Below are 569,856 nucleotides of genomic sequence, written 5' to 3' on the forward strand. Positions count from 1 at the left end.
GCTTGTCCTCGTGCTTGCATGTGTGTTGGTTGTTTGCTGCCCTTTCCTCTGTACCGCTCCAGCCCCACCCCAAGGCATCCAGCACCAGGACACCTGGTGTCTTAAATGTCAGGCTTTCCCACCTGTCCTGTGCTCTGCACTGAACTTCAATTTCCCTGAAGGCCTTTGATTCAGATCCTTTATCTCCTCTCTTCCTCTTTCATTCAGTCCATCTTCCTTCCTCCCTTCTCTCCTTTTTGTCTGTCTTTTCTTCTCCCTTCTCCCCTTTCTGCCTGCCTTGCTTCACTCTCTTTCCTAAGTCGGTGCCTCTCTCTTCTCCTTCCTTGTTTCCCTGTGTCTCACCCTCTGCATCTCTATTCTCTCTCCCTCTCTTGCTCCCTCCTGGGTAGTCCCAGAAACATACCCATATATGGCCTCCATGTCAGGGATCACAAATGACGACATCACGTGAGGGCCAGAGCCCTGAGATGCTCCCCGAAGTGGGAGTTTGTCTCTGATGCACCCAGAGGAATGAAAGGCAGGACTGTGGCTTCCTTGGTGCAATCTTCAAACAGGAAATCTGATTCACAACATCTTATAGCTTGGCTTGTCACCAGTGGTCATGCGGTGGGCCCAAAATAAACTCCCCGCTTCAAGGGACAGCGTTTCAGAACTGCCTGGCACAGTAGCCAGCAGCTCGGGGCCAGGGCAGAAAGAAAACTCAGGCAGCATGTTCTGAATTCAGACACTCAAGAAGATCTTTTCTGTTGCCCTGAACTGTGCCCTTGCTTCTGAGCCTAACAGGTAATGCATGCTTTCCACTTTCTTAGAGGGACCTTGAAAAAGATTGCTGGGCTGGCTGGGATGTGTGGCTGCAGGGTTCACCCCAAACGCTTCCAGTCGAACTGCGTTTGGGTCTCGGTCTCCTTCTCTCAAGTTCAGCAGCACATGGGCAGCTTTCACTTGGGGTTGGGAGACAGAGAATCAGGATTTGCACGTACTTACCCATTCCTCTGGGGGGCTCTTGCGTAGACTATTACTGCTGTGTGCTTCTTAAACCAGAAATGCACACGGAGCTGTCCATGATGCTGTTGTTGGGTGGACAGGTCTTGGGCAATGTCAGTGTCAGACAGATGATTTTCAGGAAAGCTTTTGGATCAGGCAAACAGAAAGATATTGTCATGCATGGGAGCCAACCCAATGTGACCTTTCAGAGGGCCTGTGCATGCACAGTGTTGTGGAGTTGACAGCAATCAAGGTGCCATGGGCTGTACCTGCAACTTTAGAGAGGAACTGAATGAGAAATGTTATCTACATGAGACTGAACAGAGCTGAGGAACACAGAGAATGCCTCATGTGTGTGTGCATGTGTGTGCACAAGGACACTTTCAGGGAGGCAACGGCCTTAGAAAGGACAAGTGGAATGGCGTCAGCGTGGGAGGAGGGGCCTCCAGGCAGAGGAGCAGCTGGGACAAAGGCAGGGACATTGGGGACCAGGGCGATGGTGGGATGGAGGAAGGCTGCATAGGGCGCTGCCTGGAGGCGAGCTGAAGGCAGATGCTCTGCCGAAGATGGAGCACATTCTAAGGCTTCTGAGCAGAGCAGGTGCAGGTGGAATTTGACTTCAGGCGGCTCCTCAGGAAGCCTCCTGGACAAGAATGGGTAGACAAGAATTAGGAGGTGGAGAGGTCAGCAAGAGAGGGCAGGTGGACAACAAAGACCTGCAGCAGGGCAGAATCTCAGCCCCTGCACAGGGCCCAGGACCCTCTGCCCCTAGGTCAATTCCCTCTCATGAGGCGGTTGCTGATGGGAGCTCTGAGAAGCTCAGGAAGAGCCAGAAGAGATCTGCACCCCAGCCCCAGCCTGACCTCTGCTGCCAGAGGCCCCAGGCAGGAGCACAGAGAGAAGCAGCCAGCGCGGATGCTCCAGTCACTTCCAAAACAGCAGGATTGGTCCCCTGCGCGGCCAGGCCTGTTTGCCACTCAGCCTCTTCTGGTGCCAATCCCGCTTGCATCATCTTTTCTTGTGCAAGCAGGCAAGGCCATGAGGGGCTCGTATGGGCCAGGGGAGGCACCTTCGGGCTGGGAGGGGGACTATAATCCACCTTAGGATGAAGAATTGCAGTTACTACCAGTGAGCGTTCACTAAACACTTATTATGAGCCACTAATTATGGGCTGTTTCTCTCACTGACTCTTCTCACAGTTGCCAAGACTTAGAGGTGACTGTTCCTTCCACTTTTCAGATCTGGAAACTGAGCCTCTGCATGGTTAGGCTAGGCTAAGCAGCTGTGAGGTGCTGGAGTCAGGAATCAAACCCTGGTCTCTGGGCCTCTGGGGCCAATGTTCATAGCCACTGCCTCTGTGCCTTGCTGGAGGCCAGGACACTGGCAGTCAGCAACTTCATGCACCCAGCAGAAATATCCCTGGCACCATCCATGCATCATAAGATGCCAGTAAATTTTGTGTAGGCTCCATCCAAGAGAGCTTTCCCGAAGGAGGCACAAAAATATCTCTGGGCCACAAAGCCTTGGCCTGCCTGGAGGAGGCGGCCGTCATTCGAGCAGTTTGTCCTCAGCACCATCTTTGTTGTAATCAGTGCGTAGGAATAGAAATGAGTCTGTGACAAGCTTTGGGGTTGAGAGAGATATTTTTGGCGGGGAGGGTGTGCAATGATGAAGTAAGAGTCAATAGATTACTAACTTGCTGGTTTTGCCTTTTTAAAGAAACAGACTTAGAAGAGGAAAGTGTAAAAAGAGACAGGGAAAGCAAAGAGAGGAGCAGGAAAAGATTGAAAGAAAGAGGAGAAAGGAAAGCAAGAGGCCCTGGCTGCTCTACTCTGGCTTAAGGTTCCCAGCCAAACGTGGAAGAGCACACCCTCCCTAGCACCCGCTCCCGCTGCCTGGAGTCAGGGCTTCCAGACCCCGGCCTCTCCTGTCACCCAGGGCCCAGATGAGTGTCCATGGGACAAACATGGCGGGCAGTGGGCAGGGGGTGGGGGCAGACAGCTGCTGGAGGCTCAGGGATGGACCGGGCAGCCCCGCCCACCCATCCTCACCATCCCCGCCGCTGGCACAGATGGAGGAACTAGCATTCCTAGGCCCCCAGCAGAAACTGGGTCAGGGCCTGGAGTCCTGTGTCCAGCACTGTGTGAAGCTGAGGCTCGCTGTTGACTCTGTCTGAGGCGGAGGACGGGGACCTGGGACAAGGCCTTCCTTCTCTCTCTCCCTTTGAGTTGGTGTCTTCAGTGTACACCAATGAATAAATAAACTACCAAGAAGTGTTGTTAGGGTCTCAGACCCCTCAGGACATACTCACCCAGATTCGGGTCAGCAGGGAGGAGCCAGGGTGTTCCATTCCAGACCGAGCCTCAGTCTCCCCTTCCGTGCAATGGCCACAGTGTCCAGGATGCTGTAGAGCAGCAGCAGCACTCTCCAGAGGATGTGTTTTGAAAGAGGAAGAGGGCACTGCAGAGAAGGAGGCTGTGCACTGAGACCAGGCAAGATCCCCCTCCCTCCCATGTTCCAAGCTAGCTCAGCAGCCAGTGTTCAGCCTCAGGTTAAGGATCATGTGGATCTGGGAGACCCTGAGACCTTTGGAACTGATTGGCAGAGGCATGCATGTGTATTATATGGACTGCGGTCCTACGGTATCTATGGGATGCTGGCTCCAGGACCCCTGTGGACACCAAAATTTGCCCACATTCAAGTCCCTCCTGTAAAAACCAGCAGAATGTCAGGGTATAACCCATGCACCTTCTCCTGGACACTTTAAACCATCCCTAGGTTACTTATATAATGCTTAACACCACGTAGTGCCATATGAATAATTGTCATCCTTACTATTTCGAGAATAATGGCAGAAAAAAGTACGTATGTGCTCAGGGTTCCTTGAGTGATTTTTTTCTGAATACTTCTATTCTGTGGTTAAATCTGTAGATATATAGGTCTGACCATGTATATATATTAGATAAGGAATATATTCTATATGATATTATATTGTATAGAATGTGATTCAAAACACAAACCTATGTGAGCCTGTAAATTAATTACTGTTACAGATATAGTAGCATATATATGAAGTCTTTGAAAAATATATGCACTCTTCATTTTGCATCTCATCTTTACTCAAATCTTGTGAAACTACAGGAAGTTCCTTTCTTACCTGAAGTGAGGACTTGGTGCGGAGTTAGATGCAGCCTCTAGTCTCTCCCTTTTCATTTTCTCCCTTGGTTTCTTGCCTCAGTTTCCCCATCCATAGAATGGAACAACAACAGCACCTTTATCATAGGTTTACCACGTGGTTCGGGTGGTAGTGCTCCGAGGGTGACCAATGAGTGACAGACGGCTGTGACTGCAGGCTCTGCCCAAGACACACAACCACCCACCCTCCACTCTCCCCTGCAGATGGACAAGTGAGCCCAACTGAAATGCCTTGCAGCACAGACCGGCTGTGTGTGCTCATGAAACAGCCCCTCTTGTCACTTGTAGGCTGTCACCTTGCAGAGAAATCCACACCCAGGTCTGAGGAGAGTCAGCTCAAGCAACCCTGTGACAGCCATTGTCCCCATTCTACAGATGCCACCTGGGAGAGGTGGGGGTGGCCTAGTCATGTTGGGGTGAGGGAGAGATGTTGGAGGCCCAGGAAAGCCCTGCCTCCCACCCCCTGCTGGCTATGGACTGATGGCCCCAGAATGCCTCCTCCACTGGCCCCTGGCCTGGCTGGGCGAGGCCGCTGGACTCCCGCTGGCCCTGGGAAAGGGCTATTTTTTGTCCCAATCAGCCTCCTGCTGGGTCCCCCGGGGCTGCTGGCCGGCCTCCAGGACTCAGGCTGGGAAGGCAGCCCAATCCCCAGACAGAGGTCCCAGAAATCGAGCTGGGGAGCCTAAAGATGAGGGGAGACCGAGCCAAAAGAGGGGTGAACATTATCCCCACCTCCTCCTCCCAAGATGGGTACGTGTGATGTCCTTTCCACCAGTGAGAAACTGAGGCTCCGAGAGGCCACAGCTAATAATTAGCAAAGCTGGAACTTGAACCCAGCCAAGCTGACTCCCTGGGGTGCTTTACTCCCTCCCCTGTGCCAAGGCTGAGTGACTCCACCTGTCTCCAGGAAGATGTCCTCATGGTGTCCCTGGCAGGTGACATCAGTCTAGGAATGAGGTATGTCCCTTCCTGAAGGAGTCCAGGTATCACACCTGCCAGTGGCCAGGCCACAGCTAAGCCCAGTGCACTGAGCCCTTCGGATGCCACTTTCCACCCCTTGATCACAGTTACTAATGTCTCTCATTTGGACCTCAGGACCCTGAAGGTAGGTGAGGGTCTCAGCAGGAAGGGCAAGGGGTCTTCAGGCCCACAGTGGGGCAGGGAAATCGCCCTTGTTTTGTTCAAGGTCCTGGGAAAGCCAGGCCTATCTCCTCCTTGCCTGTCTGTACCTTCTACTTGGAGGCCAAGAACCCAGTGTGCAACACCGGCCAAGGGGCTGTTGTGAGGACAATGCAGTGGCAATGTGGAATCAGTGACAATGTCCCACCCAGGGAGCAGCTCCCGTAAGGGCCTGGAGTCTGGAGTTTGCTGCAGCATTGCTGATTCTGGCAAGGTACCTGGGCCAGGAGGGCCCCTGCTGGGATAGGAGGGACAAAGGACAGGCTTTACCCTGCCCCACCGCATAACAGGTGGGAAACCCTAGGACCCAAAGAAGAGGGAAGACGCACATGGAGGATGTTGTGTCCAGTCCAGGTCCTCTGCAAAACAAGCAAAGCTGCTGCTGCTGCTGCTCTACGAAAAATAATGCCCAAGCATCAGTGCACAGCAGCTTGAAGGTCACGATGCCCTGGCCCCTCCTCTCCCTCCCTCCCACCTCCGCAGAGGAGACCCCTGCCATAGTGCTGATCTACAGCATCAGCTCTTAGCCCAGCCTGTACCCTCAAGTCCTCAGAGCACCCACAAACACTTCAGGGCTTGGGCCCCAGACCCAGAGATTTGAACTCATTGGTCTGGGGTGGGATCAAGGCCTTGGAATATTCCCAGCACTCTTAGCCATCCCTGAAAACCATCTGTGAAGATGATTTTGATAGTACACAGCAGAAAACCCAATTAGCATTGGCTTAAACCTCAAGGATCGTAAGTTTTTAACTAACAAGAAGTCTAGGGTAGGTGGACCGCGTTGGTTGAGCTGCTTAATGATATGATGAAGGACGCAGTGTATCATTCACTTGTTTAAATTCATTGTATCAGTCCATCATTTGTTCTGTCAAACTCATGTTCACAAGATAGTTGCCACTGCTCCACACATCAAGCTTCTCCAAGCACAAAAGAGAGTCTGGGACTAGGAGTCATTTTATTCATTGTTCTCTCTTTTATTAAGGAAGAAAGTCCTTCCTGGGAATACTCAGCAGAAGTCTGTTTTATCTCTTCGAACAAAACTGGCTACTCCACCCCTAGACTAGTCCCTGGCCAAGAGAATGGGATTGGGGCAATCATGATCATGCGTGGGACAGAGCACACTGTTTCTTGTACAAAGCTAGGTTCTGCTGCCAGGAAGATGGGGGAAAGGCTCTTGAGTGGGCCATCGGTATGACCTGCCACACCCAGGTGACATCTGTACAGTGTAAATGCTTGTTTTCGTCTGGCTCAGTGTTGTTTGTGAGGGTCATCCTCGTCATTTCCGGTAGAGGGAGTTGTTTATTTCCAGGAGTCCCTACTCTCCTGCACATGAAGACATCACAGAGTATTAACCCATTCGAATGCTGATGGTCATTCAGGCATTTCCCAATAGTGCTGCTAGGAATATTCTTGACCTTGTTTTTGGGTGAATAAATGCCCGTAATTCTTTGCGGAATACAGCTAGAAGGGAATTTTTAGGTCATAGGATATGCGTATGCTCAGCTTTACTCACATTTTCCCGAGTAGCTTTGCCATTTTATGCCCCTTCACGTGCTGGGAAGAAGTCTAGTCCTCCCCCACGCTCCCTAACATTTGCATTTTCTGTCTTTATCATTCGAGCGACTCCACTGGGTGTAGAGTGGTCTTGCATTGGGATTTTAATTTTATTTTCCCCAGACACTGATGAAACTCGGCACCTTGGCTTTGGTTACTGGCTGGATGTTCTCTCTGTGATGTGCTGACCTAGTCTTTGGGGGGTATCAGTTAACTGGAGCCCCAGGAGCCCCCAAATAAGACTAACACGCTCTAGACTGCAGGCTCCTATAGACTGGCTAAGCAGGGTAGACTCCCTGGGCAGTGGGACGCAAGCTGCCCGGCAGGTTCTCTTGGACAAGCTCTTCCTTCTCCTGCTGATGGCAGAAGACCAGGACCAAGCCCTGCAGCACAAGTGCTTGTCACAAGCTGCTTGTGTCACATCTGCTGGCATTCAACTGGCCAGTGCAAGCCACATGGACTTGGGCCATATCAGTGTGCAAGGGAGGAGGGGAGCATCTGGCTCCAGGGAAGGGGAGTGGATGTTTGCTGAGCAAGCCCAAGTGTAGCCCTGGGCTTATGGGTCCTTTTTAAAAGCCCTCGTGTGATTCTAGTGTTCAGTCAAGGCCAAGAACCATTGACCCCCAGTCACACTGCAAGTCACCCAGCCAAAAGGGAAACCAGGCCGAGCTGATTTTATTTCATTTTCTGAAAGCAGCTGACTCAACCAACTCTTCTCTCTTGGGGGCATTTTTTAAAGAAGAGAGTCCCTATAATTAATATGGCAAATTTGATTTTAACTAGTTTGTAGGCCTGGGCTTGTTCATCTGCAGTGTTCCTGACCCTCCCACAGTGAAGAGCACTGGGAAAAATACTAGGGTAGGATGCCCTTGGTAATTGGAAGGAAGGAAAGCGTGCATTGCATTAAGCTCCATAGGGTGGGATTTGGGGCTGCAGGATCATTGTTGTATCTCCAGGAGAGTGCTTGATGCACAGTAGTTGCACAATACATGATCTTTCAGTCAATGTGCACATGTATGGATAGGCTGTCTCCCTATGACAGTGAATGAATAGTGGATGGGTGGGTGTTTGCAGAGATGTATAAATGGATGGATGGGAGGATGGATGGATGAGCATGATGAGTAAGTGGACAAATAAATAGGAGAATGGATAATGGAGAGATGGGTAGATGGTTAGGTAGATGAATAAATGAATGGGTAAATGATTAGGAGTTGGATAGATGGGTGCATGGTGATTGATGGGAAGAAGATGGACAAATGGTTGGGTGGTAGATACAAGGGCAGGAGTATGGGCAGATGCACAACTAGGTAGGGGGTTGCATGATTGAATAGGTAAGTGGACGGGAGAATGGATAAATATGTGACTGGGTGGGTAGGTAAGTGTACAGGGGGATGAATAAATGGGTGGATTGATGAAGAGATGAGTGGATGGATGGATGTAGACAGATGGGTGGTTGGGCAGATCATAGGATCAAAGCAATGAATGAAAAATGAATGTGTGATTGTCAGAAAAAAGCCCAGGCTTCCCTGTGGGTGAAGATAACTGTCTTGTGAAACCATTTAGTGACCAGGATGGTCTTGGTATCCTCACAGGGTCTTCTAATTTGCTATTCCCTCCTCCCTGCTGAGTGTCTCTTCTGGAGGCAAGGGTGAAGGGTGGAAGAGATGGCGATGCAGATCAGTTCTCGGGGCAGAGAGCGTGCCATCGGGAATGAAGAATACAGCCTGTACAGCAGCCTGAGCGAGGAGGAGCTGATCCAGATGGCCATCGAGCAGAGCCTGGTGGACAAGACAAGGGGCTCAACCCTTCCTGAGGGCACTGGGTCAGCACGGGCCAACCACCAGCCTGCCCATTTCTACCCATGGACCAGGTGAGCAAGGCCAGGCTGACGAGTGAGCAGGGCTGTACGGGTATTCATAAGCTGCTGATGCAAATGTTGTCCATCTCACCATTACCCTGCTCCCTAATGCCTTTTTACACCATCATGATTTACATTTTATCTAAACTAAACGTATTGAGCTCTATCTGTCAAGGGTTGTGGTGAGTGCTATACAGGTGTCCTTGGTGTCTGAGGGAGATGGGTTCCAGGAGCACCCATGACCACTAAAACCCACAGACGCTCAAGTCCCTTATAGGAAATGATATATTATTTACTTACAACTTGTGCACATCCTCGCATATACTTTAAACCACCTCTAGATTTCTTATAACGTCTAATGCAATGTAAATGCTGTGTAAAGCGTTGTTGTACTGTATTGTTCAGGGAATAATGCCAAGGAAGAGGTCTGCACTTGTACGGACGCATTTCTTCAAATATTTTTGATCTGAAGTTTGTTGACTCCATGAACGCAGAGTGTATGGGTCCTGAGGGCCAACTACACTCTTGGTCTCATTTAACCTCCTAGTGACCCCTCTGGCTGTTTCTGCTACTGCCGTCCCATTTTCCAGTCAAGGGAACCGAAACTTAGGGCGAGTGACTGGTCCCAGGTCACAAATTAGTCAGTTGCAGACACTGGAACTAATCAGCTCCAAAGCCCGGGCCGTGGCCTGGCAGCCCTGAGTCTACACCTGAACACCTTGGATCTGAGGTGCAGTCGGGTCAGCACCCACCCTATTTGTGCAGTCTGTGGAAGGCAAAGGACATCATTCCAGCAAAGTGGTTCTGCTTCCTTCTGGCTGCCATCTCAGCACTGCTCACTGGGACCGGACCTTTGACGAGCAGCGACACCCAGTGGAATGTGATGTGCACCACAACCACCATGCACAGATGTCATTTCAAAACTCTTAAGAGCCACATCAGCAAAGGGCAGAGAAGCAAGTGAAATCAATTTGCATATGTATTTTGTCCCAAATATTATCAGGTCCACATGTCATCAATATAAAATTATGAATGAGAGTTTTACCTTCTTTTTTCCCTAACAAGGAAATCCAGTGGGTGCTGACTTGGGCTAAGTGGTTTCACTGCCGGGCAAGACCTCTTTCCCAGGAGGCTGGATAACTGTGGACGCCCTGTGCAGGCCTCCACTCCCTTACCCGTCTGTGGAGGAGGGGTCAGGGCTGGAGCTCACGGGTCGTCTCATTCTGATGTCTCTAAGCGCCCTCAGGACTCCCAGCAGGAACTCCCACACTGGTGAGAGGGCTGCGGGTGCGAGGGGGCCATGTGGCTTTGGAGCATGTCTCAAGTCCGACCAGCCACATTTCAGCTACTCCCTAGCCACATGTGGCCTGTGAACGCCATATTGGATCTATGGGACACCTGTGTAGAAGGTGGGAGTCAGAGAGGTGACCAAGCAGTAGATCTTCAGATGCTTTTAGAAAAGATATATAAACCCTAAAAATGCTTTTGCTTCCTCCTGAGCCAAGGCCAGGTGTATATTTGGAGGTGGGTAGTGGGGGAGGGAACTGTGGTAACAGTCGTCTGTGTCACCATGAAGATCGCAAGTCTCGCTTTCTCCAGCAGCCAGGTGGCTCCTTGTGCGACCTTGGTGAGTCACTTAACCTTTCAGAAGCCCTGCTTCCTTCTCTGCTTTCCCCAGTGCAGTCACAGTTGTCAGAGGGTGAAGCCTATAGCTCAGGCCTATCCCTCCGTGTACCTATCAGGGTTCTCCCGCAAGTGATTTTGGATCATGCTGAGGTCAGACCTCACTGTCAGTTGCAGGGGGGGGGGGCAAGGCCCAGCTGCCCACTGCTGAGGATCCCCTTCTAGAGGGGAAACTGGGTGGCTCCTTGGGCTGCTGGAGGAGTATGAAATTGCCAGGTTCCAGAGCTGTCCCTGAGGTCACTGCTTCCGGGAGGAAGGAGCAGAAATCCGTGGGCAAGTCTTGGTTCACTGTGGCCAGGTCCTAGGAGGCCGTGGTTCCTGTTCTGGCTCCGGTTCAGCTGAAGTCAGACCACAGGTTCTTCTTTCTCAGGAGGGGATCTGATAGAGATCTGGCACCCTCCCTTCAGAGACACGGCCTCCTGCACAAAGCCACATGTCTCCCTCGCACCTGCAGCCCTCTCCCCAGTGCGGGAGCTCCTCCTAGGACTCCTGAGGGCACTTAGAGACATTAGAACGAGGGGATCCGTGAGCTCCAGCCCTGACCCCTCCTCCACAGACGGGTAAGGGAGTGGAGACCTGCACAGGGCCATCCACAGTTATCCAGCCTCCTGGGAAAGTGGGCTTACCCGGAAGTAAAGCCACTTAGCTCAGGTCAGGCAGGCCCCGCAGATGATCAGGCCATGCAACAGAGGACCAATTGCATCTTCTCTCTCTGGCTGGGCCTGGGAATGCCTGGGCTCAGCTCTGTCCCTTTGTGTCTGGAGGGAGGTTGGGCTTGGGCCCTGCTGGAGGAGCAAATGTTCTTAATCGTAGGCTTAATGCAATCACTTTTAGCTTCACACTGAGCTCCTCCCAGGTGCCAGGCTGAGGTCAATGCACTTAACACTTGCAAGAGCCACAAAGGAGTCATGTTGCTGTGCCCACGTAACAGGATGACAAAAAAAGCACACAGCAGAGCCAGGAACTGAACCATGTCTGCCAGGCTCAGAAGTTCACATGCTAAATCAGGCCTGGTCAACTCTGCATAGGCCTCTTTCTGTCCTTCCCCTCCCTCACTTGGAGAAGGGTTTGGCCTCGTGACATCCACTTTCCACCCACAGGGGTTCAAGGTCCTGAAGACACACACACACGCGCGCGCGCGCGCACACACACACACACACACACACACACACATTCAGACTGCGAGACATGGACTGCAGAGGGTACAGGACTCAGGGAGCCCTGCTCGCTGTCATCCCTGAATAGCAGTTTCCACCCAATAGACCCAGAGCAAGGACACAACTTATGTGTCTGTTTCTGCCATTAACCTGTCAACTCCTTGAGGGCAGGGACCTCGGGGCCTTCTTCTCTGTAAAGCTCCAGGCCTGACCCATGGCAAGTACCAGACAGCTCCCATGCACAACTGAGTGGATGGGTGAAGAACAGAGTGAATAAAGAAGCAGTGGAAGGAGAAGCGGGTTTGGGGCTTCAGAGCCTTCCTGTCACCTACTGGCTATGCAACCTCAGGCAATTTCCTTTCCCCGAATCTCGAATCTCGAAGATCTTATCTCTAAAATGGTAATAACCAAAGCTCACTCTACTCACCTTGCAGTATTTTCTTTAAGTGCTGGGGATGGAACCCGGGGTCTCAGGCATGCTAGGCAAGTGCTGTCCAGCTGAGCCACACTCCCCAGCTACTCTACAGCATTTTTATGAGAAGCAAACCCATTCAAGCCAGTACTGGAGCCTTCCCCATCCACACCTTAACCCTAACTTAACCTTCCCCAGCCCCTTCCTAAGTATCTGGGGCACCGATCTCAGGACTGCTTTTGCTTCATAAGCCAGCTTCTGTGTCACCCTACAAAGTCCTCCTTAAAATCTCCCCAACTACTCTGTGATCTTGGGGACAAGGAACAGGTATTGTTCACTTTTATGTCCTCAGTGCCCACCAAAGAGCCTGCATCATCGAATGTGCCTAATCAACACTTTTAGACAAATCCCTGCACTTTGAAACCCACAAAATGCTCTATAATTTATCATTATTGTCTTATGACCAAAATGGCAGGCAACCGAGACTTTGGAATCATAGAACAGAAAGCCGGATCCGTATCCCAAAGAAAATGTAATGTTCTTTTTTAAATCCACTTTTCTATTTGCTTCTCTTTCATCACAAAGTGAGACACATGCACGAGGGAGGTTTGCCTGGCCTCGGCTTGACAAGCGCTCCCACAGGAAGTAGAGTCCATGCGTCCACAAAGCAGGAGCACAGTTTACCATGATGGGCCAGCAGGCTGGGTCTTCCTGGTCTTTAAACTTCTGATTTTTTATTTAGGTTACATTTCTAAGAAGAAGGATAATATGAAGCAAGAACTTGCTTGGGCTGGTGTGTAGACACTGCCAACAACTCAGATTAAGCAGCCCACACCTACGTGGCTCTGTGAGCGGCCAGGTGCCTTTGGGCACTTGGTTGTGCCCTCCTAAGCTGAAGTCTAAAGAGGGAGAAGAGCCTGAGGTATACAGTGGCCCAGCAGGGAGGGCTGGCTGGGTTTCAGAGAGAAAGACAGGGCCCTACCTGCCTCTCGAAGGGCATGACCTGTAGCCACATCCTGCCAGGCTAGGTTCCTCTCACCCTAATGATGCAGTCAAGTGCTGTGCTCTACAGGGAATTTCCCTGCAGTGGCGGAGGGGAAATGGGGCCTCCAGCCTTGGGCCAAAAGAGCACGAAACCTATTAGAAGCTCCAGTCCTCATCCAGCCTGAGTCCCACAGCCTGGGACCTCTGAGCAGCCTCCCCGCCTGGACCCCAAGCCAAGTTAATGCACCCTGATTTCTGTGTCCAGACCAGCCTTCCAGACTTGATCCCAGTCCCTCCCTGTGGCTCTGTGGTTGTGTGCAACTTGTCTCCCACCCCACCGTCCTCTGGCCATCCCAAGGAGCCACAGAAAGACCCAACTTCCTGATGTGCATCCCCAGCTCCTGGCACAGGGCAGGAGCTGCAGCCTCATTGCCAGAGGAACTCAGTTTGTCTGTTTCCTCATCTGCAAAATGAGAACAAGGCGGTCCTGACTCCATGAAAGATGGAAAGAAGATGGATTGGAGACAGAGCTTAGAATTCTTCATGGCCGTTCGTCTTGCAAGATGGGAAGGGTTGTCACCACCACCGTGTTACTTTGCCTCCAGCAGCTTCAGCTCCCTCCACTGCAGGCCAGGAGCCAGAGCAGGAACCCTGAGCCCCAGCAGCTCTCTGGCAGGCGGACAGGGGCCCAGCGGCCCATGCTTTCCAGCCCCCTTCCGGGCCTGAACTGTGGCTCTTGGATCTGCTTCCCAACTGGGTTTCTCCACAGCCACAGGAGCAGTAAGGAGCCCTCAAGTCTGGTCCTGCCTTCCTACTTTGAAGATAAGGAGACTGAGCCACGAAGAGGGGAAGGCCTTGTTCAAAGTTGCAGAGCCTTTGGGTGTGGAAGCCAGAGGGTGAAGAGGCAGGAAAAGACCAGTGTTTGGTGGAGGAAGCTCTTTCAGGAGCTGCTCTGAACCTTGGCTCTGCTCACTTACCCGTTGTGTGTGACTTTGGGCAGTTACTGCCCTCTTGGGGCCTCAGTTTATTCATTTGTAGACAGGATGATGGCACCCATGAGGCTTAGTGGGTGACACTGGACAAAGGCGTCCCGCTCAGCCTGGGGGGTCAAGCAGAGGGCAGAGAAGGAAGGATGCAGAGGCTGAAGGTGACCAGGCCACTGCCCCCAGGATGTCCTCCTGGATCCTCTGCTCTGTCACCTGCCTGGCCTTGCAAGAGCCATGGAACCTGTAACTTCTGGCCCATTCCAGCAGAATGTGGGTCCTGGCCAGGGTCTCCAGTGCAGCACTTCGTCCCTCACAGTGTTCCACGCATGGAAATACGTCTTCCCTGACCCCACAGACAGGCCTTTGGGCAGCAAAGGTGGCCCTGATGGGGCATCCAGAGTACCAGAGCTGATTTCCGGGAGGAGAGAGCTGGGGCCAACCAGCCCGATCTCACTGCAGCCTCAGGCGATGCCAGGCACACAGTGGCTGCCACCTTTCCTTTCAGTCTGCCCACCCTCTCAGTACCCTATGGAGTGGGGAAGCGGAGCCTCAGAGACCTAAAATCCTACAGTGAACAGGTGACCATCTCGAGCTCCCTTTGTGCCTGGCACTTCAATAAGCACCTCCTACCACTCACAGATCCAGGTCTCAGTGGCCCTCGAGACAGGGGCTGCCCTCAGACCACCTGCAGGAGGGGAAGCTAAGGCACAGGGTAGGCCACCCTGTCCCAGGTCACACAACTAAGCAGTGTCAGACTGCAGCCCCAATCTGCCTGACTCTTGGCCCCATGACCTTCCTGGTGTACCCTTCTGCTACAATCTCTAGGCTTAGTGCCTGACCCTCTCACCAGGAACCCGAGAGGTAAGGGTGGGCCACGTACCTACAGCCTGGCCTCCCCTGTCCCCCGCTTGCCCACAGATCTCTTCTCCAGTCCCCCCGGGAAGTGCCTGGCCAGCCATGGGACAGAGCCCCTTTTATCCAGGGACCTGCCACTGACCACTTCTCACATCCTCCTGGGTGAAGAGTGTCACCTTGCTCTGTATCTGCAGCCCTTGTGGTTGGCTGGGGAGGGGGCGGGCGGGGGTAGGAGTGAGGTTAACCTCATTGTTGTCTTATATGGTCATTTAAATCTCCCAGGGCTTCCTCCAAGGGCCAAAAATAATCCAGAGACACAGCAGCTGTGTCCAGCACACAGAGAGGACCCAGCCATCTGCTCTGGTTCAGAGCCCTGTGTCTGTCTGTCACTCAGCCTCTCTCCCCAGCTCTCCTCCATCCTTGCTCCTGCCTCGGCCATGACCCGCTTCTCCTATGCAGAATACTTTTCCCTCTTTCACGCCTGCTCTGCCTCCCACAGGTCCACAGCGCCTTCCGAGAGCCTGCCGGCCCGGTCCTCCATGGGTTTGTTCCAGGGGGTCATGCAGAAATACAACAGCAGCCTCTTCAAGACCTCCCAGCTGGCGTAAGTGACCCCTGCCCCGCTCCCACACCAAGCTCATGCCCCAACTGGTGTGGCAGGGAGGGTGGGGGTAGGGAGCAAGTCTGAAGCCCCAGGATAGCAGGGGGCACTGCCGAGGCACCTCCCAGGCAAGCCCTCCTAGGTGTGTCACCTGGGACCAGTTGCTCCTGTGGCCCTCCACTGGCCCCTTAGATGCTCCAGACTGGGATGTGTGTACTGGGGGAGCCGTATGGAGCTTAGAACCCAGGGCCCCAACAGGAGGAGACTGGGGAGGTGGCCTTGAAAGCCCGGAGTCCCAGAGGAGCTGGGAGGTAGAATGGAGGAGTTGCCGCACCTTCTATGTGTCCCATTTCACAGTCCCCCATGCCACCTTCCAGGGCCCATCTGAGCACATCCCAGATCCCCAGACCCACAGCTTTCGCTTCGCTTGTGCCTTTGTTTAAATGTCGAGTGCCGAAATCCAGAAGTAATCTGCGCCGCAGGAGAGGTTCTGTTTGCCTGGACTAGTGGGATCCTTGGGAGGCTGCTCTGTCTCCCTCCCCTCTCTGCACCCCAGAGCGACCCTAGAATGGCTGAAAACAAGAGAGGCCCTGTGCTGCCCCCTGTTTCCGTGCTGCCAGAGATGGAGCAGTTGCAGCAGTCAGGGTCCTCACAGAGAGGAGGCAGCCACCAGCCACTGCCCTGCTTCTCTTCCCAGCCTTCCAGACCCTGTGGCCACCTCGTCCTTGGTGTCTGGGTGGCTGTGATGGCTGGAGAAGAGACGGGGTTCTGCCCTCAGCAAAGTGCCACTTCCTTCTTGCTTGCCCAAGAGGGATTGGTCCCCCTGGGTCTCCCTTCTCTGTAGGACAAAGTTGGAGAGGACAATGTGGCCCCCGGGGTCCCCATCTGGCTTGCAGTGTCTGGTAGCCTGACTTCTGCAGCAGCCTGCCCACCCTTGGGGCGGAGACTTTGAGCTCACGCAGGAGCCGCCAGTGTGTGGTCTGGTCCTAGGTCCGGTCCCCCATGCACCACAGCTAGAGAGACTCACTCTGTCAGTGGGCCCCCACATCCTTCTCATGACACGAAAGGCCACCAGACCAGACAGCCCCTTCCCATCCACATCAGTGAGGCTTCACTGAGACCTCCCAGGAAAGAGGACCCAAACCCAGCGGGAATTTCCGAGGCCAACAGGGGCTGCTATGAGCGCTCCTAAGTGGAACTTAGTGCCAGTGATGGTGTTGATGGGCCTTTCAGGACTTAACTGGTCAGTTTCCCATCATCCTTGCTGGTCTGTAGCTTCGCTGGCTTCTGTACCCTGTTGCTATTAATAACCTGGGAGGCTGAGAGTTGAGAGGAATTGCTGCGCCCTGGAGGAAGCAGCTGGGAGGGTAGAGGGGCTGGTCCTGGGGACCCTCAGAACCCATCCTAGCCTTGCCATGGAGGGACCCTGTGCGTGAGGAATGGGGGCTACTTATGCAGAACCCTCCCCAGAAGTGGATTGGGAAGTCACAGCAGCCACAGACCTCCGAGTCTGTCCAGTGATGGGGGAGGAAGCTCAGTGAATGAATGAGTACTTAGTGAATGAATGAACGAGTGAGCAAAGTGACTGAGTTACCCAAGAAAGATATCCTTCGCCTTATAAGATTTCAACTGTAATGGCTTCAGATTTATTAAGCCACTGAGTCTTTCCATTTTCCAGCAGCTAGATGTGCTCAGGGTGGGGCTAGGGATTGGAGCAAGGAGGTGGGATAAACGCGAGGGAACACTCCGAGGGGTGTATGCCCTGCCCACCCAGGCGGCCCTGCAGGTAGTTGGGCTTGGTGCTGTGCTCAGGGAAGGCATTTAATTAGTGCAGGGCTCTCCCTGAGGGTGTTATCCATCCCTCCACAGGCTACTGCCTGTGCCCACATCCTTTTGGTAGATGCGGTCATGGCATGGCATTAGCTGCAGCCATGGAAACCCCAGGGATGGAGGGGTTGCCCATTCCTCCTGCAGCTACTGGGGTGCAGGGGCTGAGCACTGGTCTTGGAACCAGCTTACGGAACAACGAGGACTGGGGGACCCCACAGTGGCCCTCCGTCCTGGCCACCAGCAGACCCTGCTTGCCCTCTGGAGACAGGCCATCTGGCTTTGCCTCTGCCTGCACCCGAGACCTTGCTGTGTCTTGCTTTCACAGGCCCATGGACCCTGTGCTAAAGGCCATCAAGGAAGGCAATGAAGAGGCCTTGAAGGCCATGATCAAGGACGGGAAGAATCTGGGAGAGCCCAACAAGGAGGGCTGGCTGCCGCTCCATGAGGCTGCCTACTACGGCCAGCTGGGCTGCCTGAAGGTCCTGCAGCAAGGTGAGGCCAGCAGTGGGAAAGGGCCTGGAGAGGAACAAGGAAGGTTACCACCTCCACTGGACAGTTGCAGTCACTAAGTTGGGAGAAGGAAAGTGACTTGTCCCCACCTCACCCTGAACCACACCCCCTGCTGCCATCTTTCCAGGCCTCTCAGGATGAGAGAGAGCCTGATTCCTAGAAAAGGAATGAAGCAGGGATTACTCCTGGGATAACCACTGCCAGCATGTTCCAGAATGTTCCAGGGGCTGATTCAGTGTGGCAAATACTGCAGCTGCACCCGAGCCCTGCCAAGGCTGTCTGTCTCCCACCAGCTGTGGGACCCTGGGCCAGTCACACTGCCTCACTGAGCCCCCTCTTTGCTGTGAGCTGGATTCATGTGAGTAACACCTGCAGTCAGGTGTCACGAGGCCTTGATGAAGCCCAGGCCCCACAAAGCCCCACACACTCCAAGAAATAGCTGCAGGAGCAGTGGAGTTTCCACAGTAGCCGGTGGAGTACAAGAGGACAGGCAACCGGGACAGAGAAGGGGTGGGAGTGGGCTGTCGGGGAAGGCTTCCAGAGGAGTGGCGGTGTCTGAACTGTACTTCTATGACCCGGAAGCTGAACCAGTGCTAGGAAAGGGCAAGGTGAAGGCAGTCCGTGGTTGGTAACCTTCAGAGGAGGTCATACGTGCCCAGCTTTGGAATTGGAAAGAAACTGGGACTCCCCTGTGAGGTGATGTGGGTCCCTTTCTTCTTCATGCATTTCCCGGTGTGTCCCCCAGCGTACCCAGGGGCCATCGACCAGCGCACCCTGCAGGAGGAGACAGCCCTGTACCTGGCGACATGCAGGGAGCACCTGGATTGCCTCCTCTCGCTGCTCCAGGCCGGGGCCGAGCCTGACATCTCCAACAAGTCCCGGGAGACACCACTCTACAAAGGTGAGTCCCTGCCCACGTGGCTTCTCCTAGGAGGAGTCCAGAAGCTAGGCCGGTGGGCAATGTGCATGGCCTCCGAGTGGTCTTCTTTGAAGGCGGAGCCCTGACACTTTGTTTCCAAGTGCTCCCCAGCCCACCCTGGCCAGGCACCCTGAGGAGCACCAAGGGCTCAAAGGTGAAAGGATGCAGTCTTTGGCTGCACTTTCCTAGGACCCTGGTACAGATAACAGCAAGGAAGAGCTTGGCAGGAGGCACTGTGGGGGTGTGGGAGAGGAGGGCCTGAGAAGGGGAGCAGTCTCCACAGAAGAAATGCCTGAGTGAACACCAGCAGGAGAAATATGCCAGCTGGCCAGGCCAGGGAACAGCACGGGCAAAGGTGAAGAGGTAGAAGTGAGGGTGTGTACCTCTGGGATGTTCATTTAACAGAATAAAACCTCTGGACTTACTCAGGGCATCATCCACAGACATTCGCTGGCTGCCTTCCAATGGCCCAGGGTCCAAGTCTGAATGAGCACCATAGCTGCCATTTATGGAGAGCTTACTATGAGCCAGGCACTGGTGTTTTCTGGGGCCCTTACACACATCTCCCTGCGAGGTGGGCAGAGGAGACAGGCACTGCTCTTACCCCCATTTTATAAATGTGGCTCTCAGGCTCAGAGACACAAAGTGAGCTGCCAGCAAAGTGTGGACCTGGGCTCACTTGGAATGTCTATGAGCAGTGGGAACTGGGAGCAGGTGACTGGAGCTATGACCTGGAGCCTCAGCTATCCCAGGAAGCCGGCATGTCACAGGCAGGAGTTCAGTCCTGCTTCTCAGCTCCAGGCTTGCTTACCCACCTGCTCTTCCTCAGTCCTTTTCCCAACATCCTCTCTTGCTCATCCACTGATCACCTATTTTATGGTAAGAAAACCAAGGCATGGAGAGGAGAGAGCTGAGGCCTTGGTCCTACTTGACACACTGCATTGGCAGCCCCTCTCCCCGTTCCCTCCCCCAACACTGGCACGGAGAGCCTCCCGGGGCAGGTGCCCAGGTGACTTCAACACCACCTGCAGCTCCCTGGGGAGACTTGGCCAGAGCCCAGGGAGGGTTTGGGGTCCAGAGACAAGAGGAGGTGTAAGAAGAACGAGTGAACAGATTGAGAAAGATGAGCTGAACTCGGAAGGTAAAATTCTACCCCAAGCTAAACAAGCAGCCTTTGAGGATGAGGTTGGGGCTTTAAACAGGAATATGAATAGGAATATCTAGCAAGATTCTCCCAGCCATGATGATGTGGAGAACTGAAGTAGGCAACATTCGAAAAGGAAATGTGTTAGGGACATCGTGGAACATTCAAGGGGGCGGGGACTCTGGCTCTTGACTCCAGGGGTTTGAATTCCAGTTCTTCACTTTGGGCAAGTCACCTACTTCTCTGTACTTCACCTTCCTCATGCGTGGAGGGGGATGATAACGCTACAGTCCTTAAGGATCAAAGATAAACTGGTGAATTGTGCAAAGTGCCTCGACTCGTGACTCGGAAGCAATGCTAAATATGTGCCGATGTTAGCATTCCTTCTAATCAGTTAGCTTAGGCTCCTGGCAAGAGCAAGAACCTAGCACAGACTGTGCTGATACTTGTTTAATGAATGGCTGATGAATGAATGAGTGAATGGTCTTGGCTGGCAAGGTCTCCCCACGGCCCCACTGACCGACTTGTCCCTGGCACAGCCTGTGAGCGCAAGAACACGGAGGCGGTGAGGCTGCTAGTGCAGCACCACGCGGACACCAACCACCGCTGCAACAGGGGCTGGACAGCACTGCACGAGTCCGTGTCTCGAAATGATGTGGAGGGCATGGAGATCCTGGTGAGCGGCGGAGCTAAGGTGGAGGCCAAGAACGCCTACGGCATCACGCCCTTGTTTGTGGCCGCCCAGAGTGGGCAGCTGGAAGCCCTCAGGTTCCTGGCCAAGCACGGTGAGTGGCTGAGGGTTCCTGGGTTATGGGGTCCCCCAGGGGCAGTGCTGGAAGGGAGGGCAAGTGTAGGCGTGGTGTGGTCGTGCTCTGCACCAGGGACCGTGTCTGCGGCAGTGCCATGTTGGGAGGGATGCTGAGCCTGTCTCAGCTCCGTGGTGCCCTCGGTGGGATTCCCTAGTGGTCACTGCAGCCAGGCACAAACAGGGGATGTGGGCCCGGTGCCACACATTTGCCACCTCCACTCCAGCCCAATATCTCACTTTGCAAAGGACGAATCTGAGACCCACCAAAGGGGAGCAACTTAGCTATAGTCATGTAGCAAAATTATTTGTGGAACTAGCTAGACTGTTGGACTCCTGACACCCCAACCACTTCTCTTTCCACTGTGTCACACTCAAAGGTTAGAAAGGAACCTCGGACCACATTTAGAGCACTTTTGTTTTGCAGGTGATGTGACGGGGACCAGGATGGGAAAGTGATTTGTCTGAGTTTACATAGCCAAGAAGAAGCAGAGCTGGGATCTGAACCCAAGTCTGTGCCTTCTTTGCTTGTGAAAAGTCTTAATGGGAGAAACTAAAACAATCTTTCCTGCATGACAATGTCCCAGTAGCATAAGACCCTGAGGCCATGGCAGACCATCCTGTCCTTCTGGTTAAGGAACATTGCATTCTGATCTCCCCCAGAACACTTTGATTTCTTGTCCCTCTGCACAGGAAGGAACCCTCCCTCTCCAGCAAGAGAGTTCAGAGGTCGTGCAGACCTTGGGCCTGATCTGGAGTAATTTGTGGAGGACTCGCTGTTAGCAATACTGCTAAGCATGAACACACTTTCTTTAAGTCCCTGGAGTTTCCCCCAAAGCCACATGACCTGGACAGTGTGCCTATCCCGTTTCATACCTGAGGACCTAGGTTTGCAGTGCTTGAATGACAGGTCACAGTCAGAGCCTGGGTTCTGACCCATGTCCAGCTGCCCCCCAAACCTCATGCTGCTTGCACTGGGCTGGCATCCAGATCAGGTCCACACATTCAGCACGTGCCTGAGCAGTTGGAAAACAGACTCGAGCCACTTCCCTGCAGCCTGGGACAATGTTAGAGCAACCACAGGAGAACAAAGGGACGAGGCAGGGCCCTGGGAGCCCAGGCCAGCAGGCTGAGCAAAGGGCAGGGCGCTCAGCAGGTGAAGCCGAGCTCTACCCAGGGCTCCTGCCGACACCAAGTCAGGGGCCGTTCCCCTTGTGGGCTAGGCCATCTTTCAATACAAATATTTTCTTTGTGTGAGCAGGCAGCTTTGCTGGCAGGGCCCAGGCCTTCCAGGGAGACTGATTTTGAGGTCCGACAGCGAGATGGAGCAGCCCATTGGCTCTCCCTGTGTGGGAAGGGCAGACTTGACCTCCACCCTGGACCTTTTGTTTTGCACAGCTGTCTTTTGCTGAGTACTGTTGTCGCTGTGCCAGGACTGTCAAGAGGCTGGCTCGCATTATCTTATTTACTCCTGAGCGGTGGGGACTACTTACTATTCCTGGTCAACGGACGGTAAACTGAGGCTCCTAAAGGCTGCCTGAAGGCTGCCTGAGGCCACTGGGCTTGGAAGCCATGAAAAAGAAATTTCAGCTGGTTCTTGGCTTTCACCAGAGCCTGTGCTCTTCCCACTATAGCAGAAACTGGTCCACTGGCATTGAAAATAAAGTTACCAGGATGGTAGCTTTAAGCCCGAGGTAGGGGAATGTTCAGAGAAATGAGCTGTGGCCAGCAGAAGCCTCACTGATAGCAGCTCTAGCCCCTTCTGGAACCCAGAAGGAATGTGATCCTTCCTCTTCTTCTTCTTCTTCCTCTCCTCCTCCTCCTCTTCCTTCTTCTGCTTCTGCTTCTACTTTTATTTCAGTACTTGAGCTTGAACTCAGGGCCTTCACATTGAGCTACATGCCTGCCCTTTTTAAAAATGTTTAACCTTGAGGCAAGGTTTCATCAATTGATTAAGTCACCCAGGCTGGCCTTGAACTTCAGCCCTCCTGCTTCAGCCTCCCAGAGTGCTAGGATGATGGGCATGTGATCAGCCACTCCCAGCTGACTCCTCTTTATTCAGGAAATCAAGTGAAAGGCAGTTCTGTCCTCACCATTCAAGATGCAGGCCAGGGAGAAAGTTGAGCTGATGGTAGATTGTCACCAGGCTGGATGCTTCCTCCTCCTAGCGTGGACCAGCGATTTCTTGGTTTCTGTGGAGGAGACAGGAAGTAATTTTCCTCTTATTTCTTGCAGAAAATAACAGATTTCAATTAGTAAAATTATGTAGGTTTTCCTTTATGGGATACCCTGGGCTCTGCTCTGCCGGGGCTGTGAAGTCTGTTTCAGGCAGAGACCTCTGAGGTCCACTTGTAAAGAGTGAGGGCTGCATGCAAATGACAACAACGCTGAGATTCCACCTCACTCCAGAAAGAATGGCTGCTATCATGAAATCAACCAGTAACAAATGCTGGCGGGGCTGTGGGGAAAGAGGAACCCTGCTCCACTGCTGGTGGGAGTGTAGACTGGTGCAAGCACTGTGGAAATCAGTATGGAGATACCTCAAAGAACTAGGACTGGAAGTCCCATTTGACCCCGCTATTCCCCTGCTGGGGATCTTCCCCAAAGAATTAAAAGAATCATACCACAGTGGTATATGTGCACCCATGTTCATAGCAGCACAGTTTGTAATAGCTAAAACTTGGAAACAGCCCAAATGCCCATCAACTGGAGACTGGATAAAGAAAGTGTGGTCTTTTTTTATAAAATGGAGTACTACTCAGCCATAACAAATGAGAAATTAGAGACATTTATAGCTAAGTGGATGCACATTGAGGCCATACTCTTAAGTGAAATAAATAGGACACACTTGTGTAAATACCGAATAGTTTCTCTGGTGTGAGAAACTGAAAGTGTAAATAAGGACTAAATGTATAATAGGTCACGTGAAATAGGAAGAAAAGGGGCAAAGGGGAAGGAAGTGGGAGGGCTAGGGGAAAGGATAGAAGGGAATGGGATTAATATGAGAAAATGGAAAAATAGGAACAAAATCTTTATAAATAGGGAGGAATGGAGGGGTTGAAGGGAGGGCTGGGCAAGGGTGAAAAATAAGAACCAAGAGAGACTATGTAAAGGTGCAAATTTCCAATGATGAATGTCATTATATTGTATACCTAAAATGTACCAACGATTAGAATGAATAATCGATAATGTAAACTAGGAAGAAAAGGTCCAAAGGGGTAGGGGTAGTGGGAGGGGCAGGGGAAAGGAAAGAAGGGAAAGGAAAAATGATGAGAAATGGAAAAAATGGAAATAAAGTCTTTGTAAATAGGGAAGGGTGGAGGGCGTGAAGGGAGGGCTAGGAATGGGGAAAAAATAAGAACCAAGATGCATTATGTAAAGGTACAATTCCCAATGAAAAAAAAAAAAAAGAGTTGAGGGCTGCAAGGATGACCCCTGCTTTCAGGCTGCCCACCATGCCCTCCGCCATCAGACTGCCTACCATGACCATGTTCAGTAAATGCCGGCATCATTGCAGCTACTCCCTGCCCCTGAGAGGCCTTGCTGCAGGCCACTAGGCCCTGCTCTGGCAGCTGCCCAAGGAGCTGAGGATGGCCCTAGGCAGACTCGTTCTTGCTAGGGGTCCTCGTGAAAGAGCTCTTGCATCATACGTTAGCACAGTAGTGCCTAGCACATAGTAGGTGCTACAGTAAGGCAGGGACCTCCCAATCACCTGTGGGGCTGCTTCTCCATCACCAGGTGCTGACATCAACACGCAGGCCAGTGACAGCGCGTCTGCCCTCTATGAAGCCTGCAAGAACGACCACGAGGAGGTGGTGGCATTCCTGCTGTCACAGGGTGCAGATGCCAATAAGGCCAACAAGGACGGCTTGCTGCCCCTGCACATCGCCTCCAAGAAGGGCAACTACAGGTCAACAGGCACCCCACCCCACAGTGTGCTGCTCCCTGGGGTCACATGGGGAGCGGGGCGGGACAGGGGGTGGGCAGAGCACCTGCTTCTACGACTGTCCCCAGGAGGGCCAGCATGGAAGGTGCCCTTCATAGGAAGGAGAAAGCTCTTCCAGCTATTAGCAAGTGGCAGCAAATGCCTGTCACAGCTGCCACAATGAGAAGAGCTCACAGGGCTGTACCTCTTACCAGCACTTTACATTATAAGCTTGGTTAATATTTTCAACAGCTCAGTGAGGTGCATACTACTATTATCTCTACCTTAAGACACAGAGAAGTCAAGTGATTTCCCCAAGGTCACACTGCATATGGGTGCCAGGAACTCACTTGCTCCAAATGTCACATTTACAGGATTTCACTCAGGGGGACAGATATGAATCTGAATTAGTGGATATTTCTAGGAGAATGCAAAGATAACCTCCCAGGCAATCAGGAAGCATACAGGCAATGCCTACTACAATAGGAACAGTACTGATGCTGAAGTTAGTGGTCACTGAGCACTTTCTATGTGCTGGGAACTAAGGGCCAGATGGGAGGAGCTTAAGTCCTCAAACAGCCAACCTGGTAGGAGGGAAGATGCACATGCGCACACTCACATGCACACACACTCACATACACATACACACACTCACATGGTGCCATAATGGAAGCACATGCACAACTAAACTCCAAGGTGGTCCCAGCAGAGAGAGGCTATTATGGGCTGGCAGCCGGCTTACTGTGGAGCAGCTCTCATGGGAGCCCACTGTGGGCTTCTCTTCCTAGCTCTTTGTTCACTGACCTCGTCTTGATACCTTAACCTCAGCCATGTGGGAGTTTTTACACCCCAGAAATTGGCAAATGCTACAGATCAGTTCCTGTGACCACTTCCCTTCACCCCCACTCCACCTGAGAGCCTGCTATTAGATATTTATCAGCAACACTGTGGGTGGGGAAAGACTCCAGGAGGGGGAACTCCAGCTGCCCTTAGAGACAAATGGGGCTGGGTAATTTCCAAGATGTTTCTCAGGTGGGCCTCACCACTGCGCTGTGGGGGCAGCTCGACCTTCCTTCCCATTTTACAGATCAGGAGACTGAGACCAGGTAGTCAGGAGACTTGCCCCATAGTGAGCCACCCAGGGCCAGGGCTTAAAGCCTAGCAATCGGACACTTCCCACTGGATCATCGCTTCCTAAACTGTGGTCCTTTCACAGCCTTTCTTCCTGAGCACAGGAAAATACTCCTTGCTTAGTAGTTTCCTTTAAATGAAATTTTTAAATTTAAAATTAATACATTTTACAAAGGAAGCACTCATCACATTAGTGTGGTGTTAAAATGATCATTTTACAATTAATAAATAACTTTTCCACCTAAAATCCCATCTCATGTGCCCTGAATGACACACTGGGGAACATCCTCATCTTCCAGGCGGGGAGAAGGAAGAGAAAGACAGATTGAGGAGTGTTTGCCATTTTCACTAAGGCAGAGCAGGGAATAGAGGAAAGTGACATCACAGAGAAGGAAGTGAAGGCCCCAGGAGGCAGCACAGGCCCCTGGAGCCCCAGGCCACCCCACACCACCAGCTTTCCAAGGACTGCCCGAGAAGGGGTTAAGGGCACCTTCCCGGCAGCTTTTGCCTCTGACAGGGCCCGTGGCCAGCTGGCCCTGGCTTCTCACTCAGGCTAGCCTGGGCTTATATGCCTCAGAGCCTGCTCACACTGCCACCATAGTCTGCTCAGGGACTTGATGACGCCTCGTGGCATCCCACATTCAGCCACCTGCCCAACACCTTGCTGCCCCTCATCCTGGCCTGCAGTGCCGCACCAGGCCGGGGCTGTTTGCCAGAGGCACCTGCTTTTCAGCACACTTAGAGGAGGGTGTGACATTCAGGCACAGCTGAGAGGATCCCTAAGATCCCAACATCTTAATCATCTCCAAAATGCACTTTTTCCTGTTTTTCATTTTTTGTTTGGCAAATGCACTTTGTGAAATTAAAGATCAACATCAAAGACAGGTTTATTAAGAAATTATGTGAATTAGACAAAACTAGATGCCCAGGGACAGCCCCCAAAGTGGTGGTCCCCAACCTTGGTGCACACAGAAACCCTGGATTGCAAGAACCCTGGTGCCTGTGCCCCCCTCAGGGATGCTGGTGTAATTGGCCTGTGCCCTGGCTTCAGGGTTTCTAAATGCTGCCCAGGTGATTTTATGGGGGAGAACCAGGATCTTAGCATTTCTTTTGGGGCCAACAGAAAATACATACTTGCAGTTTAGGCCTCACTTCTGACTTCATTCTTTTTCCCCCACACATACCCACACATGCACACATACAAATGTGTTACAGGCAGAGCCTTCTGTGGCTGGCTACTTCCCATGTGAAAGTCAAGTTCACCCACATCAAACTGGCACTGAACACTGACTCAGGTCAGAGCACTGTGACCTGGTGACCCAGAGCTCCCCTGCATTTGGTGCAGCAGGGACAGGGCTGTCTTTACTGTGGGGCTCAGTGTGCCGACAGCCATGGTGTCTTGATGGCCTACTGTGTACTAATTGCACCAAGGTGTAAGACCCCATTTCATGCGCAAAAGCAGCTCTGAATTACCAAACTATGTAATCAGCACAGCAACTGCACCTTGCTGGACTGTTATGAACAATAAACAAGTTTAAATACTTAGCGAAAGGAGGTAAATTAGAAAAACCTAAAGCAGTGCCTGACACATAGTAAGTGCTCAAAAATATAATCATCAGTTATTTGGGAAGAAGTGTTCACAGCCATAAGGGCTCCATAAAATTATCTATAGCTGTATTTGTCATCATCATCACTATTGTTATTATTAAAGTACCCATCCGTTAAAGGGTTCAGAGAGATTAAGTGACATGCCTCAGATGGCGCAGCACTGACAGGCAGAGCTTGTTGTGTACTCTGGGTCCAGATGATTCTGACTTCTCAGTTTCTTCACCACACCTGCCAGATGGTCACATTGCCAAGGCAGCCTGGTTTGGCCAGGAGCCCTCACCTACTCCCTGCTCCTGGGCTGGCTTCAGGCAAACATCAGGGCCTGGGACAGGCTGCATGCAAGGAAGGCCACAGCCTTGAGAAGCTGGACTCCTAGGCAGGGAGCTAGGCCTGGCAAGGACAAGAGCTCTTACTGGGAGGTCCCACGACAGGGCAGCAGCCTCGTCGTCCGGACTGAGGTCCCAGTCAGAGGCACCCAGCAGCCGTGGTGCCCACTGAGCATCAGTGCCAGGCCTCGTGGGTACAGCCTCAAGCTGGCCAGAGCTGAGCAGAGGTGCAGCCCCACCCTGGGAGGGAGGAAGCCAAGCCTCCCGACCTCTCACACTAGGACCACAGTCGCCTCTGTTCCTCTCCACAAAGTGCCATTTCATCAATAGCAATCTAACCCCAGGACCTACCTCTGAGAAAAGGGGGTGGCCCCAGCCTGTTTCGTGGGTTGCTTTCTTGACTTTCTGTTTTCTGTCCCACAAACAGGGCTGAGGGAGAGGGGTGATAATGTACCACAGGCCACGTGGCCACTCCCAGAGTTTAGAAGTGGGGCACCACAGAAAGGCATAGTCCTAGGCACCCAGACACCTCCTGTCCACCCATTTTCTGCCCAACTTCACTATCTTTTCCACTCCAAGCCTGAGCCTCAGTTTTATCCTCCATAAAACAGGAGGGTTGGACATACTGCTCCCTGGGCCCTGTCCAGCTTTGTACATTTACTTTCTGCCAAGTTCTGCAGAAGCCTAAGGCCATCAGAAAATTTATTGTACTACTGAGACATGGTTCTGGGACCTGAGGCTGCATCCCGTCAAGTTCCCACATGTCTGCCACTTTCCTTTGGTTCGGCAGGGGATTGCTGGAGTCCAGCTGTGGCCTGCCAGAGATACCAGCCCCAGCGGGCCAGCAGCCCAGGGAAGCCCCCTCCCTGTCCTTTCCTGGGCTTGGGCATGTCATGTCACGGCTGTTACAGAGCATTTGTTGGCCATGGCCACCGTCCAGGGTGAGGCCCCTGCCCTGCCTTTGACCAGCACCTCTTCGGAGCAAGGTCAGACCTCCAGAGTCTGCACAAATAGAAATTAGGAGGCAATTAGCCCCCTGGGTGTGTGAATTTCCTTTTGAGGTTTTAGAGGCAGATTTTAGCCAAACACAGCATCACTAACAATAATAATACTTTCCACTGATATCCCAGCAGGAGGTTGCTGGCATCAGATTTCCAAGAACGCCAGAGGGAGGCAGGCATGCCAGGAGGCTACAGGCGTGGGAACGAGCCTGGTGGCACCTGCTTCTCGGCCACGGCCACCTCATTGGAGCCCCACACGAGGCAGTGAGGTCACCTGTCAGCAGGGATTGAACAGATTAGGGTGAGGAATCTGGTTGGTGGCAGGGGCCTAGGAGGCAGAGGTTCAGGAGAAGAGAGCCAAGATGAGACATAAGACCTTCAAGTCATCACTGCAACTCTTTGCACCTCATCTGTTAAAAGAAGGCCATGGACTAGTGTGGCTCTTCCACAGGGTGGCAGTGAAGGTAAAATGAGGCAGGCAAGTCAACACACTGGGGAGACTGCAACTCCCCATGACAGCCCTTGTCACCATGACTGCTACACAAGAAGTAGAGAGTGGCTAAGAACGTAGCCTCACAGTTCAACCAGCCTGGCTCCATCACTTCTTGGCTGTGTGTCCTTGGGAAAATCACATACCCTCTCTGGACTTGTGTTTCCTCATCTGGAAAATGATAATATAAGGTAACCACCTCAGAGGGTTAGGGGGGGCTTCGAAGATTAGTATAGGCAGAGTGCTGAGACCAGCGCCTGAGTCAACAGGAGAGAGGCCCAGGGGTCACAGGGAGCTCCAACCCCAGCAATCAAAGGCATGCAGAAGGGCTGGAAGAAGCTGAGTCCACCTACAGGAAAAGAGGCTTTGAGTTTCACAGGAGAGGGAAGGCTGAGTACAGCAGAGTGACTGGGGCCTGGGGCAGAAGAGACTGGGGACAGGCATGTTTGTCTCTTCCTGTCCTCCAGGATCCAGCAGCGTCATCAGGGTCCCAGGGCATAAGACAGGATGCAGGACAGCTCGGCCCCCACACATCCCGGTTTACCTCTCCCAACTGTACGGCGTAGCCATAGCAAGTGCTTTAACCTCGCCAAGCTTTGATTTTTCTCATCTGCAGAATGGAACAGAAGACATGATGCATGCTTTGTGGGTTCTTGTAAAGATAAAATTCCCTTTCCATCACTGGTCTCTGCTGCCTCCTGCAGCGAGTAGCTTGCTTTGGGGGCCCCCCAGCCAATTCTCCAGAGTACTGTGCTGAGAATGGGCAAGCAACCTTCTATAGCCTGAAATAAATCAGCAGGAGCTGAGGTTTTTAGGAGTTCAGACTCCGGAGATCAAGGTTCTGAGTTTGCAGCCCAGCGCCACCCTTTACGGACTATGTGACTGTCAGAATCTAGCTGGAGCTTTCAGAGGCTCTGTTTCCTTATTTGTAAAGTGGGGCCAGTGGCTGACACCCCCTCACCCACGTGCTAATTGTGAGCACAGCGGTCCCTTGGCGCCCCCTCCTGGCGGAGTCACACCCCAACCCACCCCACCCCACCCCCACGGCCACCCAGTGTTGGCCTTCTGGTGACCCCGTGCGTCCCGCCCGCTTCCCCCAATCCAGGATAGTGCAGATGCTGCTGCCAGTGACGAGCCGCACGCGCGTGCGCAGGAGTGGCATCAGTCCGCTGCACCTGGCTGCTGAGCGCAACAACGACGGGGTGCTGGAGGCGCTGCTGGGCGCGCGCTTCGACGTGAACGCGCCGCTGGCTCCGGAGCGCTCGCGCCTCTATGAAGACCGCCGCAGCTCGGCGCTCTACTTCGCTGTGGTCAACAACAATGTGTACGCCACCGAGCTGCTCCTGCAGGCCGGCGCCGACCCCAACCGCGACCTCATCAACCCGCTGCTCGTGGCCATCCGCCACGGCTGCCTGCGCACCATGCAGCTGCTGCTGGACCACGGCGCCAACATCGACGCCTACATCGCCACGCACCCCACGACCTTCCCGGCCACCATCATGTTCTCCATGAAGTGCCTGTCGCTGCTCAAGTTCCTCCTGGACCTCGGCTGCGATGGCGAGCCCTGCTTCTCCTGCCTATACGGCAACGGCCCACACCCGCCTGCCCCGCAGCGCTCCAGCAGGTTCAGCGAAGCCTACACCACGGACAAGGCGCCCGGCATGGTCCAGGTGCCCCATGGAGAGGCGCGCTGGAGGGTGGCAGAGCCGGCGTCCACAGGCTTGCCTTAGAGGCGATGTGGACTGGTGGCTGACACACCTTGGCGCGAGTGTGGACTGCAGTATGGCAGGGTGGTGGACTAGCTTCAGAAGCAGTGTGGGGTGACAGGCAGTGCGCTTCGGAGGGAGTGTGGATTAGTGGTTAGTGTGCTTTGTGGGGATGTTAACTAGTAGCCAGCAGAGTCTGGAGCCCGGAATTGCTGGTTAGCACCTTCAGGGACAGCAGAGCAGCCTGGTTCACGTGCAAGATGAAATCCGTATGTGGGTTCAGCACGTTGGGAGACATATGGAACTAACTGTAGAGCAGGGGATTGGCAGGAACTCAGCAAAACTAAGGACTCCTTACTCTAAGCAAATTTACACCTAGGATCCGGGTTAAGTGGACAGGATCCAGCAGGGGGCAACCAGAGCAGGCTGGCGGGAGGTCAGGAAGGTCCAGGAGGCCAGTGGCCTAGAGGCAGGACCTGCCCCAGGTGTCCCCTGGAAGTCGGCACTTAGAGCGAAAAGGAAGCTGGAAACACTCTTCTGTTGGAGATCACTGTCATGGCAAATGGGCAGCGCTGTGGGCTCCCTACTGTGGGCAGAGAAGTCCACGTTCCTAGTACCTGAATCCTCATTTGAAAAATCCCCTTGAAAGGGGTGCCATAGACTTCTTAATTTCTATTTTTAAATTTTACTTAACTGTACTGGGGATTGAACACAGGGCCTTCTCACTGAACTGCATCCTCAGCCCTTTTTTCTTTATTTCGAGACAGGGTTGTGCTAAATTGCCCAGGCTGAGCTTGAACTTGCAATCCTCCTGACTCAGCCTCCCAGAGTGCTGGGATTACAGGCCTGTACCACTCCACCCAGCTCATATACCCATTTTATATACAAGGGAGCTGAGGCTCAGAGATGGTGTAACATGCCCAGGTTGTCCATCTTTTCTGCTGTAGGCACAGAGGCCTGTGTTGAGAAGGGACTGTGTGGGGCATGGTTTGTAGGAGCCAAGGGAGGCCGGGAGTCTGTCTTCCACACACTCAGGGCCCACCTGAAGGATGACCACTCCCTTTCAGTTCTGCGAGATCCTGTCGGCCCCGGAGGTGAGCCGCTGGGCAGGGCCCATTATCGATGTGCTTCTGGACTACGTGGGCAACGTACAGCTCTGCTCTCGGCTGAAGGAACACATCGACAGCTTTGAGGAGTGGGCGGTGATCAAGGAGAAGGCAGGTAGGCCCACCGCCATGGCCCCAGGCCTCCGAAATGCCACTGCAACTAACCTCCCAGTGCCGGGCCTATGCTGTGCTGCTGCAGACAGTGTCAGTGCCCCCTTGGGTGACCAGGCCCCATTTGGTCAGAGTCCCGAAGCCAGGCAGTGATGGAGCTGGGATCCCAACCTGGGCCTGACCAAGGCAGGTTACCCCCTCCGTGAAATCTTCCCACACTATTCAGAATATCCCTGGCTCCCCGAGGGGCCTGTGGAGTCTGTCGCCCACGTTTGGGGCCACAGAGAGGCAGCGTGGCAGGTGGGGAGGATGGTGCGAGGGGGCATGGACAGGGCACTCACCTGGGCCTCTTACCCAAAGACGGCTTCTGGCCCCGAGGCCTGCCACAGGCCCGAGAGTCTGCATCCTGCCTGCCGCCTAGAGGGGCCGACGCTGCTGGCCTGCAGGCTGCCTCTGGAGCAGCCCTGGTCCAGGAGATAGACAGGCTTTGAGCTCTGCAGACCCCACCCACTGAGCAGAGGGGTTTGGGCAGGCTCAGGAGTGTGAATGGGGGTGCCTGGCCCCTGTCTTCAGATGAGACCATGCTGTGTCACCCACCAGGGCCCAGCTCTCGCTCACCAAGCTCCTCCTGGATCCTCACTCCTGCTCCTTTCCCCTGGCCTCTCATTGGTGCAGGGCCTGAAAAGCAGCGGAGTTGATGTCTTTGTAAAGTTAGTGAGACAATGTCAGGGGAAGGGTGGCGTGAATTTGCCCACTCCCTTGGGCCCAGCTCCCAATGAGAAAGTTCATTGACTGTTGAGTAACTGACTGCGGGCACCACCATCCTTGGCCACTAGAGGGTGGAGTGGTGCACACCTAGATGTGCGGACCTCGGGTCCTGTCCTCTCCTCTCCCTTTCCCCGGAGGTCCAGCATAGCGCGTGCGGAGACCTTAGTGAAGCAGATGATTCTGAACCAGTGCCTATCTCAGTGACTTTACAGCCTCTTCTGCCTGCAAAACTCTCCACCTGCCTTTGCATTTGATGCTTGGGTGCTGCCATGGTTTTTCTGGGGAGAAAGCAGACAGAGACCCCGGGAGGTGGCAGGCAGTGGCCCTCAGTTCACCCGCCCAGCCTTCAGGGCTGCATGTCCTGTGCCCTCAGTGGCTTTTTGCATCCCTCCCACAGGGCAGGTGCTGCCTTCCCAGCAGGGGCCTCTGTCCTAAGTGGCATCAGAAGGCAGTGGGAGCATCAGAAACACCACAAAGGGGCATGGACCCCTGGCTAGGCCGTGCTCAGCCACAGGCCTCTCCACACCCCTTGTCCCCCATGCTCCCTGAGGCTGCAGTGGCCTCTGGGCCTGGCATGTGCTGTTTTCTCTACTTACGATGCCCTTGCCTCCCTTCCTTACCTGGCAAATTCCTGCCTGCCCTTCGGAACCCAGCACAGAAGGCACCATCCGGTATGGTCCTTCCCCTCTGCCCTGGGCAGGAACTCCTGCACCAATGGGCCCCACACTGGCCTCAGCAGGCCAAGAAGCCCAGCGTGTGCTTGTTGAATAAATGAATGAATGAATGAACAAATGGCATTCTTTGATCCAACAAACATCCTCCCTGTGCCCAAATAAATTACCCACTCACTGTTCAATATGTGAGTCCCTAGCCCTGCCTCTCCCACCCCAACCTTTCAGCTGATAAAAATGCACTGGACAAGGCATTCCAGGGGACTGTGGAGTTGCAGCTAGGTGGGGTCTGGGGGTCCTGCTCCTTTCCCCTGGCCTCTCAGCATCAGCAGGAGCCTGCAGTGGAATTCCACATCTGAAACTTCAGACTCCTTTGCTGAATGAGGCTGTTTGGTGATCCAGGCTGTAGGTGAAGAGGAAGTTGCACAAATGAGTGGGATGTGAGCCCTTATCCCAGGAACATCTGGACAAGACCAGGAAGCTCATGAACCTGTTTTCCTGCCTGGGAAGTGGGTGTGGCATCTCCCCTGTCTACTTCCTGGGGTAGTGTAAATGGGTGCTGTGACAGTGGGAAGTTCCCTTCCAGGCTCTTCAGCCGCAGGAACTGGGGTTACCCCTGACAGGCACCTCTCTCATAGCCAGCCACACCTGCTGGGCATCCTCCATGGGCTGAGATCACAGATGCGCACCTTTGTGGGGTGCAAACGACAGTCAGCATCTCTCTTTCTCGCATTTTTCCAGAACCTCCAAGACCTCTGGCTCACCTTTGCCGGTTGCAGGTTCGAAAAGCCGTTGGGAAATGTCGTCTAAAACTCTTGGACACGTTGCCACTCCCGGGCAGGCTGATTAGATACCTGAAATATGAGAACACCCAGTAGTGGGCCTTGGGAAAAAGGAGTGGCCCCTTGACTGTTTCCATGGCAAGATGGCAGCATCCCCGGTTCAAGGGCACTGGAGACAGAACAGGGCTGCAGGTTGTCTCCCTCTCAGCCGGGTCTGCACCAGCACTCTGTTCAGAGTGGAGAGCACAGTGTGTCCAGTAGGAGAAGAATCGTGCGTTTGCAAATTGTTGAGTTGATCCCAGACCAAATGGCAAAGACCTCTGTCCAGGGCAGAACTCAAGGTGGTCTGGGAAAAGGAGGGGCCACGGAGGGTCCCCAGCCTCCACCTGAACTGTGGCTGGAGACCTTCTAGGAACGAGTTTGCCTTTCCAGAAGGACCTCTCTTCAGAGCATTCCCTGCACCCCTACCTGTCTCTGTGAAACCCTCCACCGGATCTCAGCCAGGGAGGGACCCTCGGTCCCGGGGGCTCCTCTGAGTACAATAAATGTTGCACATGTGAGGCCCTGCAGAGCGAAGTTCTTCTCGCCAGACTTCCCTGAGGCCTGAGGTCCTCACCCCTGTTCCCGGCTGAGCAGGTGGGGAAAGGGTATGTGGACCCCTAATCTGTCATCTGTGTTGGGTGTGTTAGGTAGCTTTCTGTTGCTGGGATGAAATATGTGAGATTCCCAGCTTTTAGGAAGGAAGATTGATTTTCGCTCACAGTTTCAAAGGTTTTTGTCTGTGGCCCCATCACTTTGGGCCTGTGGTGGGCAGTTGGTCACAGAGCAAAGCTACCTGCCTCATAGTGCCCAGGAAGCAAAGAGGGGAGGGGGAGAGAGAGAGGCCAGTGACCTACTGTCAACCAGGTCTCACCTACTGAAGTCTCCATCACCCCTCGACAGCATCACCAGCTGGGTACCAAGCCTTCAGCACATGAAGTTCTGGGGGACATTAAGATCCAAACCGTGACGTTGCTCTTTTGAAAGAACTTCCAAGAGGATGTTTCCTGCCTTGACCAGAAGATACCTGACTACCCAACTGGTTTTCTTTCCTGGTTAAATCACCATGGAAACAGGAGCTTCACGACAAGCAGGGTATCTGTGCCCATGAGTCTCCCAACACCTAGGATTGTCTTACACACTGATTTCCTGACACTCCTGCTTGCCCCTGTTTTGCTGCAAAAGTAGCTATTGGTGGGGGAAAAGGTTAACCCTGGCTATTGTAAGAAATGGTGCTGGAGCAATAGCCACAATCAACTCTTCCAAAGGCTTGAAGCCCTGGCCCTCGGGCATCCTGTGGGGTGAGCCAGGCAGAAGCAGCATCTCATTCCAGGCAGGAGGGTCACTGCTGTCGTAGGGTTTTCTTGGGTCCCTGGCTGAGACCTAGCACACCATTTCCATGGGAGTTGCAGTAACTTATCATGTTTGCTTTGCGTGTGTGTGGCTAAAGCCACTGTGGTCTGGGCCACTCCACAGCCACACCAGAGCAGGCCACCTTGCTGAGAGCCTGCATCTGCCCCCCCCCCCAGGATCTGGTAGGGTCTTCATCAAGGTTAAGGATAGTTTCTGGCCTTCAGAAAATAAGCAGCTGGGCCAGTGGGGGAGCACTGGCTCCAGGCCAGTGTGCATTTGGGTTCTCATGATGTTGATGACATACATCTACCACTGGGTCATGGCATGGGGCAGCCACTTGCCTAGCCGTGACCTTCTTAGGCCTTTGTCCTGCCTTCCCATGATGCAACAGCTAAGCCTGGCCTGAAGTTTGTGCCAGTGGGTCAGTCCTGGTGGGTAAGTGCTCATTGCCGCCCTGTGGTCCATATTTTGACCATCACTACCATCAAGGGGACTGACAGCTGTCACCTTCCACAGAGACTGCCACCTCCCAATGCCCTGTGACCGAGCCCAGGGAGGGTCTCCAGCCTCAGAAGGTCGCACAGCATCACAGAACCCTTGCCACTCAGGAAGTCTGGCAGCAATTCCATTTCATGCAAGATGCATGGCCTGGGGTGGGAATTGGAGACTGAGCAAGTGGGAGGCCCCAGCTGCCTCGGTTTTACTTTTAACCATCCCAGCTCACATTTTGGTGAGCTGTGTGCCTACCACTGGTACTGGGCTGTTTTCTGTCTGTTTGTTTGTTTATCTCTTTGCTTTTAATACCAAAGCTTCCCTAGGTGCCTGGGGGTGTTTTCCAATGGGTGAACCAGTGCCATGGGCTTCTTTACCCAGGTAAAGTCTCAGTAAGGTTCCTGCTTTAAAGAGAAGCCTCCCAACTTTGGAACAAATGGAACTGGGGCCGTCCCATGGGGAAGCTGAGCCCCAGCAGGGACAAGCTGGTGTCAGACAGAAGTTCAGCAGTCTGGGCTCAGGCAGTACTGGGGGAAGACACGGCTACTGAGGTTGAGTTCTTCAGGGAGTGTGGTTGGTTGGAAGGTCCAGGAGCCCCTTTGCCATGGGCAGCGTATTGTACAAACATTCTTCAGCCATCAGCATGGCAGGGCCTACAGGCACTGCCACATATCATGAGGGGAGACTTCTGGCTGATGCCATTTGGGAGCACATATGTGCTACAGGATACCAGGCATGCAGATTCACATCAGCAACTCATGCGTGAGGTCTGTGACTGGCCACATTTTGTGGATAAGGAAATTATGGCACAGAGAGGTTAAGTAATTTGCTCAAGATCACACAGCTGGTTGGATGGCCAGGGCCAGCATGCAGGCTTTGCTATACAGGTTGGAGGTTAAAACACTGGTTTTGAGGGCCTGCATGATGACACAGCGGGCAAAGTGGGGCACATGCTTCATCCAGCCTCTTATCACTCTAAGGCCAAGATGTCCAAAGCTAGGGGTCCAGGCTGAGTATCTCCCCCTCCTGTGTGCCAGACAGTTGCTCAGAACAAGTCTGCTTGTGTCACACCAGGATCTGTGGCCCTGAAGTCTTCTGATGCCATGAGACTTAAACCACCAGAAGCCTGCCTACTTCCCCATGAGTGAGCTGCTGCTCCCTCGGACTCCCTGCTCTGGTGACAACTTGGAAGAAAACTAGGCAGGGCAGAGGGGCCCTGGGCAGCTGCTCATCTTTGACCTCGAGTTGCCAGGGAGGATCCAAAGGAGAGATCCTGGGGTGCAGAAGAGGTCAGTACACCTGCTCTCAGCCCCATGCTACAGATTAGGAGACTAAGCCCAGAGTGAGACCTAGCTTATCCAGCGTCCTGCAGCTGATCAAGGCAGGGTCTCCAGCCAGGCTGGCCCCTGCACCAGGCTGAGTCATAAGCACTGTTCATCAACTGAGCAGCTCTGCACCCCAAGGGCCCAGCCTCTGTCTGCAGAACAACACAGGACAGTGAGCAGTGGAGGCCCCTCCAGTGGCTTTGCCAGTCTGGCACTCTCAGGGCAAAGTTCAGGGCAGCTTTGGCGCCCCTTTCTGTGCACTGTCCCAGGCAGAAGCCTCATAGCCCATTCACAGGTGCTGCAAGGTGCCCAGGCCTGGGAGCCATCAGCACGGAACCGAGGATCTGATTTAGCTAGGGATGGTTGCTTGGGTGTTTTTGTATTTTGTTTTCTGTGAGGTTTTTTGGTTGTTCTTTTGCCTGTGGATGTAGAACCAAAGACTGTGCTTAAAAGAGGGAGGATTTGACCAGCTTTGAAGACACACCTGTGATCCCAGACTCTGGGAGACTAAGACAAGAAGATCAAAAGTTCAAGCTCAGCCAGAGGCAACTTAGTGACTTTGTGAGAACTTTCTTCAAAACAAAAAATTTTTAGAAAGGGCCAGGGATGTAGCTGAGTGCAAAGGCCCTAGATTCAATCTCCAGAACCACACACACAAAAAACAACCACAAAACAATTTGGACAAACCACCAAGCGACCTGTTTCACTCACAAGGGACTGAACTCCTGGTTGGGCCTATCTTCCTCTGACCTGGGCTGGGCTCACACAGCAGGGCTGCACCGGTAGCTCCACTTCCCTTGGATCCAGAGTAGCTCAGGCCCTCCAGCAACCCAGGCCTGCCCAGCCTCTGCCTTCTGACACGTGGGCCAGAGTCCTTCACCGCCCACCCTCCTTCCTTTGAACAGAGGCCAGCTCTAGGTATCACCCAGGCTTCAGGTTACTATTGGCCTCCCCACTAAGCAGCATTCACCCTGGGCACAGCCAGGACTTCATGGGTCTGGGGACCATTCCACTGCATGACACCCAAGATGTGGAAACTGCAAAAGAAATGTCTTTATTCTATTAACATTCTCAATATTTACAAAGAACAAAAAGAACAACAACTGAAATTGGCTTAAACAGTGGGTGTGTAAGTGGCATTTGGGTGGCTGGTGGGCTGAGCCAGGTCCCACTGCCGGTGGTCTGCACAGGGTCAGGGAAGGATCTGGTGGGGTCTGGCTGGGCTGGGGAGAGGCCAGCCCTGTCCAGCCCCACAGTTGCAGGGTCTGAGCCAGTGACTGCCTGAGAAACCCCTGCCCCAAGACTGTCCTCAGAATGCACAAAGGGAAGGGGCCTTTGGAATGCCCAGGCCACTCCTCTGCCCAGCCCCTTCCTTCCAGAGACAGCTCCTTGGGTCCCTGATGTCCCGCAGGCCGCAGGAGGTGGCCCAGACCCTGGCAGCCTAGCTAGAGGTAGCCGAAGATGTTGAAAATGGGTGGGGGCATGGCTGGCTTGGTGGGGATAGGCTTCAGAACCACGGGTCTGTACACCTTCTGCCCTGGGCCATCCACGCGCTTGCAGAAGTGGGCCTGCTCTGGGGGCAAAGCTGGGCTTTTCCTCCACAGGCCAAGGCTGGGCATGGGGCTCGGAGGCAGGGCCCCTGGAGGGCCAGGGTAGATAGGCTGTCGATGGTACTGGAAGGGGCAGCAGCTCCAAGCATCAACACAGCCGACCAGGGAGACCCCGGGCATCTTGAGTGGCTCCTTGTCAGCCAGTGCCCTTGGGGACATGGGCCCTGGGGCAGCCTCAGGCACCATGGACTCCAAGCCCTTGCAATTTTTCTTACTCTCATAGGGAGATCGCTCCCTAGGGCCCAGTCCCCCCTCCAGCCCCATGGCGTAGCTGTGGGTGGGCCTCGGCTCTTCCCAGAAGGAAGCAGGCAGCTGTCTTTTCCGCATGGGCACCTGGCCAGGCTTGGCAGCTCCTGGGCCCTGGAGGTTCTGCTCCTTGGAAAGACATTCCTCCCCAAAGGGACTCCCCAAAGCCTTCTCCTTGCAGCCCCCACCCCCACCAGGGCTGGAATCGGGGCCGGGATGGAGGGCCAGCCGCCCGGGCCGGTCCTGGGGTCCCCTTCTCAGGTGAGGCTCAGCTGCCCTGCCAGGAAGGCCCCTTGGGAGCCGGGAGTACTTCTGCGAGAAGCGTTTGAGCTGCTTCTGCAGGTACTTGCGGTGGTCCACAGAGCGGCGGCAGGGTGCGGACTTGTCCAGGGCGGCCTTGATGTCGCTGGACGCCAGGTTGACGAAATTCAGCAGCATCTTCACATCAGTGTCGGATGCCATCACCAGGGGGCCACTGCATGGGGCTTTCCATGAAGAGGGTGCCTTCTGCAAGGGGCTGGCAGCTCTGAGGAGGGTGCAGGGCTGACCTGGGGGACAAGGCAGGCCATTGGAGTCTCTCTGAGCAGCCACACCCAGCCCCCCACCCCGAAGGCCACCAACCTGGATGCAGTGTCCCCACCCCACAGCCCTCAGCCCGGAAGGGAGCCCTGGGCGACGGGACACCTGGGCACAGCAGAAGTGTCCCTGAGCACCTGGGATGCCGTCGGAGCTAACAGCCTCATCAAGCCTTCTGGGGTGCTGCCCTTTTCTTGTCGCTGAGGCTTAGGGAGGGCAAGCAAGTTGACCCAAGGCGACCCAGCTACAAGTGGCATGGCTGGGCCGCGCTCCCAGCCTGCGGTGTCTCCCACAGGCCAGCTGTGCTCGCTACTGCCAAGCCGCACAACTCGCCAGCAGGCTTTTTTCTTTGCTGAGAAGAGGCGACTGCTCCACTTTACGGAAGGCCAAGCCCCTTCTTCCCTGGCGGTGGCCTCCCCCTCCCACCACCCCGCCCCCCTTCTCAGTCCCACGCTCCACCTCCAGCTCTCACGCAGGACCGGGCAGGACCCCTGTCTAGCACTTAATCGAGACCTGCCTCGCGGCTGCTCTCAGGCTGTGGGCAACCGGGACTCCCTGGTAGAAGCATCTGCAGCAATTTCATGCCTGCCGAGCCACCACCCACGGCACTGCGCTCCTCCCCCAGACCCCAGCCTGCCCTTGCCCCCACCCAGGCGGCCAGCAGCCGGGCCTCCACACTGACCGAAGGTGCGGGCCGGGCCCGCCGACAGACGTGGCCGGCAGGTTCCCCACCGCAAACCTGGGCAGGCCCGCCCGACCGAGCTCCGCGCCGCCGCTGAGGGAGCGGCGGTGCAGCCCTCGAGTGGGCTGAATGGAGGACAACTCCCGGGGCTGGGGGGCCCTCAGGCCAATCAGGAGCGCCTCTCCAGATACAAAGCATCCCAATCAGGCTGCGGCGCCCCGTTCCCACATTCTTTGCCCTCACAAATTGTCACCATGGGGACCATCACAAAAAAGACAGCTCCCAAATGCAATCATTTCCCGGTAAATTTCTACCCTTCAGCCCCACTCTCCTGGGCCTCCATGCCCCTCCTCCCCTTGACCTCGGTTCTCTGGTTTCTCGAGGGGATGGTGTGTGTGTGTGTGTGTGTGTGTGTGTGTGTGTGTGTGTGTGCACTGTGCGTGAGTGTAAAATGTCCGGGACTGGGACAGAGGAGGAGCTGGGCCCAGTGGAGATGGGGTTGCACACCTCCCCTGAAAGACTCCGGGCCTGCAGCTGCCATGCTCCAGTGCAGACAGACAATTGGACGGGGTAAGCCAGGGCGGGCTGCTTTCCCTGCTGTCCTTGAGCGTTGAGTGGCTCTCTCTGTCTCTGGCTTTTCTCTCTCTCCCTCTGTCCACCACTCTTGCTCCAGGATCCCCCAGGGACGGGGCTCTGGAGGGCCTGAGAGATCGGGAGGTACACTGATGTGGCGAAAGGTAGCCGAGAAGGACTCGCTAACAGGGTGCTGGCATATCCATGGGAAGGGAGCTGGAGCTCTCAGGAATCTTGTCTTTATGTTTGCTTCCTCAATTGAGCTGCACAAAGCCTGAATTGCCCATTCAGCGTGGCCGGACAAAAGGTTGGCGTTGCACGGCCCCTTGCATTTGTAATCAAACAGTTAGGGACTTAAATCGAGTCGTCATGATGGAGAAAGAGGTGGACAAAGCCCATAGAATTGCCATCAGCAAACATTTTCCTGTGTCATATTAGCCAGTCTCCATGGCTCCCCCTGGCCTGGGGACAATGGCACAAGTTTGCACACTTGGCTACTGTCACCGTGCCAACGCCGGCGTGGCTGCAGGCAGGGCCACTGGCTCAGAGCAAGCAAGGGAGCCCAGAGCCAGCGCTGACCCTGCCCACCACTGGCTGGAGAGAAGGTGAGGCCTGCAACGGTGAGGGAAATGCTAAGGGGTGAGGCCTTGGTTCCAGCTGGCAAGGCAGGCCCTCTCATGTCCCTTGGCGTTTGCCTTGACTCTCCCTCCTCCTGTCCCTCCTTTCCCCCTTTATTCTGCTGCCTTCTCCTGTGCCCTTCGGTCAGCCATGGGGCTGGTGTTCTAGATCCCACCCTCACTTCTGCAACACGACCTAAGCACCAAGGGCTCCTCTCAGCGGTCCCCTCCCCAGACTGGGGCCATTGGCCGTGACACGGCTGCTGTGGGCATGAGGCACTCACCCCCAGTGGCCCTGACCGCAGCATCCTTGGCAAGGGTGAGAGCCGAGCCCCAGAAATCGGGGGGCCAAGTGTTTCTGCTACGCAGCTCAGCCCAACCTGACTGGGACAGGCAGGCAACACTGCTCTGAGCCACTGAGCACACTGTGCTGGAGAGATCGCTGTCCTGATGTCCTGGTCACCAGGTTAGGCTCCCCTCACAGCTCCTGCTGACCAAGGCATGAGGTCAGTGTGCACAGCTTGGGGTTCACACACCCCATAACCTGGCACCCGCTTCTCAGCTGCCTGCTCCATCTAGCTCTGCTGGGAACTGGCTTCGCTGGGCTTGGCCATGCCCCCCCCCCCGCCCCCAGCCTTCTGCTCTCTGCCTGGGCCGTGCGACTTCCTCTCTCCGGACACCTTTCTTCTGAGAGCATTGAGACATTCTCCAGCCACACTGCCAGACCTGCTTCCTGCCGGATCCTGTACCTGCAGTTCACTCAGCCCTTCTAGCCTTGCCTTCTCGGGGTGCCATCTCCTCGCCTCTCAGCCAATGGCAGTCCTCACCCTGTTCGGGTCTCCCTGGGGGTCAAGTTTGGTCTTAGGAAGTCTTTCCATAGCTCTGTTCTTCCACCAAGCACTTTTTGAGGAAAGAAGAGAAGTGAGAAAGGGAAGAGAAAATGGAATGAAGAAAACAGAGCTGCTGGGGACCTACAATGTACCACGAGCCACATTCAGTGCCCTCCCATCAAAGGGCTCACCTGACCTAGGACAGGTGCCTTTGTGGCCATTTACTTTCCCAGGGCCTGACAACTCATAGCAGGCAGAACTGAACTTAAGGCAGCTCTGTATGCAAAGTCCACATAGGGCTCACCACACATAAGGCTTCCTCAAGGTCCTCCAGGGTGCTAGGCACTGACCAAGGGCATTGGCCCTGAGGGCCTCATGGGCCAGGTTTTCTGTCCAAGTCCTGGGTGACTCTCAGCTTCTGGCCCGGCAGCCCGGCCTTGGAGTCTTCACAGATGAGCTCCCCTGAAATTTCTGATAGGCCACACAGACAGGGGGACAGGCAGGGGAGGAATCATTGTGCCCCCTGCAGAATCCCTTCACACCCTCCTCTCATGCTGGTCCTGGGTCTGGGCAGACAGGAAGTCATTTCCCCTACTTCCAGTGGGTGACACACCCAGTGACAAATGTCAAACCTCTTGACTTCTGGGCCCAACTCAGCCAACACTGTGCCCTTGGGCTTTGTCAAGACCCAGCACAAACATCTCCAGGAAGCCTCTTGCCAACTCCCAGTAATGCTCATGACACCCTCTCCCAACCCTGTGTCCACAGAGTCAGAGATGAAGTCTAATCTCCTCCTTAGCTAAGCACAGAAGGCCCTTTGTAATCTGACCCCCCACCAGAGCCTGGCACAGAGCAACTTCTTACTAAATGTTTCATGCATTAAGTACTTTACTCATTCCACTGAATAGCATTTATCCAGTGAACTGAAAACAGCTGCTCCCTGTACTGTTCTTTTATTGTTTTCCCAGGTCCACGAAGGTGAACCCCAGGGAAGCACAGAGCTGGGCTGTAGGTCGCTCTGTGACTCCAGGGACTCGAATGCCCTTAGCCAGTGAACAGTGCTCATGGTTGCTGAAGCTCTGCTCAATGATGGATTCTCCACACTTCTTCAGGGCTGTGGCTCTCATAAAAGCCAGGAGCACATTCCCCGATGGCATCCCTACTTCAGTTCTGGAGAGCTCTGCAAAAGTCAGCAAGCTGAGCTGACTCAAGCCAAAGAACTCAGTGAGCTGGGGCGGGCACCTCTCCCTGCCTGACCAGGGTCACTGCAGAGGTCTCTGACTTCTGGCTCCAGGCTCCTCTGACACCAGACTGTGGTAGTGGGAGGTTCCGTTTGGTCCAAGGACCAAGGACAGAGACCCTGCAGACCTTCCTGGGTGTCACAATTATCCTCTTTTTTTTTTTTTTTTTTGGTACCAGAAATAGAACTCGGGACCTTGTGCTTGTGAGACAGATGCCAGAACCACTGAGCTAAATCCCCGGCGCATATTGTGCTCTTAATAAAGATTTGAACAGAGGTGCAACTCTGCTAGGAAATTTGCCTGTGGTCCCACAGTTACAAGATGACAGAGCCAGGACCGGATGCTGACAGCGAGATCCAAGCCCTCAGTCCTGACCATCACGAGGTGCTGCTCTCTAACAACTGTCAGCCAGTGCCTTGCCCGCCTTCCTCCCTGGCTGTGCTATGCCAGTGCCACAGGCACACCCTCCCATCTCAGCCAGCCCATCTCAGGGAGCACATGCAGGCTGCATGGGGACTCAGTGAGCTGGCAGTGCCTCTAAGGGACATGGGACACAGACATGACAAGATGACTTAAGTAAACCCACTTACACGGCAGCAGTTCGGGTCCAAGCCCAGCCTTTGGCATGCTGTCAGCCAGAATAAGAACCCATGCTGGGATGGGAGGTATCCGGGGAAAGTGAGCCCCTGTGGCCACTGGAACCAAACCTCCCGACCAAGGCTGATGACCCTCATGGCTATGCCCACAAGCAGCCAGAGACCTCGTGAGGCCCTACACAGGTCACAGCCTGGTAGAGCCTACACCCATGGTTGCAGCCCAATGGTAGGGAGAGAAGCAACTGCTTATATGAAAGAGATTGCAGCCATATTGTTGTGTCACTGAGCAGAAATCTGGCTTTGGTGAAAAAATCATTCACCTGGGCCCCTGCCAGGGTGTGTGATCTTAGGTCAGTCACTCACACACTCTGGGCCTCAGTTTCCTGCTGGATGTCACTAATAGCATGCATGAAGATTTATGTAGGGCAGGTGTATCACAAGTCACTTTAACTTACAAAGGTCCCAGACTCGGAAATGATTTGATTTCCCCTAATATAACTTAGGGCAGATTCAACATCATAAAATCAGGTAACCCTATTTGTAGTCCCTGTATATGAGAAGAGGTGCCAGGGCTGGGGTGTCTGAGGGTACAAGCCTCTGGGACAGAGGACAGACTGACAACTTCATCCATCTGTGAGGCTCAGGAGAGATGAGCTACTGGGACTCTCCTGTGGAGAAAATGCTGAGAGCATAGCTCCTAGTCTTGTTCCAGATCTTGGGAGAGGCACTGGGCCCTTCACTGGTGAGATTCGAGCCGTTGGGTTTTACACACACTCTTTATCATGTTGGGGATGCTCCTCTCTGTCTCTGTCGCTAATTTGCTACAAGTTTCTGACTTTGATGGAGATTGAATGCTGTCAGTTGACTGTTCTGCACCAATTGATGTGATCACGTGGTTTTTCTTATTTAGACTCTTTAAACTTTGTGTGCCCACAAAATTGCACGATGTGTAGCATCATACAATTTACTGCTTTAGCCATTGCCAAGTGTGTAGCTTGGCAGCATTAAGAGCATTCATACTGCTGTGCAGTCACTGTCCTTCTCCAAGACTTGGTCACGAGCACACAGTGAAACTCTGTCCATGGTAGACAATGACTCCATTTTCCCCTTTCCCACTGGCCCATTTTGGTCATCATTCTACTATTTGTCTACTCCAGGTAGCTCATGTAGGTGGAACACACAAGATTTGGCCTTTTATGTCTGATTTCTTTTACGTAGTATCATTATCTTCAAGGTTCCTCCATGTTGTGGCATATGAGAGAAATTCCTGCCTTTGCAAGGCTGAATAACATCCCTTGGTTTGTGTATACCACATTGTGTCCATCCATCTGCCGATGGTCACTGGTGCTGCTTCTTTCTGTAATCCTGTTGATATGATGGATTCCACTGATTGCTTTTCAAAAATTGAACCAACCTTGGATTCCCATTATAAATTCCCCTTGGTGTATGAATTCTTATTATAGATCTCTGACTTCTATTTGCTAATATTTTGTTGATTCTTATTGTGTTTCCTTATGTTTGTGAGTGGTATTGGTTTGATGCTTTCTTTTTGTGTTATTCTTGTTTAGCTCTGGAATCAGGGTCACATTGGCTTCACATTGGAAGTTCTCCCTTCTCTTGTTTTTTTGAAGAGATCAGGCAGAATTGTTTTTTCAATCTTCCTTAAATGTTTAGTAGAATTCTCCAATAAAATCAGTTGGGGCTAGAGATTTTTCAGAAGGTTGTAAACTACAAATTCAACTTTTAAAAATAGTTATTAGATTGATAAGATTGTTTATTTCATTTTAAACTCCTTCAAGGAATTGATCCATTTCCCCTAAATTGTTGAATTTATGTTTACAAAGTTGTTCATGGCTTTCCCTTCTTTTTCTAGTCTGCCAGATCTGTAGTGATTGATGTCACATTTCATTTCTGACTTGCTAATTTGTATTTTCTCTTTTTTATCAGTCTTTCTAGGAAGCTATTATTTCAAAGAATCTTTTTCATTGATTTTTTTCTATCATTTTTCTATTTTTTATTTCATTGATTTCTACTTTTATCTTTGTTATTTCCTTGGGTTTATTTTGCCTTTTTTGTTTTACTTCTTGATGTAGGGGCTTCAGTTATTGAGAACTTTGTTTTTTTTTAACATAGGCATTTTAGGGCTGTAAAATTTCCTCTTGGCACTGGGTTAACTGCATCTCAAAAATTTTGCATGTTGTGCTTCCATTTTCTTTCCTGGAGATATCCTCTTTGGCACATGAGTTATTTAGAAGCATGTTGCCCTAATTTCTAAGAGTTAGACTTTTCAAGCTTTCTGCTATTGTTTGTCTAGCTTGATTGCACGATGATCAGAGAATTTATAGTCTTTTACATTTGTTGAGGTTTATTTTTTCACCCAGAATATGGTCTATTTGGGCCCATGTTTCTTGGGCACTTGAAAGGAATGGGTATTCGGTTGCTGGCTTAGTAGTGTTCCTTAGATGTCACTTACAGCCTGTTGGTTCATGGCATCGTTCAGCAATTCTGTGTCCTTTTGATTTTCTGTCTTTTAGCTCTCTCATTGCTAGAAAAGTGAGTTGAAGTCCCCAGTTTCAATTGTGGATTTGTCTCTTTCTCCTATCAGTTCCATCTACTTTTGCTTCTGCTCCATGTCCTCTGTTCATGGACCTAGGAGTGGGGAGGCTGGAGCATGTTATGAAAACGGGGCAAGTGAAGCCTCCCAGAATGACAAGGGAATGGGAAGAGCCCTGGCTCTGGGCACTGCTTGGGTGGGAAATGACTGTCCCTTTCTACCCCTGAGACTGTGTTGGTCACCTTATCTCACTGAGCCTCAGTGAGATGGGGATGAGAAGAGCCATGTAGGACTTTTGTGAGGAGTTAGTTATGTTCCATGATTTGGTTCTGTTCCAAATCATGTAGTGTGTGCAGGGCATACTTTGGGGGGCTGGGAATAGTGACGTGAAGAAGACACCTGTGCTAGCAGCCCACTAAATAGTCTTCCAGCCTCTTAAGAAGAACTGGATCGCGTTCCCAAACTCCGTCTGCATCAAGCCCTTCACAATGAGGTGGGCGTTTCTCTGATCCCTGCTCTACAGGCGAGGATACTGAGGCACGGACTAAATGACTTCCCCAAGGAGTGAAGCTGGCATCCAACCCATATCGATCATGATTGTTTTGTGATTTATCCTCAGAGCCAAGGAGCTCTTGGTCTGATTCCTCACCTTGACCGTGCAGCGAGCTGTGGTTCACTGGCAGGGTTGATATGAGGATTAAGAGATCAGTGGTTAAAAGAAACAAACACAGCTCCTGGTGCAATTCAGAGCCTTCCCTCACCCTCACTTCTCTGCTAGGATGGATCTAAAGGCTGCCCATTGAAACCATGCTGGGTATGTCTCCTCCCCATGAAGAGGGGCTGGTGTGACAGAAAAGACATGGCAGTTATGTCTTTGTGCCCCCCAACTGACATTCCTGCCACTGCCCTGCACCTCTCCTCCAACCCACCACAAGCCCATCACCTCAACTGTACCCTCCCGTGCTGCTCTGACGCGGCTCTTCACTCCACCAGGGTGCTGGCCAGGAATGAAAGTCCGTTTAATCTCAACTGCCAACTCCAGTTTGATTGGCAGTGGCCGGCAGGTGCCTTATGGAAAGAGTCCAAGCCCCTCCCCCAGCTCAGTGTTCCAAATGCTCTGATCAGCTAGTGATGTCTACCCCGAGTGGATGCAGATGTACTCAGTGTCCTGAATCCAGTGTAAGATCACGGGATACCAAGCCTGGTGTTCTCCTACTTTCACCCCTGAGATTTTAATCAGAGAAACAGAACCTCAGAGAAGGGAAGTGGCTTATCCAGGCTCATATTCCTTAATGTGGCTTGGTGCAAAGCCCTGGGTTCGATACCCAGTACAGGAAAAGTGGTGAAAGGGACTCCTTCTGTAAAATGGTTCTAATTCTGGTCATTCTGCTGGGTTTGCTGGGATCATTGTGACAAAGATGGGTCCCAAGGATGATCTAGGTCTGGCCAGGCTGTAAGACTGTCTAAGGGGTAGGGGACAGAACAAGGAGCCCCAAATAGTCTGCTGAAGGCCCTGACCACAACCAGTCCCAAGGACAAAGTCATTGTGTCCTTCAAGGGGCTGGCGGTGACCACGCTAACCAAATGACAAGTACCGGTCCAGGATGATGGAGACCCACCCAGCGCCACCAGGTCCTTCTCCAAAGGCGGAAAGAGGGAAGGTGGGGACTGCTTTGGCTGGGTTGGGATAGAGTAGAGGGGTCCTAGGAGGCAGGGTGTGTAGGGAAAGGAGGAGGGGAGGAAGCCCCTGATCATCCCCCTCTGGCCACATCTTTCTGCTTTCTGCTGCTAAAACACTAGGTACACTCTGCCCCAGGGCCTTTGTACTTACTATTCCCTCTTCCTGGCATTCTTTCCCCCAAGGTCAGTGGTCAGCAAACCACAGACTGCCACTTGTTTGTGTAAATAAAGTTTTATTAACTACAGAAATACCTGTCCATTGACTCAAATTCTTGCTCAATGCTCTACCCTGGGGCCTAGAACAAGGCCTCCCCACACATAGTAGGTGCTCAGTAAAGAAATTCCCAATGAATGAATGAATATTTCCTACATTCCTGGGGGTTGGCCCTGCCTACCCCTCTGGCCTCTGCCTCAGTTTCTTTTGTCATGGAACTGAGTCCCTGGCAGATTTCTTGCCAAGTCTCTTCTGCACCACCTCTATTTTTTTTTTTTTACCGTCTCCATTTTATGAGGTTCTCATTTGAAATATATTTTTTAAAAAGCACATTCTACATCAGGGGTGCAGAAACAGTGGTGTTCTGAATGCCTGGGTTTAACAGAACAACACTTTCATCCCACCAAGCTCACTGCTGTGTGAGGGGGCCATTCATGAGGGAAATACAGGGTTTCTTTTCGGTAGTAATTAATAAAATTCAATTAATGTTAATTCCTTAACATGCCATAGAATATTAAGTTAATGAATTTAAAAATAAGTCAAATTAATGTTACCTTAAATATGAACTGACAGAGACCAGGAAGACAGCAGTGAAGGTTGGCGAATCACTCTGTTCCTTTCTTTCTGTCGTTTCTGTCAAATGGTGTCACTTAAAGGGACTGTCCAAAGTGAGGTCCAGAACAAAGAGCTGAAACCCTTTTTGTTCTATTCAGGCCCTGGACAGACTGGACAATGCTCAGCACGCTGGGGTGGCCATCTGCTCACTGGGCCACCGAAGCCAGTGTAGTGCTGCTCTGCCCTGGGGACCCCCTGCCCCAGACACCCCGGACAGAATGTTTCCCCTGCTCCTGGGCATCCCTCGGTCCAGCTGAGTTGACTTATAATATTAACCCCTCCACCTGGCTGCACTCAGCCCTGCTTCAAGGATGGAAAAGCTAAGGTACAGATTGGTGAAGTGACTCATTCAAGGTCTCAAAGCTTGCACATGGTGGAGCCAGGAGAGCGCCCCCTCCTGGACATCTTTTTTCAGTACTCAGGCTTGACCCCAAGGCCTCCTCACTGAGCTACATACGTCTTCAGCCCTTTTTATTATTTTTTTTGAATTTTAAAACAGGTTCTCACCAAGTTGACCAGGTTGACCTCAAGTTTGCAGTCTTTCTGCCTTAGCTGCCAAGAGTGCAGGTGTACAGCACCTTGCCCTGCTCCTGTACATGACTTTAATTCCATGCAGAATTCTTCTGTGCTTTTGGGCTATTCAGTGTACTCAGTCACCAAGACCCATCCCTCTGTCCCTTTTGGAAGAGCCACGGGCTCTGTGCTCACAGGCACTGGAGGCCTCGCAGCTGGCCCATGTCGGTGCCAGGATTTGAACCAAGGTCCCTTGCCATCCAAGCTCCAGGCCTGTCTGAGGGGGTGCAGGGGCCTGGGAGCAGTGGGGGAGGATCCCCGTGACATCTGGAAGGCAACTCATGGGGTCTCATGTGGGCACAGAGGAGAGTCCTTGCAGGTGTCAGGGATCCTGGAAGAGTGGCCCTGCCCTGTCCCCTCCAAGGTGATGGTGACCATGGAGGAGACCAGAGCCCCAGCAGGACTGCCCATGGTGACAATGGCATCCCACTCCCAGGAGGCTTTCACCTACAGCTATGATGATGGCGGCTATTTCTTAATCCTGGTCCCTGCTGGAGCTGACCCATCCTGCATCTACCCTGTTTCCTCCAAGCCCCTGCTAGTCTGGTCAGTGGCTCCCTGCTGGCTGCCCGTGGACAGAGCTTGGGCTCCACTCTGGACCTGCCCTCCAGAGTTATCCAAGCATTTCCAGGGGCCTTCCAGGGGCAATGTCTCACCTCTGTTGCTTGTGGGAAAATGGAAGAAAGGGCTCAGCCTGGGGAAGGAGATGATGGGGGCAGCCCGTGGGGTCTGAGCACCCTACACAAGTTCCAATCATCTTGGCAGACTCTTCCAGGCCCCAGCGGGTGGGTGGCATGCCTGCCTCCACTGGGCGAGCTTGCTGTCTTCAGAAGCTATCAAGCAGGATCTAGGTTGACACTTGGAGGGAAGACAGTGATGTCGACTCAAGCACTGACATATGCACTGGGGAAGTCAGCTGAGGTGATCTCTTACCTCAGATCTTGGGATGCTGTGGGTGGCCCAGAACTAGGAGACTTCCCCACAGGGACACTCTTGGAGGACGCTGAGGACCTGGCGGTACAAACAGTGCAAATAGAAAGCAGACTCAGTCTCTGCAGCTGTCAGCCCAGAAAATCAGACTGCCACTGCTGCTGAAGGGGCCCCAAGCAGGCAGGACTTGGTCAGTCACCGCCAGCCTCCTGATGGTCTGCTCCCACATCCACCTCAGCACCAGCCAGAAACCACCACCTTCCCAACCTGTACAGAAGATCCCCTACTCCTACTCTATCTCCATCAGCTTTCCCATGCCAGCAGTGCCCAGCCTCGGGGCATGCCAGCTTCAACCTTCTTCCTTCCGTACTTACTTCCCTCCTCCTGCCCACTCTGCCAAGTGCAAGTGATGGCGCCAACCCACTTGCTAGATCACACTCCGATGGGTGAGCTTTGTCCATCTCATTTGAGGGGACTTGATTTATGTTCACAATGCAGAGGCCCAGAAATAAACAGGGAATTGTCCTAGGTCACATCATAGATCAGGGATAAAACTTGTTAATTCCCTTTTCTCCCCAGTACTAGAGTTTAAACCCAGGCCCCTATGTGAGCTACATTTGCGCCCCCCCCCCTCTTTTTTGGTACCAGGGATTGAACTCGGGTCCTTGTACTTGCAAGGCAGGCGGCTTAACCACTGAGCTAAATCCTCTGCCCACTACAGCCCTTTTTTTAAAAATTATTTTTTCTTTTGAGATAGGTCTCCAAGTTCGATCCCTGGTACCAAAAAAAAAAGAGAGAGAGAGAGAGATAGGTCTCACTAAATCACTGTGTTGCCCAGCCTGGGCTTGAACTTGCAATTCTTCTGCCTTTGTTTCAAAGAGTGCTGAGGATACAGGGGTCCACCACTACATCTGTCTTAGTTACTTTCTCATTGCTGGGACAAAATACCCAATGCCTACACATTAAAGGAAGAAAGGTTTATTTTAGCTTACAGTTTGTAGACATTCAGTCCATAGCCTGCTGGCTCTAAGGCAGGGCAGCATGGCAGAGGAGAAACAGTCCATGGCATGACAGGCAGGGAGCAGTAGCCTTCCTTCTGCTTCCCCTTTTTATTCTATCCAAGCTACAAGTCTATTGGTCAGCGTCAGGCACACCCAGGGTGGGTCTTCCCTCTTCGGCAAGTCCATCATCCACAACCAGAAATATGCTAATCCAGTATTACATCCCCATGATCCAGAAATCACACACCCATGATTGAGTCACTCCCAAAAGCCCCACCTAGAAGTGCATGAGGTGTAGGGAGACATCTAGATATAAGCCACAGCAGCACCTAACTCATTCTTTGCTGCCTCTATACCACTTCCTTCCCTGGCTCCTTCTACCATTCTAGGTAGAAGTGACCACTTCTGCCTCCCACCTCCCCATATCCCACATGCTACTCTCTCAGCCCAGGAGGATTCCACACACATGCTGATGAGAAAGTAGATGCAAAATTCTTTGAAACTCCTCACTTCAAGGTGTGACCCTCATTCCCACCGCCTTTTTCTGGATTTAGTGACTCATTTCTAAGGAATTTCTAGTGATTAGAAGGAAAAGTGACTGTGTGACTTCAGAGACAGTTCAAGAGAGGCAGGCAGCTTCCTTACTTCCTTAGATCACCGGCTCTGGGGGAAGCCAGCTGTCATGTGGAGGGGACACTGGAGCATCCCTGAGGAGAGACCCCTATGGAGATGAACTGGGAAGACTGAGGCAAACAGCCAGTGAAGATGTGAGTGGGGCACGAGAGGGAGCCATTCTGGAGCCAGATCCTCCAATCCCAGGTGACACCTTAACTACAACTTCCCGAGAGAGTCGGAGCTGGAATCACCTTGCTTGGCTTCTTCCAGACTCCCAAGCCCCAGGGAGTGGGGTACATGTGAAGGGATACAGGCTTGTTGTTTCAAGCTACCAAGCAACATATAGCAACAGACAGTGATTTTGCACTTATTGGTCCACTTATCTAGGTCCCATGGTAACTGGTTAGAAGTTCAGGGTTCAGCAGTGTTTGGGGGGGGGGTGGATAGGTGGGTGGGTGAATGTATATGTGGATGGATGGATGGATATGTGGATGGATGGATGAATATTCAAGAACTTCTAAACTGCTCAGAAACAGCTAGCTTGGTGTGGACAGGTGCAAGCTGATAAACAACACCCAGTGATGAATCTGTTGAACATGTTCTCAGGCATTCCTTCCTCTTGCTGCTTTGTGGACAGTTGGCCCAGAGAACATTATTTTGGTGGCTAATTGAGGGGTAGCCATAATTTCTTCTCCTGCAGAGACCGTGGGGTTGTTCTGCATCTTAATGACTTGCCAACTGGCTCTTTAATTCCTATCTTACCCACGCACCAGGACCCCAGTGTCTGCTCTGCATCTCTTCTCCAACAGACACCTTGAACCACAGACAGGTGGGAGGGACCCTGGAGACCATGAGAAACACCAAAGGTTGGGCTTCGGATCACAGACCTGGCTTCAAGTTCTAGTTTCCCCCTCACCAGGTGAGCAGCCAAGGTCACCTGACCTCTCTTAGCCTAACCCTCCTCCTCTGTCACGTGGCACTGCCTGTCGAGTCCTTGGACGAGGCAAAGGTGACACATGTGGACTGCTTAGCCCAGGGCTGACCTCTTTCATTTGTGAGAGCCATTCTGCTCCTCTGAACCCTTATTCATCAGGTGAGGAAACCGGGGCTGAGATCGGCAATGGCTTGCTCAGAGCAACATGGCGAGCTAGTGGCATGGTCAGGACTAGAGTCTTGCCTCAAGACCAGTGCTCCCCCTCTCTTCTGACCCACTTTCTTTGCCTTGGCTAACAGAAGACAGGTAGGATTCTCCTCTGAGTTCGCGGCCTTGGCCTCGAACGGCCACTAGGGGGCGCGCGTGGACTCGCCCATGGACTCCAGCCCTCTGCCCAGGTTCAGGGCCCTCAGGCCAGCAACGCGTTCCTGTGGCTTCCTAGGATCCTCCTACTAGTCCCCTCCGACCCAGCCCTTTCAGCGTATTCCAGAGTCCTCATCTTCTTCCCTCCACCCCCTCTCCAGGATGCTCCGCTCTCTTTTTGCTGAGCAGAGCTGGATCCTCAAAAGCCTAAGGGTCAAATAATACACCCTGACATACCCTTAGGCTCAGCAGTTTCACTTACAGGAGTCAATTCTGCAGAAGTACGTGCTCATGGCACGAAGACTTGCGCATAAGGATGTTTGCTGAAATGTTGCTTGAACAGCAATAAATTAAGTAAATACATAAAAAGTAAAAGCCACCAAACCAAACACCTGGCTTTTTTCCAGCTGTATTGATGTATAACTCACAAACTTGGAAGTTAGTGTGGTACTGTTGGGGTAGGGGACACTTCACAGTCACTGAGAGGAATGACGTAAACCCACAGCTGTCAACTTAGGCCTCAAGATGGACTGTTAAATGAAAAAAAAGAAGGCATGGAATTAGGTGTCTAATATGACCCTATTTGTGCTAAAACAAAAAAAGAAAGAAAAGGTAAAATGAAGTCAAAGTGGGAGAGTCGGGGAGCGATGCTCCCCACACTGCACAGCAGAGCGACGGGCCAGGGTGTGGGGCTGACAGTGGTCGAAAGAGGGCTCCGTGATCTCCTCTAGAAACTTCTCCATTTGAGCTTTGTCTCGAGAGCAGACATCCGCGCCCATGCTTTGGAGTCTTGCTCCCGGGCCCTCACCCCAGACAGCCCTGCTCAGGCCTCTGCAGTAGTTCACACTCGAGTCCTTCCTGCACAGTCATCTCCCGCGAGCCCTGTCTACCTGAACCCCTGCCCCGAGCAGTTCTAAGGACACAGGGGACATCGTTCCATCCCCAAGGAGGTCACGCCTCCTGCGGGTAGAGACCGGCGGGCAGATAAGGACTGTGCGGTGTGGCGGAGCGCGACAGGGTTCCCACAGAAGCAGCGAGGGCCGGAAGCAGATGAGGCCAGCTCCCCCTGGAGGGTCAGGAAGGCTTCCGGGAGGAAGGGGTGCTTGAGTCCAAAATGATGGCATGCAGATGGACAGTGGGAGCAGAGGAGGGTTTGAGAGAGGTTTGAGGGACCCCAGGGAAGGTTGGGGCAGTGGGGCAGATGTAGGGGCAGGGACCCGGGAGAGGCTGGGCTCATCTCTGAGCCGGGTTCCTCCATTCCGACTCCTAAGGGTGTCTCTGAGGGGCCGCGATCCAGCCAGCGGCCAGCAGAGGGCGCTGCGACCTCCGCAAACTGTAGGCTCTGGAGTCCGCGGCGCCGGCGCGGGGAGGGGCGGGTGGGTGCGAAATGGGCTCCGTGGAAGGAGCCGCCAGGCCCCGGGGCCTTTTCAGACCCCCACTCCCGCCCCGCGGCAAGGACCCCGGCGGCCCGCGCGTGCAGCGAGTTTCTGGAGGACGCTGTCGTGGGTCCGCTCGCGAGCGTACGTGGAGAGAGGCCCTGCAGCGACGAGGTGCGCGGGTGGCACCCAGAGTGTGGCCGCTGGGAGTGAGGGACAGGCGTCGTGGACGCTGCAAGGCCCGACCAGCTCCGGCTCAGGGCGTCTGCCCTGTGGGCACCCGTGTCCCCCAAAGCCCGGAGCCTCTTCCCGCATCCTCGCAGCCAAGGTCAGCAGGATGGAGAGCACCTGACCCTCAGGGACACGCAGATGCCCACGGGAGCACACGGTGCAGACCAGACCAGGAGGGCACCACAGCGAGGCCAAAGGGTGCGGCTGGGCTGCGAGCCCCGCAGAGACTCCGCCCGCCCCCTGAGCGTAGAGCTACGGAGACAGGTGCAGAGACAGAGACAGAGACCCGGCCTGGTCCCCGGCCACCCACGGGGGTGGGACGGGGCTTCCTCCTGGGCCTCTGCAGGACCCACACCGGGGGCCGGGCCAGGAGCCTCGCCCTCAGTAAGTGCCCCTTGGGTGCTGGCAGGGAATTTAACAGCAGCTCAAGCTTGCTGTGCACTTACTGTGTGCAGGGCTGTGTCCCCTGCTGGGGTGAGGGGAGCCCAGGCCTGGAACTGACCCAGGTTCAGAACTTGGCCGGGAAGCATTGATGGCACAGGCTTTCCCTGGTGTCTACCTTCTAGCACAGCCTGTGCAGGAGTCCAAGTTCAAGGCTAGGCGAGGGGCCGGGACCACCCCCAGAAGGCACCTCAGACCTCTGGGACATACTGGGAAGAGAAGCGAGGCTGGGCTCTGGGAGGGATTAGAACAGTGGGCTAGCAGCTCCCATGGAGAAGACTCATTCACGACTGAAGGAGGCGCCCATGGTGGACAGGAGCCCGGGCCAGAGGTGGGGCTGCTCCACCCTCCTTCCTGCAAGCCCCATTTCCTGGAAACAGCCTGGCCTAGACATCCAACTTGTCTGGGGCCCCATGATGATCTACAGGGCTGCCAGAAGTTGGTTGCTTGCCCGTTTGACTCCTAGTCCCGCATGCAGGGCCCAGGCCTGCTGTTCTTAGTCTGGATCTGTCCCGGGCACGCAGGGCTCTGCCTCCATCCCTGGGAGCCAGGTGAACTGAGACCCTGGGGCACTCTGCTCCCCCAAGGTGGAGCTGCGGACACCACAGCTTCTAAAAGGATGGTGCCCGGAGAGGCCTGGAGGGCAGTGACCACACAGGCAGCCCATCTGCTCCCCGCCAATGCCAGTCGGCCTCCAGAGCAGGGGCCACTCGTGAGCCAAGGACACAGCAAGCTGGGGCCGCTGGGGCCGAAGGGCAGGTCCGTAATGAGTTATGAGTTGAAGCGGCTATTTCCAGCTCCACCAAGGACATTTTGGTCCTTCTGGGTCGTCCCCGATTGGTGCAAAGCCCTGGTCCCTCTGACCCCAGCAGGGAGGACATGGCTGAGTGGAGACACATAGAGAGCCAGGCAGCAGGGCCACTTCTGCATGGATTCCCTGATCCCAAGCCTGGACTCCATCAGCCTGAGGGGCCAGAGTGAGTTTGGCCACATGTGCATTTTCTCAGCTCCGTTCCTCCAAAAGATGTGCTGCACAGAACAGACCAGAATAGAGAGTCTCACTCCCTCTGCTGCCCCAGCCTCCCTGTCACCCCTGATTTCCAGTTTCTGCTGCCTCTTTCCAAAGAGCCTGGGCACCTCCAGGCTGGACACCCTCTGCCCACTTCCCAGAATGGCAGCACAACCCTCTGACATTGATTTTGAATCAGCCCACCTCAGTGTGTGAACAAGAGCCTCATGTTTATCAACTACACAGCCAAGCTCTTAACTGGTGTCCGACTCAGGTCAATGCTTCTGATGTCCAAGTCGTGTTTCCAAAGCAGCTGCTCCAAGCCCTCTCCCTAAGATGCCCTCATGAAGTCCCGTTTGTTAGGACATGTATTACCAGTAAATTTAACTACTACTCACTACTTAAAACACCAACATTTGGGAATGATTCATTCATTTTCTGAGTGAATGGCAGCAGATTGAAAGTTATTGCTCTCATTATAGCAGACTTTTTAGCAATCTTCTTGGTTGCCTTTCTTTAGAAACATTTCCAGGCTATCTGGAGCAAAAAGGAGGATTTGTTGGCTCATGTAAGCTAAGTCTAACATAGAGTCAGTTGCAGGTATGGCTGGCTCCAGGGCTCTGTGACATCAATCTCGCCTTCCTGACTATTCCACATGCCTTTCTTCTGAGGCTAAGTCCCTGAAATCGCTAGTAGCAGAATGGGGCCTCATTCTATCCTGCCTCATCTCAAGTTTTAGGTCTAGGGGGGTAAAATCAAGAATCTTTTCTTCACACGTCTAAGTGTAAATCTCACTGGGTCTCCATAGCAGTTAAGCAGGTCTCAGCTGCAAGACCTCAAAATTATGTCATGGCATCTCGAACCCTAAACATAGCTCACTGCCAAGTGGTGCATGGCCCTTTGTCTACATGGTCATTCAAGAAAGGTTGTTTTAATTCCTGCCCTCTGTGTCTCCACTATCCTCAGCCCCAGGCTACAGACATTTTCTACAAAGTCAGTAAGTATCTTAGGCTTTGTGGGTTTGGTCTCTTCTCCTCCTCCTGCTTCTCCTCCTCCTCTTTCCCCTCCTCTTTCACAATGCTTTAAAAATCTAAAACCTTTCTTAGCTTGTGAATCATGCAAAACAAACAAAACAAAACAGAAAACCAGACTCACCAGCCTTAGTTTGCACCCTTGTCCTGAGACTTCATTGTCACGTGGAGGGGAAAAGGAAACAGGCAGGTGGCTGCTCCCTCCATGCCTCAGCCCAGCTATGGCACGGGCCACTTGTGCTCCGGCTTCATAGAACAGTGAGCTGTGCCAAGCCACACCAAGCCACGCTGAGCTGCTGAGCCACACAGCATGGCCATCTGCCCAGGAAGAAGAGGAAATGGATTTTTGGTGAGCATGTAGCTCACATTGGCCCTGCCAGGTCATGTGATTACCATTTCAGAAATCCATGGATGCATCAGTTAGTTTTTGCTGTGTAATAAGTTGTGTTTGGTTCCTACACTGGCCATAATGAAGTACCACAAACTGGTGGCTTAAAACAACGTATGGTTACTCCTGGCAGTTCCAGAGACCTGTGGCAAGGCATCAGCAGGCTCTGGGGAGGACCATTCCTTGGCTCCTTTGTGGCTTCCGGTGGTGGCCAGCAACCCTGGGCATGCCCGGAGCCCTGAGCCCCCACAGCCTCCTCCCTGAGTGTCTCCTCTGTATCCAAATCCCTCTATCCTTTCACTCTTAGAGGAGTCAGTGCCACCTCAGTCTGGTATGACCTCTTCCCGGACAAGATCACATTCCTGGCACTGGGGTCAGGACTCCAACACATCCTTGCAGGGACACAATCCATCCCTCCACAAGCCTCCCAGGGCTCTCACTCAGGGCACCTGCTCTCTCCACCACCCCGTATTATGTGTGTGTGGGGTGGGGGAAGTGGTCGTGGCCAGGTCAGCTTTACTTTCCTGGCTCTTTGGCTCCTTCAAAGTAGCATGTGTCATTTTTATTCATTCTTGGGATGGAGCCCAGGGCCTCTTGAATGCTAACCACGCTGTGCACCCAGCCCCTAGGTACCATTTTTTGGTTGTTGTTGTACTGGGGGTTGAACCCAGGGCCTTCACTCTGAGCTACATCCTAGCCCTTTTTTGTTTATTTTTTCTTTTGAGAAAGATTTCAGTGAGTTACCAAGTTGCTCAGCCTAGGCTCATACTTGCAATCGTCCTGCCTCAGCCTCCCAGAGCGCTGGAATTACAGACACGCCCCACCACACCTGGATACATGCCATTTTTAATAATAAAACAGAGAGCAACTTTTCTTTAAAAACAAAGTCTGAAAGGAGAAATGGTGCCTATTATACATAGTAATGTCCCATATAAACAGAGGTTATTTCAGAGTAGTGGGGACCTGAGACGTTGTCATTGCCCTTTTTGGCTTCTTTGTATTTGTCAACTTTCCCGAAATAGGAAAGCGATCAGGACCGGGCTCAGAGGCCAAGAACACTGGGGGAGGCGCGCCTCCGCTTCCCCAGGGGATGGCCCCCCTGTGTCCTGTGCTCCTAGGGCCGGGAGGGGCTGGCTGGGCCTCACGGACACAGCCCTTGAGGACAAACCATCCCCTCTTCCGGGATGCAGTCCTGGGCCGCTCTTTCCTGCAGAAAGAAGTCTCTAAAGTCACTGATGTTTCTGTCACCAGCGCAATAAAGGGAGGCACCTCTCCCCCTGCGCAGTTGAGGGAGCGCAGGTCAGGGCAGCCATGGCAGCGGGGCTCCTGCTTGCAGTTCCCTGAGTCACCACCAGGTGGTGCAGGGTGCGTGCCTTGGTTTCACTTAAGGGCCTGCAAGGAAAGGAGGTACGGAAGATCGCCTCCCACCCTTCCCTATTGCAAATTTAATCAGAACAAGGACGAGAATTCAGGCCTTTAAATTTCAGGGAAGCAGAGAGAGAGGCCTGGATGGGTCTTTTAAGGTCGACATATCTGCCTGCGGTGTGGAGCAGGTCACGGGGTGGGGGTGGGGGATGTGGGTGTGGAGCCAAGGTGGGAATGCAGGGCCCCGGGCCGGGAGCTCACGCCGGGGCACAGCTGGGCCCGGGCTTGGAGTCGGATGTGCAAGTCCAGAGCCGGGACGCCATCGTGCTCTGCGCGGGCCCCCTGGACAATGTCACCAGGGAGCAGAGTATGTTGGCCAGGGACAGAGCCCACAGAAGCCCGGTGGGAGCTCCGGATGTGTGAACTCCAGGTGTTCCGGGCGCGGCTGGTGAGAAGAGGTTGCTGCCATGGGGTGGAAACCGGAAGTGGTTTGGGTTTCCCAGAGAGACCACCAGGGCCTTGAGGCTGCTTAGCTCCGCCGGGCAGGAACCAGGACGAGGAGGCCAGATGGTGATTCAGGGTCGGGGAGCTGAGGGGAAGCTCAGAAAGATGAGGCAGGATGCGGAAGACAGTGGGGAGGTTTAGAGCATCGGCGCTGGGGAAACCCATCTGCAGAGTCAGGCAGTGTGGACGGGGCGGGGGCACAGGGCCGCAGAGCGTGGTGTGAATAGAACACAGGTTCACAGACACTTCCAGGGCCACTGCAGGTCCTCAGAGGAACGTGTGACAAGCGGTTGTTGGGAGCAGTGCAATGTGTGATTTCTCTTCTCTCAGCCTTAGTTCCCTTATTTATGTCACCAAAAGAGGCCAGATGAAGTGGCTCCAACAGCGTGGACCTAACTTGTTTTAGAAAAATACCAACTAACAAGGATATGGAGACATCTATATGGCACATGAGCCACTGCTGGGTACACCTGCTTCCTGCTGACTTCAGCCAGGGCTGCTGTGTACAGTTGCAGAGGCTACGCACTGCGTGGCCAGCTGCTGCCATCCCCATAGACCACAGTGTGACCGAGTTGTGCAGAGCTGGCCCTTGGCTGAAACTTCCGGTCCCCTCCACAGAGCACCTGGAGAGCCCGCTTCCAGAGCCCAGGTCTCTGCCCTCAGGGTGGTTGGAAGGAGCCTTAGAGCTTGAATGAGGAGGCCACACACCTGAGCCCAGGGCTGAACTGCTGGGCTTCAGGCTGGGCGCCCCCCTGCCCTGGGCCTCTGACTTGCTCCATGCTGAGGCCCTGTCCTCTTCTGAGTCCCCACTGTCTCGATCCTTCATGCCTGTTCACTGAGACTCCTGTGGGCCCCCACTCGGCTAGGTGTGTGGGTCCTGTAGTGGCTGCTTCCTCTGGCCTGCAGCCATGGCTCGGGGCTCTAGGACAGCCGCCAGCGACCAGGGTGTGCGGACCCTGAGCTGTGCACCTGAAGGCTGGGTGGTCCTCCTTCAAACTTCACTGTCTCTTTAAATCCCCTGAGAGAAGAGCTTGGGTTCACTGCTGAGGACAGTAGACAGGGAGTTCTTCACCTTGTAGACCCTAGGACGCATGGACGGGGCTGGTGAGGTTCATTGCTTTGTATCCACCAAGCCTGATTAACATAACAAGTAATGCATCCCCCATACTTTCCAGCCTCTGAAACCTTTTCCAAGCTCATTAAGTCATTCAACAAACACTAAGGGCACACTCTGGGCCAGCTCACTGGGATGATGCATTTAAGCTGTACCCTCCAGGTATGTCTCAAACATCCCTCATAGCCCCTCTGGCTCACAGCTCACCTGATTCTCATAACCACCCTGTGATGGAGGTATTATTAGCACCGCCATTTTGCAGAGTAGTAAACAGCACAGGAGCATTAGGCAACTTGCCCAAGGTCCTACAGCTACAGGCCAAGCTAAGCCCTGAGTACAGACAACAGACTGTGGCACCTGGGGTTTGCATCCTACTCCCACCCCACCCCAAGGCCTGTGGCCCACACCTTCCTTCTCTGGACCTCCATTTCCCTGTCTATACAACTGGGCAGTCTGAGGGGGTGACATGCACAGATCTGCGTGCCCACATCTATTGCAGACTTGGCAACCAGAGCTAGCCTCGGGATTCAGGCTGGCAGATCCAGACCTCTAAATCAGAACAGACAGCCTGGCAGGCTGACCGAGCTGGAGGCGTCAAGGCCAAGTCTGCAGTATGCTCAGCTCACCCCTGTAAGCCGGTAAATAACTCACCGAGACCCCAGGTCTGTGTCCTCCATCCGGGCTGTGGGTTGACAGCTGCCACCCTGGGCTGAGTTTGGGCAGGAGCCAGCATCCCTGGCTCCCCACAGAGCTCCAGGGTGTAAATCAGGTGTGGGGCCTACAAAGCTGAGCATGGTCACAGCCGCCCTGGCCTCCTCAGACGGCGATGCACTCAGAGTCCCCATCCACCTGCTCGTGGCCGGCCCTGGAGCCTCAGTGCCCAGCTCTGGGGTCAGGCATGCAGAAGCAGCGAACAGGGGTCCTGGCTCGACCCTCAGTGGGGTTTCTGTTTTTCCCCAGACCTGCCAGACTCTCCATGCATCTCTGTGGCTCAGGAGGGGTCTCTATGGACTGCACTCGGGGACACCTCAAGGAGGGGACAATGACACCATGCTTCCTGTTGCTCTACATTCTTATCTTTATCAAAGCAGAGGCTTTAGACATGTTTAGGTTTTAAGGGGTTTAAAAGTCATACCATATCACTCCTATGGATGCATAAAAAGGGAAATTTAAGCAAAATAAATCAGCTAAGATTTTTCCCCAAATGTCCTCAAATTCAGAGTTTAAAGCTCTTCCCAACACAGAGGAACCCGATCCGTGATTGTCCACAGGAGTCCAATCAGGCCCCAGGGCACCGTATAGTGTTTCTGAAGGAGCTTCCACTGTTTTCTGTGATTTTTCCAAGCCACTACCCACATTCTGTGACTCTTTGTGTCTGTATGTATGCAATGACAGCTTTATGATAGCAGCCGTCTGGCAGCCCCAGCTGTAAGACAGATGCACCTGCATTTCAGAGATGACAAAATGTGTGTATAAGAATCAAAGATCCATGAGAATTAGACATGGTGACCTTAGGCAAATCAATTTTGGCCCCAGTGCGTTCATTTGTAAAACGAGCCCAGTGTGGCCCACAGATGCAGTGCAGTCCCATTCACAAGACCTGGGCATCTCGTGGGTGTCCACAGACTGGTCAGCTTCCCCTTTAGTAAGGGGACTCAAATGCCTGAGAAAATTAACTTATAAAAGGAAAATGGTAGTTTCAGCTCACAGTACTGAAGATGAATCAAGTCAGAGATCTGACAGTCCCTGACTTCCAGGCTTAGCCTAAAGCTACCAGAATCAAAGCAGTGTGGTACTGGTGAGAGAGTGGACTGTGCTCAGTAGCACAGGCAGGGAGCCCAGAAACAGACCCCATAAATACTGTCAGCTGGCTTTGGACAAAGGAACAACTGGTGCTAGAAACACTGGACATCCTGATAGAAATCATAACCCTAAAATACAGACACTGATTTCATCCCTTTCATAAAAATTAATTCAAATCAATACTGCACATCATGTTTTGCCCAGGGTCTTCCTCCCTTTCGCTCTCTGTCCCCAGGACACTCAAGGCCAGGGCAGGCCTCTTTTCCAGAGTTATAGATCATGACTTGACAGGACGTAAGCTGCTCGCATTTAGCTCCTTCCTTCCAAGGAGCACAAGAGGGTTTGGAGCCATCAAAGGGAGGCGGAGTAAGGAAGTGGGTAAATAACAAGAAGGACTGTGGAGAGGAGCCGGAAGGAGGATGGCTGAGCCTTAACTGCCCCAGGAGGTCCATATCCTTTTCAGACTGGATCAGGCACACTGCTCTGGAAGGGGCCTACCTAAGCACCTAGGCCAGAGGATGCTAATCTTGAAGCTGCATCGCCTGAGGGGCTTCCAAGATGACTTGATTTGCACCGGAGCAAAAGAAGCAGTCACTTTCCCCTCTGCAGGAGCATTGTGGTGTTGCGGATTGTCAGGGCCCTGGCCCTGCGCTACCTGGCCTTCAGAAAGCCTCAAGGGTGTGGATGGGCCCATGACCTGCTTTGACCCACAGACTGTGACGGAAGTGCCAGTGTGCTAGCTCCGACCTGAGCCCTTGAGAGCTCTTGGCCGCCTGTGCTCTTTCCAAACGTTGTCACCACAGCCAAGTGAGAGTGCCCAGCCAGCATGCTGGGGTATGTGACCACGGGCAGTGGGGACAGCTGTCCTGCCAAGGCCTGTCAGCCCAGTCAGACCTATTCAACTCTCCTGCAGTCAGACAACGTGGCCAGATCAGCAAAAAGCCAGCTGACCCAACATGGGGAGAAATATTCCTGGTGGTTGGATTTCCATGCAGCCCTAAGTCAGATATGCTTTGTTTTCTCATATTGTCCATGTGGAGCACTTCCACTGCATGGTTGTGACTATGTGCAACTGGGTAGCCTGCTAGTTTTCACTTAATTTTACATCCTAAATTACCATATAAGTACATGTTTTTATAGCTGTCATTTTAATAATAATGTAACAATAAATACTTAATCCAAAGGTCTCCAAACCATGGCCTGCAGAGCAAATCTAACTCAGCACCAATGTTTATAAATAAAGTTTTATTGGCACACAGCCATGTCCATTCATTCACACACCATGAAGGGCTAGGTTTCTTGCCACATCAGTATGTTGAGTGGCTGTAACACAGACAATATGGTTTAATAAGCTGAAAGTTGGCCCTTTCAGAAAACATGTGCCAACTCCTGTTTTAAACATGTTTTTGCCAAGTAGCTTTTCAAAAGGCTGCACTAATTCACATTACCATCAGTATCATGGAAATGAATTGATTTTGCTGCCTCCAAGCCAGCATTCTGTGTTTGTTTTCATCTTTGCACATTTTAAAGATGATAAAATGGTCTTCCCTTGTTTCAATTTTAATTTCTTGGATTACCAGTGTGCTCGAGTCTTTTTCTACTTTTTTATTTACTTCCTGAATCACTTCTTTTTTGTGAATCCTATTTTCATATTTCTTGCTTATTTAACTGACTGAAGGTTTTAAAAATTTGTTTTGTCTAGCAGTTTATGCAAGCTCTTCACATGATCAAAATATGAATTCTGGGGCTGCGGGTGTAGCTCCGTGGTAGAGCAGGACCTTAGTGGCAGAGGCTCTGAGTTCAATCCCCAGCACCAAAGATGATATGAGAGTCAGTTTTTGTCATACTAAAAAAGGCTTACAGAAGGACTTACGTTGTTTATTCATTAGGCGACTTTGGGGAAAATCTATCAGCTTCATTTAGCTTTAGTTTCCTCCTTTACAGGGCAGAAAGAAAGTCACTTTTTCATGATATTCTTCTGAAAACTTTATCAAAATTACCAAAGACATGAAATTTGTTATTGACATCAGAAAACAAAAACACAAAAACAAACTAGCTGAAAATACAGCACCCAACGCATTCTGTCTGAGTTTTAGGTGACACAGAGCCTTAGTTGTGAAACCACATTGCCCACATTCTAATGTAGCTTGTGGTTGGTTGTAAGGGAAACCCCAGCTCCAAAAGGCTTAAGCAGAGTGAGGGCATTTGTTGGCTCAGGTCATGGTGAAGTTGAAGGTTTCAGGTACGGTCAGATCCAGGAGTCCTAAATATGTCACCAGAACTGCTTTCGTCCTTTCCATCTCTTGAGTCTGCCACCCTTTGTCTTGGCTTTGGCATCAGCAGCCCCCTCTCTTATGGGTCCACACAGATCCTGCCTTCCATCCAGCCCGTACAAACATCAGACTTCTGATTCAGCACTTGACCCTGAACAATCACCGCAGCCCAGGTGTGGCCTTGGCTGATTGGCCAGGCCTGGTGGACAGATTTCCTCATCGCAGAATGGCAAAGCCAAACCCTTTGAGGAAAGCTAGGCTCTGGCAACAAAGAGGGCATGAGTGTGTGCAGGCAAAACCCCGACTTCTCCTGTGTGCCTCCTCCCCACTTCAGCCCACTTAGCAGTTTTCTGCTTAGCAGTGTCCTATGTCGGGCTCTGGGTAAGGTTTTGTTCTGGAAACAGTTTCTGCTGCTGAGCTTGAACATGCTCGATGAGGACCCAGTGGAGCATGAGAGAGAAGGCCATGAATGTGGGGGGACAGGAACCTGCATTTTACAAGGAACCAGAGTTCAGAGTCTTGGAGGGAATGGGCACCTCATCCTTCAAAGGGGCATTTTTGGGTGTCTACTCTGTTTGGCCTACAAGTGCCAAAAGGAACAAAGCAAAGACCCATCCTCAAGGGGTCTGCATTCTTTTCTTCTTTGCTATTTTTGTACTGGGGATTAAACCCCTCACGCTAAGCTACATCCTCAGTCTTTTATTATTATTTTATTTTATTTTGAGATAAGGTACTCATCAGTTGGGGCTTATGTGCTCATTATGGCACAGGGATTTATAAATAAGTCATTATCATATTGTCTTGTGCTATAGTCAAACAGTGTTACCTGCTGGGAAGGAAATGGCCTAGGGCTTTGTGTATTGGAGGGCTCAGATGTAGTAAGAGGCATGTGGGCAGGTGTGTATGGAGGAGAGGTCAGGGCCAGGTGTTGGAGGATTTAGGAGCCTTGGAAGGTGAAAGCCCTACATGAACGGTGGCCTAGGGTACACAGAGCAAGGAGGTTCTTCAAGGCCAGAGCAAGGTGTGGCTTAAGGTGTAAATTCTAGAATAGAGTTCCAGAAGTTTCTTAATTTGATAAAGTCCCGTTTGCTGATTCTTGGTGTTGTTTCTTGTGCATTTGGATTCTGTTCAGAAAGTCCTTTCCAATGCATAAGTCTTGAGGAGTTTTACCTATTTTATCTTCCAGCAGAGTCCATGTTTCTGTTTTAATATTCAGGTCTTTGATCCATTTTGATTTTAGTTTAGAGCACGGTGAGAGATCCTGGTCTAGATTCAATCTTCTGCGCATGAACAGCCAGTTTTCCCGGCACCATTTCCTAAGGAGGCTCTCTTTCCTCCAGCGCATGTTTTTCGTCCCCTTGTCACAAATCGGATGAATGTGTGGATGAATGTGCCTGGGGTCGTTTCTGCATCTTGTATTCTGTTCCACTGATCCATTCATCTTGCTTTGTGCCAGTACCATGCTGTTTTTATCGCTGTAGTTTTGTAATGATCTCTATGTACTACAAACATGTACTCTTGAAAGTTTTTTTTAAAAAGAAGAGAATTTCAATCCCAGCTCATTTAGAAGCCCCTTCTGCCCAACCGGGACCTCCAACCACAAAGCAGCCAGCCTGTAGGTGGTGAGCTCTCCAGCCCCAGGGGCATGCAAGCAGGATTTGACAGCAGAACAAGCCGGAGCCCCAGGAATTGGTGATCCTGTGAAATCAGCACAGAAAAACAACCAAACTTGGTAATAATGCTTAACAAACTTTAGTGGCAAAGGACCCACTTAAAACATCTTAGCAGAAGCCTGCTGAGATCAGAGCAATCCCTGGAAATGATTTATTTACATATAAAAATGAGACATTTCCCAACAGCCTCCAGACAGCCCCTAGGGCGAGGCTCTCGTTGGCCGGCGCCCCTCCTCGCGCTGCCTCGGCGGCGGGGGGCTGATTGCTCTCCCGGGGGAGGCGGAGGCCCAGACTGCCAGCGCTCCGGAGCTGCTCCGGCTCCAAAATCAACCGGCAGAAGCACTTAGTGCGGCTGAGCACGAAGTACAGTCAACATTTTTATTCCAAGAATGCAAATGAACCCCTGAGGGGTCTTGAGGGGCAAAAGTGCCCAGACTCAGAAGCGCTCTTCCGAAAGGCCTGAGTTGGGCTCAGCCAGTTTCACTTTCTAAACAGTCCAGACTTAGAGAAACGCAGGAAGCTTAGGGAATCAGCCCAAGGTTACAGTGCGCAGAAAGGGCAGAGCTGGTTTCCGTCTTGCCAGAGTTTCCTCGTCTGGGCTGCGCTGGGCGGCCCTGCGCGAGCTCCTCGAAGCAGGAGCATGGCGGTGGCGGAAGGAGAGGTGAGGGGATCCTTCACGCAGCCCTGGACAGGTGGGGTGGGCGGGGCTCAGGACTCAGGACAGTGACCCTGAAGGTTGGGGCGAGGCCAGCGCGGTACGTACTGAGGGCCGTCCTTCCTCCTGTCCGCTCCCCAGGTCTGGCCCTAGCAGGCCCTCAGAGCACACCCGGAGAGGACCTCCTCCCCTCCCTGGCACCGTCTCCCCGCGGGCTCCTGCAGAAATGGGCCTGGCCTTGCGCCCGCTGTGCGTGCTCAGAAGCCCTGGGTGCTGTCCTGGGAGCTCTGACACCCGGGCAGGCTGGTTCCTGTGACAGCCTGAAGCCGCATAGAGCTGACCACTCAAGCTGGCCTGGCAGGCTTGGTAGCCAGGAGTTCTCCGCCCTAAGCAGAGGCTGCAGGGGTCTCCCGTGGGCAACCTGGGCTCCCCCACCAAGGGGCCTGCTGTCCCCATCCCTGGGCAGAAGGGTCCTGGAGCATCCAGAAGGCTTCCCTGGGAAGGGGAGCCCAGGTCAGGCACGGACACCCCAAGTCCCCTTGGTGAGGCTGGTCTCCTCCTCGGGGGTAAAGACGAAGTTCTCTTGCTGGGATTCTGCCCCTCCCAAGGCAGAACTCAAGTGTAGTTCAATTCTTTGGAGGAGAGAGTTTTCCTTCTTGGGAAGGATGGTGCCTGGCTTCCCCACCACTTCAGATGGTGCCAAAAAGCATTTAACCCTTTTCCCAGCCTCTTTCCAATGGCCCACTGGAAGTGGTCCGAGCTATTAGGACATGCATTGTCCAGGAGAGGCGCCCAGGCTGAAGCTGCGTTCCCCAGTCGGTCAGCTTCTCATAGAGCCGGGGCCAGAAGGGACTCGTCAAGAGCAGAGCTTCCTCTTGCCCCTGAGGGCTCTACACTGTGCTAGGGGCTCAGCAGCAAGTGCCAGGCCCCAGGGGGCTGCCTCTCCAATTAGCTGGGGAGCACAGTCCAGTGCAGCACTCCTGAGTGCTCCGCTGGCTCTGCCCTGCCCCCCAGCCCACTTCCCCTTCCTCTGCTGGAGCCAAGCACCTGCTTCCCCGTCTTCCGGAGGATCCCAGTTCTCCTCAGACAGGGAGGGTGACTTGCAGGCTGCCTCCCCCAGGCCTGCCAGTTTAGTGCCGCCTGAATTCCAAACATCATCAATCAAGTTTCCCAGGGAAGGAAGAAGTTTCCCCTGACACCCACTCCTTCCACTTATGAAGTTTGCTCAAGGCCAAAGCACCTTTGCATGTTCATGAGCCCATTCATCAGGTATTCATTTATCACCACCTACTCTGAGCCCGGGTTCCTGAGGATCTACCCCTGACTGCCGGGCTCTTTCCATGCTGGGTGCTGGCACCTTCCATGACACCCACGAGGAAGGCACAGCCAGGCTCCAAGAGGCTCGAGGCCAGGGCGAGGCCACCTGCCCAGGAGATGGGGTTTTACCCAGCCTTTGTTATCCAGGGCCATCAAGTTTGTCTGGCTCCCTCCTCCCTCTCCTTCCTTCCTTCCTCCCCTCCCCTCTCCTTCCCTCCCTCCCCTTTCAAGAAGAATCCCCTTCAGTCACCCCAGGAGCCTGGATTTTGTCCTTTGTGGGACCAAAGGTGGGGAGATGAATAGGAAAGGGACTGGGCAGAGATAGCACCCAAGTGTCAGGTGTCTCAGATTTGGCTTGTCTGGGATTAAACCTTCCCTCCGTCCTTGGCTTCTCTCCCCAGTCAGGTGCCCTTAGTAAGTGGGACCCTCACACTCACATGGACCCCAGGGGTCACCTCTGCTGCCCTCCACGTCCTCCCTCCTGTTAGACTATCAGGAATTGCCTGTTTTGTGTTCTAATACTGACCTTTCCAGACATCCCAGGAGTCAGACAGCTCTGCAGCCCTGCGTACCCAAAGCCCACACCCCTGTGTGCCTCACAGTCTGTTTCCCTGTGCCCCCCTTCCCCTGTACCTCTGTGCACCCCGCACCCTGCTCCCTTGTGCCTCCCCGCCATTTCTGCACCGCACAGCCCTGCACTCTGTCCTCAGATGTGGGACTCCAGTCTAGACACATCACCCTTATCTGCAGGGAGGGAAACAGCTCCTGCTGCCCTACTTGGTCAGGACAGTGAGATAAGATAACGTCATAAACTTCTTTTGTTTGAAGTGTACAAATCCAAGGGCTCAAAGCCCCATGAAAGGCTGGCTGGGCACAAATGATCCTTTGAACTCTGACAGTGCGGCAAGGTGACAGAGACGGCCATGCCACTGCTTCTTAGCTTCCACATGACTGAGACGCCATGGAGCACAAATTGCTCCTCTGAGCAGTTTGCACTGGCCAGCCCCTTCCTAGGTCTGTTCCCACGGGAGCCTGGGTTTCTCATGTTGGAAGTGATGGCTGGAGCCTGTCCCAGATGTATGGTGTCCCCCTCCCCGCTCAGGTGTGGCATTCTCTGTCTGGAACCTTCTGCTCCCTCCCAAAGGCGCCAGCCTGCAGGAAGCAGCTCTGGCTGGACTGTTGGAATGTCCCTCTTCACTGCTCCCTGGGCTCATTTCCTCCTTTGCAAAGACCCTTTTCTGGGAAGCCATTGCTGCTGGTCTCCAAGCAAGCTGTCCCTCCTCTGTGCACCCGTGAATTCTCTGCCATAAATGACAATTCATTGATTTACTTATCAGCTCACCCCCAGGTTGCTTGTAGAGAGAGATTTAACTCACCTTGTGTCTCCAAACCAACACATAGTAGGTGCTCAGTGATGAATGAATGGATGCATGCATGAATGAATGAATGGGAAGACATCACTACCAGCTGTATGCAGGACTGTCTGTTGTCATCTTGTCATCACCACACCCACACAAGCCCGGGGACTATTTAAATTGCATCCCCCTAAAATTCCCAAGTCTTAGCCCAAGGTACCTCAGAATGTCACCTTGTTTGAGAACAGGATTCCTGTAGCTGTAATTAGTTAAATTAAGATGGTGCTGTGAGCAACAAGCCCCACTCACCTTTGATTGTGTGCGATGAACAGATCAGACTGAGGACCAGGAGTTCAGCAAAAGTCGTGCTTTATTTCTTGATCTTGCAAGAGTGGGTTCCAGTTTAAGAGACAGGCAGGCACACCGGGGTGGTTACATGAGTTTATCCATGGCACGAAGGTCACTTCCCCCAGTTCCTCATTGACTGAGTACTATGGTGGGGTGGGTAGAATCTCCTCGGACATCCCCCAGATTTTATTAGGAGACACCTTTGGCCTGTTCCCTCTGTAAACATTTTTTGGGTTTAAGGGTAAACTATTATGCCACAGTAAGTAACTTCTTAGCTGCAACTACTTTCCCAATCAGTGTACCATAGTGAAACATGCTTTATTGACTATCTACCCCTTCCCCCCCTTTTAGGGACCCTTTCAGGTGCATAACTTTAGTCACATGTGCAGGCCAGTGGCTTTCCACTCAGAGTTAAAGACTTTATCTTGAAAATAGTTTCTATATCTTACAGGTATCATATTAGAATAGGGTAGGGACCTAACCCAATGTAACTGATGGTCTTTTAAAAAGGGAAATTTCTATACAGACACACAGAGAAAGTGCCAGTGAGGATGAAAGTAGAAAGCAAGGAGTGTCTGCCTGGCCGGCAACACTGGAGGCTGGGAGTGCTGGAGGCCACAGGGCTCCAGAACTTGATGTGAAGTTCTGGCCTGTTTTGTGGTACTGTGACAAAATACCAGAGTCCAGGGAATTTACCAAAGAATGGAATGGCTCACAGTTCCGGAGACTGAAGTTCAAGATGAAGGCATTGGAAGCCTCCTGTCAGCTCCCAGGATGACCCTTTTAACCTGCACCCTATGGAGAGGGGGAATGTTGTGTCCTCAAATGATGGAAAGCAAAAAGGATGAGCAAGACAACCCTCTCCTTCAAGGCCTTTTATAAGGACATTCAGTCCCATTCTGCCCTTGCAACCCAACAACCTCTGGAGACCCCAACTTCCAATATCATCCTCCTGGTGATTAGGTTTCAACATGAATTTTGGTGGGGACACAACACTGAAACCACAGCAGATGATACATTTGTTACTCACCAGAGCCTATCAGTCTGGGTGCTTTGTGATGGCAGCCCTGGAAAACACCCTGTGAGATGTTGCCAACCCCCAGGTGGAGCAAAGTGCAATCTGGGGAGGGGCTGGAAGAGAAGTCAACAGCAACAATGGACATCTCCGAGTGAAGATCTGCTGTGGGCTTTGCCCTGGAGGGATTGAGGTTCCCGCCCTTCGCACTATGTGCTAATAGCGCCTCCCACTGTTTTCCCCTTTGCGGCCCCTGGGGTCCTGAGCTCCCCTGCTCTGCAGCTGGGCTTCAGGCACAGGTCTGGTACAACCAGCTTTCTCCAGACTTCTACGCTCCCTGCTCTGTCAGCCCACCTTCTCCATCCCAGCCCTCTTCCCTCTGTTACCCCAAACCAACACGAGTGAACCCACTTCACCATGCCATGCTGGGGACCCCCTGCTTGGCCAGACACCTGCCAAATGCTGCCCTCACCCAGTCTTAGTCAAACAATCTGTACCAGGCCACCAGAAGTGGCTGGCAGATCTGTGAGCAGTTCATGCACAGTGACAATCACGGTGACATGTGCACAGATGGATAAAATTTCCTCTGTCAGCCGTTACGGTGACCCCTGGTCATGCCCATCCAGAAGAGCACTCAGTCTTGCTGGGGCGACCCTGTCACTCACCCAGCAGAAGCAGGGGCTGACACACCACGTTTGCTGTTTACCAAGCCAGGAAGGAGGACAAGGGCTGTTCTGGGGATTTGTGGAGCAAGCTGGCACCTCCGGGGACCAGTCGCAAATGCCAAGTGGGCTGGAGCGGGCCAACCGAATCAAGCTCCAGTCAGATCCCAAGCACACCCTGCTGTCACTATCCCAACTATTTGCTCTGGAAGAAAGATCCTGAGAACCAAGCCACTGGGCAAGGCTCCCAAGTGAAGAAGGGTGAGCACTGTAGCTTCAATGCACTTCGACGTGCTGGAGCCAGATGTATCCAGTGCAAAGCCACAGTGGCACCACAGACACCAGAAGTGTTCATTCCTGCTCTGGACCACTCCCCCCCCCCCCCCCCCGTGGAGGCAGGGCACCTCCTGCATCTGTCCAGGACCCAAGCATTGTATCCTCTGCCACTGGGACCCAACTGTGGGCCCCTCTCTGTGTACATACCAGATCTCATCCCTGTAAGTGCCAAGAAGCAACTATTAGTGACCCCACTTTCTAGAGGGGAAACTGAGCTAGTAATGTGCCTGGCATCACAAGGCAGTGTGCAGTAAAGTTGGGGGCATCCTAATGCTTTCAACATCAGAGTTCTTCCAAACTTACCAGGAGGGAGCTCAGGATTAGAAGGCAGATTCCTGGGCCCCTGGGGTTTGCTGCAGGGCACTTGGCTGGGATGTGGGGACAGATGAATCTGTGGCAGTGTGCCATGGTCCACATCTGGGAATGGAATGAATTAAACACTCCCCTCCTTGATGAAGTTACATCTCTGTTGTTCACCGTTTCCTGAGTTTGCCCTTTGGGTTCTCCCTCATGCTCTGTAACACATTCAGATTGAGCTCATGAGGTCCAAATCCCAGTGCCTCCATCTACCAGCTCTGTGACCTGGGAAGACACTTGCCTGCCCTTGGCCTGATGTCCTCATCTGTAGAATGGGAAAACAAGAAGTCGTTTCAGAGTTTTTAAGAGAGTGAAAAGAATTCATATATATATCATGCACAAAACCCGGCACATAATCAGCTCTGAATAGATATCCACTCTAATTATTACAACTATTTTTGTGGTTATTATTACTTTTGAAATATTTTGAGAGTCTATGTCTCCTTTGCACAATAAGATTTTAAACTCCTGAAAGCCATAGAACTTAACACAGGCCAGGATATGCAGTAGAGACTCAATAAATATTCATGGATGTGTGAAGTATTAAATTCATAAGTGATTACATCCTATAATTAATATATGAGGGAATGAATGATAATGATCACAGGATCAATACTATATATAACAATGTTATTGATCACTTGTGGAGAAATATTTACACCAGGGTTCATGCTAAGCACTTTGCATGAATTTTCTCATTTAATTTTCACACCAATTGCTCAAGGTGATTAGTATTTGCAATGAGGGACCTGAGGCACACAGAAGGTAAGCAATTTGTCCTCATTCTTTTTTTTTTTTTTTTTTTTTGGTACCAGGGATCAAACTCAGGACCTTGCATTTGCGAGGCAGGAGCTAAATCCCTTGCCCTGTCCTCATTCTTGACCACAATGCTGTATATCAATTTTCTCTTGCTAGAGAGAAGCTTCTCCAGAGAAGGAATTGAATTCTTGTTCACTATGGTTTCCCTAGTGCTGGACAAAGGACTTCACGTAAAGTAGGTCCTCGAGGAAATTTTTAGGGTGTGCATTTGTATGGACAAATGGATGGATAGTGGATGGGTAGACGGATGGATGGGTGGTGAGTGGATGGGTGGATGGATGAATGGTGAGCAGATGGGTGGATGGATGGTGAACGGATGGGGAGATGATGGGTGGATAGGTGGGTAGACAGGCAAATGGACCGTGGGGTAGTGGCTGAATGGGATGATGGGGAAGTGGGTGTTTGAGTGGATATATCAGGCGAGTAAATGAATGAATGTCAGACAGAAGGGCTGGAGATTGGGTGGATTTGTGGGTGGGAAGGAAAAAGAGTAAGTAGAAGAACGGGAAGGGGAGTGAGTGGATGAAAAGTGCAGGAGCACCCTCCCACTGGAAGAAGTCCGAGGCTGGGAAAGCTTGGAAGCAGATGTTCATTTGGAGACAAAAGATGCTGAAACGCGTGGCAGTACTGTTTCTGGAAGGGTGATGGAGGTGGGGAAGACACCTCTGGATGACTGGAACAGGCATGTCCTTGTTCAGCATCTTCTAGTCTGTGCTTCACAGTGGAGGCACTAATTGGATTTCATTAAAGTGTGGTAGATTTCCTAGCACTGGGAGAACCGGTTCATTAATTTGATGTGTGTTTTACTGGTGGAAGGCATGGGAAGGGGCAGCCAGTCTCAGCCTACCTGGGCTAAGATCAGAAGTAGGAAGTAGGCACGTTCTGAGCACCTGCCTATGCCAGCACCCAGGCTGGGTCCTGAGCATGCAGTGACAAATTAGGTGCAGCCTTGGTCCCCAGGAACCCAGACTCAGCAGAGTCCTGCAGCCCCCTGCTGCCACTTGCCACTGAACACCACCGCTGTCAGCTTGAGCCTGGCAGAGGCTCTTCCCTTCAACTGATCCTGATAATGTCAAAGGCCCTGGGGAGCTCTGAATGGTGCCCCTGTTTGCATGCCAGGCTTTGAGGGGCAGTGACCATGGCCATGTCAGCACAAGGACCCTAGGTGTCCCCAGGGAAGACCAGCACTCGCCTCTGCAGGATGGAAAAGCTACAGAATCTTCCAAGAGCTGGCTTCTTTGGCAAGGTGGGGGGAAAAGCAGAAAACAGCCAAGTCTGAGAGCAAAAAGAGTCCTATGTACTGACTCCAAGGCTGGGCCAGCCCAGCCCCAAACTGGCTGAAGAGGCCAATGGTCCTTGTGACCCGGGGCTGTGAGGAAGTCATCTCCTCCCTTTCCTGCACCTTCCCCTCCTCTCCCGGCAGCCTTTACCTCTCTGGAAAGGACAGGCCAGGGGGATTTAGCCTGCCCTTGGCTGACAAAGGCCTGGGGACGGGGGAGGGAAATTCAGAGCATCTTTGAAATGTAATTTTCCTGTTTGGGCAGCTGACCGAGCTTCTAGAAGCAAGACTGGATTCTAAATAATACTTTGTGCTTCTTGGTTTATGAAGCATTATTCCAAGTGTTATTCCACTTGATCTTCATCATGATCCTGGAGATTTGGCAGGATAGAAGTCACCTCCTTCCCTCTTCTCGCAACAGGAAACAGGATCATGGGGACATGTGGCATGGGGATGAGTCAGACTAGAATCTGGTGTCTTCACACAGGTCTGCAGGTGTGTTAGTTCTAGGAGGAAGGAGAGCTGGCTGGAAAGCTGGTTATGGCCCTCCTTAGACAGACTCCTATTCATCCTTCAGAGCCCCACTCAAATGTGATCTTAATCTAGACAAGTTCTGGCAATGACTGCTCTGTGATTATCATTTTGGTTTGCAATTTATCTTCCTCCTTGGATCCTAAGCTTCTTGGGAACAGAATCTCCCTATTTCATCTCTACAACCACTAGCACAGGTCTTGTCCCAGAGGACACATACATCTTAATGTTTACTGGCTCAATCAGTCAAATCATCGGCACCCTCAGCCTTAATTATCCACAAAGCACATCTGCACTTCTCTTATTTACTTACGCAATTATTCTTAATTGCTCAAGAAACACAAAGTTACATTTTTGCTGTCAGCAATTCAAACTGGAGATTAATCAAAACTCCCTCTCCTCCCCGCCATGACCCTTCATACTGTGCCCTCCCATCATCTCAGCCCTTCCCTGGAGGAAACCCCACCACTAGTTTGGGGTGTCTCTTTCCAGATCTCTTGGGGTGCATTGATCTTCTTTCACATCTACATACTGAAATGGGAGGCTTTGCGTTTTGTATCTTTCCGCAGAAATGATCCCCTCGTGCCCACCTTCTTCTGCAGCTCACTTTTGTCACAAAATGAGATTTCTTGGCCTGTCAGTCTCAGAATGATCTCAAGGTCTTTTTCCTATTGTTTCTTTAGACTCCTCTTGACAGGCATGAGCTCTTCCAGATTCTTTCTGTGACAGATGACGCTGCACTGTCAGATTCCAGTCATTCCTTTTCCTTTCCTGTTTGCTCCTTCTGCTCTTTGCAGGGGACCCAGGCTATTTCTTCTCTCCCTATGGCCAACACGCCTGGCTCTGACCACACTGCTGGTCTGAGTTGAGGGTGCTCAGAGTCTGAAGCTCCTGAGACCAAAGTCATTTAGTCCAACCCTGTCTGCAGCTTTCTGACCACTTAGCCAACACCCCAATGAGTGTGCATGAGCTCATGGCTCAAAAGGCCCCAGGATCGAAGCACCGTCACCTCCTGAGCGAGAGCTGCTCAGCAGAAGAGGGCGGGCTTGGTGTTCAAACTCCTGACAAGGGGTTTGGGGGACTTGTTATCCCAACCTCTCTTCTGTCTTCTCCGGACCAGAGTTAGGATCCCTGCTTCCCAGGGGCTGCCGTGTGGGGAACCGGGATGACATTTCTGCTGCTTGGCATGGTGTCCTCTGCCCAGAGCCTTGCTACCACGAGAGGCTGGAGTCCGTGCCAACCTGTGAGGCTGGCAGCCCGGCCCTCCCTCCGCTCCTTCCTCCTGTCCTGTCCGGCTGTCTGCACTTGTCCTCATTCTGCCCTGACTGATGGCCAGTGACAGCTGAGAAACAGCCTCCCGTTATGTCTGGAAATATGAACTTTGTGTTTCCTTATGTAAGACGGGATTGGAAATTCACCTGCCTCCAAAGTCGCTGACAGTCGTGTTCCAGGATCCAAAAGATTTGTGCCCAGGCCAGCTTCTTCCTTCTAGCTCCTCCTGGCATCATCTGGTCAAAGATGGAGGAAAAGAAGACAGGTCAGCAAAGGACCTGCAGGGCCAAGTCACATCCCCACCCTAGAGTCCCAGCTCCAGGGCAGCTTGGGTTCGGGTGAGACCCTACCCAGTGGCCTGGGAAACCCGGTGGCTCTGTGTCCACCAACCTCTTCTTTCCAGAAGTCATAGCAGAAAGGACCTGAGCCAGGATAGTGGCTTGGGAAACGGCACATAAAGCCACACCCAGGAGTTCAGGCACCCAGGAGGTGGTTGAAACGTGTGAACCAGGCATCAGCTGATGTGAGCTTCACGATGTTGGACAAGTCACTTACCACCCCCAGGGGGCCCTGATTTTCTCCTGTGTGAAATGGGAACAGGATTGCTCTCTCACAGCTCATCCCAGCGGCACCTGAGAAGGTGCAAGGTGATGTCTAAGGCATGGGACAAATGCCAGGCCTTACCAGGAAGGGTTCACAGACAGCAAAGGAAGTTCCCATCCTGCTCTGAAGACCAAGGTAGAGGAAGAAGGGCCTTGGACAGAAGATAAAGAGGGAGGCGGAGGACAAAGAAATGAGAAAGAGAAGTAAACTATAGACAGGAAGAAAATTAACCAAGTACTTTCAAAGCCCAATTCCAGCCCTCTTTCCTCATGTCCATGTTAATCCTTGGCCTGCGTGGCCTGGGCTGATCCCTGCAATGTCAGCGTCATCCTGTGGGGCTCAGGCAGGTCCCACAGCCTTGGCACCTCCCCCCCACCTTCCCACCTTCCCATTTGGAAGGACACCAGGGGCTGTAGCAGTGCCATCCTCTGGCACATCCCGCTTCCCACGGACAACTTCCCTCCAAGAGCTCCAGGTGTCCCACTCTGACTTAGAATGTGGCCTCCAGACCCTTGGAGGGCACTGGTCAGGGCCAGTGTGGTCCTAAGGAGTAGGGCAGATGAGACAGATGGAGACAGTCAGAGGAGAGAGAGGATGAATCAGAGAGAGACAGAGAAACAAAAAGAGGGAGGAAAAAGAGAGGGTGAAAACTTCCGAGAAGGAGAGGGAGACACAGCGATTCAGAAGGAAGAGAGAGAGCTGGAAGGCAACAGCACAGGGAACAGAGTCACGGCAGGCAGCAGAATTCCCCCAGCAAGCCCTACAGAAGGTCGCTCCACAGGGTGTTGGGAAAATGTTTTCTAGGAGGAGAAAAATAGTTCTGTGCTCAAAGAAGTGAAGTGGAAACCACAGGGTTAAATTAAACACAAACGTCCCAGTGCCCCTACAGGGGTTGTGAATCTTCAGTGTGAGCACTGACAATGACAGTGGCCAAAAGTTGGCACTGTGAGGCAGAGACACAGAGACAGAGGCTCAGAGATGAAGAGAGCAGCAGCCAGGCAGAGGGATGTGGACAAACAGACCTAGAGAGAGCTGGGGACCGGGGACAGGGCAAGGACAAAGGCGGAGGCAGACAGAGGATGACGGAGCCATGGAGACTGAGCAATAACACATAATTCAGGGCTGAAAGCCCTGCGAGACAGCTTATTGCGGTGCCACCCTGCGTTAGAAGGCTCCAAAGTCTGGCTTGCTGTGGACTGCAGAGCCCTGTAGATGCAAGCTCCTCCTGAACTTGGCCCCAACACCTCCTCCCTCAGCAGGCAGAGGCGGCTGCCAAAGACAGAGGACGTGGTCCCTAGGGAAAGACACTTCATCTGCAACACAAACAAATGAAGTAACCCTCCGAGGAAGCTGGAGAAATCCAAAGCAGCAGCAGACCCAAGGCTGCAGATGACTGAGTGCACCAGCTTGGCCGCTGCAGCCCCCACTCGGCCTCCTGAGGGCAAGGCAGAACGAAGCTGCCAGAGTCACTGAGCTGTTTTTAAGTGATTTGTCATGACTTTCATGGCATGGTAGGAGCTCTCAAGACGACAGGTCAGCCGGGTGACTTCGGAGGTGGCACTCCATGGGTCTTCATGGTGACTCAACCCAATGGGCCACCACCCCCTTTGAGTCCCTGGACTGTTGCCTGTCCCAATGGAGCCAAGTCCCAGGGACCCTCTCTGGAAATGCTCGAGTCCTCTGCGTGGCAGATCTATGTGTAACTTTGTTCCAAGTGGCTCAACTTGTCTCTGTCTCTGCTCCAGCCAAGACGCAGCAGAAGATTCATAGTGGCCAAGCATCTGTTCCATCTCCTCAGGAGGAGACTGGCTGCTTTGCCTTCCATATGTCACTCTCCATGCAGAGCTACCCAGAGCCTGGATGTGGTGACTGCACTCAGCCTCGGCTGAAATGCCTTCCACAGCTCCCACTGGCCACAGCACACTGCCTACTTGGTCATCCTGCAGCCCTGGGGAGATGTTTAAGCAGAACTCTTTACTGCTCCATCTGTGCTCTCTGATATATTCATGAGACCAGTATCTCCCAGGTTCCCAGTAAACTCTGGATCTTTCCTCTGAACTGGTGTCACATTCTCTATGGCCAGTTCAGATCTAGAATGCATGGCTGGGTTGTCCCTGGGTTGTCTTACCCCACGACACACTCACACTCAACATCTTTACTAGCAGACTTGTACTCTAACCATCTGCAGCCCCATGCACACGTGCCTCCATATTGAGAGGCTGGAGAGGGGCTCGAATCCCACTGCCCCCCTTCTCCTTGGGGACATGGCACTCACACAGCAGGATGATTCCCAAATCCACAGCCCCATGGAGGCAGCTCCCTGGCTGTCACACCCCCAGAGGATCCCCTAGGGATTTGCTTAAACTTTGAAAGTTCAGGGTTCAACTCTTTATTGCCTTCCCTCCCATCATCTCCTGGTCCTCAACCTGCATTAAGGTATGAGCTGCTCCCCACTTCAGTACCTAGAGCTGGAGTCTTCTGGTTCCCTTCTCGCTCACTCCTCGCACCCGGAGGTTGTCCATTCCAGTCCACTCTACTCCAGGAATTTCTCTAGTGTCTGTCCCCTGCTTTCCGCCAACCCTGGCAGTAGCTCAGCGTGCATCTCACCACCCCTTTTCGTGGCCTGGTCCTAAAGCTCCTTTCCTGCCTGCAGCCTCTCCCTTCCCCAGTCTATATCCCTACCTCTGAAAAGTGACGGTGCCGTGGCCTTGCTTGAAAACCTCAGTGACTGGTGAAATCTAGACCCTGAGCTTGGCCCATGGCGCCCTTCACAGGCATTCTTCTTTGTCAGGCCAGGGCTTTTCTCATCTTGGGGCCTTTGGAGAAGCAGTTCCCTCTGTCCCTAACTTTGCTCCTGCCTCACTTGGTTTCTGCCTCTGTGTTAGCACTCACAATATTATTCTGTAATTTTTTGTGTGTTCCTCTTCCAGCCACATGGAATCTGCTTGAGTTATTAGCCAGAGCCCAGCACAGTCTTGTGCTCATAAACATTTGCTGAGTAATTTCAAGAATGGATGAGTGTGGATAGATAGATGATGAATGGATGGATGGATGGATGGATGGACGGATGAATAATGCATGGATGGATGAATATGTGGATGGACTGATTGGATGGATGGGTAGATGGGTGGATGAATAGGTGGATGGATAGATGCACAATTGTCGTCCCAAGGCCGCATGCTGAGGCATGCCAAGTGATCGCACCAGTCTTTAGTTATGCAGCTCTGAGAAGGTGAAGGAGCTGCAAATGGATTGCAAATTCCAGTTTCTGGTTCCAAGGCTGCCTCCATTTCTTCCAGCTAATAATTAATTAAACAGGGCTTCTGAGCCTGAGGTCCATAGAAGGATTCAGGGGTGTCTATAAACTTGGATGAGAAAAGTTGTGTAATAGGTAACAAATCACAGTAACGTTAATAGTACTCTGAAACCAGGAAAAGCCACAAATATTTTCATATCACATTATAATCACCATAGATCTCTCTGAAAATCATTTCTGTTCATCACTGCTTTGATATTGCAAAGTAGTAATATCTGTTACCAACAGTAGTTATTAACCACTGCTTGGTACTGATTACTGTTGTCCATCATGTTACGAATGCATGGATAAAGAGGCTGCCCTAGTCACTCTCTTGTTCATGAGACAATTTCTGACACCTGCAGCTTAAAGGAGGGGAGCTGTACTTGGCTCACAGTTTCAATCCATGGTCAGCAGATTCCAAGGCAGGAATGACATTGGTTGGGGACAGTTGTTCACATCATGGCGGAAGGAAAAGGAGGACCTGGGATGAAGACAAATCCTTCCAGGCTTCTCCCGAAGTGATTTGCCTCTTCCATCCAGACCCTAACCCCTAACAGCACATTCAGTTCTGAACTCTTCGGTGGATTAATCCTATAGTGCCCCCATGACTCAACTACCATCCAAAGCCTTGTCTCTGAATGTATGTGGTTTTGGGGAGATATTCTAGATCTAAATCACAACAGAGGCACATACATTAGTACATCACACATTTACTTGCTACAGTATTTTAATATGTTTATTCCAATATAGTTTCTTTCTGTCATAATTCTCTGTATTTTATTTCATGCAAGCATTACTGACAAGGAGGTCACAGCCTCACCATCTTCAGCGCAGGGTCTATGGTACTGTGATGTCAGAGTGGAAGTCAAAGGCAGAGCCTAGTGTTTGGGACACCCGGGAAGAGAGCCAGGGCTTCTGCCTCGGACAGCCCCTCCTGAGCTCAGGGCACAGAAGTCCTGGCCACTCCCTCGAGGGAGTGGCCAGGAAACAGAGCCAAGCCCAAGCCTCAGAGCCAGCCAGCAGGGCCAATCTTCCTGGAGATTGTCCACCCCCTCCTCAGCACCCACAGCCTCTAACAGAAGACAAAGGTCCTTTTGGAAACTTGGAGGAAACTGGCTTTCAAAAGATTCCTCCTGGCAAGAACAGGGGGATAATTCCCAGGCATTCTCACATCTCTCGGAGCTGTTGCTGAAAGCTGGCCAGCGATGTGCAGGAAGAACACAGTCAAAGGAACAGGTAGGCTAGGGCAATCTCAGCTAGAATCGGCACGGCTAAGATGGCAAGGCAGCTGCTTGATTTGCCACCCGGATTCCCCTGTGGGACCCAGGGACCCATTCTCCCAGCTGCTGTTACTTGTGATTGCTGAGGGCTCACCACAGCTCATTGCTGACTCTGTCCTCGGGAGGCAAGGGAAGGGACAATGACTTGCCTTTAGGCCACTCCTCATTTCTGTGTCCAGTGATTTGTCAAACCCTTGCCTCGATGTGAAACACTCAAGGGCCCAGCCAGCTGCAGGGCCTATGGGATTGGCTGAGTTCGCTTCTGCATTTGTATCAGCATTCAGCCTGTCTCTCCATCTAATTCGGCTGCAAGACAAGGAGCTGAGTCTCTAAGTTGAATCCTGGCACCTGTTAAAGATGGTATGAGTCAAACACAAGCACAAGCCTGTCTGTGACCCAGAAAAGACAACCAATCACGGACCCTTGGCCATAATTTAGAAACCTATAGGTCTCTTAGAGTCATATTTGTAAGCACTTGCAATAAAATACGGAAAATTACAACTTTAGCTATGCATAAACTACTAAGAGATACCAGTTAGAACTCCTACATCACAAGGGACTGGGGCATACAGCCCTGGAAGGTGGGCATGATATGCCAGATAAGGCCCATGGGTGAGACTTTGTGGGTGACATTAACTGTCTCCAGACTCCCTTTTTTTTTTTTACTAACACAATCTCCACTCCTCCCCAAGTTAGTTGGGAAACACATTCACTTGATATGGCCTACATTAGACTGCCCGGGTTGCCATTACAGTGTATCCCAGACTCCACGGCTTGAGCAACAGAGATTTATTTCCTCAGTTCTGGAGGCTGGAAGACAAAGGTCAAGGTCTTGGCAAGGTTAGGTTCTTCTGAGGCCTCTTTCCTGGCTTGTGGCTGGCTGCCTTCTCCCTATGTCTTCATGTCCTTGTCTGTATCCTTATCTCCTTTTCTTATAAGGCCATCAGTCAATGGAATAAGACCTACCTTAATGGTCTCTTTCAAACTTAATTGCCTCTTTAAAGACCATGTCTCCAAGGAGTCATATTCTGAGGTACTAGGGATTAGGACCTCAACTTATGAATTTTGGAGGACCCAACTCAGCCCATAACAAATCTGTATTTCTAGGCCTTCTTTGCAGCAAGGCATGGCCATGGGACTCAGTTCATTCCCACAGAATTTGTGCAGAAGTGCCATGTACACCTTTGTACAATTCCCTAAGGTCAAACCCTGAGCTACCTTGGGTTTCTCCTTCTCAGTGTGGACCAGGTGCCTTCTGCAGATGGGAGCTGCCTATTAGGATGGCAGAATTGACCACTAACATCCTAATGTCTCAGGATAAATAACTTCATGGGTTAGAACTGCCCGCATCCTGGATCATCATTTCCATAACAACAAAATATTCATGGCAGATAGCAATGGATTGTTTTGTTCCTATGTCTGCAGACTGGATGGGCATCCGTTGATCTAGCTGGGCTCGGCGTGGTAGCTGGTAGTACAGCTCCACTCTCTTTGACCCACCTCCCTTGTCTTCCTTGAGTCAGCAGGTTAGCTAGAGATGGTTCTGAGGATGAAAAGCTGGAGTAAGTGGAACCAGGAAAGGCCTCTTACAGACTAGCCTCGCTGGAACATTGTCACTTCTACTCACATGACATTGGCTACAGCAAGCCATACAGATGGGCCAGGCATTTACCAGGACTGCTTGAATTTCAGTACTTACTTGAGAAGGGAAGTCATTGTATTTGGGGTGATTTGTTATAGGAGTTCAAACTGTGCCCTAATGTAAGACCCAGTCCCTACCTCACCAGAGCTTCAGCATCTGGGGTAGTCATCCTGGTCATGGGCACCAGTGGAAAGAAGAGAGGTGGGAGAGAAGTTGGCAGTAAGTTGGCATGCAACAAAGATATAGAAAAACTTACTGTGTGTTGGGAATTGTGCATGGTGGTAGGAATACAAAGGGACAGACTCCTCATCACTAGGAAACTGATAACCATGTGGGTAAGATTTCGTGCTATGCCCAGGAGCACAGCCACCTATGAGCACCTGCCATCTTGCAGAGAAGCAGGGGTGGGGCTGTCCTCTGGCATAGTGAAGACCAAGACACACTGCTATGGCCACACACAGAGGGACTAAGAATGCAGGCTTTGAAGCCAGACTGTCCGACTTCCAACCCTTGTGTTTCCTCTTACTATTGGACTCACCTGATGCAAGCTAGCTTTGGTCTTCTGTGTCCTATTTCCTCCCCAGAATTCAGTGAAAAAATACATTTTATGTATTTAGAGCAATTTTTAGCATCTAGTGACCCTACCCCTAAGCATCTGCCCAGGCTGTAGGCAGAGAAGGAAACCCAACAGCAAATGTTTGGACTGTGATAAGCTATGGAGAAGCAAAGATGAACTCAGTCAGCAGATCCAAAAGACAGGAATCTTTAGTCAGCAGTACAGAAAGCCAAGAAATAGCCCAAGTTACTCTAATGACTCCCAAGACCAAACCATTGGCAGCCTCAGACACGCCGGAGATGAGTGAAGATGGGCTCATGAAAGAGGAAGAAGAATTTGCCCTGCGTCATCTCTGCAGAAGCCAGAAGGTTTGTTCTCCAAAGAGGGTAAGACAGAAGGTCTCTGAACTGGAGGACATGAGAGAGGGCACAAAGGTGGATTCAGTAAAATCTGCTTAACGAAGGTGGAGAGCCCCAGATTTTCTGGCCACCTGGTTTCCAGTTCCCCAGCCACTAGTATTTAATTTCCAGACAAGGGATAAGAAGTCCCTGGTAGGCTGAAGAGAAAACACCTAGAAGTACAGTTCTCAGGCTTCCTGGATGAAATAAGTTGGCCAATCAAAGTGGAGGCTGCCATGACAGGCTCCTGCCACCATACTAGGCTTCGGTCAACCAGTCAGGGGCCACTTGTGCAACCTCCAGACATTTGACAGAGGCCAACACAAACAGAAAAGACAAAGTTGGAGAAAACAGCACCACCCAGGGAGATGATTCGTAATAGTGCGATAGGATGATAATAATATCCAACACATAGTACTTAAAATAATCTTTACAGATACCTCTTGGGATACAGTGGTTAGAGATGTGTTCCTGACAAGGTATTCTGAAGCCCTACCCAGTACCTTTGAATGTGATCTTATTTGGAACTAGAGTCTTGCAAATATCATAAAGCTCATACTGGACTAGGGTGGGCCTTAATTCAGTGACTGGGGTCCACATAAGAAAAGAGAAATAGGAACAGAGGCAGAGGACCCAGTGAAAGCTCCTGTGAAGACCAAGGGCTGCTGTGTATGCAAGTGGAGGAGCTCCAGGGACAGTCAGTGCCATGCCGGCCAGGAGAGAGGCTGGGAACCGATGTTTCTCAGAGCCTCCAACAGGAATCAGCCCTGCTGGTGCCTTGATTTTGGGTTTCTGGCTTCCAGAACCATGAGAGAATAAATTCTTATTGCTTACACCTCCTGGTTTGCTGTGCTTTGTTATGAAAGCTTTAGAAAGCAAACACAGTAGGCACTATTATTGCTACTCTCTTCATTTTATGGCTGAGACTGAAGGCTGGGCGAGATGAGGGAATGCTCAAGATTATACAGCATTAAGCAGGCAGCCATGGCCTGCACCCAGCAGTCTGGCTGGGCCCTTGCTTTCAACCACCGAGATGCGCTTACAACTTTGAAACAAAAACAGGATGCTTTTTTTTTTTAAAGGAGCATCAAGGAAAATAGTGAAAGTACTTTGAAATAAAAAACATGCATCACTGGTGAAAATTTAAAAGTAGGCTAGGAAGATGCAGTTGAGAAGGGCTCCCAGTAAGTAGAGAAAAGGTAAAAAAAAAAAAAAGAAAAAAAGTCACTAAAAATAAGAACATTAAGCTGGTCATGGTGGCACATGCCTGTGAGCCCAACACTCCAGGAGGCTGAGGCAGAAGGATTGCAAATTCAAGCCCAACCTGTGTAACTTAGCAACTTAGTTAGACCCTGTCTCAAAATAAAAAATTCAAAAAGGGCTGGGGATATAGCTCAGTGTGAAGGCCCTGAGTTCAATCCACAGTACTGAAAAAAACATTAGAATTTCAATATTCAAATCATAGAAGAGAAAAAAGGAGCAGGAAAAAAAAACCCCAGAAAAATAGAAGAGTGGAAGAAATAGAGAAGGGCTGAAAGACTTGAGTTTCCAGACTGATGGGCCCAGCAGAGCATCCAGCTCACAGGTGAGAATGAACCTACCGCAAGACCCATCACCTCCTCGTGGAACGCTGAGATGCAGGGACAAAAAGATATGAAAAACTTCCACAGAGAAAAGGATGAAATAGCCCAGTGTTGTGGGATTTCTCAGCAGCAACAATGGAACCCAGGAGATGATAGAAGAATGCTTGGAGAATGCAAAAGAAAATGGCTTCCAAGGTACAAATACATACCTAGTAGTCTATGGGTTGAGTTTGTTGTGAGGTTGAAACTCTGAAATGTGGTCTCTATGTGTTCATCCCGAGTGCCCAGTCTCTAAGACTGAAGACATCTGTATCTTGCTATTCACTGCCTTATGTAGCTAGCCCCCTCCCACATATACCAGGGCTGGTCTGTGAAAAGCAGCATCACGCTTAATGATACATCTCTTCTAAGACAAAGTTGTAAAAGATACGGCTTCCACCTTTCTCTGTCTCTCTCAGTTTACTTGCTCTGTGAGAAGTAAGCCACCATGTCGCAAGGCTACTCAAGTAGGAAAAGCCTATGTGAGGAGGAGCTCAGAGGACTTCTGCCAACAGCTAGCAAAGAACTCAGGCCTCCTGTCCACAGCCACATGAGTGGCCATCTTGGAAACACATCTTCCACCCAGGTCAGTCCCTCAGCTGCCTACAGCTCTGCCCAACCATTTTACTGCATCCTTGGGAATGAGTCTACCTCAGAACCACTATCTAAGTCACCCCTGGACTCCTGAAAATGCAGACAACTGGGTGAAATGTTGTACATGTGTTGCTTCAAGCTGCTTCATTTGGCGGCAATTTGTTACACAGCAGAGACACCTCCTATGTATCCTCAGGAAGCCACATTCCACCAAAGCAACACAGCAAGCAAGAAGGAGGCAGACCGGAGGCTCAGGAAGTGAGCAGCCCTATATAGTAAAGAGGTTAAGGAACTACCCTGGATGCTGGAGAAAAGAGCTCCCAGAGGATGGCTGGGAAGCAGGTCTGGAGAGCAACAAGTGCAGCCTGGGCAGCCTGAAAGCTCCAGAAGTTCTCACAAGGCTGTGCAGATGTAACAGCCTATGTGTCTGAACACACCCCAAGGACTTTAGGGACACATTACTGATGAGTACAGAGGAGAGCACTGAAATGGAAAATAATTAAGATAACTATTAATTTTAGGGCAAATAAAATGTTCTGTAGTAAAAGAAAATGTTTATAACATCCTATTTGGCTCAGCAGTACAGAGCTCAGCATGGTCCTTATAATGTAGACTCTGCTTAACAATCTAACCAAAATTATCACCATTCTATAGAGACATGAGAGACAAGTAGCATGAATGGGTGGGGTGGGGTGTGTCTGTGTGTGTGTGTGTGTGTGTGTGTGTGTGTGTGTGTGTGAGAGAGAGAGAGAGAGAGAGAGAGAGAGAGAGAGAGGGAGGGAGGGAGAGGGTTCTCCTCATGTGGAGAAGTCAGTAGATAATGCCTAAAACTGAGAAATCAGAAAGTAGCAATACTCTACACACATGTAAATAAAGACTTGGACAACAGGTGCCAGTAAGGGCAAAATAAAATCACTCAGAAGAGTTGAAATCTCTAGCCTCTGGGGATTTAGGTGTGGTGAAAAAGGAGCCAGGGACTGTCCTTCCCATTACAAGCTTTTCAGAACTACTTCACCTCACAGATTCTAAGACACAACCCTTCCACAACTCTGAGACTGATTTTGTTAGCCACCCATGGCAGTTTACAGCTGGTAGCATTGTTTTCTTTGCTACTGGTAGATATATTTATAATGCATCTTCCAATACGCCTTAGTGGTCTCCTCACAGTACACCTTGCCCTGCCAGGACTGTCTAGCTAATGTCTGTCTTTGCACTGCCAGGGCTGTGAGAAGGCAGAATTAATGTCTTTCATCTTTGTGCCACAGTGTCTGGCATGTCCAGTACACAGCGGGTGGTCCACAGATACTCCTGAGTATTCATGTGTCCATGAGCTCTGGGTGAGGCATTGAATGGGGACATCAGAATAGCACCTTAGCTATGACTTCACATTAGTCATTACTTGGTTATTTGCTGCATGACATTCATGTCCAAGTGAACTCTCTCAAACACTTAATGTTTTCAGTTCTGTGGCAGCTCAGTTTTTCTCAATGAATTGTTCATGGTTCACTGTTGCTGCTGCTATTTTTAAGTCTCCAAGTGAAAGAATTGCCCCAGGCTCTGAAACAGCCAGATACGAACAGCAGCACCACAGAGGACACTGACAGTTTTAGCCACTGGCATCCGATTTACGAGCAGGAGAATGCCATTGCCCTGATTTATCCACAGAACCTCACTTTGTAAGGATAAGTACTGTGTTAAGATTCCTTAGAGAAGCAGAACCAACAGAGTGGGTAGAGAGAAACTGAGGAACCATGGGTCCACCATTCTGCCCTAACCCAAGAAGGAACAAATGAAGCAGAACAAACTTCCCAGAGATTTGGGAAATCACACTCATGATGGTTTAATGCCAGATGTTTCTGAGAGTGGGGGGCTGTCCAAATAAGTGCCTGGTAGAATTCTGATTCTGGCCTGAATATCCAAGCACATTAAGGAATTCCAATTCATTTTGCTATATGTGATGATGACACTGAAGTTAGGTAAGAAAATATCTGCACATTTGCTTCCTGTTCAAGACGGAAATGGAAGTATTTCTGAATGGAATGACACAAAGTTTGTAATTTACTTTCAAGTTTTCCAGGGGCAGGGGTGGTGCTAATGCTAATGTGTTCAGATGTGGCAGCTGCTGAGGCTGGATGCTGGGCCCTTGGCAAGGCACCATCCTCTCTGCTTTCAACTGTTGGAAAATTTCATCATAAAGTTTAAAAATAAATGTAAAATACATTTATGAACAAACAACAAAATGTCCTCTCCAGGAAGCTGCCTAAGGCTCTGCCGTGTTAGTCAAAGGAGGCAGAGAGTGCTAAAAACAGCTGAGAGATTTATTTGGTTTCTCCACATGTCATCTCTGATCATTTATCACGGCTACTCACAGTTACTCAATCTGTTCTCTAGATGTATGGAATGGAGCACACCTCCAGGAGAGGGAGAAATGTCCCTTTGTCCCCACATGAACATGTCCCCTTCACGGGAAGGAAGTGCCTTTCCCTAACCCCTCTCTGTGGGCCTCAGTTTCTCCACAGAACATTAAGTGTGATGACAATGCAGGCTCCCTCCTAAAGTCCTTGCTAGGATCAGAGTAGGACAAAAAGCACCTTTCAAAAACAGCTTTGTTGATGTTGTTGTTGTTGTTGTTCAAAAACAAGACATGTTCAGTGTAGAAAATTTAGGAGCAAATATCATTAAAACAAAGAAAACAAAAATTATTTACAATACTGCTTCCCCTTCCATGCAACTACTGTAATGTTATTATTTTAGTATATGGCCTCACAAGTGTGTTGCTGTTGCTTACCATGCATATATTTTTATAAAACTTACAAACACAGGCTCAAATTATGTAAATTTTTATTTTTAAATCATGAACACCTTTTCATAGCATTACACAGTCCTCTACAATATTGCTCTATATTTTAATCATTCCTCTGATTTCCATTATGTGACTTACCGTCACCTATTTAACCAATCTCTTTGTATTCATTTTCTAGGGTTGCCATAACAAACTACCGCTACATACGCTAGGTGCTCAAAAGCAGAAAAAATGCGTTCTGTTACAAATCTTGAGGCCAGACATCCAACACCAAGGGTTGATTCCATCTTGGGAGTCTCGGAGGGAAAATCTCTTGCATGCACTCCTCCCTCCCAGCTCCAGGGCTGTTGGCGATCCTTGAGGCACCTTGGCTCATGGCTGCAGTGCTCCAGTCTCTGCCTCCATCATCATCACATGGCTGTCTTCCCTGTGTGACTCTGTGTCTCATTTGGGTTAAGGGCCTGAACTACTCAAGTGTGACTAATTTTAACTAATTACACCTGCAGTAACCCTAACTCCAAATAAGTTCATGTTCTGCTATTTGGGAAGTTAGAACTTCAACGTATCTTTTTAGGGGAAACAAATCAACTCAAATTTACAATGATGGGTTTTTAGCTTTTCTAGATTGTTTGGACCCCACTTCTTTTGCTACTAATAAATCATGTCACACATTTAAAAAACATATATACGTGTGATTGCTTTGTAAAATAAATCCCTAGAAATGGGATTTTTAAGAGGAAGAGCCTATCAGTCAGAGCTAGGCGAGAAAAGGGAAATCAGAAATATTTTCAACTGAGAGGATTAGGGGACTGACACAGGTGTTGAGAAAACGAAAAGCGAAAGATCTGAGCTGGCTAAGCTTGAGTACTGCAGGAAGCAGCTATGCCCCGGGTTTTGGAGAGTGAAAGGGAAGAGATGGGGCAGCTAGAACCGAGTGTGGAGGGAGAGGGGCAATCCCTGCTTTTGTGGGGGGTTTTCTGTTGGTATTACAAAATACATGAGATTGGGTAATTACAAAGAGTAGAGGTTTATTTGGGTCACAGTTCTGAAGCTGGGGAGTCCAAAACCATGGCACTCACCTGCTCAGTACCCGGTGAGGGTCTTTCTTGTAGCATTGTACTTTATGTAAAATGCACTGTAACATGGCAGTCAGCATCACATGGTAAGACAGAGCAAATATACTAGCTCAACTCTTTCTTCCCCTTCTTATAAAGCTACAGATGCCATCAAGGGGACCCCACCATCCTGACCTCATCTAGTCCTAATTGCTTCCCAAAGGCCCCAACGATCATTATCACGCAACTCTGAGGATTACGTTTCCAGCACATGAACTCTGGGGAATAAACATTCAAAGCATAGTCTTTGCTTGGGCTCATGCCGGGACCAGCAGAGGAAGACACTGCAAGGTCAGAGCTTGACCTCTCAGAGGGCACCACAAAAGGTGCAGATCTCTGAGCCAGGAGTCCACAGGGATCTCTGGGTACGCTCAGTGCTGTGAGCACTGGCTGGTGCTCACACCAGGACAGGATTATCCTAAAGGCGTGCGATGCGCATTATTCCATTGTCCTCCAGAAAGATTCTCTCAAAACACCCTATTGCCAGGAGGCATGGAACCACCTAGCTCCCAGCATTGGTGATCATCACTTAAAACTTTGGTCTCCATTTGACAGAAAAGACATTATGCCTTGTCTTCCTTTGTCTTTGGTTGATTTTTAGTCATGTCGAATGTATTTCTGACATTTTTTGGCCACTATGTTTATTACCTGTTTTGTGGATTGTTAAGTACAAAGCTGAAATAATTAAAATGTCAGATTTTATGTCCTTTTCCCATTTTAATTACAATATTTGCCTTTTTCTTATCAATTCATAACACTAGCTCATGCATTAAGGAATTAATCCTTGATGTACAATACATGCTGCAAATAATATTTTCTCATTGTTGTTTGACATTTAGTTTTATTTATAATGTTTTTGATGTCAGGCTGCTCAATTTATAAGTGGACAAATCTATTAATCTTTTCTTTTTATGGGTTTGCTTTTGGTTCCATACTTAGAAAGCTCTTCTCCAGGCCAAGATTATATAAATGTTTACATTTTATTTCTTCCTTATGGTTTTTACATTTTAACAATATTTTTACATAGCAATCTTTCTATGGAATTTACTTAAGGATATGATATGAATAATCAACTTTTTCTCTATAACTTAGAATGCCCTCTTTATCTTCTATTACATTCAGATGATAGGTAACAGACAGACAGTTAGATAGATTGACAGCTGGCTATATCTGTCTGTTTCTGGACTATCTCTTTTTTCTCATTAATCCATCTGATCATTGCATTTTATTACATCTTCACAAAAATGGACACTCCATGAAAGTTGTCTCCATCCCATCAGCGCCTAGAATGGTGTCTGGCACATACTAAGTGCTCAAGAAATATTTAGAAATATTTAAATTAATTGAACATGGTTTATTCTTGTGTCTCTGAATCAGGTTTACTGAAATATAATTTATATACAGCTAATGTCACAGGGTGCAGCTGTGGCAGCATAGAGGATGAAAAGATTACTCGGAGATGAGACTAGGTCCAAATACCAAGAGGCCCAGAGGGACTGTTCCAACAAGATTACCCAGCATAAAGGAGTCTCAAGGGAGTAGCCCCGAACCGGGAATTTGGGCTTTTATTGCAAAGAAATACAGGAAGAAAAACTGCTTGGGTGAGCAGTTGTGTCAAGGAACAAACACAGCTCTGCTACGTGACATTCTTCAGGTTAATCTAAGCAATTTATCAGGCAACAGTAAGGACAATGGCTGAACCTGTCATTCTTCCCTAATCCAAGCACTTTGGTGTTTTCCACTCATGTCTTTGCTCCTTCAATCCTTCCTTAATCTTTAATCATACATTCCAGGGCCTATGTGCTTTTGCCCCACAGGCCCCTTTCATAGCTCTAATCACTTATTCCTCTGGCCAAGTTCCCCACAAGCCAAACTCTCTTCTTAGTGTCCAGTTTCATGAGTCTGACAAACCCACAGTTGGAGAATCACCACCATAATCTAATTACAGAATAATTCCATCACCTCAAAAATGCTTCATCAAGCCTTTCTTCTTAATTATTTTTAATTGTGATTTTTTAAAAAGTGACAAAAATTACCATCTTAACCATTTTTAAGTCAACAATGGTGTTAAATACATTCACATAGTTGCACAAAGACATCACGTTTTCATCTTGCAAATGTATCTACACTGTTAACCAATGCCCCATTGCCCCACCAAACCCCTCCAAAACAATGTTTTACTTTTTGTTTCTATGAATTTGTCTTCTTTAGACACTGCACATAAATGGCATCTAATCCAGTCAGCCCTCTATATCTGTGGGGCCCACATTCACAGATTCAACCAACCATGAATTGGAAATATGAGAGGAAACCTGCATCTGTACTGAACTTGTTGTTTTCTTGACATTCTCTAAACAATGCAGTGTAACAGCCATTTTACTTAGCACTTACATTGTATCCCATATTATAAGTAATTTGGAGGTGATTTGAAGAGCACAAGAGAATATACATAGGTTATAAGCAAACCTCTACCATTTATATAAAGTACTTGAGCATGCAGAGATTTTAGGATCTTTAGGAATCCCAGAATCAATTCCTTCTGGATATGGAAGCATATCTGTTTATCTTTCTCTGACTGTTTTATTTCACAAACCATAACATCCTTCAGGCTCATCCATGTTGTAACTGATGGAATTTCCTCTCCTTCTAAGACTGCAACATATTCCATTGTATCTATCAAACCCTTTTGTAGTCTGCCCTACCCCACCTCTGGGTCTTGATCTATTTTCTGTCTCAATAATTTTGCTTTACTCCAGATTGTCATATAAATGGCACCAAACCATGTGTAGTCTTTTGAGTCTGGCTTCTTTTACTCAGTTTAATGCATTTAAGGGCTCATCTCTGTTGCTGTGAGTTCCATAGTTCATTGCTTTTTATTGTTGAATATTTTTCATTGTATGGAAGTATCATAGTTTGTTTGTCCATTTCCCAGCTGAAGATCAATTTGGATTGTTCCCAGTTTTTATTGTTACAGCTTCATAATGCATTCTAATTGTGAAATGATCTAATAAGCTACTGTAGTGGCCTGTTTTCTGATACTATAATGAAATACCTGAGGCTAGGCACTTAGTTAAGAAAAGAGGTTTAAATCCAAACAGCATGATGACAGCTCTAGCAAGGACCTCTCTGGCTATGGCACATCTTGGCAGACAGCATCACGATAGGAATATATACCAGAAGGAGAGGCCACACAGCAAGACAGGAAGCCAGGGAGATACCAGGAGGGGCCAGGCTTCCTTTTTATGCCAACTGTCCCTCCAGAGCTAGCTGTGCTTCTGTGAGGGTGACATCAATTCCTCCAAGGGCAGAACCTCAGTGACCTAATTACTTCCTGACACAGCCACACTGGGACCAAGCTCCAACGCCAGAGACCTTGGAGGGTATACTCAGGCCATATCTCAAGCTACTAATCAGAGGCCAGCTTAACCAGCACGATAGGAAAGTGGGTGTCTGTTTAACACAGAAATAAGACTTCCCTCTGGGAGCAAGAGGGAAAGAAACCAACTTCTATTCGGGGGTTTGAGTGAGGCCAGAGAACTGCAGGGAACAGCCAGGGCCTGCCAGTGAGCCTGGGAAACAGGGGCAAAGTGGTCAAAGTGGGTTTGCAGGCAGCAAAGTGAAGCGGACAACAGGGGTCAAGGCCGTGTGCTCTGGAGCGTGGATTGTGCCTCTGACCCATCCTCAGGGGGTAATTGGAACACCCCATTGTTCTGCTGGAAGCTGTAAATGGGGGAGCAGGATAGCCTGCAGTGGCTCCAATGCTATGTGGCCCCAAGCTCATGTTGAAATCCTCACTCCCCAGGAGATGGCATTCAGAGGTGAAGGCTTTGGGAGATGCTTGGGTCATGAGGGTGGAGTCCTTTTAATGGCATTAATTAATAATCTCAGAAAGGGGGCCCAGAGAGCTGTCTCACCCCTTCCACCCTGTGAGGACACCGCAAGAAGATGCCATCTGTGCACCAGGAAGCAGCTCGAACAGGATGCCAAATCTGCTGCGACCTTATCTCGGGCTTCCCAGCCTCCAAAACGGAGAGAGATGTAGGCATGTTTTTTATAAGGCACCAGGATTATGGTGTGTTGTGTAGGTGCCTGAACCGACTGAGAAACTGCATGTTCCTCACGGGAAATAGGAAGTGCTGTCGCCAGCCCAAAGTAAGGGTTTCATAACTGTCATCTTGGGAAAGTGGGGCTGAACCTTAAATAAGAAAATGACACAGGAGTTAATTCAGCTGTGCTTGTCCAACTCCTTGTGCAAGTCCTTGCCATTCTTCCCCTCGAGCACTGAGCCCGTATCTTCTTATCTAGAACCTAGGTGGCCTTGCAACTGTTCAGCCAATACAGCAGGGCCACCATGATGCTGTGTAAGTTCAGAGACAGCTCCCAGAAGCCCTCGCGGCCTCTGCCTTGTTTGCTGGAACCCCTGCTCTCAGAGCCCCCAGGCACCATTGCTTAGGAGTCAAACTCCTGAGGCTGAAGCAGGTGCTGGCAAGACCACACACCGCAGACAGATTCAAACAAGCATCAGAGTCCAGGTCCCAGGTGTACAAGTCCGATCCCAACCCCCAGCCACTAGAGTCACCTGCTTTGAGTCTTCCCAGTTGAGACTCCAGACATTGTGAGGACAATGCATGTCCTCAGTGCCCTGTCCACGTTCCTGGCCCACTGAATTTGTGCATGCAACAAAATGGTGGTTGGGTTCAGTCATCAGGTTTGGGGTTGTTTCACTACATAGCAATTGATGGCCAGGACCTTATTCTAGAAAGTATCCTGAGGGATAAAGGGAAACCAAACCAATTTCCCTCCAGCAGCTGGTGACAGCTCCCCATCCACTCACCCCCTAGAGGAGTGCAATGAATGGGATTGGGAAAATTTACCTGGCTTTTCTGGGAAAATATTCCCCAAGGATGCATAATTTTGCTTCTGCTCTTGTGCCTACTGAAATCCAGTGGATGACAGGTTTAACCCTGATAACCAGGAAAATTATTCCAGGCCTTGTAGAAATTAGATCAATTGCTTTAAACCAATAACCCTACTTTCTGGCTTATACATTGGTCTCTTGTGACTTTGAAAGATGTTAGTCAGACCCTAAGCTTCTGGACCACCTTAGCAGTAGAGTGGAATGATCATGGGCAGAATCTCAACTCAGGGTTTAAATCTCAGCCTTGCTACCTAATAGATGTGTGGCCTTGGACAAGGTACTTGGCCCCTGTGAGTCTCACTGTCCTTGTGTTCAAAATTGAGCCAGACGTGTCTCTGTCACATGATTCCACCATTGTGGAGGTGGAATGAGGAGCCATCTGTAAAGGGTCTAGCAGAGTGTGACTCATAACAAACTCACTGCTGATGTTTTTCCTAACTGCTCGCCCCACCTCCACAAGGCTGAGCAGAAGGCTCTGGGCCCCAGGAACTCTTGCTCCCGGCACCCAGCCTCAGAAAGCCCAGCCATGGGAGCCGGCTGGTGCCTGGGCTCAACAGCCAAGCCACAGGGAGCCCTGCACAAATAGAAGCTGCTGGCGTGGGCATAGGCACCAGGCTGGCATCCTCTGTGGCCCCACACATGCGGCTCTTGCCTGCCGGGCTTGGCTTATGAGTCCAGAGAGGAAATCAATGGGGAGCCAAGGGGAGCTGCAACTCCAATGACAAGTACAGTCCCTGCAGGTGACAGTGCTGTGCCATCAATTTGCAGGAGGGAAGAGAAGACGGGGGCTTGGGAAATTACAGCCCCATAAGGCTGCCATCATCTCCTGCAGCTCACGGAAGTGATCAACAGCCCTGGCTCTAGTGGTGGAGATTAAAGGGAGGAAGGGTGACTCCGGAGATCTTAGCCCGGTGGCTGGCAGCCTGTGCGCCAGAGCACATGATGGATGGAGGGCCAAGACACAGAGAGGAGACATGAATCTCTGCAAGTCCCTGGCACAAGCTAGAGCTGGGTCCGAGGATGCCTGTGGCGCTTTTGTCTCACAGCCTCAGGACAGACCCTTGCTCTGCTGGGGCCCAGGACAGCCTCTGGAACCTTAGTGTCAGGAAAGTGAGGGCCACCTCTGTGCCAGGCAGCACCCGTTAGGCCCTCAGCAAATAGGAGATGATATGAATAAGTGAATCCTTGTTCTGTCCGTCTTTCTACCTCTGAGCCTTTGGGCTAGTCACTTTGGCCAAGTCAAATGGCCCATCTGAGCCTCAGTTTTCTCATCTGTGCAATAGGACTAGGGACGTCCACCTCCCGAGATGGGAGGAAGATGGAATAGCATCATATAAAGAAAGCAAGCAGTTGGTAAATGTCACAAGGTGCATGGCCAAGGGAGAGGCTTTGGGGGAGCCACACCCGGAGGCCCTGTATGGAAGGGCAGGATGAGAGACACAGTCCTGGTGGGCAAGGGTTGCTCCTTGGGGCAGGGTCCTGAAACACCAGGGCAAGATGGCTCTGCTCTGGCTCATTGTTTTCTCATTGGGCCTGCCTGGCTCTTTGTGACCAGAACTGTGACCTGTGCTCAGCAAGTCCCTCATTCCCGTATGAGCGGGGTCCAAGAAGGGAAAACTTGGTCAGGAGTGGTTCTGAAGGTGCCATGGAGGAAGCACTCTCGACTGTCTGCAATGGCTGGTGGAGCAGGAGTCCAGGCATGCCGTGAGCATGGGGCACCTTTTCCCCAAAAGACCAGGCTGGGACTTCAGCCTCTATCATCATGCAGAAGTTTCTCAAAGGTGATCTGTAGCTTTGTCAGACAATGGCTGTTTCAACCTCTCCAAGAAAAGGGGTCAGCATTGAGCATTAGTGTCCAGAGCAGAAAGGGAAAGGAATTCTCTAAGATGTACCCTGGCCCCAGAGTCATGAGCTGGGTGGGGCAAGGCCTGCTCTCTGAGCTCTCCTACTCTGAGCCTGGCCCTTCCCTGTGCCCTGGGACGGCTGTGAAAAGATGGTACTGTGGCGATGCCAGAAAGGCTCTTCACTGGGTGGCAGCAGCAAGTCTGGCTGGGGGCAGAAAGCGTCAGGAAGCCTCCTGAGGGTGTGAGGAGAGTTGCTTTGAAAGGAGGATAAGAGGGCTGGCAGGACCTCGACCTTCACTACCTTCATGCTGCCGGAAGTGGGCGCCACCAGTGTGCCTTGGGGAGCGCTCTGTGAGTGTCGTTTCCTAAAAATAACTGACCCGGGGTGGTGGTGGTGAGGGGTGTGATTAGGTCATCCTTGGCCTCCAGCATCTTCTCCTGGCCCTCCACTTTCCCCAGCATCCCCAGGGCCTGGAACTTGAGGGCTGCCTGGAGCAGTCACAGATCTGGGAAGGGAAGGGAGGAGGGAGAGAAGAGCCAGTTCCTTCCCGGAAGACACTGAGGCCCTCCCAGAGGGCATGTGCACGCTGGAAACAGGGGAATTTGTGTGAGGGTGTTGGGGGGTGTTATTTGCCAGATCCCAGAGGGCCAGGAGGCCAAGTGCTGGGGAGGTGGAGCCTGGGGGTTGCCTATGGGAACAGCCCAAGGGCTGGCCATGCACAGGTGGGTAAAGAGGAAGAGGGAAGGCAAGGTGGAGAGTAAAAATGATCGGGATGTGGTGTGTATGCCTACCAGCTCCCCAAGGTGAATGTGATTATTACAATAACAGCTCATAATGGGGATTCACTATGTCTTGACGAATTAAATTGAATCCTGTATAGGACTGTCAGTTAAAATACAAGATACTCAGTTAAATTTCACATTGTGCATAAAAAGCAAATTGAGCTAAGGATGTAGCTTAGGGGCAGAGCACTTGCCTAGCATGTGAAGAGTCCTGGGCTTGATCCCCAGCACAGTGAACATACATTTCAAGCAAATTTTAGATATTAGAAGTAAAAGAGATCTCAGACCATCCAGTCAAATCTTTTTCAGGTAAGGAACCTGAGGCTCAGTAATTGTGCCAGGATGGATTTCTGGTGAGAGGTCATGGAAATTGGCACTTAATTTAGTCATTTGGCCATTTGTTTTTTCAGTTATTGTACAACCTTCCTGAGGCTGTGTTGGATTCAAGGAGAGGCAGTAATGGTACCAGGCTGCAGGTCAGCCCAGCATGAATGGGAGGAGAGGGGGAAGGACCTGACGGGGTGCCAAGGTGAGTGACAAGAGGTGATCCTGGAAGGCTGTCCAAAGGAGGCGATAGCTGCTCTGGGTAAGAGGAATGTGTAGGCGCTCACTGCAGTTAGCAGGGGAAGCCCTGTGTGCAGGCCCTTAGGATTCACCAGGCCATTTCGAGTGAGGGTCTCAAGCTCTTGCAGGGAGAGCCCTGCAGCCAAGGCTACCCCACAGTCAATGGCAGATTTCTCAGTGCCAAGCCCAGGGTGCCAAAAGGGCCACACAGAAACAATCTGTGGTCAAAGGAAATAGCAGACCTCATTCTCTATAGAAAACCAGGGTACCAAAGTCTCCATAAAACACTCAGAAATAAATGAAAAGTCACAACAGCCTGATAAGAAATGTATTCAAGAATAGACATCAATGTCACCTGCTGAGCCACGACCATCTAGGAAGACTCAATCCATTCCCTTCCTCCAAGAAGCCCGTCTGACTGCTGTCCAAGGGGCCTGGGCCCCCACAATGAGCCATCCCCTCCTTTGTGCTCACTCTTATTGGACTGCACTGTGACAATGAGCCTCTTCTCCACGGGCCGTCGGCTCCTTGAAGCAGGAATGGTGTCTCATTTACTGCCAGGCTCCTGCCCCATCCACCCATCCACCCACCCACCACCTGTCATCCCTCCATCCTTGTTTCCATCCATCTACCCATCCATCCCTCAATCCACCTTCCCTCCTTCCTTCCATCCATCTATTCATCCACACCTATCAATCACCCTTCCAGCCCTCCTTCATCCAGCCTTCCTCCTTCCTTCCATCCACTCATCCATCCATCATTCCTCCTTCATCCACCTATCTTTCCATCCATCATCTTCATCCCTCCATCCCCCACCCTCTCGCTTTTCTCATCTCCCATCCATCCAGCCATCCAGCAACATTTCTCCAACAGCACCACGCTCAGACCTCGGAGTTTAAACAGGGAAATGGAGCCCATTCTCTGAAGTGAAAAGTTCTGTTTCCAGGAGATTTCCCAGAAAACTATCATCAGTGTTTTGGAGAAGACAGCAGAGTGGTTTAGAGACTCGATCTAATCAGTATTTCCTGCTGCCTGAAATCTATCTTTGTTAAGTGATGAAAAAAGAGACTGTGGCCAGGGTGGCCCATGACAGGCCAAAGTGAAGAGACTCCCCGGGGCAACTGTGGACAATAATCCCACCTGCGGGGGGTGGGACTGTGAGACCGCCCTGAGGATGTCTGCAAGCAGTGAGAACAAGCTCAGACAATGGCCTGATAAATCCTCCTCCCTGTGGGACGCATTGGTCTGAGCTTCACTGGCCCACCTGCCATGCAGCCACCCCCCCTTGAAGACCCCTTTACCTTGGAGAGCATCACACAGAACCAAAGTGGGAGTAATGTAAACAGCTGTGCATTCTTGCAGCCCCAGGTCCCTTCGCTGTCCTTCCTCCTTGAGCCCTTTGCAGACCAGAGAAGGAAGTATTCATATTAGTATTATTCTCCCCCTTTCCTGGGGAAGGAAACAGGTCAGGAGAGTGCATGACTTGACGGAGGTGTCAGCAGGAAATGAGCCTCAGATGCTGACAGATGGACCCCTGACCAGTTGTTTGGGGGGTGTGACTCAGAATAAGGACATAATTACAATCCACAGTGGCGGTTTTGCCCAAGGGTGCACCCACCCCAGGTTGGCTGAGAAGTTAGGAGCCACGCGGGGACTTAGAAGGAGCCCTACATGGTGTTTGGGGGCCCAGGCAGAGGATGGGGGCGATGCCTCTGAGCCAGAACCACCTCTCCTGGGCACACACCCCACTGATAGAGTCCTTAGTCAGAGCCTGGATCATCCATTTCAAAGCAAAAGGCCTTGGTTCGCGAGGGCTGCCAGCTGTCATTTCAGGATGACATTCGCTTTCCAAGCCCAAGGCCAAGCTAATGACAAAGTAAAGCAGACTCTGGGGGGTGGTAGGAGGAGCTCAGGCAGGTGGGCAGGGAAATGCCAGGCTGAGCACTGGCAGTCGTGACTGAGATGCCTGCACGTGTGTGTACACACCATGCCCATGTGTGCGCATACACTCACACACACACACTCACATTCCTCATAGACAGCCTCACGGCAGGGAAAGATTCAGTACTCCTTTCACACAGAATGTGAGTCCAGCTCAGACATGCTGAGAGCCTGACAGCTCCCCATCTGCCTCACTTTCCCTTCCTGTGCAGTGGGTGTAGTTCTCACCTCTGGAGATGGCAGAACAGTGTCTGGCCATGGGTGCCGTAAACTAAAATAATGAATCCAGTTTTGCCAGCAACCCGCTGCATGTGCCTTTCATTGGTGACCACTACTGGGCAGTCTTCCTTCCCACCCCCTTTTCTGGAATTCTCTGCTACTTCCCACGTGGCTGCAACAGACTGGCCATGTGGGCCGTCCAGGCAGCAGCTTAGGACATGAGCTCTGAAGCCACTGCCAGCTTCAAGTCCCAGTCACACTTGTGTTTGTGCTTTGCATCCTTGCATTAGTGACGTCACCTCTCCAAATCTCAGTTTGCTCATCTGTAAAATGCGGATGCAACGCACACACACTTCGTGTGGTGGCTGGGAGAAAGCTGACAAAATGCTTGCATTGTGCCCAGCACATCCTAAGGGCCCCATCAATGGCCTGCTAAACATGATATTTTTGTTCCAAGTGACTCCTTCTCCAGCAATGGCTGATTGGGCCTGGGCTGTCTCCTGACTGAAGCTGAGCTACAGCTTGTCACTTGATACTGAGATGGCATCACTTCTGCCTCTCCGCGGTGGCTGCATGACCTGGAGCTCAGGGAGCAGCCTGTAAACCAGGCACAGGGGAAGGACTGTGGTTCTCAGTCCTAGGACTCCTGCGGTCAAGCTGCCCTGGTACTGCATGAGGGCCATGTGTCTCCAAGTGACTACCCCTTTATACTTCAGTGATGTAAGCGAGCTTCATGCCTGACCCTGAGTTGGCCTCGGTTTCCTTAGCCATAGAGTAAGTGGCTTGGGGCTGAGGGGCCAGGGAGTCTCCCAGGTCTGGTCTCCTTCAGTGTACGTGGGAGAGCTGCAGAGGCCAAGGATGTGATCACAGAACCCATCCAACACCCAACACCCATTACCCTCTACCCAACACTCACCACCCAATGCCCACAACCCAACACCGCAAATCCACCACCAAACACCCTCCACCCAATACCCACCACCCTTCACTCATCACACAACACTCAACATCCAACACCCAACACCTAACACCCAATGCCAACCACCTAGAGCTGCCTCTAGAGCCAGCTCCATTTCAGCCCCCTTCCCTTGGCTTCTCTATAGCTCTTCTCTATTGGCCTGGGAATTGTTGCCACAGTGCTACACTTTGAGGCTTTGTGCTGGTCACCATGGGGAACATTACAGACAGCCTCCTCCTCATAGATGCCTGAGCCCCTGGCTGTGCTTCTGAGGCCCCTCATCGTGCTCCCAGACTTGGCTTCTGGACTCTGTGGTTTTAGCTCACTCAGTCTTCGCTTTGGGGATGTGAATGTCCTGTATGTCCCCTTACAGTTAGTGAGCTCACTTGAAGCTGAGTCTGTGCCATTTTCTTCTGGGTGGCACTCATATGTGACAGGCACTCATGCACATTTGTGGGATGGATGGATGGACGGAGTAAATCTCTCCAGAGGAAGAACTCGGGAAGGTGAGAGCTCTAGAAACGAAGCATGTTGAGCCCAGATATGTAGCTGGGGAAACACATTTGGAAGGCACTTGAGATCTGCACACACTTTGAAGGATTGCTATGTGGGAAAGATACTACAGTCAACTTGAATATAGTTGGCCAGGCTGGTGCACACACTTGTAATCCCAGCAAGCTGGGAGGCTGAAGCAGGAGGATCACAAGTTCGAGCCCCACCTGGGCAACTTAGTGAGACTCTGTCTCAAAATAAGAAGTTCTGAGGATACATCTGAGTGTGAAGAAAGACCCCTGGCCCAATCTGCAGTGCTGAAAAAAACCCCACACAATTACTGTTTATCGAGCTCCCGCCAAGCCTCACTATGGCAGGTCTTCATCACCTCACTCACTCCTTACAGAAAACCCGAGGGGCACCCTCACCCCATTTCAGAGATAACAAAGGGCAGACCTGGAGACAGGAGGTCCCAGGTCAGGGTGCTGGCAAGAAAAGGAGCCAAGCTTTGAAGACAGGAAGTACTCCACCATGGTACTCCACCTCCTCCCTATTGTTAAAAAATAAAATAAAATGAAAGGTCAGTGGTTCCCTAGGGCAGACTTGAATCAGTTGGAGAGAAATCACAGAGAGGAAGCCTCTGTCTCACCCGAAAAGAGCTCCCAAAGGAGGGCTGACCCCAGATGGAACAAGTAGTGAGACCCTTGTTCCCAGAAGTATGCAGGAGACAGTGGCAAGCATTCCCTGCCAAGGACCTGAGGGTCAGTTGTTTCCAGTCTCTGACAGTAAAAGGGCTGCTTCGGAGACTCCACAGAGCCCAGCACCCCTCCTACGAACACAGACTCAACGGCACTGCTCTCCCCACCACCCTGTGATGGCGGAGCTGTGGGCCCTGAGGTGGAGCCTCACCCACGCCCCAGCTCTGTGACACTCCGGAGTGGCTGTGGCAGCCTCGCCCCCTCGGGGTCCCTAGCAGTGGGTCATGAGGCCCCCAGGGAATTCCCACGCTGCAGGCTGAGTCAGGCGCTGCCTGGCTGTCACCATCCCCACAGCAGCAGTTGAGTAGCAGCTCCGGGGGAATGATCGCCACCCTGCCCACCGCCTCCTGGGTATCGCGGTGGCTGGCACCTTCATGCACCCACACAGCTGGGAGGCACCATCTTCTGGAGGCTCCCGAGAAGGGAGTCACTGCCTCTGGAGCCCCTGCTGCATGCCGGCTGTGTACCAGGGCAGTGCTCAAGAAGCCAGCTGGCAGCACCGGGGCCTGACTTACTAGGTCTACGGGTGGCTTCCATCACTTCTTATGCCTCAGTTTCTCCACTAGCAAGGCTGAGAAACCACAACCACAACCCCAGCTGGTTGGAGGAGAATTTGACAAGCAGGTGGACATACAAAACATAGCAGTGTGGCCGGAGGCTGCTGTCACTCTCCCTCACTAATCCTCTCAGAGGTCCAGTAGGAAGGTGAAAGCAATCTTGCTTCAACAAACAAGGAAACTGAGCTTGAGAGAGGCAAAACCACTCACCCAGGATCCCACAGCTGGTGGGTGGTAGAGACTGGATTGGTATCCATATGGCCTGGCACCCAGTCTAGACCCCTTCTCCACTCCTGGGCTTTTGGGACCCAGTCTCTGCTCATCCTGAAGTCTGCTGATTCCCAAACCATACATACTGTGGGCCACACCTCTCCACAGTTGGAGGGGGGCCACTGTCCCTGGGACCCTTACCGCCTCAGCCTGGCCTTCACCATCTGGCTGCAGGGAGGCCTCTTGGAGGAAATCAGTATGCCAGGCATGCTGGCAGCCAGAGAGCATGGCTGGGCACAGGAGGCAGAGTCCCCAGGGACAGGTGGCCTAGGGGAGCAGAGGCCTTCCCAGGAGGGGAGGGGCAGGGAGAGCTCTGTGCAGGGACCCTTAGGAGCCGGAGAGGACCTGGACCTCCTGAGAAAGTCTCCCTCCCCGTTCCCAGGCTCCCCACATGCCCAATGGGAAGCAGGAACTGGGCATGCAGGACAGTCAGGGGGACAGTCAGACCATGGCCAGGGAGCAATGGGCACAGTGGGTGCCCCCTAAAGTTTCCTCTGGTTAAGTAGCCACAGACCCCAGACTCTTCCAACTGTAGACGGATGGGGCTCACTGAGGAGACACTATGCAAGCTGCCTGCTGGGCAGAGGGAGTTCCCAGACAGGCAGATCAGTTCTCTGCAGGTTCACTGAGCCCCTGGGGCTTGCTCCCCTGCGGTGCTACCACTCCACTGCTCTTCCTTCTCAAACTACTCCAGAGAGGACTCAAGTGAGGGACAAGACAGCTCAGGCCCAAAGTGCCTGTGTGCTGGGGTCTGCTCTCCATGTTCCAGCCTGGCAGTCCAGACATGCTGGGAACGTCATCGATGGAAGGCTGTGTGGACTCACATGGGCACACGGGGCACTCTAGATGGCAGGGGACTGGGACCCAGCTGGCTTCCCAAGGGCCTGGCTGCTAGGGCTTCCTCGGGGACGGAGACAGTGATGGGTGGTCTGGGTTGGACTCTGCCCTTGCTCAGCTGTCTGACCTTGAGCAGGCTCCTCCTGTGCAAGGCAAGGTCACCTTTCCAGGTTATGGAGGCACTAAATGAGCACGTGTAAAACATCGTTCAGAATGTCTGGGCAGCTGTTGGAGGAGGCTCACAGGTTTGACTCCCATTGCTGTGTGTGCGAGGTGGGCAGGGAATGGAGAATAACCCTTATGTGCTCTTCAGAAGCACAGAAGTGTGCAGTGGGGTCATCACAGGCCCGGCTGGAGTTGGGGGCGGGCATCAGAAGGACTAAGATCCCCGCCAACCTGCCTGTGGGACATCGAGCTGGCGGATCCACACCTGCGCCTAGGGCTCTGACCTAGCAGTATGGAAGTGGCCTTTTGTGTGTCATTGACACACTGCTAGTGTTTAGGGTCTAGTGTTTAGGGTGGGGGAGGGAGTTAGACGAGGGGGCCAGGGTCACAGGTGAGCCAATGCCAAGGCCAAGACGCTGTGCTGAGGCCACGGAGGAGGTGGGCGGCAGCAGACTAGACCAAGAACAGCTCCACCAGAGTGAGCGTTTAGCAGGTTCTGCCCCTGCAGAGCACCAGAGAAGTGGGGTGCTCCCTGCAGGAGAGCGCGCCCGCGAGGAGGTTTTGAAGCTCAGAGGCACTAGAATAGGTTTGTGTGCTGCTGGGAAGGATGGGGAGGGAGGGAGTGCAAAGGCTGAGGAGAGCAGAGAAGCGTGAAACATGCAGAGTCCTTCGTAAGCAGGAGGGAGGCAGATGGTGTGGACCCCAGCTCCTCCCAGGCAAGTCGAGGAGGGCAGCTCAGTCCCTCCCTCGGCGTTTGGCTGGGGGAAGATTACCAGCCGAGAAGGGACCTGGGCACAGAGACAGGCTGCTCCTCCTGTAAATAACACTGTGGTGAACATCTTTACCTATGGAGTCTTTTCTACACTGAGCACTCTTCTGCACTGGAGTCCCTGCACTGGAAGTAGAGTTCCAGGTGTGGCTTTTAAGGACTTGAGGCAGGAATTGAAAGCAAACTGTCAAGTGGCTTCCGAGAATTGTTGTTCTGACTTCTGCTCCTTAGCCATCTCAGCCTGGGCTGTCATCCCGAGGCACTGTCACCAAAATGCCATCGGGTTATTACTCTGAAAACGCCTTCTGAATCTGATAGCAAACGGTAGTATCTCATTTCTGCTCTCACCGCTTTTCCATTTCTTAGATTCATGTTGGAGAGGGCCAGTCTGCTCACACACGATAGCTGCTTGCCTTTTTTCTTGCAGGAGATTGTCCTCTGTGGCAAATCTACAGAGCGCCAGAGGCAAATCTCAGTGACCACAAATCCCATCAGAGTGAATCCTGGAGCCAAACTGAGGAGACAGACCTATGGCCTTTTATTTGCCTGACAGTTGCAATGGCATAAAGCAGAAAAGCTGGTAAGCTGAGTCAGGGCCATATGCAGCATAATTTTTTTTTGCTTTTGTTTGATGTTACTGTTTTGTTCTGCTTTCTGTTTTTTCTGAGCTGCATATTTAAAAGCTAAATTAAAGCAGGAGGATTCATCCAAGTTCTTACCTCTTTCTTGTGTGAACACACCTCACAAGCTGATAGTGGTGAGGGATTATATACAGTTATGTCTCCACAGAGCTTTGTGGGATGGCTTTTATTAATTATTGAAAAATTTTATAAATAATTCACGACTTTCCTGCTGGTGATGGTATCATCAAAAACTCATTGAGTAGAAGTCCAGCCAACCGATAGGCTTCCTGGCACTGAAATAAATCCCCACTGTATTTCAGTGTGTGTGTGTGTGTGTGTGTGTGTGTGTGTGTGTGTGTGTGGTATGCAGGCACATTCCTGGGTGTGTGCTAAGTGTGGAAGCCTGTGTGTGAACAGTGCATGGTGCCCAGGTTTATGAGCGTATACAGAGGATTGGGTAAGAGTGGGCTGCAAGGGACTTTCTATAGGGACTTCGTATTTTGCATTCTATTATAATTTCTTTTGTTTCTGGGGTTGGAAGCAGTAGTTCTTTCTTTGTTATCTGTATAAATCCTTCTTAATAAAAATGCCTAGATTTGGAATAAAGGAAATTAGATAAAAATCTGAGACCATTGAGGAGCAGTGAACAGTAGGGCAGGAGGTGGGAAAAGAACAGAACATCATTTCCACCAGGAAAATTTCCCCAGCCCCTAGATGACCTCCTTAGCACCTAAAATATAGCACAGTAGCCCCTGGGCCACGTCACTGCAGAATACGGACAACAAAGACAGGAGTGCGTTCTTTACAAAGGAAGACACTTAGGCCATCAGCAGGGCTCCCAGTCTGGCCACGTTGGTTATTGAGTAATTAATGTTATTGGGCTTCTGCCCATAAAATCTCATTACAAATCCCTGACTGCGACCACCAAGGGCTACTGTGAGATCTTTGAAAAGAAGCAGGTGCCACACACCCAGAGCATCATGGGAGTCTGAAAGCACACCAAACAAAGGGCAGGCACTGGTTCTGGCCTGGCCTCAATCACTGGCTGGCTGTGTGACATGTCACTGTATTTCTATGGGGCTCAGCTTTCTCCTGTGGAAAATGGGACACTATAAACTTGGAGGCAAGAGCAAACGAGACCACACAGACCACAGTAGGAATTGAAAGGCCCATCCCAGCATGGTGCCTGGCACAGAGCAGGGTCATGATAATAGCTTGCCCATTCCATGTTCATCCTCAGGGCCATAGACTGGTATCTACCTGGAATGTCAATTACTGAGAAACAGCATTGTCAATCGTAGATGTGTCTATTTATCTTTTTTTTTTTTTAGTTCTGTCCATCTTTGCTGCATGTACTTTGAAGTTTATTATTATATATCAACACATTTATGAGTGTCGTGTCTTTCTGCTGAGCAGATTCTTTGTTATGGTTTAGAACTAAAATGTTCCCCAAAAGTCTCATGTGTTTGGAGGTGAGACTTTGGGAAAGTGATTGGATCCTGGTGGCTCATCAGATTATACTCATCAGTGGATTAACCCATTGGTGAGTTCATAGCTGACTGTGCTGTTAGAAGGTGGTGCTGATTAGAGGGGGGTCACTGGGGGCATGACCTGGAAGGGTATATTCTTGTTCCCTGCTCCTCCCTTCTTCCTCTACTTCCTGGCTTCCATGGAGTGAGCAGCTTTCCTCCTCCATACCCTTCTACCATGCCATCTGTGATCGTTAATTGTGATATGTTAACTTGACTTGAGTAAGAACCACCTAGAAGATTAGTAAAGTTCTGTGTGTGCGTGCATGCGTGCGTGAGTGCGTGAGTGCGTGCGTGCGTGTGTGTGTGTGTGTGTGTGTGTGATTGACATGTAGCCCAGCAAACTGAAGGCAGAAGACCCACCCGCAGAGGTGGGCAGCACCAACCAAAAGGCCGGTAGCCTGCATGGAATAATATCCAGGAGGAGCTCCAGTCTTTGCCATTGCCTTTAGACATTGGTCTCCAGTTTCTTCACCCTTCCAATGCAGCTTCTTCAGCCTTCCAACACAGTCTTGCCCTGGTGACTACAGTGAGCTTCCAGGCCTTCAACCTTCAATTGCTAGTGGATCCTCAGCTCTCCAGGCCACAGACAGTCATTTCAGATTCTTGTACATTTGATCCCACAGAGGGCCATTGTGACTCTTCCACTTATGATTCTGTCAGCCCACCTAGTATCCCTTTGTATAATCATACATATATTTATATTGACTCTGTTCCTCTAGACACCCCTAACTAATATATCATTTCTACCGTGGAGCCAGTCAACTATGGACTGAACCCTCTGAAACTATGAGCCCAAATGAAACTCTCCTAGTTTACGTTTTGTCAGCTATTCTGTCCCAGCTAATGGAAAGCAACCAATACACCTCTTTATCTTAATTAAATGTCCCCTCCTCACTAATAATAGGCTGTGTTCTGCAGTCTACATTGTTTAATCTTCTTATAGCCACGTCTCAGCCTTCTATTGTTTACCATTTGTGTGATATATCTTTTTCCTTCTTTTCATTTTCAACCTATTTATGTATTGACAGTTAAAATGTAGCAGTTTTATAGACAGCATATAATTGAGTCTTGCTGTTTTACTATCAAAATCTCTACTTTTTAATAGGAACATTCAACTCATTTATATTTAGTATAATTATTGTTATGGTTGGGTTTAGGCCTATATTCTTGAAATTGTTTTTCTATTTACTTTTGCCTTTCTTTTTCTCTTATTCTGATCTTTTGCATTAATTAACTCTTTTTTTAGTATTCTATTTTATTTTTCTCTACTGTATTTTAAGATACACTTCTTTTCACTTTTTACTGATCTAGGGTGTCTAATATTTATCTTTAACTTATCACAGAACCAATTTTGTACCACTTTATGTGTCTTTTTTAACTTTTCTCAAGCTTAAGAGCATTGCAAGAGTATAATTACATTTACCTTCTTATCCTCTGTGAATTATTGTCATATTTTCCTACTGTATAAACCTGATGTTACAATGATATTATTTTTTGGTTTAAAATGTCATTTGTCTTTCAAAGAAAACAAGAGAAGAAAGTAAATTTAACCTTTTCTATTTACCCCACTTCTATCATTTCTAGTGTTTAACACTCTTACCTGCAGATCTGCAATTCCTTCTACTATTATTTCCATTCAGCCTGAAGAACTTCCATTAATATTTCTTGCAGCATAGGTCTGGAAGTGACAACTTTTTCTCAGCTTTCATTTATCTGAAATGTCTTTATTTCCTCCTTATTTTTTAAACATTTTCACTGAAATATAAACTTTGCATTATCCAATTCACCCAAACGTGTACAACTTGATGGTTTTTGGTATAGTATTGCACTATTAGATTTTAAAATTGTGGGAAAATATGTATGACACAGAATTAACAATTTCAACCAGTTTTTCAGGGTGCAATTCAGTTGCATTACATGCAGAATATTTTACAACCATCACTAGTCTTTCCAAAACTTTTCTTATTCCCTCAAGTAAAAAAATATGCAACTTTCGAACAATAACTCTCCACTTTGCTTTTCCACAGCATCTGGTGACCTCAAATCCACTTTCTGTCTCTATGAATTTGCCTTTTCTGTATACCTCATATAAAGGGAATCATACAATACTTTTCCTTTTATGTGTGGCTTATTTCATCTCATATGTGTTTTCAAGATTCATTCCTGTAGCATGTGTCAGAATTTACTTCCGTTTCATGGCTGAACAATAGTCTATTATAGTTATACAGGTATAGTACCAATACATCATCCGTTAATGGACTCTTGGATTGTGAATAATGCCACAGTGAGTATTTGTATACATATATCTCTGAGTCTTAGCTTTCAATTCCTTTGAATTCATCCATATTCTTCAAAGAGATAGAAATTAAGTTGACAGTTTAGTGCTGTAAATATCATGTCCTATATTTCTTTCTAAAGACTGTGCTCCATTTCTTGCCATTGTTTCAGCTAATGAGTCAGCCTTCATTTTTGTTGTTTCCCTGTACATAATGTCTTTTTTGCCTGCCTATTTAAAAAAATTTTATCTTCATCTTGAGCTCCGAGGAGGAATTTGACTATGATGTTTCTTGGTGTCACTTTCTAGAGTTTGCTGAGCTCCTTGGATTCATCGGCTGACATTTTTCATCAAATTTGGGCATATTTAGCCCTAGTCCTTCAAATATTTTTCTGCTCTATTTTCTTTTGCCATTCCAGGGAGGCTAAGTCCAGGTATTACGGTTAGGCTGTATCTCCCAAAGTTCATGTTAGGGTTTAAACGTAACTGTCAAAGAATAGTGTAGAGAAGAGGGACCTTTAAGATATCATGAAAGCCCTGCTCTTGTGAATGGATTAATGTCATTATCATGAGTTTGGGTTTGCTGTAAGACTGCTCAAGCCTCCTCCTGTCTATTGCCTCCCTCCCACACTCCTGTCGCCCACCAAGGAATGACACAGCAAAGAGCCCCTGATCAGATGCAGTCCCTTGATCTTGGGCTTCTGTGTCTTCCAAACAATGAAAAATAAATTTGTGCTCCTTATAAATCATCCAGTCTCAAGTATTCTGCTATAGAGTACAAAATAGACCAGGACAATAGGTATATTTTATTCCTTGATAGTGGCTCAAAGGTCAATCAGATACTGTTTTTCTTCTTTCTAATCCCTTTTCCTCTCTTCTCCAACTAGGAAGACTATATGGATCTATCTCAAATACATCAACGCTTTAATCTGCTATTGAGTCCATCCTGAGAGTTTTTCATTTCATGTTTTCCTTTAAATTCTTGAAAATATAAATAGCTTAATGTTCTCATCTGTCAATCAAACATCCAGTCCTCTCTAGGTCTGTTTCTGCTACTGACTTCCTCTTTTACTTAACTGTGGTACACACAGGGGCTCAAAGCCCAGGTCCTCTTCTACCTGTGAGACCTTCGGCAAATTAACATCTTGGGGACATTTCTCCTTTGACATAACAGAGACAATAGCAAATATTTCGCAGGATTGTTATAGATAGCCCAGCTCACAGTAAGTGCTTAATGAGAGGTGGGTGGTACTGGCTTTTGAGATTAGCCTCCTGGGTCATACCTTCCACAAGAGCCTGCTGCTCCTTCTCCACGACCCTTGGCCTCCTTTGCTTGCCTCTCACCTGCCTCCCCTCCTAGACTGAGTCCTCCGAACAGGGGCAGGTATATTCCATTCTGTCCCTGGCTCACACTGGGTCCCTGACACATATTTATTGCACATAACAGAAGTAGCCTTTCTACAAGACCCCTGAGCCATTGCCTTAGGCAGATGATTGATTTCTGTCTGCTACAAGGCAGAGAGTTGGAACAGTTCAGGAACTTCCCCCCCTGGGCCAGCAAACCCAGGATCCCCTGTGCTTCCAGTCCTGTAAAACTGTAATTGAAGATCATGCTGCATTGAGCATAGCTTGTACTTGGCCCAGTGGAAATGCAGCAGTGCTTTGCAGCTAATGAGCTACTGGCATTTCATGTGCATAGCAGCAATGTCTCATTATCACTCATGGCTCCTGCCACAAGGACCCGGGCACCAGGTGTGTCCTCAGGCTTAACTCTCGCACAGGAAACTGTTCTCAGTCCTCCCCTCTGACCCAAGTCCCTGAGTCCTGGTCCAGTGCTCTTTCCAGGGAATGTGTGAAGCGGATCAGCTGATAGCAAGATGGTGAGAAATACTGCTGATGAGAACAAACGAGATTACTACATCTCAGGCATTATACACACTCCCCCCATTTAATCCTTAGCAACCTGGAAGGCAAAGTAAAGCACCTTAGGAGAGGAGGCTCCAGATCTGTCCTCTTCAGGGGTAAGGAAGGAGTAGAGAATCCTCAGAAATTTTTCTTAAAATTCTCCAACTAAAACATTCTTACCTTCTTATGAAAAGAGCCAGGACAGAAGACTAGAGTCATTCATTACCCATCACTGGTCATGTGAGCCAAATCTCTCCTCGTGCTCTTCTCCCTGGGAAATCTTCATTTCCTTCCAGGCCTTCTTCTCTGTCCAAACTCATCCCTCTCATCCTCTTTCATACCTATGCAGCCCATCCTGGGAGGCAAACGTCACTTCTTTGTTCCTTTTGCTCTACACACTCATGTTCTGCTTTCCAGAAACGCAGCCCAAGGGAGCGCCAGTTCCCACATCCCATTCCCAAATGCTCACCTTTCCAGGAAAGCTGGGGCCCCATGGGCCTTCTTTGGCAACTGTGTTGCCTCATCCAGCTCTCTTCTTCCTCTTCTTGTTCCTTCTCCTCTTCCTCCTCCTCATCACCATCATCACTCACCTTCTTAAGGGTCAGCAATGTGCCAGGTTCTGGAGCGATCTACATGATCATCATTTCATGTGCCTAGATCCCTACAGCAGCCTAGGGCCTGGTCCCAGTAATCTACTCACCCCCCACCCCCCACCCCCGCCTCAGATAAGGAGATACTGTGTGTCCACAGACAGAGTGCGGGACCACATCTAACCTAACTTCCAGAACTGAGGCTGCCCATTGCCAGATCTACCCACTGATCCAGACCCTCTGGGGCATTGACACAGGCCCACACCAGCTCCAGGTTCATTCCAAGGTGTGGAGTGTAGGCTCTGTCCCAGGACCAGCCCAGTGGGGCATTGCTACCTTGGCTTCCTCCCCTTCCCCAAGCCCATGCCTGATTCCCTGCCTGCTACATGGCCAAGTTCACACAGATTAGGCCATGAATTTTCCATTTGACCCCTCACAGTGATCAACTCCACCCAATAGCTTGGAGAGTGACTGCTACCATGCTGGGGTATCTTCCCAGTTCCCTTCCGTACACTGTCCTCTCAGCCTTCATAAAGGATGGGATTGAGTGAAATGTCCTAGATGTGTCTTGGCTGATGTCGGAAAAGTCCATGTTGAGCCATGATTATGTTGTTAAAACCACACAAGGAAAACCATGTCCCTTTAGGCAGAAGTTGAGGTCTCCCATGAAGGATCTGGTGTTCCGGTGGCATAAAATGGGGATTTGCTTTACTCTCAGAGTCTGTAGGCAGGGATTTCGGAGGGGCTTGGCTGGGCAGTTCTTGCTTGGAGTCTCCGCTAAAGGTGCATTAGATGTCAGCTGGGGGCTATCATCTAAACTGGACCTCTCACAGGGTTGGCAAACTGGCACTAACTGTCAGCTGGGGACCTTGCTGTCCCTCCACCTGGGCTTCTACATGAAACTGCTGGAAAGATCACACAGAATAGCAGCTGGCTTCCACCAGGGCAAGACATCCAAGAGGCCAGGACAGAAGCTGTGGTATTTTCCATGACCTAGTGGGAGGCACATATTCTCACTTGCACTCATTCTATTGGTGACACGGGCCACCCAGGGCCGGAGGAGACTACACAAGTGCATGAGGACCAGCAGGCAAACATCTCTCAGGCCATCTTGGACTGGCTCCCAGAAACAAAATCCCCAGGGAGAAAGCAGGCCCGAAAATGGAAATGAATCGGAGGCCAAAGAGAAGAAGCTGTGTCCATCTCTAGACTCCAGACTTGGAGGCATTAAGATGTCCAGCCACGCTTTCCTACACCGAGGTGCCAAAGGAGCGGCCACCACATGAAGCAACGAGACCGAGGGCAAGACAAAAGAACCCAGGAGTGGAACCCACCTGGAAATGAGTAAATGTCACTCCACTCTCGGTGCCTGCCCCACGCCCCTCAGCCACTTCTGAGATCGACTGTAGCTGTGGGAGCAAAACCCAGACTCGCAGCAGAACCCACCCACAGAGCCAGTCACACCTTTGCATCCCTGTTTGCTGCTGGCTCAGCCCACACTCGGGGCAGCCCAAAAGTACAGAGAGTAACACGAAGCACAGAGGGCAACACGAAGCACAGAGGGCATGGATGTGGGCGGACACTGCCCAGCTTCCCTGCCCGGTGTGGACTTGCCGAGAGTCACTCTACACGGTTCCTTGGGAGCCCCCAGAGGAAAGGAACCCCATGTGCCCCACAGCAGAAACCAGCCCTATAAAGCACTCACGATTGCCTTTCTGCTCCTTGCCTGTCGCTGTCACCTTCAAAATCAACTCCCTTCACCCAACACTATGCCTTGGGCTCTGCTTTCAGGGGGACCCAAACTAACACAGAAAGCTTCCCTTCATACCCTGTGTATGCCCCACTTTCAAGGTTCATAATGTTCTCAGCCATTTCATTTATTCAGCAGACACTTTTAGAGCACTTGCTATGCAGCAGACACTGGGGAGCAAAGGTAACCAGACATGATCTCAGGCCTTGCACGTGACCATCCCAGGCGGGGACACAGGCCGCTTGGGTGCACTGAGGAGAGCAGGGACTTGGAGTCCCAGAACGTGACAGGCCTGGAGCCCTGAAGAAGGCTCTGGAAGCCAGACAGGGGTCTAGGACATCTTCTCAGCTAACGGGCGCTTGATCTTCGAGGTATGAAGGATGGAAAGTCACCCAGGAGACAAAGCAGGGGTGAGGCTAGTTTGGGCCAATGGAAGAGTTTGAGAGAAATAAAATAGGACAATATTGTCAAGGAGCAAAATACTAAGGCTTTGTGTTATGTTCATATCTGGATGCCCCCAAGATACTCAAGCAGGGCTTTGGAAAGTGAATGGATTACAGGGAATATGGCTGACCTGCTGTTAAGAAGTGGGGCCTGGTTGGAGGAGGAGGGAGTCTGGGGCACATCTCCCTCCCCAGCTCCTCCCTTCTCCCTGTGCTTCCTGACTGCTGAGATGTGAGCAGCTGGCCTGTACCAGGCCCCTCTGTCATGACATCCTGCCTTGAAGCCTGTGGACTATGGAGTGAAAATGTAAAATAAAGCTTCCCTAATGGTTTACATTTCCACCAATACTGCCGGTGGGTTCCTTTTTCACCACAGCCACGCCAGCATTTGTTGTTTTTTGATTTCTTGGTGATTGCCATTCTTTCTCCACCCACGTTCAGCAACTCTCTCTGCTAAGAGATTGCCTTCCAGCTCAAACCTTCCAGGGTCTGAGATTTTATTAAAGAAGGTGACATTTTCTTTCAAGTTTATCCCCTTGGAAAGCCTAATAAACATCATCTAATGAGCAAGGAGGGCCTCCAGGGTGCAGTGATACACACTGTGACTATTTTTGACTCACCCCACTCTTCCAGAACAATCTTAATTAAGTGCAAGGTGCCAGTAGTTCGAAAAGAATGTACCAACTGCCTCTCAAAGTAACTCTGATTAATAGCAGAGGCACAAAAGTGTCTCCATAACCAGGCCACATGACATAATACAAATGACTGTCTGTTGCTATTTTTAAGTAATGTTTATTAGAATCCCTTGGCGCGTAATAAATTTAATTTACAGCTGCTTGCAGCCCGACTTACACATGGCCTCCTGTGGCTCAGCTCATTAACACACTTGGAGAAGAAATGAGTTTTCTCTTGGATTCTCCCATTCCATTTCTCCTTCCTAATGAGGCTAGATTGTGAGAGTTGTCGGGGGAGAATGTCTCCATCGTCTCAGGTACAAATAGTCTTAAATGCTCACATTTTTTAATTATCACAAAGGCACACAGCACAAATTCATGTTAGATAGCTTGGGGCAGACCTGGAGAAAGATGCAGTGAATCATCCATGCTCCTGTGAGCAGGCGACCTCAGAAGAAAGGCCAAGAGGAGAAGCTTGGACAGGACCTGGGGCACCGAGAACTTTCCAGGTGGTGATCTGGAGGTCTTTGGACAAATCCAACTACTACTGGACTCCTGAGAGAGCTGTCAAGAGCTCTAGGCTAGGAAACTAGAGGCCTGGCATCTCATTCTTCTTCTGAGTTTGACTATGAAGACCTCAAAGGGTCTAGTACCTTCCATTTCTTAGCCTGAGGACCAAATTCAAAGACCAAGTTCAGTCAGCAGTCAGCAAACCTGCCAGATATTTTAAACTTTGTAGGATAAAAACCAAAATCAAAGACATTATGTAGATATTTAAATCAGAAGAAAGAACAAATTTCTAAGAATTATTACTGATGAAATTCAAAATAAACTACAATAGTTAAGTACAGTGTTCTGTAGTATAGATATACTAATGAATAGAATGTGATTCTTTATGGAATAATATTTTACTTACTTTGGGTTGAAAGATAGCATTCTCTATCATCAAACTGATGAAAAATATTTACCCATCCCAACCATTCTCAACTCATGGGCTGTGCAAGAGCAGAATGCAGACTGCACTTGGCCTGCGGGCCATAACTACCCACTCTGAGCATGGAATGGGATCTAAGAGTGTGGGCTATGCAGCCAGAGTACTTGGGCTCCATCTTACCTGGGAGTCACATGATCTCCTGCATGGCTATCCACAGCGGTGAGGATGCCACACAGCTTCAGCAGTGTGCTGGAGGGACCTTCACTTAGCTGTGTGCCTGGAGGATCACTCTGGTCCAAGCCAGTTCTGCTGGCCTGGGTGGCCTTGCTCATGCACCTGCAGGTGGCTTCAGGCTGGCTGGGGCTCACTCACAAGCTGAGGTTTTGCTGCCAGTTGGCTGCACTAAGGTGGCCTCAGCTGGGATAACTGGAATGACTGGACTCTGTCCCATGTGTCTTTTACCTTCTGGCATGCTAGTGGGGCATGTTCTTCCCTCCCCATGGGTAGAGAAGCAAAAACAAGCAAATCCAGCTGTACAGCACCTTTCAAGCTTATGCTTGCCACAGACTTACCAGCATGCCATTGGTCCAAGCAGGGCACAAGGGCACAAAGTCAGAGTGCAGAGATGTACGAGTCACATGGCAAATGGGGTGTGCAACAAGGGGACTGTCTCAGTCCATTTTGTGTTGCTATAACAAAACACCTGACACTGGATGATGTACAAGAAAAAGAAGGTTTACCTTACGCACAGTTCTGGTGGCTGGAAAGTCCAAACAGAGTGTTACTGGCCTTTGGCAAGGGTCCCCTTGGCTCAGTCACAATGTGGCAGAGAAACAGGGAGGGAAATTGTCCCTTACAAATGAAGCCCAAAACAAGCAGTAGCTTCACTTTATAAAGACCTGCTTTGGTGAGAACTAGCTCACCCCTGCAAGGCCCAGCTCACCTTGTGAGAGCAGCATGAATCCACTCACTAGGCCCCAGGACCCAGTCGCCTTCTTCTCTGCCCACCTCTTACAGGTTCTACCATCTCAACACCACCACCACACGGGGACCAAGCTTCCAGCATGTGGACGAACCTTTGGGGGACAAACCACACCCACAATATAACAGAGGCGAACACCAGGCCACGGCACCACTTCGCCTCTGCCTGATTCCTTTAAAATAGTGACAATACCAGTACCTGCCTTTCTGATTGCCATGCTCAGAACCTCATAAAACAGCCAGTAAATGCTGGTCCTCATTTCCTGCTTCGCTTACTCTGAGTAAACCAGAATCAGGCCTTGTAACTGCCTGGTAAGATTTAGGCTTTCAAAGGATCTAGAAGTAAAAGTACCTGGAAAGAGTCATTTACTCTGTGGCCTTTCTAAATCTTTCCATGCTCAGATGTGGGCCGCAACTGCCAGAGGAGTCCAGATGTGTGCACTCCAGTGTCCTGCTCTAAAGGGCCTGCAGAGAGACATCCCTGTGTGTTCTGGGCTGTCTGGTCCCATGTCATCTAAATAGGGTAGCAGCATGTGATTTAGAGCCCTCTCTCCTGCACTCTCAAAGCTCAGCGTCCTCCTCTGGTAGTGAGCAGGACAGCTTTGCTTCTCTCCTAATGCTTCACCCAACAGCTCCTGCCATGGGTGCTCAGCTCTTGCCTCTCCAACTCGAGATCTGTGAGGCTTTCTCTGTCCTTGCTCAGCAAGACTGTGTCAACAGAAGGAGGCTTTATATGCCTCCCATAAAGGAAAGCGTCTCTGTTTAGAGCAGGGATCCTTTTGAACTTCTCATGGAGCATAATGAAGTATCCTTCCTGCAACATTGCCTCTGGAGTTGTGGCTCCTTGTCCAATGTCTGTGTCAGTCAGCTTTCCAATACTGTAATAACCAGCTGAGGCAGACAACTTATAAAATGAAAAGGTTTATTTTGACTCCCAGTTTTAGAGATTTCAGTCCATGGTTGTTTTGCCCTGCTGCTTTGGGGTCTGTGGTAAGGCAGCACATCATGGCAACCACACTTGGTAAAGTTATTCACCTCCTGGCTGGGATGCAAAAGAGAGGAAGAGGAAGGGACTGGGTCCCAATATTACCTTCAAGATCACATCTCCCATGACCGGCAGACCTCCTCCTAGGCCAAGCCTCTTCAAAGTTCCTCAGCCGCCCAGGGGCTCCATGAGCTGGGGACCAACCAATCCTTCAGCACAGGAACCTTGGGGAACATTTATGCAAACGACAGCGATGTCCTATGACTTAGATACACTCTGCTTTTAAGAAATCTAATACATGAAACTCCACAATGCAAAACACTAGAAGAGATGACCAGAATTGCATTGAATGTTTCATAGTATCCATCTCTTATTCAACAGCAAAGGACTCCCTGACATTAGGCTAGACCCGTGGCTGCCCTCATTAGGAAATGTGTTTTGCAGCCTCCATCACAGCTAGATGTAGTCGTGTAATTATGCCCGAGCAATGGGATGCAAGCAGAAGTGCCACTGAGACTTCCAGAAAGTGCTCTTAAAACACACTCTTCATTCTTTCTTTCTTTTTCCTGCTGGCTGGAATATGGATATGATGGCTGGAGTCTGAGTAGCCATCGTGGACCATGAGGTGAAAAATCCCTATATGCTGAAGATGCCAGACCTTCAAGTTAGGAAAAGCCTGAACCCTGTTCTGTGGAGCACTATACTGGTGCAAAATCCTTTTACCAGAGAGGGAAATAAAGTGTTACCAAGCTTAAGTCCCTTCTCTAGGCATTGCTGGTATTCATATGGTATTTTAAAGTTCACAAACCCATTACCATTTATGTTTTCTTGTGATATCCCAAGCAAAACAAGTTGTATTATGGATTAATCCCATGTAACAGATGAAGAAACTGAGGCAGAACCTCTTACTCAGACCTGGACAGTGTGACTCTGGGTCCAGCCTCTTCACTAGCACTCAGCTCACCAGCCTTCCCTGGCCATTTCTCTCCCTGCTCCTGGAGGCCACCAGGGTGGTTGTTATAAATCATAAGTGCTTAATGCCACTCTGCTTGAAACCATCCAGCACTTCCCCATTAGCCTCAGAATGAATCTCAGAAGTCTCAGCTTGGATCACAAGGCCCAGCAGGGTGCAGTCACTCCCTGGTGCAGCCTAAGCTCTTACTCTGCTGCATGCATGCCCAAGGACACAGAGCCAGGGGATGGTGGCACTGGCACTGGCACTGGGACCCAGGCCTGCCAGACTCAGAGTCATACAGAGTACACTTTCCTCCTGCATCCACTGCCTCCAGTCCGCATGCTTTCATACCCAGTAAAAGGAAGACACACCAGTCTCCAGGCGTAGACTTCAGACAGTGCCAGTGGAGGTCAAGCTGGGAATCGGCCTGGCAGAGTTGAGCTGGGGGAGAAGATGCTGCCTGGGCCAAGTGCTAAGATCTGGGGTGACAAAGACTCTGCCCGGCAGGCAGAAGGTAAGGTCTTCCGTGTAGGAAGCTGCAGGAGAGGCAGAAACTGCAGAGTGTGTGCACGTAGTCAGTTTGGTCCGTTGGGCACAAAGTAGCATGGTCCCCAGGTTAAGGAGCTGCAGAGGCTTCCTGAGTTTGCCACACTGAGCTCATGTTCTTCTCTGTCTTCCTCATGGATCCGAGGCCCTGAAGAGAGGGCAGGGACCCTGTGTCGGGCAATTCTGTTCCCCAGTGCCCAGAGCCTACATTCTGTACATGTCTGTGGAGGCCACAAACAAGGAAAGGCGATCTCAGCTGTATTCTGGGGTAGGAGGGCGCATCAGTCCCCTAACGTTGCGCTCAGAGAGAGGTGAAGTTATAAAGAACAGCTGTGTGTGGGGCCAGTCAGCTCCCGTGTAAGCGAGCAGTGGATCTCTGGGCTTCCGGATGCTTCTGACATTTCTGCTAAAGTAAATGGCAAAGCCCTCTTTCCCTGAAAAATCTTCAAAGCTCAGAGCCAGACAGGTTTCCAGGCAAAAGCCATTCTGTGAAAATCTCATTGTAAACAAGAAGATATAGAATTCAGCAAGTTCTCCTTTCAATAAAAAGCCACCCAAACATTTAATCATAAGGCAAGACACAAAACATAGAACTTTGTAAACTGTCTCTCTTTCCATTCGTTCACACAACAAATATGGACCAGGCCACTGCAGGAGAAGTCTTGCTCTAGGCTCCTGGAATAAAGAGGTCTCTGTGGTTGGTCTCTTAGTCTGAGTTGTCCCCGAAGTAGAGCCCGAGAGGACCTGAAGGAGGTGACTTATGTGGGACATAAGCATGGAAGCAGGGGAAGGAGGAAGGAGCATAGAGAACGGGGCAGGGATGGAGGAGAAGCCAGGTAAGCTGGGGTTAAGAAACCAGTTACTGCTGTGCGTGGTCAGGTCAGTCCTCGGCACCCCTGAAGGAACTGTATAGAACGGGTCTCAGAACCAGCCCTGCAAAGGAGGCTGGGACAGGTGCCCACTGTTCAGTCCACCTTGGAGTTCACTTCATTTCCCCCTGTGAAGCGGGCTTCCTGGGCTCTAAGGCAGAAAAGCAGAGATGCTGCAGCAGGTCCCTGGAAGTGGGGGCACCCCAGCATACAAATGAATGTTGTGACTGCTGCTAAAACCACAGGTGGACTGAGGGGGATGAACAAAGGAACCCCAAATCCTTCCCTCAGTGGAGCTCCCTCTCTAGTGAAGGAGACACATAATAAACAAGGGAAAGGAGTAAGACAATGTGTGTATCTACAAGCAATGAGCCTTGGGGTGGGGGGAAATAAAAAAGGAGAATAATGAGGGCCAGAGGGTGTGGGCTGCAATTTTAAATAGGGTGGTTAGGGTGAGTGTCTTAGTCTGTGTTGTGTTCCTGTCACAGAATGCCTGAGACTGGGTAATCTGTGAAGAATACAGATTTACTTTTAACTGTTCTAGAGGATGAAAAGTCCAAGGCCAGGGAGCTGGCGGGTTTGGGGTCTGGTGAGGGCTCTATCTCCATTTCCAAGATGGCACCCTCAGTGCTTATTCTCCACCAAGGAGGAACAACTGTTCCTCACATGGCAGAAGAGGGAAAGGAGCAGAACCACAGTGGAAAGCCCATTTTATTACAGCATTAATTCACTCCAGAGGGCAGATATTCAAACCATAGCATTGGGTCTTATTGACAATATGGCACTTGAGCAAAGATTTGAAGAGGTGGGGAACTGGGCCCTGCTGATATTGGAGAGATTTCTAGGCAGAAGGAATGGCCAGGCTGAGGTCCTCATGTAGAGTTGGGCTTGAGGGTTTGAGAAGTAGCACGGAAGACTCAGAGAAGGAAGAGTGGAGGGGAAAGAGGAGCCTTGCCATAGGACCACTGCATTTGGCTGGTCCATTAATAATGCCTATTAACTCTCAAATATTTACAGAGCTACATACTGGGTGCTGCCAAATGTTTGAATTCAGAGATGAATAAAGTAGAGTCTTTTCCCAAGGCTGTCACAGTTAGGGGATAGTTAGACTTAGAGCTAGAGAAGTTAGATGTGATCTCTTGATCTATTCTGTGAAGACCCTGAGCTGGAAGCTTGAAGGGCATTGTTCCTAATATTCCTCACGACAGCCCCACAGGGCCCCTTTTGCATCCTCAATATACAGTCAGGGAAACTGAGGCTCAGAGAGATTAAGGGAACTTTCCAGACTTGACCCAGATTCAGGTAACACCAAAATCAGAGTTCTTTCTGCAAGTACTATAGCTTGCCACCTCCCAGACCACACATATTCTGTATTAGTCCATTTTCTGTTGCTACGATAAAATACCCAGAGTTGGGTACTTTATAAAGAAAAGAGGTTTGTTTCGCTCACAGTTTTGAAAATAAAAGATCAGGTAACTCCACTGGTGAGGTCCTAATGGGAGGAGCCTCAGTGAGAATAACAGGAAGCCAGAGAGTGGCGGGGGCCAGTCTTGCTTCTTTCTAGTAATTCATATTCATAAAAAGTAACTCAAGCCCCCGATAACTACCTTAGTCCTTTCCAAGGGCATGCCCCGAATGACCTATGTTCTCTCACTAGCCCCCACCTCTTAAAGGTCTTGCCACTTCTTAACCACAATGGGATCATGCTTCCAACACATGAATGCTTGGGGAACACACCACGCTCAAGCCATGCAAACTTGCATAGTTAGAGTCCATTAGGAAAGGTGCCATAATGGTCTAAACTGGAGAGAAAAGAGACAGGAGGACTGCTCAGGAATAAGCCACGCTCATGATAAGAGAGGGGATTCTAGGCAGGGGAAGCAGCTCGAACAAGAGCAAGGAGCTTTGAAACAACAAGGTGCATGCCAGGAACTCAGAAGCTCAAAGATAAAGGCACAGTGCAGTGAGAGGGGAGAAGAGAGGATCAGGGGAGGGAGATACTGGGGCTGTGTTGGGGAGCTTTAAGTAAGAAAGAGAAATAGCCTTATTTAAAATTTAGGGTTATGAGTATTTCTCCTCCTCCATTTGAATGTGACAATTTGGAAAGTGGAACGCATTACTTTCTTTCTGGCTTCAGACTGGCCCAGCATATGTTGGTGTCCGGTTGAAGGGAGGTGAGGGAGCTGGCTCCATCCATTGGGCTGGCATTTGGACTCTCCTGACCAAGGAAGTGACCAGCCAAATGGTTCTAACCAAATATTCTCTTGGATTCTGTCTGTTTGGACTCTCTCTTGATATAGGAAAATGACCCTGAGCCAGGCTGTGACTACCAAGAAAGCTTGACCTGACAACTTTTTCCAAAACCTTGGTCCATTCTTAGGGTTAAGAAATGAGTGATAAGACACAGAAAATGTGAATAGCTTAAAGTTTAAAATCTGGGCTTCCTGGCTCCCTCTACCTCCTACCTCTCTATATAAACATCTACATAGTTGCAGACTTGGACCAATGCATTGTCCTGGAGAGAGCTAACTCAGTGTGAGCCAGGGCAAATCTTCCCACTACACAGATAAATCCTGCTCAGCTTAGATTACTGCAGGGTAACCTCAGAAGGACCATGATGTCCTACCCAAACCCCAAGAGAGACTTAGGGTATCCCCTCCCTCATATCCTCTCTGGACAGATTCACAGCTGCCCTATAAAACATGACGAAAGTACAAAGTTAATTCAAGCTGAGAAAGTGAACAACTGGGTAATACCAATCCCTTTTTAAATAACCATATGTTTATTTGTAGCATTTCAAAACATAGTCTGCATAATTTCAAGTTTTAATAATGAGTGCTCCTTTCTAGTCAAAAGCAGTTTTTAATTTTCTTTATGTTTTTCTCACAAAGCTCTCTGATGCCCATTAGCACTCTCGCAAGCTTAGCATTTTTGCCCCTTTATCCTTCCAAATAATTAGAGGTAGATTTTTTTTGAGCAATTACTGTGTGTTAGTCATGTGAATTATTTCAGTTAATCCTTCCAAAAAATTCTGTTATCTAATTATATGTAAATACTATCATAATCCATTAGAGACAGTGGAAAGAAGTCAGACTAAGGCTTTGGAAATTTTCCAAAAATTATACATCTGATGAGAATCAAGTGGTCTCACTCCAGAGCCCAGGCTGTTGACCAGCATGAAACTCTCACTGCTAGAATTTGCCCATAGCCATAGACTCCTAAGGACAATTGTCAGGGTATGGAAGGAGCCACCTCTTCCAGTTCTCTGAAGTAGACAGATGTTCAGGGGCGTAAAATATCCTGGTTGCCATCCTATTCCATTTTGTTTTATGTCTGTGTCCACAATCTCTGCACCCACAAAACCTCTCAAAACTTGCCTAATTTGGGGTTTTCAGAACAAGGAAACCCACAAAAAAGCTCATGTGGTAATACAACCCAAGGTTAGAAAGACTGAATACAAGAAAGAGGCAAGGAAGGAAAGAAAGCAAATCAGAGGTGGTGCTGAGCTGGCCAAAGCTTTGCCAGGAAACACAGCCAGCTGCTCACTCCAGAAGACACATTGAAAGAAGCCATATGGACCATGGATAGAGAAAGGGAGATAAATCATCTACCAGACCTTCCCAGACCCTATCATTGATCAGTGTTCATCCTCTAGGGAGTCAACACTCCCACACTTTCCAGTCATGTATCTCAGCCCCTTACAGCTAGTAGGAAGCCAGGGCCCACTCCCCATGGTCTGAGTTTGATCGGAGTATGGGATTGGCCAGAGAAACAGAAACCTCCATGTCTTCAGTCGGCAGGGCCTCGCTCCCACTGCTGCTGTGGCTCCTTCCATAAAGCAGCATGAAAAGGGAGGTGGAGCCAAGTGAAGCCTGGAAGTGCACCAATGGGCCCAATACAGCCCACCCCTTGCACTATTCAGTTTGTAATGTGGGACTGTGGTTCATCTCCACTAAAACTCATGTTAGGTTTAATTTCTCAAAGTGATAGTGTTAAGGAGTTGTAGGACCTTTGAGAGTTAATGAGGTCATGGAGGCTCCAACCTCATGAGGGATTAATGTAGTTTCCCTAGAGTTGTTATAAAAGCAAGTTTGGCTTTCTGTCTCTTGCTTCCTCTCCTACCTTGTGACCTCCTGTTGCATGGGCCTACTTGCCCTTCTGCCAGGAGGCCATCATCAGAACCTGAGAAGGTGCCAGTGAGTGCTCTTGGACTTCCAGAACCATGAGACAAAATAAAGCTCTTCTGTTATAAATTATCCACTCTAGGCTGTAGAAAATGGATTAAGACCAAGTTGCTCCCTTCTCCTGTGACATTTGGATCCTGCTTGAGAACAAAATGCCATCAATTTTAAAATGCAGATACAAGTCCATTTCTTTGTTTGTTTGGTTTTTTTGGTACTGGGGATTGAACTCAGGACCTTGTGCTTTTGAGGCAGGTGGCGGAACCACTGAGCTGAATCCCCAGCCCACAAGTCCATTTCTTTATGTAGTCATTATAACTTCCTAAAAAAAAAAAAAAGACATGAAGGATTCCTAAACCAAGCTAGAGTCCCTCCGCTAGAGCCAGTCATGGGGTCATAATTGGCATTCATTATTTTCCTCCAAACCCAGCTCCCATTCTAGATATCTATGGTCAGCTCTTCTCCTGGCCTGGGTTTCTTAACCTGGAGAACCTTTGGATGTTACTGGTACCTGTTTATGGTTATCTCTGAGCAGAGAAGCTGGAGGCTATTGTCACGGGACAAGAGCCATCTTGCAACGTACCTACTTCAATGAGGCTCTTGTGGCACCCAGGACAAGAGGAGCTGTTCTGTTTTAACAAGAGGAAAAGAATTGCTTCTATCTGCCAGAAGATTTAGGAAGTTTTTGGATCCAAAATGTTCAGGTGTGTTCATTCAAATCAGTCTATTTCAGATCACAATGTTCAACAATTTCTCCATCAGAGCCCTGACTCAGACATAAGTCACCTATGCGGCTGTACATTTAGTCTCCTTTACAGCTCTGAAATCCTTAAACCAGATCCTGAGTTTAATTTTCAATATAGTCTGTCTTGTGGATTTCAAGAGTGTCCTTAAAGCTGCTGCAAAGCATGGCTTAAGTTAGAAAATAGCTTCCCTGAGCCTATCACTTCAGTTTTACAAATCTTCCAATACTACCTGAAAAAATCTACTTAATTACCCTCCCAATTTTTATGATTACCGTTTCTCCACACTAAACAGCACAGTAGCCACTTGATCTCATAAAACTTTGCTTTCTACCTGTACTTCATTCCAATTAGCTGGAGATAAATCTTTAGTAATGTCAATATATGTCATTTATGGTCCTACTTACCATCAACAGTGGGGCCCTGACTACTTATAGGTTGATGGGAAATCCAACTCCAACATCCCATCTTGAAGCTTTACTTTTTACTGTCAGTTTTGGTACCAACAGTCCCTGTTCCTTAGGAGACAGACCATGAAGCAGTGTTTTCTTGCTGTGATAGTTAATCTTGGTTGTCTACCTTACTAAATTAAGAGATGCCTAGAAAATTAATAAAGCACACTTCTGGGTATGTCTGTGAGGGTCTTTCCAGAGATGATAGGTCTGTGGTCACTCAGGTGAATGAAGAAGACCCACCTCCGAATGTGGGTGGCACCATCCCATAGGCTTGGGGCCCGGATGGAATCAAAAGCAGAAGAGGAGAGCTCACCGGAGTATACAAACTCTACCCTTCTTGAGTGAGTGAATCTTTTGCTGCTGCCATTGTTCCTAGACATCAGATTCTCTAGACTTTGAACACAGACTTGCACCTGCAACTCTCTGTGGGGTTTCCAGCCCTCCAGCCTAGGACTGGAGCTGCATTGTTGGCCCTTCTTGTTCTGAGGTTTCTAGCTTCTTGGACTGAATAGCTGCTGGTTTTTCCTAGTTCTCCAGCCTTCAGACAGCCATTGTAGAACTACCCAGTCTCTGATTGTATAAGGCAATCTAATAAATCCCCACTAGTAATTACATATACAGTCTAGTGATTTTGTTCCTCTGGAAAAACCTGGCTTACACACTTGTTGATACTTTATTGAGGGATAAAATCCTAGGGTAAGAAAAACAAGGGAAAAGTGGTAGTAAGGCGGGGAGCAAATACAAAGTTGTGAATTATCAAGCTGGCCACATATCTGGAGAAAACATTGCCAGTTGCTTAATCACCTACTGGACACCTCCTGACAGGTCAACTGGAACCACTGGAATCCGTATGCTGGGTTCCTTTCATCTCCTGCCTTTCATTGGCCAAAGTTTTCCCCCAAAGTTTAACTCCTTTCCATTTCTGAGTAGAGCTGCCAAGTGGCCTCTGTAAGCAGATCCTGTGTGACAGTGTGTGGGTCACCATCTATACCCAGAAAGGGCGAGAGGAGCCAGCACATCCCTGGGTCCTACTGTGGCATGAGAGATCTGCAATGGAGCTTGTCTTCACCCTAAGGGAGGCTGTGACATTCTGCAGTGTTGGATGGGCCAGGAAGATGAGGGCCAGGTGACTCTCAAGAGGTGCATTGGTACATAGAGGTCCAGTATAGGAATGCTGAAGACCAGATTAGATAATGCAGGGCCAGGCATTTAGCTCAGTGGCAACGCGCCTGCCTCCCAAGCAGAAGGTACTGAGTTCCATCCCCAGTGCTGCAAAAAAAAAAAAAAAAAAAAAAAGAATAGGTCATGCAGACTTTCCAATGTACAATGCCACCCCAAGCTTTCCAGTCTTGAACCTCTAATTAGGGGTTAGGGCTTCTGAATCCCAGAGGGGCTGCTGTGTGATTCTGGCTACATCACAAACATCCATGGACTTCCCAAATGGGGCAATTGCCTTTATCTCACTGAGTCATGAGACCTGAATTAAAATGTGATGCAAATAACATTTACAAGTGGCAGGGCTTAGGGACTGCTGTCATATATAAAGACTTACATCCTAGTCTGAGCAAAATACTGGCTTAAACTGAGAAAGCATGGAAATATCGGTGTCATTTGAACTCAGGTAACCAATAATGGCTCCATTTCGTGCTTCATTCTGTCTCCAAACTGTGGTTGAGTCACGAAAGAATCCCCTCCTGAATCATTTCTTCCCACCCCTCCTCTCTGGCAGTGAGGGGATCTGTTTTGCTCACTGATCAGTACCCAGCATCCAGTGCTGTCTGGCCTCTGATAGGTGCTTATGAACACTAAGAAATGAATAGGGCCAGGGATTTAGCTCAGTGGTTCTGCTGCCTGCCTTGCAAGCTCAAGGTCCCGAGTTTGATCCCGGGTACCAAAAAAAAAAAAAGAACGAATGAACCAAGGAAAGAATCACTGGGTATTTTTGCCCAAGGCCTTACCCAAATGCTTGAAATGCTCCCCTGCCCCGTTACCTTGTCCTGGATGCTTTTATTCCCTCCCTCTGGTCTCCATTCCTCGTTCCTCTTCTTCCAGGCCAGGCCTCTTTCCCACAGCCATGGAAAGCCAGAGAACCCCACCACACTGCCCCCACCCCCAGGTAATGGGAGGAGGGGACCATGCCTCCTTCACTTTGTTCCCCAGGATCTCACCAGTGGAGGGGCGGATCCGGATCCCTAGAGTCCTACGGAGAAGAGTATCTATCGCGTCCTGGGGCTCTGACATGAAGAAGGTCGCCAAGACGTTGGTCTGAAAGCTGGTTTGGAGAACAAACAGTGCATAGAGTGTGAGTTTACATAGGGTGGCCGAAGGGCGCCCTGGAGACCGAGCAAAGGTACTAAATAAATGTTACTTCGATGAATGAGCTGAGACCTGACTCTCTGCCCTGCGTCCTGAGCTCCTGGTACTCTCGACTTGCTAAACACAGGATTGTCCAGGCCTGGGGTGGCCTCACTGGAAGCTCCCTCCCCCACCCACAGCCGCCCCATCAATCAAAGCGCTTGCAAAGCGCTTCCCCTACACCAGAGCGCGCCTGCCAAGCTTCTTCGGAAGCGAGGAGTAGCTTGTCTGCTGGAGACGTAGCAGGCTCCTTCCCGCAACCGACTTGTTGATAGTCTTGGCTTGAAGAGGAATTTGCAGATGTTGAGGAAAGCAGTGGTGGAAGACCCTCCCCAAGGCCATCGCAACTCCCTCCGGCATGCGAAGGGGGATGGAGGCACGCCCCCACTGCCCGGCTGCAAAGGGCAGGGGGGACAAAGTACTTGGCCTCCGGAGCGGTGGCCTGCACCTTACAGTCCTGGGACCCGCGGAGCCTGTGAGGAATGGGGGTCCGCAAAGACAGAGAGCAGAGGGGGTCTCTACAAGACAGATCCTCCCACGTTCTCCCAGTCTCAGGATAAACTTGGGGAAAGGGCAAGCAAGGGGCAAGATCCCCAGCAGCTGGGAGTCCTCAGCCTCCAGGGTGAATAAATAAATTATTAAGCGCCCAATACACAATAGCCTCGCTAGATGGAGACGAGGAATCACTGCAGCGGCGCTGGCGGCGGCGGCGGGGAGCGCGGGCGGGAGGCGGGCGAGGCTCTGGCTCCGCTCACGTCTGTTTTCCTTTTTCGTGCATTATTTATTTCGCCTCCGTCCGAGGCCTTGCTGCCGAGCGGGCGCTCCGGAAAAGCGCCTCTTGCCGCTGCCTCCCGCCGGCCGGCCTAAAGAGCGCATAGAGCTCGGGCACCTCGCGCCCGGGCAGCCGCGCGGCGCCACCGGCAAGGGCGGGGACCCCGGCGTTTCGGGGAGAGGCAGCGGGCTCCAGGCGGCTGGAAGAGACTTTCCCCGCCCTCCGTCTCCACCTCAGCCCCAAGCTCGGGGTGCCTCCCCTCCCGCCCCACACGCCACCAGGCGCAGCCAGGAGCCACCGCGCCCTGCGCCCCATGCGAGTGCAGCGCGCCCGGGGCCCGGGCACAGCAGCCCTGGAGGCCCAGGAGGAGCGCAAACTTTTGCTTCAGTGCCCGGCGCTCCTTCGGGGCATGTGAAGCCCCCAGGCGCCCGCGCAGCGGCCAGGGTGAGGACCGAGGCCCCGCCTAGGGGGCGGGGGACTGGGGAGGCGGCTGGCTTTAAATGGGGGCCGTCTGGGCGGCTGGGAAACCGAGCTGCTGCGGGGGGAGCGCTGACTGCTCTCCTCCGCGGCGAGGATCGGTTGGGGCCGTCGCCAGGCAAGGTGGCGTGGGGCATCAGAGGGGCGCGGGCGGAGATCAAGGCTTGCAGGGAAACCCACGCTCGGAAGCGGGCGGTCGGGGTTCCGGGGGCAAACGCGGGTGCGCACGGAGGTGCAATTGTTGCAGTGTGCGCAGTGAGGCCAGGGGGACAGAGAGGGTGCACGCCGCGAGTCTTTCCGTGGTGCTGTGCATGCAGGCAGGAGTTGGTGAGTGTGCATGGGGCTCAGTGGGTGTGTGCACAGGGCAAGTGGTTCCCGCCGGATTTGAGGTGTCCTCCCAGTGACAGTGAGTTGTGCGTGGCCTTTTCTGTGGGACCTTGGGGTTCAGTGGGTGTGCCTGGGGCCAAGTGTGCACGCAGTATCCTGGGGTTGTGCGCCAGGATAGGGCGTGAGTTCTGGGGTGCACGGAGAGTCGGCGAGTGTACAAGCTGGAGAGTAGATGCAGGCTTGGTTTATGAAGGTGCCCCGGAGTGGGGGGGGGGGTGCCCTCCCGGCCGGGACCGGTGCGTGTACTGATTCTCGGCGGCGGCTATGGTGCCCGTGTCTGTCCCGCTGACCCAAGCCTTGTTCCCCTGACAGTTCACCCTACCGGTGGGCGCCTTGGGCCGAGATGCTCCTCCGGGACCTGGTGCTGCGCCGTGGCTGCCGCTGGCCCTCACTGCTGCTGCACTGCGCGCTCCACCCGCTCTGGGGCTTCGTGCAGGTGAGCAGAGAAGCGGACTGTAGGGGCTCGAAGGCCTCCGGGGGAGGAGGGAAGTGTCACTTTACAGCTGAGACCCTGGCTCCTACACGGATGGACACTGGGGAGAGTTTGGGAAGAGAAAATCTGATAGAGTCCTCTACACTCTGGCCCTGAAAAGATGAAAAAGTCCAGAAAGAGGCTTCATTTGTGGTCCGAGGCCTGCAGGACAAGGCCATAGCATAGAGAAGAGCTTGGGAATCATCGTCTGTTGGTAACATGTTATTGGAGAAATTTGGACACCAAGAAAAGAAACTTAAGGAAAATGATCCCAAGAATGTGCATTCCTTAATTCTCACCAGATCCCATTGCTAAACTTCAAATGAGCTAAACAGCTCTTCAACACAGGAGGGGGCCACGTTTCCTGCAGGTGGTGGAGCTGGGGGTGTGGACAGATAATGCACAAGGCCACTTATGCAGAATATAAGAAGGACCTGTCTATCGATCAGGACTGCCTAGGGAAGAATTCCTTACTTTAGGTCCCCAGAGGCAGAGGCCAGGAAGCTACCAGCTGATGTTACCTCCTAGGGCCAGAGTGAGGATTAGATGGGATGCTCCCTAGTACTTCCCTGTGTATACATAGTCTATGGTACAGTAGAGAGGCAATGGGTAGATGTTGGTGTCGGCTCTGAATTTTGAGCTCTGGCTCTGCCCTTCACTAGCTGGAGGACTTGGGCAACCTACTTAACCTCTCTGAGCCTTGGGTTCTTCTTCCAACTGTGCCAGTATAAGTACTAGATGAGACCAAGGAAGTAAGGATGAGCTAAGTGCTGCTCCTGGCCCATGATAAACACTATCGGTAGCTACTGCTGCTATTAGATGACTAATAGCAATAGTGCTCTTCCATCTGGCTTGTGGGGTCTCCCGCCAATCACCACGGTTGAATTATGAGAAGTGTTTGGGGCATCGAAGGACTCTCTTACAGGTAGCTGCAGATTCTCTTCTCCTGTTGGCACTCTGGGGTTCAGGGACTATTCAGATGGTAACAGGGCAAAGAAAGAATGAGGTGAGACTGGTCTGAGAGCTGCCCTACATGACAGCACCCTGCTGGGAACCAGCTTGATCAGTCTTGCTTGGATGGTGGCCTGGGTGACCCCCATGGAGAAAGGGGGCTCTGAGCTGGCCGGCACCTCCAGCACCAGGCCCTGTTTTCTCCTTTCCTCTGCCGAACAGTTGTTTTCCTTTCGGAACTGACAGCTTTGTTTAATGTGTGAAACAGCACTTATTAGACTCAGCTATGTGTCCTCAGGATTTCGTCCCTTCTAAATACTTTGGTGGTTTGGGACTAGTTCCCCCCATTCACTTTCTAGCGGAAGCTCAGATGTAAAACTCATTTAATTTTTATATCTATTTGTTTGCAGTTTTTTCTCTTCCTTAAGACTTTTTCAGCTAGCATGAAAGGAGGGTAAGGTGATGATAGGTCTGTCTTGAGACTAGAATTCCACTATTTGGATTACGAGAAACTAATAGAAGATTCTACTGCCACCTGCCTCATGCCTCCCAAATAATTTTGTAAAAGCAGCAGTTTTTAAGTATCCTTAAGCAAGGCAGTACTTACACAAGCGTGCATTGTGTGTGTGTGTGTGTGTGTGTGTGTACTCTTACTCAATACATATCATTTTACATGAAAATCAATTAGAAAAGGAATCAGCCAGATAAATAGAATGGCTAAAATCTTGGCTTGAGGCTCTAGAAAAATTAATTTACAAATGATAGGGACCTGCAAACTAGGGTTAAGGTGTTTGGGAATGAATGGATCTGGTTTTTAAGCAGAAGAGCTGAATCCAGGGGAATGTGGGAGGGAAGAGGAAAAAAGGATGTGCACAAGGCCATGTGCTTCTCTTTACATGGACAGAATAAAATCTGTCATGTCACAGGAGTTTCTTGAACATACAAAGAAGCCCAGAGCTATCTGTGCTTCCACAAGCATTTTGCCAGAAGACTCCTCCAGCGGTAAACATTTAGGCAGATTGGGCCACTGTGACAATCTTAAGACTCACGGGGTCATTGATGAGACAAGAGACCCGGGGTCCCCAGAGCACCAGGTTCCTCCCCTGAAATCAGCCCAAAGCCTCTAGCTGCTGCTGGACAATAAGGGACTTGGTCATTAAAGTCAGATGATATTTAAATTGCCAGATTTTCTTAGCCTTTCCCCTTTTTACTTTAATGTATTTGGAATTGAGATTTTGCACTTTTGTGATTTAGGGTCCTTTTAAGTTCACTTCAGATGATCTTTTTTTTCAAGGAAAGAGGATGACAGGCTGGCAAATTTATTAGGTGTGACAGGAGTCTCGTCAATTTACTGTGGTGCTGGCCTGTCTCCATAGAAGATGCCAGGAGCCACCGTCTTTGTGGTCTCCCATCTGAAGCAATTGCCAGGGAGACAGGCTGGGGTCTGGCCTGATTGGTCTCTGTGTACTGATGAGCAGCTACCCAGCCCCAAGGGAAGACTTCTATGTTAGTCACTACCACCTTGATTATTTATTCTGCATGTATTGGGCATCCACTGTTTGTCAGGCCCTGTGTTAAGTGAAAGTGTCTTAGTGGTCCTGCACTCATGGCATTGAGCATCTGGCCCCAAGGGAGGTTGTTAAACAGGAGATCGCAGCTGAGAGAGCTCAGTAGGAGCAAATGCCTTGGGCCTGGTGCAGGAGTCAGATGCTTCAGCTGAGACATGAAGTATAAGAAGTCAGGATGCAAATGGGAGTGAAGCCTCCAGCAAGCAGCTTGAGGCCAGAGGAGAGAACGGGGTGTTGGAGGGCCCAAGGGAGAGAAGCAGGCAGGGCCTCTGTTTTAGCCCCTAACATTGTGTCTGGAGGGTTGGACTTGATCCCGAGGCCCATGGTGACTGTGGAGGGTGTGAAAGAAGAGGGGAAGCCATCCTAGGCAGGCACTTTGGAAATCTCAGCCCTGCTGAGATTCAAAAGACAGATTCAAGGAGGGGGCAAGGAAAGGCACAAAGAAATTGGTGATGGTAGGTTGCCCAGAGTTGGCAAATAAAAATGTAGGACATCCAGTTAACTCTGAATTTCAAATAAATCATTGGTTATTTTTTAGCATAAGTCTATTCCATAGAATGTTGGGGACATACTTATACTACAAAGTCATCTGTTGATCTGAAATTCAAATTTCACAGGATATCCTGTTTGACCTGAGGGCCCCAGGTGAGAGGCAAGTGCTACCCACTGCAGATCTGATGGGACCCTGGTTTAGGAGAGTAGCACAGGGAACAGAGAGAAGTGGATGGATCCAAACCCATTTGGGAGGTGGAATCCACTGGCTCTGAAAGCTCTACCGATTGGCTGGGAGCCGGGTGGTGGTTGGGGGAGGGGGTGCTGGCTCTGGGAGCATAAAGCACTGTGACTCCCAGACTGCAGGGACAAGTACCAAATCCAGGTGGCTCCAGGACCTACCTGTGCCTGAGCGCCCTCTGTGCAGGCACAGCAATGGCAGCACTTCGGCCCCAAGAAAAGGCCAAGTGCACGGCGGGCAGGCAGGTGATGGCAAGGCTGGACGGGGAAGCGATAATGCCAGCTTTTGTTCTGTGGGGTTCCAGCGAGTCACTGACCTCATAGGCTCAGTCTTTCTTAATCAAGTCCAGCTAAGAGCAGGCGACTTCGGAGGCAAGTTTCTTCTCCTTGCCAGACTTCCCAAGATGGAAAACAATGAAGCCAGGGGCTGAGACCAGCTCCCAAGCCCTGAGGGCTCCTCTGTGCTGGTCTGAATTCACCACCACCAATCAGCAGAATCCCGAAGTAGATCCAGGGTTGGAGACGGGGCAGACCCCATGTTCCTCTGCTGCTGGGCAGACCACTCCCCTATGTACCTTTTCAATGCCCACCAACTACCAGGTTCTGGGCAACTTGGTTGCCTGGCTGATCCCTCATCCCAGTCATGTGTGGGAAATAAGCCTACCTTCTCGGTTGTCCTCATGGAGAGAGGGGGGTATGTTCCCACGGCTAACACCCAGGGGCGTGTCGCACCCAGGGCTCGATAGGTTACTTGTTCACCAAAGTTTCACCTACCCACCTGCCCCAACACACCCACAACTTAGCATGAGGAACAGAGAGAATGAAACAGCAGGGAAATCACCAAGGGACCAAGCTGCACCAGGTGAGCAGGCCTAACTCGGGGCCCATGGGGTTCAAGACAGCCTGCCCTGGATGATTGGGCAAGAGCTTGGTTTTGAAAGAGAGAAATTGACCAGTGGATAAATGGAAACTCAGAACTCATAGGCTTGAGCTGGACCAAACAATCAGGAAACTCCGGTGAGACACTAGTGAGCAAAGAAAGGACAAGCAGCCCAGATTGGGTCCTTCTGAGAGGATGGTTAGGTCCGTAGGTGCGCCGCCCCCGTCACAGGGGCTTCCTAGGAGAGTCAGGGACCCAGAGATTTTTAAAACACAGGCTTGGCCCCGATTTTCCTCACTGTCTTGTCACCACATCGAACTCTTCTCCATCTGTGCCTCTGTGTCCTCTCACAGAAACAGGACATTGCGTTGGGCCAGGTTAAACAAAGTACTCCTCTTGGTCGCGCTCATGTCAGTTGCACCTTGGAGGCTGGGAAAAGTAATTGCTTTGGCCCCGGCCTGGCCTCAAGTTCACGCACTTGGTGGGGTGCAGTGGGAAGCAGCCTCCGCAGACAGCTGTTGGGCGCACAGAGATTTCCAGGAACTCCGAGTCAGAGAAGGTGGCAGTCCAGAGCACACAGGCCGGTGTGGAGAGCGCTGGTGATTGCACAGGGGCAGAACTGGTGGATTTAGCCCTGATGTGTAAGGAGTCCATCAGCTCCTTAAAGTAATGAAGGGAAGACTCACCATCTGGGGCCACACTCCTCCCTGCAGGAGATAAGATGGCCTTCCAGGGTTTGAAACGCAGTCAATGGTCCTTTAAAAACACTAGAGTCATGAGTGGGAGCCTGTTGGCCGCTTAGGTACTCAGTTGGGGCTGTAAATCAGTCTACCTGCCGCTGCCATCCCGGCGGACATCACCCACCCTCTTCATCTTGGCCACATGTGGTGCCCCAACCCCAGCCCTGCCACCACGGAACAAAGGGATTCACAGTACCACTCTGCAGAGGCAGGCTGCACATGGTTGCGATGACAGTAGGGTTCTGAGTTTCCCCTCTCTCAGAGATGACAGGCAGGCAATTAACCTTCACCATCGCTGAGTTGGGAGCGACCACCAGTTCTTTCATTCATGCCTTTAAATCAACTTATTTCTTGGGACAAGTACAAAACTTGGACTTGTGGCCTTACAGCCATCTGCACGGGCAGGGATGCTGGCAGTTAGTCTAAACCAGTGGTTCTCACACTGGCTCTACCCACCTCTCACCTGGATGCTGAAGGAAAATACTTAGGCCCAGCTCCGCCTGAAAAATTCTGATTGACTCCCTTGTGGCTAAGGCTCAGGTGACAGTATTCATTAAAGCACAGCCAGGACTGAGAAGCACTGGTTGAGCCCAGCCCACACCTGCTACCCTTCCTGGCTGACAGATGAGGAGACCCAGACTGGTGCTGAGAAACACCAGGCCAGGGTGCCTGAGGCGTGGGTTCTATTCCTGTTTTTGAGAATGCTAGGTGTTCTGTACGAGCTGCTTTATAATAGTGAGAAGGAAATCACTTGGGCCTCTCCTTATAGAGCTTGCAGCTGTGTGGCAAAAGCAGGTAGGATGCAGGTAGTCACCAACACCGATTTCTGCCCCCACAGAATGAGCCTAAAAGGGAGATGTGGTCTGGTAAGGGATGTAGGATGCTCCCACAGAGGGAGCAGCCCCCCAGGTGAGCTGAGTAGTAAAACAAAAAGGCAGTAAGGGTGAGAGAACTTTTTAGGCACCGGAACAGCATGTGGAAAGGCCAGGCACTGAAAGCAGAACACGAGGGCAGAGCAGAGGGTGTGAGAGCACAGGATGAACAGGACAGAGAGGTCGCCAAGGTCACCCTGTGCAGGACTGTGGGCCATGAGGTCCCCAGGCCATGGAGAGGTTTGGTGGGGTGCGTTTCCCACAAGGCCACTCAGACACTGCACAGACAGCACCAGCAGGTGGCTCTACCCTTGGTCGTGTGAGACAGGGGGATAGAGGTCCGGCTGGGTAAGGCTGCCACCCGAGGTGGGAGGACCTTGCCACCGAGTGGTCACAGAAAGGCTGCAGGAGCTAGGACTGGAGAGAAGCCCAGGGCTCGGCCCTGTGCTGTTGCAAGAAAGATGGGAGATGGTTGTGCTTAGATTACTGCACAGTTAAAATGAACATGCAGTGAGTATCCAGGTGTGACACCCCTGTGATCCAAAAGCATCACTTTTTCGTGAGCCTCAGTTTCCTCATTTGCACCATGGGGAAAGCCTGCAGATTAACTTGCAATAGCCTTTATTAATATCCAGATCACCCACCCAGAGTCCCAAAGCCAGTCCCCAGTAGAGCTCGGAATAAAGCCTTGGTTGGTCTCACCCAAGCTGCCGGCTTCCCGTAGCATCGTTCCCTTCGACTTGTCTATTCTGCCTGCCTTGGTCTTGGGGAAGAATTCCAAGTTCCTAGCTGGCTGGAGGTCTGTTGTGGGCCCATTTCAGCTTCCAGCTGCCTCGCTTTCTTCTGCATTTCTTGGGTGTGCTCATGTCTGCAGGTGACGCACGGCGAGCCCCAGAAGTCCTGCTCCACGGTGACCGACAGCTGCCAACACCTCTGCCAGTGCCGGCCCCCACCCCCGCTGCCCCCGCCACCCCCACCCCCGCCTCCTCCCAGACTCCTCTCTGCTCCAGGTAGGTAAAACCTCACTCTTTTTGGCGGCGGGGGGGGGGGGGACTCTATGTTTTCCTGGGCCTAGGAAGATCCAGCAGTGAGCGAGGCCGAGGACAGCCCTGCCTCCTTTGTAATTTTCCACTGGCCGAGCGGGAGGGAAGCCAAGGCCCAACTTTTCCCTGCAGTCTGCAAAACGCCTTTCCCACAGCACGCTCCTGCAAGATGGAGGAGGATGTTTCTCCATCGGTTAATCGGATAAAAGTCAATCTTCATTTGATGAGTGACCCAGCCTGGATTGTTCCGAAGGCCAGACCTTTAAAGGGGGCAGCCACTGGGTACTGTCTTAAACACCCCACCCCCACGCATGGTTTTATTTTTCAATTTTAATTCATGTCTAAGGAAGCAGTTTGTACAGAACCAAAGGCCAAGCTCTAAGGGCCAAGTTACATGAGTGTCTTTCGCCCACTTGCACCCAATTCTGCTCAGACCTCTTTTGACTTCTGTCTTCTCTGGATGATTGCATCTCTGAACAATTTGATTGCCTGGTCATTCAAACAAAGGGGCATTTCTTTAGCCACAAATGGCCCCAGCCCTGACCTCTGCCCGGTGAAGTCTTCTGCTTACAATTGCTGGTTGATAAGGTCTCTGAAAGGAGATTCTATATTTTAGATGGATTGCTTAGGTCTTGGCTGGTAGAATGCCCATGATCATGTCCCGATCTATTTCATTAGCCATGTCTTTATTGAATTATTTGGCGTGTATTTTAAATAACCTTGGCGAGGCTTATTCTCAGCAAGGCTATGTTTCCAGCCTCTTTTTTTTTTTTTTTTCTTTTTTCAGTACAAGGGATTGGTCCCAGGGCCTTCACACTGAGCTACACTCCCAGTGCTTTTTAAATTTATTTATTTTTTTATTTCTGAGAGAAGGTCTTACCAAGTTGCTAAATTGCCCAGGCTAGGCTCAAACTTGCTGCCATCCTTCTGCCTCAGCCTCTGTGAGTGCTGGGATTACAGGCCTGTGTTTTCAGCCTCTTGGTATCCAGTCAGCAACACAGTGTTTCAAGATACCTTTGCAGTTTGTGTAAATTTCCACATTTTACCTGCCAGGCCCCTACCGATCTTCATCCTTATCCGGCACCCTGCGACTCCGTACTTCTTAAAGTGTGGTCCTCAAATGCCCTGCTTCAGCCTCGCTTGAAGCACTGCTTTTAAACAACAGCCTCCCTGGCCCACTTCAAGTCCCTGAGTCAGATTCTATGGGGTGGGAGTTAAGAATTATGACACCAAGCTCTGAGATGATTCAAATGCAGGTTCAAGCTGAGAACTTAGGTGTACCAGGCCCTTGCTCCTCCAGGCATCCACCAGATCCTTCTATCCCAGGATGCTCTCTGCTGAAAGAATCCCTGGGCCTATGTTGTGGGACCCAGCACAGGCACTGCTCCTGGATATCACTCCCTGCCTTCCTTAGAACTGCTTCTCTTCCCACTCTCTGGACTCCAGGGGCTTGTACCTGGCAGATCCATATCCCCTAGCAACTTCCCTATAGTTCCTCTTGCACTGACTGAGCATCTGGACCACACATGGGGGTGAAGGACCATTCCCATCTTTTAGGAGCGATCTCTCAGCTCCACAGAGAAGGCTGTCTTGTCAGCAACCTACAAAAGGTGGACTGAGGGAACACAGAAATTGTTTGTAGGTACACTGGAAATAGCCAAGGAGTTAGGCACAGGGACAGCCCCAGTAAGTCTTGAATCTTTAAGTAGAAATGAGATTATTGCAGATTGATAAGGAGATATGGGGAAAAGCCATCTAGGCAGAAGGGACAGTGTAGAGAAAGGCTGGATTCTGTAAGATCTATCTTGGGGGTCACAAGTCTTTCAGTTCACCCATTTTCTGTTGCTATAAAAGAATACCTGAGACTGAGTTCTTTACCAAGTAAAAAGGTTTACTTTGGCTTACAGTTCAGGAGGCCAGAAAGTACATGATTGAACAACAGTACCAGGTAAGGGCCTCTTGCTGTGTTGGGTGACATGGCAGCAAAAAGGGGAAGGTTGGGCAGGCATGTTCAGAAGAGAGGAACAAGGGGGACCAGAATGGCCTGCCTTTGTGGTAACTAATCCCTTCCCTAGAGAACTAATACAGCCTCATGAGAAAGACATCAGTCCCCCGGTAAGGTCCCAGCTCCCAACACCACTGCCGATGGTAGCCAAGCTTCACATGAGTTTTGGTGCAGGCAAACCTAACAGGGTTTAGAGGGGTGACCATGGGGCAGATCTTCAGGGGTCTAGGGAAGTGGCTCAGTCAATTACGTTTCATCCTGTGGATCACTGTTTACTAAGACCACCATATTCAAGTCCCACCTCTTATTTCCCTTATTTGTTTTCCTTACATGGACTCACATTTCATGTATATAAATTAATTTCCAAAGAAAGCTTTCATAAAGCGACTGTAAAGGAACAACTGGTATCACTTGTTCAAATAGAAGGTAATCACAAAAATAAATGCAAGGAGAACAAGCCAGTACTCTAAACTTCTAGCCTTCTATGGAAGATTCTGAGCTCAAGGCCTTCTCTGTTTATTAAAGAGGAAGAGAAGCAAGAAGTAGGGAAGTGTCAAAGCCATAGTAACATGGAACTGAAACTTTAAAGCAATCCAAAGGTTTGGGAGAGAAACAAAAAGAGCATGTTTCTTTTTTTTTTTTGGTACCGGGGATCAAACTCAGGTCCTTGCACTTGCGTGGCAGGCGGCGAAACCACTGAGCTAAATCCCCGGCCAAGAGCATGTTTCTTGTTATAGATTTTTGTTAGCTTTCTGACACTGTAATAAAATACCTGAGATAATCACCTAATAAGAGAAAAGGTTTATTTTAACTCACGGTTCCATGGTTATTTGGCCCTGTTGCTTTGGACCTGTGGTGGCCCAGAACATCATGGTGGGAGTGCATGACAGAAGAGGCCTGTTCACTTTATGACAGCCAGGAATCAAAGAGAGAGACCGGAAGTGGCTGGGGTCCTGATATTCCCCTCACAGGCACACTCCCAATGTCCTAATTAGATTCCACCTCCTAAGTGTTCCACAGACTGTGGACCAAGTCTTCAACGCAAGGAAGGGCCTTTGGGGGATGTTAAGATCCAAAGCACAGGAAAGTTCATGTGTGTGAGTGCTGGGTCCCTTCCACATTTAGCATCAGCTCATTTGTCTTCAGGAGCTCTTCCTTTTGGGAGCTGCTGTGTGCACTGATGAGCCCACAGAGATGTTAAGCAAGGAAGTAACATGACCCTGCATCATTTGTCTTGGGGAGATCAACACTGACCATGTAGAGGCTGGATTGGAGTTGATCTACCAGAAAGATGGCAGTGGGGTCTCAAGAAACTTCTGGACCCAGAGCACCCATGAGGGCTGGGGTAGGCTGGGGGCCCAGAGAAGAAGAGGGCCGAGTGCTCCTTGTGGGAAGAGGGGATAAAGGTTGAGCTTCGGGCCTGAGGGTGCCTCTGGATGAGAGGAAAGTTGATGTGGTTTGACACTGTGGCAGGACTTTTTAAAGTTACAAATGGCAAAATTGTGTCTTGGAGCAGCTTAAGCAATACAAAAGTTAGGGACAGAAATGTTGGTTTTTTGGCTCGTGTGTCAGGATATTTCAGCCCCAGATCTGCTGGATCCATGGTCTCCAGCGATGGTGGTTTTGGATCCCTCTCCCCCGCATCCTCTCTCCCTGTCTCCTTCTCCCCCTCTTCTCATTTCTCCTGGGTTACCTTTCCTCTCGCACTGACCTGTCGTTCCAGAGTCCAAGATTCCAGCCAGCTTACAGCCAGAGAGCTTTTCTCTCCCCAGAAAAGTCCCGAGGCTGACTTTCAGTGGCTAGCTTGTGTCACATGTTCATTCTTGGACCGACCCTAGCAGCCTGATGGGTAGAAGATGCTTGGTCAGGCCTGGGCCATGTGACCACTCCTGGTTACAGGTTGGTGGTCTCTCAAAGGAAACTCACAGAGCGGGGCTTGACCCAAGGAGGATGAAGTCATGACACTGGGCAGGAAGGACAGGGGATGCACAGGATATGCCTTAGGACACGTGAGTGGTTGAGAGCAGGGACAGAAATGTATTTTACACATTCTCTTGGTTCTCCATGAGCCCAGCCCAAAGCCCTGCACACGAGTAGCACCTGATACATTGTTAGAGCTGTGGCCAGAGCCCCATCTGCCAGTGGTAGAAGATAAATTTCTATTGTACAATCCTGAAGGAATTAGCCCCATTCATCCATCTGATATGCCTTACATCCTGCCACCCGTGGCCTCCTTTTACCTGGAGAATGTTTTCAGGCATCTGCTCTGTGTCCAGCCCTGCAAGGGGGCACTGAGGGATACAGAAGCATGCAGGGACTTGTCCTCATTGAGAAGAGACTGAGGGGCTGGCGAAAGAGGCCGATTTCATGATCCTGGGTTGGGTGCCATCCTTGCCACTTCCTCTGTAGGATTTTAAGAAGGCTGGTTTACTGAAGGCTCAGTTTCTTCCTCCAGAAAATAGGTTCATGGATTACTCTTACCCCACAGGGTTGACTTGAAGGTTCCTGAAATAAGAAGTCCCTTTGAGAACTGGGCCGGTGTCTGTTGCTATTAGACATCCTGCTAGACTTGAGGAGTAAGGAGGTACTACTGGGGAAGGGATATTCAACCCCAAAGAGATTAAATAAATCCATGGTCATTCAAACAGAGGAGCATTTCTTGGTCACAGATGGCCTAAGTCTTGCCCTCTGAGTGGTGAAGTCTCCCACTTAGAATTGCAGGTTGCTAAGGTCTCTAAAAGGAGATTCTGAATTTCAGGTGGACCATTCAAGTCTGCCTGTAGAATACCCATGGTCAGAACAGGCTGCAAGGGAGGGAAGACCAGGGAAGATGTGAGAGAATTCCCAGGGAGGCCTAGGCTAAGTGATTGGCACTTAGGAAGGGAGTGGCTCTTGCAGAGGACTGGGATCCAGAGTCTGAGGGTCAGGCAGGAGACCCCTGCTAAAGGGAAAAGGGTCTGCAGGTTTTGGTGCGTGTGTGTTAGAGTGGGCCGAAAAGGGAAGGAGGAATGCATCTATTCATGCAGTCGCCATGGAAGTGGTGACCAGAGCTGTCACAGGAGTCACTGGGTGTCCTCTGTGGCCAGTCACGCCTTGCTCATCATCCACCAGCACTTGCGGCTGCTCTGCCGCTCTGGTGACCAACGTGTCCCTGTGTGCCCAGGGGACTCCTGCTTTAGCCCTGAAAGTTCTGCATCCTGGGAAACAGCTGAGTTCCTGGGCCAGCTGGGACCATTGGTCATCCTACTGCCAGGCACCCTTCTGCTGGTAGAAAGGTAGTTTTTCAAGTTGTCTTTGTTAGGTTTATTTTGAGGGATTTGGTTTCTTTTGTTTTACTCAGAAGCTTGCAAGGGCACAGGCTCCCCATACTGCACCTGAGATTCATTGCATGAGGGACCAGGGTGGGGTGGGGGCATGTGTTGTGCCACCCTGGCCCCACCTGTAACTGGCAGGGAGCCTTGCCAGGGCTTGGGGACGGGGAAGATTCCTGCACAGCCTGTCCACTTGCTGCCCTTCTAGGGTCAGGCCCTGCCCTCATGCTTGGCCAGTGGCCCTTGCCCTTCATACCCTCTTCCAAACTGTGCTCCATAGGGAGGCACTGGACAGGAGGGCTCAAACTTGACTTGGAATCAGAACCTCCTGGGAGGCTTGTTTAAATGGGTCACTGGGCCTCCTCCTGCAGTAGATCAGGAGTAGGACCCAAGAATCTGCATTTCTCATACAGAATCAGGCAGTCATGGGAGCACATTTTGAGAGTCAGTGCCCCAGAGAACTACGCTCACAGCAAGGGGCTTTGGAGGCAGACCTAGCCCTTACTCCTAGCTCTGTGACCCTGGCCATGTCACATCCCTCTCAGAGCCTCAGTTTCCTCATATGATTCCTAACTGGGGAAGGATTGCTGTGAAGGTTAGAAATTCCCCAGGCTTCCCTGAGCAGAGCTGTGCTCAAAGGTGGGGTCACAGCACAGTGACAGAGCCCGATAGACCTGGATACCAACTTTTGTTCATTAGCTACGAGATTTGGGCAAAGGGCTCTTTACTGCTTGAAGCCTCAATTTCTGAATCTGTAAAATGGGGCTGCTTACCATACTTGCTGCATGTAGGTGCTCATGAGGATTCCCTGTAAAGCTAATGCCATGCAGAGCCTGGGACTCCATGAACACTCAGTAAGTGGCAGCTGGTAAGTAATGCAGGTGACAACAGCAATAGCCATCATAGGCCATGACCTCTATCAGACGCGAATATGGGAAGTTGTTTGAATAGGGTTCTGGCACTCTGCTGAGAACGGAGCTTTGGATCTGAAATTCAGAGAGCACAATGGACTCCTACAGGATGCATACACACCTCTAGGTCTTCAGATGAAAAGAAAAGGTTTTTCTGGGAGTTCCACTTGTGTCCCTTCCTGTGCAGCCCTAGCCAGGCTTGTGATCTTCAGAGTCCAGTGGAATCTGGGGTTGAAGATATTTCTAGAAAGGGGGGTGGAAGAGAACCCAGGCAAAGCCAAAAGCCCACAGTAGCACCAAGGCTCAGGACCTGGGCTTGCTTTGCAAATGTCAGTGATGGCCCCTTGTCCCCGCCTGTGACTCAGACAGTGGTGGCTAGGGGAAGAGACTATCAGCCTTCAAGGAACAGCATGCACACCCCCTGCTTCCAGGAGGACGCGGCCAGAAATAGATGCGCCAGCAGGGCGTGGGCCTGCATGGCCACGGTGCTTGTCTTCAAGGAGTTCAAAGCACTGGGACAGGTTTTATTTTTGCATTTATTTTGTTCTTAGAAGGATAAGAAGACAGGTTAAATGGCTCTCCAAAGGCCACATGGCAGTGGTGGAGCTAGGAGGGGTCGGTCATCTAGTCCCCTCCTGTGCGCCAAGGATGGAGCTGTAACAGAGAAAGAGACTGGTAAGGGTGTGGAAGTCTAGAATGTGGTTTTTGATTCACCTGGAACACTAGAAAAAAACAATTCAATGTTTAGGACCCCGTACTGTGGCTTGTACTCTGCTTGCCTCATCTCATTTAATCTTCCAACACTCCTTGGTAATAGATGGTATTTCCTCTATTTCTGTGAGGAGCCCAGCAGTTCAGAGAGGGCAAGTTACTTGCCTCAGCCTGCCCAGCTGGTAAAGAAGACAGGTAATTCATGTCCATCGAATGACTTCCCCACTGTTTCCCCTGGCTAGCACCCCTCCATCACTGATGTCACCTTTGGGGACCACCTTTCTGTGAATGGGTCTTGCTCCTTCTTCCAGTCTCAGGACCTTTGCATATTCCAGTCTTTCTGCTTGCCAGGAATTAATTCAGGCAGATGTCAGCTCAAATGTCTTCCTTCTGCAGAATTTTCCCTGACTTCCTTAGAGGTTGCCCTGCTCCCTGTTCTGATTATCTGCAGCTTCAGGAAAAATCACGCTAAAAGTTATAGCCCCCAAATGCCTTTCCCCTCACCCTTCTGGGGTTGTCTGGCCTCCAGCAGGCAGGTCTTTCATGCAACTGTAGTTCACTGCCTGGGGCTCGAAGGCTTCCTCTCTCACGCCTGGCGGTCAGTGCTCGTGTTGGTTGGGCCCTCAGGTGCGGTGTCCACTGGGTCACCTATATGCTGTGCCACTGTGCTGGCTGGGCTTCCTCACAGCGTGGCACTGGGCTCCGGGCTCGAGAGGCCTGTGGAAGCTGTATCCCTTTGGATGTGTCCTTCCCACTGCATTCTGTTCCTTAGCATCAAGGAGCCCGAGCTGTCTCCTAACCAAGGAGTGGGACCTGGAGCTACCTCTTCATGGAGGGACATCGGGGAATTCGCTTGCCTGACACCATACTGCTCCCCATCAACAGGAGCACAAGGCCAGGAACTTTTCATTTTCCTTTACAGCAGTTATCCCAGCTTTTAAATATGTGCTTAATGACTTGACCAGTGTGGGAACCCTTGGCTAAATATGCAAAATTGCCAAGTGTCTGCTGGGTCCCTAGTGATAGTCCCAGCTTCTTAGCACCTGCAGTAGCTAGAAATCTATTTCTTTCTCCGGTAGTTTAAAGTATCCACTGGACACCAAGCTCCATGGTAGGCTCTCTGGCTGTGGCTCTTGCCAGCGGAGTGCTGTCCTCCAGCCCCTCTGAGATTCTGCTTACTATCTCCAAAGATGGTTGTATGTGGGACGATGAATAAGCCATGCCAGGCCGGCCATTCCCCGTCAATGAGATCTCTTGCCAGCACAGCCCTTGCTCGAGCAAATGTCATATCCCAGATGGCTTCAGTGCCCCATGCACACATGGGCTGACCCCCCTTGCCTTCCACTCTGTACCGAGCACCCCAGACCCGAGGGCCTGAGCTCCCTAAAGCCTTATAGTTGCTGGGTTTTGTTTTTAAATGATTTTATCTTTTTTAAGTACTGACTTCCTTCTCCTAGTCAGTACATGGAATTGTTTGTCTTCCATTTATTTATTTATATCCCACAAATTTGAAAAGGTCACAAATTTACATGCAATTTAATTTACACAACCAACCCTTGTTTCTCGATTTATTGAACACATATTTACCAAGAGGTTGTGTCATGGCAGGTTCAGTAGAGCCGGCTTGTGAGTTGGGCTTGGGTCCTGAGCGCACAAGGACTCGGTAGCAGCGTTACAAATGTCCCACACCAGCCTCATCCTAGAGGGAGATTTAAAGCTGCGCAGGTGACCATCACGTGAATCAAGATTGAGACCCTCAGCTAGACCCAGAGGAGGGGGTAGGAAGGGAGCAGTGTCCCCCTACAAGCGACTGGGTCGTGTAAGGTGACACTGGGACATGAGGTGGGCTGCAGACAGGGGCTTGCACATAAGAGAAGGGGAGGAGTGCGCCTCCCAGCGGCCCCTGGTGCCGCCATGGGCACCAAGATGCTGGCAGAGTTTGGGCCAAACTGGATCCCGCCTTCCAGGAGCTCCAGTTCTGTGTGGAAAGACAGAAATACATCTCCCAGCAAGACTGTGCAACCAGGCCACCCGTGCACCTCCTGCATGCTAGCTTGAACTTTTAATTGGGATAAAATTCATCACTCTGTAGCAGCATTTTATAAAATAAGGTTCACCATTTGGGCCATTCTATGTAAACATATAATTCAGGGACTTCTGGTGTAGTTACAGCTAGTGATGTTTGTGCAGCTGCCACTGCGAATTCCAGCGTCACCCCCAAAGGAAACCTTATGCTTCCTAACACCCCAGTCCTTGGTAACTGCTGATCTACTCCCGTCTTTCTGGATTCGCCTGTTCTGGATTCTACACTCACCTGTGTATTCTTGGACCATGAGCCTGTCTCCCTACTTTCCTGTGGGTGCGGTGCTTCTTCCCTTGGTGTTTTGGGGGAGAACCGAGAGGGTTCTGTACAGGGTCAGCTCGCTGCAGGGATGGGAGGAGCCCAGAGGACGCCTCCTTACTAGAAGGGCTCCTGCAAGGGTGGGCAGGGATCATCCCTGCCCAAAGACCCCACCTGCTGCCCTGGGCTGAGGGCCAGTCCTGGCACTCTGTATCCCTGGCCTTGGGAACATCATTGCTCTGCTGTACTCCGTTGCTGGCTAAGGTTCAGTGATGCCCATTTTGGTACAAGTCTGCTGAAGGCTCAGCTGAGCCTCTGCTCCTGACTGTCTCCCACCTTGGTTCCCAGGCCCTGGGTCTGGACTTCCAGGGCATCATTTTGCTCCCTGTACCTTCCTGGGTCCACTCGTCTCCAGCAGCGAGGGCCTGCAGTGAGACTGCCCCAGCAGAATCCTGTGATCCCAGGCAAGTCACCTACCTTGGCTGACCTCAACTTCCTCCCCTGTGAAATGGGAATAAACCCAGCTTTCTGGAGTTGGCTGAGCTTGAGGTGAGCCAGCAGCCCAAGCTGCATGTGCCTGAGTTCTCATATGCCAAGTGGTTGTGATCTGAATTGCTGATCACTGTAACCTTTAGGTGGCTACTCCCTTCAGGATCCTTCTCTTTCTTTGGCACCTGGAGGGTCTTGTCTTGTCAATTACTACAGAGGTAGCCACAGCAACACGAACATGGTCCAGGCTTGTTCCTACGCTGCCTATCACTGGGCCCCAGGATGTGACACCTGTCATTTGTTCATTGACCATACCTGCTGCAGTGCAGGCACTGGGAAGAGATGAAAACAGAAGACATTAATCAGGCTGTGCCTTATCTTTCCTTCTCCATTTCTTCTTGGGCCCCAGCACATGACTGGATGCCTGCACTGAGGGCAGGAGTGTCGATCTCCGGTTTCCATTTCCTTGTGAATGGGAAAAAGTAAATTAGGACCTCCAAATGGGTTCCCCACTGCCTGGAGGGTTGCAGGTCGACCCATTTACCTCTGGGCTCGAGGGCAGCCTGCAACTTGTTTACCGAATGTCACCCAGGCTGCAGTGATGACGACCTTGGACCCCTGCCTTGGAGGCGGCTACGTCCCAAGTTGAAATCGCTGGTGGGTCTGCAGCGGGTGGCTACACATCCACCTGGCCGTGCAGCCTTGGGATGAGTTGGAGAGATGGCAGCCTGGATGTGGATCAAGAATTCTCTGGATGTCACTCGATGCGGGCACGTGGAAGGCAAGGTGCCAGCTTGTCTGGTGGCACTGCTTTGGGGACATGGCTCACTTCATTTAACCACCTAGAAGCATTGCCTTCTTCACATCAAGAGTTGATGAGCATCTGTAAAAACTGTTTGTTGAGGATCTGTAGCTACTGCAGCTGTGGAAGTGGCCTGGTCCCTTCTTGGCATGTTGTCAGGAAGTGTAAAGGAAAATGCATGACCCTGGGTGCGAAGAATTTTTGGCTTCTCGTTTTCTTACCAGCTCTTTATGGCTTATGTTTTGTCATTACCTTCATGTGTTTTTGTTTTGTTTTGTTTTGGTACTGGGTATCGAACTCGGGACCTTTCACTTGCGAGGCGTGTGGCGGCACCACTGAGCTAAATCCCCGGCCCACCTTCATGTGTTAATCAGCTTTCTGTTGCTGTAACAAAATACCTGAGATAATCAGCTTTTAAGGAGGAAAGGTTTCAGCGGCTTCAGCCCATGGTAAGTTGTCCCTGTCAGTTTTGAGCCTGTGGAGAGGCCACACATCATGGGTGGAGCACATGCAAGAGAAAGCTGCTCACCTCATGACAGCGAGGAAATAAAAAGAGAAAGAAGCGAAGGCCAGCTCCCAATATACCCCTTTCACATCCCCAGGGGCTAACTTCTTCCCACTAGGCTCCATCTTCTAAAAATTTCCACATCCCATGAGCGCCACAGACTGGTGACCAAACCTTTAAGTAGAGCTGGGTCTTTCAGGGACATTCAGGATCCACCTGCTATAGCACCTCATTGTGTGTTACAAATGAGAGGAAATTAGCAAGCCATCCATTCAGATCGACTACTCTGGAGAGTCCTTTGTAGGGAGGGAAATTTCAGCTGGTTGCAGGCTGTGGGGATGCAGTCCTGAGGAGCAGAGGTGCTATAGTTGGAAGTCCTGGGTGATGACTTGGTTGCCACAAAGTAATCTCTGAGGAAGAGAGAAAACATGTGAAGGAATGTAATTTGGAGGAGGACACCCATGTTTATAGCTTCGCATCATTCTCAAAGCACTGATTCAGCAAGCTGCAGTCTGGACTCTGTTCCCAAGTTTGAGTGGTTTGGAACCAGGCGACTCGTTGTAACCGCGTGGTGTTGGACAAGCATTGTTCCCTGGGTGTGGACCTTACTTTCCTCATGCGGTTGTTGGAAGTGTCAAATATGTTACTATGTGACTGTGCCTACAACAGTGCCTGGCGCCCGGTGACCCCATCAACGTTAGCACCTTCGTTTTTTTATTACTGTATGTTTGTAGTACATCATAGTTACATTCATTTTGGGGAATTGGTGTATGCATATAGCATATTTTGATTATTTTTTATCCTTTTCCTCCCCCCACCCTCCCTTCCCGCTCCTATGATCCCCTTCCTAATCTCTAATAAGTCTGCCTTGTAAATAATGTTATAGAATTCACCTATGTTGTCCCACTTGTGTCTGGGACAAAGAAACCAGTCTGACCTACTAAGTTTAGGAATCAGTCTCTGAGGACGGGGACTGTTTATGCATCTTTGTCCTCAGAGACGGCACAGGGCTGGACATGTGGGAAGTGCATGCCGAGTGTGTACAGAAATGAGCGCACGCACATGGGTGAGGGAGAACAGAGATCAGCTCTCAGGGAAAGGAGGCTGGGCGGAGCGGGCCTCTTGGAAGCATTTGGGACCACGCCTTGGTTAGGGTTCCCCAGAGACAGACACTGAGACAATGATCCAAGTGCAACTTGGGAGGAGGTCCCAGAAAACGTCAGCGTGGGTGACAGGAAGATGGGCACAGGACAGCAGCCAGTCAAAGATGTGACATAAAGCCATCTGCCACAGTGGGCACCAGGAGGAGCCCAGGGCCTGGGGGAGCCCTGGAAAGTGGTGCGGAGCCTTCACCCTGGAGTCCCCCACCTGGAGAGTCATGCTGAAAAGTGGGGAGTGTCACTTCTCAGGGCAGAAAGTAGCACGTCCTAGAAGGACACCAGCAGCCTCTGCTCCAGGCTGTCCCCGTCTTCTGCTGGGACCGCAAGGGTGCTCTTTCTCCTGCTCTTACTCAAATGGGCTTGTACCTTGTGGGGCTCCAGCCAGGAGCCCGCCCCTCCCCGTCCTGCTAGGAACCTGCATCAGCATTTAAGAGACACCAAGAGATGTCTGAATGAGTGAAAGTCTGCCTGCCCCGCTTTGCTCAGAGGCTGCCTGCCCAGAGGCTGGGGATACCTAATTTGTAGATTTAGAGAGCGGTACATCATTCACCAACATGTAGTCATTTAACAAATATTTATAGAGCCCCAAGCGTGCCAAGGACTACACTGTGGTCCCTGGCTGAGGATGACGCACACAGTGGAGACAACTCCACGAGCCACAGGAAAGTCCTGTTTCTTCTCCCTCGGAGCTGGAGGTGCTTGTGACAGTGGAGGAGGGTGCAGACCCTACAGGCCCTGGGGGTGGATGGGAGTGTCCGGGCCGGCAGAGCAGGCAGAGCAGAGACCGAAGCTTCCTCAGGTGCTGGCTGCTCCTGGCCGAGGAACTTTGGGACTCCAAGCAGCAAAGGACACAGCAGGAGGGAGAGCCTGGTGTGTCCTGGGTTGAAAGTGCACCAGAGGTGTGATGAGTGACAGTCAGGGAGTGGGGGCAAGGCAAACCAGGCAGGGAACTGTGGATTTAGTCCCCAGGCTGTGCAGGGCCCTTGTTGGTGAGCATGGCTGGGCCTGGGAAAGGGGACACTGAAAGCACAGCTCAGAAAGTGGCAGGAAGCAGAGCCAAGAGAGCCCTTGAGACTCACTGTGGGGAAGGAAAAGGAGGACTCCTGGTGACAGGTGACAAGTCTGACCCGGTGACCCCTGAGGAGGAACAGTGTGACTTCTGGATTTGTCACCGGGCCTTGGTGGTGCCATGGAATGTCATCACCTGCGGATCTGGGGCTGAGGGCTGAGCCCTGAGGTGTCCCTAAGGATGGGACTGGGGCACCAGTCAGGATGGCACTGAAGCCACTGGGGAGAGTGTGGGCAGGGACAGAGTCCGAGATTCATGAGGCCAGGCGCAGTCCAGAGGAGGGAGGCCAGAAGCAGGGGAGGAGCAGAGGACAGAGGGCTGTTACCTCATCCTGTGCCAGTTCGGCTTGCCTGCCCTCCACTGCCTCAGGCCAGGAGGCCTGCCAGCTGCGGAGTGGAGAAGAACAGCAGAGGAGGAACAACTCAGAGGCAGACAAATGGGTGCGAACACTCAGGCCCAGGAAGGCAATCTCTGATGTGAGCTGGCATTATGTGGGGAGGATTCAGGGAGGAGAGCGAGCTCACATGGGCCCAGAAGGTGGGGAGGGATGCCGTTGTCCTCCCATGGGGAGCACATGAGTGAAAGGGAAGGGAGCCGCTGGGTGCAGGGTGACCCTGAGCCCCCATGGACAATCTGTTGGTCAGTGCTGTCACAAGTGTGTGTGCTGAGGGGACCTCAGAAGAAGAGCCCTGGGGACCCTCTGGGAGCAATGTGGACCAGGAAGACACACTCATTCAGACATTTCTTGAGCATTTCTGGATTCTCAGTGGTTGGGGTCCACCTTGAAACAAAATAGATGCACAGCAGACTTGCTGGTGAGGGAGAGAGAGCAGAAACCATGGGTGTGAAAAGTGTGAAAATGCTAGGGGCTGCGCACACGGAGCAGGAGAGTGTGAGGTGAGCCAGTCGGGTGGGGCCGGGTTGCCATCTAGAGAAGATGGCAGAGCGAAGGTTGGAGGGGAGGTGGATACCATGCCAGCTGGGGCTAGGCAGAGGGACAGCCAGGGCTGATGTGGCCGGAGCAGAGGAGGAAGTGAGGGCAGCAGAGGCAGATGGGGTGGGGCCATCGCCCACTGTGTCATCTCTTCACCTGGTGACATGGGACTCGGATTTGAGGAGGGACACCTATGTGCTTCCAAGAGGACCATTCTGGCTGCTGTTGGGACCAGGCTGAGGGGCTCAGGGCAGAAGCAGGGAAGCCAGTCCAGAGCCAGTTGTGGTGACCCAGGGCAGAGGTGATGGCTCCTGGGATCGGGTGGCGCTATAGGCAGGTGACAGGAGCCCGCTGCACCTGTGAATAAGGCAAGTCCTGAGGGATGGTGTCCTGGTGGGAAGAACACAGGGAGCATAGAGGACAGCTGAGTCCTCCACCACTCCGAAGCCAGCAAACAGCCACAGTGGGCATGCCCTGCCTGGCCCCAGGACAGTGGGCCAAGGGCTGTGCTGGTGCCAGGACAGAGCCTTCTGGTGTCCTCTACCAGCCAGCACTTAGGACGATGGCTTTGATGCCAGCAGGACTTTGACTAAGCAGCTGGTAAATGACCTGGAGTTGTGATTAAAACGAGGACATATCATATGCCTCTCCTGAAAGGGAGATGGCTTCTCTCACATCCGGGCCTCCAGGAGTGAAGCCTAGCATCTGTCACTGTCCTTATGGGCTGTGATGGAGTCGTGAAGCCTGGGCTCGAACCACCTGTGTCCCCTGGGGCTGCCAGACCAGTGTCCCCAAAGCTGCCTCTCGGGCCTCCATACTGATGCCCAGGCCTGGGCCCAGGGCAGAGGCCCTCTGACCATCAAGGGAGGTCGTTTCTATGGATACAGGAAGAGATTCGGTGTTTGTAGGAATCACGGTGGGAGTTTTCCCTGAAGTAAATGAGTACTGAGAAACAAAATAGAAAATAACAACAAGGAGGCTCCATAAGCCCAGAAGCAAGACCCTTCTCTTGGTTTCTGCTGAAAAACTCACCACCCTAAATTCTTCCAACTTTCTTAGTCAAGAATCAAAGGCAACTAGAATCCAGATGCTGTGTAGGAGATCACCGCAGGTGTTCGAGAGACTCACTCAGCAAACATCTATTGAATACCTACCCTGGGCCAGATGCTGTGGTATGAACTGGGGACCTGTGGGTGTGCAGGGGTGACTGCAGGGGTGAAATTCAGACTACAGAAAGGGCCCCACTTTCAACAGAGAGGCCAGGAAGGGCCTCTGTGAGTGGGCTGATATTTGAAGGAAGAAGGAGATAGCTCTGTGAAGGCGGAGCTGACAGAGGCCCTGCTGTGGGACCAACCATCAGGGTTCAACAAACCCAAAGATGCTGTTGCTGGGCATTGTGGTCAAGGGAGAGGCTGGTGTAGAATAAGGTCAGAGAGGCTCATGCCAAATCCCACAGGTCTTGTGAACAATGACTCACTAGCACAGAGCTGGATCCCTTCAAGTGCTATGGGAAGCCATCAAGAGATTTTGACAGGAGAGCCAACACTAATGATTTATTTCTTAAGACAATTCTGAGCAGTGAGTGGTTGGAGGGGTCTCAAGGGAGATCTCTGGGGAAGCTATGGTGTTGTCCAGAGGGGGCTGGACTGGGACACTGATTCAGGGAAAAAGAGGTAACAGTTCCCAGGTGCAGTTGAGACAGAGCCACCTTGCTGAGTGGCGCATGGAGACCACTGTCTCCCAGGAAGGGGAGGAGGCCCAGTTCCCTGCATGCACATTTGTTGTCCTCTTTATGACAGACGTCTCTTTCAAAGATTGTGCCAGGATGTTGGTCTTGTTTTGTTCCCCTTCATAGCCCAGTGTATAGGGACTTGATTTCTGCTGGCTTTCCATCCTGTTCTTCTCTCTAAATACCATCAGGCTGCACTTGCAGATGGTGTCTGTCTGCCCCGAAGCATGGGCTTTCCTGATGCTGTGCTGTGACCTAGTGATGGCTTCTCTGTCCCCCACTGATCCCTGCAGAAAGAACTCAGTGAAGGTTCAGGGGCCTTGGGCCAGGCTGTCCTGAGGCTTCCGGACCATGGTGCCCAGACTGTGGCCTCTGCCAAGGCCAGGGCAGGGTGGCGAACACTGGGTCCTTCCTGGATGCTCCTTTGCCAAGGATGTCCCCTTCCTGAGGTCTGGAGTTGGCACTGTAACTGGCAGGAGGTGAGCTGGGCTTAAGAGCTGCCATGCCATCCCCTAGCGCACTGAGGCACTCGTGTCCTCTCACACGTGCCCTGTCTTCTCCTCTTCTCTTTCAGCCCCCTCGTCAGCCTCTTATCCCAAGTTCACCTAAATCCCCTACCATGGATGGTACCCACCCTCCTTCACTCTCTCCCTTTCTCACCTTGAGCTGACTTTATTCTACCAGTGGTTTTCAATTAGAGGTAAGAACCCTACCTTGGGTGTATTTGGAAATACAAGGTTTTATGGTATTTTGTTCTGAGGATAAGCATTCCCATCATGTAGTGGGCAGGAGCCAGAGATGATAAATGTCACACAAGCAAAGAGCTGTCCCTCCCCATCATCCCAACAGAGACCCTACTAAGAAGCCACCTAGCTGTTGAGCCTTCTTTCCAAGCAGCCAGATCTCAAGTTCCTAACCTGGTGTCCCATGGAGAGTTGATTCTTTCCATTTTGGAATACTCAGTGACCTCTATTACTGCCATGGAAGGCAATGACTGTCTCTTTTGATGATCTGTTTCACTGTTGGGTGATAGTTGGGGACTAATCCAGATTCATTTATGAACCATTTACTAAAAATGTGAAAGACTTGTCTTAGCTCCTCAGAAAGCTGGCACCTGTCTTTATGGGTCTTCGATGATCCCGTGACTTGCTGGGAGTGTGGACAATGAGTCCCCCTTGTCCCTGAATACACTCCATAGGGTGTGTTGCATGGTCCTTGCTTATGAAAAACTTGGTACATCTGTGTTACACTGAATTGACCCAAGGGCACCATAGTCATGGCTGCTGACTTTCTGCTTGGCTGGGGGACAAGACTATGTCCTTCACTCAGATGTTTGTCCTACTCCCTGCTTGTGAATGTTTGTTTAGTCTTATGTGGTCAAGAATTTGTATTAGGACTTGTCCCAAACACTTTATGTTATTGTGATTTCTATTTTTGTCTTCATTGGTTCCCTAGAGGCAGAGCCTGAGACAGGAGTTCTGATGATCAATCTTGATTATCAACTTGATTGGCCTGAGAGACACCTAGGAGATTAGTAAAAGTAAGCACATTATGGATGTGTTTGGATAGCTCATGGAGCCATGATCTTGGGGACTGTATCTGGCCCTTGGCCGCCTCTTCTCTGGAACTCTTTTCCTCTTCTCTGTTCTCTAGATAGCATGAGTTGAGCAGCTTTCTTTTGCACACCCTTCTGCTGTGATGTTCCTGCCTTGGAGTCTTCCAACCATGGACTGAACCCTCTGAAACTATGAGCCAAATTTAAGCTCTGCTCCTTTAAGTTGTAGTTGTCAGGTATTTAGGCCGGCAACAGGAGTGTTGACCCATGCAGGGGTTCAGGTGTGTGGTGACTGGGGGAGTGCTCTCAGAAAGTGAGGGAAACAGGACAGGAAAGGAGAAGGAGCCCAGCAAGACACTCTGCAGAGTCTTCCTCAAGGAGTTTTGGAGTGAGCGTGGCACCTGCAGGAGGTCTGCCTTGAAGCAAGGTCTGCCCTCTAGCCATCCACATCAGAGAAAGGGGATGAGGGGCCCAACAACACCTGCTTCTCATTCCTCTGAGAAGGGAGAAGAATCTCCATCAAGCACAATGTACTTGTCAAGTTCTTGGCCTAAATATGGCAAAATTCAGTGCAATAGGCCTACCAAATTTATCTTATTACTTTTGAGATTGTTAAATGTTTCCCTCCACCACCATCCCCATTGCTTTCTTTCTGCATTTCCACTGAGCTTTTCTGTACCCACCAAGATGGAACCCACTGCCCTGAAATGCCCAGCTCACGTCAGGGACTTGGTGAGCTTGGATGACTCCATGCAGAGGAACATCAGTCACAACAGGGCCTTAGACAGACAAATCTCTGGGTGAAGCCCCACTAACTCCCTGCAGCCCCTCACCCAGGCCAGGCCAGAGCCTGGATTCCTTTGCAGTCAGAAATACACAAAGGATTTTCTTGTCATTCTAAGAGCGTTCTGGCCCTGATAGCCAGCAGAGCAGTTGATCTCCTTATTCGCTTAAGATGCTCTCTTTGGGCCCCTTAAACCCTGTGGGATTAACCAGCTCTGAGTTTCCACCCAAGCGCTCTTCCTTCCACTGCAAGATAGCGGGGGTGGGGTCCTGAGACGGTGGTGGCAGCTGACAGGTATTAACTGCTGCTTCTCCAAGGTGCAGCCATTAAGCAACAACACCAATTCCTTCTTTCCTTCCTTCCTTCCTTCCTTTTTTTTTGTTTTCTCCACAACCCATCCATTCTCCCTTGGGAGTTCTCCCAGTGTGTGCTGGCTCTGGTAGTTCTGTCACTGCTCAGAAAGTTTCTAGATTTTCCCCTCCAAGGGGTGTGAACCTGAGCGACTTGTCAGTGAGAAGCAGCACACCATCAAGGCAGGAGACATACTCACCCTTCCAGGCCCACAGTGACCCACCTCTTCCCACCAGGTTTCACCTCCCAACATCACACCAGCTATAAACCCACCTTTGGCCTAATCCAGTATCCCACACCCATGGTCCAGTCACCTCCCCAAAGCCCCAGCTATGAGCACTTAGGCTTTGCAGGACATCTCCATACAAGCTGTAACACTGACCATATTTTAGGGTTTGGGAGATTCTGGGATTGTGGGTGTCAGCTCAGCCTCACTTTATTTCCTAGCAAGGGGGTCAAGACCGGAGCAGGAAGTGCCTTGCCCAAGGATTTAGCTGCTATGCTGTTTATCTCTGCTAACTTTGATTTTCTAAAGCAGGAAGACCCAGCTGGTTTCTGAAAGTGTCGCCGTGTCTGAAGCATTCCTCACCTCTGAAGCCCCATTAATGTCCCGTCAAAAAAAAAAAAATGATGGAGCAGTAGATTGTGTGACCTATGTGGCCAGGAAAAATGTCAGAGAAAATGCAGAGCAGATGGCAGTAGCTGAGTTGTTGAGGGGCTCAAAGTCCATTGGATTTTGGAATAAAGTACTTGAGGAGCTCACGACTATAATGAATTAAAGGGGGAGAATTCATCCGGAGAATAATACAAAAATTACTCCTCCATTTCCCCCTTGCTGAGAATTTCATTTCCTTTTTCCCTCGTTTCTGCAGTCAATGATATGAGTGAATGAAGCACTCTGCCCTCCCAGGCCAAGCTCAGTTCTCACAAACTCTTCAGTGAGTTGGGCCGACTGCCCTTGGGAGGAGTAAGAGGAGGCTGGGGTACAGTTAGGGACACTCCTCATGGAAGTCAGAGGTCTGGAGTCAAGGGCCATCCCCACTCCTCCTCCCAGCAATGTTAAAAATCTGTTCTTCAAGCTAGGTCAAGACCCTGCTGTTAAAGTTCCATAACTATGGTCTTCGCCTCCCTTGCACAAGGATGTGGTGGAGAGAAGAGAAACTTTGGGGTCAAGTTGCCTGGAATCCCAGCTGTGCCACTGACCTCTCCTTGTTGAGCTTATTCTCGTTTCTATAAATGGGAATGATGACATGCATATTGTCTGATGAGTCAGGAGACTTGGGTCAGATGACGCTTGTGCCATGGTGCTTGACAAACCAATGGGGCAACTATTATCATTATATTTTTATTAAGCAAATTTTTAATACAAATGTTTTTCTCTCTAAAATTTTCTGAGATGTTTGGTCTCTGGCCAGCAGATCACAAGTGAAAAAAAAAAGAAATACTAGTAAAGGCTCAGAGACAGCCTGGCACATCCATACAGTGGCACCCCATTGCCATTTTGCACGAGCACAAGCAGTAGTGGCCCTGGCTGCGTATAAATCATGATCCTAGTATGTTTTACGATGGGGAAGTTATTCCTAGTTCACATTATGGGAGTTAGCATATCCTGAGGGGTGGTCCATGTACCGCAGCTTGAAGCTGTCCTGCCTGGACTAGGTCTAAGCAGCCCTATTCTATTCTGCCTTCCAGGTATCAGGGGAGTCCCATTTGGGGAGGGGTCATCACCTCTCCAGTTAGGCCAGGCTTGGTCTTCAGTAGCCTTTAAGAAGGCTCTGTTGTTGCGCCTCCCACCTGGGAGAGATGGCGAGGGCTCGTTTGGTTGGAGAGGAACACCCCTTGGTTTATCCCCCACTCTTTGCCAGAGGAAAACCAGGCAATGTGAGTAGTGCCTGTCCCCTGTTCCCAAGTTTCTGTGTCACTCTTACCAGCAACCAGAAAGGCCAGAGGCCACCATTTCCTGCCCCTGCCCAGCCACCCCCTGCCCCAGAGTGAATGGCTTCCTTGTTCTCAGATTTAGGATGAACTGGACTGTGGGTGGCAAAGGCTCATTGTCTCCTGCTTTGACAGAGAGAATTATGGGTGCCTTGGAAATAATGGCTCGGCTTCTTCTTGGACCCTGTTACCGACAGTTCCGCTGTGTGGACTTTCAGTAGCCGAGGGTCATTCTGAAGGCAGTTGGCTTGGAATCTTAGTCTGTCCTAGCTGGAAGGCCGTCAAGTTCAACTGCTTCCACTGGCTGGGGTTGGCAAGATGCACTCCAGGAGGCTGAGTCGGGTTTGTGCGTCTGGCTGTGCCTGTTGTTTACACCCATCTCTACACCAAGTGTAGGAACCAAGAAAGAGCCCTGGACTTTTCCAGCCCTGCAGTTCCCAGCAGGGGACATTTGGTCCCCACAACAGCAGATGGTACCCAAGATAGCTCTCTACAACAAAGAATGATCCAGCCCAAAATGTCAGTAGTGCCAAGGTTGAAGACCCTGCTCTAGCCCTATGTCACCGCTCCACTGGGCAGATACATAGGCCCTTGAGATCCAGAGAGGTGAGGTGACTCGGAAACTTCAAAGAGTTTCAGCCCCAGTGGTTGTGTGATCTTGATCTTTAGAATAAACTGCATATCCAGATAGAGAACAAAATTCCGAGGAAGGAACTGAGACCAAGGGAGACCTTCTGCCCAGTCTCAGTGTCCCCATCCTTTGGATGGGCCAGTGACATAGAGGTTGTCCCTAAGTGTTGCAGTATTGGGATTCTGGTGGGCCTTGGCCTGGCTAGGTTCACTGCAGAGACACTTCTGCCCCTCACAGAGAGGGAAGCCACAGGCCACCCTTGGCTTTGTTATTGTCTCAAAGACGCAGTGACCCTATTTTAGGTCCAGATGTTGCAGCCACCAAGCCTTGTGGCCTCTAAAAGAGGGAGTGTGCATGTGCCAAGCATGGTGTGGGGAGGTGCCCTGGCTCCCTTCTGGCTCATTAGAGCTGAACCCCACCCCCAACTGGGGTTCTCATTGTCCTAGTGGTGGTGGCAGCAGCCTTCCTTGCTCAGAGGCTCTGACTCTGCCACTGTCCTATGAGCTCTAGGACTTTACTTCTCTGACTTTTCAGAGCCCTCAGTTTCCCTGTTTATAAAATACAACTAATAATTCCTACCTTCCCTGTTTCAGGGGGAGTGGATGTGGGAATCAAAGAAAGGAGTGTGAGACACAGTCTTTGACAATAGATAGCACTGGTGGCATGCACGTAGCTGTCACATTTTGCTTTCAAAGTGGTGAGAAAAGCGCCCATGGCTACCTTTCTGGAAAGGGAAGCCGAGTGTCCCAGCTCCCAGCTCTCAGGCCCTGTGCCACCAACAAACCTTCCCCCATGATGAAAATGAGCCTGTGGTGTCCGATATAGTAGCTGTGTGCTCCGCATGGCTACCGAGCACTGGAAATACAGCTGGCATAACTGAGAAACTGAACTTTTAGCTTTATTTAATTTTAATTAATTCGAATTTAAGTAGTGGCTAGTGGCTACCATATTGAACAGCACAGCTCTGGGCCATCAGTGTGTATATTTTTTCTCTTTAAGGCTATGGTTTTGTCCCAACACCACAGACATGTCAATCTCCCCCTCCTCTTCCTCCTCCTCTTCCTCCTCCTCTTCTTCCTTCATCTTCATCTTCAATAAGGACCAACTGAGCAGCAGTGATTTTTCTCAGTGGTGCTATTATGCCTTTGTGATCACAACCTGAACAAAGCTGTCTTAGCTTCACCCAGGAGAGAACTTTTACACAGGACTTAGCTCTGTGCAGAGACCTAGCAAATGTGGTTCTGGGAAGGAATCACCCAGAGCAGAGAGTGTTCACACACATCTCCGTGGGACAGAATTTTAGCGTAGTGTCGTGCTTTATAATGCAGACCAGGGGCCATCAGCACCTTGGTGACCACATGTCTCGGTTTCCAGACATGGAACTTGTCCTCAGACCCTGACATGAGGATGCTCCCATGGAAGCCTGAGACAGCCTGGGAGATGGGACAGGGCTGGGAGGAAGCCAAGTCCCACAAAGGCAGTATTGGCCTTGCAGCTGTCCCCATCTGGTGGCAGGGGTGGACTTCCACACTAAGCACTGTAAGTCTCTGTAGAAGGAGTGAGTTCCCGGGCAGGTCTGCTCTGTGCTGGGCATGCCAGCAGCCCCAGCATGCTGTTCCAGTGGCAGGTGCCAGGGAAATTCATATGTGTTGTTTCAGGTGACACTTTTCTGCATCCAGAGCAGTGTCGCCTGCATCATGGCCTGCAGCTGGGAAGCAGCTCCTACCAGCCTTCAAGAGGATGTTGTCATCCTTTTGATGGATAGGAAACTGAGGTGTGTATAGTTTAAGTGCTTTTTGGGGGGGTCACCCAGCAGGTATGGCGTGGCCAAGTCAGGATCCAATCCTAGACCATCTGTCTGTCTTCAGGGCTTTGTTGTCACACCACATTGTCACTGTTAAAACTCCCAGACAGGGCAGAGTCCTATGCCACAAACCTAAAGTCTCCCACCAGAGCATTGATGTGACATTTGCAGTAAAGGGCCCTTCTAAAAATAAACAGGAGTGGAATGTTTACTTGCAAAATATAAGTTTGAGATGTAGTCCCCCCAAAATATATAAATTTGAGATGTATTCAATGTATTCTCAGATCTCCCTGCTAAGCTCACCTAAAAATCTTAGGTAAAAAACCCTTTTGGGAGGAACATGCTTTTATAAAAGGCCAGATGGTAAATACTGAAGTCTTTGCAAGTCACATAGTTTGTGTTGCAACTACTCAACTCTCCCAGTGTAGCACAAAAGCAGCCAGAGACAGTATGCAAACAAATGGCTGTGACTGTGTTCCAATAAAACTTTATTTACAAAACAAGCAGTGGGCCGTATTTTCCCTTTGGGCCAGTCAACCACTAGTTCAGGTTAAACCTGAACTTCTCTTCAAAATGAGTATAGCTGTTTAGACAGCAGATTCTCGTGGACTGGGCATTCACGAGTCCCCTAAGTCCTCAGGAAGTTTTCGTTGTTATTGTTCTTTTTGGTAGCGGGGATTGAACTCGGGACCTTGTGCTTGCAAGGCAGGCAGCGGAATCATGAGCTATGTTGTTTTGTTTTTAGACAAATTCTTATTTTATGTCCTGGCTGGCTCTGAATTTGCTATTAGGCCAGGCTAGTCTCAAACTCATCATCCTCCTGCCTTGGCCTCAAGAGTGCTGAGATTACAGGCATGTGCCACAACACCCAGATGGTTAAGAGCCCTGTTGAAGGAGAGAAAGCCACCCAGTATCCATTGAGCATCCATAGGTGCTTGGGCTCTGCTGGGCACTTAACACAAACATCAGGAACATTTTCCCACCCCAAGATCAGGAGCCTCTCACAAGCAAAGATGAACTCATTATTTTCAGTCAGTTCCCATGGGTCCCCCCATGTCAGGGCATTCTCATTTTTTGTTTTAGGGTTCCCTATTGTTCATCCCTATGGCACATGCGCAGTTAAGTGTCTGGATGAGGTAGAAATCAGAGATTGCACTTCCTTGGTGATTGATTAATGCTCATTCTTCAGTAGATCATTGGCATCATGAGGGCAGGGTCCATCTGCTTTCTTGACCATTTCCCCAGTGTCTAGCACAGAACATGGCACATAGTAGGAGTGGACTAGACCTGGGATGAGAAAGGCTCCGGCCAAGGACGGGGGGCTCTAGTGGTCACCCAGAGATTTCCAGACGTGGTGCCATCTTGTCACTTCTTGACAGTGCTGCCCTGTCCTAAAGCTGGTGAGTGTGGCCTTTCTGTGTATCTTTGTGGTGGGAGTGGCAGGCTTAGCAGATCTGGGGAGGGGGCCAAGGTTTGTGACCACTAAGAGCAAGTGGAGGCTGTTGGGTAACAAGTCTTTGCCTTCAGGAGCTGAACAAAGAGGGCTGTTGGGCGAGGAACAAGGGGGAACATGTTCCTCAGTCACCACCAGAGGCATAATTAGTTTTACCAGCCAGAGACCTGCTGTTCTGGGCTCCTGCCCCGGCCTCCACCCAATCCCTTGCATCAGGAAAAGCTGCGGCTGCCCCTGCCAGAGAGACATAGGCCCAATTCATAATTTTCCTTCCCTAATTAGGCACAGGAATGATGGAGACAATTAATAATGCATTGGGTTTTTTAAATGCCCCCACAGGAGCTGAGCCTGCAAACAGTGCCCTTGATGATGAGCAGCCACGGTGCCACAACGCTGGGCTCCATGCCCAGAACACCAGGCAGAAATAAATAAACCAGAGCACAGGCTCAGGTTAGAGCCCCAGATAGAGGGTGCAGAGACCCTCACTCAGGCAGCAGGCCAGGTCCCGGCCACCAGCGAGGCAGCAGAGAGAGGCCTGGATGCCAGCTGCCTGTGCCCCCGTTCTACCGCTTGCTAGCCCAGGCCAACATGGATAGGCCCTTTCCATAGAGCCACCTCCTCTCCCCCTCCCTGGGATGCCCATCTCCCCATGCTGTGCCCAGCGCTACTCCCCTGGGTCACCTGTCTCGTTTTCTCCAAAGGGTTTCCTTTGGCCGATTGTGTCACTGTGGATTTGCTTACTTGCCTATTTTTCTATCTGTTTAGTGGTCAGAGGTTGGCCCTGGAGCCAGACTGTCTGGGTTCAAATCCCAATTTCAGTGAAGTTGGGTATCAGTCGGTTTGTGCCTCAGTTTCCTCATCTTGTCAGAGATTGTCCTTGTACCCTTTGGATACCCTGCAATGCCACCTCTCCTTCCAGCCTTCTCAAGTCCTCCAGGCCCAGGGTACTGTCAGCTCCTTCCAGACCTTGCCCCATCACCCTCCTCCCTGGTGCTCAGACCTGCCAGGCCCACACTCACCTCAGGGCCTTGGCTTTGTTATTCCTCCCCGGACACCTGCAGGAAGAGCTCCGTGCCGAACTGTCACCCCTTGAGGCTGACCTTGACCAGCCCTGCTCACACTGAGGCCACCAACCCTTCCCTCCAGCACCCTCAGGCCCCTAAGTTGCTCTGCTTTGGAACAAGAACACAGCCGTGTCCAGGAGGAGGGGCCACCTCTTCCTGTGTATCTCCCATAAGAGCAAGGAGGTAATTTCCAGAAACCCTACAGACTTTTCCTCTCCTGTCATTGACCAGAAGTGTGTGATCCCTGAGCCACTTTGAGGCAAAAAGACTGGAACAGCCAGGCTAAGCCCAAACCCGAGGGTGGGAGGTACAGGAGGAGAATCAGGGTTCTGCTGGGGAGAAGGGGAAGGGTGTGATGGGCAGCCAAGGGGTGTCTGTCCCAGCTCTGCTTGGGTACCTCATTCAGTGCCCGCACCAGCCTGGGGGTGAGGGGTTCTGTTGCTTCTCGAAACTTGCAGTGGACGGAATGGATACAAAATCTGACAGACTGAATGACCTGCCCAAGTCAGAGCAGGAGTCCTGGTTCAAAGCCAGCGTGACAACCACTGCACTGAATGGGGTAGCTGGTCTCCCTGGGAGCAGGGCAGCCAGGTGAGGAGCCATGGATGACCCAGCATGGGCCAGAAGTGAGGGAAAAGCAGTAGGCAGAAGAGGAGCAAGGAGGGGGCCCGCTGCTGGCCCAGTCCAGGTTAGGGCCTGAGCCCAGGCAGAGAGAGCTCTTAGCGAGGCTGAGGAGGCCAGGGCACAGAGGCCAGGCCAGCTGTTGATGCTTCCAGCCCAGGGGCCATGTTTTGAGCAACCCAGTAGGGGTCAGATGGCTTCAAAAAGAGAGACGAAAGCACTTGAATCGCTTTATGAAGCAATCCGTTAGTTAGAATCACAACAATGAAAAAGAGGTCGCATCCTCTGGTACTTTAGCATTCCAGGCAGGGTGGCATCTGTGGGTGAGAGGCGCACATGAGCCACATCCAGGGCACAGGTGATCACACTGGATCACCAGGGCCATCCGATGAGTCCAGGTGTCTCAGCATGGTCAGTAGTCGGTTCTGCAGAGCTTTGGTCTGAGGAATCCCAAGAGCACTATGCATCTCAAGCGGTGGTCTGAGACAGATCACGAAGGTATTGCTGCCTGGGTTTATATACAGTTTCTGAAGGTATGTACTGCCGGGTATCAGAGTCTTGCCCTCAGGTGTGTTAGCTGGAGTTGGCTTGGGACATTCACTGTGTTTTGACAGAGGCGCTTGGTGATGACGTTTCAAGATGGAGTTACTTATGCTGAAGTCCATTACTTATACTCATAACAGGCAGCCAGGCTGGGGTGTAGCACGGTCCTGGTGGGCATCTGGGAGATGGTGCCCATGGGCAGTGGCTGAGAAGAGACTGAGGGCAGAGAGGAGATTTGGGGGCCACTCATACAGCAGTGAGGGTAGAACCCAGCCCTGCCCTTGTAGTCTGGGCCACTCTGGAGACCAGAGGCAGTCCTGGTGGCACACTGGGTCCATCTTCCGGCTGAGCCCTGACCAAGGCTTTGTGTTTGTGAACTGAGCCATGTGGTGAGTGAAGGCTCAGGGTGCTGAGCTGTGGTGCCCAACTCTACCCAGCTGCCTGGAGCAGGAGGGGTTCCTGGATGGGTGGGAGCAGGGGGCTTCCCAGAGGGCTGGAAGAGGGGTGGTGGGCAGGAGGCAGATGGCCCCAAGGTGGGCCAGGCTCGGCGTCACCTGCGTGATACCTGGAGGCCGGGCCCCCACGTAGGCTGCAGCATTCACAGACTGCCTTCCCCTACAGAGCAGAGAAGGGGTGCCCCTTGTTTCTGGGGAAGGCAGCCCCCAGGTAGCCCAGGGACAGCCCCTCCATGAAGCTGGGCCATGTCCTGTCCCTTTGGTAAGTGTGGGCAAGGGAGCTGTGTCTGCCATCTTCAGTATGGGTAGCTTGTGGCTTCTGACTGCAGGAGCCCAGGATTTGAGGAAATATTTATGGAAAAGGGAGGACCCAGAAGGCTGAGTCAGAATCTCAACAGCAGAGAAGAGGTGAGAGGGCCACCTGAGGCCCAAGGGGTGTCTGCCCCAGCTCTCTGCTTGGGCACTTCATTTAGTAGGCTTCCTGCAGTAGGAAGGCACCAGCTACCCATCCCAGGCAACCCCAAGGCCATCTCTTACTTCTCTCTAGAAATGGGGGCTGATCGCAGAGGCTGGCACAAGCACCAAGGTACCAGGTTTGTGGTTCTCAAGTCCGGCTCATGCACTGTGGTACCTCTGGGGTAAGCAGCAAGTGCCCACGCAGCCCCACACCCACACTGGCCCGGAGCCCTGTGGGAGGTGGACGCCCTGGTACAGGCCTCCCCGTGGATGCCCTGTGTCTGTGAATGGAGAGCGGCAGCCCAAGAGTCAGTCCCTTGTGTCCAGAGACAACGCGGCTCTGTGTAGAGAGGGATGTGAGAGGACAGAGGTGATCGCCCCACACCCCTTCTTTAGTGGACACTGGGTCTGTGTCACACAGCCCAGAAGGGCCAGGGCTTGGACACCAAGTCAGGGACAAGGTTATCAGCCATGAAGGAACCCCTGAGAAGTGCGTCCTGTGCAGTGCTCCGGGACAGGACATGATGCAGGGCTGGGGCCTTGAGGGCCTGCATCTGGTCCCTGGCCAGCCCTGGGAAGGCTCCTGCCACCTTGCTCCAGGCCTGAGTTTCCTCCTTTGCGCAAAGGTTTATGAAATGGACCTAGCACCCCAGCCTTAGCTCTCAGTTCCCCGCATGAAACCAGGAAGGGTCTCAGTGAGCTGCTGGAGCAGGGACAAGCATGCTCTTCAACACTGAGGCGTTTAGTCCTCTTTCACAAACGCCAAGTCCCTGTCCTTAGACACTCTCCCTAAATAAGCAGGACAGTTTCCTAAAACTTTTCTCCAGGGTGGATGGGAGAGAGAAGTACAGAGGGTACAGAAGTACAGAGAGGGACGCCATACATCCTAAAGACATTAAGCAGGGCTGCATGGCTCCTGTCACCTCTGCTTAGTGATGCACAAAGCCCATACTTATGCCACAATATGGAAACAACTCCAGGCCCAGTGCAGCCTCTGCCTTCAGTTTCCCATAGGAAAGGCCAGGCTTGCCTTGTGTCTGGGAAGCAGGCTGGTAGACATCAGCGCCTGGAAGGAGACAGGGATGGATCTCTCCACGTCTGTCACCTGAATCATCCCTGGTTGTGAGCTGGTCTGGGCTGTTGAACTAGCCGGATCCTGCAGGCCAGGCAGCCCCTCCTCACCTGAGCATCTTTAAGGCCAATTAAGCCCCGGGGAACTCTTGGGAAGCCACTCAGGCAGCCTGGGAATGAGTCACCAAAGACTTTGAAAGGAAGGAGAGATGTCTAATGATGTCCCAGAGGCCCAGGGTGTCCCAGCAGTGCTTGGAACTCAGGCTGTGCTCAAGAAGCTGGGCACCACGTGAGCCTGGTGACATCTTGTGGTGGCCATTCAGAGGTTGAGAGGCCGGCCATGGATAAAGCCTCTGACTCAAGGCAGGAAAGTGATTTCACAACAAACGACATGGCCATCTCTCCCTTCTTCTAGAACCAGACTGTGTTTCACTTTCTGTTGCAAAAGGAGCTGTTTTCAGAGCCTTTGCTATTCTTTCCTTCCTTTACCCCTCACTCAGTGCCCTCCCGTCAGTCACACATCTGAGTACGGCTTCTCTACAACAGCTGGCTCCAAATATATTAATACATGTCACACTGACTCAGTACTGTCACAGACCCCAGCTCTGTGACCTGTTTCCCCACTGCAAAGAGGGGACTGCAATTGGGCCTTGCACCGTGGTGCCTTGAAGCCATTGCTGGGGAAGGGATGGTTGCTCCGGTGGACTCAGCCTCATGGTCTCATTTGATAACTGCCAGACCCCATGAGGAGCTCAGGGAAAACATTCATCACCAAGGGCTCCCCTGACCGCAGTTCTTCTGTGGCCTTGGCCCTGCCCAAATCTCCTAGACCTCTTTGGTCTCAGACTCCTGGAGTGCAAACCTCCTCCCCATGTACACACACCTGCTTCTTCTCTAGGCACCTGTGGGACATCTGGATCTCTCCTCCATGGCACTTTCAGTGTATGGTCACATGCCATTGGTGGTTAGATATGGTGTGCTGGGGCTCCCCCGTCTCAGAGGTCCTAGAAGGGAGGGGACACATCTGTCCTGTTCACTCTATTCCCACAGCACTACTGTAGTACAGCACTACTCTCTCAAGGAACCAAGCCGGCCACTGGTAGGACACACCTCACTTGTGTCTTGCCTTGTGGGGGTCACTATCTTTGTTGCCTGATGTCTGCTGTTTAGAGAACCAGTGTCTCATATATTCAGTAGGTTTGTTACCAATGCGTTTCCCAACTGAACAGACACAGCTTCTCGGGTTAAGAGGAACCGAGCCTGGGTCCTTCTAGGCCACTCTTCCTGCCCGCCGGTCCCATGGTCTGTGCAGGCATCAGGAGTGTTTATGGAGCACAGCCGACAGCCTCACGGAGTCTGGAGGAGAGAGCGCTGTGACCCCAGCAGCGTCAAGACGCTCCTGCCTTCCTGTCATGTTCAGAGGGAGTGACAGAGAGCTCAGACAGCCTCCTTGCTGGCACGTGACACTCTCCGACTGTCTCCACCTCCCCTGTCTGGCCATCTGCCCTCACCAGGCCTCACCCTCATTCCTAATCCATCTTAGCACCCAGGAAACCTCTCTCAGCCACAAGTGGCTTCGCCTTGCATATTAGTGATTCGAGCATGGCTTTTCTTTTGGAGACTCCTGGCTCCTTGAGCAAGGTGATCAGATCTTAGTCCACTTTCTAATGACCCATAGGGCAGCTGGTGCGGGCTTGGTAAAGGCACGGTTTACGTCTGATTTATCTTTGTACTCCCAGCTCCTAGCACAGTGCTGGGTACTGAGTGTGCGCTGCATGTATCTGGTGGATGAATGAACGAATGAATGAATGAGCACCTTCAGGATTTGTCTTCTCAAATATGAACCAGCAGAATGGCCACATGATAAGCTATCTTGTCCTCTCTGGGGTGAGATACTAGCAAGGGGCAGGCCTAGCAGGCAGCCCAAAGGTTGGGGTCCTCACCCTGTCCTCTGGGAAAGTTGCTTCTTCATCTTGAGCCTCAGTATTTATTCTCTTCTGAAATGACACCTCCCCAGGCTTCCTGCAGCTCCGGCATTCTCTAATTGACTCAAGCAAGGATAAATAAGGACATAGCCTTTGAACACAACAGCTGGCTTCCTGAGCAAAATCCAAGACCTATGCCTCGACTGGGTTTCACAAATGCCTCCCCCTTTCCCTATCCATTAGCATCTCTGCCTGGGGTTGTTTCCTTCTGTGCACACAGTGATCAGTGTCCTGCTGAATATCAGAGGGGGACCCTAGGCAGAGGACACTCTCAACCAGGGCTCCCTGCTTTCAGGATCAACTGTGTTTGGAAAAGTGATCACGAAAAGAAAATTCCCGTGCCGTTAATAGAAATTGTAAGGCAAAGAGGCACTGAAATCTAGCACCAAATTCCAGGTAGATGCAATTTCCAAACAAGGATCCTATTGGCACGTTTGTTCAAAGGACAGTTCTACCTTATGTGGAAATAACTAGTTCACTGGCATTAGCATCCATAGCTTCGGGGATTGCTCATTGTGCTGACCAAAGGTAGCCCCCCACCCCCTAGGTCCAAGAGCTCCTGACCCGAGGTGCAGCCCCTGGCTATGATCACAAATGGGTAGATTTATTCCCCAGCCTTGGGATGTTGGGGAACCTTCCTGGGAAAGGCAAGGCCCTGGGGACTTGCCCAGATGTATTACAGCCCAAGGGAGAGTCACAGAGGCTGAAACTGCTTCCTTGGCAGTGAAAATAAGGGGCAAAGCTTTGGGTGTGGGGCCGATGTAGAGGGAACAGCCTCCAATGATCCACTTGCATTTCTGAGTCCCAGAGCGGCTGCTGCTGTAGGAAGGTACAGCCTGGATCTGTGCTGAGTCACCCCAGGAAGACACAGGCAAAGCAGGGACACCCCCGACCTGAGGGATTAAGGGAGCTCTGGCTTTGATATTTCACCAAAAAATCATTGAACAAGTTCATCATGGGGGAAATGCGAATCCTTTTGGCCCTCTTTCCTGTTATTTTATAGTTTATCCCTATTTTCAAGTCTGTGCTCTGCATCTTTTAGGTGTTGGTTGGGCTTGCAGAGCAGCCCTTGGTGTCCCTGTCCCAGCCAATTCACAGGAAGCCTTGCTGATTCTGCTCAGGCTCTGTGAGGATCGGAGGTCCAACCCTGGGGACCTCACATTTGTTAATGAGGTTTTAGCACCTGTCCCCTGGGGAGCGCATAATGCTTTCTGGATCACTTAATCCAGCTGCCCTGCCGTTAATTCAGCTACAAATGATAACCACTCCCTTCTCTCCATCTCCTTTCTGTCTTTCTTTGTTCTGCACGGGAGGGCACAAAAGTGCAAGCACTTGGGAAAAGCACTGGGCTTGTTCTTACACTGTCAATCACACTCACACCACAGGATCCAGCAATCCTGCTCCTAGCATTTATCCAAGAGAAATGTGAAAACGTGGTGCATGCACATGTTTACTTTCACAGTAGTCAGAGACCCGGAAAGAGCCTAAGGGTCCAACAGGTGAGTGGATAAACAAATCGTGGCACACACATCAGGGGAAACTATTCAGGGATAACAAGAAAGGAACTTCAGAGAATGCAACAAAGCGCTATGCTAAATAAAGGCAGCAGAAAAATAGTAAAAAGCACCTGGCACGATTCCACTTATGTGAATGTCGGGAACAAGCAAACCTAATGATTTTAGAGCTCAATAGTGGCTGGCCCCAGGGTGGGGACAGGCTAGAGAGAGGCCCAGGGGTGTCTGTCTGGGGGGGCTGGAAAGGTTCTGTCATGATGGAGGTGGCTCTCGCTGGTGTCTGCCTTTGTCAAAGTGGTCAGATGGTGCAGTTAGGTGGAACTCACACCTGGGTGAGAACAATGGGAAGGTCAGCCACCTGTTCCCCACCGTGACTGCAGCCCTCAAGGTGCCCATGACTAAGCCCAGAGAGTCTGGGCTGTAATTTTGATTCTCTTGCATATATCACTACCATCTTGAAGACCTGCCTTACTAAAGCTAGTTGTACTGTCTGTCTGTCCATCCCTTCTCTCCCTTACCATGTTCCCTCCCTCCTCCTTTTACCTCTTTCTCTTCCCTCCCTTTCTCCCTCCCTCTCCTCTCCCATTCCTTTTGCAGTTCTCTGCACTTCTTTCCAGTTGTATCTGGGTCTTCTCAGTATTTCGGGACGAGGTTGTGGGGTGTGTTTTCTTTTCTCCAAGGGATGAGAATCAGCCTCCAATTTGCTTGTGCTTTTGGTGAACCCCAACACTGCCCATGCCAGGCAGGTTCACCCCAAACACTCCATGGAATCACATAAGGATGGGAGGGCCTTGTAATAAACACAGAGTGCTCCCGGTTCTGGCTGCCCCCATGCAGGCAGAGCTAGCTGCAGGTACCCCTGCCCGGGCCAAACCCCAGAGAGCCAGCCTCCTGCAAGAAACCAACACCCGACAGGCCTGCTTTTCTCTCCTCCCTCCCCCATAGTACCCTCTGAGACTGGCTCCCCGCCCCCACCTGCAGAGGAACCAGATTTAATGCCTCAACTGAGAGAATGAGATGTTCTGTTATTTTTCATGGGAAATTAAACCTGACCCTGCTGTCAGTTAACTCATGCCAAGGGAGGATGGATGGCCATGCGCCGTGCTTAACCCCTGCTCTGCGCAGCCCAGGCCTGGATGGAGGGCAGCCTGGCGGGGGGCCAGCCATGATGTCATCTGCTTCCGGGTGGGGGCAGGGATGGCAGGAAAGGTCAGAGGGCCTCCATCTGGGGGGTGATGGCAACCCTGTCCTCTGGCCCTGGCTAAACCAGCTCGTTCAGGGAGACTCAGGCTGTTCCTGTCTCTTCCAGCTCCCAACTCTACCTCGTGCCCTGCTGAGGAAAGCTGGTGGTCAGGGCTGGTGATCGTCATTGCCGTATGTTGTGCCTCTCTGGTGTTTCTGACTGTCCTTGTCATCATTTGCTACAAAGCCATAAAAAGGTGAGTGCCCATCCACTGTCCAGAGGGCTCCTCTGCCACCCCCATCACTTTTTAAGTTAGAAAGATTGGTGAGTGTATAAGGAGCAGAAGGAAGCCCAGCCTTAGTGAGAGCCTGTCTCAAAAATAAAAAGTAAAAAAGGGCTGAGGGCATCACTCAGTGCAAAAGCCCTGGCTTCCATGAAAAACCGAAAAAAAAAAAAAAAAAAAAAAAAAAAGGCTGTAAAAGCAGAATGAACTCCTATTGTGATGTTTAAAAATTACCAACATTTTGCTATACTTGCACATCTGTTTCCTCCTTTTTCTTTTATTTTTCTCATTGCTAGAATATTTAAAAATTGATCTCAGACACAAACTGCCAGTCATTTTAAAGAAATTTCATTATACGAGGATTTGATGAACATCAATTCTGTATGAGGCCAGTGTAATACCAAAATTTTGGAAAACATCAAAGGGTAATAGGAATTGTTTTTATAATATTCCTAAGAAAGTTTTTTTTAAATTCCCCAAGGTGTGAAATTAGAGGGTCCACATAAGAAATAATTATAATAATTATTATTGTAACACCTAAAATATTTTTCTCTTTTAATCATCTATTCTGTGGGATTTCATTTTAGTAATTCAAAAGCACAAAGAGTAACATGTCAAGTTAAAAATATTAAAACAAGGCTCGGGCACACAGGATGAAGGGCCATGCAAACCCACCAGACTGGCTTCTTCTGGAGACCAGGAGGAAGTGGCAGGACACGGGCAGGACCAGGGGTGCAGCTGCACACGGGATGGGCCATGCCCTGGGCATCTGCCCCAGTCCAAGCTGAGAACCCTTCTTACCTTGAATGCTCAGGCTTCAGGGGAATCTCCAAAAATGACAATAAACAACAAGAGGAGATCTGTGTGGTCCCAAAATTCCTCTTCAAGCCCTGGGCTCACCTCCTTATCCATAGTCGCAGCTCATCTTCACTCTGTCTTTTCAATCAGCACCAGTTTGCCAGTGAGGAAACTGAAGCACTAAGGAGTTAGGGGACTGCCCAGAACAGAACAACCAGGAAGCAGTGGAAGCAGAATTTGAACACAGAACCATGTGGCCCCAGAGCCCAGCCCTGACTTCAGTACCATTTTGCACACTGCAGTGCTAACAAGTTCATTTCCAGTGCTGGGCTGGGAAGAGACCCTGATTTTCCTCTCTGTCCTTCCTCAGGGGTGCAGAAGAGGGGCCCTGGTGGTGTGGTCAGGGCTTCTGCCCCTCTCTGTGGCCGGAAGGACAGAGAGAAAGGTTCTGAGACCCTGTAACTCCAGCCAGGGGCCTGGCCTGGGAAAACAAGGTAGATGTGTTGGAGCCTCCCTAGGGACAAGGCTGGTCCTCTTCCCATGTTTTGTGGGCATCTGGTGTGTGCCAGGCTCCGTGGGCACAGAGAGAGTAAGAGCCAGGCTGTGCCCACAGGCTGCTCAGGTAACCCCGGAGGAGGGTCAGTGGTGAACCCCTGAGGCCGGAGGTGGTTGGGTTGGCAGCATGCTGTAACGCCCAGAGGAGTCCAGGTGAATTCTCATCCGGTGACACAGCATGTGGGCTGAGAGCCTGCGGGAGCTGAGGGAGGATTTTTCAGAATGCAGGGAGGCATTTCAGACAGCAGGCCACTGTGTCCAGGGCCCTAGGAAGCCCCTGCCACACGGGAGCCTGAGCCTGACAGGGAGGTCCTTGGCACCTGCAGGTGTCCGCCTGCTGCTGGGCGCCAGGAGCCACTGAGGAGGAGCGCACTACCAGGGCACGGGCTGCCAGTTCCCCCTTCCCCTGGGAAATGCTCAGCATCATCTTTTTAACAGCTACAAAAGACACACTGAGTCACTTCTGCCGCCCTCCGTGCCCCAAACCTCTCCTGAAGAAATGTGTTACCTGCTTCAGCTGGAGAAGGGAAAGGGGAACTCCACACAGGAGGAGATGGAACTCAAAGTAACACCGCCCTAGAGCAGGGGTGGGCGGGGCTCTGGGGAGTGGGCGGGGCTCCCTCCGGTGTTTGGGCGGGTCCAAGGAGCAAAGGAGCCTGGAGACCCCGAGGTCCAGCAGCAGAAGGGGCGGTAAGCACACAGGCAAGGGTAGGAAATGGTACCATGGGAACACAGCGAGAGCCAAAGGAGAGGGGCTGCTCATCAGGGGCTCCCTGCCCTCACCATGTGCTTTTCCAGAGGGTGACCCTGGTACAGCGAATGGAAGGACATACGATGACAGGAAGGAGCCACGTTCCCTCGAGCGGGGGCAGAAATGGAGCCTGTTGCTGCCAGGCCCTGCGCGCGGGGGGGGGGGGGGGTAACCTGGTCCCTGGGGACCACTCAGGACCAGCTGGCAAGCAGAGCCCCTCCCAGCGCCGAGCTGGGCTGCAGCAGTCTGCCGTCCCAGGTAGAGGTAGTACTGTGCCAGCCAGCAGCTAGGCTGTGCTTCTCCCCAGCTAGTCTGCTTTCTCTCCAGAGTAAACGGAGGATTTCTTGTTCCAGGCCATTGTTTTTTTCGTCAATGATTTGTCTGAAACATGCCTTTTTCTCAGGGAAACAAAAGCATCTTGTGTCACTGTAAAAACCATTAAAAGAAAAATGTGGTAGATCCCACTTTTCTTCCTTTTCTTCCATTCTCTCTCTCTCTCTCTCTCTCTCTCTCTCTCTCCTTCTTTCCTTCCTTCTTTTCCTTTTCACACAGCCTCCAGTCCTGGGGGAAGGTTTCCAAGCTAAGTCTTTCTGAATGGCTCCAATGCAGCCTTCTAGAGCCAGGTTCCTGGAGGATGTTGTAGGATGGGCTGATGTAGGAAGGTGATTCTAGTGGTGCAAGGTGTCACCTGGGGGTGTCAGCCAGGGGGCACAGGAGCATCCCCAAGCGCCCCCACTTTTATGTCCAGGAGAGCCACAGTGTCTGGCTGAAGGAGGCTGGATCTCAGCAGGAGGTGGGCTCTGATTGGCTTTTAGATGCAGATTCAATGAGGCAACCCTCCATCCTGGGATTCAGTAAATGTCCCAGACCCCAGCTCTGTGCAGGCAATGCAGTGCTCAGGGGGCTCCACAGCCCAGAGGAGGGGGAGCACCTTGCACAGGCCCGGGCCAGGAAGTTTCTTAGAAGCAGGTGCATTAGCCAGGCCAAGGAATGGAGCAGGGTGTCACTCGAATGCTCCAAGTCCTGTCAGCTGCTCTGACCTCCTGGCCATGGGGAACCATGCAGTTTGCCTTCTGGTGGCCTCATTGCCCCTGAACTGTATGAACAAGCATCTTTTCCAGTAGCCACAGGATGAGCAGGTGTCAGGCCCCCCAAGTTCTGTTCCCAGCCCGGCCGGGCTCAGAAGGTAGCCTTTTCCATGTGAACAGCTCAGTGTTCCCTCTCTGGGAAATGAGGTCCCCAGGATCATTCTGAGGCCCCACTTGGTCATTCCCCCCTCAAATGTATGGACATCGACCACAAGGCTACCAAGCCAGGGGCCAGGTGCCATGCTGGGCCTTGGGCCATATGTGAGTACCACAGGCACAGGCCCTGCCCACACTGCACTGCCCTCTGGAGGAGAAAGTGGGCATTTATCAGACCATACTGCCCAAAGAACCATCTTCCACTCAGAGGAGCATTTGAAGTGTAGAGGAGACCCTTGGTCCAGTGCAGGAAAGGAAACTGAAACTGAAACAAAGGGAAATCACTGAGTTACCAAGATAAAGCTCCAAGGTGCCCTCTGCCAGGGAGGCAGGTGAGGACCCAGGCCTGGCATGGGGAAGGAGCCCCACCAGCTGAGGGATCTCAGAGGGGGCCATGCTCCTGGGGTGGCCCTGTGGCTCCTCTGACCGTCACAGCTTTCACTCTGAGAAGAGATCTGGGCTGAGGAGAGATGACAGACATTCACTCTACCACCCTCCCTCCATGGAACCATCCCTACCCTAGGCACAGGGACAGCATTTCCCCTCTGTTGGCCATCGATGGCCCGGGTCCTTTCCCTGCTGCTGTCCACTTGCCATTAAGCCACTGGGCAGCCATTTCCTTTTCACTGACAGGCTCTTGCGGGAAGACCAATAAATGCCTGCAGAACAGTCGGGCTGGGCCTGCAGACTGAATTGCAGAGGAAAAGCAAGTCTCTTTCCCGGCGTGGGTGTGGCTTGAGTGTGCCTGCGCCTGAGCCCTGGAGCTCCGGCCAAGCTCTGAAGCTCGTCCACATCTGTGGTTGAGCCACTTCCTGTGGAAGGGCCTCTTTGGAATGCTCGTCTCTTCGATGGCTCCACGGGAGATCCATTGACTGGCACAGGGCTGCTCGGGAAGCCAGGTGGTCCACAGATAGTTATTGGGCACCTTCTGTGTGCTGGGGTCTAGGCTAGGCCCCAGGGAGGCAGAGGTGAACCATTTCATGCTAGCAGAATAATCAGATTAAGCACACACATCAGCAAATTAGAAAATGGGGGTGATTTAAAAGACTATTTGTGCTAGGAAAACAAAACGTGAATGAGAGGGGGAGGAAGAGAGGGGCTGCTGCCCCTCCCCACAGTCACGTGTGTCATGCAAGCCTCAGGAGAAAGCAGAATGATTGGGGAGTATGGGGAGCCTCCGCACACACACACTCACCGCCACCTTTTAATGTAACCCTCACTTTTACTGGAGTAATACATGCGCAGTTTTAAAATGTCAAATTACTACAGGCTGTGAAGAAAAACTGCTGAGGAGGGCGTAGCTCAGTGGGAGTCTATGGTATGTAAGGTCCGGGGCTCAAATGTCCAGCAACACAGAAAAAGAAGAGCCCTCAATTTTCCTCCTCTCCCCCGACCCTGCCCAGTCTCATTTTTGAGGGGCAACTGCTTTTCATCGCTAGCCATCGCCCCATGTTTCTCCCCATTGTCTTAAGTGTGTGTATCAGCGGCTTGGATATTCTTCCACTGTTAAATATTATCTGTTGATCGCCCACTACGGAAGATCCAGGATCAGCACCCCTCACCCGCAAACATGCAAAACACTGCCTCCTCCTCCGACCCATCCTCCACCCAGGCTGGGGTCCAGGGACTTCAATATTTGCCTTCATGTGACAATATAAATATTGCTCTCGGCTGAGCCATTTGTATACTGTGGTTTGTTTCCTTTCGTGGTGTTCACAATAAGGTCAAGTACATCCGTTGCACTTTTGTCTGGAGACTTCATGCTCCTCTCTAGGGGAACTGGTGGCAACCAGAGCCTGTTGCACAGCTTTTAAGCTACTGTTGTCCCCTCCAGGAGCCTTCCGGGCTGCCTCGTCCCAACTGGGCTGCCATCTGGCCACCCTCAGCATCCTCTCCCGCCCTGCTCCAGGGCTGCATCTCTTCAGCTTGATTCCTTCATGAACTCACTTCAAGATCTTCCCTGAATGGTAGTTTCAATAGAAAATTCATCAGTGGGATGAATTTGGTTTTCAGACTTTACATTCTTCTGGGGGGCTCTGGGGTGGCCCAGATGAGGGTTCGTCCTTACAGGACTGTGGCTTGCAGAGAAGACTTGGTTACCGGGGCACTGAGATATCAAGGAGGGGTGGAGATGCGCTTCCTGTGGAGTGTGAGCCCCAAGGTTGTGGGGCCGCTGTTTCACAGATGAGGAGACTGCAGGTCTCCGCAAGTTTGCACTCTGCTTTCTGCTGTGCTTAGTGTGACACTGGCGTCCGCCTCCCGCGTGCCCGAGCATGCGCATGAGCAGTTGTGCACACACGTGAGATCACAGGCTGCCTCTGGCCCTCCTCTCCCAACTCGGCCTGGCATAGTCCCTGGCCTGTGATGACTCCTCAGTGACTCTCTGGGGTGTGAACGGAGGCTTGTTTACATGGACTTGCCAGAGCCCACCTTTTAATTTGACAAATGCTATTTAGAATTGCAGAAGACTCATTTTCTCTCTCTCTCTCTCTGTCTGGGTGAGTGAAGAAGAATCTGGCTTTGGAGCGGCTAACATGTGCCCAGTTTTCAGTGCCCGCCCCGTGGCCCCTCTCCACTTCCAGGTGCCGCAGTCTCCCTGTCCCTGCGCATGACATTCTCAGGCGGGGATCACCTTGGAAGGGTGTCCTCCCCACAGGATGCACCGTGGTCAGGAACACGCACAGCTCTCTCTTCCGCATCCCCTGCTCCGGCCTCTGGCTGAGCCTGGGTCAAGTCCAAGCTGCTGTGCTCCCAGGCAGCGCCTCTTTGGCCTTGGCAGCTCAGGCCATCCGAGCAAGGTCCTTTGGTTCCTTTGTGGCATTCAGGAAACCGGCTCTTGTGCTTTGCTGTGGAATCAAGACTCCATCCCGTGACTCCTGGGCCTCACTGCCATGTGCTAGGTTCCTGGAGTTTGGCTTTTCCCTGGTCAACACACAGTTTCTGTGTTCTGGATGCTATGGCTCTGTCTCCATCACAACACAATCCTCTCTTCCAGCAGAGCTCAGGCGAGTGGAAGAGGAGCAGGACGTAAGGTGTCCTGACATCGCTGGGCTGAGATGCCTATGTGAGCTTTTCAGCTCTCCTGCAAGACCATGAACCATGGTGGGTGACAAACTCCCATCCTGTGGTGAGAGGCGGGCGGCAGAGGTGAGCCTGCTGCATCTACCCAGCCCTTGTTGAGGCGGGGCCAGGAGCCTCGGCCACCATTCTGTGTCATTGTCCGAAAGCTAAGCAGATGGAGGGCAGATTGAGTGCAGGCTCGGTGCTGGCTGATGGGAAACCCAAACAAGTCTGTATTTCTTGGGGCCTTTTTCTTTTGTTACCAGTAAGTTCATGCCTCCCCAAACCCATCTGGGCAGACATGCTGGGTCGAGGTCACGGGCAGGGTGAGCAGGGGACAGGAATTCCCAATTTAAGCAGCCCTCAGATGTATTCCCCTGCGCTCAGCCCCACCAGCTGGATGCACCTGGCACAGCCTGGCCCCTGCCCCTCTCAGCCCTTGCTCCTAGCTCTTTCTCTCCTGTTCTTTCCTCCTGGCTCAGGGCTCTTCAGCCTCAGGGGTCTCAGCCACAGCCCCTGGCCTGCTCTCTGCGTGGCAGCCTCCTTCTTGCTTGCCTGTCTCACCTGCCAGCCCAGAGGAGGTCCCTTTGCGCTCTCCCTGGGACGCCAGGTATTTGCCATCATGGCTCTTGTCATTCATTGCAGTCTACTCGCATGTAGCCTGTTGCTGAGTGGCTCTGACCTGGTACCAGGGCGAGGCCAGCATCCTCGGGCCATTCAGGTCTTTGTTATGCACTTAAGTGAGCTGAACCCACAGGACTCTAGAGCTAGAGCCACCTGTGTCCACCAGGCAGTGCATGACTCCCAGTGGGGACATCGTGCCTGGGTTGGGGCGGACTGGTTCAGAGTGAGGACTTTACCCTCACCTCTCCAGCCCTTGACACAGGGAGCCCAGGTCCAATATGACTGTCCAGGAGCTCAGGACAGGCCCTCCTGGACTATCCCCATCTCAATTGGGAATCTTGCCGGGGGCTGGGGGGATCCTAGGGATTCCTGATATCACTGTAAGCCTTCTGTAGCAGAAAGACCAGGTGGAGAGACATTTTAGACATGGGGCTGGTTCCAAGGTCATGCCTGTGTTTTGTGGCCCCTGTCCCCACCTGTTCTGCTGCTGGTACCCCTGCCAGACCTCAGCTTAAGGTCACCTCCTCACAGAAGCATTCTCTGGTCTAGAGGAGAATCGCCAGGGGCATTGTTCCTGGAACCTCAGAGAGACAGATGCTCAGAGACCCAGTGACACTGGTGCCATCTCTCTCTACAGACCCTCCAACAAAGCATCTGCACTCCCTTGGGGCCTTCTGGATCTTGAAGGATGGGAGGACAGTCACCAAGCCTGAGTCAGCTTGGAGGTCCCCTGTCCAGGGCTCTGATGTGACCCTGCAGTCCTGTCTCCAGCATCCGGCTGGGAAGGGCTGCATGGAGACTGCAGCTGCAGAGCAGTGCTTTCGGAAGAGGGAAAGTCACGGCCCCAGAGACGGCCCTTCCCTGGCCAGCCATGCCCTCTGCCACTCCCCTCTGCACACACAGTCCAGGGGACTGCTAAGCACAGGGGGCTGCACTGCTGAGCTCAGAGCCACTCAGGACCCTTGGCTCAGCTGAACTCCAGGATACCATGAGCTGCATGTGTCTCACCTTGGTCCTGGAGGGGCTGGAAATGGGGCTGCTGCGTCTCACAGTGACATTGTGGTGGCTCAGAAAGGCTTTTTCTGGCTTCTTCATCCAGGACTGGAGAAGTCTGTTATCTGTAGAGGGGTCTCATGGTGGGCCTGTGAGGTGTGTGTGTGGTGTGTGTGCGCGCGCGCATGCACAGTGGGGAGGATGAACATCCTTGGCAGAGGGGAGTGTGGGACTTGTACTCTTCACTCCATTGAAAGTGAACTTCGGGGTGCATGAGACAGGAGAGTAGGCATCCTCCCTTCGCAGGCTGCTGGGAACTGCGCTTTGACTGTGGTCCCCAGCACAGCACAGGTCAGGGTGGACAGCATCCCATCATTGGCTCTGCCAAAGAAAAGCTCACCTACTTTTCTCTCGGTTTCAGGAACCATGCCATTTAGGGGGCCCTTGGTGGCCATCTCTGCCTGGACCAGGGTGGAGATGTTTGTCCTGGCTTGGCAGGATCAGCCTTGCCTGGCCCGTGGAGCTGGGAGCCAGGCTGGGTCCTAGTATCTCCCTCCACCCCATCCGGAGCCCCATGGGGCACACGACAGGTAGGGGGCCTCTGCAGACCAAACAATCCTGGCTCCCACTGCAAGCCAACAGAGCAGGCCCCACTGACACCTTCCCAGTGACAATGCTGAGCACTAACACACACTTACGGAGCACTTACCATATACCAGACACTTACCTAAGTTCTTGACATGTGCTAACATGGTTAATCCTCACAATAATCTTATGAAGTGGACATTATTGTGCCATTTTATAGACAAGGAAACTGAGGCATGGAGAGGTTGTATAGCTTACCCAAGGCCACCCAGCCAGAAAGTGGTGGAGCCCAGTTCACTGAGCTGTGACGTCTGCCTCAGGGCTGCCACGGTGTCACCCTTAAGTGCTAGGGATAGTGATGGGATGGCACCTGGAGGCTGAGGTGGAGCCTGTTCTGCTCTAGGGAAAATCCACTGGGTGCCACTGAAGCCCAGAAGGCTCTGGGAGTAGCTTTGGGCCACAGCCCCAGGGTCAGGACAGTGAGTGACTTGGATCCAGTGATGAAAGGGGAACAGGCCACATCCCCTTCTCAGGAGAGGACTGAGTGCCACCCTGTCCCCTCACTGGGCAGATATCTGTGAGTCTCCAGAATGGGGCCTGTGATGCCATAGTGCAGGGGTCCTAGGTAAAGCTTTATGAGACAGGCTTCTTGGGAGACTCAGACTCTCTGTGAGGAGAGTGGAGGAAGGCTCTCCCATGCCAGTGGGACCACAGAACCCACTTTCTGGGACTGCTGGCCGCCTGGGAAGGTGTCTGGACCAGGGCACAGGAGTAGTGAGTGGTGGTCTAGGTCCTTCCTCAGTCCAGCTGGGGGTCCTCAGCAAGACAAAGCCCTCCCTAAGCCTCAGTTTCCCAAGAAATGACTCTCCTAACTCCAACCCAGCTTCTCCAGGGGACTGTGAGCAGGGCCAAGGAAATCTCTGAGCCAGAGTGCTTTGCACAAGGCATGAGGCACCATGGAAGGAAGTGAGGGTGGAGCCTTCTTCTCCTAGAAGAAGCCACAGTGGCTGAGCCTAATTGCCCAGAGTAAGTCTCTTGGGTTCCTTCTTGTGCTTTGTGAGCAACTTCCACCACAAGAAAGAAGGGAACCATGAACAAATTTGGACTCGGTGTGTTGTCTCTGGAAGACCTGATGATCCCACCCATGACACCACCGATACTCTCCTTGCAAACCTCCCTCCTTGAGCTTATTCAGACATGGTTTATTCCATAGGCATTGAACCAGTCATCAAATGCCAGCCCTGCCCACAGTGGCTTTTGGGAGGCTCTGGGGACCCTTGAGAAAGCAGAAGAAATCAATCCCTGGGCTTTGGATGATAACCCCTAAATGTGTGATTTGAACAACACTCAGAAAGGGCCAATTAAAGCTCACCCTAGTCACTTGGGGACAAGAGATGCTTGAGCTGTGGCCCGATAAGGATCAGATCCATCCAAGAGACAGCAGTATTGTGTCATGGAATCAGGACACCCAAAATGTACAGCCCAGACCAGGAGGATGCTGACACTCAGGGTGAGGGCCAGAGCCCTTCTGAAAGAGATTTGAGCCAGGACACACAGTGACACTGAGATTTCAGACCTTCAGCACACGGGCAAGAGCCTTCTCCAAGCCTCTCGCCCAGCCTTCCTGGTCCCTTGGAAGCCTAGAAGGAATGGTTCCTCGGGTTCAGTGGCCTCTGGAGTGAGTGGCCAGTGCAACGAGCCACTGGTGTACCAACTGATTTAATTTAGCCATTCATTACCACCATCATCGCCACTGTTGGTGTCACCACCACCATCAACCCACCATTGCCATTACCCTGCCATCACTGTCATCACTACTACCTCCTCTACCGATACTACAGCCATCTCCAGCACTTCTGCCATGACCCTAATCACCACCATCATCACTACTGCTTCCTCCACCATCGGTACCACCACCATGACCATCATCACCAGCATTGTAACTGCCACTCTCTCCCCCTCATCACCACCACTGCATAACCACATCTCCACACCCATCACCAGCGCCACTGACATCACTGTTACCACATCTGACTGTCTATCCCCTCAAGTATTCATCTTTATTTCTGTCTGCTCATAATCAAAGAGACCCATCAAAGCTTGATCATACTAGGCTGACCGTCCATTCTGGTCTGTCCAGAGCAGTTCCAATTCAGGCCTGTTGTCCCCGCTCCAGTATTAAGAGCTCCTCTCTCACCTGTGCCCTGGTTTGCACGCTAAATTATGTAGTCACCTGCTGCCCCTTCTTTGTCTCCTCCCTTCCAGGAAACCCCTGCGAAAAGATGAAAATGGCACCAGCGTTGCTGAGTATCCCATGAGCTCCTCCCAGAGCACCAAAGGGGTGGATGTGAGCAACGCAATGGTGTGAGTCTGCAGGCCCTGGACCCGCTGGCCAGAGGGATACCTTGATGGCACTAGTGGACATGGGAAGTTGAGCCTGGCTTTGTCCAGGACTTCATTGCCTTGCAGGCCTCCAGCCTCCTGAAGGAGAAACCATCCTCTTCCCAGGCCAGCCCCAGTTGGCCCATAGGCAGGGGCCTAGACGCGGGGTCCCCTGCATGCAGCGCCTGGGGCAGCGTCACCGCCCAGGGCTCTCCACATTCTCCTCCTTGTCTTGTGTTTGGTCCACTGACTGTCCCCCAACTGCTGTCTAAAGCACATGCTCTGACGAAGGCAGAAAGTCTGTATGCCTGTGGGGAAGGGAGGCACCCTCTTTTAGGTAAAAGAGAGTGAAAGGGGGGCCACTCCCCAGCCTGAAGTCCTCTCCTCCTCCAGGAAGCAGCCGGCTTCTCTGTGGACATCCCAACAGAAGCCATGGGCACAGCCATGAGACAGAGGCCCCCTTCAAAGGTGCTTCTCACACATCTGTCCATCACCCCGTGTGTAACTGTCCTCAGCCTTCAGGGCCTGTGTCTGCCCTCCTGTTCCCACCCACACCCTGGCTGTGGCTCCTGCCTACCTGCCATGGGGCGTGTTGAGCCCAGCCTGAGAACCCCTGTGACCAGACCCAGGGGCTCTTTACGTGCGGGGCAATGTGCCAGAAGCCTAGGCTAGGGGTGTCCAGAAAGGGGCAGCGGCCCTTACACCACACTGGGGTGCAGGAACCCCACGTTCACGTGAGCCAGGCCCTGCCTCATCGAACAGAAGTCATCACTTGTGCCAAACCCACTGGGTTACTCTGAGCTAGGCCAATGCTGGCCTAGAGTCCTGCCTCCCTGACTGTCCCCTGAGGCCTGGCAGTGGTATCCGGAACCTCTTCTGAGAGCCCCTAGAAGGCAGGGTTCTCTTCCTGTGTCCTGTGGTCCAGTGCTCTAGATGTGCCGAACCCTCCTGAGTGTGGAAGAGGGAGGGCAGGGGCAGGAGCCTCCAGGCTTGGCCACCTCTGCCCTGCCCACCAGGTTTCCAGAGGGCCACCTCCCAGTGGGACACGTCACTAGGTCTGTGGAGACAGGGGGCTTGTGAGCTTACCTCCCTTGGAAAGTTAGAACGCTCTTGACCCTGTGGTTCCCCTCACCACCCTCACATACCTGCTCAGAAGGAATCAGAAACATTTAATGATTACAGCCTGTGGCCCTTAGGGATTTAGCTGGCTGGACCTTGTTCGCCTCCTACACACACCACCATTGTACTTCTCTAGCAGGTATTTGGGTTGCAGTGAGACCCTCAAATCCAGGAAAGACTGATAGACATGAAAGCCAGTTCCCACTTGGCCAAAATGTCCACTGTCCCAGGGCCCTGTGCCCGGAGCTGTCTGTCTGTCCTTCCCTTGGCCGGAGCATGCACATTAAGGACAGACCCAGCATATGCTCCCCCACAGAGGGTTTTGTCTTCCTTTCCCTTTTCCTCCTTCAACTTGAGGACTTGTTTGAATTTCACTTTCCTGGCACACCTTGATATCACCATAGTGCTGCCAACCGCCCCCACCCAGCTGAGCTCTTGGTGGTACTCTTAGGATGCAGTCAGGTGACAAACAGGCCAGAGGAGAGGGGTTGGGGGCAAGGCAGGAGGGAGAAGCCATCTGTGAGGGGTGGCACACCCCACCCCAGGGCACTATGCCCTGCTGACCACAGCCTCCTGGTGCCTGCTGAGCCCCCTCCCTGAGTACATACCTGGGCAGGTGAGCAGGAGCTCAGTCCTAAACACAGAGCACCTTGGGCTTCATGGGGGAAAAGCTGGTGCCCCGGGCTGGTCTAGAGTGGCCAGAGGGTGCCTTTGGCTGGAGGCTCTTGGCTGAGGGGCCTGGTGGACTAGGGCAGCCCAGAAAGGCTGGGCATGGCTGAGTATCCACACACCCACTGGTTCCACTATCCTTGACTATGGCTTAAACATAGAAAGCCTAGATTATCCAGTTAGGCTGTAGGAACCTGGCTGAGCTGCCCATCACGCCAGCCCCCAAGACACCCAGGGCTCCAGTTCGCATGTAAATTCCCCTCCGTCCACCTTGTAGAGTCCCTTCTCAGCCAGGTAGAGAAAACCAAGGGAAGAGTCACATTTTTTTAAAAAAAGGTTCAGTTGAGAACAAAGCCCCCAAATTCAGGGCTGCTGTTCAGAGGACACATCTCACGGCACAGCGAGGAAGGCCACCAGGCTTCCACCTCAGGACACTGACTTGAACGTTAGACTGCTGCAGCCTAGTAAGTGGCTTGGCGCTTTTGTTTAAATCTGCAGCCCCTCAACCCACACCTCTTCTCAGATTGGCCTGAGCTCTGAGGTCGAGAATGAGATGCACATTCCCTCTCCGCATTTTCTCAGATGTTTCTCAACTGTCTGGCAGTCGAGCCCCACTTTGGAACTCAGTGGCATTTGGGAGCTCCCAGAGTTACCAGGTGTTCCTAAGAGGCTTCTAGGGAAGTTTCGGGAGAAAGACTAATAGGTGTAAAGATATAAGCATATATATTATATAGTTATATATTTAAAGAAATATCTCTATATATATAATTACTGTACTCTGCATCTGTACAAAGTATGATCTCAACAGCCCAGGTAGTGTGAGACATGTAATGCATGAATATAAATATCCCGAACTCTGCCTTCTTAGTGATGTGCCATGTGTATGGGGACGATGCTCTTGTTCCTAGGCATTCTGTCTCGATGGACAGATATACCTGTCTGTGCCATCTTGTCCACCAATGAGCCATTCATGTCGATTTCGTGCTGAGACTTCTGTACAGGAGGCGGGACTGGCAGCCTGGGGGGTGCGCTATATGCTCCTTTTGAGGAAAGAAGCACCATGACTTTTTTATTTTCAATAAAAATATACTTAAAAGGTGGCTGTCCATTGTCATTTGAAGTAGGTGGTTGGCCCTGAGGGGTGGCAAGAGGAGGCCAGGTAGGAGTGGGAGAGGATCGTTCATGCCTGGGCAGGGTTGGGGACCTTACCTGCATTATCTCTCTGTCACCCCAAGGTTGAGATTTATGGGGAATTCAAAGGCCAATCCTGTCCTTCACCCCTCCTCTCCACTACCACCATGATCTTGGACCACACTGAGAATAGGCTGACCAACCTTCCCAGTGTGCCCGGGCCTGACAGGTTCTGAACCCCTGAACCCACAGCATTTCAGGAGTAAGAAAGGAAAAGTCCCAGGCAACTGGAAGAAGCAGTCAACCTAATCTGACAAAAACTCATGGCAATCCTAAGGAGCAGGAGTCGGCTGGTCATCCTGGTGGGGCAAATGTCGACTCTTCCTACGTCCCTCTCTGTCTGGAAGTCCCCTTCCTGGCATCATGGCCTGCCCTGCTCATGCAAGCAAAAGACACCAAGGACACAGGGCTCACCTGGCTCTGGAGGGGGTGGGGCAGGAGCCACTGTGGGAGCCCATCTGCCCCTCCCAGCCTCACTCTCAGGTAAGCCTCACCAAAGCAGCTGTGCTTCCCAGCACTTCCAGGGAAAGCAGGTGCTCTTGAATGGGCTGGGCGGGATGTACGGAGGGAAAGCAGATGCTCTACAGCACTGGGACCCCCATCTTCAGGCAGGGAACAGATCAGAGAGATGGATGCCATGACCAAGCTCATGCAGAGACCAGCAAACAAGAATGGGACTGGGTTTGGAATCCAGACCTTCAGCAATGGCTTCTGGTCACGACTGAAGCAACCCCAAGCCAGACTGCCCCCCCGCAGTGGGATACTGCTGACCCCACCATCCCTACCTGGGTTCCCCACAGCTTCAGAATAGGCTCTGTGACAGCTGACTGTGCAGGTCCTGCCGAGGGCTGCTGCGAGTGTCTCCCCAACCTGTCCCAAGTCTCACAGCTCGGCGGAGGTGGGGAGGGCCAGCTCAGGGCAGGCACTCTGACAAGGGCAACGAGGGGCCCCGTAGAAGGTCTTGCCCAGAGCCCGAGGCATCCTTTTCAGTACTGTCCCCCCACCCCCTGGGACTCTGAGCTGCCCACCTGGGAGGGTGGAGGAGATCCCCGCACACATACCTGGAGCCATCGGCACAGAGCCACAGCGCCAGACCTCTCCTCAGTGACACTTTCGTCTCTACACCTCTCTTGGGGCTCTGGCCACTTGTTCTACCTCCAGGCAACCACCACAGCACAGTGCTCCACTGCCCGACAGCCCCATGTTCTGCTTTGGGATCCTGCAGCCACCAGGAAGGTGTGAGAGGCAGTGGGACACACAGGGCTCCCTGCCTGGCACCCTGGTGGAGCTCTCCCTGGCACTTGGGAGCGGTGGCAGTGGCAGCACTGCTCTTCCTCCTTCCCTCCCAGATGCCACACCACATGCACCATTGGGTTGCACTGTAGCACAGAAGATGGTCCGGTCGTGTCCTGCAAGAGCCCAGGCACTGGGTCCCCACCCCACCCAGCTAGTGACCTGCCCCACTGGATTACCTGTGTCTGCCTCCACTGCTCCCACACCCTGTCCCACAGTGCTGAGTGCCTTCCTGCTTCCCTGCCTCTGCTAAACTCAGCTCTCAGAAAGAATCTGAGAAATGCCTCTACTTGTGGCAGGGGCCGGTCTCCATCTGCACACAAACAGCGCCCCAGGCTCCGGGCACCTCTGCCTGGCAGGTCCTAGGCTGCCAGGCCCTTCTCTATCCCCCCCCCCCCGTCCTCTGCTGGCAGGTCGGCCCACCCCAAGTTCCATCCTCTCCTGAACAGGTGTTCTTGAGCTCCTGGTTTCAGGTCACCATCATTTGTACATTCAGTCAGTTCCTAAATACGAAAACCTGCTGCCTTCCAGGCATCGTGCTGAGCACAGGGCTCAGCTTCCCCCACCAAGGTCTCACGTGGAAACTTCAGAGATCCTGGCTTCTCCAATCTGGTGGGTCCTCCCTTGGCCTCCAATGCATTCTCCAGTCTCACTTCTCCTCCACCCCCACCCCGCCCTCCCCAGCCCCACTGTCCTGCCAGCTTGCCTCTCCCTCCAGTCTCAGCGTGACCACATCTAATCCCTAAATCAGATCCCTGCTGGGGGGCCCTCCTCCCTGAGCACACAGAATCTACACCCACCCATGCACAGAGCCGAGTGACATCCCCTTCCCCAGGCGACAGACAGCCCTGCAAGAGCGGTGCTCACATTTTGCCCTCTCCTGTGGTATCTCCTGTTGCATTACCTTCAGCTGTTGGCCGGAGACCCTTTTGCCACTTCTACCCTAGGTGTCCACTGGGGCCCAGGAAGCATCCTAGAGATACAGAGGGAAACAGGAGCCGACCGGGGTGGCAGTGGATCTACGCTGTGCACAGAGGGTGACAGCAGTGTGGAGATGAAGGGACACCCAGGACCAACTCACACTTTCTCTTTCCCTTTCTCTTTCCCTTTTTCTTCCTTTCTTTCTTTCTCTTTCTTTCTTTCCTTTCTTTCCTTTCTTTGTCTTTCTCTTTCTTTCTCTCTTTCCTTTCTCTCTCTCTCTTTCTCTCTCCTTTCTTTCTTTCTTTCTTTCTTTCTTTCTTTCTTTCTTTCTTTCTTTCTTTCTTTCTTTCCTTCCTTCCTTCCTTCCTTTCCTTCCTTTTTTTGGTACCAGGGATCAAATTCAGTACCTTGTGCTTGCTAGGCAGGCACGGCGCCACTGAGCTATCTTCCCAGCCCTTTCCTTACTTTTTGACCACTCTCCAGAGCCTAGGAGGCAGGAGGACACCCCCTGTTTTACAGAGAGAGTGGACCAGGGTCTGAAGGCATTCAAGGGTTACCAAGGGGCAAAGAAGTCATAAGTGGCAGAGCTGTGACTCAGTCCTAGCTCTGAATGGCTACACATTTCCAGTTCTTCTGACTCAGACAGGTCCTCAGAATTCAAATGCCTGCTCCAGCCAGATCTCTACTCAGTTATCTTCCCCGCCCTTGGGAAGCAGACAGGAAATGCAGCCTTCCTGGCCCCTGGAAGCAACATCAGGGGTTCCCAGAGCTAAGACAGTGACTTAATATGTGACTTCTAGCGAGGCTCTTTCCCTCTCAGAGCCTCAGTTTCCTCATCTGTAAGATGGGGGCAGGGACCACCCCGGCTGCCTCCTTCCCCCAGCACACCTTGTGGCCCTCTCTGACCATCCCTAGTCATCTCTATACGATCACCTTGGTTTGTTCTCAGCACAGCACTTCTCACCACTAAGAGTAACTGTTGGCTTGTGCGCATGCTTGCTGCCCTTCTCTTCCCGTTAGAATACAAGGTGCGTGGGAACAGAGGCCTTCTCCAGGTCTTAGTCTCTTTCATCACCAGATCTCCAAACATACCTGGCACAAGAAACATTTGTCGAATTAATTACAAATTTAATGCAATAAGGAATGTAATGTTTTATTTTATATAACTGTTGGGAGTCCCCACCTCCTTGGTTGTGCACTGACTAGGGATGGGGGGTAGAAAAAAATGAAATTTTCAGGTTGATGGTATTTTTCCCCTTGTCATTTCACTGGTATCTTTCAGATGACTGTTTCCTGTGGACAGGTGCTCTGTGTTCGGGCGTCTTCCCAGGACCTGCCGCCCCTATGAAGCACCTAACTGTAATGTCTTATGCAGGGAAGCTGGTCTCAGCCACATGGAGTCTTGAGGTCCTCTCCGGTCTCTGCTGCAGAAGGGCTGGCTTGAGCTGTTTCCTAGATGAGTGATCGTGGGCTGTGCCTGTGCCTTTCTGGCCTTTTAGTGTCACTGGCTAACCCCCACTGCTCCCCCTGCAAATGTCCAGCTGTGATAGCCTTGCCCTCCTGAATGTGGCCTCTGCCCAATTTCCTGTTCTCTTGGCATCAGACTCTTGGGGACTTGCAGGCTCTGCACATGGCTGTGGACATTTCTGGAGGTTTACCTGACAGCATCTTCCAGGGCTCCCAGGTACATTTCCACGTGGACACTTGTACAACATCCTCAAGAGAGAAGGTTCAGACATGGCCTCCCAGCCCTACCCTACACTCTTCCCTTTTTCTTTTGCCAATGATCCACCAGGGTCCAGAAGAAGTGGGCTCTCTGCTCCCTCATCCTGTTTGACCTTTTTGACTACAACCTTCCTAGCCTCCTCCTGCCCAGCACTGTCCATGGAACAGACTGGGGCACATGATTTCCTGGAGAAGAATAAAAAAAATCCATTTATTATTTTCAGAATATTATCCCCATCACAGATACAATGATATGCTCAGACCACAAGAAGTCCAAATGCTGACAGAACATGCCATATGGAGGAGGATTTCCTGGTTGCTCATTCCGGCTCAGAAGCATGGGAGCAGCCTTGAGGCACCATAAAACACAGCAGCATGGGAACACCACCCTGAGAAGAACATGAGCCAAATGCCCACGGCAAGCTGTGATTTCATTTCAGCAAAACACCAGCTGTCACATGGTACTACAGTTTGAGCTAAATGGCTGCCTGGATGGAGGGCATTTACAGCAGAGTCAGGCACACAGGGCAGGCAGAGCTCCAAGAAGGCTCGCCCTGTTCATACTGGTGCCAAGTTCCTGTTGGCCATTCCTCCCTGTGCTCTTTACAGGACAGGAAAATGTCCCCTCCACCTTGCAGTTGATGAAGCTAAGGCTCAGTGAGATTAAGCAACTTGCCTGTGATCAGAGAGCAGGGCTGCTCTCAAGTCCAGAACACCACTCCTGTAGACCTGGCTGCAAAGCCTGTCTGTGTGCCCTCTCTGCCCACATCCTGCTGTCTCTCTGGCCCCTCTTTGCCCTGCCCCTCACTGGGCAGTGTGGTTGTCCTCACCTGGAGTGTGCTTCTGTACTTCATGCTTGATTAGTCGCTGATTCCTTTCTTTTCCAAGTGGCCACTTCAAGAAGTGGAAATCAGGGTATCTGCCAGGCAGCCCTGGGAGGCTCCCTTCTCCACTGGCCTGAAGGGGCCTGTCTGGGCTGCATGACGGAAAAATCAACTCTTTCTTCCTGGAACAACCAAATCCTGGGACACCTACGGGGCATGGCTGGTGTGGGGCTTACCCTGGCCACCCACTTGACCTCAGCTTTCCTGAGCAGGACAATCCAGGATGGTGGTGGGCTGACAGTGGCCACGTGCAGAGGCAGGGCCAATGGTAGGCTGGGCACAGGAGTGATGCCAGGGACACATGACCCATTTGGGGCTGAGATGGCCCCAAGTGACCCTAGACAAATCCTACCCCTTCTTGGCCCCAGAAATGGGAGGTCAGTCTACACCATGTAACAGACTCATAGTCTACAGGGTCAGTGGCAGCATGAGGGAAGGTTCCAGCCCTGTGAACTGGCCCGGAGGCACAGGATTTCTGCCTAGAGGCTGTGGGGCTGGTTCTTCTGCTTTGGAGGCCAGAACTGAAACAAACGGGGGCCAAGTGCTCCACAGTGAGTATCACATCCAAAGAAGAAATTATAAATTCAAACTCACCAAACAAAATATACTGCGGCCAGTCAGCCAGGAGGCTGCCAGTTGGTGATCTGATCTAAATGATTCTAAGTTATCCGGTTGGTCAGATGAGTACCAAGAAACTTTACCAAGCATTTAACTACCACTATATAATAGGTAGAATTTAGACTTTGGACGCAAACATATCCAGATTCAAATTTTCCTCTGTCTCTGACTGACTGACTCTGGCAAATATTTCATCTCTCCATGCCTCAGTTTCCTCATTGTAATATGGGATTGATAATAGGAATGCCTGCCTCACACTGTTGTGAAGATGCAATGACATCACATAGTGAAAATACATGAAACATAGTAAATCCTCATAAATAGGAGCTATGATTATGCATAAGAGCAAATCTCTTCAGGGCTGAGTGAACTCTCAAAAGATCCCAAATCCAATAGAGTTCATCATCACAGTCTTCAATTCATACAAGTTTATTCTTTCACATAAAACTATTAAATTAAGGAGGAAACTGAATGTGATTTCTGATTGGTAATTTTTTCATATAAATGAATTCATTCCCAAAGTTGAAGGGGAGAACACCTTTGCAGGTGAAGTAACTCTGGTTTGATCAAAATTGATGACAGATAAGCAATAAACAGTGTTGTCAATACAATTGAGCTGCCTCAAAAAAAGCCCTCAGACTTCTCTACCCCGTGCTCCTGGCACACGTTAGCCAGAAGAGCCAGGAACCAACAAGAGGAAAGAGAAATGAACATTTATTGAGTGAGGCTCTGACTTGGAGTCCAGTGATCTAATCCTAATGCCACTATTGCCAGCTGCATGACCTTGGATAAGGCACTTAACCTCTGGGCCTCAGCTGACCCACCTGCAAAACTGGGAAGATGAAAACACCTGTCCCCCACCGGGGAAGGGCTGATAAGTGAAATAATATATGTAAAGAACTTGGGACTAGCAGATGCTCAATATACAGTGGCTATTGTGGTTTCTTTTGAATTCTCTTAAGAAGCTCACTTCTTGCAGCTAGCACTGAAGGAACTGCCCAGTTTCTTACTAATAATACCTCAGCCATCTCCCAAAGGATTCAACTTTCATAAAACTGTAGTTAGGTACTACTTCACTGAGTTCCCACCACTCCGTTCTTCTTAACCTACCATTATTGTCAAAACACCCAGTTTGCCCAAAATACACATTTGCAAATTAACATCATTAAAGAGGTATAATAAATGGTCTGCAGTGTCCAATTAGTTCCAGGTCCCAGCGCATGAGACAGCCTTGGTGGACAACTCATCTTCTCTGATCCAGTCCAATCTTATTTGATGTCTTGTCACTTAGAAACGGAGATGAAGTTGCTGGAACCACTTGGCTTCACTGAATGACTCTCAGAGATTTGCTAGAAATATCCCGGCATCTGGCAGAATGGCACTCTTGCAAAAAGATGGCATACGATGGATAGTGGACATTCTCAGCGAATGACCATGTTTGGCTCCCATAGATCTTGTAGGTCTTGATGCTGAAGCACTGGCTGAAAGAAAAATCAAATAAGCCCGCAGCTGTGAGCTGTCCCCTTGTGTGGCCTTCATAAAGTAGCACCAGTCTTCCCAGAAGTCTGTGGATCCCAGTATGGTCTCCCAGGTACCAACAGTCCTCTGCCTGTTTGAGCCTTCCATCGCCCCAGAGAGATGAATAGCTCCATTTTACAGATAAGGAAAAACAGAGATCCAGAGAGGTTTAATAACTTGTCCAAGGTCACCCAACTAGTAAGAGGAATGCCCATCATGAAAAGTCATTGGACTGAAACCTATATATTTGGAGATTTGGCCCATTCCATTCTTGGAAGTCTCAGAATGTTCTGTTCACATGCTGACACTGGTGGGATTCCATGAGGGGAGTGAAACTGAGCCAATGCCTTGGCCCTTCTCCAGGCCGATAATCAGCGCTGGCCACACCTGGGTCAGGGCCGTTTTGTTGGGATCTCTCTGGCCCCATCCTGCTTTCACCGCTGTCATCCGGGACTGTGTGTGGGGAGCAGGAGTTAACGTGGGAGGTATCCGGGAGCACAGTCCCTGGGGCTCAGGCAGCCTGGAGTCTAGTTCTCGTTCTGCCCCTTACAAGCTATGTGACCTTGGGCAAGTGGCTTTCCCTCTCTAGGCTTTAACACTAGAATAAAAACATAATTGAGTGCATATCATTACCAGGTATTACCCTAGCCCCTCCTTTTGCAAGTTTTTCATCATCTTTTGTTACATTCTTTCAACAACCCTATGAGGTAGAAAGTGCCATTGTCCCCATTTCACAGATGAGGAAACACTAATAATGAAATTCCCAGACCACTGGTGTGTGTGTGTGTGTGTGTGTGTGTGTGTGTGTGTGTGCACGGGTTCTAGCTCAGTGCCTCTAGATGGCCTTCACCTTGGCCGAGGGTCAGCACACTTTCTGTAATAACCAGATGGTAAAGATGTCAGGCTTTCTGAGTCATAATCTCAGTTGCAGCTCTTCAACTCTGCCTCTGCAGCATAAAAGCAGACACAGACAGTATATACATGGTGGGTGTGGCTGCTTCCAAAAAATTTTACAAAAACAGGCAGTGGGCTGCATCTGTCTTGTGGAAATGTAGTTTGCTGGTCCTTGACCTAGGTGAAAGGCAAGTCCTCCTACCTTTTAGGGCACACCCTGTTAAACTGCAATAAGTCCCCTCTTTTCCTAGTTTCTGTTTTCTAAGTGGCTGAGCCCAGTTTGCCGGAGAGCTGGCATAGGTAACAACAGAAGATGACACTGGAATCTGTAGTAAATGCAGGCTGGGGATGCTCACTGGCCTCTCAGTGAAGTAACAGTGTGCCAGCATGGACAGCATTGAGGTCTGGCTGGCAGAAAATGGGTTACAGTTCTCAAGGGCAAGGAGACAGATGGGCCTGGGTGAGACTAAGGACCCTGGTGGAGACTAAGGTAAAGGAAATAGGTCCAGACAGCAGAAAGCATTAAATGGGGGCTCAGAAAAGAGTTCTGAGCTAAGGGCTTGTCTCCAGCCCTCAAGGGGATTGCAACTGCAAAGGGAAGTTGAGGCAGAAGCCTGGTCAAAGAACTAGGCAAAGAAGATGGAGAAGAAGCCGAGGAAAACTTTGAATCTTGTCTAAGGGTAGGATGGGGCCACCAAGGCCCAGGGTGCCTGAGCCAATGCAAGTACAGGACCAGCCATGAGCCAGGCCTACAGCTAAACCCAGACGGGGAAGTCAGTAAAACCTCCGTCCAGGAAAGCAGCCAGGGTCTCCTTCCTCCAGCCTGTTTCCATGCTCCCCTCTAGGAATTCTTGCACAAAAGACAATGTCATAATTCAATCCTTGCGAATCCACTGTGTAGCTCAAGGAAGATCTGTCGCTTCATTGAATCCACTCAATCCAATAGATATCAATTAAACATGTACTATGTTCCAAAGGCTGGGTGTGCAATCCTCAAAGCCATGGCTATTTTCTAGTGAGGTAAATACAGGTACAACTTAATGTAATACAAGACAAAATGTTTAGGGAAGCTCAGCCAAGTGTGACTGGGGCACAGGACAGTTCTGGCTGGAGGAGGGCCTTTCAGAAGAATGCACTGGCAAAACACAAAGAAGGATCGCTCTGTACTCTTCATACAGGGCCTGAAAGTTTTCGTAAGAATGAAGATCTGCCACCCTGTCTTACTAGAATTCATGCGGGACACTTAAACATCCAGGACTTCTTTCCCCTGAGAAACATGAATCTATTAAGCCTCCTGGAAGAAAAGGGGCGGTTCTTACTAAGCAACATGGAAGGGGGAAAAAAAGAAAGAATTGTCTCATGACCTCAAAGTCCTTCTGAGAGAATGGACTTCAATAAATCTTGTATTTCTCTCACCAAAGGACCTCTTACTAACTGAAGTGTAAGGGAGTTAGAAGTTGTAAAATTTCAGAAGAAATAGTTGTCAAGAACTAAACTCTACCCCTATAAGCTGATTTTTAAAAACCCCAGGCTCACAAAGATAATAAAAAATGCATTTAATAGCATGTCAATATACAGCTTAAATGTGTAGTAAGCCTTCTTTTAGTCAGTGCATTACAGGGATAAAGAGAAATGTCACTCGGAATGCACAGCTGAATGCTAGGTATCAGTGTGGGGAAGTCTTGGTGCTCTGACACTATTAAAATTCTGCTTTATGAAACATAACTCCAGGTGAAGTGCTCTGTGCCAGTGCGGGGACTCATCTGGTCCAGTATGCAATCTACAGTTGTAAATTGAATTGTATACAAGTATTAACAAAAGAATAAAATTTATTATTCACAAAACTAAAGTGGTTATCATAAAGCTTACAAGAAAGTACAGCCTAGAGCTAATGAGTTGAAAAACTAGTTTTAAAAATAATAAAACTTACTGGACAGTTTGGAAAATGATAATTATAAAACAAATAAAACAATTGGCACAGTTTAACCACCTAATTTCTAAGTGCACTTTGTAATGTTCCTTGCAAGCTGCCACTTTTCCCAGGAGAATGACAAAAAGCTTCAGTCAGGTGTCACTGTCTTATGGTGACGGGTTTTTTTATTGCATTGCCAAGAGTGGATTTTAAGAAAAAACACTACAAAGGTTTCAAAAACCCTATTTATTCTCTATCATCAAAAATAGCAACAGGGGGACTTATACAACTTTTCTGTGAGTACCCACCAGTCTATTTTTTTTTCTTAAAAAAAATAGAAGTTAGTTAAAGAAAAATGATTTGGTTTTTAAAAAATAATGTAAGGAAACACTTAATCAGATAGCCCAAGGAGTCATCAGAAATATGTGTAGCAAGAAAGCTTCATTTGTGGCCCTCTCTGGCCTTTGCACATCTTTTACTAAACTAGAAAGAGAATGTACAGTACCAATATGTTCCCCAACCTGCTTGGATCAAATTGTTTTGTTTTTAAACCCATTATTGCTAAACCAGAGTGTTGACACTGAGAGCCGAGGAGTCCACTCATAGAGGATAAAATTGAGAGGCTGCTTCTGAGGACTGGATTTCCACCTGGGCCATTTTGAACTGGGTGCACTGCAGCCACTTGCGGAGGGCTGCTAGGCCAGCACTGCTCTGGCCCGAGCCGGGCAGCGTCCTTAGGCTGTGGTGGTTCACGTTGTTCTGAATGGCCTGGAGGCGAAGCTGGAGGCCTGCTGATAAGTGCTGTTAAGAAAGGGCAGATGGTTTGGTTTAGTAACCTCCTCCTAGAGCTCAGGGCAGCCTGGGGAATGTCAATGGGGCCACTTCTGAAAGCAGCCCTTGGCCTGGTCCAAGAGCTATGTGCCTGGTCACCCCAGCCCAACCCCACCTGAATAACAGCAGGCTCATCTTTACTGCCTCACTGCTATGGGAGTGTGCAGCCAACATGCCAGACCCTTGGCTGACATACACACTTGTGCCCAGCAGCAACTCAGTGCATGGAAGGGTGGAGAAGCGGCTGGCTCTGCTGTCAGGCTCCCCAAGTTCAAATTGTGGCTTCTCAACAGGCATTTTGGGAATGAGGCTGACCACTTGTATTAGGGTTTCCTCTGGGTAGAGTGGATGCTCACACTCGCTTCAGAGGGTTCTATGGACACAAGTGAGTTAATAGAGTGTTTAGGAAGGAACATGGGTGTAGTGGGTGCTGGCTACATCTTAGTATTCTTATAAGCTCCCCGTCCTCATCTCAAGTGAGATGAATAAGCTGGGCTGAAAGCTTTTCTTCTTTCTCTTAGCTTGTTACCACATTCTGTTCGCTCTTCTTTGCACTCTACCATGTAAAATGGCCATGGATCGACAATGGGGCAAGTGATTTGGAATGCTTCCGGGTCCAAATAGGAGGGGTCCACTTTCACAGGGAAAACTAGCACTGAGATGAGGTTTTCAGCAGTGTTGGGGCCCCTGCCCCACCAGGAGCCACAAACAGCCCTAAGGCCATCATCGGGACACAAAAGCAAGCGGCATGCACTGCGGACAGGTGCCTTGCTCTCTCCGTATCTCAGTACCTTCAGTCCTCCCACCCCCTTTCCTTGCAGTAGCATCCCTCCACAATGCAGAGAAGGGACCCAGCCAGAGTTTCTGGCCTCCACCTTTCCTGTACTCCCAGTGCCTCAGGTGGAAGGAAGTGGATGGAGCAGGCAGCTGGTTTCGCCATCTTAACGTTGAGCCCCAGTAACTATGTCTGCTTGTCATGAAGTATGCCCGCCCCTACAGTGACAAAATGTCACTCCGGGTGAGGCCTAGGATTGGGAAATACCTTTAGTCAGGGCCTTCCCCTTCAGGCTGGGGGACCCTGCCCAAATTACTCTCCCTTTTGATTCTAAATGTTCCTGTGTGTGAAATGAAGGAGTGGGTTCCTTCTAGCTCAGTTCTGTCACTCATTCAATATATATCCTTTCTTAGTTGAATTTGCATCACAGAAAATCAATCTTAGCAGTCAGGAAACATCACTGGATATGCCTGGGACTAGATTCCTTGAGAATCCTCCAAAAACAAGACTGCTTTGGGGTCTGGATTCTAATAAGTAAACTGAGCCTTGCTCAGACCCAGGGATGCCTCATCCACCTGCATCCCCACCAATGTAAGCGTGGAACAGAGGCTTGTCTGTCGCCTTCTTATGGGCCTTTTATTTGGCCCACAGGGTCTCTCGCATTATTAGCCCTCTAAGACTAAGGACAGGTTGAATTCCTCCTTCTCCGTAGTAAATGGAGTATCAGCCATCTCTATGAATATTCTGATGTTCTCTGGCCGAGAGCTTCTGACAAGCCCAGGGGATAACTTACCTTGATATTTGACTGAATCATTGGCAACCACATAGGTATCAGCTGTATGGAGAAAGACAGAAGCCTCGTTATTATTGTCCTCTGTTCCCCCATGTTTCCATTACTGCAAGGGAACAGTGAATCCCTTTAACACCATGCAAGGATGTGGATCCCTGTGGTGGAGCTAACCGTTATCAGCAAAGTGTCTTTCTCAGCCAAACCCTGCTGAGATGGTGGCATTTGCAGGTTAATAAGCACCCCATGAGTGCCTGAAATACACACTTTAGAGTATGTGACTGATTGTGTCTTGAAAGCTACCAAGTATGGGAAATTAAATGTGTATTTATTTAATTAAATTCTCACTTTATTAAAATAGACTTTCCTCCACGGGATCTTTAGAACTGAGTCTCTGAGTGAAATGGCCACTACATTTGCCTATAGTCATTAAGAGAATGTCACTGGGCAGCAGGGAAATGCTTCAGTGACACACAAAGACAACCCCTGGGGCTGCCTGGCTGTGCTTTGGAAGCAGAAATACAAGAAGATGGAGCCAGGCATCTGCAGAGTGTGGGTGTCCACACCCTACAAGCAGCAGGTCCCTGCAGGGATGACTCGTCTCTCTGCCGTCCCATGTATGTGATCCTTCCTCAGGGCCCAGGGGAGCCCCCACTTGAGTGCTTCCATTAGCAGCTCCTCTCTCACTGCTTTGGTCTTTTGGTTGCATTTCGGTCCTTTAAAACATAATTAAATATCTATGGCTTTATAAACCCAGAAGTCAGGGACAGAATGTAACATCTCTGTGTGTTCCAGAGAGATCTGGTTTAAATCCAGTTTAAATTGTGAGATTTAAATGGGGACTATGGTCCAATAAGTTTGGAAATGCTAGTTTCTTCATTTTAGCACTTCTCAGATGTGCATCATATCATTTCACTACTTACTCTTTCCAATCTTCCACTCCCATAGAGAGGCAGGGTTGTTATGGTCTAGCATCTATGCAAGACCTACATTGTATCCTACCTAACCTGTGATGCCTCGGATTAGACTTTACTGGGAAATGGGAATGTTGAAGAAGCAGTTAGTTAAGATGGGGTCATACAGGAAGAGGGTGGGGACCTAATCCAATACAGGTGGGGTCCTTATAAAGAGGGGAGTTTGGACAGAGGCACATGCCTATGAACACAATACCATGTGGAAATGAAGGCAGAGATCTACAAGCCATGAAATGTCCATTCAGCAGGGCCTGGGAGAGAGGGATGAAACAGACTCCCCCTTATAGCCTTCAGAAGTGCTGTCACTGCCGCTAAGAGCCCGTACAGTAAGTCCCCGACTTACGTGAACTTTTGCAGATATAAATGGCCCTCGCATTAAAAACATTAGTATAGATGCAAACAAAACGAGGAAGTAGCTCACATGTCTGCCGGACATTGTCACAGTTGTGCTACTGTGTCCTTACTGTACAGTGTGATAGTGTACAGTATTATTTGTGTGTGTGCATTTGGGTTTTTTTATGCTTTAGATTGTATATTTGTGTCAAAGGAATATAAGACTCACTTCATTGCACTTGGGAAAGAATCCAACTTCTGAAGGTTCTCCCAGAACGGAACTCCTTCATAAATTGGGGATTTACTGTATAGGTAAGATAACTGGAATAGTGATGTTGGTTCTAAAAGGGTTTATGTTTTTTTTCATGGATACAACATGTGATCACATGACTCTAAAATATATTTGCAAAGGACTTCAGCTTTGTGATTTACAAATCACATGAGTGAAGGCATCTGGTTAATGCTCATCATTACTGATAGCATTATATGACCCAAAATCATCCCATTTCAGGAATGCTAATTTGACTTATTGAATAACATTCATTGTAGCCCCCTTTTGGTAGTGGTTCTTACAAAACTGACAGAACCAAATGTAATTTACTTTGGGCTCTGTAATGTTATAATAAAGTCGGTCAGATTTTTTTTCCTTCTCCAGAAACAATATCCAGAAAAGTGAAGTACATTTTTTAAAATGTGCTTTTTCATCAAAATCAAAGTAGTACTCTTCATCTTATCTTGGTTTATGCTAGAAAATAAATGAAAAATTTGACATTTGGTTAGACTGTGTTCATTTCACCTCTGCTCGTTTCAGCTCTCAAAATTAAAACTGGTGGTGAAACATTCCCTTTGAGGCAAGACGGAATAGCAAAGACCAGACTCTCCTGCATTCAGCAACTAAAACCCCAAACTATATAATGGTTTTTAGATATTCAGTAATGGGCAATGCAGTACAGGGATGAGGGGGAAGAAACAAGGTGAGCCTTATAATAATCTGGGCTTACTACCTGAAGACAGCTTCCGGGCAGCTCCACAAGAAGGAGAAACCCAGGTGCAGCCCAGCGATCTTCCTGAACTGAGATGGCACTGGGGTTCAGGGAGGTCCAGACTAGAGTGTGCATGGCAGAGGACTGCAGAGGAGAGAGTTGCGCAAAGAGTATGCCACAGGTTCCCAAAGGATTTGCCCTGAGTTCTCTGCTGAATACTGACCAGTGCACATAGAAAAGAAAACTACTCAACAATGAAGGCAAGAAAGAAGGAAAGAAAATGATAGATTAGAAGGAAAACCAGCCACATCAAGTCAAGAAGAGTTTGTGTTCTTACTAATCAGAATAGAAAAATCTTGTAACTCATAGAGTAAGGAGAGTGCTCATGGGATAGTGGTGTGTAGTTCTAGTGAAGAAATATTAGCCCTAAAAATGATGCACCAATCCTACCTGACAAAGCTGTAATGGTTTAGGTCTAATATGTCCTCCAAACCCATGTGTTCAGAGGTGGAACTTTGGAAAATGGATCATAAAGGTGCTAACCAATGGATAAATTCACTGATGAATTCATAGCTGAATGTGCTGTCAGGAGGTGGGGCCTGGTTGGAGGAGGTGGGTCACTGGAGATGTAACCTGCAGGGTTGTATTTTTATTTCCAGCCCCTTTTTTTCCCTCTCTCTTTGGCTCTTCCCTACTCCCTGGTTCCTGGCTGCCATGGTTTGAGTACCATTCCTTTGCCATGCTCTTCTGCCATGATGTTTCTTCCTTGAAGCCAGCCAGCCACAGACTGAATCCTCTGAAACTGTGAGCCAAAATAAGCTTTTTCTCCTTTAAGTTTTATATGTCAATTATTTTGTCCTAGCAATGGAAAGGTGACTAATACAAAAACTTAATGCAAGCCTCAAAAAGATAAAAATATTTTAAGTAATTTAATTATGTCATTGAATACAACTTAAGAATGTTTATGTGAATATAAAATACACAAATATAAAAATGAATGTTTATGTGAATGTAAAATACGTGAGTATAAAACTATCTACTACCTGAGAAAATAAAATTTACAATGTCAAGAATCCAATAAAAATATTAGCAGGCTGCAAAGAAACAGGAAAACGTGATCCACAATGAGAGGAAAAATCAATCAACAGGGGATAATAAAAAACAAAATGACACACATAACGGAATTAGTAACAGAGACATTAAAACTACTTTAAGGTCAAGAAGGAATAAGCAAGTCTGAACATGTTAAATAGAGGCACTGAAGATAATATTTGAAGAAACAATAGCTAACACTTTTCCAAATCTAATGAAAACTCTAAATCTACAGATCCAAGAGCTCAGCAAACTTAAGAACAAGTACGAGGAAAACTATACCAAGACATATCACCATCAAATTGCCTAACAATGGTAGCAAAGACAAAAACCTTTCATAGCAACATCCATTCATAGCAGCCAGAGTAAAAAGGCATATTACATAGAGATGAAAAAAGATAAGAATGACACAAATTTCTTGTTGGAATTAATGTAAACAAGCAGACAGAGAAAAAACATTAAACCACTGGAAAACAAGAAAAACCAAAACACTGTCAATCCAAAATTCAATATTCAGTGAAATTAAAGGCAACATAAAGAATTTATGAGACACATAAAAGCTAATGACAAAAAGAAAGATAATAAAAGATGGAAGTTTAGATCTATAAAAAGGCAGGCAAAACACTGGAAATGGCAAATATAGACATGGCAATAACAGCAAATATAAATAAATAAAAAACTTATTTAAAATCCCTTTAGGAGATAATCGACTTTAAATCAAAAATAATAACAATGTATGATTTGGTTTATAATATATACAGAGGTAAGTTAGATGACAATAGCAGCACAAAGCCAGGTGGCGGGTAATGGAAGTATACAACTGCATAGTTCTTATACAATAATTGAAGTGTTATATAACTACTTGGCAGGAAACTGTGATAGCTTAAGTGTATATTATAAACTCTAAATCAACCACTAAAATGTCAACATCAAACGACAGAGCTAATAAGACTGTTAAAAGGTACACCTCTAAATAACGATGAGCCAAAGAAGTCAAAATGGAAATTAGGAAGTATTCTGAACTGAATGGAAATGAAAATAGATCAGAATTTGGAGAAAACTAATTAAAGTACCATTTGAAAGGAAATGTAGGCACTAGGGGCACAGCTCAGCGGTTAGAGTGCTTGCTTAGCATGTGCAAAAGCCCTAAGTTCAATTCCCAGCACGATCAATCAATACTGATGCTTGAAAAGGAGAAAATTCTCAAGTTAATGAGCATAGTTTCCTTACTCAGAAATTAGACAAAGAAGAGGAAATTATGACTAAAATTTAATCATAAAATTCTCAACTCAAAGGAAGACACAAAAAGAATCGGGAACAAAGAACAGATGTGAAATTGAAAAAATAAGTAGCAAGATGATAAATTTAATCATAATAATATGACAAAATACATGAAATGGAAATGGTCTAAAAACCTCAAACAGAAGGAAGAGATTGTCAGATTGGATTTTTTAAAAGAGCAACATCCAAGTGTATGCTGTCTTTAAAAAGCACTTTAGGGCTGGGGATTTAGCTCAGTGGTTCTGGCACCTGCCTCACAAGCGCAAAGTCCCAAGTTCGATCCCCAGTACCAAAAAAAAAAGCACTTTAAATATAAAGACATAGGATAAAAGTAAGAAGATATACCAGTCTAACAGTAAACAAAAGGAAGCTAGACCACTTTTATTATCAGATGAAGTAGATTGACAGCAAAAACTATTACCAAAGATAAAGAGGGATATTTCATAATTTCAATTTGTTAGAAAAAATAATAATTCTAAACATTTATGCACCTAATAACAGTGCTTCATAATAGTCATGCAACAGGAACTAGTAGGTCTGAAGAGAAATAAACAAATCCACAATTACAGAGATATTTCAATATCCCCTTCTTAACATACAAGAAGAACATACATAGGAGACTTGAACAACACTATAAATAAGCATGAACTAATTGGTAGAAAATTCCATCCAAAAACAGCAGAAGACATAGTCTTTTCTAGTGCACACAGAGCATTTATTTTTAAAAAGACAATAGGGCCTCAGATTTAGCTCAGTGGCATCACGGCTGCCTCGCAAGTGCAAGGTCCTGAGTTCAATCCCTGGACCAAAAAATAAAAATAATAAATAATAAATAAATAAATAAATAAAAAGACAATATTCTGACCTACAAACCAAATTTAAAGAATTTGAAATGATTCAAATGATATAAAGTACGTTCTCTGTCCACAATGGAATGAAACCAGAAATCCATAACAGAAAAGCCTCTGGAAATACCAAAAGTTTGGAAACTAAATCATATATAACCAAATAATCAATAGTCCCTAAAAGAAAGAAAAGTCTTTTGAACTGACTGAAATGGACACTACAACACACCAAATTGTGAATGCAGTTAAACCAATGCTTTCAGGGAAAATTACAGCACTTATCAAGTATGTTTTTTAAACGTCTGAAGTCAGTGAGCATCACCTTTCCTTTGAGCAACTAGAAAAACAAGAAAAAACCTAAATCTAAACTTATAAAAAAGAACATAACAACAGAAAACAATAGAGAAAAAAATCAATGAAAAACAACTTGAAACTAGTTGTATTTTTTAAAACCAAAATTGGACAGATGAGGAAAAAAATTAGCCACATTTCAACAATATCAGGAATGAAGAAGGTAATATAACTATTGATCCTACAAATATTAAAGTATACTAGACATATTATGAACAACTTCATGCTAATAAAATTGACTACTCTGAAAAAATGGACAAATTCCCTGAAAGATACAACAACCAAAGCCCACTCAAGAATAAATAGATACTTGAATATCCCTATATTTATTTTTAAAATTGGGTTTGTAATTTTAAGGCAGTCTGCAAAGAAAATTCTAAGTTCAGGTGGCTTCATTGGTGAATTTTACCAAACATTTAAGGGACAAATAACATCAATTCTACACAAATGTTTTCAGAAAACAAAAGAAGAATACTTCTCAATTCTTTTTATGAGGTCATCATTATCCTGATACCAAAACCAAATATAGTCATTACAAGAAAATTATAGCCCCATACTCCTCATGAACATTAATGCAAAATTTTCAAAACCTAGCAAGCTGAATGCACCAGGATATTAAAAGGATACTGCACCATGGCCAAGTATGGTTTGTCTCAGGATTACAAGTTGGTTTAACATTCAAAACATCAATCAATTTGGGTGTGGTGGCACTTGGGAGGCTCAGGCAGGAGAATTACTGTGAGTTCCAGGCCAGCCTGGGCTACACAATGAATTCAAGGCCAGCCTAAACTACATAGCAAGACCCTGTCTCAAAAAAAAAAAAAAAAAATCAATCAATGAAACTCACCATATTAATAGTAGTCATAGTACAACCATTTCAATAGGTGTAGAAAAACAATTACTTGACAAAGTCAACAGTCTATTCCTGACAAAAATTCCTTGCAGACTAGGAATAGATGAAAATTCTCAATGTGCTATAGTTAATCTATGAAAAACTATCAACTAATATTTATATTTAATGATGGAAACTAAATCCTTTCTTTCCAGAATCAGGAACAAGGTGAGGTTTCCTGCCCTCACCATTTCTGATCTAACCACAACAATGAAAAAATAAAAAGAAATAAAAGGAACAAGTATTGCAAAGGAAGAAAAAAAATAATTCCTTACTTGCAGAAAATCTAATGAAATATATTAAAAAGTCACCTGAATTAATAAATGTGTCTAACAAATTCTAAATTCAAGTAGCTCAACTGGTAAATTCTATCAAATATTTAAGCACAAATAATACCAATTAAAGATGAATATGGGGCCGGGGATTTAGCTCAGTGGTTCTGCCACCTGCTTTGCAGGCCAAGATCCCAAGTTCGATACCCGGTACCAAAAAAAAAAAAAAAGATCAATATAAAAATGATCTGTATTCCTAAATACTAGCAACAAACAATCAGAAATTTAAATGTAAAAAATATCATTTTTATGGCATAAAAATATAATATACTTATGGATAAATCAGACAGAGATATGCTAACCTGTATTTAGAAAACTATACAATATTTCTGAGGAGAAGTAAAGAAGACATAAATAAATGGATATAGAGTGTTCACTGATAAGAAGACTATATTGTTAAGATCTCAATTTTCTTCAATATAATCTGAAGACTCAATGGAAATTCAACAAATTTCCTACATTCTTTTTGCAGAATTTGAAAGCTGATTTCAAGTTCATCTACAAATGTAAAGGATCCAGAAAAGCCAAAACACCTTTGAAAAAGACAAAGGAATTTAGATTGAACTATCATAATACAATCAGTGTGGTTAAAAAAAAAAGATCAGTGGAACATAACTGAGAACCCAGACCTAGAATCATACCTAATATATTGTCAATTGATTTTTGACAAAAGTGCAAAGGCAATTCAATGGAGGGAGAACAATAATTTTAAAATAGTACTAGAAAAATTCCACATTTGTATACATAAAAAGTACCTCAGTATCTCATACCATATATAAAAGTTAACTCAAATGAATCAAGACATAAGAAAACATAAACACTTCCAATAAAACACAAAGAAACTGAGTATGACCTTGGATTAGACAAAGAGCTTTTTAAAAATGCAACATCAAGAAACATGACAGATGAAAGAAATTTTTGACAAATGATACTTCACCAAAATTAAGAACATGTCTTCTTCACAATATATTGTCAAGATAATGAAAAGATAAATCACAGGGAAAATCTTTGCAGATCACATGTCTGAAAAAGAATTTGTATCTCACAATTCAACAATAAGGAAAAAACTCAATCCAACAAAAAATGGGTGAATAATTAACAGATACTTCAAGCAGATATATGAATAGCAAATAAGCAAATAAAAATGCTTAATATCAATTGTCAACATGGACATGGAATTTAAAAGCACAACATAATACCAGTACCCAAGTCTTAGCACACTAGCATAAAAATGGACTATATCAAGTGCTGACAAAAATGTGGAGGAATTGCAATGGTCATACACCACTAGTGTAAATTAACAGGGCACAGCCACTTTGAGGAAATTTGCCAATTTCTTAAAAAGTGAAACAAAAATCAATATACAGACCAGACATTTCACTTTTAGGTACTTATCCAATATACATAAAAGCATGTATGTACACAAAGCCTTATATGTGAATATCCACAGCAGCTCCATTTACTACTAGCTCCAAACTGGAAGCACCTCAGATGTCCACTAGCTGATGAATGGATAAACAACATAATATATCCATACAATGGATATTTACTTAGAAATATAAAGTAACGATCTACTGATACATGCAACAATATGAATTAATCTCAATATAATTATTATGAGAAAGAAGAGAGAAAAAATATATAGTATGAATCCATTTATACAGAAATCTAAAAAGTATAACTAACCTATAGTGATAAAAAGCAGATTAGTAGTTGCCTGAGGACAGGAGGTAGTAGCCTAGAATTATAAATGGGTATAAGAAAACTTTTGGAGGTGATGGATATGTTCATTAATTTGATTGTGATGATGGGTTCATAGGAATAATATATGTCAAAACTTATCAAACTGTATACGTTAAATATGTACAGTTTATACTATATAAGTAACCTCTCAAAAGAGCTGTAAAAAATAGGTATGATCATCCAATTGTCAGTCATGTAGTTTCTCTCATAGTGCTGGTTTTTGTTATATAAAATAGATCAGCTATATCTATCCCATTTGAACCAATGACCTTGCATAGTTCTGGCAAAAGTCAAGTTTTCCCTGAAAATGGGCTGGTTCTCTGCAGTATTGTAGGAGTTAACACGACAAGTGTCTTTAACCAAGAGTGGAATTAACCAAGAAGTGAAATAGCAAGTTGTAAGGTATCCAAATTGATGCAATCTGGTGAGCAGTGGTTTTGACAATGGTCATGATAATAGAATATAGAAGTGAAAGGGAAATGAGAGAGAGGTGCAGGAGGAGGAAGGAAAAATGATCAATGAGATTAAGAATTAAGACAGTAGGAAGGAAAGGAAAAAGGGGAAAGCTAGAATGATAAAGGGAGTAAGAAACCAAATTCTCATTCACTCTTTAATTTTGAGTCACACTAATCTCTTTACGGCGTCTCTGGATAGATGATCAATACTTGAATTATTTCCATAAACTAATTTAAAAGAGTATTTGAAAATAAATTCCTTTATCTTACAGAAATGCACTAGATACCAAGTCAGACAAATTACAGACTATTTTTACTGATTTTCCAGGTATCTATTGCAAAACAAGGTACTACCAACCAATTTATAGTACTGTGGTAGAGTCACTTTTATACCATTGTTGCCCAGTAATCTTTTAATTCCTGTGTTATATGCAATTATGGTCTGATATGATAGAGTTGGTCAGAGAGGTAGAGCAAGAACAAAAATAACAAAATAACCAGTTGTTACAGGGTTTTTTATAGAAGCATGAATCTTCCAGTTCCAACTCTAAATGTTAAAACTAAATCTATTTTATTTTCCTCTTCAGAAAGTTCATTCAAAGTAAATCCACATTTGTTTTTAGCAGTAAAAAAAAAAAAAATGGTCTATAAAAAATCTTTTTTCTTACCTTGACAAAAATGGTTGAATTGCATTCTTGCAATGCCTCCATTAAACTAATCACATGGAGACACACCATTTCTACCATCTGAAACAACAAATACAAAAGTTAGTTCCACTCCCAGGGACAGGGAAATCATGAGAGCTAGTCACAGCTGCCGAGGACAGAAGCCCTGTGCCCAGGATGTCTTTCCGCATAACAGGCATGGGGGAACCACAGGGAGTGATTTCCATTTACTTCTAAAACTTCAAACCAGAAAGAAAATTTTAGAAAGCTCCCTAGGTTTTGCAATTGCCATTCCTTCCTCACTCAACTTGGCTGCCAAGGGAACTCAAGCATGGACTCACTAATCTGCGCTGCACGATGACTCACACCAGAGGACAAACGGCTTCTGCTTCCTCATTTCCAGCTGCACAACTCTCCAGGCTTAGGTCTTTTTCTCTACTTTGATCCTTTCTCCACTGCTTCTCATCAGGAATAGCAGTTTAGTTTACTACAGACCTGCCTCTGAAGACTTACTCTGTATGGAACAAGGCAGCCATGCTTACTGCAGTTGAAAAGTACAACACAAATGATATCCTTCATCCGAAATGCCTAAGGCTGAATTTTAAACACTCCTGGTGGATTCTACCAGACTGGTGTATACGGTCTAACAACATATTCAGAATAAAATTAATTTAAATTCATTTGGAAGAAATTCACTAGCAACACGTTCATTTTTAACATCTGAATATTGAGAATGATTTGGAGGAGGGCATTACTAGTGTCAAAAAAACTAATGACAGTAGAACTAAAATTTTAATCTCCAGTTTAAGTGTAAGGTCCCAGTATTACTGCCTGTAAAATAACAGAACAGAATGTTGATCTCCAAGTTCTCCTCTAGTCCTAGAATCTGTAATCCAATAAATATAATTATCCCCATAGCAGACATAACTGTTGGTGGATCCTAAATTTTCCATACAAATTTCCTGTATTTAGAACTAACATATCTCTCTCTACATAACATCACAATGTCTACTTCTCTAAAGAAAAGAAAGTGCTTAATTAAAGGAAATATATAATCTCCTTTCTAATAAGAGCTAAGAGAAAATATTTCTTAGACTAACATTCAGACAATTAACAAATCATGTCCAAGTGTCTTCAGCAAACAGGGAAGTAAATATTCAGTTTCCGGCACACAGGGATCACCATCAGGATGGACTCCCAGGTTCCTTCCTCTTCACTGACAAGATTTCACTGATGGTACCCTCTTAACCAAGACAGGGCTGCTGTCTTCCCAGCTGAGACTCCTCATCCACTCTTGCAAATGAAACCCAGTGGCCTCTTGTAAATTCCTTTCATATGGTCTCTAGCTGACTAGGGAGGACCAGCTCAAGCCTGTTCAATGAAGTGGGCTCAAACCAACCACTGCCCAGATATTTTGCAGTGCAGTCTGCAGCAGCCCCTCTTGGCAAGCCATCTACACTGCAATGAAGGTGCAGTTTGAAGCTTACTTATCAGGCCACACAGAAAGGTGAGGCTCTTTTCAGATTTTAAGCCCTAAGAATTGTGGGCAGTCTGATTTTAAACCATCACCAGCAAAAAAAAAGATGACCTAATGGGCTATTCCAATTGCTTTGGAATCCAAAAACTATTTTGGTCTCCCTCCTAACACTCTGATTTTATAACACCAAATCACCTTAAAGATAGAAATTTCATATGAAGTTCATTTGGTGTTAGTTAGGAGATACAAAATTGTTATTTGTTTGGGGGTTTTAAAGTCTTTATGGTATACAACATGATATTTTGATACATATATATGTTGTAAAATGGTTAAATAAGCTACTAGCACATGTATTATTTTACATATTTGTCATTTTTGTGGTGAGAACACTTAACATCTACTCTCTTAGCAATCTTCAAGAATGGCCACCATGATGTACAGTAGATCTCTTGAACTATTGTTTGTTTTTCAACCAAAATTCTTATGCAAGTAGAACATACAGATTATACCATGACAAATCACTGATTCACTTGTATACTTTTATGACTGAGGTCTGTAAAAAACCAGTAGCCTGAGAGACCAGGAGTGGGATTGTACCTCAAAGGGGAAACATCTCATGAACTCACCACTTTGTTATGCGCCATTAGCTGAAGTATGCTCGGCGTCACCCTACTCCAAAACTCTAGTGCTGTCAATATTGCCGTGAAGCTGAATTCATTCTGATTTTGAACATTTGTAGCTACGGCACTTTGTTCACAATACACTGTCCAGAGCTGAGCAAAGATGAATGCGTGGAAGAGGGAGCACATGTGGAGCACAGAAGTCTGGAAAGGAAGAAAACCAGGCATCAATGTTCTGTGTTCACAGACTGTGCCCTTGTCAGGGAGCATAGCCGGAGCATGAAGCATGAGAGAGTTATCTCAGTCACAAACTGTGATTCCTCACTTTGAAACAATCAGCTCCTCACTGTCAGGGGGAGCACACTCACAGAAGAAAGCATCTTTTCAAAGAGGAGGCACCTTAATTTACAGAAAAAGGCAGATACCACCCCCTTCCCCTTTAATGAAAATAACATTCCCATCCCTAAACTAGATCAGGAAGAATAATCATGTTACCATTTTAGGATGTTTCTTCATCTGTAAAATAGTAGAAAGAAATGGCATGAGAAGTAAATGAGGTAATATGCATGATGCACTGCCCAACACTGACCAATGGTAGCAGCAGCAGCAGCAGTAGCTAGAGCACTCTTACCAATGGTGAGCCTGCAGGTAGGATCAGTGCTGAAAGCTTTCCGGAGGTCACTTCAATACTTCTCAAACCTCACCTACTTTACAGATGAAATCTGAAGCTCAGAGAGGTTAAGTCACTTTTTCAAGCTCACAAAATTACACATACCATTGTTCAGATTCAAACACAGACCTGGGAAAAAACAGGAGGAACCGACTGCCTGATTCCTTCTGCAAACAGCATTCAGGTCATTTAGGGGGAGCTCTATTTTATCACATAGTCAGCTTCCCCTAAATCCCATCTGCCCCCCAAACTTACCTCGACCTCCCAGAACTTGCCCAAGATCAGGGAAGGGCTGTCGTTTCTTTGTAGCTGATTAGTAGTATCTGGTTTGTATGTATGGCCCCATGAATGATGCCTGCCTGGAGTTTATTCATCCCCTTAAGCACATCAGCTGTCTCTACAGTTTACAAAATTCTTCTGTCTAGGTGATTCCAGTGTGGGCTTTAATAAGCTTCTCACTGACCTTCTTATTTTTATGTTTCTCTAGAGGTCTGAGTTGAAAAGATAGTGCATAAGGAATGAGATAGAACATAAATTCTCCTCTAGTTCATCCTTGGTTCTGAAAACTGGTCATGGGATTTTTATTACATTCCTAGGCTTTTATTTCTCTTCATTATTTAGAGACAGAAAGGCCTGAGAAGCCAACTCTAGCTTGCCTCCATAATTTATCTTCATAAAAATAAGCCAGAAAACAATTTAGGGAGAAAAAGACAGTCTGAGAATCTAAACAACTTTAAATTAAGCATTAGCACAAAGTTGCTTTTCTAACAACCACAGGGGGCAAGTGACAAGATGCATTTACTTGTCAGAAGAAGCATAATTGGCTGATAAGGGTTTCCATTAGCAATTTCCATGCATATGGTCCTAATCTTGAAGAAATTACTTACCTTTGATTGCTCCGGAAATCCAATCAGGATAACAATAAGATGGTCTGCAATGTGGGAACCTGCATCCAGAGGTATGGGGAGGCAGGGAGAGGAGGCATTTGGACACACTGCATTATGAGTAAGGGAACCCAGAAGCAGCCAGGACAGCAAACGGATGTGGGAGACACACTCAATGAATTCTTTAGGTCTGTTGGAGAAGGAAGAGTTAAAGAAAGGATTAAAATGTGGTCTTGTAGATAATCAAATACAATAAAACACCAAGGCAATAGTGCGCTCACTAAATGACACATTGGTTTTTCTTGTTTTCCACTCTAATCCTAGATCTTAGCTTCTTAAGCAAAGAGCAGCCTTTGGTGACACAGCATTAGGTAGCATTCTTCTGTGGCCTGGCAGTCCCTCTGACTGGCCTTTTCTGAACCCTTTCCTCTCCTCTCTTCATAAAGTTCTCTGACACGCTCACCAGAGCGGACGGAACAGAAGAGCAGACATGCCTCCAACCACACATTTTCCTGCTAGTACAACTTTCTTCTCCTGTTCTCCTCACCTCCCAGTCTGACCTTTCCTCTCCAGGAAGGCTACCCTTGCAGAAGGGCAGGCTCGAGCCTGCTGAGTTCCTAAAGAAACCAGCCTGTGCTTGCCTCTCTCTTCTGCAGCCTCACCTACAGGCAGGTTTGGGGCTTGCACCTCCTTGCACTCTATCCCTGCTGTCACTTTCATTTCAGCTACAAGCTAAGATGCTTGAAAGCAGGGGTCACATAGCGCTGGATACTTACCTACTATTGATCTATTTAACCAGTTGAAATTGAATTAAGTAGTAGTTCTAACCTTTAAATTTTCATTATCCATGAGGATGACTAAGGCTTTTGCAAGTATAAGGGTAGCACATCACAAAGTGTTCAGGGTCAACAAGTCAGTACAAAGATGGACCCTGACCTTCATCTTCCTCACCATGCATATCCCACACTCACAAACCTTCAGTGCATTTGCAAGCTCTGGTTGAGCCCCAGAAACTCAGGGGTGTTTCCTGTCTTATTTATCTCCCTCCAACCCTGGAATAAGAATCTTACCCTTGCTGCATTGCAGAAGGAGGGTGATAGAGCCAAGGCAGGTAGCGGATTACAGCTTTGTTATCTCTGTGGTTGCCCCGGGAGATTTCCATAGCTGCAATTTGAGCCAGGCCAACTTTGAGATGTCCACCAAAGGTATCTTCATGCAGAGGCTGGGAGCATGTCTTCATGTGGCTCTGCAAAACCAAATGATATTTTGTAACTCTGGCAGACCCCTGGAGACTTTTCGGGGCCAGTCTTTTAAAGGATCAGGCTGTCCTTCCCCCAACTCCTATCAACACTTCAAACATACAACCTACCTAAACTTTTTCAATGGCTTCACATTGTTTTCAGGATAAAGGAGGAAAAGTTGCTTTGCATGGCCTACACAGCCAAAATAACCTCCTACTATAGTCTCCGCATCTCACCCTTCATCCATCCTGGGCTGGCTCTGCCATCCCCACCCACCCCCAGCCCCTACCCTGCTGTTCCTCTCCTTTCTCTTCTCAGCAAATTGTTCAGATTTTAGCTCAAGTGTCATTTCCCTTAGAAACCCTTCCCTGAACTCTGTGATTGGTCCCTGCCACTGACCATTTCTTCTTCATAGTAATTGTGAGAGTCACAATTTTACATTAGCTTGTATGAAATGTTCACCAAACTTCGCCTCCTGGTAGACTCTAACCCTAAATGACGGCAGCTACGTGTTTGTTTTTGCTTGTCACTGCAACTCCAATGCCTAGAACAGTACCAGACACATTATGGTGTTCAATGCACATTTGCCAAATTAATTTTGAAAGCTTTCTTTGCTCAGGAACTTAAGACCTAGGTTCTAGACCAGTTCCGTCCTAATCAGCCACGTAGCCTCAGATAAACCACTTGTTACTTGACCTTTTTTTAAATATGTAGAAAGTCAGGAGGTTGGACTATGTCCATAGTTCTCAACTTTTTAATCATTATGGATCTCTCTTAGTATTCTTCAAAAGTATCCATAAAACAAGCTCAAAATGTTTGAGTGATAATTGTTTCCTCTTCTTTCTGCATCAAAGTTATTTAAGTATGGCAACGCGATTCAGCAATCAGTAACTTGGATGTGACCAAACTTAGAAATGACTAGGTCTAGACATGGTGAAAAATTATCAGCTTAAGTTTTTTAAATTTTTAAAAAATTTTTTTATTTCTATTTTTTGGTACCAGGGATCGAACTCTGGACCTTGTGCTTGTGAGCCAGGCACCAGAAACACTGAGCTAAATCCCCGGCCCATATCAGCTTAAGTTTTGATTCTCCTTGACACTTAGCATGTATAAATCTATCACTACACCAAGAAACACTCTGATTGTCCAGCAGAGTCTTAGTGAAGCTGAGCTCGGTGAAGAGGGAGCTATGTTCTTTAGCTGAACTTCCGGCATCACTAGATTCCTGTTTATCAAAAAGGAATCATTTAGTGCCAGATTGCAATTTGGCTGCTCTCTGGACTATATTTGGATTCTCATCTGCCCACTGTCCAGGACCTTCCTACAATCCCCTACATTATTAATTTTTTAGCTCCCTGAGTGAATAATAGCAGAGAAGTGGACCTGCATCAGTGATTCATCCCATCCTGCAAAGCAATCAATAAAATCAACAACTTCACTGGGATTTTGTCCATATGCAATTTAAATTTTGTTCTGTCCCTCTTCTTTATTTTCTTGAAGAAGATGGCTTCTATGCAGATAATAATAAATGGCTTATGTTTGCATAATTTGCCATAGTTTAAGAAAGTCTCTTCACATACGTTATTTTATATCAGCCTTATCATAGTCTGAGAAGGGACTTACAGACTTGTTTTGCAAATGAGGTCACTAAATTTCAAGAGTGTTAAATGAATCTATGTGGCACAGTGAAAGGAGAACGAATTAGGAGTCATAACAGCCTTAAATTCAACTCAGACTTCATTACCTACTAGTACGACATCATCCTGAGCCTCAGTTTCCACATTGGTAAAATGGGGATAATATTGTAATAGGGACATTGTGAGAACTAAATAAATGGTAAAAAATAAAGCCTATGCATAAAGCTATTGCCAGGTGAATATCCTTTCTTTTCTTTCCTTCTTTGAAGAACTTGATCCTGGTCCTTCAGAACACCAAGAAATAGGTTCATTCAATGGTGTTGTAGCTGCCCCCTAGGCAACAATAAATTCCCATATGGTTTCTAAAAATGTCCCTGTATTGTATGACCCTAAGAGATGAACAGGCAGAAGCTGTCTTACCTTCAGCTTGGTTAGTGTGTGCATGTCAGCCATAAAATCCAGCACTTCACTGATGTACTGCCGCATACACTCCATCGCCGCAGTTCCACACTGAAACATAAGGACATGCCTGGGCCACAGCCTCATTTTTCACCAACTGCAATGACTATCTCACCCCAGTTGTGCACTGTTTACTAAGGAGTTGTCTCACTTTCTGGATTTCTGACTCACTCCACTACTCTCCGCATAGTCTGTGATTGTGTGCTCACAGGACAAGAATTGCTAAAAGGTTTGTGGGAGAGAGCAAAGAAATAGGGGAGGCCTATGGGAGACAGAATTAAATGCTGTTTCCACTGGGTAATTAACTGATTAAAATACATGCTACCAAATTCCACCAACAGAATCATATATATTAAACATGGTGTTTGCTGAGTCAAAAATTCTCATATTCAAGTCATGTCAAGTTCTTGCTGGAGATAAATAAAAGAAAGAAACTAAATTGTTATCTTCCCCACATAACTTGAAGTATGTTTGGGAAGTTTTAAAGGAAAAGAAAGCATGCTTGTGTTGTAGGTTATTAAATGGCATGCACTTGCTCTCTCAGGGAAATGCAGCCCATTTAGGATTATACCAAAGCAAAGGAAAGTGGACAGACAGGCTGCTACATCAAAGCCATATGAGAGAACCCACACAGTAAGCTGGGTACAATGGGGATCAAAAGCAAGCAGTCTTTTGAAGCCATATGAATACTATGCTAAAGGGCTCTCTGGGCTTTCTTTAGGAAAATCTGGAACATTATGTACTTAACTAGCTCACCCAGTGGCTCTCATTTTCCCATATTCATGTAAATCTGGGTAGCACTGAACTATATCACCTCCTCTCTCTTCTAGAATGTTACGCTTGTCAGTTCTTCTGACAGGATAACAAACAGTAAAATAAGGTCACTGGCAGTCTGTCAGACTGTTTTCCAAGCATTTCATATGTTCTCAGGTTTTCTTCTTTTAATTTAAATAGTGAAGGAATTATAAAAGGTTATTGTGTTCCTGCTTTTGCAATATGAACCCTTTAGTGCAAGAAGGATCCCCCCAATTTATTCCATTTTCTCTGACCTTTCACATGCCATGCAAATAGGAGCATGGATGCTGTTCTTTAATTTCTTGAAAGGGATTTGTTTCTTTTATAGGCAATATTTTATATCAGTTCAACCAGGAAAATGTCACAGAAGATAATTACTAGTGGTATTATTCAATATTGGCTTTTTAAATTTCACTCACGAGGAATGAGAGCAAAGAAATTATTATTGTATCATAGTTACTGTATTCTAGAGACAGCAACTACATTCAGTAAAAGACTGAAAATCCACTTTACAGTCAGGAGAATCTTTGGGAGTCATCTGTACTAGTAAAAGAGAGCATATAATTTTTCATCCTCCTTTTTACTTTGCAAAACTTAAATATAATGTTAGATGTATTTTTTAAATGAACAAACATAAGGAGTCAAGCTCCACTTGTTTCAGAAGGCCAATATTTATTTCAGTAAGAAAACTGATGATAAAGCAGTCAAAAACATATCCTAACCTTAAATACATGAATTGAAGCAAATCACATCCAATTCTTCTTAAAAAATATATCTGACTCTTTTATTTTGGGTACTGGGGATTGAACTTTGGACCTTTCGCTTGCAAGACAGGCAGCAGAACCACTGAGCTATATCCCCGGCCCTAAAATATATCTGATCTTAATAAAATTACATTTCTTAGATTACAGAAATAACATACGTTCACTGTAGAAAATTTGGAGAATACAAGTTACTAAGAATGATTAAAATCACCATAATCCTACTTCTTGTCTTCCACCTCTGTGAAAACCACTGTTAATATTTCTTCCCAAGGTTTCTGAAATGCACATTTTATATATATATCATATATATATTGATATATGATATATATATCAATATATATATGAAATCATCTTATCATATATATCATATATACATGAAATAACTTTTCCCTAACTTGCTTTTTAGTTACATCCATCATAAGCATTTTCCAATTAATTAAATATTCTTTGGAACCTTGATGTGGTGGCCACATAACAGTGTATCATATGGCTCACATTACTTTATTTAAACAATACCTTAGTGATGGATATTGATTTTTGTGTCCATGTTTTTCGTATTTTAAATGGTGCTTTAATAAATATATATATATAAATCTTCTGGTGCATACTAATTTTCTCAAACATATTCCTAGAAGCAGATTGTGTTGAATACCTTTTTTTTTTTTTTTGGTACTGGGGATTAAATTGAAGACCTTCAGCCTTCAGGTGTGGTGCCACTGAGCTAAATGTCCCACCCTCCTAGAGAACATTGTGAAGCTGGCCTCCAGCAAGGTTGGTTTCACTACCACCAACCAATAGCCTGGGGTCTATCCCTAGCACTACTAAAAAAGAAAGAAAAAAAATCTCCTGAGAGAAGGAGAAATTGGGAAGCATTAGCTGAAGGGTACAAAGTTTCAAGTACACAGGGTAAGTAAGTAAGTTCTAGAGCTCACCCCTCTAGCACATTGCCTATGGATAGCGATGCTACTTAAAAATTTGCCAAGAACGCCAATCTTTTTTTGTTTTTGTTTCTGTTTCGTTTTGTTTTGTTTGGTACCGGGGATCAAACTCTGGACCTTGCGCTTGCAAGGCAGGCGCCAGAACCACTGAGCTAAATCCCCAGCCCAGAACGCCAATCTTATACAAAGTATTCTTTGGTCAAGTAAATAAGCTGGTGAAAGAAACTTTTGGAAATGACAACATGCATAGATTATAGTGATGATTCCACACAAATTAATAAGGTGATGTTTTTTAAAAAGAAAGAAAAGCCTCTGATCTACTAGCAAGTTTTTACTTTTATATTTTCAAATATTTTTATATTTCATTTTCATTTTATTAATTTATAATTGATTGTGAGTGGGGTTTATTGGTCATCAGAAAGGGTTCTATATGTGAGTCCTATAATTATTGCTTTGTTATTGTTGAAATATTTATCTTTACTTAATTGATTCTGATAAATGTGTTGCACTTTAGTAATGTTATTTTTTTTCTAGCTATCCTATTGGTAGAAAATATTGAATTCTGGAGAATTAATCAATAAGGAAACAGTGAGGGTGCAGCATAGAGTGGCTTCTCCCCTACTTCTCTTTTTCCCTAGTACTTAAGTGGGCCACATTTTCCATCTTCTCTTCCAGGTAAGTGGGGTCGTGTGACTGGGTTCCAGCCAATGGAATGTGAGTAGAAGAAATATGTACTCCTAGACCTGAACCATGAAAATCTTCCATATACCACATTTTCTTTTCTTTTCCTAACTGCCAGCAATTGCAGAGGGCTGCACATGAGGGAAGGAGCCTGATCCCTGGGCATCTGTGTGGAAATCCCCTTTCCCTATTAATCAGTATAACCACTTTCACCTTGCATGAATGAACAATGTTTCTTTTGTGCTAAGTTGCTAAGATTTATCTGATAGCATCTTGCATTACCATAAAAATCTTTTTTAAAAACACAGTAAGGTAATTCTACTCCCAGAAATCTATTACAAAGAAATAGTCTAAATGGACAGAGTTAAGCACAAAGATGTTCCTTGCATATTAATTACAAATGCAGGCTACTGAAAATAACTAAAATATCCAACAATAGAAATGTTTGTGAACAATATTTGTAATAAATAATATTTATTTACTCGGCACTTACTATATGTCTGGCACCATGCTAGTAGGGTTACATGCATTATCTCAGTCCCTAACCTATATATTTGGCCATTATATCTCATTCTATAGATGACACAAATCAAAGGATTACAGGTTAAATAACTTTTGTAAACTCACACAGCGAGTAAACGGCAGATCTCAAACCCTGGACTGAGTCTAAAACCTACATTGTCAACTACCATTTCATGAAATATAGAAATGCAGACAATTAATCTGCTCAAGACTTACTCCAGGTACAGAGGCTATCATCTGCTTGCTCAGGATTGTTGACTCAGCTAATTTGGTTCCTGCATCTGCACAAATAAACTAATAAAAAAGTGAAAGGGATAATTATTTTAAGAGTATTTGGACAGTAATAAGTAATTTATAATTTTATTAACATGGCTTAAATTCATTGGTGTCTACTTTCATGACAGTCTGCCCTCGATACATAAGATTTGCTAATCAAGATAGTTCATCCCCATCAGCAAAGAACCAGTTTGAGCACAAAGACTTTTATTTTACCCAGAAAACCAAGTGGTACTCATATGGTGAATTCAATCAAGAAAGAAATAAACCACAGCAGCATTGTCAGAGTTACTCTGGGGTCATGCTACTTATCCTGTAGCACTTTTTAAACAGTTTCTGTTAGCACGCACTCATGGATTTTCATGACTTCTGTCATTATAGCATACTCACATATTCAGAAAATTGATCTCAGAGTGAGTAGCCCTCCTGTTTCTTCCTCAAGGGCCCCCAGGGTCTCTCTTCCTCCCCCCACTTCATTCAATGCCTCCTCTGTGTTGAGAATGACCCTAGTCCTGATACAAGCACCCACAGGACTTTTCACACACTCCCACTGTAACAGTCGTCACATTAGGAGGCAGTGACCTTAGAGTCTGTTTCTCAACCTTCTACAAGCTCTTCAAGAGCACAGACTTGATGCGCCTCTCCCCAGCACTGCTTTAGTGCTCAGCATCCTGGAGAGGCTCAGTAAGAGTTTATGAAATCAATTAATCAATTCTGACTTGAGATTATGTGGATGGACTTATCATGTTACAGTTTAATTTGCTTCATTACAGATTTTAACAGGTGTTTCTTACTTAATGCAACATCCAGCTATTCACTTATGGTTTTGGGGAAAAGTCAGACTGCAGCATTTGGTATAAGTAATTGGCTCCTGTTTCATTTCTCTCTCTTGGCCTCTGTGCAGCATCCCTGGCAAGTCTGGAATACCAAACTGCTGCTATGTGTGGTTCAGAGGCACTGAAGAAGCTTCAATGCCAACAGCTTTTTCTTCTCATTCATCTGGAAGGCACAGGGAGCTGATTGGGTTAAGACTAGGAGTGCAGCTAGGCAGGCTCCCTCCTATCAAACTGGGAGATAGCACAGGTTGGGGCAGTAGAGAAACCTCAAGAGCTCTGGAACAACTGAACAGAAACTGTTAATCCTTGGCAGGTTTTGGCTCATAACATGTAACTCTAATCCAAAGGCCTTCTGAGGCCAAGGGCCCTTACATGTCTTGTTCATGGTCAAGAGCTGGTCCTCAGGTGCAAGAAGTGTAATCCTCCATGAAAAACATTCAGGTTTGAGGGAGGGGCGCTAGACAGGCCTGTTCTGAGGGCTGTACAACAGGAGTGGACACAGATCTCATATTAACATTCTTGTCATTTCTAGTGGCTCCAAAGCTCATTAGGAAAAGCTAATAAATCCACTTGGTCATTTACTCTGAAGAGGAAAAAAAAAAAGTTGCAGCTGGGAATGCCTAAAATTTTCCATCATTTTATTCAGGACTTATTTCTAATACTAATATAAGGAAAGGTAACTAAATCAGGTTTTAAAAATGTTGAGCCTTTGGCTTTGGCCAAAACCTGGAGGTTAAAAAAAAAAAAGAAACTGTAGTATTTGGTAGAAGTACAGTGTGAAAAGAAGGAACACTTTCAACCCGACCTCCTGGCAAATAACACGTTTTCCCATAAAATGTATTTTGCAAAGCTATCTGAATCCACAATCTGAACAACTTATAACTATGTTCCAAACCTTGTTAGGACACCAGCATTCATCTTAATTAATCTCTTTACAAAAAAAGTGAACTGCATAGCCAAGAGAAACCATGGGGAAGACGGGGCCACATCGAATGTGTAAGGTATGGTAGTGCTTAGAACAGCTCATTTAGGAATGGTTGGAAGTCTTGGGTCCTCTAAAGTATGCTTGGATGGTCTTGTGGCCCTTGAGGATAAGACAGGATCTGAGAAGAAGCAAAACTTCAACCTGTCTTCAGCAGGTGCCTTTCCCGTGTGCCACATCAACAAAGAGGACCAAGAAGCACAAGTGAGCATGCTGTCAGTTTAGGGCCACACAGTGCCAGGATCTGATGTCAAACTCAAATGTCTGACCTATGATGATTCACACAAATCAAAATTAATAAAAAAATACCCTAAAAGTGATGAATGTATCTCAGAGAACCTAGCTTATGAAAGAGAGTTGAAGTACATGAGCTTCTAAAACAGTTCATTATTTTTTAGCAATACATTTTAATCTACTGTATTTTTACATCATATGTACAATTAAAACCTTAATATATCTTTCTCTCCATTTTATTATAGCTGCCAACCATGAACTGGAAAAAAACTTTATTATAATTGTATAGAACTTCTCAAAGTATAAAGATATATCTAAAATCAGAGGGGGGCATGTTAATTTCTGTAAAAGGAAGAACTCTATACTTCCAGAAAGTAATATTCCACTGAAATATGCACTCCTCCTTAAGTACAAAAGAATACAAAAGAAACACGATATCCATTATGTGTCATTACCAAATTCATTATCAGAATGACACCCAAAATAGTACCTCTACCTCTTATCCCATGGAGTAATAGGGTTATTACCAACTCAACCAATATTAATAAGCCCACAAGTAACTCTGTAAATTAAAAACAACAGATGTACCTCTGCCATTTCTTTGTCCTCCAGCCCACAACTAACCTATTTTTAAAAGAAAACCTTTTACAGACATGATTTCTCATAACTTGAATATTCAGGTATATCCCACAGAGTGGAGGTGGTACATGCAAATTATAAGAATATCTACTCTTGACACATAAAAGGAGCTGAGGAAATTCAATTTGATTTGAATTTAGTCTTTATGGTAACTTTTAATGGACTGTTGCTCTATGATGAAATCTCTCTTTTAATCCATCTCAAGAATAAGTATAATAACCTGTTACAAATCAAATATCTACTGCAAACCAGCAGAAGAGAAAAATGTTGTAAGGCAAGGCCAAAATGTCAGTAGATTTGAATTAAAATACATGATAATGCATCTGTCCAAAGTGCAGAAGGAAAACTATGTCCTGGTGGTTGACAATTTTAGATTCTGAAAAAGATAATTTGATTTGGCAAATTCTTTCTTGTCTCCATGCCTTCTTTTCTTTGAAAAAAATTCATTTGAGCATTTAAAGGCTTCTGACTTCATTTGTAAGTAAAAACAAGTAACAACAACCATGACCAGACAACCTATATAACATGAAATTTCCCATAATGCCACGCATCCTGGAGGAACTTACAGGAATTAAAAACAGACTGGGGGCCAGGGATTTAGCTCAGTGGTTCCATCGCCTGCCTCACAAGTGCAAGGTCCCGATTTCGATCCCCAGTATCAAAAAAACAAAACAAAACAAAACAGATTGATACCTTTTGCTGCCTTGAAATGTTTAGGCCTTGAGTGAGCCCACATTCTTGAGCACATATTCTTGAGCACATCCTATAAGGTGTCTCTCTAATGCCAGAGTGTTTCATAAACAACAAAGGTATGGCCTAAGAGAAGAATATACATTTCCATCTCATCCAGCTACTAAGATATTAATTAGAGCAATGGTAGATGCAATGCCCTAGTCCCTCCTTACAGGGTAAAGTGTGAATGGTAAACCTTGTATTGGAGCAACTGATTCTTTTCTCCTTAATAGAGCCAGTGGCATTCATAGATCACCAGGTAAGTTTTCTACCAAATTATCATTTTCATTTCTGTTTCCAAATTGCATTTTCAGTTAAACAGATACCTACTTACTGCCTTCAAATGCTGGCCACTGATCCCCACAAGGGAAGTCCCTGTCTGTCCTCACTGTCCAGACCATGAGCCTTGTTGCCCAGGCGCCAGGGATGACACTGCCCATCAGTAAAAAGGAAAGCTTCCCTAGAGTCCGGCCTAGATCCTCTGATCTAAGAGAAGCTACAAGGGTGAAGGCAGCCACCTCCACCATGCTTTAGAGAATAGCTCAAGAACCCAGCCAGCCAAGGGCAAGAGAAAAAGAAATTGAGAAACTACAGAAAGATGCACAGCTCACAGAGAGACAAATGTGCTTCTCCTTCACCCCAAGGAGGACTTCTCTCCATGACTTGGGCAGGACCTCAGAGCAGAAAAGGAAATTGCTCTATTGTTAAGGTATCTCACTTTATTTCTCTCATTAGTAATAAAAATTATTTAACTCCAAGAGTTTATAGGAGAAGAACGTGTTACTTCAAAATGGCATGATGTTTAGTTTTTTTGTTTTTGAAGTACTAGGGATTAAATCCAGGGCCTTCACATGGAGCTACATCCCCAGATCTTTTTAAAATTTATTTTGAGACAGAATCTCCATAAGTCATTAAATTGCTCAGGCAGGGCTTGAACCTGCAATCTTTCTGGCTCAGCCTCCCAGAGTGCTAGAATTAAGGCACATGCTAATGGTTAAGTTTTCTTTGTCAGAGAAGGTTGAGACATTCTTCATAAAGTTGTTCATCATGGGTAAGATCTCAAAATGTCTCCAAAATACCTCACCAACTCGAGTAACTTCACAATTAACTTTCAAAACTTAATGATTCAATTATATATATTTTATCCATATTTTATATTTATACATATATTTGTTGTAAAAAGATGAAAATATGTTTGAAATGGCAGATGAAAATTAATACAATGAGAAGAATATACTTTTGGCCTCTTTCTTTCTAAGGCTATTTTTTTTTAAACTTTATTCACCTGTGATGCAAAAATCACTGTTTTCATGGTTTCCTTAAGCACTGGGTAATTTAAACTGTCAGTGTTCTTTTGCTGTCTTATGGCAAGTGCTTATTATGGTTGACTAATGTTCTTCATGGAAATTCAACCTCCAGCAGTTACAGTGTTGGGTTCCCTACCTCAGGAAGATCAGCCACACAGACCTGCCCTGCTCAAGAGTGAGGGCAATTAAGAAAACATTATCCAATGCTTACAGGAAAGCACTGTTAGCACCTCAATCCTAGGGTGTTTTGAGGGGACATATCCCCAATTGGAATGCCACCAGAAGCATGGGACCTTCAGACACTGCCAACCTGCTAACATTAAATTGCTCCTGGGCTATTTGATGGAGCCTTGGTGTACCTGCCAACTCCAAGCCAATGGAGATCCTCTTCGTCTTGAAGGCTGGTTGTGTCAAAGTCACTTGTACTCAAAAGTGGTATTGCCACTGACACATGAGTAGGAGGAATAGCTCATGGCAATCCACTGGGAGAAACCAATTTGTCTCTCCTTCAGAGCAGATGCTTTCTGGTTGCGGTCTTGCTTCTGCCTTCCTCTTGGGCTGACTACTACCTTGGTACAGTGGGACCTATTTTATTCTGATACATCACATCCAACCCCCACTGCTGTCATTGTCCAGCACTCACTACTCAGTGCACTCACTCTTGGAGAGCTTCAGCATGCCAGATAGACAATGTCAGATAACTACAGTGAATGGTCACCCACTTTTTATTAAATCTCAAGTCTTTGAAAGAAACCCAATTCTGGTCCTAATGATTTACAGCTCACGGCCAGTTCTTTAAATCTAGTCTCAGCCCTTGCAATAGCAGGCAGGTTCCCAGGTTGCCTGAACTCCTGCTGACTCCTCTGGCACTGCTGGCCTGCTTTTTGCTCAGCCCTATCCTCATGTCATTGTCCCAAAATTTATTCCCCATTCCTGATTGAACCTCTCCCTTCCCCTGAGCCAATTCACCTGTTGGCTGAGCCCAAACTTCAGGCAAAGACATTTGTCTATACTCACTAGTTGTATGTGCGTGACTCAGCTCAAACCCCACTTCCTTCATGAAGTTTTCTTCAATTTCATACAACATGAAGTGGGATTCCTCTTGCTCTCAACTTCCCCCTAGGTTCTAAGGCCTAGGATTTTGTTTACCTCTTCCTCTCATGGGACTCATCACAGTCTGTCTGGAGAGATCCAATGATGCATGTGTGCCTACGATGCCCTATTAAGCACACAGGGAATGGAAGGCTTCAGCCCAAAAGCATAACTGTTGCCAGTTCTCTGGAGCCTGCCTTGTAAGTGTTCAAGCCCCTCTGCTTTGGTGTTCCATGGGGGCCAATTCGCCTATCCCCCAGCCCTGGCTGGACTCAGCAAGCCCTGCCATTGACTGTCTCTGGCCTGGCCCACCCTCACCTTCACAGAAGATTGGAATTATACTTAGACCTCAGCCTCCTGCCCATCTTGGCTGCCTTAGTCCTGTCTCAGCTCTGGCAAGAAAGCTGTCCCTCCAACCTACTGGATCACACATTTCTTAAGGACAGAAATCATGGTTTCATTCTTATTTTGTCCCTCACAGAACTAGTTTCATACTAGGAGCAAAACAACAAATAGTTTTCTTTTTTTTTTTGCACTTTTTTAGCCAGTGGAAGTCCCAAGTGCCTTGTATTAATTAGATCTTGCCTTATATAAGATATATTACTTCTCATCTTTGGATAAAGACATTGGGTTTTATGCACATCCTCCAATTTCTCTTAATTTTTCCAAACATGCACAGATTTCATGAAAAGTTTTACAAATAAAGCATAAGCCTACCTGGACAAGTAGAAGGAGGTTTGTGTCTGGTAAAGGAGATTTGAGCTTTAGGGCCTGTAGAAGTTCTAGAACAACACTGCGAGATAAGTAGAATTTATCTCGTTCCTAAATAAAACAAAATAGAAGAGGTAAGCAATTTTAAAAATTCAATTAGCACAGATCTGCCAAGTTCCCAAAAATTCATAGATCAGAAATAAAAACATTATTTAAAAATGTACTGTAGGTTGTCCTTAAGAAATAAAATTAAAACTACAAAGAAAAAAGACATTTTTGTGTGAATAATAAATTTATTGAAGAAATGAGAATACATAATTTTACAAATAAGAAAACAGTATCTCTTAAGTATTAAAGTCACAGCTTTTATTTCCACAAGGGATAAATTCAAAGAACTATGTCAATTAAACAAACCTACAAGTATTTTTTACAATACAAAATTATTTAGAGAGAAACATGTACAACTCTTTAAAAAGTTTCACATCTTATCCAAGGAACTCCCTTTTTGAATGGACTATTTCAAGCATATAGAAAAAAGAGCATGGAATATATTATATACCTACCACATCTTTGTTAAATCTTATCATTTTGCTTTATTTGATTAATCCTTTTTTTAATAATAAGTAAAACATTACTGAAACAATTAAAGATACCTATCTAGCATTTTCTTATTTCTCCCTTCCTCCCTTCCTTTATAGTCACTATTCTGAATTTATTATTATTTTATGTATTTTTACACTTTGACTACAACTACAATGGTAATTTGGAAGTTTCTGTTGTTGTTATTTGTTTATTCTATAGTACTGAAGATGGAATTTAAGGCCTCTCACATGCTAGTCAAGCAGTCTACCACTGAGCAACATCCTCAGCCCCACTCTGACTACCTATGTGCATCTCCATTATAACATTTAATATTGTCCTACCTGATTTTTTAAACTCTCTATATTGGTATCATATTATGCATATTTTTCTGCAACTTGAAATTATTCACTAAGTTATGCTCTTAAAACTAAACCCTATTGATAGATGTGTCTTTAGTTCTTTCAACAGCTTGTTGTATGAACTCAACTTATTGTATAAACATTCTTGATCATTCTTCTGGTTGCTGATACATTAGATTGGTTTCAATTCTGTAAGCCTTTTTATTATCAAATATATGCACATGTAGAAAAGTACACAAAATATTAAATGTACAGTTAAATGGATCAAGTTGGATTTAGCACTCCTGAATTCACTACCCAGAACAAACAGCAACACATGCCAAATACCTTAGAAGGCTTTGTGTGTCCTTGTTGATGCTCTTATAAGTAAGTAACTGGAGTCTCTGCGGGTCTGTATTCACTCTCTTTTTTTCCCCCCTACTTACTGCATCTCATTTCCTTGTAGTCTAGTTATTGTTGTACACTAGATGATTTACGTAAAAAATTATTTCTAGAAATAATTTGCAACCTGAAATGGTATTGTTTTTCAAAGAGCTTTATATTTGTTTCTCCCAGGTGCATAATGTCGGACCAGGGTTATCTTAATTCATGTGCAACAAGCTTTGTAATATCTCAGTTTGGCTCACCATAGGACTTGACAATGTGTAGTAGTGTATATATGGAGGCAAGTCCACTTCCATGTTATCTTTATTGTGTGGCTCCAGCCAAAAGCACATGGGTCAGAGGGTGTGGTATCAGAGTCCACTCTATTTGTAGGTCCTAGATTCTGACTTGTGTCTTCCTAGTCTCACGCAGTTTCCAAAACTGCAGCTCAGCCTCTCAGCCACATCTTCTAGACTGATAAACACTTCCAGGGCAAAACTGGCCTGCAGTGCTAGTCTCACACCTCTGCAGATCCTGGCCTTGTAATTTCTGTGTATCTGACTAACATTTTGATACTTTTAAGAAATTTAGTGCTTGCTTAGGCAGCACATAATACTAAAATTGGAACGATATGGATAAGATTACCATGGCCACTGTGCAAGAATGACATGCAAATTCGTGAAGTGTTCCCTATTTTTTCAGCTCATAACGCTAAACTACACAACACAACTTCTATGTTGGATTCTAAGTCCCTTGGACCTTCTTATCCTCGTTGGGGGAGGCTATTACTAGTTCCTCCCAGGGGAAACACTTGTTGGCTATATTCACAGCAATCCTGCTGACCTTATAATTTGGCCCATGTATTCTTAACTGTTTCTTTGGCTTTGTCTCCTCCAGACTTAAAGCTATACAGCTACCAAGATGACAATGCGTGGCACCTATCAAGGCCTTTAGATAGATCCTCTGTAGAGTAACTCTGACTGCTGATCACAACTACGACCCTCTTTGGCTGAAAGTAGCCAGAACAGTCTTCGCCCTGTGCCCCCCTTCACAGCAGTTAGGGGTACTTCTTCAGAGGGGGGAATATTGCAGATAGGTAAGTTAATTAGATATCTTGTAGGCAGTTAGACAGGGCTAGCCCACGAGGAGCCAACATGGAGGACAGTGAAGACACAGTCACTGAAGGCCAGCATTGTAAAAGAAGAGAAACTACCACATCCATGTAGGATGAATAGCAGTGACTGATATCCTAAACAGGTGTCAATCACCTGGGCAGGGGGTCAAGGTCTTAACCCAGCCTTTCCGGGAAATATCCCTGACCCACCCTTAGTGAAAATCCTTGTATGCTTGCTATGTGACTTGCTCCCTCATTTGACCCCCATTTAATCAATATTATGTGGGTGACTGTACTTATATCTTATTGCTTGGTCATGGTTTTGCCCCACCTCATGCCCACCTTGTGAATTTCCATTGGGTCTTATAGTTTTGTCCCACTTTGTACCCGCCTCACCACATGGCTTTGCTGTATAAAACATCCTTGAAAAGTGGGGTGGGCGGGCAACCCACTTTCTGGTCCCCCTTCTGTCTCTCTTAGACAGAAGCTTTCTTTCTCCCAATAAATTTTTCCTACTTTTAGAAAAAAAAAAAAGAAATTTAAAGAAAATATTCTGCATACTTTCTAAAAACTTTTTTTATGTTGTGGGAGGATGGGTTTAAATTATGTAACCCACCATTATTAGAAGAGAAAGTCCAGGATTTTTACTGGAATTATTCAAATTCATAGATTACTTTGAAAGAATTAGCTATCTTTATTGTACTGGGTCCTTATCTTTGAAAATGAGATCTGTCTCCATTTACTTCAATAAAATGTTCTGATTATTCCCATAATGTTCTTGCACATTCTGAGTTTATTTTGTTTGTTTGGTACCAGGGACTGAACTCAGGACCTTGTGCTTGCAAGGCAGGTGCCAGAACCACTGAGCTAAATCCCTGCCCTCTGAGTTTATTTTTTGTTGCTACAATATATGGCATCTTCAAAGTACATTTTATGATACTTTGTAGCTAAACATTAATATAGGTGATTGGGGGTATGTGCTCGCATCAAGCATCCTTGCTAAACTAAAAAGGTGTCTACAGATTCTCTTTGGTTCATTGGTAATCACATCATCTATGAGAAATGAGAGTTGCGTTCTTTTCCCAGTCCCTCTACTGCTGATTTCTTCCTGTCTCGCTGAACTGAGCAGAGCCTCTAGCACTACAATAAAGAGAAGAGTTACATGGCAGTCTTGTATTTACAATTCTAAGGAGACTATTGGCATTTTACCCTTATACATAATGCTTGCTAGAGGTTTCTGATAGATCTCCTTTTATAAGTTAAGGAAATTCCTTTCTGTTCCTAGTTTGACAATAATTTATGATAAATGAGTGATGAATTATAAAGAGTGCCTTTCTTGCATCTGCTGAAATAATGACACTGGTTTTGGTCCTTCGATGTGGTGACATTAATGGTGACATTAATAGATGTTCTAATATTTAAACCATTGTTACACTTCATGAAAATCCCAACTAGATCATGAGGCTCTATTTTTAATGCACTGATTTGGTATTACTCATTCCGAATTTTTTTCATGTATGAAAAACATTGGCCTATAATTTTCCTTTTCTTCATTGCTCTTGTCTGGTGAGTATCAGGATTCTATCGGCCTCATAAAGTGTGTTGGATAGTGTTCCTTTTTCTATCCTAATAATTTATATAAAGTAGAGATCAGTTTGTTCCTAAATGTTTATAGAAGTTGTCTCTAAAGTTGCAATGGTGTTTGTAGTTAGGTTTTTAACTACTTTGATTCCATTTTTAATCATTTAAGTCTAGCTGATTTCTTCTTTTTCTTTTTTCTCTGATTGTTGCATATTACAATTTTTTAGAAAAATGTCCTGTTGTCAAAGATTTCAAGTTTATTATTATAAAGTTGGTCATTTTAAAATCTCTAATACACAGGCTGGGGATTTAGCTCAGTGGTTTCGCAAGGACCTGAGTTCGATCACCGGTACCAAAAGAAAAAAAATCTCTAATACACCTGTAGTTACATTTCCTTTTTCATTGCTGATGTTTTTTATCTGTACCTTTTGTTTGGCATTCTTTGTCAGTCTTGCCAAAGTTTTGTCTGTTTTATTAGCCTAATCAGAGGGTCACCTTTTGAGAACTTGGGACACAGCTCAGTTGTAGAGCACTTGCCTAGCATGAGTGAGATTCTAAATTTGATCCCCAGCACTGAAAATAATAATAATAATAATAATAATAATAATAATAATAATAATACCACCTTTTGGTTGTTCTGCTCCCCTATTTAATGTTTTTAATTTAACTAGTTCCTGCACTTATTGTTATTATTTCTTTCCTTAAAATTTCTGCAGCTATCCTGTTATTGTGACTTAAGTTGATTTGTTTGGTTCATTTACCTTTTCTTTTTTTCCAATAAAAGTATTAAGATGATAGATTTTCATCTAAATATCTCTGTTGCTTTAACTGTAAAAGTTTGGAAGGTAGTATTGTTGAGATAGGATCTTATTATGCAGTCCAGGTTGCTCTTGAAGTCACTATGTAGCCCAGGCTAGCCCCAAACACAATCCTCCTGTCTCAGCCTCATGGGATTACAGGCATGCATCACCATGTCCAGCTGTTGAAGATATTATTTTTTGGTTATTGTAAATATTTTTCTAAAATTTCTTATATTACTTTGACCTTTGAATTACTTACAAGAATATTTTCATTTCCAAATGTAGAAGACTACAAACACTATTCATATGAACTAAAAAGAATACACACACACACACACACACACACACACACACTTGCAAAACTTGAAGAACTCTCAGTTTTTAGGGCTCTGGCATTCAACAGCCCTGACTGCACGTATGCACATGATGCACCCTCACACATTCACACACACCCTCAATGCCTCCTCACACACTCTACAAACACTCCACCCTTGCAGATAAAGTAACTGGACAGATTCTGATGAGGAGATAAGATTCATACATTTGTAAATAGGGGAAAGTCAAGAGAAGAATCTCAAAACCTGCTGGGATGTAGTTGCAACAGGGTATAGTTGTGTACCAGTGATGTGCTCATGTATACTCTTCCCCAGGTTTGCAGGGTGCTGCAACCTGATGTGGCTTTATGTATGAGGACCCTCTTTCAGATGCTCTAGAACTTAACTGGAAGCCAAATGTCTACACCAGCCTCAATATTCAATAAAATTTGTATATAGAAGATGTGAATGGTGTCCCTCTAGATGTCAAGCCCTTATTTAGGCCACTTTTGAACATTATATGCAATAATGGTTTTCTTATGGATTTACAATTTAATTATATTGGGATTGGAGAATCTGGTCTCATGGAAACCAACTTTATAGTGTGTTTTAATTTGTGGCCTGTTATTTACTCTGAATTTTAAAATGTTCCATGTTTTTAAAGTATCTTCTCAAATTGGTGGATTCAAAACTCTTACATCATTGTGTTGTTCAGATCTACTACAGACTTAATCATTTTTCATCTGCTTGATCTATCAGTCACTGGAATAAATCTCAAATCTCTCAGTATGATTGTGAATTTGCCAATTTATTTTTGTAGTCCTAATTTTTATTTAATATATTTGAGGCTATATTATTAGCTCTATGGAGTTTTAGAATTGTCACATTTTCTTGATAAATTTTTCCTTTTATCAATATGTGGTGACTTTCTTTATGACATGCTTTTCAATGTAAAGTCAATTTACTGACTATAGCTTTCTTTCATTAGTATTTTCTTGGTGTATCTTTTTTCATCCTTTATCTTTATTTCAAACTTTCTCAGTTCCTTTAGATGTGTCTTTTATAAATATCATGCAGCTCTATTTTTAAATCCAATCTGACAATCACACATGAGTCTAGTACTCTTATATTTATTATGATTATTGAACTTATTATGATTATTTGGAACTTATTTTTATCTTATTTGATCTTATTACAGCTGTAATTCATTTTGTACAGCTTTCTCTAATTCTTTTTGTCTTGACTGAATTTATATTTCCATTTTATTCTTTACTTGTTTGGAATTTACACATGTATTTATAACCTTATGAGATTCACTTAAGAAATTTACATGTATTCTTTTTTTTTCTGCCCTGGTACTAGGGATTGAACTTAGGACCTTATGTTTGCAAGGCAGGTGTGACGCCACTGAGCTAAATCCCCAGTCCCTACATGTATTCTTTTTTTGGTACCGGGGATCAAACTCAGGACCTTGCGCTTGTGAGGCAGGCGGTGAACCACTGAGCTAAATCCCCAGCCAGTCTGGTCCATTTTTTTAAATGCCTAGATATCTTTCTCTGCTTTTTACATCATGTGTTTTTTATATCATATGCTTATCATTTGATGTATCTTTTGTAGCCTCTATTTCAGTTTTCATATGGGAAGTTCTTGGGGAAAATAATCTTGCTGTTTGTTGACTTTGTTAATCTAGTACATAGTGGGTTATTTTCCTCCTTTTCCTCCTCCTCCTCCTCTTCCTTTTCCTCTTCTTCTTCCTCTTCCTTCTGGTAATTTTAGATTTCAAGCTCATGTTCATCAGGATTTTAACTGCAAAAATATTGTTAGAACTCAGTGGAAAACATATTCCTCAAGAAAAGTTTGAGGCTTGTGTTTGGGCTTGCTTCTATGAGACATTCCAAGGCTCAGTACCAATAACTTGCTCAGCATCAGTGTTATTCAACTTTTCAGGTTGGAGGTTCCCAGACCATGAAGGTATTATAAATCCGAACTCTAAACTTTTCAAAGATAGGCCTGTTTACCAATTCTCAAGAAAGACTACAATTATTCTACAGCTCCCAGGCTGAGACAGATGTCATTTCTTCTCATCCCCATATTAAAAATATATTCTTTCCAAACCACCCTTTCACCAAATGTGTACCCTTTCAAGGGTTCTGATTTTTCTGCTGAGGATGACTCAGCTCCAACTCCCTGCCTAGAACATTCCCAAGACTTCATCTTCTTTCCTTGTGTGGACTTTAAAATTCAGCCACTGAGTTAGCAAGACAAAGGAGTTCTCCATCCCAGAATGCTTATATGCTTACTGCTCTGGTTCTCAATTTTCTCTTCTTTTTTGCCTTTTTCATCTTATAAAATCAGCTATATGTTTAAAATCATGTCTATACTATTTCATCCCGAATTCTACTTTTTTAACTGAGACAATTTTCAGATTATCCAGACTTCCAAAAAAGGAAGCCTCCAAAGGTCTTACTTTTCTATGCCTTTTCTTTAATTATAGAAGGGAGAAGCCTCAAAAAAGTTATTTATTAACTATTTCTAATAGTTTCTCATTATCTGTGAGGAAGATGGGAACATTCTGGATGGAAGTTTTCCATAAATAATAATCATTTTGGGCTGGGGATTTAGCTCAGTGTTGCCGCCGCCTGCCTCATAAGTGCAAGGTCCTGAGTTTGATCCCCAATACCAAAATAAAATAAAATAAATAATAATAATCATTTTATAATGGAGAAATGAAGGAAGGGTAGATGACAATAGGAAATGAGAGGCCACTAAAATTACAATGGAATATGAAAAGACAATCTATAATGAAACCATGAATATCTTCACTTCAGAATCCTGAGAGATCTCCTGTAATCAATACCTATAGTTTCCAACACATAAAAACTCATTGTGATTCTTTCTCCAAAACAAGATTAAATTTAAACAAATCAAACATAAAGACAATTAAATAAAATGCTAACAAAAATTAAATTCTTCTTACTGTATTTGGTGTTGTGTTACTTTTTTAAGTGAAAAAGGAAGAACTTATTTTTCAAGAAGGATGTGAAATAAGATTATCTTAATAGAAAATACATTGCTTCAGGCAGGGTAATAAATAGTTTGTAATTAGAAAGGTCAAAGAAAAAATTATCATGGCATATTTAACAAGCAGAATGGACACAAGTTGGAAAAAAAGAAGATGAGGGAGTTTTAACTAGGACAAAAGGCTTGTTATAAAATTACTTTATGAAGGAAATTAAAGGGCTTGTAAAAGTGAAAAACATGAATAAAGGAGCATTCTGAATATTCAAGAGGGAACAACGGAAATAGAGACTCCATTGAAAATAAACTTGGGAAATTTGAAAATTGAAGGGTATATGCATATTGTTCTTAAGTACAGAAATGCTCCTAATATGCCCTGCTTCTTGGTTTTCTAGTCACACTGTCTACGGATTCCAATACAGCTGCTGTATCTAAAGGGCAAGCAGTACTTTTCCACTTTCTCAGTTGTAGGGAAAGGGGCACTAAAGATAATTCAATAGAGGAGCCATGATTAAGGCAAGATGACAAAAGATGAGATTCTGATCTCAGAGGCCAAGAACCCAGAACTAGGGAGACAAACAAATGAGAATTAAGGCTTTTACAAATGACAAGCCAGCATTTTTCTATTTTGAATGGAAAATGATACATAGTGATGGCTTGCTCACTAATCATGGGATGGTAAACTTGAAAAAGCCCTTAAGAGGTCCATTAGACCATTAACTCAATCTGTTCAAAATACCTCTTGTCTTCTAAACTGTAAAATCTCCAAGTCTATATATTTTAGACACAATTCATGTATATATGTGTAAACTGTTTCCTTCCAATGATATGTATTAGACCTTAGCAGAATTACTCATTATTAACCATATTAAAACAATTAACATAACAGAGATTTGGGACTGATTAGAAAGAATATATTTCTGTTGGTTTTCAGTTTCATGAGAACATACACACAGGAACATACCTTAGTGAAAGCTCGGTAACACAAGCCACACAACTCCACCAGGTAGGCCAGAGTGAAGACAGCATTCTGAATTACAAAGCTAAGCAGTTTGGAGAATGGTTCCAACAAACTCTGCAATGAGATCGGGGCCAAATAAATTGCTGATTTATTCCTTTTAAAAAGTATTAAAGTCTTATTCACTTTAACTAATGGAAACATTCCTTTTTTTAAAAAATTTCAAATCTGTTGCCAGGTAGCTATTGTCCAATAAAAACAGAACTGCATATTCAATCAATGGCTTAAAGAGCATGATTTAATCATTTTATTGCTCAAAAATCCATTTTTCCATGTGACATAATATATAAACCTATCTAACTACAAGTATCCTATTCTCCTCTCCACCCTAAGCAGAACCTGTGAGGTTTGCATTGGGTTTTTTCTATTTCTCAGAAACTTGGGCATCTTTGGTTCACTAGAAACACACCCTCCAGAAGCCTGTCTTCCCAGTTAAATAATAGGAACCACTTGTTCTTAAGAATCCAAGTACTATTAGTTTAGATAAAAATCCAGCCTCCTGCCAATATTTACCAGGTAGATATTTGGTTTGGTCCATCTATTATGGTTTGAATTTGACATGTCCCACAAAACTCATGTCCTAAAGGCTTGGTTGCCAGCTGATGGGTATTTGGGGAAACGACTGGATCATGAGGATTTAATTTCATCAAGTGGATTAATCCATTGATGAACATAATTTGATGGCATTATTGAGAGATGATGGAAACAAGAGGTGATGCCCAGTACAAAAGAATGGATCATGGGGGGTATGACATTGGGGACTATATCTGATACCTGGATCCCTCACCCTCTGCCTCTCTCTGCTTCTGGCTGCCATGAGAGGAAGCTGCTTTGCTCTGCCACAAGCTTCTGCCCTGATGTTCTGCCCTAATGTAGGTCCACAGCAATAGAACTAGATAACCATGAACTGGAACCTCTGAAACTGTAAGTCAAAATAAATCTTTCCTCCTCTAAGTTGTTTATGTCAGGCATTTGCCACAGTGACAGAAAGCTGACTAACACACTATCTCAATCCTACCCATAAAGGGTCAGTTTCATTCCATATGCTTTCTTAAGTCATTTAGAAACATTTACTGAGCATCTACTAAGTATTAAGCAGAGTTTAATGCTTTCATAACACTTTATTTCATTTAAATTTCTTACAATTACCCTGGGAAACAGCACAATATATTACAGTTAATGATACTACCTGTCGAATCTGCGATACAAGTGTTTTCAAATTCTAGCTTTCTGTGACATTAAATAAATGACTTAATCTCTCTGAAACTTAGTTCTCTTCTCTGTAAAAAGAAGTACATAATGGCTTCTGTCTCCTTAGGATTGTTTTTAGAATTAAAGAAAATAATGTAAAGTACATAAAGATATAAGCAGCACTTGGCAACATAAGCCCTCCATCCATGTTAGCTACAGTCTTCTGTATCAATCCTCTGAAGAGTTAGCATCCCTTCAGCACCTGAGGTAGGTAAATAGTCCAGTAATTTGCCTAAGGCCATACAACTGTGGAATGAATTCAAGCCCAAATCCCAGGGAAATTTTCCAGAGGTATAATTTCTCTGTAGAGATGTAATCGGACTCCAAAAGACTCCCATGCCATGCCTTCCATTATTTTTCAACTTCTATAGTCCTTAGGGTCTGGATTATAAAAGCAATAAAAATGTGCAAAGAATATGTAGGAAAGTACTGAAGAGGAAATAAAAGTCATGCATAATCTCTCCCCTAGAGATAACATATTGATATATTTCCTTTCTTCATTGTGTACCAGTTTATTTGGCTGAAATCTAATGTATATACAAATAACACATTTTGTTTTAATAATAATATAATAAGAAATTTCCAGTGCTATTTCTTTGTAATCATCCATCCATTTTAATGGCCAAAAAAGTCACATTTTACTATGAATAACACCCCAATAAATATATTTTTGCATGAAATTTTCATTTTCTTACTTAGAATAGATTCTCAGAAAAACAAATTACTAAATCAAAGAATATGAGCATTTTTGAGTTTTTTTCTTTATTAATGGAAAAAAATGAATTCATTACATGTTAGTTGCTCCTGAGAATAAAAATTATGCTTTTCACTCATTTTCACTTGTGTACCCCACAGAAACCTATGTGATGCTTTCTATATAGAATATTAAAAAAATGTCTGTGTGGGGCTGGGGATTTAGCTCAGTGGCACCGCACCTGCCTCACATGCACAAGGTCCAGAGTTCAATCCCCAGTACCAAAACAAAAACAAAACAAAACAAAAAAACTCTTTGAATAGTAGGTTTGATTCAGTATTCTTTGCTCTGTATAAAGACTGACAATAGATGAATAGAGATGGGGATATGTCTCACATGGATAAATAATTCATCCTTATTGATAAAAAAAAAACCACCTGAATTCAAGACTACACAGAAACTTCTTATATCTAACAAACCAGCATGGTGATGGGGCAACAGGTACAAAAGTAAAATGAAGGAACTTGGACTCAAAGGGTCTTTGTATAAGTCTCAAATCTTCTACAAACTACCTTGGCCAAGACATTTCATTTCTCTGAGCCTATTTCCTTATCTGTAAATGAGCAGTTTGAGCCAAATAATCTCTTTGCAACTTTCTATCATAAACTGTGAGTTTATGGAAGCACAGTGAAGGTAAACAGTTACAGGTAACACAAGTTGTTGGTATATTAACTAGTAATTACAAGCTATTGCAATATACATGGTTGCACCATCGCATATAATGTAGCCCAGAAAGGTAGCCAGGAATACAGAAGTGAATGAGACACAGAACTGGACTTCTTGAAGCTCATAGTCTCACTGGGGAGGTTTCCAGACAATGTAAGTGCTAACACTTAAAGCTCAGGCAAGTGTTATGGGAACTGACACAGGAGGTAGTTGCTACAGATAGTATGAGCATTTAAAAAGATCTAAAAGGAAGCTTGAAGAATGAGAAGAAGTTCACCACACTGACAAGAGTAAAAGCATTACAAGCAAAGGCAATAATCTAAGCAAAAGCAAGGAGAGTGTGAAATTAAATAGATTATATATGTAAAGTTCTAAACACAAGGTCAGCCATAATGTAAATATTCAATAAACAGCAATTGTTTTTATAAGGATGATGATGCTGATTCTAAAAGTACATAGGAGCCATGGGGGATGGGACAAGCAGCCACGGACTAAATTAGAAAGGTGGTCTGGTAAGTAATGAAGTAATTTTTTAAAGCCACATTATTCTAAAAGAAGTGAGAAGTTATCGAATATTATTAAGCAGTGAACCAACACAATGAATTCTGTGTTTATAAGGATCACCTAGTTAGTAGCATGGAGTATGGATTGGTAAGCACGGCCCAGGACTAGGAGGAACAATTATAAACAATAGCACTGCAACATATTAGACACTGACCTAGCAAAAGGAGAGGAACAAATGGAAGTGGAGGCATTCAGTATGCAAGAACTATGTATGCAGTATTGCTACCTGCCTGTCTTTTTAGGTTAAAAATAACTAAATACCTAATTGGCCATGTTTGTCTGAAACATACATACCCTTGTAGCATTAGTAGAGGGTATCTTCAGGAGGCAGATCATAATTCTCAAACTGGAATCTAAAGAACACTGGGAACAAATATTAAAAAAAGTAGAAAGTCATTTCCCTTCTTCATAGATCTTTTACTTCAAATACTGTCTGTATTTATTTTAGCAAAAAGAAAAATCTAAAATATAATTATCTCTTTATGGTTTCTTATGCTATATATTCATGTTGAAAATAAGCATTCTCAAGTTAAAATTTTTAATAAAACAGTCGATTAAATAATATTAAATAATTAAATAATTAAACATAGCTCCTAAACTATTTTTCAAAGATGTAGCTATAGAATTAAATCATACAGAAATCTGGATAGAGAACTGGGTGGATAGATGGATGGATGGACACACAGGTAGATAGGAAGATAATAAATGTATCCAACTGTAAAGAGGTACACTAATTTGTGAAAGGTCATGTTGGAAAAAAACCTTAGATCTATTTTAAAAACATTAATCTAAATAAAAACTAGTTTCATTTGCTCTTTCTCCGTTGTGAAAAGACATGACCAAACCTGGGGGAAGGCAATAAAATTTCAACAAGAGAAAATCAATCATAACTTACAAGTCTACTAGAGTTCTATTCTGGCAAGTACATCAAAATATACTTTTTAAATTGAATTTACTTGGGTTGAAGAAAAATGTTGCAACAAGAATATATAACAGTATTATTTAACATGGTGAATATATCTCAAGAGGAGGCTACAATTCAGTTTCTGCATCTATGTATTATATAGCCTCTTTCAGATGGTGCCAACAAAGCCAGTGGTTCTTCAAGTGCAACCCTTGGATCCACAGCATGTATATTTCCTAGAAACTTGTTAAAGTGCCAGTCCTGAGGCCCCACTCTGTTGAATAAGAAACTCATGAATCAAGCCCAGGAATCTATGTTCTATCAAGTCTTTACGGACACAGATGCACACTTAAGTTTGAAATCCACTTCTCTAAATGGGCAGCAACAAACTATAGATCATTCAACAGCTTAATATTTTCCCCAGAGATTAAAAACAAAATAGAAACAATACCTTAATCTGCCTAGATCTGACCGAGCAGGGGAAAATTCTCACACAAATCCTAAAGGTATTTCACAAATGTCTTTTAAAGGATCCACTGGCCTACTTAATACGCTCGATACCCATTGGAGTTGATGCGACATTTACTTACTTTAAGCCAGGGGCTGCTCATCACCACCACCACCACCACCACCCCATCACTACCTATCAGTGATTTAAAATTCAGGAAATGTCATCATAGAAGATCTGGGAAGATCCAGGAGGCCTCATCACCCACATAACAATGATCAGCAGGTGGCATAGTGGCTGACCCCAGTTGTAGGATTGGTGCTTTCTAGTGCTTAGGGGTCTCAGTTCTCCTGTTATCTTACTTCACTCCACTTCACTCACTAGTCTGCAGGCACAGTCCCTATGGCCAGAGCTGACTTACACATTAGGCATACCAGTTGTTTACAGCAAGCAATACTTTCAAGTTAAATATCACAACTATCACATCTGCACATTGGCATCTGTAGCTGCCACCCTGCCCCCACTCCTTGTCTCAAGAGTATGACTCTCTTAGCAATGAACCCCCAGGATGACTCCCCCTCCAGGGAGGTTCTGTGTGTCCATGTTAAATGTGTGCCCCTGATTTTTTACATGTATATTTATAGCAGCTACATACATCCTTGATTTTAAAGTGCTAATCTTTCTTTCTTGACTTTATTCACCTAATCCAGTTTTGTGAGAGACTGAAGGAAGTGCTAAAGATCTTTCCTTTGTACCTCTGTTTGTTACTCAAAGCAGCACAAAGAAAACTAAGGGTCCCTGAATGATGGTCCTTACATTCCCTATTAGTAATATCTGTCAATTTAGCAAAGGTGGTTGATCTTCATAACATTTTACATATATACAATACTCATTTCAGAAATGGAGCTACCAACATGTAACTTCACTTGTCAGATTAACAAATGATTCACTGTGTTCCAATTTAAATACTTTCATCTGTGAAATGCACAGAGAAAGCACAAAATATCTAGTGGAGCTGCTGATCAAAGACACAGTAATACCACTGCTGACCACATCTTTTCTCCTTGTTCTAGAGACACAAATGCCTTTTCCTCATCCCTGTTTTAGAAGGGTATGAGGAGTCTTAGTGGAAAGAGCACTGGGCTGTGCCATAGAGGATTTGCGTGAGTTCTAACTCTTATTCTGCCACCACTGAGCTATTTAAGCAAGTAGCACCATCTCTCTGAATACAAAATCCCCCATATAGAAGATAGGGCCTGGGAAGAGTGAGTTTTACAAGTCTCTTTCAGCTTTAGCAGTGTAGTGTCTATGTTTTCATTTAATGGGCCCATGTTGGTACTAATCCTTGGACCACCGTTCTTTTCAGGTAAGTTACTATATGTGCATTCTTGCAAGGTAGTATGATATTGGGGGATAATGAGTCCAATAAAAATATCATCTTGGTCTTACAAGTACTTTATTCTCAAATAACAAGCAACCACTTCCCTTTAGATAATCTCTAAAATTAAAACTACATTATATGTCTGCACTTTCTTTAGACAAAACTATTAATTAATTAATTTAATATACACCTGAGAAAATTTCTAGCTAAACACAATCTAGTAATGTCTCCCTGATTTAAAAAAAAAGCAGCTAAAAAATGTGCAATCACAGAGCATATTCATATCAGTGAGCGAAATGCCCACTCCATATTGCTGTCATTTTGTAATATTTGAAAGAACAACTTGAATACTTCTCTGCACTCCATTGCAAATGAATCTTTTGGGATACATCATATCACACAAGACTGCTTCTTGTGTTGTTCTCTGTAAGCAAATGATCAGAAAGTAATTAAAAATGAAATCCTAGGCTTTGCTTACCTTTAGAGGTAAAACACAAGGCAGCTTGGCAAAAAATGTCTGAAACTGGTTGCTGATTGTGGTCCAGAGGCTACTAGGAGAATCCATGGGCAAAGCTTCCATGAACGTAGCAATGTTTTCCAAACAGCGTATCATAGCACCCCCTGCTGGTAAATTCTTTTTGTTATTTAGACCCTAAAAACACAAAAGCATAGGCAATCAAATGCTGAAAGAGTATGGGAATTCATTCAGATAGCTATTTGGTGGAGTCACTTTTAAAAATCACATATAATGCTATAAACACGTGGTGAGTGCCTACTATACAAGCCAATCTTTGTAATGGGCAGGGAGAAAATAGAGAAAATTTGACAAGTTCAAACAAACTTCAAAGGGAAGATTGATGATTTTTGAATCAATGAAAGGTGAAATGTAAGCAAGAAATAAGAAACATCTTTTAAGGATCTAAAACTGGCATAGTTCAGTTCTAAGAAGACACATCATATGATGCTAACTGGAAAGAATTGTCCAGCCCAAAGAAAGGAACTATAAATTACAAGAGCAACAGCTTTCCTTCTAGCAAAATACTAGCTAACAGTGACAGCAGTGGAGCTGAGACTTGAACCCTAGTCTCATGTAACAGTGTATAAACAGTGGAGCCAAGGCTGGAATCTCAATCTCTCAATACAACACTCCTCTGTAATTAGGCAGTAGAGGGTCCTGGAATGCAAGTCTCACCAAAACAGTATGTACTGCTCCACCCACCGTGGCTCATTTCCTAAGTCCAAAGGACAGTTCTGTGGAGGTGAGTTTTCAACCCGGCATCCAATACTTAGTTGAAAGTGTCTAGAAGCTTAAATGAATAGTAAATCCATACAAAATTTAAATCAAAATTTTAAGTTAATGACTGGGTTTCTCCCTCAGCAGTACTGTATGGAGTGACATTTCAGCTGGGGCATGGGGTATTATTACAGCAAACCTACCTCTAAGAGCTGACTGAGAGCAGCAATAGAGCTCAACTCATTGAAGTCCATGAGAGATGTGGCCAAGGTCCGTAAAAAAGTTCCATCTGCCAAGTGAACAGTCAGGTTTAGTAGTGTTCCAGTTTCAGGGCCTAGCCAGGTTTGTGGTGTCTGGACCCTCTGGGCGTATTACCTTTGATGGTGCTCTGGAACAGCTGCGGGAAGATGCCGTTGGGGGCCAACTGATGGAAGATGCAGCGCAAGAACTGCTTGGCCACCCCTGCTGCATTGCCAGGGACCATCATGCTGTGTTTGAACAGGGAAAGAAATAGCATGAGAAGTCACAGGCCAATGAGCATGCATTTTTTTCAGAGTCTAGGCATTTACATCCCAGTCTTCTTATGCAACATCTCATTGTCATTTTCATCAGTGAGTTGAAACAATCTAGCCAAGCCTAATTCCCATTAACAATACATTTTTTTAGAGAAATCCATGAAATGTCAAAATGATCTCAGACTTAGTCACAAAATATATAGGAAGGTTCCAGGGCCTCAGAGGAAAAGGAGACCTTCAAAGGTCACAGGTCCAGAGCAATCAGAATTAGAACTTTGTATGAAGGTTATCAGCAAGATCCTCCCAAGAAAATGTATTTGGCTATTGGGAGAACTGTTCTGAGGAAAACTGCAGTAAGGGAGATGTTCATTCCCATTGGGAGATCAAGGAAATTTTCTTGGGGGTATCTGAGCTGGTACTTGTAAAAAGGCTAAGACTTTTATAGGTTCAGTTTTCCCTTCATCCACTATACACTTAATGCATGTCAAAAAGGAGAGTCAAAAAAACTTTATGTGGTCCTGTTTCTTAAACCAAGGCACCAGAAGGGCCAGGGATTTAGCTCAATGTTTCTGCCGCCTGCCTCATAAGCGCAAGGTCCCAAGTTCGATCCCCGGTATCAAAAAACAAAACAAAACAAAAAAACAAGATACCAGAAGACAGATTTTCTGAGGGATAGGTCACCAGAAAGAAGAAATCAGAACCCAAACAGATAAAGGATGAAAAGTCCCATTGTTTAATTATACCAATTATTGCCACCATATGCCATGCAGACGCTGAAATGCTGGAATAAGACCAAAAATCTTATTCAGGAAGAAATAACTTAAACTTTACAATAACTTTCAGAAAACAGAGAAAAGACCCTTTTCCAATTTGTTTCATGAGGCCAGCGTATCCCTAAAACTAAAATCAGATAAAGCCATTATCAAAATAAAACATAGAAGAAAAATTTTAAATTGGAAAAAGAAAAGACCAATATTCCTCACAGACATTGAATCCAACTATAGATTAAAAGAATGGTACATCACAAGCAAGTAGTTTGTCTCAGAAATGTAAGAACAGTTTAATATTCAAAATTCAATGGATATAATTCAATATATTAAAAAATAAAGTAAAAAACCTTTTGATTATTTCAATATATATAGAAATTACATTCAACAAAAGTTCAGCATACCCTCAGGGCTTTAAAAAAAACCAAGAAGCTGGAAATAGAAGGAAACATCCTTAATTTGCTAAAGGGCATCTATGAAAAACCTATAGCTAATATAACTAATAATGAGATATTTAATATTATCTCTGTAAGATAGGGGGAAAAAAGCAAGAATGTCTATTCCCACATCTCTGTTAATGTATCAGTCATTTCAATAATGTAATAAAAAGAAAAGGCCAAAGTTGAGAAAGGAAGTACCAAAGCTATTACTGTTTGCAGATAATGATGTTTTCCCATAGAATAGCACATCCTAAGAAATCTATAAAGCAACTTTTAGAACTAAGAAATGAATTTATCTAGGATACAATGTTAGTACACAAAAGTTAATTTATATTTATATACTAGTAGCAAGAAGTTAAAATGAAATTTTTCAAAATTCCATTTATTTTTTTACAAAACAAAAATTTCAAGAATAAATTTAACAAAGATGTATTAGATCTCCACATTTAAACTAAAAAATACTGCTCAAAGAAATTAAAAATCTTATGAAATGGAGATGTATACCATGTTCATGAATTGGAAGATTCACTATTTTTATATCAGTTGTCCCCAACCGATTTATACTTTGAGTACAATCCCAGCAGAAGTAGTAGGTTAAGAAGTAGACATTTATTCTAAAATTTACATGGAAATGCAAAGAATCTAGATATTCAAACCACTCTTGAAAAAGATGGCTAAAGTTGGAGGACTCATACTATATGACCTCATGACTTACTACACAGCTACTAAATCAAGACAGTATAATTCTACCTTGAGGATCAACAGGAAGATCAGTGTAGATCAATGAAAGAGGATAGGAAGCCCAGAAATAGGCCTGTCAATATATAGTGTTTTTTAGTTTAATAAACACTACAGATATCCACAGGGGAAAGAGTCCTTTTTAAAAAATGGTGCAAAAGTAACCAGATATTCATATGAATGAAAGGGAATCACACCTCACACCATATGTAAAAATTAATTTGAGATTGATGATATAGACGCTAATTATAAATGCTAAAACCATAAACTTAGAAGAAAACATCGGACAATATCTGCATGTCTTGAAAATAGACAAAATTGTCTTGAGTAAATGATGGGAAGCAATTTTTAAAATTTTTCATAAATTAGAATTCATCTATTTTTAAATTTCCTCAGGAAATGATATCATTAAGAAAAGGAATAGGTAAGCCCCATGCTGGGTGAAAATAGGCTCAAAACATTTAACCACAACTGTTATTCAGGATATATAAAGAAGTCCTACAACTCTGTAATAAAAAGAAAACAACCCAATTTTTAAAAATGCAAAGTATTTGAATATATATTTCACAAACGAGTAAATAAGCATGGGCCAGAGATATAGCTCAGTGGCAACGTGCCTGCCTGGCAAGCACAAGGTCCTGAGTTCGATCCTCAATACCAAAAACAAGAACAAAACAAAGAGTAAATAAGCAGGTGAAAAATGCCATTGGGGATGTAAATTAAAACTACAAAGAGAGGGCCCGGGATTTAGCTCAGTGGATCCACTGCCTGCCTCGAAAGCGCAAGGTCCCAAGTTTGATCCCTGATACCAAAAAAAAAAAAAACCTACAAAGAGATACCCATCCGCTACATACTCACCAGACGGGCTGAAATAAAAAAAGATAAACAACACCAAAATTTGGCAAGAATGTGGAATAAGCCAAAGTCTTATACATTGATATGGGAATATAAAATAGTTACACAATTTTATATATAAGAGAAATGGTATAACTTTTTATAGAAAAGATCTTCTGGTGTTTTCTTATCAAGTTAAACATATATCTATCCCGTGAGACAATTAAATTTCATTCCCAAGAGAAGTAAAATCTTTTTTTTTTCACAAAAAGACATGTATAAGAATGTTCTATTTGTAATTTCCCAAATGGGAAATAACTTAGAAGTTCTTTAATAAGAAATAAACAAACTAACTAAAATAACATGGGATGTTATTCAGGTGTTTAAAAGAAATGAACTACAAAGACAAGTAATTATATGGGTAAATCTCAAAACATTGATGAGTAAAAAAAACAAATCATATACAGTACAATTCCATTTATATGAAGTTCCACAAAAAGCATAATTTATCTGTGGTAGAAAAGAAAATCACAACAACAGTATTTGCCTCTGTGGAGGTAGAGATTGATTGGAAAAGTGCAAGAAAGCTCAGTGTTGGTAACATTTTGTACAGGGGTTGGGTTATGCAGGCATACACATTTATCACAATTCAGTGAATGTGCATTTAAGATTTGTGTATTTCCCTGTATGTAAATTTCACATAAGAAACAACCATACCGAGTATAGCATGGTGATTATCACTAATGATAATGTATTATCCACTTGAAATTTCCTAACACAATAGATCTTAAGTATTCTTACCAAAACAGGGATCGAACCCAGGACCTTATGCTTGCAAGGTAAGTACAGTACCACTGAGCTAAATCCCCAGCCCTCTTACCAAAAATTAAAAAGGTAAATATCTAAGATGATAGATTTATTAATTAGCTTAATTGTACCAACCATTTTACAATGTGTGTAGTATATAAAAACATCACTTTGCATACCTTAAATATATACAATTGTTGGGCTGGGGATTTAGCTCAGTGGTTTCGCCGCCTGCTGCGCAAGCGCAAGGACCCGAGTTCAATCCCCAGTACCAAAAAAATATATATATATATGTATATATATATATATATATATACACACACACACACACACACACAATTGTTATTTGTTAATCATACCTCAACAAGCTAGAAGAAAAAAAATAACCATATACATAGTTAATACTAGCTTTGCTGAAGAATATTGGGGCGAAAGTATACTAAGCCTGAAATTTACTTTGAAATTTATCCAAACAAAATGGATGTAAGGACAGATAGATGGATATGTGATAAAACAAATAAAATGCTCATTGTAGAAAGTAGTAATAGGTCTATGTGTTCACTGTAAAATTCCTTCAACTTTACTGTATACTTAAAACATTTTATAATACTTCAAATATTAAGGAGAAAAAAGCTTTTAAAATTCTATGCCCAAATACAGCAGAAGAAAGAAAGCAAATATCTCTAAAACCTTCAGTTGTAGATATACAATACTAAAAACATTGTCATCTTATGTTTGTAGGACCTGCTACAGTTACATGTCACACAAACTGTCACTTGGACCTCACTGTAAATACTTCTGTGGCACAAAAGGGGCATATGCTAACATCTCTTCCAGATGAGAAAACCAAGACAGAAAGAGATCAGTGTACTCAAAATTATACATGGCATGTATTCGTGCCCTCTCGTTCTCTCACTCTATCACACTATGTTGCCAAAGTAACCTTTCTACATGCCACACGCGCACACACACACATATCTCACTCCTTAAATATCCTTCAGTTCTTTCCCTCTGCTGCTACAATCAAGTCAAAAATATTTAATGTTTATAAGCTATGTACAATTTGGCAAGCTAGTCTTAGCAACAGCTTGCCTTTCTGTGCTGTAGTCACACTATCCTTTTCATAGTTTCTTCCTCATATTATGTTCTATACTATCTTAGGAGCTTTGCCCATGCTCTTTCCATAATTATCAGTTAAATTCAACTCATTTCTTTCAGATCCTAGTTAAAATGGCACTTCTTAAGGGAAGCCTTTCCCTTCTTCTTTCCCTTACCACTGTTCAGACTAGAACGTGTCTAGTAAATTTAGCATTTAGTGAGTTACACCCACTCATGCCATCAGCTCTCACTTAGGCTTGCCTGTCTAGTAAGTGGCACATGATGGGAGTGCTAGAAAATACCCCTGTGGCACAGGAAGGGCATATGTTAGTATCCTTTCATAGATGAGAAAATTCAGTAAATTTACCCATATCTGGGAGTCATTCTTGCCTCCTTTCTCCCACACCTAACATCCAATCAGCAAAATCTGTTGGCTCTACTTTCAAAGTATTTCTTAACTACATCCTTAATGTGACAATTTCTCACCACCTGAAAGCAAGCAACCACTATCTCTTACCTGAACAATGAAATGGTTTACAAACTGGTTTCCCTGCTTCCTCTCTCATCTCCATGACTCATTGTTTTTAAAATTTTATTTTATTGGTACATCTTAGGTAAACAATATGACATTCATCATTGGAAATTTGCACCTTTACATAATCTCTCTTGGTTCTTATTTTTCCCCCTTCCCCTGCCCTCCCTTCAACCCCTCCATCCCTCCCTATTTACAAAGACTTTGTTTCCATTTTTTCATTTTCTCTTATTAATTCATTCTCTTCTTTCCTTTCCCCTACCCCTCCCACTTCCCCTTCCTCTTTGCCCCTTTTCTTCCTATTTCACATTATTTATTATATCTTTTAGTCCTTATTTACACTTTCAGGTTCTCACACTAGAGAAACTATTAGGTATTTACACATGTGTGTCCTATTTGAATGGCCTCAATGTACATCGATTTAGCTATAAATGTCTCTAATTTTTCATTTATTATGGCTGAGTAGTACTCCATTTTATAAAATAACCACATTTTCTTTATCCAGTCTCCAGTTGATGGGCATTTGGGCTGTTTCCAAGTTTTACCTATTACAAACTGTGCTGCTATGAACATGGGTGCACATATATCACTGTGGTATGATTCTTTTAATTCTTTGGGGAAGACACCCAGGAGGGAAATAGCTGGGTCAAATGGGACTTCCAGTCCTAGTTCTTTGAGGTATCTCCATACTGATTTCCACAGTGCTTGCACCAGTCTACACTCCCACCAGCAGTGGAGCAGGGTTCCTCTTTCCCCACACCCCCGCCAGCATTTGTTATTGGTTGATTTCATAACAGCAGCCATTCTTTCTGGAGTGAGATGGAATCTCAGTATTGTTTTCATTTGCATCTCTCGAATGACCAGTGATGTTGAACATTTTTTAATATGTTTGCTATTTCTACTTCTTTGTCTGAGAAATGTCTGTTCATTTCAGATGGTCATTTTTGGACTGCGTCTTTTTGGGGGGGTCTTTAAATTAGGGAGGTCTGATTTTTTTAAGTTCTTTATAGATTCCACGACCTATTTTAGTAACATGTCAAGGTGATTCTTTTGTTTTTAATTTTTAATTTTAAATATTTAAATTTTTTTTCTTATAAGAACACAACATGAAATCTACTTTAAGATTTTAAGTGTACCATATACTATTGTTGACTGTAGGTTCAGTGTTGTGTAGCTGCTTAACTGCAATTTTATGCCTGTTGATTAAGCAACTCCTGATGGCCCTATGCCTAGCCACTGGTAATCACCATTGCATTCTTTGAGTTTGTATTTTGACTAGAGAATAATCCTTTCAAATCATATGGTAAAGCATGTTGCTCCTTGCTCCAGTGGCTCCTTGTTTCACTCAGTAAGACCTAAACTCGTGATAATAATCTGTAAGGCTCTACCTGGCCTGGCTCTTCACTACCTTGTCTATCTCACCTCTTGCCCCTTTTCTGTGTTCATTGTAGCCAAACTGGTCTGTTCCCAGATATACCATGCATTTTCCCGACTTGAAGCCTTTGCCTTTACTGTTCCATAAATTGCTTCATAGTTTACTCTCATTTTATTCAGGTTTTGTTCAAATATCATATCTTCAGAGAGGCTATCTTTGACCATTACATTTAAAATACCACTTCCAAGTAATAACTCCATAAGTGCTTGTTGAATGAATTAATGTTATAGAAATCTCTCTACACCTTTTCTTCATAGCACATAGCACAGTTTACAATTACAAATTTGGGTGAAAATTTCACGTTGGTCTCCCTAGTGGACCTCAAGCCCCATATGGGCAGGAATCATGTCAATTTGCCCCTAATTAAAACCTAAGTGTCTAGTACAAGGTGGGCTTGAAAGTATTTGTGGACTAAAAAGAGTGCATCAATAAATAAAGGCACAAATGCAAATTAAACAACTAATGGCTCTCTAGAGCTACAACTAGAACCAACTATAGTCCTTCCACTGAATATACACTAGCATTTTGGAAATGAGATAAATATGCACAGGCGGTAGAAAAAAACAGTGAGATTTGAACCCACTTAGGATCTTACCTTTCTGCTTGATTAGAAAAAGTAGTGCTGGATGCCAATCTAGGAAATAAAGTAAAGAGAGTCACATGAATATCTTAAGTTTTCATTAGCACTGAAGTAGGACCTGTTGTGGTTCATGCTTAGATGGGGCAACATGCCTAACTACTGACAGTTCCTTTTACCAGGAACAGAGGCCCACGCAGTGGTCAGTGTCCCTGTTTAACTTTAATCCAGTCTCTGAACCCTGCCTTCTGTGTCAAGTCAAATATTTCCATGAGTGGCATGCAATTAAAAATTGGTTTTCTGTCACCCAGGCAAACTACAAAATGGCCTTCATAACCAGATTAGTTAGATGCCAGAATAACATTTGACCCAGTCCATCCCTATAGTAATGCAACTTAAAGGGCCAGAGATATAGCTCAGTGGTGCTGCTGCCTGCCTCGCAAACACAAGGTCCCAAGTTCGATCCCCTGCACACACAAAAAAAGTATCTAGTAATGCAACTCAAATTCATTTCTTTGTCTCCAGCCTCTGAAACCACAAATTGTAAAGGCCTCTATAAGACAGTAAAATAATAACAAAGGTATTTGTCAACTAGCTGCTGAATTGAAGTGATGAGAAGAAAAATCTGTCATATTAAGATGGGAAACACAGTATATTAGATTAAGTAGTCAACATGTAACATGTATTTTTGAAATGTATAATTATATGTTTCTTTATGCGTGAAAATGTTCCATAAGTCATTACGCAGAGAGAAAATGTTCAAAACTGGTAGATTTAGAATATACCTTAATCAGTAAAACACTGAAGAAACCAATAAGGAGAATGCTATAAATTTATGTGCTTTAGTACAACTGCAAGAGTCAGCTGAACCAGCAACTGTTTGGAAAAGAACAGGTGCTCCAGCAACCACTGACCCCAGACACCACGCGCAGTTGCATTGGTTAAGGGCCCTCTTATGCTGCTGCTTTACAATGAATAAATAAACACTGGCAAAAGAACTAAACAGTAATTAAGGGTATGGGAGCTATTACTTTAAAGGATTTACCTAGAAAATGGATAGAGTTTAAGAGGGCTCCAAGTAGAGAACAAAATAGGAAATCATATGGAAGCACTTGAATGATAAAAGAGTTGTGCTGAGCTTATAGACTCTTAGATCACTCTGAGAATAGTGTCCGTGGTTATAACTAGTATAAATTAATCAGTGTTTATAAATCTACATAATGTCTTCTATTTTCACAGTGTAATTGAGGCATGAGGGAGCCCTGAATTAAGGGACCGCTGGATCTGTGTTCTTGGCAGCTTTGGTAATTAAGGTTGCTAAGAATTATGGCAGTTTGCATTAAATGCTTTCCTCATCTCTTGCTAGCTTACCCAAAGAAGACAGGTATTTAAATATAAGTATACCTAAATATGCAAAAGCATATTTGTTACGGATTTTCCTTGCTTTTCTTCAAAGCTCATGTGTTTCCATTCTAACTTTTGGCAATACTTAAACATTAAAACAAACAAAAAACAAAAACAACTCCCTCTCTATATCTGTTATGGTTTAAATCTGAAATGTCCCCCTAAAGTCTCATGTGTTCAGAGGTGAACCTTTTAGAAAGTGATTGGATCCTGAAGGTGCTCTTCATCAATGGGTTAACCCACTCATGAGCCCATAGCTAAATTCGGTTAGAAGGTGAGGCTGGTTGGAAGAAGTGTGTCACTGGGTGGGGGATTTTGGAGGGTATATCTCCCTCCTTTCTCTCCTCCTCTCTCTCTCTCTGATTCTTAGCTGCCATGCAGTGAACAGCTATCCTCCATCATACCCTTCTACCATGATGTATCTACCTTGGAATCAGCCAACCATGGACTGAATCACCTGAATATGATTAAACTCTCCACCTTTAAGTTGTAGGTTTGGGTAATATGGCCAGCAACAGGAAAGCTGGCTAATACATTATCTATTTTAACTTAGATCAGCTGAATCAAGAAAATGATAACCATTCAAACAAAAAAATAGTGATAGTAGTGCATTAATAAAAGCTCTCAACTCCGCAAGTACTGCTGATAGTCAAAGCATTTGTTTTATCACTACTAAGATTGTTCAAAATCAAAGGTTTTAATGAATTAATTCATCTTTTTTGTTTCTCTACATTCCCATATTCATCATTTATTTTGCATATATGGCTATTTTGAAGTTTAGAAGTGGAATAGTTACACTTAACTTTATACTGTCTCAACTATATGATTCCAAGGATACTACAAAAATAATTTAGTGGGGATAATGAGGTCATACACTTTTGGGGTCAAGTTTTTACTGTTTTCTTGCTTAACTTTGAATTAATGTTTCTTCTTTTTTAAATTACATTCTAGCTCCATTAAAATTCATTCTCTTTCCCTCCTTCAAATGTCAGGAATTTGCAGAATTCAGTTCTTGTCCCACCTCCTCCATATAGAACACCTCTAAGAAATCTTTTCCATTCTGAATTTCTGTTGCACACTCATTACAGCACTTAATCATGCCCTGCCTTCTATGACCACTCAGTGATTTCACACATATTATCCTTTTCAACAACTAAGCCTCAGACTACTTAAAGGCAGGAGGTAGGTCTTAATGCTTGTGGTCCACAGGACCTAGCACTGTGCTAGCACAGATTAGAAAAGTCATGAATCCATGCAGAATTTAACTCATTTCCTTCCTACAGGTTCTGTTCAATCTGTTACTGAATTGCAACTTTATTCATATTCATAAACTACATTGTTTATCTTCTAATGTCTACCTGCTAAAAGGAATTTATTTACCGAAACACTCAAAGAAGCTAAATTTAATTTACCCTCAGACTGAAAGTTGTATTCTCAAAATATATACCTTTAAGTCAGAAATGTGAAGCTGCTGTATTCATATTTATCCCTTCACATAATCTGTAAATTGCATAGTTAAGTAAGGCCTCCTTGAGATTACAAAATGTCTCATGAATTCATCTCAAAATTGGTAAAGAGATGATGATAACAGTAATGATAATAATAATGGCAGTGCTTACCATGGACTACTGAAAATTCCTTGTACTGTTGTACACATTAGCTCATACCATAATAGAGAACAATAACCTGAACAAACAATAGAGTATTCTCAGTGCAGCATTCTCTAACTTTATTCTGATGGCAAGATGCGCAACCTTATGCAGCTGGGGAATTCAATCAAATGATCAGTCCATTCAGGGTTTTTTTCAGGTTTTTTTTAATTAATTTGAATTGATCCCACAGACCACAAGCATCTACAAGGTGACTGATTGTTTCATTTTTGAACTGGTGGTTTTTATTTAAGTAGGGCTGTTTCCTACCAAAACAAAACAAAAGCTGACATTTACCTTCCCACAGACTGCATTATATCCAACAACAGAGGAGCTGCCAAGTCTGGGCTCAAATGAATGAATGTGGAAAGGACCACAATAGCCAGCCCAAGAGTTTCTTCATCATATTCTTCAAGAATGGCTCCACAGTCATGGCATCTGCAAAGAAAAGAGAGGAATACTTTCTGTGAAAGTCAGTTAGGGTTTGAAGATATAACATACAACCATGAGTCTTGGAAAAGTCCCAGAAAGGAAGCCAGTTGTCCCACTCTAACAGTAAGCCGGAGACTGCAGTGTTACCATCGTCACAGGCACAGAGAGAACACACATGAAAGAGACTGGGAAAGTTTCTTTGATTTCTGAAAACACTCTTTGAATTTACAAGCATTTGCTTGCATATATGTGTCATTGCTCCCTTTTAGAATGAGCACCAATTGGACTATAATGATGTGAAGCTGCTGGGATTTTAAACACCTGAAATTATGATTAGGGACAGTCAATAACTAGATCCTTTCTCATTTCTCAAAATTGAAAATGAAAACCGCCTAGGCATGAATAGAAATTTTCCCCCACATTGTTGTATTTGTGAGCAAGAGACAGGGAACTCAAGTGAACTGTAGGAATCCTGGGGGGTCTGGATCGAGCCTCTTCCCTACTGCTCATTTCGACCAGTTTTATGAATTTTCTAGACCTACTGAGCATAACATGTAAAAACACAAACAATGGCACCCGCTTTTAAGTAACTTACAACTTATTTCTCATTGGAATATCCTAATTTAGGTTCCATTTAATTCAACTCAACTAACACCAGCTTTATAAAATGAACAGCTTTAAAAAGTGAAAAATAAACCTAGGAATAGAGAAGAAACCAGAGCTGTGATTGCTACTGTGACCGTTTCATCTGAAAACCTCCTAAATATAAGCCAAAAAGAGGATAAATATTTTCTTACAAATTGCTTTTTTAACATAGAGAATTTACATTTGTAAGTAGAAAAGGACAAATGAAGTGCCTGTAAAAAACAACTAGGAAAAATTGGGACTTGGGGTCAGGAGAACATGAGACAGGGAAATTAAACTAAAGGAGGAGCAAAGCAGAGCCCTCACAGGTAACTCACAGCTCCCGGGTAAGCAGCCCAAGGCAGCTGTATAAGATAGGCACCTTCTCTTCTTCAGCGATGCCTGCCAGCTCATTACTGAGTGAGTGATGGGTGGCCAGCTGCATGGACACTCGTGCCAGCCCCTTCCATCTTTCACTCCTCTCCTTTTATCAGAAGATTACTCACGTTGTCATTTGAGTTGCCTTTTTCAGCAAGCCTTCTTAGTCCAAGGAGTTCTCTCCAAACTTGAGATCCTATAAGTTTTATTCTTTATCTTACTCACTGAACAAGGATTTATGTGCCCAGCAATATACAGGGAGCTTACAGCATAAAATACAGAAGACAAGGTCCTGGTCCCTAAGGAACTCAAATCTATTATAGATCATGTTCATGTATTCTTAAACAAATAAATACAATGTGGTAAGTGTTAGAATAGATATGTACCAGATGCTACAAGAAGTTCGAGAATGGCATGACTAATTCTGCCTTGTGGAGTTAGGGAAACCCTGCCTAAAACTAGGTCTTGAAGCATGAATAAGTGTTCATCTACATCTTCAAGGAAAGTTCAAAAAGAAGGACACCTATGAGGTCACAGAAGGAAGAACACATCAGAAATGTTCTGGAAAAGGTTGGGGGCTAAGGAAAGAGTTCTTGGTGAGGATTGGTACATTTATTTACAAGCTAAAGGGCTTATCTAATAAGATACAGCATTTGGACTTTATCCTAGAAGAAATCTGGGAGTATTGGAGGCTGACAAGCTGGGAGATGACAACCAGTTTGAGACTGAGAGAAAGATTCTGCAGGCAGGATAGGGTAAGAATGAAGTCTCATCTTTATTCTCAATATAAGAATTTGAAGTTTCTAATTGAGGGATTTTATTGGTGCAAAATTATTTCTATGACTAGTAAGTGATATTATTTGCATTTGTCCAAATAAAAATGCCTAAGCACAAAGAAAAGCTTCTCACATAATACAGCTACCATATGCATACTGAAATCATAAATGCATACCAACATGTATGGCTACAGCCTTTTAAAGAACACATTATGACTTAAAAGCAAAGCATACTTCCTCTGATACATTCTCACAGCCCTGGGAACCAAACTCTAATTCTATAAACTTGGTGAAAAAATAACTATGTGACCTTACTTGTCCGTCATCACCGTTGGCTGCTCATCAGTAAATTCTTCGGGTGCAGGCACAAACATACTCACTATGCTGGGTGCTGAGAGCAGGCTGGATTTAGTGGCACCTGGGTAAGCAGCAAAGAGACAACTGGTGAATAAAGAGCATCTTCTGGGGCTAGGAGAGACCCTATTTTGCTCTTACAGACCTTCCACAGATCACATTCACACAACCATGACTTGGACATCACAATTGCATTGTGGAAAGCCCTCAATAGTAAAACGAAGTCAAGAAAGACAGCAATTGTGTCTGCTTCTATCATTTTAAGAGCTAGACATCCACTTCTCCTTTGCTTTTTGACTTTGAAAAAATCAGAAAGAATTCAGATGTGCCAACAAGTTACTAGGACAAAGATAACACCAAAGGAGTAATCTAGTCTAAGGTACCCCTAACTCTGTTAACACTCTTATTTGCTAGGCTTAAGTGGAAGCTACTCCTATGATACTGCAATTCTAAAAGCACAAATGTTTCTTAACGCTGAAGTGTTGCTAATTTGGGAAGGGAATAAGATCACAGAACTTCACACACATAGCAAAGGGAGATATCTGAGTTAAGAAATATCAGTTCAGTTTTTAATTTGGGGAACTATCATAAGCGCCAAAGCAAAAACACTTCACTTTTCTAACTGAAGTATTTATGAATGAAACATCAAGTGTTTTGAAGATACTATTTCATGACTCACTCCACTTCAGCCAGTCAATTGCACAGTGTTTAAAACTTTAGGATTTCATGCCTTCAGAGAAGTCTGAGGCAGGAGTCTTAGCAACATCCTCTGGTGATGAGTGTGTAGAGTTGGGACAGCATTCTTCATTAATAAAGCCATCAGTGCTGGACAGATTCTCTGGGAACTGTGCAGATGAGGCATTGGAGAAGAATCCCAAAGTGACAATCCAGAATAATGTCCCATTCTAAAAAGTAATAACTGGGACTGAATTCTTCAAACAAGAAAGAAGTCAGAAAAAAAGTCATTAAATAAATTTTTCTCATCAAAGAGCTGATAACTTTGTTCTGAAAAAATAAAACTATATTCTCTTCTTAAATAGGAGAATGATAATGATTCATAGAATTCATTTTCAAAGGAGTAAAATTAAAATTTTTAGAAACCTAGCCAAATGGGCAATGTCTTTCAATCTTAGAGGAAAAAATGATCCTGAAGCTTTTAAAAAAAAATCAAGATGCTTCCATACTATAGAGTGCTTTGCCCAAATAAAGATTGCAAAATGTATTTTTGAGAAGTAAATCTGCAAAATCAAACACAAGGAAAAGTGTCTGGAAATAACCTTATGTCACTTCCTAAACTCCCAAGTAGAATACAAATTGTACTACTATATTTATCAGTTGTCTTTGGGATAACATTCTTTCCTAAGTATACCTAAGTATATAACTAACCAAGATCTTGGATTCTTTCATAAAGATGTTGTTTTGACTATTGTAAGCCTAAGTATAACTTGATTAATAGTAGGAAAGGCAAGAAGTAGGCCAAGATAAAAGACATGTTGCTTAAAGAAACCGAAGCACAGCAAGTTCAAATGCAGTACTCCACATTTCTTGAACCCTGACAGACGGTGTCAGTCAGGTGCCAAAATGCCTCCAACAGTCTTACTAGAAGCATAAGAGAGTGATTTCAAAATCAACTCTGGGTCAAGGCTCTCACAGGATAATTGCCAACTGCTGCTATATAGTAATCACAATTTAAGTCAACAAAAGAGAAGGACTCAGTCATTTTGGTGGCTTCAAAACAATCATCACCAAAGGAAGAAGTTTTTTGGGTTTTTTTGGTACTGGAGATCGAACTCGGGACCTTGGGCTTGCGAGGCAGGCGGCCGCAGGAAGAAATATTTTTGACAGTAGCATTTTGTAGCTGTTTTTTCCATATGATAGCACAGAATGTCTGATGGAATATTTGTCACAGTCATCTATTTAAGCAGATAGATTAACTTATCTGGCATATTATAGAGCTACATTCGCTGAATAAGTGGATTTCTGAGTCCTACTACTGAAGTGGGAACAAAGAGTAATGCACAAGGTGGGAAATGCAAAAAAGGAAGCAAGACCTCACCGACCTTTTGCTGTAGTTGAGTCACAACTAAGTCTGCAGTGTTAAAGGAAGCTCCTATTATCACCCAGTTGCTGCCAACACTTCTGAGACCACCCCTACTGGTTCCCCTCCTGAATATCCGCAATGTCTTCGGTATGGAATTAGAAGGAGAAACACAGAGTTTTCAGAAATTTGAATAAAGACCTCCAAAGCCCACCTTCAAAGCTTAAGATGTTAACAAAAAGGCCCTTTGAGAGTCTCAGAGATAGAAGAAACTATAAAATGTGAGTGAATGTCTTAAAGTACAGATACACACATCAATTATCCAGTTGCACCAATGCACTGCTGTTTACCATAAAAGAGATTGACTTGCAATCTTTTGCCAACTTAGCCTCAAACCACTTGCACTGCTCCTGAGACACCAGATCATAAACAAGCACCAAAAATATATTCAACCACTCATACTTTTACTTTAAAAAAGCTTTTCCTAGCCCCATAGATGAGAAGAGTCTTACCTCATCTGACAGAGGCTAAACTTACTACTCATTGTCAAAGAAGTGTTTAGGCAAGCTAGATATAAATATTTCTTCACAGTTTAGGAAAACCACAAGAGTAGTATTGTCTTTAACAAAAACAGATCTGCTTTATTTAATGGACTAATTATAAGAAGTCATAATTCTTTGTGTGTGTATGTGTGGGTGTGTATGTTACCAATGATAAGTTAATTTGTTTTCTGAATTTTAAAAAGAACAACTGTTTCGGTAGTAAAAATTCATAGGAATGAATTTTGAAAATAAAAACTTTTTTGATCTTAGCACAGATTTATGTGCAGCTTACTCCCATGTGCAGCATAAAGAGTAAATTTTCATAATTCACCTCAAATAGTAGAAAAGAAGCTGCTCACCTACGATCTCAGCATTCTAGAAGAAATATAGATAAGCTGGACAATGCTCAGAAAAGTAGATATGGAGTGACACAGAAAGCTGGTAAATGTTAGAAGGAATGTTGAAGGATGCAGGAATATCTGGCTTAGAAATGAGGGAATAATCAACTGTTATTTGATTATTTTCAAATGTCAAAAAAAATAATGTGAGAGATACTAGACTTGTTTTGTGTGCCTCCAAAGATTAGAAAGTCACCATAAGGAAGAGCTTTCTGTTAGTTATGTTCAAAGATGAGATGTTATGCATTCCAATTCCCCGGACGACTTCATGAAGCTGGTTTTAGCACCTGTTGGGTGACTCAGTGATGGACACATACAGTTTCGCAGCTTTTACAGTCTAAAATTCTGAAACTCAACCAACCTCTCATTCTCAATGGCTGTCCCTCCAGGTCAGGATTTAGGCATATTGGCACATTACATTGGCGTTTTCCAGGCTGTATCTGTTCTGTGGATAAATACAGCATTTCAGTCTTCAATGTGGTCAGTTTAGTACAATTCATAGATACAATGAGTATAACCAATAATCTCTTGGGGCCTTGTTTTGGTCATTATTATTATTGATTATTAATATTTAAATGATACATCTTAGAATTTAGAGTTTGGTGTTTGTCTACAAACTTGGCATTTGTTAAAAGAAATACATCTGAAAGCAGGAAAGCATCCAAAACTATCCCCAAAAAAGTCTAGATCCCAGCCCACTTCAAAAAAGTACAAAGCCTGTATCTCCTAGTATGAAATGAAAGGCCAATCTCATGGCCATGAAAAAAGTGTTTTGTGCAAATCATTAAGTAAAAAAGTAATAATTTTGGGTAATGATCAGAAAGTTGATACAGAAAACATGTGGACCTGGTAGAAGGAAGTGACATCATTTGACATAGAGATGGAGAACAGGAATAAAGGGGCAGAAGTAGAAGTGGAGGAGAGGGACTTCAGGAACATTTGTTCACATGAAACAACAAATAAGCAAGTTAACTAGATGCAATGATGGAGCAGAGGCAGGTGCTCTGAGTGAGCTGGTGCATGCTGAGGTGAATCATCAAGACCCATGTTTTAGGCTGCCTTTCTCAGTGTGTCTACATGACCAGATTTCTGCTTGTGGGGACCAGTGAGTCACTGAGTCAACATTTGTGGTTTAAGGTTACATGCACCTGACATCATATTACACATAGACTCTTCCTCTGGGATCAGACATGGGAAGTCCTTTTTACAACACTAATAAAAAAACAAGAATATTGAGATGAAGTTCTACAGGATATAGAGATTAGAGAACCAACTCAGAAGATGGAAACAAGCCCCAGAAAACTTGGGAGAAAGAAATTCAGACAGTATGTAAATGGGAAATATTAATGAGAAGCCAGAGTGATATGAACAAGGTCAAATGAAGTCTGGTTAAAAAGTGAAAAATTCAGTTAAATGGGTTATTTGGCATTATGTAGGTTTTTATAGATTAATATTCAGCTTGTAAATTAAGATCAGTTTACCCGATCTTTTTATAACTCCTCTAAGTCTATCAAAGTAGGCAGTAATTATAGTCAGAACTAAAATAGCTTAGGCTGAGCTACTTGTTACAAGAAGCAATAATGTGGTAAAATAATCTTCAAAACCCCCAGGACAACCTGGGCATTTAATGCCAGAGATATAGCCAAATAAATCTGCCATCCTCAGCTCGCATTAATAAAGAGAGAAACACAGTACTCTTTGGTATGGATGGAAAGACTTCATCCAAATCAAATAAGTTCTTGAGGTTAGCTAACCAGTGTCCTTTTCCTCCTCTCCTTTGCCTGTTGGCTTCTGGCTATTTACAGTTTACTCCCACATATCACTAAACAAAATGCTAAACCTATAAAATGTTAACCTTAAAAAGTCCGGGAATTGAAACTATTACATGTGGCCTTGGGTGTGGTATGTGGGACTTAGATAACTAGATGAGATCTTTGTTTCTAAAGAATAATAGGACAAATAAGATGACATATATGAATATATATATGAATATTATGATTTCAAAAAAATAGCAGAATATCAAGATTTTGGTTTTGTGGACATTGTAATTCCTAACCGTAAGGAAGAATATTGAAATATTCTCATAAAACCATAACCAGAAAGTACAAATAACCACAATATTAATAGTCATATGTTTCCCCTTAGCATATCACAATAATGAACCCTTTCATTTTCATACCATATGCAAGCTTCACTCTCACATATATAACCTTGTTAACTCAAATGACCCATTTAATTTTTTAAAAAAGGAAAGGCAGGCACTTAAAAGAGGATTGTGATAGTACTACTGGCTTGAAAAGGTAGAACATGTGCAGAATGTGGTAACAAAATTTAGAAAATGCAGCGATCATGTTTAAAATGGACATGTCATGGCAGTCAATTCTTACTTTAAAACTGAGGTTAGATGCAGTTCCATCTTATGAGCATGAGGGTGTGCGGCTGCAAGCTGGTGACCCTGCTGGCTAAAACACAGAACTCATATTCCCAAACCTACTGGCAGACCATGACTTCACTAAGCTGACATTTGTTAGTATGATTATTAATACGCCCTTATTTTTGGTACTTTAAATTTATAAAAGAGAATATTGATAACCTGGTGTGTGTTCTTTTTAAATAACATCATGAAATCATAGTTCCATTCCCTCCTCCCCAGACCAATAACCTAAGATTTGGAATCTAGGTCTTAGAAGAAAAAGAGTTGGACCAGCCTAGATGGAAGAACAGCTTGCTCTGGAATATTTGGAAAGTTTAAGCAGATTTATTAATTACTTTAATTTTTTAAAAAGTATTTGAACCAAAGAGTATGAGAGAACATTTATTCCTTAACAAGGGAGCAGAGTGGACACAGAGAAAGTGGCATTAGCTAATCTGAAAGTAAAACAAGAAGAAAAAGCTTGACCCACCAGTGTCCCAGTTGCTGATGTTATGGGGGGCGCTAGACTGATGTTCCAGCTGTCGCTTCATTAACTGGCTCATTGTCAGAACTCCCAGGGATCCCCTTTTCATCTGTCTATACTGAGCTATATGGAGGAAATTAGGAGATGATTACTAGGGGAAATAAATTTCTACAGCACACAAAGGCTCTACACATCCATATGAATCTTAACTGAATCTTCATTAGCTGTTGGTAATTTTTGGTAAATGATATGCTTCTATCCGAGTGAAAAAATAAGGTCTCTGCTATTCCAAATGTTTTTCTTTACTTGGTATAGATAATAACAGTGCCCTGTAGCAGTGATCTGCAGCCTGTAGTTACCCCAGTTCCCCAGTTACAACTGAATGAAGTAATTTTCATTTACTTTATTTACATATCTGCCATATTCCATAAAGGATTTAAGATAGATAATACAATTTTGAATTTATAGCTTAACTTTCTTTAACAGGGCGTGTGCATACATAGTTTCAATCTTCATCATATCCCCATTAGCTTCCTGTGTGTGTGTGTGTGTGTGTGTGTGTGTGTGTGTATTTTGGAGTACGCTGACACATATCAACCCCAGTTTTTAGAGACAGAAATGAAAGCAAATGAACTTATGTTACTTGGAACCAATCAGCAACTCAAGTGGTCCTAAAACCAAAACATATCATCTCCAAATTTAATACTGTTTCCAAACTCTGTACGGTGTGTCATCTACTGATTTTTAAAAAATGTGAGTCAAATAACATTTCATAAGAATATTATAATACACATCTTTGTTTTAAAAAACAATAGTAAAATTGTTACCCTGCAGTTAAGCATTGACAAATATCACACTAGTGAATTATACACATTTCAAACCAGAAAACAACAAAAAGCACTCTGCTAGCATACACTGGTCAGTTAGAAAACTGCCTAGCTCCTTTGCTCCTATTTCCCTGTGAGCAGTAGTGCCACCAGTCTCTACCAACCAGCCCAGTGCAACAGACAGAGCATCACCAGTGTGTGTTTTCTACATGCCCCAAACATCTGGATATTAGACAACTCGGGGTTTATCACTCTCTTATGAGTACACTTTCAGAAACCCAAGCTATGAACTGCATGCCTTAGAAAAGGATGGTAGAAATCAGGATGAGTGTATGGCTCCTGGAAAACCTTAAATGTTATACATGGGTTTCACAATCATGGTACCAAGACACAAACTTGGTGTGAAGTGAAATCAATTATAACATTATTTCTAATGTAATTAGCATGCTGCTTGGTTTATGGTGGTCACGGCATGGTTAGCTACAAAATAATCAGCATATTGAGCAAGAAAAGAGCGTGATGGAAAGTCTTATGTCTTGGAGTCCATATTAACTGAACAGGGAGATGACTAATCAACTTAATATTAAATGTCTCTGATTTTGGCTGTTGACTGGTAAAATTTAATTTTATAATTCACTTGAAAAGTAAAATTTTAACTAAAATTCAAGACCAGAAAACTTTAAGATTTAACAAATCTAAACATTAGTAGCTTCTTACAGACTCAATAAGGATTTAAAAACAGTAACAGAATAATTTCTCCAATTCTCAGTTTTGTTCTGGGTTCTTTTTTTCATTTGTTTGTTTTTTGATCTTTGTAGTGCTGGGGATCAAACCCAGGGCCTCACCCATGCTAGGTAAGCCCTCTACCAGCAAGCTTCATCACCAGCCTCTTCAATTGTTTTTAAAGACAACAGAATTTCTGAGAGTAAAACTCCTTAATGTTTAGCTCAGCCTTTAAGGCACCTGGTATCATGCCTCCAAGAGGTAGAAAGTGCAATGCTTTTAATGGCAAGGAAGGGAAAGGTGGAAAACTAATGATACACTAATAAACTAAATCCAAAGAGGCTATATTCAGTCATGACATTGGGATCACAATGAGCTTGATACATTTATCTGAATATCTAAAATTGTATCTACTTGAAATCCTAACTAGAATTCACTGTTTTTAGATGACTTTAGAGGGAGAAAATATGTTTTCATGATTTTAATACTGTATGTGGACTTAAAACTTGGCATTTTATCTTGTTATCAAACAGATTTTTTGTTATAAAAAAAGAACAATTAGGTTTAGAACTAGCCATTCTTTGCTACCAAAGGGCAAATAAGTGCAACTTGGAAATTATTTCTTAGAAATTCTGTATCTATCACAATTGATTCTGAATTATTCCTGGACAGTGTGGTACAATGCAAAAGAATCTGGGTTCAGAAGTTTTAACAGTCCTAACATCAATTCCTATCTTTATCATTTAGTAGCTATGTGATGTTAGGCAAGTCATTTTAGTCTCTTGAAATCTCAGTTTCCCAACCTATAAAATAGGGTAAACAATCTGCCATCCAGTGCTGACATAAGGATTAGATCAGATAATAATGGCCGTGAACCATTCAGCACAGTGCCTGGCCCATGACCGGTGTCAAATAAATGGTAGCATTGTTACTGTTATGACTGTAAACTTAAGAACAAGGGGCATCTTATTTATTCACCTTTTTTTTTCAGGGCCAAACACAATGCCTGGCACACAGAAGATAATAGATAATTTCTGAATGAATGAATGAATGAACAAATGAATGGATGATGAAGATGATGATGATGTTTCATACTACCAGTCCGGAATTTATGTTAAGATCTTTGTTTGGCTTTTGAGGATTATTCTCATTTCAAAAGATGGTCAAATGAAAATTAACTAGCTCCTCAGCTAGCATCTACATGGAACACAAAATTTGTCAGAACATGTGACACAGGTTTGCACAAGGTACACCTTTATGTATCTCTGATTCCTGTTAAGAACTTCCCATGTTGAAGTCTTTTTGACTCCACTGACCCTAATGGAACCTCAATGGAATTCAAGCTTCCTGCAGAAAAAGTCTAGGACCCACATGAGAGGCAGTTTCAAAACAACAGCTTCCTATGGAACTTGTAAAATGCCATATTGTTTAATTTTCCAATCCAAAAATGCTAGATTCAGTCATGACTGTAAGATCATGATATATGATAAATTTATTGTATGATAACTAGATAAAATGTTGTCAATGTTAGAAGTGACTCAAATTTAATAAACATGTTCTGTGTATAATCCTGCCATGGATGGTGCTGTGCACATGCTGCATAACCAGAGCCATGTTTTATGCTTAGGTTATAATAGATAGGTTTTATTTTATTGAATGATAAAATTCAGTGATTATTCTTCAACAAATTAAGATTATTGGCTAGTCAGTAACCATATGAGTAGTCAGATACTTGGACAAAAGTGGGCCATGCTACGCCTCAAGGTCTCATAGAGCATATAACATAGTGTCTCCAAAGAGCTAACATAACATTTTAAAAAGGAAAAAATAAAACAAGATTGAAAAATTGAAAACAATGCAGCAGATTGTGTCCAAAATCAGTGCACAAGTAAAATGATCACCAGAGGAAATCTTACTTGATATTGAGGAATGACTACTTGTTTCTGGCACACCTGCTTCTAATGTAGGGGCAGATGAAGACTCTCGTGGCATTTCCAAAGTTGAAAGTCCTTTAGTAGAGGGATCTATAAATGGAAACATTATTTAAAACTCAGAACACTTAGAAAAAGCAAGTATAAGAGGATTTTCCATCTTTTTCCCTCTTGCCTACTACACCCACTCAAATCTTTATGTACTTTCTGGTCCTATGATTAAGGGAATAACATACACAATGGTTTCAAAGTTCCATAGAGGACTGATTCGGCATTACATCCTGCATCTATGGATATGTCTCTTAGAGACTGATAGCATGATTACAAAGCTAAAGCTGAGAATGTTCACAATGCATGTCCTTGACTAGTCGGTTAATCTTCCCATACTAAATTTTTCATCTAATACCTAAAGATGCTTAAATATTCCATTTCACCTATTTCCACCTTTGTCTTGCAGTGTCCTATTTATCATATATGTCTCAATTCATACAGAAAATTCTATTTTCAAGGAGCCTTCCAGGGCCCCATTTTCCTTCCAAAATGTAAACAAACATTGGGTCAGTGACCCTCTTATGTAATTACAGGCACTTTGTCCTTAACCTTTTCCAAACTTATCACACTATAATGTAATTGTTTACATGTCTATAAACTTCGCTAAACCAGATGTAATTTAAAAGCAAACACTGTATGCAATGTCAAATACTCAGATTTTATATTTTATTAGTTAAAAAAGAAAGAAACTATACTGTTGCCTTATTATTACAGTGAAATCTTTCCTACATATATTTGCCTATCAGTACTGGGAAACAAATTGGCCCACACTATTCTAGGTAACTACAGACTGGCTAGAAAACTTTCTGAAAAGTATAATGGTCTGTTGTAGCAAACCTCCTAAAGTTCTTTAAATGTCTGCACTAGGCAATGAGTATACTGAGCATGTTGCTGACTTGGAGTTACCACCCTGACACTGTGATATCACTGAGGGATACCCACCCTAAAAAGCTTCACGTTCTTACGCTTAAAAATATTTTGTCTCATCTTTTTCAGGTGTGCCAGCTGTTTTTGTCTTGCCACAGAGCAATCTACCATACATTCTTGTGCACATACAAATTAAATATTCTCTGCTATGACTGATTAAGCTTGGGGAACTGTCAGAAATAAAAGTAAAATAGATACTAGGTGAGGGTCTGAAAGAAAATTTTTGAGTATTGATTTTGGAACATCAATTTTTTTATTCTCAGAGGTCTTTCTGAATAACTATGGCTGCCATATTAATATCTTCTTGATAATAAAAAAGTATAGCTGTTGTAAAGTTTCCCAAGCCTGTTTAATAAAGCATAAAATAACTACTAATTTTAGGTTATTGTTGTCATGACATTAAAGATAGATATTATTTTTCTCTCTGTATTCTCCCCAAATAAGTCCAAAGCATGTATAATTATCACTTTTATCCTCATCTGCCTCTATTTTACGTGTGTTGCAACTATGGTACAATAATCCCACCAGTAACTAGAATGAGAAAGCTTAAAGTTAATTTGCAAGAATTCTTTGGAAGATTATTATGACTTTTGTAGTTTTTGATACACCTATTAAAATCCTTGATGTATCTATAATATTAAACATCATTACTGTAAGAAGGTTATTAACAATTACTAGTATAATAAGACTCTTCAATCTTTTCTCAGTCCTTATGTTATGAAGTCTCTTATTTATATATAGTTTAAGACAAAAATTTGAACATAGGTATCTGCCTGTCTTAACACATCTCTACTGAGTTTTTTTATACTGATGTACATAAAATGTGGTACTATCCTTTCGTTCCTCCGATATTGGTCAGCACTCTCCTTATCAATTGGAATAGAATCAGTGAACAAACCAGACAAAATCATTGCCTTTCACTTTTGTAGGGAGAGATAAATAATCATATGTGTAAAGGTATGTTAGAAGATCAATGCTTTGTAGAAGAGAAAGAGATACCAAGATGCCAGGTAAGGGTAGAAAGATGTGTTATAGTCCAGAGCTGGCCTCATTGGGAGCCTGAAGTGATGGAGTGAGCCAAGAAGCTATTGGACAGTTCCAGGTTGAGGGACCAGTTGTTGTAGAGGCCTTACAGCAGGAATATGTAGGAAGCATTCAAGAAATGGCAAGAAATCCACTGGGAGAGTAGGGTTGTGGAGAGACCAGTACAAGTGAAGTAAGACAGCTAAAGAGGATGGGGACCATACAAGGTTTTCTGGGCACTTAAAGAATTCGATATGTTATTATTAAACACAGGAGGAGCCACTAGAAGGCATAATCTCATATTTGATAGACTCATGTAGCTGTTGTGTTGAGAGGACATGAAGGCAATAAGGATAGAAGGTAGGAGACCAGTTGGGAGGCTTTAGGAGTTGTCAGGTAAGAAATATTCATGGCTTAGACCAGGATAGAAACAATCAATGTGCTAAGAAGATGTCACATTATGGATGTTTTGAAGGTAGATTGAGATTGCCAGAAAAAATGAAGGATCCTCAACTAAATTTTAATTTCAGGTGACCAACAGATTTTTTAGTATGAATACATCCCATGCAGTATTTGAGAGATGTGGTCCCAGTTCTTCACTCCCTGAATTGATGCTAATCACTGTGTGATTTTCAAGTTCCTCCCCATAAAGAGGCAGAGTATATTTCCCCTCTTGGCTTGAGTTCAGCCATGTGGTTTGCTTTGGCTAACAAAATGTATGCAAGCATAATGTGATCAAAAGCTTGAAAAGTACTTGTGCAAATGGGCTTGTTCCCTTGTGGCTCTGCTATTTCTATGAGAAAATGTTCCTAGGCCTCATGGTGCCTAGAGGAGGTTGGCAGACATGGGAAGCAGAGCCTGGCCACCCAACTAGCTTAGCCTAACCCTAGCTTAGCCAAACCCCAGATAACTAAAGGACTCTTAAACTAAAAACTTATTGTTGTATGCTGCTGATTATTATTATATACATTTGTCTAGCAATAGATAACTGACAGTTGCCTCAGCTACAAACAATGCATGAGCTGTAAGACTAAATAAGTTCACTAAGAAAATGGATATGCATAGAGAAAAGGATCAAGAAGAGAGACTCCAGGGCACTCTTTCATTAGGGAGACAAGGAGGAACTAACAAAAGAGACTGAGAAAGCATGATCACTGAATAAGAGGAAAACCACGAGAGTACAGTATCCCGGAGGCCAAGTGAAATGGAAGCAATCACCTAAATCAAATATTGTAGACATGACAGAAGATAAGATCTAAGAGCTGGCCACTGGATTTAGCAATAGAGGTCCTTGGTGATCTTCAAAGGCATAATTTTGGTGATGGTGTGGGAATGAAAGCTTCATAAGATGATTTTTAGAATGAATACAATGGGAGAAAATTGGAGATAGTGATAATAGAAGAATTAGGATAGAGAACACTGGTTTGTTTGTTTTTTAATAAAGAGAGAAATAATATCTGTATGCCCAAGTCAAGAGTCCTTTAGAAAAACAAAAGGGAAGAGAAAGAGTGGAGAATTTGGGGAGCTTATATCTTTGAGGAGAATACAGGAAATATAGACAAAACAGGATCCTGGACAGGAACACCAGCAAAAAAAAAATCTGGGTGTATAAGTGCAGATGCTGGAAGGAAGGAGGTGGAAGGCTGTGGAAATTCCTTCTGATGACATCAAATAGGAAAAGTTACTGAAAGTCTGGAGCAAAAAGTAGCTATGAAATTGTCATTTGAGAGACTAGAAATATGGATCAAGAAAATGGTATGACTTCCAGGTGGCTTTAAGGGCCCAGGTGAGGCTTAAGGTCTGAAATTCAAATGAGTAAGTCAACATTATGTGTTTTTTTTCTAGTCACATTCATCTGACAGATGCAGTTGTACTGGTAAATAAAAAGTTTGATTTCACAACAGCTGTGTTTAGTCAAACAAATATGAAAAAGCAAAAGGTATAGGCAGAGAGAGATTATACTTATAACTTGAGTTTAAGGTGAGTGAGGCGAGAGGACATGAAGTCGAGGAAAGATGAAGATAAATAGTAGGACAAATAAGGAAAGAGAGAGAATGGCAATCAGAGACTAACAGATGAGATCAAGACTATCGAAAGACAGTGGTTATTTGTAATAACAAGGTTTGTGATATGACCATGGCAATAAACAGCTAAAAGGTGGAGGACAAAAAAAAAAAACACACCCTAAAGAAGATGAATTCAAGGAACTGAGAAGTAAAGCCACAGTGTCAAAAGAGTCACTAATATCAAAATCAACAAATATTAAGACAAGAATAATTTAGAAAAGAGTAAGAAGAGCCAAGAATCATAACCGTCAGCAAATAGGAAAGAGCCAGGTGCTAGTACTGGCGTAACAATGAGACTGTGAGTGGTATGGTGACATGACAGGGGAGTCAGAACTGGGGATTTTTAGAGTCAAAGAGGAATGGTCTAAAAGGGGCAATGATGGTTAAGGAAGATGCCTAACCCCTGGCCTAGGCCTAATGATGCAGGGCTGATAGGAAAGCAGTGTCCTCAGGGAGAGTTGGGCTTTCATTAGACTAATAAGGCAATGAAATTATCACTGGGGGAAAACATACATGGGATTTTGTTCGTGAAGGATCTTGACTTTCTGAGGATACAGGAGAAGGGCGTGTGTTTGTGGTACTGGGGATTGAACTCAGAGTTTTTCACTGAGCTACCTCCCCATTCTTTCTCCCCTCCCCTTTCCCATCCCCCTCCCCCTCCTTCTCCTCCGCCTCTTCCTTTTCCTTCTCATTCTCCTCTTCTTCCTCTTCTTCTTCCTCTTCCCTTTCCCTCTCTTCTTCCCCCCCCCCCTTCTATTTTTGAGACAGGATCTCACTAAGTCACTAAGTTGCCCAGGCTGGGCTCAAATTTGCTTGTGAATTGGGTTATCCTAGCAGAAAACTTCCGAACTGAAAGTGTGCAAGGCCTCATGGAAATCTTAGAGAGGGAGATAAGGAGTGGCCCAGAACTCTGAATGTCTCACAAAAAACTAACACAGAGAGATGCGTGCACAGTAAAATTGGTCCTGGGATCCAGGCAATTAGCAGTGGCAAGGCTGTGAGTCTGTGACAATTGGGAGGAGTGGATGCCTGGGCCTCTCTCACTCCTGCCAAGAGAACCAAGGAAGTCTAGAGAAATTTGAGTCATACTCTGAGTCCATGGGCCTCCTCCCAGTGCCCAGCAGGGAAGGACAGAAGATCTGCATGTTTGTGGGAGGTAGAGCATTACAGAGATATAAAAGTATTATAATTATATAATAATATAAAACATTTAAAGACATTATTATAAGATGGAGGTAGGTGGGAGGAAGAAAGGGGTAAGGGATGAAAAAAAGAGAATTGGGATGTGCATGTACAACTTCACACAAGAACTACAAACATTATATACTACAAACATGTATAAAAATGAAAAAGGGACGGGGGGGATAGGAAAAAGGAATGAAAAAGGAAATCAAGATGTGCTGTGTACGTGTACCAACTATCCACAAGGAATGTAAACATTACATACTATGCATATGTACTGATAAACTAAAAAAACACATTATCATAATTGTCAGATATTTTTCTCTTGTTCTGGTATCAAATATATGGACACAAAAACAATCTCCTCCTCAGTAGCCTGGGGAGCAACAGACCTAAGGGTGAATGAAGTAGATAACACATGCACACACAAACATATGTATTACGACCTATTTACCCACCCTGGGGCCCTCATTATATCCCTACCCTATAAATCTCTATAGTTTCTAGACCAATGCTATCCTTCACCCCTGTGTAGCAATGTTCCTAGCTTCAAAAAATTAAAAAATCATCCCAGTTCCCTTGAAGTTTTCCTGAGTTCTTATATTTATTTTCCTGTTATGAACAGGACCTCCCCTGCACCCCTGGCCAGAGCAAGACCCTTTCCAAATACATATTCAGTCAGCAGACTTTTACAGAACATCTTGAACATACAAGGCTCTGTCCTATCAGTGTGGGGCAAATTAAAGGAGCCCAAGCACATTCTCAGAGAAGTTGCTTTAAGGAGAAGCAGTGAAAAAAGTAGGACTAGAATTGGGAGGACAGTCCTGGCAGTTTGACACTTTTTAAAGTTATCTTCTAAGAAACAATGTCTCCAAGAAAACATAGGAAGTGATACTTGAGACAAGAAATTCATGTACTCTGCCAATTTCATTATCAAATGATGCCCATAGATTAGGGTCTAGATGGTAACTGGTAGTTTCTGGTTCCTGATATTTGGTTAGTATATACATCAATTGCAGACTCTAAATGATTGTGCAGTCAGTTCTTAATTATTTCAAGTATCTTTGCTTATTTTAGCCCTTGATATTTGTTCCTCCTTTGGACTATATCATAACAGAACAGAAAAATAAAAGCAAAAAAAGTTCAACTTCATGGCTTCTGTTTGAGAAAGGCTAAAATTATATTTGAAATATCCTGATATGAATTAACCATTGCCTCTTATTGCCGAGAATTAACTATAGAGTTTAGAAACAACAAACACAGAAACATGTATGGAGCCAGTAGAACCACATCTGAATCCACCATATTCTAGTAAGCAGGAAGGATTCAGAGTGGTTATGAAGCAATTATAATGTCACGCCCTGACATTATAAGATCTTGAGTTTGATGCATATTCTCTGCCAAAACTCTGTCAAGTAAGATGCACAAACTTGAAGGTAAGGCTGGGAAAAAGAAGAGAGATGAACTTACCTGGATCTTTCTGTTCTCCCAATTTGTCTAGAACGTTGAAGGAGATGTCAAGGTACTCTCTCTGGATAGCACTGACAGCAATCTTTCTCTGTTTCCTCTGCCTGGGAACAATCTGAATCTTAAATTCTGATTCTTCAGCTCCATCCTCCTCCACCTTCCTTTCAGGATTCTGTTCTGTATCCGATTCAGCACTGGTATTGGGCTTCTCGCTTTCTGTTGGATTCTCAGCATCTTCAGGAACTTTGAGAAGTACAGTTTTTGCCCCTGAACTTGGCATCTGGCCAGGCTTCTCTTCCTCCATGCCAGGGTCAGAATTATCATCCATTGACATCTCAGGGAGAGCAAATGACTTCTGAAGGAGGTCTCGCTTTTGCTTAAGCGTTAGTGGGCTGCCACAGGAGAACTCCCGCAGCTCCTCTGGCTTTGCAAAATCTTCAGAGTCTGTAGGATCTTTCAGGGATATGGGCACAGAGTCTTTGTTATCTGCTGACTGATTATTTCCTGAGTCCTTAGAGGAGAAGTCTTTGGAACAGTCCTCCACACTTACTTGCACAAGAGGAATTGTGCTTAGGCTGAGGACGGAAGGATGGCTGGGGCTGGAGGGGGAGGAGGCAGCATTGTTACCAGAAGGACTATCATTTCCCTGGTTCATCATCTCCTCTTCATCGCTCTCCACTATTCTGAGGGGTGGAAGAGGTTCAAAGATAAGAGAGTCACTGTCTGATGTAGAGAGTATAGAGTGTTTTTCAGGCCCAGATGTTGAATCTGAGGACAAATCTATCAGATCTAAATCCTCTTTAGGAGCAGCCTTCACTGGAGAGTCAACTTTCACCTCAAACGTCTCCATGCAGTTTAACCTAACTTCTGGTATTACAGGCCTTCGGGTTTCTTGAAAACCTTCCATAGCTGGGTTCTCAGGTATTTCAATGGTGTCAGGCCTCGTAGCAGAATTCTGTCTAGAACGTCCGTGGTTGTTTTGTCTTTGTGTGATGTAAGTAGCTTGGACAGGAGGCTTATCTATGTCACACCGATCTATGCAAGACTTTCTACGATGCTCATCTAATGTAAACAAGAGGGAGTCTGCATTCCCTATATCAAGAGATTTTTGTTTTAAAGAGCGCAGCTTTTTTTTCTGAATGCTTTCTTCTCTCACACAGTGGAGAATGCTGTCTTGTAATGCACCCGTTTCTCTATATTCAGCCAGTTCTATTTCACCTGATTAAAACAGAAAAAGCTAGTACTATTTTACTTGGAGATTTTACCATTTTTCCCCTCATACGTGGGCACACTATTGGCATAAATCATAATCACAATCCCAGCTCCACCAGAAGGGAAAACTGACTTTCTGGCCAAATTTTTCTAAGGTTCATTCTAATTTCAGAAACTGGAAAATTTTGGACTGAAAGAAACCAAAATGGTAGTTTATGATCTGATTTCCAAAATCAAGCCTTGGGATAATTCCTCAGCTCTATTCATTTGTGCACAGAAGAGGGGATCGTTTTGGCTGAGGCAGATCTAGGAAACTGTATTCATATTGTGTGGAAGAGAAGCAAACATTTTGCAACAAATCAAATCAAGCAATGGCCCTTGAAGACAATCATGACATTAATGATGTATCTGTTAATTCACGTATATATATAAATGTGTATATATATATACTGTTTGTGCATACATATATATAAAATCAACAATATCAAAATATGTAGTAACATAATAAAATTAAGATTTCACCCCAAACAAACAGTAGAGTACAACATTTCTGCATAAAATTACTAAGAGAAAAAATTCATACTTCTCTGAACATTCATCTCAACCGGCTGATATTTCACCATTTTGCTGCCGCCTATCCTTTTCAATCTTGCAAAAAAAGTTTGAGACTCTTTATTGCAGGGTCCAGTAGGTGTATCATGAATATCAGATTCATCAAAAACACTATCTTCTTCTAATTGGGGAGAGAAAGTCAAAATTACACTTAAGAGGTTATTCTCTCTTAGGCTGTGTCTACACAAGCATTTCAGTGAAAGCATTCTGGAAGAGTCTGAGGTGGTTTCTTCAAGTCTAGTTATAGCCTGATATTTCACCCAGGCATCAAAATATCCCTATGTTGCACAAAGCAATCTGTTCTAAGATTGCCCATCATTTTTGATGTGACAATTGGCAGCATTTTGGAGAAGCATCTCAATATCCCAATAGAGCTTTTCTAGGAACACATGTCCAGTGCACTGAAGACCAAATGACACATAGACGCCAGCTACTTTATCCAGCAGTTCGTGACACTCCTGGAACTTGCCTGCCCTGATGGATTTCCAGGCTCATTTTGCAAAGGGAAATTAAACAAAATAAATGGGTCTTAACCTTTCCAAAAAGTACATGCCTTCCTGGGATATGGGAACTAGCATAGACACAGCCTAACAGTACATGCACCTTATACTTTGTGAATGCAAAATACTGTACTCTACATTTGGTAATGAAACACACAACACACAGAAAAAGCTTAGAAAAGCCACTTGTCATCTCAAAAGCTTCACAAATGATTATGGACTGAAAGAGTAAACAAAGGAAAAGGAAAACAGAAAATAACATTTCTTCCTATTAAAGTAAAACTCTTCTCTGAGGTGTTTACCATGTGTAATTGTTATAGGTCTCATGAGTCCTAGAAAGAATCTTTTACTTTCACAATCTTAAGGCTCCATAAAAAAAAATGGGTCACTCAAAGTTCCTACTGGACTTGTATCTTTGTTCTTTCTTCTATCCTCATGTGGTCACTTTTAAATCAAAATAAACCTAAATACACATTAGTGAGCAAAGAATTGTTATGTTGCAACTCACAAAGTACACTTAACTAATTTTCTTCTTTCATCCTTTGGAAAGGCCAATACCATGTATAAAGCAGCAAGAGAAAAGGATATTACCATGCATTTTAATATCACAATAAATGGAATCAACCTACTGTTTGAGTTGAATATCACTAAAATTATATTTGGCCTATGTTTATATCTATATATGACAAGATGAGGCTCAGGTGGGATTATGATTATTCAAGATTTCTTGAATACACAGGAGGAAAATAAGTGTTAAGTTTTCAGGATTTATCCTGTCCTAATGCACAAAATTCTATAAGCAACCAAAACCTAAAGCAGTAAATGTTAGGTGAAATAACCATAGTAATCTTTTCAATCAAATAAAAAATAAATGTTATTGACCAAAATGGATACAAAGTTCCCAGTGAACTTCCACAAAGATGAGAATGCCCATCAAATTCCCATGTTTCTGGGGAAATGTAACAAAACGATCTATTTTATTTCTCTTTTATCCTTTTTTAAAAATCTTTGAAAAATACAAGTTTTTGACCAAATAGCTGTTGAGACTTCCATTACATAACTGTGGAATAATTTTCAAAATATACTGAATGATAGAGATGGGAAGACAGCAAGATGGCATCTACTATGCAGAAAGGTTCATCTGGGATCAGCCCAAACACTAAGCACACACTGAGAACATCTACAACTTAATGGAACCTACCCAGTTACCCAAAGATTATGACCTAAGGTAGTACACAAGATATTCTTCAGGAAGGATTTGAATGGTTCCAGAATTTAAAGAAGCTGGGTCTCAGAAGTCAACCTAGATTCTTGGATCTTTCAGCAATAAACAATGAATTTAACACTGACTCTAATCCCTCCTACTAAGATATTTCCTATGAATTCTGACTGTACTAACACCGTAAATGCTCATCAAACACTTGGCTTTCTCCCAGGATTGGAATAGATGACGTCACTTTTACAAGTCTAGTCACAGTGTGTGTGACATTCACTACAGATATGCACCTTGGTTCTTTATTTCGCACCTGAAAATATCCAAGCTGTAATTCTGTTATATTTAAAGTTTCATTCTACTGTCTCCTTTGAGGAAAAGTTATCAATAGAAAAAGTGTCAAGATTGAAAATAGTTCAAACTTATGCACCAGAACTGTTACATTTCCATTGCTAAAGAGGCTAGGAAAAAAGCATTTCAGAAAATTTATACTCCATTCAAATTCTGTGGGTACATAAAGTTCAGAGGTAAATTAGAGACCCTCAAATGATGACTCCTCTTGTCATAAATCTTGTCAACCAAGATTTATATAACAATCCAAAAACAAGATATTTCTAACATGTAAGGAAAGATTTACAAAGATTCTTTAATCAAATGGCTGAAAACATTTTAGAAAACATTATTTCTTATGGGTTTTAGAAGCATGTTAGTTATTTTGAATGCTCAATTAAAAATTTAAAGCAGCAACATTCATGGGAAAATTTGGAGATTTTAAAAACAATGATGTTTTATTTCACAATGATTTTTGGTGGCACTCCTTTATCTCCTAAGAAAAGTACTGTTCATAAATGTATTATGTATACAAGCTAAGTTGGGGATAGAATTTCAATATGGAAATTACCTTTTTCTTTTTCGCTGTATCTGCTTATATTACTGTTGTCACTGTACAGAGGTCCTGCCGTGGCATGGGGCTTGCAGCTATGGTACTGTGCATTGAGTGTATTGACTGTTATGTGAATCAGGTGCAGCAGGATCTTGCTGATATCACAGTCTCGGTATGGATACTGCTCAATAAAATGGGTGGAGAAAATACAAATGGTTATTTTAAAGAATAAGCTTCTCTAATTGATCATGCCAGATTTTTTTCTCAGTATCTCATGGAGATTTAAAAAAATATACAAAAAAGTAAAAACACAGATTTTGATCATGGGTTTATTTTACTAGGGACCATATTCTCTTCCTCTTGCATCAAACCACTGAAAGTAACAAAGGCCAGTTTATAGTTACAACTGCCTTCAAGAGCATTATCTGGTATCAAGAACACATCTGGTAAATATAATTTCAAATATCTTCTTTGTTTTCTGACATAATGATACTTAGATCAAATGGGAAAATCTGAGCATAATCAAAGGTTATTGATCAATTTCTTACAATTCATCATTTTAAAAACATTTTGAGAGCATGTATTAACACAGCCTCTCATTCTGACTTTCATTTCACTAGTTCTTTGCTTCTCAATACTAACTGTATATCATGATGATTCTTCTGAAAGTTAAAATTTTATCCTCCCAAATTCTCAACTCAAATCTCATAGGTGTTTTCCTAAAGTTGTACTCTCTAAGAGAACCACTTCATCTGAAAACAGAGGGTCTGCAGCAACTCACCTTGTAAAGGATGACAAGCAAGGCCTTCAACCACATCTGCCGGATGTGAGGTTTTAGGGACCAGAGGGAACAACGAGGTGGCTGTTGGAAATAATGCCGTAGTTGAGGACAAGAGCAGTATTTGAGCACCTGAACTACCAAGGGGAGAAGGTGTTTTCCCAAGTTAATGTTATAGTCCATAACCTGAAATAGAAAAAATATTAGTAACTGAAAGAAAACTATAAAGAACCCTCATAAGTCAAAAAGAAAAATTTGAACCATCATAACAAAAACACATGCATCTCACAAAATATTAGTAGTAGTAATAGCCAGTATACATAAAAGGGGGAAAGTTCAACCGCACAAGAAATAAAAAGATTGTAAATTGGAAGTTTTCATCTATTTATTCCATTATCTACTAAAAATAGAAAACAGTTAAACATGACTAATAAACTAATAACTAGAATTAAACTAGGCTTATTAGGAAAAAAATTTATACTGGCAGCCATATAGAGAAATGGGCACTTGTAGACATCACTAGCAAGAGTAGAACTTTTTATGGTCTTTCAGGACAGTGACTTAGAAGTATGTATTCAGAGTTTTTTAAAAAGAAATCACGTACTCTCTTATATAGCAATTAAATGTACCCTAAGGAAATAATCAAATAAGCATTCTAAGATGTATGTGGAAAGATATTCAGCATGGTTTTGCTGCCCCAAGTTGAAATTAATCTCCATATTCAACAATATAGAATCAGTTAAATAAAATAGTTTGTACAATAACAGAATATTATATAGTCATTAAATAGGAAGTGATACAAATTTGTTTATATTATATGAACTTCATAGTAAATATTAAGTCTGAAAAGATTACATATATCAGTATGTATAATGATTCCATTGTTACAAAAATAATGTACATACACACATATGTGGACATGAATGGATATATTATGCAAATATGCAAGGAGCAATATACACCAAAATGTTAGTTAGTTATCTTTGTCATGGGTTTTCTGGGGTTTTAATTTTTTTGCTTATATTTCTAAACTAAGCATGCACAATGTAGATTTAGAGATGAGAAGGAAGAAGAATGGGAAGGAGGATAGGAAAAAACATTTGTTATCTAAAATGGTATAATCTCTCTTCATCACAGACAGCTGTGTATCCATGGTGATCTACTTAGTTACCAGTATCTGTAAAAGATTAACTACATGAATATCACTTTATTTGTTTTCATTATATTACAATCTGTTTCAGCTACCATCTCTTGAGTTCCTACCATGAGACAGGCCCTGAATAAGGTGCTTTGCAGTGTGCTGTCTCTAATAAATCTGTTACTGATTAGCAAAGAAGAGGATGCCTAAGAACGAATAACAGTGGAAAAGCTGCAATTCACATAAACATCTTTTTAGCCCCAGGTCCTGCACTTTTGCAGACTGGTGCAGTCATCCTAGAGGCTGAGATTTTTAGCACCAATGTAATTAAGCATAAATATAGCCCATCATCCAGCAATTCTGCTTCTGGATCCATATCCCCAAAGAATTCTCACATTGGTTGGTAGGTGCGTATACAGGATGTTCATTACTAAGCTGTTTGTAGTAGTATGAAGTTGGAAGCAATATGAGTGGCCATCACTAGGTAAATGGATAAATAGTGTGGGAAATATAAAGAATAGCATATGATACAGCAGTTTGAAGTAGCAGACAAATATGGAAAGCCAATAATGAATAACTCATCTCTCCACTTGAAGCCAAAAAGGAAAAAGGATTTTTACAAAACACAAAAAACTTCTGCTCCTTTATCATTTAATGGGTACAGTTTTAGGATGATAATGTCTAGAGATGGAAAATGTTGGCTCCATAACAAAGTGAATGTGCTTAATGCTACCAAATTTGTAAGCTTAGACATTGCTAAAATGGTAATTTTTATGTTACATATATTTTACAAAACCACACACTCTTATTCATGATACTGATTCTTATTCATCTCTAAATTCTCCTTCATATACTCCTGCCTAACCCAAGTAATTTGCACAAACCTTTATTTACATATTATTTTTTTCCATTAAGTTTATTGGTACATTTTAGGTATACAATACAGTTACATTCATCATTGGGATCTTGTACCATTACATGAGTGTCTTGGTTATTTTTTCCCCTTCCCCCCTGCCCTCCCTTCACCCCCTCCACCCTTCTCTATTTGCAAAGACTTTGTTTCCATTTTTTTTCCTTTTCTCATATTTTTTCTCTTCCCTGGTTTCCTTTCCCCTACCCCTCCCACTTCCCCTACTCCTTTACACCTTTTCTTCCTATTATACAATATCATTTATACATTGTTGCACAAACTTTTATTTATACTCAATCACTGTCAGATTCTAAACGAAATTTTATGCCTTGCTTATATCCAGAACCTAATATTATGACTTCTGAAAGCTGTTAGTACACTTACTTGGGCGATTCCTGCAATAAATGCATTAAAACAAGTTGATAGGCGCATTTTTTGAGGTGCAATCATGAAGCAACCTTCCTGTTGGTCATAGCCGAGTAAGACATATAGGTGCCGCTTGACTGTGTTGAAGGCCTTTGCACTGCTGATGTCTGACTCCGCGCTGCTCTCATCCTTGGCCATGAACTTCATTAGAACTGTGATCAGCTGGTGAACTGTCTGGTGGTCGATCCCAGCATCTTCTGGGAGCAGGTCCTTGATGGTGTTGTCATTCTCAGGAGACTGTTGTCCTGTCGGTACAAGAAAGGCTGTCAGTGGGCAGTACTCCAACAAACAAGTTTACCCTAAAATATCACTTGATATTGATAAAGTCCATTCTTTCTGCTTCTACTATATATTTAAAGTTTCTTTTCTAGCCAAGAACCTCTAAGGCACCAGATGGCCTCCTATGCAAAACATCAGTCCAGAGGTTCCGCTTCTGCTATTGCATTCATCATCAATCAGATTATTCCAGAGTGAGAGGGAGGAGACAAAACCATAGTGGTGAGGCAGTGTTGTCCTCCTACCATTGCTAAACTGCATTTAGCAATTTTTAAATATGTTGACAAAGTCTTATACTCAGTGATAAAGAGCAGTTTCCCTTCCAGCTTTGTTAAATAAACATGTAAGAATAACAACAAAAATATAGTCTGGAATCCACTGAGCACAAAAAGATTCTATGGAGTATTTTGTTCAAATGCTACCTCAATTTACTTATATTCATGAATCAACTTTTTAAAAAATTTTTCCAAATCTTGACATACCACCATGTGTACTCTTTGAATGAGATAGTCAAAAATTGTAAATAGCACATTAAAACTCCTGCAGTATGTAATGAGAAACATATGGCAGGGGGACACAGACAGATAAAAGAAAAAGAGAAGCATGAACATCTAAAAACAGAAAAACACCACAGGAAGGTGAGCTGAAAGTTCACATGCAAAGCATACTTAGCCCTTGGCTTCTTCTTAGCCTATTAAATAACTGTATCTGAGTAACACCCTGGCATTGACTTCCTCAGTAGCTTTTCAAAGTAAGACATTATATCAGATACCATTCCTTTGCCCTTTTATGATAAGGCTTGCTTTATACCTTTGGGTGAAGGAAGATTGATATTTGCTCTTCTATATTTATGCTTTGAGGATTATTCAAATATTTCTTTGTATTCTTGTCCTTCTTTTGATAAGCAACATTAGAATTTCCAAATTAAAAACAAAGTTTTTATCTAGGAAGTTAGATAGACACACCAGCATTCTCTTCTCTCATGCTTCAAGGAAAAATTATACTAAATGATCAGCTTTGGTTAAAATCATTATAAACCAAAACCTGGTTACATTAATTATAATTATTGTAAAAATGATGCAACACAGCTAGGTAGCAATTTATACCCACTGACTCTTCAATTAATCTAGGAAAATATCAATCTTCCAGGACATTGTCAAAATAAGCAAGATATAAGAAATATTTTCATGGACTACAGAAATTAGCTCTCTGAAGCCCAAACATTTTTCTCTGGGACAGTTGCATGAACGTAATGTCAAATTCAGAGATTACTAGTTAAGACCTGCACATAAGGTAACAAGCTTGGTTATCTAGTTTCCCTAGATGATCAGAATAATGTTTGTCTGTTCAAAAATGATAAGCTGAGAAGGGATAGTCGACAATGACTGAAGAGGCAGCAGAATAAACTTAGTCTAAACGCTTCTGATGTGGGGCAAATCATTTGATACTTGTCAGTGTGACTTTGGGATACTAACATCTTCTGTCTCGTCAAGTCTGTTCATGAAGGAATAAATATGTGTAATATACTTTATTCAAATGAAACCTAACAATTTATTGCAGTGTTTCATGTGCAGAGAGTAATCAATAAATTATTAATATTATTTATTAGATATGCATCAGAAAAGAAATAAATTTATGTGGAACACTAAGAGGCTGGAAATATGAAGCATCACTGTATATTGTAATTATATTAAACATTTTAATATAGAATTTGGCCAAAAACAATACCTATGTAAATACTTGTAAAACAAAACAGAAAAGTTTAGAGAACTCTCTTTTCTGTATTGAAAAATATCTATTTTGATTTTTTCCCCTCTACAGTATTACTTTACAACTAGAGGAACATTAGTACTTTGGGCAAGTTTAGGCCAAGAGTGTGGCAAGTGTGGGAATCTAGGTTCCCTGGAGGGTCAAATATTATTGTAGCAGCAAGTGATGGCTACTACAATATAGTATTAACATTCAATTCCTTTTAGCTCTGGGGTGCAAGGTTTAGGAGAGCATGTATCACTCAGACCTGACTGGCTCCTCCAAATCCAAAGTGACTAGACTTCAAAATCACAAAGTTAAAAAAAAAATGGAAGTGGGAAATATCTGAGAGAGAGTTGTACCTCTGATTTACAGCCCTGGGAATCTAAGGATCTCAGTACAGAAGAAAGGGAGCTTCCAACTAGTACCCTGCCTCCATTTTTTCTATCCTGAGTCAAGTCTAGAAAATAAGCCATCAGACTCCAGCTTAAACATCCCCAAAACTCTTATTTCTACTACAAATGTATGTGTTTTTTTAAAGTGTATGTAGCCTTATGTTTTCCCAGCAAACGATATTTTCCTAATGATTGTCATTTCCAACATGTCCTAATCTCACTGTAGATTCATCTTCGTTGATCTCCAATGTTTTGGAGTGCCCTCTGCTGCTCCTACTTGCTTTCCCTAAATAGTAATGAATGATCTTTAACAAACCATTAAATGTACTAAAAAAAGAATGAGCTAATAAAACAAATTTTTAAAAATTTATAATTCCAATAAAGAGTTTACCCCTCCCATTATGAGCACTGTGAGTCTGCACTTTATCATCTTTCTTTAAAATAATAATAAACTGATACTCTTCACACAGAAGAGTCACTTAACCAGCTCCCTGAGAAAAATGAGCTGCAGACAAACTGAAGTGTAATGATAAGTGATAAGCTGAAGTGTATATTGATAAAGATAGTGTTATTCTTTCAACTGTACATTAAAAGTATGAATTTCCATTTTAAATCTAAATACCTACAATATTTTCTCTAAGATATGATCATTTTTATTATTAGTTTTGAATTATTAGTATTAGTTTTGAATTCTAGTATATGAAATTCCTTTATCCATCTTAACTACAGCAATTTAATATGTTCTGAGGTTTGATTTTATTATTTCTATAAGAAAAACATAGGCATCCTTATAATCACAGAGCAGTGCTGTCCCTACCATAACTTTAGTGTGGACTGAGTCCACCATGGCTTGCCCACAGAGTTGAATAACTGATTGAAACTCCAAAGTAGAAGACAATGCTATAAAGAAACCAGGCAGGATCAGGATCTGCTTTTCCAGACTTGTCTCCTGTCACTCCACCCAGAATGCTCCCATTCCTGTAAGCTGGGCTACTTGTGGATCTCAGAGTAGACCCACCTTTGCGTCTTCGTTCCACAGTGCTTTCTTCACCTGGAGAGTGGTGCCCCACCTCTTCCCTCCACATTTTATGTGGATCTGGACCCAGCAAGCCATTCTTAGTATATATGTCCACCCTACCCTCACTAATTAGATGTGATCCCTAAATTCCATTACTTTCCAAAGAAAAGAAAAAAAGGGAAGATGGGAGGGGAAAAAGAGAAGAATAGAGAGTTTCCTTTAGCATTTCCTAACATTCAGGTGGCAGAGAACTACTATGCAAGGCAGAACATTTTATTTCTTCATTTATTGACCATCAAGTCCTTGAAGGCACATGCTATGTTTCATCCATCTTTATATCCTTCACAGCATACGGCACTAAGTCTGACATAATAGATCCTTATTCCTTGTAAGTGTCGAAGTGCACTGAACTCAAGTAAAATTTCCAATCTTGTTTTCTATATAAGAGAAAAGTTGATGAAGTGCCAAAATAGTAAGGAAATGACTAGAAAAACAGAGAACATTGTTCTGTATAAGTTGACCCACTGACTCCTCTGTCAAAGCAACAAGTAACAATTAGTTGGAAGAAGCAAGGACTCCATCCACGAGCTTACTCTGCATTTGGTCCAGAAAAACCAATGTTCAAACACTATAAATAAGGTTGCATTTTGCCCATAGCTCCAATTATATTGCCTCATTGATCTCAATATCTCATTATCTTAAAGCTCCACTTTTAGCAGTTCTGTTGTGTGTGTACAGCCATAGAAAGGCTCAAAACAAAAAATAAAAACAAAAAGGGCTGGGATGTTGCTTGGGGCAAAGGCTCTGGGTTCAATCCCTAGTATCATAAAAATAAAAGAAGAAAGAAAAGAGGCTTGGAGGAGAAGAAAGCAGAAAGGGGAAGTAAGAGGAAGAAGAAGAGGTAGGGGTAGAAGAGGGAGGAGGAAAATAAGAAGGAGGAAGAGGAGAGGAAGGAGAAGGGAGGGGGGAGGGGTAGAAAAAGAAGAAGGGGGAGGGGGGACTGGAAAGCTGGTGCCCGAAGCTAACTTCATATGCTCTTTGCTCCTTCTCTCTACCCTCTTCCCTTCCTATCCCACATCTTATCACTATGTATTTATATCCTGTCATCAATCCAGGCCTGGTTAAAAAGCCACCTGTTTACAAAACTGTCACTGATTGCCCCAGCTGGTAGATAACTCTCCTCCCACTGCATTTGACACCAACCACCCTAAGTGCCATTACATTCACTCTAGATGAGAATTTACTGGTGGTCATAATTTATCTCCCTTATTTAACCATAAGCAAGATGAAAATATAAAAAGTTCTGATCCATCTTAGTATTCTTCATTTATCCTGGTAGAACATGTAGAAAGTAAATGTTTGCTGAAAAAAATTTATTTCCTAAAAATATAATTTCAAACAAGAGCATTCCTATAAAATCAACTGTACTCTTCAATTATTTGGACTTTAATGATCAATGGGTATTCTGTAAGTTTAAAAGCTAGTGAATTTTTAATTATCTGTAGAAGGAAAGAGAGCCCAAAAAGAAGTTATTCGGAATGCCAGCCTGGGACACGAATGAGGAGGCAAGGAAGGTCAGTACAAGAGAGTTATGCTGGGCACCTACCCTTAGACATACAATGTGGAACAAGAGAACTCCAGGTTTCTCCACAGGTTAGAACAGAACTGGAAAACTGCTGTATTCTGAGGACTGTGTCAGCTCTGGGCCAACCAGGGATTCTAACCAAACTGGGAAAAGTCCTTTGCTCTAGACAAAAATGGGCTTAAGCTTCACTGTAGCAGGCCTGACTCCATAGCCAGACTGGTGCCCTCATGTCCCACTAGGCAGAAATACCCTAAGACCAATTCATCAAGAGGTAGTTTTAGCAGAAAAAAGGAAAGCCAAGTCTTCTGAATGCGAGTATCAGGCCTGTCACAAAGTAGTCAGATGTGACCTTCAACAAGCTTCCTAAGCAGAAGTATTTAATTTCTCAGTGTCAGTTTTCCTGTCTGTATGTAAAGTAAAAAATTAATACCTTGCATATATCCAGAGTTGTTACAGATCAAAGTTAGGTGATTTGCATAAATATTCTTTTTAAATAAAGAGGTATTATACATATATGAAATATCATATTATTATTATATACCTATTATCATTTAATTATTTATTCCAGGGGATAAAAAGCAAGATATAATTAGGCACCTTGTGTTCATTGGGTTGATAGTGTTTGTTCAGTATTGTGCTGGATTATATTCAAGAAATCTTCAACATTAATTTTTTAAGTATCCAAAGACAAAGAACCCCTGGATCTCACAGCATCCGCAAAAATATTCCCTATATTTAATTACACAGATTTCAGGTTAGCACTTCAAAATATTTTGTATTTTATTAGTTGGGATTTTTAAAAAGGTGCTGAAATCCTAGAAGAATTAACCATGCATGACTTATAGATAGAACATTCAGAAACTCTGGGCCTGAGACCCAGGTCTGTCACCAACAAGCTTGTGACACTTGTTCCTTTGTGCAAAACCCAGTCTCTTCTGTAAAATGAGAACGTTAGTATATCTCTAGTGTCTCAGCCATAGCATTCTATGAATGTTTTTATATGTACAAAGGCCTTTGGTTTGACTCATAAAAATCACAGAGGAATTTGGCTCCTTACAAGCCTTGCAGAGTATATTTTGATAGAAAATAAAATTTTCTGTTTTATTCGTTGTGGGTCCTATATAAAAGTTAAGATCAAAGAGGCATAAATGGTATACACAGCCAAGAAAGTTCAGCCTAAACAGCAATTAAAATTAAGTCTTGCTGCTTAATTTAATAACATGTTTTATTTCAGGCCCAGTCAATAAGAGGTCTGCACAGAGGACCTCATTACTTAGACCATACAAAAGTATGTTCCTTAAGTAGCAAGTCCTTCAGTTTCCATTTAATTACTATTTTAAACCATCCTGCACAATCTTATGATTATCCTGGCCTGTTTTTCTTCCAAATTAAAACATTCAATGTCCAGCGCAAAAAAATGGAACACTAGTTTGAATCTGACCTTACTGTTTCCAAACCTAAGCAAGTTTTACTTATGAGGGTGTCATGTAAATTACCTTCTCAGAAATGTTAGTTTCATATTTAATTTAAACAATGCTATTATCTATCCCTTTTCCATCTGGTCATTTGATGGGATAATTAGATGCTTGAAGGCTTTTCTTAACTTCAAGAAACACATGTACATGTTTTCCCACAGAGATGGAAGGGACTCTTTTCTTAGATCAAAATGGGTAATGGTAATTAAAGACTAGCATTTCAGCGAAGCCTTAAGAGAAAAAGACAAGCTGGAATAAAATTAAGAAAATTTATGAAATTACATAAGAACAACCTCAAAAAGGCCTGCTGGGAGTTACTGAATGGATATCACTTTTCCAGTGAGGCTCAGGATCAGAAATTCTTACTTCTATTCTTTTTTTTCTTGTACTGGGAATCAAACTCAGGACCTTGCACTTGCGAGGCAGGTGCGGTGCCACTGAGCTAAGTCCCTGGCCCTCTATTCTTTTTTTTAATCACAGCACAGTAGAGACACGAATAATATATAAATCAAGGTACAGGGACTCTGCCAAGTGCCTGCTATTCCTTTTTTCTCAACAGTTTTAAAAGAGAAAATACACTTTCGGCCACCATATGCCATCTGCATTCCCGACATTTGGGGCTCTCTCTCTTCTCATCTCCTACTCCTGACTTCTCTTTCAGGGGTCCTTTCTGTAACACGTAATACACACTATCTTCAAAGTCTTCTTACTTGAAATTTTCTTTCTGAGAGGATCACTAGCATTCTGGAAAGTTTATCTTAAAACTATACCTAGATGAAAAAATGAAACATTCTGTAGTGTGATGCATAGGTGGTAGGTACCAAGTTTGTTTTTCACAAATAAGCAGGTATTCAGAGCCTCTCTGATCTTCCCAGTGAATAATGACACCATTTGTGTGGATAATGTTGAGTCATAATGACCTTGTCAATGTCTCTTCAATCCTCAGGATGCTCATGATAAATTGCAATATGGAAATCAATGATAAATTACACTATATCATGCTGAATATGATCCTATGGTCCTCTAAACAATGGAATTCCTCCTTTCTCTGAGAAACAGAAATGTGTGAAGAATTGCAAATCAGGAATGGCTAAGGGAATGAGCAGATGATGGTGGTTCAAATGTATAACTTTTACAAATGTAAATGAAATGTATGTTTTGCCTATAGCAGATATATATGAATATAATATTTCTATGTGTAAATACACATACAAATACAAGTATTGTGTATAGTTCTAGCTGTATTTGCTCTCTGGGAGATGCTCATACTCAGGTAATACGATGCTTCTTACTGGACCAAAAGTTAGTGGGATCAAAAGTCATCTGCTGAGAATAAGACGGAAAGAATTGCCATTTCAGGGGCTCCAACACTTGAGCATCTAGGATAAGATGCTTTTGAGCTTACAAATCCTAAGGATATCACTATGGTCCACTTAGAGACACCAAATTCTTTATCTTGTCCACCTATGGTAGACACTTGCATACAGCCCCTCAATGTCAGAAGTACCCACCTGGTGTCTGTTCAGGTGTCCCACCGAGAGCTGGAGCAGACTGCTCTTGCCTGGTCAACCTCACAGCTTAAAAATCAACAACAACTCTATTTAAATAAACATTACAAACAACTTGAGCCTACAAAACATACTCAGTGCTAACTGCATTGGATACTAAGAGCAAGTTTAGCTTTCCTACTTACAGTTACCAACACAGAAAAGATGTCTATGCAACAAAAGTTTTGTAGTTTTATTTGGATCTTAAAAAGATCCTTTCAATGTTGCTTCAGTTCTTAATCTTCAAAACTGCCATGTGAACCAATTAACAAGAAATAATAATATATACTTTATACCCCAAACTGATTAGTTAGATTATAAACAAGCTGGGAATCTCATATAAAAATTATAATTTATTTTGTCTAGGTATTGGTTTCTAGGGTCTGAAAAAGCTTTTCCTAGGTTCTCACATTACTGTAGGTTATTCTTAAATGACCACCTTGATCATCTCTGCTCCCTGGAAAAACTGAGTTATCAATTACTTAAAGGGCTTTCATTGACTCTTCTAAATTTCAGAATACCACATTCCCATACTTTAGCATAAAGTAGAGAAAAATGTAATAAATAAAATCAAATCATATTTATGATTTTAAAATGATTATGTTATATAAGGCTGTTTCCTAGTAAATGCCAGTGAAAAGCAAACCTTTCCATTTCTGACAAGAATAATGTCTTAGATGTCATTTATTAATTTCATAGATGTCATTTAAAGATTAAATCTTTTAATGGTTTTTATAAGTTAGTAATATATTTAAATATATTTATTCATTAACATGGTCATTTGGCTATGAATTTTTAATTATTTGTCACTCATGGGCCATTGGTAAACATTAGAGTTTATCTAGTCCTTTGATAATTTAAGGAAAATTTTATTCTCTTTAAAAGTGCAACAAAAAGACCTTTATAAAACAAGTATATATGAAATTTTCTTTTTAATTTACAACAAAGCTTGTGTTATTTGTAAATTATCTGGTGAAGTTGCGTAGAAATTCAACCTTTTCTTTTTAGAAACAACCATTATTGGTACGGCTGCTTCTAGCATGCAAGAAAAGAAAATGCCTTCTCAATTTCAGCGCTGCCTCTTGTCCGCAAAGGTCTTGCCGTTTATCTTTTATCCAGAAAGCACTTAGTTTGCAAGGCTGGTGTGCAAACCTTCAGATTCTAGGACTGAAGGGCAAATGCTTCTAAGTTTCATGCCAAGCATCAGTGAATATGCTGCCTTCTACATTTCAATAAAATCTATTGTTGGATCAAGGCTTTGCTATACCCACCAACTAGAAAGGGCCACTCGTGACACTTACACCCCAGGGTGATTTTCTAGGGAATCTGAAAGCCAAGCTTGTTGAACAAGCTCAGTTTCCTAAATCTGCTACTCTGTGAACATTCAACAAGACAAGCCAGCCTCAGAAAGACATTAAACAAATTTAATGGAAGAAGATACTCAACGAATTTTGGAAGTCAGGGTCTCAGGGAGGGAGAGTGCCCTCTTGGATTCCGCGGGCCCTTTCACACTGTCCCTCAGAGACCGCACACTCTTTTGGCGGTTCCTTGCAAAGCGAGCCCTCTTGATCTTCCACAGTGCAGCATCACTGAGGTTAGCAACATTGGTCCTCACAGCAGTGATAGCTTTTTGAAAAGAATTTAAAAGGTTATCATCATCCTCTCCTTGCTATGTCACAAAGCTAGTTTGAAATAATCCACCTGTGTACAGTTTTGATATAAAAAGACATCTTGCACAGATGCATGAGTTATCCATCTCTTTCTATGATGAATCTTACCTGAAGAAAATCATGACTACTCTATCACCACTATCATTTTTCTGTTTAGACTACAAAATTAAATTATCTAATTTTATAATCTTTTCTCCATCTATTTAGAATTACAATCAAGTGATTAACAAGCATACAAGAGTACGCAGATCGCAAAATATATCCCACAAAATTGCTCCCAAACATTAGAAACATAATGATTGATTAATATTTAAGGAACCTGCAGTCACAAATGGGTAATATAGGCCTTCAAGGAAATCAGAAGAATTCAGATTTCGTAATGCCAGAATATACTTAAATTCATGGATTAGTGTAAAAGATAGTCAATAAAAATTTGATGAATTGAGTACATGAAGTCAAGAAAGATATCATCTTCCATATGGGAAGTTAAATTACATGCCAAATGTCTTTTGCTTACCTAACAAGATTAAGAACTATGGCTGTCTACAACAAAGTCTGTGTTCTACTTACTTGTAGGAAAAGGAAATTCTTTGTTACAGTCCAAATGTAGCTGAGCTTCCAAAGAAAGCGTCTCAAATCTGTTGACAAAGAACTCCCAGCTCAAAGCAGGAATATCTTGCTTAAGAAAATGCAAGAGTAAAAGCTTGCTCAATATTGTGGGTCTGTCTTTAACCACAGTATCAAACTGAAAGTCAAGACAAAGACACAGACCCTGGGAAAAAGGAAAGAAAGAAAATCAGATGTAAACGTCTAAGACACTTCAAAGACAATATACTATGGACAATCAATGAAACAAAGCAACCTCCTCCATCCATACTTATAAGTAAAATGATCCAACTGAAATATTTTTGATGTAAAGTATTGGTAGGAGAAATTCAGAACTTCTAATTGTAGAATATCTTTTGAATTTTTGTATGTTATTGATTTTTAGTGCATTAAATAATTAGCACTTAATCTAAATATCTCAACCAGAATATCTTTTTTAATGTCCACAGTTTTCAGTAAGAGAAGCATTCTTTTTTTTTTTTTTTTTGTACCAGGGATTGAACTCAGGACCTTGTGCATGCAAGGCAGGTCGTGGCATCACCGAGCTAAATCCCAGGCCCCCAAAACCATTCTTTTAAAGCTACATTTTAGAATATATGAGAAGACAGCCTTTAAATTTCATTTCAATCCTAAACAGTGTAGTTCTAAAAGAAAATAAAATTACCTTGTCATCTTGGAATGTGAGTGGAACAGGGATTGTTAAAAAAATGAAGGTTGGGATCAAGACAGCATCCATTTCTCTAGCCCATTAGTCTAGCATCCTTCTCCCCTTTGTTTGAGACAGGGTCTTGCTCTGTAGTTCAAGGTGGCCTTGAACTCATTATGTAGCCTAGGCTGGTCTTGAACTTGGGGCAATCCTCCTGCCTCAGCCTCCTAAGTACTGGGATTACAGGCATGTGTCACCATGCCCAGCCGTTCCTCCTCTTTTTAACTGGCTGAAATTTAAAAATTATAATTCCTCAGCCATCCCATTTATTCATCTGACTGTCATCTAATGAATGCCTCCCACGTCCCAGGTCCTCAGCAAGAGTAGGACACACAATACCGACTAAAACGACAGAGAGGACTGTCTAGAAGACCAATAGGGGATTTACAAGTGAAGACACGCCACCGGCAGCACAGCCCTACACTTTATCACATCTGGAACAGTTTGTCCTTGCTTATAGGTATTAAAATATAGGAAGAACCCTTGCACTTGGGAACCAGTGTGTACACATACACACACAGAGTTAAAAATATGGATTTTATTATAAATCAGACCTGAGTTTGTTTTGCTTACTAGCTATATGACCCTTAAAAAGTGACTTTACCTTTCTAACCTTCAGCTTCTCTATCTGTGATATGGGAACACAAAGAGATTATTGTGTGGGTGGAATAAGGTAACATGTGATGGTACACTTTTGTTTTTGTTTTTGGTACCGGGGATCGAACTCGGGTCCTTGCGCTTGTGAGGCAGGCAGCAGAACCACTGCGCTAGATCCCCGGCCCAGATGGTACACTTTTAATATACTTCCCTGGCAATATAGTATCTATTTGGCAAATAATAACTCTTGCCATTATTATTAGTTTTAATAATAAGAGCAAAATAACATTGGTATCAAAGTAGAGAAACTGGAGGTTCTATTCTTGATTTTCTTACTAACTCACTTGGATAAGTCACATTCTCTCTCCTGGAGACCCAGCTTATCACTTATAAGTAAAGAGACTCAAAAGATAAATATACCCAGGTCTCATATTTCACGTCTCCATCTTTAATATGTGACATTTCATTTGGGCAGCATATCACCTTCTCATGTTTTACTTTGATTATACTGCAATTCATCTGATTTCTCTTAGCATCTAACATCTAACGACAGGAAATGCCAGCCTAGTTTAGAAACGTGTCATATACATATACAACAAGAAGGTATATAATAATCTCATCCGTCCAAAAGTGATAGGAACTATGGACAAAGACTGAAATGAAAGTACCACTAAAAGGACCTTTTATGAAAGTGTAGATTTAGGATTCTTTTTTCCAATTTAAAAATTTCCACTGGATAGGGAGAGCTTCTGGCAAAGAAGCTCTTTTTGTGTTTTGTTTTTATTATAACTTAGCAACATGCATTTGAACATTCACACACACACACACACACACACACACAAATCTCCACTATTATCATCATCATCAATATAATGCATTTATGTGCTTATTTCTAAATGCTTGTGTCCCCCTAAAAAATTCATATGTTGAAATCTTCCACCTTAATGGGATACTATTAGGAGTTGGGGCCTTTGAGAGATAATTAGATCTTGTGGGCAGAGGTATTCCTACTAAAAAAAAAAAAAAGCCTCAGACATGGTGAAAGGCACTATCTATAAACCAGAAAGTGAGTCTTCACCAGATGCTGAATCTTCCAACCCCTTGATCTTGGCCTTCCTAACCTCCAGAACTATGGTGAATAAATTTCTATTATTTTTATAAGCTGTTGTACTTATGGTATTTTATTATAGAAAGACTAAAAGACAAAAAATTTGACAACTCAATGATTCAATGGTGCTGACACAGACATCTGCAAAGCAAATAACACTTATCACATGTCACCTGCAATGCTGGCCTCTTTATCGTGTCAAGCAGGAGGCCTGCCCTGGTAGCCACTGCTGGGTTGACATCCTCCACAGCTGTCAGAAAGCAACAGAAGGCATGTGCCAGGAATACTTCAGGAGGTGGTTCTTGGTCACTGAGTGAATATCCAGAAACCTACAAATTACAGCCACTTTTTCCACTGCAATGAAAAATAACCGAGGACAAAATGCAAGCATGTATATTGACATTTATTTAGATAGTCTGAAAACTGAACCCACAGAAAAAGTCAACTCAAGGCCCCCACATGGCAATTTTAAATACCAAAAGGAAATTCTCCTGCCACCCTGTCCAGTGTTCAATTTCTTCTATGCAGCAAAGACTGTTTCTATTCAGTCCAGTAGTTTTCTGTCAGGCAGGCTTGGTTTAATACTGTCTTTTACACTTTTACAATAGTCTTTCTCTTTGTTTAGCAGTCAGCTACATTTTAAACTGCTCGAAATACCTCTCTGTTCATTTCTGTGGCCAATCCATGGAAGTTCTGCAGACTATCAAGGGAGAAAAGGGGTGCACACTAGGCCTGGATATGGTTTCTGGGCCCCTACACCACTCTTAGTAGGTCATGTTGTAAAATGAGAAACCAAACAGATACTTTCTGAGACTGCAGAAGTCATATAATATTTCTTCTGTGTCTATATTTTTGCTTGATAAATTTCTACTTATTCTTTAAAGCTACATTAAATTATTCCAGTCATTTTTAAAGTATAGCCTTACTTAACATAGCTAATAAAACAATATAGTGCCATGTGAATTAAGATGTTACAACAGCCAAAGACATGGATGTCCACTATCACCACTCCTGTTCAATATAGTTTTGGAAACATTAGCCACAGCAATTAGAAAAGAGAAAGAAATAAAAGGAATAAAGATAGGAAACAAAGAAGTTAAATTGTAGGAAAACAGAGCAAGCTCAAATAAACAACCTAATGCTGAATCTCAAGCTTCTAGAAAAAGAAAAGCAGGACAAACCCAAAGCTCATTCAAGGGAGGAAATTATAAAGATCAGAGGAGAAATCAGTGCAATGGAGACTAAGAGAAGGATACAAAAAATCAATGAAGCAAAGAGTTGTTCTTCGAGAGAATGAACAAAATTCACAAACCCTTAGCCAACCTTATTTAAAAAAGGAAAGAAAAGGTCCAAATCCATGCAATTAGGAAAGAAAAGGGTGAAATTACAACAGACCCAGCAGAAATCCAGAGGATCATCAATACCTACTTCCAGGACCTATAAACCAATAAGACAGAAAACACAGAAGAAGTGGACAAATTTCTAGATACATATGAATTACCAAAATGGAATAAAGAAGACCTAAAACCTCTAAATAACCCTATATCAATCAACAAAATTGAAAACATAATTAAAAACTTACCAACTAAGAAAAGCCTGGGTCCTGATGACTTCACTGCTGAATTCCACAAGATATTTAGAGAAGAACTATTGCCATTACTGTTTAAACTCTTCAACAATGGGGCAGGGATCTAGCTCAGTGGTGCCACTGCCTACCTCAAAAGTGCAAGGTCCTGAGTTCGATCCCCGGTACCAAAATAAATAAATAAATAAATAAACAAACAAACTCTTCGACAAAATTGAAAGGGAAGCAATACTTCCAAATTCATTCCTGGAAGCAAGCATCACCTTGATCCCCAAAGCAGAGAAAGACCCACCCAAAAAAGAGAACTACAGGCCAATCTCACTAATGAACATAGATGCAAAAATCCTCGATAAGATACTGGCAAACAGAATGCAGAAGATCATCAAGAAATCATACACCCTGACCAAGTGGGATTCATCCCAGGGATGCAGGGATGGTTCAGCATACACAAACCAATAAATGTAATACACTGTATAAACAGAGCCAAGGACAAAAACCATATGATCATCTCAATAGATGCCGAAAAAGCATTCAACAAAATCCAACACACATTCATGATAAAAAAAAAACCCACAGAAAATTGGAATAGGCTCTATTTCAACCCGATAAAAGGCATCTGTTAAAAACCAACAGCCAATATCATACTAAATGGTCAAAAACTGAAATCCTTCAAGCTAAAATCAGGAACAAGACAAGGATGCCCACTATCACTACTCCTGTTCAATATAGTTTTAGAAACATTAGCCATAGCAATTAGACAAGAGAAAGAAATAAAAGGAATAAAGATGTTACAGCAGCCAGGATATTCTCTCATTCTTTTCTGCTTTTGGACATTTTATCATCTTTGAAGAATCTGATACTGAAGGTCTGCCTGCTCTGTAAAGTCCATTCTGGTCTTTTCATTCCATGATGGCCTACAGAAATACTACTTATTCACAAACTATTGATTTGTAGACTGTACTTATGTGCTCATATATAGTTATATGACATGTACCTTTTGGTGGTTCTTAAATTATATTCATATCTTCTATAGTTTGTCAACCTCTTATATGTTTATGTTTGGTCTCAGCAATTACATTTGGAGGCCTTAATAGTAGGAATCTTCTCTTATACTTCTCTTTATTGCTCCCAAAGTGCCTACTACATATGGTATTTATTCAATAAAGTAATAGATTTGCTTATTTTAAAAAAAATACACACATAACTAAGAAACCATACACACATAACTAAGAAACTACCTTAGACATTTGGTGGGGGGAGATGGAAGTAAATAGAAAGATGAAAGATGAATCATTCACAATTCTTGACTTCAAAACCAAGTTGACTAAAAGAGACAACCATAGCTGTAACATATTATAAAAAGCTGTAAATGTCTCTAATGAGGTATGAATAAAATGCCCTGGGAGACCAGGCAACAGAAAAACCACTTTCCACCGAGCGGACCTTGAAGGTGAAATTCAGTGATGGTATTTGTTTTGGTTTGGGTTTTTTGGTACCGGGGATCAAACTTGGGTCCTTGCACTTGTGCAGCAGACGGCGAAACCACTGAGCTAAATCCCCAGCCCTCAGTGATGGTATTTGAAGGTGGATCAAATGGAGATGCCAATTGAACAGGACTTTGAAGGGAAGAAGGTTTCAAATGGAGACTACAGATGGTGAAGGCATGAAAGGAAGCAAAAAGCAATGGAGAAATAGTGATGGCATATATAGAAAGAAGTGTGGGAAACATGGCTGCAAATATATGCAGATAGACTATGGGAGGCTTTGTATGTCAGTGAAGGGGTCTGAATTTTATTCTCTAGGCACTGAAAACCTGTTAACATAATCACAGCTATGATTCAAAAGGTCAATCTAGAAACACTGTAAACCTGACTGGAATGAAAGAGCACAATTAAATAGGTATCTGCTTTATTTGCATTTAAATATAATATTCCCTATAACTGTTGTAAATATCATGCAGATTTTTGCTAGAAAATTCTCGTGTACTACTACATCTAATTCCCTACAACATCATGTGCTATCATAAATAAACCAGCCCTGAGACTCATATGAGCTTCCAAAAGCAAGCACTTTTTGAAATGGCCAGATATTAGGGAATTAAATTATAAGGTGTAATAATAACTAATGGAACTTCCATTTCTGTACCAAACTTTTGAGACACTAAAATACATGGAACTGTCCCGATGAGCTACACTCTGGCCTGTTGACCCTGAAGACTGGGGTGACAGTGAGCCACAGATGTGAGGCTAAGGAAACACACTCAAGTTCCCTCATTACCACCTTACTCGGAGAACTTGCCATTCTGTGTACATATTCATCACTGTGGCAGACTTGGTCCCTGATGGCCCTGATGTGACATGGGTGTACCACAAGTACTCTCACACGTTACTGAATCACCTGGAAGACCTGTTTAAAAACCTAGATTCCAGTCCTCACCACTCAGCACTAAGATGCCGATTCTGTCAGTCTAAGGTGAAACTCAATAATCTGCTTTTAATAACTATCCCAGTAACAGATACAAGCAATCTAATTGGTTATTTGTAGTCCAAGCTACTAGGACACATTTGGGGACTAAACAAGGGTGCTATTACCACAAACTGAATAACAGCCATAATTATACTTAGGCAAACATGGAGAGTCACTGCATCTAAGGACTACTCTGCGAAACACTGTTATCAAGGAAGCTCAGATAAGTAGAATCAGCAAAGCAGAAAGCCCTTTTAAAAAGGAAGAAAAAGGAAAGTCAAACATGGATGTCAAAACTGGACATCTGGTTTACCTTATGACCAGAGAATTCTTAAGCTAATACAAAAGTACCTGCTTCAAACCTCATCTTCCAGTCTTTGCTGTTGAAATTGCCATTTATGATTGTCCAGAAGATGTCAGCACCATGAGGAAGTGACAGAGCATGGAGAAGGAGAGGGACCGCTAATGAAGACAGCTGGGAGAACTCAGACTTGATGACCCTCCACAGGCTGGGGAATCAAGGAGAAGCAAAGTAGCTACAGTTACAATAATCTTTACTGAAAAAGAATCCTAATATCTTAAATGGAATTAATAGGCAGGGATGTTTTAGTAAAATTACACTTATACACAACACTATAAGCTTCTAATAAACATTTTCTATGCTCTTTTCTATACATGTTTTAAAGGAAATACTTTTATGTAACAATGTAGAAAACATTTAACACTACATTTGAATATAAAGATTAAAAATTGTATAGAATAAATTTCAACATATAAATGAACAATGACTGCTAAATAATACACAAAATTAACACTAGTTATGTTGAGGTGATAAGTAATTTTTAAATTTTTCTTATAGTGTTAAGTTTTGTTGGTTTTGCCTGCCCAGCAACCCTTTCCCCTTTTTATGACAAAGGACAACTGTTTCTATTAATAACAGCCTCTTCAAGACCTGGCGGGATTGTCAAATCAAGCTCCCCACCTTACCTATCATATAGGTAAACACAAAATGCAGGGAGGCAAAGCACTTCAATACCTTCAATAGAGTGATTAGTCTATGAATGGGCCTACAGTGCAAGCATAAGAACGTCTGAATCTTTTTTTTCAGAGAACAATATAGACCCTGGGGGAGAGAGGCTCTCTCTCCTGCTGAAATCTGAGGGACAAAGAGCAATATCAGTCAAGGGCTACCAGTGGTCCTCTTTCCCACCTCCCAGGGTCAACCTGCCTGGGGAGAAGCCAACTTTTGAACAAGAAGCCAAAACTTAGGTCTATGCATCAAGCCAAGATAGACCTGGGCTAAATTATGGGAAGGACAGAGATGGGAGAAAAAGGGAGAGGGAAACATATACATGGGGGAAGCGGGAGACAGACAGAAAGAGAGACCGAAGAGGAGAGGGTACTCTGATGGTATCTTGTAACTGGACAAGTTTAAGCTAATTCACTATCAAGTACTACCATAATATTCTGAATATAACATATGTTGGCATCAGTGTTTTTTATTCAGTCATTTAAAGTACGCCCTTTGTTCATTTTCATTGTTGTTTGCTTTGGTTTCTTACGTGGCTCCAAAGTTAACATTAGAGTCAAAATTATCTGTGACTTTAAAAGGCTCTTAATATACCACTAAGAGAGGGACATAATGACAGTTTACCTCCATTATGCGGAAATCATATTGAGGCACAAGTCACTAGATGTGTGCTTACTAATCAGAAGCCATATCAGAGCTATGAATGAAAAGGAGAAACTTTCAAACACCATATGCTTACTCTGAGCAATGGAAGTTGGACAAGTATGGATCTAATCCCAACCCTGCCATTAATCAGCTGTATGTCCATGGGCAAATTTCTCAACTCCTCTGAACTTCATTTTCTCCCAGTACAGAGTGTATTTAATGAGATGGTGCAAGGTACTTAGCACATAGTAGGTATTTAAAGACCTTGAGCTACTATCATCATTGTGAGGATAAGGATGATGCTTCCAGAGTACACAATAGGCCCTACAAAGAATGCAAAGGAAAAAGGAGATACAATCTTTCCCTTCATGGAACTTTCACTTCAGCTGAAGGAAGCAAATCATATGGATTTTTTTGGTCTCATGATTGTGCTTTGAGGAAAAAAAAACCTGGACTATGTACCCCAAAAGATGAACTGGACGTCCATGGCACAATAATCCACTTTACTTGGGTACATTTTTGGTAGAGACTATTTTAGCAATAAAAATCTGCCAATTTAGAATTCCCTAGTAGTAGTGGAGCATCTACCAAACTCCTGACTGTTTCCACAGATTTTGCCCAGATGTGCAACTTGTCTGATCCTCACTCTGAACTTTTCAGGTCATCCCTACTCTTCCTCACATCCAGGCCAGGTTTGTTTATCTTCCATCAACTCCTACTGCACATACAGAATCGGCATTTTATTATGGGAAAACTTGTATAGCTCCTTCACTTTTCTCATAGTATGCTTCTGTAGTGGGTTGAATGGTGTATCCCCAGAATGCAAGTCTATCTGGAACATCAGAATGTGACCTTACTTGGAAATAAGGTATCTGTAGATATAATTAGTTAAGATGAGTTTATGCTGAATTAAGGTAAGCCCTAAATCTAATGACTGGTGCCCTTATAATAAAAGAAGACACAAGAGAGACAGTCATTTGACAATGGAGGCAGAGGTTGGAGGGATGAAACAAGCCAAAGAATGCCAATGATTGCCAGTGATCACCAGAAACTATTAAGAGAGGCAAAGAACTTTTCTCCCCTAAAGTCCTCAAAGGGATTGTGGCCCCACTGAAACCTTGATTTCAGATTTCTAGCCTCCAGAACTATGAGAATAAACTTCTTTTGTTTTAACTCTCTTAGTGTGTGGCAATTTGTTACAGTAGTTCTGGGGAATGAATACAACTTCCCCTTCCTCATCATGGCTGAAACCTGACATTTTCCTGATAATGTGGTTTCTCCTTAACCTCAGTGAGTCTTCTCTTCAGTCTTCATTCCTTCAGAATGATCTTTATTTCTCAATACTTCCTTCAGGCCTCTCTCCTCAACCTTTCTTTTGAAACCCATGACATCCACTTATAGGGCCTTCTCTTCATTTCCGGAGGAAGTAGGCACCTTGTTCAGTCTTCCTCCTCATGCAAGCCTTTCCCAACACCTTAGAGTATCAAGCTCTGCCCTCATAGATCCCTTGCCACCTCAGGACAGTGGTGTTTATCTCTCCTCTGTTGGATGAGTTGCCGGCCTCACCTCTCTAAGGCTGAGAACACTCAGCTTTCCCCCTCTGCTCCTACCTGAGACTCCTAGTCTTCTTTCCTACAATCTTCTCCCAAGCATCAGTTCTTCTGGTTTCATTTGCCTCAGTCTTAGGCTGGATTTCAAAGTCAGCCATTTCATCACTTGGTAAGCCTCTCCTCTTCCATAATCAAATCACTAATCCTGGACTCTGGATAAGCCTACTGCTCATCTCTCATCCACTCTGAAGCCCTAAGCACTACGGAAGAATTTTTAAAATCCAAACTCCTACTAATTGGGTCCACTATAAACTGGTGCTGTCTAACTTCAGCTAGGCCATGGAGCTGGCAATTCTGTGGTTATTTCCTGTTGACACTCTACTGCTTTCCTCCTCACCTGGGCTGCTGCTTTACTATTTCTATGTTCCTCAACCTCCCAACCCAATCTCTATTTTTCTCCCTCTCAGAGGAAGACATTAACACTTATTATTCGTAAGGTTTAAGTCATCTGTTCAACTCCCTTAACACTGGTTTCTCTTTTCCTCAGAAATTATCTCCTTTCAAAGGAAAGAGTGCTACTTCTCTTTTTCACTCTTCCATTTATACTTGATTGCGCTTCAAGAACTTGACTCCAGTAACTTTCTTTTTTCTGGCCCTGTTTGCCAGCCCTTTCTCATGGACTATAAATTTTTCCAAATTTTCTTTGTCTTAAAGGTCCTTGATGTCCGTTCTCTTTCCCCCTTAAGTATCAGAAGTGTCCTTTCCTTTTCTAACAACCTTTTAAGAAAAAAAGTTGTCTGTTTATCTTTATATCTCTTAAATCCTTGCAACTTGCTCATGACACTCCCTTAAACAGAGGTAATTCCCAAAGATCTCTCTCTTCTCTATACTTTTCTATTAAAGCACAATTCTGACTTTATTTAGTGTTTTAAGGTCTTCTGTGGATATCTATGTATCTTTAAAGAAGTCTCCTATCTTCAGCCTCTTCATACTTGGGCCCCAACCTACTTCTCTAGTCTCTTTTCCTTTTATTCCCCTAAATCCATGCCCTGCAGAAAAATAAAATCTTGGTGTCACCTAAGTAGGTCTTGCCATTTCTTCTTCTTTCTTTCTTTCTTTTTTTTTTTTTTTTTTTTTTTGCTTTGTTTGTTAAATTCTTTCATTGGTACATTGTAGGTATACAACACAATTACATTTCTCATTGGGAATTGTACCTTTACATAATTCATCTTGGTTCTTATTTTTTCCCCATTCCTAGTCCTCCCTTCACCCCCTCCACCCTTCCCTATTTACAAAGACTTTATTTCCATTTTTTCCATTTCTCATCATTTTTCCGTTCCCCTGCCCCTCCCACTACCCCTACCCCTTTGGACCTTTTCTTCCTATTTTGCATTATCGATTATTCATTCTAATCATTGGTACATTTTAGGGATACAATATAATGACATTCATCAGTGGAAATTTGCACCGTTACATAGTCTCTCTTGGTTCTTATTTTTCACCCTTGCCCAGCCCTCCCTTCAACCCCTCCATTCCTTCCTATTTACAAAGATTTTGTTCCCATTTTTCCATTTTCACATATTAATCCCATTCCCTTCTATCCTTTCCCCTAGCCCTCCCACTTCCTTCCCCTTTGCCCCTTTTCTTCCTATTTCACATTACCTATTATACATTTTAGTCCTTATTTACACTTTCAGTTTCTCACACCAGAGAAACTATTTGGTATTTATACATGTGTGTCCTATTTATTTCACTTAAGAGTAAAGCCTCAATGTGAATCTACTTAGCTATAAATGTCTCTAATTTCTCATTTGTTATGGTTGAGTAGTACTCCATTTTATAAAAAAAAACACACTTTCCTTATCCAGTCTCCAGTTGATGGGCATTTGGGCTGTTTCCAAGTTTTAGCTATCACAAACTGTGCTGCTATGAACATGGGCACACATATCACTGTGGTACAATTCTTTTAATTCTTTGGGGAAGATCTCCAGCAGTGAAATAGTGGGGTCAAATGGGACTTTCAGTCCTAGTTCTTTGAGGTATCTCCATACTGATTTCCACAGTGCTTGCACCAGTCTATGCTCCCACCAGCAGTGGAGCAGGGTTCCCCTTTCCTCACAGCCCCGCCAGCATTTGTAATTGGTTGATTTCATGATAGCAGCCATTCTTTCTGGAGTGAAGTGGAATCTCAGTGTTGTTTTCATTTGCGTCTCTTGAATGACCAGTGATGCTGAACATTTTTTCTTGTATTTATTTGCTATTTCTACTTCTCTGTCTGAGAAATGTCTGTTCATTTCAGATGCCCATTTTTGGATTGGGTCTTTAAATTTGGGAGGTCTGATCTTTTGAAGTTCTTCAGAGATTCAAGATAGTAGACCTTTGTCTGAGGAAGAGCAGGTGAAGATTTTTTCCCACATTGTGGGTTGTCTCTTCACACTGCTGGTGGTTTCTCTTGCTGTGCAGAAGCCTTTTAATAAGAAGAGATCCCACTTGTTGATTGTTTGTGCTAGTTCATGGGCAACTGAGGTTTTGTTCATAAAATCTTTTCCTACACCGATGTCTTCAAGGGTTCTACCTAACCTCTGCTCCAACTGGTTCAGAGTTTCTATTTTAATATTTAGATCTTTAATCCATTTTGATTTTAGTTTAGTTCATGGTGAGAGATATAGGTCTAGTTTTAATCTTTGGCAAGTTGAAGCCCAATTTTTCCAGCACCATTTATTAAAGAGGCTATCTTTCCTCCAGTGAGGGTGTTTGGCTCCTTTATCGAAGATGAGATGGCTGAGTGTGTCTGGAGTTGTTTCTGCATCTTCTAATCTGTTCCACTGGTCCTCAGGTCTGTTTCTTTGCCAGTACCATGCTGTTTTTATCACAGTAGCTTTGTAGTAGAGTTGCAGGTTGAGGATTGTGATACCCCCTGCCCTGTCTCTGTTACCTAGAATTGCTTTTGCTATTCTGGGTCTCTTCTTGTTCCAAATGAATTTTTGGATTGTTTTCTCAAGGTCCATGAAGTATGCTGCTGGGATCTCAATTGGAATTGCATTAAATCTATATAGCAGTTTTGGAAGTATGGCCATTTTCACTATATTAATCCTTCCTACCCAGGAGCAGAGGATGTCTGTCCATTTTCTGATATCATCTTCAATCCCTCTTTTCAGAGTGCCATAGTTTTCAGAGAAGAGGTCTTTGATTTCTTTCATTAGGTTGATTCTTAGGTACTTCAGTGTTTTGGATGCTATTGTGAAAGGAATTATTTGTCCTATTTCTTTCTCAGTGAGACTGTCATTCGTACAGAGGAAAGCTACTGATTTTTGTGTGTTGACCTTGTAACCAGCTACTTGAATGAATTTGGTTATTAAGTCTAGAAGACTTTTGGTGGAGTTCTTGGGGTCTTCTATATAGAGTATCATGTCCTCTGCAAATAATGACAATTTGACTTCTTCATTTCCTATCTTTATTCCTTTTATTTCTTTCTCTTGTCTAATTGCCGTGGCTAATGTTTCCAGAACTATATTAAACAAGAGTGGTGATAGTGGACATCCTTGTCTTGTTCCTGATTTTAGTGTGAAGGATTTCAGTTTTTGACCATTTAGTATGATATTGGCTGTTGGTTTTTCATAGATGGCTTTTATCAGTTTGAAGTAGAGACCATCTATTCCAATATTTTGTAGGGGTTTTTTATCATAAATGCATGTTGGATTTTGTCAAATGCTTTTTCTGCATCTATGGAGATAATCATATGGTTTTTGTCCTTGGCTCTATTGATATACTGTATTACATTGATTGATTTGCATTATGTTGAACCATCCCTGCATCCCTGGGATGAATCCCACTTGATCAGGGTGTATGATCTTCTTCATGATCTTCTGCATTCTATTTGCCAGTATCTCATTAAGGATTTTTGCATCTATGTTCATTAGTGAGATTCGCCTATAGTTCTCCTTTCGGTTGGGTCTTTCTCTGCTTTGGGGATCAAGGTGATGCTTGCTTCCAGGAATGAATTTGGGAGTATTGCTTCCCTTTCTATTTCACTGAAGAGTTTAAACAGTAGTGGCAGCAGTTCCTCTCTAAATGTCTTGTAGAATTCAGCAGTGAAGCCATCAGGGCCTGGGCTTTTCTTAGTTGATAAGATTTTAATTACATTTTCAATTTCATTGGTTGATATTGGGTTGTTCAGAATTCTTAGGTCTTCTTCGTTCCACTTTGGTAATTCATATGTATCTAGGAATCTGTCCATTTCTTCTATGTTGTCCATCTTATTGGCATATAGGTTCTGGAAGTAGGTATTGATGATCCTCTGGATTTCTGCTGGGTGCATTGTAGTTTCACCCTTTTCATTCCTAATTGCATGGATTTGGGCCTTTTCTTTCCTTTTTCTGGCAAGGTTGGCTAAAGGTTTGTCAATTTTGTTGATTCTTTCGAAGAACCAACTCTTGGCTTCATTGATTTTTTTGTATCATCCTCTTAGTCTCCATTGCATCGATTTCTCCTCTGATCTTTATAATTTCCTCCCTTGTATGAGCTCTGGGGTTGACCTGTTCTTCTTTTTCTAGAAGCTTGAGGTTCAGCATCAGGTTGTTTAATTGGGCTCATTCTGTTTTCCTAATATGCATATTCACTGCTATGAATTTCCCTAGTAAGACTGCTTTCATTGTGTCCCATAGATTCCGATATGTTGTACTGTCACTGTCATTTAATTGAAGGAACTGTCTGATTTCTTCTTTAATTTCCTCTGTGACCCATTGGTTATTCAGAAGTGTGTTGTTCAATTTCCACGTGTTTATGAAAGTTTTCCAGTTTCTTTTGCTATGGATCTCCAATTTCATTGCACTATGGTCTGATAATATACAGGAGATAACTTCAGTTCCTTTGCACTTACTTAAACATGTTCTGTGTGTGAGTATGTGGTCCATTTTTGAGAATGACCCATGTGCAGCTGAGAAGAATGTGTATTCTGATTTTGTGGGGTGGAAGACTCTGTAAACATCTGTTAAGTTCATTTGTTCAAGAGTTCGATTGAGTTCTAGTATTTCATTACTTATTTTTAGTCTAGTTGATCTATCTATTTGTGACAGTGGGGTGTTGAGGTCCTCCACTACAGTTGTATTAGTGTATATATGACTTTTCATGTCCATTAGTATTTGTTTTATATAGTTGGGTGCACTAGTGTTTGGTGCATAGATATTTATGATTGTCATCTCTTCCTCTTGGATTCTTCCCTTTACAAGGATATAGTGTCCTTCTTCATCTCTCTTAATCAGTGTTGGTTTGAAATCTACTTGATCTACCAAGAGGATAGCTACTCCTGCTTTTTTTCGGGTTCCTGTCGCATGCAGTATTGTTTTCCACCCTTTAACTTTCAGTCTATGAGTTTCCTTTTGAATTAAGTGTGTTTCTTGTATGTAGCATATCGTTGGATTTTGCTTCTTGACCCATTCTGCCAGTCTATTTCTTTTGATTGGTGAATTGAGACCATTAACATTGATGGTTATAACTGAAACGTAGTGACTTGTCATTGCCATGACTTTTTCTTTTTGTTGGGTTCTCCCCCTTTACATTTAATTTCTTGTCATGCCAGATGCGTTCATTCTGCTTTGCTTCCTGGGGTTGTGATCCTCAATGTCTGTTCCTAGGATATTGTGTAAAATTCTTCGGAGTGCTGGTTTGGTATTCACAAAGTTCCTAAGGTGCTCTTTGTCATGAAAGTATCTTATTTCTCCATCCATTTTGAAAGATAGTTTTGCAGAGTACATCAATCTGGGTTGGAGGCTGTTTTCTTTTAGGGCTTGGAATATGTCACTCCAAGCTCTTCTTGCCTTGATGGTTTGTGTTGAGAAGTCTGCTGTGATTCTGATGGGCTTTCCTTTGTATGTGATTTGTTTCTTTTCTCTGACTGCTTGGAGAACTTTGTTCTTCTGTTGTGTTTCTGGAATCTTAACAATTATATGCCTATGTGTAGATTTTTTTTGATCAAGCCTATTTGGAGTCCTATATACCTCACTTATCTGTATGTCAAGCTCTTTTCCCCTGCTTGGGAAGTTTTCTGCCATTATTTCTGTGAAGAGATTTTTTATGTCATCTGTACACTCTCCTGTTTCTTCATTGACTCCAATCAGTCTTATGTTATTCTTTGCATCATCTAGCAGCTACTGGATTGATTTCTCATGTTCCCTTCTAATTTTGAAGCAATTTTTCTTTTCCTGGTCATTAATTGCAATCTTATCTTCTCTATCTGAAATTCTGTCCTCACATTGGCTCATTCTGCTGTGTAGACTTTCAATGGAGTTTTTCATGTCCTGGAAATCTATTTGCATCTGTTTTATGGATGCCATTTGTTTCCTATGTTGGGATTCCATCATGTTCCTCAGCTCCTCTCTAGATTTCTTAATCATGTCTTGCACTAGGAGCACAATTTCTCCTGTTATCTGAGAAATTACTTCTGATTTCATTTTTTCCAGATCCCCTTTTGTTGCCAGTTCAGTGGGTCCAGGTGGTTAAGTATCAGAGTGTTCCATCTCATTTCCCTTTGGGGTTGCTGTAGGTGATCTGGAAGTCTGGTTTTGAGACTTATTTATGTGTTTTCTCATTTTGACTGGGGGGAGGGGCTGTTGGCGCCTGCATGCATTACCTCCTCTGAGCTGGGAGAGGTGGGACAGGGGCCGGGAGCAGTGGTAGGGATGGTGGCCCCAAAGTCCTTTCCTCTGGGCTGGGAGCAGCGGGAGGGATGGTGGCCAGGAAGCTCCTTCCTCTCCACCAGGAGCAGTGGGACGGCGGCTCAGAAGCCCCTACCTCTGGGCCAGGAGCAGTGGGAGGGATGGTGGCCTGGAAGCCCCTTCCTCTGGGCCAGGAGCAGTGGGACAGAAGGTGGCCCAAAAGCCCTTTCTTCTGGGCTAGGAGCAGCGGGAGGGATGGTGGCTGGGAAGCCCCTTCCTCTGGACCAGGAGCAGTGGGACGGCGGCTCAGAAGCCCCTACCTCTGGGCCGGGAGCAGCGGGACTCAGTACCATAATGTCCTCTGCATCTTTGTAGTGTGGAAGCAGGTGGCTGTACAGAGGAGCAGGGGGAGGAGGTCCAATGGATTGTTGCTGGGGCGGGCTGATTCAGTGTGTTCCGTGCAACTCAGGACCTCGGTAGGGCATGCGCAGACCTGCCTGTCTGCAGCGGGCTCCATTTCTTCTTCTTTCTGTTTGTTAACATTTCTGCTTTCCACAAAATGCCTTACTTGTCTCAAATCTCTACCAGTCAAATGTCATTACTTTAATTCCCATTCAAATGGTATCTGCAGAAATCATCTCACCCACCTGTGAATTGTGCAAAGTACTCATTTATCACATTTGCTAGGGTTAACAGTGACTTATACATACACAGGATGCTCATGTGTCTTAAGAGTATTTAGAATCTTGGTTTAGTTCATCCTTATTGTTTTGAGTTTATTGTGAAGGCCACCCTTTCTTTAATCTCAAAGGTAGAGCAATTTAAATAATAAAATATGTGGTTGCCTCCTCTATATTTAGTACTCATCCCCTTCTAAACTAGACTGCAAATTCCCAAGGTGCCTTATGAGATAATTATCAAATTATTATCTGTTGACTTTTTTTAGGGTATGCTAGATTTTAACCTATTAACAAGTAAAAAACATAAAACAATCTTTATATTTTCTAAACCTATAGTATCTAATAATGGTATATTTAGACATTAGAGAGAATAAAAGTAGTTTCCATTGCCAGTTAGGCTTTCCTGGCTGAGAAAAATAACCCAAATGAGCTAGTAAGTCTTATTCTAATTTTAATATTCACAACTGAAGGCTAAATTGTAAAGAAACAAAATGAACGCGGGGGATTTAACTCAGTGGTTCCACCACCTGCCTTGCAAGCAAAAGGTCCCGAGTTTGATCCCCGGTACCAAAAAATGGAAACAAAATGAAACATTAGGAAGACATACCTTGCAATCAACATGTGGTCCTGAATGTAGGCTAAAAATTGAGGGTGATCTTTTCTAGCAATATATAAACACTCTCCATGCAGACAGAGAATCTTCAGGCAATTGAGCATATTAAAAAGAATATCTGGCTCTTCAAACTTGGCCATTTCCTATGCAAAAAGCCACATAGTTACTAGGTTTTCCAAAACAACATTGCTACCAAGCCAAATATTCAAAGATTTTAGAAAATATACCTGGAAAATGGTATATATTAATCTCAATGTTACTGGAAGCTGTTGGTAGCAGAATTTTCTTTCAGTATCATTCTTTATTGCTGTAAAGAAATAATTACACAAAGATTAGCCTACCTCTTTCCTCTACAATTCATCCACTGACCAAGATCATGAAGCCAGGAGATGTTAAAAAAAAAAAAAAGATATAGAATTTATTAAAAGAGTAATTGGGCCAGGGACTTAGCTCAGTGGTTCCAGTGACTCCCTTGCAAACACAAGGTCCCAAGTTCGATCCCCAGTACTAAAAGAAAGAGTAATTGTGTGTACCAATGCCCCAAGATGACTGTAAAATGCATGTACTGCAAACATGAACTAATAAAATAAAATTTAAATTTAAGAAAGAGTGATTGTATAATGTTTTTATTTGCTCTCCAAATGAGTATATATCCTTTTATGAGGTAAGTGCAGGAAACCTAACTTTAGGAGTCCCAGGCTCCATTTTCCACTGTGTAGCCCATGGTGTATTCAAACATCTTTTGGCTACTGCACCCAGGCCTGTGCTCCATGAAAGGACCTAGGGCTGGCTGCTCACTCCTTCCTAATTGGATAGGCAGGTATTAAAGAGAGGTGCACAAGTTGATTAGCACCTAAGTAGGAGTTTATCACATAGACTAACACAAAATGAGGGCTTTCTGAAAAAGATGAGTATACTCAGATGAGAACTCCACTCATGATTTTATATTCCTGTGAGGATCTCTAACCCCTTTGTCCTCATGGTTTAGAGATTCTTCTACATAAAGGCATGCTTATAGCAAAGAATCCACAAGTTAGCCAGACAGAGAAACTAGTATTAAATACATTAAATAATAAGCCACTGTAAGTTTTGGCAATTCCTAGAACCAGAGACAATGGCAGTCAAATCTTCTCAGCCAATATTAACAGTTTACTGGTAATCTTCCACTAAAAGGTACCTTAAATGCTTATTATCACCACTTAAATGTATTTTGTTTAAAGTGGAAGTTTTATAACTATTTTTAGTGGTGAACATATCTTACTGCTATGAGAAATGGGTACCACACCCTCAAATGCAGAAAGAGGAAATCATAGAAGGCAATGGAAATCGGTGAACCTAGATCTACAGAGCATCCTTTGGTTCCCTGACAGAGGAGCTCAGGACCGCTGCCTGAAGGCCCAAAGAGCAGAAGCAGCATGCAGATCTGAGCAACAGGAACATGGGTCTTGGAAGAACCTTAACAGGAGCTTCCCTGCTAACACTGTCTAAAACTGTGTCCCACAAGACAGTAGAGAGCAAAGAAAGGAAAATGAGCTGGATGCTGTAACAGTAGCCTGAAGCAGTATCTAAGGGAGAAATAACCAACATTTAAAACAGTGGAGTTCATAGTAACTCAACAAAGAAAAGAATACAGTTGTCCCTCTGTATCCACAGAATCTACATCTGCAGATTTCAGCAACTAAGTTTCAAAAATACCCAGAGAAAATATTGCATCTTTACTGTACATATACAGGCAGCTTTTTCTTATCATTGTTCTGAAAACAATATAGTATAACAACTACTTACATAGCATTTACATTGTAGTAAGTATTATAAGGAATCTAGAGATAATTTAAAGTACATAAGAGGGTGTGCATAAGTTGTATGCAAATACTACGCCATTTTAAATAAGGGACTTGAGCATTCACAGAGCTGGTATCTTTTGGAGGAAGGGACATCCTCACACCAATCCTCCAAGGATTCAATGCCACACCTATAATTTATAAAAAGAAATTGCTTAATTTTAACCATTGTTCAAATAAAAGTGGCAATGAATTGATTTGTGTGCTATCTTAGGTTTAAATATATATTTACATAGAAACAGTGCAGCTTGTTGGATCATAAGTTGAGTGCTTCCTTTCCTTAGGCAGAAAACCCAATAGAGGTATAACTCTTGGCCTGGGCTTCAGCAGCTATAGCCCTAAAACAAGGTCATTAGTTCTAAGTAAACCAAGAGACCTGGGTTCTAGTCCTAATTGCTGCCACTAATTGTATAATATTTGGATTTCTAATACCCAGGCCCTACGCTAGATATATCTGGAATTAGAGCAAAAGTGGTGAGGGGAGCTCACTTCTTTTGTGTTTCAGCTCCTCAGATGATTCTAATGTGCCAGCACAATTTTGGAAGCATTTCTGGATATAGCATAAATTGTAAATAAATCAAATGAGCTATAGGACCGAGGGCAAGTCATTAAACCCAGGTGAGATTTATTTGCTCACCTGCAAAAGTAGGAAGGCTGAACTAGATCAGCAGATTCCAAACTTCATTTTTGAAGAATACTTTGTTTAAAGAACATCCTACTTAGAACTTCAACATATAAAATGGAGCAAGTCAGAGCACTCTGGTGGAAGCTGGGCAAGGAGCCTGGGTGTTTATCATCTACCCTCATTTCCCCATCAATTGTCACCCCAAAGAAGGAAGTTCTAAGGAAGCAACACAGAGCCTTTACAACAAGAAGCACACATTAAATATTAATGAAATAGCCAGGCTCAGTGGTGCACCATTGATAATCCTAGCTACTGGGAAGGTTGAGCCAAGAGGGTCATAAGTTCAAGGCCAGCATGAGTAACTAAGCAAGACCTTGTCTCAAAATTTAAAAAATAAAAGGGCTAGGGGCGTAGCTCAGTGGTAAAGCATTACTGGGCTCAATTGCCAATACTGACAAAAAAAATGAATAGATCACCTCAAGTGTTCCTTTAAACTCTAGCTTCAATGGTTTTAAAAGTAGGAGCTGAGATATTCATACTTTGCATATATACTCTATTGACCTTTTTTGTTTTGTTTTGTTTTTTGTGGTACTAGGGATTGGACCCAGGACCTTCACACCGAGCTAAATCTCTACCCTTTGTTAAAATTTTGAGACAGGGTCTCACTAAGTCACTAAGTTGCTCAACCTGGATTTAAACTTGTGATCCTCTTGCCTCAGCCTCACAGAGTGCTGAGATTACAGGCATGCCCCACCACACCTGGCTATTGACTATTTTCAGAGTCTGTGTAGAGGCATTTAGTTCTGTACAAAAATTATGTAGTGGTGATACAACTACTTTGCTCTGAATAAGACATCCAGAAGCTACAATGAACCCCATATGACCACCCCCTAAGAATGTTTGCTGTTCACCAAAGAGATCATGCCATGCCATGCCTCCTGATTCTGGAGTAGACCTCCCAGGATCAAGATAGTCTAATAACTCAGGATAGTTGAAGCAAGAAGATATTTTTTAAAGCTGCCCAAATCTGCCCCAGGTCCCAGAGTGCTACCATCCTTATCCAGAAATCAGGATTTCCTGAGGCACATGGGGGGGTCCTATCCTGAATTCCATAAATTCCTTCAGAGTATGTGCAGTTAGGGAATGGTTCCTGAGCCTGGGTGCCATTGTGTTGTCCCCAACTTGTTCACCTAGAGTCTTTAACCAAATTAGAAAGAAATCTTTCTTCCCAAGCAGAAGCCAAGCTATCCTGCCTAGAGCACAGCCAGGCAAGGTGCGCTGCCCAGGGTCCTGGCCAAGCCCTTGGGTGCAGAAGTTGCAGGGGTGGGAGTTCTGCTTCTTCTATCCCAAAACACCACTTTGGCATTATACTTTCAGGAGCTGTTGAGATTGTCTGCACCCTTCACCTCAGCCTTTCAACCTGGGTTCACAGCTACTTCTGCACATCAGGTAGGGATCTTGTTAGCTTTCTACACTAATGTGATTAATTTTTATTGATAATGAGCTGCTCAAGGAACTGGGTTCCACTAGAGCCATATGGATATATCCACTTCATAATCTGGTGGGAAATGGTACATCTGCAAAAATCTACTCTAAGGAAGATGCATCTGAACCTCCCCAAGGAATTATTGACATAAGAAATCAAAGAGCTGAACATTAAGCCCTGTGCAAACTGGAATGTGCACACTGCATGTTACTCATCATTCAAGTTCACCTACCAGCATGTTCTGTGGGCATGGTGCGATTGCCTGGGTTCTCCCCATGCTTGACTGCTGGGTTCTCCTCCTCCTCTCCTTCAGGGCCTATAATGAACTCTGGTCTAGAAGAAAGGAGGCTATCCTCAAGGCTGTCTGTGGGCTCCTGCAACAAATATGACAAACAGCCAATAAGCAGCCCTTGAGGGCTGTAAAAAAAAAACAAAAACAATTTGGCTCAGGTCAAGAAAGATGAATTGTGCGGCCTGTTCTGTTCAGCCCTGTGCTGAGCCAAAGTACAAAGGCACTACGCCTCAGAAGAGCCTGAGGTTTTTTATCCTAATGGTGCAAGATTTGTATCACCTGCTGCTGAAACATTTGCTTTCACTTGAAATAAATACAGAGAAATAATGAAAACATTGTCAGGTCTTCTTAGGCTGCTCTCCCACCTCTGCTTTAATCCCCAAGATCAGTATCCCATTCACCAAGGGACTTCTACCCAAGACCATTTTATCCAATTCAACTTATTTAGAAAGGAATACTGAGGCATTCACAGAGATATTCAAATGCAAAGGCTTGTTATCTGGGCAAGTCAATTTTTTTTTTTGTACCAGGGATCAAACTTAGGACCTTGCGCTTGTGAGGCAGGCCGTGGCACCACTGAGCTAAATGCCCAGCAGGGCAAGTCAAATTTTTAAAAACAAGAAATTTCTGTAATATGTGCTAGTGTTCATCAGCAGATAGACAGATCAACAAAATGTGATCCATCCCTGCAATGGGATATTATTCAGCTTTAAAAATGAAAGAGATTCTGACACATGTTACAAAACGGAGGAACCTTCAAGACACAATGCTAAGCGAAATAAGTCAGTCACAAAAAGATACATACTATATAGCATCACTTACATAATATATATATTACTATATATATTACTATATATATTACTATATATATTACTATATATATATAGTAGTTAAACCCATAGAACAGTAAAATGTTGGTTGTCGGGGACAGAGGTAAAACATATGGGGAATTATCATGTAATAGTTATAGAGTTTCAGTTTTAAAAAATAAAAAAGACCTGGAGATTGGCTGTACAACAATGTGGATATGCTGAACATTACATACTGTATTTATATATACTATATGCTGCATTTATATAAAAACAAGCTGTCAAATGAGAGAAATTTTTATTCAAAAAAAAGAAAGTGTTAGGTATGGCTTCCATTTAAAATATTTAACTTCTGGTTATTTGTCTACCTGTTTTCTTTCTTTAAGGTTTCATCTTCAAATATCCTGTTTCAAAATTATCCTCATACCTAATACTTTTACCAGAAAAGATTTTTTCAAGAAGTATCTGATAGCTAGCTCAAAGCAAGAAAGAGACAAAGACTGATGGGATTAAAAGGACAGGAGAAAGAAAGAAACCCATTGCTAAAACAGTATCTGACAGTGCTCTGAAAAATGCTTTGCCAATTTCACAGCTTTACTGAAGTTGTCCATGTTCCTAGGCTACCCATAAACAACATACCATGTCAAATCATAAACTGAGTCTCATATACTTGTTACAGGGAAAAGTTGCCTGCCGCATACTGAATCTTCTACATTCACCTGGTAACCCACATTTCTGGTACTGCCCTCAAAGGAGAGACACTGGAGTTATCTATCTTGCAAATTACCAGCCCACTCTTCCTGTCCTCATGGACTCTCTTGTCCTCCATTTGTCCCAGGAGGAGAACAAAACAGCTAAAGTTGCCAGAGCATGCAGTGGAGACTAAGCATTCTAAGACAGAATCCTCTTTTACTGAAAGGCATCACTCCCATAAAATTTGAGAGAAGAAAACTGAATCTGAAAGACTGAAGCAAGACAATCACAAGTTTGGCTTCAGCCTGGCCAATCTAGTGAGACACTGTTTCAAAATTTAAAGGGGCCACTGGAGGACGTAGCTCAGAGATCCTAGGTTCAATTCCCAGTGAGAGAGAGAGAGAGAGAGAGAGAGAGAGAACTTGCTCAAATGATTCATATTCATCTACCTCTGATATGAGTGTATTTTGGTGTTGTATGTATCTTATAAAAAATAGGTTCAACAGAAAATACCAATGGCATGGAGTAATGAATATCTTAGCTGTTCCCTCTTTAGACAATCTCCTTGAAAATCAGAAAATCAAAGTAACCAGAAAAAGGAATGATGGTTTTCTTGATTGGAGATAAAAAGCCAATGAGTTTTACAAACTAAAGTTACCTTGGAACAGTGTCTGTATACAATCTACTTACTTAATATTTGATTGTATATTTTATTGTATTCATAATTATGCTTTGTAAAATAACTTTATGATAAAAATTCTTCCAAGAATGCTAATAATGTTTTGTATTCATGAGAACTGCATGAACAAAGTTGCTGTAACCCTAATTCAAGCCGGTTAATAGAAGTCTCTACAGTGCAGCTCCATCCCCTGTCCCTTTCAAGAGCCTGAGTTGGTGAAAACCACAGGAAAACTTTTTTTTAATACAGCCTCATAAAAAACCCAGAATGGAGCATAAGATAATGCTGGAGGAGGACTCCATTACGCCAGCTACTGAGTGTTTCTTTCTGCTATATGTGATTCATCTCATTTCTTCAACTGCTTACCACCAGTCGGCTTTCTTCTTTGGGAGCTAATCGCTCCAGGAGTTCACAAGCAAGCTGATAGCAAAGGATACTAGACTGACATAAGTTACACTCCATTGCTTTTTCCTCCTTTTGGCAGGTGTGGGAGCCCCCCCAAGGGGCCTGGAAGACATTGTTTATAATAGAAATAATGTCCTTTGACAAACTGTGCTCTAAACCCATCGTGACTCCATCATCTTGTAACTCCATCTGAAAGATATTGAAAAAGGGGGAAAAAAGAAGAAGAAGAAGGAGTTTGGTCCTTTTATCCAATATTCCATTCACACAGTACTTGGAGATAATTTTCACTAACTGACAGCAATATTAAGTTATTTAAAGACAATACAGGCTTTAAGGTCATTACATTACTTTCCTTGGATTCTTCTAAAAAGAGTATAAACACAGACAAAGTAATGGGTATTATTTAAAAAATCATGTGTGACATTTACGACAGGTGTTTTTAAACTCATAACTTTGTGAGAGGTAGCACATTTCCAAAATATTGCTTCTCATCTACTATCCAAGTCTTGGTTTTTAAATACTATTATTCACTAACAGGAACCAAGCTTCTTGAAGAAATGGATTACTCAAGAACTGGGGCTAGGAAAACATAAGATGAGCCTGGAACATCTTATCATGACAGAAATTAAGAAAATGTTTAGAGAAAGATATGGACATGTCAAAAGAACACAAAACAAGGTTGAAGGGATTCCCAGTGGCCAAATATAGAACAATATGAACAATAAAACAAATAATTATAAGTAACAGATTATAACCTACTGAATAAAGAAAGAATCAATGGGTACATGCAGGAATAAGCAGATAAATCAATACATAAATAGGAGAGAAGGAAAAACTGTCTCTTTAGTATAATGCCAGCTAATAAATTGAAAAGAAATGATGGTATTATAAAATTATCATTTGACAGCCATCACAATAATAATTGATTCAGGCATCAATAACCTATCAATTAGCGAACTATTTAGTGAAAATTTGATAAGAAACAGGAAATCTCATAAACTACTTCCTCACAAGTTATTTGTTAATTACAAAATGGAAAATACACTCTTCCCTCGGTATCTGTGGGAGATTGACTCAGAGCCTTCCATACATACCAAAGTCCACAAATGCTCAAGTTGATTATATAAAATAGAGTAATTTTTTTCCATACAACCTGTGCCTATTCCATTCTCCTGTATACTTTAAGTCACCTCCACATATCATATATAATACTATAAATACAGTTTAAATGTTATATAAATAGTTGTTATACCATAATGTTTAGAGAAAAATGACAAGAAAAAGTTCAATACTTAAGCAATTTAAAAAAAAAATTTTCAATCTTTAGTTAGTTGAATCTGTGGTTGTGGCACCCACAAATATAGAGGGATGATTGTAGTGAATTTTTAGCAGAGAAACTTGGGAAAAAATCACATTAACCCAGTGAGCAAAGTTATCATCACTGGTAAGGGAACAGTATTTTATCTTGTGCCTCCTGACATAATGCATTAAGAGGACAACTGTGATCTTTCTGCCAAAAAATGTATGGCCCAAATTAATTCATAAGGAAATATCAGACAAACTTAAATTTAAACACCTTCTACAAAATGACTGTATTCTTTTAAAAATGTCAAGGACACAAATGATAAAAATTGAGGGACTGTCCTGGATTAAAGAAGACTAAGAAAACAATACACAAATTGTAGTGAGTGATCCTGGATTCTTCCTGAATCAAAACTCCTTTTTGTGGGTCTTTTCCTTTTGCTATAAAGATGATACTATTATGATATCAATTTTAAATGCATAATTTCTATAAAATATTTCCTGATTTTGATAACTGTACTGTGGTTATGCGAAAGAATGTCCTTACTTTTTAGGAAATATATTCTGAAGTATTTAGAGATAAAGGGATACAAAGTTTGCAACTTTTTCTCAAATGATTCTTTAAGAAAATTCATGCATACACATATGGAGAAACACAGAGAGAGAGAGAGAGGGAGAGAGAGAAGTAAATGTAGTAAATGTTAACATCTGAAGACTCTGAGTATTTAGGATTTCTTTGTACTATTCTAACAACTTTTATGCAAATTTGAAATTATTTCAAAATAAAAAATTACAAAGATATGTTCTCATCAAAGCCTTTTTAACTTATCTTTTAAAATTATCTTGAAAATCCATTTATAAGATATATTAAAATTAGCCCCATCACTATAGCGTTGTACCTTGCTCTTCCCAACAATAGTATTATCCAGTTTGTTCATCCAATTTATTCAACAGAATCAATTCTAATGATGCTAGGATGTTTCTAAAATTCAAATCCATTTTCACATGTCAACATCATTGCAGATATTCATACAAGTAGTTTTCAGACTCTTTAGGAAATTCCCAAAGGAGTTTGCAAAATGTCTTGAATGCTGCTGCATAATTTCAGCAAGTGTGAAGATGCCCAACACATGGAAAGAATCACTATATAATGTTTTCCCTCATTCTTCACCTCTGAACTAAAGGAAGCTCATGCTTCAGCTACCTGCTTCAGGAGAAGATCAAACATGAGGATGAAACAATTTAGATTCATTTCATCATCTTCACAATCAAAGTCAATAGTCCTTCCTCCTGGGTGTCCAAAATTCTTGAAAGGGCTACGAAATGGACTATGCATAGGACTCCGAAATGGACTCTGGAAAGGACTATGAAATGGACTCAGCATATTGTGCTGAACTCGTCGACCAGGATCAGAGGCAACACTCACCTACAAGAAAGAATGTCAACACAGATAGATGAACTCACAGACACTCAAATGGCAGAATAAAATATTTAAAGTTTCTATGGAAGGCATTTCCAGCTGTCACACAGTTTCTTTTGATATAACTGAATGGCATTAGTACCTCCAAAAACTATGGATACTCTCAAAATATAAAAATAAATAAATAAAATCATCCAAACTTTCAGACTAATTGTCAAGGAATGAAACATTAGCACCCTGAAGAATGAAGGCATTTACCATTTTATTTTTTACCTCATTAAAATTTCCAGTTAAAATAGATTGTTTGAATCTACCATAACCCAAACCATAAGTTGAAAAGCATAAGAAATTACCAAAGCAAAATATGCAAGATATTTTTTAGAATCATAAATGCAGAAACCCAGAGTGATATGACTAGCTAAGGACTAATAACTTCCAGGCATCATAATGACTATCATGAGAAACAATATATGTCAACCTTGTTGTAACTGGCTATTCTCTGTTTGTCTACCCACACCCCACCCGAGTCTTTTACTACCCTTCTCTGCCCTACTCTATGTCCAAAGATGCTGTGAACTGAGTCTACTCAGGCTTGTTTGCTGCCTGACTTCCAAGTGGCTTCAGTCAATGGAAGGTATCACCAGCAGAAGACCTGAAGCTGGAGGAGTAGGAAGTAGGAGTATTTCTTGCCTCCTCTCCCTGCTTTAGAGCTACATCTCTAGAAGTATCTTCATCACTCTACAGCTTCTCCCACCAACCCTTCCTCGTAGTTTCAACTCCTAATCAGCCTTAGGAGCTCTCCTCCTTGTTCCTTTCACCTTAGGAGTACAGTGGCTTCTTACTGGACTGCTACTGGACACTGGGTGCCTCATCAATCCTTATTGATCCTTTAACCTTTCTCAAAACTCTATAGACAGAATCTCCATTAAAGTTTCTACATTTTAACCATCTAGGAAAACTGTGTATTGAGCCCTGAGTGACATATCTGTTTATTACTCTCAAATCATATTTTTCTCATAAAGACGTAATGAGCATAACATTCCACAAACACCATTTTTAAGGCAAAGAGGAAGAGTAACCCATTAAGAATTAGAATACCTGTATATTTACAGCATTATTTATAAGAAATCACTTCACTTCACTGAATGAACATTAGGTAAAGTAGTTATAAAATGAGGATAATAAGTTCTTCCCTGATTGTCTCTCATAATTCTGTGACATCATTCATGATGAACATTTCACACAAAATACAATAAAGTGCTTCACAAAGTAAGATCATCTTAAATGTTATAGAAGAAAGAAAGAAATTTGAGTAGTTGGCAGTTTGTTCCCATCAGCAAGTAAGAAAGAAGTAATGATTTCAAAAAAGTAATAAATACAAACTATGGCCCCATTTTCATGTTAGATTTTCTAACTGCTAGATGTCAGGTGGAATGGGGGAGAAATCCCTTGGAGAGGCCTGACAAGGAGAGAGACGGTCCTTGCCAGCCCTCAGGTGTGAGCAAATCTCTTCAAAATTGCTCATGGTCTGAGAATGTTCTATATAAGCAGAAACTCCATCAGGTCCTCCATGGGGAAACAATTAAAGTAGGTTATGTTCATGTACAAATCTGCCAAAATTAAACCCGTCATTCTATATAGCCAACATACAGTAATTAAAATGTGAGAAAAATAGAAGAAATTCAAATGTATAATAAAAAGACACTAAATATCAAAAGAAATTATGTAGGGCATAGTGGCATATACCTGTAATCACAGCTACTCAGGAGGCTGTGGCAGGAGTATTGCAAGTTCAAAGCCAACTGGGGCAACTTAGCAATACCCTGTCTCAAAATAAAAAATAAGGAGGGCTGGGATATAATTCAGTAAGAGTATCCTAAGTTTCTATTTCCAGTACCATAAAAGAAAATTCAACAGATTTATATGTTTCTCATCCATAAAGGTGCAAACAGGTCAATAAAACAAACTCAGTTGGTAGTGACTACATCATTTACAGTCGCCATCAGTTTTTTTAAGTCTTCCCATAACCCAGTGGCAGGAAAAAAAATCATCAAAACTCCTCACCCCCAAAGTGAAGTACTGATCTGCCCACTAGCTGGTAAGGAATTTTATTCACTAGGAGACAGTTCCTTCTCTCACTACCCACACAAAAAAAGTAATATTACCAAAAAAGCTACTGTTTTTCCTTTCATCATGATGAGAGCTAAAATTTTTTTTAAAGGAAACAAAAACTCAATAACTTACTGATTACACACTAAATTAAACCTACCTTCATAGGTTTAGTAATGCTTTCTTTTCTTTCTTTCTTTCTTTCTTTTTTTTTTTTTTTTTGGTACCAGGGATTGAACTTGGGACCTTGCACTTTCAAGGTAGGCAGCGGAACCACTGAGCTAAATCCCTGGCTAGTAATGCTTTCTTATTTGAGGTAATTAAAAGATTAAGAGAATGAGATGTGATGGAAAAGTATTTTCAGAGAAATTTCTATGACACTACTTTTAGGCCTGGTACCACTGACAAGAGTTTTTGACATTTTTATAAGACAAGAACAGGTATGGCAATAATTACCCTTCGAGCTGCAAGGTTCCCTGCCAATTCACTGACTCTTGATTTTCTTTGATTTGCCAGTTCTTTGACAGAATTAACTCCATCAGAAAACATACTTATTAAAAGTTGAAGTGGAACCATGATATCCAATTCTGATAATACCTGGGGAGAAAAGGCACATATCCCTCAATAAAACATGTAAACTTTAAAACTCAGAAAAATATATTTAACATACATTTCTCCCCAGCAGACTATGAAACATAAGAACATTTAACTTTACATATATTCTATCAGTACAATCATTCTCAAATTTTTGCACCAAGAAAATTCAAGTTATTTTTGAACTTTCCATTTTTCCTATGTCAATACTAGTAAGTTACGTTCTTTCCATAAATGTTTCCAATTAATTAATACACAAGTCAACTTCAAGCATTTTAGTGTCCACTCTGTTCCCAAATGGTCAGGCCAGGGCTTTGAAACCTTCAACTGCAGCACTCTGTCTTCACAGCAATGTCAAAGCAGGTCCATAGAATCTGTGAGTGTAACTGCTCTAGCTCTGGAGGGATAGAAACTTATAGCCATGCTTGTTCAACCTCTGAGGCAACGTCTAGCCATCTACAGAAAGACTGGCTCTCCTAAAATGAGAATGATCTTATTGAGATCTCTTTGGGGATAAAAAGTTAAAATTCTGGATCCCAAAAATGACTTTTAAAAAAAGATTCTTTTACTCTATCAAATTATTGTTGCTTAGTTTAGAACTCATAAGGCTTCTTTATAACTGGGCTGCTAGGGTCATGTCCTTACATGGCATGGAAATGTATCTGGGGGACTAGGGATATAGCCTAGTGGTAGAGCACTTGTCCAGAATGTACAAGGCCCTAGATTCAATCCCCAGTATCACACACACACACACACACACACACACACACATGTGCGGATCTGTATCTAAAGTTAATCTAAACATTGAACCTCTGTTTATTTTCTGCAACTGCCTAAACCATGTCAGGTATTCAACTCAAGTTAATAAATTCTTATTCAACATTCACTAAATACTAAGCATATCCAGAAGCTGAGAGGAAAGGATGAAGAGGCTTGTAAACTCAAAAATAAAACCTGGTCCTTGAACTTGATAGTAAACAGAAGAAGAAACAAAAACAAAAACAAAGATTTAACTACAAGATAGAACAGAATTAGAACAGAACCTGTATGGATACTGGTGGCAAGAATAACAATCTCAATAAGAAGATGATGGCATGAAGTAGCAGAAAACTTCAGAGGCAATAATTTTTGAATTTAAAAGATAAGTTGGAGCTCAAAAAAATGGAGACAGAAGGGAAAGTCATTCTAGGCTGAGAGAACAGCATAAACCACTCCCTAAATCAGTACTTTTCAACCTTCTCAAGTAAAGGATTTGTTTATTTTTTTTCCTTACATTTTTTATTGGTACATTTTAGGTATACAATACATTTATATTTATCATTGGGTACTTGTACCTTTACATGATATATCTTGGTTCTTATTTTTTCCCTATTTCCTGTCCTCCCTTTACCCCCTCCATCCTTCCCTATTAAGGATCTGTTCAATATCAAAGATTCCTCAGAATCCTAGATAGCTAGAAATATATAAGAACCAATAGGCCTATGAATTCAATAATATTATTACATAAACTTAATTTATTAACCACAACTAGAGCTATATATATTTGAAATTTAATCATCTATGTGTATGAAATATAAGGTTATAAAAATCCTTAGCAAACATATGCACTTATAGACACTGCAAAAACTCCCCACAACTCTACCTAGGTATCTAAAGCTTATAGGCTAAGAATTATTGCTCAAAATGGTCATAAGTATCATTCACTTACATGAAGCCATAGTAAAGCTTGCTCTTGCACAGATGAAGGGTATCCTGTAAACCGACAACTAATAAAGCCAAACATCTCTTCCATTGAAAAAGGTAGAGGACAGAGTTCAATGTCAAACATTTTGCTGAAAAGCAGATCAACAAAAATAAATGGCCAATGGGCATATATTAGGACCTATTAATCCCAACAAAGTATTTCTAGCTCTACCCTATGTGGAGAGACCAAACCTTGAGTTTTTATTCTGAATAGCTATAAATACATTTCATTTTTTCTGTAAGAGAACAGTCAATGTCATTAGAATAGATATAAATAATCCATATGTTGCAATAATATTAATGTTCACATTTATATTAGGCTTAACAAGAAGAAATTTTATTTCTAAAGATTTAGAATTGCTCCTCAATATCTAAAACCATTTTCGCTTTGCACTTCCAACATATCTCAAGCAAGCAATATGGTGTACATTTATTTTCCCACAAAAACAAAATCTTTTCTGAACATTCTAAATCATCTTAGTTCAATTTATAGCAGCTATTTCATTTGGGGCCTTTAAATTTCACCAAAGGGTTGTTAAAAAGTAAAGGAGATTATGTAAAGTGTTTACCAGAGTGCCTGGCACACAGTACATGCTCAATAAATGTTAGATATCATTATAATTACAATGACTTCATTAAACTACTTACCCACCTTAATACTTCCCTGAATTCTTTTAACTGGTTATCTGGGACTTCTGTTCTGATGGCTTCCAGCCATTCTGGCATAATACACTCCCACACTGACTGGTTGATCACATTGTAGGGGATTAGACAAAGGATTCTGTTGAGACCTTCCTTCAATTGAGTCACTGTGCTACAGGATTTATCCCAGTATCCACCAACCTGGTGAGGTTTTTACAATAACAGGAAAAATAGCAAAACAGGTTTCAATTATATTCGAGGATTTTGAAAAAAAATGTGTACAGAGAAAGAGCACAACCCATTACATCTGAGTTCCAGTCCAAGAACCTAGAGTGAGATTTGTAAGAATCTACAAACCACCATTAGTAACATAAAGGAACACATAATTACAAAGAAATCCAAATACTGATCCAAGATCAAATTTTAACTATTCTACTGTGGACCTTTCAAATCACATATGAATTACAATTCCAAAAATTTTTTTTCTTAACAGGATAAGCATACTTTTGGACCATTATTATTTCTAAAGCCTGATAAACCCATTACAATATGTGCAGTTAAACCTCTGCTTCAGAGGAACACAGTCTTATACCATCATACACTTTATATTGCAGATTTTTCCTTACAAAAAACATAGGCTGAATTCCGTGAATTTCAAAGATGCATTTTTTACTAATTAAGATATTACCTTAATTTCATAAAACAAGAAAAATCATCAACAATGAGTTTACAAATTTAAATTGTTTTAATCCTGATGTTAAAGATCCTATATTCCTCTTCTAAGCATAAAAATAACGAAGGGTTAACTGGTCCTGAGTCTTTACTATGTAACATAAAACTTGTGGAAAACTACCTTATTTTAAATGAATTCTACTTTTCTCCAAGGTACTGGAGGTTGAACCCCCACATATACTAGCACACATACTAAGCACATGCTCTAACACTGAACTACATCCCTAGCCCAATGAATCCAATTTTAGCTGTGTAACTATTATATCTAGAACTCTACATTATTCCCCCAAATAATTCTATTTTAAAGCTCAACTATCTATTTGGTGTCATACTGATCAAAATCCCAGGTGATTGACCACATTCAGCAACTCATTTTATTCTGGGGATTTTTGTTGTTGCATAGACTTCAGAAGAGCCAATACTGATAACACGGAGATACTGGAATGTTTAATTTCTGAAGTGTGTCTGGCTATGTAATTTATAGTTAAGCAATGTAAAGGCTTTGGGTTTTGAGTCATATTTTAGAATAGGCATACCATTGGAGATACTACATTGTAAATAGTCAGATTATGGATCCTTTTATTTGAAAAAAAAAAACAACTTATGTTTAAAAGGATTTTTAGGGACAGGCCCAGGACATGGGAGCACATGGGTGATTACTGCTGGCCAGAAGGCAGACCAGGAATTGAGAACCAGTACAAAATCTAGGGTCCGTAGTGGGAGCGAGCATGGGGTCCACAGCATGGTGGGCATGGATGCTGCTGCTGCTCTTGTAACTTCTGGGTGCTGCATAGGTTTGCCTGTACTATCTCTCAGGCCAGCCCTGATACTGGCCCCTGCAAGGGAACCAGCTATGGGAGTTAAGGCACAGGACATACTCTCAGCTTCATGAATGCCTGTCCCCATTAGATCTGCCCAAGAGCCACACTATCACCATTAGGAACTAGCAACATCCCCAGTACTGCAGCTCTGCTGGGAGCTCCTGCTGGGTCCACACCAGTACTAGCACTATGGCATATCTGATCAATATCAAGAGAAAGGGCAAATGGCCTCCACCCTGCTGCTGGTGTAACAACATAATCTCCTGCAAGGAGGCCACAAATGCTAGTCTGGGAGTATACCATCAGCATAGCATCCCCTAAGAGATCTGTAACAACCAAGCAGGCAAGGACCAGAGTCACGCAAGTTTAATCAGTGTGGGATGTGCACTAAATTCACAGAGTGCCATGGCATCCAGAACTACACCTTTTAGAAAGTGGGCAACCTTTCTGGAAATGAGAAAATGATAATAGAAATCTACACAAATGGTCCCACAAGCTATAGTATAAGGCAAGAGAAAGAACACCTAACAATACCAGAGGCGTCTGTGGTCAATGATGTACTATGACAAGGTGTACATAAACCATGTCATTTCCATGGCTAGGTGGGGTGTCAGCAATGGGGCTGAGTACTGAATAGTCTGGAATTCATGGAGTGAACCATGAGCAAGTGAGGCTGGATAAAGGTAGTAGCAGCACAAGAAAAATGCCAATTACAATTTTGCTACTAAGGAATACTGGATATTTGGGAACTACATTGTTTAAATTAGATGTCTCTACTCAGCCACCTCATCTTTGACAAGGGAGCCAACCACCCTCATTGGAGGAAAGATAGTCTATTTAATAAATGGTGTTGGAAACACTGGATTTCAACCTGCCAAAGATTAAAACTAAACCCATATACATCACCATGCACTAAACTAAGATTGAAGTGGATTAAAGATCTAAATATTAAAACAGAAACACTAAACTTGCTGAAAGATAAGTTAGGTAGAACTCTTGAAGATATTGGCATAGGAAAAGATTTTATGAACAAAACCTCAATAGCACAGAAACTAGCAGAAGGAATCAACAACTGGGATTTTATCTTATTAAAAAGCTTCTACACTGCAAGAGAAGCCACAAACAGAACTAACAGACAACCTACAATGTGCAAAAAAATTTTCAGCAACTGTACCTCAGACAAAGGACTACTATCTAGAATATATAAAGAACTGAAAAAAAATCAGACCCCCCCCAAAATCAAAGACCCTATTCAAAAATGGGCACCTGAAATGAACAGATATTTCTCAAAGAAGTAAAAGCAGTAAATAAACATATGAAAAAATGTTCAACATCACTGATCATTCGAGAGATGCAGATGAAAACAACACTGAGATTCCACCTCACCCCAGAAAGAGTGGCTGCTATCATGAAATCAACCAATAACAAATGCTGGTGGGGCTATGGGGAAAGAGGAACACTGCTCCACTGCTGGTGGGAGTGCAGACTGGTGCAACCACTGTGGAAATCAGTATGGAGATACCTCAAAGAACTAGGGCTGGAGGTCCCATTTGACCCAGCTATTCCCCTGCTGGGTATCTTCCCAAAAGAATTAAAAGAATCATACCACAGTGATATATGTGTACCTATGTTTATAGCAGCACAGTTTGTAATAGCTAAAGCTTGGAAATAGCCCAAGTGCCCATCAACTGGAAACTGGATAAAGAAGATGTGGTTTTTTTTTATAAAATGGAGTACTACTCAGCCATAAAGAATGAAAAATTAGAGACATTTATAGCTAAATGGATGCATATTGAGGCCATACTCTTAAGTGAATTAAATAGGACACGTGTGTAAATACAGAATAGTTTCTCTAGTGTGAGAAAATGAAAGTGTAAATAAGGATTAAAAGGATTAATAACTAATAATTGATACTTTGAAATAGGAAAAGGTCCAAAGGGGTAGGGGTGGTGGGAGGAGATGGGGAAAGGAAAGAATGGAAAGGAAAATTTATGAGAAAAGAAAAAAAAATGGAAACGAAGTATGTAAATAGGGAAGGGTGGAGGGGGTGAAGGGCACACAGGTAATGGGGAAAAAATAAGAACCAAATACATCATGTACAGGTACAAATACCCAATGATAAATGTAAATGTATTGTATACCTAAAATGTACCAATAAAAGAATTTAAGAAAAAAAAAAAGAATCAGATGTCTCTGCAGGAGCAGCTTTTTAAGAAATGATGTCAAGGGTTGGGGATTTAGCTCAGTGGTTTCGCCACCTGCACAAGCGTAAGGACCCGAGTTTGATCCCCAGTATCAAAAAGAAATGATGTCATAAGCTCTAACTTGAGGGGACCTTGTGGTAAAATACATACCAGACTGTAGCAGGACTGGGGTAAGATACTGAATATCAAAGTTGGATGGCTGTTAGTGACACTGAACACCTAGAAGGGGCCCTTGTTAACATGAGAACCTATATGGTACTGGCGGAAAGAGCATTCCCACAAGTTCAAAATGAGATGACTTAAACACCTGCATGGGACCCCTCCCTCTCTACACTGATTATATTCTGTTAGCTACCTGGTGAAACAGTAATCCACTGGACAGGAAATTATGGGTCTCCCACTTTCTTCAATAGAAAGTTGGTATTTTGTATTTGGCAACTTTGTCTATAATATAGCATTTGGAAGGTAAAATAGCTCAGACTTATCACCAAATCTGATGTCCCCTTGGAATCAATGGGAGGAGGAGCTGGCAATTTTGAATTGCCCAAGTGTTAATGAAGTATCCAACTTGAGAGGCCAGGGATGTAGCTCAGCAGCAGAGCACTTGTTTAGTGTGAAAAATCTCCTGGGTTTGATCGGTAGCATGTTCGCACATGCACACACATGCACTCATATACTCCAACTTTAGACAAAGAAAATAAATGAAAGTATTTTCCATTTTAGAGAGCACTCACCCCTAAACAATGTTCTATTATGCACACAAGAGGATCAAATTGAAAGAAAAATACACAAAAAAGTACTACAACTAGTCTAAAAGATTTCCTTAACAAAATTAAAGAACAGAAATCAGATTTAAAACAAAATTTGGTCCATACCACCACAAACGCCCCTCCACTCCCTTCCTACAAATGGGCTAGATGATGGCTGAGCCTCAGGATCTAAAAGAACTTATTCAGAAGTCTAGGGTTAAGTGGGCAAAAGTAAAACCTCATGCTCAGAGAACAGTAGCCACATATCCTGAAGGCTTTGTGGAATCATTTATAAAAACTCCTAGAAGCATGCTTCAGTAATTCAAGAAGCCCTGAACATAGGAATCTTTTGTTTCCCACAGCAGTTGAAAATCTTTTCTCTGATGCAAAGAAGCAAACCATTTAAGTACATGGGCAGGCCAGTCCCTTGATGTTATTATTGAGGCTGTCACTCAGTTCTCTGAAGAATTAAAAATAACTGTCCTCAGCTTACTGTCTTATAAAAATAGAATGTAGCACTAGGAATAACCCTGAGCCCACCCATCTTTCTTATCAATTTCAAAGCTCCCCTGATCATCTCAAAATGCTAGCAGATACACGAGAAGTCAGAACATGGGCCAGGGATGTAGCTGAGCAGCACAGCACTTGCCTGGCAAATGTGAGGTCCTGTGTTAGATCCCTGGAGGAAAGAGAAAGAAAGAAAGAGAGAGAGAGAGAAGGAAGGAAGGAAGGAAGGAAGGAAGGAAAGAAAGAAAGAAAGAAAGAAAGAAGGAAAGAAAGAGAGAGAGAGAAAGAGAGAAAGAGAGAAAGAGAAAAGAAGGAAGGAAGGAAAAGTCAGAACATTGGAAAAGGACTGTCCTGCACTAAAGAAGAAACACTCAATCAGTAACTGCCCTAGCTCTCCGCCTCCTCAGTCAACTCCTCTGAACCCCTGGTCAACTAGTCCTCAACCCTTAAGAATTTACAGTTTGTTCCAGATGAAACCTGGAAATGGACATATATGTCCCTGAAAAGCCTCACAGAGCAGTCACTTTAAAAATCTTCTCAAGAACTGAGAGCCTCACTTTAAAATGCAAACATGTGGAGAAATAACTCTGGTTCTCAACCCCAGAATCAGTGCTCCTTACTTTACTTGTTCTGCTGTTTCTTGATATAAAATATGAGAAATTTTATTTCTCCTTATAAACATCAATCAGCACCCAACACACTTTAAAAACCCAATGCCTTTTCCCTTAGTTCATCCCAGCCTTTGAAAAGCAGCTAAGCAGCTCTGCAGCTGAACCTCCCTAAGATAGATAGAGAGACAGACAGACAGACAGACAATCAGGACAAATAAAAACAGCTTAAGTTTCCCCCCATAAATATTGATAAAAAGCTTTAGCCCTAGTACTGAACAGGTAACAACTTGTTCCATCTGCTAGAAACGCACTTCAAATAAAAGTAGGATAAAGATAAAAACCAAATCTTACCTAAACTACAGTGAGTCTTCATTACTTTGAAAGTTATAAAGGTTCTACATGGGGTAATCAAATTATATGGTGAATGTTTAAATTTTAAAAATGTATTACCATTATTGTCATTAATCCCCCTCAAAATATTCCCTCTTGCTTTGAACACACTCATCCCATCATTCTTGCCACTTTATAAAGCAGTTCTGGAAGTCCTCCTTCATGCGTGTCTTTATGAGATACGTTTTTTAAATAATACTGTACAAAAAGAATACTGTATAGTGAATGCTGCTGCCCAGTGCCATCCAACAAAAAGGCTGGCTTGTAAAAACATTAGTGTGTCTTCATACACTATTCACTGAATCTGGTACTATGTGACTTCTGGCTCTTCCCCAAAGTTAAAATGACCATGAAGGGTAAATGTTCTGAATCAGTTCAGGACATTGAGGCAGCCATGACAGTGCAACTAAAGATATGCATGAAAGAGGACTTCCAGACCTGCTTCAGAAAGTGACAAGAACAAAGGGATAGTATGTTTAAAGTAAGGGGGAGTATTTTTAGGAGGATTAATGACAATGTATCTTTTATTATAATAAATATTTTAAAATTTAAACATTCATCATATTTTTATCATAACTCATATTTTTGTGTCTGTAGGTTGATATATTATGTATACAGGCGGTATCTTCTCTCCTCCAGATAGTATTGTCAAATTATTGTATAAAATTCCTTAAAAGAGCCATATTCTAAATGGGTTTCCAAAAAATAAGCACTTATATAATTTAAATATTCCTAAAACTCCTAAACATTCCCAAAAATATTCCTAAAATATAGGAACTAATCCAAATGCTTTTTAAATTCATGTGATCTGAGTAAATCTTCAGTAAATAAGACTAGCTTCATATTATTTGCTTAATAAAAGACAACCATTTTTCAGGGTTATCAGCATTGAATAAGATAAGAGGATTACATTTTCATTACATCTGAGTTTACTAGACAAATAAACTATGTACCTACATGTTTGACTATACAGATTTGATTCTAATCAAGTTGAGTCATTCTGAAAAATTATTTCAATAGTAATTGTGTTATAACATGTCTCCTTAGCTGTGGCTTCCAAAATCTTTCTGGGACCTCAAAACATTAGGGTACATTAAGTAAAACTAAATGATAGATATTCAAATGAGTATCTAAATCATTTCTAAGTAAGATAAATGATAATCTAAATAAGATAACATCTTTAAAATAAGATGTAAGATAAAATATTAATTACTGAACAAAAGGTTTAATTACTTTTGGCTTCTTTTTACAGAGAAACTAAAGGATATTTAGGTTTATTAACAATTACACTTCTTTTGCCACACTGAGAATTTGTACTTAAAAGAAGCATACACTGTATATCTCTGGAAGTTGTTAGATGGTACATTTACAAAATTTCCTCATATGCTACAAAATACTAGCAAATATATATAATAGCAATTAACAATTGTCTACTTCCCAGTTTTCTCTGGAAAGTAAACAAAGGTTGAAAATTACAATCAGTGTATTTAGAGAGGGGAGGGGAAAGGAAAGAAGGGAAAAGAAAAAATATGAGAAATGGAAACAAAGTCTTTGTAAATAGGAAAGGGTGGAGCGGGTGAAGGACGGGCAAGTGAATGGGAAATAATAAGAACCAAGATACATCATGTAAAGGTACAAGATTCCAATGATGCATGTAACTGTATTGTATACCTAAAATGTACCAATAAACTTAATGGAAAAAAAATCAGTGTATTTAAATCAGACCGTTAGCAATAAGAGTTAAGAAAAAAATCTATGCAACTTATTCAAGAAACCTAAGATGTGCTTTTGCTAAGGACAAAAAGAACAATTAGTCTTAGAATAATTATTCAGTAGTTTACAAGCATAAGAAAAAGGAAAGTGAAGGGAAAAAAATCTGAATTGATATGGAAAGTTACAAAGGGTCTGTATCTGGGGGAAGGGAGAAGAGAGAGAGAGAGAAACAGACAAAAAGAAAATGTGATTTTGTGTAGTCATATTGGCTAAGATTAAATGTATTTATTACAAGGTTTTTAAATGAATTTTACTATTAATAATGTATTGATGAAAATTAGACTTTGGTTTTTTTCTCTCTTAAAAGAACAAAGTTACTTGGATTATTTTACTTCTGTTTAGAGATTGTAAGATTTTTCTTTAGCTTTTGAGTAACTCTAGGAAACTGCTATTGTCTCACTGTTTCTGTCCTCTAAAATACGTATGTTGAAATCTGATCACCAATGTAGTGGCTTTAGGAAGTCCTGAGGGCAGAGCCTCATGAACAGGATTAGTGCCCTTTCGAAAGGGAATCCAGACAACTGCCTTGACTCCTCTACTACATGAGGACAGAAAGCATCAGGTATGATGACAGCTAGAAAGCATCAGATATGAGTCAGAAAACAGGCCCTTGGTAGACATTCAATCTGCTTTGATCTTGGACTTCCCTTATTCCAGAATTGTGAGAAAAATGTTTGTTGTTTATAAGCCACCCAGTATTGTTACAACAGCCTGAGTTAACTAAGATTGAAACAAAGGTTTTGTGTATTATTGAAATAACTTCCTATTTTTTGTGTTGCCTTTATCATGTCCTGGATTATTCAAGATAACATCTTCTCCGATGTTAAAAGAACAAAGTTTTTATTTATTTTTTATTTTTTGCAGCACTGAGGATCCAACCCAGAGTCTCACATATGCTAAACAAGCACTTCCACTGAGCTACATTCTCCAGACCATTTTTATTCTTGAGTCCAACTTGCTGTCCTCGTATTTCAACCTCTCCAGTAGCTGGGATTACAGGCACATGCCACTGCATCCAACTGACAATTTTTGATATTTTGCCTTTCCAAAATCAAATTCTAAATGAAATATTGGTCTTGCTCTGACTTTGAGATTTCCCAGAGGGTTCCTTGAAGATCTCAAATTATTTATTTTTACTTTGGAAAAAAATTTATAACACACAATATATGTTAAACTAGACTTATTTGATATGTTGAATTGTGTGGAACATCTTGTCAAATAAGAAGAGGTGCTTGACTTCTTAGGTTACTTTTGTGTAGGAAAATGATACTAGTATAAGTATTTCAGGAATTATACAAAATTCCCAGGAATTTGTCAGTGTCCTTCCTGTCATGATAAGTCCTTATGCTCCTTTGCCTGACAATAGACAATGGCAAATGTTATCAGTTAATTCCAGTTGTTATTTAAATGGTGTATGCTACTGAAATGACAAAATTTCCTTTTCACCTGTGTCATGATAAACTCTCATCAAACCTTTATGGCTATTTTAACCCTTTTGTCATTCAGAGTATTATTTTACCCTGATGCTTTCCTCCTAGCCAGAATGCTTTCTCTTCAACAAAAAAGCACTGTCTGGAGCCCACGGAAAAAAACTAAGAAAGATACACTGGGGCACAGATTTCTGATAGTATTGCTTCAATAACTTTGAGATCATACCATGGCATAAAGATGACCAGAACTCTAGTGGAGGAGGTAATGGGTTCATAAAACTGCTAACTCAGATCAAGGAGAACAAGAATGAATGGCATGGGACTGAATGAACTGTTGAAGAATGATTTTAATTTTCATGGATTTTTTTGTTTGGAACATTGCTGGTTTTTTAATGTTCTATTTTCTGGCCAAAAGGAATTCTTTTCTCTTTTCTCCTAAGCTATCTAAAACTCACCAAAACTTGGTAGATTATACCTTTGAAAAACAAAAATGAAATATTTATCTTTTTGTCTCTACTAGATTCCTTCAGGATTCAGAAACTTATTGGATATTCTTATTTTCATAGATCATAGTTATTTGCATAAATTCAATAAAAAATGTGTTCTTTGAAACAGGACATAATTGGAAAAATTGGTTAAATTATCAAGGGTTTGTAAAATGTCATATTTGAGAAGGTGCCTAGAATCAGTTAATTCAGCTTTTAGTAATTAAGGTTGATAGAACTAGTACTTTGAAAACCCTGAAAATCCCAGCTCACAGAGTTCTCAGATATATAGATAAGTCAGGAAAGTTATTTCCTGGCAGGCCCGGAAACATCAGAATATTTTGGGGATCTCAAGCTAAAAGCAAATCACCCAAAACTATAGGTACTACAGGTGAAGTCTGATAACAAATTCTTGGCTTGGCTTCTAGCATTGGGACTTCTAAGTGCAATACGAGATTCCTTATAAAAGTTCTGTCAAAGAAAACTTGAAAAAAAAGCCCTGTATTCTTGCTGCACTTACATAAATGATCAGACCAAATTGAATGAGACTAGACATATTTTGTAAAGTAATTTTACTTTGATTTTCCTTAATTAAAACGATGATTGTAAACAGAAAGTTTGTTTCAATGGAAAATTATAACCCAGGTTATCAGATTCTAGTGCTATTCATTATCTTTGAGCTATTTCTTGCCATTTAGTAAACTAGATTCTGCAATTTTGTCAGTAGTTAAGGTTCCCAATTTTTTATCCCTAATGTGGCATCAACTGAAAACTAAACCCTACTGTCCAGATCCTTATTAAGTCTCTAGGTAGTCTCATCCCAAAGCCCTACAAGCTGAAGCTGGATGATTGGTTGTAAACTTCAAAGGTCATACTACAATGGTTTCAGGTGCTCAAGAAGTTCACCAACACACACACAATCTTTCATTCTTTGTTCTAGGAAATAACTGTAACTGTAACACTAATGATCTCATTTCATCTAAAGATGCTTCTAGCCCAAAATCTAGGAATCTTCTCAACTGGCTGACCTCTGGACTAAAAAACTAGGTTCATAGGGCCCGGGGATTTAGCTGTGGTTCTACCACCTGCCTCGCAAGCACAAGGTCCCGAATTTGATCCCCGATACCAAAAAAAACCCCAAAACAAACTAGGTTCATAATCTACCCTAGCCATTAATCCTTGGGTTTCTCTTTTGTTTCCTTGCGTTAATCCATGCATTTTCCCCCCTTCGCAGATCTCTTACCTCAGAATCTCTAACCTGATGCTTCTCTCCACAGCAATCTACCTAGCTTCTTATTTCTGTATGAAATTTTAAGAGAAGTTCTAGAAAAAGAAATGTGGGGATTTACTGAAACCCCACAGAGCTGGTTTAATGATTATTTTAAAGTGAAAACATTTGAGCTAAAGAAGCACCAGAAGGAACTCTTATATTCCAAAATCTGACTAGAGCATCTAGAAAATACTTCTCTATTAACATTCCTCCAAAGGGAGCTTCATGTGAATTCAGCTGCCAGGCAGACGAGCCAGTTCCTACTGATTCCATTAGCATCAAAAAGCCCAAAGAACCTTCTATAAGTTCTTGGTGGCTCTTAGAGGGGAAGAAAAAACACTTTGTTCCATTTAACATATAAATCTTTTACCTCTCGCTTTTCAGGGATTCATTTATCATGAACTACTCTCACATGAACTCATAAATAAACCTTCTCTCCTATATTAATCTATTATCAGTTAACTTACTCAAATACTGGACACAATTTGGAAGAGGAAAACTTTTCCTACCAACATAATAATTTTTTTCTCATTTTCCAGAATTAGATCACATCAATCCTTCATTACTTTAGGAGAAATAATAATAGGAAACATATCAACACAAAGTTTTCAAGGAAATGGGAAATTTCCATTATGTAAAAATTCAATTTTCTAAATGAGTCAGTAGGTGGCACCAAAGAAAAAAGAAGTATATCTTGATAAATGCACTGATCTTGAGTCCTGGAAATCAAGTAAAAGCTATTCTTTCAGATGGTCTGTGTTCTGTTTTATCCTTAAATGTCCTATTTTAGCACTGTTTTAAACTGAAAATTGCCTCAAGGTCTTTTTGAAAGAAAGCAAAGCATCACAAATAAAAATAAATCTTAGAAAACACTTTGAAAAAAAGTTCATGTATTGCTGCCAAAAACTAACTCTGGGCATCCACCTTTTGTAGTTAGACACAAATTATATTGTAGGGAAGAAATATGAAGTCTTCCAGTTGTATATCTGCAGACTAGGATCCACTGAGCAGAAGCAAGAGGATAAAGGAATGGGAGCATTTGGCAGTTTCTGAACCTTTTTTGTCATTTCAGGTGGCAAGACAGGGACTTCTACCATCACTTCTAAAAATATATGTAAAACCTCGAAAGGTTTCCCTTGTTGAGTGGTAGCCTTTCCACAGGCTATAAACCAAGAAAGGACTGATCCCTAGCAACCCCATAGAAAAGTTTGTTGTTGTTTCTCTACTAATAAAAGACATTCACAATGTCAAGAAAGATATTCCCTTAATTTTTTAAAAGATATTTCACAAGTCCATCTGACCATTCTTCTTTACACCAAACCAATATCAAAGGTGCACATCATTGAAAATGTGGTTATAAAACTTAACTCCTTTGGCTATTGACCAAAACAAGGAAGAAGGGAGGGGCTGAGGGAGAAGTAGAGGGAGGGAGAGAAGGAGGGAGGGAGGGAGGGAGAACTCTCTTACACACACACACACACACACACACACACACAGACAATACTGTTATGGTCAAGTAGTGCTTCTCCCTGAGTCCTCCTCCCTAACAAGGTCCAGGTTGTTGGTCACCACTTACCCTGGCAAATTCCATGGGTTTAGGAAGAAGGCACATGACCATAACATCAAAGCGAACATCGCATACTGTCTTTAACCACTTGGTGACAAACTGAGGCTTCAGTTTTTCCACCAAGCTTCCAACTTCATCATCCATCATATATGCTGTGGAGTGAAACCACTGGAACACCATAGCCACCAGCCTGGCCAAGCTTTCTGTAGGAGTGTTCTCACTGGGTGTGCAGAGGCTCACCTGGAATGGGCAGAGCAGAGCCTGTTCAACTTCCATCCATCTTTACAAATCTATTACATGTTCATTTAAAGACCACAAAAAGAGACTGTTCCAGATAATCCATTTGAAATAGGGAGTTTAATAAGTGACAATCACTTATCCAGACCTGAGTTCCTCTGTACTGGGCTAGGTGGGTTGCAATAGTAATATCCCCTCAAGAGTTTACCTTCCAATAAGCATTTTCTCCTACAAGCAATCTATTATATAACCTTCACTATAAAAATGCTCACAAAAAGTTAAGTCAATGAAGTGATATCTTCATCAATACCTTTAACACAAAATAACCTATTTACATTTCAGCTCTAAAATGATCAGATTTAGATAAGAATTTTGTAGCAGTAATAATTCTGCTACCTTGGAGCTCCCAATCAACTACATTAGAAATGGATTTTTAAAAATAACACCATTCACTTATTCATTCTGAAATATCTTTTCTTGAGCACTGTGGCAGGGTACAAGAATAAAACAAATAATAAAGCACTATCCCTGCCCTCAAAGAGTTCCCAACAGTAGTAGCTACAATGTCACTAGAAAATTAGTTTCTGGAAACAAGATGTGAGATTAACAGCTAAATCCCAATTTGGTAGACTTTTTCAGGAAACTATGCACAAGCATAAAAAAGATATATCGGGCCAGAGATTTAGCTCAGTGGTTCCACGGCATGTCTCGAAAGTACAAGGTTCCAAGTTTGATTCCCAATACCAAAAAAAAAAGATGTATCACTATGGAGACACAATCAATGTCTCCAACAGGGAATGTTGGGGGCTGCTTCTCTGTAGAACTGATGCATTCAGCTGGCTTGAGTCTTTGTATCTCTATAGTTCATCTCCACTGAATGAGCACTGCAGTTGAATTAGTCAATGGCAACCACATTTCTTGTGTTAGTCTGGCTATAATTTCTCTGGTCACATAAACCAGACATAAATACATAAAAAGCTTTGCAAAGACTGAACTTTAGGAAAATTTTCATGGCCCAGCGTGGTGGCACATGCCTGTAATACCAGCACTCAGGAGGCTGAGGCAGGAGGATGGCTGCAAGTTCAAGGCCAGCCTGGGCCACATAGTGAGCTCAGGTACAGCCTGAACTACAAAGGGAGACCTTGCCTCAAAAAATCAAAAAACAAAACATTTTTTCATGTACATAAATGATGGCACGTAAATTATCTGTAAATCATATTAAGTCTAGTCCTTGCCGATCTACACTAGCAACCTTCCCATTTGTTTCTTGTCCAGAAGGTACATTTCAATGCCTATAGATTTCAATGTCTGGTTGTTTACTAAAGCCAAATGAGGAGCTTGTTTAAAAAATTCCTAAGCCAGGTGTGGTGGTGCATGCCTGTAATCCCAGTACTTGGGAGGATGAAGTAAGAGGATCACTGCAAGTTCAAGGCCAGCCTGGGCTATATACTGAGTCCATAGCCAGTGTGAACTACATAGCAAGACCCTGCCTCAAAAAAACAAAACAAACAAACAAACAAAATATCCTAGGTTTCTGAGGTGGGATCAGAACATTGTTACTTTTTAAAAGCTTCCTTAGGTAAATCTAATGTGTAGCCAGAATTGAGAACTACCACCCTAGATTATACACAAGCATTGCTAAAGTTAATTTTTCACTGTGCCTCTCAAAAGAACAACAGAAAGTCTTCATTGGGGCAAAGTTGAAATGAGAAATAAGAAAGCAGAGAATAGTTAACTTCTTATTCTTACTAAAAACCATATTCCAAATTGACTGAGCAGCCGCTGGTCATGTTTATCATCATCTTTGTTATCAAAATCAGTGTTGTCCAGGGAATGGTGGGAAGAGGAGAGACCCAGCTGTCGCCGGCGATTAAGCTCATGTTCCCGTTGCTCAGCGTGGAACTCAGCTTCTTTCAACAAGCTGCCAAAGAGGGGTGATTTTAAGTTAGACTATGGGAAGACACATTCTAGATAATAACATAGTCAGAGCAATTACTTTATGAGTATTCACCCATCACTGATTGTTCTCCTTTAAAGTAGTATGAACTACTCCTGGAAGTATAATTCCATTTTCTTAACTATTTTATATTCCTTTCCATTTCAAAGATGAACAAACTGAGGCACAAAGAGCTACCTCCTTCAGTTATAAACAAGCAGAACTGATGTCTCTGATTCTAGTTCACCAGTCATCCTATTATAAGTCAATGCTTCCTCTATGTACCATGAAGCTATCTGGACGCAAATGCATGAGACAAGGAGAGAGTGAGCATTTGCATCCTAATGGAAAAATATTCAATATCTGGCATTCAAAGACCTGAAAGTGAAATAATGTTAAACAAGTAATTTTTAAAAATCTTGGCAAGCATTCAGCAAAAACTAATTTCATGGGCACTAGTGGCATTATAAATTTGTGCACATGCTTTGGAAAGCAATTTGGTAACATACCAAGAACCACTAAAATACTCAGATCTTTTGACCAGTCAATTCACACCTGGTAACCTACCATCACAAATTTTTTTAAAAGGAAGAGCAGTATGCACCAAAAATACCAGAGTTATTTATAAAAGTTAAAAATGGAAGAAATCTGGGCCAGGGATTTAGCTCAGTGGTTCCACTGCCTGCCTCACAAGTGCAAGGTCCCAAGTTTGATCCCTTGTACAAAAAAAAGGAAGAAATCTAAATATCTAATGTTGGCAGAAAATAAGTTATATCTAGATGAATATCTATTATATCCATTAAAAAGTGATAAATACGGAACTTCACAATGACATGAAAAAGAGCTACTTGTATAACATTATATCAAAAAGAATCATAGATTCACTATGATTGCACATATATAAATAAAACACCCATTTGAATAAAACCAGAGAATGTACAAAACATCATGATGATGGTAGCGATGAGGAGGAGGATAGTTGTGGCTGGTTTTGCCTTCCTTTATCCTGACATTTTTGGGCTTTCTACTATGTTTCAGCTACTAGGACAAAAGAAATAGAAAAGACTCAATTCCATTCCTTTAAAACTTATGTTCTAATACTAATTTTTAAAAATCTGGCCTCCTTAAATATTACACAAAAAGAGAACAAGTCTAGAGGTTATCGTTTCAAATCCTACTTTCTCTGTCATGTAGTAAGAGGAGAAAAATCCAGCAGGCTGCAGGATTGGTCCTGTCTTCCTCAAGACTTACCTGAGCACTGCACCACTCAGAGTTCTCCAGCACCTCGCTGCTCACTGCCAGGTAATCTGCTCCACAGTCTTTCTCACCCTCCCGACTGGCTAACACTGCTGTCACTCAAGCCAAGCATCCCTATCTTCATCCCTCTGACTAGAGCTTCAGTACTTGGGTCCCCCAAGACGCCCTGCTCAGCTTAACACTTCACTCAATGACATGTTTATGCTACTAGAACTGAAGGTTCTATTTCTCTTTCTCAAGCGCTTAGCACAGTGCCCGGCACATAACTGGCACTGGATAAAAATATTTACTGAATTCATGAATTCATCGTCATGGCAACAGTAAGGGAACGTGAGCTCCTAGGCTTACTTCAGAAGCCAGACTGAATCTACACATGCCAGTATGCAAAGTTAGCTCAAAGTAAAGGCAGGGTCTTCAGGGACATCAGGGACAAGCGCCTGACAATGTGCGCGGTACCTAATCACGGCCTCCACGGCGCAAACCAGCTCCTCTGCGCCGCACTCCCGAGTGTTGATGGGGGGCGGGGAGGTCTGGTAGAGGTGGGTCTCCGCCGCAGCCCCCACTTCGCTACTGTGATGATTCGAGTGGCATCTTTTGCAATACCGAACTGGCCTGTTTCCATGACGACCACAGCACCCTGCGGAAAAGCAGGTGACGACTGCTCTTCTGACATGGGAACTGCAGTTCTAGAAGCAGAGAAAGTAATAGCAATTAAAATTGACCGCTGACGGAAACGTGGCTAAAAACTGGACCAAACAGAAACTTAAGAGGCCACCAGAAGTGACAGCGTATTTCAAAAGGGCCACGTGTTTCCAAAGCACATGCTATTGTCTACCCGGATAAATTCCAGTAGTAAAGATGAGTGAGGAATGTCTTTTAGAGAAACAGAAATGTTCTAGTAGAGCAGTAGGACTGTGTTGGAAAACCAGGGGTGAGGGGGACACTTTCTGAATGTTTTGAATTTAATGTTTCAAGCGTTTTCATCAGAAATATATATATATTTTTTAAATTATAATCATTTTTAAAAATTAGAATCATTGTCCAGAGAGAGCAGATGAGACAGCACAGAAGAGTAGAAAAGGAAAAATTGTAACTCCTAGGATAAACTCTTTCAAAATTATTTTAACCACCACTCAAACAGCAGACTTCTGCTGCGCTCCTCTGTCTTTATGCTGTGCTAAATTCATGGCCTCCGTGCAGGTCTCTCCCCTCCCATCAACACACTCTATTTAAACCTATAGACGCTGTCACTGGACACTACAAGGTCACAGCAAAACACAGCCAGAACCGCTGGGAACATCAGCCATTGACATCAACCACAGGAAAGGGGCAAAGTAGTGTAGCAGAAATTCCTAGGTTGGGGACTGTTGTCAGAGCTGCCTGACAAGAGGGGAAGGAGGGAGGTTGCGTGAAGCAATCTGGGGAGCTGTCAGGAACACCCTGACATCAAATCAAAACCACGTTCCCAAGCCTGGCAGGCACACTGCCACCACAGATTCAGTGTTCTTCTGTCCAGAGAGCTTTTCATCCTTTCAATAGTGCCTATGAAGATGTGAACCCTTCAGAGGCCCAGAATACCCCAGTCTTTAAGAACTCAGAGTTTGGTGAAGTTTTGAGAATGTTCTGTGACAGAAGCTCCCAGGGGAGACAGAAGGGAATATGAAAGCACAAAACCTTCATCAAATGTCAATGATGTATTGAATTGCCTATGGGGGCCACCATTTAAAAGCAAAGGTTGTTATACTCTGATTTTAACACAAGGCTTTTGACTTTGGACACTAGTGCTATAAAACTTCACTTTCTAAACAGGACTCAGGCCAACAAATCAGAAAAGATACATGGGCCATTTTATTTTCCAAAATCACAATATCTTCATTAGAGAGCTATGTATTTATTGTCTTGAGTTTGAGATATAAATAATCTGGGTTTTTTTTCTTTTTGCTAATAATTTTGGGGGAAATTGTTTGTTAAAATACATTTTGATTCTTCCACATCTAAAGCCCTCATCTTTGGCATACAAGTTAGCCCTGAGTTAATGTTCCTGTTTTGTGACCTTTCTTTCTCTTTTATATACTAAGTTTCATTCTGGAAGCACATGAATCCTTATTTGCATGGGGCTTTTTCTGCTCACACACCAAACCAATACCATTCTACCAGCAAGGCAGTATGTATCAGGATATACTCCTAGTGTTATTTTTTTCCTCTGTCTTCATGAATGGGATTGGTGATCTTATAAAAGGGAACTCAGAGAGCTAACTAGTACCTTTCACCATGAAAGGATGCAGCAAAAAGACATCATGTATGAAGACCAGGTTCCCATCAGGCATCAAATCTGCTAGTGCCTTTATCTTGAACATCCCAGACTCCAGAAGTGCAAGAAGTAAATACTCATTGTTTCTAGGCACCCAGTTTATGGTGTTTTGCTAAAGCACCCCAAACAGACTATGTCAGTTTTAATTAGTCTTTGCTTCTTAGGAATTCTCACTGTTACCCAAAAATATGATATGGCTATGGCTTGGTTGGCAGATATTAGCAATAACATAGTCCTGAAATTTAGGTCTACTATCTCCCACCCTATCTTCTACTACTCGAACCCTAAATCATTTTCAAATTTTCTGACCCTTTGCTATAGATTTCTTGGTCCACAATGTATAAGAAAAGGAACTTATTTTACCATAATTACCTATGATCAGTGTGATCATTTCCCATGTTTTATGTAGAAGGTAACAAATAAATTTAGATATACAGAGAAAGCAAAAAAAAACTGAATCCTTTTTAAAGATTCAGTTGAATAAACAATGTAGATACAGATTACATCACAAAGAAATCAAGTGAGTACAATGAGTGAAATTGAAAACATAATTAAAAATTTACCAACAAAGAAAAGCCCAGGTCCTAACGGCTTCACTGCTGAATTCTACAAGACATTTAGAGAAGAACTATCACCATTACTCTTTAAACTCATCAAGGAAATTGAAAGGGAAACAATACTTCCAAATTCATTCCTGGAAGCAAATGCTACTTTGATTCCAAAACCAGGAAAGACCAGACGGAAAAAGAGAACTACAGGCCAATTTCCCTAATGAACATAGATGCAAAAATCCTCAACAAGATACTGGCAAACAGAATACAGAGGGTCACCAAGATCATACACTTTGACCAAGTCCAATTTAGCCCAGGGATGCAAGGATGGTTCAACATACGTAAATCAATAAATATAATACACTATATTAACAGAGCCAAGAACCATATGATCATCTCAATAGATGCAGAAAAAGCATTCAACAAAATCCAATACCCATTCATGACAAAATCCCTACAGAAAATTGGAACAGAAGGTCTCTAGCTCAACCTGATTAAGGCTATCTATGAAAAACCAACAGCCAACATCATACTAAATGGTCAAAAACTGAAAACTTTCATGCTAAAATCAGGAACAAGACAAGGATGTCCACTATCACCACTCCTGTTCAATATAGTTTTGGAAACATTAGCCACAGCAATTAAACAAGAGAAAGAAATAAAAGGAATAAAGATAGGAAAGGAAGAAATTAAACTGTCATTATTTGCTGATGATATGATACTTTACATAGAACACCCAAAAAACGGCCAAAAGACTCCTAGACCTAATTGACAGATTCAGTAGAGTAGCTGGATACAAGGTCAACACTCAAAAAACAATAGCCTTCTTGTACACAGATAACAGACTCACCGAGAGAGAAATTAGGGAAAAAATTCCTTTTACAATAACATCCAAAAAAATGAAATATCTAGGAATCAATCTAACAAAGGAAGCAAACTACAGCACTCTGAAAAAAGAGATTGAAAAGGATATAAGAAAATGGAAAGACATTCCTTGTTCCTGGGTAGGAAGACCCAATATAGTGAAAATAGCCATATTTCCAAAACTGCTATATAGATTTAATGAAATGCTGATTGAAATTCCAACAATATACTTCACAGAACTAGAGAAAACAATCCAAAAATTCATTTGGAACAAGAAGAGACCTAGAATAGCAAAAGCAATTCTAGGTAACAGAGACATGTCAGGGGGTATCACAATCCCCAACTTGAAACTATACTACAAAGCTACTGTGATTAAAAACAGCATGGTACTGGCAAAGAAACAGACCTGAGGATCAATGGAATAGATCAGAAGATGCAGAAACAACTCCAGACATACTCAGCCATCTCATCTTCGACAGAAGAGCCAACCACCCTCACTGAAGGAAACATAGCCTCTTTAATAAATGGTGTTGGAAAAACTGGATTTCAACCTGCCAAAGATTAAAACTAGACCCATATATATCACCATGCACTAAACTAAGATCGAAGTGGATTAAAGATCTAAATATTAAAACAGAAACACTAAACTTGCTGGAAGATAAATTAGGTAAAACTCTTGAAGACATTGGCATAGGAAAAGACTTTATGAACAAAACCTCAGTAGCAAGAGAACTAGCAGAAAGAATCAACAACTGGGATCTCATCTTATTGAAAAGCTCTGCACTGCAAGAGAAGCCACCAACAGAGCTAAGAGACAACCTACAATGTGGGAAAAAATTTTTAGCACCTGTATCTCAGACAAAGGACTAGTATCTAGAATATATAAAGAATTGAAAAAAATCATACCCCCCAAATTCAAAGACCCAATTCAAAAATGGGCACCTGAAATGAACACACATTTCTCAGACAAAGAAGTAAAAGCAGCAAATAAACATATGAAAAAATGTTCAACATCACTGATCATTCGAGAGATGCAGATGAAAACAACACTGAAATTCCACCTCACACCAGAAAAAATGGCTGCTATCAAGAAATCAACCAATAACAAATGTTGGCAGGTTGTGGGGAGAAAGGAACCCTTCTTCATTGTTGGTGGGAGTGCAGACTGGTGCAACCACTGTGGAAGTCAATATGCAGATACCTCACAGAACTAGGACTGGAAGTCCCATTTGACCCAGGTATTCCCCTGCTGAGTATCTTCCCAAAAGAATTAAAAGAATCATATCACAGCAATGTATGTGCACCCATGTTTATAGTGGCACAGTTTATAATAGCTAAAGCTTGGAAACAGCCCAAGTGCCCATCAACTGGAAACTGGATAAAGAAGATGTGGTCTTTTTATAAAACAGAGTACTATTCAGCCATTAAGAATGAGAAACTAGAGACATTTATAGCTAAATGGATGCATATTGAGGGCATACTCTTAAGTGAAATAAACAGGACACACATGTGTAAATACCAAATAGCTGCTCTGGTGTGAGAAACTAAAAGTGTAAATAAGAATTAAAATGATTAAAACAAATAATTGATAATGTGAAATAGGAATAAAAGGTCTAAAGGGGTAGGAGAAGTGGGAGGGGAAGGAAAGGAAAGAAAGGAAAGGAAAAATTATGAGAAAATGAAAAAATGGAAACATAGTCTTTGTAAATAGGGAAGGGTGGAGGGGGTGAAGGGAGGACAGGGAATGGGGAAAAAATAAGAACCAAGGTACATCATGTACAGGTACAAGCACCCAATGATAAATGTAAATGTATTGTATACCTAAAATGTACCAATAAAAGAATTTGAGGAAAACAAGAGATCAAGTAGGTTTATAGCTATTTTGTGGAAGCAAGGATTTATAAAATGCCCACTGCACACCTAGATATACTAAATCCTCAAACAAATGCTTGTTTGTATGAAGTCATTACTGCTGACTGACTGCCCACAAGCTCTTTCCTTTTGTTTTGTACTTGTTTGCCTGTATTCAAACCCAAATAGTGACACCTCTGTCATGCCTGAGTTCAGTCCTTGTCCTGCAGAGAACTTCCAGCTTTTTCTGTCAATACGTGGAATCTATTTCCTCTGCTCTTGAATCTGATATAGACTTGGGACTTGCTTTTGACCACTGGAATGGAAATGAAAAACTGTGGCTTCTGAGCTTCTGTCTTGAGGCCTCACATATTTCATTCCTGATCTCTTGAAACACTGCTGTCTCGTAAACCACCTAGGAAAGCCTAGGGATGAGACACCTACCAGAAAGAGGGTGCTCAAATACTCTAGTCCTCCCAGCCACTCCAGCTATTTCAGCTGAGGCCTACAACATGACAGTCAGGACATCTGGGACCAGCCAACTCTCAGCCTATCCACCAACCAACTATACTGGCAAGTATAAGTCCAGACAAGGCCAGAATAATTTCCCAGTTAATCCCAGGCCAGCCTACAGGACTACGAATAAATAACTAGCTATTGTAACAAGTTGTTATGTTTTGTTATATGATAACTGAGACAGAAATTAGCTCCAGACGTGAGATGTTTTCATAACACAAGGAAAAAATATATGACATTGGTGTTAGGACAAAGCAGCAAGTAGAATCTAGAAAAGCAGTCAAAAACCAAATGGTGAAAACCGGAAGAGGCTGAAAAGGCAGTGAGGAAACTGTCTTTGAGAACGAGTAAAAGGTGACCTGTTTTGTAGTAGTGAAACAACTAGCAAAACGTTTGCCTGAAATAACTTGGAAGATAGAAAAGTCCTCTAACAAATTTGGGAGTGTGACTGAAGAGATTTCCAGGCAGAATGCTGCCAATTACAATGGACCCTTGATTTATGAACTCAATTCGTTCCCAAGGGCTGCTTGTAACTCAAATTGGTTAACTGAAAGCTCAGGCTCCTCTACGCAGCCTTCAAAATCTCTCTCCTGTTTACAGGCAGATCTCATTGTCCTTAGAATGAGACATTGGCCCAGGATTTCTCAATTAACCCCACACAGGAAAGGATGTTGTCATGTTCCTTCCAGAACTCTTTAAGGGTTAAATCTGTATCTGAGAGCATTTGGAAGCGCAAGTGGCTGACATTCAGGTAGTAACTCAAGACTTTGATTGTAAGTTAAAACTAAAATTCTGGTTATAACCCAGGTTGTACATATGTCAGGCCAGGGTCTCCAATTGTCCACTGGAGTTTCTGTTATCTGCATTTGATAATGTAGGAGGAGAGAGAAATAAGCTAAACAGAGAATGATTCAGTTGGAAAGCAGACATTAGAGGAAATATAGAGAAAACAGGAAGTACACATTCAAAGATAATATAGACTCCAAAGCAAATAAAGGCAAAACAGAGGTACATTATCCTTAGATAACTTTAAAACAATAATAAAACTGACTTTTTCAGTTACAACTGCTGCACAGATAACCACTCTGAGACTGAGAGGTGTAAACAAAGCCATTTTATTATACACATGTTTTCTGTGAGTCAGGGCTTCAGATAGGGCACAAACAAGATAGTTTTTCTCTGCTCCATCATAGGCAGGATCTCAGCTACCAAGACTCATATGGCTGAGGATGATTCACACTCCTGGGAAGAGGAAAGCTGCTACTGGAAGTGGCTTCTGAGTTGATTTCTTCACTCACATATCTTGTGCCACATATGGGAGAGTTAAAAGATGTGCTCAACTGGGTCCTCTAAGTAGAGCTTCTATACCTGACCTTTCCATGTGGTTTGATGGTATTAGTTTATTGTCTGTTACTATGATAAAATACCAGAGGCTGGATTCTTTACAAAGCAAAGAGGTTTATTTAGCTCACAGTTCTGGCGGTTCAAGGGAATGACAGAAGCATTAGCTAGGCTCTGGGGAAAACCTCATGACACAGGTGGGAATACTTCCAAGAGGGAGGGATCAAATAGTGAAACACGAAGCCAGAGACCAAGAGGATTCAGGTGTGTTCTTCTATAAGAATTCACTCTTGTGGGAATGCTTTGGTCACATGAAAACTACATAATCTCTTCCAAGGGAAGAACCCCTAATGATCTACCTCTTAACAATGGAGACCAAGCTTCATGAATACTTGGATACATGAATACTTGGAGGACAAATAACATCCAAACCAGAACATTTCAGGTTTTTGTGGCCATAATGGCAGGAGTCTGAGAGGAAGCATCTTGAAAGGAAGAACTGCAAGAGAACCAGGAAGAAGTGTGTGACATTTTGTGACCCAGCCTAAGTTATATAGTCACTTCCCTGATATACTGCCGGTTAAGGCAGTCACAAGTTCATTCATATTCAAAGGAGTGAGACATAGTCTACTCTGCAATGAGAGGAGAGTCAAAGAATTTTGATACTGCCACAGTCAGCCTTCTGACCACAACTTATTTATATTTCTCTCCCATACAAAAATACTCTCTTCTTCCCAAGAACCCCAAAAGTTTCACTGTATGATTACCCCAGAGACTTGGAACAGAGATGAGTCTCCTCTGCCATGCTCTGTTTGAATCCTGACCCAAAACATTCCATGGCCATAATTAAATGGCTCTCCCTACCATGAAATCCAGAGTGGATTGTTATAGGGAATGTGGAACAGAATTCAGTACCTAGCAATGAGGGGCTGCTGTAATAAATAAATAAATAAATAAATAAATAAATAAATAAACCTCAAACATGAATCACAGGCCTTGTAACCAGATAGCAGCAGAGGTAGAAAGGCCTTGAGGAAGCAGAGTTTAGTAGAAGTCAGATGGGCCACAGGGAGGGCTTAAAGAAAAGTGCTATGAAGCTGGAAGAAAAGGGACACTGGATATGCAGTGGTAGAAAGTTTGGCTACCATGTTGTCCAGGTAGTAGAAAATAGGAATTGTAGCTGATGAACTCAAGATCTAGCTAAGGAATTTTTCATGCAGTGTTGTAGATTCCACCTGGCAGCTTCTATGGCAGTTACCTACAGGAAATTGTGAGTGAGACAAACAAAAGAATGAATTATTCTGTTTTCAACTAGAATTTAGAGGGAAAATATTCAGCTCAGGACAGGCTTTCCAGTCAGTAATTTAGAATTCTTAAAAAAAAAAAAAAGCTTCAGGGAAAACATTATATCCATGGCCCTATTAGGAAAATGTGTTCTCAGGGGAAAATGATTATATGGGTTCAATATAAAGCTCTTAAGAATTCTGAATTTAACACAGCATATCATAGACCCTATTAGGCAGACAAATGACCTAAGAATCTTCAGGGCACATATCACCATCCACTCCATTAAATAATAAGGGTTCCAAGAATCTTTTTTTTTTGGTACCAGGGATTGAACTTGGGACCTTGGATTTGCAAGGGAGGCGGCGGAACCACTGAGCTAAATCCCCGGCCCTCTAAGAATCTTAAGGCATTATTCCCAGCAGCCTCATAGAGAGACCAAGGTATGGATGAATTTAAAGTTATTCAACTTGTATTTAATGAACTAAGTTGATGAATCAATACATAAAATCCCACAATAGATTTTCACAGAATTATATCTGTGTGAACAGATACAGCCCCAAAAGAAGTTAGTTTTGGACTTCCACACTCTACAAGAAAAAAAGTAGTGTGATAAAGCTACTTAGCTGTAACAATAGGCAACATTTTTGGTAAAGAATAGATAGGTGTTTCCTGGAGGGTGCAGCCATTCATTCCTGGAAGCAAGCATAACCTTGATCCCCAAAGCAAGAAAGACCCAACCAAAAAAGAGAACTAAAGGCCAAACTAACTCATGAATATAGATGCAAAAATCCTTAATAAGATACAGCAAAATAGAATACAGAAGATCATCAAGAAGATCATACAACCTGAACAAGTGGCATTCAACCCAGGGATACAGGGATGGCTCAACATATGCAAATCAATCAAGGTAATACACTGTATCAATAGAGTCAAGGACAAAAACCATATGATCATCTCCATAGATGCAGAAAAAGCATTTGACAAAATCCAGCAACCATTTATGATAAAAACCCTACAAAAAATTGGTATAGATGGTCTCTACCTCAATCTGATCAAAGTCATCTATGAAAAACCAACAGCCAATATCATACTACATGGTCAAAAACTGAAATCCTTCACACTAAAATCAGGAATAAGGCAAGGATGTCCACTATCACCATTCCTGTTCAATATAGTTTTGGAAACTTTACCAAGGCAATTGGACAAGAGAAAGAAATAAAAGGAATAAAGACAGGAAATGGAGAAGACAAATTGTCATTCTTTTGCAGATGACATGATATTCTATATAGAAGACCCCAAGAACTCCACCAAAAGTCTTCTACACTTAATAACAAAGTTCAGTACAGTAGCTGGATACAAGGTCAACACACAAAAATCAATAGCTTTCCTCTACATGAACAACAGACTCACTGAGAGAGAAATAGGGCAAACAATTCCTTTCACAATAGCACCCAAAACACTGAAATACATAAGAATCAACCTAACAAAAGAAATCAAAGACCTCTTCTCTGAAACCTATAGCACTCTGAAAAGAGAGATTGAACATGATATCAGAAAATGGAAAGACATCCCTTGCTCCTGGGTAGGAAGGATCAACATAGTGAAAATGGCTATACTTCCAAAACTGCTATATAGATTCAATGCAATTCCAATTGAAATCCCAGCATGGTACTTCATGGACCTTGAGAAAACAATCCAAAGATTCATTTGGAACAAGAAGAGACCCAGAATAGCAAAAGCTATTCTAGTTAACAAACACATGGTAGGGGGTATCACAACCCCCAACTTGAAACTATACTACAAAGCTACTGTGATTAAAAACAGCATGGTACTGGCAAAGAAACAGACCTTAGGACCAGTGCAACAGATTAGAAGACGCAGAAACAAGTCCAGACACTCAAAGGAGCCAAACACCCTCATTGGAGGAAAGATATCCTCTTTAATAAACAGTGTTGGAGAAATTGGGTTTCAACTTGGCAAAGACTAAAATGAGATCTATATCTCTCACCATGCACTAAACTAAAATCAAAATGGATTAAAGATCTAAATATTAAAGCAGAAATGCTGAATCACCTAGAACAGAGGTTAGGTAGAATTCTTGAAGACATTGGTGTAGGAATAGATTTTATGAACAAAACCTCAGCTGCCCGTGAACTAGTACAATCAACAAGTGGGATCTCTTCTTACTAAAAAGCTTCTGCACATCAAGAGAAACCACCAGCAGTGTGAAAAGACAACCCACAATGTAGGAAAAAAATTTCACCAGCAGTCCCTCAGACATAGGTCTACTATCTCAAATCTATAAAGAACTTAAAAAAATTAGACCTCCCAAATTTAAAGACCCAATCCAAAAATGGGCAGCTGAAATGAACAGATATTTCTCAGACAAAGAAGTTGAAATAGCAAATAAACATATGAAAAAGTGTTCAACATCACTGGTCATTTGAGAGATGCAAATGAAAACAATGCTGAGATTCCACCTCACTCCAGAAAGAATGGCTGCTATCATGAAATCAACCAATAACAAATGCTGGTGGGGCTGTGGGGAAAGAGGAACACTGCTCCACTGCTGGTGGGAGTGTAGACTGGTGCAACCATTGTGGAAATCAGTATGGAAATACCTCAAAGAACTAGAACTGGAAGTACCATTTGACCCAGCTATTTCCCTCCTGGGTGTCTTCCCCAAAGAATTAAAAGAATCATACCACAGTGATATATGTGCACCCATGTTCATAGCAGCATGGTTTGTAATAGCTAAAACTTGGAAACACTCCATATGGCCACCAACTGGAGACTGGTTAAAGAAAATGTGGTTTTGTAAAATAAAATGAAGTACTACTCAGCCATAAAAAAGAGAAATTAGAGACATTTATTGCTAACTGGATGCACATTGAGGCCATTCTCTTAAGTGAAATAAATAGAACACATGTGTAAATACTGAATAGCTTCTCTAGTGTGAGAAACTGAAAGTGTAAATAAGGACTAAAAGGTGTAATAGATAATGTGAAATAGGAAGAAAAGGGGCAAAGGGGAAGGGGAAGTAGGAGGGGTGGGGAAAGGAAAGAAGGGAATGGAAATAATATGAGAAAATGGAAAAAAGGAAACAAAGTCTGTAAATAGGGAGGGATGAAGGGGTTGAAGGGAGGGCATGGGATGGGGGAAAAGATAAGAACCAAGAGAGGGCCATTCCTTGGGCAGGGCAAGTAGCCTACCTATGGGTGTAAACTGGATCCAAAGACAATAAAGGTAAATGATCTCCAAAAAGAATTAGAAAGTTGAGCTCTTAGTTCCAAAGGATTAAAATCCCAGTTAATAGCTTGTTTGACAAAACAGCTTAAAGTAGAAGAACAAAAAGAAGGACAGAAGGAATTAGAGAAATCTGAGAAAGAAGAGGAAGAGGAGGATGATAGGAAATCTGAAGATGATAAAGAGGAAGAAGAGAGGAAATGGAGCACCAGCATCAGGAAAGAAGATACATTTTGCCTGATGAACCAGCCATCATTGTACATCCAAATTGGGCTGCAAAAAATGGTAAATTTGATTGTAGCATCATGGCTTTGAGTGTCCTTTTGGATTACAGATTACAGGATAATAAAGAACATTCATTTGAGGTTTCACTGTTTGCAGAAATTTTCAATGAAATGCTTCAGAGAGATTTTGGTGTGATAATATACAAATCATTACTGTCTCTTCCTGAGAAAGAGGACAAAAAAGAAAAGGACAAGAAAAGCAAAAAAGATGAGAGAAAAGATATGAAAGAAGAAAGAGATGTTGAAACTGATGAACCAAAGCCCAAATGGAGAAAATCAGGAGATGATAAAGATGAAAAAGAAGATAAAGATGAAAGGAAGAAAGAAGATAAAAGAAAAGATGATTCTAAAGATGATGATGAAACTAAAGAAGATAATAATCAAGATCAGTACGACCCAATGGAAGCAGAAGAAGCTGAGGATGATGAGGATGATCATGATGAGGAAGAAATGAATAAATGAGATGACAAAAGAGATATCAACAGGTATTGCAAGGAGAAGCCATCTAAAGGAAAAAGAAAAGACTCAAATGATCACAGTTAACAGAGATCTCTTAATGGCCTTTGTTTATTTTAATCAAAGCCATTGTGGTTACCTTCTTGAAAAAGATTTGGAAGAAATATTCTATACTCTTGGACTACATCTTTCTCAAGCTCAGGTAAAGAACTTCTTAATAAAGTAGTACTTCATGAATCTTGCTTTTATCAGAAATGAACAGATAGTTCAAAAGATGAAGAAAATCACAAAGGGTCTGAATCATTGCAGGAAGATATGCTAGGCAACAGGTTGTTACTTCCAACACCAACAGTAAAACAGGAATTAAAGGACATAGAAGAAAATGTAGGACTTATTGTGTATAATGGTGCAATGGTAGATGTAGGAAGTCTCTTGCAAAAATTGGTAAACAGTGAAAAAGAAGAGCTGAAGTAGAACAGAAGCTACAATTACTAGAAGAAAAAACAGATGAAGATCAAAAAATAATATTAAATTTGGAAATTTCCAAGAAAAACCTCTCTGGTGAACTCAGAGAAGTTAAAAAGGACCTTAGTCAGTTACAAGAAAACTTAAAAGTTTCCAAAAACATGAATTTGTAGTTTGAAAATCAATTGAATAAGACAATCAGGAATTTATCTACAGTAATGGATGAAATCCACACTGTTCTCAAGAAGGATAACATAAAAAATGAAGACAAAGATCAGAAATCCAAGGAAAATGGTGCAAGTGTATGAAAAAATTCATATAATGATGAGTGATGTTAAATAATGTAATATATAAAAAATCATGATACAAGGATGTTTGGTGGTGATGCATATTTGATTTTAGTAGTATAAATGTTAGTTCAAATGATGTATAAAGTACTATGAATGTGAGTTTGCTTTTGAAAATTGCTTGTAATTTCTAGTGTTTAAATTTATTAAACACTTCTTGAGTGAAATAATTTTGCATTGCAAAATGTTTTAGGATGAACTTTGTTATACTTTTAACCCCAATAAAGTTCATCAGTTTAATTGACAAAAAAAAAAGAACCAAGAGAGCATTTAAAGGTTCAAATTTCCAGTGATGACTGTCATTATATTGTATACCTAAAATGTAATAATAAAAGGATATACAGAAAAAAAAGAAATAATTTCTCAAATAACAGCAGAGATTGTGCCCACAGTGCAAGACATGATTATTAAGTCTAGAGAGGACACAGATTAAAAAAATAGAGGAGCTGAGGAACATGATGGAATCCCATCATAGGAAACAAATGGAATCCATAAAGCAGATGCAAACAGATTTCCAGGAGATTAAAAACTCCACTGAAAGTTTACAGAGCAGAATGAGCCAAAGTGAGGACAGAATTTCAGATATAGAAGATAAGATTGCAGTTACTGACCAGGAAAAGAAAAATTTCTTTAAAATTTTAAATTTTAAAATTTCTTTAAAATAGTATGAGAAATCAATCCGGCAGCTGCTAGATGATGCAAAGAAGAATAACATAAGACTGATTGGAGTCAATGAAGAAACAGAAGAGAGTGCAGATGACATAAAATAACTGTTCACAGAAGTGATGGCAGAAAACTTCCCAAGTAGAGGAAAAGAACTTGACGTACAGATAAGTGAGGCATATGGGACTCCAACTAGCCTTGATTTAAAAAAAATCTACACATAGGCATATAATTGTTAAGATTCCAGAAACCCAACAGAACAACAAAGTACTACAAGCAGTTAGAGAAAAGAAACAAATCACATACAAAGGAAAGCCCATCAGAATCAAAGCAGACTTCTCAGTGCAAACCCTCAAGGCAAGAAGAACTTAGGGTGCTGTATTCCAAGCCCTAAAGGAAAACAGCCTCCAACCCAGATTGATGTACCCTACAACACTGTCTTTCAAAATTGATGGAGAAATAAGATACTTTCATGATAAAGAGCAACTTAGGAACTTCATGAATACCAAACCAGCACTCCAAAAAATTATAGACAAAATCCTACAAAAGGAAAATGAGAATCACAACCCCAGGGAGCCCAGAAGAATGAATCCACTGGACATGACAAGAAATTAAATGCCAAGAGGGAGAATCCGACAAACAGAAAAAGTCATGGCAATGATAACTCAATACGTATCAGTTATAACCATCAATGTTAATGGTCTCAATTCACTAATCAAATAAAAAAAGACTGGCAGAATGGGTCAAGAAGCAAGATCCAACAATATGTTGCATACAAGAAACACACTTAATTCAAAAAGAAACTCATAGACTGAAAGTTAAAGGGTGAAAAACAATACTCCATGCGACAGGAACCAGAAAAAAAGCAGGAGTAGCTATCCTCTTTGCAGATCAAGTGGATTTCAAACCAAAATCTGAAACACTTCTGGTCGCAAGAATTTCAGATAAGGAATAGTCAACCTGTATGTACAAATCTATTGTGAACATGTGCTTTCATTCCTCTCAAGTAAAAACTTAAGAACAGGACTGTTGGTTCTTAACAGTAATACAAGAAATTTCTATATTGTTTTCCAAAATGGTTTTATCATTTTACATTCACATTAGCAGTAACACAAAGTTCTAACTGGTTCACACCTAAGCTGACATTTGTTCTTTTAAAACTTTTAACTTCATCTCCCTAATGAGTGTATAATACGATCTTGTTATTGTACTGATTAGTATTTTTCAGATTCTAGTGTTATACACATTTCCTTGTGCTGTACTGGTTATTTATCATCTTCTTGTGTCTACTTTTTAATTGGGTTGTCTATTAATGAGCTGTAAGAGTTCTTTATATATTCTGGTCATAGGTTGTATGTATCATAAATATGTTCTGTTTAAGGACTACTTTTCATTTTCTTAATGTCTTTTAAAGTTCTAAATTTTGATGGAATCTCATTTATCAATTATTTTTCTTTTATACATCATGTTTTTTGTATCCTAGGAAATTCTTGCCTACCCTAAATTCATGAACATTTTCCTTTATAATTTCTTCTTAAACTTTTATAGTGGGCCGGGGATTTACCTCAGTGGTTTTGCCGCCTGCTGCACAAGTGCAAGGACCCGAGTTCGATCCCCGGCACCAAAAAAAAAAAAAAAAGTTTTATAGTTTTATTCTTTCATATTTAGGTTCATAAATCCTTTCAAGTTATTTTTATGTATGGAAATAAAGGGCTGAGGTTAATTTTTTACATATGGATACTAGGTGTTCTAGTGCCACTTGTTGAAAACACTATCTTTTCCTCTGCTCGAGTTTATGTTTTATAAAATGTTAATGTTAAATAATCTTTCAAAAATCAGTGGACCATATATGTGTGGTTCTATTTCTAGACTCTCTGTTTTATTCCATTGATCTATATGTCTTTCCTTACTCCAACATTGCCTTGATTACTGTAGCTTTAGAGGAAATCTTAAAATTAGGTAATAAATGTCTTCCAACAGTGTTATTTTTTTTTCTTTTTACTTTTCTAGGTCCTTTTACTCCTACATAACTTTTAAATTTTAATATCCAATTCTTCATTTATAGCAAGTATACACAGACCTGAATTTTTATACATACCTTGTGTTTTCTAATCCTCCTACATTCAAATACAAGTTCTAGAGGCTCCTAGAGATTTCTTACTATTTTCTCTGTGGATGATTATTTCTTCTACATATAAAGATTTTACTTCTACCTTTCCAATCCTATGCTATTTGTTTCTTTTTATTGCCATACTATTTTGGTTTGGGCCTATGTTTCAAAGTTTAATGGACAGATGAAGAGTAGGCATATCTGCCCTTGTTCCCCACCTTAGGGAGAAAGCATTGTATCTTTTCCATTCATATAAAGCATTTTTGCTGGAAGTATGGAGTACATGTCTTTTATCTGTTGAGAAGATTCTGTTCTACTTCTAGACTCCTGATAACTTTTACCAGGAACAGCTGTAGAATTTACTCCAATACTTTTCCTGCAACTACTGACAGGATCATATGGCTTTTTCCTTTCTTCTGTTAAAGTGATGACTTATGGGGGTGGGTCTTCCAATGCTGAACCCACACTGCCATCCCTATAATAAAATCACTTTCTACATACTGCCAGATCTGTCTTTTAATCATTTGTTTTGTTCAACAAATTTCTATCTATGTTCATACTTTTTTCTTCTATTATCTTTATCCAGTTTTAGGATTAGCACAATGTTGATTTCCTAAAATGAGGGGAGAAGCGTTCCTTCTTATTTCTGCTTTAAATGTTTGATACAATTCATCAGTTAAAATATGTATGAGCCTGTTGTTGTCATATAGGTAGGTTTTCAAGCTAGGAATATACTTTCTTTAATAGGTGCTATTCAAATTTTATATTTCTTCCAGAGTCAGTTTTATTAATTTGTCTTCCAAGGTACTTCTTAGAAGTTGTCAAATTTATTTCAAAAAAGATTTTTGTAATATTCTTTCTATATCCTTTTAAATTCTGTAAAATCTGTGGTAATGTCCTCTAAATCTTGATATTGCAATTAAAATATATAATTAATATTGTGTAATAGGAAGGAAAGGTCTGAAGCAGTAGGGGAAGTGGGAGGGGTAGGGAAAAGGAAAGAAGGGAAAAGAAAAAATGAGAAAAGGAAAAAAATGGAAACAAAGTCTTTGTAAATAGGGAAGGGTGAAGGGGGTAAAGGGAGGGCAGGGGAATGGGGAAAAAAACAAGAACCAAGATACATCATGCAAGGTACAAGATCCCAATGATGAATGTAACTGTATTGTATACCTAAAATGTACCAATAAACTTAATGGAAAAAAAAAAAAAAGAACTGCCTTGCTGAGCATAGGGAAAATCACTAATCCACAGAATTGTGGTCAATTGGTTGTTTTTAGCTGCTACTTTCTAGAGTGGTTTTTTATGCAACAATAAATAACTGAGATAGGCCTCCAAAAGTACCTACTCATTATTCATATCCCCCAAAATTTAAGTGATTTGTATAAGGTTCACATAGGTAAAAGGAAATGGAGTTTGCCAGAACCCAAGGATTTCAATGAGTCAAAGCTGTAGGACACTGTACTATCTTCTCATACTTTCCAACTACAAAAACCAGAAAGAGAAAATGGAAATGACTTAGAGAAACTCCGTGAAAAGCAGTTAGGGGAAATTTTAAAGGAAAAATCTTTTGCTAGATATATTATTTAACTTATATAAATAAAAAATTTCCATATATATGTAATCATGTTATATTTTCTCACATATATATTACACTATTTATACTACATTATTTTTTCTTGCTACCAGAAACCAAACTCAGGACCTTGCACTTGTCAGGCAGGCACGGAGCCACTGAGCTAAATCCCTGGCCCAATAATCATTGTCTTTCTTTTCTTTTTTAGTACCATGAATCAAACTCAGGGCCTCACACTTGCCAGGCAGGTGCTACGCCACTGAGCTACAACCCCAGCCCTTATACTACATTTTAAAGCAATAAAGATTTTTAGTATATAAAATAATCATTTATTAAAGTTAAATTCCATGCATTGCATTATCAATCAACCCTTTTTATAATGAGACTCCTATCCCAGAATTACACATTTTTATTTCAGATTACATAACAAAAACGATGTGCATAAGGCAAGTGAGCAAAAGCAGAAATGGAAATAGAAAAAGAGAACATTTGGACATCACAATTTTGCATGCTAACTCACTTCCTTTCTCTCTTCACAAATACAGTGACATGTACCTACTGGGTAACCATGGTGCAGGAATGAGGCAGATGTCAATGAATGAATTTACATACAATCACAGCAAATCATGCAGCACCACACAGATGATTTGCTCTTACCTTTTTCTGACATATGGCAGATATTTCAGCTGTAAGGGGAAGGTACACAGAATATCAACAAAGAAAGAGCCCATTTTAAATAAGGGCAGCCATGAAGAAGAATAAAAACAATCTTAATAACACAATCTATGGATTTGGCAAAAATAGCTTTTGGTTTGTCTCATAATTTGTCATCGACTTTTATTAGCTTCTATTTTTCTCCAAAAACATAAAATACCTCTTCCTCACCTGATAGTGATTTCCGTTTTTTATTTAATGAGATTAACTGGTTTGATGTGATATATTTAGACCATCACTGTGGGATGTTCTGCTATAGCAAACCATCGGGGAAAAATTCCTACTAACTTGGTCTCCTTATATTTGAGCTATCAATTTGTATCAGTCTTAACTAATGTAAAATCAACTATATGGTCACTTAAGAGAAAGCAATTCTCAAACCCATGGACCAACCAAATGGAGCAAAACAATCAAACTACTGTCTACTTACTTACAAGATTGACTTTAATAAATGCATAAGAATTCTTTTTAGTGAGCATAGCAATTATTTCCATGGAAACTGATGCTATGGATTACCTGAAAATAATTTTTCCAAGAATCTATTAACACTTTCCTCAAAATAGAGCTTAAAAATGACTAATATCTTATTTATGGGATGGTCCATGTAACGGTTTATTTAAGAGATTAAAGGTAAATGCTCCAAAATCCTGTCTGGAATTATGAATTAGTGGATGCCAAATCAGTGAAATTTATAACTCAGTCATAAAAACTGATTTTGTACAATTAATGGGCAATAAATCATTGAATTAATTTCTCTCTTAAAGTTGAGGTGGCCTAATATTAAAAGATTGCAAAGAAGAAATATAATAATCATTGAGCAAAGGTAATCATTGACCAAGAGCCTTAAATTTAAAAAGAAAGTATTTACAGAATTTAGTTAACATAAGGTTTTAATATTTCTTTTTAAAGGGGCCTTTCATATAAATCATTTTTATTATATATACCTAAAGTCAAATATCAAGTTTTTCCTGTATCCCTGGTCTGTACTCACTATGTGCTCAGCTATTTCCACAGTCATTTCCTCTGCTTTCCTCTTTTTCAGTACTGGGGATTGAACCCAGAGCCTCTGTACTGAGCTACATTCCCAGGCCTTTTTAGCTTATATTTTATTTTGAGACAGGGTCTCACTAAGTTGCCCAATTTGGGCTTGAACTTTAGAACTTGCATCCTCCTGCCTCAGCCTCCAGGGAGTGCTGAAATTACAGGCATGGGCTTCTGCTTTTTAAGTACTTTTCTTTGTCATTTCAGCTACTAACAAGGTGGACAGAACATCTGTTTTTCTCAGGAGCAAAGCAATGCTCTGTCTGAGACCAGCTAACTTTCAAGACACAGCCTGAAGAAGCATTGCAAATCTTGTTTTTGCATTAAAATGGGCTAGATATACCTTATCTCCATTTTACTGATCAGGAGACTCAGTTTCAGAGCAACTAAAGGATTCTCCCCCAAACATGGAGTTGATAACAGTGACAGGAAAAGGGTCCATTATCCAATTCTCTTTCTTCTGGTGCCCTTATTCCCTTTCTGACCTGGCACAGCCTGACATATCACTGGCAATATCTATTATACAAATAGAAAATCCCTTTAGACATGGTTCAACAGGGCTTTAGTCACACAAAATTCTAACTGCAAAATGTAACCTTAATTTTGGTACAGTTGATACCTCTTCCCTCATTATTAAGTGTTTGGGTATATTATAAGCAAGATATTGACATTAGAGCTTCAGGTCAATGAATATTCAGGGAGTTGTATCTTTTTAAAAATAAAATAGCACAAAAGAAGATAAATCAACCATGTCATTAGTCATGATTGCTCATTATTCATCCTTTCTGAAGTAAACCATACCTTGTGGCAGAAGAACATCAATCAACCACTCACTGTGGTCCCTGCAAAGAAAAATAAAATTCATTTTTGAGCTTCACTGAAATGTTCCCCCTCCACATAAATGTTTATAAGCTGCACACTATTGATGAAAAGCTTTTAATAGAAAGGAAATATAATTAAGAGCACTATCATAATAAACTTTTTAAATGTCTAATGCATTCCAGCTAAATTATAAATTATAGGCATTTCATCATATTGTTATCTTTAAATGATATTTTCCAGATGCTTATTATGCCAGCCAAAATACTGCATGATCTGCACAAAGTTGAGTGTAACTATGAAACTGACAAGCAAAGAAAACCCATTTGAATTATATGTCATGTTTGGAAACCATAGATTTTTTTAAATACACCTATCTTTCTCTGTGGCCTTTTTAATGGGTTACTTCAACACTGGAGCTGCTCTGTTAAGTGGAATTGCTTTCTCATGTTACATAGAGAGAAACATTGCAATTTTCAAACATTTCAAACGTTGCAATCTTCCAAATGAAAGCTTGCTGTATGTTAAATATCAGACAAAATAACTTTTTAAAAAACACAGCAAGGCTAATGGAAAATTTGGATAATGTAACCAATGGAAGTCCAAAGGATAGTCCTTATTTTCTCATTGTTGCTCTATTTCCTTTTCTTAAAGGACTCTTATACTTACCCTGCAATCCTCTCGCTGCATTCTTCACAGAGATACAGTGGGGGTGGTTTGTCACCCAAAGCTACTGACAAGGAAGGGTCTATACACATCTGAAACAAATGAAAAGACATAATGAACACTGCTGTTCCTGTGTACTACATTCCCTGTATCATGAGGACAAATGCTTCAATGATGACAGATTTTCAAAAGCAAAGTGAAACAAATATTTTTATTCAAACCCATTTGATCTGTAACTGCTTGGACTATACTGGTAGATGAGTCCACGCTGAGGATTTAATATGTGGTTTGGGTGGTTTTTCATTTCTCCTATTATTTGCCACTCAAGTGTCAGGAAATCCACTCTAATTCCACAAAGATAAAAAATGATTTTGTTCAATGGCTACTCAAATTGCCTATGTGGGTGGTGAACATGGTAATCCCTCTTTGGGAAAAGGAAGATGTATTATTAAGATTTCAAAATCATAAATGATATCAATATGCTCACAGCAGAAAATTTAGCTTCCTAGGATACATCTTATTCAGAAAAGGCAGCATTAAATCTAACATTGAGTGGTTTGCTTTTCTTACTCTGGAATTCTAGATTTTTATCAATCATCCCATGTTTTATTTTCATCTCTTGTTTTTTTTTTCCTACATATGACCTACAATTTGTTTACCCATGATGTTTTGCTGTTTATGGCCAGGGTTTTGCTAGCCTAAGCATGGAGATAAAGTGTTCATTTCATAGTTGACCATCAGAAGATATCAAGTATCTGGATGTCTTACATCAAGTGAAACAAAACATTCAGATAACTAGCTGCATTTTTTGCTTCGCATACGTTTAAATTTCTATAATTTTTTGTTTTGTTTTGTTTTTGTTTTGGGGTGGGTTTTTTTGGTACCGGGGATCGAACTTGGGTCCTTGCGCTTGCGCAGCAGGCAGTGAAACCACTGAGCTAAATCCCTGGCCCTAAATTTCTATAATTTATCAAGGTCCCTGCTTTTCAAAGAATAATCAACCTGTGTTATAGCTAACTGTGCAATAAATATCCCAAGTAAAAACATCTTCTGGAACTTTACTCTATCTTTAGTTGCTTTCACTAATTTGAAGGGGGGAAAATGACCCAAATTTACAACCCAAACAGCCTGTAATGCAAAGTTAAAATCCTGGGTAATTTCAGTGCTTGAAGAAATAACAGAATTGCTAAATTTAAATAATTAAACCATCATAATTTATAAATTGTGTATTCCCTGATGTTAAAAGTCCAGGGTGAAAATCACTCTTACATAAGTTTCATACTTCTTCAAATGACATGAATAGCTACTTTTGGTATGTTAAGCCAGAGACTGGCATATTTTTTTCTAAAAACTGATCAAAGAGTAAATATTTGAGGTTTTGAGGGCAAACAGTCTCTGTCACAATTGCTCAACTCTGCTGATATAGCATGAAAGGAGTCATAGACAGTATAAAAGTAAATGAACATAGCTGTGTTCCAATAAACTTTATTCATAAAAACAGACAACAGACCAGACTTGTCTGTGAGCTTCAGGAAAATGGGAGATGATTAAGTAAGATTTTGGAGGTGATGAAAAATGTCTTAGAATTACGTAAATATGATTCTTGCAAACATTGTGAATGTACTAAATGCCACTAAATTGTTCACTTTAAAAGTGTAATTTATCAGAAGAGGGCATTTTACAACAGTGGGTAGAATTTAGGATATTTTGAAACTGACATAAGGCCTTGCAATTTCAGGAAACCCCAAAATAACTTGTAAGTATTACATTGTGAAAGATTTCTCATAATAGGCCTAACTGTACCAGCACCTGTCCTTACTGGGAACCAAGATGTAAAAATCACAGGCTATGGTTCAGAGAAGGTTTTCTTACATTTGTTTTAATTTCATTTAAACATCATGAAAATAAAAACCAGAAATCTATTAATCAACCATATGCTACAAAGCTTTATTTTTGAAGATACTGGAATAAATGAGAAATTGTTACTGATCTCTTACTGATCTCGAACTTGTACCTGTTCTTTTACACTCAAATTTTTCTTTGAAAAGACAGTAGGAGGTCCCCTGGAAATTCTCATTAGCATAAATTTATGACCAAAAAAAAAAAAGTTGATTTGTTAAAGTGTTCTCAGTCCTCTAATGTTTCTTGCCTCACCTATGTGGATGGATTTTAAAATACATTTTGTAGAGATTTATATAAATAAAGTCATATTTGCACACTAAAAAATAAAATAAAATAGTTAATTTCATATTATATGAATTCAAGCTCAATTTTTTTTAAAAAATGACAGAAACTAGGATGCTTTGGCCTAGAGTGCTTTCAGCTGAAAAGTAAGGCCAACCCAGAACAATGGACGGGGCTATTTACCTAGAAAAAGAGAAAATATAATTCCCGATGATTTCTATGATTGGAAGGCCAGAAAGCAATTACTAACCAGGATGTTAGAGGACTCATGGGAAAGCAGTCTGACATAAAATCAAGGAAGAAAAAAGAAAGGATATAGAAACCAAAGTAAGAGAGAGCTGTGCAAACACTAAGAATCAAGCTGAACTCCGTGGGTAATATCTGGTCCTACGTATGATCAACTCAAAATATCCTCACACCGGGTGAAAGATGGGAACCAAGAGAGATTATGTAAAGGTGCAAGTTTCCAATGATGAATGTCATTATATTGTATAACTAAAATGTACCAATGATTAAAATGAATAATTGATAATGCAAAATAGGAAGAAAAGGTCCAAAGGGGTAGGGGTAGTGGGAGGGGCAGGGGAAAGGAAAGAAGGGAAAGGAAAAATGATGAGAAATGGAAAAAATGGAAATAAAAAGTCTTTGTAAATAGGGAAGGGTGAGGGGGGGTGAAGGGAGGGCTAGGAATGGAGAAGAAATAAGAACCAAGATGCATCATGTAAAGGTACAAGTTCCCAATGAGAAACGTTAATTGTGTTGTATGCCTAAAATGTACCAATAAAAGAATTTCAGAAAAAAAAATCCTCACACCAAACCAAAGTGTCTTTGCGTCCTAAATGTCTCTTAAGTTCAAGAGAGGGGTGCACATCGTAGAATGGGAGAGGCTCATGCTTTCATTGGCAGGTTATCCTCATCTGCTCTTTCTCAACATTCATTCAATTTGCATTCATCAAAGACAGAGAGAGATACAAAAATCCCCATTGTTGTTAGTATGATATATCTAGACGACAATATCATTACTGGCCCCCTGTTGCCACTTTGGTTTATGAAATGCATTCTTTTGTTTCTTTTATATTTATAGGATCTCATTTTACCTGCTTTGTTTCTGTACCATGGTGGTATTAATTTTCTATCATTTGGCCATCTGGACAGTCTATGTAGCTTTAGAATAACATAAGCAAACTCTCATGGCACTAAGTTCTTAAAAGTAACTATGAACTCTAATAAACACTTCATAATATGAAATTTAACTCTCGCAAATCCAGGCACTGGTCCAACCAGTCAAACCAACAAATATATCATAAGCAATCTGAGATTTTGGGTTTTAATGGGACTGGAAGAATATGATGTGGAAAAAAAAAATGAGGCTAAGAGTCAAATTACCTCATTCTGTTGCCTTATTCTGATATCGTCTGTGTGACCTTAGCAGCGTGACTTGACCTTTCTGTATAAGTACCTTGTGCTAACTGATTCCACCACTGGAGCATAGGACTTAATCTCTCTAAGCCACTGTTTCCTTATCTCCAATTTAGCCTTCTGTGTGTATGCTGTCCAAACACTTCTCATTCTTTCCAACTAAGTCACATCTCTGACTTGATTATTGATTTTCCAATTTTGTCCTGCATTTCTTGAGCATGCACTGTCACATACTAGGCAGTCTTAATTTGAAGTGTACAGATGAAAACAGGAAAAATACATTTTAATTTAATTAACTGGCTCAAATAGAAGCCAATTAAGGACTATGTAAGTGTTCCACTGAGACTCTTTTGACAATTAGCTCACTACTATACATCACTTGGCTATGAACTCATCAGGTAAAACTTGTACACACCACTATTTATTCCTCTCTAAGTACAGTCAGACTGAACATAGAAGTGCTTGAGATTACTACAGATCAAAAGCCTCTGCTTTACAGAGAAGCATGCAATTTATTACACTCTAATCAGCAATTTTCTCCTAATAATTTAACCACTGAAAATACAACATGCCACTAGGTCTAATAAAACAGTACCTTCACAGCTGGCTTGTTAATTGCGTTGTGGCATTCAATGTGTTGGCAGTGGATGGGATTCCAAGCTGTAAAGCAAAATAGAGCTAATGAATACTTCTCACTGAAATTATTCATGCCCTGGTGAAAACACAGCAGACACTTCACTATTTTCTTTTTACCTAAATAGAATCATCATTATTGATTTCCTAACATAAATGTCTTTTATAATCTATAAAAGGTTTTAAAATCAGGCAAAGGTATCATAACTTCAGCATTTTCCAAGGGAAAGAAAGCCAGTATATGATGGCATATGTAGTACCATATTACCTCACAATACTATAACACTAATAAGTTATTGAAGATTTTTATGACTATATTTTCACTTCATTCCTCAAAAACTCTGTGGGGTAGATACAGTGGAGTATTACTCTCATTGCATACAAAACAAAGTTAAAGTTTAAAAGGTTGTGAAGCTTGATATGGACACAGAATTATTAAATACAACTTGGGAAACTTGGGACTAGAACCTATATCTCTTAGTTTCTGGTATTCTGCTCTTTTCACTGTAGTATATTATGTTAATCATCCTATATTTTTGGTATCAGGAAGCATTTCAAATTTATAATAACTGAAATAAGTGGAAAGGCATTCTCCAATATTCCATTTCCCACTCCACCCCTGCCATTGGAAAGATGAGTTTCTTGCCCAAATGAAACTTCTCACACATGTAACCCAAATACTAAACCTCTGCTAGTTTGCTGATAACTATTAGCCAACTCTTTAACTCAGTATACAGATAGTATAATAAGGAAAAAACCAAGTGACCTGGAATAAACCAGAGTTAAAATCACAACTGGTAATTATCATCCTCTAGACTATTATGTTGTGCAATGTACTTAACTAACAGTACTCCATTGTTTTTAAAAAGCTAGTAGGTTTATATACTTTAAAGTAACACATCTTCCTAAACTATCATACTCTAATTTTCCAGGGCAACAAATCAATTTATATAAAAAGAAAACAAGTACAGATCAGAGACCACTACTCTAATATTGATTATATTTCTAGAGGAAAAAAAGGAATGAGTAAATGAATGGATGAATGAAGAAATAATGTAAATATACACATTGCATAACTCTCAAGTTTGTTTCCCATATATTTTAAAGTCAAGATGACTACAAAGAGAAGCAATAGTTTTTCTTGTGCACAAAGAGATACTTAAAGAGAAAAAAAACTGCCTTTTAACCTGTACGTGAATTCCAAATATATGGAATATGGCACATATTCCTCCAGTCCCAAGCTCATGACAAACAAAACTAATCCATTATAGCATCCCTTCTTGCTGAGTTTATAACTGGTCTGAAGAAAGCTCTGAGCAGCCATCATTGATCTAAATAGAGTTGGCACAAAGGATGAAACCAGCTAACCATTTCTGAATCAGTATATTATGAGAATGTTTGCAGACTGTTTTATAAAAATTAGTAAGTCTTTGATATAAGTAATATCCAAAATACATAACAACTGTTGTGGCACAAGTGCAAACAATCAGTGCCATAGCACTAGATCAGTGCTCTAAAGACTTCTGCTCTGCCAGAAATTAATGCTTTCTGTGTGACTAGTGGGAATACATAGGTCTAATTCCTCTCACTTCTTGTTGCACTACTACCATGTGTCACTGAGATAAGAACAGGTTGTGGGATGCTCTGCTTAAGTTATCAAATCCACACTAGATTTAAGCTTACTAGGACAGTAATTCTTAACTTCTGTTGTGTGTCAAAAATCACTTGTCAAGGTTTTGTAATATGTCTAGATGTTAGATGTACTGTATAAAAAAATCTCTGAGGACAGAATACAATTTGTAATTGGGAAAAGTACTAAAATTGGTTCTTATATAAAGACAATCTACATACCTTATTGCATGGCAATATAGTCATGATAGAACTCCATTCAAATAAAATAACAAAAGAGAGCACAAAAACATGACATACACTAATTCTTCTTCCAATTATGATGGCGCAATTGTTATCAGACTTGCCTTCCTACCATAAGTAACTAGAAAACTGAAAAAAATATATGAAACAGCTGTTTAGAAAAATTGAACTACAAATAGTGTAGGTTAGTGTTTTTTGACAGAAGAGAAATAATGTAGTAAGCCCCACAATCACCCTAGTTTTCTTTGTAAAAGTACCTTCACCCTGATCCAAGAAAGCAAAAGATAAGCAGAGTAGGGTAGTTTTGTTGAGTTGAGAGGAGAAAAGTTGAGATAAAAGATGCAAGATAGCTGGAATTTGCTAGGTAGAGTACCAAGAAAGTAGAAGTAGGATTAACTTTGAGTCTTTGGCTTTATAATATGCTAAACGTATGTAAGGTAAAACTCATGAGGAAGGATAAAGAACAACTATAGGGGACCTATAAGCTAAACAATTCCAAGTACCCATACATGGCTAGGAGATATTCAAGGTCTAGCCAGCCAGAATGATAGAAACTCATTTGACACCTGAGGCATACAACAGAGACACAAGGAGTGTTATATCTTAGAAACAGAACTAAATTAACAGAGGCAAGCCACCCTAGATTTATCTTGACAAAATTAAGAACAAGCCTTGGAAAGGTCAAGCTGATCAACTAGAAATTCCAACACACTTTAATGGAAAACCAACAAATAAAATAAACTCTAATGTATTTTAATGGGAAAAAGTCCAGATATTCAACAATGTAATACTCATAAAATCCAGCATCCAGCCAAATATCATATGATATTTGGAAAGGTAAGAAAATGCTACTCAGAAACAGGAAGAAAATTGACAAAACATACCCAGAAATTATGCAGATGAAGCAGTTAGCAAACAATAACTAAAAATAGCTACTATGAACATATTCGAAGGAAAACATGATTATGAACATGAGGACAAATATGAAAGATAAAATTTAAAAAATGAAATTTCTAAAAATAAAAAAATGCAATATCTGAAATGAAAAATTCACTGAATAGGCTAAATAGCTATTAAATAATGCAAAAGAAATGATCAGGCACTTAGGAGACTTAATAGGAATAACTCAAAGTGAAGTACTGAAAGAAAAACAGAGCTTCAATGAGCTGCGGGAAATTTTCAGGAAGTATAAAATATATCTGATTAAAAGCACAAAAGGATCACAAGGGGAATATATTTGAAGAAATACTGGCCAAATTCATTCAACATTGATTGAAACTATGAACCCACAGATCCAAAAAGCTCAATGAGTCATAGGGAAGATAAAAGCAAGAAAAATCACACCAAAACTCGTTAGAATCAAATTGATGAAAAGCAACAGTAAAGAGAAAATCTAAAAGCAGCCAGGAAACAAAACAAAACCAAAAAAAAAAAAAAAAAAAAAAAGACACATTACTTACAGGGGAACAAAGATAAGAATGATCGTTGATTTCTTGTCAGAAACAATGCAAGCCAGAAGACAATGGAACGACATCTTTAACAGGCTGAAAGAAAAAAACTGTCAACCTAGAATTCTATACCCAGTGAAAATATCCTTCATAAATGAATATTAAATAAAAGTTATTTGAAGACAAACACTAGATAATAGAATTAATTGCCAGCTGGGCTCTGCTACAAGAAATTGTAAAAGAAGTGCTTCAACCTGAAAGTAAATGATACTATATAGAAGCCTGGGCCAACACAAAGGCATAAAGAGTGTGAGACATGGCAAATATAGTAAATAATTACAAAAGATATTTTTACTCATATTAACATGTTATTAAAAGATGATTAAATATTGAAAATAAAAATAATAGCAATGTATTATGAGGCTAATTATCTGTGTGTATAATGTTTGATAACAAGAATAAAAAGGAAGGTCAGACCTGGTAGCACATGCCTATAATACCAGCACTTAGGAGGCTGAGGCAGGAGGACTGCCACAACTTTAAGGCCAGCCTTGGCTACATAGTGAGTTCAAGGCCAGCCTGAACTATGTAGTGAGGCCCTGTTTCAAAACTTTAAAAATGAGGGCCAGGTATTTAGCTCAGTGGCACAGCACCTGCCTCACAAGCACAAGGTCCTGAGTTCAATCCCTGGTACCACAAAAAAAAAATTTAATAAAATAAATAAAAAAGGATGATGGAGACTGTGAAAATACATAGAATTAGTACATTAGTATATTGATTGGTATAATATTACTTGAAGGTAGACTACAAAGTTAAAGGTATATTTTGTAAGCCTTAGAGCAATTTTTTAAAAAGGAAAAGTTAATCCAATACAAACATAAAATTGGACACTAAAAATTATTCCAAAAGAAGGAAAGATATAAAAAAGAAATAAAAACTAGCTGTAACAAATATAAAGCAAGTACAAAGTCAAAGACTGAAACCCAATCATATCAATAATTACATTAAATGCAAAATGTCTAAACAATAAGTATATTACATGGAAATGGTCTAAAAGACAGAGATTGTCTAATAAGTTTAAATTTATCAAAAAGCATGACTTAGTTATATGCTACTTATGAAAAGCATTTGAAATATAAACAGATAAGTAATAAACAGAAAAACCTACATCAGGCTACTAGTTTCTTTTTGTTCATTTAAAAGAAAGTTTTGTCTTTTTGTTTGTTTCTTCTTTGTTAGAGAGACACTTTTTTGTCTATCACTTGTATTCTGAGTAACATTTTGCCATTCTTTTAAGATCATGATACATAGTATACTAACGATTTTTATTCTCTATTTTGTTATGACATTTTGTTTTATATTTTCATAGAAGTGTTTTTTAATATTTTCTTTATTAATACCTACTTTTGTTACATTGAAAGAAAAGAAAAGAAAAAAAGAAGACTGAAATCTTTATAAATACAAGACAGGTAAGCTCCAGGAAAAAGATATTACCAGAAAAAAGAAAGCTATTTCATGAAGACAAAAGGGCCAGTTGATCAAGAAGATATAATAATCATAAGCATGTGTGCATCAACTAAACTGAAAAGAGAAGTTCATAATTACTGTTGTAAAATTCAACAATTCTCTCTCAATAACTGATGAAACAAGTAACAGATAACACAAGCAGTAACTGATAAAAAATCAGTAATATCATTAAGACCTGAATAACTCTCTCAAACAACTTAAATGTTAAAAAACAAAACTCACCACACAGCCACTGTGTAAAGTACAATATTTTCAAATACTCATGTAACATTTACTCGTATAGAAAATATTCTAGTCATAAGCCTAAAAAATTTAGATGGAGCTATATCACACAGTATGTTCTCTAGTGAGAATGAAATTAAACTAGAAAGCAATTTCATCAAATATTTGTACCTTTCAAAAATACCTCTAATCAATTCATAAATCACAAAGAATGTTAGAAAATATTCTATGCTAAAATATAATGAAAACATAATATACATAGCAAATTTGTGGGATGAAAATAAAACAATGGTCTCATGGAAGTTTATACCTTTAAATTCTTATATTAGAAAATCTAAAATATCTAAAAAATGATTTATACTATGTCCTTAACAAAACAGAATAAAGAATAAGTGAAGTGCAATGTCAATGGAAGGAAGAAAATAAAAAAGATAGAAACAGATATTATTAAAGTTAAAAATAGAAAACCAATAGAGAAAATCAATGAAACAAAAAGCTGACTTTCTGGAAAATTAAATAAAATTGATAAGCCCTCTAGCCAGGCTCATCAAGAATATTAAGAATAAAACATAGGAATCAGGCCCAGAGGAAGGGGCTTCTGGGTCATGGTTGCACCACTCCCAGCCCAGAGGAAGGTGCTCCAGGCCACCTTTCCACCATTCCCAGCCCAGAGGAAGGAGCTCCTGGGACACCTTTCCACCACTCCAAGCCCAGAGGAAGGGGCTCCTGAGACACCTTTCCACCACTCCCAGCACAGAGGAAGGGGCTTCCAGGCTGACTTTCCACCACTCACAGCCCAGAGGTAGGGGCTTGCAGGCTGCCATTCCACTGCTCCCAGCCCAGAGGTAGGAGCTTCCAGGCTGCCATTCCACCACTCCCAGAACAGAGGAGGTGAGCCACGGGGGCACCAATAGGATCCCCCCTACCAAAATGAAAAGACACGTAAACAAGTCTCAAAATCAGATTACCAGATCACCTATAGCAACCCCACAGGGAAATGAGATGGAACAATCTCATACTCAACCACCTGGACTACCTGAACTGGCAACAAAAGGGGATCTGGAAAAAATGAAATCAGAAATAATTTCTTACATAACAGCAGAGATTGTGCCCATAGTACAAGACATGATTAATAAATCTAGAGAGGACACAGATAAAAAAATAGAGAAGCTGAGGAACATGATGGAATCGCAACATAGGAAACAAATGGAATTCATAAAACAGATGCAAACAGATTTCCAGGAGATTAAAAACTCCATTGAAAGTCTATGCAGCACAATGAGCCAATGTGAGGGGAGAATTTCAGATACAGAAGATAAGATTGCAATTAGTGGCTAAGAAAAGAAAAATTGCTTCAAAATTGTAAGGGATCATGAGAAATCAAGCCAGCAGCTGCTAGACAGTGCAAAGAAGAATAACATAAGACTGATTGGAGTCAACAAAGAAACAGGAGAGAGTGCAGATGACATAAAAAAACTGTTCACAGAACTGATGGCCAAAAACTTCGCAAACAGGGGAAAAGAACTTGACATACAGAGAAATGTAATTGTGTTGTATACCTACAATGTACCAATAAAAGAATGTAATAAAGTGCAAAAAAAAGAAAAACAAAAGAACTTGACATACAGATAAGTGAGGCATATAGGACTCCAAATAGGCTTGATCCAAAAAAAAATCTACACATAGGCATATAATACATAAGATTCCAGAAACCCAACAGAAGAACAAAGTTCTATAAGCAGTTAGAGAAAAGAAACAAATCACATACAAGAGAAAGCCCAACAGAATCACAGCAGACTTCTCAACACAAACCATCAAGGCAAGAAGAGCTTGGAGTGATGTATTCCAAGCCCTAAAGGAAAACAGCCTCCAACCCAGATTGATGTACCCTGCAAAACTATCTTTCAAAATGGATGGAGAAATAAGATACTTTCATGACAAAGGGCACCTTAGGAACTTCATGAATACAAAACCAGCACTCCAAAGAATTTTAAACACTATCCTAGGAATGGACATTGAGGATCACAACCCCAGGAAGCAAAGCAGAATGAACCCATCTGGCAAGACAAGAAATTAAATGTAAAGGGGGAGAACCCAACAAAAAGAAAAAGTCATGGCAGTGACAAGTCAATACATATCAATTATAACCATCAATGTTAATGGTCTCAATTCACCAATCAAAAGAAAGAGACTGGCAGAATGGATCAAGAAGCAAAATCCAATGATATGCTGCACACAAGAAACACACTTAATTCAAAAAGAAACTCATAGACTGAAAGTTAAAGGGTGGAAAACAATACTCCATGCGACAGGAACCCAAAAAAAGCAGGAGTAGCTATTCTCTTTGCAGATCAAGTAGATTTCAAACCCATACTGATTAAGAGAGACAAAGAAGGACACTACGTCCTTGTAAAGGGAACAATCCAACAGAAAGAGATGACAATCATAAATATCTATGCACCAAACACTACTGTGCCCAACTATATAAAACAAATACTAATGGACATGAAAAGTCATATATGCACTAATACAATTGTAGTGGGGGACCTCAACACAACACTGTCACAAATAGATAGATCAACTAGACTAAAAATAGGTAATGAAATACTAGAACTCAATCGAACTCTAGAACAAACGAATTTAACAGATGTTTACAGAGTGTTCCACCCCACAAAATCAGAATACACATTCTTTTCAGCTGCACACAGGTCTTTCTCCAAAATAGACCACATACCCGCTCACAGAGAGCATTTAAGTAAGTGCAAAGGAAATGAAGTTATCCCCTGTTATGTTATCAGACTATAGTGTGATGAATTAGAGATCAATAGCAAAAGAAACAGCAAAAATTACATAAACACATGGAAATTGAACAACACACTTCTGGATAACCAATGGGTCACAGAAGAAATTAGAGAAGAAATCAGACAGTTCCTACAATCAAATGACCATGACAATACAACATATCAGAATCTATGGGACACAATGAAAGCAATCTTATGAGGGAAATTCATAGCAGTGAATACACATATTAGGAAAACAGAGCAAGCCCAATTAAACAACCTGATGCTGAACCTCAAACTTCTAGAAAAAGAAGAGCAGGACAAACCCAAAGCTCATACAAGGGAGGAAACTACAAAGATCAGAGCAAAAATCAATTCAATGGACACTAAGAGAATGATACAAAAAATTAATGAAGCCAAGAGTTGGTTCTTCAAATGAATAAACACAATTGACAAACCCTTAGCCAACCTTATCAGAAAAAGGAAAGAAAAGGCCCAAATGCATCCAATTAGGAACGAAAAGGGTGAAATTACAACAGATCCAGCAGAGATCCAGAGGATCATCAATAGCTCCTTCCAGAACCTATATGCCAATAAGATGGAAAACACAGAAGAAATGGACAGATTCTTAGATACCTATGAATTACCAAAGTTGAACGAAGAAGACCTAAAAATTCTAAATGACCCAATGAAACTGAAAACATAATTTAAAACTTACCAAGAAAACCCCAGGTCCTGATGGCTTCACTGCTGAATTCTACAAGACACTTAGAGAGGAACTACTGCCACTACTGTTTAAACTCTTCAATGAAATAGAAAGGGAAGCAATAATCCTGAATTCATTCTTGGAAGCAAGCATCACCTTGATCCCCAAAACAGAGAAAGACACAACCGAAAAAGAGAAATATAGGCCAATCTCACTAATAAACATAGATGCAAAAATCCTTAATAAGATACTGGCAAATAGAATGCAGAAGATCATCAAGAAGATCATACAACCTGACCAAGTGGCATTCATCCCAGGAATGCAGGGATGGTTCAACATATGCAAATCAATCAATGTAATACATTGTGTCAACAGAGTCAAGGGCAAAAACCATATGATCATCTCAATAGATGCAGAAAAAGCATTTGACAAAATCCAACATGCATTTATGATAAAAACCCTACAAAAAATTGGAATAGACAGTCTGTACCTCAATCTGATTAAAGCCATCTATGAAAAACCAACAGCCAATATCATACTAAATGGTCAAAAACTGAAATCCTTCACACCAAAATCAGGAACAAGACAAGGATGTCCACTATCACCACTCCTGTTCAATATAGTCTTGGAAACATTAGCCACGGCAATCACACGAGAGAAAGAAATAAAAGTAATAAAGATAGGAAACAAAGGAGTCAAATTGTTATTATTTGCAGAAGACATGATATTCTATATAGAAGACCCCAATAACTCCACCAAAAGTCTTCTAGACTTAATAACCAAATTCAGTCAAGTAGCTGGATACAAGCTCAACACACAAAAATCAATAGCTTTCCTCTACACAAACAATAGGCTCACTGAGAGAGAAATATGGCAAATAATTCTTTTCACAATAGCATCCAAAACACTGAAATACCTAGGAATCAACCTAACGAAAGAAATCAAAGACCTCTTCTCTGAAACCTACAGCACTCTGAAAAGAAAGATTGAACATGATATCAGAAAATGGAAAGACATCCCTTGCTCCTGGGTAGGAAGGATCAACATAGTGAAAATGGCCATACTTCCAAAACTGCTATACAGATTCAATGCAATCCCAATTCAAATTCCAGCAGTATACTTCATGGCTTTGAGAAAACAATCCAAAAATTCATTTGGAACCAGAAGAGACCTAGAATAGCAAAAGCAATTCTAGGTAACAGAGACATGGCAGAGGGTATCACAATGTCCAACTTGAAACTATACTACAAAGCTAGTGTGATAAAAACAGCATGGTACTGGCAAAGAAACAGACCTGAGGACCAGTGGAACAGATTAGAAGATGCAGAAACAACGCCAGACACACTCAGTCATCTCATCTCCGATAAAGGAGCCAAACACCCTCAGTGGAGGAAAGATAGCCTCTTTAATAAATGGTGCTGGAGAAATTGGATTTCCACTTGCCAAAGATTAAAACTAGATCTATATCTCTCACGATGCACTAAACTAAAATTGAAATGGATTAAAAATCTAAATATTAAAACAGAAACACTGAACCGGCTGGAACAGAGGTTAGGTAGAACTCTTGAAGACATTGGTGTAGGAAAAGATTTTATGAACAAAACCTCAGTTGCCCATGAACTAGTACAGTCAATCAACAAGTGGGATCTCGTCTTATTAAAAAGCTTTTACACAGCAAGAGAAACCAACAGTGTGAAGAGCCAACTCACAATGTGGGAAAAAATCTTCACTTGCTTTTCCTCAAAGGTCTCCTATCTCGAATCTATAAAGAACTTAAAAAAATCAGACCTCCCAAATTTAAAGACCCAATCCAAAAATGGGCATGTGAAATGAACAGACATTTCTCAGACAAAGAAGTAGAAATAGCAAATAAATACATGAAAAAATGTTCAACATCACTGGTCATTCAAGAGATGCAAATGAAAACAATACTGAGATTCCACCTCACTCCAGAAAGAATGGCTGCTATCATGAAATCAACCAATAACAAATACTGGTGGGGCTGTGGGGTAAGAGGAACCCTGGAGTGTAGACTGGTGCAACTACTGTGGAAATCAGTATGGAGATACCTCAAAGAACTAGGACTGGAAATACCATTTGACCCAGCTATTCCCCTGCTGGGTATCTTCCCCAAAGAAATAAAAGAATCATACCACAGTGATATATGAGTACCCATGTTCATAGCAGCACAATTTGTAATAGCTAAAACTTGGAAACAGCCCAAATGCCCATCAACTGGAGACTGGATAAACAAAATGTGTATTTTTTATAAAATGGAGTACTACTCAGCCATAACAAATAAGAAATGAGGGACATTTATAGCTAAATGGATGCACATTGAGGCCTTACTCTTATGTGAAATAAACAGGACACACATGTGTAAATACAGAATAGTTTCTCTAGTGTGAGAAACTGAAAGTGTAAATAAGGACTAAAATGTATAATAGATAATGTGAGATAGGAAGAAAAGGGGCAAAGGGGAAGGTGAAGTAGGAGGGTTAGGCGAAATTAAAGAAGGCAATTGAGTTAATATGAGAAAATGGAAACAAAGTCTTTGTAAATAAGGAGGGATGGAGAGGATGAAGGGAGGTCAGGGGAAGGGGGAAAAATAAGAATCAAGAGAGATTATGTAAAGGTGGAAATTTCCAATGACCAATGTCATTATATTGTATACCTAAAGTGTACCAATGCAATAAAAAATTTAAAACATAGGAATCAATACAGATCCTAAAGACATGATAATAAATTTGATAAACTGTATTAAATGTTTGTGTTCTTCAAACGACACATATTGAAAATATGGCTCAATAAAAACTACAAGATCTAAAAGCATTATGATTGCTAAAGAAATTAAATTCATAACACAAACACTCCTAGAAAGAAAATCATATATCCAGATGACTTCACTAATGAATTCTAGCAACCAATTATGAAATAAACAACATAAATTCAAGAAACAAAGATGAGGAGATACTTTTCAACTAATTTTACGAGGTCATCTTTAGACCACATGAAACAGTGCAATTATATAAATATGCTTCATAAAGGTATGAGCAAGAACATTTAACAAACTTAGCCAATTAAATATGGCAATTTAATACAGTATGACAACACGGAATTTACCCAAGGAATGTGCGGCTGGTTTAACAGTGTAAAGCAAGTCAATGTAATTTACTGTAGTAATAATAAAGGGAGGAAATTATATGATTATGTCAATAGAAATAAAATATATATGCCCTAATTTGACATTTATTCATTATTAAAATTATAAGCAATCCAAGACTAGAAACTTCCTCATTCTGATTTTTCTCAAAACATCTATGAAAATTCTATATACTTAACACCATATTTAGTGGTGAAAGCCTGATACTCCACAAATTGTGAGAAAAAACAGCCTGTCCACTCTCAGAACTCCTATTGAACACTGAATGGATATATGAAGTGGGTCAATGAGAAAAGGAAAGAGAGAAAAGAAGGAGAGATGAAGGGATGAAGGGATAGAGGAAAAGAAGGGAGGGAGGGAAAAGAGGCAGTAGGCCTACAAAATTAAAAGGCAGAAGAAAACTTTAAAATTATCTTCATTTTGTAGAAAGCACAAAAATTTACACCAAAAAATCTTAAGAACTCTACAAAAACTAATAAATTTACTAGGGTTGCAGGATATACAATCCATACTAACAACCAATTATATTTCTCTATAGCAGCAATAGACAAGGGGAATATTAATTTTTAAAGCATTACTTATAATAGCATCCAAAACCATTTAATATTTAGGAATAACTTCAGTAAAATATCTGTAAGATCTGTATGTGGAAACTATGAACATAGCTGAGAGAAATTAAGGAAGATCTAAGTAAGTGGATAGATATGCCATGTTTGTAGCTCAAAAGGCTAAATATTGTTAAAATGTAATTTCTTCCCAAATTAAAATCTGTTCAATGAAATTACACCAAAATCCAAGTAGATTATTTTGTAGAAATGATAAGGTGGCAGTAAAATTTATATGAACATACAAAGATACTACAACAGCCAAAACAATTTCGAAGAAGAACAAATCTGGAGGATTTGTGTTACATGATTTTAAAATGTACTATAAAGCTATTATTGTCAAAATAGTACAATATTTATAAAATGACTAGTAGTAATAACAATTATGGAACAAAATACAAGTCCAGAAATATAATCACAAAAGTTGATAGTCAATTATTTAAACAATCAAGGTGAATTCAATGTGAAAAAGATAAGTTTTTCAACAAATTAAACTGGAACAACTACATTTCTTTAGACAGGATTCAATTCTTTCTTCATATTATACATAAAAATCAGTTCCAAGTGGATTATATACTTAAACGTAAAATCTTAAATTATAAAATTCTAGAAGCATAAGAAAATTTTTCACAACCTTAGTATAGACAAAAGAACAAATACAATATTGATAAATTTTATCAACATTAAAAACTTCTTCTGGGGGCCTGGGATTTAGCTCAGTGGTTCCACCACCTGCCTCGCAAGTGCAAGGACTGGAGTTCTATCCCCAGAACCAAAACAAAACAAACTTCTTTTGAAATAGCTAAAGAGAAAAGTCAATATTCACAATGTACTGATAAAAGTCATATATTTTAAATATAAATGATATGATGAGCACCTCAGTAACCACCCCCAATAAAGCTTAACTGGGAACTTTAAATATAAAAGCATATGGAAATAGCCAACAAGCACCCCCAAAAGATATACATTACCATTATTCACCAAAGAAAGCAAATTAAACAACAGTGTGATACTGCTATATGACCAGCAGAAGATCTAATATTAAAAGACAGACAATCTGAAGTGTCAACAGCAATGTAGACCCACTGGAACTCTCATACATTGCTAGAGGAGATGTAAAAGGTTACAATCACATTTGAAAACTGTTTAGAAAATTCTAATAATATTGAACATACAATTACTATATAATCTTGTATTTTTGATGCTAAGTGTTCATCAAGAAAATTAAATGTGTATCTATAAAAAAAACACTTTCATAGCTTTAGTCCTACTAGCCAAAAATCTTCATAAAAAAATGAATAATTGATTATGAGGTAATCGATACAATGGAGTCCATATGACAGAATACTATACTGTTAGGAATGAAATACTAATATTCAAATATCAATAAATCAAGGAAACATTATACTAAGTGAAACACGCAAAAGTAAAAATAAAATTGTTTAGTGATGAGTCCATTCATATGAACTCCTAGAACAGAAAAACTACAATCACAAAAAGAAGATCAGCAGTTTGTGATAGAAAATGTGGTGAATTGTTAGAAACAAGAAAGCCTTTTGGAATGATGGAAATTTTCTATACTTTGATTACAGTATTGGTTATATTAACGCACAATTCATAAAAAGTTATCAAACTATACATTTAACATGGGTTGTTTTATTGCATAAAAATTATACTACAACACAATTTATTTTAAAAAGGAAAAATGAAAGAGTAACCAAAAAAATACTTCAAAGAAAAGAAACATCAGGGGCCGAGGATCTAGCTCAGTGGTTCTGCCGCCTGCCTCACAAGCGCAAGGACCGGAGTTCGATCTCAAGTACCAAAAAAAAAGAAAACAAACATCATACTGAAGACTGAAAAGAAACACGTTTGAAAATTATCTACTCTATGAATCATGTGAGATCTGCAAAATAATGCAAGACCACATAGCCGCCATAAAAATAGGACTAGAGCCAAGCATTATGCCACACGCCTGTAATCCCAGCCCTTGGGAAGCTGAGGTAAGGAGATCACCATGAGTTCAAGGGCAGCCTGAACAACATAGTGAGACCCTGTCTTAAAAACTAAAAAGATAGAAATATTTAAAACCAACAACAACAACAAAATCACAGGAACAGAGAGTCATATAGACTAAGAGTCAGATGGGAAGTTAACAGAATGGACTAAAACTAGATTTGTATATGATATATAATAAGTGTAAGCAAGCTAAAATTAAATAGCAAAACTAGAAACTGTCACTGAAAGTATTAGATTTTCACACAAAAAATCAGTTCTACTATTTATTAAATTACAGTTGTAAGCCATCCTGAGATGCTTATTGAGGAAAAGATAAATATATAAAAACAATTTTTATTACTGCTAAAAAATGCAAAAAACTAAAATCTGACTTAAAAATTAGAGGTATTCCAGATAAATACACCAAAACAACTGGAAGAAAAGCAGTAATTTAACACTGCATTAATGAGAAAATTCCTGAAAAAAAAATTAAGGACCTAAATTCACAGATTAAAAGTGTTCTTCACATTCAAGAAATTCAAAGAAAAGATAGTCATACATAGAAATAGTGATGAAAACTTTAAAAATAAATAAACAAGTCTCCAAGAACCAAGAAAATCAAAATGATTCTTAAAAAAAAATCACACTGGTCTAAGATTCCTCCTCTATAATTCTAAATGCCAGAAAACAATGAACCATTAAGTGCATATTTTTTCACAGTGAAGCAGAGTTTACTTTCATGTGTGAAGCAGTAGAAAGACTTTTTAAATACACCTAAGTTGACATGTACACATATGTATGTTAATCATTGCACTGCTGAAAATATTTTCTCTATTGTTTATGTATTTTAAATTTCACTAAATTCTTCTCTAGCTTTTATTACATTTTTCTTCTTAATTTAAGCTTAAATTGCTCTTCTTTAGTTTTCTAACATAGAAGCTTATATTATTGATTTTAGATCTTTCTTCTTTCTAATCTACAGTTTTAATGCTATAAATTTCCCTCCTAAGCATTGTTTTTGCTACATACCACAAGTTTTAAAGATAGTGCTCATATAAGTATACCTTTAATAGGATTAAAGGCAAATTGAAATATATCTGGCTTGACAAAATATAAAACTAAGCCTTAAAAGAAGAAAGTGATGCACTAGAAACTTCCTTCCAGCAAATACAAAGTTCAATATTTTTTAGAAGAATAAATAGTCCAGAGTCTCCACAATATATTCTTTTCAATGTCCATCATATAATAAAAATTTTACAAGGCATGTGAAAGAGCTAAAAAATGTGATACATATTAAAGAGAAAAAAAAGTCAAAAGAAACAAACATTTGGAATTAGGAAAAAAGATTTTAAAATAAGTACTTTAAATGTGTTAAAGAATAGATTGCTAAGATGGGAATTCTGATAGAGAAATGAAAACTATGAAAAGAACTGAAATAAAATTCTAGAACTAAAAACATAGAATATACGAAATTTATACCTCATTGGATGGAGGTTTTAAAACATTGAACACAGCAGAAGAAAGGGTCAGTGAACTTGAAGAGAGGTTAGTATAAATCCAAACTAAAGTACAGATAAATACTTTTTTTCAAAAGGAATGGAGTATCTGAGACCTCTGGGACAATATTGAGTATGTTCTTAAAGTCCCAAACAGAGAGAAGAAAAGAGAAAGGGCCAGAGTAAACATCTGGGTAGAATAACATACAGAAATATTCCAATACTGATGAGTATGTGAAACTACAGATTCAAGAAACTCAGAAAACTCCAAGCAGAATAAATGCAAAGACCACCACACTTAAGAAGGTCAAAATAAAACTAATACCAAGATAAAACTAAATACCAAAAAAAGAGAAAAATCTTAAATAGAGGCAGAGAAAAATAACACATTGCATTCAAAAGTGTTATAATGGTAATATACAAAGTCCTACTGGGAACAATAAATTGACATCCTTATGTTGTTAAATGAGAAAATCAGCATTCACTGATTACAATGGAATTACAGTAGAAATCAAAACAAAAAGATAACTAGAACTCAAATATTTGTAAATTTAACAGTACTGCTCTAAGAAACACAGCCAATGGAACACACAATAATGAAAAATTTTAATCTAGGGAATGAACCTTAATAAAAACATACCAAAGCTGGGGATTTAGCTCAGTGGCATGGTGCCTGCCTTGCAAGGGCAAGGTCCTGAGTTTGATCCCTGGTACCACAAAAAAAAAAAACAAAAAAACACCAAAATTTGTAGGATACAGCTAATATAGAGTTTAGAGGGATATTAGTAATTCTAAATGAATAATTAGAAAATTTTTAATGTTAGAAATTAAAAATCTCAGCTTAAACCCCTCACAAAGGTAGAAAAAAGAAAAAGAAAATAAAACTTCACAGAGTAAAAAGAAAGAATGCAATGAAATGCATAATAAACATAACTTATAATTTTTCTTTTTGTTTTTATATAAGCATGTTATCAAATTTAACATCTATTTAAGATAAAATCTCTAAGACAATTGGAAATAAAATGAAAATTTCCTGAAACTGATACCAAGGATATCTACAAAACCTTATAGCAAACATCGTACTTAATAGTGAAATAGTCTCTAAAGTTAGGAACAAAGCAACACTGTCCATTCTTACCAATTCTGTTCATCAGACATTCTGTTCTGAAGGTTCTACACAGTAAAATGAAGAAAGAAAATAAATGGTACAAAGTTGAAAAGAAAGTAGCACAAATGATACCACTGTCTCTACAGAAAATCCAAATCAATAACTAGAACTAATCACTGAATTAAAAAAAATCATGGGATCAATATGGAAAAATTAATTACATTTATTTATGCTAGTAATAAATAAATTAAATTTTAAAATAATATCATTCACAATAGCATCAAAAAATTAAACATCTAGGACTTGATTTTTTTTTAAATGCAAAAACTCTACATTGAAACAGGCAGAACATGACTTAGAAAATTCAAAAGATCTAAGTAAAGGAGAAATATACTGCATTCATGGACTAGAAATAGTGCTAGGATATCTATTTTTTCCAAAGAGAACCATAGATTTAATAAAATCCAGATCAAAATCTCAGTAAGATCCTTTTTTGGCAGAAATTGAAAGCTAATACTAAAATTTAAGTAAAGAACCTAAAATAGCCATGAACAAAGAAAAAGAACAAAGTTAAAGACTTGAATGCTCTGATTTCGAGACTATAAAGTGAAAGTATTTAAGACAATTTGTTACTGTATAAAAACACAAATCAATGAAACAGAAAGAATCCAGAAATGCACCCCCAGACAAACTAAGAGGCCAATACAATTCAAGTGGCAAAGAATAATTTTTTCAACAAAAGGTATTAGAACAATCCATAAGGAAATAAATGAACCATACCCACATTAAAAAAAAAAGACAGATCACAGGTCGAACTATACAGCTTCTGGAAGAAGAGTATCTTTACAACTTTGTTTTTTGGTTTTTGTTTTTTTGGGTACTAGGGATTGAACTCTGGACCTTGCACTTGCAAGGCAGGCAGCAGAACCACTGAGCTAAATCACCACCCCTATCTTTTTTGGAAAATCCAAACATTTCGTACATAGGACATAAAACGCACTAAACATAAAAGAAAAAAGATGCAGTTTAGTTTTTCAAAATTAAAAACCCATGTCCATCAAGAGACATTATTGGGAAGGTAAAACAGCAAGCTTCAGACTGGAAGAAAATATTTGCAATATATAAATCTTACAAATGACTCATCCTAGCCTACATATAAAACAATGACATATCAACAATTTTTAAAAACAATAATGATAAAAGACTTTATAAGGCACTTCAAAAATAAGATATCTGAATGATCAACAGGTACATGAAAAGGTGTTCAACATCATTATCAAGGAAATATAATTAAAACCACAATGAAATATATACCCATCGTGGCTAAAATTATAAACAATGACAATTGATGGGACAGTATAAAGCAACTGGAGCTCTACATTACATTATTGTGTGAAATATAAAATAGTAAAGATTCCTTAGAGAAGAGTTTACAAATTCCTTATAAACTTTATGACCCAGGAGTTCCACTTTTAAGTATAACACCCAAAAGAAGTAAATAGATATTTCCACAAAAGCTTTATGTGATATTTTCAGAGCAGTGTTACCATAAGAATATTGGGCAAAAACTGGAAACAATCCAAATGTATATCAACAGCAGGGCTGATAAGTTGTGACACATTTACTCAATGGAATACTTATGGTCTAGATTTAAAAATGTCTTCCAAAATGTTCATGTGTATGGAAGGTGACTGGATCATGGGTGCTAACTCATCAGTGGATTCACCCATTGATGAGTTGAGCAGCTAAAAGCACTTTTAGGAAGTGGGACCTGGTTAAATGTTCATCACTGGGGGCGTGAACTGGAGGTATACTCTCATCCCTGGCTCCCACCTTCTTTCTCTGCTTTCTGGCTGCCATAGATTGTGTGCCTTTTCCTCCACCATGTCTCTCTGCCATTTTGTTTCTGCTCTGGAGCCAGGCAACCATGGACTGAAAATATGACCCAAAATAAACACCTCCTCCTTTAAGTTCAAAGTGTTCATTATTTTGTCCTAGGGATGGGAAAGGGGCTAAGACAACTTACTTAGCAACACAAAGAACTAATATCCTTAAAATGGATTGCTCTCAGCTACAGGTTGACTGAATGAGGTCAGACACACACACACACACACACACACACACACACAAAGACACAAATGAGTACTGTTTGATCTCCATTTATAAATATATCTGAATTAAATGAATACATGAATTACATGTTAACAAGTGGTTGGTGGTTGTCTAAGGGTAGAAGAGGGATGTGCTGATTAAAAGAGCATATTTTCTGAGGTCAGGAAAACATTCTATTATCTCACATGGCTATCTCACTATATACAAAATATATTTTAATAAAGTACTGTTGTCACTACGAAAAGAGATACTGCCTAATAACCTTCTAAAACTGACAAAAAAAATCAAGTCTCACACAAGTCATCTGACCCCTGCCAAAAGACAAGTATTATAACTATATATGTCATAGTAAAGCTGCCCAAAAAACTTAAAAATAAAAGGAAAACTAAAAATAAAGAGAAAGGCAATTGTTTACCTTCAAAGAGCAATAACTGACAGTTGACTTCACAGTAAAAACAACAAAGATGAAAAATTCATGAACTATCCTCAAAGTACAGAAATAAAATGACTCAGTCTAGAATTGTTTAAAAGAGAGAATGTCTTTAAGAAATAAAAGCAAAACAACAACATTTTAGAAAACATTAACTGAAAAAAAAGTATATTTTTAAAGTTCAATTCCAGGGAGCCACAGAGAATCAGAGAGAGAAGAAAATCTAATTCATATTGATTGAATAGAGAAAAAGTTTTGTGAAAATAAGCCTGTATATAAATATAAATATACACATACACCATGGAAGTCAAAAGAAAAAGAAGTTAGAAATCTATCATTCTACAGGAAAGGGTAAAAGTACTATTTTATGTGGGACACTGATTAGTCAAGAATGCATGGTATAATCTCTAGAGCAATGCTGAAAAGAATAATAAAGGAGTAAGTCATCAGGACAAAGACTAGATAATGGAATGTTTAAATATACCTAATCAGTTTAAAAGAGGCAAAAAGAGGCTGGGGATTTAGCTCAGTGGCACTGTGCCGGCCTCGCAAGTGAAGGTCCTAAGTTCAATCCCCAGTACCAAAAAAAAAGAGGCAAAAAGGTAACAAAAAATAGAAAAGGCAAGAGAAGCAGAAAACAAGAGAAAAACTGTGAACTTAAAACCAGATATACCAATAATTACACTACATATACATAAGCTAAATGCTCCAATTAAGACAAAGATCTTTATATTAAGATAAAAAGGAATTAAATGCTGCTTATAAGACACACAGGAAATATATAAATATAAGAAGTTGAATGTTTAAGTAAGTGCAAAGGAATCGAACTTATCCCCTGTATATTATCAGACCATAGTGTGATGAAATTGGAGATCAATAGCAAAAGAAAATGCAAGAATTTCATATACACATGGAAATTGAACAACACACTTCTGAATAACCAATGGGTCACAGAGGAAATTAAAGAAGAAATCAGACATTTCCTATGAACAAATGACAGTGACAATACAACATATCAGAATCTATGGGACACAATGAAAGCAATCTTATGAGGGAAATTCATAGCAGTGAATACTCATACTAGGAAAACAAAGCAAGCCCAATTAAACAACCTGATGCTGAACCTCAAGCTTCTAGGGAAAGAAGAGCAAGACAAACCCAAAGCTCATACAAGGGAGGAAACTATAAAGATCAGAGCAGAAATCAATGTAATAGACACTAAGAGAACAATACAAAAAAATTAACGAAGCCAAGAGTTGGTTCTCCAAAAGAATAAACAAAATTGACAAACCCTTAGCCAACCTTATCAGAAAAAGGCAAGAAAAGACATAAATCCATGCAATTAGGAATGAAAAGGATGAAATTACAATGGACCCAACAGAAATCCAGAGGATCATCAATACCTACTTCGAGAACCTATATGCCAATAAGATGGAAAACACAGAAGAAGTGGACAGATTCCTAAATATGTATGAATTACCAAAGTTGAACAAAGAAGATCTAAAAATTCTAAACAACCCAATATCAATCAATGGAATTGAAAATGTAATTAAAAACTTATTAATGAAGAAAAACACAGATCCTGATGGCTTCACTGCTGAATTCTACAAGACATTTAGAGAGGAACTACTGCCACTACTGTTTAAACTCTTCAATGAAATTGAAAGGGAAGCAATAATCCTGAATTCATTCCTGGAAACAAGCATCACCTTGATTCCCAAAGCAGAGAAAGACCCAACCAAAAAAGAGAACTATAGGAAAATCTCACTCATGAACATAGATGCAAAAATCCTTAATAAGATACTGGAAAATAGAATGCAGAAGATCATCAAGAAGATCATACAACCTGACCAAGTTACATTCATCCTAGGGATGCAGGGATGGTTCAACATATGCAAATCAATCAGTGTAATACACTATATCAATAGAGCCAAGGACAAAAACCATACAATCATCTCAATAGATTCAGAAAAACCATTTGACAAAATCCAACATGCATTTATGATAAAAACCCTACAAAAAATTGGAATAGATAGTCTCTACCTCAATCTGATCAAAGCCATCTATGAAAAACCAACAGCCAATATCATACTAAATGGTCAAAAACTGAAATCCTTCACACTAAAATCAGGAATAAGACAAGGATGTCCCCTAGCACCACTCTTGTTCAATATAGTTCTGGAAACATTAGCCACGGCAATTAGGCAAGAGAAAGAAATAAAAGGAATAAAGATAGGAAATGAAGAAGACAAATTGTCATTATCTGCAGATGACATGATATTCTATATAGAAGACCCCAAGAACTCCACCAAAAGTCTTCTAGACTTAATAACCAAATTCAGTACAGTAGCTGGATACAAGGTCAACACACAAAAATCAATAGCTTTCCTCTACATGAACAACAGACTCACTGAGACAGAAATAGGGCAAACAATTCCTTTCACAATAACATCCAAAACACTGAAATACCTAGGAATCAACCTAACAAAAGAAATCAAAGACCTCTTCTCTGAAACCTATAGCACTCTGAAAAGAGAGATTGAAGACAATATCAGAAAATGGAAAGACAACCCTTGTTCCTATGTAGGAAGGATCAACATAGTGAAAATGCCCATACTTCCAAAACTGCTATATAGATTCAATTCAATCCCAATTGAAATTCCAGCAGCATACTTCATAGACCTTGAGAAAACAATCCAAAAATTCATTTGGAACAAGAGAACGAGAATAGCAAAAGTAATTCTAGGCAACAGAGACATGGCAGAGGGTATCACAATGTCCAACTTGAAACTATACTACAAAGCTACTGTGATAAAAACAGCATGGTACTGTCAAGGAAACAGACCCAAGGGCCAGTGGAACAGATTAGAAGATGAACAAACAACTCCAGACACACTCGGTCATCTCATCTTTGACAAAGGAGTCAAACACCCTCACTGGAGGGTGTTTGGAAAAATGGTGATGGAAAAATTGGGTTTCAACTTGCTAAAGATTAAAACTAGACCTATATCTCTCACCATGTGCTAAACTAAAATTGAAATGGATTAAGGATCTAAATATTAAAACAGAAACACTGAACCGGCTGGAACAGAGGTTAGGTAGAACTCTTAGACATTGGTGGAGGAAAACATTTTTATGAACAAAACCTCAGCTGCCCGTGAACTAGCACAAACAATCAACAAGTGGAATCTTGTCTTATTAAAAATCTTCCGCACAACAAGAGAAACCACCAACAGTGTGAAGAGCCAACTCACAATATGGGAAAAAATTTTCACATGTTGTTCCTCAGACAAAGGTCTACTGTCTCTAATCTATAATGAACTTTAAAAAATCAGACCTCCCAAATTTAAAGACCCAATCCAAAAATGGACATCTGAAATGAACAGAAATTTCTCAGACAACAAGTAGAAATATCAAATAAACATATGAAAAATTGTTCAACATCACTGGTCATTTGAGAGATGCAAATGAAAACAACACTGAGATTCCACCTCACTCCAGAAAGAATGGTTGCTATCATGAAATCAACCAATAACAAATACTGGTGGGCTCGTGGGGAAAGAGGAACCCTGCTCCACTGCTGGTGGGAGTTCAGGCTGGTGCAACCACTGTGGAAATCAGTATGGAAATACCTCACAGAACTAGGACTGGAAGTCCCATTTGACCCAGCTATTCCCCTGCTGGGTTTCCACCCCAAAGAATTAAAAGAATCATACCATAGTGATATATGTGCACCCATGTTCATAGCAGCACAATTTGTAATAGCTAAAACTTGGAAGCAGCCCAATTGCCCATCAACTTGCAACTGGATAAACAAAATGTGTATTTTTTATAAAATGGAGCACTACTCAGCCATAACAAATGAGAAATTAGAGACATTTATAGCTAAATGGATGCACATCAAGGTGATACTCTTAAGTTAAATAAATAGGACACACATGCGTAAATATCAAATAGTTTCTCTAGTGTGAGAAACTGAAAGTGTAAATAAGGACTAAAAGGTATAATAGATAATGTGAAATAGGAAGAAAAGGGGTGAAAGGGAAGGGGAAGTTGGAAGGATAGGGGAAAGGAAAAAGGGAATGGAATTAATATGAGAAAATGAAAAAATGGAAACAAGGTCTTTGTAAACGGGGAGGGATGGAGGGGTTGAAGGGAGTGCAGGGGAATGGGGAAAAAAATAAGAACCAAGAGAGACTATGTAAAGGTGCAAATTTCCAGTGATGAATGTCATTATATTGTATACCTAAAATGTACCAATAAAATTAATTTTTTTTAAAAAGTTGAAAATAAAACGACAGAAAAAGTTATACAATGCAAATACTTGCATAACCAGGTATAGATATACTGGTTGAAGACAAAGTAGATTTTAACACAAAATTCTATGAAATATAAAAGCATGCATTTCAAAAAGGTGAAAGTTTCAATTCTCCAGGAAAATACTGCATTCTAAATTTATATGCACCTAGTAATGCCATCTCAAAATAAATACCATAAATATTAATAAAACTACAAGGAAGAATTAGACAAATTCACAATCATCATAAAAGATTTTAAGACTATGATCTTTGTAACTGATACAAAAATGAAATAACACTATAAAAATTTGAACTACACAATGGACAAATTTGATTGAATTGACATACATAGAATACCATACAAACACCTGCCAAATCCAAGTTTTTTTAAAGTACACAGCAACATTTACAAAAATAACTATATGCTCAGCCTTTAAAGAAAGTGTTAAAAATGTCGCGCGGACATGCCGAATCACCCCGCTGCAGACAGGCAGATCTGCCCACGTCCTACCGAGGTCCTGAGTCACACGGAACATGCCAAATCAGCCTGCTGCAGACAGGCAGGTCTGCCCACGCCCTACCGAGGTCCTGAGTGGCATGGAACACGCCGAATCAGCCCGCTGCTGACAGGTAGGTCTGTGCGCACCCTACCAAGGTCCCGAGTTGCGCAGAAGATGCCGAATCACCCCACTGCAGACAGGCAGCCACCTGGTTCCACACTACAAAGACGCAGAGGACACCAGACCACCAGACCAAGGTACTGAGTCCCGCTGCTCCCGGCCCAGAGGTAGGGGCTTCTGAGCAGCCATCCCACTGCTCCTGGTCCAGAGGAAGGGGCTTCCCAGTCACCATCCCTCCCACTGCTCCCAGCCCAGAGGAAAGGGCTTTTGGGCCACCTTCTCTCCCACTGCTCCTGGCCCAGAGGAAGGGGCTTCTGGGCCACGATCCTTCCCACCGCTCCCGGCCCAGAGGTAGGGGCTTCTGAGCCACCATCCCACTGCTCCTGGTCCAGAGAAAGGGGTTTCCCAGCCACCATCCCTCCCGCTGCTCCCAGCCCCTGTCCCACCTCTCCCAGCTCAGAGGAGGTAATCCGTGCAGGCGCTAACAGCCCCCTGCCCCAGTCGAAATGAGAAAACATGTAAATAAGTCTCAAAACCAGACTTCCAGATCACCTACAGCAACCCCAAAGGGAAATGAGATGGAACACTCTGATACTCAACCACCTGGACCCACTGAACTGGCAACAAAAGGGGATCTGGAAAAAATGAAATCAGAAATAATTTCTCAGATAACAGGAGAAATTGTGCCCCTAGTGCAAGACATGATTAATAAATCTAGAGAGGACCTCAGGAACATGATGGAATCTCAACATAGGAAACAAATGGAATCCATAAAACAGATGCAAATAGATTTCCAGGACATGAAAATCTCCATTGAAAGTCTACACAGCAGAATGAGCCAATGTGAGGACAGAATTTCAGATAGAGAAGATAAGATTGCAATTAGTGACCAGGAAAAGAAAAATTGCTTCAAAATTACAAGGGAACATGAGAAATAAATCCAGCAGCTGCTAGACGATGCAAAAAAGAATAACATAAGACTGACTGGAGTCAAAGAACAAACAGGAGAGAGTGCAGATGACATAAAAAAATCTCTTCACAGAAATAATGGCAGAAAACTTCCCAAGCAGGGGAAAACAGCTTGACATACAGATAAGTGAGGCATATAGGACTCCAAATAGGCTTGATCAAAAAAAATCTACACATAGGCATATAATTGTTAAGATTCCAGAAACACAACAGAAGAACAAAGTTCTCCAAGCAGTCAGAGAAAAGAAACAAATCACATACAAAGGAAAGCCCATCAGAATCACAGCAGACTTCTCAACACAAACCATCAAGGCAAGAAGAGCTTGGAGTGACACATTCCAAGCCCTAAAAGAAAACAGCCTCCAACCCAGATTGATGTACCCTGCAAAACTATCTTTCAAAATGGATGGAGAAATAAGATACTTTCATGACAAAGAGCACCTTAGGAACTTCGTGAATACCAAACCAGCACTCCAAAGAATTTTACACAATATTCTAGGAACAGACATTGAGGATCACAACCCCAGGAAGCAAAGCAGAATGAACGCATCTGGCATGACAAGAAATTAAATGTAAAGGGGGAAAACCCAACAAAAAGAAAAAGTCATGGCAATGACAAGTCAATACGTTTCAGTTATAACCATCAATGTTAATGGTCTCAATTCACCAATCAAAAGAAAGAGACTGGCAGAATGGGTCAAGAAGCAAAATCCAACGATATGCTACATACAAGAAACACACTTAATTCAAAAGGAAACTCATAGACTGAAAATTAAAGGGTGGAAAACAATACTCCATGCAATGGGAATCTGAAAAAAAGCAGGAGTAGCTATCCTCTTGGCAGATCAAGTAGATTTCAAACCAACACTGATTAAGAGAGATGAAGAAGGACACTACATCCTTGTAAAGGGAAGAATCCAAGAAGAAGAGATGACAGTCATAAATATCTATGTACCAAACACTAGTGCACCCAACTAAATAAAACAAATACTAACGGACATGAAAAGTCATATATGCACTAATACAATTGTAGTGGGGGACCTCAACACCCCACTGTCACAAATAGATAGATCAACTAGACTAAAAATAAGTAATGAAATACTAGAACTCAATCGAACTCTTGAACAAATGAACTTAACAGATGTTTACAGAGTCTTCCACCCCACAAAATCAGAATACACATTCTTCTCAGTTGCACATGGGTCATTCTCAAAAATAGACCACATACTCACACACAGAACATGTTTAAGTAAGTGCAAAGGAACTGAAGTTATCTCCTGTATATTATCAGACCATAGTGCGATGAAATTGGAGATCCATAGCAAAAGAAACTGGAAAACTTTCATAAACACGTGGAAATTGAACAACACACTTCTGAATAACCAATGGGTCACAGAGGAAATTAAAGAAGAAATCAGACAGTTCCTTCAATTAAATGACAATGACAATACAACATATCGGAATCTATGGGACACAATGAAAGCAGTCTTACGAGGAAAATTCATAGCAGTGAATATGCATATTAGGAAAACAGAACTAGCCCAATTAAACAACCTGATGCTGAACCTCAAGCTTCTAGAAAAAGAAGAGCAGGACAACCCCAAAGCTCATACAAGGGAGGAAATTATAAAGATCAGAGGATAAATCAATGCAATGGAGACGAAGAGAATGATACAAAAAAATCAATGAAGCCAAGAGTGGGTTCTTCGAAAGAATCAACAAAATTGACAAACCTTTAGCCAACCTTGTCAGATAAAGGAAAGAAAAGGCCCAAATCCATGCAATTAGGAATGAAAAGGGTGAAATGACAACAGACCCAGCAGAAATCCAGAGGATCATCAATACCTACTTCCAGAACCTATACGCCAATAAGATGGACAACACAGAAGAAATGGACAGATTCCTAGATACATATGAATTACCAAAGTTAAACAAAGAAGACGTAAAAATTCTGAACAACCCAATATCAACCAATGAAATTGAAAATGTAATTAAAAACTTATCAACTAAGAAAAGCCCGGGCCCTGATGGCTTCACTGCTGAATTCTACAAGACATTTAGAGAAGAACTGCTGCCACTACTGCTTAAACTCTTCAATGAAATAGAAAGGGAAGCAATACTGCCAAATTCATTCCTAGAGGCAAGCATCACCTTGATCCCCAAAGCAGAGAAAGACCCAACTGAAAAAGAGAACTATAGGCCAATCTCACTAATGAACATAGATGCAAAAATCCTTAATAAGATACTGGCAAATAGAATGCAGAAGATCATCAAGAAGATCATACACCCTGATCAAGTGGGATTCATCCCAGGGATGCAGGGATGGTTCAATATACGAAAATCAATCAATGTAATACACTATATCAATAGAGCCAAGGACAAAAACCATATGATTCTCTCCATAGACGCAGAAAAAGCATTTGACAAAATCCAACATGCATTTATGATAAAAACCCTACAAAAAATTGGAATAGATGGTCTCTACCTCAAACTGATAGAAGCCATCTATGAAAAACCAACAGCCAATATCATACTAAATGGTCAAAAACTGAAATCCTTCACATTAAAATCAGGAACAAGACAAGGATGTCCACTATCACCACTCTTGTTCAATATAGTTCTGGAAACATTAGCCACGGCAATTAGACAAGAGAAAGAAATAAAAGAAATAAAGATAGGTAATGAAGAAGTCAAATTGTCATTATTTGCAGAGGACATGATACTCTATATAGAAGACCCCAAGAACTCCACCAAAAGTCTTCTAGACTTAATAACCAAATTCAGTACAGTAGCTGGATACAAGGTCAACACACAAAAATCAGTAGCTTTCCTCTACACAAATGACAGACTCACTGAGAGAGAAATAGGGCAAATAATTCCTTTCATAATAGCATCCAAAACCTGAAATACCTAGGAATCAACCTAATGAAAGAAATCAAAGACCTCTTCTCTGAAAACTATGGCACTCTGAAAAGAGAGATTGAAGATGATATCAGAAAGTGGACAGACATCCTCTGCTCCTGAGTAGGAAGGATTAATATATTGAAAATGGCCATACTTCCAAAACTGCTATATAGATTTAATGCAATTCCAATTGAGATCCCAGCAGCATACTTCATAGACCTCGAGAAAACAATCCAAAAATTCATTTGGAACAAGAAGAGACCCAGAATAGCAAAAGCAATTCTAGGTAACAGAGACATGGCAGGGGGTATCACAATCCTCAACCTCCAACTCTACTACAAAGCTACTGTGATAAAAACAGCATGGTACTGGCAAAGAAACAGACCTGAGGACCAGTGGAACAGATTAGAAGATGCAGAAACAACTCCAGACACACTCAGCCATCTCATCTTCGATAAAGGAGCCAAACACCCTCACTGGAGGAAAGATAGCCTCTTTAATAAATGGTGCTGGAAAAATTGGGCTTCAACTTGCCAAAGATTAAAACTAGACCCGTATCTCTCACCATGAACTAAACTAAAATCAAAATGGATTAAAGATCTAAATATTAAAATAGAAACTCTGAACCAGTTGGAACAGAGGTTAGGGAGAACCCTTGAAGACATCGGTGTAGGAAAAGATTTTATGAAGAAAACCTCAGTTGCCCGTGAACTAGCACAAACAATCAACAAGTGGGATCTCTTCTTCTTAAAAGGCTTCTGCACAGCAAGAGAAACCACCAGCAGTGTGAAGAGACAACCCACAATGTGGGAAAAAATCTTCACCTGCTCTTCCTCAGACAAAGGTCTACTATCTCGAATCTATAAAGAACTTAAAAAGATCAGACCTCCCAAATTTAAAGACCCAATCCAAAAATGGGCATCTGAAATGAACAGACATTTCTCAGACAAAGAAGTAGAAATAGCAAATAAATACATGAAAAAATGTTCAACATCACTGGTCATTCGAGAGATGCAAATGAAAACAACGCTGAGATTCCACTTCACTCCAGAAAGAATGGCTGCTATCATGAAATCAACCAATAACAAATGCTGGTGGGGCTGTGGGGAAAGGGGAACCCTGCTCCACTGCTGGTGGGAGAGTAGACTGGTGTAAGCACTGTGGAAATCAGTATGGAGATACCTCAAAGAACTAGGACTGGAAGTCCCATTTGACCCCGATATTCCACTGCTGGGGATCTTCCCCAAAGAATTAAAAGAATCATACTACAGTGATATATGTGCACCCATGTTCTTAGCAGCACAGTTTGTAATAGCTAAAACTTGGAAACAGCCCAAATGCCCATCAACTGGAGACTGGATAAAGAAAATGTGGTTTTTTTATAAAATGGAGTACTACTCAGCCATAAAAAATGAGAAATTAGAGACATTTATAGCTAAGTGGATGCACATTGAGGCAATACTCTTAAGTGAAATAAATAGGACACACATGAATAAATACCAAATAGTTTCTCTGGTGTGAGAAACTGAAAGTGTAAATAAGGACTAAATGTATAATAGGTAATGTGAAATAGGAAGAAAAGGGGCAAAGGGGAAGGAAGTGGGAGGGCTAGGGGAAAGGATAGAAGGGAATGGGATTAATATGAGAAAATGGAAAAATAGGAACAAAATCCTTGTAAATAGGGAGGAATAGAGGGGTTGAAGGGAGGGCTGGGCAAGGGTGAAAAATAAGAACCAAGAGAGACTATGTAACGGTGCAAATTTCCAATGATGAATGTCATTATATTGTATACCTAAAATGTACCAATGATTAGAATGAATGATTGATAATGCAAAATAGGAAGAAAAAGCCCAAAGGGGTAGGGGTAGTGTAAGGGCCAGGGGAAAGGAAAGAAGGGAAAGGAAAAATGATGAGAAATGGAAAACATGGAAATAAAGTCTTTGTAAATAGGGAAGGGTGGAGGGGATGAAGGGAGGGCTAGGAATGGGGAAAAAATAAGAACCAAGATGCATTATGTAAAGGTACAATTCCCAATGAGAAATGTAATTGTGTTGTATACCTACAATGTACCAATAAAAGAATTTAATTTTTAAAAAAAGAAAGTGTTAAAAATGTCAATGTGTAAAATAATGCTTAAGTATGTTACATGATCACAGAAGAATCATCCTTGTAAATGATCCATGAGTCAAAGAAGAAATCATGAAGGAACTCAGAAGCCAACACAGCACAAGAAATTTTAACTAGTACAATAAGGCAAGAAGACATAAAAGCCTTATGGATTAAAAAGGATGCATTACACTTTTATTGTTCAACAATAATATAATTGCACACATCAAAACAATTTTTAACAAAGTTACCACAATAAATTATTAGAGTTTAAAAGTGACTTAGCAAAGTTTCTGAATACAAAATTGATACATTAAAATTAATTGCATGTCCACATACTAGCAACAAAAGGCTGGAAAACATAATTTTTCAAAAAGATATCACTGACAATAACATGAAAAATAAATACCTAGGAATAAGGACATGAGAGATATACAAGACATCCACACAAGAAACTATAAATTATCATTTAAGGAAAGTATGGAAACATAAACAAATCAAGAGATATACCATGTTAATAGATTTGAAGATTCAGTATTATTAGTAGTTCTCCAAATTGATCAAAATTATCCCAACATAAATAGAAGGGAATCGCAATCAAAATCCCAGCAGTTCTGGTGTTTGTGCTATGGTAACTTGACAAACTCTTTAATCTGGTAAAGAGCTAGGAATAGGCAGGGTATTCTTGAGGGACGAGAAAAAACAAGAAAAAAGAGGAGAACTAACAGAAAGAAGCAGTGAGAACAAGAAAGAAAACAACATAAGGTAGGAGAACTTGCACCTCTGGATATCAAATTTTACTTTTAAAGTATGGTAACTAAAACTAATACAGTATTAGTAAAATGAAAATACAATGATTGAACTAAATAAAAAAGCCAGAGACAGAACTATCCTTAGACACTTGATTCATGCCAAAAATGGCACATACTAACAGTAAGGAAAAGATAATATTTTCAATAAATTATGTTAACTGGCTATCCATAAGAGAAAAAAATGATATTACTTCATGTCATACAGAAAAATTTATGCCAGATACAACTAAAAGGTAAAAGGCAAAGATTACAGAATATAACAAAAATTATCATCATAGTTTTGGGGTAGGGAAATATTTTCTTAGAATATAAACAGGACTAAAAATAAAGAAAAAGATTGTTAATTTGGTTATATTAAAAGAAAAATTTCAATTAATGGAAGACATCATTGAGAATTAAAAATTAAAAAGCACTTGTAACAAACACAGCTGACAAAGATTATATAAAAAGTGTATCCAAATGACTAATAAATATGAAAAATTTTCAATTTCATTCGTAATAGAGGAAAGAGAAATTATAATTACAATAAGGTATTTCTACACATACTCGAAAATATCTAAAGTTTTAAAAGCTAACAAAACAGAGTATGGCCCATAATGTGGAATATAAGGCAAAAAAGAACTCTTACATTCTGCTAATGGGAGTACAAATTCATGTAAGTACTTTGGAAAGCTGTTTGTCATTATCCATTAAAGACATATGTACATTCTCTGATCCAATAATTCCATTCTAAGCAAATACCCAACAAAAATGTGTGCATTTTTCCCCTAAAAGACATATAGAAGAATGTTCATGGTGGCATTATGTGTAATAGTCAAAAAATGGTAACAATACAATGTCCACTAACAGTAGAAAAGACAGGTAAACTATGGTACATTCACTTGCTAGACTACATATAGCGATAAAAATTAATGAAGTACAGGGCCGGGGATTTAGCTCAGTGGTTCCGGTGCCTGCCTCGCAAGCACAAGGTCCCAAGTTCGATTTCCCAGTACCAAAAAACAAAAACAAACAAACAAAAATTAATGAAGTACAATTATCCTCAACATCATGGACAACACACAAACACACCCACATAAATAACATTTACTTCAATTTCTATAAAATTCAAAAACAAGCAAAACTAATCTCTGGTATTGGAAAGAAGGAGGTAATCACTTGAGAGGAAGCACATGACAAGGAGGTATTCCACATACACATACAATTTGTGTGTTTTTCTGCATGTATATAAAGCACTAAAATTTTTTCAATATTTTTAATTATGAGATATAAAATCAATTTAGTAAAAAGCAAAGAAAGTAATAATGGAGAAATTATGACAGAAAAGAACAGACCTTATATACAATTGAAGAATCCACCCATACCAATGTGCAGTTAGCCTATATTTATATAATATAGCCTACATCAAGTTTAATTTTGTGCTATCTTTAGTTATTCTTTTATTTACTTTTGCAAAAGTCTCTTAGAAATGTGTATCTTATGTCTTTTGATCCATAATTCAAATCAAGACTAAACAATAAGAATTGGAGTTCATTGGTACAAAACTGAATTATTTACTAATTAGGACATTGTTACAAGAAAATTGCTACATGATTTCTTTCTTTCCTACAAAATCAGAGCTGTTTAAGACAACATAATTGTTTTCATTGTCAATAAACTTCTTATAATTTTTTGCATCTCTTTTAACAGAAGAAATCCTATTTTAAATACATGTATACATGTAAGAATCACACAAAAAATATGAGACTCCAATTTTATATCTGTAAGAATCGTATTTGATAAACAAAATAACTGGAGTAGTTGTTGGTACAACTAATAAACAGTAATAAACCAAAAGGAGACAAACACTGTAGATCATCAAATTCTCATTCTTTGATGTTCTTAAGAGCTGTAAATATTCCCATGTTAACTGTATTTAAAAAACAGTACATAATTTGTAAACATATAAGTATATTTAAAATTACTGTGAAAAAAAGAAAATTACTGTGAATCAATACCAAAGCTAGTACAATGGATTCATAACAATTATTAAAGCTATGTGTATTTACAGGATTATTCCTTAAATGTTTCTATATTTGAAATTTTATACTAAAAGATTAGGGGATACTTGTATAATTATATACAATGTTATCTTTAAAACATGTATCAAAAATTCAGTGAGAAATTTCTGGGTGTTCATTTACATTTGTCCATACATAAGCAATTTTCCTTTTTGTAAAAAATAAAATGTGCTTTTCTTAAAAAAAAAAAGGAAACATCTCACTGGAAAAGTTTCTGATCCCTAAGAAAATTTCATCTTTGAACTTCCAAGCCCATAAAATCCTGTCACTGTATAATTTTATTACTAAAATTCTTTGGGACTGCAGTACCATGTAACTACTGAAAATTCCCTTCATTGAAGCATGCACTGTGAAAAATTCTAATGCTCCAGCTAAAATTTAATTAAAGAACTGAACAGACAAAAGTGATGTCACACTGATAAAGAGTAGAAAAATGTGGATTTCAAATTCAAGCTGTGCCCTCATTATCCGTGAATGTAGGCATGTTACTTAAACTCCGTCCCACTCATCATCTGTAGAATTGAAATAAAACCACTCAAAACGTTTGTGTAGATAAATTGAAAAAAATGTCTGTAAATCCTAATAAGGTGCTTCATCCATAAATTCAACTAGAAAGCTAAAAACATCAGACAATAAAAGATTTTTAAAGCTTAAAAACCAGATAAAATAGTAAAATATCAGACAAGTATGTAGTATTGAATAAACACCAATATACAGATCAGAATGATATTTTCCATGATCTTTCATTTCCTATACAGAATGCCTGGTAGATACTTAACACCATGACAAACAAAAGGAAGCATGGATGTGTGACTGCAAAGGTGGACTGAAGAATGAATGCCCTAGGCCGGGGATTTAGCTCAGTGGTTTCGCTGCCTGGTGCGCAAGTGCAAAGACCCGAGTTTGATCCCCAGTACCAAAAAAAAAAAAAAAAGAATGAATGTCCTTAGCCACATCTGGGCCAAATAGCCCAAGAGAAGATTAAAGAGTTGCTCTGATCTTAGTAGGCATAGGCTAAGCAACTTTATTGAAGACAGCTTTAGCTGGCCCATACCAGAGGCATGCTGAGTTTCTGGCATTCTGTGAATAGGCAAATTTTATCAAATGATTTCTCCACTTAAAACATATTCCTGGTTTCCTTTGATGTTAGATTAAATCCCAACTCTACCACAGGCCCTACCAGCCTTTCTGCTCAGCTATGGCTATTCTCCTCACTCCACTGCCTGGCTGTATTTGACTTTTTCTACTTCCTAAATACCATCAAGCTGCCTTCTGCCTCCAAGTCCAAACCCATGCAGTTCCTTCTGTTTCCAACCCACAGTTTATCCCTTCGTGGCTCAGTCTCCTCTGACACCTGTTGTATGCATATCAATACTTTAGGAATCCGCTCAAATGTCTCTCATTCAAGAATTTTCTTTAAAAAATGGTATTCCTCAAACTTGCCTACCGTCAGAGTAAGTCTGGAGACTTTTCTATGTGTTCCCACGGCTCTCTATATTTGCTCTACTTTAGCACTTCTTACACTGAAAGGCAGTCTCTAAATCTTCCCCACAACTACAACGTAAGCTCCAAGATGTTAATGAGCTCATCTGTTTGTTCCCCACTTCAGTGCCCAGAATAATACCTGGATAATACTGGATACTACTGAATAATAGCAGAAACCTCATAAATATTTGTTGAATAAAATGAATTAACTTTCATATCTAGATTGTATTAAACACACAAGATCTGGCTTTGTGTTAGCTACTGTATTCTCAACAAAAAGTACAGTATTTGGCACATTGCAGCTACTCATTAAATAGTTATCAAGTAAATAAATTTCATTTGATACGGATTTTCCATTCAAACATCACACACATACTGATTTCAGGTACCTAATAAGAAAAGGATTATCTTTATTTCAGTGGATTCATCTTTTATTACATTGTGTCCAACTTTCTGCCAATTTTACATTCAAATTATTCACTTAGCAACTCTGAAACATTCTCTACTATCAATGATATGAAATACTAATGATACCAATTTGTAAATTTAAGAAATTTGCTTACATGTACCTTAATTGTCTTATTAATATTATTGTCACCACTTACTATTCTGGGTAGAATAAGCCCACCAAGCGTTATGAAAACCCAAACTATGAGTATGAATATCTCTAACACTTGGCTTTAAATCTTTCATCAGAAATACAAATCAGACACCTGAAATAAGTTAAATCCCCTTAGAACCACCTTAAATCACCTTCATAAAGATGAGTGATGCCAATGAGTATATTCTCAGAACATGAGTATACAGTCTTGCAATAAATTGAATAAAAGCTAACCTTGCAAAAATATCTATCCCTCCAGTTTTCAGAAAAATATGTATACAGGGTGTTGGGGGTCATTAGAAACTCCATTAGTCATAAGATTTTTTTCTTTGATTTTTAAAATACATAAACACCAGCCTAGAACCTGGAGTGAGTGGGTTAGTTGGTTGGCTTTGCAAAGGTTTTGGTAGATATCTGTCATTACATTTAAAGTTAGTATTTACTTCTTATGATTAATTACACCAAGACTCATCAATCTTTGGCTCTACCTAAACAAATGAGGTTATCGGGGTCATTAATTTTTATTTAGTGCATCAAATGGCAACACTGAAAATGATGGAACTCTTCTTACCAGAGCAGAATTAGCCAGGTGGGGTTTTTGCTAAATGATGAGTAAATTCACGACATTAATCTTATGCTCATGATTTTGTAGAGATTTATCTCAGCAATAGTTAAGACCACAGGCCCGCTGTACAGCAAATAGAACTGGAACTTAGGCAATTTACTATGTTGTCATAGATACTTCTGAAACTGATTTTAGTTAATTAATCTTTTTAAGGAGATAGAGTTTCTCTTTGCTACCCAGAACTGACCCAAACTTGGTCCAAGCGATCCTTATACCTCAGCTTTCACAGTAGCTGGGACTACCACACTTGGCTAGCTAATTCATTTTTAAACTGCCTAGTTTCAGAAAGGATGTGTGACAATGTCCCAAGGCACAGTACATATAATCTGGCAAGATTTTTTTTTAAAGGTAGGTAAGGTAAATGTGGCACAGGAGAAATACAGAGGGGGCATCACAGGGCTCTTCTCTTCTTACCTGTGTACTGCAACCCCCTGTACTCGCTTATTGCCCCAGGAGGTTTTAAATTGGGCCAGTAGTGGAAAAGCATTTGCACAGCTGGAGGTTTCACCTGTGAAGGCCCATAGGCAATCACATACAAAAGATCCTAAAGGAAACAGGAAGCATATTTTGACTTAGCATCATCAAATGAAAATAAATCTTGCTCGTTCAATATTACCAGAGCAGTGAAAATTCCTATGCAGTGATTGAGGTGAGTAATTTCCCTGGAATTTCATCATATAGGCATGCTACACAGAATAGACCACATAAAGACATTATTTTTAGTATTTATTTATTTGTCCTTCTTAAATAATTCCCCAAGAGGGAGTTTAAAAATGCACTTTTTTAATATCTCTAATCAGATTCATGTTACAGAAAAATTTCAAAATAGCATACACCAGCATGTCAAACACTGCAATAAAAATATTTTCCTAATCATATTTCTTTTCTCTTTTTTTGGTACCAGGGATTGAACTCGGGACCTTGCGCTTGCAAGGCAGGCAGAGGAACCACTGAGCTAAATCCCCGGCCCTTCCTAATCATATTTCTTAACATGTAATGTCTCCTATTTGGAAGAAGACGGATTCTCAAGCAATTTCTCAAACTAAAAATACTTGTCACACAATATAATTTCCTAATTCCAAGAATAAGATGCATTTAATTACTTTATCTGTCAAGATAGTTATTTCTTTTTTTTTAAGAGAGGATTGAAGCCAGGGCCTCATACATTCCCAGCCCTAAAACAGCCCGTTCTTAAAGTTTAGTTTCTGCTCTAAATTATAAGTAAAAAGCATAGGCCCTGCCTCAAAAAAATAAAGACATTGATAAATTTGACCCAAATAACAGCTGTAATGTATATTACATAAGTTAGTGAGTATGGTTTAAATTTGACCCAAAACTTACTTTCCAAACTTCTTGTTTATATTTCATGAGGCATTCCAGTAACTGACAATGATACACTGTAAGGAAGAAAATGCGATTTGTATATGAAATGTAATACCATATAAAACATCCTTTGAGATATAATTAACTACTTTAGTATGACTTTTCACTCTAATCATTAAATTGGAAATTATTTATCCACTTGGATTCCTACTTTGCAAAAATCATATTAGTCCTTGTCTTTATCAAGCTTTATTCCAAGATCCTTGAGCAATATTTCACACATCATATTTACAAAAGACATATTAAGAGTCTTTAGTAAACTTATTTTAATACCATAATCTTGTGTCAGTGAAATCAAGAAATGCATAGGAAAAGTAGCTAAATAAGATCATAAAAGCTTATATTTACTGAGTATTCATTATGCAACAAATATTATGCTGAGAGCTTGTTGCTGAAGGAAACTCAGACTTCATCCTCAATCTTGCCTAAGGTTGGACTGAGACCAAGTGACATCCGATGGGATGAGACTGGGACTCTTACCATTTGATCATCTATTCCACCTTACAGAGGAACTTTTAGAACCTACACAAGAACAAACCCCCCCTGATGTGCCTGTGTTAGCTTGAGGATGAAAGACACTTTCATTCTAGATGCCCATTTGCTACCTTCCCTAATCTACCTTCTAGCTCCATTGTGACCCTGAAGATGGTCACATTTTAGTTACCAATGACCTCTATGTCATTCAATTTAATGGACATTTTTCAGCCTGCAATTTCTTGACTTGTCAGCAACATTCAATTCTGTTGACCAGTCTCCTTTTCAAAGGCGTCATGGATTTGTGACCCATTCTTTCACCTGTGGTGGACACTATTGTTCCCACTCAAATGCTATCAATAACACTTTCTTCCTTGTCATATGCCAACACACAAATTTTCCCAGACCCCCTTGTAGCTAGGGTGGATGTGGGACTAGTCGTGGCCAGGAAGACCTAAGAGAGAATCTACTGGGGAATTTCTGAGACATATTCTCTCTCTGTCCCTCTCTCTCTCCCTCTCCCTCTCTCTCCCTCTGATAAAAGGAAAGAGGCTTACCCGAAGACTTCTCTAAGGACTCTGACTGATTGTATGAATATATAATACCCTCCACTGTGGCTACCATTGTACAAATATATTGAGAAGTCCAACAGAAACACAAAGACACTGTCAAAGCCCCCTAATATTGTGGAGCTATCTTTAAGACTCTCTAATAAGCAAACTGCAAATATGCTTGTAGTTTAAAGTCAGCCAGATACAACCTCTCAATATCCTTGGCAACTTCTTCTTCATCCTTTGGCCCTCCTTGTCTCATTGTGGAAATTTCCAAGACTTTGGGCAGGGGGGCAGTACTAGGGATTGAACAGGGGGCCATCACACTGAGCTACAACCCTAACCCCTTTTAATCTTTTTTTTCTTCTTTTGAGACAGGGTCTCACTAAGTTGCTAAGTTGCTCGGGCTGGGCTCAAATTTTCAATCCTCCTGTCTCAGCTTCAGTGCTGAGATTACATGTGTGTACCACCATGCCTGACCCACTTTACTTTTCATTCAATGTTATCCCCTAAGCAATCTCACACTCTTATATAACTAAAGTAATCATCAACACACAATTCAATGAAGGTCACTGGACACTTGCATGTAGGCTTAAAGTTCATTTTACCTGTAGTCTAGAGTTCAGTTCTGAACTCTAGACCCATAACACAGCTACATACTCCTCCTGTTAGGCATCTTACAGGCACTTTGAACACATGTCCAAAACAGATCTCATAATCTTCCCTGAGAAGCCTCATCTGCTACTGCCTACTTTATCAGTGAACAACCATGCATCATCCAGTTAGTACAAACCAGAAACCCACTGTACTCAATATGTCACAAAGACCTCTCAATTTTACTTCTTTAATAGCTCTAAATAAGTCTACTTTTCCCAATTTCAATTGCCTCTGCTTTTGACATGCTTGAACATATACCTAATCTGGCTCCTCTTCAATTCAGTCTCAATTGAAATCAGAGTGACACATAGGCATCCATCAGAGCGCCTCTGGTATAAACACAGGACTCCCTAATAGAGCCCATGTCATCCTGCTTGCTCTCTAAGTTTCATGTCACAGCAAGCAACCCTCATCCAGAGGGCTACAGTGATCCCTCAGTCCCACCAGCTTAACAAGCTCCCTCTTGACACATGAGGTTCCTCTGCCTGGAACCCTATCCCACTCCCAGCTTGTAGGCCATCTTAAGATACTCATCACTGACTTCTCAGAACAAAAGTTGCTCTCTCAGGAAGCCCCTTCCTGTTCTCCTCAAGAAGGGCTAAATTTCTCTCTCTCTTTCTTTCATAGTTCAGGCTTAAACTACTTGAACTCACTAGCCCCACACTCATGGCGATCTCCCTGCCTCAGCCTCCGGAGTGCTGGGATTATAAGCATGTACCACTATCTCCAGCACAAAAATATTCTTTTACGGAGTCTCATAACACAAGATACTTTAAGCACTTGCTATGATTGAAACTTTATACTTGATTTATGATTATTTGATTAATATGTTCTCCACGCCCTACCATATGATAGGTGAAGGCAGGATTCAGTTCTGTTTTGCTCACCACTGTGTTCCATAGTCAGTGGTTATTTGTTGAAGAATCACTATAGAAACAGAAGTTTGTCCTTAAGCCATCACTGAGTCCTCAAGTATAGATGTACCAGGACACTTTCTCTTACATAGTGTTTGCTATTCTATATGAGTCTGCTGTAGGAACCTTATTCAGTGTTGCACCAACTGCCCCATGAACAGTCCTGAGAAGCCCATATGTTTAAGCTACTTCTCTCCCAGAATGCCCCACTTACCCTATCAATCAAAACTCTGTATATTTTCTTTGCTCAAGTGGCATGATGCCTTCCTGATCCATTTGATCTATGGAGTTCTCTCCTTCTAATGAATTAGTACCATCTACAGCATTTTTTTGTTACTTTCCACATACTACTTTCATTTTTAATTACTGATGTATGTGACTATGCCTAGTATTCCCAATTAAACATATGTTCCACAGAAAGCACCATTTTTACATGTCTGTGTGGTTTTCACACTACCAAACACGAGCCAAGTACACAGGAGGTCCCTGAGCAAGTACTGTGTTCTGCCTTTAACACACAATAAGCTGCAAGAACCAACCTGCCACTTCTTGCTTCTCCCAACAAAAATATAAACAGAAGAATGATGCCGGGCCGGGGATTTAGCTCAGTGGTTTTGCTGCCTGCCTCACAAGCACAAGGTCCCAAGTTCGATTTCCGGTACCAAAAAAAAAAAAAAAAAAAGAATGGTGTCCTAGTACTTGATCCCAGAGTGCCCCTGGTGAACAATGCCTCACTTCTTAACTGTTTCCCACATTATAAGACTATTTTAGGGTAGGAAATATAATTTCTACTATGGAATATCTGGCTATAAACATTCCCCCATGAACACATGAAGATAAAGAAAGATAAACTTGAGGCATCCGTAGCTAAATGGATGCATCTTGAAACCACAATATTAAGTGAAATAAGTCAGAAGCATGAGCTTAAATATTGCATGGTTCCTCTAATATGAGAAAAATTATCTATATGGAGAGAGAGAGAGCAAAATAGAAGATAAATAGGAGGTAGGGAGATCTTTTTCAAATGAATGGGGAAACCAGAGACAGAGAGGAGAAGAGAAGGGAAGGAAAGGAGATGAAATAAAGAGAAAAAATAGAGGTTTTGCACTAGGAAGGAACTAAGAGAAAGAGTAGGAAGAGAGAGGAGAGACAGGGGATAAAAAAAGAACCAAGATGTATTATGCACATGTAACAACTCCATAAAATAAATATAATCATTACGTACTTCAAATATGTACTAATAAAGAATATTTTAAAGACATATGGCATTAAAATAGACTCAATATTTGAAACTGTCAATTTACCAAATAGAATTCCTATACAGAACTATTAGAATTAATGTAAATTGAAGATGACATGATTGTTTAGATTGAAAATACTAATACACAAAACAATCACCTGAACTAGTAAATGAATTTACTAAAAAATCAACTATATTTTATATATGCTATATATTTTATATAGTTATATGCTAGTAGCAAGAAATTAGAAAAAGGACATAAACTCCATTTAAATAGGATAATTGAAATGAAGTATTTCAGGATAAATTGAACAAAAATATGGAAGGCCTGTATGCTAAAAACTATAAATTGTAACCAAAAGTAACAAAATATCTAAATAAATGGAGAGACTGTTCACGAAACCAAAAAGATAAAGACTTGCCAATAACATAACTCTCGGATCACAGCAATTTTCCAGTGAAATATACAACTTGAAGAAGAAAACATCATATTGTAGGGATTCACATTGCTATTTATTGAGCACTTACAATATGCCAGTCACTAAGCCAAGTGAGCAATTTACATATATTTAACTCATTACATTCTTCAAAACAACATTTTAAGATTATCCCCATTTTATAGATGAGAAAACTTGCTCAAGGTTACACTAACAGGCAATTTGGAGGTAAGCTCAGATATGAATCAATACACATCTAATCTCAAAGTACATGATTTTATGCATGCTGCATTCCTACTTTTCCTACATTAGGACATAAGCCTCAGAAGACTTTAGTTAACTAGATTCCAAATGAAGAGCTTTTTTTTTCCTAGAAGACAATCTATAGTAAATATAATTATATTCTGATGTCCTAAACAGAGAGAACATGAGATATAACTTTCCCAAAATACACCTTTTAATTAAATTCATATAGTAATCATAAGGGAGTTCATACTTAAATGATGCCATGGACTGAATGTGTCACCTCAAAATTCATGTTAAATCCAAATCCCCAATGTAATGGTATTAGGAGGTGGGGTTACTGGGGGATGATTAGATCATGAGGGCAGAACCATCATGAGAGGGTTAGTAAATACCCTTATAAAATAAGTTACAGAGAATTCCTCTGCCTTTTCTGCCATTTGAGGACACACTCCAAAGATACTATTTGTGAGTCAGGAAGTGGGCCCTCACCATATGTTTATGTTACAGCATTCTACACAGTTTAAAACAGAAAATTGGTACTAAATAGTGGGGTGTTGCTGTAACAAATAACCAAAAATGCTGAAGGAACTTTGAAACAGAGTAATGAGTAGGAGCTATATCAATTTGGGGTGCATTCTAGAAAAGCCTACATTGCTGTAAGTGAATTTTTTAAAAAAAGTTCTAGTGAGGACTCAGAAATAAAAGAGCAGATCTATAGAGAAAGCCTCAATCTTCTTAGAGAGTATTTAAGTGATCCTGAAAAGAATGTTGGCAGAAATATGGACAGTATAGGCAATTCTGATGACAGACAGAAATGAGGAACATGCTACTGGAAACTGGACCATAGGCCATTATTGTTATAAAAGTGGCAAAGGACTTGGCTGAGTTATGTTCATATCCCAGTGTTTTGTAGAGGATAGAACTTGTGAGTGACAAAATTACATATTTGCCTGAAGAAATTTCTTAGAGAAGTGTAGAAAGAGTGGCCTGACTTCTTCTGACTCTTTATACCAAGATTCAAAAAGAGGGAAATTATTTAAAGACAGAATTATCAATCAAATAAGAAGCAGAGACCATTAAAGTCATACCAAGAAGTTAATAAAGTGATTAGGCAGCCCTCTAACTAGATGCTAACACCTTGATCTTGACTTCCCAGGCTCTGGAACTGTGAGAAATTAACGTGGTTTGCAAGCCACCCAATGTATGGCATTTTGTTATAGCATCCCGACTAAGACAAAGGATGGGAGTATGGTGACGCAAGCCTAGGCAGCACAAGAAGACTCCATCTCAAGGAAGAAAAAAAAAAAGACAAGGGTGACACTGCAGACCAAGAAGGATAAAGATTTTGAAATGAAAAAAATATATATTTTCCTTCATTTTCTGTCAAAAGCTCAATTATTAGTCAACTTAATTAAACAAAAGGTTAAATGTAATGCCATGAAATTTGATCACTTTCCAAATTAACATTAAGTGAAAATAAAGAGTGAGGTCATATCTTAGCATTTGATTCCAACAGTCAGCTCTCTTTTATGTCAGATTCCCAAGTTCATCTGCAACTAGGCTGACAAATGGGAATTGAACAAAGTCAAGTCATAAACCTTTCCAACATCGCTAGTAATCTAAGACATAAAAATGAGATATTATTATTTTTATTTTTCATCATAATGTGCAACAAGTCACAATGAGACAAGCACTTTTATGCACAAATAGTGGGACTACTGAAATTTTTTCATGACCTTTAACTCATGAGTCCTTCTTTTATAATTTCTTCTAAGGTAAAAGAATATTCACATGGCATTAGAGGAGCAAATTTACCAATTTATTAAGAGTAGTTATCATTAATTGTCAAAATTGCAGATGGTTTTTATATTTCTCTAGTTTTAACTATTTCTATATACTTATATTCAATCAATTTCCAGTAATATTGTAAAATTTTACCCTCATATATTGTAAAAATATTACTTGTCAACAAGGTCACTACTACTGCAACAGACAAGAAAATTTTATTTTAATTCAAAAGTGATTTCTAACTTATCTCCAGTTGCCTATTCCACAAAACGAAGTTTTTGCATAAACTTTCCAGCTTGCTTATTGAATCTTATTTAGTGATTGGTTCTGGAATTAGTCAAGTTGCTCAGATTTCTACTTACCTGGATTAGATGTGTACTGCATTGCAATCATTAACATGGAGGATGCAGAGAGATTCACATGGGCAGGAACACCTTCTTTCCTGGAGGAGCCCACTGAAACCAAAATTTTTTATATTAGAGTTTAATACATAAATTTAGGCATATACACTTGTTACTTTGCATAGAGCATAAGAACTAAGGAACTTAAAATGAAGTCCTAATCAAACCAATGGATGTTTTGCACAAATAAAACCACAAAATTTTTCTTGTATACAATGGTAAACTTGTCATCATCCACAGCAAACATCTAGAAAGAATCTACAAGGAGAGGGAACAATGCTAGAACATGATGTAATGACTTTATCAGAGTTGTACTTTCGTGTGATCTCTACTCCCAAGATGGAAAAGAAAGAAAAAATTGAACCTCTATATGCCTAAATATAAAGGCATTTTAAGATTGTCCCAATAATAAAAGATTTATGTATAAGCCCAACTTGAATGTATTAGCTTGTAGAGATACACATGAAATAAGCTAGTATAATGTGTAACTTATTTAATTATACATACAAATTTTAAATATGTATAATAAAATATATTAATTTAAACTTTATTTCCAATGTTCATACATCATTAAACAGTCTTATTCAAACCTTCACTTGTAACTTCATCATCAATATTTTCATTACCATGAAAATCAATTTTTTTAGTTTTCCAAGCTTACCATTTTCATATCCATTTGAGCTGTCTGATATAAAGTACTTTTTGAATCAGTGAATAATGCAGATGCTGTACACTTTATTGTATGCCAACAAGTATTCCATCACAAAGCAAGTTTGTTTCTTCAAAATCCATCTTATAACTGTATAATCATGATCTCCACTTAACATACTCCTTTTAAAATATCTTTAAGTGTCTTGTTCGTGGTGACATCAACCAGTAAATTACTATGTCTCTCTTTTGTTTAATACAGTGTATCAGGTAAGCATTCAAAACTACCACTGATGGATGTCACTGGGGGTGATATGTCATCTCCAAAGGGTACTTTGTTTTCCTAAATACAGTGATTGAGAGAGGACCCACAATAGGAAGAACTTTAAGAGTCAAATATAAAGGAAATTTCTCTTTGCCAGAGATAACTGCAGAAATAGAAGAAACTTTTCCTTAAACTTGAGCTTATGTGGCAAATTGTTAAACATGAACAGAATAAGTACAAAGTATAAAACCCTCAAAAAGTCAACTCTTAATTTCCTATTCATAAAAGACCATTGACATGGGCAACAATCAAAAAACAAATAACCCCCAAACCTGCTTTATTTTATTTTATATGAAATTACACTACATGGGAAATGTATCTCACCTACACCCAAAAAGAAAAAGACAGTTTATAATAAAATACATGAAAATTGATTCTACACCATAATGGACAGTGGCCTTTACAACACTTTTACAGAAAGAAATAAAACATCCATAATTGACTAGGTCTGATTGAATCATACAGTGAAGGTAGAAATTTAAAAATTTATTACTGTAAAAGACACATTGCCATTAATCTCTCTCAAAAATACTCCCCCTCATTTTGAACACACTTATCCAACATTCTTTCCACTTTCTCAAGGAATTCTGGAAGTCCTATTTTGTGAGTGTCTTTATATGGTGCAATCAAAAATACAGCAACCATTGTTGCTGAGTGCCATTCAACAGAAAAGGAGGCTTGTAAAAACATTGTGATGTGTGTTCTCAATCACCTTATCACCACATCTGGCACCATGCTACTTCTGGATCTACCCCACAGTGAAAATGATCATGAAAGGTAAACACTTTAATTGATTCAGGACATCAAGGCAGCCATGACAGTACAACTGAAGACACTTATAAAAGAGGACTCCAGAACCACTTCAGAAAGTGGCAAGAATGATGGGATAGGTGTGTTTGAAGCAAGAGGGAGTATTCTGAGTGGCATCCAAAGCAATGTATCTTTTACTGTAATAAACTTTAAAACTTGAAACATCCATCATATTTTTAATCATGCTTCATAAGTGCTCCTAAAGTAAATTAGTTTGGCTATATGATATAAATAAGTGTTAATAATTAGACAAAGATATAGAGATTAGTACATTGTTCTTAGATGGTAAACTTGATTAAATCAAATGTAATTAAGGAAAAAGGACTTTGAGTCAAATGCTGAAGAATAAGATGCAGATGCTCTCAAATTTTAGCCAGGGATCTCTTTCAAATTCAATTTTGTGAATGCCCATATCTAGAAATTCTAACTCTTATCAGTTTGGGAAGTAAGAAACTCCATGTTAAATTAATAACCACATGAGATTCTGATGCAAGCTAGCCTTGGGCCTCCCTTTGAGAAATACTGCTAGAAGGATGATAAATAAGAAAGGAAATACCCAGTGAGGTGCCCAAGCATGGGAAAAATCACAGTATACACAATATTCCTTGTGCCTATAGACAGACAGAGAGAATTACTGATTTGGGGGGACACGTGTTTTTGTCTTTGTTTCAATTCATCTCAAACTTTTAATAAGCATTTCTCAAAGTTGAAAACTACTGTTAAGAGAGCCTGAGAGTCATTATGCCTAGAGGTCTTTAAAAACGGGAGAAATGCCCAACAGTCTTGAATGATTTAGGTGAAGTCTATTTGGACAACTGCCCAAATGGTTCAGCAACCTTTGGATGTCCCTGTTACCCCTACAAACCTATGCTCTCCCCCAAGAATGGCTAGCCATAAAGCCAGTGTTCACCTTGCTAAAACCCTATGAAATTGACCCCTATACTTATACAAATAAACAACATCTTGCAATTTCATTCCCTTCTACTAGAATTAATAAATCACTGCAACTCTAATTTAATAAACATGCACAAGCACACATCATTTATTGAATTTTGTTTAAAAGGCATAATGTAAAAAAATAAAAAATAAATAAAAGGCATAATGTAAACATGTGTACAGCTTGTCTCCATGAGAGTATAAAAACCCCAAAAATACATACAACAGAAAGGAGAAGATAGCCAAAATAAGAAAAATTTTTACACTGAATATTTTGCTCAGGAGATACAGTTAAATGCTTTCAGTCCTAGTCCCTATACTCTCAGCATGACCAGAACAATCACTACCATCATTCCTCCTTCCATGAGTATTATCAATCCCTTAACATGTTCCTCCATTTTACAGTTCCAATGTATCATCATGTATAGCTCTTACACAATTCTCACGCAAAAAAGTATACAGAAAAAAATCATTTTACAAAAAAGACAGACCAAATTATTTGCATGAGAATACCAACATATTTATTAGGACTAGAGTTCAAGTCACTGAAATTTACAGCCAAATGCTCTTATCACTCATTTATTCAACAATATTTTTTTCTTTATCTCCTATGTACTGCTTGAGAAAAAAGGGCAAACATATGCCAGTGAAGAAATATAAAGCAAAGCAAGGGAACAGAGAGAAGGCAATAGAAGGTTCTATGTTAACTAGAAAGTAAGAAAAGGCATCTTGGAAGATAATGGTACTTGATCTGAAACCTAAAGAAAGTAATAAAACAAATCATGTGACTATCTGGGAGAAGGATTTTGAGACAGAGGAAAAAGTATGAAACAAACAAAGCTCAGTGCCTTTCTGAAACTACAGAAAGGCTAATATGAACAGACTGGACACATAAAGAAACTGGGATCAAAGTAGTGAGGTTGGCAGTGGCCAAATTATAGAAGGCCTTACAGGTCAAGTAAGGACATTTAACTTGGTTTGCAAGAGTGATGGGAAATTAGATGGTTTGGACGCAGGAAGTGTCAGGATCTGGTTTACATGTCTGAAGGACAGCTCTGGCTTTTTTGTGGTGAATAAGCAGGGGTAAGATGAGAAGCAACGAGACTAGTTAGGAGGGCTAAGTTAGTCCTTAGAAGGGCTAAGAAGGAAAGCAGAAGACTAATTTATTGGATTGGTCTAGATGAGAAAAGTGATAAGAAGTCTGAGTTGGACTATTTTGAAATAATTGCCCCTAACTTTGTATTTTTCTGAAGACTCAACAATAAGGAAGTCACAAGGGAAGAAGGAAAATCCTTTGGTGCACGAGATAGTCATTTCCTATACTTTGCCAGATTGTATTACCTGGATGGACACATAGTTGCTCCTTTGCTCAAACCTTGAGAGCAGAGGTAATTTATTCCATTAGGGAGCGTTTGTGTATATGATAACCATCCCTTCAGAAGGGGATATTAGTTTAACATAAAGGAAAGACTAATACATTATGACCCTGAAGTCTATGCAGCACTAAAATATTTGCAGATTGGGAGGTTGGTGAACATTCCTAAAGGCAGAATGCCCACCAACACTGCAGAAGTATTCTACCATGTTCTAGGGTATGCTATAATAAATCTGCTGTCATAATTACTGTTATCATACAACAAACTAAGGAGAAAAAATTCCAAACCCTAATGGATTATAACTTACCTTAAGCAATATTTAAAATAATAAAATTTCAGAACAACATGGAAATTTCAGAACAATATTAGAATTATTTGCAATGGGATTTGACGTGTCTGCAATTTGACTACCATTTGGCCCAGATGCACTTGGTACAAGGTCACAGAATATTCAAAAGTCATTTTCACATGTTATCTCATGATCTTCACAACGAACATCGGATGTAGACAGGGGAAGAAGTTATGATTACTGACACTTTTACAGCTAAGGAGAGGAAATTTTGATGAGGTTATGAGATTTGCCAACAGCTGAAGGACCACAATGCAGCTCTTCTGAATTCCAGTACCAAAATATTTTTCACAATTCAACAATAAAGCTGATAGAACATAAGACCTACCTTATAAAAAAAACAGTCCTTAGCTAATAAAATAGAATGCATATAAGATCATTTAAATGTCATCAATATTTTGCATTTACTGCCTATCTTTTTTCTATCTAATGCTAGTTTTTAAATCATAGAAATATATCTTGTATCAGATATCACAATAGTAATAGCACAAAAAATGATCCATGGCCAATAGTCTGGAACCAGACATTCAATTAAGTACACTATTGCTTTTAAGTCAAAACAAATATTGAGCAAACCTTTATTTTTCCTAAAGAAATGATTTTCTGAGAAAAATCAAAATTGGAAAGGAAACTGGATGAGACTGTATATAACACAGGATGTTAAGATATACTAGAAGCATCTTGAACTGACAATTCTTTGCCTTTATTACTACCTTTTAAATAATGTAGCCCACATCAATTAATGTTCATTTGGAATCAGCTTTTTCTCTTTTCTGTCAAAGCATTATCTTTCAAACATCCATATTTCAATTCAGTCCACAAATAACAGATCCTTTATTGGAAGAAGTTTCCACGGTGACATGTAAATGACTTTTCAATTCTTAGTAAATCCTTTAATATATTTTTTATAAACAAAAGATATTGCATACATATGAAAAAAGTGAAATATATTTTATTTATGAAAGAGTTAAAAAGGGACGATATGGCAAAGAAAACTTTTATAATAAATAAATCAATGTTTGCTCTGCAAGGCCTCAGAAGGAGTTATTTAAAAATGAAAATACAGCATTTGGTTTACTGACAAAGATGACATGAAGGACATATATGCTATGCAGGTATCTTAATCTAAAGGAGCTGTGATATCTCATTAGGCCCACTTCAAAGCTCAGAACTTCATCCAGGTGATATAGACAATGATACAATCATTAATGATAAAAGCATTTAATATCTGAAAAATTGTCCATACTTTATATTTGACCTTAGGAACATGACACCCGAGATTTTTTTTAAGCCTTTCTGTCTTAAAGGCTATCAAGAATTCAGAAAATGCATCATTTTTCATATTAACATCTCATTCCTGAGATAAAAATATTCTGGAAGAAGTTAAGTGATCCAGTCTCATTTTAGTCAAAATTTCTAGACATTGAAATAACTACCAAAAATAGAAAGAAAGTGGATACAATAAACAGACCCACATCCTCACATCAATCCACTTTAACATGAGTGATCTGGAACCAGATCTCTTTTATCTGCATCTGTGTCTTTATAACTACTTTATTAAATAATGAACACCAAAGAAGCACCTAAATTGTGTAAAATAATGTCCCTGACTTAATACTTTTCTGAAGACTCAACATAAGGGAGTCATATGGGAAGAAGGAACACACTTTGGTGAACATGATAGAGCCATTTCCTACACTTTGCCAGACTACATTACCTGGAGGGACACGTAGTTTCTCCTCTGCTCAAGCCTTGAGAGAAGAGCTAAGGTTGGTGCTGTGACTTATTTTCAAAGATTTAAAGATGACAAAATTGGCTACTACTGAACTACTGAAATGGTGATTGCAAAATGTGGTCAAAACTAAGAGACTAAAATCATAGCAATGAAATACACATGAACCAGGTCAGTGACAGGGTTAGTGGAAGGCACATGCCATTTACATAAAATACAATTGATTACATAACGTAAGATTTAGCCTAGTGTCGCACGCCTGTAATCCCAGCACTTGGGAGGCTGAGGCAGGAGGATCGCTGTGAGTTTGAGGCCAGCCTGGGCTACATAGTGAGTTCAAGACTGACCTGAACTACGTAGCGAGACCCTGTCTCAAAAAAAAAGATTTAGCCTAGGACAATTAAACCAGAAATAACCTTAGAGACTAAACATTTTTCCCAAATCCTTTCCTTACAGTTAAAAAAAAGTTAAATCCCAGAGACATTAAGCAATTTGTTCACACCATTGAACAAACATCATTCCTCCACTAATCACAAATTTTATAAACTCAGCTTACAAATTTGCTCTAGCCAAGATGTGCACATTTGTGTAAGAAATCTAATATAACCACAAAGTGTGTTTGGGGTTCTGTATTTCTAAGTAGAAATTAATAATTAAGTATGAATAAATTAATTGCCAGCTGTCAAAATGCCTAATAAATGACAGAAGTATAATTTCAGACATCTGCTATATTCAATGCCTCTTCCAAAATTATTAACATATTCCTAAAAAATAGGGATATAGTAAGTCAGTGATTAGAAAAATACAGCCTCATCTATTCTTTAAAAAAACAAGAATTTGATGCCTATGTTTAACAGTTAACATTAGTTATTTTAAAATATAACTATATAATTTGAAAACGATGTCCATAAACGAGCATTTATCCAGAAGCTTACACAGAACAAAAAAAGAGAATGACCAAATAGTCTATTAAATGAATGGTATGATTACTCTGCTTATCTGAATTGCTGTACAATTTAGCCAGAAATAAGAGACTTTGCTGGAAAGGCATGAAAATCACAATTCCAAAGCTGAAATTAAACTTAATTATAAAATAAGCAAATGTAGCTCAAAATGTACATGTTTGCCAATTGCTGACAGAGTAACATTTAATAAGATCATAAGATGTGTAAATACTGAATAGTTTCTCTAGTGTGAGAAACTGAAAGTGTAAATAAGGATTAAAATGATTAAAATGAATAATTGATACTTTGAAATAGGAAGAAAAGGTCCAAAGGGGTAAGAAAAGTGGGAGGGGAAGGGGAAAGGAAAGAAGGGAAAGGAAAAATTATGAGAAAAGAAAAAAAATGGAAATGAAGTCTATGTGAATAGGGAAGGGTGGAGGGGGTGAAGGGCGCACAGGTAATGGGGAAAAAATAAGAACCAAGATACATCATGTACAGGTACAAACCCCCAATGATAAATGTAAACATATTGTATACCTAAAGTGTACTAATAATAAGATCATAAGTATATTAAAATTAAAATTGTGAGAGCAATGATTAGGAATTGAATGTAACCAATAAAGGTACTTTCATAGAACAAGAATTGAGGGAAGGAGAAAAGTAAACTAACATTACTGTTTGCCAGGCATTATATTTGCACTTAACTAATATTCCAAGTTAATCGTCTTAATCATCACAACAACCTCATGAGACAGCTATGCTTATTATTGCCATTGTACAGGTAAGAAACAAAGATTAAGTATCCTAAGGTCACACAGCTAGCTGGTAGCAGTACTGTGATTTGAGTCTAGATCTATCTGCTTGATTCCTAAATCTAGGATCTTTTCAGATTATCCACTGAAACAGATTAATCCACAATCCATTTTTTTAAAGAATGCTTTAGAAAGATTGATCATGAAAACCACAACCAAACTTTTCCCTCTTTGCTCTCATATCTGATAAGCCTGCAGAAGTCTATAAAAAGTAAAAGAAAATTCAAATCAGGAATATGTTTGTAACCCTTGCACATGAGTTTCAGGTTTTGACCCATTTTATCATCACTACACCCTGTGAGGGAAAGCTGATGTGATCATCAGTATGTGAATGAGTTTTCAACTCTGTGAGCTGCCCAATATCATACAGCAAATTAAGCACAGAGCTGGAACCAGAATCTACACATCCAACTCTATGGCTCTTTGCATCACACCCTACTGTTTTTAGATACAAAAGATAAAAGTATCTACATCAGAGGCAACACTGTAATTTATAAGTAGGAAATAGAGATTGTTCTTTGACATGTTATTTCTTTCTGTAAGACAAAACTAAGTGAATAAAATGATTCTAAAGTATAATTATTTTTTATTTCTTTGATTTTCATAATAGCCAAGCTGAAACGACTGAATTTAAATCACGGTACATGTATACAGCAAGTGATTCCATTAAAATCAAGAGCCTATAACAGCAAAATCAATTTCCATTTGTATAATAAATAAAAATAATCTAGTATTAGGTAAGATTGAACTTACATATAGCCATTGGTAGGAAAGATGTGCTAAGATATTCAATAATATCCTTGTGCAGAAATGGAGGAAAGGTAGCTAACGTTGATATCATCGTGTAGGGCAAAGTACTCAGAATATCATCATTGAGAAAGGGTAGCAAACATGTAGTTGTATAAAATATTGACTGTCCAAGATCTACAAAACAAAATTGAGTAATCAGTCACTGTATATTGTGTCATTACAAAAATATACTAATTTTACATTTTAAGTTTAATGAGCTGGTTTAAATTATAAGCAACTAATTTTCCCTTCCTACTGTGAGTTCTGAAACATACTGCTTAGTATAGTGTGCTATGCATACGGGACTTGGTCAATGGCCAATGAGTGAATATATTAAGAAATATAAATGTGTAGTACATGAGCTTGCCCCAATATTTATGATGTATCAATAATTAGTAATATTTGGTATTCATATTGCTCCTTGATTTCATAAATTCAAAGCGCTTTCTATGTGAAAATGAATCCTGAAATCCCTCCAGCATTCTTGCCTCCATTACATTTTATACAAGTTTTTAAAAAGTCAAGGACAGAACTAGAAATAAAACCAAGCTATTTATGCTCCACCAACAAAGCCACAATGTTCCTACACCTGGAGTCATGGGCAATGAGTAGCAGATTCAACATGTATTGAAGGAAGGAATCTGCAAGATGGTCCTGCATGACCCCATGCACTCAGTCATCAGTCATCATGGAAGTAAGAGACTCCTAATCATAATCTATCAACATTTTAAAATGAGGGTAGCAATAATACCTACCTCATTTCATTAGAAGGATTCTTGGAAGATTTAAATAAGATAAATGTAAAGAAGTTAGCATAGTACATTCTGTGTGCTCCACAAATATTAGCTGTTACTATTAATATTAATATTGTTAGTAGTAGCTGTGCAAGAAGAAACAGTAAGGGATACTCAAAGAATACATAACTGCTTAGCTTTAGAATGTATGTAAATTCCATAACACTAAATGTACATTTTCATATTTCTGAACCACGCAATACATAGGCCATTAGCCAAGACTCGACAATGAAGACTGATCATTTCCATATTCACTATAATAACAAAGTATTATGTTCTTGTCTGTTTTACAGATTTACTTTTTTATGTTATTATGATTCCTAATGTCATTTCTGATTATTATTGAAATTAATATGCCATCTCAACAGACATCACAAGTGGCAACAGAGAGGAGGTAAACACATTGATCACTGGAGACCCAGGGTCAGTCAATACCGGGCTCAAATCAATAAAATGGAAAATTCACAGGTGCTTTACTAATAACCTGAAACTGTCGAAGACCTCTCAGCTGCTTTCACTGAGCCTTTTAGCCTAGTTACAAAATGTTAGTACTCCACTCAGAGTATTTCTTATATAAGGAAACAAAGATCTGGAGAGGGGAAATGATTGCCCAAGATCACCTGAGCATTCATAGCTGAATTGCAACAACAACAACAAACCACTACCTAATACTCTTTGCTGTAGCCTATGGGACCCAGAGTAAGGACACAGCCTGTAGCCATAGAGTAGTGGTTCTTAATCTCAATGTGTTAAACAAGGATCCACATGAAGCTGGCTTAAACTTCAGATCTCAGGACCCACCCCTCAGTGTCTCTTGTGTGAGAAGTCCACATTCTCAATTCCCTAGGTGTTTCTGAGGTTCTTCATACCATGCTTACAGAAGCAATGCTGCCTTGTCTCTCTAAATCATTCACTGAATGAACTGGTGAGTTTTTCCTATTGCCTAAGCTCCATTGTGGAGAATGAGAACACAACAGACAGATATCAATAAAGAGTAAAATTACAAAACAGTGGTAGAGTAAGAGTAAAACTACAAATCTCCCCAGAGCTGTCACAATTTACACATTAATTATAATTACATGAATTTTGATTTACCAAATTGAATATCTATCTTAATTGAAAGGACTTTGAAGATAAAAGGCAGGCTGCCCTAACTCAGTGGACAGGAGCAGGCAGGTCCATGATGAGTTCCGCAATGGGCTCCAAAAAGAAGTGGCATTGACAAGCTCACCGCTATCCTAAGCTCTGACACTCTTATGTTCAGATTTGCCTCATTTAGATTCTGAGCTGGGAGAGGATCACAATAAAGGCAGCTAGGCTTACGACAGCCACAAAGTGTGCAAAAAACAACTTCACAAATTTATACACTTTTATATTCACTACAATACACAATTGTAAACATGAGAAAAAAACAAAATCAATAATCATTATTGCCTCATTTTTACAAAAGTAGATTTTTTAAAAAAATTTATTAGGAACACAACATACTAAATAAACTATTAAGCAAGGAGAGTTACTATAGTTAAAAGGCAAAATAATCCCTACCCACCCACCTGATTCCAAAATCTTAGCTTTTCTGTACCGTGAAACTTTGGTTATCATACTTCCGGGAACCAAATTATCAATGTTTTGAAATTTAAAATATTAATGTTTTAAAGTGTATTTTATGCAACAAACCTCTTTTCTTACTGCATGGTTTTCCATTTAGTTCTCTCATATTCATATTAGATAGTCAATTGGTAGATATTACTGCATTCTTTTTTATGAGTTAGGAAATTTTAGTAAACAAGATATAGAAATTAGCTCAAGACACAATAGAAAAGGGGAAGAATTAAGAAAAGAAGCACACGCTCTTCTACTCTAAAGCCACTAACACTGTATACTATAACATTTTGATACAGTATTTTGTTGTAATAATTTGTTGTTATGTAAGTTTGGAAGAATTCTTAGAGATTTTTTCTTATCTAACCTCCTAACTTAAGACAGGAAAATGGGTCCCCCAAATTTTCCCCCCAAATTCACAGAATCCATCAGTGGATTAGAGTCTGTTCTTCGAGCTCCACCTTTTACATTTTCTGGGGCAAGTTTTAAAATTTTAGCTCCCAATCATGATTTCAATGAGTCCCCACAATGAACTGATCAGAGGGCCTGGGATTTAGCTCAGTGGTTCCGCCGCCTGCCTAGCAAATGCAAGGTCCTGAGTTCAATCCCCGGTTTAAAAAAAAAAAAAAACTGATCAGGGGAGAAGACAGAGCTTCTTGTTATATTCTTCCTCCAGTCTCCAGCTCATTCCCCCCAATACAGACCCACTGGGATAAGATCCCTCAGTTGCACAACCATTTAAAATGATAGGGTGGAAGCACCATAATTAAGTTTCAGTGTAAGAAAGGCTTTAGCCACACAAAGCCCTCTCAAACAATTGGTGACAATATCAACTGTCTCCGAGCCCCCTGCTCAGCATCATATGTATTCATAAGCACACATGTACATCTTCAAAGGTTTCCACTAAATGCTTACCATGTTGGCCATGCTGTAGTAAAGGAACTAGATCCAGGAGAGTCACCAAAGTCACGTAGAGGCCTTGGTAGTCCAAAGAAGGGTAGTCTGACAACTGAGCATCACGACTTTGCGGGCCACGTTCTGAAGGAGCATCTCGCAGGACGCTGTAAAGGAGGGAGCGAGTAACAGTAGGGTTGATGGAACTGACCTGCGGTCTTAGAGATGGGGTGAGTGGGAATGGCACAGGAAAAAGACACATGGTCATGGGCACTGTCAAATTGGAGGCATCTTGGTTTTCCTTCTTCCCTGTGCGGGACAAAATGCTGTTGGGGGGACAAAGAAAAAAAAGAGACAACAAAGACACAAAGAACAGCACATTACATTGAAATGACACTCTAAAACAAATAATAAAACACCAGATACATCCCACATAAGATGCAATTGCCACAGCAGCAAGATCTACAAATCCAGTACTAGTCACATAGCTTTGTGCTTAGAGAAACCAATAACACAAGTTTACTTTGTAGAAGTTTCATTGCATCTCATGTGTTACCTGGTTAGTAAGGAGCAAAAATATAAAAATGCATGTTTCAGTGCCAAACCTATGTTTTACAGTATGTCAGTTTGGTGAAGGAGTGGATTCCTGGAAGTAAAAACAATAGCTTTGTCTAATGAGAAGGGGCTTTTATTTCTAATTATAAGGAGTTTTCAAAGAAAAGTCTTCAGCAAGAATGTCTCGGTTGAGTAGATATAAACTTGCAAAATATAGGTATGGCACTTGCAGAAACATGTTTTAGCAAAGAATAAACATGTGTGTTTATTAAGAAAGTCTTAAAAAGCACATGTTTATTGCATCAAAATAATGTCTATATGTATATTATGATACTGTTTCATGACATCTGTCAGTATCATTTGAGATAATGAAGTTTAAACAGGCATATGAATTTAGAAATAATACATATTTCTAAAATGTTAGCTAAACTACATTGGAAAAGCTATAAAATAATATATAGTAGATGGTCCATAGCATATGTTTGTGAACTAATGATAATGGTTATTTACGTGTATCTTTTTAAATTTTGCATGTTGGGGAGGAAACATTTTATTTTATGAATACAAACAGTGGCTTATTAGAAAGTTACCTTCAAAATTCTAAAGACTAAGCAAGCAGTATCTGTCATATAGCTGCACATCATACAATCTCATATATTACTGCTGCTACTTACGTTATTATTCAACAAAACTCACTACAAACTAAAGGAAAGATAATTTAGAAAGTTAAAAAAAAGTTTAATGGGAATAAAAATAACTTCTAAAAATAAACTATTTCTCTTTTAGCCTTAATTTTAAAATAAAAACCTTTCAGTAAAAGCAATAAAGCAGAAAAGTTAATTTAAAAATAAAAGAAATTATTGCTTAGGCAAATGTTTAGGTTTTTAAAATTAGCTTATACTATTTATCATTAAAGACAATAGCTATACATTATTATGTAATATCTACAGCACTTACAAAGTGCTTTTCTATAGTACACATGTTAGTCAAAATAGATAACAATTTATAAATGTTTCATTACATATAAATAATCTTGTTTAACAGTTATTCTATGTGCATCAAACATTACTAAGTTCTTAGTTAATGATATTACATCTATAGTTTTATACTGATGTGAAGAATTGGTTAGTGTCAAGCATGCTTGCTATGTCAAGTTTTCATTAATTTTTATTTATTCTTAGTGCAAAAATATGTTACAATGTAAGAAAAATGACTACATGCTTTTTATTTTCTATGTGCCTAATTTACCTCGATTTCCTTTGTCTTCTGTTACCCAATGTCCAGGGGAAAACAATTGATAATAAAAATAACTTCAGAATAGTTATGTAATACTTCTTAGCAATAAATAACTTAAAATGTGGTGTATTTTTTTTTTACTTTTTAAGGGATTTAGTTTACCTTTATGTGTGTGTGATGTATTTGACTTTGTCAACTTATACTTTACAATGGATAATTTCAATAGTCCAGTTACCCTGCCTGCCTACATCAATTATAGATGGCATCATATTTTTCATCAGACCTTACACTTTTTTCATATAACTCAATTACATCTAAGAGTACCACCTTAAATATTATATTCTTGATAAGCACAGTCATCAAAATTTTCCTTTAGTCCTGTAGGATTCTATCCCACATAAAATCCCTTTAGAATCACAATGGATATAAGTATATTATTTCAAAATCTTCAATCCCAAATTGGCCAACTACCAGCATCTTTCCAAAATTACAAAGTGTGGATCTTACAGAAAAGGCATAAGAAGAACAACATTTTGCTTTAGAGAATAAAAATAGCTGAATATAATAAATTAATAACACTTTCATGCTAACCTTTAAATTCAGTACTCTGATCAAACTTCTTGGTGGGGGAAATATAACACATTGTTTTTTCAAGTATACCTTGCTATTTTCCAAAGTTTGATATGTAGATAGATAGATAGATAGAGATTTATATTTGATATATATACTTTGTTCCTATCCCAGGGATTGAACCCAGGGCCTTGATGCATGCTAGGCAAGCTCTCTAGCACTAAGCTACACCACCAACCTTTTTCTTCTCTCCTTTTTTCTTTTGAGACAGAGTCTCATTAAGTTGCCCAGGCTGGCTTTGAATTTGTGGTACCCCTGTCTCAGCCTCCAGAGTAGCTTGGATTACAGGTGTGCACCACCACACCTGGCTCAAATTTTGATATAATCTAACAAGCAGTAGCCAAATCAACTTTAGAGGCTCTATTTTGATATTTTTCCCTTCCTATATATGTGGGATTCCCAAATGATAGCAAGAAAAGCTTTCTACACGTAGGGAGGGAAGAATGTCAGCACTGAAACAGTAAAATTCTCTCACTACCTTTGGGTTTAATAAGTAGGTGAAGTTGAGAAAAAATGGCAGAAAATGAGTTATCCATGAAACCAGTTTTAAATTACCATTCATGTCTCAATGTAAGGAAATGTTTTCATTTGTGGAAAAACTTAAGAAGGGCTCATGAAAAAATGTTCAATGCATTGTGATTTTATGATGTTTTGTGAAATTTATTCAGAGAAAAAAAACTTATTTCCCCAAACTGTGTAACTTGGGAATGATGAACTATTTCCCCATCTGAGATTCCTTTCCAGAGGTTTATAAACCCAACCAAAAAGAATATTAAGAATGCCCTGCTCAGAAGAGTTTGACCCAGAAGCCAACTTTTCACCCTTCCTGTAACCCACTGAGATGCTCTCTTAAAACACTGGCTTATATGATCAAAGTATGGCAGGAAAAAGAAGGCCTCAGTGGGTGTGGGGAAAGAGAAGAAGTTGCCCTGTGGTGTTTATAGCACAAAAAGTTAACATATCATATAAATTTCTAAACAGTTATTAATTTTGACATTTGTTATCTCCATGCTTTAAGCAAACTTTCTTGCTTTAAAGCTATTTCAAGAACTTGAAAATACTATTCCTAAGCAATTAGAAATTACATTAAATTAAGATTGTTGGGCCAAGATTAGAATCTTTTTTAAAAACATATTAAGCATTTTCTAAAAAGTGAGCAGCAAGTAGCTTTCTCCAAATGTAATGATTTTTTTTAAAGATGTTAGCAGCTTGAAAAGCACCAGGAGAGAAGTCTGGGGTTAGGAATTCCAGAAAAATGTCTGTAATAGGAAGAAGACTGGGAACCTTTAAATGTTTTACCTGATAAAAGACAAGGTTCTTACAGGCCTTTGATGTTTAAAATACGACCACAGAATACTTCTAATATAAAATGAACAAGACTCCTCCATAGTAGTGAGAGATGTTACACCACATGATCTTTATAGTTGCCTCTGATATTGAAAGCAAAAAACTAAACTGAAGTTGTATGTAAACTATGTTCATTCCCAAGCTTAAGTCCCTGTTAAATTAAATTGAGTATAATTCAGAACTCAGAAGTAATTTTACCCAGGACCCTAGATCACAACTAGGTTCTATAAATGCTTTAGAAGGATTTCTGAGCCAGACGAAAGTCAATTCATTCAGCAAACACTTATGATCTCCTGCTATTGGAAAAGGGACCACTATAGGCGCAAGGTCTAGCAAGACCACCCAAGACTTCCTTCCATGACCAGAGTTTAGGGAACCTCCATGGATTCTAATATGAGTCTAATTATGAGCTAAGTCGACATACGTGGACTCAACTGATTTCATAGTCAACTATGGTAAAATAATCTTTCCCCTTCTGTGGGTTAAATTAATTAAATTTAAGCATCTAGGCTAGGGCCGGTGATTTAGCTCAGTGGTTCTGGTGCCTGCCTTGCAAGCACAAGGTCCCGAGTTCAATCCCTGGTACCAAAAAACAAAAAAATCTAGGCTAATCTCTCCTTTTCAAAATAGGTACAAAACTCCACTAAAATCAGTGAGAGCTGTATGCATGCATGAAACCTGAAGACTATCAATCTAAAAATGTAATTCTGATTCAGATAAAGCTTCTGGAATTTTATAAAATGTTGTATATTTTACCAAGAAAATAATTTTAAATTCATTGAGAATATCCAAATAGAAAGGTTACTTTGTGAGAATTCATCTCTAATTCTTCTTATTTCTTTCTAAAAACTGAGTTCTGAAAGCAAGAAGTGCTGCTGATTGTGTAAAAAATACACAAAATACATAGGGAACCATCTCATTTGTAGCAGAAAATCTTACTGTCTATAATCTTGGACATCAAATACTTAGACTATTTTATTTGTCTTAAACTTTCTAACAGCATAAATAAAATGAAGGAATAAAGCTACAAGTGTAGTTATCAACAGTGATAACTATTATGAAAGTGATCATAATTCATCTCAATTATAGGACAATAGTTTGACATTCTGCATTTTTAGTTTTTTAAAAAAAAAAACTGGTATAGGCAAAAAGAAGAAAGAAAATGTATCAGGTTCAGCCCAGGAGTCAAACCTGTAAATACTGAAGTCCAATCCGTGATACGTTGTTGCATTCCTCAGTTTTCTCTTACTCGCTCTTTATGTTTGTGTGTACATGCACGTGCACATGTGTGGCCCCATTCACTACGGTCTATGCTACTATCCACAACTAACTGCTGAGTGGAAGGTAGAATTAATACATCTGGGAATTGAAATGCTATCTGTATCACCTTAGGTATGGGTACATTTAACTACTGAAAAGACAGCAAATCTTTATGCTAAGCACTTCCTCTCTTTTAATCTCACAATGAGCCAGAACTACTCTGCTTTGTGGAATGGGAAGAAAACTGGGGATGGGAAGAGATGAGAGGGAAGGGAGAAGAAGGGGAAATAAAAAGGATTTAAGATGAGAGATATATATAGATATATATATATATATATATTCCCCGAGGTGAATGTAATTATTATGTATCACAAACATGCAACAATAAAAAAATAGGGCCAGGGATTTAGCTCAGTGGTGCTGCTGCCTGCCTTGCAAGCGCAAAGTCCCGAGTTTGATCCCCGGTACCAAAAAAAAAAGTAAAAACTAATCTATGGTCTCTGCCATTCTCAGAGGCCAAATCAAGTTTTAACTAAAAGAAGAGTCCCTGTAATATGACTAATATTATGGTTTAGATCTAAAATGTCCCCCAAAGGTCTTCTGTTCAGAGTCGGGACCTGGTCAGAGGGGATAGGTCAGCAGGGGCATCCTGACCTGGTAGAGTATATTTATTTGTTTCTCTCTCTCTCTCTCTCTCTCTCTCTCTCTCTCTCTCTCTCTCTCTCTCTCTCTCTCTCTGTCAGTCTCTGTCTGTCTCTTGCTCTCCTTCCTGGCTGCCATAGGATGAGCAGCTGTCCTCTGCTAGGTTCTTTCCAGCTATTTCTGGCTTGGAGCCAGCCAACCATCGGCTGAAACTATGAGCCAAATAAACCTCTCATCCTTTAAGTTGTGGGTGATGGATATTTTCTCTCAGAAACAGGAAAATGGCTAAATACAATTAAATAGTAGTACTATGGAGAAGCCATATAGCATAATTATTGAGCTATGAATTAGAACACCAAAGTCAAATTCTGGCTCTAAAACATATTAGATAAATAACTTTAAGCAATGTATTTAACCACTCTGTACCTTAGATTAGTTATCTATAAAATGAGTACAACGGTACACTTATCTAGTTATGAGGACTTTAATGCACTGACAAATTTAAAGTACTCAGAATAGTCCTTGACATATATAACTATTATCGTAATATAATACTGCTATGATAATGATAACTATTCCCATTATTATCATTAGCAGTTGTTACTGATGTTGTCTCCCTTTGAAAATGGACTTGGTTCAATTGTATAGAATCTTCTCCAACAAGCCACTTGAACAAGCTACTTTAACATGAGTTTCCCCAGTAAAATGCTATCACTTATGATTATATTCTAATGATCCATAAGAAAATGTAATTTTCATGTCTTGCAAACATAACTTCAGTATCCTAAATTTCTTAACTTTCTGGCACAATTACAAAGACCTAAGTAGCAAGCTCTGAAGTGCCAATTAGGGTCTCACAGTTTCTTTGCAAATGGAATTCATAAATGCTTCCTACTGAAAAGTGTCTTTCACCTTGAAAACTCTCAAAATTTGTAATAAAGATAGTGTTTCCCAATGAGAACGCTGACCTCAAAGATAAAAGGAGAATTCAAGAGAACAGAATCAGATGCATAAATTCATCTGATTATTACTGTGAAAAATGAATTAATTATTCCACTGTAATTTGAAAGAAAAGGGACATTTTCTAAAACAGGGTCATAAACTTACTATGTAAGTTTAACATCTATGTATCTGCTAATCAGAATCTCTTCAATCTAGAATAGGCACAGTGAGGATTCTAAAGATGAAAAAAGATCTTCCAAAGGATAAGGAAAACAAAGAGATGGGAACTGCACAGACTAGTACTGACTTGATATCATGAAATTGCTTTCTACCAAATATTCAGCCTGTCTGTCCACAGTAGACTGCTATATAGCTAAAAGGAACAATACCAAGTCAATTTATGTGCTTCCAAAATCAGATCTGAAGGGAGAAGATCATGGTGATGGAAGAGATCAAGCCTCAGAATTTAATGAAAAGAGAAATGTTCTTCTTACTCCTTTAACATTATTTCACCAAATAACTAAGCCTTTACTGGAAAGGTTCATCCTTGCTCAAATGTCCTCATAAGAAGTGTGAAGAAAGCCAAAGGGCTCCTCAAGTCTCTACCTTGCAATAAAAGTGGACAGTATAAAAAGAGCTCCTATGTTTTTGTTTCCCTGTCCTCCACAGAATTCAGTGTTAATTGTAAAGCATGTTGAACACATGAAGTGTTACACAGATTAAAAATAACTGTTATTATTAATAACTGTTCATACTAGTAATGAATCTAAAATGCCACATAATTATGATTTTCTTTTAGATCAAAAGTATGCCCTTTTCTTAATTTTAAGCAATATAGGCTCTTCTTTTTCCAGTACCGGGGATTAAACTCAGGACCTTGCGCTTGTAGGCTCTTCTTTTAATCCTACACTGTACTAGTGCCAATCAGAGAACCTTATCTTTTATAGATCTCTTAAAAAGACATTGAACTGAGGAAAGCAGGCAACAGCCAAGCAACCCATTTTTCCAGATAGGCCTGAGGTCTAATCTGCTATATACACCCCGAGGACTGGAGTCCAGACTCTTCTGGCAGAGCACTAGAAAATGTAATGCCCTTCAAAACTAGCACTTCAATAAAAATTTAGACCCCAAAAAATTCAACAGTACTACCTAATAATTCTCTCAAAGTAGAGGATATTTTAAGGCTTACCTTAACAAGGTCTGAGAAAAGTATTTCAGGGTGTTTGCAATATCTGTTCCTGATGGTACAGGATAAATGTTGTGAAGAACCCGGTTATGATATTCCTGCAAGTACCGGATCTTGGAAGCAACTAAATAAAAGCAAGAAAAATAAAAAAGAAAAAGAAGAAGAATCATCTTGTATGTATTAGGCATACATTTTTTTAATGATTACATACAGGAAATTTAATAAGTATTTTAAAGAACATAGGTAAATTTTTACTGGAATTTCATGATAGAAACAATTACCAAAGACTTAATTTCTTATAATGTATTCAGCACACAAAATTATTTTAGCTAGCTGGTTTAATATCCTATCCACAAATTATCCATTACTTTTTTAATCACTAAGAAAAGCAATACTCCAACCATTTTCTTGCCCCCAAATTAGTTTATTACTAGAAAAATAATAATAGATATAAATCTCTGTCACTAGAGAGTTATATTTAATATTGCTTAACTAAAATTAAAGGAGAAAACTTGAAGGTCTTTCAAAATTACTCTAAAAATCCTTTTAAAAAATAAGGAGTCCATTATATAACAGCATTAATTGAAATCAGATTTTGAACTCAATAAATGATTATGAAATGCTTCAACTGTATGAATATGCTAAGAATAGATTAATTTGCTGAGTATTAAGAGTGCAATGATTGTGCAGTAATAAAGACACAAAAAAAGTCACATTTTTCTTCCAAGGAATTCTATAAATTAGGACACTTCCTAACAGCTTTCTGAGCTTAACCGCCCAGATCTCAAGATTCAGGAGGGCCTAAATTGGTTTATTTACCCTCCTAGACCTACCTGGAGTCACCAGCATTGTCCACATTCCTGACCTGACCTTTGACCTGGCTGTAGTGAATGGCCCAGTTCTAGTCATTCCTCTTTGCAAATCCCAAGGAGCCATGATGATCAACGTCTCTCTGGTCTCCTCTTCCACAGAGTTCTCAATACTGTCCATTTGTCCTTTCAATCTTTAAGGCTACCAAGGGAGCCTTTTAGGCGGTATGGCTCACTGTCAGCAGTTAACAGAAGACAGATCAAGTCCTGGAGAAGCAAGGCCTTGCTGTTCCCAATAGCCCAAGGAAATAAGCTCTTAGATGCATTCTAACTGAAATTCTGGCTTAAACAACTTTTAAGAAGTCAAAATGCTCTTGATAGATGTGGGATGTAGTATCACCAAAAGATAAAATATCAGAACTGGGAAAATCTTAAAGACTTTCCCATAATCATTTCATTAAAGATGGGGGAAATGAGGCACACAGGTAGGCAATGGCAGAGCTAGACTAGCACTTAGATTTCCTGATTCTCAACCCAGTGCTTTCCACTATGACACACTCTTGAGTACAATTCTGAAATGAAGTCAACATGCATATAGTAAATGTTCACTGCATGACATCACAGCAATTTTTAGCAGTTATTAGGTTATTCATCGATTCTAAAACCTACATATACCATCTGTCAGATTTGCTTTTCTATATGGTTAGCATTTTCTCATAAAAATGTCCAGACTGCAGATGATAATATCTTGAGTTTGTATAGCAAATCAGCTCTGGAGAAAGCAACAAGTTTATATCCATTGTCTCAACTTCCTAAGTGTTTATTTGTAAATAACTTCTCCTGTACAAGGTATAAGTAGGTGATACTTGAAAATATATCAATTATATAATCTACAAAAATCCATTTTCTTCTCAGTGTTTTTCATCTGCTGTTCATCATAGTTTTTAAAAACATATTACAAGGAACCCCCACATTAAAACTCCAACTTTCAAATATCTGAGATTTTTGCTAAGCCAGCATAGGCTCTCTGCTCACCCACTATGACAGTAATGTTTTGTTACTGTGACTTTTCTCAAGTTTTAATCCCCAGAAGGTTTCCACAGAGTGTTTCAGAAATAACCATTAATCATTCCATCACCTAGAAAAAGAGTTGATGATAGTGCAGGATGTGGACAATAAGCTCAAATGAAAGGAAAAATCAGAAATTCCCCAATAGGATGATTTGCTTAAAATTCAAGAGCTATAAAACTGTCACTACACAATGATTGCAACCATTCAAAGATGTTTGTGAAAAGAATGGATGTTCTTTTTTTAGTTACTTTTGAGAAAATGCAGTAATAGCTCCTTTCAGTGGATCTCCAAACATGCACGGGAAAGCAGAGACCAGAATCATTTTCTTCTTTGAGATCTTCTAATACACAACTTTGAGATCTTACAAATTCACATGGTATTGTCTCTGTTTACTTACCTGTTTATTTTTCTATACCATGTTGTAAATTTTTTGAAGGCAGAAGCTGTGTCTTACTCATCTCTCTGTCCTAACTCCTACATTCTGTCTGGCACTTAGTAAGTACTTGATATATTCACAGGAGTAAATGAACAAATGAATTAATATTTTTATGATAGTATTTCATTTTGTTTTATATACATATATATGTACACAGTACACACATGTATGCATATATCTATAATAGATTATGGATTATTTACCTGTCATGTCAGATACCTAGTAGGTACTCAATAAATTATTAATGAATGGGGGGAGAAAGAGGGGAGAAAAAGAGGAAGAAAATGGAGAGTTATCATGAAAGACAATTTACAGAACAGGTTGGAAAAAATATTCAAGCTAATTTGTGCATTGCTATTTTGTGCAAATGCAACAAAATCTCAGCAGTCCTAGATACGTCTTTCATGTTTTCAACTATTGAGAACAGCCAGAAAGGTCCCTGGCAAGTAGTAATAGCAATTGTGCTAAAGATGTGATGAAACTCATTGGCATTTCAACCTTGCGCACAAGAGATGGTCATCTGACCGGTCAGTATGCCCACATGAGCACCCAACAGCCTCATCAAAACACAGAGTTCTAATTCTTAACTTTACTTACACACACACACACACACACACACACACACACACACACCTGACTCTTGCTGCAGAGACTCAGATCTGCCAGGATGGATATATACAAATGACTTTCAACTTCAGATGCCCCTCAGTATGTTTCTCTCGTAATCTTCATCTTCTCTCTTCAACTACATTTACATGCTCTTCAGAGGTGTCCCCTATGGCCACCCTTTTCCTTATATGTACTTTAAAAAGCCATTTGTTATAGACTGAATTGTGTTTCCCTAAAATTCATATGTTGTAACTCTGACCTCATCGTGTGATTGTACTTAGAAATAAAGCCTTTAAAGAGGTGACTAAGTTAAATTGAAACCATTATGGTGGCATTCCCTAAATTCAATCTGTCTGGTGTTCTTACAAGAAATGATTAGGACACTCAAGAAGGCATTGGGAATGCAAGTGCACAGAGGAAAGGCCAAGTGAGGACAGGTAAGAAGGTGGCCATTTACAAGCCAAGAAGAGAAGACTCCAGAGAAACCAAACTTGCCAACACCTTGTTCTTGGTATGCAACTCTGTCTAGGATGCTTTTGTGGTGATTAAGCTAACAAATATGCTGTCACAGAAGAAATTCTTTAAGTAAGAGTTAAGAGTATGAGCTCTGACCAATAAAATTAATTTTTCTTTTGGTACCGGGGATCAAACTTGGGTCCTTGCACTTGCGAGGCAGGCGGCAGAACCACTGAGCTAAATCTCCGGCCCAATAAAATTAATTTTTAAAAGAAGAGTATGAGCTCTGCAACCAACCAGTTCCGAATTAAGATGTTGGCTCCATCGCTACTTAACCTCAGTTTCCTCATCTGTAAAATAGGGATAACTGTATCAACTTCAAAGGGCTATTGTGAATAATATTATCAGTTATTGTGCAAATTCCTTAGCAGAGTACTAGTACATCCTCAATATATGGAAGATATCAAAAGCCTTTCCTTTTCCTATCAAACATTAATCCCATCACAGGAGCTTCCATCTATCATCTGTCCTTCCTACATCATTAATTTCTTCCTCTTAACTAAATCATTCTCACTAGCACTCAAACAGCCTCTAGGATCTCTTTTGTCAAAAGAATTCAAACAAAAAAGCCTTCCTTTTGACTTTCCATTTCCCCCCAGCTACTGGCCTCTGCCTTCAAAGCCAAGATGTTTTAAGAGTTGTGTACACATTCTCATCTCTCCCTCGCTTATTCTTTCTTCCACTCTCCAGACTGACTTCCACCTCTACCACTGCACTGAATCTGCTTTCCCTTTGATCTAAAGCCTCCAGATCACCAAACCCAATGGGCATTTCCCAGCCATCCATCATTTTACTAGACATTTCACCACATCCATAGAATCAGTCAACCCCTCCCTCTTTCTTGAAACTCTCTCCCCTTGGCTTCTCTGACACCACACCTTCCTCTGGAAAGTATCCCTTCCGAAATGCTTTGCCACCTCCCCCACTACTTGAAGTTTTAAATATTGGAATTCATTTGGCCTCATTCATTCCTTTCTCTCAATATTCTTTCTTGGGCAACTCTGTTCATCCACATAGCTGTCAGTACTACCCATGGGCCATCCCAGATGCACATGTCTTTTGAGTAACAGACCTCACCTACTCAATTTCTCCACGTGGGAATCTTATAGATACCTCAAAATAAACATGTCCAACATGGAATACAATGGACCCTTGAGTTACAACTGGCCTGACATATGAACAGTTTGGGTTACAACTGGAATTTTAGTTTTAACTTACAACCAAAGTCTTGAGTTACAACCTGAATGCCAACCACTTATGCTTCCACATGGTCTCAGATGCAGATTTAACCCTTAAAGGGCTCTGGAAGGAACATTTCAACATCCTTACCTGTGTGGAGTTAATTGAGAAATCTTGGGCCAATGTCTCTCTAGGGACACTGAGATCTGCCTGTACACAGGAGAAAGACTTTGAAGGCTGTGTAGAGGAGCCTGAGCCTTCAATTGACCAACCTGAGTTACAACCAGCCCTCTTGAATGAATTCAGTTTGTAAGTCAAGGGTTCATTTTACTTTCTTCCCTACACAAAGAAACTTTCCCCACCATTTGCATACTCTAGCAAGTCATTCATGCCAAGTGCTCTGAAAACCACCTTTATATCCTCACTTCTTTTCCCTAATCAAATCAATCAGTAAGTCCTTGTCAATGCTATCATTAGTAAACATCTCCCAGCTGTTTTCTGTTCCTCCTCTTCACTCACATTACTTAGCACCATCATTTCCTGATGGACTTTAAAAGCCTCCTAACTTATCCTCTGGACTCTCTTGCCGCTCTAGTTCTTTCTCCTCAGAGCATCCAGAAATCTTTTAAACTTTTAAAACTGCTTCACTTAACCCTCTGCTTAAAAATTCTTCAGTGGCTGGTCATTGCTCTCTGAATAAAATCCAAAATCCTTCATACAAGGTCCCAGCCTCTCCTCCTATAGACTTTATCCCTCTGGAGAGAGACCAATTGGCCCTTAGCCAGTGTTTTAACACACAAAGCTATTTTTTTCCCTAAAAACCTTTATGTATGTTCATCCCTCTAGTTTCTAGAGTGCTTGTCTCTCCACATCATTTTGTCTAGCTACTACTCATACTTCAGAGCTGACTTTACCTGTCACTGCCTCATGGATGTCTTTGCTGACTTCCTTCTTTTAAATTGCTTCTCTGATCCCTAACCCTATTTTTCTCTGTTAAAATAACCTATTCAGCTTTTTTTCACAGTAGTTCATGTAATTTGTAATTATACATTTATTTTGGTGACTGTTTACTCTCTCTTCTAAGTGGACAGTGATCTCAGAGAACTGTATCTCTTGCTACTGTTGTAGATCCCCAGGGCCTTGTGAGAACTGTATCTGTTGCCTTCCTAGTAAGGAGGAAAAGAAGACAGGCAGAGTAGGAGACCGTGACTTTTTTGCAATAATTAACCTTTGTTTCTTTAGAAGAGAAAACCAACTATTAAAGCTATAATGAAAATGAAGACAATTAGGGTCTAAGAAGTGATTCTTTTTACCATCCCTGAGCGAAATCTAATCTCTGCTTTCTGCTACTTTATTTTACTGCTACTTTACTCCACGTCCTACCACTACCATTACTTTCTTTCTTTCTTTCTTCCTTCCTTTCTTTCTTTCTTTTTTTTTCTTTCTTTCGTTTTAAAGACAGGGTCTCTCTATGTAGTTCAGGCTGGTCTTGAACTCACTATGTACCAGGCTGGCCTTGAACTTGTGGCAATCCTCCTGCTTTAGCCTTCCAAGTGCTGGGATTACAGCTTATCATTTCTTAGAAGGTTTTGCTACATTTTTGAGAGAAGACACTATAAAAGCAAAATTTAAGTGATATTTATAAAAATATTTTAACAATATCAGTGTCATGATATACGAGTTTTAATTCTTTTTTCTTTAAATCTTAAGCACTTTCCTATGTCACTAAATATTTTAAAAGTGATCCATTCTTATTTTTAAAATTTAATCATCTATGCTCATTATCATGAAAGCAAAAAAAACAATCCCATAAACATAATGAAGACTATAAAAATTACCTTAAGGCCCACTACTCAGAGACAATATAATTAATATTTTTGTGTGTTACCCTCCTAGAAAATTTTCTCTACATAACTATACATTTAGAAAAATAGCGTGAATGGTATATAGTTTTAGAATCTGTTTCCTTTCTTTCTGTATCAGAAACACATTCAACATCATTTTAATCACTTTATAATTCTTTTTGAAGTGACTAACAATTTATTTCATTAATCATCTATTTGTGAGATGTGGGTTATTTTTTGCTATTCTATTCAATACTGTAAAGAATATCCTTTTTAAAAAATACATGTCTTTAATAATTTCCTTAGAATAAGTTTTCATTTATGGAACTGCTAAGTCAAATAGAAAATATACATTTTAAAGCTTTTGGGAAGAACTAAGAAATTGTCCTTCAGAAAAGCAGTATTTATTTACATACCAACAGGTATATATCATTAAGCATGAATAATAATATTTATTGAGTATGCACTATGTTAAAGATGCTGTATTTACATCATTTTTAACTTTCTGCAATAACTGTAATTATCATTTCCGTTTATAGCTGAATAAACCAAAGCTTAAAAACAGTGACTTGCCCTAAGACTACTAAATGGTAGAACTGACAGTTTAAGTGGCTGTGAGCCATGATTTTCCATAGACCACACTGTTTTCTAAAATTTTTACACTAGTTTAATAATATTCAATTATATGAATCTACCATGAAGTACTAATCCTTCCCCTAACCTACTCTTTAATATTTAGATTGTTTCTACTGTCTTATTAGGTATCTTATAGAGAACAGATGAACTACTATATTAAATTTCTGTTTGTTTTTCAAAACATGTCTATTTCACTAGTCCTGACCCTCCCCCCTGGTACCAGGGATGGAACTCAGAGACCTTGCACTTGTGAGGCAGGTGCAGTGCCACTGAGCTAAATCCCCAGGCCCCAATCCTTTTTTTGAAAAATCAAATCACTTTCATCTTTCAAGGCCCACCTTAAGAGCCACATCATTTATGAAGCCTTCCAATTGACTCCAAGTGTTATCGATAGTTCCCTTTTCTGACTACCCAGAGCACGACTCATCTGCCTCCTAAATTTTATCACTTCATTATACAAACAAGTCACTTATTATAAGCTATTCTGGATGATTCCAAATTAGGTTCATGTTTGCAAATCCAGCTTCCCTAACAACACTTCAAGATCCTTAAAGACAGAACTATCTTACAATTCATTTGTAACTCCTTTATAAATGTGTCACAATGCCAGGTACATAGCAGTAGCAGTAAAACAGTGGTTGAAATGAATTGAAAGTTTAAATGTCAACTAGGTTATGTCCCACTGACAGCCTTTAAAAAATTTAATAAACTCTAATATCATTTACACTAATAATTCCCAGGTAAAATCTATTGAATAATATGTATATAATGTATTGTTTTTCATGGATTATTTCTTCTGTCTCATTCTAAAAGGTACCTTGCCCTTCAGAGCACATTGGATGGAGCATGAGTTCCTACCTACAGCTATGTGTGAACTCAAGCAAACAATTTAATATCTCTGAGCCTCAGGGGTTCTTGTTTGTTCTGTTATGATTTGCATGAGAAATTAAAATTGTACTTCCCCAACATTCTTTGCCAATGCTGGTAATTAATGTTGCAGATCTGATAGTATATGTTCTAATTCCATCTTATTATTACTGGCTGCTTCTTATACTACATAACATCTAAGAAATGATGGATTTGCTGTTGTCCTCTTTTCAGCCATTTTATAATCATGAATAAAAGTATCTGGACATATTTCTCAAATTTGGATTGCTCTAACTATTCATCACAATGATTTAAGTAAAAATTATGCCAGATATTACTCTGTGTGTGTGTGTGTGTGTGTGTGTGTGTGTGTGTGTTGGGAATTAAACCCAGGGCCTTTGCACTGAACTACATCCTCAGCTCCCTTCTTTGTTTTTTGTTTTTTGTTTTTAGATAGGGTCTGGTTAAGTCACTAAGTTACCCAGGTTAGGCTCAAAATTCTCCTGCCTCAATCTCCCACAGTAGCTTGATACTTTTTAAATTTCTTCCCCCGATTAGAAGATTAGTAAGGAATCAGACATCCTCCTTAATTACCAGTACATATCTGTCTTTATGCACTACTTCTGTGTCTCTCATGTCCAATAGATTCTACTTATTAGTCCTAATGATTCAGATTAGAAATCATCTCTAGGATCTACTCTCTTCTCCATCCACACTGACATCACCTTAATCAAAGTTTACACAACCTCTTTCCTAGCTTAATTGCTGCTGTGACCAGACTGACTCCCTTCTGATCCTTTTCCACATTATATCCAGAGTAATCTTTCTAAAATTCAAATTTTCATCATTTTTTTGTTGGTTGAGACCCAATACTATATGGAACCCAGCAAAAACTGTCCTTTGCTCACCTGTCAAGCTTCATCTTCTGCTCTTTGCCTTGTGTGCCATGCTTCTACAAACTCAGAAAAGTTCCAACTCACAGTGCTCATGGTCATCCATGGTTTTGCACACACTTTCTGCTACAGGAATGCAATCTATACTTCTCTGCCTGGGCAACTACTAAGAATTCTTCAAAGCTTCTCCTTTATGTAACCAACCTTCCCTACCGCTGCTGCATTAGATGTAGCTCCTCAGCATTTCCATAGCACCGAGGGCTTCCCTCTGTCATGACACTTATCACTGCATTAACTGTTAACTCAATGGCTGTCTCTTCAACTGGATGTTCAGAAGTACCTCTTTATTTTTTCTTACCCAGCATTAAATTACTGTCTAGTCTTAAATAAATGTTAGTTGGCTGGCTGGATGGATGGATGGAAGGATGTGTCATATAACTCATGGTACAACAAAGCAGTCTAGAATTTATATTCTTTTCACTGACTACTTTGGGACCTTAGATATGACACTAAAATTTTCTCTGCCTCCTCTTCCTACTATTTATAGAAATAATAGTTTCTTTTATAAGAACTACCTGTGTCACTTGCTTCTCAATTCCACCACTATCCATTTTGGGGCATGGAGGTCATCTAGCTGAAAGGTGACTGAATAGGTGAGAATGGAACCATATCCAATAAGATAAAGTGAGACCAAAGAGCATTTAAGAGTCAGAGGACCAGACAAAGAGCCCTTCTCTAAGGAACTAACTGTGAGAAACCAAGCATGGCCTCCCAGTCCTAGGATGGTATGTGCTCCAGTCTCATCCTGACCTGCTCAGAGAACATTCAGAGAAGAAACACAAAAACATTCTTTATTTTCTGAGGCAGTCTGACTGCAGATTAGAGCTGTGAATCTCTTGGCACAGGGAAGTGAGACACCCTTTAGATGGCCATACAATTGGGAAGGACTTGTTGGAAACAATAATCTTAGGAGGAGAAGTAGATAATGTACAGGGCTTAGAACAGCTATAACGGGCCTATTCTACTCAGAATGAGTTGGGCTATCTTCCTCTGTAAGATAAGGACCTCTGACTTGGCAAACAGTGCCCAAGTTACCCTAAAGGAGGACACCAATCACCCAGGGTCAGTGTCACTACCTATCTCCTTCCATTTTTTCTCTTTTTTCCTTCAATATTTAAAGCAAATTTTATTCATATTATTCTACTTATAAATATTTCAGTATATTCTTTACCTAATGAAGACATTTATAATATAATCACACTATTATTACCACACCACAAAATTAACAAATAAATCCCTTGGTATCAGGAGCCAAGCAAGATTTTAAAGGGTATTTTCACAATTCTAGATACACCCCCCTTCCCCATTCCCTCCCAGAATCACAGCCAGAATTCCCACTCACCGGGCCCCTAAGGAAGATCACAAAAAATACAGGCCTTGTAGTTTCTGTATTTCCATTTCTGGCCCCACATTCAGCTTCCCCAGACCTTTCATCATTTGCTCCATTATACACCTACAATTTTCTGCAGCTACTACAAAAGTCATCTCAGCTCTCTTCCCTACCCCATCCCCAACAATGAGAGCTTTCCATACATTAAAAATTCATTTCACATATGGAAAAATAGAGGAACCAAGAGTCTATGTATATAGAAAATTAAAAGAGCCACAACTAAAACTAATACCCAGATTTTATGTGAATTCTGGCTCTTCTACTTACTAACTATAAGAATTTAATAAAGTAATAAACTTCTCTTAGACTCAGTTTCTTAATCTATAAAATGAGGGTAATGATATGCATCTCACTGGGTTGCTACAAGAATTTTAAAATATTACATGTATCAACTACTTAGCACCCTGAGTAGTACATAGCAGATAATAAATTACTACCATAATTAGCCACTATATGTGGGTTCTTCTCCTTTTCCTTTCTCAATCCAAAGCTCTGTCACTTAAAATGGAGTAAGCTGTGGAGTAAGGAAAACAGAGTAGTGATCGTATATCAAAAAATCAAGTATAACTTCTTTCTCTCTCTTTCTTTCTCTTTCTCTCACTCTCTCCCTCTCTTTCACTCCTTTCCTTCCCTCTACTCTCTCCCTTCTTCCCTTTCTCCTCTCCCCTCTCTTTTTGCTCTTTCCCTTGTAGTGTCTGATACTAAAATTCTGTTATATAGTCAAAGACTGACATTTTTAAGAATAATAAATAAAAACAGTTAACAATAAAGAAATTCAGAATGAAGATGTGGGGACAACAAAGCTACAAAGTACTGTCTGGAAGTTTTAGCAGAGAAGCAGAGTTCTTTACAAATTCTTGATCAAAGAATGTTACTCTTTTAAGGAAGGTCAACCTCTCTCACCAAAAGCAAAACTTCACAAAAGATATAAATGAAAGATGAGGAGAAAGGATACACATAGGTAGAGAGCCAAACAGTCCAAAGGATGTCAGATGTCACACAGTACCTTGTTTCACTGTTCCAAATATTTGCCTATTGACATAGATATTCTTTATTCAGTTTTATTTCCAAATGGCAAACTTTACCTTGTACTTTCAATAGGCAGGAAAGGTTAGCAAAGAACACCTCTGTTCTTTGGCAAGTAATTCCAATAATACCATCACCACCACCATCAACATCATCCACATCATCATTAAATATTACATTTGTACAACCATTTACATCTTCAAAGTACTTCTACATAGATTATTCAATTAAGTTTTTGAGCATTTAACTTGTGAAAAGTAGTATGTCAGGAGTTGTAGAGAATATTTTAGATATTAAGCAACAAATTAAACAAAAGGAAAAGAACGGATATCAGTGTTCTTATTCATTCATCACACATTGATTGACTAGGCATTTTGAGGTGCTAATAAATCAACAATAAATAAACCATAATTCTCAACCTCTAGAAAGTCACAATAACCACAAATAATTCTAAATTTTGATGTCTACTGCATGTTAGTGAACATAAAAACAATGATTATATTGTTATTATTTCCTTTCCTTTCCACTGAGAAAACTCCAATTTACAGAGAATAAGGAATTTGCCCAAGGTCACATAAGAGGTAAATAGCAGTGTCACTTTCTGATATAGCATCTACAAAGAGAAACACTTGAACTAGTTGTGGCCCACTGCACATTTTTAGCACATTAAAAATACACATATACATAAACTCATCCAATTAGCTTTCACACATGAATTAGTAAGACCTAATTACTTGACAATTGGGAAAAGTCTAAGCACAGAAACACTTCATTGGCCAGAGACAGGGTATATGCAATTAAAAGAGGAAGAGGAGAACTTAAGACAAAAGAGAAGGTTTTTTTTTCTGTTTTCTGACCAGTATTGGTTAGGGAACTCTATGTAGCAGCTTTGAAAGTCAAATTCATTTCGTGATGTGATGGATAAAGTAATAAGGCAGTAAATTTTCTTCAAGCTCAGTGTTTATTGTACATTAGTAATTATTTGAAATGGAATATAAAGTTCTATTATACTTTGAGGCAATCAGATTATGTTATGGAAACTTATTTTAAAATTTACTGTCAACTTTCTCAAGATCAAGATTTTGAAATGAAAGAATGAGTCCAAATTTTAAGCACTTCCCAACCCATCAAAAGGGTGACTCACAAGTTTTTACTTTCTAACTGATATGACAACACATCTAAATACGGTACTTGAAACTTCAAGGAGAAGGGGAAACAAAAGCATTACTGGTCTGTTCAAGCAAGTATAAACCTGGACATACAGACTTAGCAAATGAAAACTACAAAATGCTTTGTTTTCTTGTTTCTAAAGCTCTCTATTTATAAAATCATAGATTTTTGAAGAACTAAGGCACTATTTGATATAAATTCATTAATTTGAGAGACACCAGGACTGATGACTATGAATTGTTTTTTAAGTTTTACAGCTAAGTTCAATACTCAAGACATATTTGAATTATGAACCATCTACCCAATGTGGTTCAGTTTCAAAAGAAAACGATTGCACTGAAAATAAATTCTGCTCCCTAAGAAGATGCAGATATTCCAAAATTGCCTAAAAAGAAGTTGAATCGTAGCCAGCCACCACTGTCCTTAAATAGCTGGCTATGTGGATAACTTCTGGGGAATATTTGGGCTCCTGGTTTCTGGTGGAAGCGCAGTCTCTTCCATGCCAGTAATAAGGTCCAAGCAGACTTCATGACTGACCTGCATTAAAATCAGAAGTACTATGATTCAGAGCACACTACACAACACTCAAGAATAAATCAGTTCATCATACAACAAAAACAAAATTGAACATTAAATATAAAATTGTAGCTCTTTGAGGATTTTTTTTTAAGACTCCTAACTATAACTAGCACTTTTCTAGTGTTCACCATATACCAGGCAGAGGTCTAAGCACTTTACTCTTTTGACTTTTCCAAGCCTCACAATACTATAAACGGGTGCTAATTTTATTCCACTGTCATTATTTTCTAACAGATAAGAAAACTGAGAAAATTGTTATAAGTTTTAAAAATTCATTCAATGTATAATTTATTCTTTCACTTAGTCAGCAAATGTCTACTGAGGGTCAACCATGGCCAAATACTTAGAATAAAATAGTCCACAATGTAGTCATAGCCTCTGCTCTCATGGAGCAGACAGGAAAATAGGAAAAATGAACGAAAAGGACAATTAATTTTTTTTTTGGTACCAGGGATCAAACTCAGGCCCTTGCACATGTGAGGCAGGTGGCAGAACCACTGAGCTAAATCCCCGGCCCCAACAATTAATATTTTTAAAAGATCTATAAAGAAATATACAAGGAACTAAAGTAGAGAATGAAGATGAGGTTAAGGAATATCTTTTTTTACACAGAGGGGCCTTAAGTCTCTCAGAAGAGATTCTATTTAAGTAAGACTTTAAAGACAAAAAGATGCTAGACCTAATGAATTTGGAGAAAGAGGTTGAGACTACAAAGTAAAATAAAGCACACAAGAAATTTTTTTTAAATATGAAGAAAGGAAGAAGAGGCAACAAACAACATAACTGGAAACTTGAATGCCAATAAGTAAGTAGCAGCTGATTTGGCAGGCAAGAGAGAGTCAATTCCAGGCCAACAGCAAGGAACGGTAAGGACAAACAGATGTGCATCTCTGATGCTGTGGTATGGAGCAGCAGTAGAAGACGTGCAAAAAAAGGGATGAATGAAAAATGTCTAAGAGCTATTGGAACCCTAAATTCTCTCCCACACCTCACATCCCTAAGAGGATACCTCTTCCTAACTCAGCAGATCTGAAATTTATTGCTTAGAAAGAATATATATCAGAGGAACTCTGTAATGGAGTTACATTAAAGATGAGGGTAACCTACATAAACCAAGAGATTTTATATGAACTGTGAATGCTGAAAGCAGAGCTGAACCAACTCTGTCCCCTGACACCTAATAGCCAGACTCTCACCTTTCAGGCTAGAGATGGGAAGCTTCTTTTTTTTTCCCTCCCTCATTCTGTGAATCTGACCAAAGAGAAAAGATCTTAAAACAGTGACACCACAAGGTCCCCCAATAAATGGCCCACCAACATGCTCAGGTCATCTTCTTAGTCCAGTCCTTAATCATAAGTAGACAGTGAAGAATGGCCAGTCATCTAAAAAACAAGCCTCTAAATGTAGGATAGACCAGAATAAACAGAAAATCAATGTGGAGAAAAAGTCTATGTAGAAGAAGAAAATAAAAACCTTTTAAAAATTTGTTAGGACACTTACACATTAATGAATGTGGGCATGCTATGGGGAATGACATAGAGAAAACAAAAAAAAAGAAAGTTCTTGTATATTAAAAACACAATCCCAGAAATATTCATAGAAGGGCTAGAAGACACAGGTGAGGAAATTTCCTCAAAGTACAGCAAAAAGACAAAGTAAAGAAGAAATCATCAGTGCAGGAGATCTAATATCAGAATATCAGGATATGAGGAAAAGATAATAGGAAAACCAGAGAGATTAAAATCATTAAGAAAATTAAGAAATTTTTAGGTAGTGGCAGATTAAAAGGGTCCATCAAAATAAAACTAGGCATATCACAATGTTACTTCATTGCAAAACATCAGAAACTGGGGACAAAGAAAAGATTCTACATACTTCTAGATATTTTAACAACACTTAGGAAAGAACAGGAATCAAAATGGCCTTTGACTTTTCAAAAGCAACACTAGAAGCAAGACATTTATGAAATACCTTCAAATTCCTTAAAGTAAATTATTCCCAAAGTAGAAACCTATAGTCTGACAAACTCCAAATCAAGAATACAATCATATTCAGACATTCACATATGTATCCTTCCTCCTGGAAGAAAGAAAAACAGTTAAACAGCAGGCTTAGAGGGCAAAGAGCCAAGATCAGAAGTCTGTGGCCCAAAAGACAGACTGTTGAAAGTTGTCATCATCAAGAGTCCCACATCCTACACATTGTATTTTTTTTTATTCATTAAGTTTATTGGTACATTTTAGGTATACAATACAATGACATTCATCATTGAGAACTTGTACCTTTACATGATATATCTTGGTTCTTATTTTTTCCCCATTCTCCTGCCCTCCCTTCAACTCCTCCACCCTTCCCTATTTACAAATCCTTTGTTTCCATTTTTTTCATTTTCTCATATTTTTTTCCTTTCCCTTCTTTCTTTTCTCCTACCCCTCCCACTTCCCCTTCCCCTTTAGACCTTTTATCTGTTATATATTTTGAACCTTATCTACACTTCAAGTTTCTCACACCAGAGAAACTATTCGGCATTTACACATGTCCTATTTATTTCACTTAAGAGTATCACCTCAGTGTGCATCCATTTAGCTATAAATGTCTCTAGTTTCTCATTCGTTATGGCTGAGTAGTACTTCATTTTATATTTTTTAAAAATCTTCTTTGTCCAGTCTCCAGCTGATGGGCAATTGGGCTGTTTCCAAGTTTTAGCTATTACAAACTGTGCCACTATAAACATGGGTGCACATATATCGCTGTGCTATGATTCTTTTAATTCTTTTGGGAAGATACCCAGCAGGGGGATAGTTGGATCAAATGGGACCTCTAATCCTAGTTTTTTGAGACATCTCCATATTGACTTCCACAGTGGTTGCACCAGTCTGCATTCCCAACAATGGAGAAGGGTTCCTTTCTCCTCACAACCCCACCAGCATTTGTTGTTGACTGATTTCTTGATAGCAGTCATTCTCTCTGGGGTGAGGCAGAATCTCAGTGTTGTTTTCATCCGCATCTCTCAAATGACCAGTGATGTTGAACATTTCCTTATATGTTTATTTTCTGCTTTTACTTCTTTGTCTGAGAAATGTCTGTTCATTTCAGATGCCTATTTTTGAATTGGGTCTTTAAATTTGGGGTTTCTGATTTTTTTCAGTTCTTTATATATTCTAGATAGAAGTCCTTTGTTTGAGGAACAGCTGGTAAAATTTTTTCCCACACTGTAGGTTGTCTCTTAGCTCTGTTGGTGGCTTCTCTTGCAGTGCAGAAGCTTTTTAATAAGATGAGATCCCAGTTGTTGATTCTTTGTGCTAGTTCCCGTGCTACTGAGGTTTTGTTCATAAAGTCTTTTCCTATTCCAGTGTCTTCAAGAGTTCTACCTAACCTATTGCATTGTATTTTTAACTCAAGGCAGAATCCCTGGGCAAGTATGCCCCAGATTTTTATTTGCTCTTGAGCCAGAGAAGTTCCTATTCTTCTCCACATTATCCTCAAACAGCTAAAAAACACCCACTTTATCTCCACAGATGTGTTATTTTTAACTCCTTCTAAGAGCTAGAGGTAGCTCATATTAAACTTAAGTAGAAAATAAAAAGCATCCCATTCTTGACACACAAACTTAAAATATTGCATGGTTCTCTTGTATGAGAAACCTAAAATAAAGAGCAAAATAAAAGATAAGACGAATTAGGGAGATAGATGTTTCTCAATTAGGAAGGGGATCAAAAGATGAAGGGAAAGATAAGGGAGAGGAGGGAAAGGGGCTGAAAAGGGAATTAATAGGTGTTATGTACATGTACCAACTTCCCACAAAGAATGTAAATATGTACAATAAACATGTACTAATAACAAATAAAAAAGCAACACACTCCCACACTACATTTTTTCCAGAAGTTCCCTTCCACTATAGTGGTACCAAATCCTCAAGTAAGGTGAGTCATTCTTTCCTAGAACTCCATCTTGACCTTGCTCAGTGATTTCCCAAGGAAAAGTTCTCAGGGAACCTGAATTCAGATTGCATCTCAGAAACCTTTTAGCATATCTTCATGATATGAAAAATGGTATACAATTACATATACAAGTCTAGAAATAGTAATTTAAAAACACCCATTCACCTACAACTCAGATTTGAAGACATTTTCTTATTTTATCTGTACCTATCTCTGACTATATCCCCCTCGCTCACCACAGACATAACTTTTCTAATTTTATTCTTCATCATTCCTTTGATTTCTTTGCAGTTTCATCCTGCGAGTATATATTACCCAAAACCTGTATTATTTAATTTCAAAAAAATGAAGAGTAAGAAGAAACCTAATCAATTAAGAAAAACACAATAATGCCACAAAGCTTCCACATTTACAAGTTTTTATCACTATTCCTTTATTAAAGAAAACAAAGAATGGATGAATACTCTCAAGCCTAGTTCTAAAGGAAACAGCCCTTTAGTCAAGAAATAAGTATTAAATACTAGACAATATGGTTTAAGGACCTGAAAAGAGCAGACTTAAATATGATGAAACAAGAAGTTTCTGGAAAGAGGGCAATGGCAGCAGCATTGGTTTAAGTCAACACACAGCCTTTCATTACAAATAGATCCATCAGGATAACAAAACCCACTGACACTGTCTACAACAAAACTGGGTGGCAAGGTAACCCATGAACCAAGTAAAGAGAATGGGGACAAACTGTGACAGTTAAACACCTGTGTAGTGTCAGGATCCATGCTGGAAGATGCAAAAGGAAGGCAAATGTTCCTCAGGACAAGAGGGCCAACAGGTACTCATTGGAAACTGATAACCTGATCTGAAAACAGCAGCCACGCAAAGGGCTTCTTCAGACAATAAGATCTGACAGTGATGGAGCAGATTCTCATCCAAAAACTAGCAAACCTAAGGCTACTTCCAGAATAAAGCCCTGCACTGAGAAGAAACAACTAGGAATAGAATTCAAACTGAATAGTGTAAGGACACTAGATAAAAAGGAAATGAAAGTACAAATAAAATTAGGAAAGGAACCAAAGAAAGCAAATCTCAGAAAAGACTAGGGCATATATCCTATCACCGTGCAAAAACAAAATAAAAATAGAAGAGAAACTCTAAAGTTACCATGACCTATTCCTCCCTCCTAAAATTATAAAAAAACTAATTTCACCTTTTAAAAAAAAGTAGTAGGGGCTGGAGATTTAGCTCAGTGGTTCCGCCGCCTGCCTCACAAGCACAAGGACCTGAGTTCGATCCCTGCCACAAAAAAAAAAACAAAAAGTAGTAGAAAATCCCACAAAAATAAAATTCCATATAAATTCACCATAAAAATAGAGAAAACAATTATGTGAAGTATGTAAAATATTACAGAACATAAGTGTGTAAAATAATGTGTATGTTAATTAGCTTAATTTAACTGTTCCACAATGTGTGCATATTTTAAAACAATGATACACACAATAAATATATATATAAATTTTATTTGTCAATTTAAAAATAAATAAATAAATTAGGGGGAAAATGGAATAAGCACCAAAGACACATCCAGTAAATATGAAAACTACAGCATAGCATAATATTTCAAAACAAGCTAAAGGAAATTAACTGTTGAAACTGTGTTATTAAAACACTAAAATTAGGTGACCAGATAAAAGACAGATTTTCAAAGGAAGGTGAAAATTTTCTGGAGAGAATGAGAAATAAAAGAAAAAAAATTTCAAAAATAAAAACTATTTCAAATTATCAATTATTCATTTTAATCCTTATTTACACTTGCAGTTTCTCACACTAGAGAAACTATTCAGTATTTACACATGTGTGTCCTATTTATTTCACTTGAGAGTATGGCCTCAATATGCATCCATTTAGCTATAAATGTCTCTAGTTTCTCATTCTTTATGGCTGAGTAGTACTCCATTTTATAAAAAAAAAAACAGGGTAGGGGAAGTGGGAGGGGAAGGGGAAAGGAAAGAAGGGAAAGGAAAAATTACGAGAAAAGAAAAAAATGGAAACAAAGTCTATGTAAATAGAGAAGGTTGCAGGGGGGAAGGGCACACAGATAACGGGGAAAAAATAAGAACCAAGATACATCATGTATAGGTACACACACCCAATGATAAATGTAAATGTATTGTGTACTTAAAATGTACCAATAAAAGAATTTAAGCAAAAAATAAAAATAAAAAAATAAAAAATAGACCAGTTGAAACATAATAATCAATAAACACAAAGAGTAATGCTTACACGCTGAATCACCCCGCTGAAGACAGGCAGGTCTGCCCATGCCCTACCGAGGTCCTGAGTCGCACAGAACACGCTGAATCAGCCCGCTGCAGACAGGCAGGTCTGTGCACGCCCTAACGAGGTCCTAAGTCGCGCAGAAGATGCCGAATCAACCCGCTGCAGACAGGCAGGTCTGTGCATGCCCTACCGAGGTCCTGAGTCACGCGGAAGACACCGAATCACCCCGCTGCAGACAAGCAGCCACCTGATTCCACACTACAAAGACGCAGAGGACACCAGACACCTGACCAAGGTACTGAGTCCCGCTGCTCCCGGCCCAGAGATAGGGGCTTCTGAGCAGCCATCCCACTGCTCCTGGTCCAGAGGAAGGGGCTTCCCAGCCGCCATCCCTCCCGCTGCTCCCAGCCCACAGGAAAGGGCTTTACGGTCACCATCCATACCGCTGCTCCCGGCCCCTGTCCCACCTCTCCCAGCTCAGAGGAGGTAATCCGTGCAGGTGCTAACAGCCCCCCACCCCAGTCGAAATGAGAAAACACATAAATAAGTCTCAAAACCAGACTTCCAGATCACCTACAGCAACCCCAAAGGGAAATGAGATGGAACACTCTGATACTCAACCACCTGGACCCACTGAACTGGCAACAAAAAGGGATCTGGAAAAAATGAAATCAGAAATAATTTCTCAGATAACAGGAGAAATTGTGCCCCTAGTGCAAGACATGATTAATAAATCTAGAGAGGACCTCAGGAACATGATGGAATCCCAACATAGGAAACAAATGGAATCCATAAAACAGATGCAAATAGATTTCCAGGACATGAAAAACTCCATTGAAAGTCTACACAGCAGAATGAGCCAATGTGAGGACAGAATTTCAGATAGAGAAGATAAGATTGCAATTAGTGACCAGAAAAAGAAAAATTGCTTCTAAATTATAAGGGAACATGAGAAATAAATCCAGCAGCTGCTAGATGATGCAAAAAAGAATAACATAAGACTGACTGGAGTCAAAGAACAAACAGGAGAGAGTGCAGATGACATAAAAAATCTCTTCACAGAAATAATGGCAGAAAACTTCCCAAGCAGGGGAAAACAGCTTGACATACAGATAAGTGAGGCATATAGGACTCCAAATAGGCTTGATCAAAAAAAATCTACACATAGGCATATAATTGTTAAGATTCCAGAAACACAACAGAAGAACAAAGTTCTCCAAGCAGTCAGAGAAAAGAAACAAATCACATACAAAGGAAAGCCCATCAGAATCACAGCAGACTTCTCAACACAAACCATCAAGGCAAGAAGAGCTTGGAGTGACACATTCCAAGCCCTAAAAGAAAACAGCCTCCAACCCAGATTGATGTACCTTGCAAAACTATCTTTCAAAATGGATGGAGAAATAAGATACTTTCATGACAAAGAGCACCTTAGGAACTTCGTGAATACCAAACCAGCACTCCAAAGAATTTTACACAATATTCTAGGAACAGACATTGAGGATCACAACCCCAGGAAGCAAAGCAGAATGAACGCATCTGGCATGACAAGAAATTAAATGTAAAGGGGGAAAACCCAACAAAAAGAAAAAGTCATGGCAATGACAAGTCAATACGTTTCAGTTATAACCATCAATGTTAATGGTCTCAATTCACCAATCAAAAGAAATAGACTGGCAGAATGGGTCAAGAAGCAAAATCCAACGATATGCTACATACAAGAAACACACTTAATTCAAAAGGAAACTCATAGACTGAAAGTTAAAGGGTGGAAAACAATACTGCATGCGACAGGAACCCAAAAAAAAGCAGGAGTAGCTATCCTCTTGGTAGATCAAGTAGATTTCAAACCAACACTGATTAAGAGAGACGAAGAAGGACACTACATCCTTGTAAAGGGAAGAATCCAAGAGGAAGAGATGACAATCATAAATATCTATGCACCAAACACTAGTGCACCCAACTATATAAAACAAATGCTAACGGACATGAAAAGTCATATATGCACTAATACAATTGTAGTGGGGGACCTCAACACCCCACTGTCACAAATAGATAGATCAACTAGACTAAAAATAAGTAATGAAATACTAGAACTCAATCAAACTCTTGAACAAATGAACTTAACAGATGTTTACAGAGTCTTCCACCCCACAAAATCAGAACACACATTCTTCTCAGCTGCACATGGGTCATTCTCAAAAATAGACCACATACTCACACACAGAACATGTTTAAGTAAGTGCAAAGGAATTCAAGTTATCTCCTGTATATTATCAGACCATAGTGCGATGAAATTGGAGATCCACAGCAAAAAAAACTCAAAAAATTTCATAAACACGTGGAAATTGAACAACACACTTCTGAATAACCAATGGGTCACAGAGGAAATTAAAGAAGAAATCAGACAGTTCCTTCAATTAAATGACAATGACAATACAACATATCGGAATCTATGGGACACAATGAAAGCAGTCTTACGAGGGAAATTCATAGCAGTGAATACACATATTAGGAAAACAGAATGAGCCCAATTAAACAACCTGATGCTGAACCTCAAGCTTCTAGAAAAAGAAGAGCAGGACAACCCCAAAGCTCATACAAGGGAGGAAATTATAAAGATCACAGGAGAAATCAATGCAATGGAGACTAAGAGAATGATACAAAAAATCAATGAAGCCAAGAGTTGGTTCTTCAAAAGAATCAACAAAATTGACAAACCTTTAGCCAACCTTGTCAGAAAAAGGAAAGAAAAGGCCCAAATCCATGCAATTAGGAATGAAAAGGGTGAAATTACAACAGACCCAGCAGAAATCCAGAGGATCATCAATACCTACTTCCAGAACCTATACGCCAATAAGATGGACAACACAGAAGAAATGGACAGATTCCTGGATACACATGAATTACCAAAGTGGAACAAAGAACAACTAAAAATTCTGAACAACCCAATATCAACCAATGAAATTGAAAATGGAATTAAAAACTTATCAACTAAGAAAAGCCCGGGCCCTGATGGCTTCACTGCTGAATTCTACAAGACATTTAGAGAAGAACTGCTGCCACTGCTGTTTAAACTCTTCAATGAAATTGAAAGGGAAGCAATACTGCCAAATTCATTCCTAGAAGCAAGCATCACCTTGATCCCCAAAGCAGAGAAAGACCCAAGTGAAAAAGAGAACTATAGGCCAATCTCACTAATGAACATAGATGCAAAAATCCTTAATAAGGTACTAGCAAACAGAATGCAGAAGATCATGAAGAAGATCATACACCCTGATCAAGTGGGATTCATCCCAGGGATGCAGGGATGGTTCGATATATGCAAATCAATCAATGTAATACACTATATCAATAGAGCCAAGGACAAAAACCATATGATTATCTCAATAGATGCAGAAAAAGCATTTGACAAAATCCAACATGCATTTATGATAAAAACCCTACAAAAAATTGGAATAGATGGTCTCTACCGCCAACTGATAGAAGCCATCTATGAAGAACCAACAGCCAATATCATACTAAATGGTCAAAAACTGAAATCCTCCACACTAAAATCAGGAACAAGACAAGGATGTCCACTATCACCACTCTTGTTCAATATAGTTCTGGAAACATTAGCCACGGCAATTAGACAAGAGAAAGAAATAAAAGGAATAAAGATAGGTAATGAAGAAGTCAAATTGTCATTATTTGCAGAGGACATGATACTCTATATAGAAGACCCCAAGAACTCCACCAAAAGTCTTCTAGATTTAATAACCAAATTCAGTCAAGTAGCTGGCTATAAGGTCAACACACAAAAATCAATAGCTTCCCTCTACACAAATAACAGACTCACTGAGAGAGAATAGGGCAAATAATTCCTTTCACAATAGCATCCAAGAAACTGAAATACCTAGGAATCAACCTAACAAAAGAAATCAAAGACCTCTTCTCTGAAAACTATGGCACTCTGAAAAGAGAGATTGAAGATGATATCAGAAAATGGACAGACATCCCCTGCTCCTGGGTAGGAAGGATTAATATATTGAAAATGGCCATACTTCCAAAACTGCTATATAGATTTAATGCAATTCCAATTGAGATCCCAGCAGCATACTTCATAGACCTCAAGAAAACAATCCAAAAATTCATTTGGAGCAAGAAGAGACCCAGAATAGCAAAAGCAATTCTAGGTAACAGAGACATGGCAGGGGGTATCACAATCCCCAACCTGCAACTATACTACAAAGCTACTGTGATAAAAACAACATGGTACTGGCAAAGAAACAGACCTGAGGACCAGTGGAACAGATTAGAAGATGCAGAAACAACTCCAGACACACTCAGCCATCTCATCTTCGATAAAGGAGCCAAACACCCTCACTGGAGGAAAGATAGCCTCCTTAATAAATGGTGCTGGAAAAATTGGGCTTCAACTTGCCAAAGATTAAAACTAGACCTGTATCTCTCATCATGCACTAAACTAAAATCAAAATGGATTAAAGATCTAAATATTAAAATAGAAACTCTGAACTAGTTGGAACAGAAGTTAGGTAGAACCCTTGAAGACATCGGTGTAGGAAAAGATTTTATGAACAAAACCTCAGTTGCCCGTGAACTAGCACAAACAATCAACAAATGGGACCTCTTCTTATTAAAAAGCTTCTGCACAGAAAGAGAAACCACCAGCAGTGTGAAGAGACAACCCGCAATGTGGGAAAAAATCTTCACCTGCTCTTCCTCAGACAAAGGTCTACTATCTCGAATCTATAAAGAACTTAAAAAGATCAGACCTCCCAAATTTAAAGACCTAATCCAAAAATGGGCATCTGAAATGAACAGACATTTCTCAAACAAAGAAGTAGAAACAGCAAATAAATACATGAAAAAATGTTCAACATCACTGGTCATTTGATGCAAATGAAAACAACACTGAGATTCCACTTCACTCCAGAAAGAATGGCTGCTATCATGAAATCAACAAATAACAAATCCTGGCGGGGCTGTGGGGAAAGAGGAACTCTGCTCCACTGCTGGTGGGAGTGTAGACTGGTGCAAGCACTGTGGAAATCAGTATGGAGATACCTCAAAGAACTAGGACTGGAAGTCCCATTTGACCCCACTATTCCACTGCTGGGGAATCTTCCCCAAAGAATTAAAAGAATCATACCACAGTGATATATGTGCACCCATGTTCATAGCAGCACAGTTTGTAATAGCTAAAACTTGGAAACAGCCCAAATGCCCATCAACTGGAGACTGGATAAAGAAAATGTGTTTTTTTTATAAAATGGAGTACTACTCAGCCATAAAAAATGAGAAATTAGAGACATTTATAGCTAAGTGGATGCACATTGAGGCGATACTCTTAAGTGAAATAAGTAGGACACACGTGTAAATACTGAATAGTTTCTCTGGTGTGAGAAACTGAAAGTGTAAATAAGGACTAAATGTATAATAGGTAATGTGAAACAGGAAGAAAAGGGGCAAAGGGGAAGGAAGTGGGAGGGCTAGGGGAAAGGATAGAAGGGAGTGGGATTAATATGAGAAAATGGAAAAATAGGAACAAAATCTTTGTAAATAGGGAGGACTGGAGGGGTTGAAGGGAGGGCTGGGCAAGGGTGAAAAATAAGAACCAAGAGAGACTATGTAAAGGTGCAAATTTCCAATGATGAATGTCATTATATTGTATACCTAAAATGTACCAATGATTAGGATGAACAATTGATAATGTAAAATAGGAAGAAAAGGTCCAAAGGGGTAGGGGTAGTGGGAGGGCCAGGGGAAAGGAGAGAAGGGAAAGGAAAAAATGATGAGAAATGGAAAAAATGGAAATAAAGTCTTTTAAATAGGGAAGGGTGGAGGGCATGAAGGGAGGGCTAGGAATGGGGAAAAAATAAGAACCAAGATGCATTATGTAAAGGTACAATTCCCAGTGAGAAATATAATTGTGTTGTGTACCTACAATGTACCAATGAAAGACTTTAATACAAAAAAAAAAAGAGTAATGCTTAAGGAAAATAAAGCATAAAAAAAAGAAATTTCTAAAAATTAAAAAGAAACAAATTGTCTTCTGGTTATAATAAGCTAAACCCCTACTAATGAGTCCTTCTCGATCCATAAAAATTACAAATACTGGACATAATGAAAAGGCAACTACCTGAAGTTATAGAAGAATGGACAGAGGCAGTCTGAGAGGGAGTTCACAATCTCAGAGAGGAGAGAAGACAGGACAAAGACAAACAAATCTCAGTCTCTAGGCTTCTGACCTGGGACTAAGTGTAGTCCACACAGCATACATAGTAGTAAGGGCAGACAGAAAAACCCACAATCTTCATGGCCTGGGAAACTAGAAAAGGAAAATTGGCAAACTATGAATGTTGAAGTAAGTGGGGGGATTCTAAAAGAGGAAAAAACACAAAGGGGATCCTCAAACACTAAATTCCTATTTCTCTAAGCCACATAAGTGCAAATATATATTTATATATATAGTGCAGCCCAGCTAAGACAACAGACCTGAACAGACTAAGGATCTTACTTCCAGAGCATGAAAGTTTGAAGTTCATTCCTAGCCAAGAAAAATGACCTTTTAAAATAAACAATATTCATCAGTGGGGAATCACAGAATCCCAAATCTCCACACCTTAACATTCACGACGTCCACCATTTGATTCAAAATTTTCCAATAAAGAACTAAGAAAATGAAACCTATTCTAAAAAGAAAAGAGAAACAGTCAAGTCTAATCTTGAAATAAAATAGATATTAGAACTAACAGATACAGATATTAGGGCAACTCCTATAACTATCCTTAATGCAATAAAATACAATGTGCTTTTAATGCATAAAACTCTCTTCAGAAAAATGAAAAGTCTGAGCAGAAAAAGTAAAATTAGTAAAAGAAAAACAAAATAGAAATTCAAAAATGAAAAAAATATGATTTCTGAAATTTTTAAAAAATTTCACTAGATAGACTCAGCAACTAAATAGATGAGACAGAAGACAGAATATGTGAAGTTGAAAACAGGTTAATAAAAAGTGTCCAACATGAAAAACAGGAGAAAAAAAGATTGGAGGAGAAAATGAACTGAGCTTCAGAAGCCTATCAGAGGTTATGAAAGGGTAAGATCCATGTGTAATGAGAATACCAGAGGAGAGAAAAAAAGCAAAGCAAAAATATTTTTTGAAGAAATAATGGGCAGGGCCAGGGATGTGGCTCAGTGGTTCTGGTGCCTGCCTTGCAAGCACAAGGTCCTGAGTTCAATCTCCGGTACCAAAAAAAAAAAGAAAGAAATAATGGGCAAAGATCTTCCTGATTTGACAAAAGGCAGAAATTTTCAGACACAGAATGATAAACACAAGCAGACTAACACCTAGCCCATGTGAATAGAAGTCCACATGATCAAATTGGTGAAAGCCAAAGATAAACAGGATATCTTAAAAGCAGCAAGACAAAAACAATTTTAATATACTTTATGGACATGAAACAATTAATGGTTGATTTCCCCCTCTGAAACCATGAAAGCCAGATGGACTAGCATCTTTAATGTACTGAAAGAAAAATATGTCAAAGCAGAACTTATATCTAGTAAAATTATTCAAGAATAAAAGCAAAATAAAGACATTTCAGATAAAAGAAATCAAAGAAATTTGGTCACAAGCAGAGCTGCACTGCGAAAAAAAAAAAAAAGGCAAAAAGAAAATGGTATCAGAAATTTTTTGGTTTGGTTTTGTTTGTTTGTTTGGTCCTGGGGATCAAACTCCGGACCTTGTGCTTTTGAGGCAGGCGGCCGAACCACTGAGCTAAATGCCCCGCCCAGAAATGTTAATCTTTAGGAAAAAAAGGAAGACTCTCGGAAATGATAAATACCTTAGAAAATACAAATGATTGTGTTTTTCTTTACCTCTTAATTACCTTATTAACCTTACAACTTTAAATTTAAAGTCATAAGACACATAGATGTATTATAAGGAACAACTATAAAACAAGGAGAGATACAAGCTCATAAACTTGCAAGATTTCTATACAATGGTACATTATTAACTGTAAGTTACTGTGAAAAATTAAGGGTGCATATTATCATGGCTAAGACAACCATTATTTTTAATACTCAAAAAAAAGTCCTAAGACACCATTAGAAACATCTAGAAGGTCAAAAAGAAATGGATGGAAATATATATACCATACAAAAAGTATGCAAAAGTAAGCTGGAGTAACAATATCAATACCAAATAAGATAGACTTTAAAACAAAAGATATTAACAAACATAAAGAATTGATTTCAAAATAATTAAAGGTATATTTAACAGGAAAACATAACATCTATATGAACCCAATAACAGAGCTTCAAAATACATGAAGCAAAAATTGATAAATTTAAAGAGAAAATAAATTCCATGTCATAGTTAATAGACTTTTATCAACAACTGAGGAAAAACTAGACAAAAATCAACAAAGGCACAGAAAAATTCAACAATTCACCCAAGAACTGCAAAATATACATTTTTTTCAATTGCACCTGAAATCTAAAACAGCACAGACCATATTTGGGGCCATAAAACAAGTCTCAATAAATACCGAAAGAGTAAAAGCACATAGCATATGTTCCCTGACAAAAATGCACTTAAGTTAGAAATAAAAAAAGTTAGATAATCAGGAAAGTCTCAAATATTTGGAAGTTAATCAATGCACATTCTAAACAAACTTTAGGGGGCAGAGAGAGAGGAGAGAGAGAGAATATTACAGAATATTTTGAACTGAGCCATAAGGAAAATATAACCTATCAAAGTTTTAGAGTGCAGTTAAAAACAAGGTTTACAAAGAAATTTGTGGCTTTATATTACATAGGAAGAAATGTCTCAAATCAGTAATATAAGCTTTCATTTTGAGGAACTAGAAAACCAAGAGCAAATTAAACCCAAAGCAAACCAAAGAAAATAGTATAATTAAGTATAGAAATCAATAACAAAAAAACAGAGAGAAAACGGTCAAAACCAATTGCTGGTTCTTTGAAAAGAGTAATAAAATTTGCAAACCTCTACAACCAGACAAATCAAGAAAAAAGAGAGGCACTTATTGCCACTATCAGAAATAAAAGAAGAACACAAGAACAAATTCTGCAGATATAAAAAGGATAGCAAGGGATTGCTACAAACAGTTTTATGTGAATAAACAGACAAATGAGCAAATCTGTTGGGAGGACAAAATAAACAAATTCCTTGAAAGACACAAGCAACCATAACTGATCCATGAGATAGATAGATAGATAGATAGATAGATAGATAGATAGATAGATAGATACAGATAGAAAGAATTGATTGATTTCAATTTTCCTCAACAGTTCCTGACTACTTAACTCCCATAAGCCCTTGTTATTTCCTGTATGACTAGAAATAAGGTTAAAGTATTTTGTCTTTGATCCCTGAAACAGCTTAGGAAGAGCTTCAGAGTTGATACAGTGAAGGAGTTTGGGGTGGGGGGACTATGTTGAGGCACTCTGGGCCTCAGAAGTAGGCCTCCAAAAGTAAAATCAGTGCCCCTTCCCTCTCCCTCTCCCTCTCTCCCTGACCATCTCCTGCCTTCCTTTCACCTCCTCTTTCTTCTCCCCACAGTAGGCTATAGAAAGCAGAATTTCTTTCATCTTCTCCAACATTTCTGTCTTAGAACTGATCATTTAGAAATTCTCCGACTTAATTTGTCTGACAGTAGGTCCTAAAGCCCCCATTTCAGAAAGGGTCCTGACCCATGTCTGGGAGGAAAAAGTGCTGCATAGAGAAGCCAAGAAAATCTGAACAGGCTTTCTAGGTTCCCCTCTCAGTCCTTTAGCATCAGACCTTATCTATGGTTTCCAATCATATTTCTATATGGCTGTCTATGCTTGAAAGATGCTTATGTAATGAAACCTCCATATAAACTTTAGAGAGTTCAGAGAGCTTCCAGAGAACTGAACATCTGGGGGTTCCTGGAGGGTGGAGCACCCAGGAAGAGCATGGAAATGCCATGTCCCTTCCCCATACCTCAGCCCTATGCATGTCTTCATCTGTATTCTTTGTAATATCCTTAAAATAAATGCATAAGCATGTTTCTCTGAGTTTTGTGACCAGTTCTGGCAAATTAAATCAAACCTATGAGGGCATATAGAAGTTTGATTTATACCTGGTCAAGCAGAAGCACAGGTAAAACAACCTGGCCCGAGGTTGCACCTGAAGTGAGGCAGGGAGCCAGTACTGGGGAATGAACCCTCATTCTCTGGGGTCTCCAAGTAGCTAGTATTAAAACTGAATCATAGAATTAACTTACTGTTTACTGGTGGGGAGAAATCCCTACACCTTTTAGTGTCAGAAAAGTGATCTGTGTTGTGAGGATACAGTATGAGAAAGTGAGCTGAGTCAGGTTTTCCTCCATACCATAAGATTACCCAAGAAGGAATTAAAATCAGAGAGAGAGGGGGAGAGAGAGAGAGGAAGAAAAACTTGAGTAACTCTGTATAGACTGGAGAAATTGAATTTAAAACTTTCCCACAAAAAAGAAAAAAGTAACCTAAATGCTAAGGGCTCTAATGGTGAATTTCATCAAAAATTTAAGTAAAGATCAATATTAATTCTATATAAACTTTTTTGGCAAATATAAAAAAAGGGAGCACTTCCAACTCATTTTATGAGGTCAATTTTACCCTGATTCCAAAACCAAAGATATCATAAGAAAATAAAATGCTGGACTAATATCTCTTCAGAAACATAAAAACAAAAATTCTTAACAAAATATTAGCAAATTGACTTCACTGACATTATTAAGGATATATATTAAAACTAAATGGAGTTTATTTCAGGACAGCAAGGATGATCTTATATCACGAAAGGCTCAAAGCTTTCTACACCTAAGAACAGAGACAAAGTAATGGTATCCACTCATACCATCTATTTAAGATTACTGTGTGGGCCGGGGATTTAGCTCAGTGGTTCCACTGCCTGCCTCATAAGTGCAAGGACCAGAGTTCGATCCCCGGTATCAAAAAAAAAAAATTACTACAAAAGTCATCACAAATGCAATAAAGCAATAAAAAGAAATAAATGGCATACAGATTGAAAAGGTACATCTAAACATGATCCTGTGTGTTGAAAACCTTAAGTAATAAAAATAAATAAATTCACTACCTAATGAGTATGACAGGGCTGCAGGATATAAGACAAACATATAAAAATCAACTGTATTTATTTCCACTAACAATAAATAATTAGAAAATGAAATTTGAAAAGCAATTTCATTCACAAAAATACTTAGATGTATACTTAAATTAAAGATGTGACGAGTGAATGCTGTGTGATGGAACTAACAGCTGCCAGCTGTGGGTTTTTGCACTCTGGTCATAACCATTCACCAACTCCTGCCTGGCACTGCATTTCATTTCCCCTCAGCACAAGGCCACAGAGGAGCCAACCAACTGACCCACCTGATAGTGGATGAGGCTAGTACCCTTGGAGAGAAGTGAAAAATCTGAAGTCTTCTACTTTTCATCTCAGAAAGTTACAAAAATAAGAGACCCAAATGAGAGAAGGAGCATCCCTCCTCTGCACTAGCAAGGACAGTGGAGCCGAGAGTGTCACTCCTCCTCCACTTGAGCAACCAGGTCCCGTCACATGCACAGCATCCCCTGACATAAGGGCACAACCACCACCAATCCCAAGCCAGCCCTACATTTTGCTTCCCAACTCCAAGGGGCAGCAGACATAAGAATTAATCAACTGACCTGATCTTGGAGGACAACAATGCCCAAGGAGAGAAGAGAGCAACCAGACTCCATGACTCGGGACATTAAGTCCAACAGCCCACACGAACCCTTGCCCCATGGCCTACATGCAGTAGGGACCAGAGAGCTGACTGTGTGCCCCATCTACCAACAAGAGGAAGAGCATGCCTTAGCCTGAAGAGTAACCCCAATCTGGGGCCTCTAGTGCAAGGTGGGGATCCTGAAAACTCATAGCTAAACCCTAAAGCTAAACAAAGAGAATCATGACTGGCTGTATCTCAAGACTGTAGATCTTAGAAAGAAACCACTCATTCAATAACAAAGGAATATTTTCTTTGACCCAATCTTTTTTGATTTTTCTATTTTGTATTATTTTTGTCTTCCCTTCATTGGATTTTTTGAGGGGTTGGGGCTTTTTTTTTTCTTTTTTCCCCTCTTCTGTCTCTTTTCTCTTTTTCCCTTTCAATTTTTTTCTTCCACCTTATCTTTTCTGTATTTCCTGTTTTTGCTCTGTGTTTATCTTTTTTCTTCTTTTTCTTGTTTATTCTTTCCTGCAAGTGGTTTCAATCACTATTAATTTCCTTTTACTCCTCAAATAGGATCCTCTATCTCACTTTTCTCTCTTCTTTTTTATATACCATTGATTAATTTTTCAAATTTTGCTTTCTGCATTTGATGGTTCCTCAATCCCTCTACTTTTACTATTGTGACTATTACACTTTATGAATCTCTAGATAGGTACTTAACTTTATGCTGTTCCTGTTGAATATTGTTCCATCGTTATTAGAGGTGAAGTTTTTCCATTTAATAGTTATTTACTATGGGCCAATAATACATCAATATTTGGTTTCTTTTAATGTTCATGCTATAATTATAGATCTCTTTTCTATGGTTAAGGGTGGTACTTTATTGGTCCATAAGGTTGCCAATATTCAGTTTGTATTCAATGCTATAATCAATGCTGATTTTATTACTATAACCAAGGTGACATACCTCTTGCTATTACTTGGTTTTTGTGGGATGTGAATATCTGGATTACTTTGGAGTCATTAACAATACTATGGCCCATTCCTGGAAAACTGGGTACTGGGTCAAATATGCTGCAATCTCGCAGCTCAAGTAAATGGAGGTGGTTTGATCCTGGGACAGAGTCAAAGGCCAACAGTTAATGACAACCAGAGGATACCAGTGAAAAGTAGACATTAACTAAAGAGGTGTCCACAAGACAAAGCTTTCCACTACAATTAACCCACAAACCTCAACACACACATGCAAACACACACACACACACACACACACACACACACACAAACAAACATGAGAAAACAAGCCAATAAAATGCTTCCAAAAACTCCCAACTGCCCCCAAGCTGATCCATATGGCATTGAAAGGGAGGAAACCAAAAGCCACACATCTGAATTATCTTAAATGACATCAGGAAAGACAATAAAACAGATCAATAAGGCACTTGGCAAGCTCAAAAAAGATATAAGTAGTAAGACACTGGGCTAAATAAACAAAATGATCAGCTAATATAAGATGACACTAATAAAAAGATAGAGTTAAACAAAATAATGCAAAACATGCATGAGCAGCATAGACAAGAATAGAGTCCATTAAAGGGCTCTAAACAGAAATTCAGGATTTAAAAATTTTATTGAAGTGACCACCAGAAGAATCAGAAGTGACCAATGTGAGGACAAACTGTCAGAACTAAGGAACAGGGCTGTTGCTCGTGATCAATTAAGAAGATATACCTTAAAAACAATAAGAGGTGGGCTGGGTATTTAGCTTAGTAGTTCTGCCACCTGCCTTGCATACACAAGGTCCCGAGTTCAATCCCCGGTACCAAAAAAAAAAAAAAAAACAATAAGAGGACATGAAAAATGGATCCAATAGTTCCTGGATGACATAAAGAAGACTAACCTAAGATCAACTGGAATTAGTGAAAAGAGCAGAAATGGCATAAAAAATCTGTTTACTGAAATAACAGCAGAAAACTTTCCAAATAAAGGAAAAGAATTTAACATACAGATAAGTGAGGCAGGGCTTGGGTATGTAGCTCAGTGGCACCATGCCTGCCTGGCAAGTCCAAAGTCCTGAGTTCTATCTTCAGTACCAAAAAAGAAAAACAAAACAGATAAGTGAGGCATATAGAAGCCCAAATAGTCACAGTCAAAAAAAGAACCTCCCTACCACGTGTGATAGTCAAAATCCTGGAAGCCCAATAGAAAAATAGAATCTTAAAAGCAGTTAGAGGAAAGCAATGAATCACTTATAAAGGAAAACCCATTAGAATTACAGCAGACATTTAAACACAAACATTAAAGGCCAGAAGAGCTTACCGTTAAGTATCTTGGGCCCTGAAAGAAAACAATCTCCAATCCAGGCTGATATATGTTGCAAAAATATCCTTCAAAATTGATGGAGAAATAAGATACTTTCATGATAAAGAGCACCTAAAGAAATTCATGACCACCAAGGATACTCTAGGAAGAGACAATGAAGCTAACAATAACAAAAGGTCTAGTAGAATAAATATACTACATTGGGAAAGCAGTTAAGTAGAAGGAAAAAATAGGGAATCAGCAACAGGGAAATAAATGACAAGAGTAAGTTAATAACTATCAGTAATAATTCTCAATGTGAATAATCTCAATTCCCAAATTAAAATACAAAGATTGGCAGAATGGATCAATAAACGGATTCTAACAGAATGCTGTATACAAGAAATACATTTAACCCAAAAAGAAACATAGAATAAAAATGAAAGGAGGGAAAACAATATTCCATGCAAGGAGAACCTGAAAAAAAGCAGTTGTAGCTATTCTATATCGAGACAAAGTGGCTCTCAAACCAAAAGCAATCAAAAGAGGGAAAGAAGGTCACTATATATTGGTTAAAGGAACAATCCAACAGGAAGAGATAATCATTATCAACATACATGCATCAAACCACAGCACACCCAACTTCATAAAACAAGTACATAAAAGATCAAATAAACAAACATAATTATAGTGGTGGAACTCAATACCCCACTATCACAAAGAAATAGATCAAATGGACAAAAAATCAACAAAAAAATCAGAATTGAATAAAATCTTTGAACAAACGGACTTAAAAGACATCTACAGCCAGGGATTTAGCTCAGTGGTTCCAGCGCCTGCCTCGCGCCAAGTTCAAGCCCTGGTACCAAAAAAATAAAATAAAATAAAAGACATCTACAAAGTATTCCAACCAACAATAGACTACACATTCTTCTCAGCAATACATGGGACTTTCTCCAAAATAGACAACATACTAGCCAATAAAGCAATCGTAAGTAAATGTAAAAGTTGAAATTATACCATGCATATTATCAGATCATAGCACATGAAACAAAAATCAATGACCAAAAAACACAGAAATTATGCAAATACATAGAAACTAAATAATACACTCTTTTTTTTTTTTTTTTTTTTGGTACTGGGGATGGAACTTGGGTCCTTGCATTTGCGCAGCAGGTGGCGAAACCACTGAGCTAAATCCCCAGCCCAATAATACACTCTTAAATAAACAATGAGTTATAGAAGAAATCAATAAAGAAGACAGTTTCTAGCACTAAACAATAACACCAGTACAACATACCACAACTTATGAGACACAGTGAAAGCAGTCCTAAAAGAAAAGTTGATAACTGAATCCTCACATAACAAAAACAGAGTGAGCCCAAATAAATAACCTAATGATGCACCTCAAGGTTCTAGAAAAATAAAAACAATCCAAACTCAAAGCTTGTGCAAGGAAGGAAATGATAAAGACTAGAGCAGAAATTCATGAAATTGAGACCAAAAAAAAAAAAAAAAAAGGAATCAATGAATTGAAGAGTTGCTTTTTTGAAAGAATAAACAAAACAGGTCAAACCTTAGCCAATCTTACCAAAAAAAAGGAGAAAGGGGAAAATATCCAAATTAATGCATTTAGAAATTAAAAAGACTGTTAGAATTAATAACCAAATTCAGTAATGTAGCAGGATATAAAATCAACACACAAAAATCAACAGCATGCCTATATACTAATAGTGAACCCACTGAAAAGAAATTAGGAAAAAATACCATTCACAATAACAACAAGAAGAGTTAAATACTTAGGAATTAACCTAAGAAAGTGAAAGACCTCTACAATGAGAAACTATAGCACTCAAGAAATGTAAAAATTATGTGCTACAAATCTACTAATAAAAAATGAAGAGAAAGATGTGACAAGTTCAAAACATTGCAAAGGAGAATTAAATAGGACTTAAATAAGTACACATACATATCATTCCAAAGATTGGAGGGCTTCATATTAAGATAGTAATCCTCCCCAATATGATCAATAGACTGAAATCCAAAAAATGTTTCCTTCAATCCCCGGTACCAAAAAAAAAAAACAAACAAAAAATATGACAATATGAAAATATGATTTTAAAATTTATATGGAAAGCAAAGGATCCAAAATAGCTAAAACATTTTGAAAAATAAAACACAAACAGTAGTAAAGACAGTGTGCCACTGACATAAAGATATACAGATAAACAGAATAGAGACAGAGATAAATCCACACATGCATGGTTGATTCATTTTGAGCAAAGGTCCCAAGACAATTCAATAAAGATCATTTTTACAACAAATTGTGCTAGAACAAATGGACATTACGTATGGAAACAGTAAACCTCCACTTTCATCTCAGAACATACATAAAAAAATTAACGCAAATAAACATGTTCATAGATGTAAATGTTAAAGATTAAAAAAATCTATTAGACTCTAGAAGACAACAGAAAGAAGACAAGAGAAAATCTTGGCAACATTAGACTAGGCTAAGATTCTTTAAATAGGCTATCAAAAGTAGAAATGATGAAAAAACTTGTTAAAATGAAGTATACAGAGTTGGCAAAAAAATGTATACACATTTCAGGAAAGGAAAAATAGCACAATATTTTTCCAATAGATGGTGTTACCCTCATATGAAGGACTCTAGAGGATGCCATATATCACAGAAAATCCATTACACTGCCAGCCCTTAGATAAGAAACTGAAAATGCATATGCAGCCATCTCAATGACCAAGGTTACCCAAGTGGCAGTTCGTCATACTAATAAATGTCTGGAAGCTAATGGCCGCCAACTTGAGCACCTCTTGTAATTGTAGAAGCCAAAGGTAACTTGTATTAATCTCATGATGTCTCAATAAATTTACCATCAAAATATTTATACGAGTTTTTCTTTTCCTGAAGTGTGTATATATATTTTTTGGCAGATTCTGTATGGTTAAGAAATTTCACTTCTTAAAAGCCAGAGCTAAGAAACACAAAGGTAAGCTATACAGTGGAAGCAAAATTTTTCAAAATACAGAGCTTGAATTCAGATTATATAAAGAACTCTTAAAACTCATTAAAAAGAAGACAAAAAACCCAATTAAAATGAACAGAAGATTAATAGATATTGCCCAAAAGAAGATACACAAATGTTCCATAAGCACAAGAGAAGATACTCAACATCACTAGTCCTCATAGAAATGCTAATTAAAAGGACAGTGAGATACCATTTACACACTTTCTAAAATAACTAAAGTTACAAAGACTGTCAATACCATGTGTTGGTATGTGAAGCAACTGGACCTCTCTCCTATATTGCTGGTAAGAATGCAAAATGGTACAGCCACTTTGAAGAACAGAAGGCAATACCTTATAATGTTAAATATTCACTTACCATACTATAATGCAAATCCATTCCTAATAGATGCTGAAAAGAACTCAGATGTCTACTGACTGCTGAGTGAACAAACACTGTGATATACACGTGTCATGGAATGCTAAGGAGCCATAAAAAGGAATGGAATATTAATAAACACAATCATGTGAATGAATCTCAAAAACATTATGCTAAATAAAACCTGCTATAGTTTGAGGTTTTGGCGGGGGTTTTGGGGGGTTTTTTTTTGTTTTTGGTACGGGGATTGAACTCGGGTCCTTGCGCTTGCACAGCAGGCGGCCAAACCACTGAGCTAAATCCCCGGCCCCAAACCTGCTACAGTTTGGATAAGTGTCCTCCAGAGGCCCATGTATTAAAGGCTTGGTCATCAGTCTATGGTGTTACTAGGAGGTGATGGAATCTTTAGGAGGTGGGGCCTAGTGGAAGAAAGTTTAATCACTAAGAGTATGCTTGTAAAGTGGATTTTTTGGACCCTGACCCCTGCTCTCTCTTTGCTCCCTGGCTGTCATGAGGTGAGCAAATTTCTATGATACACATTCCCAATAGACTGCCTCTCCACAGGCCGAAGATAACAGGGCAAGTGACCATTGGCTAAAACTTCTAAAACCATGGAACAAAATAGACCTTTCTTCCTTCCTTATAAGTTGATTATCTCAGATATTTTGTCACAGTGACACAAATTTGACTAATACAAAAGCCAAATAGGGAAGACTATATACTGAATAATTCCATCTATCTGAAATTCTATAAAAGGTAAAACTAGAATGATAGAAGAATATCAATGCTTTTTAGGGGGCTGGGAGCAGACAAAGAGGATCAAGGGCAAGAAACACAAGGACAACTTTTGAGGTAAGGCTACTATTCTCTATCTTGATTATGACAGTGATTATATGAATTAGCAAAATCCACCAGTCTGCTTTAAAAATGGATGAAATGGATTATATGCAACTGTTTATATAATTAGAAAAAGTGGACAAAACAATATATATTTTAATATGTAAGGTTTGGGGCATGTCTACACTGGAAGATACAATAATGAAAGCCAGGAGTGGTGATGCATGCCTGTCATCCCAGCACTCTGGGAAGCTGAGGGAAGAGGACTGCAAGTTCAAGCCCAGTTTGGGCAACCTAACAACTTAGTGAGTCCCTGTCTCAAAAAAAAATGTAGTCAGATGCTTGCACTTATAAATAAATAACTTGGATTTATGAGAATTAAGATACTATTCAACTGAATGTTATCAACTTTTTATTTATATTTGATATTTCAAATTAAAGACTAAATATATGTCTATATATAGGTAGAACACCATGAATAGGCTAATTCACAGCTAGACTAAAAAAGGTTCATTGCATGAGAAACTCTGAGAAATACAAAAGACATAAAAATTTGAAAATATTCAATAGAAAGTGATTCATACAGAAGATAAGCAAAAAAGTGTGTATATATACACATATATGCATATATATATTAGATATTAGATATTGCAAGAAGAATGCTAAGTAAGCAATGGAATAAAACAAACATTAAAACTGCATTTCTAGCACATTTTCCTAAGAAAGAAATACCTTCAAATTACATATTCAAAGGATACACTGCAATAATTTTAGCATGGCCAATACTGAATCATATTATACTTAAAGCTACTTTAAAAAAAACTAAAAAATTATTTGGGGAACCAGGCAAAACCATTAAGCCACTAGTAAGAGAAAGAAAACAAGATTTTCATCAGACTTTTCACCAATTCTTAATGCTAACAGAAAACAATACAACAAATTTAAGATATTCTAGTTAGAGAAATATGTTAAGGATTTTATATCTACCCAAACTGACCCTCAAGTATAAAGCTACAAACTTTATAAACTTGCCAAAACACAGAATATTGATCCTGTGAGCCCTTCCAAAGGAATCTTTTCAAAAGGAGATTCAGACAATCAAAGAGACTGAGAGACAGCAGTATGAGTGGTATTAACCATAACTGTGTCTGTAGAGCAAAGCTAAGCCATGGATATGAGGGAGATAATATAGTAGATATGGCACAATTATTAAAAATTAAGGCACACAGGGAATAGGAAGGCATGTGGATATGACTGTCTGAAAAGTATTAATTAGAAATAAAAGGATATTACTTATATCAAATACTGGGATAGAAAGAGGGCAAGAGAAGAAGATATTGTAGTTCATTATATATATTCCATTATAGTTCAATGAAGAGAACCAATCCCCCAAAAAGTGAACTAATACTATTATATCAAGATATTAGTATAACATTAATGAATACAACAAAGGAGCAAATAAAACCCACTGCATAATAAAATAGCTTAAAGACAAAAATAAACCAATATGATAAGAACTGAGGCCAAATATATTAAGTATGTCTGTAGATGTAAATGTGCTTAACTCACTTATTTAAAGAAAAGAATTTTCAGATTGGCTAATAAAGCAAAATCCAACATTATGCAGAATGAAAGAGATACACCTAAAACAAAGATATTCAAAAGAGTTAAAAATAAAAGGATAGAGAAATACATATCAGGCAAACATAAAAAGAAAACAGAGTTCATAATCTTGATATCTGGTAAGGTGGAATTCAGATCAAAAAGCACTAAATACATAAAGAAGCATACTTTATAATGCTTAAGGCTATAATTCAAAATGAGAATATTATATTTTAATATTTATGCTTTCAATAGCATGGTAACAACTTCCATTAAGTAGCAGCCTACAGAGAATGCAAAGAGAAATAGATACTACACTTGATCTTAGCCAAAAGGCCAAGAGGTGTTGCAAAGAGAAATAGAACACACTGATATTAGAAGACTTTAACATACCGCTCACAATCTAAAATCAAGGGAACCAAAAATTACTAGAGATTTAAAAGAGCTAAAAACATAAATAAAGTATCATATAAATAGTTATCAAACTCTGATATTATTGTATACATAATAGAGATTACAATTTCTTTTTAAGTACACATGGAACATTTACAAAACTGGTTAAATCACAGGACACAAAGAAAACCTCAAAATTCTAAAGACTCAAAATAATATAGCTTCCCAGGAACATAATGCAATAAAATTAGAAATCAATAGCAAAATTTAAAACAAAATGGCCTTCAAACAAATTTACACACTTTTTTTCCCCCCATTAAGTTTATGGTACATTTTAGGTATAAAATACAGTTACATATATCATTGGGATCTTGTACCATTACATGAGTATCTTGGTTCTAATTTTTTTTTCCCCTTCCCCTGCCCTCCCTTCACCCCCTCCACCCTTCCCTGTTTGCAAAGACTTTGTTTCCATTTTTTTCCTTTTCTCATATTTTTTCTTTTCCCTTCCTTCCTTTCCCCTACCTCTCCCACTTCCCCTGATCCTTTAGACCTTTACTTCCTATTACACAATATCAATTATACATTTTTAAAATTACAATATCAAGACCTAAGAGACATTACCACAGATTCTACAGAACTTAAAAGGATATAGAAAGCATATTTCAAAAATCTGTTTTGAAATAAATTTAACAACTTCTAAGAAGTACCTTGGAAGACAAATTAATGAAACTAACTCTGGAGGAAATATAAAATTTGAATAGCACCTATTAAAGAAAGTATATTCCTAGCTTGAAAACCTACCTATATGACAACAACAGGCTCGTATACATTTTAACTGATAAATTATATCAAACATTTAAAGCAGAAAAAAAAGGAACACTTCTCCCCTCATTTTAGGAAATCAACATTGAAATTTACACACTTTGAAACAAATTTTGGGTGAAAGGCAAAATATAAAATCCCATTACAAAATTTCTAGAAAATACTGCTAATAAAAGCCTAATGTTACCAGAATCTCTAGGCTACAACTAAAAGAAATACCTAAGAAAAATATATTGTAGGACATGCCTATTTTGATACAAACAAAAATAAATTAATAACCAATGCAAAATCTAGAAAAGGAACACCAAAATAAAACAAAGAAATCAAGAAAAATAAACAAAAATCAACAATAAAAGCTGAAATTAATATAGTATCTCCCCCCGCCCCTGAAAAAAAAAACTAACATAGACTTAATAAATCCAAAAAAATGAGTCCCTTCCTTGGGAAAAAAAGTCAACAAAATAGACAAAGCACTATCTAACCCAATACAAAAAGCAAAAGGCAGGAAGGAAAACACAAATACATGACATTAAATACACAACATTAGAAATGACAAAGAGGAAATATACATCAAAATAAAGGAATCTTTTTAAACTTCTAAGAGATTCCTTTGCATAATTCTATGCAAACAAATTTGAAAATTTATATGAAATCCATAATTTCTTAGGGAATAAAACGACTCCAGAAGAAACAAAAAGTCTAAATAAAATTAGTGTCACAAGACAGAGAAAGAAATTAAAGTTCCACTACAGAAAAAGCACCAGCCAGACAGTTTTATAGAGGAATGCTAACAAACTCTAAAGATCAGATAACCACAACACTACTTTATTCCAGAGTAAAGAAAGAAAATTCCCAAACTCACTTTATAAGTGAGTGTAACATTGCTCCTAGATACTAACTAGAATTAATTCCCACACTACTCCACACAAAAAAAAAGATCATATCTAACTTATTAGTATCAATGACATAAAAATCTCTTAGTAAAATATAAGAAAATTTAGTTCAGTTTATTAGTAAAGTTAAGAGACATCTTATGGTCTTGACAGATGCAGAAAATGAATTATCTCAACATCCATTAAGGAAAGAAGGAAGGAGAAAGAAAAAGAAAGAAAGAGAAAGAAAAAAAGAAAGAAAGAAAGAAAGAAAGAAAGAAAGAAAGAAAGAAAGAAAGAAAGAAAGAAAGAAAGGAAAAAGGAGGGCCAGGGATTTAGCTCAATGGTTCTGTCACCTGCCTCCAAAGCACAAGTCCTGAGTTTGATTCCCGGTACCAAAAAAAAAAAGAACGAACGAAAGAAGGAAGGAAGGAAGGAAGGAAGGAAAGAAAGAGAGGAAGAAGGAAGGAAGAAATAGAGAAGGAAGGAAGGAAAGAAGGAAGAGAGAGAGAAAGAAAGAGAGAAAGAGAAAGAAAGAGAGAAAGAGAAAGAAAGAGAGAAAGAGAAAGAAAGAAAGAAAGAAAGAGAGAGAGAAAGAGAAAGAAAGGAAGGAAGGAAGAAAGAAAAAAATGAAAGACAGAAAGGAAGAAAATTAATTTAGTGGATGGATGGATACTTCCTCAACATACTGCCTCAGTCCACAAGAATATCTTAATAGAGAAATTTTAGAGGCTTTCCTACTAAAGTTAAAAACAAGACAAAAACACCTACTCTCTGCTATATTTAACATTGTGTTGAAAATACTGTATTTGCCAATGAAATTAGAAAAGAGAAAGCAACCAGAAGCATAAAAATTGAATAAAACTATTTTTATTTCCTGACATATAATTATATATCTTGAAAAGCAAAAAGAATGGATAGGAAATTACTACAAAAAGAAAATATTTAGTAGTTATAAAATTGGAATACAAAAACCAATAGCTTCAATGTATAAAAATTCAGACAGACAAAAAAATTATCCTAATTCTAACAGCAAATACAGATAAAAAAACAAGCATAAGGTGAGGAAGAAATTCCAAAATCTATGAGGAAAATTATAAAGCATCCTTGTAAATGCACAAAAATGAACAAATGGAAAGGCATACCACTTTCTTAGACAGTAAGATTCAATATTATAAAAGACATCAGTTCTCCCTAAATAAGTTATTTTATAAATTTAATGTGATAGTTATAAAAATACTATAAAGTTTTTTCTGGAATTATACAACTTGATTAAAATTCTGTACAAAAATAACAGTGGTCACAAGAAGCAACTGTTGGCTATGTATAAATAAGTATAAATAACTATAAATATAAATATGTAAAAATATGTAGAAATATAAATATGTATAAATAAGTCATGCAAAGTTCATTTCTATTTCCTATTTCTTTAGTGATCTAGACAGAATATCAAAAGAAAGCTGAAGAGAGTTTTTACATCTCTGCAAAGAATGATGCTCTGGGAGACATGCCTGGAATCTCCTATAGAACCCAGTAAACTGCCTCACACTTGTAGGCCCCATAAATAGTTGTTGAATAAGAGATAACATGATGAAATATTGACTAAATGGTACCACAATAGAATGGCTTAGTAATTAGCAAAACTGTCATATCCAAAATGTACTGATTAATGGCTCACAGCCAATTTGAAACAAGTTATTTAATGACATGTCACAAGGCTTTTGTGCTTTTTTCCTCAACATTTTTATTTTGGTCACTTCATGTAAGAATGCCTATCAGTTTGATAACTGATAAAAACTAATGGAAGGCTGACTAATATTTTGGATAAGAGAATTAGACACAACCATCAAATGACATTAATAAGGTAAACTTTAATAAAGTTTGTAATGAGTTCAATTTTGCCCCTCCCCCCAAAAAAAATATATTTTTAGCTTCTAACTCCTGAATGTGACTTTTAATTTTGAAATAGGGTCTTTGCAGATGTAATCAAGCTAAGATGGATTAAGATGGGCTCTAAATCACTGAGTGAAGTGGCACATGCCTGTATTCCCAGCATCAAGAAGCTGTGGCAGGAGGATCGCCCAGAGTTTGAGACCAGTCTGAGCTACATAGTGAGTTCCAGGCCAACCTGAATTGAACAGCAAGAGCCTGGCTCAAAAAATGTGACTAATGAGTTTATTTTAAAAGGAGAGGTTTGGATACAGAGATACAGGCCACTTGTAGATAGAGGCAGAGGTTAAGTGAAGCAGCTGCAAGCCAAGGAATAACCAGGACTGCTAGCTACTACCAGAAGCTAAGAGAGATGCAAGGAGGAATTCTTCCCTCAAGTTCACCGAGAGAGTACAGCTCTCACAAAACCTTGATTTCAGACTTCTAGTTCCAGAACCGTGACAAAATAAACTTGCTTTAAGCTATGCAGTTTGTGGTTCTTTGCTACAGCAGCCCTAGCAGACTAATACACAGTGAAACAAAGCCCTTTATTTTTCAGCTACACAGAGGATGAAGTGAAACAGGATTAACAGCTACTCCTATGGAACAGAGCTGGCATTTATAGCAAGCCAGCAACTTCATATTACTATGCAAAAAAATCTAAAAGAATATCTACAATGTGAAATAAGGATTTTTGTACTTTGAACTATATAGGGTACATATAAGGTAGAGTCCTTTCACAAGTGTCACACTGTAAAGAGACAGTAAGGAAGATCTGGAATGCATTTTTTAAATGGTGATATAAAAAAGAAAATGTCTAAGAAATTTTGTCATGTTATCATGGAATATTTTGAGCAACTACTCTACATCTATTTCAAATACCATGTAAGAAGATCTCACTGAATTTCTTAAGAAGTGGACCGCTGATATGGGTCAAAGTAGATGGGAAGTTACTTAAGTATTTTTAAAGAGCAGGATGACATGGTGGTACCTGTATTTTAGACAGATTATTCAGGCAGCTAAGAGACAAGAGATTTGATGGGAAAAGAGGCAGACACAGGAAAGTAAATTAAAAGGCTGTTATAATAGAGAAGGTAAATCTCATAATTAGGTTGGTTGATGGTGAGATTAAACAAGAAAATGAGATAGTGGAGGGATATTTAAGAGATATAACCAGAGTACCAATATAACAGTACTTCTTTCTCAAAGCTATTATGAGAAAAAAAAAGCTATGAGAATGAATTAAGTTAATATAGTCCAAAGTGTCTAGCATATACTAGGCACAAACAATAAACATCTAGTGTTCTTCCTAAGGAGTTTAAGATTAAAATATATGTAATTCTGACATACTTATTTGGTTACATAACTATAAGTTATCATCTATTTCTTTTTGAGACAAGTTCATTTATTCTTAAAAATAACATTATATATACATACATGTATATATATATATATATACACTCATCCTTTCTATTATATTTGTGTGCCAGACTAAGGCTCTAAGACCTCTAAAAGTGAAGGATAACTTAAAATGCTTAACCCTTAAATTTTAATCTTACATTAAATATTAAATGAGGCTCACATGATAATCTGTGTGCTGTTTAGGAACACTGTTCTTAAAAGGGCCAGAAGGAAAAAAACAAGACAGAAATATAAGGAATAGACTAAAAGAAGCTAAAACTTCTAAGTGAAATAGATGACCTTTCCATGCTACAGAAAGCCAGCTTACTGATAGAAAGGCATTTTTACCTAATGTACGTTTTGATGCCTTAAACACTTCATTTCTAAGTATTCATTTATTTAGAGGTACCCATATACTTTCAGAATGTAAGAAATAGCGTGTATAAATTTCCAACACAATACTTCTGCAAAATAAGATTCTTAATTTAAATCTTGTTCATTGGCTGAGTAATCAATACATAAAATTTGAAAAAGAGCCAAGTAAAACTACATTTCAAAATTGCTGCTTTTTCTCAAGAAAAACAGTTGGCTATGTACTAAGATTGCCTACCAATTAAGAATCATAATTATTATGCTCAATATAGGAACAAAAGGAAAATTTAGCTAATCAGAAAAGAACAAAAACCATGATGAACATTCAGTAAAATTGTAATGTGTTATATAAATATATAATATTTGATTTAGAGAATATATTTTAAATTTAGACAACTGTAGTCTTATTTACCTAAAAATACATGTAGAAAGCATGCATTTTATACAATGTTCACACTGTAAGGAATGCAGAACCTTACATGAACAAAAATATAAATCTTCAAATTGATATCCAAAAACTTGATTATGTAATCCTTTCTTATAAGAGATATTTTATCCAACTTCAATCATTTTCACTTATTCAAGAAACAATTTTTGTGCAGACTGTACTGCAGGCAATGGGTTGCATGCTGGAGAAACACAATATGAACACAATACAATCTGCATACAAAGTAAATTGGGGCAACTAACAAGAAAACTAATTATTGAAATATAGTGTGAGCACACAAGTAAAGCATACAGGGGAAAGTGAGAATCAGGCAAGGTTTCCAAGCTAAATCTTGAGCAATAAGTAGGCATCAGACAGGCAGACAAGAGGGTCAGGGAGGGAAAGAAAGTATTTCAGGCAAGAAGCATTTCAGACATTTCAGGCGATTGGAGAAATTGAAAAAGGCCATCCTCTGTAACTACAGCAAAGAGGTAGGACAGAGATTAAGTGGGATGGGCTAGAATCCACAAGGTTTATTGAACAGTTACGGCAAAAAGAAGTTTGGGAAGCCTTTCAGGTTTTGATTTAAGTAAAAAGTGGTATCATTCATTGACATGAGTAACATCAAACTAAGAAACAGTGTGGGACAGAAGACAATGAGTTTGTCATACACAGAAGATTCCTGGATAGACAGAGGCCCCTAATTCCAAAAATATGTTTGGACTAGAAAATTCTTCTGGGGAGTCATCCACATAGAGGTGATATCTGATACCATGCAAGTGGGTGCAGTTAAGTCTGCGAGATTAAAAAGAGACATAGAGAGGACTGATGATGGAATCCTGGGAAAGTCCAATTTCTAAAGGGCAAGAAGAAAGCCCTAAGGAAAAAAATCTGAGTAGGAACACTCAGAAAAGCAACCAAGGTCAAATGACACAGAGACATCATTCAAGACAAAAGCTAAAAACTGTTGTTCTTTTTGCAACCACAGGTATGGGTAACAGCCATACTCTAATTTTTGCATATATGAATAAAACTAGAATTTCTTCTATAAGAAATTAACAATATTGTGCAAAGATAACAAATGACTGATACTGATTGTTGTGCTATTCAAAGGAAAGGTACTTTTCCATTTTAGTAATATTACAATATAATGGGCAAAAATTTTTTTAAACTATTAAATCAGGGTCCATAAACATGTGTAAGAGAGGGAAAGTTCACTTCAGATCATAGTGCTAATTAGTTACACTCTTAAAAGTGTTTATCTCCAACGTAAAAAAATGGTTTACTTATTAAGATGAAGATACTGAGTTGGGTGAATACTTTAAAAACAGTATTCATCCACATGACTATAACTAGCTGTTTTGAGCTTATACCTAAATTAACAGCAGGTTAATCTGAAAAGCACTTTGATGGATATTTATATAAGAGATTTATGTTTGCCAGTTGCTACACTGTCATTATAATACAGAAGGATGGGTACACAGTTCATGCCTGAGAAATGTCATTTAGGTCATTAGCCATGCCTGGCTAGACATATGAAGTCAGGGAGTTTCAATGCAAAGATCCCCTTCTACCTACTGTAGAAGAGAGCAAGAGAGTAGTAGACCAAAGAGAATAGTCCAATAGGCCATGTCCCATTTAAATAATATCACGGTCACTTTTTGTTCTGTTACAATCTGGAGGGCTAGGCCCAAACTTTATAATTATTCCCATTTTGGCAACAAACATATGGTTTCATACTTAGTGACAATGCTAATAGTAGCTCTTGTTTATTAACTCCACATTATGTTCCAGGGTTTCATGCTAAGCACTTTTCATAGGTCACCTCATTTAATCTTCACAGTTGTTACTATACTGAGTTCGTACATGGTACAATCAAGGCTTAGAGAAGTTAAGTTGTTCAAGGTCACAGAATTTGTAGGAGGCACAGCTAGGATTGAAACCTAGGCAGCAATGTGATGCTAGAAGCCTAACTCTTAAAATCTGCTGTTATCAAAAGCAGAGCTTCATTTGAAAGAACACTCTCAAAGTACTACAGATTAGACAGCTTAACTCTTAGAAAACAGAGAAACTTGTGGGGGTTGGGAAAAGTTGGGCTCCTCTTTAGAATCCAAATAAAAGAAACCATAATATCTAATTTTTATTATTCCCAATTCTAGATCAGTTACATAAACACTTTCACTGTAGTAAATTGTGACTGTAAGAAAAAGAAGCATTTAGAGGAGAAAGAAATTATTGTGCAATTGCCTAAGAAATTGCTAGGAAGCTTTCACCTCCTATTATGAGGCTCTGCAGATAGCACAGGAAATAGACTGAATGTTTAAAAACAGGCTCCAAATTACATATTTGTAAAACTAGCCTGTCTTTCACCACTATTATTTATCTAATAAGTGCCACCACATAAAATTTTTTAAATTTTTTTCATATTTCTGTAATACATTACACTTTAAAGGTAAATCACATAATCTGTTTGGAGTGAAATGCAAGTACTTCCTCTTGCTGGTTCAACCAAACTATGCCCACTTCCTGTACCAGTGAAACCCTTGCCTACATCAGGAGGCTCCAAGAAAAAGTAATAGAAATAATATTTTGAAATTATAATAAGCCTAACTCTTCCCTCTTGGTCCACAGGAACTGGTACTGTGCATGCTCCTAAATGCAAGGAAAAACGAATGCTCTTTTGGTGATCTTTACACCCAGTAGGAAAGAAAAATCTCGTGGCCCTTTTTCTTTGTCTTTCCCCCAGCCAACTCCGACCATGTTTGAGGATAAACTATCACAATCTACAGCTTCTCCTTAGTAAAAATCATTTATTCTTCATGAACATCAACTATGCATTTTTCATATTTTTGCTTTATTTTCAGGTAAGTTATATGCACTGGAGTGTCAGTCCACTCACATCAGTGCGTGGAAGCAGAAAAGAAAAAAAAGGTTTCTAACTTATCTTTACTCTAAATAAAATACTTACAAAGCATCCAAAACATCCTTAACCTTTTCACACAGCCTTTCTCACATTTACCTCCTCTGCCCTCCAAAACCTTAGGATTAAATAAAGATATCTGCTACTACTATTATTCCTTACTTTACAGATGGAAATTCTGAGACACAAAAATATTAAATAAATTGACTCACATCTCTCAGTCAGAAGGACATGCAAAACTCAAATCCACATGTTGTAGCTCCAAATACAGCATCTTTCATCCTTTACAGATGAAAATATGTTTTACAAACAAATCTAAAATAGTCACTTAAGTCCACAAGTTGCATCAAGATTTTATTCATTCTGGCATTCACTGGCCCAAGGAAGAGACAAGACAAAACACCCAGATTATGTCAAAAATGTAAGGGAGAAAACACAGTAAAAGGACAGCAATACTCACTGGCTTTAACCTGAAATTGCTTATGTAATATGTAACCGTAAAATCAAATGACAGATGCTGGGTTTTTAAACAACCATACTATAATAAAATCTCTAAGGGTACGATATCCTCCAATGGGAAACACTACCCTGGTTCCAACTATGTTAGGGTTACACAGAAGAGAATGCATCCAGTTTTTTTGAAAGCCACTGTAGAAGCAGAATCTAGTTGTGAGAATACATTTAACTTTTGGAGATAGGCAAAAACAGCTACATAAAAAAGTTTATGTACCCTACCACTTAGAAGAGAGGGACTATATGAGTGGAAAATACTTGTATCATAGAAATCATTTATTGAGTATATGCTATGTGCTAGACTGACTAAACCCTTCATGTGTATTCTCTCATTTATAATCACAACAACCCCATCAACATTATTACCCTAGGTTTACAGATGAGGAAATAAAGTTCAAAGAGGTCAATTATCTTGCCCAAGGTCAAACAGTGGCAGAACTAGGATTCAAACTCGGATCTTCCAGATTCCAAAAGCACTGTAAAGAGGTACAAGCACTGGATGGTAGGTGGGCATGCACAATCCTTGCTAAAAAACCATCAGTTTGGGAATTCTGAGTCTTTAATCCATTCAGTCTACGTGGTGAATAAATGACATAACAACATACTGCACTTTATCATATATATGGAAGATACTGCTCCCAAAAGAGACTACCATCTCTTAAAATGTCTAATAAAATGGCTTTAATAATCATTCCAAATAAGAATTACAACGACTTTTAAGTAGGGACAGCATTATCAACATTAAGTGTGTACTGCTTTGGAAGAAACGAAGAGTCATTTAGATGAATAAGTTCCGGGATACTTGTTAAAAATTAGAAATTATTGCTTAAGAAAAAGTTTTTATTTACAACCAGAAGTTTGAGCTCCTGAATCCCTCAAGTGCACTCAGGAAAATGTATCACATTAATCAACCTACCAAGTGCATACCAAGGCCTACTAGTGCGATAAGAAAAGACTATGCAATAAGAAAGACTATGGGGACTGTCTTAGAAACTTCCTCGTCCATCTACAAGGAGTTAGCAGGTTGTTTCCGACTAAGAACACAGTCTGTCTTTACTGGGACAACCAAAATCTTCCTGTGCTATTTTTTAGAGTTTGTGCGAGCTGTCCTACAAAGGAAGTCTGCTCTTTGAGAAATAATTAGATCATTTTCCCAGCACCCCTTTCACTTTCTTTTAAGCACCTCATGGTTATGGCTAGTTTAGCATTAGTACTGCTATTCGTGAGTTTGTCTTCCTTATATTGAATTCAGAATTCTGCCTGGCTCCTTGCTCCCTCCCCCTTCTCTCCCTTCTTGCCTCTTCAACCCGAAGTGGAAACTGCAGACTGAAACTCCCCGATGGTTCCAGCACCAGGAACTGGGCATGCTCAGAAGGCCAGGCAGGCTTTGGTTGCAACTGACAGTTCCCCGCCCCGATTTGCCGCTGCCCCCTTCCCCCACTCCAAGAGATACTGAAATGTTTATCTGAAAGATACGAGGCCTCTTTTCCCGAGAATGACCCCGTTTCAATTTCCTTTCGCAGGGTCTTTTAGTCTTGCGAAACCCCACCACAAGCCTGAGAAGACCGCATTGTTTTCAGCACCGGGGACAGCGCCGAGTTTCCATTACCGTCCACCCTCCCCCACCTTCGCGTCCACCCCCACCCCCCACCCGCCCCAACCTCAGCCCCCACCCCCGCACCAGCACAGTGCCAAGGTCTCCCAGCAGCCGCAAGCGCCGCAGCTGCGATAGCTCCCAGCCGGAGGCCGGGCCGGAATGCCGGGCCGGCTGCTACTTACACTGCTCCGCTTTGGTGGACATGGTGCTGTCCAGATGGAAAGGCTTTGCCCCAAAATCTGTGTCCTGTGAGCTCCCTCGCTCCGCCAGCGATGTTGCGAGGAAAAGAGCGCATACCCCCCACCCCCCACCCCCTCGCTTTCCCCCTCCCTTAGGCCCGTGTCGCTACCATTCGGACAAAACGCACATCAAATTGCAGAATTCGGTCCCGGAAGGTTAGGAAATCGCCCCCGGAGAAATGGGTGGGATTTAATAGGCGGCCAAAGGCTTCCTGTCCGTCCCCTCCTGGAGCTGCCCGAGTTGATGTGGGCGGGGAGACCGAAAGGAGAGAGCAAGCTGCGGCTCCTGGTGAAATGGGAAAATGGGCTCGACCGGGGGAGGAGTATTTCCATTCATAAGGCGCACGGAGAGGACGGGTGTTTCCCAGAGAAAAGCCTCTTAAAGTGTCGGAGTCCCCGACCATTTGGATCTCCCATTGGCGTTCTCCCGGCCTGTAAATCCTGCTCCCGGAGCAGCCCCCAGAGCCTCAACAGGGTGACCCGAGAGGGACACAGGTGCGTCCCACGCTTCGCCTCAACCTCCGGGTGGAAGGAGAAGGAGGCGGATCCGGGGTGGGCTGGAGAGAACCGGGGCCGGAGGGCGGCGAGGACGCTCCCGAGGACCGCGAGGAAGGAAATGCAGAAGTAGCCCTCAGCATGGCTTCCCGGCGCGCTGCGGTCCATGCCCTCTGCCTCCCCTCGCGGATGGGCTCTCCTGCGGATGATTAGGGATGGGAGGTCCCACTGCCGGGGGGGCGGGGGGGGTGTACTAGAGAAAAGAGGAGATGTCCATGGATGGTGAACTGTAAGGGCCGGGAAAAGGAAGATGAGGGACCGGAGACAGGAAGAACCGAGGTGTGCTCCTCTGCAACCGTCCAGTCTGGACACCAGCACGTTAGGAAGCCCCTCTGTTGGGAAACCGAAGCCAACAGAAATGGAAGGCAATTAGAAAAGAGCATCACGCATAGTAATAGGAAGATGCCTAAAGAGTTCTTTACAAAGCAGAGAGCCATTCCGAGCCTAGACTTGGAATCAAGAAAGAATCAAATTCGAGACCCATTTCTAACACTCTCCAAGAACTAATCTTTTAATCTCCCTAAACCTCAGTTTCTTTGTCTGTGAAATAGGAACAATAAAGCCTGCCCTGTCGCACAGACAGTTATTGGGCAGGTCAAATATATAATGGATGTGAAAGTCCTTTTAACATTAAGGTACTGTACAACTGCCAACCATTATGACCGTTCTTCATTCAGTTTTTGTGGAAGTTGAAGGGGAAATGATCATCGCAAGTTGATTTAGCAAAATCTATAAGAACTATAAGTTGACCAGTGATTCTTTTTATTTTTTTATTTTTATTTTTTTGGTACCAAGGATCGAACTCTGGTCCTTGCGCTTGCACAGCAGGCGGCGAAACCACTGAGCTAAATCCCCGGCCCGACCAGTGATTTTTAAGACTGACTTAAATCAATGTTTTTCCATCACAACAGAAAAAAAAAAAGTCTATATTTTAGGGGAAAGAACAGTAAATTCTGTATGCTATATATAAAATGTTCAAATGAAATCTTTGACAATTAAGAAAAATATTGTGAACAAATATCAAGAAAAGATGTTTTTGAGTAGCCGGGTAAAAAGTCTACAAATAAGAGGGAAGCTGTCTGTTGTGATGAACAGTGACCAACTTTCATGGTATTTGCAAAAATGTTCCTGTGGAGGTAGTAAATTGGCTCTTGGGGTGACTGGATGCTCTCTTGTAGGTTGAACTCCATGATGGGGCTCTCATCCATTGTTCATTCAGAAACCACAGCCAAAAGAGAGGCTCCAGGTTTCAGTAAGAGATAAATTATTTTGTGAAGAATGATGATGAAGAGTTAATCTTGTACAAAAATAAATCAGAATCATTCTGATGAAAATATGAATATAATGAACATTTCCGAGAAGATGACAAACATTTTGTATGATTAAAGTCCAAGGATTTACTCAGACATTTCTGGGAAACTTGAAGTTCTGATAAAGAAAATAGTAATTGAATTTTTTTAAGGGGAAATAAGGTGTCTTGGATAACACAGAAACAAAGGAGAAAGTATATAATGGAAAACTATTCTCCCTTAATCTGCTGACTAGTCCTGATGTATGTCATCATTATACCTCCCATTACCCACAGAAAGAATAATATTAAGGACATGGACTCCAAATTTAGTGGTGTGTCTGGAGGTCTTGAGGATCTGACTCTTGCTTCAATGGTGTTTGGACAGAACAGGCCCAGAACTCCCTCTTTTTCACCCTTCATCCACCTTCCAGTTACAAATTTCAGGACCATCATCTCACCTATCTCCTGCTTCGAGGATCAGCCAATACCATTCTTTTCTAGGTAGCTCCTTACTGCTGACCAGCTATGATTTCTCAGATTCATCAGAATTATTCCACCAAGGTGGAGGTTGCCATCAACCACCTAGTGAATCTGCACCTGCAGGCCTCCTACACCTACCTCTCTCTAGGTTACTACTTCGACCATGACAATGTGGCTCTCTGGTGGGCATGGGCCATTTCTTCCAAGACCTGGCCAAGGAAAAAGGAAAGGGCGCCGAGTATCTCCTGAAGATGCAAAACCAGCTCGGAGGCTGAGTGCTCTTCCAAGATGTGCAGAAATCTTCTGAAGATTAGTGGGATAAAACCCTGGATGCCATGGAAGCTGCCCTGGCCCTGGAGAAGAACTTGAACCAAGCTCTTCTGGATGCCTTGGGCTCTGCCAAGACAGACCCCAATCTGTGTGATTTTTTAGAGAGCCACTTTCTAGATGAAGTGAAGCTCATCAAGAAGATAGGAGACCACCTCACTAAGTTCCACAGGCTGGTGGGCCCCCAGGCTGGTTGGACAACTAGCTCTTCGAAAGGATCACTCTCAAGCACAACTAGGAGGCCCCAGAGTATGGTGGCCTCTGAGGGCCTCCTGCTCACCTGGCATCAGGGCTTTGTCCTAAACCTCTCCCTTCAACCACTAGGCAGCTTTTTCACCTCTCTGGAGCCCCCTCTCAAGTCTTGGACCAAAAGAAAATAAAGCCTTTTGCAGAAAAAAAAAAAAATAGCATAGATTTAAATTTCAGCTCGGCCTCACATAAGCTGTGTGATATTATGCAAGTCCTTTAACTTCTCTATGCCTTAATTTCCTCACCTGAAAGAGGTTGTACATAGCCACATCAAAAGCCACTGTCATGATTAAATGAGTATATTATGAGAATCTAGAACAATTGCAGGTAAATATAAGTGTTTTGGCAATATTGCTCAAGTTACTCAAATGAACCCAGTACATTCCAGTCAGTTCTAACTCTTTCAGATACTTCAAAGCCTGAAATCACTTCTTTAATTGATACAGTGGTGCTCTGGTTCATGAACTTAATTTGTTCTACAATTTCTGAAAAGATGGCCACCTTTGTATTTGTGTGGGAAAGATGACTGTGGTTGTGTTTGTCACCCAATACAGTTTGCAAACAGAAAATTTTGCCAAATGCTTCTGTTTGCAAACCAAATTGTTTGCAAACAAAAGCATTCGCGTCCTGAGGTTCCATGGTATTCTAATCATCAATCTACACTCTCACAATTTCAGGCTTCAGGCTTCTAGAATGGATTAATTCCCTAACCTGTACCATCTCCATTATCCACTCTTCCATACGACAGATAGTATAATTACTCCTTTAGTGAAATAAATATGAACTCCTTCCTCTTCTCTTTATATCCACCTGGGTCAGCCTTTCTTGCCACCCTTTCTTCCACTGCAGAAGTAGCACCGTACTCATTGCCAGATGAAATGCCCTTTGCTTCTTAATCTATCCCTCTAATTATAAACACTCCTATTTATTCTAGAATTTCATCTCTTCAACTTCTCTTTTCCCAGCACTTTGTTTCTATCTTTTCCATGGATTTATTCATCCTGGTCACAAATATGAATAAATTTTCTATCTTAGAAAACCTGTGTTTATCATCCTATTTAATAGTCTTCATTTCTCCACCTACTGCCTACATTTTTTATCACTCTACCTGATGTCAACTCCACCAAAACAGGTTCTTTTATAGGTTACTGATAATTTCCTAACAGTCTGTTACAAATGCTTTATCCCTTGGTGACTAATGTCAGCATCTGAAATATGTTTCTATTCCTTTTTTAAATTCCCTCTTAACTTGACTTATATAATGTTCTTCAAAATCTTCACTATGTTGTTTCTTCTATTGTTTAGTGAAGTACTTCAAAAATAAATTCTTTCTTTAAAAGAGGGTTTGAGGGTATAGCTCACTGATAAAGTACTTGCCTACCATGCACAAGACTCTGGGTTCAATTCCCAGCACTTCCAAAGGAAAAAATAAATTAAATTAAATTAATTAAAAATAGTATCATGAACACTACTACCATTACCCAGACTCATCAGATCTTAATATTTTGTTGTATTGCATTAGATATTTATGTTTCAGAAATAAAAGATTTCAGAGATATTAAAAGACCATACAAAAATTATTCTGGGCCAGGTGTGGTGCATATCTGTAATCCCAGCATTTGAGAGACTGAGGCAGGAGGATCACTGAGTTCAAGGCCAGCCTGAACTGCATAGTGAGACCCTGTCTCAAAAAAAAAAATTAAACCAAATAAGAATTATTCTGAATCTGTGGTCAACTATGTCCTTACATTTTATTTATTCATTTATTTGTTCAGCAACCACCTATTGGGGCCAGGGATTTAGCTCAGTGTGCCACTGCCTGCCTTGCAAGCACAAGGTCCTGAGTTCAATCCCCAGTACCAAAAAAAACAAACAAACAAACCCACAACCACCTATTGAGTGCCTATTATATATCAAATACTGTTCCAGGCACTGGAAATCTTAAAATAAAAGAGAAAAAAATCTCTACTTCATGGAGCTAATTAGGAAAGACAAAAGAAGTTAAAAGGTAAAATACATAGTACATTAAGCACTGATGAATACTAAAAAGAAAACTATTAAAGTAAATAAAGAGGTAATTTGTACTGAAGGGGTTGAAATTTTGGCTGATTAAAGTTTAGATAGGGTAATTACATAAACACTATGTATGTCAATTTTCATAAGCAATGCACATTGTTTTACTTTTTTGTTATTGTTTTTGCAGTGCTAGGGATGGAACCCAGGACCTCCTGTATGCTAGGCAACCAGTCCACCACTGACCTACATTCCAACCCGTTTCACATGTTTAATTTTATATACTTATTACCATGTTGTACATATCTTTAGTCTAAACTTATGCTTTTTGCTCAACATTGCATTTTGACTTAATCATATTGACTAAGCACTAATTTATTAATTTTTAATACTGTGTAGTATTTCATTATTCCACAATTAATTAACTTACTATCTTATTGGTGAAAACTTAGATTAGTTCCATTTTTTCTATTATAAAAAAAAAAGTTGCAGTGAACAATCTTGCCCTTATGTACATAGGTAAGGATTCTAAAGGATATGCTTCAACTTTTATTAGATACTACCAAATTCCTCACAAAAGTGTGCATTATCTAGGTTACACTTCTAGTATAGTCAAATAAATCACTGTTGGATACGTTCTCTTAATGACAACAATTATAAACTCTGGATAAAAGACCAAAAAACTACCTGAAAGAATTAGAGATTCTGAAGAAGCATCAACCGTTGGAAAAAAGGAAAGATCCAAGATAACTTTCCATTACTTATGGCTTTTAATGTGAGGATGCTAGACATAGTGGCTAAAGACATCAATATCATACACAAAGCCTTTTGACCTGAAATAACAAAATACATGGTTTATAATATCCATAGCTTCTACAAAATGAGGGGGAGCTATGAGAGAGAGCCAGAGAGGAGGAAATACTAATTATATATCTCTGTCCACATTTCTAGCTGATCTGTGAGATACATATGTGCAGAGTTGCTTATAAATAATTATAACCCAACTAAAAGTAAAAAAAAAATTTGAAATCTGAGCTGCCACTCAAGAGTTACTTTGCATTTTATGTCTCAATAAATTAGTTGCCTGCTTTAAAAAAACACACAGAGGAAGATAACAGAATGTAAAGTCTCCACAACATAACATTAACCCTGTCCAGGATACAATCCAAACCTAGTTGATATATATTTAAAAAAAAAAAAAAAACAGGAAGCCAGACATGGTGGCATATGTCTGTAGTACCATCTACTCAGCTACTTGGGAAGCTAAGACAAGACCATCATTGGAGCCCACAAGTATGATACTACATACCAGCTAGGCAACACAAAAAGACAGGCAAAAAGAAGAGGGGGGTGAAAGAAAGATTATTTAGAGCTTCACAGCTGCCATCCCAAGCTCCTAGGGCAGAGAAGGTGAGCCAGTCCCAGCACCCGGAAGGAAGCTCCCCTGCCACCATCCCAAGCTCCTAGGGCAGGGAAGGTGAGCCACGTGGGTGCCAGAAGCACCCCCCCGCCCGCCCCGTAGAAATGAGAAGACACGTAAACAAGCCTCAAAAATAGACATATGGATCACCTACAGTAACCCCAAAGGGAAACGAGATGGAAAAATCTGACACTCAACTACCTGGACTCCCTGAACTGGCAACAAAAGAGGATCTGGGAAAAATGAAATCAGAAATAATTACTCAGATAACAGCAAAGATTGTGCTCATGGTGCAAGACATGATTAACAAATCTAGAGAGGACACAGATTAAAAAATAGAGGATCTGAGGAACATGATGGAATCCCAACATAGGAAACAAATGGAATCCATAAAACAGATACAAACAGATTTCCAGGAAATTAAAAACTCCATCGAAAGTCTGTGCAGCAGAATGAACCAATGTGAGGACAGAATTTCAGATATAGAAGAAAAGATTGCAATTAGTGACCAGGAAAAGAAAAATTGCTTTAAAATTGTAAAGGAACATGAGAAATCAATCCAGCAGCTGCTAGACGATGCAAAGAAGAATAACATAAGACTGATTGGACTCAATGAAGAAAGAGGAGAGAGTGCAGATGACATAAAAAAACTGTTCACAGAAGTGATGGCAGAAAACTTCCCAAGCAGGGGGAAAGAGCTTGACATACAGATAAGTGAGGCATATAGGACTCCAAATAACCTTGATCAAAAGAAATCTACACATAGGCATATAATAGTTAAGATTCCAGAAATCCAACAGAAGAAAAAAATTCTACAAGCAGTGAGAGAAAAGAAACAAATTACACACAAAGGAAAGCCCATCAGAATCACAGCAGACTTCTCAATGCAAACCCTCAAGGCAAGAAGAGCTTGGAGTGATGTATTTCAAGCCCTAAAAGAAAACAGCCTCAAACCCAGATTGATGTACCCTGCAAAACTATCTTTCAAAATTGATGGAGAAATAAGATACTTTCATGATAAAGAGCACTTCAGGAACTTCGTGAATACCAAACCGGCACTCCAAAAAATTTTAGACAATACCCTAGGAAAAGACAATGAGGAACACAACCCCAGGAAACCCAGCAGAATGAATCCATTGGGCGTGACAAATGAAATGCAAAGGGGGAGAATCCAACAAAAATAAAAAGTCATGACAATGCTTTTAAAACTTTTAACTTCATCTCCCTAGTGAGTGTATAATTCAATCTTGTTATTGTACTGATTAGAATTTTTCTGATTCTAGAGTTGCACACCTTTCCTTGTGCTATACTGGCTATTTATCATCTTCTTATGTCTACTTTTTAATTGGGTTGTCTATTAATGAGCTCTAAGAATTCTTTATATATTCTGGTCATAGGTTATATGCATTATAAATATGGTCTGTTTAAGGACTACTTTTCATTTTAATGATGTCATTTAAAGTTCTAAATTTTGATGGAATCTCATTTATCAATTTTTTTCTTTTATACATCATGTCTTTTGTATCCTAGGTAGTTCTCACCTACCCTGAATTCATAAACATTTTCCCTTATAATTTCTTCTTAAAGTTTTATAGTTTCAGTCTTTCATATTTAGGTTCATAGATACTTTCAAGTTATTTTTATGTATGGAAATAAAGGGTAGAGGTTAATTTTTTATAGACGGATACCAGGTGTTCTAGTACCATTTGCTGAAAACACTATCTCTTCCTCGGCTCTTGAATTGAGTTTAGATTCTATAAAATGCTAATGTCAAATAATCTTTCAAAACTCAGTGGACCATATATGTGTGGTACTATTTCTAGATTCTCTGTTTTATTCCATTGATCTATATGTCTTTCCTTACACCAACACTGCCTTGATTACTGTAGCTTTAGAAGAAGTCTTAAATTTAGGTACTAAACATCTTCCAACACTTTTTTTCTTTTTCTTTTTACTTTTCTAGGTCCTTTGTACTCCTACATAACTTTTAAATTTCAATATCCAATTCTTCATTTATAGAAAGTATACACAGACCTGAATTTTTATATATATCTTGTGTTTTCTAATCCTGCTAAATTCAAATACAAGTTCTAGGGGCTCCTAGAGATTTCTTAGTATTTTCTCTGTAGATGATCATTTCATCCACATATAAAGATTTTGCTTCTACCTTGCCAGTCCTATCCTAATTGTGTCATTTTATTGCCAGACTATTTTGGTGGGGCCTAGGTTTCAAAGTTTAATGGACAGATAAAGCGTAAGCATATCTGCCCTTGTTCTCACCTTAAGGAGAAAGCATTGTATCTTCTCCATTCATATAAGGTGTTCTCGCTGGAAGTAGGGAGTACATGTCTTTAATTTGTTGAGAAGGTTCTGTTCTATTTCTAGCCTCCTGATAGCTTTTACTATGCACAGCTGTAGAATTTAGTCCAATACTTTTTCTCCAACTAGTGACAGGATCATATGGCTTTTTCCTTTTCTCTGTTAAAATGATGACTTTTGGGGGTGGATCTTCCAATGCTGAACCCACACTGCCATCTCTATAACAAAACCACTTTCTACATACTGCCAGATCTGACTTCTAATAGTTTGTTTTGTTAAACAAATTTCTATCTATGTTCATACTTTTTTCTTCTATTATCTTTATCCAGTTTTAGGATTAGCACAATGTTGATTTCCTAAAATGAGGGGAGAAGTGTTCCTTCTTTTTTCTGCTTTAATTGTTTGATATAATTCATCAGTTAAAATGTCTATGTGCCTGCTGTTGTCATATAGGTAGGTTTTCAAGCTAGGAATATACTTTCTTTAATAGGTGCTATTCAAATTTTATATTTCCTCCAGAGTTAGTTTCATTAATTTGTCTTCCAAGGTATTTCTTAGAAGTTGCCAAATTTATTTCAAAGAAGATTTTTGTAATATGCTTTCTATAGCCTTTTAAATTCTGTAAAATCTGTGGTAATGCCTCCTAGATCTTGATATTGTAATTTTAAAAATGTATAATTGATATTGTGTAACAGGAAGAAAAGGTCTAAAGGAGCAGGGGAAGTGGGAGGGATAGGGGAAAGGAAAGAAGGGAAAAGAAAAAATATGAGAAAAGGAAAAAAATGGAAACAAAGTCTTTGCAAATAGGGAAGGGTGAAGGGGGTGAAGGGAAGGCAAGAGAAGGGGATAAAAATAAGAACCAAGATACTCATGTAATGGTACAAGGTCCCAGTGATGAATGTAACTGTATTTTATACCTAAAATGTACCAATAAACTTAATGGGAAAAAAAATATTATTTATTTGACCAATTATGAAGAAAAAAAAAAAACAACAGAAAATGAACCCAAGATGATTAAAATATCATAATTAGGATTTAAAATTATCTAATTTAAGGATAGGATTTTAAATTATCTAACTCTGCTCAGTGAGGTAAAAGAAAATATGCTCATTGTGGCTGTAAAGATATGAATGTTAGCAGAGAACTAGAAACTATTTTGTTTGTTGTTGTTGTTGTTGTTGTTTTTGGTGCCGGGGATCGAACTCGGGTCCTTGTGCTTGCGCAGCAGGCAACAAAACCACTGAGCTAAATCCCCCGCCCTAGAAACTATTTTTAAAAGAGCCAACTAAAATTGTAGAACTTTAAAAATGCAATATTTGATATTTTTAAATCACAGGGTACAATTAATAACCAAATGCAGAAAGTGGATGAGAAAACATGTAAACATAAAGATAAATCAATAGATATTACAAAATACTAACAAGGGAAAAAAATAGAACAAAATTAACACAGCCTAGGGGCCTGTGAGGCAACAGTAAAAGGTCTAACATGTAATTATAGTCACAAAAGGAAAAGCTAATTAGAACTGGCAGGAAAAAAAAACATATTTAAAGAAATAATGGCTGGAGATTCCCTAAATTTGATGAAACAAAAATTTATAAATTCAAAAAGAGAATGAAAACAATGCAAATCAAGACTAAGCTCATCAGATTCAAACTGCTAAAAAACAAAAATAAACAAGAAATCTTAGAAACAACTAGAGAAAAATAACACACATTACTTACAAGGGAACATCAGACTAACAGTGACTTCTAATAAAAAATATTGAAAGCTGAGCATGCCTGTAATCCCAGCACTTTTAGGGGTTGAGATGGGAGGATCACAAATTCAAGCCCAGCCTGGGAAATTTAGTGACTCACCAAGACCCTGTCTAAAAATTTTTTTAAATAAATAAAAATTTTAAAAGAATGGGGCTGCAGCTCAGTTCAAAGGCTCTGGGTCCAATCACCAGTGGTAACAAAACAAAACAAAAAAGAAAAAGAAAAACAGTGATGTAACTTCTCTAAAGTGCTAAAAAGAAAAATGTCAGGACAGTAGTCATAGCCGGCAAAAATGTCCTTCAGAATGAAGACAATGACAATTTCAGTAGAAAAAAAACTAAGAGAATTTGTCACCAGCAGACTTGTGGTATAAGAAATGCTAAATAAAGTTCTTCAGTCTGAAGGAATATAATATGAAATGAAAAAGCAGATCTTTTCCCAGTTTATAGCTTATTCTTTTCACTTTGTGTCAGGCTTGACCTGGTTGTGAAATGGTTAATGAGTATGCTCTTTAATTCCAAGCTACAGTTTGACAAGATACAAAAAACCATAACAAAACAGGCAGCTGATGCAGGTGCTGTCTCTACCCAACAAAAACCATGCTATCTCAGAGCAGACAGAACACAAAACACAGGATGGGATGTTCCCAAAAATAGAAATAACTACAAAGTACAGCATCTTTTCAATGCCAAGTCACCAGAAAATATCCATACATATGCCTTTTTCCCTACATGGACCCTGACCACAAATCTGATCCCTATACATGATAGACATGCCAGACTTCTCTTCCAATGCCCTATGAAGTTTCCTGTGTTTTCTTTGCTTGCCCAGGTGAATAAAGTCTGTACCTCTTTGCTTTCACTAGCCTGCTCAGGTGCTCTCATCCCCCTGCCACTGTTTGTTACTCTTTGTTTATGGAGTCTTTTGTTAAACAGAATTTTTAATGTAAATGTAGCCAAGTTTGCAATCTTTGTATTTTTAGTTTGTGCTTTTAATATTTCAATAAATTCATTCCTATTCCTGTAAAGATATTTATATTTCTTTTTTTTATATTTCAATATAGAATTTTTAAAGTTTTATTTTTAACATTTAAGTGTTCATTTCAACTTATTCATCTTGTGTATAGTATGAGTGGGGTTACTGTATAGATATAGCATCCTAATCATTTATTAAATTCCTCCACAATGACTTAAAATTCTTTGCCAACTTTGTCGTAAATCAAGTTTCTATGTATGCATAAGAATATGCTTTCTTTCAATTTTGATCCATGGGTCTATTTGTATATCCCTCTCTTAAAGCTACTGTTTTAATAACTATAGCTTTTTTATGACTCTTTACAGGGCAAGTTGTTATCCTTTGACTTGGCTGTTCTTGATTCTGTGGCCTACAATATATGTTTTAGAATTAACTTATTAATTTTATTTTAAAACAATGAAATTTTTATTGGGATTGCATTGGATTTATGGACTAGTTTAGAGATAATTGGTATCTCAAGTATTCCCATCTATGAACATGATTCCTCTTTCCATACACCCAGCTTTTCAATGTTATAACTTTCTCTATAAGAATCCTATACATTTTTGTCAGATTTATTTCTAAGTACCTTCTAAGGTACTTATGAGATGTGATCAAACTATTCAGTGAATGTTTTCATATTAAAAATTATTGCAGTAAAAGACACATTGCCATTATTTTCCCCAAAAATACTCCCCACTTTTTTGAGTACATTTTTCCATTGTTCTTGCCACTTTCTGAAGCAGTTCTAGATGTCTGCTTTTGTGTCTTTATGAGGTATAATGAAAAATACAGTGAATTCTGCTGCCAAGTACCATCCAACCAGGAAGGCAGGCAGTAAAAACATTACAATGTGTCCTTATCCACTTTATTCACCTGATCTGACCCTGTATGTCTTCTGGCTTTTTGCCCAAGCCAAAATGATCATAAAGGTAAATGTTTTGAATTGATTCAGGACATCCAGGCAACCAAAACAGCATAAGTAAAGAGACCCACACAATAGGACTTCCAGAACCACTTCAGAAAGTAGCAAGACCAATGGGATATGTGTGTTTGAAGTGAAGAGGGGTATTTGGAGAGGGATTAATGCCAATGTGACTTTTACTGTCATAATATGTTAAATTTAAATATCCATCATATTTTCAATCATACTTTGTATTTACCATTTTTTTAAATTTTTATTTACTGCTATTTTAAATGGAATTCTATTTCAGTCTATGGCCATACCATCCTGAACATGCCTGATCTCATCTGAATGGAATGCTCTTTCATATTACATTTTCTAATTAGTTATTAAAATATAAAAATATTAATTTTACATTGATTTTACATCCAGAAACTTTGTTTATCTCCCTTATCTGTTCTAATAATTTGTAGATTTCCCAAAATGTTCTATGTAGGTTAATTTCTTATCTATAAATAATACGGGTTTTGACTCATACTTCCTGATTATTGTAACAATTGTTTAATCTTACTACACTGGATAAGGTCTCCAGAATAATATTTCATTAAAATAGTGTGGGATATCTTTTCTTTCTTCCTAATTATATTGATCATGCTTCCAAGGTTTATCACTAAATTTGTAACATATATATTGTAAGATATTTTTATGGATGTATTAAGGAAACTGAGAAAGATATCTTCATCATATTAGGCTAGAATATTTTTCATTAAAAAAATATTGGTGTGAAATATAAGATAGATATTTAGAAGTGCAAAATAATAAATAAAGTATAACAGGAGGAGCTGAGCCTTTTGGGCCACCATACCACTGCCACGAGTGTCGAGGAACAGAGCCCCCACCCAGGGTCAAGGAGGTGAGTTTTTTGTGCATGAAGCACTGAGGAGCAGAGAGCCACCAGGGCCGAGGAGCTGAGCCTTTGGGCCATCATAGCACCATACCCAGTGCCAAGGAACAGAGTCCCCCGCCCAACCCTAAGGAGGTGAGCCACACGGGTGACAGCAGCACACACACACACACACACACACACACACACACATTGAAATGAGAAGAGATGTAAACAACTCTCAAAACCAGACTTCTAGATCACCTAAAGCAACCCCAAAGAGAAATGAGATGCAACAATCTGATACTCAACCACCAGGACTCCCTGAACTAGCAACAAAAGAGGATCTAGAAAAAAATGACATCAGAACTAATTTCTCAGCTAACAGCAGAGACTGTGCTCATAGTGCAAGACATAATTATTAAGTCTAGAGAGGAAATAGATTAAAAAATAGAGCTGGGGAACATGACAGAATCCCAACATAGGAAACAAAAGGAATTCATAAAACAGATGCAAACAGATTTCCAGGACATTAAAAACTCCACTGAAAGTTTACACACCAGAATGAGTCAATGTGAGGACAGAATTTCAGATATAGAAGATAAGATTACAATTAGTGACCAGGAAAAGAAAAATTGCTTTAAACTGGTAAGGGACCACGAAAAAGCAATCCAGCAGCTGCTAGACGATGCAAAGAAGAATAGCATAGGACTGATTGGAGTCAATGAAGAAACAGGAGAGAGTGCAGGTGACATTAAAAAAAAACTGCTCACAGAAGTAATGGCAAAATACTTTCCAAGCAGGGGAAAAGAACTTGACATACAGATAAGTGAAGCATATAGGTCTCCAACTAGCCTTGATAAAAAAAAAATCTATACATAGGCATATAATAGTTAAGATTCCAGAAACTCAAAAAAAGTTCAAAATTCTAAAAGCAGTGAGAGAAAAGAAACAAATCACAGGCAAAGAAAAGCCCATCAGAATCACAGCAGACTTCTCAATGCAAATCCTCCAGACAAGAAGAGTTTGGAGGGATGTATTCCAAGCCCTAAAGGAAAACAGCCTCCAACCCAGATTGATGTACCCTGCAAAACTGTCTTTCAAAATTGGTGGTGAAATAAGATACTTTCATGACAAAGAGCACCTTAGGAACTTCATGAATACCAAACCAGCACTCCAAAAAATTTTAGATAATGTCCTAGGACAAGACAACGAGGATCACAACCCCAGAAAGCCCAGCAGAATGAATCCACCAGGCACAACAAGAAATTAAAAGCAAAGGGGGAGAATCCAACAAACAGAAAAAGTTATGACAATGATAAGTAGATACATATCAGTTATAACCATCAATGTTAATGGTCTCAATTTACCAATCAAAAGAAATAGACTGGCAGAATGGGTCAAGAAGCAAGAAAACAATACGCTGCATTCAAGAAACACACTTAATTCAAAAAGAAACTCATAGACTGAAAGTTAAAGGGTGGAAAACAATACTCCATGCGACAGCAACCCCAAAAAAAGCAAGAATATCTATGCTCTTTGCAGATCAAGTGGATTTCAAACCAACACTGATTAACAGGGACAAAGAAGGACACTGCACACTTGTAAAGGGAACAATCCAACAGTAAGAGATGACAATCATAAATACATATGCACAAAACACTACTGTGCCCAACTATATAAAACAAATACTAACAGACATGAAAAATCAAATAAGCACTAATACAATAGTAGTGGGGGACCTCAATACCCCAATGTCACAAATAGATAGATCAACTAGACAAAAACAAGCGACAAAATACTAGAACTCAATCAAACTCTTGAACAAATGAATTTAACAGATGTTTACAGAGTGTTCCAACCCCACAAAATCAAACTACACATTCTTTTCAGCTGCACATGGGTCCTTCTCAAAAATAGACCACATAGGGCTGGGGATTTAGCTCAGTGGTTTTGCCACCTGCTGTGCAAGTGGAAGGACCCAAGTTCAATCCCCAGTACCAAAAAAAAAAAAAAATAGACCACATACTTACTCATAGAACATGTTTAAGTAAGTGCAAAGGAACTGAAGTTATCCCCTGTATATTATCAGACCACAGTGTGATGAAATAGGAGATTAATAGCAAAAGAAACCACAAGAATTTCATAAACACACAGTAATTGAACAACACACTTCTGAAAAACTAATGGGTCACAGAGGAAATTAAAGAAAAAAATCAGAAAGTTCCTACAATCAAATGACAATAACAATACAACATATCAGAATCTAAGGGACACAATGCAAGGCGTCTTACGAGAGAAATTCATAGCAGTGAATACTCATAGTAGGAAAACAGAGCGAGCCTAATTAAACAACCTGATGCTGAACCTCAAGCTTTTGGAAGAAGAAGAGCAAGACAAACCCAAAGCTCATACAAGGCAGGAAATTATAAAGATCAGAGCAGAAATCAATGCAATGGAGACTAAAAGAATGACAACAAAAAAATCAATGAATCCAAGAGTTCGTTCTCCAAAAGAATAAACAAAATTGACAAACCCTTAGCCAACCTTACCAGAAAAAGGAAAGAAAAGGCCCAAATCCATGCAATTAGGAACGAAAAAGATGAAATTAAAGTGGCCCCAGCAGAAATCCAGAGGATCATCAATACTACTTCAAGAACCTATATGCCAATAAGATGGAAAACACAGAAGAAATGGACAGATTCCTAAATATGTATGAATTACCAAAGTTGAACAAAGAAGACCTAAACATTCTAAACAACCCAATATCAACCAATGAAATTGAAAACATAATTAAAAACTTACCAACTAAGAAAAGCCCAGGTCCTGATGGCTTCACCACTGAATTGTACAAGACATTTAGAGAAGAACTACTGCCACTATTATTTAAATTCTTCAATGAAATTGAAAGGGAAGTAATATTTCCAAATTCACTCCTGGAAACAAGCATCACCTTAATTCCCAAAGCAGAGAAAGACCCAACTGAAAAAGAGAACTATAGGCCAATCTCACTCATGAACATAGATGCAAAAATCTTTAATAAGATACTGGAAAATAGAATCCAGAAGATCATTAAGAAGATCATACACCCTGACCAAGTGGGATTCATCCCAGGAATGCAGAGATGGTTCAACATACGCAAATCAATCAATGTAATACACTATATCAATAGAGACAAGGACAAAAACCATATGATTATCTCCATAGATGCAGAAAAAGCATTTGACAAAATCCAGCATGCATTTATGATAGCAACCCTACAAAAAATTGGAATAGACGGTCTCTACCTCAATCTGGTAAAAGCCATCTATGAAAAACCAACAGCCAATATCATACTAAATGTTCAAAAACTGAAATCCTTCACACTAAAATCAGGAACAAGACAAGGATATCCACTATCACCACTCCTGCTCAATATACTCTTGGAAACATTAGAAAGAGCAATTAGACAAGAGAAAAAAATGAAAGGAATAAAGATAGGAAATGAAGAAGTCAAATTGTCATTATTTGCAGATGACATGATATTCTATATAGAAGACCCCAAGAACTCCACGAAAGTCTTCTAGACTTAATAACCAAATTCAGTACAGTAGCTGGATACAAGGTCAACACACAAAAATCAATAGTTTTCCTCTACACGAACAACAGACTTACTGAGACATAAATAGGGCAAACAATTCCTTTCACAATAGCATCCAAAACACTGAAATACCTGGGAATCAACCTAACAAAAATCAAAGACCTCTTCTCTGTAAACTATAGCACTCTGAAAAGAGAGATTGAAGATGATATCAGAAAATGGAAAGACATCCCTTGCTCCTGGGTAGGAAGAATCAGCAGAGTGAAAACAGCCATACTTCCAAAACTGCTATATAGATTCAATGCAATCCCAATTGAAATTCCAGCAGCATACTTCATGGACCTTGAGAAAACAATCCAAAAATTCATTTGGAACAAGAGACCAAGAATAGCAAAAGTAATTCTAGGCAACAGAGACATGGCAGAGGGTATCACAACCCCCAACTTGAAACTATACTACAAAGCTACTCTGATAAAAACAGCATGGTACTGCCAAAGAAATAGAACAGAGGACCAGTGGAACAGATTAGAAGATGCAGAAACAACTCCAGACACACTCAACCACCTCATCTTTGACAAAGGAGCCAAACACCCTCACTGGAGAAAAGATAGCCTCTTTAATAAATGGTGCTGGAAAAATTGGGTTTCAACTTACCAAAGATTAAAACTAGACCTATATCTCTCGCCATGCACTAAAATAAAATGGACATGGATTAAAGATCTAAATATTAAAACAGAAACGCTGAACTGGCTGAAACAGAGGATAGGTAGAACTCTTGAAGACATTGGTGTAGGAAAAGATTTTAAGAACAAAACCTCAGTTGCCCATGAACTAGCACAAACAATCAACAAGTGGGATCTCTTCTTATTAAAAAGCTTCTGCACAGCAAGAGAAACCACCAACAGTGTGAAGAGACAACTCACAATGTGGGAAAAAATTTTCACGTGTTGTTCCTCAGACAAAGGTCTACTATCTAGGATCTAAAAAGAACTTTTAAAAACAGACCTCCCAAATTAAAAGACCCCATCAAAAAATGGGCATCTGAAATGAACAGACATTTCTCAGACAAAGAAGTAGAAATAGCAAATAAACATATGAAAAATGTTCAACATCCGTGGTCATTTGAGAGATTCAAATGAAAAGAATGCTGAGATTCCACCTCACCCCAGAAAGAATGGCTGCTATCATGAAATCAACCAATAACAAATGCTGGCAGGGCTGTGGGGAAAGAGGAACCCTGCTCCACTGCTGGTGGGAGTGTAGACTGGTGCAACCACTGTGGAAATCAGTATGGAGATACCTCAAAGAACTAGGACTGGAAGTCCCATTTGACCCAGCTGTTCCCCTACTGGGTATCTTCCCCAAAGAATTAAAAGAATCATACCACAGTGATATATGTGCACCCATGTTCATAGCAGCACAGTTTGTAATAGCTAAAACTTGGAAGCCACCCAATTGCCCATCAACTGAAGACTGGATAAAGAAAATGTGGTTTTTTAATAAAATGAAGTACTACTCAGCCATAAAAAATGAGAAATAAGACACATTTATAGTTAAATGGATGCACATTCAGGCGATACTCTTAAGTGAAATAAATAGGACACACATGTAAATACCGAATAGTTTCTCTGGTGTGAGAAACTTCAAGTGCAAATAAGGCCAAACGGTATAATAGATAATGTGAAATAGGAAGGAAAGGGGCAAAGGGGAAGGGGAAGTGGGAGAGGTAGGGGAAAGGAAAGAAGAGAATGGAATTATTATGAAAAAATGAAAACAAATTCTTTGTAAATAGAGAGGGATGGAGGGGTTGAAGAGAGGGCAGGGGAAGAGGAAAAATAAGAACCAAGAGAGGTTATGTAAAGGTGCAAATTTCCAATGATGAATGTCATTATATTGTATACCTAAAATGTACCAATAAAATTTTTAAAAATTAAAAAATAAAGTTTAAGTTACAGTAATTATTAAGTGAACACCTTAGTAAACACTACTTAAACAAAACAATGAAACACAACCCTCCCAAAAACTGTCCATGTGCCCACTCTACTCACAGCCCCTTTCCTAGAGAGAAAATACTTACAGTAAGAAATTTCTTTTTCTATTTTTTTATTGCATTTATTTAGAAGTTAAATGTGTTTTTACAATTTATTTTTTAATTAGGACATGTTTGCAATTCATGCAATTTACAATCACCTTGAGGGTGCTTAGATGTATATATTACAGCTCATTTCTTCTTTTTGTTATCTCCTTCCCCTTCCCTCCCCCTCCCCCATCCCATTTTATGTTGTTGATATTATTTGTCTTAGCTCATATTGTGATGTGTAGTGTTTACACTAATTGGGGTTATTAGATTCCTGGAGATGGTATATCTTTTATTCTTTTTATTTCCCCTTCCCTTCCTTTTCACCCCTCATTCTTGTTCCCTTGGATCACTTTCCTATTGCAAGAGATGGCTGCCCTTGACCCTTTCTATCCATTCTATATCATTTTCATTGTTTGTACTTTGCCTCACTCAAATGAGAGATAATCATGCAGTATTTGAGCTTGTCTGTCTGATGTATTTCAGTCAACATTATATTTTCCGGGTGCATCCATCTTCCTACAAATATCTCAAATCTGTCATTCTTTATAGCAAACTTATATGTCATTATATATAGATTTCTTTGTCCAATCATCTGTTGATGGGTATACAGGCTGCTTCCAGGACTTAGCTATTATAAATTGTGCTGCTATAAACATTGATATGCAAGTATCATTGTAGTATGATGACTTAAGCTCTTTGGGGAAGATATCTAGCAGGAAAATAGCTGGGTCATATGGAATTTCCAATTTTAGGTCTTTAAGAAATATCTATACTGATTTCCATAATGTTTACATTCTTGTTATTGTTTGATTTCCTAATGATTGCCATTATTTCCAGAGCAAGATGAAATCTTAGGGTTGTTTTCATTTGCATTTCTCTAATGACCAGAGATGTTGAACATTTTCTCATATATCTATTGACTATTTGTATTTCTTCCTCTGTGAAGCATCTGCTCATTTCTCTTGCCCCTTCCTTGATTGGTATTTAATTTTAAGTGGTTTAATTTTTTTTTTTTTACTTCTCTGCGTATTCTAGATATTAGTCCTCTGTCTGAGGAGTAGCTGGCAAAACTTTTCCCCATTCTGTATGTTGTCTCTTCACTCTACTAATTGATTATTTTGCTGAGCAGAAGCTTTTTAGTCTGATACAACCCCATTTGCTAATTCTTGCTGCGATTTCTTATGCAATTGAGGTTCTGTTTAGAAAATTCTTTCCTACACCTAAGTCTTCAAGTGTTTTATCCATTTTGTTTTCCAGAAGGTTTAATTTTTCTGTTTTAATGTTTAGATCTTTGATCCATTTTGGTTTTAATTTAGTATATAGTGAAGAGATAAGAGTCCAGGTTCATTCTTCTGAAATGGATAGCCAGTTTTCCCAACATCACTTGTAGAATAGGCTATCTTTCTTTCAACATATCCTTTGCCCCTTTGTCAAAGATCAAATAGTTGAATGTGTCTGATGAGGTTTCTGTATACTCAATTCTGCTCCACTGATCCACGTGTCTGTTTTTATTCTACTACCATCCCGTTTTTATCACTACTGCTTGAAGTCAGGTATTGCTATGCCACCTGCTTTGCTCTTACTGCCAAAAATACTTTTGCCATTTTGGGCCTCTTTTGGTTTTATATGAATTTTAGGATTATTTTCTCTAGATCTGTAGACTATGCTATTGGTATTTTGTTTTTAGTTTTTTCCCATTAAGTTTATTGGTACATTTTAGGTATAAAATACAGTTACATTCATCACTGGGACCTTGTACCTTTACATGATGTATCTTGGTTCTTCTTTTTTTTCCCCCTTCCCCTGCCCTCCCTTCGCCCCCTCCACCCTTTCCTATTTGCAAAGAGTTTGTTTCCATTTTTTACCTTTTCTCATATTTTTTCTTTTCCCTTCTTTCCTTTCCTTTACCCCTCCCATTTCCCCTGCTCCTTTAGACCTTTTCTTCCTATTGCACAATTTCAATTATACATTTTTAAAATTATACTATCAAGATCTAGGAGACATTACCACAGATTTTACAGAATTTAAAAGGATATAGAAAGCATATTACAAAAATCTTTTTTGAAATAAATTTGACAACTTATAAGAAGTACCTTGGAAGACAAATTAAGGAAACTAACTCTGGAGGAAATACAAAATTTGAATAGCACCCATTAAAGAAAGTATATTCCTAGCTTGAAAAACTACCTATATGACAACAACAGGCTCATATACATTTTAACTGATAAAGTATATCAAATATTTAAAGCAGAAAAAAGAAGGAACACTTCTCCCCTCATTTTAGGAAATCAACATTGTGCTAATCCTAAAACTGGATAAAGATAATAGAAGAAAAAAGTATGAAATAGATAGAAATTTGTTTAACAAAACAAACTATTAGAAGTCAGATCTGGCAGTATGTAGAAAGTGGTTTTATTATAGGGATGGCAGTGTGGGTTCAGCATTGGAAGATCCACCCCCAAAAGTCATCATTTTAACAGAGAAAAGGAAAAAGCCATATGATCCTGTCACTAGTTGGAGAAAAAGTATTGGACTAAATTCTACAGCTGTGCATAGTAAAAGCTATCAGGAGGCTAGAAATAGAACAGAACCTTCTCAACAGATTAAAGACATGTACTCCCTACTTCCAGTGAGAACACCTTATATGAATGGAGAAGATACAATGCTTTCTCCTTAAGGTGAGAACAAGGGCAGATATGCTTACGCTTTATCTGTCCATTAAACTTTGAAACCTAGGCCCCACCAAAATAGTCTGGCAATAAAATGACACAATTAGGATAGGACTGGCAAGGTAGAAGCAAAATCTTTATATGTGGATGAAATGATCATCTACAGAGAAAATACTAAGAAATCTCTAGGAGCCCCTAGAACTTGTATTTGAATTTAGCAGGATTAGAAAACACAAGGTATATATAAAAATTCAGGTCTGTGTATACTTTCTATAAATGAAAAATTGGATATTGAAATTTAAAAGTTATGTAGGAGTACAAAGGACCTAGAAAAGTAAAAAGAAAAAGAAAAAAAACAGTGTTGGAAGACGTTTAGTACCTAATTTTAAGACTTCCTCTAAAGCTACAGTAATCAAGGAAGTGTTGGTTTAAGGAAAGACATATAGATCATTGGAATAAAATAAAGAATCTAGAAATAGTACCACACATATATGGTCCACTGAGTTTTGAAAGATTATTTAACATTGACATTTTATAGAATCTAAACTCAATTCAAGAGCAGAAGAACAGATAGTGTTTTCAGCAAATGGTACTAGAACACCTGGTATCCGTATATAAAAAATTAACATCTACCCTTTCTTTCCATACATAAAAATAACTTGAAAGTATCTATGAACCTAAATATGAAAGACTGAAACTATAAAACTTTAAGAAGAAATTATAAGGGAAAATATTGATGAATTTAGGGTAGGCAATAATTTCCTAGGATATAAAAAACATGATGCATAAAAGAAAAAAATTGATAAATGAGCTTCCATGAAAATTTAGAATTTTAATGACATTGTTAAGAAAATGAAAAGTAGCCCTTAAACAGACCATATTTATAATTCATATAACCTATGACCAAAATATATAAAGAACTCTTACAGCTCATTAATAGACAACCCAATTAAAAAGTAGACATAAGAAGATGATAGTAAGTACAGCACCAGAAAAGGTGTGCAACACTAGAATCAGAAAAATACTAATCAGTACAATAACAAGATTGAATTATACACTCATTAGGGAGATGAAGTTAAAAGTTTTAAAAAGACAAATGTCTGCTTAGGTGTGAACCAGTTAGAACTTTCTAATACTGCTAATGTGAATGTAAAATGACAAAACCATTTTGGAAAAAAATATTGAAATTACTTGTATTACTGTTAAGAACCAACACTCTTGTCCTTAAGTTTTTACTTGAGAGGAATGAAAACACATGTTCACAATAGATTTGTACATACAAGTTGAGTATCCTTTACCTGAAATTCTTGGGACCAGAATGTTTCAGATTTTCATTTGAAATCCATTTGATCTGCACAGAGGATAGCTACTCTTGCTTTTGGCGGGGGGGGGGGGGGGGGGGCGGTTCCTGTAACATGGAGTATTGTTTTCCACCTTTTAGCTTTAAGACTATTAGTTTCTTTTTGAATGAAATGTGTTTATTGTATGGAGCATATTGTTGGATCTTGCTTCTTGACCCATTCTGCCAGTCTATTTCTTTTTATTGGTGAATTGAGACCATTAACATTGATGGTTATAACTCATACATATTGATTTATCATTGTCATGACTTTTTCTGTTTGTTGGATTCTCCCCATTTGCTTTTAATTTCTTGTCATGCCCAATGGATTCATTCTGCTGGGCTTCCTGGGGTTGTGGTCCTTGTGGTCTTTTCCTAGGATATTGTCTAAAATTTTTTGAAGTGCTGGTTTGCTTTTCATGAAGTTCCTAAGGTCCTCTTTGTCATGAAAGTATCTTATTTCTCCATCAATTTTGAAAGATAGTTTTGCAGGGTACATCAATCTGGGTTGGAGGCTATTTTCTTTTAGGGCTTGAAATACCTCACTCCAAGCTCTTCTTGCCTTGAGGGTTTGCACTGAGAAGTCTGCTTTGATTCTGATGGGCTTTCCTTTGTATGTGATTTGTTTCTTTTCTCTAACTGCTTGTAGAATTTTGTTCTTCTGTTGGGTTTCTGGAATCCTAACTATTATATGCCTATGTGTAGATTTTTTTTTTTAATCACAGATACTTGGAGTCCTATATGCCTCACTTATCTGTATGTCAAGTTCTTTTCCCCTGCTTGGGAAGTTTTGTACCATCACTTCTGTGAAGAGTTTTTTTTATGTCATCTGCACTCTCTTCTGTTGCTTCATTGACTCCAGTAAGTCCTACGCTATTCTTCTTTGCATCGTCTAGCAGCTGCTGGATTGCTTTCTTGTGGTCCCTTACCATTTTAAAGCAATTTTTCTTTTTCTGGTCACTAATTGTAATCTTATCTTCTACATCTGAAATTCTGCCCTCACATTGGCTCATTCTGCTGCATACACTTTCAATGGAGTTTTTAATGTCCTAGAACTGTTTGCATCTGTTTTATGGATTCCATTTGTTTCCTATTTTGGGATTCCATCATGTTCCTCAGCTCCTGTATTTTTTATCTGTGTCCTCTCTAGATTTATTAATCATGTCTTGCACTATGGGCACAATCTCTGTAAGAAATTATGTAAGAAATGTAAGAAATTATTTCTAATTTCATCTTTTCCAGATCCTCTTTTATTGCCAGTTCAGGGAGTCCAGGTGGTTGAGTATTAGAGTGTTCCATCTCGTTTCCCTTTGGGGTTGTTTTAGGTGATCTGGAAGTCTGGTTTTGAGGCTTGTTTACGTGTCTTCTCATTTTGACGGGGGGGGGCACGGGGGGGGCGCGGGGGGCGGGTGTTGCTGGCGCCCGTGCGGCTCACCTCTTCTGTGCTCACAGGGGGGTACAGCAGCCCAGAAGCCTCCTCTTGTGTGCTGGGAGCAGCTCACCTCCTCTGTGCTTGCGGGGGGGGGGGTTGTATGGCAGTCCAGAAGCCTCCTCTTGTGTGCTGGGAGCGGCTCACCTCCTCTGTGCTTGTGGGGGTGGTACGGCAGCCCAGAAGCCTCCTCTTGTGCCCACTTAGCCATTTTTAATTGTTCTTAATAAATGTATTTATGACTACCTATTGACTGTTCAGTATTGTCTTAGCTGTATGCATTTCAAGTAAAACTCACTATCACTTAGTTCTGAATATTTTTGTAATTGGCATTACAATCACATCTTTAATTCAAGCATAATTTTCTTACCAGTTTTTTATTGTTGATTTCTAATTTATTTTTGCTGTACTCAGAGAACATGCCCTATATGATTTCAATTCTTTGAAATTTGAGCCTTCTTTGGTTCTAAGATTATTTAAAGCACTTATTCTCTATTTGCTGGTGGAGGGGGTTGTTTTAGGAACTGAACTCAGAGCCTTGTACGCGCTCTACCATTGAACTATAACTCCAGCCCCGTTAATTTGTTTTCACTTTTTTTTTTTTTGGTACCAAGGATTGAACTCAGGACCTTGCATTTTCAAGACAGGCACCAGAACCACTGAGCTAAATCCCCGGCCCCAGCCCTGTTAATTTGAATAGAAATTTTCTACTTCTTTGCTGATTTTTGGTATATTTAACATTTTCTCTCACTTTGTTATTTTTATTCATTTCAATCCTCCTTGCAAGTCTCCCCATTTCTGGTTATCTATATATAAACAATATTATGTATATAATATTTAAATATTATATTGTTAAAGACAAGCCTATTTCTAATTGTTAGATGTTCCTGGTAGATTTTTCTTTTTATTAATATGTTGCATCTTTATTCATTCTTTCAAACAATATTGCCCCAAAATCTACTTTGCATCTGTAGCAGTTTTGTTTTTTGTTGGATATTTTTTAGGGTTTTTTGTTTTGCTTTGGATTGGTTTGGCTTTGGTTTTTTGAGATAGGGCCTTGCAATGTAATCTAGGCTGGGCTTGAACTCACTATGTACCCCAGACTGACCTGGAACTCACAGCAATCTTGGTGCCTCAGTCTCCCAAGAACTGGAATTACAGGCATGTGCCACCATACTTGGCCTTTCCCTGCTAACTTTAAAACACTGTTTAGAAAATATATGTTCTGCATTTACACTATGATAAAGTATCTTCATGTAGATTTAATTATCCTGTTTGGAATTGAAAAATATACATTCTATCTGTGAACTGATGACAGTTTTTTAATTCTGGAAGACTGGCTGCCATTATTTCTTATATTTTTTCTCTAACTTCTCTTCCTTTATCTTATTCTGGAACCACTATTTGATATTTCAGAAGCTCTCATTCTATCTACATATTTTAATTGTTCATAGTCCTTATCTTTTTATCTGTCATGATGCATTCTGACTGAATTCCTCAGAACTATCTTTCAATTCACTGATTTTCTTTGTGGTCAAACCGGTATGCATCTCAGCTGTCTAATTTTTCATTTTAATGATGTATATATTTCATTTTTTATACCTAATTATAGTTTTTAAATCCACTTATTCATATTTCATATCTACCTCATTTTTGTTCATAATTTTTGTTCCTATTTTATTCCTTCATTCAATATCAAAATATTTATTTTGTAAGATCTTCGATAGCTTGCTCCATTAAAAAGTTATTTATATTGAATTCATAGTCTCATGAAGTTTATTTCATTTGTTTTGTTTGCTGTGTTTCTTACCATTAAATTAACTTGTAAAACCTTGGTTTCACTATATCTTGTGTAAAGAACTTTTGTTCTTATTTTATTTTCTATTTTTTCTATTCTACTGGACTCACCTTTCCCTATCTAGTAATTTTTGGTTTATACATTTATTTCTACCAGAGTCCCTGGACATCCAATCCAAAACCAGATGTTATTCTAGTAGGCAAGAGTGTTAAATGGAGAATATTACAAATCTAATCATATGTCATCAGTAGTTTAATTCAATCTGAGCCTCAAGGCTACATCTATCTATATCTTCCTGAATTTCTATCTTTACAGTGCATTCTAGGCTACATGTATCCCAAAAAGAAGCCAACAACAAACTTTTCCAGGTCCCTTTCTTAAGGTAGAGTGGGGCTGGAGCCAGCAGGAGACTTTCAAGCAGTAAGAGGGATCTAGTTTCTGTCATAGATGGAGCACTTGAATCACAATTTACCTGGAGCCAATTCCAAAATTCTTGGCCCACTTTCAGCCTATAGTCAGGGACATTTGTGACATCGACCTTATTCACAAATTTTCATTTGTTTATATTCCCTTTCAAACTGATTTTTATTTTGCTTTGAGTTCTGCAATGCTTATCATTACTATAAGTGTGAGAATCAATGAATGAATATACTGCCCCTTAGACAAGTAGTAGCTGCATAGTGTTGACCTTAAATGTCTCCCAAAAGTTCATATGTTAAAAAATAGTTCCCCAGCATGGTGCTATTGGAAGGTGAGGCCTGGTGGAAGGTCTTCAGGACATGAGGACATAATCTTGAAGGGAATAGTGAGACCCTAGTCCCTTCTTTCTCTCTTTCACTTCCCAGCCATGAGGGAGAGTATCTGCTCCACCATACGCTCATACCATGATGTGCTGGCCACCACCAGAGGTCTAAAAGCAGTATGTTCACCCAATCATGGACTGAATCTTCCAAAACCATAAGCAAAATAAATATTTTCTTTTTATAAATTGTCAATCTCAGATATTTGTTATAGTAACTCTCTAAATAAATATCATTTATAGAGAATAGCAGAGGATCAAGTATTAAGACTTTATTAAGAAAACTGAAAAATTCAGAAAAAATATATTTTCCAGAGGAGAAATGTCTAATCACACAATCAACGGGGAAAGAATCTTTGAATTTCTAATAATGATAAGACTTTTTAAAAATTATCTCAATTTAATTGTTCATATAAAAATACTCTAAGGATTCACTATCACCACTCCAGTTCAGTATAGTTTTGGAAACATTGGCCACAGCAATTAGAGAAGAGAAAAAAATAAAAGGAATAAAGATAGGAAAGGAAGAAGTTAAACTGTCATTATTTGCTAATGATATGATACTTTACATAGAAGACCCAAAATACTCAGCCAAAAGACTTCTAGACTTAATTGACAGATTTAGCAGAGTAGCTGGATACAAGGTCAACACTCAAAAATCAATAGCCTTCTCGTACACAAATAACAGACTCACTGAAAGAGAAATTAGGGAAACAATCCCTTTCACAATAGCACCCAAAAAATGAAATATCTAGGAATCAATCTAATGAAGGAAGCAAAAGACCTCTACATTGAGAAATATAGCACTCTGAAAAAAGAGATCGAAGAGGATATAAGAAAATGGAGAGACAGCCCCTGCTCCTGGGTAGGAAGAACCAATATAGTGAAAATGGCCATACTCCCAAAACTGCTATACAGATTCAGTGCAATCCCGATTGAAATCTCAACAGCATATTTCACAGAACCAGAGAAATCAATCCAGAAGTTCATCTGGAACCAAAAGAGACCTAGAATAGCAAAAACAATTCTAGGCAACAGAGTCATGGCAGGGGGTATCACAATTCCCAACTTGAAACTGTACTACAAAGCCACTGTGATAAAAACAGCATGGTACTGGCAAAGAAACAGACCCTAGGATCAGTGGAATAGATTAGAAGATGCAGAAACAACTCCAGACATACTCAGCCACCTCATCTTTGACAAAGGAGCCAACCATCCTCACTGGAGGAAAGATAGCCTATTTAATAAATGGTGTGGGAAAAATTGGATTTCAACTTGCCAAAGATTAAAACTAGACCTCTATCTTTCACTATGCACTAAACTAAAATTGAAGTGGATTAAAGATCAAAATATTAAAACAGAAACAGTAAACTTGCTGGAAGATAAGTTAGGTAGAACTCTCAAAGACATTGGCATAGGAAAGGACTTTATGAACAAATCCTCAATAGCACGGGAACTAGCACAAAGAATCAACAACTGGGATCTCATCTTGTTAAAAAGAAGCTCTGCACTGCAAGAGAATCCACCAACAGAACTAAGAGACAACCTACAATCTGGGAAAAAAATTTTACCAGCTGTTCCTCAGACAAAGGTCTACTATCTAGAATACATAAAGAAATTTTAAAAATCAGACCGCCAAATATAAAGACCCAATTCAAAAATGGGCAGCTGAAATGAATAGACATTTCTCAGGCAAAGAAGTAAACAGCAAATAAACGTATGAAAAAATGTTCAACATCACTGGTCATTTGAGAGATGCAGATGAAAACAATGCTGAGATTCCACCTCACCCCAGAAAGAATGGCTGCTATCATGAAATCAACCAATAACAAATGTTGGTGGGGTTGTGCAGAGAAAGGAACCCTTCTCCATTGTTGGTGGGAGTGCAGACTGGTGCAACCACTGTGGAAATCAATATGGAGATACCTCAAACAACTAGGATTGGAAGTCCCATTTGACCCAGCTATTCCTCTACTGAGTATCTTCCCAAAAGAATTAAAAGAATCATACCACAGTGATATATGTGCACCCATGTTCATAGTGGCACAGTTCATAATAGCTAAAACTTGGAAACATCCCAATTGCCCATCAACTGGAAAATGGATAAAGAAGATGTGGGGTTTTAAATAAAATGGAATACTACTCAGCCATAAAGAATGGGAAACTAGAGACATTTATAGCTAAGTGGATCCACACTGAGGCCATAATCTTAAGTGAAATAAATAGGACACACATGTGTAAATACCAAATAGTTTCTCTGGTGTAAAAACTAAAACTGTACATAAGAATCAAAATGTATAATTGATATTGTGAAATAGGAAGAAAATGTCTAAAGAAGTAGGGGAAGTGGGAGGGGTAGGGGAAAGGAAAGAAGGGAAAAGAAAAAATATGAGAAAAGGAAAAACATGGAAACAAAGTCTTTGTAAATAAGGAAGGGTGGATGGGGTGAAGGGAGGGCAGGGGAATGGAGAAAAAAATAAGAACCAAGATATATCATGTAAAGATACAAGATACCAATGTTGAATGTAACTGTATTGTATACCTAAGATGTAACAATAAACTAAATGGAAAAAAATAGTCTAAAGAAAATGTCAAAATAACACACACTATCTAGTCAATCTAAAGGAATTTATACATACATTCTTCACTTGACTGTGCTTCTGAAATGTAATTTCATCCCGAAAAAATGGCAAAAATGCTTAAGCAATGCTTTAGTGTCTTTATTTCTAAATTACTCTTGACAGCTAAAAATTTGGAAACTAAGCCTATGTCATTTGGCTCACTATGATAAGGAAAGAAATCTTACTTCCTATGTTAATTATGGAGAACTGCAATCTTTATTCTCAATAAAAATATTAATATAAATCATCAAATGCAAGGACCAGTTTCTGAAAAGAGCACTATTTAATGAACAAGTCCTAGATTTGTGACACATTTAACAAGTCCTACTATGTGAATTTCTATTCTCCATTCTATGAAGAGCATCATTTCTATCTGTAGATATTTAACCATCGCTGGTATGCTATCCACTATCAATCTTTCTTGAAAGAATGCTCATACTTCAAGAAAACCAACATTCTACTTAATCTTCACTAAAACTGATTCTAATAAATCAAATTCATCAGGGACTTAAAGGAACATTCCAACATTGTGCCTTGTTTTAAAAGGTAATTATAAAACACAATTATTTCCCCACAGGTCCTTTAAAGCCATTTACACCATGAAATATAGCACATACAGGAAAGTACAGTAGTCTTTCTTATGTTGGTTTTGCTTTTTTGCAGTTTCAGCTATTCACATGAACCACGGTCCAAAAATATTTGTCTTGACTCAAGAGAGTGACCACAGAGATTACAACATGACCAATTAGAGACAGAGATGTGTGAGAGAAACTCCAAGGACAAACACCAGATAATGCAAACATTCTGAAACAGGGGAGTCAAATATATCCCAATATGGAAAATCAAATTGAAGGACAAATCCACTAGATCAAATCAAATGCCAGAGTTTTTAAGAAAAAGAAGTGAGTCCCTAATGAACTACAGTTATTCCCACACCTTTTACCCAAAGTATATGCCATCTTGGGAGCAGGTCTAACGTCCTGCAGAGTCAGAGTGCAGGAATAGGCTCCCTATATGCTCTCCCTCCCACCTGAAAGAGGAAACCCAGTGTGGAAGTTAACTTCAATTAGCACCCCAGGGAAGCTATGGACTGCAACCAGTGAAACACAGGGGATAAGACGAGAGCCAGCAGAACTAAAACAGGCAATTCCTATCCCACCTCCATAACTGGACCAAGCACTGGTGACCTCTGTGTCCCTGCAGTATCCTGCATGCAGCTTATCATTGGCATCAGCAAGGGAAAAAAGTGGCTGAACATCATAAGTCATAGGCAACACAGAAGTAGATGGTAGGGAACTACAGATCACATTCCTAGAGACACAGGGGAGAAAAGGGAGATCTAACAGAGCCAGACCAGAGTGAGTCCTCTCCTGTTGCTTCCCCAAACACCTGAGAGATTTGAGACAGCAAGAAATCCTACCCACTGTCCATCATCCCACACCGGCAGAAAAGGCCCTCTGCTGAACCTGGAGGCTGCACCAAGTTATACATGTCAAAGAGTAGAGCTCTTGAGACAGGGAAGGATTGTGGGTGGAGGGTCAGATAGCAGTGATGACTATGATGAATGCAATCATTATGTACTGCAAATAGGTACTGATAAAAAAATTTTAAGAAAAAATGAAGGGTGCCTAGATCAGAGGGCTTCTAGAGATGCACAAGGAAAAAGGTCCTTGGAGGTAAAACAAGATGGCCGTGAGATTTGCCTTGCACTGAAGGAATCAGGAGTGGGAGATTCCTGCCAAAAGTCAACAGAGAACTGGGTGTTTGGCAAATGACACCACCTCATCTTCCTCCCAAATCAATTGAAGTGAATGGATCTCAGTGCAGAGACAAAGGCCCACAGTTAGCTGTGCCCAAAGCATGGCTCGCAGCCAGTAGGTGGATGCAGAGAACCACCCTGATTGTGCCCTCACCACTCCCAGGCAGGAAATTAAGCAATCTACAGGGAGAAACAGGCATGGTTGCTTGCAATAGTATTATGACTGTAGCAGTAAGGAAGCTATGGAGATATTTTGCTTCTAAGCTATAGTAGCTACATGGGGGTTTTAGTTTTATTTTGTTTTTTGTTTTGCTTCTTTGTTTTGAGCTTTCTCTTTTTTTTTTGTTCTTGGCTTTTTATTATTATCTTATTTTAATATATAAATATATATATATATACACACACACACACACAGAGATATATATCTTATACGCCTCCTTTGACACAAATAAACAATGTATATTGCTTTATGCTTTCTAGCAGTCCCCTCCACATCACCATTGCTTTTCCTCTTACTTCTGGACATTCTGGGCTCTGATTGAACACTGTACTACTGTACACTATTGCACTATACAGTAAGCACACAGCAGCACAACTGTAACAATGTCCAGCAGACACGTGAGATACTTCTGCAATTTGTTTGCATCTATGAATGTCTGTAATGTGAGATCCATTCGTATCTGTGAAATTTTGCAATTGAGTGTTCATAAGTCAGGAAATATATGGTAGCAAAATCCCTCCCAATTCTCCCAAAGAGATCCAAGGGACACTAAAGCAAAGGAAATCAGACACCAAATGTCTGAATTGTATGAAATGATCAAAGAAAAGGCAAAGAAATTCAGCAAGGTCAAAGATGATATAACCAAATAGTGGAATTAATAAGTAAACTGAATATAATTAAAGAAGAGTCAGGTAAAAACTGTAAAGCTAACCACAAGCATTTAAAAAATGAATGACAAATTTAGCAAACAAATAAGAGTCCATAAGACAAATTCAGTCCACATAACAATGTGTCAAACAGAAATCCCAGAGAAAAAATTCTACTGAATGTATGAGCAGCAGAAATGACCAATGTAAGGAGATAATGTCATATCTAGAAGATATATCTGAAACATAAGTCCTTATACTCAGAGATATTTTTAAAATAAGAGAGCAAGAAAAACTGATCTAGGGCCGGGGATGTACCTCAGTGGCACTGCACCTGCATGGCAAATCCAAGGTCCTGAGTTCTATCCCCAGTGCCAAAAAAAAAAAAAAGAAAGAATAATTGATCTAACATCAACTAGATAACATGAGAAAGACTAAACTAAGACTAATTGAAATTAGAAAAAAGCCAGAGGACATACACATGGAATAAAAAAATCTACTTACAGAAATCATAGCAGAAAACTTTCCAAGTATGGGAAAAGAATTCAACATACAGGTAAGTGAGGCACATAGAAGCCCAAACAGTTATGACCAGAGAAGAACCTCTCCAAAACACATCATAGTCAGTATTTTAGAAGTCCAACACAAGGACAAAATCTTAAAAGTTGAAAGAGAAGGGCCCAGGGATTTAGCTCAGTGGTTTCACCGCCTGCTGAGCAAGTGCAAGGACCCAAGTTCAATCTACGATACCCAAAAAAAAAAAAAAGTTGTAAGAGAAAAGCAAAAAATTACCTATAAAGGTAAACCCATTAGTATTACAGCAGACTTCTCAATCCTAAAAGAAAACTTTCAACCCAGATTAATATATCCTGCCAAACTACCTTTCAAAGTTGATGGAAAATAACTGGGTGGGATGGCACACACCTGTATTCCCAGCACTCAGGAGGCTGAGGCAGGAGGATCACTGCGAGTTCGAGGCCAGCCTGGGGAACATTGATGATGGAAAATAAGGGTGTTCTATGACAAAGAAACCTGTAAGAAATTCATGACCATGAAATCAGCACTCTAAAAAATTCTCAGGGATATCCTAGATAAAAACAATGAAGCTGACAATGTCAAAATGTCAAAAGGAATGAATACATGAAGTAGTATGAGCAGTTAAACAAAAGGGGAAAATAATGAAATCAACAAAAGTTACAGAAAAGTAATGCAATGAGAGGAATAAGTCAATACCTTTCAATAATAATTCAAAATAAATGGCCTCAACTCCCTAATCAAAAGACATAGATTGGAAAATTGAATCAAAAAACAAGTGCATCCAAGAGATAAATCTAACCAAAAAGGAAACTCATAGACTAAAAATCAAATGCTGGGAAACTATATTCCATGCATCACGACCTCCAAAACAAGCAGGGGTGGCAATTTTGTTTTGAAAGTGGACTTCAGGATAAAACTGATCAGAAGAGGCAAAGAAGATTACTGAATATTAATTAAGGGAACAATTTGACAAGAAGAGATAACAATTGTAAATATATATGGACCAAATACCAGCACACCCAACTTCATAAAACAAACACTACTGGACATTAAAGATCAAATAAATGTTAACTCAACCATAATGGGGGACTGCAAACCCTACTTTCACAAATAGATCAACTAGACCAAAACTCAACAAAGAAATATCAGAACTGAGCCAAATCTTTGAACAAATGGACTTAATAGCTATCTACAGAGTGTTCTATTATACCAAAACAGAATACATATTCTTCCAGCAGAATACACATTCTTCCAGCAGCACTTTCTTCAAAATAGACCACATACTAGCACATAAAGTTTGCTTAAATAAATAAAAAGCAATCAATATTATTCCATGTAAGTTATCAGACCACTGTGCACTTAAACTAGAAATCAATGGGAAAAGAAACTACAAAAATTTTTCACAAGCATAAATTTGCACCTTTACATAATCTCTCTTGGTTCTTATTTTTCCCCCTTCCCCTGCCCTCCCTTCAATCCCTCCATCCCTCCCTATTTACAAAGACTTTATTTCCATTTTTTCATTTTCTCTTATTAATTCCATTCCCTTCTTTCCTTTCCCCTACCCCTCCAACTTTCCCTTCCCCTTTGCCCCTTTTCTTCCTATTTCACATTATCTATTATACCTTTTAGTCCTTATTTACACTTTCAGTTTCTCACACTAGAGAAACTGTTCAGTATGTACAGATGTGTGTCCTGTTTATTTCACCTAAGAGTATCGCCTCAATGTGCATCCATTTAGCTATAAATGTCTCTAATTTCTCATATTTTATGTCTGAGTAGTACTCCATTTTATTAAAAAACCACATTTTCTTTATCCAGTCTTCAGTTGGGCATTTGGGCTGTTTCCAAGTTTTGGCTATTACAAATTGTGCTGCTATGAACATGGGTGCACATATATCACTGTGGTATGATTCTTTTAATTCTTTGGGGAAGATTCCCAGCAGAGAAATAGCTGGGTCAAACGGGACTTCCAGTCCTAGTTCTTTGAGGTATTTCCATACTGATTTCCACAGTGGTTGCACCAGTCTGCACTCCCACCAGCAGTGGAGCAGGGTTCCTCTTTCCCCACACCCCCACCAGCATTTGTTATTGGTTGATTTCATGATAGCAGCCATTCTTTCTGGGGTGAGGTGGAATCTCAGCATTGTTTTCATTTGCATCTCTTAAATGACCAGTGATGTTGAACACTTTTTCATATGTTTATTTGCTATTTCAACTTCTCTGTCTGAGAAATATATGTTCATTTCAGATGCCCATTTTCGGATTGGGTCTTTAAATTTGGGAGGTCTGATTTTTTTTAAGTACTTTATAGATTCGAGATAGTAGATCTTTATCTGAGGAAGAGCAGGTGAAGATTTTTTTCGCACATTGTGGGCTGTCTCTTCACACTGCTGGTGGTTTCTCTTGCTGTGCAGAAGCTTTTTAGTAAGAAGAGATTCCACTTGTTGATAGTTTGTGCTAGTTCAGGGGCAACTGAGATTTTGTTAATAAAATCTTTTCCTACACCAATATCTTCAAGAGTTCTACCTAACATCTGTTCCAGGCGATTCAGCATTTCTGTTTTAATATTTAGATCTTTAATCCATTTCAATTTTAGTTTAGTGCATGGTGAGAGATATAGGTCTAGTTTTAGTCTTTGGCAAGTTGAAGCCCAATTTTTCAGCACCATTTATTAAAGAGGCTATCTTTCCTCCAGTGAGGGTGTTTGGCTCCTTTATCGAAGATGAGATGGCTGAGAGGCTATACTCATAACTTTTATCACAGGATATTATTGTAACTGTTATATTTTATTATAAATGTTAATCTTTTATTGTGCCTAATTTATAATTAAATTTTGTCAAAGGTGTGTATGTAGAGGGGAAAGCATACTATATACAGGATTGAGTACTATCCATGGTTTTAGACATCCACTGGGAGTCTTGGAATTTATCCCACATGGATATGGTGAGACTACTACATGCAAAATGTAAATGTGCAACTTAATGCATAATCATATAAGGAACACCATGAAACCACTACCTAGGTCAAGAAGCAAAACATGCCACCACTACAAAAGCCTTCAGTACGCCCTTTCTAATTTGAACTCTCTCTCTCTCATCCTCAAAGGTTATAGTGACTTGACTTTGTTGGTACCTGCCCTCATGACTCAGTTTATATAAGGGTAATTTCTTTTTGGGGGGGTACCGATGATTGGACCTTGTGCTTGCCATGCAGGTGTGGTGCCACTGAGCTAAATACCCTACATAAGGGTAATTTCAAAAAAATAGAAAACTGCCAGGGCCAGGGATTTAGCTCAGTGGTTCTACCACCTGCCTCACAAGCACAAGGTTCAGAGTTCGATCCCCGGTACCAGAAAAAAAAAGAAAACTGCCAGAAATGTATTAGTCTGTGTACTATATCTGAACAGATAGTCAACATCAATTTTATAAGAATTATCACAATTATTTTTATAATTTACTAATGTTCCAAATTACCTCTATAGCATATATCAAGGCTGAGGCTAATTTATCGCAAACTCTTTGCAACCTCTCTCCAATGACAAAACAGTGGCCATGATGCAGTCCTACCTTTCTCTGAAGATACAGTAGGTGGTACAAATACAAAGTTCTCAGTATATCCCCAAAGATTTGAATCATCACTCAGCAACCATCAATATTGTTCCATGGAAATGATTATTAGGAAAACGTTGGAACAGGTGATGGAGATGAAGTACGAAATAAAGTTAGTGGAAACTTGTGGCCCTGAATGGAAAAAAAATGTCTTTAACTTGTTTGAATACATGATTCCTGTCACCATGTTCTCCATAAAAAATAATGGACTGAAGACTCATTGTGTAAATATTGAGAAATATGAGAGGAAATTTAAAATTTAATGCATTCTGTATATCCACATATAAGAATACTGTGTAATAAATTTTGAAGGGTTCAGTTCTTTTATAATCACCCCACATCCTTCATAAAAAGATGTATCCCTGAAAACTAACTTTTAGTTCACTTACTTTTCAACCTTATGTAAAGTAAGAGCATAAGCATACAATTCTTTTGGTTCTTCAACATTGTTTCTGAGATTCACCCATGTTATTAGGGGTAGCTGTCATTTGCTGATTTTCATTACTGTATGGTATTCCATTGTAAAAATATATCAAAAGCTTGTTTCTCAATACTTAATGATATATGTTTCAATTGAAGCTATATAATATAATCTTATTATGTTCATTTAGACTCATGTCTCCTGGGGCATATGATACTATTTTAGTTGTGTGCATACCTAAGAGTGAAACTGCTGGTCATGAGCCTGCCTCATCTTCAACTTTACTGCCCTAAACAAACTATTTTCCAAATGATTGTGCCAATTTACATTTCCGCCAGTTCTGTTCCACATCCTTGACTATATTTGATATTGAAGTCAAATGTGTGGGTTTGTGTGTGTGTGTGTGTGTGTGTGTGTGTGTGTGTGTTACTGGGAATTGAGCCCAAGGCCTTTAAACTGAGCTACATCCCCAGCATTTTTTATGTTTTTTTTTTTTTAATTTTGAGACAGGATCTTGTTAACTTGCTAAATTGGCCAGGTTGGGCTTGAACTTGCAATCCTCCTGCATCAGCCTCCCAAAATGCTGGTATTATAGATATACACCACTTGTGTAGCAGTTTCTCTTTTAATTTGCAATTCACTGATTACTATAAATTGAGCATATTTCAAGTAATTATGGAGCATTTGGATATCCTTTCTGTGAAATTCCTACTCAAGTCTTTAAATATGTTTTACAGATTGTCTTTGTTTTCCTTATATTATCTAGATGCAAGCTCTTTGTCAGTTTTACAAGTTGCAGATAATTTGCACCATTCTGTGGCCTGCTTTTGCATTGTCTTAAGTTTGTCTCTTGATAAAAAGAAGGCTTAAGACACATACAGTGACACATACCTGTAATCCCAGCTACCTGGGAGGTTGACACAGAAAGATTACAAGTTCAAGACCACCCTGGAAAACTTAGCAAGACCTTATCTGAAATTTTAAAAAAATTAAAAGGACTAAGGATGTAACATGCCCATGGGTTCAATCCTCAGTACTGGAAAGGAAAAAAACCTTAATTTTATTGTCAGGTTTGTGAAACTTTTCCAGTATTATTAGTGCCCTTTATTTTTTTTCATCTTTACTTACTCCAAAGTTATGATGATGACTGTTTTGCCATACACATTCATGTCCACGTGGAGTTGATTTTTGGCTCCGATTTGCGTCAAAAGTGAATTTTCTTTCGTTCTTTCTTCCTTTTGTCTTAGATGGATATGAAACAGTTCCCACAGACTTTCTTGAAAAGACTATCAGTAGTCCCCTACCATACAGTGGCCCCTTTGTCTAATCAAGTGTCCGTTTACTGATGGCTCTATTTCCAGACTCTATTTGGTTATGTCAATCTATCGTCTATTCTTGTGCTGATACCAAAGTCATGTTTACTACAGCTTTAGAGGAAGGTCTTCATATCTGAACTTGTATTTGCTGCTTTTCTTCTAGAGAGTTTTAACTATTCTTTACTTTTGATTTCATATGCACTTTAGAACCAGCTTGTCAAGCAGGCACATGCTTTGGAAATTTTTCTTTGAGACGATTATGTTTGTGATAACTTAAAGAGACAATCTGAAGAGAATCTGGTATCTTCATAACATCGAGTTTTCCAATCTGAAAATCTTTATTTAGTTCTTTCATTTCTTCCAATAAGATACACATTTCTGGGCTGGAGATTTAGCTCAGTGGCACTCCACCTGCCTCGCAAGCACAAGGTCCTGAGTTCAATCTCCGGTACTGGAAGATACACTTTTCTGTGTAAGAACATGATACTTCTTTTCATAGATTTAGTCTCAAAGCATTTACATTTTTTCATGCTAGTGTAAATGGTTTTTGAAATTTTATTTTATAGCTGTTTGTGGTTGACACATAGAACTAGAACTGACTTTTGTTTAAAATCATTATTTTGCACGATCTTGCAAACTTATTAATGTGAATAATATATCTGTACATACTTTTGAATTTTTCTATATACACAGTCATTCTATCTACAAATACTGCCAGTATATTCCTTCATATCCAATTTGTATTTCTTTTCTTGCCTTCTTTCCCTGGATAGGACTTCTAGTACAATGTTGAAGAGACTAGAATAGGCATCTGTGTCCTTTCCCAAATTCCAACCTGAAAGCTCCTAACATCTCACCATTATATATGATGTTTACTATTGGTTTTATATAGAAACCTTTTACCAGTTTAAAGAAGTTATCTTATAGTCTTAATTGGTTAAGAGTAATAATCATAGGTACCACCACTCCCAGCGCAGAGGAAAGGGCTTCCGGGCCACTGTACCACCACTCCCAGAGCAGAGGAAGGGGCTTCCAGGCCACCGTACCACCACTCCCAGCACAGAGGAGGTGACCCGCGTGGGTGCCAACAGCACACACACACTCTGCCCCACCCCCATAGAAATGAGAAGACACATAAACAAGTCTCATAACCAGACTTCCGGATCACCTACAGCAACCCCAAAGGGAAACAAGATGGAACACTCTGATACTCAACCACCTGGATTGCATGAACTGGCAACAAAAGAGGATCTGGAAAAAATGAAACCAGAAATAATTTCTCAGATCACAGCAGAGATTGTGCTCATAGTGCAAGACATGATTAATAAATCTAGAGAGGAGCTCAGGAGCATGATGGAATCCAAACATAGGAAACAAATGGAATCCCCATAAAACAGATGCAAACAGATTTCCAGGAAATTTAAAACTCCATTGAAAGTCTATGCAGCACAATGAGCCAATGTGAGGGGAGAATTTCAGATATAGCAGATAAGATTACAATTAGTGACCAAGGAAAAGAAAAATTGCTTTAAAATGGTAAGGGACCACGAGAAATCAATCCAGCAGCTGCTAGATGATGCAAAGAAGAATAACATAAGACTGATTGGAGTCAATGAAGAAACAGGAGAGAGTGCAGATGACATAAAAAAAAACTTCACAGAAGTGATAGCAGAAAACTTCCCAAGCAGGGGAAAAGAACTTGACATACAGATAAGTGAGGCATATAGGACTCCACATAGCCTTGATCAAAAAAAATGTACACATAGGCATATAATTTTTAAGATTCTAGAAACCCAACAGAAGAAAAAAAATTCTACAAGCAGTGAGAGAAAAGAAACAAATCACATACAAAGGAAGGCCCACCAAAATCACAGCAGATTTCTCAATGCAAACCCTCCAGGCAAGAAGAGCTTAGAGTGATGTATTCCAAGCCCTAAAGGAAAACAGCCTCCAACTCAGATTGATGTACCCTGCAAAACTGTCTTTCAAAATTGATGGTGAAATAAGATACTTTCATGACAAAGAGCACCTTAGGAACTTCATGAATACCAAACCAGCACTCCAAAAAATTTTAGATAATATCCTAGGAAAAGACAACTAGGATCACAACCCCAGGAAGCCCAGCAGAATGAATCCACCAGGCACAACAAGAAATTAAAAGCAAAGGGGGAGAATCCAACAAACAGAAAAAGTTATGACAATGATAAGTAGATACATATCAGTTATAACCATCAATGTTAATGGTCTCAATTCACCAATCAAAAGAAATGGACTGGCAGAATGGGTCAAGAAGTAAGATCCAACAATATGCTGCATACAAGAAACACACTTAATTCAAAAAGAAACTCATAGATTGAAAATTAAAGGGTGTAAAACAATAGTCCATGCAACAGGAACCTGAAAAAAAGCAGGAGTAGCTATCCTCTTTGCAGACCAAGTGGATTTCAAACCCACACTGATTAAGAGAGACAAAGAAAGACACTACATCCTTGTAAAGGGAGCAATCCAAGAGGAAGTGATGACAATCACAAATATCTATGCACCAAACACTAGTGCACCCAACTATATAAAACAAATACTAATGGACATGAAAAATCATATGAGCATTAATACAATAGTAGTTGGGGACCTCAATACCCCATTTTCACAAATAGATAGATCAACTAGACAAAAAACAAGCAACTAAATACTAGAACTCAATCAAACTCTTGAACAAATGAACTTAACAGATGTTTACAGAGGGTTCTACCTCACAAAATCAGAATACACATTCTTTTCAGCTGCACACAGGTCCTTCTCCAAAATAGACCACATACTCACTCATAAAACATATTTAGGTAAGTGCAAAGGAATTGAAGTTATCCTCTGTATATTATCAGACCATAGTGCGTTGGAATTGGATATCAATAGCAAAAGAAACAGCAAAAATTTCATAAACACTTGAAAATTGAACAACAGACTTCTCAATAACCAATGGGTCACAGAGGAAATTAAAGAAGAAATCAGACAGTTCCTTCAATTAAATGACAATGACAATATCAGAATCTATGGGACACAATGAAAGCAGTCTTACGAGAGAAATTTATTGCAGTGAATACTCATACTAGGAAAACAGAGCAAGCCCAATTAAACAGCCTGATGCTGAACCTCAAGCTTCTAGAAAAAGAAGAGCAGGACAAACCCAAACCCCATAGAAGGGAGGAAATTGTAAAGATCAGGGCAGAAATCAATGCAATGGAGACTAAGAGAATGATACAAAAAAATCAATGAAGCCAAGAGTTGGTTCTTGTAAAGAATGAACAAAATTGACAAACCCTTAGCCAGCCTTAACAGAAAAGGGAAAGAAAAGGCCCAAATCTATGCAATTAGGAATGAAAAGGATGAAGTTACAATGGACCCAGCAGAAGTCCTGAGGATCATCAATACCTACTTCAAGAACCTATATGCCAATAAGATGGAAAACACAGAAGAAATGGACAGATTCCTAGATATACATGAATTATCAAAGTTTAACGAAGAAGACTTAAACATTCTAAACAACCCAATATCAGTCAATGAAATTGAAAACGTAATTAAAAACTTACCAACTTTGAAAAACCCAGGTCCTGATGGCTTCACTGCTGAATTCTACAAGACATTTAGACAGGAACTAGTGCCACTACTGTTTAAAATCTTCAATGAAACTAAAAGGGAAGCAATACTCCCGAATTCATGCCTGGAAGCAACCATCACCTTGATCCCCAAACAGAGAAAGACCCAATCGAAAAAGAGAACTATAGGCCAATCTCACTAATGAACACAGATGCAAAAGTCCTTAATAAGATACTGGCAAATAGTATGCAGAAGATCATCAAGAAAATCATACAACCTGACCAAGTGGGATTCATCCGAGGGATGCGGGGATGGTTCAACATATGCAAATCAATCAATGTAATACATTGTGTCAACAGAGTCAAGGGCAAAAACCATGTGATTATCTCAATAGATGCAGAAAAAGCATTTGACAAAATCCAACACGCATTTATGATAAAAACCCTACAAAAAATTGAAATAGACGGTCTCTACCTCAATCCGGTAAAAGCCATCTATGAAAAACCAACAGCCAATATCATATTACATGGTCAAAAACCGAAATCCTTCACACTAAAATCAGGAACAAGACAAGGATGTCCATTATCACCACTCCTGTTCAATATAGTTTTGGAGACATTAGCCACAGCAATTAGACAAGAGAAAGAAATAAAAGGAATAAAGATAGGAAATGAAGAAGTCAAATTGTCATTCTTTGCAGATGACATGATACTCTATATAGAAGACCCCAAGAACTCCACCAAAAGTCTTCTAGACTTAATAACCAAATTCAGTAGAGCAGCTAGATACAAGGTCAACACACAAAAAATAGCTTTGCTTTACAAGAACAACAGACTCACTGAGACAGAAATAGGGCAAACAATTCCTTTCACAATAGCATCCAAAAACTGAAATACCTAGGAATCAACCTAACAAATGAAATCAAAGACCTCTTCTCTGAAAACTATAGCACTCTGAAAAGAGAGATGGAAGATGATATCAGAAAATGGAAAAACATCCCTAGCTCCTGGGTAGGAAGGATCAACATAGTGAAAATGGCCATACTTCCAAAACTGCTATATAGATTCAATTCAATCCCAATTGAAATTCCAGCAGCATACTTCATGGACCTTGAGAAAACAATCCAAAAATTGATTTAGAACAAGAAGAGACCCAGAATAGCAAAAGCAATTCTAGGTAACACAGACGTAGCAGGGGGTATCACAATCCCCCACTTGAAACTATACTACAAAGCTTCTGTGATTAAAAAAAAAAAAAAAAAAAAAGCATGGTACTGGTAAAGAAACAGACATGAGGACCAGTGGAACCGATAAGATGCAGAAACAAGTCCAAACAGACAAAGGAGCCAAACACCCTCAGTGGAGGAAAGATAGCCTCTTTAATAAATGGTGCTGAAAAAATTGGTTTTCAACTTGCTAAAGACTAAAACTAGACCTATGTCTCTCACTATGCACTAAACTAAAATCTAAATGGATTAAAGATCTAAATATTAAAACAGAAACGCTGAACTGGCTGGAACAGAGGTTAGGTAGAACTCTTGAAGACATTGGTGTAGGAACTCTTGAAGACACTGGTGTAGGAGTTTATGGACAAAACCTCAGTTGCCCGTGAACTACCACAAACAATCAACAGGTGGAATCTCTTCTTACTAAAAAGCTACTCCACAGCAAGAGAAACTACCAGTAATGTGAAGAGACAACCCACAATGTGGGAAAAAAATTTTACCAGCAGTCCCTCAAAGGTCTACTATCTCGAATCTATAAAGAACTTTAAAAAAATCAGACCCCCCCGAAATTCAAACACCCAATCCAAAAATGGGCATCTGAAATGAACATATATTTCTCAGACAAGGAAGTAGAAATGCAAATAAACATGAAAAAATGTTCGATATCACTGGTCATTCGAGAGATGCAAATGAAAACAACACTGAGATTTCACTTCACCCCAGAAAGAATGGCTGCTATCATGAAATCAACCAATAACAAATGCTGGCAGGGCTGTGGGGAAAGAGGAACCCTGCTCCACTGCTGATGGGAGTGCAGACTGGTGCAACCACTGCGGAAATCAGTATGGAGATACCTCAAAGAACTAGGACTGGAAGTCCCATTTGACCCAGCTATTTCCCTGCTGGGTATCTTCCCCAAAGAATTGAAAGAATCATACCACAGTGATATATGTGCACCCATGTTCATAGCAGCACAGTTTGTAATAGCTAAAGCTTGGAAGCAGCCCGATTGCCCATCAACTGGAGACTGGATAAAGAAAATGTGGTTTTTTATAAAATGGAGTACTACTCAGCCATAAAATATGAGAAATTAGAGACATTTATTGCTAAATGGATGCACACTGAGGCAATACTCTTAAGTGAAATAAATAGGACACACGTGTAAATACAGAATAGTTTCTCTAGTGTGAGAAACTGAAAGTGTAAATAAGGACTAAAAGGTATAATAGATAATGTGAAATAGGAAGAAAAGGGGCAAAGGGCAAGGGGAAGTGGGAAGGGCAGAGGAAAGGAAAGAAGGGAATGGAATTAATAAGAGAAAATGAAAAAATGGAAACAAAGTCTTTGTAAATAGGGAAGGGTGGAGGAGTTGAAGGGAGGGCAGGGGAAGAGGGAAAAATAAGAACCAAGAGAGAGTATGTAAAGGTGCAAATTTCCAATGATGAATGTTATTATATTTTATACCTAAAATGTACCAATAAAATAAAATTTTTAAAAAAACAAAAACAAAGAATCCAATGCAAGCCTCTGAGGAAATTTGTGTTAACTTTTCCATGTAGGATAGGACTGCGAAATATTATTCCATCTCCACAAGGAAGCTGTGGCAAGGAATACAAAACATCTGGGAAATATTCCTTTGTATTTCCAGGGCATAAACATGGCAATAAACAGTCACAGAAGGGTCAGAATTGGCTGCAAGTCCATTATTCATTTTCAAATGAATGAGCAAATGTTAAGTCTAGATACTTGATTACTATTACAAGTATTTTCCAATTTCTTAAACTGTTTAAAAATCGGAATGTAGCAGGCATGTTGGCATATGCCTGTAATCCAGCACTCAGGAGGCAGAGGCAGAAGGATTGCTGCAAATTCGAGGATCACCTGGTCTACATAGGGAGTTCAGGGCCAGCCTGAACTACAAAGTGAGACCCTGTCTCAAAAAAAGAAGAATGTATGTTGTTGTTGTTGTTGTTGTTGTTGTTGTTGTTTACGAATAAATATAGCCTTGTGGCAGGGATCTTCCCCCTCGTCCCATGAAAGCTGTTTGTAACATTTCTCTGGAAGTGGGTAAGAATTAGGGGAGTTATTCTTGTGCTCTTTCATGCTGAGTATTCTGGCAGTCAATACAAAACTGACCACAAAATAATACATATTGGATCAAGATGGATGGGCTTCTCTCTTACCAAAACTACCTTAATTGTCATCCTGCTCAGTTTAGATTGGGTTCCACTAGAAGTTTAAGCAGTGTGTGTGTGTTTTTGTTCCGTTTGCTCAATATTTTGTTAATTTTTTATTGGTGTACGGTTGCAGTACATAATGATTACATTGAATAGGCACGTGTACATAACATGTCTTAATTCTTTTTATTTCATTTGCCCCCACTTTCCATCTCTAAATCCCCTTCCCCTTCCCAATTGCAAAAGATCTTTCTCTGTTTCCTATTGTGCTCTTTAAATTATTTATACTTTGGATTTCTCATATAAGAGAAACCATGTGTATTTAAGCAGTGTGCCTGATTTATTTCACTTAATATTATGGTCTCAAAGTGCATCCATTTTTCTAAATGACTCAAATTTATTGTTCTTTACAGCAGAACATTATGGTATTGTGTATAAGTACCATATTTTCTTTACCCATTAAACTCTTTAACTCTTTGGGGAAGATACCTAGAAGGAGAATAGCTGGGTCAAATGGAATTTCCATTTTTAGTTTTTTGAGGACTCTCCATATTGATTTCCATAGTGATTGGATTAGTTTACATTCCCACCAACAAGGTAGAAGGGGTCTTTTTTCCCACAGCCTCACAAGTTTGACCTATTTTATCTTTCAGCAGAGTATATCTGTTTTAATATTTAGATCTTTGATCTATTTTTATTTTAATTTAGTACCTGGTGAGAAATATAAGTCTAGATTCCATCTTCTCCATGTGTATGACTAGTTTTTCCAGCACCAGTTATTAAAAAGACTATCTTTCCTCTAGTGTATGTTTTTGGCCCCTTTGTCAAAGATCAAACTACCCAATATCCCTGAGGTTGTTTCTGTATCCTCCATTCTACTCCCTTGACCCATATGTCTGTTTTTGTGCCAATAAAGCTGTTCTTTGTTATAGGACCAAAACGTATCCTAAAACGTGGAGTCTAGAAGTCGAGAGTTGTGCTCCATAGTAGTTAATTCCCCCCTTTGTATCACAAAATAAATGCAAGACCTCACTGGTTAAACTTTCAGAAAATATACCATGCTATCACTATCTTATTTTCTAACACTTGCCTTCTCTAGATTTTTGCTCGTCCCCTTAATGGTTGTTCTTTTAAAACCTTTATCCTTTAGGATACCACTACCTCCTTCAAGAAACAACTATTTTTTTCTGCTCTCCTCTCTTTAATCTTGCAAACTGCACTGCTTAGGTGCAGATGAATGTCGATGGAGTCTGCCTGCTTCTTTACTGATCCCACCAAGGAAAAGTGAGAACTCTAGTCATTTACACATTTGCATATGTATATATGTGAGTGCATGAGATAAAAAGGAATTGAGAGGAAGCAAAAGTAATAGAGAGACAAAGAAACAGGGAGAAAGAGAGAATTTGAGTTCAAACTGTCTCTACTATTAAGACTGCTATATCTGGGGTTTATTCTAAAGAATCAAGCACAAATATAACTCAATGTCATATGGTACCCTAGTTTGCATCAAAGAATTCCATACTTTGAATTCCTACACATAACAAATTGCTAGCTAACTTAATACATAAACAAATCCAATCCAGAATTAGAAATACAGTATTTTTTTTGCAACAAACAGCCAAATTTCAACCAATCACAACCTAGCTTCAGCCAATCATAAGCAGTCAAATAATCAGACCATGCCAAAATAAGGCAAACAACTAGCTATAGCCAATTAAATGATTTTTGTACTTTCCTCCCTACAAAAGGTCACTAATCAAAGCTGCTTAGCACTACAGAAGCACTTCTCTCTGAACCTCCTTTGGTTCTAAGTAGTCCCCAAATCATGAACTGTTTTTGCTCAACTAAATTGTGATAAATTTAATTCCTAAAATTTTCTTTTATCAATATATATGTGTATATAACCCACACAGATAGCTATATATATATGTGTATGTATAAAATATAGACATATAGATAAACATATAGATACGTAGTTTGCCATTGTCAGAATTTTCTTCCTTCTGAACACCATTGAATAGGTCTATTTTATTCCAGACTGCATTAGTGAATACTACTCTTTTTCCTGAAGATTGTGAGGAAGGACAAGGAAAACATCTTACACCAGCACATAGCAGATAAATAAATCTTAAATATACATAAAATAGTTCTGTTCCTCCCCCAAAATCTCTCTAGCTGCCTCAATACTCTTTTCCTGATACATAATAAGTGCTCCACTTATCTATGGTTGGTAAATTAATTTAAATTTAGTCACTTAAAACAAACATTTTGTGGGCTGGGGCTCAGTGTCACCATGCCTCCCTTGAAAGCACAAGGTCCTGAGTTCAATCCCTGGTACTGGAGGGAAAATAAAATAAAACAAACATTTTATTATAACTCACAGTTTTGCGGATCAGAAATTTGGGCAGGATTCAGCTGAGTGATTTTTCTGCTCCATGTGGCATCAACTGAGGTCACCAGATCATTCAGCTAGCAGATGGTATGGTCTGGAAGGTCCAAGACGGCATCAGTAACATGTCTGGCACCTTAGTGGGAATGACTGGAAACAGTGTGTGTATAAATAGCATCTCCACAAGGCTGGCTTCCAGATAGATGGACATTTTACCTGGTGGCTTAGAGTTCCTGGAATGTCCTGAAAGACAGGAATTTAAAATGACTGGTTTCTTAAGGCTTATGCTAAGAAACTATTAGAGCATCACTTCTGCTATTCAATTGATGAGTTGGTACTTTATATAGATTCAAAGAGACACTTTGAAAAAGGAGATTGAGAAGGATATAAGAAAATGGAAAGACATCCCTTGTTCCTGGGTAGGAAGAACCAATATAGTGAAAATGGCCAGGCTGGGGATTTAGCTCAGTGGTTCCGGTGCCTGCCTTGCAAGCGCAAGGTCCCGAGTTCGATCCCCAGTACCAAAAAAAAAAGAAAGAAAGAAAATGGCCATACTTCCAAAACTATTATATAGGTTTAATGCAATCCTGATTGAAATTCCAACAATATATTTCACAGAACTAAAGAAAACAATCCAAAAATTCATTTGGAACCAGAAGAGACCTAGAATAGCAAAAGAAATTTTAGGCAACAGAGATATGGCTGGGGGTATTATAATTCCCAACTTGAAACTATACTACAAAACTACTGTGATAAAAACAGCATGGTATTGGCAAAGAAACAGACCTGAGGATCAGTGGAATAGATTAGAAGATGCAGAAACAACTACAGATATGTTCAGCCACCTCATCTTTGACAAAGATGCCAACCATCCTCGTTGGAGGAAAGATAGCCCATTTAATAAATGGTGTTGGAAAAACTGGATTTCAACCTGCCAAAGATTAAAACTTGACCCATGCCTATCACCATGCACTAAATTAAGATCGAAGTGGATTAAAGATCTAAATATTAAGACAGAAACACTAAACTTGCTGGAAGATAAGTTAGGTAGAACTCTTGAAGATATTGGTATAGGAAAAGATTTTATGAACAAAACCTCAGTGACACAGGAACTTGCACAGAGAATCCACAATTGGGATCTTATCTTATTAAAAAGCTTCTGCACTGCAAGAGAAACCACCAACAGAGCTAACAGACAACCTACAATGTGGGAAAAAAAATTTCAGCAACTGTACCTCAGACAAAGGACTACTACCTAGAATATATAAAGAACTGAAAAAAATCAGACCCCCCAAATTCAAAGACCCAATTCAAAAATGGGCATCTGAAATGAACAGACATTTCTCAGACAAAGAAGTAAAAGCAGCAAATAAACATATGAAAAAATGTTCAACATCACTCGTCATTCAAGAGATGCAGATGAAAACAACACTGAGATTCCACCTCACCCCAGAAAGAATGGCTGCTATTAAGAAATCATCGAATAACAAATGGTGGCAGGGGTGTGGGGAGAAAGAAACCCTTCTCCATTGTTGATGGGAGTGCAGATTGGTGCACCCACTGTGAAAATCAGTATGGAGATACCTCAAAGAACTAGGTTTAGAGGTCCCATTTGACCCAGCTATCCCCCTGCTGGGTATCTTCACAAAAGAATTGAAAGAATCTTACCACAGCGATATATGTGCACCCATGTTTGTAGCAGCACAGTTTGTAATAGAGAAAGCTTGGAAACAGCCCAAGTGCCCATCAACTGGAGACTGGATAAAGAAGATGTGGGGGTTTTTTACAGAATGGAGTACTACTCAGCCATAAAGAACAAGAAATTAGAGACATTTATAGCTAAATGGATGCACATTGAGGCCATTCTCTTGAGTGAAATAAATAGGACACACATGTGTAAATACCGAATAGTTTCTCTAGTGTGAGAAACTGAAAGTGTAATTAAGGATACACACGGATGAAATGGCCTAATAACATATTTCTCAGATTGTGTTTCCATCGCATGTCTTATGACTGTATTGAAATTTAAATTAGGGAGAAGTTTGGCTTATGTAGAGTCTGCTCACTAACTGGAGGTTTTTTTCCCAGATCATTATTTGTTCAATGTTGGTTTTGAGGAACTGTCTGAAACAAATCACATCCTCTAGTGTCTTGTTGGTGCTTGAGATGCTTTTGTAAGTTATATGGAAAAGTGTTTAAGTGCTTTTCAGTTTTGTTTTGGTTGAGTTCTACTGTATTTGAATATTATTACAGTTTTTTTTCCCCTTGCATTGTTCTTCTTTGAGTGGTTTTAATTTTTTGTATGTGTGCGTGTTTGATAGTAAAGTTATTTAATAAAAAAAAAACAGACATAACCCCACCTCCCAAAGAGAGAGCCATTAAGGAATTTAATCTGCCATACTTAGTGCTGGAAATGAATAGGTCAGACATACTTGTCTAATGAATAAGGAAATTAATAAGTCTCTACCTTCAAAATGTTAGTTCACTATTGTCAACCTTTAGTACGGAGAAATTAAAGAATAATGATACTATTTTGAGAATAAGCAGAACGTGTATGCCATGGAAACCATAAGCATATTCAAAGGAAATGAGTAAAGGGAAACTTGTAAAGCCAAAATTAAGAAGATTAAATGAATTAGTTTAAAACAATATTCCCTGGATACGAAGATTAAGAGCAAGAATATTCAAGGAACAGCAAAAGTAGTGCCAATACAAGGGTGAACAGACACTTAGGATAGACATCCTTACAGAAGTATCTTTGTCTAAGGTTGCCATGGTCTTTGTGCAAGGTTGTGGTTCTGGTAGAGTATTTGTGATAGTTCTTGTTATCAGACATACAGTGTATGAGATCCCCTCCTTTGGAACCTTTTGGCTTTACTTTGTTTTCTCATTGTTATTAGTACTTTACAGAAGTGACTCGGTTTTGATTCTGACAGCATTTATACTAGCACAAGACAGACACATAGAACATTGTTAAGCTATAGGGAAATATAACAGCAATTATTTTGCTTTCATTCCTGGGAATTGATTGAAAATAGAATTATCTTTGACTAATGAGATTTTATCTCTTATCTGTCTGTCTGTCTTCTCTCAGACACAGTGTCTTGCTATGTTGTCCAGGGTGGCCCCAAACTCCTAGGCTCAAGTGATCCTTGCACCTCAGCCTCCTGAGTAGCTGACTACAGGCATATAACACCATACCCCACTTATCTCATTCTTTAATTCAAGTTGAGCCTTGTAATGGTTTCATTTTAAAGATTCTACATTAACACTAATAGGTTAAAATGCAATAGTCCTTCTTTGCTTTAATCCTAAGTGCAAAAGTTAAAATGAAATGTTAAAAAGTACTGATTGTGCCAAATTTTCTTTAGAAAAGTATAGAAACAGCCATTAGCAAAAAGAAAAACAAAACACATAATACCAGGATAAAGTTCAATTGGCACACTCATACATTGCTGGTAGGAACGTAAAATGGTACAATCATTAGAGAAAAACACTTGGGAAGGGTTTTTGTTTGCTTGATTTTGTTTTTGTTTTGTGGTACTAGGGATGGAACACAGAGGTCCTCTACCACTGAGCTTATTTTTTAAATTTTAAGACAGGGTCTCACTCTATTGCCCAGACTAGCCTCAATTTTTTAATTAATCATTTTTATTAGGGCATATCAATTATGTAGTATAATGCATTTCATTTTGGCATATTTTTACATGCATTAACATACTTTGTTCTTCATTTCTGGTTCCTTTCTTTTAATTAAATTGGACCTTTATTTTACACTATACACAAAATTCAATTCAAAATTGATTAAAGACCTACATATAAAACCTGCAACTGTAAAAGCCTTAGAAGAAAACATAAAGGAAAAGCTCTTTGACATAAGTATAGGTAAAGATATGTTATATATGACATCAAAAGCCCAGGCAACAAAAGCAAAAATAAGCAAATGGAAAGGCATGAAACCAAAAAGCTTCTATACAGGAAAGGAAACAAAATGAAAGATAACTTACAGATTGAGAGAAAATATTTGTAAACCACATATCCAATAAGAAATTACTACCCCAGATATATAAGGAACTCAAAGAACTAAACAACAGCAACAAAACACCCTGAATCAACATTTCTCCAAAGTAGACATACAAATAGCCAACAGGTACTGTGGTTCTTGGTTCACAAACTTGATTCATTCCACAATTCTGGGGAAGATGGCCACAGTTATGTTTGTCACCCAGTGCAGAGTTTGAAAATGAAGGGCTGGGGATTTAGCTCAGTGGTTCCAGCTCCTGCCTCACAAGCGCAAGGTCCCGAGTTCGATCCCCAGTATCAAAAAAAAAAAAAAATGAAGTAAATATTTTTTCCTGTCAATAAGGAAAGTTTATTTATGATAAATGTTAACAAAATGTGCTTCAGAACCTGGCTTCATTTCTTCAGACATCTCTGACCCTTAAATGAGAAAATCACCTTTTGGTTTATTGCTTATGACAAGAATATGTCATTGTCATTTTTTTTACCTTAGTACAGAGATTTTATTTTTTTAATGAATTAATTTTATTGGTACATTTTAGTCATACATAATGATCACATTCATCATAGGGAATTTGAACCTGTACATGGTATATCTTGATTCTTCTTTTTTTCCCCATTCTCCTCCTGTTCCCTCCCTTCAGCCCCTTTCCTCTCCTTATTTACAAAAGCTTTGTTTCCATTTTTCCATTTTTTCTTTTTCTTTTCACTCCCCCCCACCCCATTCCCCTTCCCATTTGAACATTTTCTTCCTATTTCACAATATCTATTCTATATTTTTGTCCTTATTTACACTTTCTGTTTCTTCTTTTTTTCTACAAGCGCATCATCTGTCCTTTCTTCCTGAAGCACGAGTCCCAGGTAGACAGTGTGGTGAAGGACAGTTCTGGATGTCAGATGTGCAGGGCTGGCCGGCTGGGCTGAGCTCCTTTCAGAGTCTGGAGAATGAACGCTGCCTGAATCCCTCGGCCACTGGCTCCCTGTCACCGAGACTTCCAACACTTTCTGTTTCTAACACCAGAGAAATTATGTGATATTTGAACAATCCTTCTGCTTCAGCCTCCTAAGAGGCTGGGATTACAAGCATGCACCCAGCTTAGAAAGGTTCTTGTAAAGGTTAAACACACATCAGCCATCTCTCATTTGTAGCACAGGGAACAAACTATTTCCATAAAAGACCAGAAGGGAAATATTATAAGTTTTGTGACCACACACTGTTACAACTACTCAACTCTGTAATTGAAGTATGAAGGTCACAATGGACAATTTGAAGATCAGTGAATATGGCTGTTTCAATAAAACACTACTTTAGAAAAAAATCAGGCCATGGCCTGGATTTCGCACTCAGCCATAGAAAAACAAAACCCTATATTCATACAAAAACCTGTATATGAATTTGTGCATCAACTCTTTTTTTAAAAGATACTTTTTCGCATATATTTTAGGCTACTTTAAAAAAGTAGTTTTAGGTTCACAGCAAAATTGATAAGAAGATATGGAGATTTACCATGTACCTCTGTCCCCATACATAATAGTCTCCATCTATTATCATCCCCCAAAATCCATAATTCACATTATAATTTACTTAGTGTTGTACCTTATATGAGTTTGAACAAATTTATAATGACATATCCACCTTTACAGTATCATACAAAGTAGTTTCACTGCCCTAAAAATCCTCTGTGTCCTGCCTATTCGTCCTTACCACACCACAACCCCTCCAGTCCCTGTCAAATGCTGATCTTTTTACTGTCACTATTGTGTTGCCTTTTCCAGAAGGCCACATGCTATTAAAGTTAGTTGTCCCTAAGGATGCTGTGATAGATTTGTTAAAAGACATACAAATGTATGTCCCATCTGCCACATAATTAGTATCATATAAAATGTAGCCTATTCAGATTGGCTTCTTTCACTTAGTAATATACATTCAAATTTTCTCCATGTATTTCCATGACTTGATAGTGTATTTCTTTTTAATGCTGAATAATATTCCATTGTCAGCCAGGTATAGTGATACACATCTATAATATCAGCTATTCAAGAGGTTGAGACAGGAGGATTACAAATTCAAGGCCAGGCTGGGCAACTTACTGAGACCCTGTATCAAAAGAAAAGAAAAAGAGCTGAAAATGTAACTCAGTGGTAGAGGAGCCTGGACTCAATCCCTCCTACCACACAGACAAAAAAGAGGAAAATCTCAGTGTCATGAAGTAGCATAATTTATTTTTCCATTCACCTACTGAAGGACATCTTAGTTTATTCCCAAGTTTTAGCAATTATGAAGTATACCTCCTTGCATAGGTGTTTAAGTGAACATAAGTTTTCAACTCCATTGGGTAAATACCAAATAGCACATATTTAGGATTGCATGATAAGAGTATGTTTAGTTTTGTAAGAAACCATCAAACTGCTTTTCGAAAGTGACTACACTAATTTATATTTTCACCAGCAATGAAGAGCTCCTGTTGTTCCACATCCTCACCAGTTTTTAGTGCTTTAGTGTTCTGGATTTTATCCATTCTAATAGGTGTTTAGTGATATATCACTGTTGTTTTAATTTGTATTTCCCTGATGACACATCATGTGGTGCATCTTATATCTTCACTTACCATCTGTATATTGGGATCTTTTTGGGGGGGGATATTTTTTGTTTTTGTTTGGTTTGTGGTACTGAAAATTGAACCCAGGGAGTACTGAGCTACATTATATTTCCATATTCCCAGCTCTATTTATTTTGAGACAGGATCTCCCTAAATTGCCCAGGGTGGCCTTGAACTTTTAATCCTCCTGCCTCAGGCTCCTGAGTATCTGGAATTAAAGTTGTCCACTACTACACCTGGCTCCATCTGTCTATCTTCTTTGGCCTATTTTTTAATCAGGTTATTTTGTGATCTAATTGGTACATTTTAAGAGTTCTTTTTATACTGTAGATAACAATTCTTATCTAATATGTCTTTTGCAAATTTATTTTCTCAGTCTGTGGCTTCTTTCATTCCCTGACAGTGTCTTTCACAGAACACAAACTTTTACTTTCAATGAAGTCCACATTATCAATTCTTTCGTTTAAGGATCATTACCTTTGGTACTATATCTAGAAAGTCATCACCAAATTCAAGGTCGTCCAGATTTTCTCCTATGTTTTTATATCAGTCCAAGGTTCTTGAGAGAAGTAAAACCAATGGTTTGGCTTATATAATTATGGAAGTTCAGAAATCTCTTGATCTGCCATCTACCAATTGAATACCCAGGAAAGCCAATGGTGTAGTTCAAAAGCCTAAGAGTAAGAGAGTAAATGGTAAAGATTCCAGTCTGAGTTTGAAGGCTTAAAAACCAGGAGTGCTGAGGGCAGAGGAAGATTGATGTAGCAGCTCAAATAGTCAGAGAGTAAATTCAACCTTCCTCCACCTTTCTGTTTTATTCAGGCCCTGATTAGATTGGATAAAGTCCACCTACATTGGAGAAGGCCATCTGTTTCACTCATACATATTCTTTATCAAATTGAAGAAGATCCCCTTCGCCATTTTTCTTATTTTACTGGAAAGTTTTGTTTTGTTACGATTAATTGGTACTAGAGTTTGTAAAAAAAAAAAAAAATTGCATCCATTAATTTAATCATGTGATTTTTCTTCTATAGCCTGTTGATGTGTTGGATTATATTAATTTCTTTTCAAATGTTGAACTGGTCTGCATACTTGGAATACTCATGGTACATAATTCCTTTTTACACAAATTGGGTTTCATTTGCCTGTTTTGAGGTTTCTTGCATCTATGTTGATGACAGATAATGGTCTGCAGTGTTAATGTCTTTAGCTTTACTAAGGTAACGCTGGGCTCAAAAAATGCTGACTTTGGCTTCTATCTTCTGGAAGCGGTCACAGAGATTTGGTCTATCTTCCTTAACTGTTTGATTGAATTCACCTGTGAACTCATCTGAGTCTGCTGCTCTCTGTTTTGGAGGTTATTATTAATTTAATTATTTTAATAGATATTTGCCATTTACATTGTCAATTTATTTTTTTGTGAGTTTTGACACATTTCATCTTTCTAGGAGTTGGTCCATTTTACCTAGGTTATCAAATTTATGAATATAGGGGCTGGGGATTTAGTTCAGTGATTCCGTCATCTGCTTGCAAGCACAAGGTCCCAAGTTCAATCCCTGGTACCCAGAAAAAAAAATTGTGAGCATAGTGCTGCTTACAATATTCTTTTAGTTGTCTTTTTAATATCTGTAAGATCTGCAGTAATAGGCTGGGGATGTAGCTCAGTGGTAGAGTGTTTACCTATATGTGTGAGAGCCTGGGTTCAAACCCCAGTACAAAAACAACAACAACAAAAATCCCAAGGATCTATAGTGAAGTTCTCTTTTGTTTCTTATACTAGTAATTTTTCTTTCCCTTAGATAGCCCAGCTAGAGAGTTATCTACTTTATTGATTTTTTCAAGGAACTAGCTTTGTTTTGATTTTCTCTATTGATTTCCTGTTTCAATTTCATTGACTTCTGCCCTAATTTTTATTATTTTCTTCTGCTTTCTTTGGATTTAATTTGTTCTTCTTTCTGATTTACTAAGGTGGAAGCTTAAATGATTTTGGATCTTTCTTCTTTTTTAGTATATGTACTCCATGCTATAAATTTCTCTCCATGCACTGATTTTATTGCATCCCACAAGTTTTGATAGGTTGTACTATCATTTTTAGTTCAAGATATCCTTTAATATTTCTTGAGATTTTTTCTTCTTTGACCTGTGCATTATTTAGAAATGTGTTTTTTAATCTCCAAGTATTTGGCGATTTGCCAGCTACTTCTGTGTATTTATTTCTAGTTTAAATCCATTGTGGTCTAACCAAACATTGTATGGTTTGTATACTTTTAAATTTGTAAAGGTATGTCTTATGATCAAGAATGTGGTCTATCTTCATGAATCCCCCATATGAGTTTGAGAAGAATGTGTATTCTCTTGTTGCTGAATGAAGTCATTATATCCAGATGATTTATCGTGGTGTTGAGTTCAATATCTTTAATGATTTTCTACCTGCTGGACCTGTCCATTTATGATAGAGAAGTAGTAAAGTCTCCAACTATAATAATGAATTCATCTACTGTATTTTTCCTTCAAGTTTTTTCAGTACTAGACATCAAACTCCAGACTTCATGCATATTTGCTACTACTGTGCTACATCCCCAGCCCTTTCCTTGTTTTTATCAGTACTTTGATGCTCTATTTTACATGCATACATGTTAAGGATTGTTATAGCTTTTTTGAAAATTAACCTCTTTCTCATTCTGTAATGCCCTTCTTTATCCTTGATAATTTTCCATGCTCTGAAGTCAGCTGTCTGAAATATTGCTGCTGTCTTCTTAAATGAGTGCTATTAAACTTTATCTGCCTATTTACTTTTTATCTATATATTTTAATATTCATATTTGAAAAGGATTTCTTTTTTAAGAACTAATAATCAATTTATTAATGACTTTAGTCATTTGCAATGGCTCCTGGCCCTATAATGATGGAAGCTCTGCTTAACAATATCAGAAGGACTGTGCAAGTCAATGAGTTACTTGTGGATTCTCACTTGGATTTCATCCCATGTCTTAGAACCTTCTTCACAGGGATTTGTTCTTACAGTGACTCTCAAAGTCATGGACACCATCTAAACTGGTCCATTCACTTTGAAATTCTTTTAAATTAGCACACACATTCTCCAGGAATTTCTTGTGGAAGCTAGTTGGGATAATGCTAATTTAGTTACAGTAATTCAACCTCTGGTTATACGGGTATCTTTCTGGTATTCTTAATGGGCTATGGTATAGCTTACTAACCAACTTGTTCCTCACCAAGAGTGAACAGTACTGAGCTGGGAGCAAGAATCACAGGCCTAAGCTCTGCAGTACCATCAACCACATCTTCCTGAGAAAAAGCTAAAGTGGGTTTCTTGTAGACAATATATAATTGAGTCTTATTTAATGATCTCCTTTGACAATCTGGTTTGTTTTTTTTAAACACACACCGTGCCTTAAACAACACCTTTTGGGTTAAGGTATTTTGTGTTTTAATTAGGCATCACTGCCTCTTCTTCCTCTATCTTATTTCACCCCTTACAGTCTCCTAGGGATCACAGAAGTGTTGCGCAAACCAACACCTCTGCACTACAGATCTTCCTAACGAGGCATTTGTCACTTCTATAACCCCATCCGAGCACCTTTAACAAAGATTCAAGGCATATATGCCTTTAAAAACTTTCGGTAAAATCTAAATTCTGCTCAAGGAATAAGGAGCTTTCGGTTTTTGTTTCGGGTTCTCTTCTTTATAGTATTTAGTAAGATACGCTATTTTATAGTATGCGTCTTAAGGTAATAGCTTTCCTAATTTCTTGAAATGGCAATTTTTTTCTACATTTTCATTTTTTGTCATATCCAATGAATTTCAAAGAAGAGGAGAGTAAAACTGACTCCCATCACTTTTACAGAAGATCTACCCCACTATTTTCAATGTTTTGGGGATGCGCCTTTTTTATTAATCTAAATATGCTAATAGATAAATTAAACTCATTACAATTTTAATAGTGAATAAAATAAAAGTCTCTGTTTCACAAACACTCTTGAATAGAACACAATTAAGGAAAAAATCAATATAAAAATATTGAAGATATAATGAAAATGCACTATCAATTCATTCTTTGACTACAAAATGAACAAAACTAGAACAAACAAAATGATTCCAGGATAATATAGTCACTCTAAGAAAGAATCAGACGATAACAAAGGAGTGAGTTTGGAATTTTTTCACAACTGTATAAATCCAAGCCTATGTCACAGGGATGCTGAGTTGCTATTGCTTCTCACATTGACTTTGATCAGGTCATTGTAATAAATCCTTTAGCTACTGTCCATATTGATTTCTCTATTCTAACTATCCCCATCCATAGAAAGAATTGTGGATTAGAGAAAGACAACTAGTTATTCTCTTGTTGCCCTGTGTAAAACGTGACCAGAGTAAATTAACCAGCCTGTTGCTTAGATTGTGCTATTACTTCCATTCAGGACAACTGGATTTCCCCAGATAAAGAACTAATACAGGGAGTTGATACATTGGTTAAAATTACTGATATTTTTAAATTATTCTTGGTCTCTTAATGTTGTTTTTCCAATTTACTTTTTTTTTGGGGGGGGGGGTTTACTGGGGATTGAACCCAGGGCTTTCTCATTGATCTACATCCAAGTCTTTACTTTTGTAAGATAGGGTCTTGTTCCCAGAATAGCAAAAGCAATTCTAGGTAACAGCGACATGGCAGGGGGTATCACAATCCCCAACCTGCAACTATACTACAAAGCTACTGTGATAAAAACAGCATGGTACTGGCAAAGAAACAGACCTGAGGACCAGTGGAACAGATTAGAAGATGCAGAAACAACTCCAGACACACTCAGCCATTTCATCTTCGATAAAGGAGCCAAACACCCTCACTTGAGGAAAGATAGCCTCCTTAATAAATGGTGCTGGAAAAATTGGGCTTCAATTTGCCAAAGATTAAGACTAGACCTATATCTCTCACCATGCACTAAACTAAAATCAAAATGGATTAAAGATCTAAATATTAAAATAGAAACTCTGAACCAGTTGGAACAGAGATTAGGTAGAACTCTTGAAGACATCGGTGTAGGAAAAGATTTTATGAACAAAACCTCAGTTGCCCGTGAACTAGCACAAACAATCAACAAGTGGGATCTCTTCTTCTTAAAAGGCTTCTGCACAGCAAGAGAAACCACCAGCAGTGTGAAGAGACAACCCACAATGTGGGAAAAAATCTTCACCTGCTCTTCCTCAGACAAAGGTCTACTATCTCGAATCTATAAAGAACTTCAAAAGATCAGACTTCCCAAATTTAAAGACCCAATCCAAAAATGGGCACCTGAAATGAACAGACATTTCTCAGACAAAAGAAGTAGAAGTAGCAAATAAATACATGAAAAAATGTTCAACATCACTGGTCATTCAAGAGATGCAAATGAAAACAACACTGAGATTCCACTTCACTCCAGAAAGAATGGCTGCTATCATGAAATCAACCAATAACAAATGCTGGCGGGGCTGTGGGGAAAGAGGAACCCTGCTCCACTGCTGATGGGAGTGTAGACTGGTGCAAGCACTGTGGAAATCAGTATGGAGATACCTCAAAGCCTCAAAGAACTAGGACTGGAAGTCCCATTTGACCCAGCTATTCCACTGCTGGGGATCTTCCCCAAAGAATTGAAAGAATCATACCACTGTGATATATGTGCACCCATGTTCATAGCAGCACCGTTTGTGATAGCTAAAACTTGGAAATAGCCCAAATGCCCATCAACTGGAGACTGGATAAAGAAAATGTGGTTTTTTTATTAAATGGAGTACTACTCAACCATAAAAAATGAGAAATTAGAGACATTTATAGCTAAGTGGATGCACATTGAGGTAATACTCTTAAGTGAAATAAATAGGACACATGTGTATAAATACCAAATAGTTTCTCTGGTGTGAGAAACTGAAAGTGTAAATAAGGACTAAATGTATAATAGGTAATGTGAAATAGGAAGAAAAGGGGCAAAGGGGAAGGAAGTGGGAGGGCTAGGGGAAAGGATAGAAGGGAGTGGGATTAATATGAGAAAATGGAAAAATAGGAACAAAATCTTTGTAAATAGGGAGGAATGGAGGGGTTGAAGGGAGGGCTGGGCAAGGGTGAAAAATAAGAACCAAGAGAGACTATGTGAAGGTGCAAATTTCCAATGATGAACGTCATTATATTGTATACCTAAAATGTACCAATGATTAGAATGAATAATCGATAATGCAAAAGAGGAAGAAAAGGTCCAAAGGGGTAGGGGTAGTGGGAGGGGCAGGGGAAAGGAAAGAAGGGAAAGAAAAAATGATGAGAAATAGAAAAAATGGAAATAAAGTCTTTGTAAATAGGGAAGGGTGGAAGGGGTGAAGGGAGGGCTAGGAATGAGGAAAAAAATAAGAACCAAGATGCATTATGTAAAGGTACAATTCCCAATGAGAAATGTAATTGTGTTGTATACCTAAAATGTACCAATAAAAGAATTTAATAAAGTGCAAAAAAAAAATTTTTTTAAAAGATAGGGTCTTGTTAAGTCACTAAATTGCCCAGACTGGGCTCAAACTTGCAATACTCCTTTGGGTGAGGGAAAGAGGAGATCATTTTCTTTTCTACTTTTTCCTCAAATGGATTGGAAAATATGTAAAAAATTTCCATGTAATTTCCCATTATAATTACCCTTAAGTTTTGAAGGAATACATTGTCATGTAAATATTACCACCTTGGCCCAGAGTATGTCCAACAGTATCAGGAGCTATATAGTCTTCTCCACTAGCCTACACCCATTCTTACTCCAACACATATCCTACCAACTAAGGGTATCATCTAAGAGTCCAGGCCTAGATGATTGAGCTGTTTGATTTAATGAATCAACAATTATGTAGCCTTAACTATTTTGCTTAACTGGTGTTCTTCACCACTATTTCCTCTATCCATTCTTGGATATGTTTTGGATGTGGTATCTTCATCCTTGGATATGTTTTGCAGAAACAATGTTTACAATACTAATTTAACAAAGAAAAGTGGAGAAATGTATCTATGATAGTTTTCAAATCAAAATCAGTATGAAAGATTCACAAATACGAAGTGCTAAAGTCCATGAAAAAAATAGATTTCTGTAAAATAAGAGGCTCAGGAACATTAGGCACCAAATACTTTCTTTTCCCAGACAATGTTACCTTGGTAATGTCTTTAAGTTAAGAATCAAGAAATCCTGGTTCCTATTAATGGAACCATATTGATTACATTATTTCTGAATGGTGATTGCAGCCCTAAGGATAAAAGGGCAAAAGCTTAGTGAGACTGAATTTTACTACACCCAACTGAACCTTGCTCTGCCCGAGCTTCATCTCCAGTAGCTACACATCCCACTAAGAACTTGATGGCCATGAAAAGAGGTGCTAAATAAGCTGCGCTGGCTCTGTTCTGTGTAACCACCTTGTTTGTGGTAATTTATAGCCTTAGTTAATTAAATCAGATTTTTTAAATCTTTGCATGGGCAAGGAATGAAAGGATTGTTTTCCACAACCCACAATCCACCTGAAATACCTCAAGTAGAACATTTAAAAACAATATTTTATTTTGCCTTCCCACTTGAATGTTTCTTTGATAAGGTATAGTATTCTAATTAAAAAATCAATTTCCATTCTATCTTTAAAAGTGTTGTTTAATTGCCTTCAAAGATTGTGTTACTATAAGAGATCTGATTATTTCTTTGGAGACAACTTTTTTTTTCCTATCTGAAAGCTTTTTTGTATTTTTCACTATCTTTTTCTTCTCAAATGTCACCATAATGTATTTCGGTGTAGGCCTTCTATATTTTATTCTACTTGCACTTAATAGATTTTTCCAATCTGAAGCCTTTTGTTTTTTCTAGCTCTGGATAAGTTTGATTTTTTTTCTTTCCTCTCTTCCATTTTCTTGATTCTAGATGGACTTTCTATTAGATACTAAATTCCTGAATCTATATTCCATGTGCCTTTTTTCATCAACATTTCTAATTCTTTGATCTTTCCTCTAAGTTCTCAAAGAATTTCACAGGTTGCTCTTGCAACTAATTTGCTCTTGGCTGTATCATTCTGTTACTTAGTTCAAATACTGAGTTCTTTGTATTAATCATATTTTTTAACTTCTAAGATCTTTATTTCATAGTCAAGGATGTAACAGCTATAAGAATAAATCTGTTTCAAATCCTTCTCTGCTTGCTATGTTAACTGATTTCTCAATATTTTATTTCTCCAGTTTGGTACCTCTTTATTCATGATATTTTCTCCATATCTTTCATAAAAGATAGTAGTAGTCTGACCACTTTGTACTTGAAAAATTCTATACTTGCATTTATTTTTACTGTGATCTGACTCTAGTAGATATAAAGGAGGACGAGGACATATAGCACCTATAAAAGCCCCCCACTCCTTCTAGAAGTCACTACAAGATATCTGGAGAAAAGACTAGCCTTTTTAGCCCCAGTAGCCACCTGTACAACTTTATTCAAGAAGCTAATGCCAATAGACTGTATGTTACGTCAATTACATCTTGATAAAGCATTTTATATTAAAGCTGATGCCAACCAGGTGTGGTAGCATATGACTATAATCTCAGGAGGCTATGGCAGAAGGCATATGAGGTCAAGGCCACCCAGAGCTATATAAAGAGTTCAAGGCGGGCCAGGGATTTAGCTCAGTGGTTTCGCTGCCTGCTGTGCAAGCGCAAGGACCCAAGTTCGATCCCCGGTACCAAAAAAAAAAAAAAGAGTTCAAGGCTAGCCTGGATTACATAGAGAGACCCTTTCTCAAATAACTAAAATAATAATTAAAATAAAATATTTTAAATCAATGCCACAAATTGATATGAAAAGGATATGACATGCTAAAGAGCTAAGCATTTTTTTAAAATTCCCCAGAAGATTAACCCAGACCCCTTTCCCATTCCTTTTATATGCTGAAACTGAGCCTGGAGTTACCCACATCCTCAGTACCCTTCTATTATGACTACAAAATTATGTTCTCAGATTTATTTGAAGGAGTAACGTATGTACTCAGTCTACCTGGTTGATCTAATCTCCCTGAGTACAATAAATCTGTTAAGAGAAAACCTAAAGTATAAGTTGGATAAACCTCAGACATGGAGAGGTCAGAAGTAATAGTACATTCTACATGGTTCCATTTATATTAAAGTTCAAATAGGCAAAATGGATGTATCCTGTTAGAAGCCAGGAGAGGAATTATTTTTAGGGGGCTGACTGGACAAGGGCACAAGTTCTTCTTGGATCTTAGTACTGTTTCGTTTCTTCCTCTGGGAGCTGGTTACATAGGTATACTTTGTGAATACAGAAGTCTTAGCAGGCCAAAAGCTGGTTCATTGCAGAGATCAAGAGAAGCCCAGGGCTGGTGATTTAGCTCAGTGGTTCCAGCACCTGCCTCATAAGCACAAGGACCCAAGTTTGATCCCCAGTACCAAGAAGAAAAAAAAAAGAGAGAAGCCCTGCCTTTGTCAATTTTGGAAGAAGTTTCTGAGAAGTGCCTTTCACAGCCTTTCAGGGATAGAAGAATAGAGAATGGATTCGAGTCAGTCAAGAGTTAATGGGAATCAGATGAATGGATGAACCTCTTTTGATCTAGGTTGGAAAATCCAGGACTTGCAACTTAGAAGAGTGAAAACAGTAGTAGATAGGCTCTTGAAAAGACAACATTTATTTAAAGAGAAAACTGAGACTGTCGTGGGATCATGAAGTCTGGAAAATTTCCACCAAGGACACATTTAATCTGAAACTTGACAGACGAATAAGAGTTAAAAGTATCTAAGCCAGTGTCAGGGATTTAGCTCAGTGGCACTGTTCCTGCCTGGCAAGCATGAGGTCCTGGGTTCGAACCCCAGTACCAAAAAAAAAAAAGTACCTAAGCCAAAATAGTATTCTAGAGATAGTATCCAATGTTAAGCCTGGAGGAAATCTGAAAAACTGGTAGGATAGGGAAATGAAAATATGTGTGGTTAGAAATAATAAAACCATAGTTAGAAGGTAAAGCTTAACTGTGTGGAAATACGTGGTCCACGTAAAATGTAAAATCCTTAAGACATTGTAAGATGTCAAAGATGACTCCTATGTTTATTTCTAGCATAGGCAGCTAAAATAGGAACCACACTGCCTTACTTTTGAGCTTGGAGGCAAACATGATCCACTTCTCATTACATTTATTTTCCTAAATTTAAATTTCTTGGGTTATCTTCCCAGAATCAGATCCTATCACTTCCCTGTTTAAAATGCTTTAATGGAATCCCTGTACTTACAAGAGCATTTTTTTTTTTGTACCGGGGATCGAACTTGGGTCCTTGCGCTTGCACAGCAGGCGATGAAACCAAGAGCATTTTGAACATCCTTAACAGGGACAGTAAGGCCACGCATGATTTGGCTCTCACCTGCCCCATCATCACTTCACATTACTTTCCACCTCACCCCAAATCCTGAAGGTTACATATCTTCCATCAATTCTGTAAAGTCAATATAATAGCCACCTCAGGATATCATCTGTGATATTTCTTTTGCTAAAATTTATTTTCTTTTCTCAAACTGCATCTCTTTATTGTTGAGATTCAAACTTTTTTTTTGACAGAGTCTCACCACGTAGTTCAGGCTGTCCTCAACCTCACAATCCTCTTGCCTTAGCCTCCCAAGTGCTGGGCTTACAGGCATGCACCACCATGCTAGCTTGAATTTAAATATCATGTTAGCAAATTATCTTCAATAACTCTTCCCTCTCCCAACTTCTTAGGTCTCCTGGATATTCTTCATATGTTATTCATGATTATATATTTAAGGTTATATATTTGTTTCTCTCCCCTTTAGTGAGAGCACTTTAATTTTTTGTAGTAATCTAAGGCTAGTAAGAAGTAAGTTTTTGGCTGGGGGTGTATGTTGCTCAGTGGTTCCACACCTGCCTGACAAGTGCAAGGTCCTGAGTTCTATCCCTGGTACCGCAAAAGAAAAAAAAAAAGAATTAAGTTTTATAAATCAAGTACTGTTTTAAGTTGAATCTATTTATAATTTATACACATGTCCACAAACATATACATAGGACATACTTGAGTAGGTTCCATCAGTGAAGAAAATCACCTCTACAATTTCATATGCATGACATCAGCCTTCAATATATGCAGCTTTTTTATTCCTTTGTCCCCACCACACCTTTACTCAACATCATTGAGACTTCCACTGCATTCCCCTCCATGAGGACATTGGTATTTTTCCTTGTAACATAGCTATCCTTTCCATTTACAATTTAAGTGCTCTGTTGCCAATACCTTTACATTCTTTGCTTCTTTATCTTTTATTCATATGCCTTCCAAAACAAAACCTTTGTATCAGTCACTGTTAGTCTCTTGATTTTGGTGCAGGTAACAGCTGTAGATAGAAATCACAGAACCTATTAGTGTTATTAGAAATCCATTTCCTCCAAACTCATCATCCTGCAGTATTTTTAATTCCTTGCTTTTTTTCCTTTCCCTTTTATGGTGATGGTTATTTAAAATACCATGGTATTAGTGTGTTTTCCATTACTATAATGAAATACCTGAGGCAGGGAAACTTGAAAATAAGTTTATTTGGCTCACAGTTTTGAAGGCATGGGGCTAACTCTGGTGAGGGCCTCCCTGGCTGCATCACTTCAAGAGGATGGCATGGTGGGAATGTGTGCCAAGAGGGAGAGCCCACATGGCTAGACACAAATTGAAGAAGGCTCTTTTATAACAAGTCAGTCTTTCTCAAGAGAACTCAGGGTCTCACAACAATTACTTTATTCTTCTAAGCACAGTGCCTCCAATGACCTAACCAACTAGGACCTACCTCTTTAAGGTCCCACCATCTCTCACATTGCCATGCCAGGGACCAAGCCTCCAACACATGAATGTTATAGTTTATATCTGGATGTGCCCCCAAAGCCTTCTGAACTCAAAGGTGAGGCTTGTGAAAGGTGATGGGTTATGGGAGTTCTACAGCTGGCATGGTATTGGGAGGTCCGGTCCTGGCCCAAAGATATAAGTTATTGCAGGTGTGCATGGTAGGATGTATCTCCCTTTCTGGTTTCTCCTTTCTTTCTCTGCTTCCAGGATGCCATGGAATGAGCAGCTTTTCCTCTCCCATGCCATCCTACTTTGGAGCCAGTGGACTATGGACTGACTCTACAAACTGTGAACCAAAATAAACCTCTCCCCCTATAATTTGTGTGTGTTGGGTATTGTGTCCCAGTGATGAGAAAAGTGATTAAAATGGGATAAATCACATCCAAACCACAGCACCTATCTTCTTGACTTCTCATTCTACAAACCCTCTACTCAATCTTGGCAAACTTCCTAATCTCACCTTCTAGTCATAAAGTTGAAACTGTTCCTGTTGTTATTGCCCTTCTTTCTACAAATGTTAAATCCCACCTACCTTTCCTCCAATTGCAACAGAATCCTGATTATCAAAGGCCAAGTCTTTGCCTGGGCTTAGGATCCTACCTCCTTTCTATTCATTGGACACAAATGTCCAGCGATTGTCATTGAGTTCTTTCTCTGTATTGATTCCATCTTGATAACTTAAACATGCTCATCTTCCATTCCTTAAAATATAAAAAAGCCTACCAATCTCTTTTTAACATAAGCATTCCAATTTTTGATAGCCTTTTCAACTTCCTATTTAATTTTCAACTAACTGAAACTTTATTTCTATTATTATCATTCAGTTTATATTGCTATCCAAGATCACCAGAGGTTTTGTCACTAAATCTAGTAGTTTCAGTTCCTAACCTTTTGTAGTATTTGGCACTTTTTACTATTTGAAATAATATCTTCTGTCATAACACATACTAACAGTTTGCCTACTTATTTTCTTCCCCTCAATTTGATTGTTCTATTTGTCTTAACTTCTTTTCCTCTTGTTTTAAAATTTATTCTTTATATAGTGTCCAATCTCATTGGATGACTCCAATTATCATGTACATATTGATTACTTCAAAAATCACTCTCACTGACCTGGATCTTTCTCCTAAGTATACAGTTACTATATGTCTAACTGGTTAACACTTCCTCAGATATTGCATAGACAATTCAGATTTTAAAATCCAAACCTGAAATCTTTCCCCAAACCAGTTCTTCTTGCTATGCACATTCATTCTTTCACTCAGCATTTGAGCATCTCCTGTTCATGACTGAACACTGTCCTGATACTGGATACATACTAAGGAACCAAACAGATAGAAGTCAATTCCCTAAAAGTTACAAAATCAATGGTATTTTTTTGAATAAAGCAAAAACTAAAAATCACAGTTCTAGGTCAACCTGCTAATTTTACAGAAAAGGAAACAAACTTATAGAATTAAATGATTTACCCATATTCAGTGATATGCCATAGCAATAAAACTTTTAAAATAAATGGAACTTCACAGATAACATCTTTCTTGTACCGAAAATAACTCACTCCTGCTCCTACTGAATAGAAGTATTTCACAATTATCAATGTGTTATAGTTTGGATCTAACATATTCCCCAAAGTTTCATGTATTTGAAAGGTGATTTGATCATGAGGGTGCTGTACTCATCAGTACATTTATCCACTGAAGAGTTCAGTAGCTGAATGTAGTTAGGAAGTGGGACCTGGCTGGAGATGGGTCACTGGAGAAGTGATCTAGAACAATGTGTTCTTGTCCTCGGCTCTTCCTCTCACTCTGTTTACTGACTGCCATGAGTAAGCAGCTTTCCTGCCATGCCCTTGCATCATGATGTCTTCCTTGAAGCCAGCCAACTGTGGACTGAATGCCCCTAAAATTGTGAGCCAAATTAAACCTCTCCTACTCTCAGTTGTGTCAGGTAGTGTGTCTCAGTGACTAAGACAATGTTTCTCATAAAACATCTGCCACAAATAGTGTTCATCATGCTTACAAGCTAATATTACATATAATTATATTACATAAATTCTAAGTCTGCCTTAGGGACTGAATTTAAATTTCTAGATTTTATTTTAGTTTCTCTTTGCCAAAAATTACCCCAAAAATGCATATAATCCCAGCTACACAGGAGGCTGGGGCAATAGGATCATAAGGCTAAACTGGGCAACTTAGTGAGACACTGTCTCAAATAAAAACTTAAAAGAGCCAGGGATTCAGCTCAGTGGTTCCGCCATCTGCCTCACAAGCACAAGGTCCCGAGTTCAATCCCCAGTACAAAATAAATAAATAAATAAATAAATGCTTTAAAAGGGCTAAGAATGTAACTCAGAGCTCTCCAGGTTCAATCTCCAGTACAGAAAAAAAAACAAAAACAAACAAAAAACCCTGGAACAATATAAAAGCTACATTATTTTCATTTCTGTGGTCTGAAAAAGCCTGAGTAATTCTTAAAATTGAATTATTTTAAATACAAAAATGACTACATTAATTTGGATTAATTTGGAAAGGTTTTGAAATAATAGTATACAATAATCTGTCATTTGGAGACACTGTATTTGCAAGTTCATCTATTTGCTTAAATTTATTTAACCCCAAAGTCAATACTTATAGTGCCTTCATAGCCACTTGAGAACATGGGCAAAGCAGCAAAAAAAATTAAGCCACCACATGCATACATTCCTACCAGAAGCCAAAAAAGACAATGTTCTACCTTCTTGTTTTGGTTCTACTACAAAGGGCCTTTCCATATTGTATTTGGTGCTATGCTTTTTATATTTTTGTAAATTTGATGGTGACTTCACTATTTAAAATGTGCCCCAACCACAAGGCTGAAATTTGTCTAGGGCAGTGGTGGTGAACTTTTTAGAGACGAGTGCCCAAACCAACCTCAAACCCACTTATTTATTACAAAGTACCAACACTGCAATTAAACCTGAATACTGAGGTTTTAGTTTAGAAAAAACAACTGTTATCTGATGCTCAGCTGGTGGGGTGACTTAGCTCATGTGCCTGTATGCCTACTGCAGCACACATGCCATAGGTTCGCCACTATTGGTCCAAGATGTCAAAATCCAAGAAAGCTACTATGTGCAAGACACACCAAAAAATTGTGTATTTTCATTCCAGCATGAATTATAGTGCTGATGGTTATAAGTCCAAAAATAATGAATCAACTATATTAAATAAAATGATTTAGAACAGAGACTTACATACAATAATTTATGCACTGAGAAGTGTCCAGAGGCTCACAGGAACTCAATCTTGCATTTCCCCTAGGAGCAATGGTTCAGTACTCAATTTTAGTATTTACAGCAACTTTATAAAACATAACTAACCCATGTAATAAAAATCAACTGCACCTTGAATGAAACATCTTTGTCAATCAAAATTAGCTACCATCTCCCAACTCATAGTATTATTACATGAAAGTACTCAAAAAATACATCTGAGAGTCAAAAAATAGTTGAGAAAATTAAGTGCCAAAGATCTATGGAAAAGACGCCCACCATTCAACAAACATAAACCAATCTTTTTCCATTTGGAATATGTGGAGGCAGGCATTAGAAGCTGAAATACAAAGTCATCAAAGAAGAAAAAATTAACAGCAACAGGAGCAAGGTTCTGTTGGATACAAGGAAGCAGAAGATTGAGTGAATTGTGATGGGCCAGAGCTCAGAGCAGGTCTGCCACCAATGAATGGGGAAGAGGTATCATAACAAATTGGTGAGGTTTTGGTTAGTCTATAAATTTTTTATCCAATTTGGATGACTAATGGGGGGGATTGAGACAGGGTCGCACTATGAAGTGCAGGCTGGCCTCGAACTATGCAGCCCAGGTTGCCTCAGCCTCCTGAGAGCTGGGATTACAGATGTGCACCACCACACCCAGCTTTTGATGGCTAATTTTATATAACTTGGCTAGGTCATGCTACCTAGATATTTGGTCAAACACTATTCTAGATGTTTCTGTGAATACTGAGAGATAGCACTTAAATCAGTATTTTCTGGTAAAGCAGAGTGCCCTCCATAATGTGAATTGGTCTCATCCAAACAATTGAAGGCCTTAAGAAAAAGACTAACTTCTCTTAAGACAGAATCCTGCTAGAAACCTGTTTTCAGATTTGAATTGCAACTCTTTCCTACCTCTCCAGCCTGCCAGCCAAACCTGCAGAATTTGAACTTGGCAGTTTCCACAACTGCCTAAGTCAAATCCTTAAACCAACCTCTACCAGCACACCACCACCACCACCCCCCCAACACACACACAATGGATTGCTTCTCTAGAAAAACCTGAAATACCAATGTTATAGCTTGTGTCTAGATGTCCCCACAAAACCTCATGCTTTCACAGGTGAGGCTTTCAGTGGTGGCCTGATCTAGTGTGTGATGCTGGGATTAAGGATGTGTGATTACTAAATTAGTGCACTGATTGGCTTGGCATAGTTCTGAATGTGGATAAAAGGAGGGCCCACCCTGGGTGTGAGTGCTATTCCCCGTAAGAGTGGATATAAGGGACAGAAAGGGCTACTATGACTGCTTGCTGCTTGCTTTGCTACTTCACTACTTTGCTGCCTTCCTGCTTCTGCCTGCCATGAACTGCTTCTCCTCTACAATGCGTCTGCCACACCACCCTGCCTTGAAGCCAGCCAACTATGAACTGAAACCTCTACAAAATGTGAGCTAAATAAACATGTTCTCCTTTAACTTTGGGTTTTGGATATTTTTGTCTCAGCAACAACAAAAAAGTATATAGACAACCAATGTAAATTTGAAATAGAAATGTAAGAATATTAAAGTAATAAAGTATGTTCTCTAAGACCTATAAGTCCAACACTTATATGTCTACTTTTGGTTTGCTGGCCTCATACAAATGTAATAGCTGGCACATCACAGGTATATAGCAGTATTTTTTTTTATTAAATTCTTTTATTGGTACATTGTAGGTATACAACACACTTACATTTCTCATTGGGAATTGTACCTTTACATAATGCATCTTGGCTCTTGTATAGCAGTATTTTTTAAATCAATAAGTCTTAGGAAACATAAAAACAGCTTCTCAACAATAATTTTTATTTATTTACTTGGTTTCAGGCACTATGCTGAGAGTTGCTTTATCTTTGTTCAATGTCTTAATCTCCACATCATCCCTTCAATAGAGCAATTTTAAGTTTCCATTATTGAGGTATGGAAACTGAGACTCAGAGTTGACCTGTGCTGTCGAGAGTCATCCAGGGTGACATTCAAACCTACATGTGATGCTTCAAACCTGAAAGGCAACTGAGAGAAGATAACAAAATCATTAAACTAGGAGAGGTACAAACATAGTATATATGTACTTAACAATCATGCAGTGTAGGAATTTAAAGAAGCAAAGAAGCCAGACATTGTAGCACATGCCTATAATCCCAGTGCTCTGGAAGACTGAGGCAGGAGGATCACAAATTTGAGCCCCACCTGGGCAATTTGGAATTTAAAGTTTTGTTTCAAAATTTTTAAAAAAACAGCAGTAATAAAAGGCTGGGGATATAGCTCAGTATGAAGAGCCTGATTCAATCAGAAGAAAGGGAGGAGAGGAGGGAAGAAGGGAGACACCAGGAGAGATTGGGCTGGGATATACCTCAGTAGTATAGCAGTTACTTGCTATATAGGAGGCCATGGGTTCCTTCCCCAGGCAGCAAAAAAAAAAAAAAAAAAAAAGACACACATATGAAATATTTTATGGAATAGCTGTACTAATAAGACATAAAAATTATTTCATTACACTTAAGAATACTACTTTACAGCTAATCTTCTAACCCTTATGACACTAGATACATTCATGACCACGAAATAGTACTTCATGTCACTCCAAGTCAGTAAATCTCTCATAGCAGTTATCATTGTATTTTTCAGAAGTAAATTTTCATCTGTGCAGGCTAGCATGATAGAGCACTTGTCTAGCATGCACTAGGCCTTGGGATCAACCCTAGCACTGCAAGAAAAAAAAGAAGGAAACAATCTGTGATCAAACATATACAGAGCATGAATAAGTGTTTCAATTTTATTTAACATTTAAACAGAACAGTGTTTTTTGACTACACATTTATATAATGCACAGTACTAAAAAAGTGCAAAATATTTATCATAAACATATGGTTTTGAAACTCAATGCCCACAATGAACCCAACTTAAGCACTTCTGCTCATTTAAAGTCACAGTTTCTTCTGAAAGTTTTTTGGACCTCAACTGCTGCTCAACATCTTCCATCTACCATCTTCTGAACTGGTTCAGATTGCTTAGCACATATGCAGCTGGAGTTTAAAAGGTGCTAAAAAACACCACAATTCCAACAGCCATTTCCTGGAAAAGAAGATGAAAAATGTTGGAGTGGCTTCCTGGACCAGTGATTTGCAGCCTAACTGCTTAACGATGTAGCTCATCGGTAGTGCCCCTGCTTAGCATTCGTAAGGGCCTGGGTTCAATTCCCAAATCCAAAAAAAAAGGGCTTTGCAGGATATTTTGTAGAACTTAGAAATACCTGGAAACAGGAGCCTGGTGGGACAAAAAATGCTGGAATTCAATTCATAGGTAACCTAATTGATTTTTAAAGAAAACTTTTTAATAGCTGCCAAATTGACCTTTGCACTCTAGAATATGGACCCTAAGTGCACTTGAATAGCGTAAAGGATGAACGGTGAACAATGGTCCTGCCCTCCGACTTCGACCTCGTGTCCACCAAGAGCAAGCGAGAAGGTCCCAGCCCTCCCTAAGGTCTCCGCAGCCGCCCTGTAGGCCCAACCACGGCGCCCTCACTGGACCCTCCCTGACTCCCCTCCAGAGCCCCAAGCCCAGTCCGCTCCTTCCTCTCCAAGTGTCAGGTCGCCCCACGCCTCAGCCTCACACTTCCTGCGCACCCAGACTGTCCGCCCCGTCGGGTGGGCCCAACTCACAGCAGGGGACGCGTTCCGCTGGTGCCGGGGCTCTGAGTGAGCGAGGTGGCGGCTGGGTTGCAGGCCGACCTGGAGTGCACGGCGGCAGAGCACAGACAGGTGAAGCATGACCCGTCAAGTGAGCGCAAGAGTCGGTCGCACGACGAAGCACACGCCACCAGAGAGGATAGGCAAGGCCTTCAAGCGGGGCAGAAGGGGCGCCAGGAACGCTGGGAAGATGATTTGCGCAGGCGTACTTGTCACGAAGTGGGGTGCGCGCGCTCTCACCTTCCCCCTGCGCAGCCTGGTCACTTCACACCCTTTCCACTCAGCAGCCGTGCTCTGCCCCGCCCCTTCACTTAATGCTGCCTACTCTCCACCCACCCACCCCCAGCACAACTCTCCTGCCCACGCAGACCTTCCTGCCACGTTTGTCCTCACAGCCCCAGCTTCTTATTCTCTGCCAAATGCCATGTGGACCTTGCTTAACCCCTAACCTCACATTCAGAATATCTTCATTTTCTGCTGGGTGGTAAGGGATTCCGTTCCTATACCACTCAACATACCAATGCTTGTCATTGGCAGAATCATACATATCACTTAAATTGTCTATGGGTTAATTACCCTCTTGCTATCTTTGTATTTTGCTTTTTTGTTTTGGCAGTACTGACTGTTGGACCTAGGGGCTTCACAGAGGACTACATCCCCAGCTTTTTTATTTTTTATATTAAGACAAGTTCTAAGTTGCCCAGACTCAAACTTCAGATCCTCCTGCCTCATCCTCCCAGAGTGCTGGGATTACAGTCATGTACCACCGTGGCTTTTGTTTTTTTTTAATTCCCATGCCTGTCAACCATATCCAGGGGCTCATGCACACTAGGCATCCCATCCCTATTGGTTAATTCTGAGCATCAAAAACCAAGAACAAGTATATGTAGTCTGATGATGACCTGAAAATTATTCATGGCAGGGTCATATAGAGTGGAACCAAAGAGATGGTGAAATTATCTGTTACTAACTTGTATCTGTTGAAGGAAAAGTAAAATACATGGTGATTTTTAAATTTAACACTATAATAAACTTCTACTGTACAAAATAATCTAGTTTCTTCCTATTATTTCCAGAACAAATAGTGTTTTAGGATTTATTTATTGTCTTATTTCTGTACTTGATACCTTCCTACTTAGATTCCTACTTCATTTTGCTATAGTACATCCTTAACCAATTCTTTCTGGAAGGGTCTAAGTGATAAATTTTCTCAATCCTTGGAAATAAAACAAATACAAAACTTTATTTTATTCCTCATTAAAGTGCTAATTTGGTTGGTTATAGAACTCTACACTGAAAAGCGTTGTCCTTGGGAATTTTTTTTTTTAGTACCGGGGATCGAAATTGGGAATTTTTTAAAAGATATTGTTTTCTAGAAGCTGATGAACTAATGAGAAGTGTAATGCTAATATAGTTGCCATTCCTTACTTCCCCCTTCCCTCTTCAGAATCTTTGAAGAATTTCTTTTTGTCTTTGGACTTAAAAGTTTCTGCAGGACATAGCTAACCATCAATCTTTTTCATTTGTAATAGATTATCAGTGGGTAAGACCTCTCAATGTAAGTCCTCTCAATGTAAGTCCTAGATCTTTAGCTCTGGGAGATACATAATTTTTTTAAATGTATAACTTTATTATCATTCACTAAACACACACATATACAAAAATTAAAATTATTCAAAGAAAAGCAATCCAAGGGAAAAAACTATAATTATATTCAAATATAATAGAACTCAACCAAAGCAAAACGGAAAAGTGCTTAAACATTTTTCCACATAATTTTTAAAAACATTTCGAGCATTAACAAGACATCAAAGGATGTGATTTGTTTTAGAAAGATTTTCAAAACTAATATTGAACAAATAGTGGTCTGAAAAAAATCCTAATTAGCTAGTAGACTCCACATAGGCCAAATTTTTTTAAATTTAGCTTTCAATACAGTCATGTGACATGTAATGGAAATATAATCTGACAAATATGTTATTAGGTAATTTCATCCGTGTGTATCACAAAGTACCACACAGAGTGCCAACTTCTAAGTGCAAATTGAGAAGGTATACATCAATCATCTGTGATGGCCCCTTGATGTTATCCAAGTACACAGTTAAACATGAGATACATGAGGCTACCACTGGCATAGCAGCACACTGTTTTACAGTAAACTCTTTTATATAAATAGGATTATGCTCTAAAGGATGAAAAGCACAGCATGTTATGACAAGTACCTAAAACAGTAACAGTCATTTACCACACTATCGAGCACTGTGTACTGTAGATAGTTGTATGTGCTTCTTCTGGAAACACACCCTTCTCTCCTTTGATCTCAGTGACTCTTCCTTCCCAACCCACTGATGAGCTCCAGCCTAGTCTCTATCTACATCTCTTCCTATAGTTTTAAACACAATCTATATATGGATTCTTTCCAGATTCCAGCCTGTAACTCTGATCTCTCCCCTTCCCCTCCTGCCGCACCTACCCCTTTGAACCTTTTCTTCCTATCTCAAATTATCAATTATTCATTTTAATCATTTTAATCCTGAATTATACTTTCAGTTTCTCACACTAGAGAAACCAATTGGTATTTACACATGTGTGTCCTATTTATTTCACTTAAGAGGATGGCCTCAATATGCATCCATTTAGCTATAAATGTCTCTAACTTCTCATTCTTTATGGCTGAGTAGTACTCCATTTTATAGGAAAAAAAACCCACATCTTCTTTATCCAGTTTCCAGTTGATGAGCACTTGGGCTGTTTCCAAGCTCTAGCAATTACAAACTGTGCTGTTACAAACATGGGTGCACATACATTGCTGTGGTATGATTCTTTTAATTCTTTTCGGAAGATACCCAGCAGGGGGATAGCTGAGTCAAATGGGACCTCTAAGCCTAGTTCTTTGAGGTATCTCCATGCTGATTTCCACAGTGGTTGCACCAGTCTGCACTCCCACCAACAATGGAGAAGGGTTCCTTTCTCTCCACACCCCCACCAGCATTTGTTATTAGATAATTTCATGATAACAGCCATTCTTTCTGGGATGAAGTGGAATCTCAGCGTTGTTTTCATTTGGATCTCTCCAATGACCAGTGATGTTGAACATTTCCTCATATGTTTATTTGCTGTTTTTACTTCTTTGTCTGAGAAATATCTATTCATTTCAGATGCCCATTTTTGAATTGGGTCTTTGAATTTGGAGGGTCAAATTTTATTTCAGTTCTTTATATATTCTAGATAGTAGTCCTTTGTCTGAGGTACAGCTGCTGAAAATTTTTTCCCACGTTGTGGGTTGTCTCTTCACTCTGTTGGTGGTTTCTCTTGCAGTGCAGAAGCTTTTAATAAGATGAGATCCCAGTTGTTGATTGTTTGTGCTAGTTCCCGTGCTACTGAAGTTTTGTTCATAAAGTCTTTTCCTATGCCAATATCTTCAAGAGTTCTACCTAACTTATCTTCCAGCAAATTTAGTGTTTCTGTCTTAATATTTAGATCTTTAATCCACTTCGATCTTAGTTTAGTGCATGGTGATAGATATGGGTCTAGTTTTAATCTTTGGCAGGTTGAAATCCAGTTTTTCCAACAGCATTTATTAAATAGGCTATCCTTCCTCCAGTGAGGATGGCTGGCTCCTTTGTCAAAGATGAGGTGGCTGAGTACGTCTAGAGTTGTTTCTGCATCTTCTAATCTATTCCACTGATCCTTGGGTCTGTTTCTTTGCCAGTACCATGCTGTTTTTATCACAGTAGCTTTGTAGTATAGTTTCAAGTTGCAGATTGTGATACCCTCAGCCATGTCTCTGTTGCCTAGAATTGCTTTTGCTATTCTAGGTCTCTTCTGGTTCCAAGTGAATTTTTGGATTGTTTTCTCTAGTTCTGTGAAATATATTGTTGGAATTTCAATCAGCATTGCATTAAATCTATGTAGCAGTTTTGGAAGTATGGCCACTTTCACTATATTGATTCTTCCTACCTAGGAACAAGGGATGTCTTTCCATTTTCTTATATCCTCCTCAATCTTCTTTTTCAGAGTGCTTTAGTTTTCAGTGTAGAGGTCTTTTGCCTCCTTTGTTAGATTGATTCCTAGATATTTCATTTTTTTTAAAGGATGCTATTGTAAAAGGAATTGTTTCCCTAATTTCTCTCTCAGTGAGCCTATTTGTATATAAAAAGGCTATTGCTTTTTGAGTGTTGACCTTGTATTCACCTACTCTACTGAATCTGTCAATTAAGTCTAGAAGTCTTTGGGCAGAGTATTTTGGGTCTTCTATGTAAAGTATCATATCATCAGCAAATAATGACAGTTTAACTTCTTCCTTTCCTCTCTTTATTCCTTTTATTTCTTTCTCTTTTCTAATTGATGTGGCTAATGTTTCCAGAACAATATTGAACAGGAGTGGTGATAGTGGGCATCCTTGTCTTTTTCCTGATTTTAGCGTGTAAGATTTCAGTTTTTGACCATTTGGTATGATGTTGGCTGTTGGTTTTTCATAGATAGCCTTAATCAGATTGAGATAAAGACCTTCTATTCCAATTTTCTGTAGAGTTTTTATCATGAATGGGTGTTGGATTTTGTCGAATGCCTTTTCTGCGTCTATTGAGATGATCACATGGTTTTTGTCCTTGACTCTGTTAATATAGTGCATTACATTTATGGATTTACAAATGTTGATCCATCCTTGCGTCCCTGGGATAAATCTGACTTGGTCAGATGTATGATCTTCTTGATGACCCTCTGTATTCTGTTTGCCAGTATCTTGTTGAGGAATTTTGCATCTATGATCATTAGGGAGATTGGCCTGTAGTTCTCTTTTTGTGTTGGGCCTTTCCCTGGTTTTGGAATCAAAGTAACACTTGCTTCCAGGAATGAATTTGGAAGCCTTGCTTCCCTTTCAATTTCCTTGATGAGTTTAAAGAGTAATGGCGATAGTTCTTCTCTATTTAAATATCTTGTAGAATTCAGCAGTGAAGCCATCAGGATCAGGATTTTCTTTGTTGGTAAACTTTTTTATCACATTTTCAATTTCACTCATTGTAATTGGGGTGTTTAGAATTTCTATATTTTCTTCATTTAACTTTGGCAATTCGTATGTATCTAGGAATCTGTCCATTTCTTCTGTGTTTTCCATTTTATTAGAATACAGCTTCTCAAAGTAGGTATTGATGATGCTCTGGATTTCTGCTGGGTCTGTTGTGACTTCCCCTTTTTTGTTCTTAATTACATGGATTTGAGCCTTTTCTTTCCTTTTTTTTGATAAGGTTGGCTAAGGATTTATCGATTTTATTTATTCTTTTGAAAAACCAACTCTTTGATTCATTGATTTTTTTTTGTATCATTCTCTTAGTCTCCATTGCATTGATTTCTGCTCTGATCTTTATAATTTCCTCTCTTGTACAAGCTTTGGGTTTGTTATGCTCTTCTTTTTCTAGGAGTTTGAGGTGCTGCATTAGGTTATTTATTTGAGTTCCCTGTTTTCCTAATATGGGCATTCACTGCTATGAATTTCCTGCATAGAACTGCTTTCATTGTGTCCCATAGATTCCTGTATGCTGTACTGGCATTATTATTTACTTGTAGAAACTCTTTAATTTCTTCTTTAATTTCTTCTGTGACCCATTGGTTGTTCAAGAGGGTGTTCTTCAGTTTCCATGTGTTTGTGGGGGTTTTGCAATTTCTTATGTTATTGATCTCCAATTTTATTGCACTATGGTCTGATAATATACAGGGGGTAACTTCAATTCTTTTACATTTACTTAGACATGTCCTATGAACTAGCATGTGGTCTTTTTTGGAGACTGAACTGTGTGCAGCTGAAAAGAATGTGTATTCTGATTTTGTGGGATGGAACACTCTGTAAACATCTATTAAGTCCATTTGTTCAATAACTTGGTTCGATTCTACAATTTTGTTGTTAATTTTTTGTCTAGAGGATCTGTCTATTTGTGATAATGGGGTATTGCGGTCCCCCACTACAATTGTATTAGTGCTTATTTGGTTTTTCATGTCCATTAATATTTGTTTTGTATAGTTGGGGGCATTCATATTTGGTGCATATATATTTATGATTGTCACCTCTTCCTCTTGGACTGTTCCCTTCACAAGGATGTAGTGACCTTCTTTGTCTCTCTTAATTAGTTTTGGTTTGAAATCTACTTTGTCTCCAAATAAAATTGCTACCTCTGCTTTTTTCTGGGTTCCTGTGGCGTGGAGAACTGTTTTCCATCCTTTTACTTTCAGGGCGCATCCTTTTACCCGTGACCTCTCTGACCACATTATCAAGCTGGCGGCGGGTGGGCGTGCAGAGTGAGGGGTCCGCACGGTCGCCTGGTTGCAAGTGGGCAGGGCGAGCCGGACAGAGCAGGGCACAGCCACCTGCAACCGCTCTGACCACACCTGGGAGATATATAATTTATTTCCTTCTGTTTTCTCTGTTCTCAATCTGAAACGCCTAGGTAGATGTTGGCACTTCTTGGTAGATCACCTATGTCTTTTAACTTCTCTCACTTTAAGGTTTTTGTCCCTTGTTCTATATTCTGGAAATACAACAGTTTAAAATGGAACTTTAAAAATTATGATTTTCTTTTCTAGAAAAGCTGCTTCTCCAGCTTTCTCATGCTGAGAGATAAACCACCACTTCCCCAGTCCTGACACAAAGGAGGATTCAACACTTTCAATCCTCTGGGACAAAGCTTGTTAAATCTATATATAGATATTTGTTGGCTTTAGTTCGGCCTTGCCTACAAACTGGAGAATTTCTCTGCACCCAAGGGGCTTCAATAGCTACCCTTCTAGTTTGGCCAAATTGTGAATAAACTTATCATCAATCATCTAAGCTTTCTTTTACTCAATTGAGACAGAAATCACAATTCAGCAAAGTGCAGATCCCTTGATGTTGGTTCCAGCCTCTGAGTGCCAAGGAGTCTCCATCCTCAGTGTTATGATTCTTAGTGTTATAGCTCTTAATGTTGCAGTGCTTGGCGGCTTCAAGCCACTCCTATCAGCTCCTCACCAGTCATGGTTTGTAACCCCCTTGACAGTTTTTTGGAGTTCTTCTAGTAGCTACTGCTGCCTCTCTGTGGATCTCTCCAAATCATTGCGTGTCTCCAAAGATCTCTGCCACTCACCACCACTGGTCTCTGCCAGTCTCTGGAACTCTTCAGGGTTGGTAGCCTCTAGTGTTACCAGCTCTTTTTAGTGCAACTCACCCAGCCCACTCTTCCTCAGAAAAGAATCACAAATAGAGAATAGGATCACACAAGTAAGGCTTTATTGGGACTTGTTCTACAGCACAGGGGCAGTGCACAGGACAGAGCCCTCCTCAACTGACCCAAGAAGTATGAAGAAGTGCTGCTTCTATAGAGGAAGAGGGGGCCGTGCATGTGCAGGTTCTTGTATTTTCTGTGCCTATTTGAGGACTTTCAGCATAATGACAGAGAGGGTTGCATCATCTGGAGGTTACAGACCAAAGTCATCAGAGGCTTCAGGACAGAGTCATCAGGGATAGTTCTGTGTTTCAAGCCTGCTACAACCATGGCAAATATCTCTTAGAGCAGCCATGGGGCATCTGGAACAACCTCCACTATCACGGTGACAACTCCGCTGAACGCCAAGGGAAGCAGCTGCTCCTTGATTGAAAGCTGCCATGTTTCTGCAAAAATGGTGAAGCTAAAATCACATCTCCCATTGCTTTTGAGGAGTTTCCAGGAAGGCTGGCTGTATGGATGGTGGGGGTTTGGAGAATTCAGGAATATCAACAGTGGGCCTCTCTCCCTCTCTGATGTCTGTCCCATCAGGCATGGTTTTCTGGCAGCTCCTCAGAGAACAGCAATAGCTCTGGGAGTGGCCCACAGTAAGGGAAGGACATGGTGGCTGTTGGTCAAGCCAGGGCTCCTGTCAATACCATCTACAGAAGAGCCGTTGAAGTAACCCCAGAAGTGGCTGGAGGACCTGGAGCTAGTCACCCCAGGCTACCCTTGGGGAAGTGTGTGGTACCAGAGGAGAGGGGCATGACAGCTCCCAGTTAGATCATGCCCCCTTCTGGCTGTGAGAGGGAAAGGCAAGGTTCAGGTCTCATTTCTTCTCTATCTTGAGCTTGTTTTTACATTTGTATGGACTTTTCTTATACTGTTGGTAGTGGACAGGTGAATGAATCCAGAGAGCCAAGGCTCAGATTCAGGCCAGACCAGGCCCCACTAACAACAGAGTATTTCACTGGGTTTTTCTTTGAGTGTTTCATTTTAGAAATATATTTTAAGACTTTTTTTGTCTCTTTTAGAGTCACCTGTTATATTTTACAAATGCATTATCACCTCAAATTTCTCTCAAAATATTAATCAGAACTTTTAAAAAAATACTCTTCCAAGGCCGAGGATTTAGCTCAGTGGTGCCACTGCCTGCCTCCCAAGTGCAAGGTCCCGAGTTTGATCCCCGGTACCAAAAAAAAAAAACCTCTTCCATTTCATGAATTATCTTTGTTTCTGCTAAGGTGAATTCTGTTTATTCATTTTGGCTTTGTTGATTTTGTTCAACTATCTTATGACTCTTGCTTTTCCACTCATGGTTATGAATGTGAAAATGAAGTGAATTATTCAAGTCCTGTTCTATTGCTGTTTTAATCCATTCAGGTTGTTAGATTCCATAGACCGGATGCCTTATAAATTACATTCATTTCTCACAGTTTTGGAGGCTGAGAATTCCAAGATCAAGGTGTCAGTGGATTCAGTGTTTACTTAGGGCATACTTCCTGGTTGATAGCTACCTTCTCACTGTGTCCTCACAAAGCAAGGCAGCTCTTTGGGGCTTGTTTTATGTTTTGCTGTTTTGTTTTATTTTTGTGGTGCTGAACAATGAACCCAGGGCCTTACATTTGCTAAACATATACTGTACCACTGGGCTGTGCCCCCAGCACCCAAGTGTCTCTTTTATAAAGGTACTGATCGCATTCATAAAGAGTCTATCCACATTGTGTAACGATCTCCCAAAGGCCTCATCTCCAAATAACATCACACTGAAGGGTTAGGATTTCAGCATATGAATTTTGAAGGACACAAACTCTCAGTCTATTGCAATTATCAGTCTCTCGCCACCGTAAAAATACTGGTTACATCTTTTGTGTTTGTGGGACGAGTATGTTAACTGAAGGCAGAAAGGCATTTTCCTTCACCCTCCATGCCAGAGTAAGGTTCTACTCGAGGCTTCCCAGCTGCTGCTCTGCCATCCCAGGAAACGACTTAATTTATTTAGAATTTCTCTAGTTTCAACCTAGTACAAACACTGCCAATATATTCCAAAGGTTGGGGGGAAGAGAGGAAGAGCAACTGATCCACATATCCATTCCACTGAATGTTTTTCCATCAGTTACCTTGAACTTGTGCCTTTCTCCCCTTAAAGTCTTGGTAACTGCCTTTTTTAAGTGGCCAGGAAGGAGAAGCTGTGCTGTGGAAAGCATCTCTTTGTCCATTGCAGCTTCTGGATCCTCCTCCTCTGCTTTACACTTCAATGAATACTCACCTACCTTCATTCTTAGCAATACTTACCAGAATCTTTGATTCACTCATGTAGCCCCACTTCTGATTTCACTCATGGACTTATTTCCTTTTGTGTTTATTGACATTGTAATGATGTTTCAGAAAAAGGTATTGGTAAATACTCCAGCTCCTTCCTCTTCCTCAAAGTGGATGCCTACTTGAATCACTGAAGTTTACTAAAACCTCTAAGTGGGGACAAGGTGATCTGGTTTGCATTTTTCAAAGATCAGCTTAGGTACTCTATAGAAAATAAAAATATAGGTTAAGAGGTTGGATTATTCAAAATCCTCAGAAACAGAACCAATAGGATATATGCGTATGTAAAAGGAGATTTATAATGAACAATTGGCTCACATAATCCTGAAAGCTGAGATGTCCCACTATCTGCAATCTACAAGATGGAAACCCAGGAAAGCTGATGCAGTTCAAAGACAAAAGTACCAAGGAGCTGATGATTTAAATTCCAGTCCAAAACAAAAGATGAGAAGTCTTAGTTCGAGTAGTGTGAATATAATGAAAATGGCTATACTTCCAAAATTGTAATACAGATTCAATGCAATCCCTATTAAAATACCAATAGCATATCTCACAGAATTAGAGGAAACTATCCTAAAATTCATTTAGAACCAGAAGAGACCTAGAATAGCAAAAGCAATTCTGGAAACAAAGTCAAGGCAGGGGACATCACAATCCCTGATTTGAAATTATATTGCCAAGTTACTGTGATAAAAACAGCATGGTACTGGCAAAAAAAAAAAAAAAAAAGCCCACAAACAAACAAGCCCAGGGATAGGTGGAACAGGTTAGAAGATGCAGAAACAACTCCTAACACACTTAGCCATCTTACCTTTTTTTGTTGTTGTTGTTGTACTGGAGATCGAACTGAGGACTTTGTGCTTTTGAGGCAGGTGCAGTGCCACTGAGCTAAATCCCCAGCCCTGTCATCTTTGACAAAGGAATCAAACACCTTCACTGGGAAAAAGATAACCTCTGTAATAAATGGTGCTGGAAAAATTGGCTTTCCACATGCTGAAGATTAAAACTAGATGCATATCTTTCACTATGCACTAAACTAAAATCAAAATGGATCAAAGATCTAAATATTAAAACAGAAACACTAAATCTACTGAAAGATACAATAGGTAGAAATCTTGAAGACACTGGTGTGGGCATAGAGTTTATAAACAAAACCCCGATTGAACAGGAAATATCACAAAGAATCAACAACTGGTATCTCATCTTACTAAAAAGCTTTTGCACCACAAAAGAAATCACCAACAGAGTGAACAGACAACCCACAGTGTGGGAAAAAGTTTTTTCAAGCTGTTCCTCAGGCAAAGGACTAATATCTAGAATATATGAAGAACTCAAAAAGTAATCATATGCCCCAAAATTAAAGACTCAATCCAAAAATGGGCTGTGAGGGAAAAAGGAACCCTTCTCCACTGTTGCTGAGAATGTAGACTGGTGCAAACACTATGGAAATCCGTGTGGCGATTCCTCAGAAAACTAAAACTACAGATTCCATTCAACCCAGCTATTCCCCTTCTTGGTATCTTCCTAAAAGAATTAAAAGCATCATACCAAAGCAATATATGCACACCCATGTTTATAGCAGCACAAATAGAAACAGTCCAAATGCCCATCAACTGATAAATAGATAAAGAAGATATAGTTTTTAAGCAATGCAGTACTACTCTGCCATAAGGCAAGATAAGCTTGAGAAATTCCTAGCTAAATGGATGCACTTTGAGACCATACTCTTAAGTGAAATAAATCGGACACACATATTTAAATGTCACATTGTTTCTCTGGTGTGAGAAACTGAAAGTGTAAATAAGGACCAAAAAATATAAGATATTGGGAAATGGGAAGAAAATGTTCAAATGAGAAGGGGAATAAGGGAGGGGAGCGAGAGAAGAAGGAAAGAAGGGACAAGAAAAAAGAGAATAGGAGACAAAAAATGGAAACAAAGCTTTTGCAAATAAGGAGGGGAGGAGGAGGAGTTGAAAGGAAGAGAAGGGAATGGGGGAAAAAAAGGAAGATATATCATGTACAGATACAAATTCCCTATGATGAATGTTATCACTATGTATATCTGAAATGTATCAAAAATTTTTTAAAGATTGTGGCTTCTGGAAAAAAATAAAATTTTAAAAATCTACAAAAAAAAAAAAAAAACAAATCAGTTGAAATGGTACGGCATCTTTCATTCTATTCAGACTCTAATGAATTGAATGTTGTCCAGTGGCATTAGGGCAACAAGTCTGCTTCACTAAGTGAACAAATTCAGCTATAATCTCATCTGTAAACATCCTTCCAGAGACAACAAGAAACACTATTTAATCTGGGCACCCCCTTGCCCACTCAAATTGACACATAAAATTAATCAACAGAGAGGTCATTATAATACAATCCCCACAAGCCATATGTGGCTTCCAAGCCTTTGAAGTGTGGCAAATACTACTAATGATGTGATTTTTATATTATTTAGTTTTTATTTAAAAACAGATACTTGACTCAGTTACTGAAAAGCATCAACTATAAACTTACGAAATCTAAATACAGATTATTTCTGATGAAAACAGCATCTAAATTGAGATGTGACTGTCATTACAAAATACCAAATTTAGTAAGAAAAAGGAAATATCTCATTAGCAAAATATCTCATTAATAAAGTTACAATATTGATTACATATTGAAATGGTACAATTTGGGATATGTTTTGTTAAAAATAAACATTATAAAAATTAATTAAAATAATTTGTCTTGTTCAGTTAACATAGCAGCTAGAATGTTTACAATTACACATCTGTTTCCCATTATATTTCTACTGGGCAGCTCTGCCCTGGAATTTTACCCTAACCAATCAAAGTCCCCACCTCATCTCCTTGTTTTCATTCTCTCCTGTCCTCATTCTGCCCCAGTTGCACAAGCAAAACTAATTTTGCCCAGGAATCCTCAAATAATAATTTGAGCACTCCTAGTTACATAGTAAGTCCTATAAGAATTGATTTAGTGCAGCATTGCCGCATTTCCTAGCCACAGTAGATTGGTCTGAGGTTGGGCTCTGCACTTAAACAAATATGAAGGCAAAGACTGTTGTCCTGGGATGTTGTGCTGTAGGTACAGGGATGGAACCCCATCTCTTCACTGGGATGGTTGCTATAACTTAGGGGCCATGGTTTCTTTCCTACCCATGGAGAAAGCTCTCCCAAGGTAAGTTATAGCAGCTGCTCAAAGCAAGCTGCTGAAAGAAAGAGATAAGAGCCAGGGGGAACAACTGACCATGATCAAATTCCTACTTCTCACTATTCAGTTCAGGAGCTTTCCTGCCTTTGAGTTTTAGACAACTGTTTATATTCTTAATGATAAATCCTGCTTTGGCATAAACTAGTTGGAGCTGAATTTCTATCACTTAATACAGAAGAGTCTTTTTTTTTTTTTTTTTGGTACTGGGGATCAAACTCGAGTCCTTGAGCTTGCGCAGCAGACGGCAAAACCACTGAGCTAAATCCCCAGCCTGAGAAGAGTCTTAATGAAGAGAATATGAGTCACTTCTCTCCCCACACCATGATATTATCATGTTTTTAATTTTAAAAAGGTAACAAAAATTCTGATGCCGGGTACAGTAATACACACCAGTATTCCCAGCTACTCAAGAGGCTGAGGCAGCAGACTAACTTAAATTCAAGATTTCAGGGCCAACTAGGGCAATATAGTGAGACCGTGTCATTTTAAAAAAAGGAAAAAATGAAGTAAACTGAGAAATGTTCAATAACAGGCAAGCCTGGCTGAATTCATTCTAATTTGGAGAAGTTTGGAACAGAGTGCAGTTGACATGAGAATCAAGTTCTTTAAGTTTTGTCTGTGACAAAAACCTTCAATAACTTTCGACGGTGTCAGTAAATCTGACTCCAAATTCAGCCACAACACAATTTAGCTTCCTACCACCCACCCTCGCCCGAGGAGGTAGCCCTTTTAGCTGCTTGAATTACTGGTACAAACAACGTTCCTCGATTTAATTTCTCCGAGTCACAAAAGACTAGCACTGTTAACTTAGACCTGTACAGTTTTCAATAAAGGGCTTAGTGGGCCCAGGTTCAATGTATTCCCAGTGACCCACAGTGCAAGACCTTGCTTCTGCTGTTGTAGAAAAGGGCATAATTAGAGCTATAGATTTATGTATACAATGAATAAGAAAGACATTCTCACCCGCTTATCTTTTTTTAATGTGATTTTATCAATGTTCATTTTCTAAATAAGCTGGTGTTAGGTTCTAGAAAATTATATAATGAAATAAGACTGTTCTACCTCAGACCCAAATATCTTGAATTCTATCCTCTCTAGAAAAGATTAATTTAATTGCTGTTCAAGGACCAAAGTTCTCTCAGAAATGAAGTGCCTCTCTTTGTCTCTATTTGTGTCTGTCTTTACAATTCCATGACCTCAATGACACAGAAACTCAGATAAGCAAGCAGAAGAGCAGAAGAGTTGCAAAGCTGAGGGAAGCATTTATTATATAACTGGTAACATCAGTAACACACTTTTGAATTGCAAGTACAATGGTAATATAAGAAGAGCCAACAAAAGCTATGGTCCATTATTACAAAGACTCTTGAGAAAGAATTGCCCTTAAACAGTTCAAAAGGTAATCTTGGGCAGGGGATGTATCTCAGTGGCACCTCGCCTGCCTGGCAAGCACAAGGTCCTGAGTTTGATCCTTGGTACTGAGAAAAAATAAATGGTAATCTTGATGTTCTAAGTTCACTTTTTGTAGATGCGCAATACATTCTTTTAAATTAGTTCTTTCTTAAATAAGACACACATGAATAAATATTGAATAGTTTCTCTGGTGTGAGAAACTGAAAGTGTAAATAAGGACTAAATGTATAATAGGTAATGTGAAATAGGAAGAAAAGGGGCAAAGGGGAAGGAAGTGGGAGGGCTAGGGGAAAGGATAGAAGGGAGTGGGATTAATATGAGAAAATGGAAAAATAGGAACAAAATCTTTGTAAATAGGGAGGAATGGAGGGGTTGAAGGGAGGGCTGGGCAAGGGTGAAAAATAAGAACCAAGAGAGACTATGTGAAGGTGCAAATTTCCAATGATGAATGTCATTATATTGTATACCTAAAATATACCAATGATTAGAATGAATAATCGATAATGCAAAAGAGGAAGAAAAGGTCCAAAGGGGTAGGGGTAGTGGGAGGGGCAGGGGAAAGGAAAGAAGGGAAAGGAAAAATGACGAGAAATGGAAAAAATGGAAATAAAGCCTTTGTAAATAGGGAAGGGTGGAGGGGGTGAAGGGAGGGCTAGGAATAGGGAAAAAATAAGAACCAAGATGCATTATGTAAATGTCCAATTCCCAATGAGAAATGTAATTGTGTTGTATACCTACAATGTACCAATAAAAGAATTTAATAAAAAAAAATAATAAATCAGTTCTTCCTTCAAAAAATTATGTATGATAAAGCCAGTTCAACATACTCCCAGTAGATTCTCCTCTGTTACTCCGGAGGTCCTGCACTCAACCCTAAATTCAGGCTGGCTGTGTTCTTTTACTGAGTCGACACTGTTTTACCTAACAGGTATCATTATATGCAAAGCAATAGAAAGAAGTACAATTTGCCTTTTCTTCATGAGTTTAAAAACCCAGCTTTCATATTGTGTTTTTTGGAAGATAAGCCTGGGAAGGGGTTTAAAAAGATGGTTATGAATGGCAGAAAAGTGGAAATTAAGGAAAGACTAGAGTGACAGAAAGTGGTATGCACAGCTAGATGCAGATGACTACAGTTTTCGCTTAACCAAGTGAATGGTGTGCTGATGGAGGAAGCAGAAAAGAGAAAAGAACATAAATTCGGGACTCTTGATTGAAGACAACAGAAACCCACTGTTTTTACCCACTTGCAATTAGCTTAAGAGAAAAAGAGGAGTTAGGGCAACATAATGGCTCCTTTGTAAAAACGGAAAGAGTAGGGATGGCTTGGAATCACACACATTTAGGCACAGGTATTCATATGGTGTCATGGTTTCTTTTTCCCTTAATGTCTCTGTTTCTTTCTGTTTATGGCAGTAGTGGCAAACCTACAGCATGTGTGCCACAGTGGGTTGTTTGTATCACTGAAAGCTCTAAAAGATTCACCATCACTGGTTTATGGTCTTCTTTCCTACTACACAGGTCTTTCTCCTCTTACCTAAAGAAGGCAATTTATAATATCTTTTAAAGTCAGAGAAATAAAGGAAGAAATAGCTCCTTTAAGAGCCTAACAGAAATTTCCAGAAGAGGTTCTGGTTGACCTGCTTATATCACATGCCACCCAAATCTGACTAAACCTGTACTCTTCACCACTACTGAGTACCATCTTAACACTAGCCTCTAGTACTATGCCTGACATGTGGTATTGGATGCTTTAAAAGATGTGTATCACAAGCTATGTCAATTTTATCAGCTTTAATTCACTGAGTAGTCTTGATTTCACTTGGAGCCACGACTGAGGCAATTACAAGTTCTTTTATTCCATTCCAATCTTAATTACAAATATCTACAATACTCAGGTTACATATCACATTTCACACAATAATATATAGGTTACAAAACAGTTAAGAAAAGATTAGCAGTAGTGGCAGAATTCAGGGTCAGAAGTGAAAGCAAAGGCAGAGAGCCAATATAGATGTAAAAGAATCAGTGCAGGTAGGCAGATAAGATTATGAATCCAGGCAGAGCTGTCAAGGCATAGAGCTGTTCAAAGTGCAGAGCTTGTTCAAAGCCCAAGTGCAACAGCAAGCAGTTTCAAGTGGGCTGCATCATACGGGGAGATGGAGCTGAGTTGAAGCCTGGGGACAGAGCCCAAGTTCATCACCTGCTGACCTGGTGATGTAGTCACCAGGTGATCTGAAAAGAGAATTGGTCTTTGTGTGTTGGTGTACTCTAACGTTATTAGGTGCCCCTCATTTTGTATGAACCAGGTAAGTGGATGCTTCTTGGTCTGGTGTGTCTGATAAGTTCACAGGCCTGGTTTCTCGGATATGATTTTGATAAGTCATATGTCCATATGCCCTTGATTTAATTGGACAAATTTACAGGTGATAATTGTTATTAGCATGCTTAATTAATCAGTTTGTGTCTTATGATCTTGTTGTATATCTGGGGTCGTTCTGTTCAATAAGTTCTATGTTCCCAAAATCTGATGATTATCGTTTGCTCAGACAAGTTATCCAGTTGTTCTGCCTTTGCTTATAGTCAAAATGGAATAACTCAAGCCAAACTTCTCTGAGCAGGGCATAGCCTGAAAGCTACTGTTCTATACACTTGGGAGTAAATCAGAGCAACACACAGTCTATTCTTCACAGACACTATCTACCTGAAGATAATGTTAAATTCCTAAGGTGAAGGTTCAGTTCCACAAAACTGATCCTCACTTCCAATGCCAATTGCAAGCCCCAAATTGCTTTAATTATGCTTCTGCCCCTCTGGGGTTCCCACAACCCCCTCCTTGGGTTCATTTAATTTGCTAGAGCAATACACAGAACTCAGGGAGACTCCAGTTTATTAGAAAGGATATTACAAAGGATACAGATGAAGAGATACACAGGGCAAGGTAGAGGAGAAGGGGTGTGCAGCCTGTATTCCCTCTCTGTGCATACCATCCTCCAGAAATCACCATTATGTTCAGCTCTCCAGAAGCTCTGTGAACCCTTCTTTTTGAGTTTTTACGGAGTCTTTGTTACACAGTCATGACTGGCTAAATTGTTGACCTTTTGTAATCAATTTAACCTGTAGTTCCTGTCTCTTCCTCAAAGGTCAGAGAAAAAGGGCTAGAAATCCCAGCCCTCTAATTCTGCCTTGTTCTTTTGGTGACCAGCCTGAGTCCTGAAGCTACCTAGAGGATGCTAAACATCAGTAACTCATTAGAATACAAAAAGAGATGCATGGGCCGGGGAATTTAGCTCAGTGGTGATGCACCGCCCTGGAAAGCACAAGGTCCTGAGTTTGATCCCCAGTACCAAAAAAAAAAGCACCACTTTGAAGACTCAAGGACTTTAGGACTCCTATGCCAGAAAATTGGGATGAAGACCAAAAATATGTATGTCACAGATTTAGAATGTATAAACGAGTCAATTCAGTATCTCAAAAGTGCAGCAAACAGTATAATAAGAAAATACAAAAGTGGATTATTAAAGGGTAGACAGAATCATGGAACATTTGTACATGGATTCTGGACCCAAATAGTCTATTAGAGTTCTCTAAATATACAGATAAATGAAAGTATGAGGTAAAACTAGCAACCAGCAGACCTTGTTTGGCTTTTCTAAAAGACTTTGATAGATTTCCACATGAACAACTTCTAGAAAAATGATGTTATTTTCAAATTACCTAGAATGCTATTGTTGATCTCATTTTAATTTTCTTTTTAAAATTGTGGCCAAGAAACAGAACCAAAGTCAACTAATGAAGATTAGAAATAAATGAGTGTTAATGTGGGGACTAATTTTATGTAACATTTTAATAAATCATCAAGAAGAGGGCCAGGGATTTAGCTCAGTTGCGCTACTGCCTGCCTCACAAGAGCAAGGTCCTGAGTTCAATTTCCGGTACCAAAAAAAAAAAAATCATCAAGAAGAGCATGGACAATGGAATTTTTAGTTTGCACATAACAGCTCTATCAGTTAATACAATGTTTAGCTGGTGAAGACAAAGGCAAGATAATGGAAAATGATAGCAGGTGGCTTGGATTTAGATAAGGTTCAATTTTTAATTTAGTGAAAGTATAATAGTGTAGGGAAATAGGAAGTAGCACTCAGAACTAATCATTGGCTCCAATTAAATAAACTTACGTTTCTTGAAATTTCTCGCTTTTTTTCCATGCACTTCTTGCCCATTGACCAGAGGTCTAAGCAGAGTTGATGAGATTTAGTAGCTAGAGGGGAATCCTTCCTATAATCTCTGCTTGCTGAGATCTCCAGATCTTCAAGGATTGCAGTAGGGGAAACAAGCAGGATGAAAGAGGAAAAAGTGAACTAATACAAATTGGGATGAGCTTTCTTTTCAAGGAGAAAGGAGGTGATGAATTAACATGTAGGAAGACGTAATAAATCAAAAGAAAAGCAAGAATATTCAGAGGCAAAAATCTTTCCATTGGAAGACTTCTAAAAATTTTTTTAAATCTTTCAACTGATTACAAAACATATGAAATATAAAAGAACAAGAGACAATTTAAAACACGAAAAAAATTCACATTGCTCTTATCCTTTGAAGCTTGGAGATGTTACACAACTAGGCTGGTTTTGCCTGGTGCACAGGATGCCAATCACTGAAACAAGGAGTTTTGCAAAAGAGAAAGTTCATACAGGAGGCAGACAGTCTGGAGAGCAAGTCTCAGATCCACCTTCCCAAAGCTAGGCTTTGGGGATATTTTATCAACTCTTACTATCATGATCCACATGTCAGAGGTGTTATTTAAGTCAACTAAAAACCAAGTAATTAAGAGCAGTTTGTCTAAAAAGTTTATTCAAGAACTAAGAAAAAAAAAGAACTAAAAACAAGTGAAGCATGTTAAGCCTAGAGGATTTAACTGAGAATTAAGTGTTGGTGACTTATTTAGGTTTTCCTTTGCTTTCAGAGGTAATTTTAAAACCAAAAGTACGAATGTTTGTTTCTCAAAGAGTGGGTAGAAAATGCTAAAACTTTTAAATAAATTCCTAGAGGACAAATATATCACGTATTCTTAAGGCAAATCAGAGGGTAGTGGAGTGTAATGGTGGTGAGTGACTAGAATCAGAATTCCTTGCTTGCCTACTCAGCTGTAAAACAGTAATAACAACACCTGTCCCCGACTACCTGAAAGGGTGGTTTGGGCGTTCGAACAAAACCATGTATTTAACTATGTTTTGGAAACTGCAAGGTGCTCCATAAATATAAAACATTTTTATTACTGCATCGCTGGAATTATTGTAAACTACCAAACAAGGAGGATCTAGGAGAGCGATTTCGTCCTCCCACGTGGGGATATGGGATTTCATCAATTGTGTACTTTGTTTATGGAGTATCTTGAGGGAAACTTTTAAGTGTCTTTCAGACGTGGGGAACAATGCAGGGCCTTGCACATGCTAGGTAAGCGCACTAAAATAACCACTAAACTATACCTCTAAGATTTTTTTTTTTTAATCTACTCTGCAGCTAGCAAGGTGGTGCCTGTAAAAGTACCACGCAAACAAGTGCTTAAGAAACACTATCAAGAAGCAGCCACCGAAACGCCAACTCTATCAGGGACTTCTTCGCGGAATCGTACGTAGTTTTCTTTGAGAGGGTTACATCCTGAGATCACTCCAAGCATGCCGGCCGCCGAGTGGAAATATGAATTGGTAGAATTACCCAATGACGTACTTATTGTAAATCCCTTCAGGTATTTAATAATGGGTCACAATTTCTTTTAATAAGCAGGACGTTGCAACAACCTGCAAACTCCAGGTGACCCACCGTCTGATTCCCCGGCAACTAGCAGGCATAATGCGCGCGCACTCGTCTGCCCGG

At 41.5% G+C, this 569,856-nt stretch overlaps 4 protein-coding genes, 1 long non-coding RNA gene, 1 other non-coding gene and 3 pseudogenes across 20 annotated transcripts; 5 read left to right on the forward strand and 4 right to left on the reverse strand.

Annotated features, from left to right (window-relative positions):
* Positions 1-464: 464 nt before the first annotated feature.
* Asb2 (ankyrin repeat and SOCS box containing 2) lies at positions 465-34,845 on the forward strand. Its single transcript, XM_004837050.3, has 10 exons — positions 465-783; positions 8,505-8,782; positions 15,347-15,451; positions 17,604-17,770; positions 18,534-18,689; positions 20,391-20,636; positions 24,395-24,566; positions 30,243-30,807; positions 31,911-32,064; positions 34,241-34,845. Exons 2-10 carry the CDS (start codon positions 8,577-8,579, stop codon positions 34,375-34,377), a joined length of 1,908 nt encoding a protein of 635 aa, XP_004837107.1. The 5' UTR covers positions 465-783; positions 8,505-8,576; the 3' UTR covers positions 34,378-34,845.
* A 3,674-nt stretch (positions 34,846-38,519) lies between these two features.
* Positions 38,520-48,084, reverse strand: Fam181a (family with sequence similarity 181 member A). 8 transcript variants are annotated; one of them, XM_021244991.2, is made up of 4 exons: positions 42,929-43,604; positions 42,622-42,694; positions 42,079-42,281; positions 38,520-39,894 (listed from the first exon to the last, which is right to left on the reverse strand). In XM_021244991.2, exon 4 carries the CDS (start codon positions 39,806-39,808, stop codon positions 38,936-38,938), a length of 873 nt encoding a protein of 290 aa, XP_021100650.1. In that variant the 5' UTR covers positions 39,809-39,894; positions 42,079-42,281; positions 42,622-42,694; positions 42,929-43,604; the 3' UTR covers positions 38,520-38,935. The 8 variants fall into 8 exon arrangements, with proteins under 8 accessions (XP_021100650.1, XP_012921228.1, XP_004837102.1 ...); XM_013065774.3 differs by lacking the exons at positions 42,079-42,281; positions 42,622-42,694; positions 42,929-43,604 and adding exons at positions 47,665-47,691; positions 47,970-48,061; XM_004837045.4 differs by lacking the exons at positions 42,079-42,281; positions 42,622-42,694; positions 42,929-43,604 and adding exons at positions 47,665-47,691; positions 47,959-48,044.
* Positions 48,085-127,188: 79,104 nt separating this feature from the next.
* LOC147822808 (uncharacterized) lies at positions 127,189-129,638 on the reverse strand. The gene is made up of 3 exons (XR_015445106.1): positions 129,058-129,638; positions 128,690-128,793; positions 127,189-127,790 (listed from the first exon to the last, which is right to left on the reverse strand). It is a non-coding gene; the product is annotated as an uncharacterized LOC147822808 (long non-coding RNA).
* On the forward strand, positions 129,573-185,304 carry Prima1 (proline rich membrane anchor 1). Of its 8 annotated transcripts, XR_015445103.1 has the most exons (7): positions 130,160-130,248; positions 130,825-130,948; positions 137,602-137,737; positions 171,269-171,398; positions 177,772-177,920; positions 179,872-180,040; positions 182,301-185,304. XR_015445103.1 is itself a non-coding variant. In XM_004837041.3 (5 exons), the coding sequence occupies exons 2-5, from the start codon at positions 130,856-130,858 to the stop codon at positions 182,401-182,403; spliced, it is 462 nt and encodes a 153-aa protein (XP_004837098.1). In that variant the 5' UTR covers positions 129,573-130,092; positions 130,825-130,855; the 3' UTR covers positions 182,404-185,304. The 8 variants fall into 8 exon arrangements, 4 of the variants coding, with proteins under 4 accessions (XP_004837098.1, XP_004837099.1, XP_087051624.1 ...); XR_015445105.1 differs by lacking the exons at positions 130,160-130,248; positions 177,772-177,920 and adding an exon at positions 129,573-130,092; XR_015445104.1 differs by lacking the exon at positions 177,772-177,920.
* A 10,086-nt stretch (positions 185,305-195,390) lies between these two features.
* On the reverse strand, positions 195,391-427,349 carry Unc79 (unc-79 subunit of NALCN channel complex). The gene is given in 54 exon segments (XM_087195499.1): positions 195,391-195,962; positions 197,561-197,602; positions 207,504-207,581; positions 209,604-209,801; positions 211,155-211,341; positions 212,222-212,397; positions 214,450-214,539; positions 218,405-218,482; positions 225,004-225,108; positions 234,093-234,203; positions 237,676-237,744; positions 240,593-240,766; positions 241,552-241,637; positions 241,724-241,836; positions 249,110-249,148; positions 252,442-252,582; positions 254,670-254,772; positions 258,048-258,131; positions 260,590-260,706; positions 264,050-264,157; positions 270,784-271,998; positions 272,576-272,725; positions 275,219-275,381; positions 275,982-276,164; positions 278,411-278,697; positions 286,462-286,527; positions 287,944-288,123; positions 288,738-288,939; positions 291,358-291,467; positions 291,470-291,538; positions 295,587-295,744; positions 306,401-306,549; positions 306,634-306,713; positions 310,591-310,732; positions 313,198-313,425; positions 315,743-315,964; positions 318,524-318,664; positions 320,370-320,493; positions 321,057-321,247; positions 333,595-333,825; positions 335,572-335,743; positions 337,472-337,701; positions 355,538-355,566; positions 357,437-357,477; positions 358,124-358,212; positions 362,319-362,383; positions 398,718-398,847; positions 399,645-399,700; positions 406,356-406,448; positions 415,080-415,250; positions 418,427-418,572; positions 420,209-420,226; positions 426,207-426,327; positions 427,037-427,349. Coding segments are annotated over 54 exon segments (8,109 nt in total). The 5' UTR covers positions 427,194-427,349; the 3' UTR covers positions 195,391-195,761.
* On the forward strand, positions 226,892-226,999 carry LOC147822809 (U6 spliceosomal RNA). Its single transcript, XR_015445239.1, has one exon. It is a non-coding gene; the product is annotated as a U6 spliceosomal RNA (small nuclear RNA).
* Positions 345,541-350,510, forward strand: LOC147822810 (cell division cycle and apoptosis regulator protein 1 pseudogene; annotated as a pseudogene).
* A 38,174-nt stretch (positions 427,350-465,523) lies between the features above and the next one.
* On the reverse strand, positions 465,524-465,751 carry LOC147822811 (U2 spliceosomal RNA; annotated as a pseudogene).
* Positions 465,752-479,123: 13,372 nt separating this feature from the next.
* On the forward strand, positions 479,124-480,066 carry LOC110346777 (ferritin light chain-like; annotated as a pseudogene).
* Positions 480,067-569,856: the final 89,790 nt, after the last annotated feature.

This window comes from Heterocephalus glaber, unplaced genomic scaffold (genome assembly GCF_053883595.1).
Source record: "Heterocephalus glaber isolate CG9 unplaced genomic scaffold, H.glaber_assembly_v1.0 deba00001608, whole genome shotgun sequence".
Classification (NCBI taxonomy): domain Eukaryota; kingdom Metazoa; phylum Chordata; class Mammalia; order Rodentia; family Bathyergidae; genus Heterocephalus; species Heterocephalus glaber.

Bases quoted from the DNA above. Each gene is read 5' to 3' on its own strand.
- Asb2 (XM_004837050.3), top strand. From the start codon at position 8,577: ATGGCGATGCAGATCAGTTCTCGGGGCAGAGAGCGTGCCATCGGGAAT. The intron at 8,783-15,346 runs GTGAGCAAGGCC...TGCCTCCCACAG, and splicing joins CATTTCTACCCATGGACCAG to GTCCACAGCGCCTTCCGAGA. The intron at 15,452-17,603 runs GTAAGTGACCCC...TTGCTTTCACAG, and splicing joins TTCAAGACCTCCCAGCTGGC to GCCCATGGACCCTGTGCTAA.
- Fam181a (XM_004837048.3), bottom strand. From the start codon at position 39,808: ATGGCATCCGACACTGATGTGAAGATGCTGCTGAATTTCGTCAACCTG.
- Prima1 (XM_004837041.3), top strand. From the start codon at position 130,856: ATGCTCCTCCGGGACCTGGTGCTGCGCCGTGGCTGCCGCTGGCCCTCA. The intron at 130,949-137,601 runs GTGAGCAGAGAA...TCATGTCTGCAG, and splicing joins CGCTCTGGGGCTTCGTGCAG to GTGACGCACGGCGAGCCCCA. The intron at 137,738-171,268 runs GTAGGTAAAACC...TGTCTCTTCCAG, and splicing joins CAGACTCCTCTCTGCTCCAG to CTCCCAACTCTACCTCGTGC.